Raw genomic sequence first — 530,172 nt, 5'->3', positions numbered from 1 at the left:
TGCCTTATCGTTACTAATTGCTAGTTTTGACAAGAACGAAAGATGGGGCGGACCTTGTACATAAACAAAAAATGAAGCGAGTTTTTCCAGCTAGATCTTTCAGGAGTTGGTACAATATAGTCTTGGTTGACTGGACCACTGGAACCTATACCCTAATCTAAACTCCGTATTTGGGAAGGCCTTCTAGTAAGGCAGCAAGACGATTAGGCGAACGATACCAACCGTTGATTATGTTTTCATTAACTTCAAATGAAATTTATTAATCTACTCCGCGTAAATGTCGTGTTCTATTCTGTTTCCCTAATTTTCTTTTTTGCTAGGAGTCTCTTACATCTAATTGTTCTGTAACGGATAATTTTGTCTGTCAGGAGGCTGGAAGTATTTTAAACATTTCCGGAGCCATCGACCATAGATATTGACCTGAAGATGTGCTGTTAAAAGAGTACGAGTTATTTGCAAGATTAGGCTTTTTAGAAATTATGGTGTCAATGTTTATAACTAACTCTTCCAAGGATTCTTCATTTTAAGAAAATGTTTTAAAGAATAAATTGAAATTAAATAAATTAAATGAAACCCAAACCATCGTTGAAACTAATCTCTTATAAAGATATAAAATATATTTGAGTTGAGTAGCCGGATGAAGAGGGGTAAAAAGAGAGAAGGGAATATTGAGCAAATGATTGGAGGGAGAGGGAGAGAGGGAGCTCAATAAACTGATATAATGTTCTCCGCTAACATTGCGGGACTCTCAGGGAGAACTTGACAGACAAATGTTTCCCAGGCAGGAGCCACTTGTTGCTCTCTTTATTTTCTCCATTCTCTCCTGTTACTCCACAGGGATGGAGAAAAGGCACATACTGCCGAGCTCTGGTGGCTAGGTGGACGGGTTGGGTGAAACCCGCTGTGTATCCAGTTAAAAACTTTTGCCTCCATCAGTAAAAGAGAAAGAGTAATAATAATCAAAAGAGAGTTAGGAGAGAGAGTTGGCTGTTTTAACTCGCTCCAAGTCTTCCGCCACTTCCTTTATGGGTTTTGAACCCAAACTCTTCCCAAGAATCCTCACACCCAACACGGCCATGTACTTCATATATATATACAGTAATTGATAGTCTGCAGAGCACCCTTTCTCCATCCCACTCTTCCAATTTCACGAAATAAAAAAAAAACCGATCCTGTGTGCTAGTATCTCTTAAGAGACTGTTCCTTCGATCCTGGATGTTCGTATTTACTCCCTAACAGTATTTTTAAATTTAATAAAGACTCCCTAAACTCCAGAGTGTTTTTCTTTTCTTTTTTTATCTGCTTTTATATTTTTCTAAACAATCTTATCAGTTGCTATGGTTTGCTAAAATAGTGAATTCAAAGAAAAATTGTCTCCGTGTTTAATAATTAATTTATGTCATTTTAATTGTTTGTTGGCGGCAATTTTGAGTTACGTAACATCTATGAACTATATTCCTTGGTGTAACAGCGGTTGAGTGTAGCGAACCAAAGTTGTAACTTGGTCGTAGTGATACAGACAGTACGTTTTATCTGTGTGTGTGTGTACATAGTGTGTTCCGAGTGCTATTATTACCGTCAAGTTTTCTTAGAGGTAAGTTTCCTTAAACATGAACTTGGATTGTGGGGGAGTATCGGGAAGGCCACCCGATGATGTGGAGATGAAGTGGAATAGGCTGGATAAAGTGGTAAGTATTAACGACGCTATTTCAAAGCAGAGACATACAGTGCCCGTAAGTAAAAGTACAATTACTATGGTGTATAGAAGTATTGATTTAGGGCCATTTCACATAATTATTGAAAGCAACAAACGAGGCCAAAAAGGGATCGCTAGGGTACATCCAATGTCCATTGGTAAAGTACTTTTTGATCATCACCCAGAAATCTCTCAAAATATTGACAACGTAAAAAAAGTTGGCATAAATAGGTTAAGGGTTGAATTGAACAATGGAGTCTCAGCCAATAAATTGTTGGGATCTTCATTGCTCAAAGATAAAGGATTTAATGTGTACATACCGAGATATCTATTGCAAAGAAGAGGGGTAATTAGGGGAGTAGATACCGAATTATCTTCTATTGCTTACCCCATAACTTCCGTTTAGATCATCGCGGTAATAAATTTGGAGTTCCTTTGAATATGAACTAATATCTTTAAGGGAGGGGCGTCAAACTCGATTAAACCACGGGACACTTGGTACAACAGGCAAGATTCACGCCGGCCACAAACATATTTGCAAATTTTTCCCAAGTTTCCCAATATCTGGATTCAGAGGCTGAGAACAGAAAATCTTCATTAAGGCAGATAGATGTTTATCTGTCAATCTTGATCTGTATGCCATTTTATTTAATTTCATAGACGGAAATAGTAGCTCACACACGGATGTACTCTAAAAATAACATAAAATTTGTACAGCAAACATTTTTGGATATTTCTCACCTAAATAAGAATATATTTTGGGAATTCCTACTTCGTCTTTTAAAACCGAATCATTCTGGAATTCCACTGAGAGTGGCAGACATATGGCTACCAAACGTCGCGGGAACTAAGTCAGCGCGTTTATACATGCCTCCCAGGAAATGCCCTGGGCCGCGTAAATATTCGTCTTTAGCAGTTACCGGAAACTGGGAATTGTGTACGATATTTTGCCTCGATCTCCCCTCTAAGCGCTCTATTTCCTTCATAAAAACTTTCTCTATTTTCATTTTATTTTTTCAGTACATCGTGGGGCCACAAGAAATTACCTCGGGGGGCCCCATGCCAGTTTTGACACCCCTGCTTTAAGGGAAAGATATCTCCCATTTAAGAGAGTGCTGTTTGATGTATACACATGTATTCGTGCTTGTATAGTTTGTCCAATACACTCCAAATCGCTTTTATGTGCTACAGATCCTTTCAAAGTGTAGGTTTTTTAAATTCTTCCGAAAATTACTGTGAAATGGCAAATTTAAAGATATTTCTTTATTTTTTTAAACAATTTTTAAGATGTTTTAAAAAAGGCAAAAACGTTATTTTTGTTTTTTGATTATTTTGCCTAGTTATTTACCTACTTCAAACACTTTTATTTAAATGTTTAGCAAATCTACAGGCCAACTCTAGCTCATCATTATAGACTCTCATTTACATTTAGTCATTGTACACACTTTAAAGATGCATACATCCTTAGAACGCATAACACTCGTGTTATGCGTTCTAAGTATCAAAACTGTATATTAAAAAAAACGTTACGGCAACGTTTCTATTGTGATTTATTGATAATTCCATCAGCTACTGTTCTGCGCCTAAAATACCTAAAATATTAAGTTTGGAAATATGATAATTTTAGGGCAATAATTTATAACTTTATCTCTCATTCAATATACGAATATGTGCATATAATATATTTATATATATGTATATACTAAATATAATGCATTATTTAGTAATGTTAATTGGAAATGACGTATTATTTGTTGCAATGTGTGCGTATGTTTGAGGGGGTGTTGTTTATACACATTACAGATATATTCTGGCCGGAAGGCACTTAATAGTGGATACGGTTATTATAGAATGTTGTATAAATATATATATATATATAGTCTAATGTTTGTGTTTGTGTGGGTGTGAATACGTATTGCTTGTGACAGTAGTTTAGTAGCATATATATATATATATATATATATTCAGAATGAGAGAGAAGCTGGCAAGAACCACTCAGTGCAACTATAGCTAATACTCTGCACACATCTGCAGTAATATGCACTATTATACGAGAAGAGAGGTTATTCAGCCAAGTGCAATCTGCAAGAGAATAGTCTAGTCTAGATACTTCTGCATATATCTCGTATACTTGCATCTCTAACTCTCTCCCTCTCTCTCGCACACGCACTTGAATATCAACTAGCAAATGCAATGGGAATGCACACATACGCGCGCGCGCGCGCGCACGCGGTAGAAACAGAGCAGGCTAACCAACCTAACCAACCAAAACTTTCAATGCCTAACAGCTCTGCCAAACATTGTATTTTACTCGCCTATATGCTCATAATTGTAATTTGGCATAACTGGACCAACGCTGTCTATAGCCAACAAATTGTTATTGCGTTCTATAATCATCTATAAATGAAATTTACTTTTTCCCTTCTTAGGGCTGTATAGTATATATTACGGATACAAATACAGTGGCGTATCATAACTCTGTTAGTTCCAAGGCTGACGATACTATTCTTTTTTTTCGAGAAAAATATCTAAAACGCTTTTCGATTTCGATTTTCGTAATAATAGATGTAGAATAATTGATCGTAATTTCCAAAATCTAGATGTGAGGGAAATGAAAAACAGATCTCTGCTAGGATATGAGTTTTAATGAGAGAGGAGAGGCCATCATAATTTAAACAATAAACGGTTTTATAAAAATAATCATATTATACAAAACCTTTGAGAAGTATTCCTTAGAAATGGAAAAGCCATGTATTCGATTCACGATCGATTCATCCAAAATCTGTAGGTAAACCCATAATGTTAAGCGGTAAACGGTGATTGATGGCCAATTAAGGGTTGCCCTAATTCCGATCATGATTAATTCACCTTCTGTATGTGGTAGACTGCCACATGTCTAAACTCTGATGGCATGTATAGGCGGGCGGCCCCGCCGACTGCTATCCAAACTTTGTGATATGAAACCTAATAAGATGGTTGGTTGCAACTAATTTAGTATTTTGTGCCATTCAGTGCCGCCCTTCCAAGAAGTTTTCTCGTGGAAGTAGTTGGATTTTAAAATCAAATTCATTATCTAACTAACTAGAAATGTCATCTTGGTTACTTTCATAATCACTTTTTTCACAAGATATATGAGCGATCATATGAGTAAACACATGTATCACATTATCTTGACATTGACAACGGTTAGCCTGTCATAGGGTTGTCAGCGAGAAGCAAGAACAGCACTAGACTAGAGACTGGAGTTCCAATTTAATAGAGTGAGAAACTTAAACTACCTCTTCTCCGGAATCGCCCCATTTCATTTTTTCAAATCTATGTATGTGCAAGGAACATTCCAATTCCAAGCAATCCAAAACATTCCAAAAAAACATTTGAATATTTGTGCATATGAACAGTATTCGGTCCATTTTAGGTTGTTATCAATATTTTATACGAGTAAGCAGTACGTAAGGAACCATGTTTCCCAAATTTCTCGTCGTTCCATCCATATCCTTAAGCAGTTTAATAGTTCCCGTCACCTTTTACCAATTAAGACCCGGCAACTCCTAGTTTCCTCTCTTATTATCCCCCCATTTCGACTATTATTAGTAGTATGGCCGGTCTTTCTGGTGATATTGAAGCTAAGCTCAAGCGCCTCATGAACTGCTTCATAAGATTTATTTTCAGCATTTCCAGAGACTCCCGCATTTCGCACAAGTTGAAGTGGCTTTTTCCTGTCTATCGCCGCCAATAATTTTTGGCTTCTTTCCTGTTTCAAGTCATCCAGTCTCAAAGACCTTCCTATATTTTTCAACTCCTCAAGTTTAAATCCTCCATCCATTCCCGTAATACTATATCTCGCTCATCTGATCTCTATATTCCCTCTCACCGTACCTCATCCTTTGACAAATCCTTCCTAATACGTGCTACCTTTCTCTGGAACTCCTTGCCTTCATCCTACCCTATCTATCTTTAAATCCCGTCTATTCAGTTATCTCCTTTCTATTCAGCTTCCTCCGAAATTTTAATTGTTTTAATTTATTTCCTTAATTTCTGCTGTTTTTTTATTTTCACTTTTTGTAAATACTTATTTATTTATTCATTTTCTCCTAACTACAGGCCTCTATTTGTTCCTGTATTTATTCTTAGGGGACAATTGTCCCAGAATAATAAATTTCTTTTCTATTTCTATTTCTATTTCTAAGGAGTGCACCCTGGTGTTCAAAGTGTTTCCTCTAATTGGAGTATTGTAGGGACAGGACGACTTAGTGGGAATACCGTCTTAGTATCAACTGAGTTCCTGCCAAAGGATAGAATCTAAAACATTTCGCAGTATTGCCAACTTTTCAACCAAAAAGACCTTTTTTTTACCTTCCCCTTTTATTGGTGCGCCAACTTGCTAACTAACTGCTTACCTTAGTACTCCCACCCAACTTCCTTCCCCTCAAATGGTTCGTCTACACCAGTTCCGTGTTCATCATCATGATATCGTCCTATTTCTCCTAACTCCAGTGCTGCCACCCTTACTACTTCGCCCCATCTACTTTACATTACTGTTGGCTGTTCCTCTTTTACCAAAGACATTATCCAAACTTACTATCTACTTAACCAACAAAGTATAAACCTTTTAATGACTTCCGGTCTTATTTCTTTTATCTTTCTACCCTTTCTAATACTACCTTGTTCTTTTGAATACTATCAATTCCCTCTTTTTTTGGAGTGAACAAAAACTTTTTATGTAAATATTAGTTTCTGTTAACAATTTTAAGTGAATTTAGGGTTCTAGAAAATTTATGACGCAGTCTCTTTTCACTTGTTTCACTATTGATCACAACTTAAATTAACACAAATAAATAAATGTTATAAAGTTGTCAGGAATAATAATTTAAAGGCTGTGGTGAGGAGAAGTCGAGTGAGTGTTTCACTCAAGTTTATAAAAGGGCGCACTAGGATTAAGGGAAGAGGAAGTGGTAGTGCCCAGTCGGGCTTCTTCGTTCCGGATAGCTTGTACAAAATGTTGCTGGGGCTACGAAGTAAACGGCGACTTCAATCATTACTTTACAAATAGAAAGAGATACATTTTTAAATTTGAAGATAATAAACTGACCGGAAATGCTGGTTTCCTTGAACATATATTTTTGTTTTTAGCGGTTTTTTTTTTTTTTAATGGTTTCTGTTAATTAATTACATAGACGTCAAAGCGTAAAAGGAAGTCGTGTGAGGGTCCACACTAGATATTTACTGAAAATACTTTGTGTATCAATATTTTTAATAAACAATTACCCTTAATGTACAAGTGGTAGGCTGAGAGGTAATAAAAGTCATTTCAGCGCCCACTACAATGCCTTCTAGATAGTTATTGTGCTTAGACGTAGGTGCTGTTGACTAAAAATTTAGGAAGATGGTCTTGATGAGTTATTAGTCCATTGTTATTAGTCGTTTGTTAGTTTGGTGACTATGAAAACTGAAACTTCTTCTTTAAATCCTATTTAGTGAGACAGACAGACGCACATATTGTTCATAATGGTAACATAGGATAGTTAATCACATCTCGTTAGCACTGTCTAGGCGTGGTCTTTTAGGAGACTTAAACTCCATGTGTAGGCGTCCTTACTTTCCTTTTTCTTCTTCTTCTTCTCCTCTCAGACTCTTTCACTTCCTCCACCATCGCACAGCCTTATAGATCAATATGAGCTTGCAATTAGGGCTGGCCACTTCCTATTTTATCATTTTCTGAGATATAAAAAGGGATCATTCATCTTGGTCTTAGAGGGTATAAACTTTCGTATGTTGACAGGTTTTCTCTCAACGTTATTGCTCAATGCAGATTTAACTGGGGGGGGGGGCAGAAGGAGAAGACGAAGTAATTCTTAAAAGACTACGATGACAAGAGTAAGATTCATTTGAGGACGCTAGGGTCGTGGACCAGGTTAACTCCTGCTTGAACTGAATCCCAGGATTTCTTATCTATCTTAAACTGGCAGAGAGGCATCATCAAGGTCAACTCTTTAGACTTTAATAATAGGAACTGAACCAATTTTGATCTCAATATTCCTCACTATCCTGATGAGACTACAGAATTTGAGTTTTTATCCTTGGAAATTTCTCATTTTGAGGTTTAAGAAGACCCTTTTTTTGTGTTTTTGTGGCCCTGAAACGGAAGACCGTGAAGTTTCGCTCAACACGATACCATATTCTAAGAAGGCTAGGAAAAAGCAAAAATAGTAAATGAAGTTGCTAAGTAGAATAAGTGAAATAAAAGAAGTGGGGATAATTTATATTGCAGGTTGTAGAATATTAATTAAGCACTAGGGTAGAGTTGAATGTGGATCACGGAGAGGGCTGGCGAGTTAAGTAGCTTTAGGTTTTTAGATAGAGCAGCACTTCAGGGCTTGAAGGCCAGCCGGGGAAGAGTAAAGTTCGATCAATTAGTGATAAGATGTTGTGTGTATATATATAGGGAGCGCGCATTGGTGGGGTATAGAAACTAAGAAGTGGGGATAAACAGGAAGTGGGGATATCTAATTGAGTGCGTGCTCAGGGTGGAAGTGGGGGTGAGAAATTGTTAATTAGCCCACTGGGGTCGTGCACTGTGCTGCTATCTGTTAGCTATCTAAACGAAATAAGAGCTAGATTATAAAAGAGGGTTGCTTAGAATGGGCTAGGAGGTTTTTAAACTGTTATCTCAACCTTTCATTCCTTTCTCTCTCTTTCCAACATTAACTCTGACTAATGAACGCTAAACTACCAGCAGACAGTATTAACGTCTGGTGCTGCACTCTTTGTTTTCTAGCCTTCATCAACTGTACCGTCTCTTTGCCGTGGTTGCCCTTCTGGGTGAACTATCACTGTCACACTCACACACTGTCTCTCTCTCTCTCTCTCTCTCTTACACCACTATCACTATTATAACTTTACCTTAACTACCCGCATTTATTATGGACCACCAAATTAGCATTTCAATTAGATGTTCAAACTCAGGGACGGCTTTCAGTGAGTGGTTATGAGCGTGGACTTGTAACTGTTCAAGTTCGAGAACCACTTATAATTGAATTTGTACGTTGCTGGAAAAATTGTCCCAAGTGAAAAGGTGTATTCCCGTCACAGACATACTAATTTGGTAGAAAAATTAGGCTATTACACCCCATAGCCTGGATGACCAGGATGATCACCAACTTTACTGAAGGATGATAATCACGTTAAAAAGTGTACTCCGGCCAAAACTTTCAAAATTTTGCCCCTCTCATGGCGCCAAAATAACTGTCAAAAAAAAAAAAAAAATTAAAAATTCTTTGGTAGAATAATCAGCTACGAGATTGCTATCGATGGAGTCGAAGGTCGTATCCTGGAACTCAGTTCTGAGCATGAAACTTGTGTACGTACTTCTGTACAGAAACAACTTTCCAATAGTGGCACTTTTTTACAACAATTCGTGACGCCACGATGGCAAAGGGCATCCGGATACCTGACAGTGTTAAGTGCCATTGCTTGTAACTAAAAAGTTTTTTGTAGTTCGAACGTTATACAACGGATACCACTGACCTCTGTCAGCGCAGTAGTACAATACGATCTGTTATTAAGTTTGTACTCACACATAGTTGATACAGCGAGCACTCGAAAACAAGTTTTTGTAGTTCCCCCAATTTCTCCTAGAGAGAATTGCGATCGTAACAAATTTTCGAGTTAGCGGTTACACCAGAAATATCCGTTTTGAGACCCTTGTGAGTCCCAAAAAGTGTTTTTTTTTTTACCCGCATTACGTACGTGCAATGCGTAATTAGTATACCTTAGTGGCGTATAAGGTATTTTCATCATATTACCTCCTTTTACAGCTGACATTCAGTATTTTTAGAATTGTGGAACACTGACCTACCAAAATTTTCAACAATTCGAAGTTTGTACTTTGTGACTTAAAAAGAAAAAGTCCGTAAGTGTGTTCATGACAGATCTTTTTTCTATTCTTACATTAGAACTAGTTCAGAGTTTTGACAGCAGTTATCAAGTTTTGTTTCAATAAATTACGAAGAAGGGCATTGCATTTTAGGGTTTCTAAGGAGAATTACAAGTTCTGGGGAAACTGAGAGTTGGTCTTAGGATTATTGTGGCCCAAATTTCAAAGAAGATCAAGGATGCTAACTGACAACTTCTGAGCGCTTCAATCTGGAGACCCAATTAGTTTAAGTTTTCTTAAATCTTATTTCTATTTGAAGAAAATTGTATCTAAGAATTGTGATAATTATCAGGAAGGCAACGTTGAATATTTTTCGAAACTACTGAGATAGCAATCTTAAAAGATTTTTTTTTAAAAAATAATAACGAAGGGTGTTGCTGAGTGTGAATGGCAGGAGTGCTAGAGTTAGAGAGGTCACTTGGCTGCAGAAGCTGGGTGTGTTCAGAGCAGTGATCTACGAGCGACAGGTGGCAAGCATCACTTACTTTCTCACTGACTGATTATAGTTACCAGTCATTTCTCTGACAATCTTCCCGTACCTCATCTACAGTTGTAAATAGCTATATCTATATCCTTACTAAAGGGATGTTAAGAACCCTTTGAAGTAGGTTCCTCTTTACTAATTAGTAATTAACTAAATTGAAAACTTAGTATCTGTGTAAATAATATTGAAATTTCGCTTGTCAGTTTTCTGATTCACGTTTTTGGTAGTGAGATCTCCTTTGTTCTCAATGTGCCAGCAATCTCATTGCCGCCAGTTAGCTATTGCTGCTTCTGCAAACAAGGTTACCATTATCACTTTCTGCAAAACAGTGTCCGTACAAGGGTTTTCAGCTATAATTACTCTAGCCGTGAAAAGAAGAGACTTTTTAGGATGACTGTTCACAGTTATAGATGGGTTTAATCTTCGCTCTTTTACAAAGCACAGAGTTACTCACCAGTAACTTTTGCGAATAATCCCTTTTTTTGTTCCCAAGAACTAGAGTCCTCTTAACATGCAGTGCAATCTGTCAGGGTTTAAGTGAAGTTTTCCTCTCCTTTCTGCATGACTCATTTTTGGCGGAACATCCTGACTTTTCGTACCTATAATAAGTGGGCGTAAGGTTAGATTAAGTTGACGGTTTAGTCCGGTTCAAGACCCGGGCACTTGCTGGCTTTATGCACTGCCTCTTCAGCCCAAAACCTCCTAGAGCCGCAGATGAAAGAGTGCCTTTAAGGAACGGTCGCCAAGTCTTCGCTACTAAGACTTTATCATCTCGTCCAATACAGGAAAATTAGCAAACTAGAAACCTAATTCTGTATGATATCTCTTCACCAAAATCATGCAAAAGAATCAAAGAAATTAGGCATTGAGAGAGCTGCTAGTTCTCGCCAGCGGCAATAATTTAAATCAATAACTGAACCAATCAGATAAAAATTAATTGCTTTTTCAATTTAGTAAAAACAAACTCATAAAAGACTTGAAGAAACAATAGAAAGAAAGAGTTTTAAAAGGAGGTGATGGATAAAAATAAAGGAGGATAAAAGAACAGTCTATTAGTAGAAGAACAGTTTTACAGTCCATTAGTAGCGGAGTGTCTCAGTTGGGGTGAGTGGCGGCGGGGCAATCGGTGGTAAGTGGGCGAGCGTGCGTCTGAACACAACGCGGCGACAAATTGAACCCAACTCACTTTGAGAAAAAAAACTCACTTTCATAAGCACATCACAATTTGTGACATAACCAAAAAATATAGAACAGTTTTTAGTAGTGATATTAAGCGCTGGAATGGGCGCCAAGTATTTTGGTAATAATAACTAATAATCGTCACGGAAATAATCGATATCCACAGAGCCAGACTGCTGGCCAACTGTCTCTCTAGTTAAAGAGGCTGTAGAAGCGCCCACCCACCGTGGTATTAATAGGAGACAATTTATAAGTGGTGCGATAGTAATGTTAGTAACAGTAGTGTTGGAGGAGCTTGTTGCCCTGCCCCGTAGGATTCCATATCGCGTCGGTCTCTCTACCAGCCGAGCTCCTGTAATATACACCAACTTGGCTATACTTGTACTCTTTTTTTTTTTCTAATGACGTTCCACGCTTCTGCTCCTCTTTTTATACCATTCCTCCCCTCTCACCGTACTAATGAAGATAAACAGCTTAAACTGAGAAAACATTTGGCTCGCCTATATATCTAATTATGTATTTATTTTTACACTTAACGGGTGGTCTCTTACGCCCTCCTTCGCTCTCACTTGTTCCCCCATCCTCTCCTTCCTTTTACTGGGCATTCATGAAAGAGTTAAATTAATACCATTAATAAAACAAATTTATTGAAAAAACATCTTTATCCAGATTTATTGTTACTATCCTTTGTTTTTACATTCCTTTATTCCTGAGCTATTAGCTTATTTTTATTTTTTAACCAGAAGTACAAGAAAAAATTGTTTTTACCCATAAAAAATGGTTTAAAACAACTAAGTCCAAAACATGAGAAAAAACTAACTAAATGTGGCTTTGTGGTGCCTTCTTGCTTCCAGAGACTCCATAGAGGATTGGCACTTCAAAATGGCATCTGGAATTTAAGGGGTGCTGTTCCGCATAATAATCGCAGCACGTTGTCTACTCTTTTTCGTGAGTATCAAAATTTAAATAAAATCTTTTTGGGGCTGTCTTAAAAACACTGGTCACAAGATGTATTTCCGTACTAAAACACGTTTTTCCTGTGAAAACACGAAAATTTGTCACGATCTCAATACTTCCGCTCAATTTAGAAAACATTAAATAATACAGTTTATTTATTATTATTCTCCATTTTATGTGTCTAACTCTACTCTCCATAACGATCTCAAAATCTCATACATAACTGACGAATCTAAATCTAAGTAAAGAAAATTCTTTGACTCTCTTCCATTCTGTACCAATCCTCTTGTTCTAAATCTCGCCTCCACAACGATTCCAGATCGTCCTCCACGACGACTGAAACGCTGTTGGCCTCGTGACAATCTCCAGTAATGTAAGAAACTCCAGCGAGAGTGTTGCCGGTGGGCAGCTTCTCTCCTCAAGTTGATCCAGTCAGGAAGACTTCTTTTATCGTATTCACTTATTACGAATTCTATTCTTTGTAGATTGTGAATATCAAATAAATTAAAAAAAAAAAAAAAATTATTTAGCGAGGAAAATTTAAAATTTTAATTATTTAAATTGTTCCCTAGACAATACTTGTTGAAAATTTAATAATTTATTCCTTCATTAAGAGAGAAGGAAGAAACAAAATATTAATAGATTAGATTCTCCTATTTAAAATGTCTCATTTGAACTGACAGCCAAAATATATTTGTGAGTGTCACACTGATTCACAGACAGTTTGTAAATGAAACTTGGCTCAAAGTATTTAATATTTAGAAATAAATTCGAACAACCTTCCTTCAATTTAGATAAACATAAAGTTTTTTTTTTTTAGTTCATTATTTTAAGTATTATTTCAATTGATTTTTTTTCAATGATATTTTTTACAAATTATTTAAGAATAATTGCAAGTCCTGCGAGATTGATTTCATATTTCTTTTAGTGAATTTAAATTACAGATTTTTAGGGCAGTCGGTAATAAAGACAAGCCTATATTAGTGGATAGTGTATTCTGTTTTCAAACAACTATTTTCAATTCCGGAGATCCCGGGTTCGAATCCAGCTACTGGTGGCCCAAAGATATTCTCTTTCTAGAAGCTTCTTAAAGCTGACTGTCCGTTGTTGTTCAGTGTGTAACTGAAAGAAAGCTACGGAAGCCAACGACCTCAGGTGTAATAAATAAATAAAATAAAATAAAATCAGTTCAACAAAAATGACTGATAAAAAAAGCATTTAAAATAAATTGCAGTGACAGAAAGTCAAGATGTATCCAGATTGAAGTCTCCACATTATTATATTTAAGTACCCTAAGACATTTAATGATTTAAATAGAAACTACATCAGCTTTTAATTGGCAGCTCATAAATTGTACAAACAAATTGGCTACTTTGAACTAAATGTCAGCGGAAAATCTGGTGGAAAGTCATTCAGTTGACTTTCTCTTTACCTCTGTAATCAGATTCTCTTGAATTTGTCGCAATATTTTCCTCTTGCCTAGTGTTTTACGATAGAGATTAGTTATGTTTTTATTGATTAGAATTAACCAATTACCTTTTATTGGAGATTAAGTAGACTGACAAACCATGTAGAATTATATACGTAGAATGTGATTAATTTGTAGCTGTAAAACAGCAATAATGATTGGGCGGCCGTCTCTAATGTACTGTTTATCGTACTTAATAATGATTGGATAGAATTCATTTAATTAACAAGCTCCACAGTTGAATAATTCTATTATTGAACGGCTCCACACGCGCTCACTTATTGATGATGTTTATTTATACTGAAACCCTAATATATTCCAGGAAATATAATCCATTTAACTAAAATTTAATTAATATTCTATTTAATTTGAATATTAAATCCAAATTTTAATAACAATTACATTTTTTAAAAATTATTTAAAGTTAAACATTAACTGGTTTTAAAATCAACTTAATTTACATTTATTAACTTAATTTACAATTGTAGAGAAAGAATCGGTTCAATGATAGCATGTGAACTTCAATTCGGTGTTAACTTCCGCCGTGTAAACCTCTGAAAAATGGGCAAAACGCTCACCAAATAAGCCTCAATAGTAACCCCCGATGACTTGAGATTGTTGTAGATTCAGTCACGTTTCTTTTTTTTTTGCAAGCCTTTCCAGATTTTCACTATGTGTTCGCTTGCTTTCAGAAAATCGAGTGATCGAGATTCACTTCTTTGCACAGCGCTCACTTATTTTTATATCTTTTAGAAGAAGATTAGTCTATTGGAAGTCGAACTTAACAGAAGAGCTTCTTCTATTAATCTGTAGTTTTCTGTGAAGTAGCCAAATGGGTTCCATTAAAACTTAGTTTGGGAGTATTGTCTTTTTTAGTACTGACGTCAATCATGTTTTTAGCATAGATTTCTTAGTTTCATTAAAATTTAATTAACTAAATTGGTCACGGAATGTCCACATCTTATATTTAAAATAGCTGATCAGTTGGCCAGGAATGGAGCTAGTACTCCCTTCATTGGCCCAGAACCAGTCCTGGGGATCACTAGGGGTGCAGTTCGTGAGGCTCTCAGAGACTGGGATCTGGAGAGAACATGAAAAGTACTGGGTGATGCTTCCTGGGGTCAAACACAGCAAGAGGGTTATGCCCTTGCTGTGCAAACAAAGAACCAAAGTGACTCTAGGTTTGGGCAGGAATCATATCACTCTGATTACAGGCCTATTCACAGAGCACGGTAGGTTCAGGAAGCAACTGCACAAGGTAGGGCTTATTAGCTCGGAACCGTTGTGCAGATTGTGATCAGGAAGAGGAAGAAACGGCCTCTCACCTGTTATTCGATTGAGTTGCAATCGAGAGACTGCGCTAAGAAATCTTGAGACCAGAGGAGATTGTAGCGCAGAAGGAACTGGTAGGGAAAGTCCTCAACCTTCTTAGAAGGGGAGGTTTCACCTTCTAGACTTAAGGGAAGGCACAATAAGCGTCTTGGTGGCTGCAGTGCCGTGGGGCATGGGTCCCGTCCCGCCGAGTAAATTCTAAATCTAAAAAATCTATATTTAAAATGCATAACTTTCGTTTAAGTCTCATCAAGAGAGAAAAATAAATAAAATGAAAAATAGAAATTAGCTATTAAAGTGCAATAAAAATTTAGTTACAAAAAAAATATTTGCATCTTCCAATGTAGTTAAATTAATTTACTAAACTCGTTGCTTAATAGCATCTGCGGTGGAATTTTGATAAAATGCCAGCGATATGTTTACTAGCTTAAAAAATATATTTTAAAACTTCTTTTTTTTTATATATGATTCTTATTTATTCAATTAAAATGTCAACTATTCGTGATGTTGGCCTTGTCACTGTGGATTGTAATTTATATAATGTTACTCTAGGCTAATCTTCTTTAACTTTAGCTAATTGTATCAACTTGAACTTTTTTTATTTATGTAGAAAACTGGTTAAGGTGTTTACGACTTGATGTTCTCAGCTGGGTGATATAGCCTTCATGTTTGCTTTAGATATAATTCTTTTATTAATTCAGAAATCTGTAGTGAACACTCAAACAACTTTCTCCTGTTTCAGACTTTTATACATTATCAGTGGTTGGTTTGGTGTAGAGATTTCCACTTCAATTATTTTTTCTTCTCGTACTTGCTGACTCAGTAATTTTTCTTTAATATAAGTAGTAAGTGCATTGCAACACGAAAAAAAAAGTGAAGGCGAAATCACTACATCAACCTCTGACGATGGATAAGAGACCGCAACTGGTCCAAGGATGCAATAAACAAGCATTCTAAAATCAAAGATATTATCCAGCACAGCGGATCTAACTTCATTTTCATGAATTAGTTTCAAAGACTTTAAAATATTTGTGGCTATAAAGAACATAAACAATTCTTAAAGTAGCATTAAATAAAATAAAAATTATAATAAACCTCTTCAAAGGCTGAATAAAATTAATTGGTAAAACAATAACTAATGTACGATCTCCAACGCGGAGATCACGGGTTCGAATCTAGCAGCTGGCCCTTAGATTTTCTCTTACAACTCACTGTCCTCTGATGAACGGTGTTATCTGTAACAAGAAAACTTTTTCCGGAAGCTGGCAGTGCACTAAAAAAAAAGCTCAGGGCGCCAATAATCTTAGTTGTCGACGCGCCTTAAGTACAAATATATATTTATATAAATTAATATAATTTTATTGAATTAGATACTAAAATAATTATTACAAAAATAAACTTTTATAACTTAAAAATTGAAAATAAAAATAAAAAACAGAGATAATTTGTTTCACATAAATTAGTCTAGAGGTCAGCACCGAACTGTTCCATCAAATCAACAACTCGGTCCACTTCTAGTTTGGTTAACATTGGATGGCCGGTCACAACAAGTCTAAAGAAATTCTTGAAATTCTTGTGGGCCATCGGTTGATAGCCTATCATTAAAACTGAGTCCATGACAAATCTTTGCTTCATTTTAGGTGCAATCTAAATACAGAATACATAGTAAAAGGATGGATTGTTGGATAGTAGAGTAATCGAGGTTATTGTGCGACTACTCACAGTGTGCACTTTTTCCCACCATTCTTCGTTCTCTTCTTGATTTCTCAGGCGTACTGGGATGTACCAAAAACAGATGTTAGTAAACTGGAATTCCGGTAGTACCAGCTTGAAACCAGGTCTTGTTTTTATCATGGATAAGAAGTACCTGCAAAAAAAAAAAAAAAATTAGTTTTCTTCAGTTATACAGTGATGTCTCTGTCGGTCGTTCGCATAATTCAAAAAAATTAAAATTGCAGATATTTCAAATGTGATGTTTTTTTTAGATGGTCGCAAGGGGCCCGAAAATTAAATTTTGGACAAATTTAGCATTTATTAGCAATTTTTATAGCAAGTGTAAAACACACACAATGGCTGTTACGTTTACTATAATTTGTTTAGGTGCTTACCAAAGTGTTTCATTTGAATTAGGAAATAAAAGTAAAATAAAGTGATGCCTATTTTTCAGACTGGCTTAACATCCAACTTCCCAATTAGGTGTCGTGGTCGCAGGTGGCCACCAAAAATACTTTGCTATTAAATTTTCATATTAACCATTTAATAAAATCCAAGGCCAAGACCCCGAGAAATACATCTTAGTTTTGCTGGCCTCGCCTCTAACCTCTCGGCTATCGTGGCGCCTAATTTGAAAATAATTTATGTAAGATCGATTACGTGTATAAAACTTTTGTAGTAATAATGATTTAAGAGAGGGTATGGGGGAGCTGTAACGCCACGTTATTGTAGCGTGAGTTTCAAGAAAATTTAACAACTCTAAGTACTGTATGAGAAATCGCATGAATGTTCCAACCAGATTTTGGTCTTAACTCTTTGAAGTCTGATTCACAGTACATCTGTATTTAAAAAAAGTATGAACAATTTCTAAAATTCAAACTTACCCTGCAGCTTCCATAGCCTTATCAACAATTAAACCAAAGACGTCATCTCCTCGCATCTTCCACATCATCCAGAATTTGAAACCATCACATTTTCGGCCGCATTGTACAGATTTATCACCAGTATCGTATTCAATTTCATACATTTTATCTGTCTGAAAAAGGTAACTGGCTCCCGCTCGGTTGCAAGCATCCAGGACTCCCTGAAGCAGTTTATTTTACATAAATAATTCATCTTATTCCTGTAAAAGAGAGTATGCTCTTATCTGGCTAGTAGACTAAATACTTCGTCAAAAATTTTGGGGTTTCCTGTGGTTATCTCAGCCGTGGCCACACTGACTTTCGAGTCAGCACTGAGACCTCAACATTCTAAATCTCTAACCTAATTCACTACACCCTGAGAAGTGATTCTACAGGGCATAGGTGCAGGTTTAGTGCATCCACAGGTAACTTTAGCTCATCACACATATCCAGGAGCCGCTTAAAAGAGAGAGAATGAGGAAAAAAAACAGATTTTCTATAAAATTTTAAAGAAAATAAGGAAAAGCACATTTTTCTTGAATACATCGCGGCTTTTTATTTCTTAAGGGAAACAACAAAATTTTGTTGTTGTTAATGTGGTATTATGTAGTGGCTCAGTAGTGCTAGTTGAGGATTTTTCACTTTTCACTTTACGCACCACTAGGGGATGAAAACTGACCCACGATCTCTGAGGGAGCTATAGGATTCAAAGTGGGAGCCGAGTGATGACTGGTACCAACTCCCCCCTTCCCTTCATTCATCCTTCCTAGACATTCAGAAGTAGACTAGATCTTACACTAGACAGGGTGCTTTCCTCTCACAGCCTGTTCACTACCCTGCTCTCCAGAAAAGAGGTAAAGCGGGTAGTCGGCAGTAAGGGATAAATACTCCAGCAACTCAGGATTTCCCCTAACGTACTGCGCCCATGTTCTAAGTTTAGCACCCCCAAATTTAGGGAACCAATCTGTAAAGGGATGTCCAATACACTTCTAAGAATTGATTCTGATCCTTTTTAAATTATAAATTTCTAAATACATTTTTTAAAAATATTGGTAAAATAATTTTATAAAGTTCTAATAATTGGATGGAATCGTTACGAAAATGTTAATAATTATTATTATAATACAAATGAGCATATCAAATGAATCAGATATCCTTCTAGCTGGCTATTTTAAGACCAGTATTAGTATCTAATTATAATTTAACCGCATTAATTAGCATTTATTACATTATTTCTCGTTTATAATTATCCTTTGATAATTATATTTAACATTTTAATGAAATTTAGTACGTATTAATAAAATTATCTCTTCCTAGTATTGCCTTTAGGATTCGATAAAACGTTATTATGCTAAATTATTTTGGATTTTAAGTTTTGTTCCGACGAGATCTTCGATTAAGTTTTCAACATTCACTCAGGCGCGATTACTGATTGGTTTATGAAAGATTTGAAGTTAAAAATATGGTTGGTTTTGTAGTGCTGGAAATTTTATCTGACGCAGCACATATGTTTTTAATTTTTTTAGATAGATTAATCAGTTTTTTTTTTACAATTTCGACTTCATTAAGAATAAACAACGTCGTAAATAATAAAAATATTCCTCTAATATAGTATCTAACTGAAAGAGTTCCAATAATGAAGCAATTTTAAACGAATGACTAAATTGTTTTAAAAAAAAACAATCAGTATCTTGACAATGCCTTGACGCTACCGACTATGGGCCGACGCCCCATCTTGTTTTTGCAAACCGGACCCCCGAATTACTACTAATGGCTTAAATGGTCCAACTATCTACAATTAAAGGTTAATAAAGCTTGTTGGATTCAATTCCATGATCAACCTGATGGAAAGAAAGGCCATATTACGGTGCCTTTGAAATTTAATTACCGGTAGAAAACAATGCAACAATCACGCTATGTCAGTTATATTGATATCAATTTTCCCAATGTTTGACGAGTACGTGCAAACTCCAATGTTGGAATGCATTCATGAATAGCATTTGGCATTTTGTACAGAGAGGAGCACTAACGCCACCAACCCTACCTGCGCGACAACAGACGATCGTTTTGGATGTCACCTAGTACTTTATATGAGCTGCATGGAGCTGTACGGGTGGAGTATCTGTTTGGAAATAACACCAACTCGCATTCTATCTGTCGCAAATAACTTTCTAAACCGCAAAACTTCATACCAACAGTATCCAGTCTATTAAGGGAATGCTATGGATAAATCAATTTTCATCATATACCAAATTGTACAATTTGGTATTTTGATACTGTACATAGATGTAGATTAGTTATACTTCCTATTTATGCCGTCCCCAATGAATGGTGGTAGACAAAGAGGGTTTGGGTCGTTTTGTGTTATTTACCAATTCTATTAGATAAATACGTTACAGGTTTACATGTATTGATCAACTGGAAAGAACCTATTATATTTAAGAATTTGGTTCAAAACAATCAACAGCTGAGGTTATTGGCGCACGGAGCTTTTTTCAGAGCACAGCCGACATCCGGACAGTATTTTCTCGTTACAGACAACACTGCCCTTAACCGGACAGTGAGATGTAATAAATAAAAATAAAAGAAGCTTAAATAATAAATAAAATTAGCTTTTAGAAAAAGAAAATCTAAGGGCCAGCCGCTGGATTCGAACCCATTATTATTATTATTACTATTTTTATTATTATTATTATTATTATTATTGGAATTTTATTACATTTAAACGAATAACCGTGTTAGCTTGGGTATCTCTCAAGCAGTTGAGTTTTGTATTTATTTATATTTCCCATAGGTAGCAGCACTTGTCAGATATGACAAGTACATTATTTTTAATTTAAATTACACATTTTATCAAATATTAAGGAATTTTATAACAAATTAATATTTCTGTTTACCTTTTTTTTGACAAGTAACATTGAACATTGTAGTGGAGCTCCTAGCAGCTTATGTGGATTCCAAGATACAGAATCTGCCCTGTAATTAAACAAAATACATTATAGATCCAATCTTCGGAAGTTAAAGTTTAGTTGGGCCCCTTAAAAGATAACAAAAGGAACTTATTGATGTTTACGGCAACAATTTTCGCAAAAAGTTTCAAAATACAGGAAGGAATAACTATTTCTTTTTATTATCGAAGACTATCACATTTCTGATTTCCTACTGATTTTAAACTGAACATAAATGTTTATGCTGCAAGGCTTTTCACAAATTCAATTTTCCACTATAAAATATTACAAATTCAAAGTTTTATGAAAATTAATTGACATAAATTGCAGTAAAGGAAAATCGTGTTAGCGTTCTCAGCAGATTTTCTACTTTTCTACTATTCATAAATTTAATGATTAATTTAGGAGCTTAACTGTTGTTATATTTAAAAAATTATTACCTGCTAATTCCACGCAAAAGTTGTCGATGTTTTTTAGAAAATATAACACTTCCTCCCCAACAGCCCTGAAGAAAAAGAAAATCTGTACAAAACCTCCATAAGTTATAGTTTACAGTTATAGTTAATTTTTTCTTAAAAACCTAAGAATGTTTGCTACACATTTTAATGCTTTCAATGTTGAAAAAAGATTTTAAAACCGTAGAAAGACCACTTTTTCAGAGATCAGGGCGCAACTGCAGGTGCCCAGCCTAACCTGACACCTCCACGATCTCCCTTAACACTTAAGACCTACACTTCCGTCTACCTTCAGTTACATAACCTGATGATTTTGGTGGTATTACGAATAGACTTTTGGGAAGATTATTTAGAGTTTGGGTGCCTAAAGGGATGTCGGCTACTAAATTGGACCGGTTTGAGGGGCCCTAAATGATCGTTATGCCTTCAACCCTAGGCGAATCCTGTAAAAAGAACGTTCCTTTAACTATAACTGCAAGACATCGGCGCAATAATTCTATTTCTCTCTTTAAGTGCTTAGGGAATAAGAACCTCCGTTCTAAACTTCACTAACACCTGCAGAGATAGTAACCATGTAAAAACTAACTCACATTTGTGTTTACGAGTTCATAGAGTTAATCTCTACCTACCAATTCTAGAAGCTTCAGAGAGGGTGCCTACCCTAGATAAAAAGTAATAACACAAAATAATAATAAAAATAAAATGAATGCTACAAATTAAAATTGGAGTCAAAGTTTTTGAGTTTTGAGGAACATAAAAATCCGCCCAAACCAATTTCTGATAATTCCTTTTTCGGATTCCATAGTTCTTAAAATATGTAGATCAGGTGATTCCCAATTTTGAACATTTAAGTCGACTGCAATACTTTTTTTTATCAACAGTAAGAAAAACAAATAATCACATTAAAGTTTCAAAAATTGTACGCGGCCATTTAAAAAAAATAAATATTTTAACTTACGTCAATGTGTAACCATAACGAATATTTTTTACAAACTTCACTAATTTCTTCAAAAGGATCAAAAGCACCTAAAACTGTTGTACCGGCCGTAGCATTTACGAATATCGGTACAAAACCTTTTGATCTGGCTAACATTACAGCTTTTTCCAGTTGATATGGTAGCATTCTGCCACGAGCATCTGTTTTCACAGCTATCACATGATCTGTACCCAATCCCAACCAGTGCGCTCCTTTAATTATGGAATAATGAGCCTGTGACAAAGAAAATTAGGTCTATATTGATTACTATATAACATTGCATTAAAGGTAGCTATTTATTTGATTAGAGAATTTATATGATGTGAAAAACTGATTGTAATTCTCACTTTTCTTGAAAGTTTAATATTTATTAAAGGTTTCGTTTCTTTAACTTCCATATTACTTATATTGGAGTTCGAAAACAGTATGTCAGGACACTCTAGTGTGTCACTTTTTAGTGAAAGATATGCCACGAGATTTTTAAGAAAAGAAATTATTAAACAGAAAACTTATTTACATTGGCAAGGTTCGGAAATTACAGCATTTGCATTTCTTATTTCTTTTAAAGTTGCGAAAACTTTGATTTGTTTTGCCTTTTTTGGAACAACTCGTCTTTAGAACACCCTAAAAACATCGAGGGGCGATTGATATTTCTCATTGCCTGCTTCTTAGATCTTCTTTGGAGCCTGTGAAGTTTCAAGGAGTAGGAAGAGAATGTACTGTATCTAGCATTTATCCAGATTCTTTTAACTGGAGAGGAAGTTTATGCAGAATATCTTGGTGGCGAAGCGTTTGTTGGCACGCGAGGGATTATCCTCAAATTTGGACGGAGATAAAAATGATCTAAATTGTACTAGGCAGCTAGGCTAGATTATGCAGCAAGATTCATGACAGCAATGCAATGACTTTTCGGCGTAATTAAAAAAAAGTTACATACGCGGGAGGTATTGATGACCTCCAAATTAACTCATAACACTACAACAAACATTCTCATGAAATAATAAAGTCTTACATCTTGTGAAGTGAAAATAGCAAACGGTGGGATGCCAGATAAGCCAGTTTTCTTAACTTCGGGCATTTTGTGATATCTTGCCAGCACAATTGCACCCATATTCGACATACTCCCTCCTACAAAATAAATATTACAATTTTGAGAAATGTATTAACTTGAAAAATTAAATGTCCGAAAATGAAAAACCTGAAAACATTCTATGACAAGATACTGAATATTTTATAAGCTTGTATATGTTGGCTTGTTGGAATACCACAAAATTTCACTTTTTCGTGTTCCAGACACCTGCGTACTTCACCAACATGCAGAATGGCTAAAACCAATTAACAGCCAGCACTACTTCAGTGGCAATTCTGAATTAAGATTATATAATTGTAAGTACTAGAGTCCATATACAAATTAATTAATTTAGTTCACTATTTAACTCTGCCAAAAACCACATTACCATTTGTTGAAATGTTGAAAATTTTAAACTCATTAAACAAATTTGTATTTCCTCGCCAAGATTCAAATTTCATTGAGATAAACGAAACGCAAAACTTGGTCGAGATTAATACTGTATAGTACCTACATAAATACAGCCCGGGGATATTTTATAACCTTCACGAGAAGACGGATTTTTTTGTTATTAATATTTAATGACAGATACAATTTCGACCTTCAGTTACTAACGATACCCCGTTCGGAACCTTACTGGAACCTCTTTGTGACGAACTATGTTGAATAAAAGAAGGTTGTGTTGTAAGGTTTCCTGGTTAATCACCAGAGTGTGAGAACAATGCTACAGAAGTTAGCTGGGAGTAATGTGTACGGCAATTTCTAAATTTCTTCCTAACATATAATGCGCTTAAAGTGCTCTAAACGAGAGTTTGTTTTAAAGTCCTTTGACTGGAAAGAGCGTCTCTGGATGCCACACACTACTGATACTGTTGCTGTAATGCATAACAGCTCTGACGGTCCCGATACATCCATTGTAAATGTAAATCACTCCTCAGCCCGGTAAAAAGGGACTTCGAAATGAAATATCCATTGTCATTAAAAACTAAAAATCTTCTTCAAACACTGAATAATATTCTAGTACTAATGGATCCAAAGAAATTAAATGGTTAACTCATCTCTATTCACAAATAAAGTTGCAACTACCTTTAGTTAGTTCATAAACTCTTCTAGAAGAAAACCATAACGAATCTTAAAAATCTTTTAATGGACTTCAAAATTCTACAGTGAAAATAATCTTTTTTTTTCGGAAAACAACTTAAACTGCTAATTAAAACATAATTTCTACACTACCTGGACAAAAAATTCCATCTCCTTGATTGAAACCAATCAATGATAAGGCCCTATTTATAACTTCCATTTCACAAAGAGTAAACACTGGCGCAACTTCGTATGTATACCTATTTTGGAAAACAAAGAAAAACATAAAATATTAGAGAACTTTTGAGATATATTTTATAAAGAATTTTTAAATTGATTGCTTATTTTTAGAACTTCATATTTCTTATCATTTCACTTACTGATTTGTATTTAACGCTTCGGTAATAAACGCTCCAGCCAATCCGTACATATCCATTCCTCCGTACAGTTGATTTAAGAAATATTTGTGTCCAGTTTTAACGCTGTATATTACCATTTTCTTACAGATTTGCAAAAGTTCATTCTGATCGCATTGTTCATCTAATGATACATTTAGAATTTCCTTTAAATAAAATAAAAAGATATAAAATCAGGGAGCTTACACAACTAGTAATTGTCTTTTAGGGATTTCCTGCTTCAACATAACTCTCTTAAAAATTAAATTTCTGAGATAACCAACTTCTTAGTCGGCCTATTTAATTAGTTGCAGCTGTTTGCCTAGATCTTTTCTTACTTAAGCATTTTTTTAACTTGCTCTTCTAGTCCTCACTAATACCTTTTAACGCAATTCTGCAAATAAGTTTGACTTTACAATCTTATTGTTAAAGTCCAATACAACATTTATTGCATTTTGCAGATACATAGACTTGTGAACAGCTACGATCGCTTTGGTGTAGTCTCCATTCTTTCCCAGAAAGCTGTTTCAGGTTGCGTGACAATACAAAACAAACAGATTTTCCTTTCGCATCTGTTCTCTTTCTAACTTTTTTTCCCACTGCTTTCTTGGTTTAAGTTGATATCCAGGTTTTTAAAACTTTGGCTAATTCCAGTATCGCTCCTTTGTCTTCACCTATATTATTCTATTGCCGTAACTATAGTTTTCACCTTATTGCTATTATACTAATTCCTATTCTCTGCAGATTTCTATATTCAGTGCACAATTATTTCATATGGAAAACTGACAACTCTTTCACTTAATTAAAGGAAATTAGAATTTTCTTTCTTCTCCCCTTGATCAATATTTAAAGCACACTATAGGTATTTTAGTAAGTGAAAGTCGCCTACAGGCATGGGCAAAGAGTGTGTTCACCCTAAACCCACGTTCTTGCTGGAGTCCTTAAAAGTTAATGTTATAAATTTAATTTGAGAAAATATGTTATTAAAACGGAGTCAATGAATGTAAAAAAAAAAAATCATCTGATCTGGCTCTGAAATTTTAGCCAAGAAAAGGGCTTAGAATAATAAGTAAAAAATGTAAAACAATTTGTACTGTGGTCTCGGTTAAAACTCTTGAACTCTAAGGGTCTCACTATAGTTAATTATTTATTTTACAAGAGATTTTTAGTAAAAGACATTCACGTTTATGGATATATAGGTAGGAGACAAGTTGCGCAAGGCCAACGTGGTTGTATTGAACTATAATTGCATAAGACGCGGAAGAAATATTCTCTGATAGGACCTCTCTCTACAGTTCAAAGTATATTTTCTAAAAGATTTTAATTTATTAAATATTTTTTGTTTTTATAATTAGTTTTTGTTTTGTTTTGTGAATATTTGAAATACGGGTATCAGGTCACATATTTTTGAATACTAGCTTGGGTACACAATGCTGGACAATATCGGAGATTTTAACCATCGTAACATACGTTTTTTATTTATTTATTCAGGCTGATATTGGATTTGTATCTATCTTTAGAGATCAATCAGTTTAACATCTCTTTGGTATTTAATAAAATTTGTTCAGAGCTATTGAAAAAATATTAAAATAGTAATTGTACAGAAAGTGATTATTAAATTTATAAATGATTTTACTGTTAACTGAGTATTGTTCATCTTTTTTAATGACTGATTCAGTATTCCAAGGGGGAAGAAAGGCCAATTTCAGTCATAATTTTGTTATATGTATTAATGCCAAGGTTGGTGTTAAGGCAAGCACTCATAATTTATAACAAATCTTAACTGTTCATAAGTATAAGCTCTAAAGATGCCCTAGTCTCTAGGTCGAAAACTTAGCATTATTACAAATAAAAAAAATTATTACAAACACTGGCGATAATCTTTCTTCTACTTACAGAATTCACCTTGGAAATTTGTTCTTATTCTTTCAAAGAATAGTGATAATTTCTGGTTCGAATTACTGAATGTAGAAATTCTTAATTATATAATTTTTACAAATAAATTATGATTTAATATCTGTGTTCAAGAAGGTTTAATATAAATTAAAACATAGTAATTGATATACTCAATAACAAAGAAAAAATATAATGAAAATTTGGACCAAAAATCAATAGAGTGCACCTGACAAATATTTCATAAGAATTAAATGCGTTGATGGACGTGCACTTCACTGACCGGTTTTTCCTGATAAGGCCAACTTATCAATTATACGCGTAGGCTGATCTCTTTCGGTTAATTTTTTTAAAGAGTTTTTCGCATTGTTCTCTTTCTTCTCAAAAAAATTTTGTTCATAAACTAATATTGAAAGCAAGAAATATTGAGAATATCTAAAGATACACATATCAAAAATAAAGACACATAATTTTAATGATCTAATTAATTTCCAAGACATTAAAGTATTTCAAAAAATTATTTTAAACTTGGTTTACCTTTAATTTCTCAGGTTCTTTAAAGAGAATAACGGGACTTGCATCGTCCGGTCGTAAAGCATTTTCTTCTTTCAAGATACCGAGTACTTTATTCAGTAAATTGTAAACGTCCTTCTCACTATCCATTTTGTTTACGACTGGTGGCTGTAAAACTTGTAGCTGCCCCACTTCAATTCTAACAAAAAGTTCAAGCAAGGATTTTTCCACTACCATCTATTTACTGGTTTCTTCAGAACAAATAAAATCGTTTGTAACGGACTTGACTTTTAACGTCTTTATAAACGGATGGATTTTGAATCATTACAATTTAATGATGAGATTTTACCCGCTATGGCTAGTGAAAGTCTTTTTGGACTTAAATCAATCAATCATTTTCTTCATTTTTCTTCGTTCCGTATTTATTTTATTGCCATTGGTGCTATTAACCAGGGTTTTTATTTTGTTTTCAATAATGTGATCTTGTTAAATTATCAAAATTGAGTTTCCACCAGAAATACATTTTTTAATGACCTTTGAAAAGTATTCACCCAACAAATGAAACTCATAATATACTCGTATTAGTCATAAATCCCAATAAGAAATATAAGTCTTTTTCTTAGTACCATTCTTTTATATCGTTGATTTTATCCGTGTAGCATAACATATTGTGTTAATAATAAAATATCATTAAATAACTGGTCAAAATCATAATGTACAAACTAGAAATTAAACTGGATCCACTGTTGGAAGAATTCTTTGACAAGGTCGGGATAAACCTGAAAAAGTTAAATGTTTTTTTCGAATCTCTCATTATTGACTGGTTTGGCATTTTAAATCATCAATTTTTTTTTTAGAAAAATGAAAATGTTGTGTATTCTCCATAAGAGATACCCCTTCTTCAGGGTATCCACTGTCATCCCAAACCGACACACAATATCCAATATAATAGTTCCAGTATTATAATAGTTCATGTGTACATCCATTTGAGATTAGCAAACTCACATATGATTCTAGCTCAACACTACATGCACACATACTTACATAATTAACAAATTGCATACTTCTACTCTAACACTGATACATTAAGAAGTCACAATAGTTCTTTCGGGACACAGAGGATTCGGCTTTCATCCATTTTCTTTATAATCTACTAATAATTAATTAATTATTTTAACCAGCCCTACAAATTTGAGCTTATTTTTCTTCCTCTTCTATAGTAAGAGAAGGTGCAGTAAGCATGCAAATCTTCGATTTTGAATTTTTACCAGAAATATCCGTTTTAATAATATATTTCTCCTAAGTTAATCGTTTTAGGGCAGTCCTCGAAACGGGGATGGGATAGGCTTCCCTATAAAGTTTCATCTCCGTACGATTACAAACTACATAATGTTGGTAAGAAATACGATAAATATGAATAGAAATGCAGAGTCTGAAGAATATTGACAAGGTCAAGAACAAGACAACCTTGAGAGTAGCTGTAAGAGAAAGTCGTATGAGTGTCCTAACAAAATTTGTTTATAAGCAGAGCTAGTGTTTCTCTCTAATGGAGACGTTAGATAGAATCCCAAGTTTAAAGAAAATCGATCATCCGTAGTCCGATTTACAGAATTAGTTTTTTTTTCAATTTAAAAAAAAATTCGAAGAATGTTCAATGAACTTGTAGTTTTATTGGATAATGTAACAAAAAGAGACAAGTTTTCATTTATTTATTTAAAGAAAAAAGAAATATTTCTATTCGACTCTCAAGACAAAACAAAAGTTAAAAGATTTAAATTGTGAACTTCAACAATGTATTTCCGACTGTGATGAACTAAACCTTTCATATTCAGTTACCTGCAAAGGTAATTTATGGCTCCTTCTACAACCCTTGGTCCTACAATCACCCATACCTAGGGTACATTAGCCTTAGTAGACAAAAATAGCTGAACACCTTCAGGAAAATTCAATATTAAGTAGAAAATTTGTTGATTAAAATTGTAATTATTAAAAAAATGTACTGAGTTTTCATTAGAACGGATTAGTATTTATTTTGTTAAAATAAACAGACATTTAAAAATATTTAAATTATTTTTATTACAGACAATGCTAAGAATAATTAATTTTATGATGCATATCAATTTAAAAACATTTAAAGATGTTTAATTTCTTATAATAAAATAAATTTCAAGGCTATTACGTATTTCTCATAAGTTATAAAAATTTAAAAAGGCTTAGATTTAAATATTTTATAAAGAAATTAGGTACGAACAAACTAGTAACTTTCTTTTATTCAAATTCTCAAGGTGCTCTTATTCATTTTTCAAACTCTACATATTTTAAAACATATTTATTACATTCTAAATATTATTCACATTATAGAAGCGCATATAACGCTGGAATGAGACTTTTAAATTTACTTTATTTAACTTGGAATCTTAGAAACTTCTCTTTTACTATATGTAAGACATAAAACTTACCTTATTTTGAAAGTAAGTTTTTTATCTTTCTTCGAGCTTCTTACAGCTCACTATCCCGGGATTGGTAGTGTTGGCTGTGAAGAGAGAACACAGTTCGGAGGACGGCAGAGCGTTAAAAAGAAGCTTTTAGCACCAATGACCTCAGTTGTTGAATCGCTTTAAATTAAATTAAAAAATATATATAATATTTATTTCTTAAATATTTAAGAAGAAAGTCTACCCTCCTCTTCTTCCAGAATTTTCCTTCTCTAAAAGTTTAAAGAAAATCTCAACTGAAAAAAATTCATTCAGAGGAAAATATTTAGACATTTTCTAAAAACCTCTAATTCAATGACAGTGAACCTCAAACTGATAATTTCGATGAAATCTTGAAATTGAAATTTTGATGCGGTCATAGTACTTTCCTTATTTAAGAGTAAAAAGGAAAGTGTCCCTGAACAAATAAATAATCAAATAATGAACTTCACAATATAAAAGCAACTTTACTTATTTAATTACATCATGATAAAAGTTTTAAAAAAACTATGGCCGGTTGTTAAGAATATTGCAGTTAATAATTTTTTAAACAATTTCTATTTAGTAAGTTTGAAAGAAAAACTGGAGTGAAGATTCTCAAATTACAATTGTTAAAGAGTTAATAACTCTTTTGACCTAATCCAATAACTTTCATTTCCGAATCCAAAATCATATTTATTTTTTTATAAAATTGTATAGTAGGTAAAAACTAGTCTGATTGTTAGAGTACGCTTAATATGAACCTAACTTAAAACGTTTCTGCAAAGAACTCGAACGTTAATTAGCTCAAAGTTAACCAAAATATATAACCGTAGAAATATGACTGGGTGGGTGAACAGATCACTGTTATTAAAGAATATACAATATACACAATAATAAAGAAAGAAGTGTTGATATTGCACAATTTTTCACATTTTATTCTACTAACTAAAAAAGCATATAACATACAAAACTATTTCACAGCTAATCATTTGAATGTTTATTTTAAAAATATATTTAATGTACACATATTTTTTTATTTCTACATTATAAACAAAATTATTTCATTTATCTTTTTTTATGTACAAATAAATTAAATTCAATTTAAAATTATTTATAATAAAAAAATAACAGACTCTAAAAAGTGACTCAAAAAATATATAATGCTGGTGAATTTCAATAATATATATATTACAGTTATTCTATATATTCAATACTTACACATTTAATTAAACACAAAAGTGCGGAAATGATTTCTTTCTTAAGGCAGCCAATTTATTACTAATTTACTTATGAGTAGAGGAAGCACTTTGATATACAGTCTATTTCCGTTTTTATTATTACTATTTTTATTTTAACGCTTACAAAAATGTTGTAATAAAATAAATTGTAAAGTAGCTTTTTGTCCTTAAATTGGTTACTAAAGATTAACACAATGAGTAGCAATTAAACTACTATAATATATATAGTAATCTTTTGATTTTTGCTTGATTCTTTCTATATTAACACTTTCACGACTTTGATCTTCGCTAGTTAATCAGTTAACACTTTGTAACCTTGTACGAAAGAAACGCAAATATTCAAATGTGTGATTCTTAAGTGAGAAAAAAAAGGGTAATGCCAAGGGCCACATTTATATGGAATATAAATGCACTATAGAAAAATCTTGAAAAATTACATTTTAATAATGGCGAATAAGTCTTTGTTCGAGCTAATAATGAAAATTTTATTAATTTTCAAAATGAGAGTACTAAATTATTCGCCTATCATGAATCCTTGCCAACGATTAACAGTAGGCTGAGTTGGATAAGGTGCACTAATCTGTAGCAACCTTTTGGTGCGGAGCCAAATGCTTTAAGGAAAAAAAATAACCCGCATTGTAGCGTTGTAGGGCAAAGGGAAGTTTTAACAAGAGAGAAAAAGGAACCAAGGTGGATTTAAGAGCGTTACCTAGAATTGTTCCCAAATTAGCGTTTTAGTACTGGTACCCATTCTATGAAAAGCGCGTGCGACAAGGTGGCCAGTATCCCAGGTTCAACTTCTTCAAAAGTTAAATTGTTACAAGTGATACTGAATACAGTCTATTCTCTAATCTCAATCTTACTCTAAAGATGTGGGGTTATGTTAAAATGAAAACAGGGGGCGCAATAGACATTTACTCAGAATAACTGCATCTACTCTCAGGAATGGCATATGTGTCCAATACACACTATTACATTCTTCTAACTACTAAAAAAAAAAAGGACCTCTTGTGTTTTAAATAAATTGTTTTAGTTGCATTCATTGTAGACTAACCCATACTTGTAAAAGCCAGCTGCACTCTGGCGGATCTTCTGATAAGGGAAATGATGTGTACTTGTTAATATGATTTTAAGTTTCAATAAATATGATCAATTCTTGCTAATAGATTAGAATCTCACAGAGTGGTAGCGTGGTGAAATTTAAACGAGTAATCTATCCGTAAGACTAGAAAATTCGGGACACTATTTCCCCAAGCTATCCATGTGGCCTGAGTCTACTCTATCTACGAACAATCTTTTTCTAACACTTCTTTTTTACGGGATGCCACTCACGTCTACTGTACAACTTTACTACTTTTAAGGTCTATTATAGCAGTATACATAAACTTTGGCACAATGATAAAAAAAAAAAAGAAGAACATATAAAAATAAATTATGTTAAATTTTAACAGAAAAAAAAATACAAAACAAAATCAGGACGGACGAGCTACATTTACTAATCTTAAGAAAATACAACATAATAATCATATGATTGTCATACAAATGATCTTAGATAATCTCTTATATGATCATACGTTGCAAAACTAATACCAACAGCGATTGGACCCTTCACCCAATTCATGCTTAATCCTTTGTAAATACCTTGAACTAGACCTTCTTCCCTAGAACAACATAAATAATAAATACATGGACATCAATTATAACCAATAATATAAATAAATAATATTTTTGCTGACAATACTTTTATATTTTTTATTTTCTCTTAAATAAAATTTTATTGCACGTAAAACATACACATTAACAGTTTTAATAATAAAACTATTATTATTATTATTTATTTTCCATTAAGGCTGAAGCCTTATACATCTGTGACTTATTTACATGAGTGATGTATAAATAAAATTAAATGAACATTCTAGAAAAATGAAATAACTAACAGCTGTAGTGAAATAATAAACAAAATAATAAAAATTAAAGTTCGAACTATCAGATTTCGGCACCATTTTTGAAAGAATACTAGCAACATTCCGTTGAATATGGTTTAGAAACAGAACAAAATGTTTCTAAGACACACAAAAAAAAAACTTATTTTAATTAATAAATTAAATTAATTCTATTTTTTTAAAGATATATTTTAACCTCTATACCTAAACATATTAAAAAATAATAAATAACCTACCTATAAACTTTGACTAGAGTACCAAGAACAGAATGATAGACTTGACCAGTGACGGCAGATGTTTGCATTCTCCTTCTAACAATATCAAGAGGATATGAACTAGATTGTCCAAGCATACCAGCTATCGCGCCACATATTAAATTCGTAAATGCGTTTGCGCCACCAAACTCATCTGGAAATAATAAATAATAAAAGTTAATACTGTCAAAAAAGGAATCGATAAAACAGCATAGATTCACTTTTCAAAAATTATTTCCTCACAGATACACTTCCTAAGGGAGTCGCTTTTAGGAAATAGGTGAGAGGGAAATAGGAGCGTACACACACGCCCGAAATCCAACCCGCCAAATTAGAGAATTTTCTGTAACAACCTCTTTCATAGATCTCTCTTCAAACAAGAGATACTTCATCAAGGCGTTCACAGATTCATATGACCTAAAATTTCTTTCACGCCAAACGAATGCTTTCCTAAAATCTTTTTTCTCCACATCTTCCTCACATCGTAAAATCTTTCAGAGTGACTAGAAAGAAGACATAACTGCAAGGGAATAAATACGAAATACCTACACTATTGAAATACGAAATGGAGTATACAAAAAAAGAAGTAATTAATAATGAAAATGAATTCAGTAAAAAGGAAAAAAAAATAATGAAATTTGAATTCAACTAAAATTTTGGTTTCAGAAAAATACTATACTTAAGAAAAATACCCAAACTTTTTAAATCAAAAACTATTTCAGATGACAGCATTAATTTCTCGCAAATGAGTAAAATAGTTGCATTATGATTTATTTAGAGATTACATCTCTTGAAAATACTCAAGAAATGTGGCCGACAATTGGATTACATAGTAGACTGATGATAGGTGTTACGCGTTACGTGTTTTAATGAAGTAGTTGTCAATTTCCATTTTTCCTTTTTTTCGGCAAATAAATAAATTCAACTTAAAGCAAGTGATAATAGTTCTGTTTTTAATCAGATATAATTGTTAGAAAGTATTTGTCTGCTGCTTAGATGAAAATGTCATGTAAATATGGCGTTAGAAAAAAGCCGTTTACGTTCGGTAGTCCGAAAGAATCTAAAACTTAGAAAGTTTCAAACCATTGAAAGAATTTATTTCTAATTGAGATCTAGTATCAACTTTCAGCCGAGGCACAACAATTCTGTGCCTTCAAATCTCTTTAGAGATTGAGTCCCCAATCATTCGAAATACAAAGCATAGACAGATTTTACCCTAGGAGACAGTAAGCATTCCTCAAGAAACACTTTGCTAGATTGCCTCCAGATTCAAAATAGACCGCGGCTCCAGAAAAGTAATCCATTAAAAACCAAACGGAGAAGTGGATTAGTCACTTCTACAGAGACTCTGCGGGAATCCCAATCCAAATAACAGTTTACTGACATTCGCCAAAAATACCTCATAAATTATACGTAGTTTCAGCGTTAATGTAGTTCACATGCAACTAGATTCTCTTTGGTTTGGCTTACCCTCAAGAAAGCTTAACACTCTACCAAGCCAGTCACTTACAATATTTCAATTCAAGACGTCCTTAACACTTTGTAGTCAACCACTGACAATGAAGGGAGCACATTGCAAAGGTTGCATTTGGATTTAGAATTTTGCAATCCCGTTCAACTCCAGAAATAATTATCTGGTATTATAAATGACAGAATCGCGTGAACCAATCCTTCCAAGGAGGTTTTTGCTGCTCCGTCAATGGCAAACCACTGTATAGAAATAATTAGATTCAACACTTTGTTTCGTTCTCATTTATTCACTAGTTCACATTTTTATTTTTATAACATTTTCCAGTAGACTTTCTTTTTAGTCAAATTAATTAAATAAAATATCAAGAAGCAAAAAAGTAGAGCTTACATACAAACCAATTCTGCAGTGTGCCGTACGTATAAAAACTAACACCTGCATACGGGATAACACCTAATATCGTTGGTATATAACCTTTGTAGAACGCATAAGGCCCTTCTTCTTTCCAGATGCTTACAAATACCTGTAAAATTAAATATTGTTTTAAAATTCTATTAATAAAGTTGTCTCATTAATAACATAAATAATTTTTTTTTTTAAATATCTGAAGAGTATTTTTAATGAACTCATAATATATTTTTTTTTCCTGCAATCGCACAATAAAGATGTCAAATTAAAAACAGTGATTAAAAGTGTGACTCTATGAAGAATGTAAACGTAGTTATTTATTCTTTCTCATAAGTGAATTTAAAAGAAAAAAATGTGGGGTCAACTAAATTGTTTCTAATTTATGGTTGCCCTTTAATGAACTATACTTAAAATCCATTCACACATGCCAGTTGGGAGCTTGAGAGAGTTGGGACTAGGCAAGGCTTGTTCACAATTAGTTTCTAACTTATAACACATAGTGCATATTTGTATAGAGTTTATGTTTTGTATTTAAAAAGCATTGATTTACAAAAAATCTAACCTCTCATAATAAATTAGAAAATAAAAACGAAATATTTTAACTGTATTGAACAAAAAAGCTGGCATGTTAAACACCGTCTGCCAGGAATCCAACAATAGCTACTTAAGATATTTGTTCAGGTTGTGCCTTTAAGATATATCTAACTTAAGTAAATTATAATTAACCCTGAACTGTCACAAAGCGCTATTTCTTTTAGACCACCACATTCGCATAATCATAAATGCTTAAAAAAGATTATATATTTTCCATCGCCCAAAACAATCTTATTGGTGGCCAATTTGATATTTAAATGTAAATACATACACGTACATACTTGTATTAATGAATGATATTTTTCTTTATTAGTGACCGCCATTCTTGCCCTAGCTAGATCTAATGGATAGGTCATAGTCTGCGAGGTTATACCAGCTAAAGATCCTGCCATGAACCTTCTCGTGTCGTTGCTATAAAAAAAAACAAAAAACTATATAAGCATTAAAAAAAAACTCTGATATATAATTTTCTCAAATATATGTTTTCTCAATACCCAGCTCTTGCTTCCATAGGTATCAACAGATATTGTTTTTTATATTAAAAATGTGGGTAGCCTTGACATTCATATGAACGTACAACTTATCTTAGACAGTAATAACAACTGTTGTCCGCTTTATCCTTGTTCTGACATCTTATTTAACATTGCGGATTAAGAGTAATATTATTATAATTAGGGTCTATGATTATATGTTTTATTATGTGTTAAATCCATGTTATGTGTTACTTTACAGTTAAGTAATCAGTAATCAATCAAACTGTCGTAGACATGCATAGTACAAAAGTTAACCATCAATTGGTCAAAACGATTGCCAACAAAGTACTCCTCTTTTATTAGGTTATGTTCCATTTCTCGAAACATTCACGCGACAGAAGAAAATATTGGAAGAACATTTCCATCTCATTTTAGTTCAATTCATACGCAGGAGAGTTTCCAAAATGCTCTCGTTGATTGAAGTCATTCACCTAACAATCTGACGAAGGAGTTATCCAACAGATCACGTTCTGGGGTTGAGACCTTAAAAATTATATTTTAATTATTTTACTTTAGATTTTGAATTTAGCACACTGCTTGAATACAATTTGTTAGGTCGCATTTACAGAAAAAAGATAATACTACGCAATCGTTCTAAAATAAAAATTTAGATTTTTAGAAGTGGTACACAAATAAGCAAAATATCTAAACAAAATCTTACCTTCTATTATAAATTTCAAAAACATTATTAGATAATAGTAAAAAAAATTAATTGAAATTTAGTTTTTTTTGTAATGTTTACTTAAAAAATTATGCCACTGGGTTATCACTTTTTTATTAATTTATGAGTTATCAATTTAATACAACACGAAGGTTAATGCAATTAATGTTAGATTATCTATTATTTTGAAATGATCATCACTTAAGTTAGGAGTGTTAAGTAAATTTAGAATCAGGCCTTATATTTTAATTATATTTTTAACTACTTATAGCTGTACAAATTTGACATACTATCATTTGTAAATAATTAACGACATCGTCAAATTATTATTTTTATCGTTTCAAAAGTTTTTCTTCCAGACATTTTTCCCCTTCGTTTAGCTCTTTCATACTCATCAATAACTTTTTTTTGAATATCAGGGCCATAGGGGGAAGTGGAATAGCTCTTTTTCCATAATTCTAGTCTCTGCGGCTATCTCAGCCTAACAATACGGAACAACAACCAATAAAGAGTGAACCTCCAAAATAATAAAATATACTTCGACCTGCTAAGTTAGTTGATGTGACGCAACTACTTGATTTAGCGAAACAACTGGCAAACTAGCTCATCACCAAATTCTCTCACTAACACTTAACACACAAAGTACAGCTCACATTCTAAAGTAAACACTGATACTTAACGGAGTCACAATAGTTTTTTTGGGGCGAAATTCATGGATTCGCCTTCAATTTGCAGATGGAGCAGGCGAAGAACATGACACTTTATAAAACAAGTCACCAATTCTTTTGTGATTACTTAATGGAGTATGGAATTTGAAAAGTTATTCCATTTTACATTGAACAAATGTCCAAAGAGATGCTCAAGTTCACTGATGGGCTTCAGGAATTAAACCATCACCATGGAAGTTTGTGTTTTCAATGATATGCATCAGGTATCCGACACGAAATGGACATATTTACTTTTTCTCCACTCAAAAAATAAACATAGGGGGCTACAAGTGATACAGCTCTGAATAATCGGAATAATCAAATTCATGGGAAATGTCTAACCTATGTTCTACGTATAATGTACACTCACAAACATTGTTTGATGTCCACGCGGATTTAAGCTTTAAAACCACTTTGGTACTTTACCCTTTCGAAAAAGAGAACTACACTTCTTCAGGGATCTTGGTGTCACAGCTAGTTTGGCAAACCTAACAACACTCAATAGTGTTGTTCAACTGTCAACTTTCACCCTGTATATGTAAGGCATGGAAAGGGAGTTGATCTGTACAATACATCAGAGGCCAACACATATTTACACATTCCTATCATTCTTTGAAACGTCTAAAATTCTGTGACAAACACACTTACTCAAAGGAACTACAAAAAGAACTTGTTGGTCGTAGTGGATTTGGCTTGATCACGTCGTTCTACTTTTAATCAACAACATCTTTCATTTATCAATATTTCCATCAATCTGGATTAACTCCCCAAAACATAAAAGGGGAACTGAATATTTTAATACTTGGTAGTTTATGATTAATAAGATAACTTACTGTTCTTTTTCTTTTCCGGTATCTACGTTTAATAACCTCTTCCACTGTTCGTGCGATGTGAACTGAATAGCAGCATATGGGATAATTCTGGCCATAGTTGCACTGTTACCTCGCCATAACGATATGAAGCCATCTTTACGATAGGTTTCTCCTATAAATTTAAAAGCAGCTCTCGTACTGTACCTCTTATTCGCTATCTGTGAAAAAGACCCTGATGAATTTACATTGTCAAAATTCACAAAACATTTAATCTTGCGTTAGCTTCTATTTAGAATCCCAGAATAGCACAAATTTTGTTGTGTTTAGCAAATTAACCGAATTCGTAAAAAAAAAAAAACTTTCGAAGAAAGAAAATGACTCATTTTCTTTATTAATTTTCATTTCTGTTACTACAACAGTAAGTTTGTGATTATTTTAATTATTATTCCTTACCAACTTTTTTCATTTATTTGATAAGACATATGATTTAAATTTCTTTGAAAAATTACAAAACGAAATGCCTAGTTCTAAGTTACGACGTAAAATTATGTAATCTACAATAAAAAGTTCAATATGTAAATGTATCTTTTCCATGCATGGACCCTCTTTTACTTCGCTGAATATACTTATTACTTTCATATTATTTTCCTCTTTTAATAAGTGAATTATTTAAAAAATTTATGAAGCAGAAGAAGTTTTCCTCACATCAAACCATAAATATGAATGTCTTCTTTTCTAAAGTTTCTTATATGTCTGCATATGGCCACAATCAATGACCTTGGATTTAAATATAAGCATAATTTATTGACTTGAATACATTACAAACAAAAGTAATCAATTGATCCAATAATTTTGTAATAAATAATGCATTTTTTAAGTTGATTTTTATTTAATTTACCTGAAAATTTATTTTAGTTCTATCTAAAGGAGCAATAGTTGTCTTAGCTAAAGCACCAGCCACCGCACCAGCAACTAAACTCGTAAAAACTATCTTTGTGTTGGAGAGCTGTCAACACAACAAACTATCTTTATTTAGTTTCAAGTGAGTTTATACATAAAACGTTTAGAAATACTAACCTTCGATTCAAGGCTTTCTTCATTAACTCCTTTCATATCAAAGATAATCCAGTGAAGCACAAGAGTATAAGCTATTTGAAAAGATGCTAGGTCATAATTCTTCCCTCTGGAATTCCTGCCTAGTTGTCGGTTTCTAATACATTACATATCTGAAAGATTGGATTGTTTTGAGGGGAAAAAGTAAAATCAACCATTTAATAATGGAAAAAGTTTCATCTCACTTACTTACGCAATTAAACAAAAGTTCGGGTCATGTTGTTGCTTGCAACTAATCCTTCAGTCTAAACAAATTTTTTTCACATTGCTAGAAGTGGAACTAAAAATGAACCAAACCTATAGTACAAAATAACCTTCGGAGCGGTGATAAAAGTCATTTGAAAAGTAGGTTATATTAGGTTATTTATTTAAAAGCCTTCATTTTTTTTTAACAGCTGATCCTTCATTTTAAGAATTCACAGCAGAGAACTCTTAAGAGGTTGTTGAGTGTTTATAAGACCGTTATTATGTCTGGTATGTACATATTCTGCTTTTAAAAACAAAATCTGTTGAGTTTTAATTCAATAAATTATTGATTTTTATCTTCTCTTTTAACTTCTTAATTTTAATTTTTGAATAGTTTAAAAGTATAATAAAATAATTTCCGATATAGAATATCTTACCATGTTAACAGTCATCTGAATACATCTAGTCCAGTTGATAATTTTTTACTTCTAATTAAGTCAAAAAATCATTATTTGAAAGGGTAGAATTGCACTGACAATGTACATCAAAAGCTGTAAATATAGTTGTTTTTTTTTATTAAACAAAAAAAGAGCTACTTTTAACAACTATTGCGAATTTTTAAACTTGCCCAAGATAATGTTTTAATCAGATTTTAATTAATTCAGTATCATTTGCCCAGTCATCCTTAACTTTCTCTTAAGGTTCAAGACTAGCTTTCATGTTAACTTGACAGCTTTCTAATTTAAGTTTTATACTTAAGACAATTTAGAAACAAGTTTTTCATAAGAAAATAAATAGACATCTAAATATTCACTAAACTAGGATTATATAATGCCGGTTGATGTGCAGTTATTGATAGCATGATCTTAAAAAAAAATTATTCAATGAATTATTAGGTTATGCATTTATTTAAATTAATTTATACAAAATTTTATAAAATAATTACAAAAAAGACCTGAGGTCCATATTTCCTTCTAAAGTACCATTATATCTTTCTTCAGCCTGAATATTTTTTATAATGAAATGACTAATGACGTTTGGTACAGAAATTTGTAACTTTTCCCTAAAAATTGTAAGCTTTGAAGAGAGTAAGGTTATATTATTGAGTTATTGTTTTATTTTAATTGTTTGAGGTTTTTGCTTAAATATCCAATTTTGTGTTTATTGTATTATTCAAATTTAGTTACTAGCTTATTCTGCACTTTCTTTCATAGGATTTGGCACTTTTAGCTTGATGTCCTTGAGATTATCAGTAAGTTGATAAAATTTGAGATAGTATTATTCTATTTTTACAGAAGATAATCTATTTTGATAAAAATCATTCTCTATACAATAGGTTTGAAAAAAGATCTATTGTGACCTTCAAATACCGGTTTCTGTGTTGTTTTTTTTTCCTCTGATTAGTTATCTGATTTAACTTTTATATTGCGTTAAACTGAAAGAATGTATTCTTCAGCTTGAAGAAGTGTAGGAAATAAAAATAAACAATCAAAGAAAGCTACATAATCTGCTAAAATAAGACCATTTATTTTTCATGTAACTGTCATTTATTTTGAGTAAATAATTTTCAATCATGAGAGTACGTAAAACTTGAATAAGACTTCTCTTCTTGAAAAAGAAAATGTGCTATAAATTCTAAGGCACAATCAAGTGCTTATTAAATAAGAGAGGAACTGAAATGAGTTAGTAATCCTCTTATACAATAAGCACAGCAAGTGATTGATCATTTCTGCTGGATCTCTTGCTGAAAACTTCGAGGAATTATTCCGAGAAATCTGGCCAGAAGTGCTAGAAAGGCTTGTGAAGAGCTGTATTTGATGTTTTAGCTGCTTCCCACTGATTGATACTATTATTTTCTTATATGTAATTAGTTTATTGATAGGTGACAATACTGATCGACTGTTTTCAGTCTTCAAATCAACGATTCAATTCATATTTTTTTTAATCTTTTTTTTTCTTTAATACATCAGATGTCACATTGACATCCCATTTTCACTCCTTGTACCGTAGATATTTTACGTGTATAGTGGTTTACTATTTAAGCAGTATTTACGTAGGGCTTATTTCCTGTCAGAGTAAAGTGCTTATGAATTAATTGTTACCGTTTTTTATTCTCCGGAGGTTAGTCAAGGTGGTCAGCAAGTCATGTTACTGTGAATTATTGTAATGCCTGTTGTGCGTCAGAATATGCTGATAAAATTACTGAGTTTTTTGAAATGTGGCTGCGAGAGTTCTAGTGTATAGAGGAATGTCTGATGTGCGCTGAGTGCAGTCGTCGACTTAGTTCGCTTCCTTGAGATATTCCTGCAATAATAATTGCCTGGTTCGGTCTTGTGTCCCCAAAAATTCTTTTTTTCTACAGAAGACCTCAGAATTAGATAGTATTTGGCTGTAGATGCATTTTTTTACTCTTACTTTCTTACCATATAAAAAGTTTTTTTTTAATCACATCATTTACATATCTAAAAAAATGAAACATAAAAACATTAAATTTGTTATAATTTTAATCTTTGTTATCCTCTTTCTTGCTAATTTATAAAATTTTATGTTCACAGGCCCAAATCCTTATGATAAACTCTTAAAAACTGTTGACATTGGAGGAACTTCTTTCAAATACTATGATCTACAAGGTCTCGGAGAAAAATATAGTGTGTTTTTTTCTATTTTTATTCCTAATGAAAAAGATTTTCTTCCATTAAATCATGATTTTGTGCTTTTTAATTTTTGATAATTAACATAAATATCTTTGTTTTTAGCTAAGCTACCATATTCCATTAGAGTCTTGCTGGAATCAGCTGTAAGAAATTGTGATAACTTCCATGTTAAAGAAAAAGATGTAAATAATATTTTAGATTGGGAAGTCAATGAAAAGGTTAAAGGCGGTGTAGAAGTTGCTTTTAAACCTGCCCGTGTCATCCTTCAGGTAGTCTATGAATAATGCTAATTTATTAAAATTACTTCGAAACTTGGGGAAGTGTTCCAGTGCAGCATTTATAGAACTAAAATATCTTCTTATAAAACTTTGTTTCGTTAGGAGCCATCTTTTAATCCTGATTAAGCCATATTTTTTTTTAAACTGTTATTATTTCAAACCTGATTTCCTGACAATTTACTCCGTCACTGGAGGGAAGTTCTGGGAAAAGTAGGGAGCTGGCAGTTACGGATAATCACTTCCTTGTGCCAATCGCCACTACCTTCCAATGTCTTCCTTAGATATTCTAAAGATGATTCATTTTTAAGCTCTCTACAGTAGATGAAAAGATGTAAAATAAAGAGTCGCCGTGTTCCCGAATGTAGAATAAGTATTTGTTAACATACTTTTCTCAGTTTGGGAAATAAAGATAAGATTTTGCAAATCTGGGTCGTACTTTTTAGCAGACATAGATATTCAAGAGCTTAGACTTTTAAAGTCTGTTCCTCTATTTAAGTAATTCACCATATGCCTAACTAACCTAACCATAATTATTTAGATTAAATAACAGATTTGTTAAGAAATGTATTATATATAAAATTTTGTTTTCTTTACAGGATTTCACCGGAGTTCCAGCTGTAGTAGATTTTGCCGCTATGCGAGATGCGGTTAAATCTTTAGGTGGAGATCCTGATAAAATTAATCCAATTTGTCCATCAGATCTTGTTATTGATCATTCAATTCAAGTCGATTTTGCCAGAACGTAAGTAAACATTCCATTTAAATTATTTGCAATGTTTCGATTGAACAATGGAAATAAGAAATTTGGATGAAATATTGTAAATTATAGCTCAATATCACAAATAGTTACAATACTTTGCATTATTTATAGAAAGACTAGTGTTTACATAGGCAGACTTCTTCTAACCCAGCAATAAATAGCCGGTGTTAAAGTAATTTGCATTAGAGCACATTTTTTTGTAGAATTTATAATCTCGTTTTTATTTCTTTTTTTTCATGCACCTATTTTTTCAAAGTTATTCATTTTACCTCTTTTTTTATTCAAAATAATTACAATTTTCTGCTTTCTCATACTATATTTTGTTATGTTTAAAAATTGTATCTTTTAAAGTAAAAAAATTGCTAGTTACTTATTTCATTTGCTGTTTAAATGAATTTTATAAATTTCATTTCTATTTACAGAGAAGACGCATTACAGAAAAATGAAGAATTAGAATTCGAAAGAAATAAAGAAAGATTTACATTCCTTAAGGTGAGCTATTTTATTTTCTGTTGTTATTTAGTATGATTGAAAGAATTTTGCAATGGTTAAATGTTTATTTTATTAATTTTTGTGTTCTAGCTATTTCATTATATAATCTGCAGGAATATTATAATTGTAAAAAATAAATACAATTTCATCATTATTTTTCGTGACCTGTAATTTTTTAAAACAGAATTAACCTGATAACATTAGGATTGGGTCTTGTATTTTAAAATTTCCAAGGAACATCTGATCAACAAATTTAAGAAAAGTCAAATTAAGAAAGAAAATGAAATATTAATGGTACATACATAAAATTGCAGCTTTAATAGTTCATTGTTTATTGCAGATTTTTGTAGATACTGATTACTGTTAATAATAATTAAAAAGTACTACATTACTCCCTTGATGTTTTATAACTTGGCGTGAGTAATCAAGAGCAGACATAAAGTTAAAAAAAAGTCTTTAAAAAAATCTGGCATGGAATACTCTCATGGCGCTTTCTTCATTCACAACTTAATGTTGTCTTCAGTCACAAATTTACTTCACTCAAAATTACATCTCATATTCGCCTATTTGCTCCTGATCAGAGAAAATTTAAACATGAATTCCCGGTTAGAATTAGTTTTCTAAAGTTTGTCGATTACAATATTGTAATAAAAGTGCTCAGTCGTGAATGCAATTAATGTGTAAACTGAATATATTGTAGCGTGGCCACCCTTTAGCACAGCACAATTTGAATCATTAAATAAAACTGTAGTAAATCTTTGTAGTCGATCTACGGTACCTCTGTTCCCATACACTTAGGTTGGAAGATGAATAACCACGAGTTTAATAAATATTAATTTAAAAAATTAATTAAATATTAATATTAAACATAAGTGCGAGTATGAAATACCTGTCAAAAACTCCGAATAATAATAATTAATCTGCTGGAATTGCGTCGCCACTAAATGGCTTTATCCAGCTATCTGTAATTTTATAGGCAGTAGCCAAAAGGTTTCAATTTAACCTAGACATAAAATAATTATAGTACATGTTTTTAAAATTGGCGTCAACCATCTTTTTAGTAAACATTCTAAGTTTACAGAAAATTTAGTTACGTTAATGAGGCAAGAGAAAGTCAATAAGTGTTCATCCAAACTTAAGAATGTTCTTCATTCATAGTACATAAGATATTGTTCTTTGAAAAAACTTCTAAGTTTTTAAAAGTTCCCTAAATTCTCTGTGGTGTTATCTTTTAATATTAATAATTGTATAATATTATTATTTTTTTAGTGGGGAGCGAAGGCATTTCGCAACATGCTGATAGTTCCACCAGGATCTGGTATAGTGCATCAAGTGAACTTGGAATATTTGGCGAGAGTTGTATTCACTGATTCGGACATGCTCTATCCGGACAGTGTGGTCGGGACTGATTCTCATACCACAATGATCAATGGGCTAGGAGTTGTGGGTTGGGGTGTTGGAGGTAAGAAATTATTCTTTAATTTTGAAATTTATTTAGAAAATAAACTTCACTGAGTAGTTTGCTTTCGTTTAGGAATTGAAGCGGAAGCAGTTATGCTTGGACAAGGTATTTCTATGCTCTTGCCAGAAGTTATTGGATATAGAGTTGTTGGTAAATTAAGTCAGTATGCTACATCCACCGATCTGGTTTTAACTATTACAAAGGTATGCAAATATTTTGTTATTTGTACATACATTTTTCTTATTGCACTGACTTTTTGCCGTATAGGCAACGCGTGGTTATTCTATTAAATAACATGGAAATTTCCACTGGTTCAAATAACTCAGCCTAAAAGCGTCTTTAGTGAAACCCATAAGTTAGCGGGCATAACCACTGCGTAAAACGAATTTTGAAAGTTTTGTTCCCTCATGTGTTATTAAACGCCTTATTATTTGAACCACACAAATTCAACAAAAGCAGTCTGTATTAAAGCTCTTTTGATAGAAATCTCTCCTTAAATAAAATAAGAGAAGCCTTGTAAAAAATCTAACCAAGATGTGAGATATAACCGTGACAAAATCATCTATATTATTATCATATCTGCTTTACTCTCAGTCAGTATTTTAGATTGCCGACAAGCCACCGAGCTCATCCATTAGATTTGTGTTGTGTACGTACGTCCATTCCTGGAAGATTGATGTATTTAGAGGTAAGCTAAAAAAGTAAGTCTTGAAAAATGAAATGTGACGCCTGTGGGGGTAGGTAATAGTCCAGAATTAGGCTCATTCAGTTGTGTACTGTATGTTAAGTTGGAGCTTACTTCTAGGAACGCATAACCCAATTAAAATAGTTGCCGAAATAAACTACTTGTTTATGCAATTGAATATCCAGTGAATGGTTGTATGTATTGTTAGGTAGGAACGCGCAGGCAATCCAAAAATGCGACGTTCGGCTAACTGTGTAATTTTTATCTTTGGCTAAGGATGTCAATTATGATCTGTAACACTTTTGACTTTATTACAGCATTTACGACAGTTAGGAGTGGTAGGTAAATTTGTGGAGTTCTTCGGCCCAGGTGTTGCAGAACTGTCCATCGCTGATCGAGCAACTATATCGAACATGTGTCCTGAATATGGTGCCACTGTTGGTTTCTTTCCAGTTGATGTCAACAGTTTGAGCTATCTTAAACAGACAAGTTAGTATTCATTTTACTTTTCTTTTTATTTTAGAATTATTTATATTGTCTAAAAAATTCATTTTCTATTTTTGCTCTATTTATTTGTATGATTAACTTTTTAGTAGGCACGCCTCAACATAAGTCATGAACTGTACAGGCGCTGAGTGACTGAGAGATCAATTTCTTATATTCATCAATGGTTTTCAAAAAAAAAAAAAAAAAATCCAGATTTAGCCTGATTAATAGTTAGAATAATTTTATTTAACCTTTTCTTGGTTATTAATTATTTTTTTGCAGGAATATAGTTAATAATTTTAAGATTTGAAATTAATCAATTATATTAATAGATAGTGCATGGACACTTACGAGAAGCTACCGAAAATAGAGTAGCTGATTGTCCTTAGATTTTTTCTTCTTAGAGAACATTGTCTGGAGGTCGACTTCTAAGGACCATTCTTAGATGACCATATTGAGGATATGTTTTTTCAACATATTAATTCTAACATAAATTAAAACACTTTGAAAACGTCCATTAATATCTGACGTACCAGAGATAACTGGGCGGATCCAAAATATATGTTAGGGGCAATCTAATAATCTAAATCTAGGGGATCTCGGGGGGAACGTAAAATATTCCTACATGGTCAGTGTTATCCTTTGATAATTTGTATAATGTTGAAGCTTATGAAATTATGCCAGCTTGATCAACACGACAAATTTACGAGGAACAAATCACATCAAAATTTAATTAAGAAAAAGAAACTTTAATTGGCCCTTTTTTTCCACAAATAAAATCCTGAGTCTGGTTGGGAAAAAATTCTTCCAGAGGCAGAAAGGTTTATCTGGAACATGATCATTCATTCCCTAATTTCTCCTCTCTTTTCTCTTTTATAAGTTTGGTTCTTTACATTTTTAAGAAAGTTGCTTCTTCAGTCAAGTGATTTCCTTGTTTAGTACAAGTTCTAAAAGTTACATTGTTCAATGCCGCAAGGCTCAGAACATGTACTGCATTTGATCTAACTTTTGCCTTAGAAGCTAAAAAGTCATTTTGGATTTAAACGCCCTTCCTTGTTATATACTCAAGGCTCTAAAATATTTTAGTCTTTAAAAGATGTCAAAAGAGGTGTACATTGCAAAGTAAATAACAAAGATTTGTAAACGTTCGCTCTTAGCACAATAAATAAATAAAATCAAAATATTATGACTATTATTTTATAAAAAAAAATTAAATATAAATATTAAATTTATTTGACAGATCGTGATAATAAGAAGATACAAGTTATTGAACAATATTTGAAGAGGGTGGCAATGCTGAGAGATTATACCAATGCATCCGAAGATCCTGTTTATAGCAAAGTAGTTGAATTGGATTTGGCTACCGTTGTGTCTTGTCTATCTGGACCAAAAAGGCCTCATGATCGTGTCTCGGTTACTGATATGAAAAAGGAGTTTAGTCAGTGTCTTACAAATAAAGTAAGTAGATTTCATTTTTTAAATTTTATTTACAAATAAGTATAAATTAACAGTTTTCTTTCTATATCGATTAACCATGTGAAAAATTCGTTTTTGGTATTATTCTATACGAAGTATTTTCTTCCTGGACTAAAAATTATGGACTAGTAAATTTTATTAATAAATTAATGTAGTGAAATTACCTTAGAGGGTTATTTTAGAGAGATATTTGACGTTAGGTTTAACCTGTCTCCCTTTGTAGGCTTTGTTAAGGATTGAAAGATGTAATGCTTGATGGGATTGTGGCCAAAAACGAAGTACAAAAAGTTTAACATTTCCTCATTTTGTTTAAATATAAAACCAATCAAATGGTTTAAGGGTAGGAACAAAAAGCCAAAGCCTTATTTTTCCGGAAATTCTTCAAATGTATTAACAAATAGTAAACATAAAGTATTTAAAGATAGTCATTCAAAAACATATTTTCTGAGAAAATACCCAAAATTTCTAAACTTCTCTCTTAATTTGTACTTAACGTATCCATTAAAGAAGACAAAACTCGAAATTTTGGAATCACACGACCCAGTCGATTCCTCACATATATGTTAATTGCATTTCTTGTTCATGTTAGGTTCCATTATAATAAATTATTAATGCAAAATAGATAAATTCTAGAATGGATTTGCGATTATTCTGCTTCTTTTTTTTACTTTGTTTCAAATAATTACTTCGTTCTTTTGTTGTGTAATCAGAGCCTCAAATCTGAAGAAATACGAACTTTTGAAAAGTGATCTTATTAAAGCAATATTTCCACAAGAAATGCTTTTTCAAGCAAATAGATTGTAAGCATATAAAGTTCCTCAAAGGTTTGATGTAGTAACTAAAAATATTTCCTGTAAGAAAGCACCATGTTTTGGAAAGTTTAAAAGAGGGATCACAAAATATTGGTTTACTTTGGTGTCATTCTAAATACGAGTAAATAATAGGAATGTAAAGTAATCGACTATTTGCCTCAGGCGGGGCTTAACGTTCAATTTTAAAATTCGTATATTCTAAATAGGAGTCCGTTACAGACTTATTTGCATATGATATTGTTATCAAATGGTGGAATTCTAGGGGGGAGGGAGAGAAATAGTCATCATTCAATGTTCACAGCCTCCATTGTTTCAATTTATAAAACATAGTTTTGATTTTATTTATAGAAAGCTTGTATTTTCTTCAAAACTTGCAGGTTTTGGATTTTTATCCATCATCATTATCAGTTTGGTGTGAAATTTGATTTTCACTAATATTCTGACATTAACCAAGTATCTTTCTAACCACCCCTTATCTATGGCCAAACCTACCACCCCTTATGTTTTCTTTAAATAATTTTGCGCATATTTTTTTTGTTTTATTCCTCAACACTCGGATTTTTAAGAGATTAGTATCTAGTAAAGTTGTGTGGATTAAAGTGCAAATTAAATGATGTTTTAGATTTTAAATGATGACATAACGAAGACAGAAACATACCAAAATAAAAATCCAATAATTATTAATAAATAGAATCAAATAATAATACCGAAAAAACAAAATAAACATAAAAAAAAAAGCAAGCATATTTCCATATGCATTTGCAAGGTATCATCCTATCCCACCTTGATTTTTTGTTATGGCATGATCAGTCGTTTTTGGAAAATTATTATAATTTAGTCGTTAAAAAATTGTTTATTCAGTTATAAAAATATTTTAAGGTGCTCTAATAACTTTTTCATGGATTATTGGAGAAACCGTGCACTATTAGTGTGACGAATAGATTTTTAATTAATTGAACGGGGCCAATTTTGTGAAAAACTATCTGTATCGTGCCGGTAAATAAAAAATAATTTTCTTTTCGTAGAAAAATTGATCCTAGATTAGGTTCTGCTACATCAAAAATAAATTTTTACATAAAAATTAATGCAAGTGAATTCCAAAAAAAAAAATCTTCTTCACCTAAGTAGTTAATTTCACAGACAATCTATAAAGAGTAATTATTGTAGTCAAAGAAGTCTTGACTTTGTACGAAGAATGATCCATTATCTTGCTCTAACCTAAAGTATTTTAGCTGCTTTTTTGAGTTCTCAAAACTATTTTTATTCTAATGCGGTAGTTTTTTTTTTTTAAATAACTTCATTCAAATTATAAATCCGCCGATAAATTCTTAATTAAAATCTCTAGGAACTAAGAAATATAGTTTATAAAATTAATTTTCCTTCAGATTTATTATGCAATTTAGTAACGCAAAAAATAGCATAGTTTATAATTTTGTCTTAGTAAATTGAGAATAGGAAATATTTTAAAAATCTTTTAAAGTTAATTTTTCCGGAACATAAAAAAAATATTAAAAGTAACCGTTTGGAAATATCTTTAATATTTAATAGTAGCCTTATCCCGCCTTAATCCAATCTAATTGAGTACATTGACCACGTGCTTAACTTTGTTCTCTAAAAGAAGCAAAATTTAAGAAAACTTACCGGCAAAAGTTTTAAACGCTTTCTGAAACCAATTTTAATCATTTTGATATATTTTAAAAAAAAGTACAATATAATAATTTTTTTGCCATATAGAATATTTCTATTTGCAATATATTATCAACAGCATTGAAAAATATTTAAGAACTTATCCTTAGGAAAGTTATGTAATAAAATATTTTTTTGAAATTTATTAAAAAAATACAAAAGTTCATACAAAAATTTTACAAACAGTATAATTTTCTAACTCTATTTGCACAACTAATTTTTTTTACATGACTCAGCTCCTTTTTCTAGCCAATAGTGATCATGTTTTAATGTAGCTAATAATAGATTTTTATTCACTTCCTTACAAGTAAAACTTTTAATAAACAAGGCATGGCCGGTATGCTTGCCCAGATATCTTTTAAAATCTTCTTTTTTTTTTAACAATTTTTTTTAAATTAGAATAAATACAAATTTTATATAATAAAATCGGAAAATATCCTTAAACACGTAGCTTACAGCTAATAACAAAAAAGATTTACCAACGTATAAAAATAACATGTAATGTTTAAAAATAGATTTAATCATTTACTAATTATTACTTAATCTATTATTATAACGAAGTACTTGAACTTATGCACAACGTTACAGTTAATATTAATTACATACACATTAAAAATAAATATATTTACGAACATAAAATCTTACCTCAAAGATCTGTTGTGAATACAGTCAAAGATCTACAGGACTATTACTGTGATATAATATTAAAAAATAGATATATGCACACTAATAGTTCCTTAAGCTCAAGGACTGCTTGTGTGGTCTCTAAAAGCATGGCGGATAACCTAAAAAAAACTATGTACATCACTACTTAGAATTATTACCTAATGTTCGGCTTAAGCTTATAAAAAAAAAGTTTGAAAAACATTGAAATCTTAATATTTAAACACAAAATAACTTAAGAGAATTCTTAAAAATAATTACAAAAATAAATAACATGCCCCACTTGTTGCGCTTGTGTAACCTGGTTATTTTATCCCACGCTGTGTGTAGTGTAATTAAAAACTTGAAAATTACAATTTGCCTAAACCCAGACTACAGGAAATATTGCTGTGATATAAAGGAATACCTGTACTATATGCACACCAATAGTTCCTTTAGCCGGAGATGGCCTGTGATGTTGAAGAGATGTGAATAAAAATTGATTAAATTGAGAAACCCGAATGGTGGAAACATTTTTACGGGACATCAAAAGACACACCATGCGTTGTCTGCTGAACTGATGCCGTGCATGCGTGATGTGAGACTATGGCGAATACAACGGACAAACTTTACCCAGTGGCGCCGTATTACATATCTGAGAAATGACACTACCAGGGTCAAGTTCGACTATCGTTACGCCTAATCGATTTTCTTCCTCATATTGGTCCTATCGATTGGTTTAGTATTATTTTATTTTTACTAATTTATATTTATCAATTTTTTCTCTAAAAAATATATATGTATATATAAAATAATTTCCTCAAATTGAAGTTATGTAGTAACTAAAGATGTTGGTTTAAAGAATTGTTAAGGACATCACTTACAGTACATTATCGGGATGAAATCTTTAGCCTTTATTTTCAATTCTATGCATAAAAGTTACCGCCAACTCCATTAAATTAATTATCCCAAAAACATATAATAAGATTAATTATACAAAATACAAAAGACGCGCAATGACTAATTAAAAATATCAATAATTTAAAAAACTACCTAGTACGTTAACTTACTTGTTGGAAGAAGGTTACGTGTTGGTTATTCTGAAACCATTCTCCTTCGCTGACCTAGCTTTATGAATTCAGTAAACTTCATACAGTTAGATCACCAAAGAAGAATAGAATAGAAGCAGCAAGCTGATGTTCCAGAATAGCTCCGGTTTTATGCACTGCAGGTATTCCAAGAAAGTTAATTGCATTCTAAAGATGAAATCGTAGTGTTTCTCTGAACAAGTGTACAATCTAGTCATGAATATTTTAAAAAAGCTAAAATTATCATAAAACACGACAAGATATACACTCGCTCACAGTTTCACCAGCTTAACTTCGGTTCTTTTTATGTTTTCAATTTAATTTCTAAAAGAATTGATGATTTCTGTGATAAAGAAATGCGGACGAATCAAACCCGGTGAGGAATATAATAACCTCATAAGCCAAGTTAGATTCGACCACACATTCCAAATCTATAATTTCAGCTGGCTAAAGATTATTACTATTTAAGAAAATAAGTTAACTTACTGGATTCAAAATCATCTCTAACATTAAACTTCAATAAACACTTCGCCACTTCTAGCACAAACCTAACCGAACGTTTAAATCGTTACACTGACGGTCAGTCCATTTCACGAGGCCTTATATACCAATGGAAAACAATACGGTGGGCAGCCCTTAACCCTTCCCAGGTTAAATTTTCCCAAAAAAGCATAAGAGAGAGGGAAAAAATCCCTTTTACTTTCTTATTAGTTAGTAGGGCTACTGGCAATTTTATTTCCATTGAATCTCTCACCAATATATTCTCTAGAAAAATCATGTTGTATTGGGCTCTGAAGAAGTTGCTACATGCCTTTTAGAGAGCAATTATTTGATCAAAATTGTAACTTCGGAGAAAACAGTCGTTTGAGATTCTCTATTACATTTTTATCAGTTAAAATTGTGGTTTCTGGTTTTGAGGTATTATGTCCTTTCCACTTTTATCATTTTGTAGTTGCTTTCTTTTATCGCCTTATTTATGTTATTGGGAAACATTTTATATATATATAAAACAATTCAAGAATAGCATTGAAGTAGATCTGAACATTCTCACAACTGTCTTTTTTTTTAATTTTATGGTTTTAACTCTTACAATTTTTAATACTCCAGATTTTAAAATACCTTTGATTCTTACACATAAAAAAATATATATTTAGAAATTTAACCCTTATAGAAAATAATAATAAATTGTCGAAGTTGATTGTTTTCCATCATTACGCTTTTTCATGCAGTTTTTGACGATCAACCACCCTTGTTCAACTGCACGGTAACTTTATATCAGATCGTATTCTGCCAATTTCACCGAAATGTTATTTTAGAAATAACCTATTAAAAATCGTATTTTGGAAAATTATTTATCTTTCGAAATATACTAAGTTCAGTAAAAATCAAAATTAGTAAAATGGTATTTCCTTTTGTGAAATTTTCTTAAATTTCGTAGTTTCTCGTTGTAAGAGAAAATACAAAGTTGTCAATTCTGTACAATTTAGTCAATTTATTATAAACGAGGCAATTAATGCTACATTTTCTGTATATAAATGAGATTTTCCTTTGATTCTTCTATATTATTTGTAAATGATTTTTTTGTTTTTTTTGGTTGTAGCAAATTTGAAAAAGCCCTTTCTAATATAATAACAGATAATTGCCCTAAACATAATGTGTTTAGATTATTGTGAAAGGGCCTGTCTGAACAATTCAGGTCATTAATGAAAGCCATCTAAAATTTGAAAATACAACAATGAGCCTTTCCATAATTAATGATTATTTAAAAATAATTAGCAGCATATTTTATTTAGGCCATTTATCATTATTTATTATTTTCTTAAATTTAGCTTAGATAAATTGTTTTAAATACGCTCAATTTTTTCAAAAAAATGTTAGTTGTGAATGGTATATTACAAAATTACTGACAGATTATTAGGCTGTTGTAGATACTTTTCTATTCGTATCGTTTGTATAGAAATATCTCCTACGTGATTCTCTCTTGATAGGAACAAATTTCTTTTAGAAAATTATTTCTTTAGATTAATTACATCCCAAAGATTTGGTCCCATAATTACTCACACAACTTTTTCTCACTATTCTCTTAAAGTTTTTTTTAAAATCCAAATTTTTTAACTTAGTTTCAAGATGTATTTACTGTAATAAAAGAACTTTGACGGAAGTTTATCGTCCCAGAACTTCTTTTAATTTTCAGGTAAAGCATTTATACCCAAAACGATAGAACTTCTACACTGGGGAAATTCCAAAACCTTCAGTTAGTTTTCTCCATTCACTACCTGAATCTTACTTCTGAAAGGTTTACGGACTTCCCTGAGTCCATCTTCAGTTTATTATCTTACATTTTCTTTGTTTATTACAAACACGTCCTACTTGTTCACTTTCTGGAACTATTCGTACACACGTGATTGTAAAATTATAAAAACTCATTTATACATCGAAAATAATATTAATAATAGCTTAGAGAGAAGGGATTAGCTCAATGGTTTGCATGCACTGGATTTCAGTGCGGAGATCCGAGGTTCGAAACCACCTACAGGCCCTTATATTTTCTCTTCGTAGGAGCTTCTTACACTTCACTGTCCTGTGATGTGGACATATTGTCAGTAATAAGAGACCGCTGTCCGTTTTCTGTTCTGTTCGGAGGCCGACAGTGCACTGAAAAAAATTCCAGGTGCCAGTAACCTCAGATGTTAAAAAATCTATTAAAAAAAATCAGATCTTCGAAATTTTATGCAGCTTAAGAGGATAATATGTAAATTAAGATATTGGAATATCCATAAAGATTAGTGTTTCTTTTAAAAGACATTTTTTTTTTTATTCCCAATGAATCATATACATATGTATGTAATTGAATATGCATGCGATGAAAAGTATTTTGATTTACGTTAGTATTTTTATTTATTTTGATATGTGGTCGGACTCGTCACAAAACGCAACTAACTTTCTTCAAATTGAAGGATCTTAAAGACAAAAAAGTTAAATTTGTAGAAATATTTTTCATTTTATTAAACGAAATTCAGTATTACTAAAATGATTTTAAAAAAATATATATTACGCCGACACTAATGTAAGAAGGAGATCAGCCGGAGTGGCTGAACTAGTCATGAAGACCTCTTAGATCAGATTCACTCGGTACATTTTATTTTTGTAGATTGTGAATAGCAAACAGCTAAATGAAAATATATCTTTATTATATTTATTAGTGTACTTAGATTTTAATAGAAATTCCTGCAGTATGTAACCTCTGGTACCAAGGTAACCTACATTTTGAGACAGAAGGTTATTGTCTTTATATTGATAATTGGAGAGTCCATTTACATTGAGTAAAAACTATTATACGCATTGAAAAAAGGTTAACTACCTTTAAAGTTGTATTACTTGAATATTGTTTTCCCATAAAGGATCATTATATTACTTAAGGTAAATTATTGAATGTTTGCACGTTTTTATTTTTAAAGAATTATTCTTAATTGTAAAATTACTATTTGTCGTTAAAACTTGTACTTATTATGTTCGTTATCTGCACTAATCTTTTTTTATCCAATTTCTTTTTCAACGAAAACAAAACCAACAATATTATCCAGTTCTAGTTAAATCTTATTGTATACAATTGTACCTTAATCTAAAATTGATATAAAGATTATCATAGTTATAAAAATTTGATAATGTTATAATAATGATTGTATTGAATCCAACATTCATATTTTCAATAAGTACGTTGTACATTTTTTTTTTACAATATCGAGTATAATATTATGTAATACAGAAATTCATAGGAGTCATGGGAGTCTCAAAAAAGAACTTTTAAATAACTAACATTCTTTGTTAAATAAAAGTTTTGAACTAAGTGCGGTTTTTCAAGTAAACAGTAAGTACTCGCTCATAACAAAAACTTTATTTAATTTATTAGTACTGACACCAGTGTTGTTATATACTTATCTGCAAGCTTATATGAAAGATAGCTATTAAATTCACATAATCAGTTCATCATGTGGAGGTTGCAGTACGAATTTTCTAGTTAAAGAATATCTTGATAGAAAGTTAAATTAATATAAAAGGTAATAATTAAAATAAATATCCACAAAAGTTGTTTGTCTCTCGCTTATGGGTCTAGCGATTTTCACCAAATTTCACGTTTAGATTACTTCATATGTTTATTTATATCATTTTTAAATGATAAATACTTTTGAAGTCAGTTGAATGGATCTGTTGGGGAAGGCTTCTCTGAAGTGTTATTTCAGAGTACATGTATGGTTTCCTTTGTCGAATTCTGAAGAAAATTAGTAAGAACTTTGAGAATTGAATGATAATCGTGTGAAGGTTAACATAAGATTCCTCTTTTGTGTGTGAATCGACTGCTAAATGTAATTATTACTTAATTCAGCTGTTCAGTAATTTTGGCCAGTTCAGCGACTTCATGAGAAAAAAGAAAGGTTTGAAATGGAGAGAGTCCTTCCCGAGAGTAACTAAGATATTAAGGACAAGAATGTCTCGTTCTTAATTCTAGCAAAGACTTGGTCATTAGGAAATTCCAACAATCGAATGTACTTTCTCTATATTGCACTTTCGAAAGAGGAAATATTTGCCTTCACATTAAATTTTGGATATAAAGTTTTCAAGGGAAAAATTTAATTTTTTGCCAAAATTATCTACGTGAAATGTACTTTTTAAAAGATCTATTGTGGCTCCCTTTAGATGTCAGTGTTATGGCATAAAATGTAATCGCCTTCAAATGTAGTGCTCAAAACTATAGACATTTATCAAAGACTTTCTCTTTTTCTCAGTTCTCATTGTTGGAAGGGAATTTTCTTCTAATTTTTGCAAACTTAAGATTTTAGCGATATAATCAATCCTTATATTTTCAATCTAAATTCATTATAATTATTTTGTTTACAGGTAGGCTTCAATGGTTATGGTTTAAAGCCAGAAAGAGTGAACGATTCTGGTAAATTTCTTCACGAAGGTGTTGAATATACTCTTAGCCATGGATCTGTGGTTATTGCAGCCATCACATCTTGCACAAATACCAGTAATCCCAGCGTTATGCTTGGAGCAGGCAAGTCTTGAATTTACGAATTTACGTATTTTCCATATGCTTAAGTTATGAAGTTACATATTTTCCATTTGCTTAAGTTTTTGGAAGATCTAAAAATGCTTATGATTTAAGAGTTAATGCAACTAAACTTCTACTCCGGAACTTTAATGTTCTATAAGAAATCTGTGGTTATGTAAAACATACATTTCCAAAAGTGATGTTATGGGTCTAAGATTTTCAAAATTAGCCTTTCGATTGATAATGGAGAAAATTTATGACACATAATGACTATTTTAATATAAATGCTCAAAATGTAGCTTGTATTTATAACGCTGACCAATTCACAAAAACACACTTTTTTATGTAAAATGAAATTTGGAATCAAAATATACAGCTTCAATCACTGGATGGTCGTCGTTCACTCCATCATGTCTCTGGTTGCACATGCATATGCGTATATCGTATTAGACAATATCCTTATCTCTCATCTCTTTTGCTTGTTGTATATTGATTACAGTTGCAAAATAAATAACCAACTAAAAAAAAAAAGAAAAAAGGAAACAGAAATGTGGTAATTGTTTGCTTTTAAAATTATTCTTTTTTACTAATTTATATTTACAAAGGTCATTGACGGAATCAGTTGTACTATATGTTAATTTAATATGTTAATGTAAATATGTATATGTTAATTCAAAACAATTTATTTTGTGATTTAGTGAAATTTTAGTAGTTGTTAAATTACACATGATCTTTCGCGAAAGGTCACCATATCTGTGCCAGTTGATCGTTTATTGGGAACCCAAATATATAAGGCTAGAGTTGTTTATTATTCAGTTGTTTAAAACTGTTTTTATTTAGTACGGGGCTAAAAATTAAATAATATAATCACATTCACGAGTTTCTCTGACTTTCATTCACATTATAGAAAACAGTTCACTGAAAAAGTTTAAGGGAGCAGTTAAAGGCAAGCTCCCTTACATTTTCTCTAGTAATCTTTTCTCACACATTTAACTCAATTAACTTTTCAAGAAAAAACGTTTTTAACAAAAAGAAATTATCTTTCCATCAGTAGTTTGTACACAAGGTACTCCACTCGATTAGTTGTTCAGCAAATTCATAGAAAACACGCAGGAAAAACTATTCATAAAATTTGCAATTCTATTTACAAAATTTTCTTTAAACTCAAGAGTTTTTAGTTACTTTAATCTTTGTTTATATATTACATAAGTGATAGGAACATAACATTAAAATGGCATTCCAATTTCTAACTAGGTTGATAATATTTATTGGTTTTTGTTTTAGGATCAAATTTTGTTCTTTGTTTAACCAATAATAATGATATTTATAGGACTGCTGGCTAAGAAAGCTGTGGAAGCAGGACTGTCGGTTGCTCCCTATATCAAGACATCTCTTTCACCCGGCTCTGGAGTAGTCACACATTATCTTCGAGAATCCGGTGTAGTTCCATTTCTAAATAATCTTGGATTTTCTTTGGTTGGATTTGGTTGTATGACTTGTATCGGCAACAGTGGTCCGTTACCAGAATATATTGTAGACGCTATTGAAAAGGTAATAACTTATAATTATTTTAATTTAATGTTTCATTATTATTTTTGAATAATATTTCTTAATAATAAATGTTTCAAAACATAATCTGCCGCTTAATATCCTACTTGTGCTTCCTGCTTATTTAGCAGGTTTCCATTTTTAATTTTATTTAATTTAAAAAAAGAAAGTCTGTAAGTGCAAAGACCTCTTTAGAGAAATAAAATTATGTAATGACAAACTGTTTCATTCATGCGCCTCATGTTTTAATGTAGGCACCTTAATCCATTCTTCTCCTCATAAGTCGAAACCAGAATAATCGAGAATTTCAAGTTCTGAATACAGTAGAAGAACTTTATTTAAAATAATAAAAGTTTTGACAATTAGCAAAAATATCGTTCAAGTTTAATTGAAATTATTGTTTTTATTTTACAGGAATGAGATATGTTCCTCTCTAGAAAGCTTATAATAATAACTTACTAAGTTAATGTACCATTTTCTAGATGGAAGGTTATTTTCTCGAGAAATTTGCTGAAGACTGAAAAACCCTTCAGAAATCCGCATTTGCGATCATGCTATTTTTCTTTGAATGCCATATATTCAGCAACTCCTTTAATCCTCTATAGATTATATAGATAAATAGTAGTTTCAAACATTAGAGTAAAATTGCACTTTAAATAAACGGACGTATCCGTAACCATCTTCCGTTTTATAACAGTGCTTTAAAATGAAGTATCCTTGCCAAAAGTTTTGTTTAATTGGTAAAAAATGTTTTCTAGAAAGCCGTTTTCTAGAAAATAGCAGAACACTATGCACCACCAGGCTCTTCAGGCTGCATGAATTTCAGCTAAACGAAATTACAGGTGTACCTTGTGGCATCTTAAACTTAATATACAGTTTTAATTTTTTTGTGATTTTGTGTTTGTAAATTATGCTGTACAGACAAGACGAAAAAATTAAACGATTTTATTGTAGTTACGAACATTATGGATTTTAAGGACGTTAGGGAAAGCTGATAAATTACGCCTCAACATATAGTTCTATTACAGTAAAGTTATTTTTGGTTAGGAATAAAAGTTTTTTAGAAAATGTATTAATTTAATTAGAATTTTTGGCATCCATAGTAAAGAAAACTGGTGTTCATGCCAGAATTGTTTTTTAATCAATTCTTGGTTTTTCACTTGCTTCAAACAATGTGATAATTGCCTTAAAAATTTCAATTTAATAAAATAAATTAATATTTTCAGAATGGACTAGTTTGCTGTGGTGTATTGTCCGGAAATAGAAACTTTGAAGGACGAGTTCATCCGAATACAAGAGCCAATTATCTTGCATCTCCTTTATTGGTCATCGCTTATGCAATAGCTGGCCGAGTAGATATTGATTTTGAGACAGAACCACTCGGTAAGATTTTTTTTTTTAAGCAGTAAAATTCTAAGAAATAGGATTTTATTTAACCCAATAGTACATTACGTCGTAATTATATTACAAAGTATTTGTGCCAAATAGCACACAACTTTTTAATATGCCTTAACTTATGCTAATATTAAAAGAATTTAATGTTCGTACTTGCTTAGTTGACGATACTTTTTTTTTTTCTCATATATTGTGATAAGCTTTGGAACATTAGTGATAATCCTATGAATATTTTAAAAATTTGATGGTATTACTTTTTCCATTCTAAAATTAATTTATGTTGCACATTTTCAACATAATACTTTCGAGATTCTGTAATTTTTGTTTTTGAAGAAATCTCAAGAAGATTATGAATTAACTTATTAAACGTTCAGAGTGAAGACCATCTTTCTCTTGCATTGTTTTGTAGATATTAATGCTTCGTTATGTTGCGATTTTAGATCATGTAGATACTATTTCTAATGAAACTGTAGAATATGTATGATCCTTTTAAATCCCTGCAGGACATTAAGAAGATTTCGAGGACGTTCTTTCGTCAATGCCAAGTACAGAAGTATTTATAGACAAAAAAAGAGAAAAAAATTTGTCATTTTATTACAAAATTAACTTTCTAACGCATTAATGTTTGAGTGGGGAGGAAATTGTTCGGTGTTTGGTAATAATGCCAATACTGGATTTTCATTTAATGATTTTTCACTTTTCTGAGAATATTTCCTTCCTGCGATTTTCTTCGATCTCATTCTTTAATAGAATTAAAGCTTTTATTTAGAAAGAACATTTTATTTTTATGAACAATGTTTTTAGAAAATGGTTTGAAAAGCATTTAGAGGTGTAAGTTTAGATGTATAAGTTAATAATATCTCGTGAATAGCAAGAGAAAGTCTTACGAGTATTCACTTCATGTTTTTTTATTTTGTTTAAATACTTTTTCGATTGTTTTTTAATGGAAGTAGAGAATTAAAATCAAAATTTTGAAAGCAGTTATTAAAAGTTACATAATTTACTGGGGTAGAAGTTATTCAACCGTTACTTAGTTCCATTCAAAGGGCAACAGGTAAAGGCACAGAGGTTAGACGCTTTTGTCTTGATGACAATATGTTTTCAGGAATGTTTGGGTTTATTGGATTCTCTATTCTATTCTATTTGTAAATATCCCGTTACTGAGACATCAATGACCGTGCTATTTTAAGAATGTTCTCATATCACTAAGTTTTATTTAAATTATTATGAAATTAAATGATTATGGTCGAATGTAGGGATAATTGATAAGCTGAGAGTTATTTATTGATTTCTTCTAATTATTTTAACAATAGTAGGTATTATTTTCGCCCAGCTCAGAAGTGTGGTTTGAGTTGATGGAAATTTAAATAAAATTGTATACAAAATGACTGCCATTTGATAAAATTATATTAATTTCATTAAATTTAAAGGTACACTGTTTTCATTAGCTGATAACTTTTGTCAGTAAGCTAATGACGAACATTATTTTAAAGTTGGAAAAATTAATTTCTTCTATTTCTGTTAATAGGGAAAAATAAGGATGGTAAAGATGTATATCTGCGTGAAATCTGGCCTTCAAGATCTGAGATACAAGCTGTAGAGAAAAGTACTGTGATTCCCGCAATGTTCAGAGATGTATACTCAAGAATTGAGAATGGTTCAAATTCATGGCGACTACTTACAGCCCCTGAAGGAAAGTTATACCCGTGGGATCCTGCATCTACTTATATTAAGAATCCTCCTTTCTTCCAAGGAATGACTAAGGTGAATATTTTTTAAGAATTTTAATGCTGAAATGTTACTATTTACTTAAAATTATTATTATAAGTACTAATCGTTATAGATAGATAAAAATAAAAAGTAATAAAAAATAAAAATTAAATAATTCTGAACAAATAGACTTCCCTGACGGTCAAAGTACCGTGCGGACGTCTTTATGGCTAAAAATATCGTATAAGTAAAAATTCAAAGTAATTAAATGTTTCTTTTTTTTCTTATTATTATTATTATTATTATTATTATTATTATTATTTCATTTATTAATTTGTGAATTCTATACCTATTTAAGAAATTTATGTTATGTACCTTTTTTAATTGGATAAAGACTTCTTTCTTTCTTCTTATAGATAGATAAATTTTAGTCTTGATTTAATGTGTTTTGAATAGCCAAATAGTTTCAGCTACATATGTATGCCATGTACCACTGTCAATCTCCACCGGTAAACAGCTTGTTAGAATTGGTATATCATACTATCATGGGTGTACTCAAAGAGAACAAAGTGATCATAAGCATTTAATTATTTGGTGGCTAATGATACAAAAATAGCAAATTGGAATTTTAGCAATTGATGCTTTTTAAAACATTACCCAACGAATAAATGTATATGAAATAATTGGTAAATTTATAATTAAATATTTTCAGGCGCTACCTAAACAGAAGCCAATTACAAACGCGCGTGTATTGGTCTTTTTGGGAGACTCAGTGACCACGGACCACATATCCCCTGCCGGAAGTATTGCCAGGAACAGTCCTGCTGCTAGATATCTTGCCAATAGAGGGTAAGTGTTTTTGTTGATTTAAATTGGCCCATTACGTGAAGAGTTGGCTTTAGTGGGTGTAATGAAATGTTACCGCTGGGTAACTTCTCCACATTGTTGGAGACATTCCACCTTAACTTTGTTTCTTATAACTAAATTTCTTATAACTAAATGTTCTAGAAGAGAACTATTTGTTATTGAACTGTCATTTCCCATATAAAGAGAATTTGCAGCCAGATCAGACTGCACTCTGATAAGAATGGTTATGTCGATTAAAATGACATGAAGTTTAGTTTTAACCAGGGTATTCGCTGCCCATTATGATAACGTCTGCTTTGAAAATCTCAAACATTTTCTCTTATTTTGCTCTGTTTTTAAAGATTTTCAGAATATATCGTTAAAGACTATTCTTCCCAAAGATATTAAACTGAACGATACAGCTAAGCTATTTCCCTATATGATTTTGGTTCTATATCCAAAATGAATAAGTATTTTTCTTATAAAATTAAAGCTTTAGAATGTATGTTATACTTACATTGAATTACTATTGGTTTTCTTTCTTCAGAAAGGCATAATCAATAACTTATATCCTTCATTTATTTATTTTTGATCATTTATTTCATTTTTATTCTCATTACCAATTTGTTGAGTTAAAACATAAATAGATATTATCTATTTATCCTTAATGCCAATTTATTAGATTGCAATTTGAGAATTGTGAGAACCTGTTTAACATTTATTTTAAAGCAATAATGAATTATTATTGTTGTAACAACTAAATAAATAATTTTTAAAAAAATATTAATATTGTTCAATTTTTCAGATTGACACCAAAAGAATTTAATTCTTATGGATCAAGAAGGGGTAATGATGATGTGATGGCCCGAGGTACATTTGCAAATATAAGACTAGTTAACAAGTTCATGTCCGCTCCGGGACCAAGAACTATTCATATACCATCCGAAGAAGAGGTTATTATTATTATTATGTTTTGTTTAGTAATTAAGGCGCGAACCAATTTCTGTGGTCATTGTCGCCGGAGTTTTTATCAGTGCTGACCTCCGAAGTGTGTCCTCTCGTTACAGGCAGTCAGTTTGTTATAAGAAGTTTCTAGAATGACTGGCCCGGGAAGGCTCTGCGGGACACTTCGTTGGCCCGGAGCCCTGTTTTGGGGTTTCGAAATGTGTTAAGTCTGCGGCCATCAATGCATGGGTGCAGAGTAAGGCTCAGGAGTGGTGGCTTGCCACCACTGGGCTACGACAGGCGAAGGAGTTCATCAGAGGCTATTCGCCGAGGCTGACCGCAGAATTAATCCGTCAAGGCCGTGGGGCTATAAGGATAATTGTAGGCCTATTAACGGGCCACTGCAGGCTCAGAAAGCACATGCATCGCATGGGCCTGGCAGATGATAGCCTTTGTAGGTTCTGTCAGGAAGAGGAAGAAACGGCACTGCACGTGTTGTGTCAGTGTGAGGGGCTCGTATGGCTAAGGATGTTACTTCTCGGGGAGGAAAAACCAAGGCCTGAGAGCTTTACCCAGGAGCCACTCTCCAGAATTAAGAGTCTGATTAAACGGACGGGTCTGGAGGGTGAGCTCTAAAGCCGGGGAGCCACAATAGATCCATAGGGGTCGCGGTGGCGCAGGCCTTGAGGCCACCCTAATTTAATCTAATCTAATCTAGAATGACCAAATCTCATTAGATTGCAGTTGGACTTGAGCCCGTGATATCGAGCAGGAATTGAGCTATCACTGATCTAATCCCATTATTATCATTATTGTTACGTTCTAGGTTAATATACAGGATATATTCACTTGTAATAGCTGACTTTATTCTTTTAAAAACAGCTAATAGACGCTGTAACTTGATAAGAGAACTAAATGATTGTAATTAATAATTTTCTATTTAATTTGATGATTTGATTATTTTCAGATGGATATATTTGACGCTGCTGAAAGGTATCATACAGAAGGAACGACACTGATTGCTGTTGTGGGTAAAGATTATGGTTCAGGTTCATCCAGAGATTGGGCAGCCAAAGGACCCTTCTTACTGGTTGGTATTAGTTGCTATTTGTAAATTTCAAATTTATTGATGAAATAGACCATTTAAATTTAGCAATTCCAACATATTTGTAAAACAAAAAATACATTTTAAGCAAGTTTTCAAATACCTCTTTTTTTCAAAAGGTATTTGATAAAAAGTTACATTTTCATTCACTGTAATATGTGTTTCTTTATGCTTACGAATATATTAAATATTAAACATTTTCTTTAATTAAAAAGATAATGCGATTTAAATTTTTGGCATCACATGAGAGTAACATTATTATGTTATAGTTACGTTCACCATATCGCTGGCTCAATATTACAAGGTTCTATGTGACCAGAGGCAGGTTTAGAGAATATCAAATTTATAATTTTTATTCTATTATTTTTAGATAAGTTAGTGCCGCAAAATTGAGTCTAACTGTTACTTACTAATGTGTAAACTAGAAAACAAAACTGAATAATCCCCATTTCGCCTTATTTAGATTAGATTTAATTAAATATGTTTCATCGTACAACTTTGATTCTGAAAATGTAACATACAACCTTGTAATAATGAGCCAGCGATATGTTTACTCGGCTCATAAGTGATAAATGTGTGCCTGAAAATACTCTTCTAAAATCAAATAAAAACTAATAGATAAGTTAGTAAAACTTAATATTGTAATATAGTAATACTCAACCAGTCTTAAGTAGTATATAGCTTTTTATTGTTCCTGTCTATGGCAAACACCATAACCTATGTTTTCAGTATTTAGATTTAATTTATATTTAATAGTGATTGATGTATAAATCTCTTGTCTGCAAAACTTTTTATTTAGTATATAAGCCGAACTTTTCTAGTTCTAATTTGATTGAAAACGCAAAATTATGAGCTTAAATACATAGCGAATATTTGTAGCTATTTGAATTATGTAATGTTCTCTATAACTGTCAATTGTTGAAATTGCAATCTTTGTTTTAAAACAGAAATATTGTATTCACTGCTTTCATTTGTCATAGCAGCAATTTTAATTCTTTTTCCAATTTTAAGCTTTGAAATCATTTCGGATCATCACTTAATTTAAACTTAATGAATCTGAAAGTGATTTCTAGCTTGGCATTTAGCAAAATAAGACAAAACAGTTGCAGGCGATAATCAATTGACATATTATAATGTTGGATTGATATCATTAAAAGGGTAACAAGAGTTACCATTTTACTGGCTATAATTAAGTACAAATTAAAGTGTATTTATTCATTTTTTCTAGGGAATAAAAGCAGTTATAGCTGAATCTTATGAAAGAATCCATCGTGCCAATTTAGTCGGAATGGGTATTGTACCATTAGAATTCCTACCTGGACAGAATGCTGAATCGTTAGGATTGACTGGCAAAGAGTTGTACAGCATTGAAATCCCAGAGAATCTGAAACCACTTCAACGTGTACAGGTTAAGGTATGTGTGTAAAATTTTAAATACTAATTTGAATTGTGTAAAAATTGCTCAATTTTTATTTTGCATTTTAAAAACCAATTTTATATCTAAGAAATCATAATATAGACCTGCGTTTTTTTGAGTTGATTTCGTAGGAAACTAATACGGACAAATGCCCACTCAGTATTAGATAAGTTCCTCTCATTTTATAACTTTATTATGTTAAAAATCTTTTTGTACATTTCTTTTATTAGACAATTTTAAATTTGCAAACAGTAACTTAAGTTAAGAAGTTGATAAAAGTTCAACACTTTAATTTTTGCATTTTCTCTACAAGGTAAGCAACAGTTGCGGTGGAGGTGATGGTGCAAGTTTTGAAGTTGTAGCAAGATTCGATACAGAGGTTGATCTATTGTACTATCGTAATGGAGGGATACTCAATTACATGATTCGCAAGATGCTTTGAAAATAGATCACCAATACAGCAAATCTCTTCGTCAATAAAGCAAAACAAAAAAAATTCAGGGACCTATAATTTTGTTATATTGGTAGTTAAAATAATAATGTGAAAGAATAAACAATTTTTATAATGATGGATAATTATTGACAATATTTTATTTTTATGCCATGAATGAACTTATTTTGGTTTCCTTTTTTTTTAAGTTAGAAAAGGAGTTAATGCAAGAGATTTATTTTTTTGTCGGGACATATTATTTTTTTTAATTAAAAATATTTGTTAAAACGTAAGTTGGGGGAAAAATTCCAAGAAATGTATGCATTTTATTGTTAAAATAAATGTAAAGAAATTATTTGCTTAAGTAGTTGTTTTATATTTTTCCCCCAAGTAATTACCATAAAATATGTTCCAGGTGACCTGGTAAGTGTAAAAAGTTTATAATTTTATTTTAATTTTGAGTTCCGAAAAAAAAGTTGACCATTCAACAATTTTATGATTGTGTTTACTTTATAATAAAAATATATTTTTAATTAGTTTTTACTACAGCTATTGTTTAGAAATGAGCGGTCTAATTTAAAATTAAATTTGAATTAAAAAAATAAAAGGTGGGAATGAAATCTTTAAAAGTAATACTTTATATTCCTGCTGTTACTGCTGCCAGTAGTCATCTTTAGAACTAGCGTTAATTTTTTATTTTTTGGATTTGGTCATTTATTTGACGAAGTACCTAAACATGTTTTTAATTAGTAAAAATTATAATTAGGTGGTATTATGTTATTTTTAATTAATGGTAACAAAATTATGCTTAAATAATCTGTATTTGCTGAAAAAAAAAGCAATAAATGAATGTTGCTTCGCGAGTGGACATTTTAACATGGCGTCTATTTGAGTAATTTAGGCTCGCTGGGTGCGGAGGGTGGGGCGAATATTTGCACTTCGACCTTTACTCGCTATACGTTTATGAACCTTTTACTGTTAATGTTAATACCTGCCTAGCTTCTTTTTACCTGTATATTGGATTACTGAACGACCCTTTACACCTACCTACACGTATACCTTAGACATCATTGTGATGTCAGACATATTTAGGTGAGACGAGCGACAAAGCGATCTTCCCTCCTACATCTCTGAGATCGTACTGAATAGATTTTTTTTTTGCTGACGTATATGTAGATGGCTAGCAGTGCTACCTAGTGACCATTTTTGGAACTTCAGTTATATATATAGGTCCAGTAGGTGCTGCTACCTGGTGGTCACTTTGCAAACTACTACTCATTTATTTTTTTTTTTTGTAGTTTTCATAATGCTTTTTGGGTTCTTTTAAGTTTTCTATGGATAACTTATATGTTTTAAACAATTTTTTTTTCATGTTTCTTCACATGAGGTTCATTTTTAGGATTTTACCATAGTAAAAGGAATAAAAATACAATAATTTTAACCAATGATATTTGTACCAAATGTTTATTCAAATTAAAGTCTTAACACTAAAATAAAGACACATATAACATATTATATAATACGTAAAAAATACATTTTTATTATAAAACTGATACAAAATATTTGTTTATCACAATTAATTATAATTTTATTACCTAATTACAATCCTTTTAGTACGTTAGGAATGAATTTTGTTAAAAAAGATCCCTTTTATTCTAACATTTTCATATATTATTCCCTCTCTTTTTAAATATAAGACATATGAAATTAATTTAGAGGAAACAGTTTTTAAAGTATTAATATTTGGGTATTTTTTAAAAGGGCATTTCGTACTTTTAAACATTTCTTAGTAAAAATCTAATAATACTAGAGAAATGTCTACATCTCGGGAGTTAAGTAACTTAACTATTCATAAAAGTTCTAGATAACAAAATTGCACTATTTTGTACATATTTTTAATCATTAATTCACAATACTTCTTGTCTTTTGCACAACAATTGGGCAACGCTACTGAAGAAGATAAATAAGAATGAAGAAACCCTGCGAACTCATTTTGGACTTTCACTGTAAACAAAGCCCCTTAAATGTGAACATAATGCAACCAATTTATAAATATTTTCCGAACAATTGCAACAGTAAACAACAATTTACTGGGTAACTCCACATTCCTGGTGAACTGTTACTGTTACACTAACAACATTGGGAAAATGTTGAAATACAGTAATTTCTTTAAATTAATGACAACTTACAATTTGATGCATACGAATGTACTTGTTACAGTTCTTCTCTTGTTACAGCACCAAGCTGAATGACTTCCTTTCTTATCTTATTCTGGTATTAAATTTCTCATCCTCTTCTGCACTGTCTTTAATTCTGTTATAAAAATAATTAAAGAGATTATTGAGAAATCAGTGAAATATTTAATTAGTTTATTATAGGTATAATAATATACCTATAATAATAATATAGGTATATCTTGTTAATGGATCTTTACACGACGAATAGTAAGTTTATGTTAGAATTAATTAGATATCGAAGTTATTTCAAATGAAAAACAGATGAAAATCAAGTTGTATTGATTACTCTTTAAGATTCCAAAATTGGGTCTTAATTAAGACCGTCACCACCAACCTACCAAGTCAATACTAGGCATGGTGCGTGACTAAATCTTGCACTCATTGAGTTAGACTGAGTACCAATATATACTCGCATTATCCTGAGTGCTACGCATGAAGACATTTGGACAATGAGAAAGAGAATAAGAGAGATTTAGACTTGTTGTGTGTAAATTGACAAGTGAGGAAGGACTGTACAAAGATTATATGCATTTTATGGGTAGGCGAGGAGAGTTATGACCCATAATAGTTTTTATATAATTGCTAGATGGAGACTATATTTTAAGAAAAATCAATAAATAGACGCAAATGTAAAATAAATAGAGTTACAAGTTTTTAGTAATGTTTATTTCTATATTGGCGCATGTATGAACTCTTTTATTTGTAAGATCAACCACTGTTTCATCATAACTAATAATAAATAATAATTTGTTATTGTCTGCATTTTGTCTATTATTATTATTATTATGGAGGAAAGATATGAGCATTTAATAAATTATAGAATGAAAAGAAGTGAAATTGGTCTTAATTTGGAAAGCGAAATGTAAAAGGGGCCAATGGTAGTAGTCAATAAAGTTGTACAAAGTAACAATTGAAAAGGCGACGAGGTTGAAAGTTCGAGAGATTGATCGAATAGCAAGTAGTAAAAGAAGATTTTATGAAAATAGTAGTAAAAGAAAGAAAAGGGCTGTGAGGAGATAGAACTGATTTATTCCATTAAAATAAATAAATAAAACATTTAATGTAAGCAGTAACTGTGAAGTACATCATAAGTGTAACGCGAGACGAGAACATAAGTGAAGTAGAAATCTCTATACCAAACTAATTAATCTTCCTCTGTTGGCTAAGAATTTTTCTTTCTTATACTCTTTCCACTTACGCATCGGAAGAGAAAATGAAAGTAAAGTTTACTAATGGGCTCTAGCAGCAATAGGATTTAGTTTTTTTAAAAGCCTAATAAAACTTCGTATTATTTTTAAAAGGATATTGTTTTATTCATAGAAATGAATACTTAGTGTTACTTCTAAATTAAAACTGTCCGGTAGGACAGTTGTATAAGGGTTGATCATCAAGAAGTGCACGAAAAAGCGTAACGTTGAAAAACACCCAACTTTGACAATTTTTTTCTCTTTTTCTATAAAAGATAAAATTCCCAAATTTTCTTTAAATTATAGGGCAAACCCTCATTTATAACTGTAATTTTTTTGCAACAACCCAGATCTAATTGGTTTTGAGAAAAAAGTTGCCGAAAATGAGCAAAAACGGCTTTTTCAAAAAATGTTCTTGTTCTTTTTCTTGTTCTTGTTGTTGTTGTTGTTGTTGTTGTTGTTACCTTTTTTGTAAACTGCGTAGCGCCTAAACGCGTGAACCGATTTTCATGAATGAGGTGTCATTCGAGTCGGAAGTTTATGTAGATGTGCCTTTTGGGGGTCTCGACGCTGTACATCGAATGGGAGAGGAGTTAGCCCCCTTTATGTAAGGCCCCCTCAAAAATTATTATTTCTAATTTCTCTGTAAATCTTGGCCCGATTTTGATAAAATTTGATAGGATGATAGGGTTAGGGCTTTCCTACATAACATTGAAGCGACGATCTGCTCTTACACTTGTTAAGAGGAAGTATAGCAATCGTTTCAAATTATCGAGACGTGAACCGATTTTCATGAATGAAGTGTCATTCGAATCGAAAGTTTGTAAAGATTTGCACTTTAAAGGTCTCGACGCTATGCCTCATAAGGAGGGGAGTTTGCCCTTCCCAAATAAGGCCCTTTCTAAAACTATTATTACCAATATTTCTACAAAGCTTAGTTCGATTTTGATAAAATTTAGCACGAAGAAGTGATTAAAGCTCCTCTACATGGCGGTGAAGTGCCATCATGCTCTTACACCTACTAAGAGGAAGTACTGCAATCGTTAAAATTATCAATGAGTGAACCGATTTACATCAATGAATTGTCGTTCGATTCAAAATCTTTGCCTCTTTGCCTTTTAGGGGGAAGTACTGTAATCGCAGTTTATTTTTCTTGCTCCTCTTAAAAGGAAGTACTGAAATCGCAGTTTAATTTTTGCTATTTACGCACAAATACCTTCCTATTTTATTCAAAACGCTTTCTCAAAAAAGCAGATATGTAACTTTGCAAAATAGACAAAAAGAAAAATCTATCCAAAAGGTACAAAAATCTCCTTAACAAAAACTTACAGTTTAAAAAGTTAAGTATAAGGGTTGATTAAACACCAAAAGGTACACAAATCAGCAAGTATCCATCATTTCATTTATACTTCATTGATATTATTTAAGTAATTTTACTGCATTAACTTTTCCTTCACATTTTTAGAATTTATTAGATGTCACAGACCCTTATGCTGGCCAGTTATTCATAATATTTTTTCATTATAATTATGATAAAATGAATTATGAATTATTCTGACTAGTCATATACACATGCATGTTAAAGTAGAAAAAGACAAAGTTAGAGTCGGCCACTTATATTACATATATACAACATTGTGGGAAGAACACCTAGATTGAGAATGTAATTGAAGAAAACTATATTATTTGCGATAAAGCCAGATAATTATTACCTATTATTATAAACGTTTGACTACTACATAAAATAACAATTACTTTGATCGAAGAATGAACTTAAACCGACGATTTTTATTTAAAAATAAAAATTAAAAAATGAATAAAATAAAATCATTAATGTATGTTGGAGTAAACATTTTTTTAGAAAAGTTTTTGAACTTTTTAGCCTCATACTTTTTTTCTTTTTAACCTGTAATTAATAGTTTGATTATTATAGATAAATAGATACTATTACAATCTAGTCTACAGTCTTGAAAAAATATTTTGTAGATGAAAATGGCCAGCATAAGGGTATGTGACATCTAATAAATTCTAAAAATGTGAAGGAAAAGTTAATGCAGTAAAATTACTTAAATAATATCAATGAAGTATAAATGAAATGATGGATACTTGCTGATTTGTGTACCTTTTGGTGTTTAATCAACCCTTATACTTAACTTTTTAAACTGTAAGTTTTTGTTAAGGAGATAATATAACAGGGTTCACTCCCACTTCCCATGGCATTGTAATTTCAAAAGCGACCTGAGTGAGATCAGATCTGTTCTGAAGATTTAATTGCAGCAGGAAAATCATCAGCTAGCAGGAAATTAATTTTCCAAATTAATTAATGAAATTATATGAGAAAATGAGTCAGTATTGTCACACTGGTCGATAGGTACCAGCATTAACATTATTTCCATTTTCCTTAGTTCATTGCTTTTTCACCGTTACTTTCTTTTTATAATAAAATTAACGAGGCGCTTATTTGATTTAGTTTACTGTACTATTTCTCTTATCTCCTTATACTTTTCTCTACTGAATAATGTAGCAGTAATAACCTAAATCCGCCATTAAGAATCATAGCATTAAAGCATTACCGGTGAGCATTAAAAGTGCTTGTTCCTTGGTCATGGTGAACTCCACCTGCTGACTTCGGCCGCTATAGTCCTTGGCCTGCAAGTTGAGCAGAACATCCTGTCCACAGGCCGTGGCGTTCATCTGCTGTGGAACTGCAATCCTCAACATACTGGCCGCAGCAGCCGCCGTCAACGGTTCACGCCGTTCTGAATAGATTGCAGTAAGCTTTGCTACATGACTTGATTTAAGTCCTAACTGTTCCAGCTCTGTGCTTAGTTCGTCCGCGGCTACACCATATCTTGTGCCAGACTTTAAGATGAAATTCAATCCTGATATAGACGCTTTTATCTCGCTCATATCTGAAAAAAAAAACACACAAGGTTATTCATTAAAAAATACTTACATTAATATTATTAAAAACATGTTCCAGTTTTACGGGGTTTTGAAGTTGTGTGGTGAAGGGATCAGGATAATAGATACACTTGGCAATGAGTATGTTGATCAATCAATCACTAATGGATATGACAGTAATTACTGATGATTTAACAGCTATTAGTGAACTTTTGCGCAGTACCATCAAAGTTATTTAGTTAGAATATTCAAGAAACTAAGAAGTACTAGAGCTAAAGAGTTGGTCTCAGAGCAGAATACCCCGTTAACAGTACACAAAACAGTGTAAGTGTTTCATATCCGAGAGCCCCCTATCTACCATGAACTTCGCGTTGATACTTTCCCAAGGAGATTATTTCTGTTAGATGCGTGCCAACCAACCCCCCATTGGTTTTGCACGATCTGGCTGAAATTAATGCCTATTAAGAGATTGGTGTAATGTGAAAGAAGTTTTAAAACTAAAACTTCCTTTGCCTTTGTTAGCGAGATATTACAAATGAATTAATTAATAATTATGGTAGCAAAGGTAATAATAAATGATAATCATTCTATATTCAACAAGTGAGATTTTAAGACTTCTGTGTGTACCCTAGAGAATGATATACATCTTTTTAAATCAATAGATCAGTATATTACGACGACAAAGTAATAGTAGGTAGTAGTAATGCTGAAGTAATGGTAGTACATGTAGTAATGTTATTATGTATCGTTATTAAGTGTTTCCTAACTCACAGGTTGTATGTGATGTAGACAACCACCCACCACTAATGGCAACAACCACCCAATTGAACTTTATATCTAACAATAAATTCTGTAACTTACACTCCTCGCTGCAACAATGGACTCTCCATTATTAATATTTAACAACATGTTGGGAAAGATGAATTTGGATTATGATATTTAGTAGAGAGGTAAATTACAATACAAAAACATTAATAAAAATAAAAAAAGTGTCAAACCTCAATTGACTTTCATTCACAGCAATTATCATAATGAAATACTTCTTTAGCGCAAAAAACCACAGAATTTATCCAGTAAAATGGCAATTCCGTGGAAACTATTTTCCCTAAATTTTAATTAAATTCTACAAATATTTTACAGGTGACACTCCATCTTTCCCATAGACAAATATGTTACCTTGGGAAAAGTGATTTTTTAAAAAAAGAAGTACACCTATCTACGTTTTTCAGTAAAAAATCGTTAGGAGAAAATTGTACAAAAGTCGGGACTCTGGTGACACCGATTCGAAATATCAAATCTGCAATTTTCCGTTTACGACTATGCTAACCTTATACATACATCAGAAAATAAAACAGTCGAAATAACAAAAATTAAGTCGAAAATCTGCACAACTACAACACATCCTCTTAGTCAAGTAATAATAATCTAGAGTAAACATTCGCACGAATCTCTTGTTTCTTCATTTTTCCCATTATCTTCTGAAACTGGCAATAAATAAGCTATCTTAAGACTTCGCCTTTATTATTTCATGGATTAATTTGCTTATATCTTACTTCTATGCAAACAGACAGGTCATTTTTCTAAAAACCACTTTTTTCTTTAGATTCAAGACTTAAACCGGGATAGTTTCGATGAAAAATCTATCTTGAAATTTTCTTATGATCGCAATACTTTCCTTGCCAAGAACTATTCAAGAAAAAAGTGACAATTATTTTTAATCAAATATATCAAAGAATTTATCTTACATCTATTTATGTAGTGGGCGTACGATGACAGTTCTAACAGTTACCACACTATAATTAAGAAGTTGGTATTTTTATTGGAATAAAAGTTAATTATCTGGCTACATAATTACAAAAAAGATACTTCAGCTCAACAGTAATGAACGAGAGAAAGAGAATTTTCTCAGTATTTGTAAGCTTAACATCATTTCACTGAAGGTGTTAGTGTTACACAGTGAAGAGTAAAACCACTTTAAATTCTCTCTGTGAGACAAAGTGTGGCCCAACAGTCGCAGCACCAAGCCACTTTTTATAATAATAATGATAATGTCAACAAGCCGGACTCTCCTTTTGTCACCCACAGCATCCTCTGAAGTGGATTTTAATATTCATAATTTCCTATCTAACAAAAAGGCTATTAAAGCACCCTCAAGAAGAGCATTATTATTGTTACTTACCCAGTCCGGCTTCTTTGGCCATCTCCCTAATTCGACCATACTGGAACAAAAAAATAAACATAATTCAAAAAAATAAAATAATAATTTTTTACGCTAGATCAATGTCAGATTGTATTTAAAGGAGGATGTTAAAAAAATAAAATAAATAAGGTCGATTAAAAATAAATAAAAAAAATCAATTCCCCAAATTCTAGCAAATTTTCCTTTTTAAGAGAAACAGCTGTTTCGTGATAACCGAAATAAAAAAAAGAGAATTTAACTGATTGATCTGCCTCTAATCAGCGATCAGAGAAACTCGCTGAAAGTTATAACTTAATATTCATTTTAAGAACCACAAATCATTGCAATAAACATTTGGAACACAATTAACAATTTGAAATACCACTTTTCCCTACCTATCCAATTCTTTTTGTATTTGGAATGTGGGTTCAGAATCTAATGGGATTTGTATTTGCTTGGATAATTATTAAACAATTCTCGCTTTTAGCACTTCAAAAATTATTTAAGGCGCGTCAACAACTGGGGTTATTGGCGCCGAAAAGAGTTCTTTCGTTAAAAGCAACACTGTCCATTATCACAGGACTGTGAGCTGTAATAAGCTCCTAGGAAGAGAAAATTTAAGGGTCAGCTGCAGGATTCGAATCCGGGATCTCCGCTATGTGGGAATCCAACACGATAACCACATAGGTAATCCCTTCCTACTCATTTGTCTACTATATTCATGTTCATATTGAATCAATTTTATTAATTCTCTGATCTCTGATCAAATAGAAGATTAAAATAAACTGATTTCTTATTCCTCATATATTCACTCTCTAGTTAGCGAACCCACATCTTCAGAAATATTAAATATTCCATCTTAAACAAGAGCTTTAATTTACAAGTTTATCAGTAGTTTAAAACCCTAGATAAGTTGGTGAACTAACGGCTGTAAAGGATTTTATTAAAATAATTTCTAGAAGTCGTACCTGGGAATGAAACCGATCTACCTAGTTACGATTCTTTTGTATAGCTGTCAGCCTACATTACTTCGACTCTATTGTGACATTCTGAAAGCTCCAGTCCTAACGTTTAACAAACATGTGAAATGTTAAGAAGTGCTGAAACATAAAGGAATCATTTTCTTCTCTGAAGAGATAAAACTCCCAGCAATTCAAACCCTTCCGATTGGCCTACTACATGCAATGATGTTTGCTTCTCTTCCTAAAAAAGAACCCTGCACAAATTATTCACTGCCAAGTCTTTGGGAAGTTTTATGGTTCTTTAGACAACAGTCGCAGTTCATCCAACCGAGTAACCAAGCGGCCTTGTTAAAGGAGTTCTATGGTAAAAACAAGTAACATTATCATCTACCTGCAACCGGCTATTCCTACTCAGCATTCTTGTATCTTTCCGTGTAACCTCATTTCAATGGCTACCCTTAAAAGAAATCAAGCAATGACGCTAAAGAGATTAGTTCCATCCAAACAGCCCTGAAATAACTTGATCCAAGTAAGTGGCAGAAGAATATCGGTTCTTGATTTAATGGAGTAGCTTTGTAGAACTAGTATTAGGTCACCCTCTTGTTCAGGCCCATGGAATCTTGCATGGAAGATAAAGAATCGCCTGATATCGACGGTCCATGTAGACAAGCTTCTCTTTCCAGTAATAAGGAGCTTTAACGTCTGATAGACACTTCAATATGTCCATTCCTACTCCATCATATTCGGAGTATGTATTCATCAAATGGCCAAAAAAAATTCAAATTAATTGAAATAATGGAGTAAATGTTTTACAAAACTTCCAAGAATACTTTTCTTTTTATTGTTAAAACAAAGATATTTTAATATTTCTACCTAAAAAGGGCTGACAGTCTAATTATAAATAAATGGCTGGATCCTTTTTTTAAGTCCTTGCCTCCGCATTTAATTAATAATCATATGTGAATACGATGAAACCACTGTCATCTGCATTACAAAAGGAATTAAATACATAAAGGAAGTAAGGAACAAGAAAAGAATGCGGGTAATGTTTGCTTTTAAAATAAAAAAAAGAAGCTAGACCGGAAGAAAAGGAAGTTGAAAATATCTTGAAAAAAAAAAACAAATTCGAGCTTATCAAGGATGTGGGTACATTTCTATTTTTATTCTTGTATTCTCTCCCTCCAAGAAGAGTAATTTGTGCTTCTGTTTTCTGGTAATTCTTTGGTATTAAAATCTTTTATAGTGGAAGACTACCATTCATAATGAATACTAGAAGGATCAATATTGTTTTAGAAAGAACAGACGTAACCAGTTTTAGCTGCGCAAAATTAATTTCCTTATTAACCACAAACAGTAGTTAAATAAAATTATTGCACTTAATCGGTAGTTGGACGTTAAGCCCCGCCTGAAAATATATTACTTTACCTACTTTATATTTTATTGAAGAAAATAGTAAATTATAATGTATTATATCAAGGTATAAACCATCTCTTGAGTTCACTGCGTTAAGAAAACTCTTATTGTGAACAGCAACTGTCAGCGCGTGAACGTTGACACCCCAAAGCGTAGCGTTAGGCGGGGCGCTATGCGCCAGCGAATAAAACCGGAAGTGACGAAGCGGGTCACAATAATCGTGAATAGGTCACACTTGAATACATGCAAATATATATAGAGAGTAGAGCAGAGGTAGGAATGAGTAACACTTACCCTTGCGGCCGGATGTGAAGCTCCTGAAGCACAGTGCTAGAAGTATAAGGGCGAATGCCAGGACAGCGGATATGGTAGAGGTATAAGCGTCTCTAAGGAAAGCGGAAATAGTACATGTATATGCGTCTAGAAGGAAAGCGGAAATAGTAACTCTATATACTTGTCTGATGGTTAAGCGTAGCGTGGAGGAAGAGGGAAATCTCAGGAAAGGCGTAAGGAGAGAACGAACCTTGCACCGGAAGCGGGTCCACGGAGTGGCCCGCGAAGCGTAGAATAATTGGGGTGATGTCCCTTGATGCCAATCGAGTGATGGTACGTGTATACCACCAAGGCGGAAGCGAAGCGTAGCAGCGTAGAGAAGCGGTAAGAAGCACAGTAAAACCAGCAGGCTCAAAGGCACATACAGCAGACCAAGCACCGTACAGGACGCTGGTCAGTAGCGGACTCCCTCAATAGATAAGGAGGAGACCCTATGGTCTAAGAGAAGGTAGAGGGGGGTAGTTGGGTAGCGTGAGAATGGCATAGAATAACATAGAAACTAAGGTAAAATATATACAAAACTTCAGAGAATAAGAATAAGGTTTTAAATATACACGAAAAGCTGAAAGTCCAACCAGCGAAGGCGAACGTCAGTACGCGCGCGGGCGATGGGCTGACCAGCGCGAAGTCATAGCCAGCCGAACTGGCCGAACTTCCCCGATCGCGACCGAACAGCAACCCTGAGGAATGTTCTGACATGGATCGAAATTGAATGTAAAGAAAAAATTTATAAAGAAAGGAGACTAGCAAATAAAGATTTAATATCTCTCACTAACTACTATTCCCGCAGCTGTTCATCAGACACAAATAGAATTCGAATACTAATTTTCAGCTAACTCAGAAATTCAGTAAAATATTCAAATTTTCAGCTAACAGTATAGGGAAGCCCAATTACTAATTTTCCTCGGGGGAAAACTTCTAAAATTAATTTTCACCATTTAAGTTACAAGCGAAACTGTGAAGCTGTGAACATGAATATTTAGTATTCCTTATTTAAAGAGAGCGATCAGCTACAAAAGTTGTGAATCTATTATTAATTTTTTTTTTAGTAACAGGAAACCAGTTCAGAGAAAATCTAAAAAAAAAGGAAATTAAAAAAAAAATGCACAATTTATTCAGAAAAATGTTCCTTTTGAGGCAACTAAATGAACTATGAACGTGAAACAATGAATCATGGACTCGACTAACAAGATCGTGCTCAAGTAGCCCCAAAATGAGAAAACTTAACAAGTTGAAACTTTGTAAAAGAAAACATAGAATACTAAACTTTCACATACAATATTGAAGGTATTCTTCCAACTGTGATGTTTTAGTAAATGATAGTTGTTTTCTATATAGTTTTATAATAATAATGAAAGGGCTTTTGAGCAAATGCAGGGTGTACCAGAGCTACGAGTGATGTTAATCTCTACTTGGATAGAATTACACCATACAAATGTACATACATATCATCTAGCCGAATGATGTAGCATCAAAGAGATTTGATCAACTTAATGGACATCAGATTTGATATTCTTTTGCATCGAAGGCAGGGGGGGAAAAAAACAGAGTTCAATAGAATCACTCCCACGACTTTCAAAAAAACAACGTGCAGAATAACGCGGTCAAGTCTTCCGCGGTAGTATGGAGCTGCCGGAAAATTTAAATGGTTGTTAAGAAGCTGAAGGAGATTTTGAAACTATAAAAGGTTTTTTCATTTAAGAGAAATATGCCCATCATATATAAGATTTTTGGGAAGACTTAGATAGGTGTAACAATTGATTTTGGGATGCAAAGTTAAAGGATTCTCCCACCAAAATAAAAAGGGAGGCTAGCTACAAAATGATGTTAAGTAAACTTACGGATATCACTCCAAATTATGGGCATGCAACGACAAAACGCTGCTAAATGTTCTGAAAGAACATTCATTTATTCTATTCTCGACAGGACTCAGTTCAAGCTACCCATGTCGGTGTGGAATCTATAACTGGCGATGTTCGAGCAAAGACGATAGAACTATGATATCTTTGAATACCATATGACACACATTGTAACTTATATATATAAGATTTGACCTTTGTGACCCGAGTGATAATAAATTCCAATAAATACTTACATCCAACTCGGTGCCAAGAAGTGTCTGTGCTACAGCCTCACTCAGCTCTTGGAGGTGTTCAATACTCTGGAAACAAAACAAAAAAAAGTTGGAAGATTAGAACCATACAAATACTGAAAGAAAGCAAACGGCGTTTAAGCCAGCCGCTGTGACATGGCCAGTGGCCAGTTCAGACACTACACCTGATAGTGACGCCAGGGTTAAAGGGTTTCCAACGATGGATTGTTTTCTTTATATTTAACTAGCAAACTATTTAACTTTAATCATTGCGGTGACTACTTCAACACAGAAAGATCATTTTTTAAATTAAATTTTATTGATCATCCCACTATTTAAAATTATCTCATCACGCGGCTAACTTTCTGATCAGCATCTTTACACGGTTTTATTTCTTTAAGATTTTCTTTTTGTAAAGGTCAATTAAATATTCTTGTATTATATATTGATATAAAATAAACCTTTACAAACGCCTTTTTCCCCTTTTTTTGTTTTTGTATTTTTTTTTAATAAAAACAATTGTAAAGATGTTGAAACAAAATCCATAATTTGGTCTATATTTAGATGTATAATGGAAATGCAATATGATGTCGAAATATTCAAACTAAATAACAGTACTATGACTTTTCATTTAATGGAGTAGATTATAAACTAGAATAATTTGAACCAAAAATGGTTCAAAATAAATTATTGCATATAAAAAATACATAGAAACAGAAATAGAACACTCTGGAAAGATGAAAATTGAATATACTGGTATTATTTTTACAATTTATCTTATTTGACCTAAAATATTTGAATACAGTATATGTAAATTTTTTAAATTATTGCATGAAAATAATTTTTAACAGTAAAATGAATTTCTACAATTTATTTTTTAGCATATCAATTTTTATTCGAACTGTTTATTGGACATAAATTAAAATAATATATTTTTTATTATTTTGTAAAGATTTTGAAACAAAATTTATATGTTTTACAATATTTAGATGTACATTGAAGAAGACCCTGTAATGTGACAACGTTCAAATTAATGTTTGAAGGTTTATTTCATATCAATATAGCTTTTATTCTTCCTATTTTACTTGTAAGCTCAATGAAGCGACTATAAGTAACATTCTTTACCTATTTATATGCGTGCAGTACATATACTTACGTAAATTTTTGATTAACAGCTGTTTATTTTAAAAACTACAAACACAAGTTTTTTGTTTTTTTTACATTTATATGGATAAAAATTAAATTAATTGCCTCTCTTTTGCACAGAATATTTCATGGAAAATCATCCCAATGGGAACGCAATATCCCCGGGGATATGTAAGGCAGTTAACGCATTAAGTTAGCTCCGTATACTTGTATTTATATATTAGAATAGAGCCTAGAGTTAATATTTATCTTAATATATGGTACAAACAGCAGCAAATCATCTCTCATATCTGCCAATCTCAATACACATCGAATAAACACAAAATATATGAACGAACTAATTTTAAACCAAATAATGATAAAAATAAATACACACCTTCATACATCCAAATAAATAATAAAATATATTTACCAAAGCAGAAAGTGTGTTGATTTGCATGAGCAGCCAATCTGGACAATCACCTCCGCCACAGAATCTGAATTTCTGGAAAAGAGGCAAGATATGAATCCTTAAGATGTTTCTTTAAATCTGACAATTATAGTAACACAGAGAATTTGTTTTAAGAGATGATTTTATTCTACTAAAACTTCAATGTTTTGTCATTAAGCGGCACTGAATTTGGTCGAATAACACATCCTATTTAAATCTTAATCAAATCTAACAAAACCCCGGTTTCGATAAAGATGAAAATTGAAGTATATTTTAAAACTGGCAAAACTTTTATTAACATTTTAATGTACGCAGATCACCTAAGATATTTACTGATTCCACGTGCCATTACTTAATACCAACATGCTACACCAAGGCAATGGCCACACAGCTTCTGCTGCACTTTACCACTAAGATGTCCCTCCTGAATCGATCTCAAATCAAAAGAGGCCCTAAACCTATTCAACCAAGCTTTAAGCTTAGAAACACTTCGAGAAGTAACTTCAGCTAACAATCCATAAGGTTATGCCAATTACCTTCCTTTTCCCACTGTTTATGAGCAAAGATGATAGGTTATGATTGAACAAAAACAATTCATTTTATATCACATAGTCACAATCATGATCATATAACATACATCTTTCATCTTTGTCGTTGAGTTCACATCAATACTTAAAAGGTAAAATATATTTTACCTTTCATAAGTTTACAATACATTAGTCGAATTATTGGAAAATAAAATATTTTGTTGTAACAATAGCTTTATTATTTGTTCAAACCTCACTATCTTTAAAAGTAAATTAACTTTTTCAGATCAATGTTGCAAGTAAAACGTGTGTTTTACTAGTATCTTAGGATGTTGCACAATGATAACTCACGATAGAATGTTGTTAAAAAATTGCATTGAAATGTGATTAACTTTTTTAATCGTGCAAGGTGTTCGGATATTACTCTAATATAGTATTTATTTCTTCATTTTGACGATGTCTCCGTATTTTAAGTAAATAGATAATACAATCTATTATGTACTCTTTAACTCTTTTTAAATAAATTACATTACATATATGGATAAAATAACGTAATACATTACTACTATTCATTGTTACAATGAAAATACTTCTCTCGCATGATGTGTGGAGAGACACCATAAAGAGGAGTAAAAAACGGTCCATCTGAGACGAATCTCAGATATTAATCATCTTAGCAACGTGAAATTATTACTAAAACTTACCATTATGAATGTTTCTCGTCACCTCCTTTATTTTGGTCAGAAAATCAATCTGCAACAAAAATAAATAAATTAAATAATAACAAAGAAAAGATTTCTAAAAATAAAATATAATTTAAACACAGGAAGAACGAAGTCAGTTTTTGATCACGTTCCAGATCTTAATGGACTTATTTTTATTCAGTGCAGTACCACTTTTTTTTTATTGGAATTAAAATATAATAATTTTATGAGAATGGGGAAAAAATTACAACAAAGTCCAAAGGGAAAGTCTGAAAATTTCAAGTGCCAAAACTATGATTGAATTTACTCATCGGGATCTCAAGAAGGATGATGGAGAGTGTCATGGAGGTATACTGTTCTAGGCAATCCTCAATATTGAGAGCTATTCCTCTTATCTAGCTCTGTGTTCCTAATTTCTTAAGACGAGTATCCACGAACAAGTGGAACGCATAATACAGGGGAGATATATTCAACGTCTACCTCCTCGTGACAATTCCCCAGTGATTAAATCAGAAGCAGGCCAACTGAGACAGTTATAAGGACTTACCCTATGGCCGGAATTAAGGTAAACCTCAGGATTCAACTTCAGAACTTCTGGAGATGATCTAGTGAGCATGATATTCTAGACTGTTGTTCTCCCTCTTTTCTCAGACATCTGGCAATCCGAAGGATGGATAGCACAGAAGTGACTGTGTCTAATCTATGGAGCCACCGAAATATCGGGCCCAGTCAAAGTTTAGTGTATATTAAACCTTTCAAAATGTGACATACATACTCTCTTTGGGGAGAGTAGATTAAGGCTTTTTAGGGAGTGGTCACCCTTTTTGAGTGATCATCAAAACTGTTGCCGGCTTCCCTGAAATCTGGGACTTCCGTAAGGCAGGTAGCAGAATTATAGGGGTCGCAAGCCATGGCTAAGAACGCTGCTAATCTTTAATTTTGGACCAATTTTCTTTGCGAAGAATGGGTGCATGGGACAGCGTGCATCCAAGAAAGCGCATCCAAGTTTCTGAGCCAAATAAAATGCTCGGAAGAGCCAAACCACAGAAATAATTACATTTTCCTACAGAATTAGAGAACTGACTGTTAAGGCGACTTCTATTTACAGCACAAAGAAATACTAATATAAATTACTTAAATGAAAAACAAAGAAACTGAATGTGGAGTGGGTTTATTAAGTAGACTTGGTACAGTGGCCGCCAGGTTGCATTAGTGTACTAAATTCAGTTAAGGCTATCTTAACAAGACGGTTTTTGGAATGACTCCTAACATAAGACTAATCACATATAAAACTAAAAGATTTCTCACACAAGCGCACGTATTGTATTGGTACACACAGTCCATTAATGTGATACCACCGCCGCCATTTTGAAATAAGGAGGGTGACTCCATTTAAAAGCTAGACCACAGATAAAATGAAGTCCACTGCGACCTTAATCTGTCTGTCTGTCAGCCACAACCATGAATCCTGTACATACCTTGCTGGTGGCACTCATATCCGTTGGGCTTCAGGTATAACTTACTAGATCTTCCTTATTCTAATATTTCTTTCTCTTCCACTCCCCCCCTATTGCGATCATGCCAAATTTCCTATATAACATTTTCCACAGCTTATTTATCTGTAGTATTTGTTTGTAAACGAATAAATAAAATTTGTTTGTGTGAGTGAGTCTGAACAGATCTCTCTAAAAAAAAAATCGCAAGAGGCACTTTCCTTTATGATTTCCACAATTTTCTCTAAATTATTTACTTTTTTTTGGGCAACTTTTTTAAAGGAAAATTCTTTTTAGAGCATTCTGGAAGAAGGATGGGGGTGGGTAGATTCCCTACTGAAGAGCTATTTCGGTATAATGAACAGTGTTGCAAAGCTGTACACTAGCACTCCGTAGGACACGCTAACTTGTAATGTCCGAGATGATGAGGATACTGGAATTGTCTTCCTTTTTGTAAACTGCAGCTACACAAATGTGTTTCTGAAAAACTGCGCCAAGCCTATTCAGGCTTACTAAACTCGGATTTGCGCCATATTACCACGGCGCTTTCATTCCTTCCTCTGATATGGCCATCATATTCAGAGGATAATCTTAGCAAAAATTAAACATATTTCGACGAATTCGGAGTTAGCAAAAATGCTTAACCTAAAATCTCGATAACTGTAAATGGTACATTGCTCTCATTTTATCTCACTTCTTGCAAAAAAAAGAAAAAAGAACCATTGTAATCGTGCAGATTTTGAGTTTACACCGGAAATGAATTTTGATGTCCCCTGAGTCCGAAAAAGTGTGTTTACACATATGTAAATACATATAAATACACCTGTATATGTGTGAATGTGTAGGGTAAACTGTAACTAAATGGAAACAAAAAAAAATTCCAGATATTTACCTTAGTTGCCTTCAGGGACCCAACAATAAGGTTTTAACACAAAATAGAGCCAATACGAAGTACCAAAGTTACTGAACTGATTTTTCTGTTGAAGAAAACGGTTCCTGACTTTTCATTTTTTGTTACATTTGTTGTGTAAAATGTTTATATGTAAATCCTAAAACGATAATTCAAAAAAAAATTTCATTTCCGGGAAAATTTGATTAGGAGCGATTCCGGGAGAGCAGGGTGGTTAGGCTTTCCTCTACAGTGACATTTCAGTATTATGTCCGATTCTAACACTTGTTTGATATTGAGGGAGGTTTCCGAGTTAGAAAAAAAAAATCCTCAAGCGGAAATACCCTTTGAATAAAACTGATTTTTCCAATTTGTTGTTCTTTAAAATGTTAAACCCTCAAATGTTCGGAGTTTTGTGAGTCAGAACTTTGAGAGAATAGTAGTAAGAGGAAGTCGTGTGAGTTTCACACCTGATTCTTTTTTTCTAATTTTTAAGCAAAATAAATAAAGGTTTAATTTTTAGGAGACTTCAAGTGTGGGAGAAAAATGCGACAAGGTAAGTTGTGTACTCTAAGATCGGTTTTAATTTGTCTTGATGTGTGTAGTTATAGTCTTTCTCACGCCAATGTCACATTGGTAGTCATACCTTTAGCATGTTTTTTTTTTGTTTCTTTTGAGGTCATTAAGAAGCAATACAATGGTTCTTCTATATGGGGTCTAAACACAGTATCTTAAGTAAAAATTTCCTAAAATGTTAATTTCCACCCAAACTGTTAATTAAAAGTAATATATCATCTCTAAAGTGACTAAATCTCTTGTTTCTTTATATGAATATGACTAAGTGAGTAAGCCCTAAGCCTTTTTGCCAGAGGGATCGGAACTTTTTGGTCCTTTTCTGTGGCTCGCTTATTCAAGACCCACCCGGCAAAGAACACTCGGATAATTATGTCGAGGTGTGGAGAGTGGTTTCTCTTGAATCTGGATAAGAGTTTTTATTGTATCGTACTTTTTTTTTTACCAGAATAAGAAAAACTGGTAGAAATTAGAAGACGATCTAAGACGAAGAAGTTGAGAATTCGACCCTAGAGTTGAGAGATTGAAAATAATCGAAAGGTTTATTTAAAAAAAGGAGTTTTGGTGAAGGGACTTTTTTAATGAGGTGCCGAGGCTCACCTCTAAGGTGCTACTTACGTTTAATGTAAGGTCTTACCATCAATAAAATAATAATAATAGGAATTAATTATTTATGTAAAATAATAATTTTTAAGAATATAACTCAACCGGAAGAAACACTTAAATGGGTTTATTTTTAACATTTTTCGAAAATGGCTTCAATGATTTCCGCTCAACTTAGTACTTATGTAAAGTATTTTTGTAGACGTGCTTCAAGTCCAACAACCTAATTAAGTGTCGTGGACGGAGGCGACTAGAAAGCACACTTTATTATAAATTTCTCATATTAACCGTTAAATAAAATCCAAGACCTAGACTAGTACCGCAATACATCTTAGCTTTGCGGGTCTAGCCTCTAACCGCCTAACATACTTTACTATAAATTTCTCATATTAACCATTAAATAAAATCCAAGACCTAGACTAGTACCGCAATACATCTTAGCTTTGCGGGTCTAGCCTCTAACCGCCTAACATACTTTACTGTAAATTTCTCATATTAACCATTAAATAAAATCCAAGACCTAGACTAGTACCGCAATACATCTTAGCTTTGCGGGTCTTGCCTCTAACCGCCTAACATACTTTACTATAAATTTCTCATATTAACCATTAAATAAAATCCAAGACCTAGACTAGTACCGCAATACATCTTAGCTTTGCGGGTCTAGTCTATAACCGCTTAACATACTTTACTATAAATTTCTCATATTTACCATTAAATAAAATCCAAGGCCTAGACTAGTACCGCAATACATCTTAGCTTTGCGGGTCTAGTCTATAACCGCTTAACATACTTTACTATAAATTTCTCATATTTACCATTAAATAAAATCCAAGGCCTAGACTAGTACCGCAATACATCTTAGCTTTGCGGGTCTTGCCTATAACCGCCTAACATACTTTACTATAAATTTTTCATATTAACCATTAAATCAAATCCAATACCTAGACGCCGGGAATCGAACCCCCTAACCAACAGTACATTTTAGCTTTGCGGGTCTTGCCTATAACCTTTTGGTTACCGTGGCACCTCCATCTATCTACTTGGGACACGGACAGACTTCCCACTTCTAGAGTCACTTTACGGTAATACATTACATTATGAACATTACAATGACAGTAAGAATCGTATGAGTTTTCTCATCAGGTTTTTGTCTTTACAACGCTAAACTGTTTGCAGAAGTACTTTCACTTCCATCGAATGCGAATTCTACAATGTTTAAAAATGAATGAATAATGGTATAACACACACACGTAGAACTGACAATGCGTAAAAAAGGAAGTATGGACTGAAAACCCGAGAGGAAACTAAGCAAAACAAGAAACGAAAAAAAAAACTGACTTCGTTACATACAAGAAACAAAAGATAAAGGCAGAGAACTTGGGAGTCTGCTATGGTACTGTTGCTCTAAAGTACGTACGTACATCCGTTTGTATATCAAATAATATTCACTTACACACGCACACAGTCACTGCTGCTCTCTAGGGCTGGGGATGTGGTTTCGGAGAGTGAAAAAGAGAAGGAGAGGAAGCCTACAATCCTGGTCTACACCAATAACAAGCTACTATCAGTGTTCTCTATAAACCTAAGAGGAAGAACGCGTATCTTCCGGTACAAAACTACAGATCCAATTGTTGTAAAATATATTCTGAGATAACCAAAATAAAACCTTCCACCATAAAATAACTACATTATACAAATAGGGCAGATAAAGTCTGGTGTGAACACACTTTGTTAAGTCCGTCCACGCTAGCGTAGCGAACAAGGCAGTGAAAACACAACGTTTTTTATTATTTAATTTTTTTATTTTTAAATCGTTTTAATAATTTAGACAGCTACCTCTCTCTGGAAAATGTTTCAAATAAAAGTCGTAGAACACCATGATGAGTAAAATGTATGCACTTTTTTTTTCTTTTTTTTTTGTGTGTGTTTCGGCGCATCGACATCTCGGTCATTAGCGCCCACTATCTTAGTTCTTCCTTATACTACACGAGCTGGGATGACACGTGCAGACCCATAGCTTCCAATCACTACACCTTGCTTAACAAGGTAGGGTGGAGCCTTGGTCTGCAAGATTGTCTCCACACATCCCCTCTTATTTCATCGACCTTGTCGACGAGGGGGAGTGTGGAATATAATTGTGTCATCCCTTAAATTAACTAACTTTTATAATAAAATAAATATCTATTTCTAAATTAATAATTTAATTTGTATGCTATTATTTACATTTTCGGCAAAACCAAAAGTATTACTGGGTTAATTTATTAACTTCTACGAGTACAATTACTGTTTGCTTGGCTTTATTTTATACTTAATCCAAGGAGGCTGTTTACTCTACTATAGTAGTTGGATGTGCAGTACTTTGAACTAATATTCCTGCACATCCTAAAATAAACTAGAACTAAATAAAATTAACCTAATAATGGGGTTGAAATACTTGTATAAAAATTCTTTCAACCCCAGAATAAAAACCTAACCTAAACATACATACGACTTTCTCGCCAATAAATACGTTCAAGCCAATAAATACATTCGTGCCAATAAATACATTCACGCCAATAAATACATTCATGCCAAAAAATACATTCATATCAATATTAGATGTATGTACTCAATATTCCTTTCCCCTTTAAAAGAACTAACCTACGAGGAACTAACCTACTAACCTCGTATAAACTAACCTGATTACTAACCTAAATTTTAAAATATAAATTAATTTGTTTTAGATACGTAAATAGCCATGTATGCACATTGTTTACAGGAAACTTTTGAGGCATTTATGAGATCTAGGTCTAGGCAGTGGATTCAATTTAATAGTTAATATGAGAAATTTAAAGCATGTTAGGAGGTTATAGGCTAGACCCGCAATGCTAGCATGTATTGTTGGTTTGTAGGTTCGATTCCCAGTCTAGGTCTTGGATTTTATTTAATGATTAATTTGAGAAATTTATATTAAAGTATGTGCGGCGAAGATAGTCTAGACCCGCAATGCTAAGATGTATTGCGGTACTAGTCTAGGTCTTGGATTTTATTTAATGATTAATATGAGAAATTTACAGTAAAGTACGTATGTTTGTTAGTCGGCTCCATCCACGACACCTAATTTACTACTTGGTAAAGCTTGCCTTAAAAAATTGGCATTACTTTACTTTTTTCTTATTGAGAAAATCTAACAATAAACAAAATCGCTCAGTAAAGTGGTATCGCTTCCGGTTACAGAATTTGGATCATTAGATGGACTGTTAGGAGCCAATCAGGATATTAAGTTTCAGTTTCCTTCAATTTTTAGGTTTATCAAAAACATATTTTGTTCACACACAGAGACCATTTTCTGGAAAAAGAAAAAAAAACTTTTTCAGGACTCCGGGAAAAAATCGAAACCGAAATTTTGACACGATTGCAATACTGCGCTAGTGAGAGAAAGTAATATAATTATTACTAATATTATGTAGATTATAAAAAGTGCACATTACTTCGAAATATTACTTTAGGGGTCAAGTATGTCGCCCTCACAAAAGTTTTACCATTAATTTACCGCAACACCACTTCCGTTTTTTTTTTTATTACTAATAATTCAAACAGCAATTTTATTTTTATTACTATTATTGGTAATGCAAACATAAAAAAATTTCTGCGTTAACTCGCAACTCTAAAAAAAACAAAAAAACTCTAGATTCTTTGAATTCAAGTACGTGATAAGAATTTTATTCAACATCTTTATATCTCTCTTGGGGGGTGTTCAGCAATTTAAACATAACATCACACAGATTTTTGTATAAAAAAATTTAAATCTAGCGTAGATAGTTCAAAATTTAAATTACTTTTATATTAGTACAATTTACTAAATTAATTTTTATATAAATGCAATCTATTCAGTTGTGTTGTAAATTAATAAGATTAAAATGATGCGTAATGCTTTGTAGAATCCCCACCCAAAAAATTAATTAATTTGAGAAGATAGTTTTCTTTTGAGCAAATCGTATCAGCCACACATATCGATCACCAAACAAATCGATCGGATTACACATTATTTGCGATTATTTCTTTCGAGATATTTACTGAACTGAAGGTGGCTTTGATGCAATCGTGATTAACAAATCTTCACTTCATGACACGTATGTTATTAATATTTCAGCATGAATTTGTTGAGACATTGATCACAGACAGTACTTCAAAGTAAGTACACAAATAATCCGCCCTCTTTATTATAATTAGGATATACCAAAGGTTATATATATAACTAATTAAGGAATAAACATTAAACCGCCAGAGGCAATTTTTAAAGAAAGCCAAGCTTTAAGGTTAAAGTTTGCCATTTCATTTTTGTCCAGAATATATATATATATTTTTTTTATCTGCCAACGCGCGCTTCAAAATATTAATTAGAAAATATTATTTTGTTAATTAAAATCAGATTAAAAGATTTTTGTTCCAGCAAAAAAAGAAACACAGACAAGTCTAGACTGATTTAAATCAATGATCATTTAAAACTGTATGTAGCAGATAAATTCATAGTTTTCAAGTGAAAATGAACTTAAGCTCAGATTAAAATTTGATGTGAACACACTCGCACGATTATCTTCTGAAGGTCGAAGGAAATGGCTTCCTAAGAGGGGTATGCAGGTAATTTGGGCGCGGTTCTCTTGTTGGACCAAGCCGAGAATATCAACTCAAGATTGGCCTTTGGTTTTTTTATCGTTTTTGCCCTCGGCTATTGTCGAACTATCTTCTCCTTATAATTTAAAGTCTGACGAATTAAGCAAACATTCCAGCTGATTCTCTTACCACAAGTATCTCTTATTCTGACGTCAAAAACGGAAGTAGAATAACTGAATACTAATTAATACAAATAAAAAAAATAAATAACAAAACTAATTAAGACAATTTTCTTTGTCTGTTTTATGTCTATGTTCAGGCGGTTTGCGGAGAAGAAAGACGCAGCGATGTTAGAGCTGTATTAGGATCATCCGAAGCAGAACCTGGATTCTGGCCGACAAGAGGACGTAGAGGTGATAGTTCCAGTACGGAGGAAGTACAACCACCATTTTGGGCACATCGTGGCCGTGAGGAAAGACCGTGCGATTCATCATCAGTGAACTCATTAAATCATCTGTACGCGCAAGAGCCCAAATTCCTACTAATACACAGGCGAGACACTATGGAACAGGATCCATTTTGGGTATCCAGAGGTAGAAAACGATCACAAAAGTAAATTTACAAAAAAAAAAAAAATGGATCTTAGAAATAAATTTGTAACTATAAATATGTGTATGTAACATTAAATAAAATTTGAAAATTAAGTAAGAATTATTTTTCCCCGTCAGACTCTAGAGGAAAACAGTCATAACACTCGATTACCTCTTGAGTTTTCAGTTATCCTATTCCTTTTCCACTTTAGAATAAGAGCTATATGGGGTGAGAGAAACACGCGTGAATGTTTGCACATTTCCGGCCTTCGGGCAACTATTAAATTTAAGTAGTACTTCCTCTGAGCTGATCTTGACGCTCTCAGAAATTTGGCTCCGCGAAGCAATAAGCAATCTCAAAAAGTTCTATTTTTCCAGGCGGTGCTTAGGTGTCGCAAAGCCCACAACTTGACTATTATTTTTTTACTTAAAAAAAAACATTTTTCTGAAAAAAAAATTACACGTGTTCAACGAGCACATAAAGTTTAAAGCAAAAAGTAGCGCCAAGAAGGCAAACCGGAAAAAGGAGAGACACTATTTGCTCACTATAGGTGGGCTAATTTGTTTACGTATATTATATTATTACTATAATTAAATTCATTTTAAATTATTCATTCATTAAGAAGAAAATTCCTGATTCTGTAGATTTTCCTAATTACTGGCACCCTCAGTTCCTGTTGTATTGCTCCCTTTATTAGTTACAACCAATTTAATTTCCATTTTCATTAATCAGTTTCCTCAAGGTTGTATTTTCCTTCTAGTTTTTCCCTAATTTTAAGTACATAATTTACGTTCTACACTAGTAAAAGGAAGTATAGCGATCGAGCAGATTATCGCATTTCCGTTTTGAGATACTCTCAGCTCTATAAAGTGTCCCTCTCTCTCTTTCGCTCGTTCTGTACGAGCATTTAGTATTCGCTGCAATTTAAAATTTAAAAAAAAGGAAAACTCGCAAAAAGAGCGATTTTGAATATTTCGCATAGGTGCACCACAAGGGGGGGGAAAGGTTTTGGTTATAACTAGGCAATCGATAGTACCACATTATTGAATCGATTGTTCAGTATTTTGGTATTTTCTTGAAAACACGGCTCTTAATATTCTGTCTAAACTTAGTAAAGTCATTATTATATTCATTCAAAGATCTGTAACGTTATTTCAATCATTTTTCTGGAGAAAATCGATTAAAGCCACTTCTAAATGGTGGGTAGACTTCTATACAGTGCCATTTCAGGTGGGCCTTAACATCCAACTACCAAATTAAGTGTCGTGAAAAGAGACGGAATATTAGCTACACGTTGGACTCGAACTTAGGAGCTCTCACCTTACTAATCTGATCTTGCGTACGAACTACATCGAACCTACGATTTTACCTGAATAAAATTTTTAGAACTGAGCAATTATCTGAAAAATATATTTTGAGAATAAGCGGTTACTAACAAGTTGTGGAGAATCTGTTTACGGAACCAATGATAAGTCTATGATCTCAAGAAGTTAGGATGAGCAAAGAAGCTAGAAATCACGATTGCTATTCCATTCTGTTTAAGACAGCCCTTTAGGATCATTACGATCAATCTATGTTTCTGAAGCCACATTAGCCTTGCTAGATAGCAAAAAGGCGCACAAAATCCTCCTGTCTTTTAACACAGCAGTATATTTTGACAAGCTTGCTAAAAAATGTCAATTATGTCAACTGGTGTCGGAAGATGTTCTGGGTAAGCTCTCAAATGCTGTCAGACAGTAACTACCTGTCTGTTAGTGACAGCATTCTATTATATATTTTTTAACTTGTGCTAAAATTTAACAACTTTTTTATTATTTATTCTTCCTTTATTACTTATTAGTAATTTATTGCTTGTCACTTTTTTTTTTATTGTAGTTTTTTAATTTTAGAAAATAATATTTAAAAAAAAAGAAATTGACAAAAAACACTTTAGCATCCCATTTTCCATTTTAAAGTTTAGCCCAAAATTCAACTGGCAGAAAGATAAGGATATTCCAGGCTGAAATAGTTGACTCCCTACACTGTTGGGAGCAGTGGTACCAACGCAAGCTTTACGCCCTAGCAACCATACTTTACTGCAAATCCCATTTATTAACCATTAAATCAAATCTTAAGGCCTAGGACTGGGGAATCGAACCCACTAACCAACAATACATCTTAGCATTGCGGAACTCGTTTCTACCCATTCGAAAACAGTTAACACGCTCAACCGGAAATGACAATACGAATTTTCTAACTTGACAGTAGTAACTGGGTACTTAAATTTAACAAAGTTTTCCTGTTGGAAATGATAGATACTTTTTTTTATGAATAAAGCGCGTCTCATCATCTCTCCGACACTTCCCAAAGCCGCAGCGTACTCATTCCTCTGATTTAGTTTAATTTTAATTTTGTTAGTATTTAAATGCTAAAACGTAGTTTTCCATAAAAGAACAATACAAATAAAATGTTTACTTTATTTAAAAATATATTTTAGGCAGTTTTGGAGTCTAAAAGGTAGCTAAGTTACTGGTTAAATATAAACTCCTAGATTTTCTCTTCCTAGGAGCTTCTTACAGCTCACTGTCCGGTGATGGACAGTGTTGTCTGTAACGAGAGAACACTGTCCGGAGGCCGGCAGTGCACTGGAAAAAGCTCCGGGCGCTAATGACCTCAGCTGTTGATGCGCAAAAAAAAAAAAAAAAAAATAAACTGTGATAAAATGTTTAATTAATTATTAATAAATAGAGTTGATAGTATATCCAATAATTTATTATGTCAATTAGGTACACCGTCAGGTTACTTTACAAAACTGTCCCATTTATGAACCAGTTTGGAGCGACAAAGTTGGAGACAATGGAGTCTAACTAAAGCGACTGGCTGAGGTTGTTTATTTAAACACCACAATCCAGTAACCAGCCCAACAATAAGGTATAGCTCTGCTACCGTTGTTTGACTTGGCAATACATCTAGCCTGGTCTCGATATTATCGTTAAAAGCTCAGTGTGGCTAAAGTTTGATATTATAGAGTATACCAATAGAAAATGTTGTTGAATAAGTTAGTGGTAGTAATGCCTATTTTTCAACGTCCAACTACCAAATTAGGTGCCTTAACCTCATATTTTAGTAATAAATTTTTTCCAATTAGATAAAGAGTATTCAATGGACTCGAACTGGAAACTTTGGAGTGATGACCACTACACTAATCAAATCCCATTTGAATCTGCATTAAATTTTTAAATGCATCCAACGCGAAAGAATGACAAAAATTAAAATGCATCATGTTCTTACATTACGCTGGAAACAAGATCTATGAACAATTAACGAAAATGGCCGCAATGTAGTAATTATTTTCTGGGTGCAGAAGTCCTCTCTCCTGCAGGATACGGGTCTGATAATTGTTGATATAGAATCGGCCAAAACTGGTTGATCCCCTCCCAATCCGTATTCTTGTTTCACTTAATGACCGTTGAACTTATAACTTCTTTAAAAAATCGTTGGCTATCGTCTCTGTAGATAGAATACTAACTACACTTCCGTTTTTACAGTATAGTATTGAACATATTAAGTAAAAAATAAAAGCAGCGATAGTTAATTTTTAATTAAAGAGAATAATTATTAATAGAAACACCGTCCGTCCACGTTGATGACAGTTTGGAAATAATGAAATGTAAAAATCTAATAGAACGCCATGATAAACAGTGCAATAATGTACGGTCAATGGACAGCAAGTACTCCTTTTTCACATCCGGTTTAACAATTATTACTATTATGTGCAAATGTTATTATAGAAATTTTATCTACTTCTTTGTTGGAGAGTTGTTAAAATATATCGTTTTCTAGGCGATTAACTACACAAACTTATAATTGTTTAATTGAACTTGAGCAGGAAAGATACTTTAGTAGAAATAGGAGAGAAGTATTTATTTTAATTGTTATGAAGAGTGTGTATAAATATAACCTCTTTGGTATAAACCTCCATTATCAGGATAATCTCATATACCTACAATAAGAAGATAAATACATAAACGAGCGATATAATGTATATCTGTGCCACCACCCTTATATACCTGTATTGACAAAGCGTTTGCAATCAGCATACACGTTCATAAAAACGCTAAAAGAAAAAGAAAGATAATAAATTTTCTATTTATAAACGGATGTGACCTTTCATATAACAGAATCTAGGCGTAGTGCATGAAACTGCCTCTAGCCTAGTTAATTCTAGCTTAATCATATACTCGTATGTGATTATAATGGATATTCTATAGCTTAAAAAAATGATTATTTCCCCTTCTTTACTACAATTCTTTATTTCCTCTAACTGTTGTAAGAAGTTTTAGATAGTGAGTTATGTTTACCGGATATGTGGAGGGTAAACAAAAATAAGTAATTATCTTTGCGCAAATGTAAGGGATACTTGTTCCGTCCTTTACGTGCAATGTCTTAGCCTTACGCTGCTGAAAAAGCTGGAAGTCAGGCATTGTTAGATTACTAAAGGCAGCAAACTACAGCTGCTAGTATTTCATATGTAAAGTATTATATTATATAATAAAAGCAAAGGAAATGTAGCATTAATAAAACGTTTTGTTAAACAGATCTAATTTCGCGTATTTAGAAGAGACGTCACTCACGGCTGGCGAGGGTGGAGGGGAGCTCATTACAGTAACAAATAGTTTTGCAGGTGAGATGAGAGGATTGTGGAGTCTGGGTAGACTGCCTGTACAGGTGAAGTCACACCTGAACATTCAGTACAAATGGCATTTGTCACTGGCAAACATAACTAATACACAACCAGAACAGGTCCCATAAATACACTAAGCACACACTAAGACAGTGTACGTTTCCACTAACTAAATCCAATACATTTTCTGTAACATTTCCCACGCTTTCCACTTTCCTTCGCTATATCGTTTACACCACTAATCTAACCACCAAGTCATACACACTGGGCTTACGGAAACCTAATTTTCATGATCGCACATATAAACACGAATGCCCGCAGCACAAATATACATTTATCTGTCTTTATTAAATATATATATACAAAGATAGATAACCTGTTTAGGGATAATTATGTTGTCATAATATTTTCTCTCTTAAATCTTTTTTTGTCGGCTCCGTCAAACAAAGTAAAACTGTAATTACACAAACTTATTAAAGAAGATAAGTAATTGTAAGTTTTAATTTAAAAGTTAGTTATTTGCCGGGGACTAGTTGTGTAACGCACATAGATTCCGATTCACTAAAACTTTACAATTTGTCTTCTATAGTGGCGAGTGGCTAGCCGACTTCCTTCGGAGGAAACATTTCCTCCACTGGCCTAACAATAACACGAACAATAACACTTAACCCAACTCTCTCACCACCCACTCAATGTTATAATACGTAAGATTTCCAACACTACAAAACAGTTACAAATATCACCAACTCTCACAAAACTTTTATTAATCACAATATCCGTTTAATACAAAACTGTTGGAGAAACAAAAAAAAAATGAGTTTGTAACTTCCTGTATAAAGAATCCTAACCGGACTTTTTACGCGGAATGTTAGAGAAACATCATCAGAAGTGAGTGTAGCAGCGAATCCAAAGTTTTAAAAAACATGCAATTGTATGGAGTACAAGAAATGTTGAAGGATCTGAGGAGACTCGGGTTCTTGAATTAGCCAATCAAGAACCTAAGGGGGAATTTCCCAGCAGCATCCGGATGGAAATTAATGCAATAGGAAAAATGTGTCTAATTTAACTTCGAAAGGAAAAATCGAGACTAGAAAATAGTAGTTCTTTACGATAAACTGAATGTCATCAAAGGCGCGGAGTTCATGTCAGCTCATAAATAGTTTGGAAAAATCTAAACCAACTTAATGGCCTGGAGGAAAAAGGTTATCGTATATATGGTTACCTTATTTTGGGTGCTAGAACATGTACAGTGTGAAGAGTGAAGGGAAAGCGGATGTACTGGCAAGGCAAAGCGCTGTATTTTCCTTACTTGGGATAGAACCCTTCTGTGTCTTCTTAAGAAGGAAATCTTAAGCCAGAAAAGCTAAGTTCTGGAGTGATATTTCAGGATTGAGGCAGGTGATGAGCTTACCAGAGCAATTAAAACTGGAAAAAATAAGAGAGTTGTTTCGGCATGCAGGTTCCTTAATAGACAAGAAAGAGATTCACGTGCGATCAATTTCTAGTAAATACACAAAAAATATTCTTCTATTAAATAGGGTAAATAGAGAGAAATTATGTTAGATAACTTTGAGAACACGCCTAACTTTTGGCGAGAAAAGACGGACCCTGGAGGTGGATAAAGACATCGGGGACGTAGTAGAAGGAAAAGCTGGGAGATGCCACCACTTGTCTCAGATATAGTGGCAACCTGTTGATCTCTAACAGAAACTCCTTCCCTTTAACAGATACTTTACATTCCTTTATAAGAAGCTGAACAAACTTATCTAAGAACTTTTCTCACCTATTTTATGTATATGTAAACAAGCCCCACTCCTTTCTAAGAGAGAGATCCACAGAAAACCAATCAGATTAAATACTTGATAAGACTGTTTTATCAGATTTATCCCTAACCTCAACCAAACTAATAAACCTAATCAACAAATCGGGTTATATGAGTCCCGATTGCGGAATCAGAAAACCACAGTTATCTTGGTTTTCTTCTCCACTTTGAGGGAAGAAAGTGATACTTTAAAAGGACCAAAGATAATACGCAGGAGTTCATCGGACTAAAGGTAATACGCGCAAATTTCACACTTTATTAAAGGAATTTTTAGGTTTTTGTGGATTTTTTTTCCCCCCATTTTGGGAGCGTTGTATTGTTAGTCTTTTGATTCTGAGAGACAGGAATGAACAAGTTTGTCTGTAAGTCTTGGACATTTGAACCATTTCAACACATTCTTTGTCACAATCGCCAAACTTCTTATGAAATTCAGTAAGAGAGAGGGTAAAAACTGTGCACATCCCTAGAACATTGATATACCATCCAAGCCTGGAGTTAAACCACTCCGTTAAATCACCTGGTGATGTGATTTTCTTTTTCTTTGGCTGATTTTTATTTGGGAGAAACAGGATTTTTCAATAAAAAGAATTTTTTTAATAATTTTGGGCATGAAACTGATTTTTTTTGAATTCATCACTTTTCGGACCAAAACACCACCAAACATAATTCATCAAAACTTTATGACCAAAACCCCACAGTAATCAATCCAGATTTTTTACAGAACATAGATTCACCTAGTTAACCACAAAATATGAACATAATGATATTATGCTGTAAGCATTAATTATTATTGATGGAATCTCCCAATGCTGCAAAGGGAATCCTTCGAAAATTAATTCATACCATTTCCACGAGAAGGGGCGTCGCTGGATATTCACCCATCTGGATAACTGAGTAAAACAACAATTTTAGTGTGTATTCAATGGAATGAATTTATGTATGCACATAATGATACAATGTAGTCGAGCATTAACATGCATGAAACGGATCTATTGACTGATATAACCAATTATTGTACTCATAAATATTGTCAACTTATATATATATATATATCCTAAAATTGTGTGGATTATAGTCAACAACATGTACCTAATTTATGTTCGAGTATTTTCACAACTTTAGTTGAACATTTGAAAGGTAATTATATAAAAATAACAAAAACAAAAATTAGTCTAACCGGAATATCGTAGTTAGTTCGCTCCAAACCATCGTTCCTGTGAAACAACACTTCCTGCCAGCTGACTGTTACAAATTTAGAATATTAGTACTTCCTTATTGATTTCTTTAGTCCTTTTTTTTATTACTGTTTATATTATTGAGGTAAACGACAGGAAGTGTCCTGTTCAGTGAAAAGTTAAGGAGCGAAATCTGTTCTCTACCATCAACAGAGTGGTTGTGAGAATTTGTTCCTCCTTGCTGAGAGACGGGCAGTGAAGGAACGAGCCGAGGTATCCCAGTCCGATGGTCCCCTCATTTTCCAAGACCTTATACAAGCTTAGACTCTTTAAAGGGAACACAGTACATCAACGGAAGTAACAAGCTAAAATCTGAGGGCCAGCAGCTGGATTCGAACCCGGGATCTACGCGTGATCTAATCCCTTCTCTGAGAGATATGATATTTCTTTTATTGTTAAATAAAAGTAAGCCTTGAACGCATAATCTTGTATTTAACTTTAATAATTACTTCTACTTTTTTTTTTTTAATAATAAGAGCAATTCTCCGGCGGGGCTCCTGTCCACCTGTCCTCTTCAACAGCAATCTTTTTCCTTGTACAGATCTGGTCCGCTAACTTGGGCTCTACATAGACAAACGACTCACGTGGAACCCACACACTAGACTTGCAAAGACAAGCAATGACAAAACGTGCGAAACTTCTTTACAGATTACTTTGGACGACGCTCCAAATTGCCCTTAGAACTCAAACGTTTAATACCACAATACTAGTCTCAAACCTACAAACATACGGACGACATTTCCGTCAAAGCTCCTCTGACGCACCTTTCTACGGTGTCTAACCTCACTCTTCAGAACGACCTCAATATTCCCTTCATAGACCAACTCGCCAAGACTAAATACCAAAAATTCCACACTACTCTCTCGACTAGCTCTAATCCTCTTGTACTCGTACTGTCTCTCACTTCTTCTGACATCCCTAGTACTCCTCGCCGACTGAATCGCCAATGGCCCCGCGACTTCCTTGTAGGCTGAAGGCCTAAACGCCATTTTTCTCCTATCTCTCCTCGTATTTTCCTCCTCACACTCTTCTCCCCACATTCTCCTCTCTCTCCTATAGAGAGTGCTACCGCTGGCTAGCTTCTCTCTCCTCCTGCTCTCCTCCCGCACCAGTTCACCATATTCAGTTTCCATATTTACTTATTATTATGTATTGCAGATTGTAAATAACAAAATAAATTTAAAAAAAAGAGCAATTAATTTCAAATTCACCATTTTATAAAAACTAACGTAACAAACGTAACCAAATTATGGATGTACAAGTAAAATATGTCCCAATTTTTAGTGACCAGTAGTTGAATGTGTGGCTTTACAGAATTCCTCTGTCAGTGTTAGTGTACATAAACTTGATGTACAAATTAAGTCGAGGGGAGGGGGGGAGAGAGGCAATAAAAACAATTATGTGATTATTAAAGTTCAACCACAAAGTCATAAGAGTTTACATTTACACTAACCACAGTAAAAACAACCAGATGATGCAAAAGGGTATGCTATACTACAGTATAGGCCACAGTAAAGAAGGGCTTAAAATCCCTAATTAGTACTATAACATATTCAGCATGCAGTATACTTCATGCGGATTACTTAATTTTGTACTCTTTTTGCATGGATTAATCAAAACCGCTGGTAACGTTTACATGAAAGAAAATATTGAAAATGGAATTGACTTTCCCTTAAGTAAGAGTAATTATGTAAAATTTTCCAAGTTAATTTTTTAATGAAACTGCAAGGGGGGGACTTCCTGGCCGCAATTTACGTAATAACTTTTCTTTTGGGAACTATTTTGGGCAAAAAACTTCAAACTATATTGAGGGCAGCCAGATATTCTTCAAATTTCGCTTTAATGAGTGTCTCTTTCGAAGTACCTTACATATTGTTCATCAACAAATCCTCAAAGTACGGAACGATGATAACAAATTGAAGCAGATTCTATCAGGGAAAAGTTCTCTCGACCAACTTGGGCTATCTTATCTCTTTCTGGTGAAGCAACTAACCACATCTCCACCGGTACCACTTTCTCAAATCATTTAAGACCTGTCTGGGTCTGATAGAGACATTGATCATGGTTATAGTTTTCAATCTATGGTTATGGCTGGAGACATAAATGCACTGACGGTCAATGACCACGATGTTGTCTTTATAGAATTGTATTTTTCTTTTGAATGTATTTTATACTAAACAGTGTTTTTTTTATATTGTAGATTTTCTTTCTTTTCATATGTATGTGGAAATCTTTTGGTTATTATAAATAAAGACTTTTTCTTCTTCATAAATGCACTGGATTTCTGTCTACTGTTTTCTTCATAGCAATTTTCTGGTTTCCTAACGGTACAGAACTGCCCAGAATTCTCTGCTGTTTAGTTAAATCGTTGTTTTATGTTTTTCTTAAATATTCTCTTGGTATTATTTCTCGTTATGCTTCAATAATTATTCACCTACTTTTCAATCCCGTGCTGCCAGTGGTTTATAATGGGCTTTGAACATGTAAGATATGTCGGTAGAGATATCTACCCTTAAAGAAAAGCAATCGCCAATTTTTTTTCCCTAGGAGGGGGTTGCCATACAAAACTATGACGAGGCGGAAGCAAATATTTGACTATTAAGAAATATTGACTAAAAGAAATATGAAGCACTTCCGGCTCTTCCAGGACGGATCTTCAATGCTTCATTCTTAGTGACCCTCTTAAAATTTTTGCAATGCCATTAAAACCCATTGGGAAACCATTGGCCTTGACAAACAGTCACCACTAATTACTTAATCATCTACAAAGTGGTGTTCTATTTTGGAAATTCTAGTTTGAATTTTGTGCAAATAGAGCATCATCATAACTGTGAAAGTTGCTTGCAGAGAGGCCCCTAGATGAAGCTGGGGAGCAAGCAGGTAGCTATGATTCTGTTGCAGTAACAAAACATGAAATAGAAATGAAATCAACGTTAACATCCTCTATCTGGTTGGCTGATGTTTTATAGGAAACACTGCCTAGACTTACTTCCCCTCCCATAATAATCAACAGCATCCCAGTCTACAGTTTTCTCTATCTGGACCTCACTAAACTCAAAAACTTTTGTTCCCCTACATTCATCAAATGGTAGCAATATAGTTTTTGAATCAGTCATCAACGAAATGTGGACGATGTTTGCCTTCCACTCCCTCTCTCTCTCTGTTTGAATGTTACGTCATTGTGCACGATATTCAAAATCTACGTCATCCAAACATGATGTGACAAAACACACACACGTCTATCTCTTCGTTCACAGAACAATACCACTGGTGATAGACACTTTTGTTTACATGAGGAAATACCTAACGGAAAAGTTGTGCGTGGGGAGAGGGGTAAATTACACAATTTATAATTTTCTTTTTAAAGAAAACGAAAGCAAAAAAACAAAAGAAAAACTGTGATTTAAATCAACTGAAACTCCTTTAAACAAATCTGATACTGAAAAAAAAGAAAAGATTTTCTTTTAAAGCGATAACTAGTGCAATGGTATCAAATTTTCAAATTTGATTTTCCACCGGAAATAAAACATTTAAACTTCCCCCAAAACAACGTACTTTTATCGTTTCGTCTTTTCCCCCTTCCTGTACAAGTGTGTACGTTTCCCTGCAAGAAGCGGAAATCGCCACACTAAATCATTTTAATAAGTTAATCTCTACGTGGTACATCCTCTCACATAGCACAGATCTGTATAGCATCAATCTACTACGTAATAAAGGCACACCACATCCTTGCCGAAACGTTTGGTCTAAAGAGAAAGTTGAGATTTCAAGATCTGCACCCAACAAACCAGAGCTCAAAACAAAAAAGAAAAAACAGACATCTAAATATTTAATGTGTAAATAACTGCAGAATTAGGACCCAAAGAGAACCGAAATTCCAGTGGTCCAAAGAAGACTTTTTTAAGTTAAAAATAAATAGATTTCAAATATTTAGTACGCGTAAATTGTCAGTTAAAAAAGAATTTTTAATTAATTACTGGAATAAAGTAAATAACTGGAAATCCTTTTTATCCATTCTGAAGTAGTTAAAAATTAAGTAAAAACTCCTAAGATTAAAAGAACTCTAGCAAATAACTTTCTTTTTTCATTACAAAGTTAGAGAAACTCGGGTTTTTTACTTTGGCCTTCTCGTGCTTATTATTCCGAAAGTTCAGAGTGAGATGAATAAATAATGTTATAGATAATAGACTAAATTGTACGATCTAGCTAAATATAGGAGCTTGCCGATGCAGAGGCCGTAAAATTGTGTTCACTACTCGGATATCAAAACGCAAAGAGACATACGATATGTTAACTGCGTGCGAATTCCCATCAAACCGAACGTTAGTGGGTCGAACTTTTCTTTTACCCATTCGCATAACTGTTGCCAATAATTTATAATTAAATATAACAAAATTGGAAGAGGAAATTCACGTATTTTTGTTGTGTTCCTTGACCGGTTTCGAACTTTCATGCACCGTCAGAGGTACATTACATTAATCAGTTTAATGTAGGGAATTCATTAAATTACCCTATACAACTGGCTGACTAGTCTAGTCAATCTGAAACCGGCCAGGACTTCAATAAACAGTCGTGCCACGATAGATAAAATCAAACGATAGTATCCAGAACTGTGGACCTAACCACATTTCCATCAGAACAGAAATTAATGCCTACTTCAGTTTTTTTTTTAAATTCATTTTTCCCAAGCTTTTGATCTAGAGATTGTGTCATCTTCAGGTGCGGAGAAAAACAGGTAGTTATTTAACATTAATTATATTTGAGTTTTACCTATACACTATGTATTCAATTTTACTAATAATATTTTTCAAAGCCCTGAAGTTGACGTAGAACAATATCAATTTTTTGTATTAAATTTTATTTTATTTTGTTCCTTGCTTATAAATGAAATTTGTAGCAAGGGGTTTGATATCAATATCAGTTAGAACAATATCAGATAGAACAATATCAGTTACAATTATACACACAATATAAATGTTTCAAAAACATCAAGACTTTTTTTTCATCCTTTAAAAACTTGAATTTTAAGTAAATTGCATTTAATAACTTGATGAATACTGTATTATAGAGGAAGAAAAATGATGTTTCCTTGGAAAGAAAATGTGCTGATGATTCGGATGTGACGAAAAGATAAATCAAACTGGACAAAGAGGACCCTAAACTATATTTAACTATAGAAGTACTTAAACCAAACTAAATTCACTCCTTACTACAGCTGCATTACTGAATTTCTTCTTGAATTATTTTTTTTTGTTTTCGAGTAGCCATTTTGTTACATTCTGTAGTTATTCTTTTAAAAGACTATTGTTGTCACAGTTCAATGAGAAATCAACACAGAATTTTGTTGATTCAGGTAATAAAAACACTTGTTAGAATGGAATGCATGAGTTGGTGTTTCCGCAAGCTCGAATAACATTCCCTGAATCATCCCTTAACATCCAGAAACTCCAGACAACACAGAGCAAATTTCACAGACTCTTCTCGACTCACTAAACTCCATGGTGATTGGGACTTCCATAATCCCCCGGTGCACACCTATATCCAAAAAACCGTCTGCTGAAACTCCTCTCCATTCTAGATTGCCATCCTAGTCCACTCTGCCACACAATATACTGCCATCTACGATTCTCCCATTTCTTACAAACCCAAAAGGTACTTCTACAACTCTCTCCTTTAGCTACACATTTTTTCATCCTTTTCCCTATTCTTCTTCCATCCCAAGCGTTCCCAAGTATCCATTCTATCTATTTACCCCCCCTACCAAGGATTTGGGGACACCAGATATCTCACTGACAAGATCATACTGCCAAATCATGCAAATAGAAGTACAATAAAGTTCACTGGTCGAACATATATCACGTGCCTCAGTGGTACATAGTTTCTCTAAACTTGAACTACACTTTTCTTAAAAAAATTCTTTAACTTATTTAATTTTTAAAATAAACTTTTTACGTTTATGGTTTCGTAGACAGAGCTTGGTGAAGTCAGCTGTCACTGTTAGATAAGACAGCAAGAATTTTTGTAGTTAAACGTATCAAAAAATATGTAAAAATACTTAAAAATGACCAGTAGATTTTTTAAAATCTACTTTTGCAATAAATTGTATCAGTTTTTACAGATTCCCCCCCCCAATTTTTTTTAAAATTGAATTTAAAAAAAAACAATAAAATTCAAACAGTAGATATTTGGATACGTCATAATCATGAATATGTATGATAAAATATGAATTAATGACTTGTAATACAAACGCTGTAGACGGTGGCGTAAATGTTTGAGAGGATGCTGGAAGTGCTCGCACAGCGGATGTTTGTTTAAGGCTGAATTGGTTAACTTTAGACGCTTTGGGGGGTTTTCAGCTAAAGCGCCAATTCTCTGTAGATCTAACAACATTATTACCTATAATGTTATAGCAATATGAATACATAGAGCTGAAAATATGAGTGTGTGTGTGTGTGGAAAATATTAAGAAAATTTTCTGTTATAATGCTACGAAAGTAACAGGAAGTCGTGTGTTTGTTTGAGACCTGTTATTCGTTTGTAAACCGGAAGAATGATTTAAAAGACAAGCCTTTATTGGTATCTTTATTTTTGGCCCCAGGCAAGCATTGAAGTTATTATTGTAACAACGGCCCAAAATACAACTTGTTCATCCAGTATAACGAAAATATATTTTTGAATCTGTAGTGGTATAGGACAGTGTAAAATATCAGTTTTATTTATCAGCTAGGGCAATTATGACAGGCCCAACCGATAAATAGATAATTAAATATATCTAGTAGAATACAGAACTAGTAAAAATGATAACAGGTAGACAAATACGATAAAAACGAAAATAATTAGAGTTTAAAAAAGTCGTTTGAGTGTTCACACTAAATTTTTTTTTCAAAACATTAATTAAAGAAACGGATATGCTCGTTCAGAGTTCCGGAAAACGCAGCACACCAAATTCTACATATCATTCCGTCTTGCAAGCCAAAATAATTTCAGTTTATTTTAGGCCAGGCCATTAAAAACATTTTAAGTCTAATTTTCACGTACTAACGGAGTTATTTTTCATGATTCCATAATGTTATGGAATTCTATTCCATTAAACTAAAAATGATCTATTGAATTCTGTATTCTTGAGCCAATTCGTACAATAGCAATTCCAGTTGAAGTTACCATACTCGTACAGGAAATCAAGATACCAGATTCTTGAGGGAAGTTCTAGAAAGAGCGGCAGGCACCACTGACTCGCTATGCCAACAAACCGTTTTCCCAATAATGCCCTCCAAGATATTCTGAACGAGGGCTACCCCAAATTTAAAGATACTTTAAGGATTCAACTACTCCTGCAATACTTAGTGAATACCTATACTCCTTGAGGAACCCCAAGAAGAAGAAGAAGAAAAAAACAATTTCACCGGGATAAAGTAACAAATTGTAATTGCAATTAGTATTCCGCACTAATCCATTGGTTTTTTTTGGTGTGGTCGCGGAATCGGCCTAAATTTGCAGATTCAACATGGTCATTTTGATAAATCACATTGATCTTTTCATGAAACAAACATTGCCTAAAAGTAAAAGCAATAAGAAACATCTGATAAATATAGTCTATAGTCTCCGATTGGATATTGAACCGGGGAAAAACAGCCTTTTGTTAAAATGAGAGAAAAATCATATGAATCTTATCTTATATCAGATTTTTCTTCCGAAAAAAAGTGGGTTCTACAACACTTTTCCAAACAATGTTATTTTTTAGTAAACTGACCAAAGACATTCATCAATACAAACAATAACACAGCAAATAACCCAATCAAAACTCAAAGAAAAACCCCCCAAACGGTATCAACAAATTAAAAAAAAAAAAAAAAAATAGAAAATAAATTAAACTAAAGAAAAGTAGCCACCCCCGTGGCCAGATGGTGGTGGGGATAAAGAGATCCCGCCTCCAATGAAATCCCGCCACCGCTTTTAGCCGCCTCTATATGATGACAGTAACACAACTGAATACCGCACAGTTTCGCACCAGACATCCGAGACGACCACATACATCCTACATGTGAGTACATAATAATTTTTTTAAATTAAATTTGAAAATACATGGAATTTATTTCGATTGTGTCCTCTTAACACTTTAAAATGTTTAAAAAGGCAGTAAAATTATAAAAATTTTAAATAATATTCAAAATTTGGAATCGTACTTATACGTAGAGATACCTGGGTTCAAATTCACCATTTTCTTAGATTTATTCTTCCTTTGAGACCCATCACTATGTTGTCTGTACCGTTCAGCAATTTAATCACTTTACTGGCTCGCTGAATCCTAAATCTATTATCAGCTAAATAGTTATCAAGAATAAATACTGAAATAGTTAGGCGCCACGGTAGCTGAGCGGTTACAGGCGAGACCTGCGAAGCTAACATGTATTGTTGGTTAGTGGGTTTCGATTCCCGGAGGTCTAGGACTTGGATTTTATTAAATTGTTAATAAAAAGAAATTTACAGTAAAGTACGTTTGCTAGTCGCCTCCGTCCACGACACTAATTGGTGGTTAAACGTAAAGCCCGCCTGAAAAAATAGGCAATGAAAACCCCTTGTTTTCCACAGCCTCAACAATTTTGATCTAAGTCGCTTGCCAAGAGAAGAGAATGTTTGAATTCTATTCTTTCAAAACATCGCGTGAATATTTTTCATTTTTAAATATTATAAACTGATTACAAGAGCAAAACTAACAACCAAGAATTGTGCAGAAAACAATGGACAATAGGGGGGCCCTTTGCCAAAAATTGTTCTCTAAGGGTTTAAAAATGAAAATTGATTGATTGATTCCAAAATCAATCTGAACGTGCGTGCTCAAGTTGAGAAGAATCTTTTGCCTTTTACACAACGTTCTTAATCCGTTTCGAAGTCCCCATGAATCCGAGAAAGAATTTTTTGCGCAAATTAAAATTAGTCGAAGTGTGTGACAAGCAAAATTAAAAAAACAAAACAAAAAAAAACGGGAATATCGGGAAAATTTAAATTTCATATTTTGAATCCTTGTCACTATAAGATATTTTTGAAACTGTTCTGTAGTCTTTGCTCAAAGCGTAAATGAACTTTTGTAACATTTACTTAAAGCATCTATTTAAAGACATATCTGGAGGAACAGTGAGATTAAACTTACCTCTAAAGTGTCATTTAAGCGTAATTTACTGTCTCATCACCTTTAAGTACGACAAGAATTCAATAAATAAGCGTAATTCTAAACTGGAGCGGAAGTACTACGTAACTGAATAAATTTTGTAATTTTTAGCGTTTTTTTTTGTTTTTTGCACACAAATTATAAATCTCAAATAAGCAAATTACGGTCAAACAGAATGTCGTGTGAGTATTTTATCAGAATTTTTAAATAAACTCCGTTAGCAAAAATTAAAAAGGATGTGTACAAAACGGAGTGTTATTAAATACTAACCCAAAATTCATTTAATCATCCGAGAAATCGATGTTTAATATCGACTTCAAAATAAAGAAAGACCTGCGCCCTTGGCTTTTTCAAAATGATTTTTATTATTTTATTTTTTTATCTCATAAAAGGAAGTATGTCTATAGCAGTACGAAGTAAAAAATTAATTTTCACCGGAAATACACGTCCTAGACGTTTGATTTGATACGAAAAAAAAATTCTTATTTTATAGAAAATGAGCTTTGTAAAAAAATTACGAGCATTAAATAAACGGCAAACATTATTTGAAAAATTTTGGGAAGAACATTTTAGGGGTTCCTAGGGGAACTGTCGAGTAATCATTTTTCTAAAAATTTCTTTAGAACAAAATCCTTAATTCGTTTCATTACGGCAGCGTTCAGCGATTTGCGAATAGATGATAATTGGCTCGCCAAGAAAACTAAATTTAATTTAAAAAACTTATATTTATGTATCTTCAACTTACTCTACAAAAAAGAGGTTCTTACAAATTATTTTAAGTATGTGTGAGTAGCATAACCCAGAAATGGAAATTCTGATTCCAAATACGATTGGCACGATACGAAATGTTAATATTTGAACTTTTTGCCAATAATTTTTTTTTAACTATTTCGGTCACACTATGAACTTTGTATAAAAAACACTTGTTCGGACTAGGGGGACCTTAAGACGGAGTAAACTCTTTAAATGGAAAATCTGCACATAGGATCACAGTATGTAAGAGTAAAAGAGAGTGGGAGAGAGAACAAAAAGAAAATTCTACTTCCGTTCCAGCAGCCGCAACGCACGCAGCTCTTGTAGAAGAAACAAAAAGCAATAATTTATTCAATCCAAATCAACTAAGAACTATACAAACACCTTGAACAATACGTTTTCCCGGCTAACTTTACCCTTAAAAATAAACTGAATTTTCAATTACGAACTTGGTGGTAACTTAACCTTTTTGATAATGTAAAGTACATCACTTCTCAACTATTTATAAAAGTGGCGAATGAAAATTACTCTTATTTGGAGGTGGAAGGTACTTTAATGGACGAACGGAAATGAATCTTTCTAATACGTCAGAACATTAACTTTCAAAGGTTTACTTTATTTTTTCCTTAGATGTTATAAGTGTGTGAGTGAAACATACACGAACGCAAACCTACTACTGAGAAAACTCCATTTTTTTTGGAACTGAGGAGACGATCGCAATACGGGTTGAAGCTCAAACTAGAAAATTTGCGCTATCCCAATAATTACTCTATCGAGGTTTTGACAGAGAATCAATAATACTATTTTCAATACGTAATTTCTAAAAATAATAGTTTTATAGGGCAAAAGAATTTAGGTAGACGCACGAACTCCCACGTCGACAGTATTTACTATAATTTTCAATTTTCTAATAATAATTTTTTCTCCAAACTTCAAATTTAAAAAACATAATTAATTCTTATAAAAGAATTTAAATCTCTAAATCACGGCTAAGTAACTCTTCAGAGGGAAAGAGCTGCCCTTTCTCTTCCTTAGGACCGCCCTTAGGAAAGTGCTTTAAAAAAAATCAGTTTTTAGAACCACTTGTTTTAAATTAGTACACCAGAGCTTAAATTCTCTCCCTTAGGACGGCCCTTAGGAAAGTGCTTTAAACATTTTTTTTTCAGAACTACTTGTCTTAAATTAGTATACAAGAGTTTAAATTCTCTAACAACTAGCCTCTCCAGGGAAACTCCAAGAAGAGCGAAGATTGCCAGGTGCTCAGGCCAACTCTCCCTAATTGTAGATTGTATTAAAAGGGCGGTTCCACCAAAAAATGGGGAAAGGAACGCAGGCAATCCAAAATGCCCATTGTTCCCCGCCCACCCCTCATCTCCAGGGCACCAGGGCTTCAAAACAACAAATCCGGCTAAAAGTTGCCAGATGCTAATGTAATAAACTAATAAAGTAGCAACAGGACACTAGGGAGCATGGCGACTAAATCGCTACAGTGCACTGGAATAAACCTAGAGAGTTCTGGTAAAGATTACCAGATGCCACAATCTCCGGTAGGGAAACATTTGACCTTCTGAAGACGAGAAATCTAGTTTTAGGAATAAACGGGACACACCTCTACAAAGTGCTGCACAGATTTGCGACCGGGTAAGGCCACATTTGAAAAGATGGTACGCTAAATTTGCATGTCCACTCAACAACTGAACCAACTGGCAACTCTCAACCTAATGCTCGCCATACGTTCTGCGAAATGGCTCCCACATATTAAGAAAGCCAGACTCTACAGGGAAGTTCTAGAAACAGAGCCACCTTCTGGAGAGTCTAGACGAACCTCTCCCACCAAAATAAGGCATAATCTTTAGAAAACATCTAGTAACTACGCCGGTCATCTGTGGAAGTCAAATGTCCTCCCAAAGGAAACACTATTGGCTTCGAAAGGGCACTTTAGTTATCCTCTTTGACAACTTCCTGTAACCCCGTTGGCAACTAGTTTTTAGCATGAGTCACTGGTTGACACCTTGCATTAGGGACAACTAATTTCCCTGTAAATTAAACCTAAAGCGTTGCAATTATGAACTATCTGTACAAACATTCGAATAAGACGTGTCGGCATTGTGTAAGACTGGAGTTCCCATGCTGACCAAAGATCTTAGAAGAAGAATAAATCTAGTTCATCCTACGAGTGTCCGTACAACACTAGCAGCAAGAAATAATTCGTAAGAATTCCACTTTTACCAAAATTGTATCACTGTGAGATTTGTTTTAGCTTACGCACAGACAATTTATTATCGATTTTTGGTAGAAATAATTCGACCGAAAAGTATCGCTTATTGAAAAACAAAACTGACTAGATGTGAGGTAAACAAAAATTCCAAAAATAGAGTTCCTACAGCGCAGTCTAGTGTTTATTTCATCAACAAACTTTGTGGAAGGAGCAAATCAAGTTTACACTGGCGACCTCCAATAAAGTGGAGTAAAACAAATACCTGGGTGCTAGCTAGCTCTGTCTCAACAATTTAGGATCTAAAAAATTATTACAGGTCAATATTAAATTTGGGAACTTTGTTTAAAATGATGTCATTTTTGGTCACCTCTCAAAAAGACAAAAAAAAAAAAAGTTTCAAGGTATCAAATTATTGTCTGTATCATGTAACAAGGATGCTGTAGGACGTGATGAAAGAGCCGCTTCCAATTTAGGCACAACCTCCTTCACCACCTCTAGACAGACAACAGCATACTTGCAGAATAAAGTTCCGATTAATCATCATTAAATTGAATCAAATAATTAATCTTCCGCCCAAAATCCGCCAAAAAACCAAAGTCCTCTCTCTTTTAACTGAATCTTCTGTCAGTTTCGCAACGCCTCGAATACAGAGTCACCGATTTTCTTTAAAAGCTTGTCTGCATATTGGAAAACCCACCCTGCACTTTATTTTCAATTGTTTCCTAGGAATTTTTTAATTTTATTTTCATAGAGCTGCCATTTTAGTCCCCAAAATGTCTCAATAATTCACTACTACTATTTATTATTGTAATTTCATGTTTTCGTATAATTTATTTTTGTGTGAGTGAAAAATTAAGGGTCGGAGCCTTTTCATATGATGGAAAGGTTGCGATTTTTGTAAACTTTGCCGCTGGTATCTACTGAATAAAGCACTGGATAGAGTTATTAGCTAAGAATGATTGGTGAACAGACAAAGAACTGCTGATGATTACAGAAGGATTACGTGATTTTAATTTCGGTTAAGCTATAAGGATGGCAGGAATATAGAGTACTGATCCATCCGTTAGCTGTAGTTTATGTAAATAGTTGTACGTATAGTAGAGGGATAAATGTGTGAAGCAAATGTATTTATAAGTAAAAATGGAGAGTGAGTGATATTCTAGTAAGTGATAAGTACCTAGACGATGCTGGCTGTATGGCGAAAGCCAATGCCAAAAAAAAGGCAAAAAAAAAAGAATGTTAATAATATTTGACAGCCATCTTCATTGTTATCGCTAAAGCTGGGGGTTTCAAGATACTTTCAGTTGAAGGGACAGGACAAGGTTTCACCTAAAAAGAAATCTGCTGACAAAAGATTGCAGGATGAAGAGAGTTGTAATTTTGGTGGAAAGAAAATTGGCATTCCAATCCCTTTTGTGGATTGGTTGATCAGCGAAGGGCAATATTTCGTGAACTTTGGCCAATGATATTTTTAAAGTGAATATGCAAAACGTTGGGCTACAACAAAGTTCGGGGTATTTAGCCGTCCATCAAGTTATTATTTCATATATTTATTCATTTCTTTGTTTTTTATTTGGGTAATCGCTGGCTTACTTGATTATTTTTGGTTTTACCAGTGCCACATGAATTGTATATACGATATGTTTATACAGACTGGTTTTTGTAAATATTGGCCTTTAGTCTCTCAATTGGCCTCAATATTTTTTTTTTTTATCAAAAATTACAACCAAGAATATAAAATTTACTTCAGAAAGATTACAAGAAGTTCGTGGAAGCTGCAAAGTTTTTTCTGCTCTTCAAAGTTAAGTTACTCTTGTTAATAAACAGAGTCAACGCAACATTCATGCTCGAACTCTATGTTGAAGAGCTCTTACTAACTTCTATTAACAAGCCCTTCTGGATATTAATAAAAGGGCAAATCACTGAATAGTTTAAATTATTATAAAAAAGAAAAGAAGGTGATACCCTTCTCTCGTTTACTCACTCACACACCACAAATTCCCATAATTATTTTTTATGAAGGACTTGTTTTTTTAACTTTTCTTAAGGAGAAAGAAATTGTAATTGGGCAGATTTGGGTAGCCATAATCTTCCATCCATTCCATGAAATTCCGGAAAACGCTAGCGTGCATAATGTACAACTTCCACAAAAAAAAAACACTTCTAATGACACTTCCGGTTACAGAGAGAAGAGGGTGGGAGAGGGGCCATTTTCCAAAAAACACTTTTCCACTTGTAGTAAAAGAACGTAAAGATTATTTTGAAATAAATCTATTAGGTCTGCAAAACAATTAAGTTCCACAAAAGCTTGAAATATTAATGTAAGTAAACTAAAGTAAAGTAAAACCTATTTTTTAAGGCACGCTTTACCAACTAGTAAATTAGGTGTCGCAGATAGAGGCAACTAGAAAACATACTTTACTATAAATTTCTCATATTAACCAATAAATAAAATCCAAGACCTAGACCTGGGGAATCGAACCCACTAAACCATCTTAGCTTTGCGGGTCTCGCCTCTAACCGCCTAACATACTTTACTACAAATTTCTCATATTGACCATTAAATAAAATCCAAGACCTAAGACCGGGGAATCGAACCCACTAAACCAACAATACATCTTAGCTTTGCGGGTCTAGTCTCCCACCGCTAGCTAGGCGCTTTTATAATATGAACGTAAAGATTTCATTTTCAAAATTTGAAATACTCATCCAAAACACAAATAGAATATTAACTGAAATAAAGTTCGCGAAAAAGTTTTCTCGATTAGGTAACTTTGAAATGCTATCATTAATTAAAATTTATCTTCTGCAAAAACATAAATTTAATTTCCGCTAAAACCAGATATTCAATTAAGTTATTCAGCTTAAACGTATAAACGGAAATACAAGAAACTTTATATAGTTTGCTAGCTGCATGTGTTTGTTTACTTCCTGTTATGAGCTGAAAACTTTCTCTTATTTGAACTTGTGAATACCTTTTAACCTCTCTATAAAACCTTCATATTTCATAGCGCTAGGGAGCTATAATACTTGAGGCTATAGGTTGCGTTAACTTTAATTTTTCGTCTTTTTTTATTTCGACTTTTACTTTGAGGTTAGTTTTTTGAATTACTGCAATTATTGAATCATTACTGATTGCCATTTTCAGAAAATGAGGGCTTTATAATGAAGTATAGTTTCTTGAGCTTCAATAAGTCTAAACTAAAAACCCGTTTTGGAAGAATAATCAGTCTACAGGAAGTGCGGGCTTCTTGAAGCTTTTTGTCTGATGTTCCGGTAGCGGTAGTTTAGCGATTTTTAGCGATAAATTACTGGTGAGGCTTTTATATCTATATCATTTTGGTTTTTCTCAGGAAGTATTGACTTGAGTGAAAAACTATGGCTGTGATGTCCTGTTTCCTTCGAAAATATCCTTTTATTAAGATGAAAATTTACAATAATGACGTAACCATCCCTTTCAGAATAGAAAATTCCATTAACCCCAAATTGTGGTAAAGAGACAGTCTGAAAATGTTCATATCAGCTATTTCATCATTAAATTAAACGCAAAGAGAAAGCTTTAAGCTTTAACATCACTTTAAAATGATAATCTCTTTCTTTGAAAGATCAAAAGTTAAAATAAGCAGAACATACGATATGCACGAGAATATGCAAAACCAAGAACCCCACTCTAGAAAGCGATGTTTGTCCAGTTCTTGAAAGCAAGTCTGCCTAACTTCAGAAAACACACACATAGAAACGCTCCCTCTGGCTTCATCTGTTATTCACTAAAAAATGTGGTGGACGCTGGTTAAATTGACGTCTTTTAAATGAATCTTTAAAATTCTGGTTTTTACATGAAACGAGTGAATCATTTTTTTAAATTCTTCTACTACGATCATTTCAAATTTTTGATTTACGAGTTTTTTTTTACCGGAAATGTCTGTTTTTTGAGGTCACCAAAACCTCAAAAAAGTGTTTTTTAATAAATTGGACGACAGATATCCTTTAAAGTCGCATTTCAGTGTAATTTAAGGACTTGTGAACTGTAAAATATTAATAAGGACTCAAATTCGGAACCAGGAAAGGGAACAGCTAAGTCGTTATTAGTGTACTGGTTCGAATCCAGTTGCTGAGTCTCACATTCTCTCTGCTTAGGAGCTTGTTACAGGAAAATTCGAAACAGTAAGACTTCTGCTTTATATTAATGGAAACAATGGGTTAGCGCCTAAAAGGGAGCTTCGTATCAATTTATTTTTATTTTCCAAACATTTTTTTTCAAATATTCATATACCAAAAAAAATCAAAACCAATAAAAAATGCTATGTACTAAATGTACGTAAAAACGGGAAGTATTAGAAATAGGATAAAAAATGCGATGCATTCTTACGGAAGTGAAACACTGTTTAACTTGAGTACTCTCGGCGTTCTGAGGGAGGGGGTGAGAGAGACGTCATTCACATTCAACAGGTGGGTTCCTGTTTGGCACCTCTCAACCGTCTTTACCTGCCCGACGTCTACGCGCTAATTTTTTGCTGGTAAGGAACACAATGATTGTAGTTGAGTTCAGTTAAAAATAAATATTTGGAAATTAATTTCCGGCTAGAACTTAAATTGGAAAATTTGTCATGAAAATTTAGAAAAACTAGGATTAAATGCGTTGCCAAAATTTAAAGAGAATGGGTTTCCGGAAGTGTATCTACGCAAAATGATTAAGGCTCTTTCGATTTTTCTTAAAACTTCCTGCACTCATTACTTATTTAAAAAAACATTTTTCTCGAAAATTATTTTTAGAACATTTTTAGAACATTATTAGATCATCATATGTAATGCACGGTCCTATGTGTAACACAAACATTTAGCGGATTCAGAGAACACCAGGGTGTGAGTAAAGATGTAAGTGTGGGCAAGTGCAACACGTGGATAGATACGTATAAGGAAGTGGTGCAATAATTTGCTAAGGAAATTGCAGTAGTAGGTTAGTCTGACGTCACAGATGGGAAGGATATTAAGATGTTCAAGTAGGATATTGATGTCGACATACTGGAGCAAGAAGAAGAAAACTAAGAGATGGCCGTGGTTAACAATAATATTTTAAGGAGTTCACAGTTGTCATGCAGCGCCCTATCTGACTGAAGAGGGGCGGCGGAAGCCCACGTTTCGGACAGTGCGGATTGATGATTTTTTTGTAGTGAAGATAATTCAAAGAGACTAGTTCATAAATCTGTCTCAGATGGATTTGAGAAGGTACTATATACATATATCAAGACTGCTCTGAAGAAGGCCTAGTTCTAACAGATCCTGTGATGATTCCCAAAATTTATCCTGTTGAATCCTCAAACCCCCCTCCTTAGAAAAAGAAAATTTTAAAATCTCAAGACACTGTGACGTGTTTTAAGTTAAGTACACGCAGCTGATGGGACTTAAGTAAAGAGATACTGATAGTATTTTGTACCTGCAACGGATTTAAATATGCCATTTAAATTTCTCTTACAAGAGTAAGAGAAAATCATGCGACAAAGAGAGAGATTTCCCTAAAAAAGAGTTTTCCAGCTTTAAAACCATTTTTTTTTTACAAATAACACTATTTAAAGTAACTCCACAATAAATTCTATCGATAAGCGAAGATAAAACAAAAAAACAGAAAATCCAAAAAAGCAAAATCAAATGTAGTTTTTTCGCTAAACATTAGGGAAGATGGATAAATTGTATATTGGAAAAAGTGGGTTTAATAATAATAGCAAAAAAAAAATGGAGGAAACGTCAGAGAATAATGTCGTAGGAGCTTATCTAAATAAAAGGCATTGGCGGAATAAAGTTACCGTTATTTATGGAAATTACTTGATGAGACAAGGAACTAGTGGGGCATGTCACATGTACTAACATAACCAAATATTCTAGCTGGCAGGAAGTTAGCGAGCTTAGTCGCTTTATTCATGGATGTCTAAAAATTTAAAATCAAATTATATAAAATTTATGCAGCAACTACTAGTACATTTAATTTTAAAATTTAATTTTAAATAATTAATAATTATTGACTGTTCACCAAGTAAGTGATATGCGTTTATGTGATATGTGATTGTGTGGGACACGGACAAGTCCGAGGTACGATATTAGGGCTTTGGTTCCCCAGAAGCAGGAAACTTTCTAGAAATATTTGTCAGCATCTTCTTGGTGAAAATGCACCCAGCAGAAAGTTGAGTTCCAGTTAAATTGGAAGATCCAGAATTAGATGTGCCCCGGTAAAATCAAATATCTAGATGGGGGAGCATTGGATACCATCTCATGTAACTAGGCAGCCAGGTAATGTTGGTGTTAAAGGAAAAGGGTTAGTCAGCCAACTCCTTAACATAAACGTGTGATAGACTTGACTTCCACAACAAGCAGGAGGAGGAGGTCAACAGAATTCTCCTGGAATTGAAGAAGGCAAAGAAGAATCTTTGAAGGTTCTTTTTTATCCAATTAGATATCAAGTTTTCGCCGAACTGTTGATTTGAGAAAGATTATTCACTTCTACCTTGTTGCCTGCCATTATACCAAAAGAAAATTATCAACACTCGTGATATCATTATTAAAAACCCAATTTTCCAAAAAAATTTCCCGATCGTTTACAATGACTAGGAGTAGGAGAAAGTAAAAAGACTTAACAAAGAAAAAGGAACAATAAAACCGGAACTGAACAAAAGAACAAATAGATCAACAATCAGGAAATGATTATATACACAATAGATTTTATTGTATCACAACAGATGAAACAAAATTAGCGCATTTCCTACAAAATCTTCACAAATCTCAGATACATCTAATAATTTAGATTAAGTTCAGTGATTTTATTATATTGTGAAGATATTCTAAATATTTATTGAATCAGAAAGTGATGTAAAATGCTAGCTCGCTTGAATAAATTTTCGTCAAAATTTTAAGGATAAAATCGATCCATTCAAATCGGCCCATTGAATCCTTAAGTTCGATTTTAAAAATCCGACTGAATGAACATTTATTGTTAAGTGGCTTTTATATTGTTCTTAGTTTATAATTAGTGTTCTATTTGATTTGCCAGATGTTGTTGGGAAACTTATTAACATCATATGGTTTGCTAAAATAGTGAAGTTACAAAATTAATTTTCTTTTAAGTTAATTAATTTTAATCCTCTTCATTGGCACATATTTAGTGTTCCTATCAATTGTATGTACTTTGAACTGTTGACTGTTACAACTTTGTGCTACATTGCGAGAGTCTCTTTTCTTTGCCCAAACTTATCTTATTTTAATTTCGCCAGCTCGTTTATTGCGATTCTTGAATATTGTTGGTTTAATAAGCAAAGATGCCACTTAGTGGCATTTCACCAGCAATTATTGCGGCTGACCAAGTTGATGAAGAGGAGAAACGACAAGCAGTGAAAATGAAGAAACGGAAAACCGATGCTAGTCCTTTCGAAATTACTGTAAGTACTGCTAATAATTTCGAACCACTAAAATTTGATTTGTAATCTTTAGTTTCTCACCGTATTTAACAAAATGATTTCATTATTGTGAATAGACTAAAAGTTTAGTTAAAATACCATTGTACGCCGTTTTAATCAGCGCTCTCTCTCTAGTTTAATCAATGTTTATAGCGGAAGCTACTTGAATCAGGGTATTAGTTTTTATAGTTCTGTCTTTAAAAAGCAATACGTCATAGTGCGAGATTAATTAAATAGGGGAAAAACCAATAAAGCTAAACTATTTCCGGTTTATTATAGGAGAAAGATACAAAATCTGTTGCAAACACTCACACTACTTTCTCTTACAGAAATTAAATTTTCTTAAAAATTGCAACACTTCCTCTTAGTAGGAGTAAGAGCAGGACGTCACTTTAGAGAAACCCTACTAATCCCTTGTTGCAGCAAACCTTTTTTTTTTTTTTTAAATCCGGCCAAGATTAAGAGTTACTTTATTATAACTGACCGATAAGACGTTATTAATAGTTTTAAAAGGGGGCTCCACTTATATGAGGGGCTTACTCCTCTCCCATTAGATGAACAGCGTCGAGACTCTCAAAACGTACATCTACATAAAATTTCGAAACAAATGACACCTTATTCAAGAAAATTGGTTCACGCGTTTTGGCACAACGTTGTTTAACAAAGTTTGAAAACGCCATTTTTGTTCATTTTTTGCAATTTTCTTCTGCTATCCAATTAGATCTAAACTCAAGGCGTGGCTCAGATTTTTTCCAATTATAAGTGGCCAGATGGAGAGTGCTTGGCGCTTGGCTTCCCAGGCCGTCGGGAAAGATGAATTTTTGATGAAAATCCCAGATAGAAAATTTGGGCACAATCACAATATTCCTATTATCGGCAATTAGAGAAACTAATATGAATTCTATTTTAGTTCCCACTTTCCAGTATTATTTAAAACTTTCTCAGCGATTAATTAAACAGAATCCTGTGGTAATGAATATTTCAGAGCGTATTTAGTATTCTACAAGGACGAATTAAATTTCAACTATCACGTCTTCCTTGAATGGCCCAGAGTGTGACCCAAATATCTCTTTCTAATCCCAATCTAATTGTTCCCAGAAAAACCAGAGCAGAAAAATGAAAAATTACTAAATTCTTTATTCAAATTTTTTCACGGAGTTAAAGAAGAAAAAACTTAATTTTCACTAGAATTTTCTGTTTTTAAACTTGTACATTACAACGTAATGAAGGTATCGATTCCAAAATATCGACCTACAACGGTTATTTCCTGTTTAAAGAAAATCAAATCGCAAATCTGCACGATTACAATACCTTTTCTTGGTAGTAGAGAAGTTCTTTACCTCTTCTCAAGATATGTAGGTATAAAGATTAAAAAAAAAAGGACAAAGGAAATAACATGTGAAGGTTATAACAAACCTTTCACGAGACCGGAACCTCTTTAATGACTCCTAGAGCTGAAATGAAATTATTCTTGCTGCTGGTGGCGCCAAATACAGCCGAAAAAGTTCCTTCAGAAAAAAAAACCGTTCCGAAAGTGAATGGCAAGAATTGTACTGGGTCTGCTAATTGGATCATTGGACATCTACCAGCAAGGTCTGTGTTAAACTCAGAAAGAGACATGAATGCACATTCTGTTGGCATTGTTAGCAGGATTCCTCCATAGCTAGATGGAGACGTCTGTCCAGTAGCTTTAGAACGTTGCGTCCATACTCTAAGCTATTATTGGTTAACGCTGAATACCACAATAGATCCTTATAGCTCACTCACTCCCCTTTTTCTATATTCTATTCTAGCTTGTGTACAGAAAAGTTACGAGGAAAAACCCATTTTTTCCCCCCGGATACCTAGCAACAAGAATGCACCTGACAGAAAAGGTAATAAATCCATTTTTCCCCCTTCTAACATAGATATTGGATCATTTTATTACAATATTTTTGTATCTACTACATGTTTTTGATTCCATGTTTCATTTAAGCTGGGCTTTCAGATGTCAGTCTGTGTACAGAGTATTATTGGTTTATGATTTCTATTTTCAGTCTGGCATAGCAGAATTTGATTTCCTGAAAGTACACTCCCCTAGGACTCTTCGGCCCAAACAAACTGATATGAACATTTTTGCTTTTTAGAAACACAAATGCTAACTGCCAAGATAAATTAAATAATCTAAAATGCAGTTTAAAGAAAGTCGTAAATTAAAAGCATTCAAAACAGCCAATTTGATGTAGCAACTACATTTCCCACTACTAAACACCTTAATATGCATACCTCAGACATGCCTCCACGTTCTATTAGTGGTCAATTAATGGATACACTTAGTGTAAGGGAGTGTTGATGGGTTCCTTTCGACGTGACCACTTTGACCGGACCCATGCAAGCAGATTGGCATGACGATTGCACGTAATGGCAACGCCAACGCACTCTCCTTTAATTACTCTAACTTGTTTGTTTATTTTCATGGTTCGAATTGATGGGTAGATGATGACCATCGCGGACAACTGCAAGTTTAATTACAGTGTAAATCCAAAACGCGATTAGTATGAGCTATCTAGCTATCTATCTATCTATCTAAAGTATATTTTTCCAAAAGGCAAAGAAAAAACTAATCTGTTCTTAATGCTAACACGAATTTCTTAGAGCAGTTTAGATCTTCAATATTTAGTATTAATATTTTCACTTAAATGGCATCATTTTAGATAAAACACTTTTAAAAGACTATCTAATGAAATAGCCTTTTTTTTCTTTCTTTTTTCTTTTTCAAATTTTAGGCTACTTAAACAGTGTTTCCCATGGAAAAGGTGACTGCTTTTGTATTGTCGGTTTCTACACAAGAGGTGAAACTGTGACTGCGGATTATTACTTGGGGATTTTGCACCATTTATGGATTCGGCGAGTTCGTCCGGAATATGGGAAACAAGAGATATGGACGCTATTGCACGACAATGCACGTGATAGCCTTGCCGAAAAGAGTATAACGGTGCTCTATCACCCATCTACCCCAATATTCGCCTAGTTTAGCACCTTGCCACTTCTGGCTATTTCCAAAGTTGAAACTGGCGATGAAAGGAAGGAGTTTCAACTGAATTTTGGATATCCAAAAGGTTTCAACAACCATTTTGGATATCCAAAAGGTTTCAACGACCATTTTGGACAGCATACCAAGAAATGAGTATATAGAGAGAGAGCTTTAAATCATTCTACCAAAGGTTGCAGCGATTTATTCTCTCAGAAATTTATTTAGTAATTTTTGATCTGTACTAAATGTGCGCAATAAGTAAATATGAGTGGAGATGATGCAAATTGTGCGTGATAAGCAGAAGGAGAGAAACTACCCTGCGGTAGTACTCTCCACAGGAAATCTATGAGGATGATGATGATCTCCAGGCTTCGAGGGAGGAGAGACTGAACGAAAGGATAAGAGCAATTAGAGAGAGCAGAACGATGGAACTTGCGATATTTTGGCATATTGATGTTTAAGTCAAAATGTTTCTATAAGCCAAAAATCGGATATTTAAAACAGGAAGTCCTGTAAAGGTTCACCCCACATATTTTTTGTATCTTTCCTCTTTAATCCTTTGCGCGTTCTTTCTGAAGGATAAAAGCTGTTAAGCCGCTCAACTTGCTCAACTGGCACAATTTCCTGTTATACAAAGGAAGTATTGTAAAAAAAAATTGATGGTGCTCTTCAATTAGCCGATGCATAATTTTTTTTCTCTATCTCTGTTTATCTGTCAGTCTGTCTAATGTTAGGTTGCAAGTCTGGGTAGGTACGAGATAAGTAATAGCGATAAGCGAGGTGAGGTGCGTGCTTCAAGTTGCTATCTGCATTACAACTACCCAAATAGTTGTTAATGAATGTACAAACACAAGAACACTCACAATAGGACATGTTACTCACATTTAACTAATGAGAAAATATCAAGATGCATTCTCCAGCCTACTTCACTTAATCATAAATGAAAGAGAGAGCTTACGATGGGTTCAAGGTTCTCTCACACTCGTATAATGACTAATTAAAACCCAATTAAGGTATTATGGCTGCTAGCTTTTAGACAGTACACAATATTTTACTTTTACTCAAGTTAAGGGAAGGAAGTAAGAGAGAATTCTTTTTTGCGTTGAACATTTTTTGAGGGGATCTATATTAAAATACGCTCATTATTTATTTACCGGGGGGGGGGGATATTTTCCCAATTTTGAAAACACACTCACACTACTTTTTCTTACTATACATTCTTAACCTTCATACTTACAAAATTTCCACAAATTTTAAACTTTTGGGACATATTAAACGCTTACCATCATTATATAGTTCGTAAAAAGTACATTATACTGTAATGTAACTTTACAGAGTGGTTGTAATTGGTTTCATTTATCTGAGAGGAAACACTATTATTTGTCGTAGTTTGTTATTTTGAAAAGTAAACTTTGCCAAGGCATAGTTCAAAAAATTTTTCGAGTCGTACACAATAACGAGGGGTTCCTAATGAGTAAAAAAAGTAATAATTAAATCCTGATTAATTAAGAGCTAGGTAAACTTCAATTAAATTTTTATGATTAATTATATGCAATAAGGAGCAACGGTATCCGAGCGGTTGTAGGCTATACCCGCAAAGCTAAGGTGTATTGTTGGTTAGTAGATTCAATTCCCAGTCTAGGCGTTGAATATTCTTTAATGGTTAATGTGAAAAATTTAATTGTTATAGGTGGTTATAGGCTAGACCCGCAATGCTAAGATGTATTGTTGGTTAGAGGATTCGACTCCCGGTCCTAGGCCTTGGATTTATTTAATAGTTAATAAGAGAAATTTATAGTAAAGTATGTTTAGACGGTTCAGAGGCTAGATCCGCAATGCTAAGATGTATTGTTGGTAAGAGGATTCGACTCCCGGTCTTAGGCCTTAGATTTTATTTAATGGTTAATATGAGAAATTTATAGTAAAGTACGTTTGCTAATCGCCTCTGTCCATGACGCCTAATTTGGTAGTTGGATGTAAGGCCCACCTACAAGAATAGGCATTACTTTAGTTTAATTAGATGCAATATTTAACTTTTTGATCCTTAATTGAACACGTTATAAAATTAGAATCGAAACTCTACATGATAACATTACATTCTCTCATTATGTAGTGGACTAAGCGAAAGTTGAAAAAAAAACAGGAGATGTGATAAGTATCTGGTAAATGTAAGAACAAAGGTTAGAAATAGAATAAATAAATCTGAAATACGTCCGAAAATAACGAATATCTGTGAAATGGATGTCAAAAGAGATCTCTGGGGATGGAACAAAGCTTTAAAAAAGAACAGTAAAAAGAGGAAATGAGTATTAAAAATGTAAATCTTTTTTTATGGAAAGGGAGGTAAATAACAGGGAAAAGCAAAAAAAAAAGTACATAAGGGCCCCCACCCAAAAAAAAGGATTTCAATTAAATAATTCAAAACTAGCTGGTCCTGCCCTTCTTACTTTCATAATTTGTTCATTTAAGGGTCATAAGGGTTTCAAGGGTCATTAATTGCATATAAATTAATTATTCTATTCAGAGTTTGACCTTTCAATTAAATTTGGCCCTTATTAATTAAGATTTATAGTGAGACTACTTTTGAAACCCACGGTGTTTTGTGCAGGACCCTTGGTAATAGTGGGTTGTAAATACGAGCAACGACTAATTCCCAGAACTTTTCTACTATCCTCAACATCAGGCATCTCTTCATTTTCTTATTAGTTTTTTTCACAAATAATTTGTCCAAAACTGTGTAGGGAAAGGGCAGAAGGCAGGTCAACCCTCGCTTACACCACCCTTGGGTAGATATTATGTACAAGTACATATCATATGATACTCTTTGCTGTTGGCTTACAGAATTTTTTTTTTTTTTTTTTGATTCTGTAGGTATCACACTTTTTGATTCTGTAGGTATCACACTTTTTGATTCTGTAGGTATCACACTTTTTGATTCTGTAGGTATCACACTTTTTGATTCTGTAGGTATCACACTTTTTGATTCTGTAGGTATCACACTTTTTGATTCTGTAGGTATCACACTTTTTGATTCTGTAGGTATCACACTTTTTGATTCTGTAGGTATCACACTTTTTGATTCTGTAGGTATCACACTTTTTGATTCTGTAGGTATCACACTTTTTGATTCTGTAGGTATCACACTTTTTGATTCTGTAGGTATCACACTTTTTGATTCTGTAGGTATCACACTTTTTGAGATTGACTGACAATTTTCCAACTCATTATTTTGGTTTGAAATAAATCGCAAAATATGAATAGCTAAATAAAGAATTTTGATAACCTACCATTCTGGCGATTTATGAGCGAGCACCCATACTGCCTGAGGTCTGCCCTCAGAAGTGGTAAATATTATTAGAGTTGCTATTCTTCCTGCAATAATATTTATCGAATACAGAATATCGGAGAGTTATTATTATTAATTTGTGAGTGGCATATTCAATAATAAGTAAATATTTACTTATATATATAGTATTGAATATAACTTTTATACTGTGGTGTGTGTATGTTCATGTACTCATAAAAGGTACCGTTTGCCTATGTTTGTGTACGCGTGTATATACACTTGTTTAATACATAAATGGGTAGAGTATTGTAGTGGCAAGTCATCAGTATAGAAGACATCTTTATTGTATATATAGAACATAAAGTACACACAATAACTTTATAAGCAACAATAACACGAGTCTTCCCCGTTACTTGTTATGTGTACTATATCTTATAGCCCTAAAATAACACGCGGGAAAATTGGCTGGACGAACAAAAATAACAAAATAGGGTTAAGAGATTCACAAGATTTTGGCCCTTTTTTTTTAAACGTCTTTAGGTTTTTTAACTTACAGGTTTTATAATAAATAAAAATAAAGTAAAATTTCTAATATCTTCCAATTAGACTACCCTAAAAAGTCTCAGCTTCTTATATGAGTGGTTAATATACAAAACTTTAAGAAGACAAGCTGGAAGTTGGCCCCTTCAATTCTCTTGAAACTCTAAATTCAATGAACTCGTTAATATTTTACGTTTTGGGTAAACAGGAGATTTGCTCATCTTGGGAAAAGACGCAGACTAACTCCAGAAAGGCTACGATGGATTGCCGAGAGAATGGATATAAGATCCTTCAGACAAAACGAACATTGGCCCTTCCACATTCCAGCATCATTAGAGGCTCTTGTAGAAAGGACGACAATATTTATACAAAGCAGGGTTTATTAGATGATCTTATCCTAAATGCACATCAAAAGGTTATAAAGAAAGAATTGCTGCTTCTACTACGATTTTTTTAAAAAAAACTATGTCAGGAGAGAGGGCCTCGTCGAGGAATGGTGTGTAACCCAGTTCAGGACAACTCGTCGTACCCACTTTAATCTTCGTAAAATTATCAAGATATATTATTAGAGCACATACAGTTTGGCATCTTATAAATGCTTCACAGCAACTAATGAAGATATAGAAGGAATGAGAACTGGAGATTGACATTAACAAGATGGAGTATTTGGAAGGAAGCCCCATACGGACGGCGCTCGAAGACTTGAGGCTAGTAATGGACCAACAATCCAAGGAAATGAAGGAACATGCACTGAGGATATATATCTTTTTTAATACAGAATAAAAGGAGAACAGTTCCTCTCTAAAAAAAAGGACAGTATTGGAATCCAGGTCTGTATGAAGAGCGGAAATGATTATTATTTACACAGCTGTCATGGAAAGAATGCTTTGCTGCAGGTGTAAAAGTCACAGTGGTAGAGAAAAGCTAAATACGACGGAGGCGGATATCAAGAGGAAAAGCACAAGCCTACTCCTGGGAAGCAAAAATAAAATCTGAAACTACCGGCCATTAAGTAGGAAAAAAGAAGGGAAAAACCTGGAACGGATCCTGCAGTCTCCTTCGGTGGAATGCTGGTGATGGAAAAGTCGATGACTCCCAGCATTTGCTTTACATATACAGTTACAACAATCTTGAATACGAGTAGTGAAACTACAGTGTAAATAAATTAATAATATTACATAAGCAAAAGTACTTTGCCTAACCCTAAAATCGGCACAATAGAGAGAGAAGTCAAACAAATAAACACACAAAATGAGTAAGAGAAAATAGGAAATTTAGTAAGAGAAAGTGTTGAGATTGAGATAAAAAAAGAAGAGAAAATTATGAGAACTTGAGATCATGTTTAGCTGCAGGGGCTCGAGCGCGATGATATCCGGTTAGTACCTGTTAACAGGAAGTGCTTGCATTATTGAGTTATTTTTTCATTTTCTATTTTTGATTTCTTTTTTTTTACAAAAATCAAGATGACCTTTCCTTACATTTTAATGTTTTACAATTTGTTAAGAAAATTATTTCCGAGAGAAAATGTTACTTTTAATGAGCTACTGGATAAAGTGAGCTATCCAAAAAAAAAGGTTTTCATAATATTAACCAATTTTCTAAAGCACTCTTAACATTGAAAAGAAACGCTCATAACGGCGGAAGCTGTCTATACAGTAGGAGGATGGAGCTATAAGACAGCGTTAATCTTGGGCGTAAACTGCTCGTCAGAATCTCTTTAACGTCGCCCAGTTTCCCAACGAAAACAAAGTACCTCTTTGATGAGTTCATCTTATTATATGAATACTATGCTTGGAGGAATTAACCAAAATTCTCAAAAAAAGAAATAACTTTATAATATAGATAGATAATCGTGTGCATTTTTCATTTTTAGTCAAATATGTCAGTGAGAAAATTAATTTATTAATATTTCTAACAAGTACAAAGATATCGTGACACTTCGATATCTTGAGGACACTTAGTTATGTTATCAAATAAGAAGAGAACAGAGCCTCAAAAATTGGACAAAATTTTTCTTTCCAAAACGACAATATGATTTAAAGCACACCTCATATCTGTGACAACTCCAGGTGTAACCTATGAAGCTAATATGTATTGTGGTACTGGGTTCGATTCCCGGTCTTAGGCCTTGGATTTTATTTAAAGGTTAATAAAAGAAATTTACAGTAAAGTATGTTTGCTAGTCGCCTCCGTCCACGACACCTAATTGGTAGTTTGGACGTAAAACCCGCATGAAAAAATAGCCAATTACTTTACTTACTAGACCTAATGGTTTGGCTTTCGACCTTCAATAACATTATCGATCAGTAATCATAAATGGAGTGCGCATGTGCAGGAGGCTGTGAAGACCAGCAGCCTATGAACAGTTTCTGAAGATTCGTAGGTAAGAGATTATTGTGATAAGCAAGGATTTTCTTTTTCGAAAAATCAATCATCATATCTGCCTCCTCCTTTAGAAGTGTTTAAATCACGTAGAAGCAAACTTTAATGCTGACGTTGAAAATCACTGGATTATACAAAAAAGAATATCTTAATACACGTCTATCCCATTTAAAAACCAAATTAGCCACCTGCCACCATTCTGGACAAAAGGAGCACAAACTTGGAAAATAAACAAAATATTAATTTTCCACCCCCTCAAAAATATTGATATTCAATCCATAAGCTTAAAGCTGAAGTCCTACGAACTTAGAGACTGGTAGCTTTATAATTTTCTCAAACTACACCTTTTCGTTAACAAGAAATTTGGCATTTTCTGCGCAATCTGTTATATTAACTGTGGAGTAATTTAATCGTACATAAAATTATAGATAATTATTAAACCAGTTTTATTACAAAGAATGCTTATATGTATAGCAATAGACAGGATTAGGGATATGTTAAAGGATTTTGTACCATAACCATACAACCCCTAATACCCAACCCACTTTAATTTTTTACTTTTGTCCTTTTTGTTTTTAGAAATTTGAGAAGTCCTTTCCCATCCTTTAACTTTATCTCATTAAAATTTAGCTGGAGAACAAACCTCAAAGGCGTTTACTTTTGGAGGGAATAAAGTTTGATGAGCGTAAAATACTTGTTTGCAACTGGATAAAAAAAGTTTCTGATTAATTATTACTGAAAAAAAGTAACGGAGGAAATATCGTGGTTGAATCATTTTACAAAATTGGGTTTTTACCGGAAGTATACGTTTTGGGGAGCCTGGAGGATATACGTTTTACGAGTATAGTCTGTACGCCTGCACACTTAAATTTAAAAAAAAAAAAAAAGTCAGGAAGCTTATAATTATATTAGATATACTTTGCCTACCAACACCGAACTTGACTATAACTTGGCCAACTTAGATCATAAAGCTCTTAATCGGAAGCAGTAGTTTCCAAAAAGAATTTCATTAATTTTTTGAGGTTTTCTCCAAAAAGAATCAATTTTCTTTAGAATCGCTTCACTAATTGCGTAAACATAGTTATGGAGGTTTTTAAAACCGCTTTTTCGAGAAAAAAAAATTCATTTTAAACCACTACTGGATGGTTACGCTTTTATCTAACATCTCATTTTAGTGCAATGTACGATTTTACCATTTATATATGTAATATTATCGAGAATTGAATAAGTTATTAAAAAATAATTTGAACTTAATATATTTTTTTTTTTTCTGGCTTGGAATAGGAGTATCGAAATGTCGTATTTCCGGTGAATACATTCAGAAGTTTGACGTCATCACAATACTTCCTCTTCCAAGGGATTAAAGAGAGAGTAATAAATATATTTCAATTTAAATCCAATTGACTACGGCCAAATGAAGCAATCAACATTTAAGAACCGTCACATCTAAATTTAAATATTCGCAAATAACACACTGGAATATAATAAATACAAAAATAATAAATAAATATTTATAAACTAATTTTGTAGAAGGTTTTATTCACTGGTTAGTCTGAACGGTGGTTTCCTTTTTGTTGAAATTAAAATTTTATTAATTAAGTTAGCATGCGTAAATTCGTTAGTAAACAGCTGATTTAATTAACAAGACTACCTAGATAGGTAAGTAAATTACGGCAAATCAATTTCCTTTACAAAACTTTCGGTTTTGATTTTTTTTTGTTTTAAATACATTTTTATTGAAGTATTTTACGAGAAAAATATAATTTTAACTTCCTCTTACAGCAGTCGGAGGGGGGGGACGCATCCCGATCGTGGAAAATTTCCATCAATATTGAGTTTTCATAGGAAATATCAAATTTGGAAATCCCTTCGAGTCCAAAAAGAGTTTTTAGAAAATGGATTTCTGTCGGTCTTTGAGCTGGAGATTTGTTAACTTAAAGACAGAGATTAAATCTAATCTCCAGAAGCCTCTGCTGGTCCAAGATATGTGGCACACCTGTTAGCGATCCGACATTACGGTCTTATCGACACAAATCAGGCCGAGTGCCCTCACCAGAATGGGTTTGTTAGGACTTCTGGAGTACGGTAAAAGGTCCGGTGTCCTATTCTTATTATTTCGTGATCTGAAGCCCTTGGGGGTACGGAACAGACAATACTCAAAAATGACTAGTTAGAGACCTAGCAAAAAGAAGACGTTCCAGCGGTAACTAAGAGTAAGTTAATTTTTAAGCCGTTTCCAGGATTGTGCCCAAAACTGACTCTAATAAACTCACGCTGGAACCAAGTGAAGGAAAAAGCCTGGAACAGTGAGCAAACGGGCTAATTAGTCAAAAAGAGCTATCGTCGCCATTTTATGAATATTTTACTATATTTGAGCCTTTACTCTCCTTGTTACAGTCAATCCATATTATGTACGTTTCAACCTGATACTAAGAGAATCACAAAGATAAGAAACTGACAATAAAAAGTAACGGACGCGAAACAAGATCTTCTTATTTTATTATCGTATTATTGATTTTTACCAATCATGTACAGATAAAAGTAACATCTCCTTCACTTTCTTATATCTCTTTAAGAAGTAAAGTGACCTTTTTAAGATGGTCTTATTAGGTTTACACTGGAATAAATAAGTTTTAAGGTTTCCAGATCAAGAAAAAAATGGCTTTTACAAGCGTGACTGAAGGGATGGTCAGCATAGTTCTAAAATGGAAACTAGCGCCGGAAGTGATATTTAATTTTAAATAGGATGACTAAGTCTAAATACATAGTCTTCACACCATACACTGTCTTCTTACATCACACACCTATCCCACCAGCCGACCATGTGCGGTACCTTGGAATGTACCTAGACAAGAGACTTACCTGGAACCCCCATACGAGACTTAAACGTACCGAACTAAACAAACGATACAAAACTTCTAGCCAGACTACTTGACAAACGCTCAAAACTCTCACTACAGAACAAACGACGACTCTAAAACTTCTCACCACCAATATGGACTTACGGACTCGAACTTTACGGAACAGCTAAAAAATCCAACATCAATAGACTGTGCAAACACTCCAATCCAAAATACTCCGCCGCACAGTAGACGCTCCAATCTATGTTAGCAACCACACACAATACATACAGATCTCCAAATTCCACTCATCTCCGAACTTTTGCCAAAATCCGATATAAAAATTTTCATCAAAAAACTCTCACTTCATCCCAACCCTTTAGCTGCAAACTTGTCTTCAACTACACTACCCTCCAATCCTCGAAGACGGCTGAGGCGCCGTTGGCCCCGCGACCAACTGGGTGACTAAGGTCGGCCATCACTGGATGACCGTCATTTACGTCTACCCCGTTATTTATTTATACACTTATCTCATTTACTTATTGTACCCTGTAGGTATAGGCGTAAATTTCATTAAAAGGATAAAAAAAAAAAAAAAAAAAAAAAAATAGGATGCGACAATAAGCTTTTCGACAAAATCAACCAACCGGAATCCTTTTGGAAATGATCTTTTCAGATTTTTGGAATTTTCCCTCCGATTTCCCACAAATTTCATTTTTATTGGCCAAAAAGTTGTGTGATTACAGCAAATTTTATATTAAAGTGGTTAACAAAACTAGGTAATTAGATAATTAGTTCAGGAACCAATAAAAAAACAACCAAAAATGAATGATAGATGAGCACGTGATAACTGTGTAGGAGGAATTCCCACAGACTGACAGACACACATACCTCTCACCCTCTCTCTATCGTGTAGAAGAGATCGCGGGCCTTCTGTAAGTCAGTCTCAAGAGATATTAGCTTGTCTCTACAAAATGATTGGCGGAATAAGTAGGTGGTATAGTTGGCGCACGATCACTCATAATGTTATACCAATAGCTATACTGCTAGAGAGCACGGTATGACGTATATGACGACAATGAAAACATGATTGGCCAACCAGTAACTTGAACAACTCCAACCCCCACCCGTCCTGCGACAACGACAACAACAACAACCACCGCCAGTTATACCAACCTATATCTCTTCTCCATTCACAACTATGTAATCATACTTCCCTTGGGGAGGAAGAACAAGTCTACAAGCCCGATCAGCGCTCCCCTCGTACACAGAGAGTATCGCCATCGATGTACCACTAATAGAGGGAACCTTACAGATTTATCACTCACAGCACGTACTGCCAATCCAAACTATCCACGCCTCAGTGCTTTAATTTACTGTCTTCACTTTCTCAATTCTTCAATACTTTCTTTAAAAATATATTTTATGCATATAAAAGTAGATAAATGTACTTTACATAACCTACTTATTTATTTATTTAATTCTCACAACAGATAGGGAAGAGCTCCGTAATCTGTAGAACTGGCTAGCCTAGTTTGGCAAAGGGGTCTTCGGACTTCCGAGAGCCTCTCCAGTCTTTCGTCCATACTGAACGGATATAGGTAAAGTATTGCCCACTGAGTACCGTTATTGGGGCAGGCAACCGGAACTGGGGTCTCGTTAAGCTTACCGTTGAATTTGAACTAAATTTTGTATTTAGATTAGATCTAAATTCTGTATAAATAAAACATTATGTGCTGTAAGGGTAAAAAAAAAAAAAAAAATTGTGGCCTAATTGATGCATTTTATTGGTAAGAGCACCTTGCGCCTATCTGGCACCGGTATTTACTTCCGAGAAGAGATAAGCCTTAACATCCAAAGAAAGGACCAAGAAGATTGTAGTTATTACTGAGATACAGTATCTTACTGTGTTCAGTTAGCAAGTCATGTTTGGAACGTTAGTTGTGCGGTAAAGGCAAAAGTTCTTCGCCCAAAACGGAAGTTTTCATCCGTCATTAGATCAAATCGTTGCGCCTCACACTTGTCTCAATACCAAAGACCTAGTGAAACCATAACACAGAACTCTTTCCAGAAAACTGGGCAAACTTCAAACCTATTTCCTATTTCCTTCATATTTCTGTCAATCAACAAAACTGAACATTAAATTCATTATTGAACGAAATGAAAATACGGATTAAACTATGAGATCCCAAAAATATTTTTATTTTAAAAGTGCAATTAATACAGAGAACAATCCGCTAATTCCGAAAAGCAATAGATATGCCCAAGGAAAAATTGATCCCGAAGGCATAACAAACTGCACGCTAATCTACGAAATCAGGCAATAATGATTGGCCCTAACCTTTCAAATAGATTCTATTTAAATTTTGCAACAGTTATCGAGGGCAGATTAGTGATACAAGAGGATTTTGGTTAATACGAGTGACATAAACTCGTTTGTCATCCCGTTTATATTAAACAACTAGATGACATTAAAAAAAATAACAGTTTTTCACAATGGTAAAAGTTCAAAGCGTTTGTATTCATATTTTGTTGATTATTACGATTTCAAAGTAGGAACCTGTTAGGACTGGTACGTGACAAAAGTATAAAGTATAAATATCACGTCAAAAAAAAAGAGGCAATCTCGTAAAGGGTTAACTGTGAATATATATATATACATATTTTTGCAATTAAAAAAATGACCTGACATTGAGCGAGCAAAAGTTTAAAGTTTTGTTTTGTTGTTGACGTCATCAAGAAAATGCAACCTTTCACATGTTTACTAGCTTCTCTTTTATTCACTCACTCTCTCTCTTTCTGTCATGTTCCCTGTAAGCGATTTTACAAAAGATTGTATTCAAGCTTTCATGATAGCAATTATTCAAATCGTAGAGATTTGGGCTTAACCGGAAATGCAACATTAAAAGAAATACATTTTATTAAATTCATGCTTTCACAAATTTACTTTTTTGCAAAGTCGGCAATTCATTAATACACTTTATCACAATAAGCCTCTTGTGTCTGCGGTACCGTGGAGTATAGGTCCCGTCCCGCCCGTCTAAAATCTCTATCAGAGACTCTCGCATTTCGCACTGCTACGATGAGTTGAAGTGGCTTTTTCCTGTCTATCGCCGCCAATATTTTTTGGCTTCTTTCCTGTTTCAAGTCATCCAGTCTCAAAGGCCTTCCTATATTTTTCAACTCCTTAAGTTTAAATCCTCCATCCATTCCCGTAACACTAGATCTCGCTCATCTGATCTCTATATTCCCTCTCACCGTACCTCATCCTTTGACAAATCCTTCCTAATTCGCGCTACCTCTCTCTGGAACTCCTTGCCATCATCTGTCCGCCATGCTCCTACCCTATCTATCTTTAAATCCCTTCTATTCAGTTATCTCCTTTATATTCAGCTTCCTCCGAAATTCTAATTTTTTTAATTTATTTCCTTAATTTCTGCTGTTTTTTTTATTTTCACTTTTTGTAAATACTTATTTATTTATTTATTTTCTGTTTAATCACAGGCCAAACTATTAAGGCCTCTATTTGTACCTGTGTTTATTCATAGGGGACAATTGTCCCAGAATAAGAAATTTCTTTTCTATTCTATTTCTATTTCTATATTGTTGTATAAGTGTGATAGATCCACACATTACTTTAAAATTTCACGGCGCAATATGTTAAGGAAATGTTTAAACTGCATATTACTGAATAAGAACAATCAATGAGGTTTAAAACTATATTTTGTGATGTATAAAATTAACCAATAGTAGAATTATAGTTTAAATAACTAGGCTAATAGTGGAAGTGATTAGTTTCTACAAGTAGTGGCGTCTTATCAAAATGCCTGGGTAGAATTTAAAGGCTAACTTCATGGGTGAAATGTAAAGAAATATGTGGCCGGAAGTAGCTGTCACATTACACTACTTGCCTGAGTTTCTTCCCTAATTTCGTCCTGGGAAGCAATGGGAATCAAGTTTCTCGTAATGTACGATTTAAAAAAAAAATGTATAAATAAGAATAATTGATAAAGTTTATGGGTATGAGTAAATATTTAATGGATTGTACGTTAATGTCTTTAATTTTAATTTGCTTTAATTTTCTCTTCCAACCACCAATGGTAATGGGGCTTTCAACTATGGGAACGATCCTTAGACCTAATTAGTTCATGGCTCCACTGCAATCAGTTTACCCGCGTGACAGTCGTAGCATGGCAAATATGGAAAAATTATTAAATCACGTGATTTTAATTATAATGTTTTGTTTTTTCCGCTAAATTAATTAAAACACCGGCTCTCAAATAGTTTGAGTTGTATGTACTGAAATGTTTAATTAATATTAATATTAGTGTTATTTTGATGTCATTATTAGTTTGATGTCATTTTGTTTATTTGATTATTAACAATTTCATTAATAATTTGACATGATGATACTAACTAATTAATGTATTGCGGCCATTAGAGCATACTTTTATTAATATACGTGAAAATAAGTGAAGTATGTGCAAATAAAGCATCTTACGATTGCACAGAATTGGACTAAATTTGACACGATTGCAATTCGCAATAGTTGCTCTTACTAGAAAAAAGTAAGTGAATGTAACAGCGTATTTAGATCCTAGTGGGTTTTGTATTGATTCGAATATTAGCCTTGAAATACTGAACTGCACCTAGAACGGGGAGAGACCATTTAACGTATAGTGATTGAAGACAAACACAAAGGAGCTACCCAATATCCAATAGTTATTCAAACAGAAATACATCGGCTACCTTACATCACCCTTCTTCCACTAGGCAATATATTCTATATGAAACAGTCGGCGTGTGATTGTCTCATTTACCGGGAACTTCTCACACTTATCACAAGTGACATCTGTAGGGTTCTATCTCTGACGCCCACACAATCACATACTTTCGCCATATTACTCTTTAGATCTATGATATAACCTTGCTGGACCTTTCAGTTTATATCTTACAATTATGCTGAACTACCCTGGATTGCTATCTATTTCTGATCTATTAATAACACCGAACAATCTTCAGTTTACTTCTTTTTACCGCTTTTGAGGAAGAATAGATCTTACTTTTAGTAAGAGAGAATATTATTCTTTTCTCTTACTCTAGAAAGTGAAGAGAAAGATTGAGATTGGGGCCAATTTTTGATTTTCGCGTTTTCACCAGGAAATATTTTTGAGGTCCTCAAAAAGAAAAAGAGGTAGTTTTCACAAAGTAGCCTCTCTCTCTCTCTCTCTCTCTCTCTCTCTCTCTCTCTCTCTCTCTCTATTTGTGAGATCAACTCAAAAATAATTAATTGCAGACTTTATTTTCTATCATCTCAGCCAAATGAGAAAAAAAACTAATAATTTTACAACTAAAATACATGAATGGCCATTTTTATTAGCTTTAAAACAAGATAGCTAATAAATGATCGATCTTAGGGTGGACCAGATGACTACAAAACTGAAGGACTGTTTTATTAGCTGGCTAGTTACGAGGATAGACAACTGTTCTGTGCAAAGGAAATGATGGCGTTGAAGGCGTTTGTTTTCTATCGGAAAAAGGATCGATACACAAGCCGGCTATTCAAAGAAATAAAATAAAGAATATATTGTATTCTATTTAATCATTGGTCAGTGTTTCATTGAAGTCTCTACCAATGATGAACACCAAATTATACTTATTGCTTTTCTCTAACTACTAACTATATTTAGTAAAAAGAATGGGTTGCCTTTTTCCGGGAAATATCGTTTTTCAATTTTCATTTGTCTGGTTTTTGTGTCTTATAATTTTGTCTAAATGTCTGTGAATGAGCTTGGCCAGCTTGAATCAAATTTTTTTTTAGTGATTTTTTTGGTTTTCATTTGGGGTGAGAGATTTTTCGTAGAAAATCAACTATTTAAAACATTTTCCTATCATTGCAATGATTACTTTTTTCTTTTAGCCAACATTCTAATCGTTCCCAATTCGTTGTCACTCCCGATAGTAATCCTTCTTCACTTCTTCCTTTGTCACGTGGTGTACCTCAAGGTGCTTCCCTATCTCCCACCCTCTTCTCAATTTACATCAATGACCTTCCTCTTTCCATCTCTCATTCCCAGTATCACCTCTATGCTGATGATTTTCAGATTTACCTATCCTTTTCCCCGTCGGATTTGTTTGAAGCTGTATTTAAACTTCAAGAAGACCTCAATAATATCTCAGCATGGGCCACGAACAATAAAGCTTACCCTGAATGTAGAAAAGACCAAAGCTATTGTTATTGGCTCCAACCCACTCCTTAAATCATTGGCTCCTCTTCCTAATCTTTTCCTTTACTATACCCCAATAAAATATTGTTCCTCTGTGAAAAACCTTGGTATCACTTTCGATCAAAACCTATCCTGGAAAAACCATGTTTCCCAAATTTCTCGTCGTTCCATCCATATCCTTAAGCAGTTTAATAGTTCCCGTCACCTTTTTCCAATTAAGACCCGGCAACTCCTAGTTTCCTCTCTTATATTCCCCCATTTCAACTATGGTTGTTTAGTGTATGGCGGTCTTTCTGGTGATATTGAAGCTAAGCTCAAGCGCCTCATGAACTGCTTCATAAGATTTATTTTCAGCATTTCCAGAGACTCTCGCATTTCGCACTGCTACGATGAGTTGAAGTGGCTTTTTCCTGTCTATCGCCGCCAATATTTTTTGGCTTCTTTCCTTTTTCAAGTCATCCAGTCTCAAAGGCCTTGCTATATTTTTCAACTCCTTAAGTTTAAATCCTCCATCCATTCCCGTAACACTAGATCTCGCTCATCTGATCTCTATATTCCCTCTCACCGTACCTCATCCTTTGACAAGTCCTTCCTAATTCGCGCTACCTCTCTCTGGAACTCCTTGCCTTCATCCTACCCTATCTATCTTTAAATCCCGTCTATTCAGTTATCTCCTTTCTATTCAGCTTCCTCCGAAATTCCAATTGTTTTAATTTATTTCCTTAATTTCTGCTGTTATTTTTATTTTCACTTTTTGTAAATACTTATTTATTTATATATTTTCTGTTTAATCACAGGCCAAACTGTTAAGGCCTCTATTTGTTCCCGTATTTATTCTTAGGGGACAATTGTCCCAGAATAATAAATTTCTTTTCTATTCTATTCTATTCTTTTCCTTTCACATATTTATTCCTAGATCAGGCGATGAGCGATTTAAATGGCTTGACTTACGTAAAGAAAAATACGAATGACTATTTCCACATCATGGCGTTAGAATTAATTATTCTTGAAAAGAGAGGGAGAGGGAGAGAGAGAGAGAGAGAGAAAGATTATCTTAGTGGTTAGTGCGCAAATCTGTTATACGGAGATCATGATTTTGAGACCAGCCTGTTACTAAGATTTTCTCATCCAGAAGCCATTATAGCTCTTGCAATGTCTGGTGTTTGAGATTATTTAGCCTAGAGCAACACATTACCGGAAGTCGAGGTTCCAAAGACACAAGTTGAAGCGTCTTAAATAAGATAATAAATAATAAAGCCTACTACTACCATGGCAACAACAAATCCATTTTTCTTTCTCCAAAGTTAACACCCACTCAAAGTGTTCACTTGTATTTAAATATAAATGATATGTAAATAACCTGGGATATAATGGAAAAGAAGGAAGTAGTCAGGTGTAACAACAATCTTTTATAATTTTTTTGTTCCTTAAATCCAACTTGTCGGCAGTTTATCTATTTAAATATTAAATGAAGGCTCATCTGTTCTCCGAAGTAACTTTTTTTTATTTATAATTTATTATTCATTCATAATAATTTGTTTTTTACTTCCGTTCTATTCTTCTCTGACAATCCTTCAGTGTCCGGGAAAGTGAAAATCCCGTTGGTAGTAAAGATTGGAATAAAATAAAGACGAGGGGGATGATCATGTCCTGCAGTACAATAATCTTTATCCTTGTTTACCATTATCTACAAAAACCGCATCACACGGATGGCCTTCCTTTTTCAACGCAATCACCTTGTTTCCAACACTTCCGCAATCGCAGATAAAAGAGGAGCGATAAACAATCTCTTGGTCAATCAAAACCAGTAATGGCTTCTTCAACTAGAACTACTTAGTAGTCTGTGGCGTTTTACAAATCTGGTTCAGCAGTCCTTCTATGATATTTACAGTTGATTTTTTTTTTTTTTTTTTTTTTTTTTTTATCAAATATAGCATTTAAAAATTCTCCCAAAAAGTAGGGAACGTTTCGAATTTCTTCCTCTTGTACACAGCTATCCCAAATCAACTTTATTCCATATTACTGTTCATTATTTTTGGTGACTGAATCATAGTTTCAATAGGATGAAACATTAATGCCAGTTTCAGTCATTATAAACTTGATTCTTCCGAGCTTTCGACCTAGTTAGGGACTAGGGCATCTTCAAGGGTGTGGAACATATTTACAGTGTGTTAACAATAATTATATTACAATGAATATGTATAATGTAACGTAATTTACAAAATTATTTACCTAATTTAAAATATACGGATTTACATCATTAGAAGGTTGGTGTGTGTCTTCTGTCTTGTCTGTTCATGGACTGAATGTGATCGGTCTGTGTGAGTGATTGTGTTTGGTTGTAAGTCAGTGAAGGCCAATTGTCAAGTATTTTGCAGTAAGTTGGCAGAAAGTGCTAGAAGTAGATATACATATCTAAGACAGAAAACAGTCTAAATTTCAGAAACTGACACCAACAATTTAAATATACATATACGCCGCCAACATATCCATTGTAATATAATTAATTGGTAATATAATTGTTAACACACTTTAAATATGTTCCACAGCCCTGAAAATGACCTAGTCCCTAGGGTCGAAAGCTCCGGCAGAATAAAGTTTATAATGACTGAAACTGGCATTAATTTTTCATCCTTTTTATTCCTTATTAATGCGACTTTTTTATTAGCATTGTGAATGCTACACCACTATCCCGGATGGTCTCTGGCAGCGCTAATCCTCTCTACATTCTTTTTTCCGCAGTAGAAATTCTATGAATCGTATATTCATGATTTAATATCCGGGTGCAATCGATTAAAATAGGAAGTCGAATTTTCGCAGACCTTTCAGAACAGCCTTCCTGTTCTTTTAAAAGTAAAATGTAAATAAATTTAAATATAGTTGAAAATTTTTATAAATAACTAAGAAAATAAAATGGAAAATGGAAAACCTAGCCCATATTCCTGACAAGATGTGAAAAAGAGAACAAAAAATTAACAATGATTTTAACAAAACACACACGAGGGTAGAAGCCACAATTCTTGTCCCTAACTAACTTTCAACCATGCAGCAGATTTTAACAATTTTTTTTTATATCTAAACGAACGTATTTTCTCATTAAAACGTTATTTTTCTTCAAATCATGACTTTTGATTTTATTTTAATAAAATAGTATGTATCTTTCTTTTTTTAACGACAGCTTCTAACAGGAAGTTGGACGTTCCTATCAGAGATATTCTAATTTTTATATTGGCCGGAAATATTTTCCATGGTTTTTACTTTTGTTACGAAGTGATTTTTCTTCTTCTTTTTTTAATTTGAAAAGTGTGTTACATATTTTCTAGCACTAAGCAATTATTTCCTTTGAATATTTCCCTCCTAGTTTAAACGTCTTCCCAATGAATAGATCCAATTACTATTTCTCGTGCAGCATCTCAGAGCCTAGTCTATAGAATATTGGCTAAATGATTGGGGCTACCATCACGCTGAATTAAACGTCCATTTCTATTTTCATTGTCCCAGACGAATGTGTACACTAAGTCAGTGATCAAATTCACTGATTGCAGCCCAGACTAAATACACTACCACCCCGTTCTGGAAACTGAATTTGCAACTAGTGTCCTTCATGCGGTGTTACAGTGAGCAAATGGTGGCCTCACAGACTGGATAAAAATCAGTCAAGCCTGAAAAACAAGGATTTCAGCCTGAAATGTCAGCTGAAAGTTAATTATTACATGGGAGCGGAAGTTTGAGTAGCATTTATTTCTCACTACTATTGGTAAGAGGAAGTATTTACTAATTTCACTAAATTTTTTTGAAATTTAGTATTAGCCGGAAATATTACTAATAAACTTATTAGAAACAGTTTTATGAAGGTTTTAGAATGAATAATTCTCAAAAAAAGGCAATTAGCAGTCGGCTGAAATTTTATTTTAGAAAATGCACTGCCTCAGTGATCTCCACGCGGAGTTAAAAGGTTCGAATCCAGCTGCTGAGTGTTAATTTTTTTTTCTTTTAAGTAATTTCTAATTAAAAGAAAGTAAAAGTAAAGTAAAGTAATCGCCTATTTTTACAGGCGGGGCTTAACGTTCAACTACCAGTTAGGTGTCGTGAACGGAGGCGACTAGCAAATGTACTTTACTGTAAATTTCTTTTATTAACATTTAAATAAAATCCAAGGCCTAAGACTGGGAATCGAACCCAGTACCACAATACATATTAGCATCGAAGGTCTCGCCTCTAACCGCTCGGCTACCGTGGCGCCTTAATTAAAAGACAGTATTTTTAAAGTAAAATTCAATTCATGTTAGCGAAAATGGAAAACACATCAATAGCCAACAAAAGGAAATATTTCCTTTTAGAGAAAATTTTAATGAGATTTAAATACGTAAATATCATCCGGTTAAAAATACTTGTACGTGAATAGAACATGTAGGTATAGTTAGTTAGTACAAGCGTTAAATAAAAACTTAGTCCAATTTATTAGAAAGATTCAGTACAAAAAGGGAGTAAAATATACGATTAATTTTGTCCTGTAAGCAATCGATCCATTAATAATTCAAAAAGAAACTTACCGCAGTTGGGGCGTAACCACAGAATTAGGCGCCTTTCCTGTAAAAAAAAGAAAAAAAAAGATAATGAACAAATATTAATTGAAAATTTAATGTTTAACAAAAAGTTCTTCAATCAAAAATTACTCATAAAGTATAATTTTACGAGGTGTGAAACACTCATAATCTGGGCGCTATTTACCGCAATTGACGTAAAAAAAAATTACGTTGAAACTATTCACTTCCGCTCAAAAGTCTTACTTCCAATTTTATTTAAAGAATTCATTTCTACTAATACTTGCATTAGAATATGAGGAGGCTCTCCATACTTGTTAGGGAAGCACTTATGCTTACCATCTCTTTTCCGGAAGCATGCTCCTTAAGAAGGGATATTGCTGAGGAAACATTTTTTAATTAAAAATTATAAAACTACGTGTGTAATGATCGTACTAAATTTAAGGAAAATCGTTCATGGGTATTTTTAAGGAACTGGAAAATCGATAAAAGAACCGGCACTTCCGGTTCGCTGTATCGTCCAAAAAAATTAGTTTTAGACTTTAAAAAATTAGACTTCGATTCGAAATCTAAAATTTGAAGCTATGATTTCATGTTTTTGAATTACCATATGGTGTAAACCACATTTTCGGATTCAGGGGTCATTAAAATCGATATTTCCAGCGAAAATCTGCATGATAGTAATACATTCTGTGAGAACATTCACGGGACTTGAAAATTAGTGTTTACAATTAGCCTGAGTCAATTCTATGTCCGTCCGAACGGTCTGCCTCTATTATCATGGAACTTGTACGTAGGTGGTGATTCAAACTTACACCTCATATTTTTCCCAAAATAATTTCAAAGTTAATTGTTTGCGGAAACTGGTTCAAATAAAAAAATAACAGATATCTAAATGTATCCTTCACATGATGTGCAAAGTTTAAAGGAAATGGTTGGATAAAGTCATGAAAATCTCCGTCAGTAAAGCCGCAATTCCGATTTATCGATTTCAGCAAAACTTCAGTAAATGAAACGGAAATAAAAACCAAAACGGAATACCAAGAGTTTAAACCTTTCTGCAACTTTTCATTTTCCAGATATTTGTTTAAACAAATACAATTCTTAAACAGAGGTTTTATTTTCGAATTTAGAACCCGTATTTCAAAAAAAAAGCACAGCTGATGATAATTCAATTTCTGAAATTTATTACGTCGCAATACTTCGCCTTGTTAAGTGTAACAGGAAGTGAAAAAAAAATCACAATTTAAACTGGCCTAATAAAAACAAAGTTAAAAAAAACAAAAAACAAGACACATACTCTATTCAATGATTTGCCCATCTCTAACGTCTTCTATATATACCAAAAGATATTTGATCTATCCTGCAACGTAACTGAAAATGGATAATTTGTATTGCTTCCTTCCCCCCTCCGGAAACTTTAGATTTTCCCGGTTTAACTGTAGAACCCGAGGTTGAAAACTGAATATGTTGCAATTATTAGGTAACACCATAATGAAAAACCTGATTAAATATACTTTTAAAAGGTTTCAGTGGAAAACAAATTATCCATTTTCAATTTACTAGCTCGGCTTGCAAAATTCTATTAACAATAATTATCATAGATAATGGAAACTTAGATGAGAGTTTTGTAAGTAAGTATATACGTTTTTATTATCTGTTACACAATTAATCCTCAGTATTATTTAATAATTAAGTCATGAAAAGGCATTTTGGCATAAAAGGGCCAACCCCCTACAACCAGAAGTGCCCTTATTAGAATTTTCTCAAATAGAAGTTATTAATCTATCTACCTATTTCAAAAAAACCTTAGAAACCATTTTAGAGAGGAAAAATTAAATTGAAGTGGATTTTTTCAAATTCAAATTCTATGTTCCAAGAAACTTTAATGACGTAAATTGCGGCTAAAAGGAAATCGAGCTCAATTTAAGGGTCCTTATCATATTTTCCTTTTTCTATTTTTTCTTTTCTGTCATCAATAAACTCATCATTAAATTCAATAAATGATTTTAACCACCATCTCAATATAAATTGATGGCTATATGTGTAGGAATAAACTTATCTAAGTTTGAAGTTTGCCACTAACAAGTCCCTTTATGTAACTTTACTTTGACTGATAGGAGGAGAGCAAGTCCTTTTGAAGTTCACCGTCTATCGGTAATTTTAAATGCAATTATTCACGATAACCGCGGTAAACCTGTTTTTTTTTTAATTAAATAATTAATGACCACACAAATACACGTAAAAATTAAGGAAATAGTCTATGGCTAAGCACCACATTCTCTAACCGCAATTTAGGCAGTAAAATTTTCTTCAAATTTTGAATTTTTACTAAAACTATAGTGTTGAGGTAATAATAGAATTGTTCAATTATCTAAGTTTACCGGATATCCCAGATTGAAATGGCCACAGAAAGGGAGCCAATTCTACCGACCATTTGCAGTGAAAAATGAAAAAGTGAATATGAATCATGGTAGCATTTCGTGTAGTTTTCCAATTTTATAATTTTTCTTTCACGACTTTTCTCCAAAAAAGAAAAAAATGGCTTTTTTTATGGAGTTGAAGCTGTGGCAAAAACTTAATTACCCCAATCGAAAGAATATTAAGTATGATGACGTCATTTTGTCTGATGTTGAAAAAAGAGGTTATTATTGGAGAGGCAGGAAATCTCAAAAAAGTGAGCAACCCATTGAGTAGCGAGAAACTTCCGGTTGGGTGATTTACTTCTAATTTGATTTTGGTAGTTCCGGCAAACCAATAATGCGAAAAAGTCAATTGAATGATGACTTTCAGTCAAACTCCTACCCAGTAGATATGCAAAATACAGACGTAAAAAAAGAGCGACTAAGTCGTAAGTTGAATAGCTTAGGTACCCCCCCTGGAATCGACGTAGTAGTAAAATATCTCCAGAGGCAACAACTCTGATGTAACTACATTAATAATTCCAGAACAGGAAACTGGTACTTTATAACTTTCTTCCTCTAAGTTTCAACAATTTCAATTAAAAGTCACGTAAACTATACAGAAAGGGAGGTAAACTTGAAACGGAAAATTAAACCCCAAAATTATCTAGAGATTTTCCTTTAGCATTTTTGAAATTAAGTAAATTCTTTTTCCGCTACTTGTAAAAGTTTAAGTACGCGAGAAAAAAGTTATTCCAAAAGTTTTCTTTAAAAGTATTTCCTTAACGATGCTAAGTACTAAGTGGTCTCCGTAAGGAGAAATGGATTAGTCGGTTCTGCAGGGATCTACACATACGGACGGGCATTCCAGGCTAACAACACTGGATATTGAAACTACTAACGTTCACGCGATAAAATTAATGTGATGTGCATATTCAGCGAATGCATAGGCAAACAGTAATTAAGCCCAATTTAAAGTTTATGCGGTCGGATTCATCGGCCTCGACGAAGCTATTTGCCTTTCCTTACTTATTAGTATCATTGGTCCATGGGAATAGAATCCCTAAACTAACCAAAGCTCTGCGTCATAACTACCCCACAGAAAGACAACATCAGCTACCGAAATTCGGAGATACCGGCTTTGAATCCAGCTGCTAACTCTTAGATTTTCTCTTCCTAGGAGCTTCTTACAGTTCATTGTCCAGTGATGAACAATGCGTGGTTACTAATGAAAGAACATTGTCCGGACGTCAGGAATACACTGGAAAAAGCTCCGGGCGGCAATGACAACAGATTTTGACGCTCTTTAAATAAAAATGTTACTATCGTTCCAATTTTAGCATATGAACCGCCGAAGTAATAAAGCTACTGATATGAGATGAAAATCCAGTTTCTGCCCTGAGCATCCTAAGAATGCTGCTGTTGAACAACTTAAGCTCCTTCATCGTCAAACTGTTACCAATAGGTAGGTAGGTAAGGTAATCGCCTATTTTTTCAGGCAAACTTCCAACTACCAATTAACCTGTTACCAATATTTGAAGGGGGATATAAAGTAGCGACATTAGGGATTGGTCTGTAGCCCCAGGGGACGTAATTTTTAGGAAAAAAGAAAAACCTTATTATCGACTTTACTGAACGCAACAGGAAAAGTAGTTTCCAATTTTTTTTTTTGCCGGATATGACCAAGGGGTTTCGAAGACCACTCTCAAATGGCTTAGATAATTGACAATTATCTAGATACCTTTTGTGGTGTAAATGAAAATATCCAACAGAAGAAGCAATTACATTGCAGATGAAGAGAGGTTTTATACGATAGTAGCCAAATTGACTAAACGCCAACATGGCTGACCACGAAGGGAAGGGGGGTGGGGGGAATTAATACGTACATGGAAATGTTCATTAAACCAGAGTTTTTCTCACAAATCAATAATTGAAAAAGTAAACCAAATTATTGGCCGCAAAAACCCTGATGCGTAACACTCAAAATGACTTTCCATATATGTAAAATAATTACCGTGTACTTGTACCAATTTTTTTTTTTTATCTGCAATATTTGTAAGTATGTCAGTCACTTTACTAGGAAGCCCAGAGAAATGGGCTTAGCGCCGGAAGAGCCCACTCAGTCAGTGTCCTAAATTTCTCCCCTTAACTTTCCCGGCATTGTGGACATGTCACGAATAAGAAGCATATATTAATTTTCACTTCCTCTTGTCAAAAAGAAAATAACGCTATTCTACAGATGAAATTCTTTCAAGTTAGTAAAAGTGCCCACTTTTCAAATTGATGAACTTTTCGTGTTACAACCCATTATTTTTTAAAGCTGACCGCGATACCTGATCATCAAAAAAGAAAAAGGAAACAGCAAGAAAAAGCGCAATGTTGGTAAACACTCAAATTTCCCTCATTTCCTACTAAAGATACAAATTTCCAAAAATTCCTTTAATACAAAGTGCATATCCACGTTTGTACGCACATTTTTATTTTGCAACATCGCTGATTAGATTTTGAGATAAACGTTGCCAAAAAGAGGCAAAAACAGAATTTCCAGAAAATGTTCTTGTTCTTGTCACCTATTTTGTTAAAAACGCAGTTAACTTAAACGCCTGAACCGATTTGCATGAATGAAGTTTTAAAATATCGCTCGACTTTCAAAACATAATTTAAGTTAAATTAAATCAACTCACAAGTCAACAATTGACTAAATTCTGTTACACAGCGAAAAGCGATTGTCAAGCAATTATTATTAAAGCACAATATTAATACCTTCTTTATATTAACAAGTTTTATTCAACTAAATAAAATAATACAAAGAAAAATTTTTTATTATCTGTGATAATCGATTTATCAGTAAAGAAATCAATGTTTTTTTAGTATGTTAAATTTTATTATATGTGTAAGGAGTAAAACTTTTTATAAATATCCTAAAAATGTGGGAAGATAGATAAGACATTCCCTGTGGGTGTTTGTACTCGGGTGGAACATCCTTATTTTTTCCAACTCAATAAATGTTAATGAATTATGGGAAAACACAGTAAAGTGCATGGTATAGTGACCCACATACATATAGTATAATATATTTCGCGCGGCCATTTTTTTTATTAAATAATAATTAATGCAAAAGGTAATATTGTGATCATTAGTAAAAACTAAACTATGACACTGTGCATTAAACTATCAAGTTTAATTTGCAACATTATCCTGAAGTTAACTTGATTTTAAGTTAAGGCATCACAAAAATTTGAAAGAAAGTTAGGTTTTTCACTAAAACGTCATTTCAGTGTGATTTACGAATAAATCACTTGAAAAGGAAAAGAGATCTATTTCCTTAGGACAGCTGTTCGATAAGGAAGATAAAGTTGCAAGAAAAATGACCAGAAAAGTGAAAGATTTAAAAGTCAAATTTCTTTTTAGTAAAAATTAAAATAATTTTAGTAATAATTACTGGGCGTTCTCGCCAGATTAACTGCAGAGATTTAAGAGAAAAAAAGTAACAAATCTTTCTACCAATACGTATAAAAATAAACTTATACATTTTGAAATACATAGAACAACTGAAGCTTGAAGCTGAAGAAATAAATTCAAAATTTATTAACCAACCAGAGATGAGAGGATGTCCCCAAACATATTGTGGAGTAACCAAGAAGTACGTAACATAAATGTTGAGCGGATGTGATAACTGGCGGAAACGCGAAGTTGTTCCTTAGAGTCCTATTTCCGCTTTTATTGCCGCGCACACATTCATTTCCAAGCAGCATCACGTAGCATCCAAAATAATAATAATAATAATAACACTAAGAAAGTGTAAGCTGGAAATAGAAGAAGATGATCAAAGGAGCTGTGGTTATCTTTATTAGGTGAATTGGTGGAGATGTTGATGATTATTATTTGTTGTTTGTTTTGTATATCCAATATTTCCTATCTGGATGAGATCTTTCGGCAAGGGAAGGTGGCCAGAAATATTACTTTTGGACGGCCTCGTAAGGAATGTATCTGCAAAAATTGAACCTCTTCAAGTCAGGAACGTAATAAATGAGGCAAATATTACGTTAGAAGAAACGTTTGGCTGGATTTCGAAAGGTATACTTTTAAAAATTTTATAACATAATTAATAATCGTTCAATTTAATCAAATCAATACCATCGAAACTATTATACGATATTTTAATCAGCACTTCTTTGCCAACAAAAAAGATTCAATCAGTATAAAAAAAAAAAAGTGTGCTCGAGATCGATTAAAATCTATTGAAGTGCAGTAGATACCTCCGATAGTGCAATAGTACTGCCGGACATTTGATAAGCCCCAAACTCTGCACAGAAATGGCACATTAGGGGAACGCTGACTGCCCCCCCTCAGAACTTGTACAAAAAGCTTATTTTTTCCTGTCCAATAGTGGGCTCCTAAAATCAGTTATCAAATTTGCACTTCCGGCGATGTTTTTAAGTTAGGCTGACCATACCTCCATAGACAAGGAACTAATTCATTAAAAACCACTTATTCAATACAGATATTTCCGGTGAAATGTAAATTACGAAAATTTGAGAAAACTGCATTAATAATACTTTCTTATTAAAGATAAAATGCATTTTCTAAACACGTATTCTGAGAAAATGTATTTAATATTACAGGATATACTCGTAGTATCTAGAACTAGAAGCGTAACGGCCCCAATTTTTTATTTCTGGGAATAAATACATTCATTAATATGTTCGCGTGTCCCAAGAAAATAATAAAAAGCAAATGAACAACTATAAATAAATAAAAAATTAATTAAAAATACAATCTCATTTAATAATAACGAGGTGTGCGCTTAGTTGGAAAAAATATTCTCGTAGGAAGTTGATTTCCTACGAATTTCCGTTTTTGATTATTGTTACTTTCTCTCACCAGGGGAGGGAAATATTGCGATCGTATTTGGTATAATCGTACGGAAATATCCGTGTATTTGAGGTCCCCTTTAGTCTGTTAAAGTTATCTTTTCAAAAATAGTCTCAGTGTGTGTGTGAAAACAGAATGTTGAAATGAAAGGAGAAATGGGAAATCACAGTAAGATTCCTAAACTCTGTCAAGAAAATAGAGCAGTCAAGATTACGCGAGAATTGCCTCAATATACTATATTATTTTGGTGGTAAAAAAATTTATGCGGTACCTTGGAATGTACCTAGACAAGAGACTTACCTGGAACCCCCATACGAGTCTTAAACGTACCGAACTAAACAAACAATACAAACTTCTAGCCAGACTACTCGACAAACGCTCAAAACTCTCTCTACAGAACAAACGACGACTCTACACAGCTCTTCTCACCACCAATATGGACTTACGGACTAGAACTTTACGGAACAGCTAAAAAATCCAACATCAATAGACTGTGCAAACACTCCAATCCAAAATACTCCGCCGCATAGTAGACGCTCCATTCTATGTTAGCAACCACGCACAATACATACAGATCTCCAAATTCCACTCATCTCCGAACTTTTGCCAAAATTCGATATAAAAATTTTCACCAAAAACTCTCACGAAGTTGCAAAATGGTGGGCGTTTGATCAGGCCAATCAAATTGCTACCGTAGTAGGCCACACCTCTTGAACTTTCCACCATAATAAAAACTACAGGAATATTTAGGCGACAGAAATCCTTGAATATAAAACTATTATGGTACCCATCGGAGGTATTGGATAGTTCTGCTTCCTCTAAAAAGACTAATATTTGAGTTTTGGGACTTCCTTAGTAACTTGTACGTACTATTTTCTTGAAGAAGCGTGAATGTATTAGTTAGAAAATGTCGTGTTCACACCAGGTTTTTTTTTCTTTGCATTAATTTTCAGTTTTCTTTTAATTTAGTATATTAATAGTCATTTAAATTTTGATTAAATCTAATTTTCGTGAAAAATTTATCCTAGTACAATTTACTGGTTTAGGTGAGGGTTAGGTTAGCCTCTGTTAAGGCCATTTCTCCTGAAGTGTACTACGTTAACAGCTGTTTAATATTAATGAAAAATAAATATGTCATTAAAATACCAAAATTTGTAAGGAATCACGTGAGCGGAAGTATGAATTCCTTGAACCGTATTGTGTGCACGTGGATAGGGAAAGAGGCAGAGAGAGGGAGGAACGCCGCCTCGTTAAAAAGAAGCAACAGGTGTAGTTGGCAACATATCCTTGCACATTAGCTGCATATCTGAACTGGCGAATGAATTTAAAGTTATTTAGTCATTACGGGATCAGTTTTTCCACTACAATTCTACGAATCCTTTTAATAGGAAATCATAAGCGGAAGTTTAGAAAAAATACAAAACATTCTGACATTTTACACTCACTCATACGACTTCCTCTTAATTGAATTTTCTCAATTGAAAGTTACAAATTTTTTTCAGAATGTGTTTTCAGAAAGGCACTTTAAATCAGGGCTGGACTAACCATCCATCTTTGAGTATATACTTGTAAAGGGAAATAACGCTCAATAAATAGTAACGCTAGAGAATCCAGGAAGCAACAAGCAGGTTGCGGGATAACCTCTCCTTGGCGAGAAAAAAAATTGAGACAACCAATCTCTCGCTCTCTTTCTGATATCCAAAGCTCCCCTCTCCCAATAAAGCCAAACCCACTAGAAAAAAAAAAGTGTACCCAAAATTTAGAAGTTTGTAGAAGTAAATTGCCCATGTTAAATGTCCAGTTTGTCGGCAATGCAATATTAGTATTGGATGTTGGGACCCAAAAAAGGACCAATGGGTGAAGCCTTGGACCTTCAAAAGAGGGGAAGCTTGGACCTCTCCTAGAGAGGGGATGATACGATAGGTCTCATTGGATGTTTTGAGAACAGGTCACGCCCTGTTACCACACAAAACTAAATAAATTATCGTATTTCCAAGATAAAGTAATTGAAACAGAATAAGAAACATTTCTTTTAAAGATATCCCTAAGGGAATATATTAATGATCCCTTTAATACAAACAAAAAACAAAAGTTTTAAAGAATTAAAATAAAAGACAAAAATCATCATTAGGAAAATCTATTTTTATGAAAAATATATTATGAAAAAAAAAACAATAGAAGAACTTCCCTAATTAGGTAGCAGGATAATCTGAGTCGCGCTTTGGTGAATGTTAAAAGGAATAATTCTGGAATTTTGAAAAGAAAATACGAAAAGATTAGGAAATTCTTTTTGGCAGCGCCGAAACAAAATAAAAAAATTGAATGTATTTCTAACAGTTTAGTATTTTCATCCATCAACAGAGGTAGATTTATTTATCAGACTCCATCATAGTTAGTCAACAAGTTTAGTGCAAGTTTCTACAATAAAACTGATTAACCTACCCTTCACTCAGAAATACTCTTTAATTTGAATATTCTAAATATATAAGTAACAAAACTACTTTAATGCAATAAAGTTTAAAGTTTAGGGAAAATCGTAGTAACCTACGATTAGACTAAGCGTTATCAGATTAGACCATTAACCATTATGTTCGTCACTACATAATTTTCATTCTAATCATGATATTTTCGTTAATTACAAATTAAACTTTAAAAAAAAAAATATTTTATTCGAATAAGATCATGACTTTTAATAGAAGTAATAAAACCGGATGTTGACAACGTTCTGAAACTTTGCCCCCATCATCGGTGACAATATTGAGTGAAACACAATCTTAAAGTGTGATGTAAAAACCAATCCGTGAAGGATAGATGGCTCCGCTGATTTACCAATTATTTCGGAAAGGAGAAATACAAGACGAGAACAATATGGAACATGGTTGGAGAAATGAAATTGTGAATTGAAACAGTGAATGTTTAGCAATGAGAGTAGTAGTCATGAAGAGGGTTATTGAAGTGAGAGGTGACCATTTCCTAAAGAATACACCTTTTCTCACTCACAGGTTCTCGAATCTGTTACTTCCGGAGCTAACTTAAAATAAATCTTGACCATTTAAGCGCGTGTATACTCGTGAAAAATATAAAATTGCCATTAACTATAAAAACTCGAAATTTTAATAAAATGCAATAAGAATATCATTTTCTGGAATGTTTCCTCTATCTTACCAATAGAACTGCCAAGTATTTTATAAGGAGAGGGTTGGTGGGAGTCAGCCAAATGATAAGAGGTTGGTACATGTTTGGTCTCCGCATTAGAGATTGGGGAATTACGCACACAAATAGAAGCTCTCAACCCTTGTGCAATGCCGTTTTTATCTTAGATAGAGATCTCAGACCTCACAGTACGAGCTTGATTTCATTTTGCACAGAATTCAAAGCTCTTCTCTTCCTTTTAAAGGCTCTTGCGTCTCTAGTTAACTAAGAGCAATGCATACGTGAAGCGGTGCAAGATTTTGGGAATGCACAGAATGCTCTGGTAATCTGAAGCCCCAGGAATTGCAGAAAAAGCCGCTTGCAGTGACTATTAGGACGTTGTGAACTTTTGGTTGTTCTGCCCTGCGTTCGACGACGTGTATACCATGTCATTGTCTAATTTTAATTCCACACACTGTGGGGGGTTTTTTAAAACTAAATTCCACGCTTAGCTGGTTAACAGTAAAATACTACTATTTTGTTTTTATGAAGTGTAAGATTAAGTAATGAAATCTCCAACTTCATGAAAGTAAGAGCTAACTGTACAAATTAGAAAAGTTTACTTAACTAAAGCATTGGTTAATTTTAAGACATACATGGTTTACGTATGATATATAGGTGTCATGTAATTAGTAATGTTTAACGTTAATACCTATCTGTACATGCATGCAGTAAATCTTAGTTATATTTATGTACGTATATTTAGGTATGCACTTGAGGTTTCCTAGTAAGTTTACTCAGCTTAAAAGCAGATTACTACTACATCCTTAAAATTATGTTCAAAACGGTGCACTTACTTAAGTATAAACTTACACTTAAATAAAGATCAGTACAAGTACGAAGCACCTGCTCATTTCTCTTAAAGATAAGAACAAATAGCACTTAAATTATCCGAGAAGAGTAATCCATTTAATAAGAGAAGAGATATCTGCTTTAACTCTTGGGAATATGTACGTAAATAAGTACGTTAGAAAAGCAAAGAGGCTGTCGAATATAATATATGTATATTATACATACACTCGTTCATCAACACCACCCATACCTAAATATTATGTATTTTTTTTAATTTATTGGTTCAATAAAATGTTAAAAAAATAAAAAATGTATCACATACAAACAAAATGCATTAGATATAATTAATTAAGGAAAAAACAAAAAAAAAAGACACCGAATAGAAACAACATTTGCGGCTCTTCAATTAGAATTAGACTATTTTTTTGCACGATACTCAATTAGAACAACAACAACAACAACAACAAAAAAAAAAAAGTAGACAACACTTGCTCATCAACATCAATAAGAAAAATTAAATGGCAACGGGCAAAAGTCAGATAACTAGTGAATTTAGACGCTGCCATGCTATCTAGCGGCGCCGTGAAGAACTACTCTTCAATAAAATGAGTTTTGAATTATGTATAAAAATATTTGCATATTTCTTTTGAAATTTTAAATTGTTTTTCAATAATATTTACTATTTTCATTAGAATCATGGGGTGCACGCACACTACCTTTTGAACTTTTAAAGGATAGAATTTCAAAAAGGTTTTTATGAAGATCCCCCCCCAAAATCTCTTCCACCAATTTACCAATGAATGCCAACGTATTGTAATTAATATTTTTATATCTTTTATTCTTTATTGCTAATAATAAAAATGATTTACATGTTGCTACTAGGGAGGGGGAGATTTAGGGTCTAACAGAGTAGGGACTAAAAGAATGAAATGTCTGAAATCTAATATAGGGGCAAAAATACATTCACACACTTAGTTATACGGACAATGAGAAGGAGAAATGAAATCGGGTATGATAAAGAAATCAAATTATTTCCAAGTTAATTGAGGCCAGTATTGGCAGCCAAGATAGAAATAGAGATAATCCAAGAATGGAAGGATAAATTACTTTTTGTCACAATCAACCTTTAGAAATCAACAATCACGATTAAAAATAGCGGACTTTATTCTCTAGAGAATTATGGACAAAAATTACTTCTTATTTTATATATATATTTCTAATAATTTTGAAATGATAGAAGAAGTTAATATGGCTGACACTGTTCATACTTTTAAACCACTAATTAAATCTTACAATCCCCTTAACAAAACTAAAGTTAAGTCTCTAATCACAATAAAATTAAATGGCATAACTTATAAATCTCAGAGTAAAACATTTTAGTCTTAAGCCTGTTAAAAGTATTCAATCTCACGAGGTAGGCAATAGCTACTGAGATTCTCTTGTTATTTCCAAGAGCGTACTAGTTTTCAATGTTAGGTTTCCCTAGACTTTGCCAAGTTTTCATCAATGTGGAGAGAGAGGGCTGTGGATCGTGGTTAGCTGAGTGGTAGGTCTATGGTGTATATGGTGCGAAGGTACCCAACTTATCCGGAAGTTAATCTAGTCATCTAAGATCATTGGACCTTTTGTATGGGAGTGGTAGTCAATATGGGTCGGCCTGCTAGAATACAGAATCTTCTTCAGCTCTTCATCCTATGTTTTACAACAGTCTGAAATCTTTGCAGTAGTTCAGACTTCTCTCTCTCCTTTATCATACACAACCCCTTTAATTACTTCTGTTCTACCAGTCAGAACACTCTAATTAATGTGAATTTTTTTTTGTTTTGCAGAATGATTCTATTATGGATGGTATGGACGATAGCGGTTATATGTAAAACAAGCCAAGGAAACGACATAATATCTACATCAGCGGAAGGACATAATCTAACTACCGCCCCATCTCCACTTCCCACAGCTAAAGACAATTCAAAGGGTATCAGAGACAAACGTGGTACTGGCCACCTATTAGAGCAATTATTAAAAGAGAATGAGCTAGCAGCTGAAGATTTGGAAGACGAGGAAGACCTAGTAAATGATAAGATAAAGCGTACGAATAACCGAGGTAATTTTGCTGGAAATCCAAGGATGAGATTCTCTTCTTGGGCTGGCAAAAGAGCCAAATTTTCCTCATGGGGTGGTAAAAGAGTTGACGATGAATTGATCAGTGGAACTGATGGGCCGATTGAATATGAAATTCCCGAAGACAAAAGGGCGAACAAGTTCAGCTCTTGGGCTGGGAAGCGCACGGATGAGGAAGGTGTGAACTGGATGGGAAACAGCCCAGCTGATCTGGACAGCTTCATACAACAACTGGAGCAAAAGAGGGCCAAGTTCTCTTCATGGGCAGGTAATGGCAACTCTGATATTCTATTAATCTAATTCTTCTTGTAAACAGCTAACTGAGACTCCATCTCTTGAATTAAAACTCCAAAGTAACCTGCCAGATTCAAAGACTACTTAAGCAGAAAAGCTTGGAATAGAATTCATTTAGCTTTCTTTACCTTGTTCTGTATTTCTATCAGAGATGGTCACTTATTAAAACTAAAACAAACAAACAAAAAACGGGTCTTCCCGTTTTTCTTTCCGGATCCTAGCAAACCCTGCCAAGTCTCCCCAAGTAGTAACACTTTCTAAGCAAATCCAATGCACAGAACTGGGTTTAGCGAACTACTGGGAAAACTCCGGGAACTACCGGAAATCCTGAGCATGCCACCATAGATTTTATGGATCGAAGAGTATTTGGTTTTTCTAGCCACTTTCTATACAATCTAGATCTCTACATCTACACCTTGTACACTTTTCATACAGATGCCTACAATCTAAGTAAAAATGCAGCTTGTCTCAGTCTGAGCAAGTGCGCAACGCAAGGTGATAGGTTTCTTCATGGGGCGACGCCGAATTATAGGTCGCTAGAAAAAAACTGGGTCCTCTACGGAGGCGGAGGAGAATCTATTACACCTTCTAAGGAACTGTGATGTCATCATAGAAAATAAATTTTGAAGCATCGGAAAATTACAAGGTATTAAACGAAAATATATCCTTACAGATTGCTGATATCTTTCTTCTTTTCCAGGTAAACGTGATGAAGATAGGCAAAAATTCTCCCACTGGGCCGGGAAAAAATTTGATGACTCATTAAACATGAACGATGTTCTGCTTGAAGAAGAGAAACGAGGTGCCAAATTTTCATCCTGGGCTGGAAAACGTGCTAAATTCAACAGCTGGGGCGGCAAACGTTTTAGCAATGAGTTTATGAATGATAACAACGATATTGAAAAAAATATTGTTGAAGAAAAACGACTCTCCATAAATCCATGGAAGAAAATTGATGACAATGGTAAAAGAGCCAAATTTTCCAGTTGGGGTGGAAAAAGAGCTGACGATGATTGGCTGAAAAAGGCTAGATTTAATTCTTGGGGTGGTAAAAGAAATAGTTTTAACGCGAACATCACAAATAGTGTTGATGATCTATTTCTGGATCATGAAGACGCATTGATAAAAAGATCGGCGGCCGCGTACACCCCACTATCCTGGAAGAGAAAACCGATTTTCTCTAGCTGGGGTGGAAAACGAACAGCAAGATCGACACAGCCCCAACGTCGATTAATATTCCCAAGCAATCTGTTCAGGGACCACTCCACCTGGGGTGCTCTATTGAGGCCTATCCGTAGGGGACCAGATTTCTACGCTTGGGGTGGAAAACGGTCAACGTAATGTAAATATTTAGTCATTCATTTGCATTAGATTTATTTTTAATTATTTTTTATATATTTCAATTTGATTAATTTAATTAAAATTATAGAAATATATTTTCCAATATTTTGGTTATATACTTGTATACTTAAATATTTAAATTTAAAAAAATATATATATTATTTTTATCAAAAACTGAATTGTACAATCAGTTATTGATTTGATAAAATTAAAATTGAAGATAAAGAATAAAAATCAGTCAGTTTATTTTTAAAAATACTGTTGATCTGTTAATCTTTGAAATTTATTTTTTATTCCAATAAAAGAATAAAAGGAAAAAAGCTGGAAAGATGAACCCAATGGAGGAGGATCTTTAGAATATTGTAGAAAATTTATCTCAGCCAAATAATGTATATTACAAATATACTAATAGAACACACAAAAAAGTAAACTTTTACTGAAGTAATATACATACTTTCACCCAAAAATTAATTATAGAATTTTATTTAATATGAACAATGTACCAAAAAATGGGAAAAAAAAACAAAAATTCTAGCTTACAAAAAATAAAGAGTTTAGTTTATTACTTCCTTTTTATAGTCTTACGACGTAATAGAACTTTATTTCCTCTTTCCCAAACAGTTTGAATTTGAAATTTGAAAAGAAAAAAACTCTACTTTCATGTGGAAATAGTTTCTAAAGTATGGAACAGAATAATTGGGAAGTGATATGTACGTAGAGGTAATGGAACAATAAAAACGTTGGTTGGTTCCTTCTAATAGAGGTAGGTACTTTCTAGTTTCCATTATAAAAACTGGAGGATATAAGATTAGGTGAAGCTGAAGAAATGTTGATAGCAACGGCATTTTAATCTCACTTCCAGGTCAAAGTCAAAGCAAATTTAATTTGATGATTTTATTATGAATTAAATATTATAAAACTTGGTCATTCCATAAAATTGAAAATGGAAGCAATTATCCATAAAAATCAAAAACAATTTTTGACAATTGAAAGGCTAAACATCATAGCATATGTCATCAATAGCTTTTAATCACAGATGAAAAGATTACCTTTTTTAATTAAGTTAATTATCTCACAGTTACTATTTCTAAGACACTGAAGACCACCAAAATCCTAACTATGAATGAACTAAGACTAAACAAAATCCTTGTCTTATAACTAAAATTGAAGTATAAAAAGCCTACCAACAAAACTAATATTACAAAATTCAACAATCTTAACAAGTATTTCTAGGCATACTAGATAAAAGTGTAAGGAAACTTTGTTATCAGATAATTAGCACAATACATCCAAGATAAATAAATAACTAAAAAAATTCTTACTTCATTTCCCATCACTTGACACAAAGTAACAAAATTAGAATAATGAAAAAAAAAGAAGCTGTTTTATAATCAAATAATTGCTGCACTGAACAAAATTTCAGCAGTAAATCTGAAATAAATAAAACTGAAAAGCTCCTACTCAAAAAAGAAGCTAAATTAAACCTAAATTCCACTTATAAACATGTTTAAACCTGATATATATTTAATTATAAATCGTTATATCTGCGATACAGATTCAATTTCTAGCAATGATCATTTTCAAATTAAATGTGGCAACGTTAAAGCTCTATAAAAGTGGAATAATTTCACTTCAAAAATTTAGGAATTAACTAAAAAGAAGATTCCACTATCTTGAAATTAAAAAATACTAAAAATAAATCTAGCCAATTCATTGGAGACAAAAAAAAAAAGTAACTTACCCAGATTAACAATCATCAAGCTTGAAAGCATTTCTAATTCATGAAGAAGATAATGTATAAAAGTAACATTTAGTTGCACTTTATTAAGTTCCAACTATTAAAAAAAGTCAACATTTAAATGAAAGAAAAAAGATTGTCTCTACTACTAAATTGGTTTAGTAAAAGGTAATTATTATTTTAGATTGTACGCTTACTTAGATTAGATTCAAAAACATGAACATTGTGTGTAGCGTTAGCTATTTTTTCAAAACTAACAAACTTAAATTAGGTTAATGGTTATTAAACAAAAAATAGAAAAACTAAAATGACCACTCTTACCTAGATTTCTTCACAAAAATCTTCAATTAATAAAGTGGGCATGCACTTGATTAGCTAGTAACACTTTATCACTATACATTTAAATATTAATTAAATAAACTAATATAAAAACATTTTCCGAAAAAAGAAAACGAACTAAAGCTTTTTAAGTTTTGAAAAAACATTTTTTTAAAAGTATGAATCAAAATGCCGGCTACAGTTGCAACTAGAAGACGCTAATGCCATCTAGTGAGTGATTTGGGCACCAATGAAATGATTTATAACCATGCAAATTATAATTTATCAAATAAGTTTTTATAAATATTAAAGTTTTTTTTATCAAAAAATTAATTTGAATATATTTAATTTTAATAATTATATTAAAATAGTTTATTAGTTTCAATTATGTCAAAGCAAATTAAATTATTAATATCTTAATATCATTCATTAGATGTTTCCAATAAGTTTCCGTCTTTTTTAAAATTATTTTCATTGGTCTGAACTTTTTGTTAAATATATTAAATAATAAAATAATATAATTATAAAAATAATAATAGCAAATGCTAGAACAATTGTTGGTATTAATAATTCAAGGCGCATTATTAACTAAAATCAATGATTTCATAGTTGCGGTATAACGAACCCAAGAGTTTTAGGAATCTGTTTTATCTATTATTTAATTAATTTAATTTAATTAAAAATTATTAATAATTAACAATACTAGAATAATAAAGTAAATTTTATAATAATAACTAATAAGAGTCGTGGCAACTCTCTTGAGGCAACTCAAAGCCTCTTGGTAATGTAACGCCCTGTTTAAGGGGAAAGTAAAATAATAATAATAATAAGGTACAATATTTCTAAGCCTCCGAAAAAGAAATGCGATAGTGTTGGAAACCCAGTCTGTAAAGATAAAGGATAAAAGGCATTTACAGGCCACCATATCAATCTCACGCTTTGAGGATCGAAAGTGTCTAAGGTCTTGCTCTGCTATAAAGCAACGCAATCTCAAAAATCACAAATAGTTTTTACTCGTACCACGGCTAACTAGTAAATTATCGAAGAAAATCAATATTATACCAAAATATTGAATCACAAAATATTATTGATATTCCTATGGTTCAGTTTAGGCACTGATTTATCTTCCAGAAAATAAAATTAAGAAAATATACTACTTATTCATCAATTTTCAATATCTGAAATCTTAAATACTAACAATACTGGCGCTAATGACCAATGCAGACGATGCGCCAAAAAATAAAATATTAAAAAAGTAAGACAGTTATATTTTGGAGATTCCCAAATTATTTGTCATTTCTTGTAAAAATGTATACATGTCCGAAAATGATCAATTAAACTTGGTTGCTAAAAAAGAAAAGTTTTTTTAAAATAAAATTTGAGAAATTAACAGCATTCCATAAGCGTTAAGCTTTATTTAAATACTTAAATAAAGCCTTAGAATAGAAAACGGGACGGGACCTAAACCCCACGGCACCGCAGCAGCAAGAGGCTTATTGTGCCTTCCCCTTTTTGAGTCTAATATTCGAAACTGCCCGTTCTAAAAAGGTTGAGGACTTTTCCTAGTTTCTTTTGCGCTACTATCTCCTTTGGTCTCATAGTTCCAAAGATATCATAGCGCAAACGCTCGATTGCAACGCAATCGAACAACAAGTGAGAGACTGTTTCCTCCTGACACATCTCCACAACGGTTACCAGCAGATAAGCCCTACGGTGTACAGGTGCTTTCTGAACCTGCCGTGCACCGTGAAAATGAAGCCTTAAATAAAGTATGAATTTATAGTGTCAGGAAAAAACCTTACTACTTCTGACTAAACATATTACACATAAAACATTTTCCAATTCAAAGCAACAAAAAATTTTGTTGAAGATTACAAAAGAAAATATTTAATGGTACAATCATGTCTCTTGAGCGATTTCATTGCAATTGCTAATTGACGAATTAAACCTTTGCCACTTAAAACTAGAGGAGATAGTACCCGAAAGAAACTGGTGTAAAAACCTGAACCTTATAAAAAATGAGAGGATTTCCTCTGTTACAATACTTACAAAAGGTCGACACTATGAGTTTCTTTACTAAAGAGCCTAGGCAACAGTATCGTAGATCTTAAAGGATTTGATTTTATAGGGGTAATTTCAAGTATTTAAATGAAAAAAAAAAGCAAATTAGAAAATACAAGGGTTCGCAGCTCTCAAGAAGAAAGAAACAGTAGGGGGCCGCATACAACAAAAAATGGTTGAAGTTAAGATGAGTGATCTTAAAAAGATATATGATGTTTTTTCACAGAGATAAATTGGCGATCAAAAGCCCGAAGTAATTTGTAAACGCTAGTTTTAAAATAAAATTCCAAGTTGTCTTAAAAACAAAATCACTAAATGAACATTAACAAATACAATATTTACACATCTGACATTCCTAGCAGTTATTTCTGGGGAATATTAAAAGTTGGTATAAACAAATGAAAATGTTCGCACAAACAGCTTCCGCAATATGTCCTGGTTAACTGTATTAATCCAAAATAAACGGCAATTTTGTATGACATAATTTTAAAACGATTAATACTGTATGTGAAATAATTATGTATGTCCACTAGTTTTACTTTATAATTTATTGAACTTCACTGAAAACTTTTAAATCAATTATTTATCTTCATGAACAGAATTTCTTAGCTTAAATATAAAGAACAATTAGGTTGTTTTGGACTCAACACTCTCCATAGCACGAAAAATAAATCAGTTTCACTTAGATAGTGGAAACGCATCTATGTTCTATTGTGCATCTATTATGATGTTTGCTGATGATTTGGTACTTTTTGAAAGCCTTGAAAAAGTGGTAAGACGAAGAAAATAAGTTGATTAGAAATATTAATCTGGGCTGAAATAGACCAGCTATCGAATTCTTTAAAAGCTAAGAACTAGAACGAGTTCTTGAAAGTATTTAAGACTCGTGGTCAGGAATGAACCAAAAGAGACATTTAGTTTTAGAAAAAGACTCACTTCTAAAAGCGTTAGAAGAGCACAAATTAACAAGAACGGTAGCCGCAATGAAAATAATAAAAACAAATTTCATAACATTTGCTAACAAGAACGAAAGCACATATCTACCAAAAGGAGCTATTATAATAGTTATAATTAGCTGAATTAAAATTAATGTGTTTTAATTATCACTCCAATACCTTATTATAAAATTGCTGAATAATCGTCATTTCTCAGCATTTAAGTATAGAAACGAATCCCAGACTGATAACTCTTCAATTTGAATTCATAGTCTGAAATTGCATACAATACGAATAAATATGTAAAAGAATGACTTTTTCACATAACAAAAACTTAACTTTCAAACTCTACACTGAACACTAAATAAAGAGATAGAACAAGGAATGTCAAAGTATTCAACACTAAGAAAGTGATAGACTTTATTGAAACTAAATTTAGTTGCATCTTAGTTATAAAACATTGTGACAGCTGATTATATTATTTTTTTAACAAATTAAAGTTTCCTTTCTTACAAGATAACAATTTAGGTTTTTCTGAATAGGTTAAGCATCTGGATTAATTTTGTTTTATTTTATTTATTCCTATAAAAATCTTGTTCACCTTTGTTTAGTGTTTTGCATTGTGTATTTGATTCAAAACCAGTAAGTTCAAAGTAAATTATTAAAACACGATTTTAATAAAAGTCCAATATTCAAAATGAACCTTACCTTGCTAGTTGTTCAAAGCTCTTCAATCTCTCACAAATTATAAACCGCACGCCGAATTTGTTGTTTTATACTTATTATAAACATGAATACACCGTCACTACAGCCGAACAAAACACAATTAAATTTTAAACTGAAAACTGATCCCTTATGCCGGCAATAGATGTTTCAAGAAAGTTAAAGCATATGCTATCTAGTGAATTACTTTGGAACTAGGTAAATAATTATTTATGGCGGAAAAGGTTGATTATTTAACTTAAATTAAACATTTCAGTTTACACTTTTTTCCGGTCATTTAAAACGATTAAGCAATCATATTTTTTTAACTTTGAACACTTATTATACACTAGATTTTCTATAACTTTCGACTGTAACATTATTTCAGGAATGTGCTAGCGTGGGAATTCTGGAGGAGATAAAATAATTGTTTCCGTAATGTAATGAATGGCTCTTATTAAATTCACAATATTAAGCAATTATTTGAGCGAAACCAAACATTTGAAGAAAATTTATAAACTACAATTTACGAATGGAGGTAGTGAAGCTCTTTCGATTGTTTCCCAACAGTTATTTTTGAAGGCGCATTTATGTTCATTTTCTAAACGTAATTTATAACCTATGAGATTTTATTTAACTCCTCCCTCGTACCGGAATGACTTTTTTTGTATGTGAAAGAATATTTTCATGAAATAATTTAGTAATAATAATCTCTTTACATTAAAGTTTTTTTAGGAATAGCGAAATTGAAACTAAAAATAAGTTTTTACGGTGTATGAATACGGCTATTTTGTATTGACAACACTGTTGCTAGCTACAGCGTCTTGTCTCTATCTCTAGTGTAAACTGTAAAGGCTTTTGTGGAAGTTTATTGTTTTATTGGGTCAGTGATTTGATAGAAGATTGTTTGGTGCCGGCTAATCTATATCTCAGTAAGTACCAAAGAAAAAGAACATTGATTTAGTTGCTTCCTTTTATAGATGGTTTACTGAATATTAAGGCTATAAACAGATGTAGAAAGTTCAGAAACTTGCACTGTGAAGATTCAAGTAATTTTTTTAGTTACAGAAATGGCTCGTGGAAGAGGTCGAGGTGGTATGGGAGTTGGTCGTGGAGGCGGAATGGGCAGAGGTGGTGGTGTTCCTTTTAAAGTTCAGAAGTATGTTCCGAGACATCCATTTGACATGGTACTCTGTGAACCGGCCTTCCCGCGAGTTCGGCCCGCAGTTAATGATGATGCATTCACCCAGGCATGGAATTATTAATATTAACTTCATAACTTTCTTGGAATATAATTGAAGTTATTGTAGATTAATAAACAGTTTTACAGGCTCTTCTTAAAAGAAACGCAGACCTTACACCTTCACCGCAAGAACAGGCGGCCGTACTTAATCTTGTTACAAAAATCCAAGCAGTTTTTGATAATTTAATTGTAGCACCAGGAAATTTTGATGCCTGTGTAAGTAAATTTAGCTAGTCTGGCTTTCTTAATTAAAATGCTACAATGGCAAAGCATGAAAATTGCGTTGCAGGGCTAATTTCAAATTCATGGATTTTATAAAACTAAATTTTCATCTGCCTGTAGTGTATATTTAGTAGTGAGACGAGTGTTGTTGAAGTTGATATGATGCGTGGATTTGTAAATGGGAGGTTCCCAGTTCGAATCCTGCGTGTTATCACTTTAATTTTTTAGGTAAAAATGTTAATAGTATGTGTTTCCGCCCCTTCTATGACATCTAATTCGTGGTTGGATGTTAAACCCTCCTGAAAAGATAGGCGAATTCTTTATTAAGTTTAATAATAATGTTCTAATATGTATGTAGTTATTTTCCTAATTTTTTCAAAGCATGACTGACATTTTTTTAAAGTTGCTTTACAAAAAAGAAAGGATTTGGTTTATCTTTTTCTTTTTTAATTAAAATTACTGATTGAAACCATTAATATTGCAGCAAGTAGATGAATCACGGCAGGTGGGCTCTTTTAAAAAAGGCACAATGTTAACAGGGAAAAATGTAGCTGACATAGTTGTTATACTGAAAACTCTGCCGACAAAAGAATGTATTGGAGCACTTGGTAACAGAGTAATGGAAGATTTGAAAACTGCAAATCCGAAGGAAGGTAAATAAAAGATCATACTTGAGTAACATTAATAGTTGTGCATTCAACTTTGTGCTTATGTGTACCATTGGTGTTATTCTTTTACTAAGTCCCAATGCTGTAAAATTATTTATTATTATTTTGATTAAGTTTCAAAAAGTACAATGGATTTTTTATGTGGTTTTAATATCTTTTATAAGGATTCGTGAAAGTACGGTTCAATGGCAAAGTTTTAATGACTTAAAAAGTCTCAAGTAAGATAAATCAGTTTAGAAGGATGAGAAAATTAATTTTAAAACAAATTTAAATAAAATATGTATTTTTTAAGCTTTTTCGAACGTTTTTAACAAGCTGACATTACGAGCTGAAGTACGAATGAAAATTTGGATAATTTGTTTGCATTTTGTCGTCAGATCAACCCCTTATGCTTAATGTTTTAAACAGGAAGTTTTTGTTAAGAAAATACATAATGTAATTCCTGGATTGTTGTAAACAGAGTAAAACAATGTGAAAATGAGAAAAAAAAAAAACTATTTTTTTATGGATTTGTTAAAGGTTTAATATGTTTGTGTTTTAAAGATATTCACTTTTTTTCTGAATGCACAGCGAAGTTATCTGACGGTGATAATCGGTTTTATATTAACAAACCAATCAATCCATCTGTACCATCCTTTTAAGTTAAGCTTAAGATTTTAGATTTCTTTCTCCACAATTAATGCTTTTAAGATATGAAATAAATTTTATAAAATATTCTTGCGAATTGACTAATCGTGGTTTATCATTATTAGATTCTGTCAAAATAATCCATTTACAGTTTTAGAAATGTTTGTAACTGAACAAGGATTTGATTTGCGGGCACCAGATGCTGTTGTCCGAGTACTAGTTACAACTGTGCATCAGAATTTACGAAAATTAGATCCAGAATTACATATGGATTATAAGATTCTACAAAGACATCTTGCCGCAATTAGACATAGGTAATAGTAGTTTAAACAATCTATTTTTCCACCTTTTAAGTCGCTTATTTATGATATTTATTTATTATGTTAATTTTAGTCGATGGTTCGAAGAGAATGCGCAACACTCATCAGTTAAAGTTCTTATTAGATTATTAAGAGATTTAAGAAATAGATTTGAAGGTTTTGAACCGTTGAACCCATGGATGTTGGATTTATTGGTAAATTTGTATTTTTCTCTATTACTTTACTGTAAATTTTCTTAGAATTAGGTAAAATTGTTATTGTATTTTTTTAGGCACACAGTTCCATCATGAACAATCCAAGTCGGCAAGCACTTCCAGTAAATGTGGCATTCAGACGGGTACTTCAGCTGTTAGCTTCTGGACTTTTCCTGCCGGGTTCTTCAAGTATGTTAATTGAAAAATATATTTTCCGAGAAAAAACAAATTTTAAGAAGTAATTGTTCACATAACAAAAGTTTGTAAAGAGAAACATGTTACTTTCAGGTATAGCAGATCCTTTTGAAACTAATAATATTAGAATACACACTTCACTTTCATTGGAACAGCAGGATGTTGTGTGCCTGACGGCACAGACTCTTATCAGAGTATTAGCAGTGGCAGGATTCAAACCAATCTTGGATGGAGATTCCTGTGAGTGATTGATAACATATTAACGTCATCAGAAAATTTAATTGATAGCGAAACTAATAGTGGTCAGTTAGGAATGGATTAGCTAAGTGGTTATATAATCCAGCTGCTGGCCCTAAGATTTTCTCTTGTTAGGAGCTTCTTACGGCTCACTGTCCGGTGGACAGTGTAACGAAAGAACACTGTCCAGAGGCCGGCAGTGCATTGTAAAAAGTTCCGGGCGCTAATAGTCTCAGAAGTTGACGTGCCTTAAATAAAATAAAATGTGGATAATTAGAGTAAAATTTGTTTTTACTTTGGAAATTTATAACCGTGTATTTTTTCGGATCTAAGACAAAGTGGTATTTTGTCACTTACCGAACGTCTTGTTTTTCTTTAGTGGGAAAAATAGTAAACTTGTACATCCAGAATTAAACTTATATGATCAAAATTGTGCTTAATTGCTTAATTTGAAAATAAATGTCGTACAGTCTTAACGCTACTGAAAATTATATAAAAAATAAGTTTATAAACGAACTTTTGTCAGAGGGATTTAAAAAAACCAAAAAAAAAAACCTTGTTTATTGTAAATTTGGGTCTTTTTACTGAAATGTCCATTATTTATTTATTTGGTTGTTTATTATTTCTTTCATTTATTTGTTTATTCCTTTTATTATGTTTTTTTCTTTAATACTAGCACTTTTTCTTTTGAAATTAAATTGTAAGAGCTAAGACATTTGTATATTTTAAATATTGAATTTATTTTTCCAGCTTTAATAACTGAAGCTACTGAATGGAATGGTACGTTGATTACTCCATTAGACAAAGCTTATGAAAGGCCAGCCGAGGCTAAAGCTGATGATACTTTAGGTGATACGGAAGAAATGGAAGAATCAGAAATATCTGAAGAAATGGAGACGGTTGAACAGTAGTCAATTTTTCATAAAAATTTGTTCATTGATGTTTCATACCTTTGAGTTCTTTCTTCCTTCTTTTCTTTTTTTAAAATGTATGTACAAATTTTGTATAAATATGATTGTTTTCATAATAATGTATTTATTATTTATAACAATTTTTTTTGTTTTACTTTTTTCTTCAGTCATTGTATAAATGTATATAACTGGCGTTAATTCCTTTTTTTAAGAGCGTACAGAAATAAAGTATCTTGACTTTAAATCTGTTAACAGATTAAAATATAATTTTTTTGAGTGGTTGGATGTTCAAATCGCTGAAGTCTGAGATAGAACTTGTTAAAAAATGGTTCATGATGTGAGCACTGTATTGTTTCAGGAAAATATCGCTGAGCAGAGAGTAGGTTTGAATGTCAAATTATTCAGAAAAGATTGATCACAGGATCACTTCGCTCAGTTTTTAGATCATTAACTTTTAATAACATCTTCCTTACTTTTCTTTAATTCTGACAGTCTTTGTTCTTTAACCATCTGTTGATATTGTTCTGCTGTTTGGTGAAAACTGTAGAGAATTTTACTTTTTTTACATGAAAACCTCCCGCTCTCACTTTGACATAGTCAGAAGCAGTAGTGTGGCAGAAAATATATTATTAAGCCATAAATATTCTGCACCAAACTCATGAAATTCTTTAGTGATGGATGAAAATCCGAATAGAACAAAATTAGATAAGAGGAATAAAACGACTACATATATTATCCATACTGGGTACCTAGGTATATTTTCAAGTTCTTGAGAATTTAGTCGTAGATGGCTATAATAATATTCAAACAAGTAGTATCCTGAACTACTATTCTATTTTTCAGATATGCCAATTCGGTGCCAATTTTTTTAAAAAAAAAGTTTGTTTAAACCTAGCTTTAGTCGGCAAGATTCCGCCTCACAGGCTTAAGTGCGGAATGTGACTGCAATTAAGCCTGGGTACTTGGTCAGAAAATTTATAAAGACGACTAACTTTGAGGGGAGAAGGTCCTATGATACACCCGTGTTTTGTTGACAGATTTGGTCTACAGTGGATTTCCACACAGGAATTGAGGAAGGCTAATTAACGTGACAAACTAACTTACGAATGTACAAGTAAAAAAAGTCGGCCTTGCAGCACAATCAAATGTCTGGTGGACGAATAGAAGAATCAACGGGGTGAGTTGTATTGGTGAGTAGAGACTCTCTACTGTTCAAATTCAAGAAAATCTACTCAAGGCTAGAATGGTCACTTTGTCAGTTTCAGACTGCACGATTTATCTGGACATTCATTTCAAGAATTCACGAATCAGAACTTGTCTTATCAACTCGTTTGTTTTTCTAGGAAAAAAGTGTATCAATTTAAAAGGTCAACAAGTGATACACTTCACTATTTAACATGACCATAAGATTATGAATACCAAGCAAATTGAGCATCATTAAGTTACAGTTAAAATCAACTTTGGAGTTTACAGGAAATGTAGAGAGACAATTTTTTAAAAGAAATTCTCTTAAACATTTAATAAAATAAGTTGAAATAAACAACAAAATTTGACTAGTCATTCTATCGAGTATTTGTACAATAATTGTTTCACCTATATTTCAAATCGTAAGTTGTGATACATTGCAAAACCTTTGTTGATATGGATTATTTTAAATGCAAATCAATTATTTTATTACATGCATGGATTATATTCAGGAGTAACATCAATATTATGGCAGGCAACATGAGAAGTATGATCATTTGCCACAGGTACTCTGAACAGCTTACCTTGGGGCATACACACACAGACTTTATATTGAGACGATAATGGAATTCCACCGTTGTTTTCTTTACTTACTACAGGAATATTTTTAACATCTAAAGTAAGTCCGCCTCTGCTATTTAAGATTATGCTACCATTTACACTTTTAAGTTTTACTTGTTGATCTGCCGACCATAGAATTTCTTTACCTTCAATTCTTGTACCTTCACTACCTTTTAGCTTAGCAAAAGCATCAGATCTTAAAATTAGCTTTTCATTCAGTGGGCTACTCACTCGACCCACATTGGCCATTTTTGCATGAATATTTCTACCACCATTTTTCAACAGAAAATTTGGGGATTCTGCTGTAAAGATTTGTCCAACTTTAAAACTGCTTATACCTTTGGCTAATGTTCCATTTTGATCTAAAGTGAGGGAATTTCTTACTCTTCCTCGGTCATCTTCAACTTCTAACACTACTGACGCTTTAACGCCAGTTACTTTGGTTTCTGACTCCAGAAAACCTTCTATTTGACCATCAGATTTATGTACAGTGCCAAGATCAGCTTCTCCAAAAAATTTAACCACACCTTCTTCTGGTACCAGCTCCATACTCTCCATACTCTGTCCTAGCCTCAGTACACTAAATATAATCACCGTAATAATCATGTTTGCCCAAGCAAGTAAACACAGAAGTCCAACGAGCGTCCAGAATGCATAGGTTTTTGTTCCAGTGGGTTTTTGAAAACTTTCATCTCCGTAAGCCAACCTAGAAATTATTAGGGATATATATTTATCTTCGCTACTTCAACAATTGAAAGTAGATTAAATATGAAACTAAGAATACCTGGCTCTAGTCGGATGTTTAGTACTCGACATTTGGAGGAAGGAAAAATAACTTCTTATAAATAAAATTACATTTTGAGCACTGTTAAACCAAAGCGTAACTGAAGAAATAGTATCGACTATTAAATACGTTGCGCCGGCGCTTAAAATTAGAGAACGTTTTGAAAAGAGTTTTTAACATTATGGCAAAGTAAAGTTACAGAAAGTATTCATTTGATTTAATATTCACATTATTGTTTTTTAAAGCTGACTTTTTTTTTAGATTTAATCAGATTTTATTCCCTCTTGTGACATAGCACAAACTGCAGCCTAACCTAATTTTATTTTCCCAGCACATTTTAATTCAAGTGAAGCTCCAGGTACGGAGGTTAATAGATGGTTATATTGTGTATGCTTTGTGCTTTGTAATCATGGGATCTGAAAGATATAGTTTTTCATTAACAACATTTAGGTGAGATTAAATTTATTTTGTATATATACAAATTAATATAAGTGAAGAGATCAACCTGAGTTAAGCATTGTACATTTACAATGATTTATATTTTATGGAGTAATTAATGAATTCTAAGCTTTCCTTAACTGCTAGACCCTTTAATTTTACAGCCCTTCAGGAAAATTAGTACAAATTGAATATGCCTTAGCCGCAGTTGCTGCCGGTGCTCCGTCCATTGGTATAAAAGGTAAACAATTAATAATTGAATGTTATGAATATTTTATTGTACACAAGGCTTAATAAATAATTTATTTTTTAAACAGCTTCTAATGGTGTTGTTTTGGCAACTGAAAATAAATATAAATCAATTTTGTACGAAGAACATACTATTCGTAAGGTTGAGATAATAACAGATCATATTGGAATGGTTTATAGTGGTAAGAAATTTATACTGTAATAATTTCGCTTGGGACATTAGGTAAGAATTTGAATAACATCTGACGATAATGTTTTAGGTATGGGTCCAGATTATCGTTTATTAGTTAAACGAGCAAGAAAAATGGCCCAGCAATACAAATTAATTTATGGAGAAAGGATACCCACGCCACAATTAGTGCAAAGGGTGGCTATGGTTATGCAAGAGTACACTCAATCAGGGTATGTTGTACAAAAAAAGTTTTTAGTATTATATAAAGTTTAGAATCGTACATCAAAAAATTTATTAATTAATCAGTTTAAAGTGCTTCGTCACCTTTATTATTTTTCTCCTTTCATTATTTTATGTGTTGCCACATTTCTTTAAGAAATAAAACGTAAATGAATGGTTTTGTAATCAATCAATAAGATGTGGAATAATCGTAAAAAAAGAAGACAGGAGTAAAATTAAACATTCAATTAGTAGGATAAAATGTTAGCAAACACACAAATTAAGTTAGTATTACAACCAAAATCTGTTTTCATTAAAAGATTTAGTTTGAGAAAAAGACAGTTACAATAATTAGTCGCCACCATTGTAATATTTGTAAAGTATATACTGTCCACTTTTTTATTGACTGATTATAATCCATGGGTAAAATAGGATTATTTTCAGTTTCATTTATTTGTTTACTTGTTTTAGAATCAAGCTTTCCACCTAAGGACTAGATCATCTTCTGGGCTTATACTTATTAATAAACTTGATTTAATTGAAAGTTGCAATGGTAAAATTTCACTCAGGATGTATAACAAGTTTCTATAGTAATAAATATAATCTCTGAATATTATTTTGACCCTAGGTCACAAAATTGGCATTGAAACAAAAATATATGACTGAAACTGAAATTTATCTATTTTTCCCTTTCATAAACATTATTTCATGACTACTCACATACCCATTCCTATGACTTGAAATCAGATCTTTAGTTTACAGGTATAAAAAATTCTGAGCAATAGCTTATCATTCTTTAGGTCTTAAATTATAAAAGTTTTTGTTAAAGGGATAACAAAGTTAAGATAAAAGTTATGTTTGTTTTCGTTATCATCATTTATCAGGAACTTTTGAGTGATTTTCTAAAGTTATAAGAGAATCACATTCAGAAGCTCTACTAAAGGCCTAGGAAGAAATATAGTTAAAAAAATCTCTTTATATTTCGTGTGAACCCTTAATTTTCTTATTTTTTTTTTTTTAATGATTTAAGGCGCGTCAACATCCAAGGTTATTAGCGCCCGGAGCTTTTTCCAGTGCACTGCCGGCCTCCGGACAGTGTTCTCTCGTTACAGACAACACTGTCCATCACCGGACAGTGAGCTGTAAGAAGCTCCTAGGAAGAGAAAATCTAAGGGTCAGCTGCTGGATTCGAACCCGGGACCTCCGCGTGGGAGTCCAGTATGCTAACCTCATAGCTTATCCCTTCCCTCTTAATTTTCTTATTATTATTATTTTTTTTTTCAGAGGAGTTCGTCCTTTTGGCGTCTCACTATTGATTTGCGGATGGGATGATGGCAAACCTACTTTATTCCAGTGTGATCCATCAGGTGCATATTTTGCTTGGAAAGCAACGGCAATGGGGAAGAATTATATTAATGGAAAAACTTTTCTAGAAAAAAGGTTTTTTTTATTATTACTATTTTTGTCATTTGCACGCGGTAATTTGTATTCAACACTGTTAGATAGAAGTGTAGGTAAGAATAGATAAAAGAGCCTAATCCGCTGCTGTTTAAAGATTTTAAATGAACTTCCCTATAAATCTCCTTCCAAGCTTCTTTCAGTGTTAGCATTTGGGTCTAAAATGTGCAATCATTTCGCAATGTATTATAATTTGTTTTTTTACTTTGTAAACATACGTTTGCCATTCCTAACGTTATGAATGTAGAAGAAGAAACGGTCTTTTATAAATACAAAAATTAAAAATGCAATCCTAAATTATTTTAAATAGAAAATAAAATTAAAATCAGTTGCAAGATTCAACAAAAAACTAAACTAAATAAAATAAATTAAATGTACTTTTGGCATTTATTAAAAAGAAAATTAAGACAGACCCATGGGCCATCGTGGCTGACTATCAGAAGAGTAACGAATGTATATATAATCTTGAGAGAGATTTATAGTAGATAATTTAACGAACTCCTCAGGGTTTACTTCTCTAATTTCCAGCGCACACCACCTATGTAATCGTGCGAGGAATTTCATAATATTCTATAAGGCTACTTTTCCTCGTTAACACAGTTTTTTTATTTTACAGATATTCCGAGACATTAGAACTGGATGATGCTGTACATACAGCTATTCTAACCCTGAAGGAAGGGTTTGAAGGTCAAATGACAGCCGATAATATAGAAGTTGGTGTTTGCGATGAAGCTGGATTTAGAGTACTGGATCCTAACACTGTAAGAGACTACCTCGCGAACATTCCTTAAATGGATCATCATTCTGCCAGGAGAACATTTCAACAGTTTAAGAAATAGAAACTTTTTTTCCAGAGTTTTCTGTACTGTTAATATTCTTATAATTATTACTATTATTATTACAATATTCATTTTCTGTTTTAATATATGTATTAAAATTGGGTAACACTTCCTTTTTTCTTTTTAATCCTTTAATGAAATTTACAACTGCAACAACTGTTGCAATAAGTAAATGTCATATAATATAACAATATCAGGAATGTGGATCGGAGAAGGCACCCAATGGTACCACTCCATTAACGTGAATAATATACTATACTCCTCTTATGATGAGTAGATTGCGGGGTATTATTCCTTTCTTAAAAATTAAATTCCAACTAAACCTTATTAAATTGAAAGCTTCGTTAAAGTTGTGTTCAATTTCTGCCAGTAGTCGATTCTCTCAGAGAAGGTAGGAAAAACAAATCGTGCTTCAACTCTAAGAGAAAGATTAGCAGAACTAATTGTAAAACAAACGTAAAAAGTAAGTCATTTATTTCTAAAAAAAATGAAACCCTTTCGCTGATTTACCCAAATAAGGACAAAAATATTCTTCTAGCTCAAACCTTGAGTAGATTCTTACTTACTTTACTTACTATTTAGTTCAACAGTGCTTAAAGTAGGGCCTGGACTTCCTCAATTTGAGTAGATTCTAACAAGTTAAAATTAATTAGGTAAGTTATATTTGGAAAAAAGCTCTAGAATTAAGGTAATCTGTATTTTATTTGTTTCTATGTTAACCAATAATACGTTAATTTGTCCTCTTACAGAATTTAAAAAATATTTACAGAGCAACAAATAATATATTACATAACATAGTAATGCAACTAATTGATACCATCGAGATTATAAAATTATATTTACAGTGTATAATAATAGTAGTAAATTTACTTTGACTAAATTAAATCTTATCAGTGGAGCAGCAGTAACGTTACGATCATCTGTATTCATGGAGCTGCCAGGTGACCCCGGATTTCAGGTAAAAAATCTGGTAACCTTAATTTAAACAGCACAATCTATGTTGGCTCATTAATCTTACTTACCCATACTGCCTTATAAGAATTCCTATCCTAAGTTGCACATTATCCTAAACATTTTATTATAAGTATTTAAAGCACAACATCAATATCTCGCGCCCAGAGTTGGTTGAAATATACGAAAATCCTTATCATTTACTAAGGAGCGATTACATATCCGCCTTTCTTCTCCAACTGTGGATTAGATCAATCTAAAGAAGAAAGTACAAGTTTAATCATATTTAACGATATCCTTGTCAACAGTAATGATGATGAAGTTAATCTCACATCTCTACAAATTAATATTACTCTGAAGTAATTTGTTAAAACATCGGGAAAAAAAGAACTTGTCAATAAAATTTTTATCCTCTTCTCAAAATTCCGAAGGATAAACTATTATTAACGGCCGTTAACCAAACCATCCTTAAGTTAATCTAATATTTCTTGTTGTAGCGCTCTTGATTTATTGAAAACTTGCTTTAGGGAAAAAAAAACTTGTATGAATGGTTACAGCATAATCAGCAGTTTTTCTTTTAGCGTAATTGGTGAAATTTTAAAAGCATTATCAGGGTTAGGGTGGCATTATTCATATTTAAATCATAGTTAACAAAGTAATTGGAATTTATTGTCATAAAAAATTAATAAATTTTTGATTGGGAGTTATGCATTGAGTAATTATAATACGGGGGCAACCAAAGATGGTTCAAACATGTGTGGTTGCCCTATTCTGGAAATATATAATAAGAATGAAACAACGAAAATAAGAAATTCTCTTTACTCTGAGGACGAATAGTGAATTTTCCGTCATCTACATACCATTTCCAGCTTAAAAATGGTTCGTACATATGTGGTTGCTCTATTTTGGAAAAATATAATGAAAAATAGGCAATGAGAATAAGAAATTCAGCTTACTTTGAGGACGAATAGTTAATTTTTCGTCATCTACTTACAATTTCCAGAGCAACATTGGTTCGTACATTTGTGGTTGGCCTATTTCGGAAGTATGTAATAAAAAAGAAGCAATGAAAATAAGGAATTCTCTTTACTTTGAGGACGAATAGTGAATTTTCCGTCAACTATATACTATTCCCAGGCCAATGGTGGTTCGTACATTTGTGGTTGGCCTATTTTGAAAATATATTATAAGAAAGAAACAATGAAAATAAGAAATTCTCTTTATTTTAAGAAGGAATAGTGTATTTTCCTTCTTTTACATATTATTTCCAGCCCCATAGTGGTTCGCACATGCGTGGTTGCCCTAATTGGGAACTATATAAAAAAGAATAATCATTGTAAATAAGATATTCTTTTTACTTTTAGGGCGAAAATTGTATTTTCCGTCACCTACATATTTTTTCTAGGCCAATGGTGGTCCGTACACGTGTGGTTGCTCTATTTTTGAACAATATATTACGAAAGAAACAATGAAAATAAGAAATTCTGTTTACTTTGAGGACGAATTGTGAATTTTCCGTCATCTACATACTTTTTCCAGGCCAAAAGTTTTTTCGCACATGTGTGGTGGACCTATTTCGGAAGTATATAATAACCAAGAAGTAATAAAAATAATAAATTTTCTTTAATTTGAAGGCCAAAAGTGAATTTTCCTTCATCTACATACTATTTCCAGGCAAATGGTGGTTCGTATATGTGTGGTTGGTCTTTTTTGGAAGTACATAATAGTAATGAAGCCATGTAGATAATATATTCTCTTTACTTTGAGGGTGAAAATTAAATTTTCCTTCATCTACGTACTATTTCCAGGCCAATGGTGGTTCGTACACGTATGGTTGGCATATTTCGGAGGTATCTAATAAAAAAGGAGCGTTGAAAATAAGAAATTCTATTTACTTTGGGAACGAATAGTGAATTTTCCATCATCTACATACTTTTTCCAGGCCAATGGTGGTTCGTACATCTGTGGTTGGCCTGTTTATAAGAAAGAAGCGTTGAATATAAAATATTTTCTTTAATTTGAGGACGAAAAGCGCATTTTCCTGCATCTACATACTATTTCCAAGTCAATGGGAGTTCGCAAATTTCATGTTGCCCTATTTTGGAAGTATCTAATATGAAAGGAACAATGAAAATAAGAAATTCACTTTACTTTAAGGTCGAAAAGTGATTTTTCCGTTATCTACATACTATTTCAAGATCAATAGTCGTTTTTAAACGAGTGGTTGGCCTATTTTGGAAGTACATAATACAAAATTTAGAAATTCTCTTTACTCTGAGGATGAAAAGTGTATTTTCCGTCATCTACATACTATTTACAAGCTCATGATAGTTAGTAGTACATGCGTGGTTCCCTATTTAGAAACTATATAATAAGAAATATGCAAAAAATAAGAAATTTTTTTCACTTTGAGGACAAAAAGAGATTTTTCCGTTATCTACATACCATTTACTGGTCAATGGTGGTTCGTATACTAGTGGTTGGACAATTTTGGAAGCATGCAATAAGAAAGAAGAAATGAAAATAAGAAATTCTCTTTACTTTGAGGACGAAAAGCGCACTTCCCGTCATCTGCATGCTATTTCCAAGTCAATGAGGGTTCGTACTATTGTTTTTGCCTTATTTTGGAAGTATATAATAAGAAAGAAGCAATGAAAATAAAAATTTTCTATACTTCGAGGACGAATAGTGAATTTTCCGTCATCTACATTTTATTTCCAGGCCAAAAGTGTTTCGTACACTTGTGGTTGGCCTGTTTTGGAGGTTTATAATAAGAAGGAAGATATGAAAATAAGAAATTCTCTTTATTTTAAGAAGGTATTTTTCTGCTTCTATATACTATTCCCAGGTCAATGGTGGTTCGTACATTTGTTATTGCCTTTTTTTGAAACTATATTATAAGAAAGAAGCAATGAAAATATAAAATTCTCTTTATTTTAAGAAGGAATAATGTATTTTCCTTCTTCTACGTACTATTTCCAGAACAATGGTGGTTCGTACATGCGTGGTTGCTCAATTTGGGAACTATATTATAAGGAAAAATTAATGTAAAAAAAGATATTCTCTTTACTTTGAGGGAGAAAGTTAAATTTTCCGACTTTTAAATACAATTTCCTGGCCATAATTGGTTCGTACATATGTGGTTGACCTAATTCGGAAGTATGTAATAAAAAAGAAGCAAAGAAAATAAGGAATTCTCTTTATTTTAAGAAGGAATAGTGTATTTTCCGTCATCTATATACTACATATCTCCTTAACAAAAACTTACAGTTTAAAATGTTAAGTATAAGGGTTGATTAAACGCCAAAAGGTACACAAATCAGCAAGTACCAAACATTTCATTCAAGCTTAGTTGATATAATTTAAGTAATTTTGCTGCATTAACTTTTCCTTCACATTTTTTAGAATTTATTAGATGTCACAGACCCTTATGCTGGCCAGTTCGTTCATAATATTATTTGGTTATAATTATGATAAAATGTATATTATATCTTCGTTTTTAAATAGGTACTTTATTTTAACTCTATTCCAAATTATTCTTCTGATTTATCTTTAATATGCCCTTTATTCTGAAGTTGTCACATCTTATACATGCATGTTAAAGTAGAAAAAGACAAAGTTAGAGTCGGCTACTGTTTAAATTTGAATCACGGAGGATTTAAAACAATATTTCAGACTTGAATTCGTCTTACCGAAATATTCGTGAGCACAAATAACACACAGTTAATAACAAGTAGATTATTCAACAACAATTATTCATTTCTCAATTGTAATTTAATTTTACTTACAGTAAAATACTGGAATAATTAGCTGTCCTAAAAGTATGCAATACTTATTTATTTTATATTACATAACCTATATATAACATTGTGAGAAGAACAGCTACATTGAGAGTGTGATTGAAGAAAACTATATTATTTGCGATAAAGCCAGATAATTATTACCTATTATTATAAACGTTTGACTACTACATAAAATAACAATTACTTTAATCGAAGAATAAACTTAAACAGACGATTTTTATTAAAAATAAAATAATCGAAATCATTGATGTATGTTGGTGTAAGCATTTTTTTAAAAAAGTTTTTAAATTTTGTAGCCTCGTATTTTTTTTTATTTTTTATAACGTTTTCTTTTTAACCTGTAATTAATAGTTTGATTATTATAGATTAATAGATATTACAGTCAATCTACAGTGCTACTTGAACAAATTTTTTGTAGATGAAAATGGCCAGCATAAGGGTCTGTGACATCTAATAAATTCTAAAAAATGTGAAGGAAAAGTTAATGCAGCAAAATTACTTAAATTATATCAACTAAGCTTGAATGAAATGTTTGGTACTTGCTGATTTGTGTACCTTTTGGCGTTTAATCAACCCTTATACTTAACATTTTAAACTGTAAGTTTTTGTTAAGGAGATTTTTGTACCTTTTGGAAAGATTTTCATTTTTGTCTTTTTTGCTAAGTTACATATCTGCTTTACTGTTTTTTTTAAATTTGGAATAAGCAATTCTATCATTATAACCTGATAAGGTGTTAAGTAGGAACCGTAACTACCACTGGAGAGATCTTTTTAAAGAATGATTATAGTTGCGGTCCCCAAACCATCCTCAATAACAATTTTTTTGAGAAAGCCTTTTTATATAAAATAGGAAGGTATTTGTACGTAAAAAGCAAATTTAAACTGCGATTTCAGACCTTCCTTTTAAGAGGAGTAAGAAAAATAAACGGGCGATTACAGTACTTCTCCCTAAAAGGCAAAGAGGCAAAGATTTTGAATCGAACGACAATTCATTAATGTAAATAGTTTCACCCATTGATAATTTTAACGATTTCAGTACTTCCTCTTAGTAGGTGTAAGAGCATGATGGCACTTCACAGCCATGTAGAGGAGCTTTAATCACTTCTTCGTGCTAAATTTTATCAAAATCGGACAAAGCGTTATAGAAATATTGGTAATAATAGTTTTAGAAACGGCCTTACTTGGGTGGGGCAAACTCCCCTCCATATAAGGCGTAGCGACGAGACTTTTAAAGTGCAAATCTGTACAAAATTTCGATTCGAATGACACTTCATTCATGAAAATCAGTTCACTTGTCGATAATTTGAAACGATTGCTATACTTCCCCTTAACTAGTGTAAGAGCAGATCGCCACTTTAATGTTACGTAGGGGAGCCCTAACTCTATCATCCTTCCAAATTTTATCAAAATCGGGCTAAGATTTACAGAGTAATTAGTAATAATAATTTTGAAGGGGGCCTTACATACAGGGGGCTAACTCCTCTCTAATTCGGTGTACAGCGTCGAGACCCCCAAAAGGCACATCTACATAAAATTCCGAATCGAATGTCACCTCATTCATGAAAATCGGTTCTTGCGTTTAGGCGCTACGTAGTTTACAAAAAAGGTAACAACAACAAGAAGAAGAAGAAGAAGAACAAGAACAACAACAATTTCTGAAAATGCCGTTTTTGCTCATTTTCGGCGACTTTTTTCTCGAAATCTATTAGGTCTGGGGGGTTGCAAAAAAATTACAGTTATAAAGGAGGGTTTGCCCTATATTTTAAAGAAAATTTGGGAATTTTATCTTTTATAGAAAAAGAGAAAAAAATTGTCAAAGTTGGGTGTTTTTTAACGTTACGCTTTTTCGTGCACTTTTTGACGATCAATCCTTATACAACTGTCCTACCGGACAGTTTTAATATCCAGCCCCATAGTGGTTCGCACATGCGTGGTTGCTCTATTTGGGAACTATATAAAAAAGAATAATCATTGTAAATAAGATATTCTTTTTACTTTTAGGGCGAAAATTGTATTTTCCATCACCAACATACTATATCCACGTCAAAAGTGGTTCTTACACGTGTGGTTGGCCTGTTTTGGGGGTTAATAATAAGAAGGAAGATATGAAAATAAGAAATTCTCTTTATTTTAAGAAGGAATAGTGTATTTTCCTGCTTATATATACTATTCCCAGGCCAATGGTGGTTCGTACATTTGTTATTGCCTTTTTTTGAAACTATATTATAAGAAAGAAGCATTGAAAATACGAAATTCACTTTACTGTGAGGACGAATAGTGAATTTTCCGTCATCTACATGCCATTTCCAGCTTAAAAATGGTTCGTACATGTGTGGTTGCTCTATTTTGGAAAAATATAATGAAAAATAGGCAATGAAAATAAGAAATTCAGCTTACTTTCAGGACGAATAGTCAACTTTCCGTCATCTACTTACAATTTCCAGAGCAACATTGGTTCATACATTTGTGGTTGACCTATTTTGGAAGTATGTAATAAGAAAGAAGCAATGAAAATAAGGAATTCTTTTTATTTTGAGGACGAATAGTAAATTTTCCTTCATCTACATTCTATTTCCAGGCCATAATTGGTTCGTACATATGGGAAGTATATAATAAGAAAGAAACAATGAAAATAACATTTTTCTTTACTTCGAGGACGAAAAGCGCATTTTCCGTCATCTGCATGCTACTTCCAAGTCAATGTGGGTTCGTACATTTGTTGTTGCCCTATTTTGGAAGTATCTAATGAGAAAGAAACAATTAAAATAATAAATTCTCTTTACTTTGAGGTCGAAAAGTGATTTTTCCGTTATCTACGTACATACTAATTCCTGGCCAATGGTGGTTCGTACATGTGTGGTTGCCCTATTTTGGAACTATATAATAAGGATGAATGATTGATAATAAGAAATTCTCTTAACATGGAGGACAAAAAGTAAATTTTCTGTTTTCTAGACACTGCTTCCTGGCTAATGGTGGTTCGTATATATGTGGTTGACAAGTTTTTTCGGCAAATAAAATATAAACTATATGAATTTTTGTTTAAGTACTTGTTTGAAATATTTCCTATCATTTTCTCAAATATTTCCGTGAATTTAGAAGTAAATGTTTAAAAAGCAATTTGTAACTTTTGACTTCTGTATTGGGTTTGTTTTTGAAATAGATTACTAGTTTTTTACGTTTGTTTTAAAATTAGAGCACCTTATCCTTCTCTTAGATTTGAAGAACGATTTGATTTCTCTATCATGATAAGAATCGACTACTAGAATAAATTGAACACTTCTACTTCAATATGATAGGGTTTAAGTGGGGTATAATTTTAAATATAGTAATACTCTTTTTTCTATTCATATATTTAAAAGATAAAATGAATATTACAATAATAGCGATAATACAAAATACAACTCCTTTGAACAACAAACTCTAACGAACGAACTGTTTTCAATGCAGAAACACAATTTCTTAAGGAATGTTTAATGGGTAGTTTCTTAGTTAGTTTAGATCTAGTACACAAGATCCCACTTCATCGCAGCCATCAACGCCTACATTACGGGCTACCATTCTTGCAGCAAATCCTTCCTTCAGTATTAGCTTTGTTGAATTGAATTTGATGATCAGCATCTTTTATTTGCAATGTATTGTAACATCTGGAACAGTCAATTATGAGAGTCAACGACTTTGTGATATTGGAGACAACAAGCATCCATGCAATATTACAATCCACTTGAATGATTAAATGTATAGTGTCTTTCTTACTCACAATCTCTTCTATCTCAAAAACATTGCTAATGATTGCACAGTTCATGCATAAACACTGCCACCGAAAAAGCCTTAAAGGAAGTTTTAAAAAAAATAACACTTCCATAAAATAATTTACGCGACTAGGCCACTTCTCTTCCTCTTTAACTAATAAACGATAACCAGGATCCATATCTACAAAACATTGACACATTTTAATCAAAATTACAAATTTTAAAATTACTTTCTTGAAAAATTATTTAAAAACAAAATTCTTACCACTATAAATTATTCTAATAAGAATAACCTTCTTAAAAAAAGTAAGTTCTTCTTATGAATTTAATTTATATTTATTTTCAGTAGCAAAAAAGCTTTAATACTCAGTAAAAGGAAGTTTTTTAAATTCCAAAGATTCCTTAAGTGCTGCGGATTTTGATCTTATACACTTTCCACCTAAATGTCCGCCTACAAAAAAGAGTGGAATACAAAACTGAACGTCATTGACACAAGTAATTATATACTTATATAACAAAAAAATGTTTTTAATTATTGCTCTTTTCTATGTCTATTAATAGTCTTCATCGGGATTTTCTGAAGGTGATTCCGTTATCTTCTAATGTTAACCACAGACAACTGAAACCTACTCGAAACTTTTGATGATACAATAGAACTCGAAACTTAAAAGAAAATAAATAATATTTTGAACGATTTTTACGGCGACGGCAAAAATACTCTCTTAATTTCAGGCCTAATGAATTAATAAACAATTGGAATAGAGATTTATCTACAAGCATGAACCGTTATGAATGTCTAGAATAAAAAATAAATAAATGCTTCTCAGTTTGGGAAAAGTGAGTTATATTTCAGTTGGAAGAATAGGTTATCAGATTAGAAGAGGAAGTCATTACCAAGAAACAGTATCCAAAACACTCATCACAAATCTTCTAGGACCTTAGAAGAATCCTACTAATTTTGTAATATATTAGAATTTTCCAAGAAGTTCTCTTTGCATTCTCCTCAGTCAATGAAGTGGCGCAAGTCTCCGAGAGGAGGCTGTAGCGTGATTCCAAATCGGTGCTCAATTTCACTCCACTTTCTTTTTTCTATTAAAATTCAATTTCTATTAAAATCATTTAGTATTACTCATTAGAGATTAGTGGCAATACTTAAAATATTTAGACTTAAAGATGAAGAAGCAATTTAATTTATTGATCAAGGAAATTTGCGATGAATGATTCTCATCTTCTAGAATATTAAAACCACTTAAATGATTTAAAATTTTGTTACTGCTTACCCTGCTTGAACATAGACATGCACAACTTTTGCCTTTCTTTGCACTAGTTGACACGCAGGTATCCTTTCCCCATAAATTAATTGATATTCCACGACAATTTTTGGTACTTTTCCGTTAACCGGGCGCAAATGTCGCCAATTGTGAACCAAACGCGAGCCAAGTCAACGGAAAAAAGTAGAAAACGTTCAACTATAAACAAATATTAATTAATAGTAAGCAAAACAAGTTCAACTATAAACAAATATTAATGAATTGTAAAGAAAACAGTTTTACCCAATACTGTTTATCGCTTGCGCCCGGCTAACGGAAAAGTACCCAATTTTTTTGTTTGTTTAACCAATTAAAAGTTATCAGTGCACATACGTACGAAATTATCAATACATTTGAAATAATTGAAATTCAGCAATTAATTCTCAAATTGAACTTGTTATTATAACATTTTTTACCACTTAACGTAATCTCAATCACAATATGACAACCAATGCGATCTCATATTATCTCCACCTTAAAAATAGTAAGTTATCCTTAAAAAATTAATTTATATTTATTTTTAGTGGCAAAAAACTATACATACAAATAAGCGGAAGCTAAAAATGAGTATGAATATTTAACACTACAAGTAGTTTGCAACAAAGTGCAAAAAGTGGATTTGCCTTTTACATCAACTCCGTTAACCTATCTACCTAACAAAAAAAATCTAAGTGATTAAGCAATGCTGAATACCATTTCCCAACAGCACAAATAATAATAATAATAATAATGGTAATAAAACAAACCTTCTCTCAAGAAATATTTTTCCATTATAAAATTCCAAGCTAAATATGCACCTGAAAGACCACACTGGAGTAAAGTAGGTTCGCCATCATCCCTTCCGCATATCAATTGTTAGACACCACAAGGACGGACCCTCTGAAATGATAATTTTAAAACTTAACGATTCACATAAAATAAGCAGACTTAGTAAATAGTATTTTTTTCTAGTTCCGTTGGTGCCCTTTATCAGAAGCTTCTGGATGAGATTCTGTTAACTTCTTAAGTTAAGTACAAAAGAAACACATGAATGATGCTTAACAGAAATAGAAAAAAATTAAAATAGTTTAAGGAATTAAGCTGACGGAAAAAAAAAAATAGAAAAAATAAAAAGACTACACCTCAAATAAAACCCTGTTGAGTTAAATAACCAACTCAACATTATCAAAAGAGAAGGTTATTGTTAAAGGTTTACATAAATCTCCACCAGGGCGCTCTGATAATTGGAAAAATATTTTTTGTGACTAAATAATGTTAAAATTTCAAGTTTTGTATTAGGATACAAACCAGCGTAGGAGCTCTAATGTGTTTATATACCTTTTTTTTCTTATCAATTTTTTTAAAATATTTACCTATAAAATATTTGTTTTTGACCAATTATTATTATTCAATTAATATATACATTATACTCATTTATAGCTCTTTAACTGTAGGATACTTTTTAATGCTGTTTAGTGAGAAAAAAGTGAATTTTAATCAATTTGTAGACTAAAGGTTAGAAAGAGTACGTTTTTTTTTATGATTTTATCTGTTCCTTAGAAAAGAAATAACATGTTTCTGTTACAGGCCATAAATTTTCTAAAAACGACTAAGGTATAATGAGTTTTAGAAATAATTTAAAAGTGTATGATAGAGATCAGAGTTTAGTAAAAGGATAATTTACCAACTTTCGGTCACAAGGTAATTCTTCAGTTTCTTTGTTTTTACTTTTAATTTTGAAAATAGAAATGTGCGTAGCCAAAAAGGTACTACAGAATATAAATAATTAGTGATCCCAACTTTTGACGACAGAAAAGATATGGTTATTGTTTCATAGTTTTCAAGGGAACTCAGCACACTAGGTAACTGGGAAATAGTACTGAAGAAAATCAAACTCGACATACTTTATTCTAAACCTTTCCTAAAGAATAATTACATTATGATTAAAAGTGATGTTCTTGTGGCATCTACAAGAGAAATTTCAAGTATCTATCGTAGAGAAAGTATATTTTATCCAGTAAGTAACAACTAATATCAGTTTAAATGTAACTTGTATTTTTTATAAATTTATTCGAAAACCAAAGTGACAAAAACAAGTTTGCAAAACTTTCGAGAAATAATGGAACAGTTTTCTTTTTTCTCTCTCACTCTATTTCCGCTATCACTTTACCTCAGAGATTTCGTTAAAAATCATTAAAGTGATGCTTTCTTTTTCTAGATGGATCCAATTCAGAGTTGGAGGAGAAAATCGGAAAATGAAATCGCTCCTTATTGAAGTGAAAGGTTTCCAAATACACTACTTGAAATTTGAAACGTACCACTTACACATTCGCTGAAATAGGCCACCTCAGCTGCTGATAGAATGTTGTAGGTATGTTATTACTTTCTTAAAAAGTATGTTAAGACAAAAAAGTAATCTGTTATGAAGCAATCATACAAACAAAATTTTATTGTGAATGACTATTTCTTTTTACAAAAATAAAAAATAAAAAGGTGCTTCTCGAATATTGGATCACTGTAGATTTGTGAGATGTTGCGGTAACAATGTCGGTCTTTAATAGCGGTAGGTCAATCTCGAGCTTGAATTACATCCTCCACTCTACTCGGCATATTCTCTATGAGTGATTGAATGAAGTCACAGGGAATGTTGTCTCATTCTTCTATTATTGCAGTCTGCAACTCCTCAAGACTGTCAGGATCCATGCCACATGATCTAATCCGTAGCCTGATTAAGTCGATCTACGTACAAACTGTTCATTGCGGCATACTGTGGTGTCCTACCCTCCCGGATGGCAAACATTAACTAATAGGAGCTGTTTACCGTGAAGTTTATTGTTTAATTTCTTTTGAAAGATATTAATGAATTTTGTAAGTATCATTGCCACATTACAATTCCCTTTTTTATTTTAACAGACTTTTTAAGAAAGTAATAAAATACTGCAACATATCCCGTCAGCAGCTGAGGTCACTTATTTTAGCGAATTTGTAGGTGGTACGTTTCAAATTTTGAGTAGTTTATTTCAACAATCATTGGCCGCAAGAGATCGACTTGTGCTTTGAATGCCTCTTAAAATACTAAGTTTAGGATAATCTGCAACTTAATGTAGAAAGGTTTTCTATTTATTAATTCCAACCCTTATACAACTGTCCTAACGAACAGTTTTAAAATTGGCATTAAAAATTTGCAGTTTATATAAATTTACAATGTCTGATCAGTTTCACCCTAGAATCTATAGTTATATTACTATGCTATCTAATATATTAAATGTTGCTGTGTAAATGTTTCAGAATTTTTTTTGTAATTATTATTTGGGGTTTGTGTGTATTAATAATGTTTCATCTCGAGATGAAATTAATTTTTTTTAAATAAATTATAACTAGCTTACTTTATCAATAAGAGAACAAATAAGCAAACTATTGTTGAACATAGAAACAAATACAATGCAGATTACCTTAGTTATAGAGTTTTGTTCCAAACATAACTTAATTAATTTTAACTCATTTTAATCGCAATATTAGCAGTCCTCAGATAATCATAGATGTCGGCGTTAGGGTTTTTTTTTTAATTGGATAAGTAGTTTTTTACGTTTACTTGATAATTAGTTCAGCTTATCTTTCTGACTGAAAAAATCGACTACTGGCATAAAAGAACATTTTACGTTTTCTATGCTTTTAATTTGATAACGTTAAGTTGGGATATAAATTTAAAGAAAGTAATACCATATTTATATTCATATATTTAAAAGAGGAAATGAATATTATAATAATAGCGATAATACAAAAGAAAACTTCTTTGAACAGCAAAGTGACGAAATGTTTTCCTGGCAGAATCACAATTCCTTAAGGAATATCCTGCATCATTTATTTTCAATGTATCGTAATATCTGGAACATTCAATTATGAGAGTCAACGATTTTTTGATATTGAATATAACAAGTAGCCATGTAATATTACAATGAATGTAATACAATCCACTTAAATGATTAAATATATGGTGTCTTTTTTACTCGCAAGGTCTTCCATCTCAAAAACTTTGCTGATGATATTACAGTTTATGCAAAAACACCGCCAGAGAAAGGAGTTTGAAAGAAGTTTAAAAACATCAACTCAAATTAAGAAAAAAAAAACGGATGAATTGGACTTAGAGGAATACCGCTATATTTAGTTATTGTAGGAGATTTCTAAAAATACTATTGTCTAATCTATCTTCCCATTTTAAAATAGTACTTTTAGAAATCTCCTACATTAACTAAATATAGCGGGATTCCTCTGAGTCCAATTCATTAGTATTTTTTTCTTAATTTTAGTTGAAATATACATATATATATTTTATAAAAAAAAGTAGACCAAGAAACTATCTTCTGGGTTTATACTTGTTAACAATTTTAAAATGCTTGCAGTTCTGGTTAATCTTTGATTTCTTCCGAAGCACGCATTTTTACTGAATGTTGACCGGTTGCGGACATTCAACCATTATCAATAGGAGTTTAATAATTTGGCTTAGAAATTATAACTTCATTTATATCAAAATATGTTCAGTCAAAATCGAAAGTCTAACCAAATTATCTACTTCTGATGTTGGTTGAAAGCCTGTAACCGGCCAAGGATATAATAAACAGTTATGTTTGACGGAAAAGATCGAAAAAATTATAACTTGTTTTACATTGTGAGTGACTGCTGTAAAAATGGGCACCGATGTAATACAAACAGGCAATAATTTATCATCCCCTTGAAATGTTGGATGATACAGTAAAAAAAGGGAGAATAGAACTTTGTAATTTTATTAAAACTGACGACACATTTTTTAATTTCAATGGTAATTAATTTTTATGTTAAATTATTAAAATAACAATTTCCGATCACTAACGAATTGGCCTCTTATATCGACGGCATCTAAACGTCCATCTGTCTAACAAAAGTTAATGTGTGGATTATGAAATACTACTCGCTATTATGACTAATAATATCTTTTACATTCTATTCTAACAAATAGTCACTTAAGTGGGGAACAGTAATCTACAATTAGTTTTAAAAATTACGACTTATACAGTAGTGATCGACAATGAAAATAGAAGAAGGTTGAAACATTAACCTTTCTTCTGCTCATGTTTTGATGACCAATAATTCAGTGCACAATTTCACTCCTAGGCCTTCTAATTTGCATACCAACCACTTTGTATTAATTGAATGTAGCAAAACTAAACATTGAAGTTTTACTTGTGAGAGACAAATGGCAACTCTTATAATAATGACAACTTGAAGCTCTTCAATTAACTGATCAAAAGATTTTGTGATGTACTATTCTCAGCAAGTAAACTTCATAGAATGTTAGAGGAATATTGAAATATTGTTTAAATACAATAAATACTCTTTTTGAATATACTCTTGCACAAAATAGCCTCTTACAGCATTAGTTGAGGCTGGCGTTTCCTTCCATAAAATAATTTATATTACTGTCATTTTTCTTGCCCTTTTAACCAATAAACGATAATCAGGATCCATACCTACAAAATTATCGATAGATTTTAATCAAAATTAATAATAACATGGTCTTGAAAAATAATTTAAAAAAAATTCTTACTATTATAAATCATACTAATATGATTGTTGTTTCCTCCATCTTACAAAAAGTAAGTTCTTCTCAAGAATTTAATTTATATTTATTTTCGGTAGCAAAAATACTTTAAAACAAAGTAAAAGGAAGTTGGATAAAATCTAAAGATACATTAAGTGCTGCGAATTTCGATCTTATACCTACTTCACCTACATGTCCATCAACAAAAAAGAGCGTAATACAAAACACTACATTCTATTGACTCAAATAATTATAACTAAAAAAAATAGTAAGCATTATTATTGGCCTTTTGGGGAATATTGAAGGGCGGTCGATAAATTCACTTTCTTTCTTCATCCCAACGTTTCAGTAAATATATTACCTTCTTCAGGGTATTTTAAAATTTGTGGAGTTTAATGTTATGATGACACCTCAGCGGTGATGATGTAGCTTAACATTAAATTTTTTTTCAATATTCTGAGGGAGGTAATATATTTACGCGAAACGTTGGTATGAAGAAAGGAATTTGTTTGTGAATTTATTCAACGCACCTCAATATTCCCCAAAATCATCAATTAACAACGGTCGAAAACCAAAACTATTATTAATAATAATTATTACTGTAAAAACAACTTTATTTCAAGAAAAGTTATCTCATTAAAATAATTCTTCCCTATTACTATAGCTTTCCAAGCATAATAAGCAACACACTGGAATAATGTTTGTTTGCAATCATACCATCCACTGAATCATAGTGTAACACCGAATGGAAGAACTCCTCAGAAATGAAAATAATTAAGAAAGTAAGGATTCACAAAAAAAAAGTGTCTTTTGTTTTTAAATATTGCTCTTTCCCACGTCCACTGATGGCCTTCTGTTTACTGCTTATGAATATAATCTTGCTCAACTATTGCCATTCTTTGCGCCAATCGAGGTGTGGAAATCCTTTCTCTACAAATTAACTGATATTGCTCTGCCAATTTCCTTGTTTGTTTAACCAATTAAAGTTGATCAGGGCGCATACATACAAAATTATTAATAAACTTAAGTTCATCCATTAATTCTGAAAGCGACCTTTTTATTGTAGCATATACTTACTGCTATAAACCTTTCCATCGCATATAATCTCCTCCTATCGAATAGCACGCTCTCCATACAAAATTGATTTCTATTTATTTTCAGTGGCTAAAACCTCTATTTACAAACACGGACGAAAGCTAAAAAAGATTAAGAATACAAAACACTACGAGGTAATTTGCAATAAAATACAGATTAGGCTTTTACATCAACTCCATATTAACATGTCTATGTAACGGACAACAACAACAAAAAAAAAAAATGTGGAATGCTGCATACCATTTGCCTTTTGCGCAAATAATAATATGGTTTTCAGTTCATATTATTCTTCCCCAATGTTGTAGCTTTCCTAGCAAAATATGTAACAGATGAACCAGACTGGAGAAATGTTGTTTCGCTATTATCCTATCTGCAGATCAATAGTGAGACCAATAATCAGAATAATATGATAAATAATTTGAAATAAAAATAATTCAGAAAAGTAAAGAATCACATAAAATAAGCAGAGATTCCCTCCCCCCCGGTCCGTTCGTGTCCTTTATTAGGAGCTTGTGAAAGTGATTCTGTTATCTTCTGATGTTACCTACAACCGAAATAACCACAAAAGTTCTTGATGAATGATACTAACGGAAACTAAATTGTTATAGTTTAAGAATATATCCAGCCAGCTATGGTCGAATAATTCATAATTTAAGACCTAAAGAATTATTAGACAATTGTAACACAGAATTATTTTTATCAACAAACTAATGATCTGATTTCCATTCATAAAAATGGTTATGTTAGTAGAACCGAAAACTTGAGACACATGTTTTTCAGGAATTCAACACGAACCACACTCAAAGTGCTCAATGAAGAAGAATATTACTAACAATTCAATAGAATAAATGCTTCTCAGTTTTTGAATATGTGGTTTACATTACTATTTGTAGACTATATTACCAGATTAGAAAATGAGGCTATTCCCTACAAACTTCAAGGAAAAAAGACGTTACAGGTTCGGCAGCTGAATTCTTTTATTTTTGTAATATCCTAGGAATTTTTTTCGCTAGTCCTTACGTCCTCTTCAGGTCTTAACGTGCCAAAGTTATCATATCACCAACTAACGATTGATGCCAATCTCTGAGCGTACTCATGTTTCTTCTTCAGACTTTAAATGCTAATATATTAGCCACTTCAACTGCTCCATACTGTTTCCGTCACAAATTCCTCCTATCTGAAATAATTGGTCATCAGTCATCAATGGCTTCAGTCTTCAAAATTATTATTCTGTTCATTTTATTATCCACATAATATGTTATGTGTATAATCAAACATATTTACAAAGTCTGGTGTATAACCCAGGTTGTAAATATGTTTTACCTTTGAAAAAAGTAATTTAATTGACATTTATATATGGGTTCCTCAGAGATGTGTTTTATCACTTCTTTTATAATCCATTTACATAAACTTCCCCCTCTTGGAATTACAATAGAGAATAACAAAATTTAATTTGGATTAGTGATCTGTTGGTGCGTGCCAAACAAAATAATATTCCGTTCAATATTTCTAAACCAAAGCCATGGAGTACTGTAAGTGCCAGACAATTTAACAATATAGCTATTAGTTCCATTCAGAAAATTAATATTTCCGTTCCTCTTATACTGTTCGTTGATGTATAATGATTTTACTTCAGAGATGAATTTAAAATTGCAAAGGTCTGTTAATTTTAACACCCGTTCTATTTTGAATATAAAAAGAGATGAACATATTATCCCGCACTAAATCATTCATAGTTGGCTGCAAGTGAAGTATAGAAGCATATATTTATTTCAATGGCAACTTCTTCTAATGCTATACAGGAATAAACCCCTGCAATGTTTATTTATTACGTTCATTTGTAACGTTCTATTAGATCTTAGAATCACCAGAAAAGTGAATAATCATGAAAACGTTATGGTGACGAAACACTTCAATTAACTGATTAATGAATTTTTTGATGTACGATTCTCATAAGTTAAACCTTATAGAATATTAAAGGAATAATAAGTAATAAAACATTTCTAACATCATACGCTAATTGAATACACTCTTGCAACAAAATAGACACCTTTTAACACTAGTTGAGACTTGCGTTTCCTTCCATAAATTAACTTATATTACTATGTTATTTTTCTTGCACGTTTTAACCAATAAACTTTTAATAAGGACCCATGCCTTCAAATTTATCGATAGATTACTATTAAAATAAGAAAATTAAAAATTACATAGTCTTGCACAATTATTTTTAAAAAAATGATTTCTTACGACTAAAAATCATTTCAATATGATCAGTTGTTACCTCCACCTTAGAAATAGTAAGTTCTTCAAAAAAATAAAATTTTTATTTATTTTCAGCGGCAAAAACAATCTATATCAAAACCTAGAGACGAAAACCGTTTAAAAAAATTACCACTAAAAGGAAGTTTGTTGAAATCAAAAAACCCATTAAGAATAGCGCATTTCGCGCTCGATTGCCACGAATAATTATAATAATAATGATAATAAAACCAACTTTATTTTAAGAAACGTTTCCCCATTAGTTCTTCTCTATTGCCATAGTTTTCAAGCAAAGTACGCAACGAATGGATCCTTCTCGCATAAAGACGGTTTGCAATCAACTAATCTATTAATCAATAGTGTAACACAGAACAATTAAATAGGTAAGAAAACTTACAAGAAAAGAAATTATATTTTTAACGATTTTTCCGGCGATAGCAAAAATACTCTCTTAATTTAACGTCTAAAGAATTAGTAAACAATTGTAACAGATTTATTTATAAGCATATACTTTTATGAATATCTAAAATAAAAAATCAATAAATGCTTCGACAAAAGTGAGTTATATTTCAGTTGGAAGAATATATTTTTAGATCAGAAGAAGTCATTACCAAGCAGTAGCATTCAAAACAGCCATCACAAATCTTCGAGGACCGTAGGAGATATGCACCTGATAGACCACACTGGAGTAAAGTCGGTTCGCCTTCATCCCTTCCGCAGATCAACAGAGACACCCAAAGGAGCGACCCTCTGAAATGATAATATTAATACTTAAGGATTCTCATGAAATAAGCAGACATTTTTTGTAAATAGTACTTTTTTCTAGTTCAGTTGGTGCCCTTTACTGGAAGCTTCTAGATGAAATTCTGTTAAGTTAACATCTAGATGACATCTTAAGTTAACTACAATAGAAACATAATCAAAAGATTATGATGCTTAAAGTAAATATAAAAAAAATGAAATTGTATAAGGACTTTTCCAGCATAGGCCGAAAAACTCTCATATTTTAAGACCTATGACATAATAATTATTAACAAATTGTAACAGAGTCATCTGATTTCCATTCATAAAATAGTGAAGTGAGTAGAAATGAGTACCTGGACAATTTTTTCTGAGTTCAACAGGAACCTCACATCTAAGTCGCGTAATCCAATTTTGCTAGGTCCGCTAGGGGAGTTCTCATATCATCGTTATATCAGAATTTTTTCACCAGTATTGTTTGCGTTCTCCTCCTTAGGTCTTAAAGTCCTAAAGGTATCTTATCGCAAACATTTATAAAAACCCAATAGTTGCTCCTTACTCAAAGCTTCTGAAAAAAAAATTCCACCCAGAGAAGGTTGTGCCAAGTTAAAATAAGTATCTCTAGATGAACTAACACTGAAGTTATCAACAGTGAAGAAAATATTGTGTTAAAATCCACGGATCTATTAGAGCAAATGGATTTGTCTCCGATGTTCCCACATCTATCTCGCAAAGTAAAATAATAATAGTAATCTTTAAATAATTATTATTAACTACTTACTGTAGTTATATAATATTTAAATACCATTCTTTTAAGCTTTACAGAATTCTTCAGTGTCGCAGCTTTTAACGACCAAAATATCATTCTGGTGTATAAGATTAAAATAAAGTCTCTTTCCTATCTTCCTAAATAAAAAATAATAAATGCAAAGGTAAAATTAAATCCTGTTGGGTAAAACAACAAACTAAACATTATCAAAAGAGAAGGTTATTGTTAAAGGTTTACATAAATCGCCATCAGAGCGCTCTGTGAATAGGAAAAATACTTTTTGCAACCAAATAATGTTAAAATTTCAAGTTTTGTATTAGGATACAAACCAGCGTAGGAGCTCTAATATGTTTATATTCCTTTTTTTCATTTTTATCAATTTTTTTAAATATTTAACGTATTAATATTTGTTTTTGACAATTTTGTTTATTCTTATAAAATACATATCTTAAAAAGAATTATTGCTCTCTAAATGTAGGTTTTTTAAAGTTCTATTTAGCAATATTAAAGTGAATTTTAGTCAATTTCTAGGTTAAAAGTCAGAAAGTGTACTGTTTTATTTTTACCATTTCTTAAGTAAAAGGGATATTTCTGTTATAAGGCATAATTTTCTTAAAAACTACTCGGATATAATAAGTTTTAGAATGAATTTAAAAGTGTATGATAAAGAACAGAGTTTTAGTAAAAGTTCAATTAAGTCAATTTTCTAAATGGGTAACACAAGGTAATTTTTTGATTTGTTCGCTTTTATTTACACTTTGGAAATAAAAATTGCACAGTAAGAAAGGTAATGCTCTAAATAAATGATTAGTGATCCCAACTTTTACAGCTGAAAAGATGTGGCTTTTGGTTCAATTTTTCAATGGAAAGTTATGGGTTACTTCTTCAGAGAACCAATGAAGCAGGTAAATGCAGCGGAGCCAGTACAACAAACATCGCTAAAAACGATTTTAACGGAATTCTAAGACTTATTTTTACCAACAAATATGTTGCAAGTTGTTACAAGTATGGAAAAATTAATTAGAGGTAAGTCCTGAGGTTAAACCTAAATTTATAAAACCCCGACCTGTAGCGTTTGCTTTCAGAAAACAAGTGGACCAAGAGTTGGACGAATTAGAGGCAGCAGGCATCATCACCAGGGTAGATAATAGTAAATGGGGGACACCATTGGTACACGTATTAAAGAAAGATGGCAACATCCGAGTGTGTGCCAACTGCAAGATTACTGTGAACAAGTACTTAGATGGGCAATATCCTCTACCGAGGATAGAAGAAATGGACCGCGTTACAAGGAGGCTGGATTTTCACTAAACTGGATTTCTTAACGGCTTATAACCATTTGGAATTAGAGGAGGAGACAAAAATGTTATTGGCTTGGTCCACGCATAAGGGTATTTTCAAAGTAAATAGACTTCCATTTGGAACCAAGCCAGCGGTGGCAATTTTCCCAAACATTGTTGAGAAGTGTTTCCAGGGGTTTCCCGGAGTGGTAAACTTTCTGGAAAATGTCACCTTGTGACCGGAGCATCGTAACAACACTTTAGAAATTTGCACACGGTCGGGACGTCAATTTAGAAAAGGCTGATGGGGTGAGGGATATCAGATAAAATTTAGAGGGGAGAAGTGTAATGTACGAGGGTCGTTTGAAAAGTCCGTGCAAAAATAAAAACTACTTAATTTTTTGGGGTAAACCTTTTTTATTTTTCAACATAGTCTCCTTTTAGGCTTATACACTTCGTCCAACGCTGCTCTAGTATGTTGATCCCTTCCGAATAATAGGATTTGTCCAAGTATGAAAAATAGCCATTCGTTTCTGCAATCACCTCCTCGTTTGAATAAAATCTTTTTCCCGCCAGCCATTTCTTCATATTGGGGAACAAATAGTAGTCCGAGGGAGCCAAGTCTGGAGAATAGGGGGGATGTGAAACGAGTTGGAACCCTATTTCCATTAATTTTGCGACCACAACTGCTGAGGTGTGAGCTGGTGCGTTGTCGTGATGAAAAAGGACTTTTTTGTGGGCGTTTTTCTTGCAGCTCGGTTTTCAAACGGTCCAATAACGATGAATAATATGCACCTGTAATAGTTTTACCCTTTTCCAGATAGTCGATGAGGATTATTCCTCGCGAATCCCAAAAGACAGTCGCCATAATCTTTCCGGCCGAAGGAACGGTCTTCGCCTTTTTTGGCGCCGATTCCCCCTTGGTAACCCATTGTTTAGATTGTTCTTTGGTCTCAGGAGTGTAGTGATGTATCCATGTTTCATCCACAGTGACGAAACGACGCTTAAAGTCCTGCGGATTCTTCTGGAACAGCTGCAAACCGTCCTTGCAACACTTCACACGATTTCGTTTTTGGTCAAGCGTGAGCAATCGCGGCACCCATCTTGCGGATAGCTTTGTCATGTCCAAATGTTGATGCAAAATATTATGTACCCGTTCATTCGAGATGCCCACAGCACTAGCAATCTCACGCACCTTCACTCTTCTGTCATCCATCACCATATCATGGATTTTATCAATGATTTCTGGAGTAGTAACCTCAACAGGGCGTCCAGAACATTCAGCGTCACTTGTGCCCATATGGCCACTCCGAAAATTTTGAAACCACTTATAAACTGTTCTAATCGAAGGTGCAGAGCCACCATAATGTTTATCAAGCTTCTCTTTAGTCTCCTGAGGCGTTTTGCCTTTCATAAAGTAGTGTTTAATCAACACACGAAATTCTTTTTCGTCCATTTTTTGAAAATCACTCGACTTTCTCGATTCAAACGAATGCCAAACACAAAGAAATAGACCGATCTGGCTGAAACTTGGTGTGTGTTCTTCCAAGAGATGCTACTAACTAAACATAACCTCGATACGCGCCAGTAGTGCTATCTCTCTGACTTTGCACGGACTTTTCAAAGGACCCTCATAGTTAATTGATTGCCACGTGATATAAAAACGTATCTTAAATTGAGTTGTAAAACTAGATTGTACAAAAACCGAATAAAGAATATCTGGAATAATTCTAAGAGTTCTTTCTGTTATAATATTAGAGTTATTACGCTAACTAGATCTATTTCATGCCTTTTGCACAAATAATAATATTGAAACAAACCTACCTTTCAAGAAATGTCTTCCATTAATATAATTCTTCCCCAGTGCAGTAGATCCCAGCAAAATATGTAACAGACGGACCACACTGGAATAATGTTAGTTCGCTATTATCCTATCCGCAGGTCAACAGTGAGAATAATATGATAAATAATCTGAAATAAAAATTATTCTGAAAAGTAAAGAATCACATAAAATTAGCAGAGATTTATTTCCCACGGGTCCTAACATCCTAGGGTTTTTCGTCAGTCCTTCTTGCGTTCTTCTCTGGTATTAAAGTGCCAAAGGTATCATATCGCGAACTAACGACTGACGCACAATATCTGAGCGTAGCTCTGTTTGTTCTTCAGTCTTTAAATGCCAATATATTAGCCACATAAACTGCTCCATATTGTACCCGTCCTGAATTCCTTTATTCTGAAATAATTGGTCATCAGTCATCAAAAATATTATTTTGTGCATTCTATTATCCACATAAGATAAGTTATTCACAAGACTTTGTAAATATGTTTAAAGTAATAAAATTACTGCAGATCACATCCTTGTTCCATACATAAAATCCTCAGAACGTTTGAGTGTCACAATCACTACACATTCCGCAAACAAAATAATATTAGGTTCAATATTACCAAAGCCAAAGCCATGAGTACTGTAAGCACTAGAAAAGTCAACAATATAGCTATTAGTTCCATTCAGAAAATTACTGCTGCGCAGATCCCTGTCCATACATAATATCTTTAAGAAGTTTGGATGTCACAATCGCAACACATCGTGGAATAATCATTTTAATGACCTACCTATCAAAATTTCAAAAACGTTGCACCAACTAAAATATATTTAAAACCATCTGCCTATTACACTAAGAAAACAGTTGGTCGCAACATTAATATTTCCTTACCTCTTATATTGTTCGTTGATGTAAAATGATTTAACTTCAGAGTTGAATTTAAAATTTCAAAGATCTCTTATTTCCTACACTCGTTTTATTTTGAATATAAAAATAGATGTACATATTGCTCCTCACTAAATCTTTCTTGGTTGGCTGTGGTGAAGTATAGAAGCAAGTACATATTTCAATGGCAACTTCTTGTAATGCCGTTCAGTAATAAATACCTGCAATATTTATTTGTTATGTTCATTAATAACGCATTAGTTCATTAGATCACCAGAAAAGCGAATAATCATGTTGTGGTGACGAAACACTTCAATTAACTGATTAATGAATTTCTTGATGTACGATTCTCATTAGTTAAACTTTATAGAATATTAAAGGAATAATAAGTAATAAAACATTTCTAACAGCATACGCCTACTGAGTATACTCTTGCATCAAAATAGCCACCTTTTAACACTAGTTGAGACTTGCGTTTCCTTCCATAAATTAATTTATGTTACTACGCTATTTTTCTTGCACGTTTTAACCAATAAAAGATAAAAAGACCCATACCTAAAAATACATAAAAAGTATTTATAGATTCCAATTAAAATTAAAAAATTAAATATTACAGTCTTGCACAATTATTTTTAAAAAAAGATTTCTTACGACTAAAAATCATTTCAATATGATCTGTTGTTCCCTCCACCTTACAAATAGTAAGTTCTTCGTAAAAATTTAATTTTTATTTATTTTCAGTGGGAAAAACATTCTATATCAATACCTGGAGACGTTTAAAAAAATTACCACTAAAAGTAAAAAAACCATTAAGAATAGCGCATTTCGAACTCCATTGCCACAAATAATAATACAAATAAAACCATCCTTACTTCAAGAAACGTTTTCCCATTAATTCTTCTCTATTGCCATAGTTTTCAAGTAAAGTACGCAACAAATGGATCCCCTCGTATAAAGTCAGTTTGCAATCAACTAATCTATTAATCAACAGGAAGAACACATCTGAAATCAGAAGAATTAGTAAGTAAGAAAACATACAAGAAAAAAAAAAATATTTAAAGATTTTTACCGGCGACGGCAAAATGCCCTCTTAATTTAACACCTAAAGAATTAGTAAAACATGTTAGAGATTTATTTATAAGCATAAACCTTTATGAACGTCTAAAATAAAAAATAAATAAATGCTTCTTAATTCGAGAAAAGTGAGTTACATATATTTAAGTTGGAAGAAGAAAAGGACATTACCAACAAATAGCATCCACAACAGTCATCACAAATCTTCAAGGGCCGTAGGAGATATGCACGTGAAAGACCACACTGGAGTAAAGTCGGTTCACCATCATCCCTTCCGCAGATCAATAGTGAGACTCCCAAAGGGGCGACCCTCTAAAATGATAATTTTAAAACTTAAGGATTCTCATGAAATAAGCAGACATTTTTTTTTTTCTAGTTCCGTAGGTGCCTTTATTAGAAACTTCAGGATGAGATTCTGTTAACTTCTTAAGTTAAGTATAAAAGAAACACAAAAGATGAATCATGCTTAACAGAAATAGAAAAAATTAAAATAGTTCAAGCACTTTTCCAGCATAGACCGAAAGCTCTCTATTTCAAGACTTAAAGAATTATTAACCAATTGTAACAGCGTATTGTTTATATCCATTACCCAAAGATCTGATTTCCATCCATGAGAATAGTGAAGCGAGTAAAAATGAAAACCTGGACATCTTTTTCAAGGAGTTCAACAGGAACCTCACATGTAGGTCCCTCAATCCACTTTTTCTAGGTCCGCTAGGAGAGATCTCCTATCTTGGTAATATCGTAGAACCTTTTCACCAGTCAAGATTGTGTTCTCCTCCTCAGGTACAAAAGTCTTAAAGGTATCCTATCGCTATATAAAAAACCTATAGTTGCTTCAAACTCAGAGCCTCTGAAAAAAAAAATCCCACCCAGAGTAGGCTGTGCCAAGTTAAAATATTTATTCCTAAATTAACTGACACTAAAGTTAAAACATCAATACTAAAGGAAGATGGGGTTAGTATCCATGCATCTTTTAGAGCAAATGGATTTGCCTCCGACATTCACTCATCTATCTGGCGAAAAGAGCAATAATAATAGTTTTCTTTAAATAATAATAATAATTATTTACTATTTATTATAATTAAATAATATTTTAATACCACTCTTTAAGGTATTTTAGAAATCTTCTGTGTCACAGCTTTTAACGACCAAGATATCAGGATTAAAATAAAGTCTGTTTCCTATCTTCCTAAATAAGAAATAAAAATAAGAAAATCAATGTTCAAAATAAATACCGTTGGGTAAAATAACCAACTGAAAATTATCAGAAGAGAAGGTTACTGTAAAGGTTTACTTAAATCGCCAGTAGAGCGCTCTGATAATTAGAAAAATACTTTTTGCAACAAATCTGCTTAAATAATGTTAAAATTTCAAGTTTTGTATTAGGATACAAACCAGCGTAGGAGCTCTAATGTGTTTATATACCTTTTTTTTCTTATCAATTTTTTTAAAATATTTACCTATAAAATATTTGTTTTTGACCAATTATTATTATTCAATTAATATATACATTATACTCATTTATAGCTCTTTAACTGTAGGATACTTTTTAATGCTGTTTAGTGAGAAAAAAGTGAATTTTAAACAATTTGTAGACTAAAGGTTAGAAAGAGTACGTTTTTTTTATGATTTTATCTGTTCCTTAGAAAAGAAATAACATGTTTCTGTTACAGGCCATAAATTTTCTAAAAACTACTAAGATATAATGAGTTTTAGAAATAATTTAAAAGTGTATGATAGAGATCAGAGTTTAGTAAAAGTATAATTTACCAACTTTCGGTCACAAGGTAATTCTTTATTTTCTTTGTTTTTACTTTTCATTTTGAAAATAGAAATGTGCGTAGCCAAAAAGGTACTACAGAATATAAATAATTAGTGATCCCAACTTTTGACGACAGAAAAGATATGGTTATTGTTTCATAGTTTTCAAGGGAACTCAGCACACTAGGTAACTGGGAAATAGTACTGAAGAAAATCAAACTCGACATACTTTATTCTAAACCTTTCCTAAAGAATAATTACATTATGATTAAAAGTGATGTTCTTGTGGCATCTACAAGAGAAATTTCAAGTATCTATCGTAGAGAAAGTATATTTTATCCAGTAAGTAACAACTAATATCAGTTTAAATGTAACTTGTATCTTTTATAAATTTATTCGAAAACCAAAGTGACAAAAACAAGTTTGCAAAACTTTCAAGAAATAATGGAACAGTTTTCTTTTTTCTCTCTCACTCTATTTCCGCTATCGCTTTACCTCAGAGATTTCGTTAAAAATCATTAAAGTGATGCTTTCTTTTTCTAGATGGATCCAATTCAGAGTTGGAGGAGAAAATCGGAAAATGAAATCGCTCCTTATTGAAGTGTAAGGTTTCCAAATACACTACTTGAAATTTGAAACGTACCACTTACACATTCGCTGAAATAGGCCACCTCAGCTGCTGATAGAATGTTGTAGGTATGTTATTACTTTCTTAAAAAGTATGTTAAGACAAAAAAGTAATCTGTTATGAAGCAATCATACAAACAAAATTTTATTGTGAATGACTATTTCTTTTTACAAAAATAAAAAATAAAAAGGTGCTTCTCGAATATTGGATCACTGTAGATTTGTGAGATGTTGCGGTAACAATGTCGGTCTTTAATAGCGGTAGGTCAATCTCGAGCTTGAATTACATCCTCCACTCTCCTCGGCATTTTCTCAATGAGTGATTGAATGAAGTCACAGGGAATGTTGTCTCATTCTTCTATTATCGCAGTCTGCAACTCCTCAAACTGTCAGGATTCACGCCACATGACCTAATCCGTAGCCTTATTAAGTCGATCTACGTACAAACTGTTCATTGCGGCATACTGTGGTGTCCTACCCTCCCGGATGGCAAACTTTGTGCGCAAGTTATCGATCTTGTACACCTCTTAAAATACTAAGTTTAGGATAATCTGCAACTTAATGTAGAAAGGTTTTTTATGAAAAGTATTGATAAATCAAGATAAGTGAGCCAACAAAGACTGTGCTGTGTAAATAGAAGTCATTCACTATATTAATAATTAGTGATTCCATGTTTTCTTATTAAAACGATGCGTCTTTTGGTTCAATTTTCCAATGTTTTGGTTCACTTTGAGGAACTTGGTAAACATTTCTCATATCTCCACATTCATTTACAGGTTCAGCTTTTAAAATCTCCTTAGGAAAAGAAAATAAATTATAAAAATCCTTACTAGTTCTATGTTAATTAATCTTTAATGTAAGTATGTTACAATTAATAAATAATCAAGTTTTATGGTAAAAGTCAAACTGTGGATTGCTTTGTAGTCTTTCACTCTGAACTTTTTCCAAAGAATATCTTTGATTAAAACTAGTTATATAATATATTAAGAAGTGTTTTAGATTTCTTTTTAATGTTTTTCTCTTCCAAAGGTTATAATAGAGGTTATAAGAGAAGTTGTGTATGATGTTTGTTGTCATATTTTGCATTATTTTAATAATTAAGACGGTACTTTTCGGTCTTGCATTTATGTTTGAAATGGTTATGTTAATGACAAGTTTCCGATGAATACTCAGATTTTACTTCCAAACTGAGGATTTATATAAAATTTATGGTTATGTCTAGGTCTCAACTAAAGACCGCAGGAAACAACTGTTTTTGTTTTTTATTTTAGGTGTGACAGTAGTTCTGATCTTAAAAATGAACTTGGTGAAGTGCTTTAGAACTTGAAGGATGTAATAAGATAGTTTGGGGAGTTGAAGAAATGTTTGGGTTCTCTTAAGGAGTTGATTTCCAAACAAAGGTAACAACATTAACTCAAATCCAGTGAATTTATTTATTATTTTTGTTAAGTTGCACCAGCGCTAGATACTCTATTAGTAAAAATGAAAATAATGACGCCACTACTCACTAACTAAACGAGGGGAGAAGTTTTCCAGTGTTAACACTCTCTTAGTCATTTACAGGATTATCTATTCTCCTTAAAATAGAGAAAATCAAGAGGCCACTGGCGTTTTAGTAGCAAAGACCTAATAAATTAATAGGAGTTTCTTGAAAACATAATAAATGAAATTCAGCAGCGAAAGGTACACCAGAAAAATTTAATTATATATCGCCTTGAAGGATCTCTTTTAAATACCCAGCAGAATGTGGCAGATGAAGCAAAAATTTCATATTTGATTGATTCTCTCACACCTCAGTGTGAGTGGTTCTTTTGGCTTTTACAAGAGAGTTTTCAAGTACTCAGGGTCTGCCATTGACTGAGCTAAAGTGGCTTTTTAAGATCAGAGGGGATTTATTGTATCTCAATGGTGCTCCGATATGGACGAGGGAGGTGCTCGTTATGTAATGCGCGTGTTAAAGAGGATATTGTGCACTTCATGGCCGAGTGCACCATACTTGCAGAGATTCGTCGGTTGCACTTGAACTCAGCCTCTTTTACGAAAAGCCAATTTATTGATCAGCTAAGTAATAATTTTAAAAATTTAATCAAATTTGCCCGACTCGCTTGGCACTATCGTTATCAGCTGGTTTTGGAGTTCAACTATTGATTTATATTTGATATTATCCATTTATTTATTTTATTTTATTCATTTAGTTATTTAATTTTATTTATCTGTATAGTTCTTCACTTCTTGATCTCTGATAAATGAAATCTTGTAAAGTAAAATAATTTATTAATTCCGAAGATTAGCATTGAAACAACTGCAGTTTATATTAAATGTACAATATCCGAACAATTTCTCCATGGTATCAATAGTTGTATTACTAAGTTGACTAATATATAACTTGTTCCTCTATAAATGTTTTTTAAATTATATTTTGTAACTATTTACTGTTCTAAAGAATTAATAATGTTTTTCCTCAAGATGAAATTAAGTTTTTTTAAATTAACATTGTAAATAGCTTACTTTATGTATGTATAAGAGAACAAATAACAAATTATTGTTAAACATAGAGTCTAATGATATACAGATTAAGTTGATTATAGAGTTTTATTCCAAATTAACTAATGTTAATCTGCTACAATACGGGGAGTTAGAAGAATATTTCAGTCCTCACTAGGGATGTCGCTGTGAGGGTTTCGGTTATTAAAATTAATCTATTAGTTGTTTACTGTATATTTATTGTATAATTAGTTTAGCCTATCTGTCTCTAAGATTTACATTGCGATTTAATTTATCTACCAAGTCTGAATGAATCGACTTGTGACACAATATTGAACCTTAATATACAACGTCTTGGAGTATCTGTGACATTCAATTTTTTCCATCATGAGTGTTAACGACTTTATAATATTGGTGATAAGATATTATCTCAGTTTGAGAATAGTGCATTGCACCATAGTCAGAAACTATATTACCAGTTAGGAAATCTGATGAGGCTAATCTATAGAAACTGCAGTCAAAATAGACTACACAATTTTCTAGTTGTGGCAGAAGAATCCAATTTTTTCAACATCCTAGGATTTCTCCAGAACTCCTTTTTGAGATCTCCTCTAGCCTCGAAGTGCAGGAGATTCCTGGAAATTCCTTTTATTCTATTTCTATCAGTGTTCTTACGCCAGATGTACACTGTGCAAATTTGGATTACAAATTTTGGATGTAGATGTTCATATAAAAAAGAAAAAAATGATAATTCTTTTTAATTAGAACTTATTTATCTTCTGTTTCTGACATATTTCTTCCCCAGCGTACATTATAGAGGCGTATGTTATGTACATTAGGTCAGCTAGTCTTGGATGAGAGGTTTAGAAAAAATACAAAAAGGAAAATCTTCATTAATTTTACTGTAAATTACTTATTCGCTGCTTTTAAATTTGAATATGCTAGCGAGGCATACATTAAACAAATTAGGCCGGTAACTTTTGAATGAAGAGTTTCAAGAAAAAAGAAAAAAAAAAGTAAATCTTCAAGAGATTCACAGATAAATCCCTTTTTTCTTTTCTAACATAGTACCTCGAAGCCAGGCGAAGATTATACATACACATTAGATCAGCGAGTTTGGGAGATAAAGTTTCAGAAAAATGAAAAAATATGAACACCTTCATTAGCTTTTCTGGAAATTTGTAATTTTAATTTTTAACAACGTTTCTATCGCCAAGCGAGTACAATACACATCAGGCCATCCGATTTCTGAACCGAACCTCTACATCCAAAACTAGACAACCTAAGGTGAATAATATACATCTGACGTAAAAATACAATATTAGAAACAGAAAGCAAGAAAATTGCAGTAAAACTAAGCAAGATACTGCATTTTTCTGACAATACTACCATTCGTATAATGTACGCTTGGCATAAAAATGCATTGTTAGAAACAGAAAATAAGAAAATTATAGTAAAACTAAGAATGATTTTGTATTTTTCCCCTTTTTTCTAAATCTCCGCATCCAAAATTAGCTCACCTAATAATGTGTATAATATACGCTTTGTGTTAAAAACAGAAAACAAGGAAATTCCAGAAAAACTGTTGATTATTTTGTATTTTTCTCTTTATTCCGAATCTCCACGATTAAAACTAGCTGCCCTAATATGTATAAGTACAATTGGCTTAACAATATTTTGTTAATAACCGAAAGAAGGAAATTTTAGTAAAATTATCGGGGATAAGGTATTTTTTATTTTTCTTTATCACTACACCTAAAACTAGCCGACCTAATGTGTAAAATATACTCTTGGTTTAAATATTTAATGTTAGAAAAAGACGACCAGGAAATTCCTGTAAAACTAAGGAAGAGTTTGGATTTTTTTTTTTATGAACATCCTCAACTAAATAAAGCCGTATGTAGATACGTGGTATATGTAATATACTACGGCGTAAAAATAAAATACTGGAAACAGAAAGAAAAGAAATTGAAGTAAAACTAAGGAAGATTTTGTGTTTTTCCTTTTTCTCTGAACCTCTATATTGAAACTAGCCCACCGAATGTGAATTATAGAGAATAGACATAGAAATAGGAAGTTAAAAACTGAAAAGAAGTAAATTCCAGTAAAAATAATGAAGATTGTTCATTTTTCTCTTTTTTTTAAATCTCTATATCTAGCCAATCTAGGGCGCACATCGTACGCCTGGCTTGAAAATACGATGATACAAAAAGAAAATATTGAATATCTAGTAAAATATCGACAAATTTTCGTATTACATCCAAATAAGCAGTTAGTTTAACTGGAATTTCCACACTTTCTGTTTCTAAAACACTATTTCTGAGCTAGACAAACTTTGTACATATTAGGTCGGCTATAGTTTTAGATAATAGAGGAAAATATAAAATCATAGTTGTACTGAAATTTCCTAATTTTCTGTTTCCTAAATTCTATTACTTAGCCAGGAATACATATATTCCTTCTAGGTTGGCTAGTTTTGTTTCAACTGTTTCAAAAAAAAGGAGCAATTAGAGATAGTTTAATGGTTTAACTGGTGATTCCTTATTTTATGTTTCTATATTTGAGTTTGTACGCCTACTGTAAATTAAACTCATTAGGGCAACTATTATTGATTTGGAGTTTAAAAAATGAAGGAAAAAAACATCGGTAGTTTTACTTTAAATTCCTTACTTCTTTTTTCTAATATTCTAGTCAAAGCTATGCATAGCTTAGGTCTACTACTTTTTTGATGTTGAGGTTCAAATAAAAAAGAAAAAGTTCATTAGTTTTTTTGGACATTCTATATTTTCCTGTTTGAACATTATATTTCTTAGCCAGAAGTACGTTATGCACATTAGGTTGGCTTGTTTTGGATGCAGAGCTTTAGTAAAACGGAAAAAATAGGAAAGCAGTTTTACAAAAATTTCCCTATTTTCTGTTTCTAAAATTCTATTTCTTAGCCATGCAAACATTATACATTTATACATATTAGGTCGTCTAGATTTTAGTGCAGAGGTTCAGAAAAAAGGGAAAACTAAGAAATCATAGTAATCAAGATAGTATAAATTGTTTTGTATTTGTAATATCCAGACCCTGAAGAGGACAATATATTTGTCGAAAAGTTGGCAAAAAGACGAGTTGTTTTATTTGACCGATTCCTCGCAAATCTTCCATCCTAAGTTTAACAATTGGCGGTCACGAAAACAATATATTCAATCAAGATAGTATTACTGTAATTAATTTATTTTCTGTTCGTAACGTTCTATTTCATAGCCAGAGATACCATACACTCATTAGGTCGGCTAGTTTTGGATGCAGAGATGCAGTAAAAAAAATGGAAATAGAAAAACATAGTTTTTCTAGAATTTCTTATTATCTATTTTAAAAATTGGATTTCTTAGTCTTGCAAACATAGCACATATTACCTCGTCTACTTTTGAATAATGAGGTTCATAAATTAAGTGGCATGTAGGAAATCACCGTTTGTTTTACTGGATATTATTTATTTTCTGTTTCTAACTGCCAAGTATACATTGTACACATTAGGTCGTCAAGGTTTAGAGTCAGAGGATCAGTTAAAAAGGAAAAATAGGAAATCACAGTCAGTTTTTCTAGAATTTCCTTATTTTCTGATTTTAAATTTCTACTTCTTAGCCATGCATACATTGTACACATTACCTTGTCTACATTTGGATTCCGAGGTTCATTAAATAAAGAAGCATACAAAATCGTAGTTTTACTGGAATATCTTGAATTGTTATTTCTTACATTCTATTTTTAGCCAGGAATACATTGTAAACGTTAGGTCGGCTAGTTATGGTGGTTGGCGTTCAGTGAAAAATGTAAAATAAAATATCATTGTTAATTTTACTGAAATTTCCTAGTTTTCTGTTTTCTAAGTTCTATTTCTTAACCAGGAATACATTATATTCCTTTTAGGTTGGCTATTTTGGTTTCAGATGTTTGAAAAAAAGGAGGAGTTAGAGATAGTTCATTAGTTCAACTGGTGATTCCTTATTTTGTGTTTCTATATTTGAGTTTGAACGCCTAGTGTAAACTAAACTCATTAGGACAACTATTACTGATTTGGAGTTTCAAAAAATGAAGGAAAAAATCATCTGTAGTTTTACTTTAAATTCATTAATTCTTTTCATTCTAGTCAAAGCTATGCATACATCATACTCATTAGGTCTACTACTTTTTGATGTAGAGATTCAGATAAAAAAGAAAAACTTCATTAGTTTTACTGAACATTCTTTATTTTCCAAATTTAACATTGTATTTCTTAGCCAGAAGTACGTTATGAGCATTAGGTTGGATTGTTTTGGATGCAAAGGTTCCAAAAAATTAGAAAGCTTTACCCAAAACGAAACGGCAGATAAATAGAATAAATGGCAGACAAATAATGTGAGGCTAACTCTGCTGGTAGCCGCCACAGAGACAATTACGCAATTACCTAGAGTGAATTGAAGTATACCTGAAGGTGAGCAACTATGTTCCACTGTGGAAGTTTCAATACTTCGCCTTAGGTATGGTTAACACACTGATTAAATTGATAATTAGGCGCTTGCTCAGTTCAGCACGTTGTTTCTTGTTCTGGAAAATCGAGCAATTAATATGAAAAGGGGTTATTATTTCAACCACTAAAATTATAAAATTCCACGGGTTAATACAGTGGATCGTAAATAAAGAAAATTGTACAACGTTAACGTACTTACCTTTGTTAAGGGTGTACAATAAATTAGAAGTTGCAGGTTGGACTGCAAATGACCAACGAATGGTTACCTCTGAACGAAAATCCGTGGTGGATTACCCTCAAGCAGCTATTTAGAATGAGTAACAAATAAAAGAAAACAAGGTCCAAGGCTGGACAAAAGTATATAGAAAAATAACTTACCAGTTTAGATTAAGCGTCAACGTGCACGGAGTATGGCACTCGCAACGGAGTGAAATAATAATAGGGAGAGAAGATAAACTATTGGGTTTAGGAAAGATGAAAGGATAATAATAAATTACTCACAACCTTTAAATGAGCCATGCGCTTATCTGTGAATATGTTTCACTAATGTTGAATTGCTGCTTCAGTTTAAATAATCAGATAAAGATGAATATGGTAGAGGCATAACATTACACTAGTGAGCCAGAAACTAAGGAACATAAAAACATTGCTATGGCAAATAAGTTGATAAAAACGGATAATGGCTGAACCAACCTGATAAAAGAAAAATAGCTACTCTCCGAGCTCTTAACTCGAGCGTATACGCTTATAGACTCCCTGTTATTAGTTGAAACCTGAGTTAATGTGACTTATTTCTGCTTATCCACAATTACAAAACCACGTCCAGACATCTCTATCATCAGACCCTGGCTGGTCCTCCGTTTATCAGACAGGAAATCTGTTGTGTGGGTGCAGCGGAATTTCCGTCTTCAGCAACTAGGCTTGTGGAACTCGTGCGAGCTCCTTCGTGGGCCACATCATTCACATTACAGCTAGGATCTTCCCTGTTACATTGTTACATTAACTGATGAATTCACCATTGATCCGGTACTTCAGGAGATTCAATAAAATTAATAATTATTAACTGAAACCGAAGTTGTCTAAAAAAAAGAACCCTGAAGGATTGTGTGGATTTCTCTCTGATATGCACTCATCTATCTAGCGAAAAGAAAAATAATAATAATTATCATTCACTATTAGTACTAATAAAATAATATTTAAATATCATCCTTTAAAGTTCTACCGAATTTTTTATTGTTGCAGCTTTTTGACCAAACTAACCGCCTGACGTATTAGACTAAAATAAAGTATGTTTCCTATCTTCTTAATAAAATCCAAAATAATCATAAATTCATACTTAAAATTAAATGCTTTTTGTTTAAAATAACTAACTGAATATTATTTCTTAAAAAAGAATGTTATTGTTTATGGTTTATACAAATCGCCACCAGAGCGCCCTGCTAACTAAAAAAAATCTTTATTGAATCAAACCAGCTTAAATAATGTAAAAATTTCCAATTTTGTATTAGGATACAAACCATCGTAGGAGCTCAAATATGTTAGTATTCCTTTTTATCATTTTTTTTTTTAAATATTTAACAATAAAATATTGTTTTTTGATAAATGTTTTTATTCATTTAATATTTATTAAACAAATTTATAGCTTTTTAACTCTATTTTTTTTAAAATCCTATTCGGTGAGAAAAAAATGAATTTTTATCAATTTCTAGGCTAAAGGTTAGAAAGGGTACTTTTTTTCTGTTTATGTTTCTATCTGTTCCTTAGAAAATAAATAACATGTTTCTGTTTCAGACCATAATTCTCTTAAAAACTTCTAGGATGTAATAAAATTTAAAAAGAATTTAAGAGAGTATCATAGCGCTCAGAGTTTAGTAAAAGTACAATTTACTAACTTTCAGACACAAGGTTACTTTTTTACTTTCTTTGTTTTTACTTTTGATTTTCAAAATATAAATGTGCGCAGTAAAAAAGGTAATGCACTATGTAAATAATTAGTGATCCCAACTTTTAACGACAAAAAAGACATGCGTTATTGTTTCATAGTTTTCAAGGAAACTCAGCACACTTTAGGTAACTGGGAAATAGTACTGAAGAAAATCAAACTGGATTCTGAACCTGTCCTATAGAATAATTGCATTATGATTAAAAATGATTGGTTCTGATGACATGTACAAGAGAAATTTCAAGTATCTATCTTAAAGAAAGTATGTTTTATCAAGTAAGTAACAAATGATGTCAGTTTAATTGTAACTCGTATTTTTTATAAATTTATTCGAAAACAAAAGTGACAAAACAAGTTTGCTAAACTTTTGGAGATCTAGCAGATTATTCTTTCGAAATATTGTTTTATCTTATAGCACACTGTATTTTCGAAAGGATTAGGTAGTATAGACAGCAATGAAATAGGGTGCTGTTCCCATAGTGAAAATAGAAATTCAGTTTTTGTAAAGTAAGAAAGTTTTTGATTTATTTTAGTTGATGTAACGTTTTTAAAATTTTATTAGAATGTTTACTAACTTGATTGTTGCACGATTTGTTAAGATAGTGACAGCCAGTCATCGATGACTTTCTATGTATGTGCCCTCATAAATCTTAATTGGCTAAACATGCAAGAATAGCGGCATAGCAATATCATTTAATTTATGGAGAAAGAATACTTGCGTGTCAATAGGTTCAAACAGTGGTAATAGTTGTACAAGAGGGTAAGAGTAGTAGAAATATATTTTAATCATTAAAGTTTTTTTAATATTCTTGAAGCTTATGCAATAAGAATCGTTCATCACATAATTTATTAAACAGTAAATTAAAGTGCTTAAATTAAAGTTCTAACTATTTTAAGAGGTGCTACAAATCTCTGATAAGTAAAAACCAAATGATTTTATTACTAATTGAATGGTACGTAAACAAATAAAAACAATTGGGAAGAAATTGATCCCTTAAATGGATCAATTAAAATTCAAAAAAACCGTTTAAGAAGGAGCTGTTACCTTTATATAGCTTGATAAATTGATTTTGCAATAGTGTTCAGATTTCAAAATGAGACTTGTGCCATTGCCTATGGAGAATGCAAGTGGACTTTGGAAAAATTCAGGATGTTAACAAATTGAATGGTCATTCTAGTCCCATCGCCTAATTCTAATCGCCTCTTTTGGATGTTTTCTTTGGTAACCATCTCTTCTACTAATATGATTTTGTTGTCTTCTAACTTAAATCTAAACCCATTTTCCTCAAACTGAAAACATTTATTTTTTATTCTAGATATTTACGTTAAAATTTGTGCTTATAAATAGATCTCAATTACATTTCTTGACTATTCTATAGTTCTTAAATTATGATAGTATTTTTACCTTAGCTAGAAAAATCCTTAATAAAATCAATTTTTTCTTGTTAGTTTCTGATTGCATTGTATCATCAGAACTTTTCACATAGTTTTCAGTTGTCTATGGTTAACATTAGAAGATAACGGAAACACCGTCCAAAAATCCTGATTAGGCCACCAAAGAACGTAGAAATGTGCAACAATTAAAGAAAAGAGTCACTTATTATTTGTGAATCCTTACTTTCTTAATTGTGATTTCAGAGGAGTTCTTCTTTCACTATTGATTAATAGATTAGTTGATTGCAAACCTACTTTATAAGAGAGGGATCCATTTGTTGCACACTTGGCTGAAAAAGTATAACAATAGAGAAGAACTAATGGGAAAACGTTACTTAAAATAAGGTTGGTTTTATTTTTATTATTTATGGCAATGGCGTGTGAAATGCGCTATTCTCATTGGGTTTTTCTTAAAACAATCTTCCTTTCTATGGAATTTTTTTTAAACGTTCTTTGTTTCCGTGTTTGTGAATAGAATGCTTTTCCACTGAAAATAAAAAAATAAATAAATTTTTACGAAGAACTTACTATTTGTAAGGTAGAGGTAACAACAGATCATATTGGAACGATTTTTAGTCGTAAGAAATCTTTTATGTTAATTATTGTGCAAGACTATGTAATTTTCAATTTTGTAATTTTAATAGAGATCTAAGAATAATTTTGCAGATATGAGCCCTTATTATAGTTCATTAGTTAAAAAGAGCAACAAAAATACCATAGTAATATAAATTAATTTATAGAAGGAAACGCCAACCTCACTAAAAGTGGCTATTTTTTATGCAAGAGTGTATTCAGTTAGTGTATGCAGTTAAAAATGTTTCATTACTTAATGTTTTATAAAGTTTACCTGATGAGGATGAAAATCGTAAATAAAAAAAATCAATGATCAGTTATTTGAAGAGCTTCGTCTTCAAAATGTTTTCATGATTATTCACTTTTCTGGTGGTTCTAAAATCTAATGGGGCTCTACTACTGAACATATTAAGTAAATATTGCAAATATTTATTGCAGATTGGCATTACTAGAAGTTATCATTGAAATACTTGCCTCTATACTTCACACACAGCCAACCAAGAAAGATGACGTGAGGGGTAACATGTTCACCTCTTTTATAATTCAAAATAAAATGGATGCAGGAATTAAGAGATCTTTGCAATATTATATTCAGCTCAGAAATTAATTCATTATGCATCCACGAACAGTATAAGAGGTAGGGAAATATTAATGTTGCGACTAACTGTTTTCTTTGTGTAATATTTTGTTTTAAATATATTTAGTTGGTGAAACGTTTTTGAAATTTTGATATGATGGTCACTAACATGATTATTCCACGATGTCTTGCGATTGTGCAACACAAACGTTTTAAAGGATTTTATGTATGGAACAGGGATCTGATCCGCAGTAATTTTCTGAATAGAACTAATAGCTTTATAGTTGACTTGTACTCATGGCTTTGGATTTAGATATATTGAACGGAATATTATTTTCTTTGGCACACGCACCAACTGTACACAAATCCAAATTAAATTATATTGTACTCTATACTAATTCAAAGTGGGGGCAGTTTATATAAATGGATTATAAGAGATGTGATATAACAGATACTTCAGAAACCCCTGAATGAACACTTAAATGTCAATTAAATCACTTTTTTCAAATTTGAAACATATTTACCAAGGCTTGTGAATAACCCATCTTATGTAGATAACAGAATGCACAGAATAATATTTTTTATGATTGATGACCAATTATTTCAGAAAGGAGGTATTCAGGACGGGAACAATATGGAGCAGTTGAAGTGGCTAATATATTGGCATTTATAGTCTGAAGAAGAAACATGGGTGCGCTCAGAGATTGGCGTCAATCGTTAGTTGGTGAAATGATAACTTTGGCACTTTAAGACCTGAAGAGGACGCAAGAAGGAGTAGCGAAAAAAAATCTTTAGGACATTACAAAAATACAAGTATTCTGCTGCTGAGCTTATAACGTCTTTTTTGGTTGAAGTTTGGAGGGAATGGCCTCATTTTCTAATCTGGTAAAATGGTCTACAAATCATAATGTAATTCACATATTCTTAAACTTATTTATTTTTTTGTTATTCTATGGAATTGTTAGTAATATTCTTCTTCATTGAGCACCTTGAGGGTGGTTCGTGTTGAATTCCTGAAAAACAAGTGTCCAAGTTTTCGATTCTACTCACATAACTATTTTTATGAATGGTAATCAGATCAGTAGTTTATTGATGAAAATAATTCAGTATTACAATTGTTTAATAATTCTCTAGGACTTAAATTATGAATTTTTCGACCATTGCTGGATAAATTCTTAAACTATAACAATTTTGTTTCCGTTAGTATTATTCATGAAGAACTTTTGAGTGTGTTTCTGTTGTAGATAACATCAGAAGATAAAAGAATACCTTTCACAAGCTCCTAATAAAGGACACGAACGGACCTGGGGGGAAAAAAATCTCTGCTTATTTTATGTGATTCTTTACTTTTCTGAATTATTTTCATTTCATATTATTTATCATATTATTCTTACTATTGATCTACGGATAGGATATTAGCGAACCAATATTTCTGCAATGTGGTCCATCTGTTACATACAATATTTTCCATGGAATGCTACAGCACTGGGGAAGAATTATATTAATTGAAAAACATATTTTATGTGCAAAAGGCAAATGGTATGCAGCATTCCACACATATTCGTTATTTTGTTTTTTTTTGTTAGTTACATAGACGTGTTTATGGAGTTGATGTAAAAGCCTAATCTACAATTAATATTTTATTGTAGTGTTAAATATTCTTACTCTTTTTGAGCTTTACCCCGTGTCTGTGAAAAGAAGTTTTGCCTCTGAAAATAAAAAGAAAGCAATTTTGTATAGAGATATTTTTTATTCTGTTCAAACTTGAGTATTATTCTTCTTGGTGGAGTGCCTTTAGTGTGGTTCCTATTCAACTGCAGTTAAATATGCGTTCAGGTTTTCGTTGCTACTTGCAAACCATTCTTTTTAATGGAAATGAGACTTTTACATTGGAATTTATGCTTATAAGTAATTTTCCAATTACAATTGTTTATTATTTCGTTAGGTATTTAATTATGAGAGTATATTTGCCGTTGCCGGAAAAATCTTTAACAAAAAATCAGTTATTTTCTTATCAGATTTCATTGTATGATTCATCGGGTAATTTCGTGAGGTTTAAATAAATCAGGTCAATTCGATAGTGATAATTTCGTATGAGTATTAATTACTATTAAAAGTAAAAGAAAATGTGTCGTCAGTTTTATTAACTTACTCTACGTTACAGATATTCCAAGCCATGATGGATGGCCCTGTACACACAGCTATTGTATGCACCACTTCATTGACTGAGAACTTTTTGGAAAATTCTAAGATGTTACAAAATTGGGAGGATTCTCCTACGGTCCTAGAAGATTTGTGACGACTGTTTTGGATCCTGTTGCTTGGTAACGACCTCTTCTTCTAATCTGATAATATATTCTTCCTACTGAAATCTGAATCAGTTTTCTCGAAATGAGAAGCATTAATTTTTTTTTTATTCTAGAAATTTATGTTTATAAATAAATCTCTTAAAATTGTTTACTAATTCTTTAGGTATTTTATTATGATAATATTTTTGCCGTCGCAGGAAAAATAGTTGAAAAATCAATTATATTTGTTGTTAGTTTCTGGTTCTATTGCATGATCAGAACATTTCGAGTAGGTTCCAGTTGTCTGCGGTTCATTAGACGATATCGGAATCACCTTCAAAAATCCTGATGAAGGCCAACAATGCACTTAAGAAAAGAACAATATTAAAAAAAAAGCACCGATTTTTTGTGAAGCTTTTCTTTCTTAATTACTCTGATTTCAGAGTAGTTCTTCCTTTTTGTGTTTCGTTATTGAACAGTGCATGGAATGATGGCAAACAATCGCTACTCCAATGTAATCCATCTGTTGCTTATTAAGCTTATTATTAATTGGGAAAACTGAAATAAGTTCGGTTTTATAATAATAGTAATAATATTTTTATTATTATAATTATTTTTGTCAATAACATTCCACTTTTTTTTCTTTTTGTTTTTGTTAGTTCGACGGACGTGTAGATGGAGTAGCTAGCTATAAGATCGAAATCCGCTGCACTTATGGATCTATGGATTTCAACAAACTTCCTTTTAGTTAAAATGCTTTTGCAACTGAAAATAAATATAAACTAAATTTTTACGAAGCACTTACTTTTGGTATGGTGGATTTAACAACAGGTCATATTGGAATGATTTATATTGGTAAGATATATATATATTTTATTGGAAGTTCCTTAATTTTCGTTTCCAACCATGGATTTCTAATCCATGTGTACGTATCACATGATAAAAACTAGTTTTGGGTATCTAACATAGTATTTCAAAGAGAAGCATATATAATACATTTTAGATTGGCTAGTATGTGGTGTAGATGATCTGAAGCAAAAAAAGCAACTCTTCATGTTGCGTATTTGACAAAACAGTAGAATCTGTTACACCAGAGTTTAAAAACCCATTAGTAGAAATGTCAACTGTCCGAGTTACAAATAAGCAAATTGTGCTAGATGAAGTTAGGTGGGGTGAGGTATGAGTCAAATGTCTACAAACCAATCAAACATTTTTTAAATTCTTGATTATAGGCCACGGAAACAGAGCAGGTCAATTTCAATACTTGTGTTTTTTCTAACTGAGTCCGCATTGGAGCATCAGGGAAGATCCTAGCTGTAATGTGAATGAATTGGTCAACAAAGAAGCTCGCACGAGTTCCACAGGCTGAGTGTTAAAGTTACAGAAGATATGAATTGAGTCACAAGTGGTCAGGGTTAGTAAACGACAAATTAATAGAATAAATGGCAGACAATTAATGTAAGGCTAACTCTGCTGGAAGCCGCCACAGAGACAATTACCCAATTACCTAGAGTGAATTGAAGTATACCTGAAGATGAGCAACTGTGTTCTATAGTGGAAGTTTCAATACTTTGCGCTTGCTCAGTTCAGCGCGTTGTCTCTTGTTCTTGTAAGTAGAGCAATTAATTTGAAAATGGGTTATTGTTTCAACCACTAAATAGGGTAAAAGGTTAATAAAATTCCACTGGTTAATACAGTAGCTCCTAAAGAAAGAAAAGTATACAACTTTTACGTACTTACTCTTGTTAAGGGTGTACAATATTTTAGAAGTTCAGGTTGATCTGCAAATAACCAACGAATGGTTGCCTCTGAACGAAAATCCGTGGTGGATTACCCTCCAGCAGCTATTTAGAATGAGTAACAAATAAAAGACAACAAGGTCCGGTGCTGGACAAAAGTATATAAAAAAAATAGCTTACCAGTTTAGTTTAAGCGACAACGTGGACGGAGTATTCCACTCGCAACGGAGTGAAATAATAATAGGGAGAGAAGATAAACAATTGGGTTTAGGAAAGATGAAAGGATAATAATAAATTACTCACAACCTTTAAATGAGACATGCTTATCAGTGAAGATGTTTTACTTATGTTGAATTGCTGCTTCAGTTGAAATAATCAGATGAAGATGAATATAATAAAGGCATACCATTCACTAGTGAGCCAGAAAATAATAAGACTTCTCTATCATCAGACCCTGGCTGGTCCGTTTGTCAGCCAGGAGATGTGTTGTGTCGGCGCAGCAGGATTTTTGTCTTCAGCAACCAGGCTTGTGGAATTCGTGCGAGCTTCTTCGTTGGCGAGTTCATTCACATTACAGCTAGGATCTTCCCTGTTACTTTGTTACATTAACTGTTGAATACACCATTGATCGGGTACTTCAGGAGATTCAATAAAATTATTAATAACAATAATTAACTGACACCGAAGTGGTCTAAAAAAAAGAACTCTGAAGAGATTGTGTTAAAATCCACGAATCTTTTAGGAGAAAATGGATTTGTCTCTGATATGCACTCATCTATCTAGCGAAAAAAAAAAAAATAATAATTATCATTCACTATTCATAATAAAGTAATATTTAAATACCATCCTTCAAAGTTCTAACGAATTTTTTATTGTCGCAGCTTTTCGACGAAAATATCCGCCTGACGTATTAGACTAAAATAAAGTATGTTTCCTATTTCCCTATTAAAATCGAAAATAACAATAAATTCATACTTCAAATTAAATGGTTTTGTTTAATATAAACTAACAGAATATTATCTATTAACAAAGAAGGTTATTGTTTAAGGTTTACATAAATCGCCACCAGGGCGCTCTGCTAACTGAAAAAATTCTTTTTTGAATCCAACCAGCTTAAATAATGAAAAAATTTCAAGTTTTGTATTAGGATACAAACCAGCGAAGGAGCTCTAATATGTTTATATTCCTTTTTTTTCATTTTTATCATTTTTTTTAAAATACTTAACAATAAAATATTTGTTTTTGACAATTTTTTTTATTCATTGAATATCTATTAAACAAATTTATAGCTCTTTAACTCTAGTTTTTTTAAAATGCTATTTAGTGAGAAAAAAATTAATTTTTATCTATTTCTAGGCTAAAGGTTAGAATGAGTACTGTTTTTTGTTTATAACATGTTTCTGTTTCAGGCAATAATTCTCTTAAAAACTACTAGGATATAATAACATTTAGAAAGAATTTGAGAGTGTATTATAAAGCTCAGAGTTTAGTAAAACTGCAATTTACCAACTTTCAGACTCAAGGTTATTCTTTACTTTCTTTGTTTTTACTTTTAATTTCGAAAATTTAAATGTGTGCAGTATAAAAGGTAATGCACTATCTAAATAATTAATGATCCCAACTTTTAACGACAGAAAAGATATGGTTATTGTTTCATAGTTTTCAAGAGAATTCAGCACACTTTAGGTAACTGGGAAATAGTACTGAAGAAAATCAAACTGGATTCTGAACCTGTCCTATAGAATAATTGCATTATGATTAAAAATGATTGGTTCTGATGACATGTACAAGAGAAATTTCAAGTATCTATCTTAAAGAAAGTATGTTTTATCAAGTAAGTAACAACTGATATTAGTTTAAATTTAACTCGTATTTTTTATAAATTTATTCGAAAACCAAAGTGACAAAACAAGTTTGCAAAACTTTTGGTGATCCAGCTGATTATTGGTTTCGAAATATTGTTTTATCTTATAGCTCACTATATTTTCGAAAGGATTAGAAACAATAGACAGCAATGAAATAGGGTGATGTACCTATAGTGAGAATAGAAATTCAGTTTCTGTAATGTAAGAATGTTTTTGATTTATTTTAGCAGATGCAACGTTTTTTTAATATTCTTGAAGCTTATGCAATAAGAATCGTTCATCACATAATTCATTAAATAGTAAATTAAAGAGTGTCGTCACCATTAAGAAGATACGTAACCACAAATCTCTGATAAGTAAAAACCAAATTATTTTATTAATAATTGATTGGTACGTAAACAAATAAAAACAATTGGGAACAAATTGATCCATTAAATGGCGTCTCCAAAGAAAAAAAAGCAGCCACTCTTGGTGGAATTTTTTTTCAAAAAAACCATTTAGGCAGGAGCCGTTACCTTTATATAGCTTGATTGATTGATTTTGCAATAGTGTTTAGATTTCAAAAAGAGACTTGCGCCATTGCCTATGGAGAACATTGGTTAACATTAGAAGATAACGGAAACACCGTCAAAAAATCCTGATGAAGGCCACCAAAGGACGTATAAATGTGTAATAATTAAAGAAAATAGTCACTTATTATGTGTGAATCCTTACTTTCTTTATTATTCTGATTTCAGAGGAGTTCTTCTTTCACTATTGATTAATAGATTAGTTGATTGCAAACATTCTTTATAAGAGTGGGATACATTTGTTGCACACTTTGCTGAAAATCTATAGCAATAGAGAAGAACTAATGGGAAAACTTTCCTTCAAATAAGGTAGGTTTTATTTTTATTATTTCTGGCAATGTCGTGCGAAATGCGCTATTCTCATTGAGTTTTTGCTTAAAACAATCTTCCTTTCAGTGGTAATTCTTTTAAACGTTCTTCGTTTCCGGGTTTGTGAGTAGAATGCTTTTCCAGTGAAAATTAAAAAAAATTAAATTTTACGAAGAACTTACTATTTGTAACAACAAATCATATTGGACGATTTTTAGTCGTAAGAATTTTTTGTTTTTGTTTAATTATTGTGCAAGACTATGCAATTTTTAATTTTGTAATTTTAATAGAGATCTAAGAATAATTTTGCAGATATAGTTCATTGGTTAAAAAGAGCAACTAAATAGTGTTTGATTTATTTTAGCAGATGCAACGTTTTTTTAATATTCTTGGAGCTTATGCAATAAGAATTGGTTGATAAAATAGCGTTAATTAATCAGTTAAATTAATTTAAAGAAGGAAACGCCAATTTCAACTAATACTAAAGGTGGCTATTTTTTGTGCAAGAGTGTATTCAGTTAGTGTATGCAGATAAAAATGTTTCATTACTTAATGTTTTATAAAGTTTAACTGATGAGAATCGTAAATAAAAAAATTCATTGATCAGTTATTTGAAGTGTTTCATTTTCAAAATGTTTTCATGATTATTCACTTTTCTGGTGGTTCTAAAATCTAATGGGGCTCTACTACTGAACATATTAAGTAAATATTGTAAGTATTTATTGCAGAATGGCATTACTAGAAGTTACCATTGAAATACTTGTTCTATACTTCACACACAGCCAACCAAGAAAGATGTCGTGAAGGGTAACATGTTCATCTCTTCTTGAATTCAAAATAAAATATATGGAGGAATTAAGAGATCTTTGCAATATTATATTCAGCTCTGAAATTAAATCATTATGCATCCACGAACAGTATAAGAGGTAAGGAAATATTAATGTTGCGAGCAACTGTTTTCTCAGTTTAATAGGCAGATAATTTTATATATTTTAGTTGGTGCAATGTTTTTGAAATTTTGATAGGAAGGCCATTAACATGGTTATACCGGAATGAGTAGTGATTGTGAAGCTCAAACGTTTTGTGGATTTTATGTATGGAACGAGGATCTGATCTGCAGTAATTTTTCTGAATGTAAATATTGAACGTAATGTTATTTCCGTTGGCTTACCCACCAAATGAGTACAAATCCAAAATAATTTTTTTTGTACTCTTCTTCTAATTCAAACAGGAGTTTATGTAAATTGATTATAAATGGTGTGATAAAACATATTCCTGAGTAACCCCTGATGTTGGCTAATCTGCACGCACTGAAGGCCAAAAAAAAACCCTGAATGAACACTTAAATGTCAATTAAATCACTCTTTTCAAATTTGAAACATATTTACCAAGTATTGTGAATAACCCATCTGATGTAGATAATAGAATGCACAGAATAATACTTTTTATGATTGATGACCAATTATTTCAGAAAGGAGGTATTCAGGACGGGAACAATGTGGAGCAGTTGAAGTGGCTAATATATTGGCATTTTAAGACTGAAGAAGAAACATGGATACGCTCAGAGATTTTGCGTCAATCGTTAGTTGGTGATATGATAACTTTGGCACTTTAAGACCTGCAGAGGACGCAAGAAGGACTAGCGAAAAAAAATCCTTAGGATATTACAAAAATACAAGTATTTTGCTGCCGAATCTATAACGTCTTTTTTGGTTGTAGTTTGGAGGTAATGGCCTCATTTTCTATTCTGGTAACATAGTCTACAAATAGTAATGTAATCCACATATTCTCAAACTGAGAAGCATTTATTTATTTGTTTGTTATTCTATTGAATTGTTAGTAATATTCTTCTTCATTGAGCGCCCTGAGGGTGGTTCGTGTTGAATTCCTGAAAAACATGTGTCCTAAGTTTTCGGTTCTACTCACATAACTATTTTTATGAATGGAAATCAGATCAGTAGTTCATTGATAAAAATAATTCAGTGTTACAATTGTTTAATAATTCTCTAGGACTTAAATTATAAATTTTTCGACCATAGCTGGATAAATCCTCAAACTATAACAATTTTGTTTCCGTTAGTATCATTCATAAAGAACTTTTGTGTGTGTTTCTGTTGTAGATAACATCAGAAGATAACAGAATCACTTTCACAAGCTCTTAATAAAGGACACGAACGGACCTGGGGGGGAAAAAAATCTCTGCTTATTTTATGTGTTTCTTTACTTTTCTGAATTATTTTTATTTCAGATTATTTATCTATTATTCTTACTATTGGTCTCACTATTGATCTGCGGATAGGATGATAGCGAAACAACTTTTCTCCAGTGTGGTCCATCTGTTACATTTTTTGCATGGAATGCTACAGCACTGGGGAAGAATTATATTAATTGAAAAACATATTATTTGTGCAAAAGGCAAATGGTATGCAGCATTCCACACTTATTCGTTATTTGGTTTTGTTGGTTACATAGACGTGTTTATGGAGTTGATGTAAAAGCCTAATCTGCATTTAATATTTTATTGTAGTGCTAAATATTCTTACTCTTTTTGAGCTTTAGCCCGTGTCTGTGAATAGAGGTTTTGACACTGAAAATAAATAGAAATCAATTTTGTAAAGAGATATTTTTTATTCTGTTGAAATGTGAGTATTATTCTTCTTGGTGGAGTGCCTTTAGTGTGGATCTTATTCAACTGCAGTTAAATATGCGCTCAGGTTTTCTTTGCCATTGAAATGAGACTTTTACATTGGAATTTATGCTTATAAGTGATTTTTCAATTACAATTGTTTATTTTTTCGTTAGGTATTTAATTATTAGAGTATATTGGCCGTTGCCGGAAAAATCTTTATCCAAAATCAGTTATTTTCTTATTAGATTTCATAGTATTTTCATCGGGTAATTTCGTGAGGTTTAAATAAATCAGACCAATTCGATAGTGGTTATTTCGTATGAGTATTAATTACTATTAAAGTAAAATAAAATGTGTCGTCAGTTTCATTAACTTATTCTATGTTACAGATATTGCAAGCCATGATGATGATGGATGATGCTGTACATACAGCTATTGTATACAGAACGAAGGATTTGATAAAGTTTACCAATTTAAATTGATTGAAAAGCTTTTTAATTTTAATTATTTATAAGGGTTGCCACTTGTCTCTTACAAAAAAGGAAAAAAGAAGTCAATTAATACTTTTGCGACATTCAATTAATTCCAATAAGTGAGAACGCAAAATACAAACAAGAAATATAGCAGAGCAATAAACAATAAACAAATTTGTAGAGAGAGGGTACCTAGTCATCAAAAAGTTCATAGAATGGCCCATTGCTATAGAAGGATATATTTTATCCGGGTACTTTGTAAAAAAAATTAATCATTAAAGCTTTACTAATGAGAATCGTGCAACACAAAGTTCTAATGACTTTAATAGAAATTGAAATAATATAAGAGAAATTGTTTAGATTACGAAGTGAGACTTGCGCCACTTCATTGACTGAGAACTGTTTGGAAAATTATAATATGTTACAAAATTGGGAGGATTCTCCTACGGTCCTAGAAGATTTGTGACGACTGTTTTGGATGCTGTTGCTTGGTAACGACCTCTTCTTCTAATCTGATAATATATTCTTCCTACAGAAATCTAAATCAGTTTTCTCGAAATGAGAAGCATTAATTTTATGTTTTATTCTAGAAATTTATGCTTATAAATAAATCTCTTACAATTGTTTACTAATTCTTTAGGTATTTTATTATGATAGTATTTTTGCCGTCGCAGGAAAAGTAGTTAAAAAATCAATTATTTTGTTGATAGTTTTTGGTTCTATTGTATGATCAGAACGTTTCGAGTAGGTTCCAGTTGACTGCGGTTCATTAGAAGATATCGGAATCACCTTCAAAAATCCTGATGAAGGCCATCAATGGGCATATGAAACAGCAATAATTTATAAAAAGACACTTATTGTTTATGAATCCTTACTTTCTTAATCATTCTATTTTCTGAGGAGTTTTTCCTTTTTGTGTTTCGTTATTGATCAGTGCATGGAATGATGGCAAACAATTGCTAGTCCAATGTAATCCATCTGTGCTTATTAATTGGGAAAACTGAAATAATGTCGGTTTTATAATAATAGTAATAATATTTTTATTATAATTATTTTTGTCAATGGCATTCCACTTTTTTATTTATTATTTATTTATTTGTAATCCACTTTTTTATCTTTTTGTTTTCGTTAGTTCGATGGAGTTGTAGATGGAGTAGCTATAAGATCGAAATTTGCTGCACCTAATGGATTTATGGATTTCAACAAACTTCCTTTTAGTTAGTACGCTTTTGCAACTGAAAATAAATATATACTAAATTTTTTACAAAGAACTTACATTTGGTCAGGTGGATTTAACAACAGGTCAGATTGGAATGGTTTATATTGGTAAGATATATTTTTTTATTTTTTAATAATTTCGCCAGTCTATGTAATTTTTAATTTTGTAATTTTAATTGAAATCTATCGATAATTTGAAAGTTATGCGTGCTGATTGTCGTTAATTGGTTAAAACGAGCAAGAAAACTGGCATAGCAATATGAATTCATTTATGGATGTATGTGCAAGCCTCAAAAATGTTAATGGTGGCTTTTTTTATGCAATAGTATTTTCATACAGCGTATGCAGTTAGAAAATATTTCAATACTTATATTCCTTGATTATTCTATAAAGTTTAACTGCTGAGAATCGTACGTCACAAAATTAATTGATCAGTAAATGGAAGGGCTTCGTCACCTTCGCTTTTTCATTATTACATTGATTGCATTTGTTTCCAACGAGTAAAAGTAACATTTAGTTGATACAAATTGTACGGTTCGAAATCAAAGCTGATTGTGGGGTGAAACTGATCAAGATTATTATGAGTAATAAAGAGCTCCTGATTAAAAAAAGGTGAATTAGAAATGAATTTTTGCTACTGATTGTTTTGAGAAGTATAGAATTAACTATTAACTGCCCTGGTTTTTCTAAAGTCTATTAAGGCCTTACTAATGGTCATATGGAATGAATATTGCAGGTGTTTTCTCTTGAAAAACATTACAAGAGAAGTTACCATGCAAATACTTGCTTCTGTACCTTACACTTACAGAATCAAGAAATATGAAGTGAGGGATAATATGTTCATCGTATTGAAATTAGAAGGGACATAAAAATTAAGAAACTTTTGCAACTTTAAAATCAGCTCTTCATTAAAATAATTATACACTAACGAATAATAATCAAGGTATGGAAATATTGAGGTTGTTTGATAATGACCGGTTGTTTTCTTAATGAAATACATAATGTTTTTAATATATTTTAATGGTGCACGTATTTAAAATTTTGTAAGTTTAAAATTAGAGATCATTAACATTAGTGGTCAATTAGTGAGGAGTAATATGTTCTTTCCTTCTTACATTCAATATAAAACTGACATAGGGATTAAGAGAATTTTAAATTCCACTCTGCACTTTATGTACCAATGAAATGTATAGCTGGATGAGGAAATATTAATCTTGAGACCAACTGTTTCCTTAGTGAAAGAGGCAGAATGTTTTTATTGTATTTTAGTTGATTCAACGTTTTTAAAATTTAGTAGGAAAGTCACTTACATGATTATTTTTCGGTAGATTGTGATTTTGGTATCTATGCATTTTGTGGATATTACGCATGGAATAAGGTTTTGCAGTAATTTTCAAAATGGAATAACAATCTAACTATAATCTATGTGGTTGACATATCTGGCACATAACAACAATCATGGTTTTGGTTTTAGAAATGTTAAACGTAATATTATTTGGTTTGGCTCACGCACCAATAGAGCACAAATCTAAATTAAATTTTATTATACCCTTTTCTAATTCAAACACAGTAAATGGAATATAAAAGATGTTAGAAAACTGGAACTTGAGGAACCCTGAAGGATACCTAATACTTTTATCTCTAATTGTTTTCTAATAGATAGACCACTTCAGAGTTTTGTCTGTGAAATCCTATCCTTTCATCAAGAACTTTAGAGAGAATTATGCTAAAGTTCATAGAATCACATTCAGAAGCTCCTTTAAAGGGCATCAACATACCAAGGAAAAAGTAACAGTTAAAAAAACTTTAAATTCATGTGAATCCTTAATTTTCAGAATTATTCTCAGTACATTCTTTTGGTGATCTCACTATTGCAGATGGGATGTTGGTCCATCAGGTGCATATTTTGCTTGTAGTGTTCAGCACTGAAGAAAAATTATATTAATGGGGAAAAAATATTGAAAGAAGTTTGTTTATTATTATTATTATTATTTGTGCTAGGGGCAAGAATTCCACTACTTTTTATTCTTTATTTTTTTATTCCCTTTTGTGTTTTGTTTTTGTTTGTAGGATAGGCGTGTCTATAGAGTTGATGTAAAAGCCCAATCCGCTTTTAGTATTTTAACCCTAGTCAAATTCATCTAGCCATTCTTTTTTTGTCTAGGACACAACCGTCTCAATTATTATTTCAGAGCCACAGTGAAAGGAGAAGCTATAAGCTTTTCATACCATGTTTAGTTGTGCTATAATCGTTAGTTTGTGTACGAGATCTTTTACACTTCAAGAACAGAGAAGCTCGCATAAAGGACTGCTAGAAAAATCTAGCACAAGGTATTAAGCCTGCTTCTTATAAACTTATTTATAGTAAAACTATGTGCTTTATGATATCCTTTTAAGTTCTTTATAAACTTTATAATTTCAAATAGTTTCTGAGTTATTATGCCATGAAATAGATAAATGTTAGGATTTTTAAGAACAAAAAATGCTAAATTATGAGCAGCTTTCTTTCTGACTTTTAGCTTTTAAATTGATTACAATTCTCAATAATTTTTCTAAATAGCATTTAAAAAAGCTTATATTTAAAGAAAACAAGTTACTTTATGATTACATTTATATATATGTTAAATATTTAAATAAAATTAACAATAAAGAAAAATTGAATGTAGAAAAGAGCTCCTACGCTGGTTTGTATCCTAATTCAAAACTTGATATTTTGACCATGTTTTCGGTTGTTAAGGTTTTTTCTAGTTTGCAGAGCGCTCCAGTGGCGATTTTTGGAAACATAACTTTTTTATGTAACAGCAACTTATTCCTGCTGATTGTTTCTATTATTTTTGGATAGAATTATAGCAAACCAACTTTATTTTATACGTCAGGTGCATATTTTGCTTAGAAAGCAACAACAATGAGGAATTCTATGATGGTAAAAATTTCCTTGAAGAAAGGTTTATTATTTTTATTATTAAAATAATGTTGTTGTTATTTTTACTGGATAGAGTGTGGATCTTGGACATATCTAAGACCAATCCAGTTGCTCCTAAAGGATTTGTGGATTTTATCACAATTTCCATTCCGTATTGATTTTTGTTTAGCGCTATTCAGTGTCAGTTAATTAATCTTGTTAACACATTCATTGAATCTACTGCAATACCCGAACAATGATGTATTCAACGGTTAATGGCATGGAGTAATTTTGTGACATGGAAGGCCGACCCGTCGTAAAAGTCAGTAGATAAGGAGGAATGAGCCACGTTAAACTCAGGTTTCAACTATTATTATGCATATGTAACTGTAAATTATACAATGGTAATGAATATATTTATAATTATATTAATAAAGTACAGGTACTTATGGAATTAGCTAAATTCCTTCAGAATGGCTCATCTAGCCATTATTCTTTTACTTGGCATACACATCCTTCACAGGGTGGAATTATTTTTTTCAGTACCTCGGATATTATTTCTTTCGGTACCTATTGGCTTTTCTCACAATGTTTGGTCGTGCCTGAATCGTTAATTTACGATATGATACCTTTGGCAGTTCGAGACCTGAGGAGAACAAAGGATTGGTGAAATAATCCTAGGATATTACAAAAATAGGAGAATACTCCTACCGAAACAATTGTAACGCATTTATTTTTGACTGAAGTTATTAGGTAATGGCCTCATTTTCTAATCTGATAATACAGACTTCTAAATGTAATGTAACCCTCATATTCTAAAAAGGAAAAACATTAATATATTTGTTATTCTATTGTAACGTGAGTAATATTCTTCTGGATTGGGCGTTTGAGTGAGGTTTTTGTTGAACTTCTGAGAAACAAGTGTCGCAAGTTTTCGTTTTTACTCACATAACTATTCTTATAATTTGAAATCAGATCTTTTGCTTATGGATAGAATTAATTTTCTGTTATAATTGCTAAATAATTCTTTAGGTCTTCAAATATAAAACAAGCTGTTCGGCCTACCTGGAAAAATCTAAATGGCATACATCAGGAAGTTTCAGAGAGCTTATGTTGTACTTAACATCAGAAGTTTACAGAATCACATTTAAAAGTTGCTGATAAAGGGCGCCAACAGAGCCACGCAAAAATAGTAATAAACGAAAATGTCTGCTTATTTCATATGAATTCTTATTTTTTCAAAATTATTCTCATTTCAGAGAGACGTATTTTTGGTATCTAATAATGATCTGTGGATGTGAAGATGGCGAACTGACTCAGTGTGGTCCATCAGGTGCATATTTTGCTTGGAATGCTACTGCACTAGGCATAAATTATATTAATGGAAAAACATTTCTTGAAAGAAGGTGTGTTTTGTTATTATTATCTTGGCTGATGGCAAATTGTATTTAGTATTCCGCTTATATATATATTTTTTATGTTAGATAAATGTGTTTGTAGAGTGGATTTAAATATTATAAAAATTAGTCATAAGTATTATTTATTTTAATAATTATAAAGTATCTTCACTTTTTTTTGGTGACTCTGTCATTAATCCTAAGGAAGATAGATTATTATAAGTTTGCTTCCATCGTGGGTCCAGTTATACCATTGAAACTCACAACTCGCAAAGCAAGTTATAATTGTAATAAGTATTAGGCTTGAACATAACCAAGTCCCTAGTTCAAAGGCATGACATTCAAATAGAACAATTAATGCTGAAACTGGCATAATTCTATTTTCTCTTTTTTCTCATATATATGGATAATATTATTACAGAATCTTGTGCAATACTCCAACAATATGTATTCATCAGATGATTTTGCGAAGTAATTTTGTGACATAGGAGACATCCACGGTTTTTGAGAAATTTAGGAATAATAGGAAATGAGGCACGTTAGACTCCGGTTAATTCTCCTTTAGACGAAGATTTGTGACATCTCTTTTAGCTACAGATACTTGGGAATGGCCTGATCTGATAATGTAGTTTCTTAATTGTGATGTAGGTAATTGCCTATTTTTTTTAGGAGGGCTTTACGTCCAACTACCAATCAGGTGTCGTGGACAGAAGCGACTAGCATACGTACTTTACTGTAAATTTCTTTTATTACCCATTAAATAAAATCCAAGGCCTAAGACTGGGAATCGAACCCAGTACCACAATATATACGAGCTCAATATATGATTATAGTTGCGGTGCCCAAACCATCCTCAATAACAACTTTTTTTGAGAAAACGTTTTGAATAAAATAGGAAGGTATTTGTACTTAAGGAACAAAATAAAACTGCGATTTCAGTACTTTTAAGAGGAGTAAGAAAAATAAACTGCAATTACAGTACAGCTCCCTAAAAGGCAAAGAGGCAAAGATTTTGAATCGAACGACAATTCATTGGTGTAAATCGGTTCACTCATTGATAATTTTAACGATTGCAATACTTTCTCTTAGTAGGTGTAAGAGCATGATGGCACTTCACAGCCACGTAGAGGAACTTTAACCACTTCTTCCTGCTAAATTTTATCAAAATCGGACAAAGTTATAGAAATATTAGTATTAATAGTTTTAGAAAGGGCCTTACTTGGGTGGGGCAAACTCCCCTCCTCATGAGGCCTAGCGTCGAGACCTTTAAAGTGCAAATCTATACAAAATTTCGATTCGAATGACACTTCATTCATGAAAATCGGTTCACGTGTCGATAATTTGAAACGATCGCTATACATCCCCTTAATAAGTGTAAGAGCAGATCGCCGCTTTAATGTTACGTAGGGGAGTTCTAACCCTATCATCCTACCAAATTTTATCAAAATCGGGCCAAGATTTACAGAGTAATTAGTAATAATAACTTTGGAGGGGGCCTTACATAAAGGGGGCTAACTCCTCTCCCATTCAATGTACAGCGTTGAGACCCCCAAAAGGCACATCTACATAAAATTTCGAATCGAATGACACCTCATTCATGAAAATCGGTTCGCGCGTTTAGGCTGTACGTTGTTTACAAAAAAGGTAACAAGAACAAGACCAATTTTTGAAAATGCCGTTTTTGCTCATTTTCAACAACTTTTTTCTCGAAATCTATAAAATCTGGGTTGTTGCTAAAAATTACAGATATAAAGGAGGATTTGCCCTATATTTTCAAGAAAGTTTGAAAATTTTATCTTTTATACAAAAAGAGAAAAAAAAATTCAAAGTTGAGCGTTTTTCAACGTTACGCTTTTTTCGTGCACTTTTTGACGATCAACCCTTATACGGAGCTCGTATTAGCTCCGTAGGTCTCGCCTCTAACCGCTCGGCTACCGCGGCTATTCTCAAACAAAGAAGCACAGATTTTTTTTTTGTATTAAAAAGTAATATTCGTCCTATTATGTTAAGAGCCTTGAGTTTAGCTCCTGTTAAACTCTAGATAAACATTTGTTCAGGTTTTCGTTTTTGCTCACATACCCATAGTTGTTAATTGAAATCAAATCTTTATATGTTTATGCATATAAATACATAATTGTCTGTTACAATTGGCTATTAATTCTTTATGTTTTAAATTATAAGGGTTTTTGGACAGTAGCCAAAAAAATATCAATTATTATCCTTTTAGTTTCTGTTTTTATTGATATCATTCATCTGGGCTTATTGAGTGAGTTCTGTCGTCTTCGGTTAACAAAAGTAGAAGATAGAATCACATCGGAAACTTCTTTTGAAGGGTACCTACTTGTGGACCCAGAGAGGGGAAATAATAATAATAATAATAGAAAAAAAAACTTATTTTTTATGAATTCTAATTTTGTTAATTATTCTGATTGCAGAGGAGTTGGTCCCTTTGCTGTCTGACCATTGTTCAATGGATGAGTTGACACGAATGTGATCCATTTATTTTGCATGGAAAGCTATGGGAATAGGGAAGAATTAATGGGACAACTTTTACTGAATTAGGATTTGTGTTATAGTTATTATTATTTTTGTCACTGGAGGGCGGAATCCGATACCTTTAATAGAGTTTTGGATTTTAACGGACTTCTTTCATTACTGGTAACTTTTATAAAACTCTCATCCTGTCCGTGTTGGAGTATAGAATGTTTTTGCTACTGAAAATAAATGAAAATTAAATTTTTAAAAAGAACTTACTATTTGTAAGATCTAGGTAAGTATAAATCACTTTAGAATGGTTTGTAGTTATAAGATTTGGTTTTTCGGCTTATGCTGGAAAAATCCTTAAACTATTTCAATTTTTTCTAATTCTGTTAAACATCTTTTGATTGTGTTTCTTTTGTACTTAACCTAAGAAGTTAACAGAATCTCATAGAAGCTTCTAATAAAGAGCACAATCGGAACTAGAAAAAAATTCTACGAGTATTTACAAAATATGTCTGCTTATTTCATGTGAATCGTTAAGTTTGAAAATTATTATCATTTCAGAGGGTTCCTCCTTTGGGTGTCTCACTATTGATCTGCGGAAGGGATGATGGCGAACCGACTTGACTCCAGTGTGGTCTTTCAGGTGCACATTTTGCTTGAAATGTTACACAATGGGGAAGAATTATAATAATTTGAAAAATATGAATTGAAATGCAGGTTTGTTTTATTATTATTGTTATTTGTGCTGATAGCAAATGGTACTTAGCATTCCACACTCTTTTGTTTAGTTTTTTTTTTTTATGTTCGTTTGATAGAAGGGTTTACGGAGTTGATGTAGGAGCCAAATATGCTTTTTGTATTGTATTGCAAACTACCTATATTGAATATTCATATTTCTTTTTAGCTTTCGCCCGTGTGTGTGTGTGTAGAATGATTTTGCCATGAAACCAATTTCGTAAGGAGAACTTACTATTCGTCAGGTGGAGATAATATGAGTTCGCATTGGGAAGGTTAAAGTGGTAAAAAGTGTTATAACAAGTTCGTTTCGAGAATTAATGGATGAATATCAATTATTTCAAATGTCTTGATAACTTCATATGCATCATATGTCCCCATAATTGGTTAAACAAACAAGAAAAATGGCAGTGTAATTAATTTATGGAGGAAGGATACCTACTTGTCCAAAATTGCAATGAATGGCAATAGTTGTGCAAGATTATATTCAATCATAGTAAGCAGTAACGAAATAACTAAATCATTAAAGTTGTTTTAATACTCTAGAAGATTCACTAATGAGAATCATTCATCGTAAAATTCCTTGATCAATAAATTAAATTGCTTCTTCATCTAGATATTTTCAGAGGTGCCACTACCACTAATCTCTAATAAGTAAAACTAAATGATTTTAATAGAAAGAAGAAAGAGGAGTGAAGTTGAGCATTGATTTGGAATCTCGCTACAGCCTCCTCTCGGAGACTTGCGCCACTTCATTGACTGAGGAGAATGCAAAGAGAACTTCTTGGAAAATTCTAAGATGTTACAAAATTAGGAGGATTCTTTTACGGTCCTAGAAGATTTGTGATGACTGTTTTGGATGCTGTTGCTTGGTAATGACCTCTTCTAATCTGATAATATATTCTTCCTACTAAAATCTGTCTCAAACTGAGAAGCATTTATTTATTTTTTATTCCTGACATTAATAAAGGTTTACGCTTATAAATAAAACTCTTACAATTGTTTACTAATTCATTAGGCCTCAAATTAAGATAGTGTTTTTGCCATCGCCGGAGAAATCGTTAAAAATATGATTTATTTTCTTTTAAGTTTCCAGTTCTATTATCTTATCAGAACGTTTCGAGTAGGTTTCAGTTGTCTATGGTTAATATTAGAAGATAACGGAATCATCTGCAAAAAATTCCGATGAAGGCCATCAATGGTCATAGAAAAAAGCAGAAAAAAAAAAAACACTTATTGTTTATGAATCCTTACTTTCTTAAATATTCTCATTTCAGAGGAGTTCTTCCATTTGGTTTACACTATTAAGCAGTGGATGGTATGATTGTAAACAAACACTATTCCAGTGTGATACATCTGTTGCTTATATATAATACTATATGTGCTTATAATGCTTGGAAAGCTATAGCAACAGGAAAGAATTTAATTGACGAGCTTTTATTGAAATAAGGTTGGTTTTATGAATTAATAATTTTTAATGACAGTTTTGGTTTACGGCCGTTGTTAATTGATGATTTTTGGGAATTAATGAGGTGCGGTCAATAAATTCACAAACAATTTTTTTTTCTAAATACCAACGTTTCGGTAAATATATTGCCTTCTTCAGGGTATTGTACAATTTTTGGAGTTTAATGTTAACCTACATCATCATAACATTTAACTCCACAAAATTTACAATACCCTGGAGAAGGTAATAGATTTACCGAAACGTTGGTATGAAGAAAGAAATTTGAAAGGAATTTATTGTTACTCCCAAAAAATCAGTATTAATAATTATTTGTGTCAATGGAATGTAGTGTTTTTGTGATCCACTCTTTTTTGTTGATGAAGAAGTAGGTGGAGTGGGTGTAAGATCGAAATCCACAGCACTTAATGGATCTTTGGATTTCAACAAGCTTCCTTTTACTTTGTATTAAGGTATTTCTGCTACGGTTAATAAATATAAATTAAATTCCTGTTAAGAACATACTTTTTGAAAGGTGGAGGAAACACCAACCATATTAGTATGATTTATAGTGGTTAGAATTTTTCTTTTTTTTTTAATAATTTTTCTAGACCATGTTATTATTAATGTTGTAATTTTATTAGAAATCTATTGATAATTTTGTAGGTGTGGATCCTGATAATCGTTTATTGGTTAAAAGAGCGAAAAAAAAAAATGGCAAAGTAAAATGTAAATTATTTTACAAAAGGTAAACGCCAGCCTCAACTAAGCTGTAGGTGGCTATTTTGTGCAAGAGTATATTCAAAAAGAGTATTTATTGTATTTAAACAATATTTCAATATTCCTCTAACATTCTATGAATTTTACTTGCTGAGAATAGTACATTACAAAATCTTTTGATCAGTTAATTGAAGAGCTTTAAGTTGTCATATTATCTCTTTAACAAAAACTTACAGTTTAAATTGTTAAGTATAAGGGTTGATTAAACGCCAAAAGGTACACAAATCAGCTAGTACCCAACATTTCATTCATGCTTAGCTGATATAATTCAAGTAATTTTGCTGCATTAACTTTTTCTTCACATTTTTTTAGAAATTATTAGATGTCACAGACCCTTATGCTGGCCCTTTTCATCTACAAAATATTTGTTCAAGTAGCACTGTAGATTGACTGTTATATCTAGTTATTTATAATAATCAAACTATTAATTACAGGTGAAAAAGAAAAACGTTATAAAAAATAAAAAAAAATTATGAGGCTAAAAAATTCAAAACCTTTTTTTAAAAAATGCTTATATCAACATACATCAATGATTTTGTTTATTTTATTTATTTTATTTTATTTATTTTTTTAAATCGTCGGTTTAAGTTCATTCTTCGATTAAAGTAATTGTTATTTTATGAAGTAGTCAAACGTTTATAATAATAGGTAATAATTATCTGGCTTTATCGCAAATAATATAGTTTTCTTCAATTACACTCTCAATGTAGCTGTTCTTCTCACAATGTTGAATATATGTAATATATAATAAATAAGATATGCATATTTTTAGGACAGCTAATTATTCCAGTATTTTACTATAAGTAAAATTAGGGGGCCTAAATTAAATTACAATTGAGAAATGAATAATTATTGTTGAATAATCTACTTGTTATTAACTGTGTGTTATTTGTGCTCACGAATATTTCGGTAAGACGAATTCAAGACTGAAATATTCTGTTAAATCCGTGATTCAAATTTAAACAGTAGCTGACTCTAACTTTGTTTTTCTCTACTTTAACATGAATGTATATGTGACTACTAAGAATAAAGGACATATTAAAGAGAAATTTGAAGAATAATTTGAAATGGAGTTAAAATAAAGTACCTATTTAAAAACGAAAATATAATATACATTTTATCATAATTATAACAAAATAATATTATGATCTGGCCAGCATAAGGGTCTGTGACATCTAATAATTTCTAAAAAAATGTGAAGAAAAAGTTAATGCAGCAAAATTACTTAAATTATATCAGCTAAGCATGAATGAAATGTTGGGTACTAGCTGATTTGTGTACCTTTTGGCGTTTAATCAACCCTTATACTTAACAATTTAAACTGTAAGTTTTTGTTAAAGAGATTTTTGTGCCTTTTGGATAGATTTTCATTTTTGTCTATTTTACAAAGTTACTTATCTGCTTCACAGATTTTTTTAAAATTTAGAATAAGCAATTCTATCATTATAACCTGATAAGGTGTTAAGTCGGAACCGTAACTACCATTGGAGAGATCTTTTTAAAGAATGATTGTAGTTGCCATCCTCAATAACAATTTTTTTGAGAAAGCGTTTTGAATAAAATAGGAAGGTATTTGTACGTAAAAAGCAAAATTAAACTGCGATTACAGTACTTCTCCCTAAAAGGCAAAGATTTTGAATCGAACGACTATTCATTAATGTAAATAGGTTCACCCATTGATAATTTTAACGATTGCAGTACTTCCTCTTAGTAGGTGCAAGAGCATCAGCAACGTAGAGGAGCTTTAACCACTTATTCGTGCTAAATTTTATCAAAATCGGACAAAGCGTTACAGAAATATTGGTAATAATAGTTTTAGAAAGGGCCTTACTTGGGTGGGGCAAACTCCCCTCTTTATGAGGCACAGCGTTCAGACTTTTAAAGTGCAAATCTGTAAAAAATTTCAATTCGAATGACACTTCATTCATGACAATCGGTTCTCGTGTCGATAATTTGAAACGATTGCTATACTTTCCCTTAACAAGTGTAAGAGCTGATCGCCGCTTTAATGTTACGTAGGGGAGCCCTAACTCTATCATCCTACCAAATTATTTCAAAATCGGGCTAAGATTTACAGAATAATTAGTAATAATAATTTTGGAGGGGGCCTTACATAAAGGGGGCTAACTCCTCTCCTATGCGATGTACAGCGTCGAGACCCCCAAAAGGCACATCTACATAAAATTCCGAATCGAATGACACCTCATTCATGAAAATCGGTTCCCGCGTTTAGGCGCTACGTAGTTTACAAAAAAGGTAACAACAAGAAGAAGAAGAAGAAGAAGAAGAAGAAGAAGAACAAGAACAACAACAATTTTTGAAAAAGCCGTTTTTGCTCATTTTCGGCAACTTTTTTCTCGAAACCTATTAGATCTGGGTTGTTGCAAAAAAATTGCAGCTATAAAGGAGGGTTTGCCCTATAATTTAAAGAAAATTTGGGAATTTTATCTTTTATAGAAAAAGAGAAAAAAATTGTCAAAGTTGGGTGTTTTTCAACGTTACGCTTTTTCGTGCAGTTTTTGACGATCAACCCTTATACAACTGTCCTACCGGACAGTTTTAATAAGGGTTGCCATTTGTGTATTACAAGTAAAACGTCAGTGATTAGTTTTGCGACATTCAGTTAATACTAATTGGTTGGAATTCAAAATAGAAGACCTTGGAGTGAAATTATGCAATGAATTATTGGTCATCAAAACATAAGCAGAAGAAAGGTTAATGTTGCAATCTTCATCTATTTTCATTGGCGATTTATTAAAAAATCTATGATGAAGACAATCACTATTATACTATTATTATATAAGTCGTTATTTCTAAAATTAATTGTTTAGTACTGTCCCCCACTTATGAGACTAATTATTAGAATAGAATACATAATGTATTATTAGTCATAATGGCGAGTAGTATTTCATAATCCACAAATTAATTTTTGTTAGTAAAATGGACGTTTAGATGCCGTCGATATAAGAGGCCAATTCGTTAGTGATCGGGAATTGTTATTTTAATAATTTAACATAAGAATTAATTACCATTGAAATTAAAAAATGTGTCGTCAGTTTTAATAAAATTACAAAGTTCTATTCTCCTTTTTTTACTGTATCATCCAACATTTCAAGGGGATGATAGATTATTGCCTGTTTGTATTACATCGGTGCCCATTTTTACAGCAGTCTCTCACAATGTAAAACGAGTGATAATTTTTTGATTATTTCCGTCAAACGTAACTGTTTATTGTATCCTTGGCCAGTTACGGGCTTTCAACCATCATCAGGAGTAGATAATTTGGTTAGATTTTCAATTTTGACTGAATTTATTTTTATATAAATGAAGTTAAAATATCTAGGCTAAATTATTAAACTCCCATTGATAATGGATGGAAGTCCGCAACCGGTCAACATTCAGTAAAAATGCGTGCTGCAAAAGATAAAGTCAAAGATTACCCAGAACTGCAAGCACTTTACAATTGTTCATAGGATTGCCCAGAAGATGACTTGATCTCGTGGTCGAAAATATGACAGAAACTGACAAAAATCTATCTTCCCATTTTATAATTATATTTTTAGAAATGTCCTAGAATAACTAAATATAACGGGACCCCTCTGAGTTCAAATCATCAAGTGTTTTTGCATAAAATGTAATATCATCAGCAACTTTTTAAAATAGAAGAGACGCTGAGTAAGAAAGACGCCATCTATTTAATCAGATTGTGGATCTAATATTAAGTTAATTAAGTGGATTGTAATGTTAGTCGTTCACTCTCTTAATTGAATGTTCCAGATATTCCGATACATTAGAAATAAATGATGCTGCACATTCAGGTAACTTAATACTGAAGGGAGGATTTGCAGTATAAATGGTATCCTGTAATACAGAAATTGGTGACTGCGATGAAGTGCGATTTAGTGTAATAGATCTTATGACGAAGAAACTACCCAGCTAATATTCCTTAAGGAATTGTGATTCTGCCAGGAAAACATTTCATCACTTAAAGTTTGTTGTTCAATGGAGTTTTCTTTTGTATTATTGCTATTATTATAATATTCATTTCCTATTTTAAATGTATGAATAGAAATAGGGTGTTACTTTCTTTAAAATTATATCTCATCTAAACAACAAATTGAAAGCTTAGAAGACGTAAAGTGTTCAGTTTATGCCAGAAGTCGATTTTTTCAGCTGTAATTGATAAATCAAATCTTGCTTCAGGTCTAAGAGAAAAGATAAGCTGAACTAATTTTTAAAAGAAACGTAAAAAACTACTTATCTAGTTCAAAAAAAAAAAAAAAAAACCACACGCCGACATCTATGATTATCTGAGAACTGCAAATATTCTTGCAGATTAAATGAGTTAAAATTATGGTTGAAACAAAACTCTATAACTAAGGTAATCTGCATTTTATTTGTTTTTATGTTTAACAATAGTTTATTTGTTCTCTTACTTATAAAGTTAGCTACTTATAATTTATTCAAAAAAAATTAATTTCATCTTGAGATAAAACATTATTAATTCATCGCATGTTATTTTTACAAAATTAGCATTGGCTTGTGTGATGTTAGTTTTTATCTTCAGAACAAAATTGCTGTCAGAGCAGGAACAAGAACTAAGTAAGAGTTTTAAAAATATTATACTTTTTTTATTTTGTTTCTCTATGTTAAATTCCTTGTAAGGTGTACTTCGCTATATTCCATCCTCAGTTTTTCTTTGTCAGTAATATGCAATGTTATTAAGACCTACTGTGACTAAATACGAGCTACTCAATTAAGAAAAAAGCACGAATGACAAATACGAGCTACTCAATTAATCATGATGACCGGAGCACTACCCATTGCTACTAAATTATTGCTTTCACACAGTTTTCTTTTCTACTATTTCATACATCAGACATTTTTTACATAAAATACCTCGGTCCACTCACACAACCCTGGACAAGCTTCAACAGCAGTTACAAAAGAGAATGCTCACAAGAGAATAATAAATTTTTTGTGTAGACTAAACAAAGAGACTTTCGCTGAAAGGTGTCCATTAATTTGGAGACTAGCTTTACAAAGTACCAGTACACTTTCAATGGAAGAAATTAAACGTACGTTCTTCTTAGCAGTGGAAAAATGCCCTTGGATAAAGGTAATTTGTTAACAAGAATATATGGTTATTTAATTTGTTTACTTTCTCTTCATTAATGAGTGCAGTTTAAGTAAATGAATTAGTTTTTGATGTAAAATGAAAATACATTTTGGAAGCACTAATAATAAGTAATTTGAAAGCTTATTTTACATGATTGTGTTAAACATGTTTCACTTCGCATTATTAATTAAAGCAGAGTTGTTTTTAACATTGAATATTTGAAATCGTCATCTGTTTGCAACTCTTATTATTACCTGTACCATTTTTGGCGGCCAGAAATCCACAGAGATTTGTTTTTCTACTACTGTAAATGTGTTTTTCTGAAACAAGAAAAACGGACCATAAATATTACTTACGTCGATGAATAACCTCTCACCAACATAATTATACCGTTAAAAAATATTTTCTTTCTCCTTTTTATTTTTTCAATTAAAATTTGAGATCTCTAAGAAAAATTAAGACGAATTTTTTCACACATTTGCCTTTTTCAATTTGTATTTTGTCAATCTTACATTTATTTTTTTTGTTTTGTTTTTTAAAGATAAACTATGAAGCTGCTAAAATGCTGCCAGAAGATCTGTCACAAATTCAAGATCTATCAGTTGAAAAATACTTAGACTTCATATAACAACCGAAGAATTGGAAATTTTAAGGGAAGATTTTCCAGAAGAAAGTAGTCATTAGTAACCAATACAGGTCAAGAAGTTAAAAACCTTGGAGCAAACTTACCTTGAGGGTAGATAGCTAAATGTTTAGGCACTCTTACTAGACCTGCTGAAAAGTTATTTCAATGTAAATATCTTATTATTTTCTATACTATATTGATGTTCTAAAGATAATTTGTGTGTATGTACTTGTAAAAAAGTATAATATTAAAAAAAATAAATGTAATTGAATTTAAAACCAATATTTTCATTACTTTCTAAACATTTCTTTGTGATTCATAGAAAGTAATAATTTAAAAGAAAGTTCTCTTGTTTAGAGGCGTAAAATACTTTGGTATAACTACACAACTTAGATTAGGCGATATTAAAAGGACAGTTTACCATGAAAAAGTAATATTTTTATTATAAAATATATAAAGTAAATATATTTTTCAGTATGTGTTTTATTTTGCATTCTATTTGCTGCTTTTTATAATTAATTAATTTTAAAAGTTTATTGACAATAGTTAATTATTTCATAAGCGTAGCTAATAGATGGAACATTCATCTTTACTTTTGGCCTTTATACGCGTAGAATAACATTTATTTAAATAATTATAAAAATTAATCTAGAAAATACTTCTTATGGAGAAGCAGGTGCAGCTCTCTGGCAGTCATTCTACAAACTAAAAATTGTCTAGACTTCATTATTTTTTTCATTTATTTTGGGTATTAAACATTTTCTTAATTAGAAAAAATTATAATTAGGTGGTATTATGTATTTTTTAATTATTGGTAATAGATTTAAGTTTAAAATAGTTGTATGTGTTGAAAAAAAAGGAATAAATGGATGTTGCTTCGCTAGCGGACATCTTGTCATGGCTTCTATATGAGTAAGTTAAGTTCGCGGGTGTGGAGGGTGGGGCGAATAAAATTCATGCCTATACAGTGCTTGACCAATTACTAGCTATAACACTAACACGTCGCTTAACCTTCACGCACCACTTTACGCATTTACGAATTAATGGAAACTTGGAAAGATGGCAGACATATTTGATTGATACGGACGACAACAGCGACCTTCCCTCCTTCGTCACTGAGATTGTACTGAATAGAATTTTTTTTCTGCGGACATTGTTTCTCCATGGCTTCAATAAGAAAACTACATTCTCAGGCTCTCTAGCGGCGAAAGCTTAAACTAATGTTTACCATAGTTCGAGCAATCGCCGCTAGAATGCATTGGCATGTTATTTCTTGTTTTTTCTATTGAAAAATTGTTTAATTTTTTATTATTTATTCAAGATTGCTTGAAGTCAGACATATTGACGATTAAAGTACGACATATTTGGTGAGACGGTCAACAGAGCGATCTATCCCCCTGCGGCACTGAGATGGTACTGAACAGAAATTGTTTTTGCTGACGTATATCTAGACGTCGAGCAGTGTACCTATGGCTTCCAACAGTTAGAAAAGTACATTCTCACGCTTTCTAGCGGCGATAGCTTAAACTAATGTTTTACCGTAGTTAAACTGATTGCCGCTAGAATGCATGGGCATGCTATTTCTTGTTTTTTCCATAGAAAAATGCTTCTTAACTTTTTACAATTTTTTATTATTTACATAAATTACCAAATGTTTTATGGTTATGAGGATTATTAGATTAGTGTTACAAATTCTTTATTCTACCTTAATACATGGAATTATAATTTATTCATAATGAAATCATTTTGATGGTTGTTTCTTGACTTTCTTTTATTTTAGTGACAGTTTTGCGGTAGTGCTCCAGTATTGGCTTTTTCAATCTGAAAAAATATTATTCAATGAAAGAATTCTTTTTACCGTTTATTTTGCAACAATCAGCGCGTTGGCGCTATAAGTAACAGTGATAACAGAAACAATGAAGCTAACGAGTGGTGAAGTTACTCAGTGAAACACTCCTAAACATTAGGCTGTTAGTTGCTCTCTTTACTAGAGAGGAGATCACAGGCCACTGTCTCTTAAGGCGTCTTGTCGGGTTATCAGGAAGAGTTCTTAAAGATTTTGAGCTAGAGGATTTATGTGAGATTGCAGGTTGAAGTGGAGTTTTCTGTATCTTGTTTTAGTACGTTGTGTGATAAAAGGAATTTTAAGGTCAGTGTGTATAGTTAGGTTGGAGACATAAAATGGTGTGTTTATAATAGTTCGAAGTATTTTAGATTGAAGGGATTGAATTCTTTGGAGATTTGTCGTTTGGTTGAACCCCACAGCTCTATTGCATACGCGCAGATGGGTTTTAAAATAGTAGTATAGATTAGTCTTTAGTTGTCCAGAGAGAGTTTTGATCTTTCGTCTAAGAGTCTTTTAAGTAGTCGATAGCGTCTGTTTAGTTCTGTTCTTTTTAGTCTAGTGTAGGGGTTCCAAAAAGTCTTCGGTCTAAGTAAAGCCCAGGGAAGCGGGCAACCTCAGAAGGTGAAAATGATTTTCTAGCATTTTTTTTTTTAAATTTATTTTGTAATTTACTATCTGTATACATTGTATACAATCAGTAAATATGAAGAGTATGATGAACTGGTGCGGGAGAGCAGGAGGAGAGAGACTACCCAGCGGTAGCACTCTCTATAGGAGAGAGGAGAATGTGAGGTGGAGAACGTGAGGTGGAGATTGTGAGGAGGAGAATACTTCTATCAAAATAAATAAAGAATACTGAACTAAGTAGTGTTGACGCTTCAGTTAAATATATGTTTTTTTTAACTCCAATAATTTAATTATAAAAATGAAAATTGCGAAAAAAATGAAAATGAATATGCCTTTTGTAATTTTTAAAGATTAGCGTTTTTTAATCAGTATAAACTTTTTTCAATAAATTAAAAAATGATAAGCCCAACCGAAAAAGTTTTATTTAATTGAAAATCAGTATACTATTTACTTGATATTTATTTATTGTGTTTGTGGTCTTGTTTGCACTTTAACCAAAATGTTGGTATACTCAGCAACTGTTGACTTCTAGTACCTCAATTTACAATATTTTGGTGGTTAAAAACCGGCTCTATCTTTTTCAATATTCATTTGAGGAGAAATAGCGCCGGCTCTTTCACTTCTCTCTTCTCCATGACTACCACAAGCTAACAGTGACTCTTTTCACAAGATCATGATATCTTGAGCGCTGCATACTGGCTTTTCCTTCCTAGAACATTACAATGGTATCTGAATCTCACTTCGTTAAGTGCGCTTAGAGTGGTGTATTTAGTCGTGTAGTAGTGATAGTGTTTGTATGAGTAAATAAAGAACCAATGTACACAATATTACTTCCTCCCAAGAATCCTCCCAACTTTGTAATATCTTAGAATTTTCCAAGAAGTTCTCTTTGCATTCTCCTCAGACAATGAAGTGGCGCAAGTCTCATTTCGTAATCTAAACAATTTCTCTTAAATTATTTCAATTTCTATTAAAATCATTTAGTTTTACTCAGTAGAAATTTATTGCACGATTCTCATTATGTTAGTTAACCTTTAATGATTTAAAATTTAATTTTTTTTACAAAATGCCAGGATTGATTGTAACATACCCTTCTACAGCTATGGCCATTCTATGCACTTCTTAACGCCTAGATACCTTGTATCCACAAATTTATTTATTGTTAATTGCTCTGCTATTTTTCTTGTTTGTACTTTGCGTATTCACTCATTGGAATTAATTGAATATCGCAAAAGAAATCATTGACTTCTTGACAAACTCAAAGCTTTTCAATTAATTTAAATTGGTAAACTTTATCAAATCCTTCGTTCTGTATACAATAACTGCATGTACAGCATCATCCATCATCATCATGGCTTGGAATATCTGTAACGTAGAGTAAGTTAATAAAACTGACGACAGATTTTCTTGTACTTTAAATAGTAATTATTACTAATAGAATAGGCCAGATTTATAAAACCCTCGGGAAACCCGATGAATGGAACCTGAAACTAATAAGAAAATAACTGATTTCTTTTTAAAGTTTTTTCCGGCAACGGCAAAAATACTATCATAATTTAATACCTACCGAATTAATAAACAATTGTAATTGGACAATTAATAATAAGCATAAATTTTAATGTCAACGTCTCATTTACATTGAAAAGAATGGTACGCAAGTAGATACGAAAACCTAAACACATATTTAACTGCAACTGAATAGGAACCACACTAAAGGCACTCCACCAAGAAGAATAATATCACGTTTCAACTGAATAAAAAATAAATAAATACTTCCTTGTTTGAGAATAATAGGTTAGATTTCAGTTGGAAGACTATTAAAAATTAATAACTTTAAAACAACTTTAATGATTAAAATATTTCTTTCCTGGTTTATCTTTACTACAAGGTAATTTGCAATAAAATATTAAATACAGATTAGGCTTTTACATCAACTCCATAAACACGTCTATGTAACTAACAACAACAACAACAACAACAAGAAAAAATTGTGGAATGCTGCATACCATTTGCCTTCCGCGCAAATAATAATATGTTTTTCAATTAATATAATTCTTCCCTGGTGCTGTAGCATTCCAAGTAAAATATTAACTGAGGACGATACTGGAGTAATGTTGGTTCGCTATTATAATTATCTTATCCGCAGATCAACAGTGAGAATAATATGATAAATAATGTGAAATAAAAATAATTCTGAAAAGCAAAGAATTACATAAAATAGGCAGAGATTTTTTTTCGTGCCCTTTTATTAGCAGCTTGTGAAAATGATTCTGTTAACTTCTGATGTTAACTACAACAAAAAAATACAAAAGTTCTTCATGAATGATACTAGTGGAAACAAAATTATTATAGTTTATGGATTTATCTAGCTATGGTCGAATATAATTTATTCATAATTTAAGACCTAAAGAATTATTAGACAATTGTAACACTGAATAATTGTTATCAACCAACTAATGATCTGATTTCCATTCATAAAAATAGTTATGTGAGTAGTACCGAAAACTAGGTCACTTGTTTTTCAGGAATTCAACAGGAACCACACTCAAGGTGCTCAATGAAGAAGAATATTACTAACAATTCAATAGAATAACAAACAAATAAATAAATGTTTCTTAGAATGAGAATACGTGGAGTTCATTACTATTTGTAGACTACATTATCAGATTAGAAAATGAGTTCATTCCCTCCAAACTTCTACCAAAACAGACATTATAGGATCGGCAGCAGAATTCTTTTATTTTTGTAATATCTTAGTGATTTTTTGCGCTAGTCCTTCTTACGTCCTCTTCAGGTCTTAAAGTACCAAAGTTATCATCTCGCCAACTAATGATTGACGCACAATCTCTGAGCGAACCCCTGTTTCTTCTATAGACTTTAAATGCCAATATATTACCCACTTCAACTGCTCCATATTGTTTCCATCATAAATTCCTCCTATCTCAAATAATTGGTCTTCCGTCATCAAAAATATTATTCAGTGCATTTTATTATCCACATAATTAGGTTATTAGTGGAAAAGCATTCTATTCACAAACCCGGAAACGAAGAACGTTTACAAAAATTACTACTGAAAGGAAGATTGTTTTAAGGAAAAACCCAATGTCATTGCCTGAAATAATAAAAATAAAACCAACCTTATTTTAAGAAACATTTTCCCATTAGTTCTTCTCTATTGCTATAGTTTTTCTGCAAAGTGTGCAATAAATGGATCCCTCTCTTATAAAGTAGATTTGCAATCATCGAAAGAAAAACTCCTCTGAAATCAGAATAATTAAGAAAGTAAGGATTCACAAATAAGTGATTCTTTTCTTTAATTATTACACATTTCTACGTTCTTCGGTGGCCTTCATCAGGATTTTTTGACGGTGTTTCCGTTATCTTCTAATGTTAACCATAGGCAACTGAAAACTACTTGAAAAGTTCTGATGATACAATGGAATCAGAAACTAACAAGAAAAAACTAAGTTTATTAAGGATTTTTCTAGCTAAGGTAAAAATACTATCATAATTTAAGAACTAAAGAATAGTCAACAAATGTAATTGAGATCTATTTATAAGCATAAATTTTAATATAAATATCTAGAATAAAAAATAAATAAATTTTCTCAGTTTGAGAAAAGTGGGTTTAGATTTAAGTTAGAAGACAATAAAACCATATTAGTTGAAGAGATAGTTACCAAGGAACAACATCCAAAACAGGCGTCATGAATCATTTGGTACTAGGAGGACCACTCAATTTGTTACCATTTTGAATTTTCCCAAAGTCCACTTGCATTCTCCATAGGCAATGGCGTAAGTCTCATTTTGAACACTAATGCAAAATCAATCAATCAAGCTATATAAAGCTAACAGCTCCTGTCTAAATGTTTTTTTTGAAAAAAAATTCCATCCAGAGTAGGCTCCTTTTTTTTCTTTGGAGACGCCATTTAAGGGATTAATTTCTTCCCAATTGTTTTTATTTTTTTACGCACCATTCAATTAATAATAAAATCATTTGTTTCTTACTTATCAGAGATTTGTGGCACCTCTTAAAATAGATAGTACTTAATAGTGTTGACCCACTTTAATTTACTGTTTAATGAATTATGTGATGAACGATTCTTATTGCATAAGCTTCAAGAATATTAAAAAAAAATTAGTGATTAAAATATATTTCTACTACTCTTATCTTCTTGTACAACTATTACCACTGTTTGAACCTATTGACACGCAAGTATTCTTTCTCCATAAATTAAATGATATTGCTATGCCGCTTTTCTTGCATGTTTAGCCAATTAAGATTTATGAGGGCACATACATAGAATGTCATCGATGACTAGCTGTCACTATCTTAACAAATCGTGCAACAGTCAAGTTAGTAAACATTCTAATAAAATTTTAAAAACGTTACATCAACTAAAATAAATCAAAAACTTTCTTACTTTACAAAAACTGAATTTCTATTTTCACTATGGGAACAGCACCCTATTTCATTGCTGTCTATACTACCTAATCCTTTCGAAAATACAGTGTGCTATAAGATAAAACAATATTTCGAAAGCAATAATCTGCTAGATTTTCAACAAGTTTAGCAAACTTGTTTTGTCACTTTTGTTTTCGAATAAATTTATAAAAAATACGAGTTACATTTAAACTGACATCATTTGTTACTTACTTGATAAAACATACTTTCTTTAAGATAGATACTTGAAATTTCTCTTGTACATGTCATCAGAACCAATCATTTTTAATCATAATGCAATTATTCTATAGGACAGGTTCAGAATCCAGTTTGATTTTCTTCAGTACTATTTCCCAGTTACCTAAAGTGTGCTGAGTTTCCTTGAAAACTATGAAACAATAACGCATGTCTTTTTTGTCGTTAAAAGTTGGGATCACTAATTATTTACATAGTGCATTACCTTTTTTACTGCGCACATTTATATTTTGAAAATCAAAAGTAAAAACAAAGAAAGTAAAAAGTAACCTTGTGTCTGAAAGTTAGTAAATTGTACTTTTACTAAACTCTGAGCGCTATGATACTCTCTTAAATTCTTTTTAAATTTTATTACATCCTAGAAGTTTTTAAGAGAATTATGGTCTGAAACAGAAACATGTTATTTATTTTCTAAGGAACAGATAGAAACATAAACAGAAAAAAAGTACCCTTTCTAACCTTTAGCCTAGAAATTGATAAAAATTCATTTTTTTCTCACCGAATAGGATTTTAAAAAAATAGAGTTAAAAAGCTATAAATTTGTTTAATAAATATTAAATGAATAAAAACATTTATCAAAAAAAAATACTTTATTGTTAAATATTTAAAAAAAAAAATAATGATAAAAAGGAATACTAACATATTAGAGCTCCTACGATGGTTTGTATCCTAATACAAAACTGGAAATTTTTACATTATTTAAGCTGGTTTGATTCAAAACGAATTTTTTGTTAGCAGAGCGCTCTGGTGGCGATTTAGGTAAACCTTAAACAATAACCTTTTTTAATAGATAATATTCAGTTAGTTATTTTAAACAAAAACGTTTAATTTGAAGTATGAATTTATTATTATTTTTGGTTTTAATAGGAAGATAGGAAACATACTTTATTTTAGTCTCATACGTCAGGCGGTTAGTTTGGTCGAAAAGCTGGGACAATAAAAAATTCGGTAGAACTTTGAAGGGTGGTATTTAAATATTACTTTATTATGAATAGTGAATGATATTTATTATTATTCTTTTCGCTAGATAGATGAGTGCATATCAGAGACAAATCCATTTTCTCCTAAAAGATTCTTGGATTTTAAAACGATCTCTTCAGAGTTCTTTTTTTTAGACCACTTCGGTGTCAGTTAATTATTGTTATTAATAATTTTATTAAATCTCCTGATGTACCCGATTAATTGTGTATTCAACAGTTAATGTAACAAAGTAACAAGGTAGATCCTTGCTGTAATGTGAATGAACTGGCCAACGAAGAAGCTCGCACGAGTTCCACAAGCCTGGTTGCTGAAGACAGAAATCCCGCTGCACCGACACAACACATTTCCTGTCTGATAAGCGGAGGACCAGCCAGGGTCTGATGATAGAGAAGTCTGGTCGAGGTTTTGTAATCACAAATAAACCACATTAACTCAAGGAGTCTATAAGCGTATACTCTCGAGTTAAGAGCTCGAAGAGTAGCTATTTTTCTTTTATCAGGTTGGTTCAGCCTTTATCCGTTTACAACTTTTTTATGTTCCTTAGTTTCTGGCTCACTAGTGAATGGTATGTCTCTATTATATTCATCTTTATCTGATTATTTCAACTGAAGCAGCAATTCAATATAAGTAAAACATCTTCACAGATAAGCATGTCTCCTGTAAAGGTTGTGAGTAATTTATTATTATCCTTTGCTGAACTGAGCAAGCGCCCAATTATCAACTTAATCAGTGTGTAAACCATACCTAAGGCGAAGTATTGAAACTTCCACTGTGGAACATAGTTGCTCACCTACAGGTATACTTCAATTCACTCTAGGTAATTGGGTAATTGTCTCTGTGGCGGCCACCAGCAGAGTTAGCCTCACATTATTTGTCTGCCATTTATCCTATTTATCTGTCGTTTACTAACCTTGACCACTTGTGAATCTAGTGGCTGTAATGTGTACAAAAAGCGTCTACCTTAGAAATACAATGTTAGAAACGAAAATGTGGAAATTGACCTGCTCTGTTTCCGTGGCTTATAATCAAGAATTTAATAAATATTTTATTGGTTTGTTAGACATTTAACTCATACCTCAGCCCTTTATTTTTCAAATAAAGCAAATGAACAGTTTTCCTCCCCAATTTTTTTGAACATCTGTTATCAAAACTTGCCGACCTAAGAGGTACAATGTAAGCTTTGCTATGAAACATAAAACCATGAAATTTCTAGAAACTAGAGAAGGTTATCTGGTAGTCCCTTTTTTGCTTACCCTTTAGATCCAAAACTAGGAAACCTAATGGGTACAATATAAGCCCGGCTTCGAAATAGAAATTGAAAAAAGTAATTTCAAGTAAGATTAAGATTAGAAAGTGGGATGGGACCTATGCCTCACAGCACCGAAGCAAAAAAGAGCCTTATTGTGCCTTCCCCCTTAGGATGATGTAGAGCAGGGGTGAGCAACCTTTTTAATCAATGGGCCAATTTAAATTTAATTTTTTTTTGGCGGGCCGCACATAGATTAACTCTTATTAATAATTTACGAAACTTCGTACTAAACGCATCGCGTCCGTATTGAATGTTTGAACAAGTCACCGACAAGTGTGTATCTCGTCACAAAAAAATCGCGCAGACGCGGCGCGTTCGTATTGCATGTTTAAAAACGTCGTCGACAAGTAACTCGCCATAAAAAAATATGTAGGTTTAGTATGTACGACCATTTTATTATAATTAATTTTATAACAATATATTGATGGGAGAAAGTCGATAAAATAAATTCAATTTTAGAAATGCTTGGCGGGCCGCGTGTTGCTCATCCTTGATGTAGAGGAAACCACCGCTTACTAAGAAGGTTGCGGACATTCCCTAATAGTTCTTTTTGTGCTATCTCGTTTAGCCAATGGTTTCATAGGGCAAAATTTTAAGCAAAACAAATGTAGATTTTTTCAATTTTCATTTTTTTCTGAATCTATACACAAAACTAGTCGACCTATTGTGTACTAGCTACGCTACACTAGGAAATAGTTTTTTATTTTTTATGATGATCTTCATCAAAACCTTCAAGTGTGTATTATAGCAATAACAGGCTTAGCAATAAAACGTAAGCAGTAGAAAAAAGAATCTACCAAGAAAACTAATGTAAATTTTCCATGTTTCAGAAGCTATACATCCAAAATACCAGCTGACCTATTGTGTATATTGTATGCCTGGCTTATATATAAACTGAGAAAAAGATAAAATGTGGAATTTTGAGTAAAGCTTTCTTATTATTTGGAACCTCTACGTCCAATAGTAGCCGACCTAATGTGCATAACGTACTTCTGGCTAAGAAATACAATGTTAAAATTGGAAAATAAAGAATGTTCAATAAAACTAATGAACTTTTCTTTTTTATCTGAACCTCTACATCAAAAAGTAGTAGACCTAATGAGCATGATGTATGCATAGCTTTGACTAGAAAGAAAAGAAATAATAATTTAAAGTAAAACTGCAGATGATTTTTTCCTTTATTTTTTGAAATTCCAAATCAATAATAGTTGTCCTAAAGTGTTTGGTTTATAGTAGCCGTACAAACTCAAATATAGAAACACAAAATAAGGAATCACCAGTTGAACTATTAAACTATCTCTAATTCCTCCTTTTTTTCAAACATCTGAAACCAAACTAGCCAACCTAGAAGGAATATAATGTATTCCTGGTTGAGAAATAGAATTTAGGAAACAGACAACTAGGAAATTTCAGTAAAATTAATAATGATATTTTATTTTACATGTTTCACTTAACGCCAACCTCCATAACTAGCCGACCTAATGTGTATATTGTATTCCTGGCTAAAAACAGAATGTAAGAAATAACAATTCAAGATATTCCAGTAAAACTACGATTTTGTATGCTTCTTTATTTAATGAACCTCGGAAACCAAATGTAGGCAAGGTAATGTGTGCAATGTATGCATGGCTAAGAAGTAGAAATTTAAAAACAAAAAATAAGAAAATTCTAGAAAAACTGACTGTGATTTCCTATTTTCCCTTTTTACTGATCCTCTTTATCCAAATCTTGACGACCTAATGTGTACAATGTATACATGGCTAGGAAATAGAAACAGAAAATAAAGAATTTCCAGTAAAACAAACGGTGATTTCCTATATGTCACTTAATTTATGAACCTCACTATCCAAAAGTATACGAGGTAATGTGTGCTATGTTTGCAAGGCTAAGAAATCCAATTTTTAAAATAGATAATAAGGAAATTCTAGGCTGAGAAATCCAATTTTTAAAGTAGATAATAAGAAAATTCTAGGCTAAGAAATCCAATTTTTAAAATAGACAATAAGGAAATTCTAGGCTAAGAAATCCAATTTTCTTCGAGAAATCAATGGAGAAATTGATCAGATATTGTACATTTGATATAAACTGCAGTCGTTTTAATGCTGATCTTCGGAATTAATAAATTATTTTACTTTACAAGATTTCATTTATCAGAGATCAAGAAGTGAAGAACTATACAGATATTTCTTTCTTTTTATATAATTCATTAAATTTTACACCAAGTCTATTCTATTTCGACAGCACATTCTTTGTTGGCTCATTAATCTTGACTTATCAATACTTGTCTTAAGAAACTTAGCTACCCTAGGTTGTAGATTATACTAAACTTCGTATTTTACGAGTAAGAGGAATTTAAAGCACCAAATGGGTACTTGCTACCAGAACTTGTTGAAATATTTGGAAATTCTTATAGTATACAAAGGAGGGATCCCATCTCCATCTTTTTTCCCTAACTGTAGATTGGATCAACCTAAAAAAGAAAGCACAAGATTTTTAACGATATCATTAAGGTAGGTAAGGTGACTGGCACAATAGAGAATGAGAGAGAAAAGAAAACTATTTACCATTTTTGAGGAATATACATACACATATAATAGTAGTTCATTTCAAGTAAAATATGGCAATAAATTCTGCAAATGTTATTTTGTCCTCAGATATTCACATTATTTCCTAAAAATTAAGAATTAGATTCTTTAACATGTAAAATATTAGTAATTACACTAATTAGCTGTAGGTAAAGAATACCTGGATAATGTCCCGCAACTTGCTTTAAATGAAATGAAATTTCACGTAATGTTTAAAAAACCTAGACAATTGAAAAGACTATTTAATCTAATTTCACTTCCATAATAAAGTGAATTCATTACTCAAACTATTTGACTTACAAGAAAGAGGAGAGACCAAATTTTAACAGTTCTGGATTAAGCTATTAATTATTCTCTAAGAAACATTAAGAGAAAAATACTCCAAAACATTCCACAGTTTAATTTCTTTTTTCTTTTTTTTTTAAGAACTAGTAAGGATATTAATACTTTATTACCTTTTGAAATCTGTACCTATAAAAGAGTGTAGACAGAGATGTGTTTTTGATAGTTGGAGAGGCTAACAACAACTGTTGGTATGCCACAAATATAACGAATCCTGATTACAGTCCCTGTAATTATATATACACCTCCAAAACCGGCCAACGACACATGTACGAACAACCATTGGGCTGGAAACAGTATGTAGAAGAAAGAAAAATCAATTTTCGTTCTTAAAGTAAAGAGAATTTCTTATTTTCATTGCTTGTTTCTTATATACTTCCAAAACAGGCCAACCACTCATGTACGAACCCCCATTGGCCAGGAAATATTATGTAGACGACGAATATGGACTTGTCGTCCTCCAAGTTAAGAAAATGTCTTATTTTCATTCCTTCCTTCTTAATATATACATCCAAAACCGGCCAACTACACGTGTACGAACCACCATTGGCCTAGAAATAGTATGTAGATGTCAGAAAAGGCACTTTTCGTCCTGGAAGTTATGAGAATTTCTTATTTTCATTTCTTCTTTTATATTATATACTTTCAAAACAAGCCAACAAAACACATGTTCAAACTACCATTGACCTGGAAATGGTATTCAGAAGACGGAAAATTCACTTTCCCTCATCTAAGTAAAGAGAATTTCTTATTTTCATTGCTTCTTTGTTATTATATACTTCCAAAACTTGCCAACCACTCATGTACGCATCACCATTGGCCAATAAATAGTAAGTACAAGAAGGAAAATTCACTTTTCGTCTTTAAAGTTGAAAGAATTTTTTATTTTCATTGCTTCTTTCTTATTATATACCTCCAAAAAAGGCCAACGACACAGGTACGAACCACCATTGGCTGGAAATAGTATGTAAATGACGGAAAATGCATTTTTCGTCCTCAAAGTAAATAGAATTTTTTTTTTCATTGCTTCTTTCTTATTATATACTTCCAAAACAAGCCAACCACACGTGTAGGAACAACCACTGCTCTTGAAATAGTATGTAAATGACGGAAAATTCAATTTTCGTTCTTATAGTAAAGAGAATTTCATATTTTCATTGTTTCATTCTTATTATATACTTTCGAAACTGGTCATCCACACATGTACGAACAACCATTGGCTAACAAATAGATAGTAGATGACGGAAAAGTCACTTTTCCTCATCAAAGTAAAGAGAATTTCTTATTTTTATTGCTTGTTTCTTATTATAAACCTCCAAAACAGGCCAACCACAAGTGTACGAACCACTATTGGCCAGGAAATAATATGTAAATGACGGAAAATCCACTTTTCGTCTTCAAAGTAAAGAGAATTTCATATTCTCATTGATTCTTTCCAAATTGTAAATGATTACCACCAAATTGCAATTTTTACTCATTAAAAAAGTGTCTAATACTAAAATAAATTAATAAAAATGATGAAGTTTAGATAAATTTAATCGAGTTTAGCAGTGAACGGCTCAATTATTAGTTACAATTGTTTACTAATTCCTAAGGCCCTAAGTTATGAGAGAATTTTTGCCGTTGCCGGAGAAATCTTTTAAAGAAAATCAATTATTTTCTAAGTTTTACTTTATGGCTTTAACTAGAATGTTAGAAACAAGAAATAATAACTTTGAAGTAAAACTACATAAGATTATTTTCCCTCTTTTTCTAAACATCCTCATCCAACACCAGCCGACCTAATCAGTATAATTTATTCATGGCTAAGAAATGAAATATTAAAAACAGAAAATAAGGAATTTACCAGTTATACTATTAGAGAATTTCTATTTTCTTTCTTTTTTCTGAACCTAAACATCAAAAACCAACCAACCACATGTATAAAGTACTCCTGGCTTAGAAATAGATTGCTAGTTACTGAAAAAAAAGAAAAACTAATGGACATTTTATATCCTATCTCTTTTACCAGAACTTTTACATCCTAAACTAGAAAAGGTAATTTATACAATATTTGCCAGGCATAGAAATGTTATAATCAGAAAATACGCAATTTTCTAGAGAAAAATTTAGATTTTTTGTTTCTTTATTTTTTTTTTTGAACTTCTGCATCCAAAACTAGTCGACCTAATGCGTATAATGTATTCCTCGTTTAGAAATAGAATGTTAAAACAGGAAAGGAAATTCCACTAAATCTATGATTTCCTATTTTCCTTTTTTTCTGATCCTCTGCACCCAAAATTAGCCAGCCTAACATATACTATTTATGCCTGGTTAAGCAATGCAATGCTAGGAAAAGAAAATAGGAATTCTAGAAAAACGAATTGCTTATTTTCGTTAGTTTGACTAGATTTTCCATATTTCTGTTTCTAACAAAGTATTATTTAGCCAGGTTTACATTTTACGTCTGTTTCTTTTCGATCTAGACGTTTTTGATGAAATAGAAAAATTGCAAAGCTTTGTTAGAATTAGTGGAATTTCCTTATTTTTCTGTTTTTAACATTATATTTTTATGTCAGGCGTACATTGCGCGTTCTAGATAGGCTAGTTTTGGATATAGAGGAAAAAAAAAAAGAAAAGAAAAGGAAAAAAACAATTTTCATTATTTTAACTGGAATTTACTTCTTTAAGGTTTATAACGCTGTATTTCTTTGCCTATTGTTATTATACATATTAGGTCGGCTAGTTTGTGATGTAGAGGTTCCGAACAAAAAGAAAAATATATAAAAAAAAGTAAAAAATATATATAAAAAAATCTTGTGAATTATACACATTAGGTCAGCTACTTTTGTATTTAGTGGTTCAGAAGAAAGGGAAAAATAAAATATCTTCCATAGTTTTACTCGAATTTCCTGGCTTTCTGTTTTAACATTGCATCTTTATGACATGCATATATTAATTCATTAGGTCGGCTAGTTTCGGATAGAGAGTTTAAAAAATAAAAGGAAAAGTACGAATTCTGCAATACTTTTACTGAATTTTCCTGGTTAACTGTTTCTATCATTAATTTTTTACTCCTGGCAACATTAAACATATTAGGCCGGGTACTAGCTTTAGAAAGAAAGAAAAAATATAATTTCTTTTTCAGTTTTACTCGAATTTCCTTGCTTTTTGTTTTTAAATTTATGTTTTCATGCCAAGCGAATATTATACACACTATGACGGCTAATTTTGTATGTAGAGCTTCATATAAAAGAGTAAAATACATAATCTCCGATACAATTTATTGAATTTTCTTCTTTTCTGTTATTAACAAAAAATTGTTACACCAATCCTACATTATATACATTAGAGCAGCTAGTTTTGAGCGTAGAGATTCAGAAAAAAGAGAAAAATACAAAATAATCAACAGTTTTACTGGAATTTCCTAGTTTTTTGTTCTTAACATCAAGCTACACTGTACACATTAGGTGGGCGGATTTTGGAAGCGGATATTCAGAAAAAAAGGTAAAAAATTCAAAATCTTTACTTACTTTTACTAGAATTTTCTTATTTTCTGTTTCTAACAATGCATTTTTATGCCAAGCGTATATTATACAAAAGAGGTATGCTAGTATTGATGTGGGGGTTCAGAAAAAAAGAAAAATACAAAATCTTGCTACGCATTACTTGCTTAGTTTTACTGCAATTTTCTTGCTTTCTGTTTCTAATATTGTATTTTTATGTCGGGTGTATGTTATTCACCTTAGGTTGGCTAGCGGATGAACCCATTTCATTATGGAAACAGTTTGTCAAACATTAATGTTTCTTTACCTTGATTACTAAACGTTGGTGTATAATGATTTTACTGCAGAGCTGAATTTAAAATTACAAGGTTTTGTAATTCATATGTCTGTTTTATTTTGAATGTAAGGAAGGATGAACCCTTATTTCGTCTTCATTGATTGGGTGTGGATGAAGTATAGAAGCAAGAATTTCCTCGGTAACATATTGTGATGATCTTCAGAAATAAACAACTGTAATATTTACTTAAAATGGTTATTAGTAAGACCCAATTAGATTTTAGAAACACCAGAGCAGTTAATATTTAATTCTATACTTCTCCAGGAGATCACTTTCACAATCACCTTTAATTTCATTCCTTACATTATGTATCAACTGAATGCAACTTATACTTAATAGAGACATGTGCAACCTTTTTAATAAAGAAAAGCACTTCAATTAATTGATCGATGAATTTCGTGATATTCGGTACTCAACAGTTAAACTTCTTGGAATATTAAAGCAATTCTTATTATTTATAATATTTCAACTACAAACGCTATTTGAATATACTCTTGCATAACTATAACCACTTTTAGCATAACTTGTGGCGTGTGTAACTTTTCACAGTAATCTAATTTATATTGTTATTCCATTTTTTCTTGCTAGTTTTAACCAATAAACCATAAATCCATCTGGACCCGTAACTAAAAAATTGTCGATAGATTTTATTAAAACTATTACTTTGACTCGCAAAATTATTTAGAAAAAAAAAAGAAATTCTTACCACTATAAGCCTTTCCAATATGATCCATTGCTATACTTGAGCAAGTATGTTTTTACATGAAAATAACAACCAAAAGTCAGAACTGTTCAATTCCAATGTTTAAAACTTTGTAAATCAGTCCTTCCTTATCTCTCTGTAAGTCATGTAACTGAATCACTTAAAACAAGATGAGAGCATTACCCATTGACTCTTTCCCTACTTTAAAACATAAAAGAGCAATTTTCGTTTTCTGCAATTGTACACAATTAATTCAGTAAAAAAATGTCAAGAAATTAATTTAACCTTAAAAGATTTCAATTATCATTTGCAAAGTATTACTATTAAATTTTAATTTTTCATTTTGCCAAATATTACTTATTGAAAAGATATTCACTGATTAAGTTAAAGAAAAATTTTAATAAAACACACTGTCAGAAATCACTTCATTAGTGAAAGATTCTATAAACTAAATTTTTCAGAAAATTCTCTCTCAATAGTCCGTAAATTGTAAACATGTGCATTTAAAAAGTACATACAACGCGAGAGTAAAGTTTGCGTATAGTTCTAATCTAAACTACAATAGGTAAAGTTACAAATTTATTCTCTCGTCAAAACTGACCTTTAATTATATTTAAAAAAGATTATTATTATCATCATTTTATTTTTTCTTTTTTCATGTCTTTTTTCTTTTTGATGTAGTTTTCATCACTTGGACTAAACGTTTCTCTTATTATTATTATCATCATTTTATTTTTTAAGAGAAACGTTTAGTCCAAGTGATGAAAACTACATCTTTGCCAATGCGATAAAAAAAAAAAAAAAAAAAAAAAAAAAAAAACTACATTGGTTAATAATCAACAATTTGCAAAATATATATAATTTTACGGTTTCAAAGAATATCTTCAAAATAATACTAGATTACGCCTAAAACAAAAACAAATTTAGAATAACAAAATTTTGATTAAAAATGAAGAATGAAATTAAAATTAATTTTAGTGACCAACAAAAAATTAAAAAAAAAGTATTAAAATTTATTTTCCTAATTATATATATAATTACTTTACACTTTTCTTAATAGATCATTTTCTTTTTAGATTAATTTTCTTTAAAAATATATTACTGTTTTATTTACTTAAACAAAATTGAAAAAAAATTAAAAGTCAAAAAGAGAAGTACAAACAAAAAATATTAAATCAATTTTAACAACAAATGCAAAAAAAAAATCAAGTTAAACATTTTTTTTTGTAATTTAACATTCATGGTTGACAGGTACTCATAATGAATTAAAATAATAATAAATAAACTTGTCCACAAAATAAAGTTGCTGTTTGCAAAAGTTTATTATCTTAAGTTATTCCCTTCTTTCTTAAGCCTACCTTAAACATTCAAATCTTGGGCGAATTTATTTTCAAGATCATAATACTAATTGGACTTGAGCTGTTTAAAGTAATTTTTTTTTTTTTTGCGGATAGCCTAATTATTATTGCTGAAAATAAAGATAACCAACTAATTATGATGAGAAAGGTGCTTACTGCTTTCCTAGAATAATACTAAGGGATTGGTAATCCAAATCGCAGTGTAGTAGAAGTGGGATCTCTGGCATTGGTGCAAGGAGTTGTTATATCTAGGTGCCTGAATGTCAGCAGCTGAGACATTAAAATGTGATGTTCGAAGGATTTTATAAGAGACTGCTAAGTTACTCAATTATTCTGTTCTGAAGGAGTAAATCTACTGGCATAGAAATAAATAAACATAGAAATAAAAAGAAGGACAATATACAGATATGGAAATTCAGAAATATTGGAAGAAAATTACACGGAAAATGAAATAAAGGCTAGAAGATTACAAACAAAGTATCTATCAGCTTCTTTGCGACAGAAACTAACTATAAAATACTCGTATGTGAGATTTTCATATAATTCACGGCGGATTACCTAGATTATAAGGAGGTTAGGTGCAGAATAGAGAGGTGATGAAAACCTAATTCAAACTGCTGTGAATTATCGTTACTTTTTTTTTTAGCGTAGGGCTTACATTATAATAATAATAACATCAGAAATATGTACCCAAAATTCATTAAACTTAAATTTTGTTAAAAAACAGCTTTTTTTACATGTTTCTTGTTGAAAATAGTAATAAATTCTTTATAAAATAATAACAAACTTTAAATTATACACAAAACATGAAATTGTGATGAACAGCATTACTTTACACACACACACAAAAAAAAAAAATTCTAACTAAACAATAAGTTTTAAGGAAATTTTGAAAATAATTACAGTAGTAGAATCTTTTTTTTAATTTTATTAAAACAAAAAATTATGTACTATTTAATAAATATCAGCTCACAAAAATATATCTAATGTAGATATAACATTTTTTAAAATTAATTTTTCCCAATTTATTTATTTATTTCAATTAAGCTTTATTTATTTATTTAATTTTTTTATGTATAATTGAATGAATTATACTTACTCATAATATAAAACAAGCAGAACAGAAAAAAATCTCTTCTAAGTTAATAAAAAAAGTAACCAAAAATTTTAAAATGAATGATATGAATAAATATATGTTTATTATTCTGAGTCCTCAACGATTAGGAGTACATTGTACTCTTTAGTATTGTACAAGACTGGAGTACTTACTAAAAAAATTAGCATCTACCCAACTTCTTGACAAAAAATCAAATTTGCTTTACATTGATATTGCCCTTAAGGCAATAAGGTTAATAATAATGACAATAAGGCCCTTATGATAAAATCTTTGAAAAATAAATCATATTATTATTACATTGCCCTTAAGGTCAGCAATATTAGAATTTACTTTCATCGACCTAGGCCCAGAGAGATATTAGGGTAGGTATTAAGAATTCCTTAACGAAGTGTTTGATCTCTTCGAGGTCCAGAATAATGGCTCTTAGACGCCGTGCAGTAGTACAAAATATAAGGGCACCAATTAAGGTGTTAATTTTAATTAATTTAAAAAAAGAAAAAAAACCTAAACGGGCTATTCTAGATTCAATCTATCCCGTTGTAAATAATAAAATAAAATGTATTAGAATATGAATTACAGATCTTTTGAATTGCAGATGTAAACGGTAAATATAACAAATAGCACGATTTTGTAAAGTCCTTCAGATATTCACGAAAGTAAATTTAACTTCCTTAAGAAGTCAGGCAAGAAAGTGCGCGTAAAGGTTGAATGAAGATAAAAGCGAAATTTATATATGTATGTCGAAGGCTCGACGAGTTCAGTTCAACTTGTAGAATAATTGCGTATGAAGCTACGAACAAATTAACGTATAATTATTTTTAAATACAAAAGACGGAAAGGTGAATGCTTTGGAGGAAGGCTATTAAAACGCGAAGGGATAGGATGAGGAAGAAGGAATTAGGTCGATAATCAGTAATGAGGAAGTTGGAAGGAAGAGGAAGTTATGGTGGTATGGACAACATCTAGAATGCCCCTCCCTCGAGTACTTTGGCAGAGATGAATTCCTTAGAGCTTAGAGGTACAGAACTCTTTCTTTTGAAAGTTTTGAGAATTGCTTTGACCTGAACCACTCATGAAAGAGAAATTAATGCAATGGAAATGAATGGATCTGCATGAAAAAGTGAGAGTGTACTTTTTATTTCTAAAACCGCCATGTGTTTCTGGCGCACACGTGAGAAATAAAATAAAATATTACTAATTCATAATCATTTCTAATTTGAGAATAAATTACATAGGTTATAGAATCCTGTTCTCAGCTTTTTATTCATTTCACTCAATTTTCTGTTCCCTTTTTTCCATCATACATTGATGCATCAACAAAAATGTTGATATGCAATTCAATTACGCATATAAATGTAAATACAAATTTATTTTATCTTCAGGAAATGAACAAAAGTATACAAAATGAAAAAAAAAAATTGAATCATACTTATTCTTTTACTAAAAAAGAATAAGAAGTGATATTTTAAATTAATGATAAATAAAATATAGATCATGGGTTTTTGTCTTTTAAAAAGTTTACTGGTTTAAACAAAAGAGAGCGGCGATAGACGAAGAAATTATTTATTTTATTTTTATTTTTTAAATGAATATATAGTTAAATTAGGTAATATTTACATAAGTACTTGATATATATTTATATATATACACCTATTATCACAATATACAATTTTATCTCTTGATCATTTTAGCTTTAATTATTACCCATCATATAAAAATTTGATAATTATTTTCATTGTTACCAAAACGCTTTGTTATTTTTAATTATTAAAGAAAAAAAATCATCCAAATTTTTATTTGACTTCCAGATGATTTTATTTTTATATTAATAAATGTAATCCATTTCATTGAATGTTAGTGTTCGTAATCTGTATACTTACATTTTTTAATATATGCGTATATATTTAATCTCAAAGGCAGAAACCCATGTTATATATATATATATATATATATATATATATATATATATATATATATATATATAAAGATTAAAATGAATAACACTATTTAAAAAAAAAAAAATTGATATTATTTGTTTTTGTTTTTTTTTCTAAACAGCATTGTGTAAAACAAAAAATTACATACGGGACGATATTTGTTTTAAAAATATCCTGGGTCTTGATTCTATTTTTGTCGGCATCTTTTTTTCTTCTTCAACTTCCTGCACCCATATCTCATCTTCATGAGATAATACAATTTCCTTTTTCTGTTACATTTCCATTAGCTTTTTCAATTTCTATTAACATTGTATGGAAAACATCGGCTACTGACTGAAAAAATGGATTAGAAGACTAAAAAAATAATCAATTGTTAATAATCTTATTTAATATAAATAAAATAACAATAACAAAAACATTCTACAAAATTAAATACATAAAATAAATAAAACTAAAGAAAGCAAATCTAAACAACCTGCGAAAAATCCCCTGAACTCTCCAGGAGCTTTAAATACTTAAGAGCCGTTGTTACCTCTAAAAACAATGTATGTTATGTAAAGACAATTGTGAGAGAATCATGAGACGTCACAATAAAGGTACCTTAAAGCGGTTCTACCAGTTTCTAAAAATAAATGTGTGTCTTGGATAGATTTTCACAAGTAAGAATCTTCCAGACAACATTGCGGCCGATTACTATGTTTATGAAGTATGAGTGTTAAACAATGCAAATGAATAGAGAGTGTAGGTGAAGAAATAAAAGTAATACAAAGGGTCCTGATAGGACGAAAAGTGCTATAGTATGAGGTCGTAATGAAAACCTGCGGAACTTTTCTGTGGGTGTAGTAACCATCAAATGAGGTAGATGAGATGAGCGGCAGAATAAGATCTTACACCTGCTTAGGACTTAATTAGCAAGAGGTCCTCTTCATAAATAACAAGAACACTACCTACACATTTTATAATTGGAAGGATTGGAAACGGAATACAATTCTGAAACACTCCTAACCAGACATATGTACTGAAGTAAATTCAGTTTACTACAAAATATAGTTTGGAAAACATACATAGGAACAGATCCAATAAAAAAGGCCTATTAGAAGTAATTTCAGTATAAAATAAAAAAATTATTTAAAACAGTCCCCTTGTGCAGATTTTATCGTAATTTTAAATTTAGGAGGAAAAGATAAATTTTCTTTTATTAATGCTTAAAGGCTCAAACTGACGTTAAAAACTGTAGAGATATTATCCAACACTAACAACATTTTTGGAACGTATAAAGAATTGCACGAAGAGGAGAAGAGTGAAATATGATCTACGGTAAGGTCATTACGTGTTTATTATCTTGACTACGCTGTCTCATGTTCAAAGAGTCCTTCAGATTGTCTGGATGTCTAGCCTACTGAAATGAAGCGAAGGGGAATAACTGAGAATTTCAATAAAAGTAACACAAAGTAAAAAAAAAAGTACTTGAATTTTATCCCAAGAAATGAAATCGCTCTCGAACTTATTGAATACAAAAGTAAATTTTTCTCAATAATTATTAATTATAAATTATCTCAATAATCTAGAAAAGCTGCATTGTTTTGACAAGTTTGAAATCTAATTTGAACTTCTGAATAAAATTGACAAAATTGAAGGGGAAAGGAAATTATCAAGCTAAATGCAGCTTTAAAAAATATTTTTTTAAATACAAAATTGTTTAAATATTTATTCTGGAGCTAGTCTTTTCCGTCATTTTTGGAGATAGATTTGATTGAACCGCAGGTTTTTTTTTTTTTTTAATTCTTACCCATAGTAAACCAACTTAGCAATGAAGAGATTGCTTCACAAACAAAAATTAACATTGATTTCAATAAAATTAATTTTTTCAATAAGAATTAGATCAAAATTTCTGTATGTCATAACCTAAAGTTCTTAACTAGCATTTTTCCAACTAACTTAAGTTCTTTTGGGCAATAGCTAAAAAGGATGGTATTCTTCAAAATTTCTATACTAATTTAGGAAACGTTAAAATTTACATTCATTTTGTTCAATTGTAAAAAATAAGCGTAATATAAAAAAATAAGGCTTATGTGCGAAATTCATTGTATTAAAAATTAATACACACCTCATTTTGTTTAGCGGAAGTTTCTAAAAATGCAGCTTTCCATGATAACGCCAATCGTCTGCCTTCTTCGGAACTTATCATTCGTTCCATGTGTAAATCAGTTTTATTTCCTACAAGTACTATCGGTACTCTATGTAACATAAAAAAAAAAGAAAAAAGAAGGGATCAGTCAGCAGTAATTGTGCGTAATAAATTTCAGATCACAACGTTGCACAATAACATGGTAATGTTATGACATATCCACTGTACTTACTGAATTTTTCCCATCATATCCAATAATTTTTCATAAATAATCTGGACAACTTCAAAAGATTTTATAGATGTAATGGAGTATACAAGGACGTAGCCATGAACGTCCATAGAATACTGCGCAGGAAAGATAGAATACTCATCTTGTCCAGCAGTATCAACTAATTTTATATCATAATCTTGACTTCTTATGCGAGTGGTTTTTGTAAAGGCTGCAAAAAATAAACAATTATCAAAAAATAAATCAAAAATCTATTACTTTCGTAGAAGACTAAGAAAATATAAGTACCACTAACAAAGAGAGACAAAAAAAAAATCACAAATTAACTCACTATTTTCTATCGTGGGATCGTATGAATCCACGAATTGTCCATCTACAAACTGAATGCTTAGCGAAGATTTTCCTGTAAGACCATTTCAGAGAAATGTAAAACAAGGGTCGTTTGTAGTACTTTCTATAAACATTAAATCTTTGCCACACATTTTCTAGTAAAACCTTTTCTAGTTAATAAAGTAAAAGAACGAACTCACCTACCTACAGATCTATACCCCATTATTGCAATTTTTCTTTGTTTGGGCGGCATTTTACAATTAATTTAGTTTACATTAGGAATAAAAATTAAGTTACTTAATCTGCGACATTGTTTAATTACAAACATGAATACAAAATGAAAATTATCACACACCTAGTAGGTTAAGCTGATAAAGAGGCCAAAACAGTGTTGCCACGTCTTTTTATTAATTGTCAAAGCTTCTAAAAGGCAAAAACCAAGTTCATTGTAACTTCACTTTTTTAGAAATTTTTTTGTTGCTTGGTAAGATAAATTATGTAGCTTTAGATAAGAATAAAGTATTAATAAGAAATAATTAATAATAACATCAACAATATGCTTTATATCGTAATAGAAAAAAGAATTGTTCGAAACATTTTTTGAACTTAAGGAAGTTATATTAAACTAAAATAATAATATTAAACTCACTTTTTAACAGTAAAGACAAATAGATTACGAAAGTTACTTATCAATGTTGAACAACCTGAAATATAATTTGTTGCACCTTCAGCTGCCGATACTGTCAACTTCTCAGCTGTGTGTTTTCGCTTTAGAGATAATCAGCCGATAGCTATCAGAAGACGGTTTGGCTATGTCGTGTTATATTTACAACAAGATAAAAAGTGGCTATACTTTATTGATTCTCTCAAATAATCCCTAAAGCTATGTGACGTCAAATGCTAAAAGTGTTAATTGGAGGTGAGTCATTTATATTTACCTTTTAGATTTTGTGACTCATTTAAACTCTGTGGTATCTTTCGTATTTCACTTGTTAGATTACATTTTTGCTTACAAATGAAAAATACATTCGAAAATTATTCTCTTCAGCAAACTAAGCCGAAAAAAATTTAATAGTATTTTATAGATTAGGGTTTTGAAGTTATATTATAGTACGTTGCGGCGTTTATCTTAAGATTCCTACTGATTTATTTGTTTGTTTGTTTTTTTTTATTTATTTATGGAGATAATTTATTATGTAACGATAGAAAATTATGTAATTTCGATACTCCTGCTTTTACGTAATTTCTAGTTCAATTGAATAAAACTCCACTAGTATAATCATGAAAATCTTTGAATGTAAGAAATTTTGTTTTTCTGTAAAACTTGTTAGGAACTTATTTCTGAACTTTGTCCCACAGGGTGTTTAAAAAAAGACTGAAAAATTTTGAAACCATGACAATAATTACTTGCTGAAGCTAGCCTTTTCAAAAAGGCTTTCTTTTAGTCGAAATGAGTAAAACAGGCAAAGGTAAAAGAGTAAGCATTGCCAGGGCATTTCGGTCAGGTGATCCAGAAATGTTCAGCAGCAGTAGCTTCAAGTCAGACATAGATGGTGACACAAACCTTCCACCTGTCATTAGGTATATCTCTTGTTTATATGTATCTACGTAATTATAATGTAAATTTACTTTAGTTTAATTATTATTATTTTGTGTTCTCTTTGATATCAATGTTTTAAAGCTAAATGCAATGTGCAGCATAAGCATATATTTTACTCAAGAATAATTTTTTTTAAAAAATAAATAAATTTAGTGCAAAGATAATTGAAAAACTGCGATGATTTTTAAGAACATTATTCCAATTCTTGGCATGTACTAGAGTCTTATTTTGGACCAATTCCAACAAATTTGATTTCATAAAGCCACTTCTGACTCTCTTTTATTTTGTAAAATATATTCTTAGTATTGAGTGTTACTTACATACAGAACATTGGATAATTTTCAGTTGTTTGCTTTAATTATTTATCGTATTCTTCCATTTAATTGGTTTATTTTTCGCTATTTGGTTTGTTCAGTTATGCATTACGGCCTAGTAATTTGGCTAAGTTTGTAATCAGCAATCTACTTTTTTTTTTTTTCTATTTGTAGCTTAATATTTGTGTTTTTTCTTAGTAATGATTTTTATATGAAGTTCGATATGTTGGTACATTGTTTTTCATCGGAGAATGTACAACGTAATTCCAGCAACCAACATTTGCGGTATTTTTTAACATTTAATTTACATTATTATTTTTTTTTATTTTTTATTAAGGCCATTTAATTGAAGATAACATTTTTTAACTATTTTAATGTCTAACTATTTTTTATTTTTTTTACAACCAATCGTTTATTATTAATAATTTATTACTCTTGACATTATGTGCTTAAAAAAGTCATGGTCTGAAACAAACAAAATCAATACAAAAAAAAGTTAAAAATTAAATTGCCAGGCTATTCATGTTTATATTTAAAAAGAAAACTTTTCACCGTAATGAACTTCTAATAAACAACGTCAAATAAGCATGATAAAACCTTTCTTCTTACGAAGAGTAAGAAATGTAAAATGTTATGCTACAAGAAGCCAAAGAAAACCAAACTGATATAGATTAAAAGAGTAATATCATTTGCAAATTATGAAAGTTAAAATTTGTATAAAGTTCCTAGAATTTGTTTTAATGAAAATTCCACCGATTTCTTACAAATAAATTTAGAAAATAAATTAATCCCTAGGAAAATTTCCAATTTTTTGTTACATGTAACTAATCAAATAAAAAGGTTTTCTATTTATTTATTGGTGTTATAATGTCACATCGATATGTTTCTCCTATTTTATTAAAATAATTTGAAGTAGATTTGTTCATTCATTCAGGTCGAAACTGCAATATCTGTTTTCACAAATCGAAAAGGAATTTGAAGTGCTATACAATGAAAACCTGTCTTGTAAGTGTCCATAAATTGAAATCATACTGAAATTTATGAATGTTTTTAAAACTTTTTTTTTTACAGTTATATTCATTGTTTATTATACATTTTTTTAAATTTCTAGTGCAAGATAAAATAGAAGCATTAAATGAAAAATTAGAAAAAGATAATTATATTTCAGATAAACAGAATTTAAGTGATAAACAAAATTTGGATTCTACAGAATTTGAAAATGTTCCTTCTAAATTTAAACAGAAGTGTAAGTTTATACATATATGTTTATATTCCATTAATAAACTAAGTATTTTAAAACAATAAACATTAAATATAATTTTGTCTTTAGTACTTTTTATTTTATTTTGTAACTAATAGATTATTTAGTAATTTTGGTTTAACGTTTGTACATAGCGTTTTATCTCAGTAGCGAGTTATAAGTTTCATTTACTGCCTGGTAAGTAGTATTGCGAGCGAGTTGAATTTTCTGCCTGGAGTTAACAAAGGAAATACGTTTTTCAGAACGATGGTTTTCAGAAAATAGTGCATAAGAACACGAGCCCAGTAAAGAAACAGTTCAAAACTTGATGACTGGAGTTCAGTTTCGTGCCTGGACCCTGTAATTAGTAATATTGTGATTAATAAAAAAAAAAATACACATGTTTATTATTTCAGTATCTTCTATCGAAGATTAAACGTTGTGTGGTCATTTGCACATTATCAAAATCTTTATTTTGAAACTATTCCAAGGAATTAAATTATTACCAGGAAGAAGGAGTTAGCCTTCCACCGAATGTGCCATTTTAATTTAATACAGGGTTCCTTCATTTCCTCAAAAATGACGAGAATTAAATGCGCCTACCCCTGAGGTTGCAACCATAGCGTTGGAACGATTAATGTCGTCTTAAGAGCTACATTAGAAGGGATCCGACAAATCCCATAACGGTCCATTAATTACAAATTTTCATTGAGTATTGAAAATTGAGTATTTCTAGAAAAACTCTAGCTTTAAAATTTTAATTTTATTAAATACATAATTTTTATTTCGTTTTTTTCAATTTCAGTAGCTGGCTCTTCACAGAAACTGAAAACAGCACATAAATTGAAAGCGCAGACATCCAAAATAGTATCCAGTTTTAAAACAACGACTGTATGTTGTAGTGTAGTAAAAGAGCTAAAAGGTCACAGAGATGGAGTATGGGATGTGGCAGTGGCGAGACCTGGGGTACCATTGGTTGGAACTGCATCTGCAGGTAGATTTGATCAATTTATGGTGAAAGTTGCTACAGTACCAAATTTGGGGAGGGGGTGCACATTCACTAGATTTTATCTCCTAATAATAGGCTGTATCATTTGGACAGGGACCTCATGTTTTGTCCTGGTTCCAATGTTGACAATTCTTCGAAAATCCAAAAAGCCGTGTTGTCTAATTGCTGTGCTGGTGTACTGATATTCTTCCAACACGGAATTTTGGTTTGTTTCAGGGTCAACCATTTTGTTAAAAGCGCAGTTACGACAGTAATGGTCAGTAATTAAATAGCCTGCTTAAACCATTCACCTGTATTTTTCGTACCTAATGATTCCAGAAGTTCAATATCTACTGTGTTTCAAAGATTACAGAAAGTCCTTGGAACCATTTTTGAAAACAAATACAAAAAAAACACTAAAAGCAGAAAAATCTTTTCAGATTTCTTTAGTCTTGAATTTTTACCATCATACTGAATTCCTTTTAATATTATGTAAGTTACGTGGTCATAGATTGTCGTTTTAGTGGAAAGTTGCCCCATTCTTCCCATGCTTAAGTCAGTTTTCTATGGAAAACGTTTCGAATTAAAGTTTTGGATTTTTCCATAGGCAATTAGCAAGTTTACAGAAAATTATTGAAGTCTTTTTCTGAAAAACCTCCAAAAAAAATAAAAAACGATTCAGTTCAGTGACACTTCATGTTGATTGATTTTGTCCAAAAGCTTTATGTCAGATTATCGCAGCACTTGAACTTTTTTCGAATATTCTTTTTTTTTTAATTATGTTGTATACAACATATAATTTCGTTCTCAGAAATTGTTACTTCAAAATGACGTAATACCAGGTAAAACCTCAAATATGTGAAAGTACAATTTTACTTTTCAGTGGGGAATGATAATAATTTAGATTTATTAATCGACTTAGATTTGTTGAACTTTATATATTATCTAATTGAATGTATTTTGGATTTCTCAGATCAGACGGCTTGTATCTGGCTAATGGAAAGTGGTAGATGCGCACTTAGATACATAGGACATACTGGATCTGTTAATTCAATTAGATTTCATCCTAGTCGTGATCTTGTTTTGACCGCTTCTGGAGATCAATCTGCACACATCTGGCAAGCTGCCGTCACGATGGATATTTATGTTAGTATATTAATTCCATTTGGATAATTATTTCAATGTTAAAAGAACTGTAACCTCTATTCCCTTAAATAAGAATTTAAGTAATGGTTGAGATGTTACTTTTGAAATTTTATGTTTTTATTTTTATGAAATTATTTTTAGTTGGTGAAAAGTTTGTATCTTACTCATAAGTCTATAAGTCGCATTCTCCTATCACTAAACTATGTATGGTTTCCGTGCCTTTTGGTGGTACGCTTTAGCATTCCAACTCCCCAAAACAATTTTGTCATTGTATCTAGAAAGTATGTTAGGTCAGAATGTCTCTTGAAAAAGCTATTAAGTTATTGCTAATAATGAATTCTGTGCCTAAAAGATGGTTCGTATTTCCGCTGTTTGAAAGTGTAAATCCTTCAAAGTCCTTTTTTCCCTACTTCATCCTCTAGTACAGGGGTCGGCAACTCGCGGCTCGCGAGCCGCATGCGACTCTTTTATCCAAATTGTATGGCTCTTCAGCCTGCCCAAAATATATTGTATATTTTAATTTTAATGAAACGAATGAAAATTCCATTTATTAAATGTTTTTTTTTTCAAAAATAATTTTAAATGTGAAAGGTTCGAAATTAAATAGAATTATTCAATATCAAAAGTACTTGATTTATATTGTAAGACTGCCGCCTTTTCATTCGTCAAGTTATTATTTATTTGTTCATTTACTTTGCAATATGTGAAAATAAATATATAAAACATTTAAATGTTATTGAATATCATAAAATAATAATTTATGAATACAAATGATCTTCAGAGTTTTTTACACTATCATCCTTGCGGCTCTTGGTAAGATTTATTAAAATTATTTAAGGAAATATGGCTCTCTAATTGAAATAGGTTGCCGACGCCTACTCTAGTATAATCATTAATCACTAATATCATATTCACAATATTGAACAATCTGCTCTACGTTCAGCGCTCTACCCGTATTTTATTTAATTTCGGAATGACCCATTATCTTTTTTCTTCCATAATTTTGCATTTGATTTCGTGACTGAATTCATGATGGTTTTTGAGTATTAACTCTAGGAACTTAAATGAGTTTAGGTTCGTTAAACTTGCTGATAATTGAAACGAATTTTAGCATATTTCTCAAATTTAACTATAATTTTTAAACAGAAGACTGCTTCATCTGATGAAGAAGTAGAATTAGAGAGTGCGGTCGAAGCTACTGCTTGTGATCCAGAAGGTGAAGGAGGTGGTCCTAGTTTGCGCACGCCATTTGCCGAATTAATTGGACATTCGGGTCCTGTAGCAGCAGCTGATTGGTTACCTGGAGGAGAGCACGTTGTTACCGCATCTTGGGATCGCACTGCAGCCATATACGATGTACAGACTAGTGAATTGATTCATTCTTTGACAGGTACAACAAAAAAAAAGAAGTATGTTTAGAAGCATTATAAGAAATATGTTTATAACTTCAAATTCTATGTAGTTTATCTCTTAAATAGGCCATGATCAAGAATTAACTCACACTTGTGCTCATCATTCACAAAAACTTGTTGTAACATCATCTCAGGATACAACTTTCAGGCTGTGGGATTTCAGGGAGCCCATACATTCCGTTTCAGTTTTTCAAGGTCATACTGAGTAAGTGTAATTCTAGCTTTTTGTTTACTAGTCTAATCTTAGAATCCTTCAATTCTCAAACTACTCAACAGGTCCATGGAACAATTTCCGGTCCGAGGAATAGTTTAACCGCTACACGAAAAAAGATCTTTAAATTGTTTAAAGTGTTACAAGTTTAAAACAAACTGGTTTTTATTAAAGATTTTTATGTTACTGCTCACTTTTATTTTCTCTCTTGCTTATAACATAGTAATAGGAAAAATAGCCATCGTATTAGTAATCTGAAATTCAGTGTTCCATGAAAATGCCTTGGGAAGGCAATAGTTACTTCAATATTATACAGCTTTGCTATTATAAAATGATATGTTAAAGGATGCGTGACGTCTTGTCTTCAGAACTTACAGAACCCTGGTTAAATGAACTTTTATTGAGAAAAAGTTTTAATGCTAAGTGATTGGTCTTAACTGCGTTAAATCCTAAAGAAATCCTTTGGCGGATCTCTAATAATGATTAAGAAACCATTCAACATCTAGTGGATTCGTATAGAGTTCCTTAAAGAGAGATGTTGCTCAGGTATAAATATTTCCCCTTGTCTTGCTTTCACCTACTTATAACGAGGCTCAACTTCAATTGAGATTATTGCGACTCTAATGTTGCCAAAATGTTTGTTATTCCTTTTCAGAGAGGGAAACTGAAAATAACAATTAAAAATTAATGTATAAAAGCTTTTTTGTTTATTTGGTGTTCACGCTTTCATCCACCGCCAAGTTCTATAAAGCACGCGATGCTGCTGTTGCAAAGTTTAATATTGCTAATTCTGCAGTCTTAACTATTCTTAAGAAATTTAACTCAGAATTGGTAAACTAAATTTCAGTTATTTAAATCTTTGGCAGAGAAAAAATATTCTGTTTTTCCTAGAGGAATTATGGGCTAATGAGTATTCTTCATACAGTTGAAAAATGCTGGCTAAGATTTTTAAGTTGGTTCTCGAAGAACTTCGAGAAACTCCGGACTGCGTTGGCAGGAGGAGACAGATTTCGTACACTGTCAATTCAACATTTGTACCAGTATGTTAGATTGGTTAATTAAAATCCGGATGAAGATTGAGACTGTTTGGAGAATAATTGATGCTTCGAAATGGTGTCACTAATACGACTAAAACTTTCTGAGTAACAACATTTCTATTTAAAAAAAAGTAATGTTTTTAGAAAAAAAAATTAAAGTGACGTCACTAAAGAACAATGGAAATATGAAGTTGGCCAATACGTCATTGAACTCCACTTTAGATGTACTACACATTGTAGGCGTATGGACAATACTTACTGGTTCACCCTGTATATATCAATTCTCCACTGTTCTAATTAGTTTTAATGAGTTTAGTCACAAATACCTTTGTGACTACATTTCTAACATTTTTGCTTATATACTCCCTACTCTTTTCATGAAGACTCTGTATCTTTATTGAAATTGGCAAAAAAAGGAAACGTTTTAAGAGATCGTTCGTAAAGTAAAGTTTGTCTGTGAGACGTCCTTACTGGCCATCGATTTCTCGGTACCATAACTCATCCAATATTTCAATAGAATACCATTAGTGTACAGAACCTGTTAGTAAAAGTATAGAACAAATCGAAGATCTTTCGCTAGTCAAAGTTATGTTATTCAGTTATGTACATAAGTTTCAATGTAAAACCTCAGCGACCTTCCACCCTTTCTTTTCTTTAAATAATACACGGTCAACATTTCATTGACGTCCGGGGACTTCTGTGTGCATTACTGGCCTCCAGAAAATTAATGATAATACCGTCCAACAGGAAATAGCAGTCGCTTAGACTCGAACTCGAGAATTTCTGTTTGTGAATTCTCGATTTTCCATTTGCTTACAATTTTTATTTTCAATCTAGTTTAACTTCTCTTTTTTTCAATTGTAGCGCTGTTACTTCTTCAATTTTTACAAAGAGAGATGATAAAGTTGTATCCGGTTCAGATGATAGGACCGTTAAGGTATGTTACTTATTTATTTTTTGTTGTTAAACACTTTTAAAAAAATCTTCAGAAGGATATTTAAAATTTATCTTAAACAACGTTTTTTTTCATTTTCCTTTTAAAGGTTTGGGATTTGAGAAATATGAGATCACCATTAGCCACTATAAGGACTGACTCTGCTGTTAATAAATTAGCCGTGTCAAACAATGGACTAATAGCTATGCCACATGATAACAGACAAGTAAGGTTATACGATTTATCTGGTCAAAGGATTGCTAGACATAGAAGACAAGTGAGTATTAACTTCTTTTTTTTTCCTCCTTACAGTTATTTCGCCAAATGAAAGTAAATTCAATTATCAGGTATTCTCTAAGAATAGGTGACCGGTTAAAATATTTTACGTAGTTTTAAATTATGGCTCCTTTTACGAAATATTCGATTCAACATAGAAATATGAAAATCTTTTAGTTTGCGTAGAAAAAGAAAACCTAATGAGTTAGTTGGCGGCTAATACAGAAGATAAGCTGTTTGTTTTGTCAAACGAAACTCTTAAATTTTGCAGTATGACCTTTGCTGTAAAATATGACACAAACAATAGGAACTCAAATTACTGAAATCATCAATAACATTTAATGGCAAAATCGTAATAGTGTTGGCGTTGTAATCGGTATTGAATTAGATGGTAAGGGTGGTCAATTTGTTTAAAGTATGGTTTGAGAATTACAAATATAATTAAAGCGTACGAAAATTTCGTGCATTTAATGTCTAGTCTGGACAAAAGTTATATTTTAAGAGTTATGTAAAAGAACTATTTGCGAAAACTATTTTACAGTTTTTGACAATCAGTCCTCTTACAACTATTCTACCGACCAACAACCTGCATTTCATTTGTAACTTCTCTTGTATTAGAATTATTAATTTCAACCTAGCAAAACACTTGAAATTTAAATTAAAAACATTTCTTTTCTCTTAAATAGCTTTTCTATTTTTTTTTTAATCTGAGAGAGATCAGTTTATTTATTATTCTATCCGACAACGAGCCATAATCGCTCCTTGATCGTATATATTTTTGTCTGTTGCATCCTCTCACACCTTCAACTGACACGCAGATTCTTAGATGATCAAAATGTTGTTGCCGTTGCAGGACATAACACATATTAGGTTATCCTTTTCCCAGTTCTGCTAGAGATGCTTCACACATAATCGTATCCAGCGTTAAACTCAAAGGTACAACAGCCGACTTCTTGTAGTTTCACGTGTTTTGCTATTAGCTTGATCTTTCAGCCTCCCAGGAGCCTTCTCAGTCACTACATCTTGGATTTTTTCGCTTTGTGGTGATTCAATCGGTGTATGTTTGTTGCATCTAGTTTGATTATCTGTGCGTTATAAATATTTGTTTCGCAGAAGTCAGAGACTACGAGAGTACCGCTGACTCCTAACTTGACGAGGCCGCTATTGCCTGATTTCGGCATCTATAAAGAATTCGATTTCTTGAAGTATAGTTATTTGTTGGTAGCCATCCTGAACACTTAATTGTTGCCATCGAAAATTGAGGCGAACTTTTAAAACAGTTTCAATTGAGCTTTTTTTTGTTTTTTTTTTAAATTTTTGTTAAGGAATTAATGATAGGTTTTGTAAATATGGATGTTAACTTGTATATAGGAAACTCACAGCATTCTTTCTACGCAATGTGTTCAAATAGAAACTTGATTTTCAATAATTTGTTGAAATGTTTGACCAAAACTTGTGCAAGGACTATATTTCATCATAATTTTCCACTCTATAAGCTAAGTTGGTCCATTTCTCAGCGCCTCCACGTGATGAAACCACTCATTCAGGTCCTCTGGGGAAGTTATTAGCAGAACAGTAGGAACAGTAGGAATTTAGTAATGAACATGACTATGGCCAACTTAACCTTCCCCGAAATATTTTCTCCATATGTTCGAATGATGGCACCCCTAATTAAGAAGTTATTGGGTTTAAATCCTTCTAACTTAATTAGCCATCAAAGATATCTAAGGAAACCCCAAGGTAAATCTGAGAACCAACAATTAGGGATAGTACCAGACATCCTCCTCCCCATTCCTGCCAGAAATAGATTTCTATCATTTCTATAAAATCAAGTTAGTATGATGACGTTGGAAATCTATTTCTACCAGAGATTCTCAGTATAATTAAATTAACAATTAGCTATTTTTAAATAAAGATGTACAAATTTCAGGGGCATCAAAGAATGGTATGCAGTGTTGCGTGGGCTGATGAACATTCCTTTGCCGCCAATTTCTTCTCTTGTGGATTTGATAGATTGACGCTTGGCTGGAGTATTCAAAATATTAAGGATTTGTAGATATATTATTTATATATATTTTATTTATTTTTTAAAAAATAATTTATTACTTTAGATAACTTCCCACCGTAAAAATAAGAACAAGGAATGTTGAATTGTTTAACCAGAGATCTCATGGAATGTTTTTTGTTGAAAAAAAAGAAAAAAATCTCTACATAAAACTATTTGTTTTCATTCAATTGGATTGGATACTTTTATTAATTTGTTTTTATTAACTTCTTAAAATCAGTGCAATAAATATAATTTGGATGCTCAAACAAAAACAAAAACATTAATAAACATTTATTGCGCTTTATGTATTTTTCCCAGGTATATTTAGTGTATACATGAGTAAATGTATAAATTATACATTATCTCTATGCGTACAAGAAATATTTACATATAAATTTGGGCCAGCCATATTTAAATATAACGAAATTGTAGCTTTAGCAATATTATATATAAAATATATAAACATATATATTTTCGTTAATTTTTTATAACGACAGTATTAGAATGAATTAGGATTACTCATATATATATATAATATGGAAATATATGGTATATATGTATATATATATATACATATATACATATATATATGTATGGTACATATATATATATATATTTTTAATCAATACAATGCTTTTTTTTGTCGGGCCAAAATACATATAAAATATATATTTAAATTTTAATTTTTGATAATTTTATTATTATTTACTTTATTTTTATTATTTGGGTGATAATGAAAAGCCCTTTAGGAATTCAATATCTGAATGTCCTGTGTTTTGATGTGATAACTATTTACAATTATATTGTAAATAATATATATATAGATTTATTTTATATGAGTTTCGGTTCATTTTAATCTAATGGCTAATTTTTTTTTTATTTCATATTTTAAACGGCCTCCTAATCACACTTTCTTCTTTAATTTTTTAATTAGTTTTTAATTGTATTAAAAATAACCCGAAGTTAGCTTTGATAGATGATTTAAAGGCTTTCAGTGATATGTACACACAGTGTGTTTCTTCTATTAATCAAGTTGTTAACATTAACATTGTTTGTTGAATATTAACAATCAAAATATGGATTGTGAGACTAATTTACATAATGTTTATACTCTTCTTTTTAAAGACGCATCAAGTTTTATGGTCATTGGCGCGCATGTAGAGATTTCTCATTACACAGACGATCTTCTGACACTGTTTCCTAGAGACTCATATCGAGAGAGCGTGATCTGTAGAGGCCCCAAAGGAAATGGATAAACTGCAAAGGCAGTAAGCAGAACTTGAACCGTAGCCCTTGGCGTAAGAGTCAGTACATTCCTACTGAGTTTTGAGTTATTACTGTTTATTTATTGTGGACAACGATTCGAAGACTACAGTTTAAGGAGATTGGATTGAAGTCATTTTGAGTCAATTTCTAATAAGAATCGATCAAACGAAGCGTCCTCTGACAGATATGCAGCGACTGAACTGATATGAAATAGTTAGGTTGGTAAATGCGAAGTTTCTTCATTCCTCGTGTATGATTTATTTAAGGATAGCTGAAGTAAACATAAAAACAGAAAAGTTTAAGCATTTAAAAATGGAACTGACGCACATCATAATGAGCTGATTTGCCGTCGTGATAAATCGTTGCCTAAACTAAGAGGACACACCCCAAAACAGAAGGAATAGTTTTTCAATAATAATAATTATATATATATATATATATATATAATTTTTTTTTTTTTTGGCGCATCAACAGCGGAGGTTATTAGCGCCCGGGAGCTTTTTCCAGTGCACTGCCGGCCTCCGGACAGTGTTCTCTTGTTACAGACAACACTGTCCATCACCGGACAGTGAGCTGTAAGAAGCTCCTAGGAAGAGAAAATCTAAGGGTCAGCTGCTGGATTCGAACCCGGGACCTCCGCGTGGGAGTCCAGTATGCTAACCTCATAGCTAATCCCTTCCCCTTATTATTATTATTATTATTATTATTATATATTATATATTATATATTATATATTATATATAATAATCATCACCTGTAATTGACTTCATTATAAAATCCACAAGCAACTCTAAACGATTGTGGAAAATCTTAAGGTAATTTTATGTTTCTATTGAAACAGCTATTATTAAAACCCTGTCTGGGTTAAGCCTTACCTCTAAGAGCGTTTGAAGTTCCTCTGGTTACCTAGACACGCTGTAATATAAGGCAATAAGCAAACTGTTGAGCTGTCAATGATGAGATTATCGACTGTTTCTGTATGTCCCAAACAAACAGTCACGAATCAAGAATGGGGATTTCGGGGTTGAGTGCCTCTAGGCTAAAGATTTTATGAAATAGTTAGGTTGGGAAATGCGAAGTTTCTTCTTTCCTCGTGTATGATTTATTTAAGGAGGTTGATGTGATGAATGGATAATGAAGAGGTAGGCGTACTATGTCTTCAGATCAGTTGCCTGTTTTGACAACACAAGGTTTGGTGTATCTGGTAGAGGCTTACACTAAAGAAAATGCTTGAGAGATTTGGGGCCCTCAGATGTCTTAAATATTGTAGGATTTCGGATCTTCTGGAAGTAGGTTTTTCGGAGTATTCTTTGAAACTTTGAAAATTGGAGCTTTGAGTTCCTTGAATGCGAAAAAGAAAGTATTCAGCGCATATATGGTTGGTCTGTGAAAACAGAATTGAATGGAAATTTGGAATTTCGTATAAGTACTCAAGAGGCTTCCGATACTAAACTTTCTGGTCGGAATCGGTCAACTGGAAGTGTGACTTAACTGAAGCGATTTTTCCAGTTAGCGACTTTTTCGAAATTAGCTTCAAAGATTTTCTTTAAATTTTTATATCATAAATACATGCATATAAAGAGTTATTACTTTTATTTAAAATTTCTATTTAGGTTGATTCATTTATTGGAAGGGGTTCTCAGGAAAATCCATCCTTTACCGAAGCTAACTTTTAAAAATAGCAGATTGTAAACAGGTGTAAGAGAAAGTAGTTTGAATGTTCACCCCCCCAATATTTTATTAAATCTGAGAACGTGCAAAAAGTGCATTTCACAGATTTAGAAAGTAGTAATTTTTCGCTATTTGTTGTATAACATTAGCTAACCTAGTAATATTTTTTATTTGGCTGCAAATTCCAATCGGCTTACTTGTTTAAACAAAACTACTCAACAAATTGGGATTTTAATTTGTTTATTTTGACAATAAAACTAGCGAAGGAATGAGCTCAGTGGTTAGGCACTGGACTTCTATGCGGAGATGCCGGTTTCAAATGCTGCCATCATTTAGGTTCTTTTTTCCTGGAGCCTCTTATAGCTAGCTAGCTCACTTCCAGGTGATAGTGTTGTTTGTGTAATACAAGAAAACTATTATTGAACTAACCGTTACTGCTTATGTAAGAGATATTTCCATTGGCGTGACACTTCGTTATTTCATTTGTAACATAGTTAACTCAGCTGTATTTCATCTAAAAAAATATTGATAATTTCAGTGGCTGTGATTGTTTTCATTAGGATTTCTTCTTTTTATTTTTTTTTTTTCTCAAAAAGATTTCAGTAAGGATATTTCTCAAGCCGAGGAACTCGAATCATTTGGATATCCATTAAACAACTTTCTACATCGGTTCAGCTATAATACAACTTAAGGATCAAGATAAACTTTCAATCGGGTATTGTCTACAAGAAGGCAACCAAATATCTACTTCAATGTAATAAACCTTTCAAGTTCGAAAAAAGCTTTTTTAGCGTGCGGACTTTAAAACTTCCGTTAAATCCCATTAATCACGATTTTAACGCCAGGATTTTCGAATCACGATTTTTTCTTTTTATTTATGAAAGAGTGGCAGACAATGCCACGAGATCCCAAGTCGAATGACCATGTGTTAACAACGATCGCTTTTCTAAATTTTCTTGTCCATTCACGTATGGTTTATTGACGTGGACCGTCCAGTCCGTGATTTTATCGAAGTCATGGTTGCTTGTTTGGAGGTTTTAAATACTGGCTTACCTTTCTTTTTAGTACAAATAATAGGTGTCCATTCTAGAAACTACTTCCAATAATTATCACGATTTTATAGTAAAATAGTCAAGTTCTCGAAGACTTTTTCAAAATAGGAAATGAGTATCACCAGATCGGCTAATGTGGAAAAATTGGTTGAAACTCGTATTTTAGGGAAGATTTAAAATCTAACTTTGTGCTAATATTTCAATTAATGTAACAGATTAAAATTTATTTTTTAGACAAATAAATTTTCGAAATGATCCTCTGTGTAAAGGAAAATATTAAATATTAAATTTTTTGTTTAATTAAAGCATTTTGAGTGATTTGTAGGTTTTTTTTTTTTCAGCTGGGAATAAGTTAATCTTGCATGTTGTTGGATCTATTCATCATTAAACTTATAGATCTGTGATCTAATGTTTATTTTTATTCACTAATTAATCTGCCTCATACAATCGCTTCATATGCAGAAGAAGGTTTTTAACTCATTTCTTTAAAGAAATCAAAAAAGATCTTTGGTATGTAAAAAGCTGTTAAGGAATTATGACCTTTTCTTTTACTTTGCCACCAATCTTTCTTTCCGCTATCCACGTCTGAGATCCTGACGACCATGGGATAGATCACCAATTCCACAAAACGTAATGGCTATATCACTAATATCACTAATCTTTAAAATAGATGATCTTCTGCTTTAGTTGCAATCTTATGAAACTGCACACCCTCAAGGGAGTCCCAAAGTTATGTAAGGAATGATTGCTTAATGGTCCATTATCTAGCTTTCCGAAAAACGGATTAATGAAAAAACTTTTACAGTTTTTATTAATAATTTCAATTTTTTTAAAATCGGGGGAAAAAACAATTGTTGAAAATCCGTTGAATATAAATTTCAAAAGCATTCACTTATATATTATAAAATATATATTTATTTATTAATAAAATTTTTGTGTGTGGTTTATAATGTCGTAATTCTTGCTGTTGGAGCTAAGATATTTTTTACTCTTTAATGACAATGGGCAAAGGACCTATAATTTTGAAGTCAAATCCTAAAAAACAATTTTTGCTGGCCAATAAATTATCCATTCATATTCTACAATATATTCTCTTAGAAGTTAAGTTTATTGATTTTAGAGTTTTAAATTAAAAACTTAAAATACTTCTTTTTTTTTTTTTTTAATAATTCGATGATTAGCTTTTTTCTATCATACCTTAATTTTTTCATTCCCTTTTATCTTTTAAATTTTTTTTTGTTACAATTTTACTTTACTTTAATAAAATTTTTGTGAATAAAACCTATTGATATTCTTGCTAAATATTTTAAGGGATGCCAATTGAGTTGATGAAATAATTAAATTTATTTATTAAGAAGTGGAGAGGAAAAAAGAAGATATTTTATTTAAAAGGAAGTAACTATAGCTAAGTCTATATTAAAGCAAAGAAATTTTGTACTATTAATATAATCTGCAAGTAATTAAATTAATAAATAACAATGAAACTCACTGATGTTGTATTTATGTATGAAATAAATATTTTGTTTTTTGCAGATACTCCTCGTTTAACGGCTGGGTTTCGTTCCCAAAATTTAGATTTGAGTATACCCAATTCTGGATATATATATTATATATATATGAAGAGCTATAATTTGCCTGTAAGTACGCTATATTTAGGGTGGATCCAATGTGGCAAATCGCCCCTGAAACTGGATAACTTTTTTTAAAGTAGTATGTCAATTAAATAAAAAAATGTCTCTTGCTTCAAATACATCTTGTTTTTTCAAAATGCTTTAAAACTTTCAAAAATTTATAAATGATCTCCAAAAATAAGTAATCCTTACGAAATCATTTTCAATGGTTATGTACGTTAATAGGGTTGACATTAAATTGGTTTCCTCTCGATAGCATTGACCAAACTACATAGACATTGGGACCAAAGATTTAAATATAATATTTACTGTTTTAAAGTCTGCTTTTCATTCATCAAATACTCGTTGTCTTATTACAATCGTCTCTCCCAAATGAACGTTCTAGATGTGCCACTGCCTTCAACCAAATGGTTCTTTCTATTACCTTTCTGCAAACCTTAAGTGTACGGTGTGAAAGTTGAGAGTCTTGCTAAGTTGGGATACCTAGAGGTATAGGACCCTCAAAGAAGTAGATTGTGTTTTCCCTATATTAGCATAGCTTTGTGGGAATGGTTTGGGAAGACAGAGGAGTGTACCACGTTTATTGTGAAATGTTGTTTACAGTGGTTGTATTAGTTACTTTTTCAAGCAGAATAATTAGGTCAGTTTGAGATTTTGTGGATTGTAATAACATTTTGTGACTGTACTTAAATCTTATTTGGCACGGCTTTGTTTCTGTTTTGATGAAGTAGGTTAGACAGTTGTAAAAATGGAGTTGTTTTTTCTTGCTAGGTTGTTGAGTAAAAATTTTATCTTGAAGATATCTAGTTTGCAAGGAGAAAGAGTTTTAGTTATCTAAGTGTTCGTATCTGTTTAAGTCTAAGTAGTTAGCGAAGAAGCGAGTAGCTTGTGATTGGGTTTGGATAATATGAACAGTCGAACAGTTTGGTCGCATATTTTCTTATTTCGATTTTTCCAACATTGTACTGATATAATATTCAGCATATGACTCTTTAAAAAAAATTATATAAATAAAAATTTTCTATGGGTTAAATGAAAAATAGCTCCTAGCAGAAATTAAACTTGGATATACATTTTTCTTTGCAATTAGATCATGGAATTTGTGCAAAACCAAATTTTCCTCACAAAAAGAAAAGCAAGTTCATGCTGTCAGTAAACCAGAAGGCCGTTAAATAAGGGTATTCGTATTTTCAAGTAATAAGTTAATAAAACCAAACAGATTATATTTTCGTTACAACTTTGTGCTTTATATAAATGTAAGAATGTAAAAAATATATTTATTCGTTTCTGAACAGAAAGCATGTATAACCGCAAAAAAAAAAATAAATAAATAAAAAATAAGAAAGGTTGTATACTTAAAAACAAAATTAATATGCTTTTATAATTCAGAAGATTAAAACAAAGACATATATTTTAATTATATATGTAATTACTTGCAATACTCATTGAAAGTAATTACATATGCAATTACTTGCAATACTCATTGAAAGTAGACTTAAATAATGATAAAAACAAATAGTTGAAGAGTTTTGCAATAAATTAAGAAATTATATACTTAAATGTTATGGATGTCTTTTAAAATTAAGATTAAATATTTAAATAAGATGTAATTATTACACTGTCAGAACAAAAATTAAATAGACATATACCTTTACCAAAAATAATAAAACAAAAATGTTAATGACCTCAGAACTTTTTAAACTATTTTTTAAGGGTTGGCTGGTAAAAAAAGTTACATTTCGAAACTTATATTTTGTAATATTTATTAGTTATTTTGCAACCCTATCATCTGGCTACAGTTTGGATATATATAGTCATTGTATATACTTTTAGTTTCTCATTTAGATTATAATTTCAAAGTTTTTTGTATTGTTTAGTAATACTTTGTACAAGTACAGAAGTTTAACTTTTCAAGTTTGGTGGTGTTACTTTCGAATCGGAAGTCTTTCCAATTTCGAAAGTATTGAGAATTGATATCCTTTTTTCTATGTTGCTAAACTTGGCATTAGAGAAGACATAAAGAAGAATAAAGGGAATCCATAGGCAACCCTGACGGCTTTATTTTTAACAGCACGTGTCAACCAACGCTTGTCTGACATAGTCAATGCAAGCTGGTTTTGTTCTCAAAAGAGATTTTTATCAAAGTAAAAACTGAGAGTTATGCTTAGAAAAGATCCACATTTCTTTACAACCTTCTCGCGGTGAATTCTTGGCGAATTTCTACCTAGTCAAGAGGCAAGCCCACTACCGCCGAATAAGGATGTTGCTGCTTCTTTGTTTGGTCCATTATGTGACATCAATTTAGAAATTGACTCTGATCATTTGTTAGCTTGTGCTGGTTTATAAGCACTTATAAGCAATTCACCCAGAAATTCTCTATCTAATTGGTAGTAGGCTAGATTATCATTTAATGAGTATTTAATGAGCGCTCTGGCATTTACTGGAAACAATCTGACAGGTCCAGCGTCGGATAAAAGATTAATAGATAAAAAGAAATAAGCGTTTTTACTTCATAAATTTTTTCGGGACTAACCAACCCTACAATTAGTTTAAAAAGAAGCACTTTAGCATATTTTCTGGGTCGTCTGAGAGAAAATAGAGTTAAGAAATGTCAATATTCAGTGGCTGTATTTTTGTGCTATATTTGGAAGGTTCATTGTCAAAGAAAACTATATTAATCTACTTTCTCTTACCCAATCAAGTAAAAGAAGGTTTTTTTTTTTTAATTTTTTGTTAACCTGTTAACTAGTTGTAATATAATTGATTAAAATTATATATTTTAATTGTAATTGGTTTAAAATGTCCATCAAATGAAAGATGAAATTAAGTGTTCCAGATAAATTTTTAGGCGCTTAATATGTGATCTTTTTTTTTTTTTTTTTTTTTAGACCTCGTTTTGCGAGAATTTTTGAAAAAATCAATAGTAGATGGAACTATCAACCAAGAAAGTTAATACGCTTGATATGTAAACTCAGGAAAAGTGGTCTCACATTAAACTTATTTAGATTCACTGCCAGCGTTTCGGATTATATTTATTCTTCTTCAAGGTACAAAGAAATGTTAAATACAAATTTTATGTATTTTCTTCGTGTTTTATAAAAAGTCATAAAATGAAATTTTAATTTGACGTTAAATGTATGTAAAAATTTTCCTATATTACTCAGTCCTGAAAAAAAGTCATTTAACTTAAAACGCTAAAAATGAAGATTTAGTTTTTATTAAATATTAGTTTTTGAGAATCTGGGTCTTGAGGTTCTAAGAATTAAATCTATCTATCGGCCAATCAACGCGGAAGATCGTTTTTTCCGTTTCCAAATGAAAACGTACCTATCGAAACTCATTTATTGAAACGTAAAATAAAAATTCTAGTAAGGTTTAAATTAAAGACAAAAAAATCATGATTTTTTGCGTATTTTTTCACATTTCAAGTAAGTACAAATAAAACTCGTAGAATCTAGAAATATAGAATTAATAAATAATAATAGTAAAATGAATTTTTTGATAGCGTAAAAAAATAATTGCTTTCAAATTATCCAGGCTTGACGGAGTTTCATTTTCGGCAGTATTTGAGGCAATTCTACTTTTGGTGGTTGATAGTCTGATTTCAAAATGTGCAAATAGAGTAATGAGATTCACCAGTCATTTTTTGTTTTCAGTTTTAACTTTAGACCGTACAGACTGACCCTCCATACAGACGCTGCTGTAATTGGAAAACCATTCAACATTAGGGTTGTATTTTTACAAAATTGTTCACTAATTTTTACTAAATTTAAAGTCCTTTGCGTATGGTAAACTGCTAGAATCCCCTCACCATTTTTCATTTTAACTAAAGTTATACAATATATATCTCAAATGATGAATTCTTAAAACTTGTTCTCCCGCAGCATGGCCAATGAACTGTGTAATATTTAGTGTCAAATAATGGGCATGCAGTTCTAATTTATGCTTTGTGGTTTATAGGTTTGTAGGTTGTCAGAAACTTTTGCTATCAATGGATGACAAAATAACAATATATATTCAAATTCTTCCAGTGAACGAGAGATCTGAAGTAGTGATATAAGTGGGAGTCGCCCATCGAGCTTTTCTGCATTGTAAGCTGTGATCTTCAGCTAAACATGCTTTTCTAGAATTTTTTAAATTTTTAGACGGGCGAGTTAAAATTATTTGACATTTCATCATATACCGTACGATCTAACGCAGTGAACTTGAATATACGAATATATTTTTTATTAGCAGATCATTATTTATAATGCTTATATAATTTACGAACTATTAGCTTCCTGAGCGTATATATTACAACAGCTTTACATGGTTGCTATAGAATCAATCACTTTAATAATTACATTCTAGTCGATGCTGCATTAGCTAGGAAGATCGATTTACTTATTTATTTTGTTAATTTAAATTTAAGCTAGAGATAGATTCAGTTCCGTTCCAATTATTTAGCGTAGTGTACATCACAATTTTGTGCTATCACTATTAATTTCTGGCTATTTATTTCTCATCCGGTTTTGATACTTCTTATAGTAAGAAGGTTCTAAACATCGTGCACTAACTACAGACTTCAAGTTATGTCCTTAAAGGTCGGTCGGCAGAGCGTGTGATGACCCTTAGATCTTAAGGAGGAGAACCTGTAAAATAACTTCTTTAGGTTTTGCTGGTGTCAGTTACCGCCAATTCATTCGATTGAAAACTGTTCAATAAAAATTAATTATTAATTTTTTCACAGAAAATTATTCTTTGCTCTTTTACACACATTAAAAACCATTAAGTTTAAATCTACATCTCAGTGAAGTTGAAATCTGGAACTCCAAATATATTTCGTCCACAATAAGTTAACAGGTCATTATAATATAGAAAAGTAAATAAGTAAATTTGGTTGTACGAACTAATACAATACTTTATATTTAATTTTCCTATTAAATTATGCATTAATTTGTTAGTTTAGCCTAACTTAAAGCAATATTTTACAAGTAATCTTAAATAGAGAGATATAACACCAATAGCATAAGGACCTTCTCTTCTAAATAGGTTTTTATTTTTTAAATGACTTCTATATATTGCAGACTGTTTCAGGATCAATACAATTTAGAAAACAATTAAGTTATTGATCCCATAGAAAATTTCTAATTTCTAATCTGAAATAGTCATTTTTATTTTATTTTTGATAATTTATTAATTTAGTGATATTTTTGCAAAATAAAGCTTTTATGTATAATAACTTGTAAATATAAAATTTATATTGCATCTAATAATTGCTGATTATTTTAGTGTTGATTTTAAAATGGATTTGTGTGTTTATTTGTCAATTACGAGCAAGATAAAAATCTAGATTTAAGTGGTTACCGCTTAATTTTATTTAATTTCTTGTTTTCTATGTATGTTTCAGCGTGAATATTATTACTAACATTGCATATCTGTACGTATTGTAATCGCTAATAGGAGGGGAAAAAATGATTGAATAAATCAATAATATTGCAATAAGAAAATATAAAAAGCTTTATTGCTTACTTTGTATGTCCATTTATATGTATATTATTTATTTTACTTTCTCTTACTCCTTTCTATTTCATGACATATTTCGAAATGTAGTTTTTTATCAGAGATAGTACTCGAAATTAGATGGTTTTAGCTCATGGCCTCTGTATGTATGTTCTTTGAACAGGGATTAAAAAAAAACAAATCATGGAAGGCTCAAGACTAATTCTGTTTTGATACTGTTGTTGCATTGGATACCCAATAGTTTCGACAAAATACACAGCTGAAGTTTACTTGAAATTCAAGTTTGAGGCAAATAGGTTAACTATAAATTTGGTTTTACATAAACTTTAGGAATTTTTCTCTAAAATGACCGTCTCGATTATATATTTTCGCAGGAAAATTGATTATTAGTGAGTTCTGGGCTGTAGAAAGTATTTTTTTATTTCAAATGATAAAATTAGCGTAGCTTCTTTTATTTGTTTCACAATTGTGTAGGAAGTTTGTGTACAACGAGACTATTTTTTTTATCTGCGCAGGGTTGGAAAAGATTCCTTTCTCCCGTCTAGTATAGTTAACATATGTAGGTGGGACTAAAATTTGAAGAATAAATATTTACTACGATAGTAATTGGAGTAAGAGGAAGTCGTGTGAGTGCCTCACACCTGATTATTTTTGTAAAAATAAACAATTTAATATTTAGTCATTACAGTTACCAAGCCAAAAATACTTTTTTTTTAGAAATTGTTATTAATAAATTAGTGTAATAATAAAATTGTAAAACATGAATATCTCTATAATTAAATAAATAAAATTTAATTTTTGTAAAGCAATGTACACAAATGTAATACAAAAAATGAAGTGCTTATAAATAATTTGCAGACGCTTAAGAAGCGTTTTAATTTAAGTGTAGTAAAAATATTTGTACGTGTTTTACATATATATTTATTTATATATAAAAATATTTTTAAGTATATATAAAAAATTAAACAGAATATAACAAATAAAATCACCTAAATTATATGTAGATAATCATAATAATAAAGTGGCTAGCAATTTCCATGGCCAATTTATAATGAAAAATAAAGTTAGTAATTTTCTTGTTATTGTGATAATTAAATTGCATCGATTGTCATCAATATTATCTAATTTTTGTTTTTAGTGTGAAGTTTTCCCGTTTTTTCAGAAGCATTAACTATTACTTTTTTTTAAAATTGTTTTCTGTGTATTACTTCATTTATCTGCTAAATTGTGATTATAAATGAAATTATTTTTATTGTGTTTATGTTTACATAAAACAACTTTTGAAATAAAGATTTTTTTCTTTAACTCTTCACATTGTTTTTAAGGATTTGACTGTGGCGGACTCACTTTAGGCACCTATGTATACTTTTTTTATATAGCAGCCTCTCAAATTTATCTTTTATTTGTTAGAGAGATTTGTCTATTCTCGAGTGAAGTGCACGAAAACGTGTTCATTTTTGCATATGAGAAATGTTGATCAGTTGCATACCCCTTTTCCATAATCTCATATACTTCATAATATTGTAAAGTACACTTCCAGTTAATTGATTGGTATTGCTTTTTAATGTTACTTGATATATAAACGACGTTTGAGCAAAATGTGTTGTAAGATTAATTTGTAGAAAGAGGGAAGGGATTAGCTATGCGGTTAGCATACTGGACTCCCACGCGGAGGTCCCGGGTTCGAATCCAGCTGCTGACCCTTAGATTTTCTCTTCCTAGATGTTGACGCGCCTTAAACATTAAAAAAAAAAATTAGTAGAAAGGTTAGTACTAGTTCCTTGTAAATAATCGGGAAATCCAATTTTCTTGAGAAAAACTTGCCCATATCTATAAAAGCTTTATTTTAGAATAAGTAGAGAAAAACTGTAAAATCGCTTCACCGAAGGCAGCAGTACCTGCCTACCGGCCGAACTGTATTAACATTACAGTTGTAACTAACGGAGATATTGTTTTTGACAGGCGACCTCAGAACACTGATTTCTGATTAAAACATTGATTTCTTTCGAAAATTAGGTCTTCTACAGCACATTAAAAAAAATCTTTAGTCTAATTCAGTGTTTGCTCTTGAATGTGTATCGTCTTAAAGTCATGTCATATTAATAATTTAGAAGTATGTTTTTTTTTTTTCAGTTCATGCATTAATATGTTCGCCTTGAAGGCATTATATAAGAATACCAGCAAAGATACAATGTTTTAAAGTTAAAGTTATACGAAAATAAAACTGATGGCTTGCTAATATGGGTGAGTAACCGCTTGAGCGGAAATGAATTTCAAACCAGCACGGACCTGCCGTTTTGACGTATTTGGATAAGTGAGCTTGCAATCCATGAAAACTTGTGGTGGGGGATATTTCTAGGAAAATGTTACTACATGTGGTGTCCTGAAGAAGGTACATACTTTAGAACATTGTTGTAAACTTCAAATGAGCATGTTTCAACTTGTTAACTAGGCCAGCTTACAACATTTATGCAAAATCTTGCAAGTACGATGTATCAAATAATACATTTTCTACAATTTTAATTGCTTCCTAAAAGGGTGAGAGGAGTTTTTCTATCAGAGAAAAGAATAAGCTAAATGAATTATTACTATTTGACTGTCGATGAACAAAAATATAAAAATTTTATTACTTACTAAAATTCATATCATTTAAAAAATTTGGATATTGATTTATGTACAACTGTTTTAAAAATATTCATTGTACGAATGAAATAAATATCTGCAGGAGATGAAACTGGTTTTATTGTTAAAAACTATTTGATTTTGATTGGAATAGCTTCACTAGTATTTTAACTTCTCTTTTCCACTTAGGAAGTATAGCAATGGTACAATTTTTTTATTTTGAATTTTCATTTACATCAGGAAAGTGAACTGCAAAATAACAAACCTTGGTGTAAGAGAGCGCATAACTTAGAAAATGTATGAAAGGCATAAAAAGTTAATTAATTTTTATTTTCAGCTTCTTGTACTATATATTTTTTAATTGATATCATTGAAGCGCTTCAATACCTGTGATCCCATTTGTATGCAGCCTTCTCAGTGCATTCCTGGCTTCCAAGTAATGTTCTTACTTCCCACATATTGATTACCTCAATGTATTTTATTGACATCAATTATTTAAATAAAGATATCATTTATTATTAATTCCTTTTCATAATTTCGATAACTCAAATTCCAAATCCTGTTTATCAGTAAGGTGACTTAAACACAAGAAATGTTTCTTACATTAACTAGAAATTTATTGAATCACAGTTTTTTGCTTTATGTTTTGTTTTTAATTTTAGAGTTACTATTGATGTGGGAGTTTCACCATTGGGTGAATACTCTCCTCACGTTACTAATGTTCATACTACGCATCATGTTGTATCAGCTTTACTTACTGTAAAAAGATACTGCAGTTGTGAAAATAAATTAATTGTAAAAAAAGTTACGATTGGAATAACTTTTTTCGATTTTGTTTTATTTTATTTTATGTTTCAATGAAATCTTTAATGGGAAGTTGACTACTTTGAATATTTACTCTGAAAATATTTATTAGTACTTATTTGTTGTACTATTTTATTTTTATAGTACTGATTATTTTCTACATTTGTAGTATGTACTTTTATGAGTCAGCCCCTCTTCACTATTACCACTTCTAGAACCTCCTTCCACATTCATTGCGAGTGATCCCCTCTTACTTTTTCTCTTTTTCATGGTAATTTTTACTTTTGCCTACTAGTACTCAGTTAGTTATTTTACTGGACTCTCTCAAAGCCATCTTAATGGAAGGTATTCAAACCTACGTTAGTCATTCTTCACATTTCATGGTTGGTAATATTTTGAGAAATACCACATCTTCATCTTCAGAAATCTATTTACAGAGTGAGTTATATTAATCTAAAAGTTATAGTAAAGAGAGAATTATTTTTATTATTAATAAAAATAGTATTAAGGCAGCCTTTTTAACGTTTTAATTTTTTTTTTGTTATTCATTTATCAGTCACTGAGATTGTTGAAAGTTAATAGTTGATAGAAATCCAAAGCATTTTTAAGATAATGGCTTCATTTTTCAAACTTAATAAATCTGATTCGTTTATCAAAAGAGAATAAATCATAACAATAATTATTATACAATTCATATTATGCATACGTAATATTTACGAATTATTTGGTAGTTTATATCATTTTTGCAATTAATATCTAATAATTTATTGTCATGTAACTTTGAACCTATTAAGTAGCGTAATTATTGAAGTACCTACTATTTAGTACTGGTACACTTATCGGAAACTTAGTGAAGCATTAAAGAATTGAAATTTAAATTTAGCGCCACGGCTGAGTGAGTATTCAATTTACGCTTGCCTCGTTGCGTTGTATTTCCGTTAAATATGGCAACAAATAGATGTGGAAATGGGCCGACCATGTAATTGTTGATAGGTGTAAAACATCTTTTGTCCCAAGTGGTGTTCGTGTAACTTATCCAATTTTGTTTTGTTTAATTCTGCTATGAGTGCTGGTGAGATAATATTTCCAACTGTGTGAAATGTCGATAAAAATTATAGTTCCAGAAACCTTTCCTTCATTTTAGTATTTTTAAGTCCTCCTAGTTTATTACAATTTTTGTAGCTTTTATATCTGCAGTTTGTGTGTTGAATGTGTTTTTTTTTTAATTGCACTATAAAGTCTTCAGTATTCCCGTCGATTATTCTTACATCAATTTTTAGGAAATACACTTGCAGCTGTACCTAGCAGTTCTGGACTCAAGAGACGGCATAATAGCTCCAGCGAAGGTATTTATGAAGAATATGTGGCATTCTGTATATATCTAATTTTTCAGAAATCTGTTTGTGATAATAATTTAATAATTTTTACCAGATTTAGATAGTTGTCCACCAAAAAGATGGTACTACGTTTTGGCGTCTGAATCTGATTTGGAATCAGATGGTACTGAAAGCATATATAGTTTACAAGAAAAATCAACTGGTAAAAGAATTTTTAATTTTTTTAATTTATAGAAAAAGAAAAATTAACGTTTTAAAAATCCGCCCCGCTAGCAACACTTAACGCCTTGTCTAGCCTAATATCTTCAATAAAATTTTACTTAGATTATATATGATATCAAATCAATGTTTCTTTTCTTCAAATTCCGACAAATTTCTTAGTTTAAAACCGTTTGATTTCGGTTGCTAGAGTTCATTAGCATTTTGTATTTCGTCTAAATTATTGTCAATTGTCATTCTCTTATTTCAAAAAGAATGCACTAAGTGTAAAGTAAACAAACTGTTATTATTTTAGCGAGTTGCAATTATTGTTCAAAATATGAAAACTTGTTCGAGAAGAAAAGAGAAGTGCTAAAAAATTTTAACATTAATTAAAATTAACGTATTGACTTTAATTTTATCCAAGTTGATTGATTGCATTTGTGCATTTTAATAGTAAATATATTTTTAATGAAGATTTCTCAAATGTAAAATAATATTTATCTATTATAACGTTATAATATTTATCTATTATAACGTTATAATATTTATCTATTATAACGTTATAATATTTATCTATTATAACGTACCGGTATCTCAATTCTAAAAGACCGACAGTACTGGGTGTAGCAGAGGAAGTAAAACAATTTTTTGCAGTTTCATGGAAACTGTTAAATCAGAAATCAGCCCGTTAGGAAACGATTAGCTAATAAGATTAAATTCATTTTACGATTTTTTTTTTAAATATGTTTTAATCTTATTTAGATTTAGCCAAGGATACATCGGATACGTGTACAAAAAGTTCTTGGAGTTCTGATGATGAAGGGCGGATGATAGAATTTGAAGTTGTATCGTTTACTGAAGAGGAACAATATCACCCTCCCCAATCAAAAGATTCCTCGTCATCACCAGAGGTAATTATTTTATTACACGATTGATTATTTAATAAAAAAAAAAGGATTAAATTACATTTAGATTAGAACATGGGATGGGGCTAGTCCCTTGCTATTGTAGCCGAAAAAAGCTTAATTAGCTGGGATGTTGTAATACTTATGGAGAAATATTTCATTTTATATTATTTTACCTTACCAGAAAGTAATTAGCTATTATTGTCTTTTCTTTCTATATCGAAACTAGCGATTACAGTCAGATAGGGTGTAAGAGACCTCTTCTTGTGTCTCGGTCAGAGAAGGAAGGTCCTCCCACTGTGCGGCCTTATCTGGAATTAGAAGAAAAAAAAGTCTTTATTTATTATAAACATTCTTAGAAATTAAAATGTACAAGTTAAATGCACGCTAAAAGATAAAATCATAGCTATTCGGCCATCATTGGAGTCTGTTGTACATATTAATTTTTCAAACAGAAAATTATACCTTAATTAAGTTGTTTAAAACAACTAAATAAAAATAATTTTTTCATTTTACTAAACGTTTACTATTTACAGAATAATTCAATGAAAATGCCTTTATTAAAGAAAATTAAATTTAATGTATTCATTCTTTAAATGGACTGTAATCGACAAAAGTTTATTAGGGCATCCCAATCTCCACCGTTCTGATAATGCAAAATATCGCATCCGGAAAGAGTAGAAGACCCAAGCCACCTACGGCGAATTTCGTCGTCCATCGGACAAACCGTAATAAAATGGAACTGGTCCTCACTGTCCTACCGTTCACACACTGCACAAAGAATATCCGAACCTTGAAAACTTTTGTAATTGATACCAAGTAGATTACCACTAATTTTGAAAATGTACGTAATATTAGATAGGGACTGTTCATTGTTTATATAAGACTTATTATTTAAGTCATTCTGAAGCATTTTATATCAGGGAGATACATTAGAATTTCTTTTTTTCAATTGAACATCGTTATAAAATTAAGTTTTTAAGGTCTCTTTAAGAAAAACAAAATGTTTTTCCATAACTCACTACTCTCACATTTATGTTACGATTCTGAAAACAGTTACTAATTTCTTTAAACCAGTACATATATTTAGTTATGACCTGAAAAGCCAAGATTTTAGGATGCCAATATGTAATCAGTTTTCAATATGTAATCGAGATGTTTTAAAAGTAAACAGAAAAATCGGCAGTAACTTAATTTTATAATGAATAAAGGCAGAGGATGTATACAAAGGCGCTCTAAATAGCCTTTTAGTAAAGAAATATAAAAGTTTTTACATTTTCTCGGAACTTGTTCCGATCCCAAGCTTCAGCAGCATATGTTATTTTCTATAAATTGATACCAGATCACGTTTATCTTCATATTTGGTTTTGACAGATAAAAAAAAAAAAAAAGAACTTTTTGGACAGAGTAGATAGATATGAACTTGACCCCTATAGGTTCTTGTACTCCTTCACTGTCTCAATACTCTCAAAATCGACTGACCATTTTCACACTGTTTCACACCCATTTCCATATTAGATTTCTGAGTCAAGCCGCCCTTACACTAAATAGAGGCCAAGTTTCAGTAAATAAACTTTTAATAATTGCTAGTAACTTTTTGGAAAATTTGTAAAATAGGCTGTACCTATCAATGCAGTCGAAGGCAGAAGTGGTTTAATAATGGGTCTAAAACAGGCCTGAGATTCAAGTGTATTATAAGTTTCCACCCATTCTGACAATCGTACAGATATTAGACCAGAGAATAATTTACTAGTAAGGGCAGTAAAAGAAATACCCCTGTCACTTGAAACTGAATATTTACCTTTCCCTGGATTAAAAGTGCTCTGTAAAAGACAATTCCGTATGTCAGCATGGTCTGGGTCAAGTCCCTGGTTAGGGACTGGCAGGAAGTTAGGAGTGGCATTTGTCTCGACGAGTAGACTCTGTATAAGGATGAGGATGAAGCCGCATATGCGTGCTTGCTTTAACTTTACTTTTCCATCGAAACATATACCTGGTCTCCGCAATTGAATTTGACTGCATGTCCTCAATTCAGTGTTCATTGATTCCCAAGAGCCCTCCCTAATTTTGGTAGCAAGCATTCCAGGCTGAAAACAAAATTCAGAAAAATACTTCTCTTTAAAAAATCACCCAGTAACGGAAATAAACGGAGAAACATAAATAAGGAACTTGTATAACAGAGAATAGATCCTCTTTCCGTCAAATAAAGAAAGGCTTCCTTCGTTTGTAATACACCAGCTCAGCTTAATAAAATTAACGAAACATTTGATAACCTTATTTCTGTTGTTCCCACAGGATTTACTGTCGTCAATACCCTTAACTGAAAAGCAGGGATCTCAAAATACTACCATGTCTGCTGATAATTCCAACTTAGAATCTGATGGGGAAATATTAAATATCAACTTCCATAAAGGTGGATTGTACAAATTTTGCTTCAGATGTAAGCAGACCAACGAAACTCCCTTCTTCAGGTATTGCATCAGGTGTTACAAAGTAAGTCGTTTGTTTTTACAAGAAAACAAATTTCCCTATTCATCAATATTAATAAAAATAAAGTAAACTTCGAGACCTGTAAAGCTAATATGTATTGTGGTACTGGGTTCGATTCCCTGTTTTAGGCCTTAGATTTTATTTAATGGTTAATTACAGAAAAGTATGTTTGCTATTCGCCTCCGTCCACGACACCTAATTGGTAGTTGGACGTAAAGCCCGCCTGAAAAAATAGGCAGTTTTACTTACTTAAAGTAAACTTAAATGAATTGTATAAAATGCTTAAAATAATCTAAGCTTCAAATTAAGTAAATTATAAGTATTTTCCATAATACTTGGTAATGCGAATGTATTTTTTTTAAGTTAGTTGGAATATTATTTTTTTCCTAGTGAGGCATTGCTGCCCGAACTATTAATTCAAGCCAATACAAAATTTCTCTATTAGACATTATGTATTTGTAAAACAGAGTTATGACAGAAAATGTTCTTAGGTGCATAATGTTGAGATTTTTTAATGGAGAATTACAGGCGGGCAGATAATGGAAAATAGTTTTACGAAGGGAAAAAAATGTAATCAAAATTGATGGTTTAAAGGAAAGTTTGGCTAGTTCTTTTTTTTTAAACGGATTATTAGGACCATTCATATTTATAAAAATTTCCTTGATTCTTTGTTACTATATTGTTGCCGAATCGATTTCAATTGTTTTGTTCGTTTTATTTTACATTTAATCAAGTTATGATAACCCAACATCTGCCCAATACTCCATTATTATAATTTTAACATTTTAGGTTTAGAATAATCCACTTTTAGCAGACATTTTTTAAAAATTAAAAAGTGTAGTGGATTTTAGGTATTTCTCTTGTTTTACCCAAGCTTTCCCAAAAATAAATGGCATTTATTTTTCTAGTCATTAAACATTCCAAAAATTTATGATTCCATTTGTGTTTAAATTTGTTTGGAGCAATTTATCATTACGAACATAGATCAGTAAGTTTTACCTTTAAAGTGTATTGATTATTGTGATACTAGTTATAACCGTGAAATAATTCTCAGGAAACTATTTTATCAAAATTCAAAGAAATGTGAGTATTTATATCGCCGTGGGTTGTTGTTACAAAAGTATGTGAGGGTTATTTTCAAATAGTGATAAATAATGTTCAATTTAATAATTAAACACCAGAAATGCTAATAAATATTCCTTATTTTAAGAAACAGTACTTAATAGGATAGGACATATTTATATAGTCAGGTAAAATTCTGTTAATATTAAATTTATCTCCGTTTTCTAACTTGATCGTGATAATATTCAATTTGTAATTTATACAACAGATCACTCTCTGTGAAATTTAAGTTTTGCTAGCATCTAAAGGAGAAACGAAGATACATTTGTAAAAAGAGATAATCGTAAACCAAAAAGAACACAAACCATGAAATTCGGGGGAAAAAAGTCCATGAAATCTTTTTCACACAAATATGTTTCTTCTTAGAAGAATTATAATGCTTATAACTTACCGAGCCAACATATTGAAGATGACTACTGGACTTAAGAACTGAGATACCTTTAAAGAAGAATAAAGAAGTTTAGAAGTTCATAATTAGTATCTCAAGATGCATCATCCTCATTTGGGTAAAGTCAAACATCATGGAATTGTTACAACTAGTGGAATAAATCGGATTTTGAAGAAGGTTAACGACCATCGTTCTGAATGAAGGACATTTCAACAGCAGTACGGAAAACAACAATCATCAATCAAAAAAGAGTTCTTTTACATCCATATGAAAATCGTGCACGAAAGGTACTTATTCTTAATAATAATAATAAAAAAAAAGCAAATCATTTTTGCTAATTACATCTTAAGATTTGGCTTTTTGAAAGTCTGTTCAAAATAAATTAAATTTAGGTAATATAACAAAAAATTAAATTAATAATACTTAAAACATCTCAAGAAAATAAAATTGTATATAATTAAAAAAAAATAGGTTTCAAATAAAAAAATATTGAAAATAATTATAATAAAGAAAGTAGAAAATATATATTTAAAAAAAAAAAACTAAAATAAAAGAAAGAAAAAATACAAAAAATCAGAAAATTTTAACATTGGATTTGATTTAAAAATAAAAAATAAAAATAAAAAAAATTAAAAGACATGACTATAATACATAGAAACAAAATAAAAAGAATATAACATAATGAAAATTAAAATTTGAATAAGTTGTTCTCTTGATGGTTTTATATGGTATCCTACTTATGATTTATATATCCGATATATGGTTTCATATATGGTATCCTAATTCTGAATGATTTGTTGAAATATACGCAAATGATAACGAATAAAATTTGGTATTTAATAAAAGGGAACATCAAATTAATAGCATCTAAAACATTATTTGCAAAGTCTACTTAAATGAGGGTGCCATGATAAATTAACAAAGAAAATAAGTACATTTTTCTCTGACAAACATTAAAGTTTCTCAGCCGCTTATGATTTCAGCAACGCTAAGTCACATCCACACTTTGTAGAACGTTAGTGAAAATTAGGCAGTTGAAATGGACATGTTAAAATTTGGTGTTTCATTTACACGAATATGTGATTCTAGTTATTAATAACTGGTGTAGTAAACCGAAATAGTGAGATTTTAAAAAGTATTTATTAGCCTTAAATAGTTCTTTATCAAGTAGAGTATCGTATTTTAATCATTTGTTATTATTGGCTGTACTATTGCTGTTGGTATTTATTATTTAAATTTATTTCAAGTTCAAATACTGGCATATGTCACAAAAAAGAAATTCTTATTATGTATAAATTTTTCAATTTTATTTATTTTATAGGTGCGATCATATTTTTACTAAGTTAGTAGTTAGTAAATGAGGATGATGATAATTATTTTTAAAATCTCGCAAATTATTAACTATTTTTTTTATGGTCAAGATGGTTATTATTACTCAATTTTTGGTTTTTGGCATGACCGTACTTAACAAATTTAGACTCAACTATTCAAATAATCATTTATTTTCATTCTCTTTAATTGTGATTTACCAAAATAACGTAACTGCTTTGTCACATTTATATGCAGGTTTTTTTTTTTTTTTTAAAGTAATTTTTTCAGATAACAGAGCAACAACAACATTGCTTCATAAAATAAAATTTAACAAGTAATTATTTTTCTTTAATAAAGAAAATAAGCTTTATTAGTTTGAAAAGAAAACAAAATTTAAAGTTTTTGTTTACCAGGAGCAATTTTGTAATATTTTAAAACCTTCAAATTGAATTCAGCTTAAAGGAGTGAGAGGTATCATCCCAGAAGATTGCTGAGGAAAACAATTTCATCTAAGATGGCTATTAAAGAGGAAAGGTAGAAGATAAAATGATTAATATAAATTAGAAAAAATTGTATGTAAAAGAATTATACATCATTATTGGACGCCTAAATTATGGAATTATTTTAAAATCTTCTCTTCGGATTTTTATAGTTGCAAAATGGTCTCACTTTCTCTGATTACAGGAAAAATTTACTTTAAAAGATGTTTGTTGAATTAAGTAAACGTTTAGAATAATTAAAAGAATATCATAGTTTTTTGTTTTGTTTTTTATAATGTCAGAAATTTCTAGGCTTTATTTCTGCAGCAAACGTCCGCATAACATCAGGAATGGACAGCACATTCGAAAGTGAAGAACAGTATCAGTATTTTAATAGAAGCAAGAAGCTAATAAATATATCAACAAAATCTTACTGTTGAATTTCTTTTTTTAAAAAAGCTGAGTTGTAAAAAGCAGTGTTCATTTCTCAGAAATATGTTTTATGCTTATATTAATTCTTACTATAGTTTGATTATTTATTGTTCTAGTTTTGGGGAAAATTATACTAGTAAAAACTCATGTTTTTATTCATCGGATTTAAGCAATATTCGCTTTGAGAACAAAAGATGGTGGTTATTCATATGAACATGTAGTGCATTCTTGCAATGAATGCTGCGTGAATATCTATGATCAAAGCAGACGTTGCCCAGTCTGCAATAAAAAAAAACTCAATGTTTTTACTAGTATCTTATCTTTCTATTATTTCTTTGGATTCCTTTGATAAAATTATTTATTGAAAATGCTAGTTAATTTTTCTTTAAAAATAAAATTAAGTAATATTTTCTATTGATAAATTATATACATAATTCTGCCATAATTTCTTTTCACAATAAAAATTGAGCAATCTAACTCGGTACCAGAAGACTCGTTGGTTGACAACTTGGGTGTACCTTCATTAACGTGTATCCTTTCAAGGCTTGAAAACAGCTAGCTGGCAAATACTCCCGGAGAATGTGCTGTTTCACGAGATCGGCTATTCTGAATATTATGTTCATCGAATCGGTGTCGCAACTGGTGATGTGCTCCTTGGAGACCATTTATTGTGACTTTGGTATTTTTTTCAGGTTGGGATGTTTATTTTATTAGATAGATGAGATTTTACTGCAAATGCGAGTATGGCACGTTCGGTAAACAATGTTAAGCCGACGCTAAAGAGCAGTCCTTTCAACTGAAAATTTAGTACGAAAATGAAGGGAGGATTATTTATAAATACCTTTAGAAGAAACCACCATTTTGTATATAACAAATGGATAACTGTAATCTCTAGGGGTTACTTTAAATAATAAAATGATACGTATCAAATGTCAGAGTGACTAAACATACAAATTCAAAATTTTTTTTTCAACATCTTATTTTAAAATTTATTCCAGTTATTTCGCAATTATTGGATTGTGTCTTATTAAATGCTAATGAAATACTAAAAATAAATAATTTTACCATTCTCACCTTGCGTGTACAATTCTGCGTAGACAAATCTTACGTGCAAATGTCCGGTAAATAAGAAAGATGTTTTTAGGTTGTTTTTGGTGGGAGCTGATACTTTAATATGAATTAATTAAAGTTAGCTCTTACTTAGAATTTCATTTTTTTGTCTCAAGATATACCAAGGTTTTGCCGATACCACAATTAGAAGTGCGACTTTGCCGAGAAATTTTTCAATTTTTATAAAAGGAAAATTCTTGGTGAAGAGTTAGGTTAGTTAGCTTATCTTATAAGCTTGTTTCTTAAGGGTTCCTTAAGAACCGTCGTCTTCCAATTTCGTAGAACATTAATTAAAAGCACTACTGGAGTTGGAAGTTCGGCAAAAATCGGTTTAGTGGAAACGCAACATTAGTGATTGGGTTTTATTTTTTAATCGTCTTAAATCTTAGTACCTATCACTGTTGAATTTTCCTCAAAAAGTTAGTTAGGTAGTTTTTTGGCTAAGGAGAATCTGTTGCTGAGAAAAGAGGCCTAGACTAGAGTCCCTTGACACTTTCTATATTGCGCAAAGAATTATCTAGATCCCTAAAACATCGATATTATTTTGAGGAAATTTAAACTAAAGGAAGCTCGTTATTCGTAACTTTTGTATAATAATAATAATGAGAGGGAGAGTTACTGAAAGGGAGAACTATCAACTTCCTTTTGTTTTAAATAGGATAGCGAATAATGGGCTTATAATTGCTTCTTTTCGCCAAATTTGACAAATTAGATTTAGTCTAAATAACAAAAATAGAGAAATTATGACTGGATTTAGTATATATATGCATTGTATTATCTCAATTTTTTTTTTTTTATTCTGCAGGTTGCACCTATAGAAAATCTAGGGCAATTTGAATGAAAAATGAAAAATTATTTACAATTATTTTTATTTTTTAAATATTTTTGTTTGACTAACCATAAATATTTTTGTTTTAAGTTAAGGAAAAATTTCTTGCCTCCACGACCTAAAGGTGGAAGGAAGAAGAGGTTACCTAACGCCAATGTAGATAGCAAAAATTCTATAGACAGTGGAATCGGTTTATCTTCTAGCCAAAGTATTGAAAAGGATATTGTTGAAGAATTTATTGCGAATAAATCAAATAATGATATTAATCATTCATCGTCGGATTTATGCAATATTTGCATGATAAGAACAAAAGATGGTGGTTATTCACACGGACATATAGTGCATAATTATTCTTGCTATAAATGCTCCGTGAAAATCTATAATCAAAGCGGACGTTGTCCAGTCTGCAATACTAAAGTTAAACAAATTTGTAAAATAATTAGATAATCATTTTAGGAAAGAGAGATATGAAAAAAAAGAAAAACATTTTTTGTGCAATTTAAAAATTTTAAACCAAACGTTTATAGACGTCGAAGAAGAATTCCATTTTTAATTTTTGGAAAAATAAGAATTAACACTTTTTATATTTATTTGGTATCAGTTCAGTTTCTTTCTTTATTTTGGTTTAAAAGAAAAGTCGGTACTGTGATTACCAAGCAAATATGACGTAGAAGAAAACAATATGAGAAATCATTTATCTGATTTTCTAAATTAAAATGTAAGAACTAAGTAGTAAAAATTTAAATTCCCTGTCGAATGATCATCAAATTTTACTTGGACACATTTAATTTAAAATTCTCCAAAAATTTTTACAAAAATCGATGGGTGAGATAAATGTTAACTACAGGAAAAGTATAAATTTGTGATATTAATTTAAATATTTAAAAAATCCTAGACTGTATCTATCTATCTATATATATAATTATTATTTTGAAAGTCTATTAACTAGTTTTTAGTTGTTTTTTTTTTTTTTTAACAGATATTTCTAAAAGTTGGAACTAAAAATTACCATACAGTCTTGCATTAATGAGTACAAATAAAATACTGCCGAAGCCTACTAAAGTTTTCGATTAGCCTTAAAATTTATCTGCAAACTACAAATTAAAATTTAAAATTAAAATCATAATATATTTAAAAAATATACGACTTCTAGTTATTTCATTAGCATTCCTAAGCTAATACTAATACTTTCAAAATTTTGTTGACAATTAACTCAAGACTATTATTTGATTAATAAGTTTATTTAATCAAATATCTGAAAATTCCTTACTTATTACGCTATTTTTATTTTCTTTATTATTTATTATTTTATTTTTTTTTAAAGATCAGTTTCAATTGTATCAAACTGTAAAAGTGCCAATAAATAACTTTTCTTTTTTTTTTTTAGAATTCCGAAACTTCCTTTTGTATTTGTTTTGTAATTGTAACTTTCTAGAATTTGTAGAAAAGTAAGCAGATATTTCAAATTTAAAGATAAACTTCCGTAAATTTTCTTTCAAACTACCAAAATTTTTCTTCGGGAAATATACGTTTTGAGGTTCTCTGAGTTAAGAGAAGTTTTTAGTGAATGGTATATAATAAGCAGTACAGTTCAAAAATAAAAAAATAGCTCTGAAGAGTTAATTTTTTTCGCTGCTTAGAATTTCAGTTTTTTACTTATTGAAGAGGAAGCATTGTATTAGTATAGATTTTTAATGTTGAGTATAGACCAGAAATATTTTTTTAGAAGTCTCATAAGTAAAAAAAAATTATATTGGCTACTGGAGATTCACAGCTGCAAACAAACAAATCGATCCCTTAAGGGGAAGCAGCCTAAGCTCTTCCTCCGTTTTGGTCTAAATTCCGTATCTCCTCACACCCCGTAATAATCTCGTTTTGAGATGAATCAAACTTTTCCCCCTCTATCCCCCCAAAACTACAAAAACGGTCTGCAATGAGCCGAATTTTGTTTAAGAGATACCTCTTAAACCATAGTATCTAGTAATGGTTCCATCCAGTGCTTAGTGAAGATGATAAAACATTAAATCAATTATCAATTCTGTCTGGACCCACCGTGTTTTATATTGTCGACTACCATGTAGAACATTTGCAGTTATAATATAAAGCTATTGTTATTATTTGAAACAGTTCTCTGTAAAAATTATGTTTTTGAGGAATGAAAGAATTTTATTCATTCATTTGTTAAAAGAAAGGAATTCTTTAACCAATTCAAGGAAGGGAGAAAGTCGGACATTCATAGATCCTATAATATTATCCACCATAACTTTTCGCTTAGTTTAAGAAAACTAGAAGCAGTAGATTTGTAATAGTTGCAGAAAGAAAAAGTTGTATGCAAATTTTATCCTTTACGATTTTCTTGTTACAGATATCAATGAGTTTAGTTTTTGTCTAAGCAATTCTTTTGCTTTTTGTTTTAAATAAATTGATTAGTAAAAGTATCAGTAATATGATCTGAATAGAATAGCTGCAACTGAGTGATGCCTGACAGCATCTGCGAGGAAATCGCATGGGAAAAGTTTGGATTGAAAGAGGTTAGAACGACGGAAGCCAGTTTTACAAAGGCTGTAGTGGAAGATTGGCTGATTGGATACATCAGCAAATTAAAGGCCGAGTAAATGAATACGTGTATGGTTATGAGCTAGAGCTGCCCTGTGGGTACCCGAGTAGTTTTGCAAATCAGCTATCCGTATAAACCTAGTTTAACTGTGTGGTTATTGGGAGAGTTGCTTTGTTATATATGTAGTTTGGATACACCAACTGTATACTATAATTATCGCACTGATGAGGAGAATTGGCTTATTGTGATACAAATAATTTAAGGTAACCTAAAGTCCTGAAAGGGTTGTTCAATTCATCGTTGGTGGCTTTGTTCTTTTATTTTTTTGATATTTATTTTGCATTGTTTTTGTTAATTGTATAACTTAGTCGTTAGAGACCACATTCATTTATTTGTAACCACAGATTTGACTGAATAAATCTCAATTGTGAGATTAGCTCTTATGAAAATATAAAAATTCTTTGGTTGGACCAAGAATAAAAATTAAATGAATTTCCGTTAATTGTTAAAGGTGAAAAGTATATTGAATTTGTGTTATAGGTATTATAGGAATTGGTATTTGTATTATTAAAGGTTACCGCCAAGCGGTCAAATAATCACTCACTTTTTTATAGTTCCTTTGTTTTACTGAAGGGGCAGCACTCATTCTTTTTGGGTTTACGTTGCTGGTACTTTTGGTGGCAGTGGTCACCTGGACATTTTGCAGTAACGTAATAGCCCACGGAAGAGTACTGCTGTTCTAGTAATGTAGTACTCGAATCATTATGCTTTGGTTTTGGCGATTAATCGCAGAGTGTACACTGTGAAGGCAATCATCATTTATTTTAATTTTTTTTTTTTTATAACTTGACTTCTATTCTGAATAATGCAATATTTCTTGGCTTTATCATGGAAACTCATTTCCTTCTCAACAGTATTGAACATGAAAGTTGTCACTGTTACGTTCAAAATTTTCGATTGAAAATCTTTAGTATAATTGATAAATATTTGTTTTATTCTCAAAACGGTAATTTCTGATTTTTATTTATAATAGCGAGTTACTGTGATAACATGAATTTACCAAATTTGTCCCCACTGATAAGGATAAAGGCTGTCTAATATTCTTTTGACTGTAACTTGAAATTTTATATAGTCCCATCTAATTATGTCTGACAATTCATTGAAATCTTTATATTTTGCTCAATCTTTTGAAGATCTGAAAAAGAAATCAGATTTTAAAGTTCCTGGAAAAATGAGTGTATTGAAGTAAGTATACAAACATTAAATATTTTCATTCTATTGCCTTGTGATTTATTTTTTTTTGTCTTAAATTATTTTTAGATGTTTTGATCGAATGAAAGATTTGAGCCATAGAGCTTCAAGCGCTCGCAGGGAGAAAGATCAAGAATTAGAATTTATGTACTTACACAGATATTTGACTTTACTTACTTTTGCAAGTAGTGATCCAAGTGTATCAAAAAAAGACGAAAAATGGAAGAGAGAATTCCTCACTGCTCAAATAAATGAAAAGTTTTATAGAAATTTAACGGAAAAGCTTAAAGCCAGGTGGGTCTGTAAATTTTATTTTCTGTGCCATCACTTTTCAAATAAGTTAATCTTTAGAATTCAGGCCTTTTAGATATGATTTATAAAGTCTGTTTTATGGACCCTTTCTTTTTAATTTGTGCTAAAAATAGGTGGTAAAATAATAGTAGATGTGTTCTGGAAATGCTCTTTACCTCACCAGCTAACGTCACGTTTACAATTCATTACAAACGATTAATGTAAGATTGTTTAGACTTTGAAGCTTTTGTTATTTTATCATAGTAATTGCAACTATTTAGAAAAAGGTGTTTCAGAGTATTTTTGCTCCTTATTAATGTTAAGTTAAATTTAAAATCTCTTGATTTTCTTATTACATAACAGTTAACCATATCTGTTCACTTTTGACTAGTTTTTATAGAATTTTCTTTGCTAACTTTTTTATTGCTTTGTAATGAAAACTCTTAAATCGATTTAATAAAGGTATCAAGAACATTTAGAAAAGTCAAAACCCTCATGTATAACCATTTACCCAGCGGAGGATACTCCAAATAAAGGCCTAAATGATTCAAGAAATGAGTCAAAAATTCGTAAACTTGCAGGTAATTTACAAAAGTTTCATATATTGTAATTATGTGTTACAGCAAATATTAATTAATTTACAGTTAAGATTCTGAGTGCTGTATGAGTCGTTATAAGATTTAAAGTTCAGTCGATCATTTTGACAAATTTTAGCTACTCATTCTTTTTACAAAAGTTATACACGATTGTCTTCTACTTGTTGAATGGGCGGATGCAAAAATGTTAGTTGAATTTCAATCGGTGGGCTTTAAAACCTAAAATTCGGTTAGAATTTTTCAGTTTTCACTTAATATGAGGTATTAATTTTGCCTTAACGTGCAAAAATTTCTTTCGCTTCATATTCTCTTCAGCTGCTGCTGTTACTATCATGTGCTGATTCAGTTATTTCAGACATGGAATGTTGGTAATCTTACCGATTTTGGGATAATTCAGACATTACTACATTAATACATAAATGGGTTCACTTAACATTCACATATATTATGTATAAATTTCCATTTTAAAAAAGCTTGATTTAATTCAGTTGAGGAACCTTGCATTTGGTTGAACTCGTAAGATACCCGTTGCCACTGAATGTTGCTTCAAAAAAAGATTGGATTTCCTGAGTGATGGCCAGAAAGCCACGCTATCGTGACCCAAAGAAATGTTGTGGAAAAAATGGTATCGTTCATTCTTCTACATTATTTGCTTCTTTAATGAAAGAATCTGGAAAAAGCAGTCACTGTTTATCTCTCATCTGTTTAATTGGGAGTCTATTGAGAGTGTGAGGGTTTCTTTTCTATAGAGCCAAAACTCATACACAACTCGCACAATGAAACAATTAGCCTAGGACCATTTCCTCTTCATTTTCACCAAACCATGAGTCTGCCCGTTAATAGGTTCTAGCTAAGCTAATACTTCTTCAGTCTGTGGTGGCACTTTCTAGAGGCCTATATGATCATTCGTATTCCTTTCCGGCCTTGTTGGAATAACCACATAGTTACATCAGTATTTTCATACAAGTTGGTTTAACTAACTAACTCTCTCTTTTTCTTTCTCGCGCTCTCTCTCTCTCTCTCTCACACACACACATTCAAACGCACTCGCGCGCGCGATTTACATTTTATACCGTACGGAATATTATAAAAACTAATAATACGCTTAAAGAAGCTGTTGTCGGAATTTTAAGTTACAGTGGATTTAGCGTTCGAACCAATCTTTACAAATTTAAATTTACTTAAAGGTACAAAAACTCTCATCCAAGGAGCTAAAGAAGTCTAAGTCCTGCTATTAACTTTTTGTATGCCCACTTTTTAATAATTTTTTTTTTTTTTTTTTTAGAAAAAAATCTAAAGCGAGGCGAAATAGATTGTTTTGAACTGCATAAATTAGTAACAGCAGATTCATCCAAGCTGTCATTCCTAATTATGGATGTTCGCCCTCCTGGCCATTACGAAGAATCACATGTTAACCATAAAAATATACTCAATATATCTTACGATAAAATTCAACCTGGGTTTGTAAAAATAGGCTTACATCAGTATTTATTTTATATTTAACGGTTTTCTTTTAATTACCATAAACTTAATAAGTTTTTCAAACTTTTTTAGGATGTCAGCTAATACTTTGAGTAAAAAATTTGTCGATAACGATAGCGTGAATTTATGGAAAATGCGAGTTACTGTCGATAAACTTATATTGCTTGATTGGAACAGTTCGTTAAGCACATTAGAGGAGAAATCACCATTGAGTAATTTAAAGGACATCCTTCTGATGGTAAATCAAAATACAGTATTTTATTTTAAAATTGGAAAAAAAATTATTGTGTCTGCTAAAGTTGAATTTTGCCCTCAATTCTTTTTGTGAATATCACTTAAAGAAGTTTTGTACTACTACACTGTGTAGAATGTAGTAATTAAAGAAGTGTACGTAAAAATATAAGTGCCCAGGTGATGTATCTGACCCAGTTAGGTTAGAAATGCGATTTCCTTTCAGCCCAAAACTAATGGTTATCTTAGGTCCTTCCTTTTATTTAATGTTGACCCGACCTCTAGGAAAAACATCGAATGTGTATTACGGCTGTTTTCCCGTTACTAGGTGATTGTATGAACTGCTGTAAGGTTCTTTCAATATCTAAACTCTTCTTAACACGATTTCTGCTTTACTTTTACATCATAAGGTTAAAATGTTCCTTATTCATATTAATTGTATTCTCCCCTTTTAATTTTTTCTAAGGGTAATAAAAATTAAGAATATATATATATTTAGTTTCTTTCAAAATACTTTAAAGAAAATAGCGTGAAAAGCGGTTCATAGCTGGAAAATTAAAGGAAAAAGTAAGAAGAAAGTCCCATGCTAATTGAAAGAAGGAGTTGTAACAATGAAGTTACTTCTCCAGCAGAGGATGTATAGGCCTTTTCTATTTAATTTCTAATAGCCTCCCAGTTGACTTGTGATAGGGAAATCTTCGTTTCATATGCTACATCTCTTTTTCCAATATTTTAATAAATAATCTCTTTTTTCTAGTGGGACCATCATGCAAATTACAAATGTAACCCTCCTTTAATTCTTGATGGAGGTTATGAAGAATTACTAGCTAGATATCCACAAATCACTACGAACCCTAGGGTGAAGCTACCTTTAAAAAATGCTTCTGTTGTCAATAATTCATGTAAGTCAATATGTATTAATATAAGTACAAATTTTATATTTGAATTGGATGATTAATAATATTATTTGATTAGCATTGACCGTGAGTGCATAGTTGATCTAACCCAAATTTTTAAGTGAAGTGAATTAGAATGATTGGTAATATTAAATATATTGCTACATGATAATTTCAATAGTGCTATTGAATATTTAAGTTTATAAATATTTCATTTATTTTTGTAATGAATTTACTTCTCTGTAGTGAGTTTATCCTCTAAATCTCAGGAACGTAAATCGCAGAAATTTCAAATTAGATATTTCGTTCCAAGTGACACCACAGGAAGCGACAATACATTTTTGGTCAAAGTAGGTACACCAGAAGTACCACTTTACTAAATAGATTTTTTACTTTTTTAAAAAAATTGCTTCTTAGATTTTCTTTAAACTTGGCATAATTATAGCTCACAAATAGTTTTATAATTTTTGTAAGGAACATTCACTAGAATAATTCGATAAGTTCTGAACTAAGTTAATGAAATCTTGATGCAGTAAAATTACTTATCAAATGTAGTAATATGTTAAATAAACACAAGATTTTTCGAACGTTTCTATTTGACTGAAATTACGAACTGAAGTATGAATGAAATGTTGGGTACGGGCTGATTTTTGTACTTTTTGTCGTTTAATCAACCCTTATACTTAACTTTATAAACTAAGTTTTTGTTAAGGAGATTTTTTGTTCTTTTTGTAGAAAAAGCAAAATTATTTCCTATTGACGTGAAATTCTCAGTTTTATCGTCGGAATCTCCTTAATTCAGGTCTCAACAGTGGAGAAAAATTCCCTTATATAGTGAAATTATAAATAAAAGTCTTCTGATTAAAAAAAAAAAACTCTTGTTAAGTGACTTTCGAAATGTGCATAAATAGGAAAGATGCAGCCCCAAAACAGATTTTTTCCTTCAGAACTACAAATTCTGATGCCAAATTGACTTTTAATTACTCTTATTAAAACATCAGTTTTGTAATAAAATTAACTGTATTAGTCTGTATCTAATTAACTGTTTCTATCACCAAAAGGTGGATATATTTCTTTAAAAAAATCGAAGTATCGACTTGTGTGCCTTCCTTTATGGTTTGGTCTTACTGAGTATAACGACAGTTGTGATGCGGAGGTGTTACGATAAAGTTTAACCTGATCACCCTACTGTTACACATCTTAATGTAACAGAGGTTGAGCATACACCTATCCTTGTCGTAACTTTTATATATATTGGGTTGTCCGCAAAATAATGCAGGATTATGGTTTTAAAATAAAAAATAAAAATTAATGATTTATTACTGTTTTTATTAATCAAAATAGTCTCAATTACTTTCTATACATTTCTGCCAACGTGTGGGTAATTTTTCCATACCCTCTGTATAGAATTTATAAATTAAGAAAACGCATTTTCTAATGTCCTTTGGTCAATAAATTTTTTATTTTGTAAATAGCGATCCAGGTGTCTAAAAAAATGGTAATCAGTAGGCGAGAGGTCCGGTGAGTAGGGCGGGTGTGGGAGAATCTCATAGCTAAGCTCCAACAATTTTGGAGAAGTCAAACGTGAGATCTAGCCGAGTGTTGTCATGCAACAAAATGGGCCCCTTTCGATTGACTAAAGATGGCTTCATTATTGCGAATTTCTGATGCATTATGTCAATTGGTTACAATACAATTCGGCATTGATAGTTTCGCCAGGATTCAAGAAGCTATAATGAATTAGTTAGGCCAAATGAAGCCCACCAAACAGTAACCATCACTTTTTTTGATGATTTGGGGGCTTTGGAAAATGTCGTACTGCTTCTCCTTTGTCAAGCCACTGTCCAGAGCGTTTGCTGTTGTCGTAAAGGCTCCACTTTTCATCGCAAGTCACAATTCTGGACAGAAAAGAATCGCTGTTGTTTCGGCAAAAAGATGCAAAGAAATATCTTTGATATTTCTGGCCGATTGGGCCCGTTCCGGCCGAGTTTGAACTCGTAAAACAAAATTATGTGAAAATCACGCTTTGACATCTTAGGAGAGACTGAATTATTTATTACCAAGTAGCAAAATGTTACAGAGGTAAAGAAACATTTTTGTTTGAAAGAGGATTAATAAGTATAAAAGTCAAAAGTCCAACAAACATAAACAGGAGGAGTATTTTAAAGAAAACCTAAAATCCTGCATTATTTTCCGGACAACCCAATATATACTTTTTAAAAAAAAAAAAAAAAAAAAAAGAAAAGAAAAGGTTAGCAAATAAAACATTTGCATGCTTAGTGTTTTACAGTGAATCTAGTTTTAATGTTACATATTTTTCGCTCTGGTAATAATTTAAATAAAATATAAATCTAAAGTGTTTTCAGTAACATCTTTCGATTATCCTATGGAAGAATTGGAAGAAGAAAAAAAGAACATTCCAAAAAGTGCTACCACAAAAAAGTTGATTGTCGACAGATCTTCTAAGGTATTTTATTTAATAGATATTGCAAAAACTTTAAAATGCAATATTAATATTTTTAGTTTTTTATGTTAATTCTTACCATTGTTATAGCCTCATCTGTCAAAAGAAGAAATAAATGAAGACGATAAAATTTTGAACGATGATTCAAAGAATTCAAGAGAAAGTTCAGAATCTATTTCTGAAACTAGTCAGTTGTCAAATTCAGTTCTGACAGTTGATAAGGCCATTAAAAATGTTGCTTTGGTATGTTGTAATTTTTTTTTTTTAATTTAAATTTAAGGCGCCTCAACATCTGTGGTTATTGGCACCTGTAATTATTACTATTGTAACTGGCACAAATTTTCGTCCATTTTCTACTTTTTTCATAATTAATTGATGAGCTTAGCCAATCCTTTGACTAAGAAACCCCGGAGTTTCTGTTTTATTTCCGGATTGCCGGTCCGGACTGTGGTCAAGGATGAGGCGTTGTTACGTTGAGCATAGGATAAAACTTTTTAACCATACGTTTACTATCCAGTAGAACAAGGGAATATCTGCGGAGGTGTGGCATTAGGCCAACCGGTCTAAGCCACAGCGATCTAAGAAGTGATCAGGCGTACGCAATGAAGTACAAGGTATTTCGGTGTGTATTCGGAAAAATTTGTTTTTTAATCATTTTAGAAGGATACGTTTTATGTCCACTTTTATTTTTTGAATAATACCATCCCCGCGACTTTTTTTTACTGTTTCCTGATTTAGCCATTAATGACCCCTTTTGTAGCATCATATTCTACTTGTAGGCCGGGTTTTTTTTTCGCTGTTTTAAATAGCCGAGGATAACACTTAGCACTTTCGTCACACAATTTATACCTTAGTATCTAAAATATTGTCTATGAAGCTTACTGATTTCTACTTTTTTCATAATTAATTGATGAGCTTAGCCAATCCTTTCCAAAAATCGATTTCTTTTTTCCAAAAGCTCGATGTTAATTTGCCAAATAACCGGAAGACCTTATAATTGCTTCTAAATACATTGCCTTGGCCTTTCATTTGTTATAGAACTATCAATGTAGATTGAGACTTCATCTCTCAAAATCGAAGGTTTTATACAAAAATTTTGCTCAATTGAAAATATATTTATGTTCCCAATTGCCAGCTAGGCATGTTACGCTAAAATACCATAGTTCAAAGATACCTCCTGCCACTCTTGGCAACTTCATTGACTTAAGATGGTCGATTTTATTGTTTCTAGTAAGATTTTAATATCAAAGTCGTAAATACTGATTTATATACCTCATTATTTGAGAATGCTCGAGAAATAGTTTCCTAGCTTGGCAGTAAGCAACTTATAATAAAGTATAATGGACAAAAATAAAGTAAATTAAAACTAGTTTCGATAATAAATTATAATATTATGCGATCTTAGGTGAACAAAAATGAAGAGACTACGCCATCGAAAATTGATAAAATTCAACCAAAAGAGCAGAAGCCTTCCGATGAAGATTCTCTATCTTCTAATTCTCTATCTTCGAAGACTGAAACGAATGCGTAAGTGAATTTAAATAGTAGTTTTAATTTATTATTTGTATTAATTGTTTGTGAAAACAATAAAAAATATACTTAAAAAAATTTTGTTTAGGGAAGATAATTCTCGAAGTGGATCTCCATCGGCTGATTTAAAATCGAATATCCGATTGCGTGAATATCCTACACAGCCTAAGTACGTTAAAAAAACGAATATTTTTATCGATTGATCTAATTATTTATATGTTTCTAAAAAATTAAAAATTGTTTTTTAGAAGAGGAACTCCAAGCCCTCACAGAGAACTGAACGAATTAAGGAAACTGAAACCTCATATTGGTAGCAGTAAATCACAAGCTGATAGTGTTATAAGGTGTGTTTGAGTTTATGTGTATAGTATAACATATTCACTGTTAAATGTTTACAAATTAATTAGAAATTAATAATTTCTAATATTATTTTTAGGGGAGACTCTTCAGATTCTGAAGAAGGTAGTTATGTTTCTGTATTTATTTTTATTAGTATGTATACAATTCTTATCAATATTTTCGGTGTGATACTGTAATTGCGTTTAAGTTGAGTAATTTTTTGCTTTATTTTGCTTCTTCTGAGGAAAGAAAGTAACCGTACAAATTGTGTGATTTTTAAATAGAAATACACATTTGTGAGGATTCCCTGGATTGATTTTTTATTATCAAAGTTTTGGATGTATTAAGTGTGTGGCCAGCATAACTCAAAACGGAAAATCGCGGATAGCACAAAAGAAAGTTGTTTTAGTGGCCACGTCAGGCTTTTTTTTTTACTTACTTCAATTCTGGTAAGGATGTGACAGCAAATTGCGGAAGTGTAAAAACGTTTGATATTGAGTGTTACCTGAGATACGATCGGAGGTCTTTATAGAAGAAAAAATCTCAAAAATAAAATTTGTAGAAAGCAATAAGTTTTAAATTAATTTATTTTAAATTATTTTATTAGGAATCTTTACCTCCCCACTTAAAAAAGATGGAGGAAGCGGCGGACTTAAACGTTCATCATCTTCACCCAATATTGCACAGGTAATTGATTATTATGTAAGATTTTGTTTCGGTTAATGTTCCTACTAATAATGGTATTTTTAGATCAGTCTTAGCTCACTCAAGATTTGTTATCGAACTCCGCATTCTCTTGTAACAGAATTAGCTTAATTAGCTTTATATTTATCTGACAAAACTAAAATATGGTTGGAAATTTGTCGTTGCACTAAATAAGTTTTTTCTCACCTTCTGCAGGTAATTTGTGACCAAGCCATTCACTCTTCATGTTATAAAAATATACGTATATAGTAAAATCAGGCATTCCCGCGTTTAAATTTAAGAAAAAACTTTCATATGTAATTACTTCAAAATTTGGTCTTCATTAGTCTTAAAGCTGCTCTGTTGAAATTGTAACCAAAACGTTTTGAGCCGTTCGTCATCTCAGAGGCTACATAGTTAGAACCAATTAGGAAACAAATAATGTTTCATTTTTTGCTTAAAAGAGAGTTTAGTTTATCTTGCTTCATTAAACACAAATAAATAAAAATATGAAACAGAAGTATTTTAATTGATTTAAATTAAGTTACTAGATTACTTTTTAAATCTCCCATTGTCCATTGCCTTTTAGGTAGACACTAATCCTACCGCATTTGAAGTAAAGCTACTATCTTTAATTTGAGATATATCGGATCAAACCTTTAGGACGCAATTAAAACTATTAGAAATTTGAAGCGTACTCATAATTTTCTTAGAGAAGCATATTTTGTTTGGGAAAATTTGTAATAATGCTCCGTTTCACTAAAGAAAAGAAAATCTGAAACTTGTAGGATAATTTTCAATACCTACCTTGCTTTTCTAACAAATCTCAGCACCTAGGATTCAGCCAATAACTAAAGCATTTTATTCTTTTGACGACGTAACTATTTGATTGTATATCAACACCAGTAATAATTCCATTTTATATAAATGTCTTTATAATTAACCTTAGATCAGCCCATTGCAGTCTCAAAAAAATTGTTACTAGCTTTATGAAAATGTGTAATTTCTTTTTCGTTATGAATTTTGCTCATAAACTAGTATGTGTGCTGTATGTACCTGTAATTTTAGATTTTACAGGATTTTACAGTAATGTTTGCGGTAGTGCAGCTAATTATCATTACTAAATCTATATTTATCTGCATTTTGAGCCGTCAAGCAAGATAGCTGCAAGATGTATCTTTTTACGCAAAAATATCAAGAAAAAACTAAAAACACCTCTGTTTCAAAAAAACATCTTAATAAAAGCCAAAGACCTTATTAGTTAGTTTATTTTGATTGATGATTTATAATTTTTTTTATTCTTCAGCTGAAAGATGATGACAGCTTTCATGTGAAACATCCTACCTTCACAAGAGCTAATAAGCCGAGTCGTCCTTCACCTCATCCAGTTTATGGTGAACGAACCGATTCAACCTATGGTACAACTGTAAGTATTAAATAATTGTTACTAAAGTTATCGATTAGTTATTTACTACATAAGGCGCAATTTGGATTCGCTCTTTAGGCTAAAGTTTAGAGTAGGAATAGACAAATGGAAGTAGCCTGCACTAGCATATTTCTGGCCTTTGCTTTAGTTAGAACACAGCAACGAGCCCAAGATTAGCAAAACTTTAGACGAAAAGAAAACACTAATAAGACTGTATTATTCGTGGGGATTACTCTCAATATAGAATTATTCAAGTAGGCTTATTTAAAAAAAAGAAAAAATCAACCTTTTAGATTTAAAATACTACACATTAAAAAACCTTTAGCAAGTAAAGTTTGTTATTGGTTATTGGAGAAACATAAAAACTTGCATTACTACTAGATTTTTTAAAAAAAGTAAATTTAAGAAATTTTATTCACAAAATTAATACTGAGAGAAGGGACTTCGCAGAAAAGAGAGACAGGCTTCCAAATTTATGATTGGATGCCAGCTGTTCGAAACCTTACAAATTCATCGGACAAATGATATGCTGATTCGAAATTTGTGTTACGTATTGAATTAATTATAATATTAAACTGGTTTTGAGACATAAGTTACGTTACAGGCAATTGTTACCATCCCCTTTCCTAAATTAAGATTGTAAAACGAAGTTCTCCTTCCAAAGTTAAAGTTGTTTTTACAAGTTACAGATCTCCATATATGCAATTCGTATTCGTAAAAAGTTGTAAAAACAAAAATTGTTGAAACCATTTTCGATAAAATTGCAAATAAAAAAGAAATCATTTCTGTTGAACGCCGGTTGTTCAGATTTTAACCTCAGGCTGAATGGTTGGAATGGGTGGTTTTGGGCTGCAAAGTAGTACTGGGTTCGATTCCAAGTCTCGGCCTTTAATTTTAATAATTTAATATTGCAAATTTATATTTAAGAATATTAGCTATCTTCCTACGACATCGTCACCATATTAGATAATTGGACGTAAATCCGCCTGAAAAAAGTAAGGTATACTATACTACACTTACATTATACGATCTGATCAGTGACAGATATACGTACTCGTAGCAGATTTGTTGTTGTTGAAACCATTGTTTAGTGTTCTGGGAACCTTTCAAAACTTGCACTTCTAGTGAAAAACTTTAAATAAAAAATCTGCTGATAGTAATGCTAGCTTTTACGCGAAAAGCGATTGTATGGTTTTACTAGAAAATATCCTAATTATAAATATATTACTAACTACATATTTTATAGTAAAAGCGTATTTTGAATCTCTTTTCTAAGAAATAATACATGTGTAAATGGGATTATTAAAATTTTCATATCTTAATTTTTGTGGTTTGTAACAAATTAATAGGTGCGAAGGACCTTAGATGTTGAGCACCTTTAAAAAAAACAAATAAATAATAATCATAAAAAACAAAATAATAAGGTTTCGAGAAGTTGCAGTTTTATGTCATAACCTGCCTCTCCTTTTTGTAATTTTTTATTTATTCATTTTTATAAATTTTAATTATTTTATACATTTTTCACTCTAAATATTAAATTATTTTTAAAAGCAATACTTTTTTAAATTCCTTAATTTGCCATGAGTTTTAAATAAGGTACGTAATAAGTTGGTTTAGTTAAAAAAAAAATATGCAAGAGAAATTTATATTCTTATTATTTATGTACTATAAACATAATTGGATATTATGATTTGCGACGAACTTTGTGGGGTTTTATTTAATATCTTGTTAGGTAAAACCACCTGTTCTTCTCTTCACTTACTCTACTATTAATGGTTACACTTTGTCGTACATGTTTTAGTTTTTAGTTCTTGTTTTCTGTATTTTTACTATGACTACAATAAAACTAGTACTTTCCGAAAAATATAGATACAATTTTCGTATATCCACCTATCAATTATTATTTGATAAATATGAAAGAGGCCGGCTGATAGCAAGATTATATAAAAATATTATTAATTTAAGTCCATGCGATTACAGAGAAGGTATGTATGAATTTGATATTGTTTCAAGTGAACGTAAAAGTTATTTTTAGGTCTACAAATATTAATTCTTCTCTATCTCGCTATCTCTCTCCATATTATTTTATTGTAAAAAATAACAATTAAATATTGCTTTCGAGTTGGTGTGGTTCTTTTTTCTAGTTCTCCAGTCTAAAGCTACTATTTAATATGTGAAATAATTCAGAGGGAAATTGGCGATTGTTTCATCTTGGAGTGATATTAATTAAGTTGGATAATAATATTTTTACAGCTATTTGTAACAAATTTCTTTTGGCTTTATTATCTGTAATTTTTAAAAGAATATCAAAAAATTTCTTCTTTCCCGGCAAATGTTACCCCAAAAAATAAGTAGTTAGCTGGTCAAGTTATAATTTAATATAAAATTTTCAAACTTGATGAAAAATTTTCTAGTAAAATCTGGTAATTGTCTACATTTCGCTACAAACCGCTAATCTAAATGCTAGTGTGCTTAGACTCGAATCGAAAACTGTTTTAAAGATTTGATTGTGTTGGTCGTAAATACACTTGATCTTTTCTTTTATTTCTTGCATTTGCGCGATTAAATAATTGTGGACGCATGAAGCAGGCTAAAAATACCTTCAACTTTTAAGGCGTTTACTCTTTTCTAAGAAGCCCCAATAAATCTTCTAGGTCAATGTATTTTTGGATATGTAGCCATTACTACTACTTCTTATTAGATACTTCTACGCTTGTTAACCATGTTTTAGGATTCTGTGAATGATGTATATGTTAAATATAAACATAACAACATATTTATGCAGAAACTTTTCATCAGTTTTTATCTTGACTGGGCATTTTTTCAATAAAATAATTCCTAGTTTAAATAGACTAAATAAAAGTGAAGCCAATCATACCTCCGCCCCATTGAACTTCCAAAGTTTATTAAACAGCTTCTAAAGCAATATAAAAAAATAAAATCATGACTTAATTGAATGTATTAATATAACGCATTTTTTGCAGTCAGCTGGTTTGACTGGATTGAAAAACTTCGCCAACAACTGTTACATGAACTCAATATTACAATGTTTGAACAATACAGAACCATTAGTTAAAGAAATGACAGCCTTAAATAAACATACGCTCAATCATCACAGTCGTTCTAAAGGTAGAGTTGCTCAGGAAGTGATCGATGCTTTTAGAAACATGTGGTCTGGTGAAGTTAGAGTGTATTCTATCAAAGAACTAAAGGTATATAAATAAAATTCACTTGGTATTTTTATATATATATATATATATATATATATATATATATATATATATATATATATATATATATATTTCGCATCGGTAGTATTATAGTGCTATTATAATTTTTATGGCGCTTAGATTATTTAAAAATACTTATTTTGTTTGAAATGAAAAAATTGTATTTTTTTTAGGCTATAATGGGAAGTATAAAAGATATTTTTAAAGGTACTGCCCACCAAGATTCCAACGAATTTTTAATTATACTTTTGGAACATCTTCATGAAGATCTCAACAAAGTTAGTAACTTTTTTTTAGTGTATTAAGTAAACAGGCAATTTCCAGGTAATTTTTTTCAGGTGGGGCTAACCAGTTACCAAATTAACACTTCACATACTTAGCTTTTAACATTTTCTACAAAAAAAAAATTAGCTACACTTGAGACTCCAATTAAGATCACCCCTTAAATAATGAAACAGCTCACCCAGGTTTTCTATGGAAGTTCTACGAAAACAGATGGGTTAACCTCTCCCAGATGCTAACTCACCCATCCTCATCATTCTCCTCTACACATTCTGAAGAAGGCTCCAAGAATTAAAGAAGCAAAGAATTTTGGGTTGTATTGCGCTTGAATATCTGGTAACTACTCAGCTCTTCAGAAAAGCTGTAGAAATCGTAAGAAGCTGAAAAGCCGAAAGTTGTAGTAGATGCACCCTCAAATGTATGGGATCCTAGCTGTCTAAGTAAGATCTATAAGATAGCGTAACCGGAAGATTAGAAATTAGTATAACCAGATTATTATTGTTATTTTATTTTATTTATTTATTTTTATTTTTTGTCAATCACTTAACAGTAAGTATTAGGTTGGGATTATTAAAGAAATAAGTGGTAATTATGCACGTAACCAATCTCGATCTACTAAACAACAAAGTTGTTGGCCACCCTATTGTGGGTTGCAATTCATGCTAAGGGAACCGCTGATTTATTAAATAATCTTTCTAAAGGGAAGAAATAAGCAGATATAACTTTCTGTTTATTTCTACTCTTATTTTTTTGTTAAGGACAAGATTTACCTTTGTTTATTTGTGAACTTTTCTTGAACAATTATTTATTTTACGTTGATTTGGAAAGACCTAGTTTTGTAGGTATGTCTAATTCTTAATAAATAAATAATCCCTTTGTTCCAGCCGGCTGAAGTGGCCATATTAGATGGGGCAGATGTTGAAAGTGGTGAAAAAGCATGGGGAGAGTTCAGAAGAAAAAACTGTTCTGTCATACAAAGGTTATTTTATGGACAACATAAATCGACAGTGATCTGCTCAACTTGCAACCATACGTCGGCCACATTTGAACAATTTTTCAATTTATTTGTACCCATACCATCTAATCAATCTGGAGTTACTCTCAATGTAAGTTTCTTGACTACTATTTCGTTTGAATATTTTTTAAGTGTTTCTTAGATGAAAAGATAATTTGTTCTCTGACTAGTGAATAATTCTCATTTACTTCGTTTCTAGGACTGCATCCAGCTCTATATGTCTGGTGAGAGAATAACGGGATGGAAATGTCCAAAATGTAAAACTGAAAGAAATGCCACCAAGAAATTCGATATTTCAAGGTTACCTCCAATATTGGTTATTGCTTTAAAAAGGTATGTATGCGATAAAGAAAAAGATCATTAAGTAGTTTATTCGTCGAAGGATTCTCTCAAAACTCCCTTAATTCTTCTTTTCACTTACTTATTGATCTTCCTATAGTTCTTCTTCCAGAACTTACGAATCCTGTCGTTCATTTGTTTGGCTCATATCGTCATTTATCCTCTAGTATATGCTCTTCATGGTTTTGGACGGTTTGTTATATTTCCCCTCGATATATCTACTTCATATAGCTTCTAACTGGAATATTAGCTTAGATTTCAGCCTTTTTCAGGTAGTATTTCTTTATAATGCAAAAGTTCTACAAAAAGAGCTTACCATCCATGTTTTTTCTGCTCAATCTTGGCCTAATAGGTCATTAGGTAGATCACAAGATTTTTCTACCTGTCTTTGCGCCATTCCAGCCATTTTCCTAAGGCTGCTATACCTTCTTCAGATCTCCTCCTGTTATTAGATCTTTCCTTTCTTCCTATCTTTCTAACTATCGTTTAAATTGACATTCCTTACATGATCGCGCCTAAGTCTTTTTCTGTTTTTTGAGATCCTAATGTTTTTCTCTGCCGCGATCCATTGATTAAACATTTTGAGGTGAATTGCGATATTCAGCAACTTCTACAGAAATTCATGTTTAAAATTTAAAAGTTCCAGGGCCATTTTCTTTAAAATTTTCTAAAGCAAAAAGTATTTTGCCTAACAGAAAGGAATCTGTAATACCATCTTTTCATGGCATTTTCCCTATTATTGGCTTAAAACTCTTGCTTGCTTGATTTCTTTCCATTATTAATTCTCATAGTATTTCTTCTAAAGTACGTACAATCAAACTCCCACGTGCATTCACTTCAAATGTTAACTACAGATTTCAGAGCGCTTTAATGTAGGGTACACTTATTATACTTGAAGATAATATTCTAGCAATTAGAATAGATTCATTGAATCTCTTAAAATTTCCATTTTTGATTCTACAGTCTTATCAGGTGAAAATAAAATAAAATATCAGGTCAAGACCATGTCAACAACTTAGGTCATCACCTCTTTTTATTACACTGCAAATTTTCAGTTTTGATTCTACAGTCTTATCAGGTAAAAATAAAATAAAATATCTGGTCAAGACCGTGTCAACAACTTAGGTCATCACCTCTTTTCATGACACTGCTTTCCCCAGGATTGCGTGCGTTTGTTAAAGAAAATTCTTCCATCATCGAAGTGAGTTTTCAAAAGCTTCCTTGGAACAGAAAACTCTAAGGGTAGCCAGCTGGGCTCTCAGAATAAGTGTAGTACACGTCTGAATAGAGTTGAGCTGTTCCCTAATGAAGACGTAATTTATAGGTTAATTCTGCTTCTTCAATTTATGGCTCATGTAGTTCCTCCCTACTGTAAAGGGATGATTTTTTTTCAAATTAAGTTGTATCAGAAGTTTAAGTTTGAAGTCTCTTGAATTTGAAAATTTCCTTCTAGGCAGAAGTAGTTAGTGAGGAAAGATATGAGGCCAGGAAAGCAGCAAAGAAAAATCGTTTTAACGTAAATCTCACACTTAACATAGCTTAAGATTTTTGTCAGTTTACAGATACTTTACAATGTTTTAAAAATATACATAGAAGTCATGTTTTTTATTTTATTTTATTTTTTGAACTTATAACAACTACTGGTCCTCTCATTTTTCTTTTATCAGTTTTACCAAGACTGTTGATAGTTTCGGTGGTGGGCTTCCTTCCAAAGTGCTATTTCTGTAATTTTATTGTTCCGTTATCTGTATATTATATATTATTACAGACATATATCTCTTTTTATAGATTTACGCAAGAGGATGATTCCTGGTTACAGAAAAAAGAAAATGTAGTATATTATCCATTAGAAGATCTAGATATGTCGAAATTTACAGTCGCCGGTTCTGAGCAAAGATACAGTAGATATAATTTATATGCAATGTCTATTCATTCAGGTACACTTAAATCAGGACATTATAGAGCCATTTGTAAGAATTACAAGAATCAGAAGTAAGTTATATTTATTTTATTTTTGAACTATTAAAAATTATTACAGTTTAAAGTTGTTATTAACTTTACAGTCGGCTTCATTAAATTAAATGTTTTACGATATATTATTCATTTTAAACTGTGTAATGAGCAGCATAGCATGGCAGTTAGTGTTGTGAATAATACATTTGCAGACATAGGAATAATTTTATTTTCATATAACTTCATAGTATTGCGTTAACTCACTATGATACCCAGTGGTATCATATTACCGGCTTGGTGTACAATCATTGTCCGCATTTCCAGGAAATACTAGATGTACGAGTAGTTGTTTTACTTCTCCTATAACTTAACTGAGTGAAGAAAGATGTGTATGAGCGGGTTAAGAGGCGAGACCTGCAAAGCTAATATGCATTGTGGTACTGGGTTCGATTCCCAGTCTTGGCCTTGGATTTTATTTAATGGTTAAATGAGAAATAGTAAAGTACGTTTGCTAGTCGCCTCCGTCCACGACACCTAGTAAATGGTAGTTGGACGTTAAGCCCCGTCTGAAAAAATAGGCGATTACTTTACTTTACTTTTTTTTCAGCAAGAAATTTTCATTTCCCACTTGAGTCTATCTCTTGAACTTTAATTTTTCTCTTTTAAAAGCATTCTCTACAACTCAACAAAAAAGCAACCTTATACGTATCCGAAAATTGTTGAAGTGAATTATCTGATTATAAGATTATTTATGATGAGTGTTTTATTAAGCCTTTCTATTCATTATATCTGAGTGATATCCTTGATGGGTCTTTTTATTCCTAATGACTTTTAAGGGTTGACAAAAACTCTAGCCTTCAGGATTGGAAAACTGTTCACGTGCAAGAGCAAGATAATTGTGCTGCACCAGCCTTCAAGTCGTAGTCATGAATCTATAGGCTTCCTTTAGCCGTAGGATTCACATTAAAGTATCGTTAAAAACTGCAATTGTATTTGTGCCCTGAAAAGAGTTTAAAAAACTAACAGCAATATTTCCTTGTACCGAAAAATATTTTAATAGGGACCACTGTTCTTACCAGTTACTACAATATTGGTCCTCTACAAGGTCCGGTTTATCTCTTCAGAAAGCTACCCTGGTTCCACGGCAGTAATCTATTTTAGATCACTATCTCTTAATCCAGATGATAAAATGTTTGGACATATTTAGGGCTCTCTAAGAATATATTAAATTTCTCTTAGAATGAGTATTTAACATTCTACCAGTAGGAAATATTTAGTAAACAGTGGCAAATAAATAGGCCGACTTTCAAAAAGTTGATTTGTAACTCTGATTTAACATTTATTCAAGTATTAACTGTGATTGGATTTACAATCAAAATATTTTTTGTAAACCTTTTTTTTTCTTTAAAGGTGGTACCTATTTGATGATCAGATAGTTGAACCATTGCAAGTGCAAAATGTGAAAAATAATTCTGAAGTGTACATTTTATTCTACAACGCGGTGACGCACTGAATACGGAATTAAAGGATTATGTGCCTTTTTTCTTTTAAGTTTTTTTAGTAAGTTATTTATTTATTATTTTAGGTATAAATTTTCTTTTCTTTTTTTTATTGTTCTTTTCCCACTGTAAATAATATTGCTGTTATTTTGCAATATGTACATAAACTTTTTTTTCTGTATATATGAAACTGTAAAAATTTAAAAAACAAAATTACAAATATAATTTGTAATATAAATACTTAACATATTATGTGACCAAAATTCTAATTATATGGACATAAGTATTGTAATATAGAGTGGCGTTTCTCACCTTTTGGCTGCCCAACCCTACATATTTCTTTGAAGTTGATCTACCTAATTCTTTATTTTATACTTTATAATTAATTAAATAAAACGTGAAAAAGAAAATAAAAAACATAGTCTACCATCACGATACTTTATGTACGCAAATCAACTAGTACTATCTACTTAAGAATGGACTTACAATTAATATTATAAGTTAAAGTTAAGTGTATTATAACTAAATATCTATATATTTTTAATAATATATTAACCCTGTTGATAGTTGCCAAAGAAGTGTTTTCTTATCAAACACAACATTTCTGTACTAAATGCATTCAAGATACATTTACATGAAAACTTAAAAGTAATAGTAAATTTGTACAAATAAGTAGATTGAAAAAAAATGCCTCTACTATGAATATATAGGCTTCGTGACCGTAAATTATTAAACTAAGGATTCAAGATTGGCGAGGAATCTTTAGTGCCTCTACTAATTTAAATAAATTAGTGACTGATTAGAAAAACGGTTTGTTCATAAAATTTATACAAAGTTGCTTTGGACAATTAACTCACTAGTTCAAAGTATACATTGGAGATTGGTTGCCTTCGGTAGTATAAGGACGAGAGATTGCGTGGGATTTACTGACTGTGTACCTCTAAGCATAAACAAACAAAAAATTACAAGATGTCATATTTTTGCCGCTAATTAGAAGCAGTATTAATTTCACAAACAAATAAAATTCTTCGAAATATCAAAAGTTCTGCCAACTTTTTTTTTACACCTTTGCGGTCGATAAATAGGTTGAGAAACGCTGATATAGAGGATATAAAACGATATGTGATTATTATCTACTTCTAAATAAGGATATCCTGTGCAATTAATTAATAATTCAGCCTGTATTAGTCCAGGTAATGAATCCTAATTGTAATGACATATTTATTTCTAGTTTTTTATTTTATTTTTTGTTAAGGGTAATGTTTTAATTGAGGTAAGAAAAAGAATTATTTGTGTATGAATTTGTTATATATTTATTCTAAAATAAGTTTAAAGTGAAAGTTGTTTTATTTCACTGGCTGGGTTGTAGTATGTTAAAAACTTCAATGGTTGGCTGAGAAAAAAAAAAAAAAAAAATACATTTTCCAAAATGTACAACGTTTCAGACGCCTCTGGAGTCCTTGTGGATCTGGATTGTGGAGGTAGGAGAGATGGAAGGTCTGTAATCCAATTCCTAAAGAAGGACATCATAGTTCTCCGAAACGTCGTACTTTTTAGATGCTTTTTTTTTTTTATTATTATGCTGCAGCCAACCAACGAGTTTTTTCTGAAACAACCACCAAGCATCCATACTATCAGTTTATAAAGAAATATTTTGTTTTTTTAATTATTACTAATTTACTAATTGTTAAATATGTAACTAGCAATGAAATTTGTTAACGTATTATTAATTTTTTTAAAAAAATCCCTCTATTTATTTACTAGAAAAACATTTTTTTGCTGATTCTTACTCAATAAGCGGAAATATTTATCAAGTTTTGTTTTCTATACCGAAAATATAAGCTTTAAAGAAGTGTCCCCTCATTTAAAAAAAAATTAATAAAATAAAAATGGTTAATAGAAAATGATTTGTGTTAGAACAAAATGCGATAAAAATTTCTGGAGCTCATACTTAATATTTCTACAGGATCCCTTCCAGAGGACCTGACGTAACTTACTGATAAGATCTCTTAATCAGAAGTACCCCTTACTGAATGGATATTTCCTTTTTATTTTTATTTAAAATGTTCTCAGGTAAAAATCGAGTGAGGGCATTTCCAGTTAAGGGTTTCTAGACGCTTCTCTTTAAAGTTCTAATTAAGTCCAAATTATTCGGCATAACTAAGGTGGGTTAAATATGTTATTAATATTCCGAGATTGAAGAAAATTGCTTATCTGGAGGAAGCAACTTGACAAGAATAATTTTTTTACTTTTCCAAGATATTCTTGATAATGGCTTCTACGATTTTTATCAAAATTCCGTCTTGCCGTTGGACTTATTTTTACGAAAATTTAAGTGACCTTTCAGTGTAATGTGCTGTTTCACTAACTGTAAAATGTTAAGAATTAAATATATTCTGAATTTTAAGAAAATTTATGTTTTATAAATTGATAATGGTAGTAAGAGGAATTCTCATGAATGTTCACGCCTGATTATTGTTTATTAAAAAACATCTGGACATTGGCACCCGGAGCTTTCTTTCCCTCCGTCCTCTAGGCTGTGTTCTCTCCTTGTTGTCTTCTTTGGAAGATGAGCTCTGAAAGAGACTCCTAGGAAGAAATATCTAAGGACTGGCAGTTGGTTCCGATACCGCGATATGCAATTAATTACTCCGTTAGGTATCTACCAGTAGACATGTTTCCTTCCCACTAGATTATTATGTTGGTTTTTCTCCTTGGCCAAGAGTTATGTACTAGTTATAGCAACATAGAATGTGGAAATCGCCATGGAGTGTTCACGCTAATGTATCAATAAAGAATAAGCAGAGAAATAAATTAGGAAGAGGTCTTACCTAAAGACGGGGTTTAGAGGACTACTGACTGGAACAGCTCAAAGTTCAAAATAACGCTTTGCATTTTAGCGATGAATTGGTTCCATTACGCAAATTCTAGTTTCAATATTATTTGGAGTTGTTCACTTATGAGGGAATGCTTGGGGAATGGAGATTCAGGATATATCAAGTCGCGTATAAACTGAAGCTCAGAAGATTTTTGTAAATTTGTTAATAAATAACTTGCAGTTCTCATACGAGGAACCATTTCCAGTTCCTTTTGCAACTAACAAAAATGAATTACTAAGTGAAGTTCGTATTTAAAAAAAAGTTCGGCGCGCGCACTCCTAAATAAACGGCGTAAAAGTTTTAAAAAAGAACTCGCAGGGAAAGAAAATACTTTTTTTTTGGCGCATCAACAGCTGAGGTTATTAGCGCCCGGAGCTTTTTCCAGTGCACTGCCGGCCTCCGAACAGTGTTCTTTCGTTACAGAAATAATAATACTAATTTCTTGGAAAAGGAAGTGGTTATGAGCCACCATCAGTTTAAGAACCCATGTCTTCAGTACCTGATTTCATTCAGTTGACTTCTAATATCTTGGAAGCGATCTTTTTTAAAAAGGAACAATATATCTCTGACTGCGGTTCTGCAGTGCAACGTTTTTTCCTGGATTTAGGCGTTCTGATGAGTGTTAGTTCTTTTATTCCACTAGATCTGGGAGAGTCACATAAAGCGTTTGGAATGAAAGGCTTCGGACCAGAAAATAAAATGTGAAGGACAATGTTGATTTTATTTCGCAATTTTGGATTTGTAAAGGTATCAGTAAACAGCCTTGTTAACGCATTGTTACTTTATTACATGTTTGATCTGACAAATTTATAAGAAAAATATGTTTCTTCAAAAAAGTAATGCATAAGAAACTATAATTAGCCTTATTACATGAATGCATACAGTAATTTTTTTGATTTGAAAATAATCGACTCTAAAACCAAAATTGAAATATGTAAGTAATTTATTTACTATTCTTTTTTTTTTTTTTTTTATTTCAAGTGCACTGTTAATTTTTTTGGCATGAATTTTAAATTGTTCATTAATCGTGCAATTCTATCACAAACAGCACTGGAGCTGTCAACGGTTGACATTCACATGGTGAGGATTAGTATAACCTTAGTTTTGTTATGGTTGTGTGTTTTAGGGGAACCAATTATTTTTTTAAATTAAAATATTTTTAATTTATGGATTCCCAAGATATTTTCTTCAAATTGACAAAAGGAATACGCTTTAACGCTGCACGAAAAGTATGTTTTATTTTAATTTATTTTGGATATTCCAAATGAGTTTTACATCATAACTGTCTTATAATCATTATGGTTCTAAAGTTCATGAGATTATTTCAATAATGACTGAATAATCTTATTTGTAATTACAATACCTGAAAAATTATAAAAAATAATGGTATTGATGTACAAATAATTGTATATCCTTCAATATATTCTTGTTCCATAATGGTAATCGCGGACCTTCAAGGGTTAGAGTTAATTCTTTTCAATTGGGAAATCATGTATTGTATTGGTGTATAAACATGTATATATTGTGCATTGTTTTGAAAAGGACTAAAATTGGAAAAGGTCCAAATTCATCCCTATTGATTTCTACGATTTATTCTAATCATACATTCGTGTGTATTGACCAGAAAGCCTGTATCACCGCGACCTATGGATAAAGAACCTTCACATCGCCGAAGTTATAAAAGTACAAAGCATACTTCTATATCCTCTTCCTTTTTGACAAAACTTGCTCGTACTTATCGTGCTTATTTCCTCTGCCTGACGTGACACGAAAAGAGGCTATATCTACCGAATGGCCATCCAGCCTTGTTTGACTAATTCCTTAGGCGAATATTTAACTGAATTTTTTCTCTTGCCTCTGGCGTAGAGTTCCCTCCATTCACACGACTTATTACATATTCGTGCTTTGATGGCTGCACTTACGAAGACTTTGCAAACAAATGGAGGTTTCAAGACCCGTGAAAGCTCTATATCACCCCTATTGGTTTAGGCAATCTACCACTACTCTAATCTTACATTGAATTTTCTAGGAGGCGAACAATGTACTTTCGGAAGAAACGGAAAAGAACGACGGAAGCACTGGAAGAACGGTGATAAAAAAGAAAGTGGATAAAAATAAACTTGAAGCAATAAGAAGAGAGCAGGTATTTTATATTCAGAATCTTGAACTTTGAGTTGTGTTTATTTTTTATTTTGAAGAATAAATGTTATTATTGAATTAGTAAGAATTAAATTCATATATTTAACTGTCAAACAGTAAACATTGGAAAAAGTGTGTGACAAAAAACTGTAAATTTTGGAAAAAGTGTTCGTGAATTGCACTGTGCAGTTGTTATCATAACATCGTTCGCGTGCTCGTAGCTCTTCTATTCAATTTTTAAAATTTAAAACTACCACTACTCTGACCCCTGTCATACCTGTGGGCACCTACACAAACAATATTACACAGACACATAGTCGCTCGCTTAGAAAGTTGTTCTGGTTATCTGAATTTAGCAAATCCACAAGCAAAATCTAGTTCACCACCTACAATTCTTATAGCACTTGAAGGTAGAATCATCTTTTTTTTTTTAAAAAAAAAAAATAAAGTATACCCCTAATTATGTAATCAAAATTGTTTGATTTGAATATCGTACTTATATCAAGATATTCAAACAAATTATTCAGGAGTCATTTATGAATTAATCTAATGACACGCGTGTTACTAAACTTATGTTCCAATTCTGATAAAATTTATTGGCACCAGAATAAAGAGTTCCATTGTGTCATCTGCTTATATTTGGCTACGTTAATTTGGCTAGTTTTCTTTCTTTTCTGTTTATATTTTTATTTCTTTTCACACTCATTATCAACCTTCCGGCAGACGGTCCTACCAAGCCGTAAAATGTGTTGACTTTCTTTTTGTATATATTATTTTATTAATAAAACATTATTATTATTATTATTATTATTATATTTGGCTACGAGTATGTGATATGTGAGAGGTTGAATTTATTCTTCCTTTGTTCAAGAGAATCAGTTGATAGTTGTATATTTTCAGTGTTAATGTCTCCTCAATTGAATGTAAAAATAAAATTAAAAAAACAAAAGCTGAAGTTAGAACCTCTGTAGGCAAGGAAATTTGATATCTCTATTCAGAAAATTGAAAAAGTTCCATTTCTACACTAACGAGAAAACAAGGTGTGATAAAAGCCTTATGCATGCAGAATCTGGCTCCTTCTTCGAAACATGATCCCCCAACCATGTTTAGTAAACATCTGCGGATTTAACTTCATAATCCCAGCAAACTCACAATTTCGAGAAAATCATGATTACGTTTGTTTCCATCTTTAAACAACTAACGAAACTACCAGTAGTTTTGTGTGATTGTTTGTTTAAAAATTAGAAAACAGCTACGGATACTTCCACTATACTTCCGCTATATCCTTTACCATTCCGACATAATGAATCAAAACTAGAGGAGAACTCGATTTTTTGAGGAGATGCGCAAAAGGTTTGCTTTGTTGTTGCATACTATGTCTTATAATAAATAATACATATTAATAAATTGCAACAATGAATCTGAGTGAGTACAAGCAGTTTTTTCAGACGCCAACAAAGCTTTATTGGGATGGTTTTAGCACACTAGTTTTTCTCAATTTTTTTTTTTAATTTTTAAGTTAATTGCAACTTTTTTAGGTGGCTCATTTTCGTAATGTTAATGGCATATCAGCTGCAGGCAAGAATATTCCTGAACCTGTAAGAGAATTCGTTGAACTTAAAGAACAATATAATGTGGATGAAAAAATCATAAACAATTTGAAATCTTGTGGTTATAAAAAACCTACACCTGTTCAGATGCAAATTATTCCAGCTATGTTAAGTGTACGTCTAATTATAAATTATATTTTGTCCCCCTCAACTTACATGTGGAATAACTTTAGTTTTCTGTTTAAGGATCGAGGAGTTTTGGCGTGTGCTCCGACTGGTTCTGGCAAAACTGCTGCTTTTCTTGTACCAATATTAGCTAAATTACAGAAACCAAGTAGACAAGGATTTAGAGTGTTGATCCTTTGTCCCACTAGAGAATTATCGAAGCAAATTTTAAGGTATAATTAATTTCTCAATAAATTATGCTCATTTGAAAAATAAATTATGGTCTGAAAAAATGGCCTGAGTTTGACAAAATATATCAAAAAAGAAAAGAAAACCAGCAGTTCTGTTTCTATCAATTAACAAAATTTTAGATTTTTACTTGAAATTACAAAATAGAAGTGTGGGCTTTACCAAACGCTCTAATTATCACCGACTTCAAACACTTCAATCCAAAATTCTTCACAGAATCTCTAATGCTCCGTTTTACATTTCTAATCAGACCATCCACAAAGATTTCAATGTTCCTTTTGTATGCGACCTTATCAAATCTCGGTACAAAAAATTTCATAACTCTCCCTCTCCCTCCCACTACAATCCATTAATCCAAGAACTTTCTTCCCAATCCATTCCTGGTCTGAAGACTTAGACGCCGGTGGCCAAGAGATCTATTGATGGATTAAAATTGATTTATAATTTTTTCTTTGTAAATATATAAATATCCCTCTCTCTGCTCATTCAGTCACTATGCTCACTCAGCTCTATTACATTGCTAATTACTCTCATCTCGCTCATCTCAAGTTCTTCACTATTCCTTATCACATTCACAATCTGTCGCCTGCATATTTCTCATTCCTCACAGCTTGTAAATATCTCGGAGGGTTGTCGGTGGACAACTGCTCCTCTCTTGTACTCATCTCTTCCCTTCATCACATTTACTAGATGCTAATTTTGCAGTTGTAAATTTTTCAATAAGAAAATTTTAAAAAATAAAGAGATTTTTACATTCGAAAGGGCCCAAAGGGACAAATAATTTTAGTAATTTTTCATTTTAAAAATTTTGAATTTATTATTTATTTGTTTTAATTTATGTTATGTTAAAGGGAGTGTATAATGTTGGGAAAAGGGACTGGAATTGTTCCACATTGTATCCGGAAAGTTGCTTTGGATGATAAAAAGTTCGGCCCAAATTTTTCGAAAAAATTTGGTATTATTAATTCATTAAATTAAAATATAGCTTCCTATTTATTGCTGCACAAAAATCACTTTCTTTATCACTTATTTTCTTTTTTTCAGATATATTAATTACCACACCAAACAGATTGATATACCTCATGAAAAAAGAAAATTCAGTTGTGTCATTTAATAGGTAAGAGAAAGCAATTCATCGTTAGAATTTATACAAAATATACTTGATAATAAGGGAAGAAATTAGGTCATTGTTGTGCGCATTGTATTCCCACTCTGAGATCCTGGGTTTGAGTCCAGGTTGTTTTTCGATTTTGCTTACTCTTTCTAGGAGCCTAATTTATGTCATTAAAAACCTAATTTGACACAAGCCCTCTCAGGAATGCGTCCTAGAATATAAGCATTCAAAAATGTCATTTTCTTCATTTACATTTAAATTTTGGTAATTATTACTTATTAAATGAAGAAGCTTTATAAAAAGACCTAATCTGCAGATTTTTTTTCTTTTAAATTGTAAGATAAAGAATTTTAACTTATATTCTTTCAAATTAAACAAAAGAATCAAATCAGATTGCGTAATTTAAAAAAGAGGACCCTGAAAGGTAGTATTACTTAAATTTAATTTAAATAAATCTTGTTTTCGCAGTTATGTAATTGCTTCTGGCTTCAAGAATAATCTGCAATATCACTGCAGATGCCTGCATATTATATTTTCAGTGAAATAATTTCTATCCAAGTTACCCCAGCTTTGATTTCCGTCCAAATAGCAATAACCTTTCGTCCCTCTTAATAGCAAGTCATCATTGATTTCTTATGTACCTTTGTTTCTGCATACTTTCCATTATTGCTGTTATACGAGTAAAAGGTCTGCTTCATTTTCTTTTGATGGGAAGTTTATATATCAGTAGTTTTTAGGTCAGATATTTTACACCTTTCTCCACATGTCACAAATTCCTTTGTATTTTATTGTAGGACAGAATGGCTAATTATAGACGAATCAGATAAACTTTTTGAAACTGGAATACGAAGTTTTAGAGATCAGCTAGTGGAAATTGAACGTTGTTGTAATGAAAACATCAAAAAAGCCATGTTTAGTGCCACATATACTGCTCAAGTTGCTAAATGGTGCCATAAGAATATAAAAAATCTTTTATCTGTTACTGTTGGACATAGGTAAGATGAAATTATGCATTTGAAATCAGAGATTTTTTTTAATTATTATTAAAAAAAGTAAATTACAACCACCTTGAAGTTTTATTGATATATCCGTTATTATTGTGCTATTGCAGAAACACTACTGTCCAAGATGTTGAACAAGAATTAGTTTATGTGGGCAATGAAACTGGCAAACTTATTGCTTTCAGAGATCTAGTTAAACAGGTACTTATTTTATTATGTAGATTAAAATTATCGCCTATTTTTCTGGCGGTCCTTAACGTCCTATTACCAATTAAGTGTCGTGGACGAGTTATTTTATTATATATATTTAAGTTATTGTTTTTATATATTTAAACAAAAACTAGTCACTTGGATTTTGCAATGTTGCAGGAAAGTAAAAGCATTGCTTCGTACATAAATTTAACAATAAAGTTATATATTTTTTCAATAACGTCTTCACAATAAAATAAAAAATAGCGGGCTATCCTCCAATTCTCTCTTTCACACTCTCCCTTTCTCTCACACATTCTCCTTTTCTCATTATCAGTCAGAAGTAATAACCTTCAGTGATAATAATGTCAGTTTACTTTTTCTCCTTTTCTTATTTAGATTCTGTGGAGTCTAGCTATGGGTTGTGAGAGTAGTTCTGGGGCCTGATGCACGTTTTTGTGATCGCAGTCGTACTTCTGTCATTCGCCTCATGATTGTATTAGGATTCACGTCAACTCCAACTCCTTTTATCTCTCTGTTATTTAATTTTTTTTTTTTTTTTTTATCTTTACAGTGAAAAATGCAATAAAATTTTTAATGCTAACAATATACCATTCAAAAGATTATGTAATTATGTTGTTAAGTCTAAAAGGTTTTGTTTACTTAATGCCTAAATATCTCATCAAGTTTTACTCTCCAATTCATAATTAATGTAATCGAAGGCGGATTGGTTACTGAATATGGATTTAAAGTTAGTTTTTGAATAGCTTGATTATTTATATATTTTTTTAGGGGTTGCCTATTCCAGTTTTGGTGTTTGTACAATCCAAAGAAAGAGCCAAGCAGTTATTTAATGAATTAATATTTGACGGAATAAATGTAGATGTTATTCATGCTGATAGAACCCAGCTGCAGGTAAGTTAGATTTCTGTTGATAAAACTTCATAGTGAAACTGCAGACTAAGAACACTTTAAAATATCCATCGGAAGTTTTCGCTTGTCATACAACTATTGACATCATTCTAATCCTATACAAGATCTTCTTAGTCGTTTCTTTTTCACATATCTAGATTTAATTTTCTTTCATTTATTGATACTATTTAGATTACTTATTCTGTTTTATAATTTTAATTTGTATACTTTTATGTTATTTATTTTTAGAGAGACAATGTTGTAAAAGCTTTCAGGGAAGGAAACATTTGGGTTTTAATATGTACTGAATTAATGGGAAGAGGTATTGATTTCAAAGGAGTAAAATTAGTTTTAAATTTCGACTTTCCTCCATCTGCAATATCGTATATTCATCGAATAGGTAAAAATTGAATTTTACGCATGATTTTTATTTTTAAAGTTGACGCATGACTATGTATTGTGTAAACTGAATACTTCAAAAATTTGTATACACTATTGCTTCTAAAATTCGTTAAGAGCGGTTTTGGTGAAGTTGTTCGCATTTTTTTCTCTTTTATCAGAAAAATTTATTTTTGTATTGTTAGAAATTGCCACATTAAGGTTTCTCAAAAATTCTCCTCAGTACAATTTACATTTTCTTACAACTTGAGATACTGTTACTAATTTAAAGATGAATATCACTTAATTATTTTTTCTGGAAATCGTACGGCACATTGGAAATCTGTTAGGCTTTCCTTTGTTTGCCTAATTAATTCAAAAAAGAAAGAAAGAAGTTAAACAGCATCGGTGAAGTAGCTTCCTTTATAATCGTAGCCAGACACCTTGATCTGTAATATTAACCGTCTAAATTTAAAAGTTGTTTCTGTTATGTTTAATTCTAAGAAATATGATTTAGAACTGTAGTAGTTGTAGCAAGAGAAAAATTTGTGAAGTTTCAAATTAGATTTTTGGACCACTATTTTAAGCTGGTTTCTAGCTTAGAGAGAGAAGTCATATTTATTACATTGATGTATAATATTATTTTAAAATATTTCCTTCTTGAAATCAGCAAATAATTCATATAGTTAATAACTATGTCTTCATATTCATATTATTGCAGAGCTGTACACTTGATCTATTATATTATAGGACTGTTGATCTATAATAGCATTTTTAATTTAGGTAGGACCGGGAGAGCTGGAAGATCTGGTAAAGCTATCACTTATTTTACTGATGACGATAAACCAACATTAATAAAGTAAGTGCTGTATTTTTAGTGTGAAATAAGTCATAAAAGTTTTGCGAATTCCTGTGTGTAGTAAGAATTTGTAACTTGCCTGTAAGTGTTCCAGAGCATATGAGCGTATGACAGTATCTGCGGCTTTGTTTTGAAACTTAGGCGGAGGCCTGGATATTATCTTACTTTCATAAACTTTTCCCTGAAATTTTAGAGGTCTTCATAATTTTATGAAATACTGACAAGAAGCTATTGCCCATAAGCTTTTTTTTTTAAAAAAAAAAATAAATAAATAAATAATAATAATAACATGCCCAAATATCACCAAAATTTACTCATTTTGTATTTTATGAAAAAACGAAGATTTGTATTACGCATCGTTATATCTGTTACTCAAGTTATGCTTGAATTTAGCTTAGGTGTAATTTTTAGTTAGTTTTTTCAATTAGTAATGGTAAAAAAACTAATGTTTTATTTGTAGAATTGATAATGATTATAAACATTTGATGTGTACATTTTTATAAACATGTTTAATTAATTTGGTTTTTGTTTTAAAATTTCTGTGTTTTTTAAAGGATTTCAAAGGTAATTAAAGATTCAGGTGGAACAGTACCCGAATATTTACTCTCATTGAAAAGTAAAAAGTCTCGTAAGAATGCACAACTGTCTTTACCGAGTAGAGAACCCATCACATCTGCAGTTGCTCGTCCTCCGAAAAAGAAATTCAAGAAGAAAGCACCCGAGGAAAGTAAAAGTTAATAACTTGAAATATACATTGTGTTGTAAATATTTTATAAATTATCAATAAAATTGTAATTGTATAAGAAGTTAATTTTTGTTAAATTGGAATGTTCAATGTTTCTCGAAATTGAAAAAATATGGTCTCTTTAGAATGCAAATTCGTTTTTAATGATTTTGAAGTTTGACTACGTTATAGAAATTGGGAGAAATTTCTCATGTAGAAATTTTCTTTTCTTCATAGGTTTATATATTAAGTCGGAATGAATAAATTTGTAATGCTCTACGCTGCATATTAATGAGAGATTCATTATCTATACTAGAGAATAAGCAGAACCATGAATTTATGTTTTTAATTACGTGTACTCCGAAAATCTACATTATTGCTGGCGTCGTTTATTTCTTGTGTTGGTGACTGCCTTACAAGAGTTCTCTCTATTTCGATCGATAGATATCAAGTAACCTCCTACCAATATAATTATACTGCTAAAAAGAGTTTTCTTTCTCATTTGTACTTTTTCTATTAAAAAAAAAAAATGAGACGATTGTTTGCACACATTCTCCTTTTTTAATTTGTATTTTGTCAATCTTATATCTTTTTTTATTTAGCTGCTACAAGAGTTCTATACTATATTGTTGTTCTAATGATAATTTGTATGTATCTAATTGTAAAAAAATATAAAATTAAAGTAAATAAATGTAATTGTATATAAAACCAAATTTTTCTTTACTTTCTGAACTTTTCTATGTGATTCACAGAATATTTTCAAAATTTAAAATAAATTCCCTTGTTTAGAGGCATAAAATACTTTGGTATAAGTACAAAACTTCGATTAGGCGATATTAAAAGGACAGTTTCCCATGAAAAAGTAATATTTTTATAATAAAATACATAAAATAAATATATTTTTCAGTACGTGTTTTACTTTGCAAGTTATTTACTGCTTTTTATAATTAATTAATTTTAATTTTATTTAGTATAATTTATTATTTCATAAGCATAGCTAATAAATTGAATATTCATTTTACTTTTGGCCTTCGTACGCGTTGAATAACATTTATTTAAGGAAGTGTTAAAAGAAAGCTGTAAAAGTAACATTGTGGAGCAGCAGGTGCTGCTCCCTGGCAGTCATGGAATAAACTAAAATTCGTCTAGACTTTATTATATTTTTTAATTTATTTTAAGTACTAGACATTTTTTTAATTAGTAAAAATGATAATTAGGTGGTATTATGTTATTTTTAATTATTGATATTAGAATTAAGCTTAAATAGGTTGTATTTGCTAAAAAAAAGGCAATAAATGGATGTTGCTTCGCTAGCGGACATCTTGACATGGCTTTTATATGAGAAAGTTAAGTGCCAGGGCGTGGAGGGTGGGGCGAATATTTGCACCTTGAAAAATTCAGTACCATCTCAGTGGTCGAAGGAGGGAAGGCTGCTCGTCGTCCGTGTTTCACCAAATATGTCTGCCATCTCTCTAAAAGAGTCATGGGAAATGTATTAAACACTGTTGACGGATAAGTGCAGTTTGAGCCAGGTTGTTGATCAATGGCAGGATTGGTAACTTACAAGGTGCAAATATTTACCAATCCTGCCATTGATCAACAACCTGGCTCAAACTGCACTTACCGTCAACAGTGTTTAATACATTTCCCATGACTCTTTTAGAGAGATGGCAGACATATTTGGTGAAACACGGACGACGAGCAGCCTTCCCTCCTTCGACCACTGAGATGGTACTGAATTTTTTTATGTCTGACGTATATCCAGCAGAGATGATGGCTTCAAAGTGTTATAAAAGTACATTCTCATGCTATCTAGCGGCGATAGCCTAAACTAATGTTTTATGTAGTTCGAGCCATTGCCGCTAGAATGCATGGACATGCTAATCCTCGTTATTTTTCATAAAAAAATTCAGCTATTTTTTTCCATTTTCAATTATTTATTCAAGATGGAAGTCAGACATATTGAAGATTGAAGTCAGACATATTTGGTGAGATGAGCGACAGAGCGACCTTCACTCCTTCGTCACTGAGATAATACTAAATGGAATTCCATTTTTTTGCTGACGTAATGCTATCATTAGATTAGTAGAAGCCATTAGGCTTCAAACAACTTGAAAAGTACATTCTCATGCTTTCTAGCGGCAATAGCCTAAACTAATTTTTTAGCGTAGTTCAACCAATGGCCGTTAGAATGCATTGGCATACTATTTTTTGTAATTTTTCATACAAAAACTATGTATTTAATTTTTTCAATTTTTTTTATTATTTACAAATATATGACCAAATGTTTTATGGTTATGTTTATAGAAGTGGTATTAGATTAGTGTTATAAATTATTTATTCTATTTTAATGCAGTGCAATTATAACTGATTCATAATGAAATAATTTTGATACATGTTTCTAAACTTTCTTTTATTTTAGAGTAATTTGATGACACACTTTTGCAGCAGTGCTCCAGTATCGGCTTTTTCAATCTGAAATATTATTCAATGAAATAATTTTTTTGGCGTTTCTTTTTGCTATAATCAGCGCGTTTGCGCTATAAGTTACATTGATAACAGAATAATAAATGAAGCAAACGAGTGGAGAAGTCACCCAGTGGTAACACTTCAAAACATTAGGCTGTTAGTCGCTCTCTTCACTAGAGAGGAGATCACAAGGCCACTGTCTCTGAAGGCTTCTTGTCGGGTTGTCACGAAGAGTTCTTGAAGAAAGATGTTTATCTGGAGGATTTATGTAAGATTGCAGGTAGAAGTGAAGCTTGCTGTATCTTGTTTTACCAACTTGCTTGTGACAAAACGAATTATAAGGTACTATACACAGTGTGTATAGTTCGGTTGGAGAACTAAAATGGAGCGTTTATAATGGAGGTCCATCCTCCATCCCCAAAACATGGCAAAACCATCCCAACTGTCGCGCCTCAAAAATTTGCCGCGCTAGCTGTACTTTCAAATCTTCATTTTCTGTTACATAAATGAACTTAATAGAAAATTAAAGTTCCTTAATGAATAATGTACATATTATAGGAATAAAGTATTGTAAAATATTACTGAGAATAAATTGTCGTATCTTAATTCACACTTACGTTTAAATTGCAGCAATCATAGCATTTATCAAGCAGTTTGAGTTTATTTCAACCTCAAAAAACCGTTTTGCAATCAATTCACTAGAAAAAGGTATTGTTTATATCAAAAAGATTTATTATTACTGAAAAAATGTATTATTACTGCTATAGTAATTAATGTAAAATGATTTTCTATCAAAATAAATAAAGAATACTGAACTGAAACTAGTGTTGCCGTCTACAGTTGAATATATTTTTTGTAATCCCAAGAAATTTTATTATAAAAATGAAAATTAATTAAATTTCTAACCATACACGTGATTTCATTGACAATGTTGTTGATTGGTCTGAAAAAAAACAATACTTTTGTAATTTTTTAAGATTAGCTTTTTTAAATCAGTCTAAACTTTTTTTCAATAAATTAAAAAAATGATAAGCCCAATTGAAAAAGTTTTATTTAATTGAAAATTAGTATACTATTTACTTGTTATTTATTTCTTGTGTTTGTGGTCGTGTTTGCACATTACCCAATATTTTTAATGAGGGCTGGAAAAAATCAAACTGTTGTTATATTCAGCTACTGTTGACTTCTAATGCCTCAATTTACAATATTTTGGTGTAAAAAACCGGCTCTATCTTTTTCAATATTCAATTGAGTTGAGGAATGGCGCAGGCTCTTTCACTTCTCACTTCTCCATGACTGCCTCAAGGTAAGAGTGACTCTCTTCCACAGCTTTCTTCTTCGCAGCTTCCATAAGATAATGATAACTTGAGCGCTGTATACTGGCTTTTCCTTCCTAGAACAATACAATGGTATTTGAATCTCACTTCGTTAAGTGCTGTGCGCTTAGAATGGTGTATTTAGTCGTGTAGTGGTAATTGTGGGAATAAATAAGAACTAATGTAGACGATATGGAGTCTCTCTGCATCCTATACTTTTATTTTATCACCACTAATGAATTTTTAAATGCTTCGTAGCGCATTATAGCTAAAATACTTTTGCGCTAAAGGGAAATCGTACATCTGCTGCCAATCCCTTTAGGAACTTGTCTCTATTTCTGTTATATCATCTTCATCTAAAGAGGAGATGCCCCAATAATGCCTCAATATTTACCGTAGAAACTGTAGCGATCTGGAAGGCGGTAATTCTGCACATTAATTCTCGTTAATGATTCTAAAACTGCACACCAAAAAATAAACTGTGTGATGTGTTAGATCCCATAAATAAAAAAAAGTTAGCAACTCTTTTGGTAAACACAACTGATAGGTTAGAGATGTCATTCATCTTCCTTGGTACCGCAATCACATTCAGAACTATCTAATAACTTGATTTTATGCAGGTGTGGATTCGTGACATAATGGTTGAACCTCCGTCGCATTATTGTTGATTAAAAATGCCTTTCTCCTACTAGTGCTTCAACAAACCATGGCTTGTTGTGGATCCTAGGCTTTAATCAGTAATATTTACCATTATTTTCTTTTTCCAGATCGCACAGCTTTCGCCGTCGTTAATCGTTAATCTGAGCACCGGAGTATGCTCCCCTGACAAAATGTACGTCAAATTTCTCATTATCTATTATCCCAGCATGCCCTTTCAGCCACTCCAGATGCAACCTGTCCATTCTCTTTTGTGCTTACCAAAAGAGTTGCTATTTCTGTAATTATGGGATCTATCACACGTTTAATTTTTTGGTGTGCAGTTTTAGAATCATCAAGAAGAATTACCGCCTTCCAAATCGCTTCAGTTCTTACGGTAATTGTCTTAACAGACTTTTTAAGAAAGTAATAACATACCTACAACATCCCGCCAGCAACTGAGGTGGCCTATTTCAGCGAATATGTAGGTGGTAGGTTTCAAATTTCAAGTAGTGTATTTGGAAACCTTATATTTAACTGACGAGCGATTTCATTTTTCGCCTTTCTCCATCAAATGAATTGGAATTGTGAATTGGATTCATCTAAAAAAAGAAATCACCGTTTTAATGATTTTTAACGAAATCTCTGAGTTAAAGTTATAGTGAAAATAGAGTGAGAGAGAAAAAAGGAAACTGTTCTATATTTTCCGAAAGTTTTGCAATCTTGTTTTTAGCACTTTGGTTTACGAGTTACATTGAAATTGATATTAGTTGATACTTACTTGATAAAACATACTTTCTCTGAGATACATATTTGAAATTTCTCTTTTATATACAACAAGAACTGTCACTTTTAATCATAATGTAATTATTCTTTAGCAAAGGTACAGAATAAAGTATTTCCAGTTCGATTTTCTGCAGTACTATTACCCAGTTAGCTAAAGTGAGCTGAGTTCCCTTGAAAATATGAAACATTAACCATATCCTTTCTGTTATACCCTTATTTTCTCTAAAAGTTGGGATCATTAATTATTAATATAGTGCATTACCTTTTTTACTATGCACATTTATATTTTCAGAATTAAAAGTAAAAACAAAGAAACTAAAGAATTACCTTGTGTCTGAAAGTTAGTAAATTGCACTTTTACTAAACTCTGATCTTTATCATACACTCTTAAATTATTTCTAAAACTTATTATATCTTAGTAGTTTTTAGGAAAATTATGGCCTGTAACAGAAACATGTTAACAAAACAAAACAAAAAAGCAGTACTTTTTCTAACCTTTAGTCTAGAAATTGATTAAAATTCACTTTTTTCTTACTAATAGTATTTTTAAGAAAACCTACAGCTAAAGAGCTATGAATTTGTTTAAAATATGAGTTAAATGAATACAAAAAATTGTCAAAACAAATACCTTATACTTAAATATTTTAAAAAAATTGATAAATATGAAAAAAAGTAATAATATCATATTTTAGCTCCTACGCTGGTTTGTATCCTAATACAAAACTTGAAATTTTAACATTATTTGGTTGTTAAAAGTATTTTTCCAATTATCAGAGCGCTCTGGTGGCGATTTATGTAAACCTTTAACAATAACCTTCTCTTTTGATAATGTTGAGTTGGTTATTTAACTCAACAGGATTAAATTTGAGCCACGATTTTATTATTTTTATTTTTTCTTTAGGAAGATAGGAAACAGACTTTATTTTAATCCTATACGCCAGAAGGATATTTTGGTCGTTAAAAGCTGCGACACTGAAGAATTCTGTAAAACATAAAAGAATGGTATTTAAATATTAGATAATTACAGTAAATAGTTGATAATAATTATTTAAAGATTAATATTATTATTTTTCTTTTCGTGAGATAGTTGAGGAAACATCGGAGACAAATCCATTTGCTCTAAAAGATCCGTGGATTTTAACACAATCGTCCCCTCTGTGTTGATTTTTTAACTTCAGTGTCAGTTCATCTAGGCATATTTATTCTAACTGGGCACAGCCTTCTCTGAGTGGATTTTTTTTTTCAGAGGCTCTGAGTAAGGAGCATCTATTGGCTTTTTATATGTTTGTGATAAGATACCTTTAGGACTTCAAGACCAGAGGAGGAGAACGCAAACAGGTACTGGTGAAAAAATTCTATGATATTACAAAGATATGAGAACTCTCCTAGCGGTCCTAGAAAAAGTGGAATGTGACCTAGATGTGAGGTTTCTGTTGAACTCCTTAGAAGAAATTGTCCAGGTACTCATTTCTACTCACTTCACTATTATGAATGGAAATCAGATGACGCTGTTACAATTTGTTAATAATTATGGCTTAGGTCTTAAAATATGAGAGTTTTTCGGCCTATGCTGGAAAAGTCCTTAAACAATTTCATTTTTTTTATATTTACGTTAAGCATCATTCATCTTTTGATTGTGTTTCTATTGTAGTTAACTTAAGATGTAAACAGAATGTCATCCAGAAGCTTCCAATAAAGGGCACCAACTGAACTAGATGAAAATACTATTTACAAAAAATGACTGCTTATTTCAAGAGAATCCTTAAGTTTTAAAATTATCATTTTAGGGGTCACAAATAAGAGAGTGCCCTATTTAGTGGTTTAAATAATAACCCCTTTTCATATTAATTGCTCTATTTTTCAAGAACAAGAAACAACGTGCTGAACTGAGCAAGCGCCCAATTATCAACTTAATCAGTGTGTAAACCATTCCTAAGGCGAAGTATTGAAACTTCCATTATGGCATCATAGTTGCACACATATACCTTCAGGTATACATCAATTTACTCTACGTAATTGGGTAATTGTCTCTGGGGCAGCTACCAGCAGAGTTAGCCTTACATTATTTGTCTGCCATTTATTCTTCTATTTATCTGTGGTTTACTAACCCTGATCACTTGTGACTCAATTTATATCTTCTGTAACATTAACTCTTTTATTTGCCCTATTCTTAGGGATGGACCTCCGTTAATCAGGCTGGAAATCTGTTGTGCTTCGGTGCAGCGGGATTTCTGTCTTCAGCAACCAGGCTTGTGGAACTCATGCGAGCTTCTTTAGCCAGTTCATTAACATTACTGCTAGGATCTTCCCTGTTACTTTTTTACATTAAATGTTGAATAAACCATTGTTCGGGAACTTCAGGAGATTCAATACCGACACCGAAATGGGCTAAAAAATAGAACACTGAAGAGAAGATTGTGTTAAAATCCAGGGATCTTTTAGGAGAAAATGGATTTGTCTCTGATAAAAACTCATCTATCTAAAGAGAAAAAAATTAATAATACTGTTATTTAATTAATAATAATTATCATTTACTATTTATAATAATATTTAAATACCATTCTTCAAAGTTTTATGATGCTCCAGTGCAGACTTGGTTAGAAAAATACAGGGGTATTGAAATTGACCTGCTCTGTTTCTGTAGCATTTAATCAAGAATTTAATAAATGTTTTATTGGTTTTTAGACTTTTGTCTCAAATCTCAGCCAACCTCACTTCATCTAGCACAAGTTGCTTATTTGTAACTCGGACAGCTGACATTTCTTCTAGAGGGTTTTTAAACTCCCTGCTGTTTTGGGAACATGAAGAGTTTCCTTTTTTCTTTCTGAACATACTAGCCAATCTAAAATGTATTATATATACTTCGCTTCCAAATACGATGTTATATAGAGAAAATGAGGAATTTCCAAAAAAACTATTGATTATTTTCCGTTTCTTCCCACTTTTCTGAACTACTACATCCAAAACTAGTTATCATGTGATATGTACACCGGGATTAGAAATACATTGTTAGAAACGAGAATTAAGGAACTTTCAATTAAGCAAATGAACATTTTCAATTTTTCCTGGATTATAAATACACTGTTAAGAAGAGATAATAAAATATTTCCAGTAAAACTATTTAAGATTTTTTTTTTCTGCATCTCTATATCAAAAAGTAGCCGACCTCTTGGGTATAATGTAAGCCTAGCTTAAACTAGAATGTTAGAGGCAGAAAAAAAAATACCTTCCAATAAAACGAATGAAGATTTTTACTTTTTTCCGGTTTTTCTAAAACACTGCATCGAAAACTAGGGAACAAAATTTGTAAAATGTACGCTAGGCCTAGAAATACAATGTTAGAAACAAAATATAGGGAATTTTACACATCAAAACCTTGTCGGCCAAGTGTGTATAACTGTAATAACAGGCTTAGCAATAAAACGTGAGCAGTAGAAAAAAGAAACTGCCAAGTAAACTAATGTTAATTTTCCATTTTTCAGAAGCTGTTTATCCAAAACTAGCTGACTTAATGTGTATATTGTAGGCCTGGCTTATATATAAACTGAGAAAAACATAAAATGTGGAATTTCTAATGTGTATGTTATAACGTACTCCTGGCTATGAAATACAATGTTAAAATTGAAAAATAAAGAATGTCCAGTACAACTAATGAATTTTTTTTTATCTGACCCTCTACATCAAAAAGTGGTAGATCTAATGATTATGATAGCATTAACTAGATTGTTAGAAAAAAGAAGTAAGAAATTTAAACTACAAATGATTTTTTCCTTCATTTTCTGAAACTCCAAATCAATAATAGTTGTCCTAATGAGTTTAGTTTCCAGTAGGCGTACAAACTCAAATATAGAAACACAAAATAAGGAATCACCAGTTGAACCATTAAACTATCTCTGATTCTTCCTTTTTTTCGAAAAGTCTGAAACCAAACTAGCCAACCTAGAAGGAATATAATGTATTCCTGGCTAGAAAATAGCATTTAAAGAACAGAAAATAAGGAGATTTCAGTAAAATTAACTATGATTTCTTATTTTATATTTTTCACTGAACGCAAACCTCCATAACTAGCCTGTACTAACTGTAGAAATTACAGTAATACAATCTGTTCTTAGTTTCCCTATTTTCTAAACCTCTACACCAAAATCTAAACTACCTAATATGTACAATGTAATGTACACATGGCTAAGAAATAGAATTTTAGAAACAGAAAATAGGGAAATTTTTGTAAGACTAACTATGCTTTCCTATTTTTCCCGTTTTTCTAAAACTCTACATCCAAAACTAGCCGATCTAATGAGTATAATGTATTGGCAAAGAAATAAAATGTTAGAAATTACAGTAAAACTACCTACGATTTCCAAATTTCTCTTTTTTCTGAAACTCTGCATCCAACAGTAGACTACATAATGTGTACAATGTACGCATAGCTAACTAATAGAATATTAGTAATAGAAAATAAAGAAATTCTAGAAAACCTATGATTTCCTATTTTTCCTTTTTTACTGAACCTTTGCACCCAAACTAGACGAACTAATGTGTACAATCTATGCATGACTAAGAAATAGAATGTTAGAAACACAAAAAAGGAAATTTCAGTAAAACTATGATTTTCTATTTTCCTCTTTTTTCTAAAACTATACCCGACCTAATATGTATGTTTATCTGGCTAAGAAATAGTATTTTAGAAACAGAAAATCAGGAAATTCCAGCAAAACTAACTTCTTATTTGAATTTAATACGAAAAATGTTCGTTAGTTTTACTAGATTTTCAATATTTTCTATTTGTAAAGTCGTATTTTTAAGCCAGGCGTACTTTGTGCGCCCTAGATTGGCATGTTCTGGGTAAAGAGATTAAAAAAAAGAAGAAAATTGAACAATCTTCATTATTTGAACTGGAATTTACTTCTTTTCGGTTCGTAACGTCGTATTTCTATGTCTATTCTCTATTATACACATTAGGTAGGCAAGTTTTCAATGTAGAAGTTCAGAAATCTTCCTTTAGTTTACTGGAATTTCTTTAAATAATAACAATAATGTTTCTAATATTTTATTTTTATGCAATGCGCATATTATACAGCTTTGATAGGCTAGTTTTTGATGTAGAGGTTGCGAACAAAAAAGAAAAATACAATATCTTCCTAAGATTTACTTCAATTTCCTTTCTTTCTGTTTCCAGTACTTTATTTTTATGACAGTTGTGTATTATACACATTAGGTACGCTTTATCTAAATAAAGGCTACCTATAAAATATGTGGACGTTACAAAAAAGAAAAAACAAAATCTTCCTTAGTTTTACAGGAATTTCCTGGTTTTTTTTTCTAACATTAATTTTTTAAACCAAGGGTACATTCCTTGTTCCTTGTCTTCGGTAATTAACAAAAAATTGTTACGCCAATTGAACATTATACACATTAGGTGAGCTAATCTTGGATGCGGAGATTCAGGAAAAATACAAAATCTATCTTAATTTTACTGTAATTTTCTTATTTGTGTTTCTAACAATGCATTATTCATGCCAAGCGAATATTATACATATGGGGTATGCTAGTATTGATGTAGCGGTTCAGAAAAAAAGAAAAAATGCAAAATCTTGCTTTGCATTACTTGCTTAGTTTTACTGCAATTTTCTTGCTTTCTGTTTCTAATATTTTATCTTTACGTCAGATGTATATTAATTACCGTAAGTTGTCTAGTTTTGGATGTAGAGGTTCAGAAATCGGATGGCCTGAAGTGTATGATACACGCTTGTTAGAAATTAAAACTTTGTTAGAAATTAAAATTACGAATTTTCAGAAAAGCTAATGAAGATGTTCATATTTTTTCATTTTTCTGAAACTTTATCTCCCCAACTCGCTCATCTAATGTGTATGTATAATCTTCGCCTGGCTTCGAGGTACTATGTTAGAAAAGAAAAAAGGGAATTATCTGTCAATCTCTTGAAGATTAAGCTTTTTTTTCTTCTTTTTCCTTGAAACTATTCATTCAAAAGTTGCCGGCCTAATTTGTTTAATGTATGCCTCGCTACGATATTCAAATTTAAAAGCAGTAAATAAGCAATTTACAGGCAGACTTGGTTGATAAATAAAATCGCAATCTAAATAGACAGATAGGCTAAACTAATTATACAATAAATATACAGTAAATATCTAGTTGATCAATTTTAAAAACCGAAACCCTCACGGCGACATACCCTAGTGAGGACTGAAACCTTCTTCTAACTCCCCGTATTGTAGCAGATTAATATTGGTTAAACTTGGAATAAAACTTTGTAATTAAGTTAATCAATGTATCATTTGATTTTATGTTTAACAGTAAATTGTTATTTGTTCTCTTATTCATGACGAAGTAAGTTATTTACAATGTTAATTTAAAAAAATTGATTTCATCTTGAGGTAAAACATTATTGATTCTTTAGGATACTAAATAGTTACAAAATATAATTTATAGAGCAACAAGTTATATATTAGTTAACTTAGTAATACAACTATTGACACCATGGAGAAATTGATCAGATATTGTACATTTAATATATTATACTTCAATAGTTTAAATGCTGATCTTCGGAATTAATAAATTATTTTACTTTACGAGATTTCATTTATCAGAGATCAAGAAGTGAAGAACTATACAGATATTACTTTTTTATTATATAATTCATTACATTTTACACCAAGTATTTTCTATTTGGACAGCACATTCTTTGTTGGCTCATTAATCTTGAGTTATCAATACTTGTCTTAAGAAACATAGCTACCCTATGTTGTAGATTATGCTAAACTTCGTATTTTAAGAGGAATTTAAAGCACCAAATGGATATCTTGCAACCAGAACTTGTTGAAATACTTGGAAATCCTATTAGCATACAAACGAGGAATCCCATCTCCATCTTTTTTCCCTAACTATAGATTGGATCAACCTAAAAAAGAAAGCACAAGATTTTTAACGATATCATTAAGGTAGGTAAGGTGACTGGGACAATAGATAATGAGAGAGAAAAGAAAACCATTTACCATTTTTGAGGAATATACATATACATATAACAGTAGTTCATTTCAAGTAAAATATGGCAATAAATTCTGCAAATGTTATTTTGTCCCCAAATATTCACATAATTTTCTAAAAATTAAGAATTAGATTCTTTAACATGCAAAATATTAGTAATTACACTAATTAGCTGCAGGTAAAGAATAAATGGATAATTTCCCGCAACTTGTTTTAAATGAAATGAAATTTCACGTAATGTTTAAAAAAACCTAGACATTTGGAAAGACATTTTAATCTAATTTCAGTCATAATACCTAAAGTGAATTCATTATTCAAACTATTTGACTTACAAAAAAAGGAGAGACCAAATTTTAAACGTATAAATTGAACAATTCTGGCTCAAGTTATTACTTTCTTGAAAAAAACATACTTGCTCTTTGACAGATACTTGATATCTCTCTTGTAGAAGTCTCAAGAAACTATCACTTTTAATCATAATGTGAAAATAAAAGTATTCTCTAGGAAACCTTCAGAGTAAAAGTCTCCAAAACATTCCATAGTTTAATTTGTTCTTTTTTTTCAAGAACTAGTAAGGATATTAATAATTGTATTCCCTTTTGAAATCTGTACCTATAAAAGAGTGTTGACAGAAATGTGTTTTTGATAGTTGGAGAGGCTAACAACTATTTAGTATTATTTTAGTTCGGCGCTCTTCTCTGAATACAGAAGCCTTTATGCTTGAGTTCCGTTTCTTGATACTGATATGAATACATTTCCCCACATGACTGAAATAATTAAACCATTCAGCAGCATTATTACATCTGCATTACTGCCGGTAATAATATTAACTGGTCAGGCTCCAGGTGGATTAATATTTTTCCTGGCCTGATAGCTTTCTTGAAAAAACATACTTGTTCTTTGACATGTACTTAAAAACTGACGTGTGAAAACCAAAAGGCCCACTCAAACTGGAGTGAAAAGGAATTAAATTAGAAATTTTTGCTTCATCTCCATATTCTGCTGGGTACTTAAAAGAGATTCTTCAAGACAATATATATAATCAAATTTTTCTGACGTACCTTACGCTAATGAATTCATTTATAATGTTATCAAGAAAATTCTCTTAATTTGTTGGGTCTCTGCGATTAAACTCTCTTATTACGTCCTTCAAGTTCTAAAGCACTTCACCAAGTTCATTTTTAAGATCAGAACCACTGTCACACCTAAATCAAAAACAAAAACCCAGTTATTTACTGTGATTTATTAGGTGCATATTTTGCTATGAAAGCTACAAAAATGAAGATTTATGTTAATGGTAAATTTTCTTTGAAAAAAGGTTCTATTTATTTATTATTAAAAAATTTATATTATTATTTTATATTCACCGTTGATTCTAGCATGGTTCGAATTCGCTCCAGAATTAATTAAAATATTTTTAACTTTAGATGCCACGGCTTTCCCTTTAGAAATAAAGTAGTGCAAGTTTGATAAAATTTGCCAGATGAGCAAAAAAGAACATCTAAGTAAATTATACAATTCACAATTTCAACTTACTGTTGTTTATTACTAATCTTCTAAATTTCTTTGCACGAGTACATTTCGAAAAATGAACTACCTTGCTTTTGCTAACTACAGCTAGCGAGTTAAGTTTACAGTGTTCTTCTAGGACACAAAGTTTCTCTTGCACGTCAATAATTGAATTAGCAAAAATCACCACATCATCAGCAAAACACAGCAACAAAATCTTGTTATTATTATCCTCTGTGTTTAAAGAGGCATTTCTGGACTTGAAGAAATCAACCAGATCTGAGATGTAGAGACTAAAAAGCAAGAGTGAAAGGGGTTCCCCTCATGCCTGCAAACACAATCAAAATTAATAAATCGTTTTACATAAACTTTTGTTTCAAATCAATTCATCGAAAAATAAGTTAATAAATGAATATTAAAACACTATAAATGAAACCAGTGATTGGAAGAGTTCCTCAAAAAAACAATGTGAAAAATATTTGACAATTCTACACCTTTGGTTTTTTTTATTAAATTAAAAACAGAGTTTTAAAAAAATGCCAATTACAGTATTTTAGAGCTTCCCAGAATTTCCTTATTCAAAACCAACATACCAGATAAATGGGTTCTTCAGTAAAAGCAATACAGATATTGTACAAATTTTACTAAACCAATTAAATAAACTGTAGGGAAATTTTCAAAAAAATAAATCAATCAGTAAAGAGTTATTGCCGCTTTAGAGATTATGACTTCTAATCTACTTAAAAAAAATACCTGTTCGTTGGTTGAAATAGCAATGCTGAACAATATCATGATGGTTGTTCTTTCATGAAGATGAAAATTCGAAATAGCTCAGATTGACCGAAATAAACCTGCTTAGATATCATTGAAAATCTCGCAACATTTGATTAATCAATCAATTAATATTTATGTTCAATGGTATCTCCTATATTAATGGTAATATTATATCTATGGTATTTCCATTTAAAATCCACAGATCTTTAAACAGCAGCGGGTTTGGCTCTTATGTCCATTCTTACCTACAGGTCTATCTAACCAGTGTTGAATACAAATTACCACGTGCAAGTGACAAAGATAGTAATAATAAAATAAAAACCTTTATTCTAGAAAAGTTTTTCCATCAATATTTAACAAAAACTTACAGTTTAAAATGTTAAGTATAAGGGTTGATTAAACGCCAAAAGGTACACAAATCAGCAAGCACCCAAAATTTCATTAATTCTTCATTAATATTTAAGTAATTTTACTGCATTAATATTCATTAATATTTTTTAGAATTTATTAGATGTCACAGACCCTTATGCTGGCCACTTCATTTATAATATTTTTTTGTTATAATTATGATAAATCACACATATGTACATGCATGTTAAAGTAGAAAAAGACAAAGTTAGAGTAGGCTACTGTCTTGAATTCGTCTTACCGAAATATTCGAGAGCACAAATAACACACAGTTATAACAAGTAGATTATTCAACAACAATTATTGATTTCTCTATTTTAATTTAATTTTACTTATAGTAAAATACTGGAATAATTAGCTGTCCTAAAAATAACATATCTTATTTACTTTATTTTACATATTACATTTTTTTTTATAAAAAAAAGTTTTGAATTTTTTAGCCTCATAATTTTTTTTTATTTTTTATAACGTTTTTCTTTTTAACCTGTATTTAATAGTTTGATTATTATAAATAACTAGATATTACAGTCAATCTACAGTGCTACTTGAACAAATATTTTGTAGACGAAAATGGCCAGCATAAGGGTCTGTGACATCTAATAAATTCTAAAAAATATTAATGAATATTAATGCAGTAAAATTACTTAAATATTAATGAAGAATTAATGAAATTTTGGGTGCTTGCTGATTTGTGTACCTTTTGGCGTTTAATCAACCCTTATACTTAACATTTTAAACTGTAAGTTTTTGTTAAAGAGATTTTTGTACCTTTTGGATAGATTTTCCTTTTTGTCTATTTTACAAAGTTACATATCTGCTTTACAGATTTTTTTAAATTTGGAATAAGCAATTCTATCATTATAACCTGATAAGATGGTAAGTCGGAACCGTAACTACCACTAGAGAGATCTTTTTAAAGAATGATTATCGTTAAGGTCCCCCAAACCATCCTCAGTAACAACTTTTCTTGAAAAAGCGTTTTGAATAACATAGGAAGGTATTTGTGCGTGAATAGCAAAATTAAACTGCGATTTCATTACTTCCTTTTAAGAGGAGTAAGAAAAATAAACTGCGATTGCAGAACTTCTAGGCAAAGAGGCAAAGATTTTTTAATCGAACGACAATTCATTGATTTAAATCGGTTCACTCATTGATAATTTAAACGATTGCAGTACTTCCTCTTAGTAGGTGCAAGAGCATCAGCAATGTAGAGGAGCTTTAACCACTTATTCGAGCTGAATTTTATCAAAATCAAACTAAGCGTTATAGAAATATTGGTAATAATAGTTTTAGAAAGGGCCTTATTTGGGTGGGGCAAACTCCCCTCCTTATGAGGCACGGCGTCGAGACTTTTAAAGTGCAAATCTGTACAAAATTTCGATTCGAATGACATTTCATTCATGAAAATCGGTTCACGTGTCGATAATTTGAAACGATTCCTATACATCCCCTTAACAAGTGTAAGAGCTGATCGCCGCTTTAATGTTACGTAGGGGAGCCCTAACCCTATCATCCTACCAAATTTTATCAAAATCGGGCCAAGATTTACAGAGTAATTAGTAATAATAATTTTGGAGGGGGCCTTACATAAAGGGGGCTAACTCCTCTCCCATACGATGTACAGGGTCGAGACCCCCAAAAGGCACATCTACATAAAATTCCGAATCGAATGACACCTCATTCATGAAAATCGGTTCACGCGTTTAGGCGCTACGTTGTTTACAAAAAAGGTAACAACAAGAACAAGAACAAGAACAAGAACAAGAAGAAGAACAAGAACAAGAACATTTTTTGAAAAAGCGGTTTTTGCTCATTTTCGGCAACTTTTTTCTCGAAACCTATTAGATCTGGGTGGTTGCAAAAAAATTACAGTTATGAAGGAGGGTTTGGAGTAAGATTTAAAGAAAATTTGGGAATTTTATCTTTTATAGAAAAAGAGAAAAAAATTGTCAAAGTTGGGTGTTTTTCAACGTTACGCTTTTTCGTGCAGTTTTTGATGGTCAACCCTTATACAACTGTCCTACCGGACAGTTTTAATAATTCTTCTCCATTGTCTTAGCTTTACAAGCAAAATATGCACCTGACTGATCACATTGGAATAAAGTCGGTTTGCCATCATCCCATCCGCAAATCGATAATGAGACACCAAAAGGACGAACTCCTCTGAAAAAAAAAAAATAATTAAGGATTCACACGAAATAAGCAGAGAATTTTTAACTATTATTTCTTCCTGGGCCCTTTAGTAGGAGCTTCTGAATGTGATTCTCTGATAACTTCTGATGTCAACCACAGCAGAAACTCACACAAACGTTCCTGATAAATGATGATAACGAAAACAGACAAACATAACTTTTCTCTTAACTTTATTCTCTCTTTAAGAAAAACTTTTATAATTTAAGACCTAAAGAATAATTAAGCTATTGTAACTCAGAATTTTTTATACCTGTAAACTAAAGATCTGATTTCAAGTCATAGGAATGGGTATGTGAGTAGACATGAAACATTATTTATGAAAAGGAAAAAATAGATAATTTTCAGTTTCAGTCATATATTTTTGTTTTAATGCCAATTTTATGGCCTAGGGTCAAGATAATTTTCATAGACTACATTTATTACTATTGAAACTTGTTATACATCTTGAGTGAAATTTCACCATTGCAACTTACAATTAAATCAAGTTTATTAATAAGTATAAGCCCAGAAGATGATCTAGTCCTTAGGTGGAAAGCTTGATTCTAAAACAAGTAAACAAATGATAAATGAAACTGAAAATAATCCTATTTTACCCATGGATTATAATCAGACAATAAAAAAGTGGACAGTATATACTTAACAATTATTACAAAGGTAGCGACTAATTTTTTTAACTGTCATTTTCACAAACTAAACCTTTTAATGAAAACAGATTTAGGTTCTAATACTAACGTTGTATTTGTGTGTTTGCTTACATTTCATTCTACTAGTTCAGTGCTCAATTTTTACTCCACTGTCTTCTTTTTTTTACATATATTCCAAATCTTATTAATTGATTGATTACAAAATTATTCATTTACGTTTTAATCGTTAAAGAAATGTGGTGGATATCTGGTTCGGATAATCACTTGAGCGCAGCTTACTGGCTTTTCCTACCTAGAACAATACAATGGTATCTGAATGTCACTTCGTTAAGAGTTGTACGCTTAGAGTCAGGTCCGGATTTAGCTGAAAAGGGGCTATTCCGCTTATAAGGCCCTTTCACCTCCCATTTTTAAGTTTGTAAATTACATGAGAGATAATAAAATACATCACTACTGTGATGTATATCAATATGTTATATGAAACATGTTGTTATTAGTACTGTTTTTAGAATAGTGTAATTTTAATTTTGATAACAATTTGAGTATCTTGAGGCCCTAGGCTGAAGCCTTCGTAGCGCATTATAGCTAAAATACTTTTAGCAATAAAGGGAAATCCTACATGTGCTGCCAATCCCTTTAGGAACTTGTCTCTATTTCTGTTTTATCTGCTGCATCTAAAGAGGAGATGAGATAAGATTCCCAATAATGCCTCAATATTTACCGTAAAAACTGTAGCGATCTAAAAGGCGGTAATTCTGCACAGTAATTATAATTATAAAACTGTATAAATACAAAAATTGTAACTCTTTTGGTAGACACAATTGACAGGTTAGAGATGTCCTCATCCTCCCCGGCACCGCAATCACATTTAGAACAATCTAATAACTTGATTTTATGCAGGTGTGGATTTGTGACATTACGGTTGAACCTCCGTCGCATTGTTGTGTAAAAATGCCTTTCTTCCACCAGTGCTTCTACAAACCATGGGGAACCTAGGCGGTAAACCAGTAATATTTACCCTTATTTTCTTCTTCCAGATCATACAGCTTTCGCATGCGTCAGAACCACGTTTTCTTAAAGCACTTTCGAGGACCGCTAATCTGAACACAGGAGTATGCTCCTGTCCAGTAGTCAAAATGGCTTTTTTCGCTAGCACGTCAACTTTCTCAATACAAGACAGAAGACACACCAACCCTCTAATGATGTAAAACAGTGCATTGTAAATTAGCCCTGAAGATGACCTAGTCCCTAGGTAGAAAAGCTCGACATAATAAAGTTTATCATGACTGAAACTGGCATTAATTTTTCATCCTATTGAAACCATGATTCAGTCACCAAAAATAATTAACAGCAGATTAAATACTTTTTAATGAAATACAACTTTTCTCATTCAGTTTAAGGAGAAATATATTTGGTATTAATAGGATAAGTTTCTTTTGAAATACTTTTAGGTATTAAATCATGAATAATCCTACCTAAACAACAACTCCACATAAAGAGCGGTGGGTTGATTTCCTTTTTATGTTTATTGTCCGGATTAATAATGGTTGAAATCACCTCTACCATGTGCGTGCGTGCGTGCTGCTGGATGTATGAAAATACTATTTATTATTTATTGGTAACTGCGAGCAAAAGATCAATACGCTGGAAAGAGACAAAATAAATGACATTAAAATTATGTTATTAAAAATTAATATCATACTGAAACCTTTTTTAATGCAATTTTGATATTGAAACTATTTTATTAAGTTGGGACTTGCCTTCGACATTCTTTAAGAACATGGCAGGCAACATTTCCAAATACGTTTAAAATAACAATGCTCTGATGGAGATTTAAATTTAGAGTAATTCGTTATCAAGTTTATAGTTAATATACTCTAGGTTTGAAATAGTGTTAGTAGTATGACCATTATATGTACATGTAATTTCTAAAATACTTTTTCCTCCATGTTCAACAGGAATTGAATCTTTTTTCTGGGGAGTATAAGGCAAAACCATAAATCATTCTGCTGTAACTAACCAAATTGTGAAGGTATAAACTAATTAGAGTCAGAAATACATAAAACCTGCGTGCTATAATATATAAAACCAACGGATTCGTTAATTCTTCCTCTTTCAAAAGGGACTTCTAAGGGGGAAAAAGTATTTGAGGCATTTTAATGTTGTGGCTAAGGGCGTTGTGTATATTTTTCGATATCCCCACTTGTTTTTTTATTATGCAGGGAATTGTTGGAAAATTAATATTGTTTTAAAAACAATGAATTTGTTTAAAATAAAACATCTTGTTTCCAGATTCTCTTTAAAAATAATTAGCTAATGAGAATGGAATGTAGAGTGATAGTATGTGGATGTTGGCACAACTGCCTTGATGTCAAGTAGAACTGTAAGAAATTTCTTAGAGGGGGCCCTAGTGAAGTGAGAGAAGTATGCAGGTGAGATGTAATGGCGTTGTCTGAGATCCGTGTGGGAAATGTTCTGAACTCTAATAAGGTAGATTATCAGCAGGTAAATTTTAAATTTTGTCTATCATTATTAAATGGTTAAACTTTTAATTCCTTAATGCCCAACATTTGTTCATTATTTATTGCTAACCTCAGCTCCAATGTTGTCATCTGGTGCCAACTCATATGTTTCATTGTATTATATGTTTTTTAATTTAATTTGGTAATCTTTATTCCTTTTTTGCTGTTGATAATATATATAAAAATTGTTGTTATTTTAGTTTAGTTAGTTTAGTTATCTATGCGAAGATATTAATGTGGCCCAAATATGGCCTGCAAACTTTTCCCCTTCACTTTATAGTATGCCTTAAAAGATTGGTGTCAATTGTACATACATCGACTCATTTTATGTTTTGACGACAGCTAATTATTAAATTTGATTTAATGTTGAAGGTATTAAACTATATTGAAAAAAGGTTTTTCTTTGCGTATATTTATAAGGCTAACTTTGTTGAAAATCTAGGACACTACTTTAAGAGTTCCAGATGTTGTCTTAGCCAGACATAAAGATTTTTTTGCTAGGACTCGATTCGTTTTTATAATTGAATTTTTGCTTATTTTAGTTTGTAATGGTTATTTTAACAGGGGACTTATAATGGGCTTCCTAAATCAGCTGGAATGGAATCATATTCTCCTTGGTCATATGAGCTCACTCCATCAGACTTTTTACAGGTCAGTGTATTTTTTTTTTTTTAAACAATACATTCATTTTCATAAAATTTGTTTTATATCGTTTGTTTTGTTTAACTGTTTAGAATGGAAGGAACATTGATGACAGTTCATTGGCCGGGAACTCAATAGTGGACGACATAGTTACTAAATTACTTGATGAAGACTGTCCCGTCATTTCAGATAGAAAGGAAAGGTAGGTTTCCTGCAGATTCTTGTTTTTCTTAGCTTTTTGTTTTTTCTTAGGTTGTTTAACCCATGTTTTGATGTTTTTAGTTTTGATAACACCATATATAATGGTGCTGAAGAGCTATGGGTTAATAAAAATTCGTGTGCAAGATCCCAGAGCCCCTTTGTTAACATCTCGACTCAGGTAAGCCTTACTGTAAATTTTTGTCTTTAACTTTAAACGGAACAATTTTTGTTTTTCATTTGCTTTCTTTTTTATTTAATTTTAACACTTCGAACGATTATATAAATAATATTCGAACTGTAACAACCTGGTTATTTAAAAATATTATTTTCGTTGTGACTGCATACTAAATTTAGGTGTTTTTTTTAAGCTAATATATTATAAAAGACGATAAAAAAAGTAATTATTGTTCATCTCCAACTGCTACATTCATTTTTCATTAAAAATTAAGTGTATTTTTTTAAAATATTACAGAAAAATAATTAGAAAACGTGGAAAATGGCAGTGTGGATTTTCCATTTTTTTGTTTTCACAATTGTGTTATTAGGCTGGGGAAACCTCAAGGGTGCCAAGATCGCTGAAAAGGGGCTACTCGACTTCCCCCTAGCTTTGAGTGAATACATTTGATTTACCATTACATTTTTTTGCTTGCTGCACTATTGACAAGGCATTTTATCATCCTATCAAATTTGGTTTTTATTACTTTTGAGTACGGGAAAATGTTTTAAGAGTTTAGTGATGAATTTACGAATTACTTGAAATATTTGCAGCAGACAAAGCGTTATGAATACAAATTTTCTGTTGGTGTATTCTAGACTAGCATGTAAGGCAAAGCTAATAACGATAAAAAAGTTTATGTATTGTAAAATGTGTATTGTGTCTCTAGCTGTAATCCCTAATTTAGCAAATAGGGCCATTTAAAAATTAACTCAAATGCCTAAATTTGCAGACGATCATTTTAAAATGTTTGCGATCTACGAGTGTTTTTGGAAAATCGAAGAATCGGAAATGGAGGCAGGAGTACATAACAATTGCTTTCTTTTAAACAAAATAAATCTAAGTAAAAAAAGTCCAAAAATATAATATAAATCGTTCCAAATATTCCACATCTGTGGATAGAAGACTGTAAGATTACCTGAAGAAACGAATGAATTCTAAAGGTTCGAATCAGCGTATTCCGGGATTATATTTTTGGGATGTGATTATAAAACCCCCAATTTTAGAGAAAAATAAGGTTGAATTAAGTGACGTTGGTGATTAGGGATGAACTCAGTATTAACAAGTGTGAAAAGTAAATGTGAAAACGAAAAAATGCGCAACGTTTGAGGTTTGTGGCAATGCAAAAAATGGGTTAATTGTTTTCTTATGAAGTTTACTTCAACGATTAATTTGATTTGGTAATTCCAAGAAAGGTGGTTTTTCATGCAGAGCTAGTTGTAATTCATAGTTGTATGATTTTTAACATTATGTATCTGTCTTGCGATTTTTCATTTTTGAGCTAGTTTTGACACACATCATTTATATGTGTGTGCACTCACAGACCATTTTGTGAAAATCATTTTCTCAGATTTACGAGACCTCAAAACTGATATTTCCGGAAATAATTGTTCAAAAAATGCAATGCAATACTTCCAGTAAAGTGAAAGTAAATATTTTTACGTAAACATAAAAAAACTACTTAAATCTCTCTCAGATTAACGTTCTAGGAATACATGTTTTTTTTTATCGCATCTGTTTTCACCAACCGAGTGAGCATTCCATTATTTTTTCACGAATGCTCGGAGTGAGTGAAAAATTGGAAGTTTCGACTTATGGTCGAGTTTGGGATATGTTTGCTCATTTACGTTACTAAAACAAAATTTAAAAAAAAACTTAAATGTAGGTTAATTTTAACCACGTTATATAAATTTTAATATTCATTGTAAAGAATATGAAAATTAGTGTTACCTGTCTCCTTTTAGGAGGTAGAATTTGGTTTGGGACTCTTGAACATCGATACACAATGTAATACTCCAGTTCAGGGTCTTCCTTCTACCACAGCATCCCTCAATCAGGTAAATTAATAAAATAAGATGAGATTTTGTATTTCCGATCTTCAAAACTACACTTCCCGAAGGATTTTATATTTCATTTAATAATAATAATAATAAATCTATATCAAAATACATGATGAATGCATTTTTTTATTTTAATTAGAGACAGTAGATAAATATGTACAAATTAAGTCAAAGGGAAGGGATTAGCTATGAGGTTAGCATACTGGACTCCCACGCGGAGGTCCCGGGTTCGAATCCAGCAGCTGACCCTTAGATTTTCTCTTCCTAGGAGCTTCTTACAGCTCACTGTCCGGTGATGGACAGTGTTGTCTGTAACGAGAGAACACTGTCCGGAGGCCGGCAGTGCACTGGAAAAAGCTCCGGGCGCTAATGACCTCAGCTGTTGATGCGCCAAAAAAAAAAAAAAAAAAAAAAATTAAGTCATGACTTTGAAATACTGATTATATCCTGCTAATCTGTAAAATTATCTGTTAAAACAAGAGAAATATATAAACTCCTAATACAAATAATTTATTTTACAGTATGTAAGTAGAATTTTTTTTTTACAGAATTTCCCAGTGAAGGACCCTCCTTTATATTTAAATAATTTTTCATTTCTTCAGCCACCACCTGTGCCGCCGTCCGATTTAAATACAGGTACTCTGATCATATTTTATTTCTATCTTAAAATAGTTGTAAAAATATAAGCTTTAAACCGCTCTCTTAGAGCAAATCTCAGCAAAATATTTTACAATTTTCACTCTTTTTAATATAAAACATTTAGAAAAATATCTCTAACCTAACTCTGGACTTTTGAATTGTCCTGGAAAAATTTATCGAACTTTATAATTGTAGGATCGTGGAAAACTGTAACTTTAGGCTTCCTTGTAAATTAAATATGTATGTTGGCACAGTTTTATGCAATTTTATAGGTTTTAATTTTCGCTTGTGCAATATATCATCTAACAAAATTACAGATTATTCCTCATTATTACTTTTTTGTAGGTGTTTTCTGCGGAGGTCTTGAGACTGAACTTCCTAATGAGCAGCAAATGTACAATTATGTCCAGATGCTGAATAAGGATAAATTTAACTTGAGTTTGGAAGGACTGCTTCATTCAGCGCATCCTGAAACTGTTAGCAAATAAATATTTGTACTTGCTTTTGTATTATTTGTTTTAAAGTTTTATATTTTTAATATAGTGGCATTTTGGAATTCAGCTTATACCTTTTAAAAGTTTATGTGAAAAACAACTTTTTTTTTATTAAAAAAAAAAAGTAGGAAATATCGATTAAAATTTCCGAGTTTAGCGACTACGAAGTAGGCTTTTCTGAGTTCCCAGTATTTTTTGAAGAGTTTCAATTAAACTTGAAACATTGTTCTTGAATTATCAAGTGATAAAAAAATATCAGAAAACACCAAAAATAAAGATTCATCCTTCTTTTTATTTTCTATTTTATACTTATAATGAAAGCTAAAAACAGAAAGGTTTTGAATATTGTTTATTTTATTAACAAATAAAAGAAAAGTGATCAAATAGTTCAACGTAACCCTATTTTCTAAGTTTATTTTCATATGGCTGCCATTTCAGTATTTAGTGTATTATTTTCCAATTATTCGCTAGATGTTAAGCAATTTTAGGAAAAGTTGCTGTATGGTTTTTCGAAAAAATGGTAAGAAACTCGAAAATATAAAGAGATACATACATCTTGTGAAATGGTATCTTAAAATTTTTGTCATCACCTAGAGTTACTGTGAGAAATTGTTAATTAAAAATTAAGCAATCTGTACCCTCATAAAGAATACCCAACTCAAAGCTCAAACTTTGTATTCCGCTTTGTTTCTAACCACCAAGATTTTGATCGAAATCCATTAACCAGAAATACGACTTAAATGAATCGTTTTGAGATAGTGAATTCAATTTGTAATAGTTTCAGAAACTAAAAGTCAATTTTTAATTAAGAACTTGATAAGTGACGTACACTTACTAGAAAATGTATTTCTGATAAAATTTGTACAGTCCAAACTGCAATAGACATTCTAAAATTTAGGATTTAATTTTGTATAAATGTAAAAAATATAATATGATAAATTGTGCAATGTTCTGTTTTGGTTAATAGTTGGGCGGAGGAGGAAACGGTAGTTTTAATGGAGATATATCATTATTTCAAAATAAAGCTGGACTGCAGCAGCAACATTTGGATCTTTTTCAAAATAGTCCCAATCACCAGTACTCACCAATTGGATTCCCACGGAATCTCTCCCAGCGTAATCAAAATCACTTTAAAAATAATCAGGTAATAAGTTATGTGTTATTCATAATGTAAAAATCTGGTCCGAAAACTAACACGACTATCAATTACCGTAATTTAAATCCTAACATTTTGCTAAAACTTAAAATATGTTCAAACAACAAATCTTTCAGTACATCAAAATTTACTCAACAATGTGTTACTTCTGCTGAACTGTTTTTCTTCAAATATAGCAACTTTTATATAAAAGTACCTGAGGGTTGTTATTTTCAGATCAAATTTAGTACCGTTATTTTATCCGTCTGGTATAGGTGTTTTCTTTATTTCTGAGCGGTTTCGGGTTTTCCTCGTCAGAGGTTGATTTATCAATAATTGTAGAGAATCTGAATTCCACCTATAAAACAATACTTAAAAGTAAATTATTACACTTGCTAACGGATTGGAGTAAGCTGAGACGATAAGTTTAACAATGCTTCTTTAATTAAAAAACACCAACCTTTTTCTTATTGTGTATGTATGTGTGTGTGTTAAAGTATATTTTTGATAGCATGCATCTTCTGGCTTATAAAGTCAACGTTACAATGCAACAATGCGGACCTCAAAATATTTTAAAGTTGATAAGTAAAATGTATACCTTGATTGAAACAAAAGATTTATCAACGCTCATTCCTTCGCAAATAATCTTTATTATTTTTAAGCGTAACTAAATATAAACTTCTTTGTTTTAGAATGTGGGAGCTGGAAGAAGAGAACCAATTCTTATGTACAACAACAATAATCCAATATTGGCGGACAACAATAACGGTAGTGGTACGGGAGACGCTGTCGTAAGCGGTACCAGTGCTGGCAATAACACCACAAACAAGGGTAGGATCGATCCCCTCTTGTTGCAACATCTGCGAGCTGCTGCAGCCATGGCACACCATCATCCTCCACCGCATCAACCACCGCCAGAGTATCTCCACTGCTATGATGCGTTTGCGCCTGCTCTTTACAGGTCTTTTAGGTAATATAATTGCCCATGCTACGACAAAATCATTATTATTTTTTATATTTAAAGACCAAATTAAATTTGGATAGTCGCTTTGAATTTAGAGAGAGAGTGAAGCATAAAATGTAATGATAATAAAAAATCTGTGCATTTTTAACCTTAAAATTCAAAAAGGAGCTTAGCTAGAAGCCAAAATTCAGTGCGACCTCAATGATCTACTTTATAAAATTTTATAATGAAAAAGGAGGTCATGAAGGTAGTGTCATCGGAGTGAATTTTGTCTGAGATATAACCCAGGTGAGGTCGTTTGCCTGAAGTGACAGGCATTGCATTGTGGAAGAAATTCTCTTGTTCTATTTACAAGAAAATAATATTTTTCATTTAGCTGAATAGAGTTACTCGTTAATTTATTGGTTAAAGCATAGTTTGAAATTAAAAAGGATTCCTAATCGTATTAAAAAACTATTTAACGGAATTATAACTTTATCTAAATCAGAATTTCAAATATCTTCATTTTCTAGAATCAATGGGTTGACAAAACTTAGTTTTTGACCTTATATTTTTTACTGCGGACGTTGATTTAAACAGTTTCAGAAAGGTAAAAGGGTGTCACTTTCTACGCTGTCTCTTTAGGTGTAATGATTTTTATTTTTAAATATTGACAGTAACAAAATGTTGAGTAAAGAGTTTTAATTTTTTATTTTTCACATTTAAATTTCTGTTGAATTGAAGAACCATTGTCTAGTATAACTTATTTTAAAAAAGAAAATGAAGTTTTCTATTTAATGAATCTAATTTTACAGACGAAGTAGTGGTTCGGCTGAATTGCATGGTGTACTGGAGCAGTGTTATGTACAGTTCAAAGAGCTTGAAAGTGAAAGGAAGAAAACTGAAGCAGATCTAGCTAGGTAGATTTATGTCAATCTCGTTATTATTATAGATTTATTTATTTTTTAACGGTCATTCCATTTTCCCGTTTGTACATTAGAACAAACATAAATTCATATATTCTTGGTTCTAGGCTTCAATAAGTACGTCAGATTTTTACTTCTTATTTCACAACTACGTTTATTGAAGATATTTATTAATAGTTTGAAAAGTTTTTAATTTTCTAAATAACCATTTAATTGTTGGCCGTTGTTATTAAATAGATGTCAATGGTTGGCGATGATTAAAAAAAAATAGTTTCTAGTAAATTTTATTTGTTCAATTTTTCGAACACCTTTGGTGTCCTTCTTCAGGAATAAACATAGAAATCAATGAAATAATTTTAACTGATATTCAAAATGCAAAAATAAGTAAATGTACTTACTTGTCAAAAATAGATTGAATTGCCATGGAGGATACATGTGTGAATTATGATTTTTATCCTGAAACAACATTGAGCAGAGTTCTGATGAAATCTATTGAAAGATATGTACAATCAGCCAATAGATAGGTTATTGCAGGTTTATAAGAATCCATGCAGTAGACTTACTGCACATTTGGGGTATAGTCGCCCGTTAATCAGGACTCCAAAAAGGAGGAGGCATAAACAGCATCCCTGCCGAGGCATTTCGCTGCATTGGTCAAACGATGCAGTTTGTATTTATTGAATTAGGCTATTTTTTTTTTTTTTTTTTTTTTTTTTTTTTTTTTTTTTTTTGGCGCATTAACAGCTGAGGTTATTAGCGCTCGGAGCTTTTTCCAGTGCACTGCCGGCCTCCGGACAGTGTTCTCTCGTTACAGACAACACTGTCCGGTGATGGACAGATGGAGCTGTAAGAAGCTCCTAGGAAGAGAAAATCTAAGGGTCAGCTGCTGGATTCGAACCCGGGACCTCCGCGTGGGAGTCCAGTATGCTAACCTCATAGCTAATCCCTTCCCTATTAGGCTATTAACCAAAAATACTTATCCGTTATCCTAATCCACTCCTGAATCCAAGAATGCTGTCAATACTTCTTTTCTTAACCTTACAAAAACGTTTATTAGAGTCTACCACCGGGAAAGCGAATTATTTATCTCAGAAATACTAAATAATAAATTATAATCAGTTCTTTGTTTTCAAGAGAAAAGTATGGTTTTAGGAAGATGTAATATATATATATTTTGGTGGATGCGAATGTATTTTGAAAACTGACGCTTTAGGTAGTCGAAAATAAATAGATAGAATACTGGAATTGTGGAAATCAAAGGGATAGTCCATGTGAGGGCATCATTTATCGTTTTATTGATTAGTAGTGTCGTTGTTCTTGCTGCCTTTTACCTGGTGTTGTTTTTAATTCGTTCAACGCCGTTACGTTGGATGATAATTTCTGTTATAAAATAGTATTGACTGTGTCCTGTTTAATGCTATTTACGTCCATAATATTCTTATAATTTAGTATTGTAGATATTAAGAGATTTTTATAATTTTATAGATACAATCCCGGTAAGAAAGTATCATCAACCAATTCAATTCCGGTTCCTCGCCTGCCAGTCTCTCCAACAAGAGTAGATCGTTTAATAGTGGACCAGCTAAGGGAGCACGCACGTATCGTTACATTATTGTCCAAAATGGAAGCTTTGCGTGGCGGTAGAGAGTTATGTCCACAAGTCCACACATGTATGGCCGCGTGGCATGACGCCGTTAAACAAGTTCAAATCTCAAGAAGAGATGAAATTATTAATAGTGCTTCTGCTACAGGACCTCCTCAACATCATGACACAGGTGAGAATTTTAATTTGCTTTATTATTAAATAAAAACTGTTGTACAAACTATTGTTTCTTGACAGAAAATGAATCCAACAATATGGAGTTGTATAAGGGTTGTCTGTATGAAGTAAGTTTACATAATTAGCTGAACTTGTTTAAATTCCATCTAAAAAACTAAAAATTCAGTAAAGTTTCACTTCCGATTTGTTAATTAAAATTTTTGATTGATTTTCCGATTAAAAATCTTTTTATGAAATACATTCTCCCATTACTCCTTCTACAACTTTGTTCCAAACTTTTACCGAATTTTGCACAAAATCAAATTATGGCACATCTTTAATCGATAAACATCCTCCTTTAATTTCCGTTTACATTATGAAATTAATAATACAGAAAAATACCAAGAAAGTATGTAAAAGCACAGAATGTCAAGAAAGGACTCTTTAGAGGGAAGCTCAAATGCTCTCTCTCCTATAAATCAATTTTCGCTCAGAAAACATTTCAAGCGAAATTGGTAGTTATTAATTTTTGTAAAGTTAAACGAAGTTTAAAGAACTAGTTGGATGTTTTGCTTGCCAGATCGCAATGCTTGCTCCTCAAGTAAGAACAAATTATTAAAAAAATAAAATAAAAAAAATAAGGGAAACTTATCACGCTTTCTTCCAATTCACTTTCAAATTCATTGTAGATTTGTTTGAGATGAAAATTTTTGATTGCAAAATAATAAAATTTAAAAATTGATAGTGACAGTAAAAAATTATATATAACATTTTATTTATTTATTCTTAGATATAGCAAGATTAACTGCAGCGATAAAGGCGTTACGTATTGCAACCAGAAGTGCTAGGACTCACATGTATTGCGCGCTAATGGTCACACTGCACGACAACAACTAGTCATCAGGTTATTTGGGAATTTTTGGAATTTCTTTGTTGTAAATTCATCTGCTGCTGTCTGATCTACTTCTCAAATCTACTGAGTCACTCCCAGAAGGTAGGAACAGCGATTAACAAAAAAAAGGGCCTTTCAGCCATATTTGCAGTTATTTTTCTAAATTTTTGTTTCTACTTACACATGACATAGCTCTGCCTTTTTTTATATATATATATATTTATTAACTACTCGCTTTTTCTATTGGTATGTATTTTTCCTTTAATTTTTCTTAATATCAAAAATTTGGGTAAAGTATGCATATATTATATTTATTTATATTTTTTTTTAAATTTAAATATTAATTTCTATTTTTTTCTCCCTATACTAGCAATTACCTTTGAACAGTAAATATTATAACTGTTCTCTCAACTCAAACAAATATAAATATCTATTTAGCTATAACAAAATAAGCGAACGAAAAAAATATAAATATATTAAATGCTTTTATAAATCGACTAGTGCTCTGCTGAAATGATATTTGACTGATAGTTCTTAAAAGAGAGAAAGAGAATAAAAACCTATTGGATCCTTTCATTTTTTTTTTTTTTTTGTTTCTATTTATGAAATTTCATTAATACAAAAATTTAAATGAAATTTTTTTTTTTGTTCGGATTGATTAAAAAAAAAAAAAGAAGGCAATTAAAGCTGGTATGGAAATTTTCTGAGCCTTAAAAAAAGTGTCATGGCGCTAAAAATAAAACATAGTGGCCTAGTAAAAAATCGAAGTTAAAAAAAACTTAATTCTAAAAATTTATAAAGATTACAATACGCGATTTCCAATCAAATAAAAAAAAATAAGGTAATTAAAAATTGCACTATAGAAAATAAAAATAAAACGCTGGTTTTCGTTTTTTCTTTACTTGTCCAGTTTTGTGTAGTCCGGAAGATCAGACATCGATCAAAAAACTTAAAAGAAAGATCTAGCTTTCCCTTTCTCTGTACTATTCCGGTTAAAAGGTATGCCCTCATTTATAAACTTTATTTATTATCAATTTGGTAATGTCAATAGATTAGTTACGAAGTTTATGATACTTCACAGACTAGAAATGAAATGTTGCGCATAATTTTTGCTTATTTTTTCCAGTGGCTATCCTGACCCGTAACATTTGTTACTGTTTACTGCCGTTTACAAAAGTTTTGCTTAAGAAGTTAACTGTTTTTAAAACTATTCAAAGCTGTCAATCATATTTAAACGTCAATCTCTTCTTATACTTGTATAGTGTTGGCGTCCGAAACTGTTAACTCTACAAATATTATACCGAATATTGCAAAGTAGTGTTAGCAATTGTCGGATTGAACTTAATCGTAAAGAAGATGTAAACTGCATAGACGTTAAGAATTCACATCAATTCTGGATAGTTCCTTAATTTTTTTTTTTTTAATCCTTAATTTGTCCGAATAATAACGGATCTTACAAATTGCAACATTGTCCCCCCCATACAGTTTTGAAATAGCGTGTACACAACTACCTTCCCGCGTTTTGGGCTTCCTGTCTTTAGTTGATTACTGATCACTGTCATTGTCACGGCAACTCCAGCCTGTGTAGAATGGCCTAAGTAGGTTTTATCGAAGGTTTAATGAATAGTATAAACGAAAAAAATATCAGTAATTGCCATTAAGTAAATTCAAATGGAGTTTATATTAAGCTCGAGTGCATGCCTTGAATTACAGAGATTCTCCACTTGTGTTTCTTTCTCCCAAATTTCAAAACATTGTTCGAAAAACTTTTATGCTAGAACATCTCGGAACAGCTTTTGTAGCCGAAGTTTTTAAACTAAGTGTTTAATGATAAAGGGGCGCGAGATCTGAAATACTATTACCTTGTGCATCCGGGTTTTGTTTAATTTTTTTTGGTCAATGCCTATAAACTACTTCCCTTTTATACAAATTTAGTAAATGAAATGTTCCCGCCCTTTGCGTGTGCTCAAATATTTACAATTAATTGCCCCGTATATTGCTGTATGTATTATGTAACAATTTTAAAAGTAAAGATTAATTGTAGTAATATCGTTAATTATATTAAACATTTAATACTAATCACGATTTTTTTGTACTCTGATTTAATCTATACTCTCTTATCGCGCTTATTAGTAAATAATAAAGAGAAAATTTAAAAGATAAAAAAAAATTAGGCCTACTTCTAGTTTCCGGAATATTTCGTTTCCATTTCCTTGAGAGTACACAATAAGAAAAATAAATAAATAAATTTATTGACGGTATATTGCTTGCCTTGTCTAATTGAAAATAACTGTTGTAATTAAATGTTGTAGGTGTGTAAAATTATAAATATATGTATTTAAAATATATATATAATACTATATGTATAACAATTAAATAAGAGAAAAAACTGTCCATTTATCAAAAAATGATATTAATAATATAATATAACTCATAACCTGGGTCCACATTTAATGATCATTAGTAAAACAAATCAAAAAAGAAAAATCAAGTTTTTCAAACAGATAAAGTTTAAATTTGATTAAAAAATAATCTTCATTTATATGTATTTTTTTTTTCTGGTTTTTAGTATTTACTGAAAATTGACGAATAAATTGCAAACTTTTTTTACTTTGTCGTGAGCTCTGAGTAAATATCTGATTTTTTTCTTCAATTTTTGTTGATAAAGTCGGCACGGCACGGTTTTTTTTTTCTTCAACAAATTAATACTAACTTGCTCTCTTCTTTAAAAAAAAATAAATAAATTATGTAAAATAATATAAATTAATCAATAAATTAAAAAACAAAAAATAAAATTAATGAATACTTATATAATATATACCAATAATATGAATTTGTCAGTTCGCTTCTTGTTAACTATTTAGATTTTAAATATCTTGAGAGATATAGTAATGATTTAGAGAAAAAATAAAAAAGTCAGAAGTAAAATGAATATGGTAGAAGCTATTTTGAATTTTTTAGTTGAAAAAATTAAATAAAAATTAATATTTATATAATAATAAATAAAATTCGTAATTAATTGTGGATTGTTAAAATAGTAAACGTTTTCTAGGTAGCGGTTTTATGAACGATAGATTTTTTTTAATTTGTTTATTATTCTTTGCGAGTTTTCTCTTAAAAGTTGTCAAGAGTAAAAGAAATGTGAAATTTAGAACCTGATTGTATATATATATTCAAACAAGTATTTAACTTAGTGATATCTCAATATAATTCATCCGAGAGGCACAATGTATGTTTTACTTGAATCGCACAACACGTTGCATCTGGAAACGTTTCTAAAATAAATATTAAAGAAAGGTTCAAAGGGATTTATTTATTTATGCTCAAACTCTAAATAAATAATCTTAAGATATCAACAACTTGACATTAATGCAATAACTTTTAATATAGTCTCATTTTTAAATGAAACATATAATTATTGTGTTATAGAAATGTATTTAATCTACAGCTTATAACAGATTTAAATTTGGCTAAATCACGTTCGTAAATAAGCTGAATTCATGGATATTTTTATCCTAACTAGTTTTCCTTGTGGGTTTTCTAGAAGTCAATTTTTATCGACTTTATTTTTACTCTCTTACTTACTAAAAGTCTCTTTATTTTATTACTCTCTTTTCAAAGAGATATAAGTCTTCTCATGTATGGAAGAGTATTCTCAACAACAACGAAATGATAAATTTTTTTTAGTTACTTGTAAGAACTGAACTCTAATGAGCACGATAGTGTTCCTAATTGCTTTTTTCGTCCCTCCATTTCTTCGTTTTAACGTCTCTTAATTTTTCCTTGATTTCCAATCTCGATCACCCAAATTCACCTTTAATTATTCGTCTTTCAGCTCACTATTCTCACCTGTTGCAACAACCGAGTTATTACTTTAAATTAATTTTGAAATCTACGATACGATTTCTTTCTTGTTAGAAACTCCACCTCTTCATTTACTTAGACCAGCATAGCAGATTAATTCTAATATCAAATAAATAAATAAAAATTATTAAATATTAAATTCTTACTTTAACAGGCATTAAAATATAACACCCTCTCAGGCCATCTTTTAAAAAAGGCACGGTCTTACTGTGTTTTTGAAAACCCTTAGACTTAACGCAAAAATAAATCTCAATTTTGGCGATTTTGCTACGATTTCTCACGTAAAGAAAATTACTATTTCGAACGTTTCCCCAACAACTTATCGGCGATTTCAAGTATTAATTGAATTGTAATGAATAGAACTGCTTACGTCATTGATTGCAAGAAAACTTACTTCTAGCGTTTAGATTTTTCTACATTTTCCAACGTTTTCCATTTTTAAACTTTTGTTTTTCGTCAATTTCAGAATTTATAGGATCGTTGGAAAACATATGAAAATATGGTTAGTACACCTCCGCCTTAATACAGTTCGCTCTAAAGATTAATAATTTAGTGTCTATGAAGAAATAATTAACCTACAATACAAGCAAATTAACATTTTAGTTCTAAATTGTTCATTTCATCTTATACGACAACTTTTATGAGATTCTTTATTTATTTTTTTTCGTAATCATTTAAATTAAAAAAAAAATAATTTAGAGAAAATGAAGGAACAAATTATTTCTGATTACCTGTTCATTGCTCAACAAAATTATATTTAAAATAAAAAGAACAATTTTAAAATTTAAAACTAAAAACACCTGTTCAGTGCCAGAAATATTTTTTGTTTTGTTGTTTTAAGATTTGATTTTTGCATTTATTTTGTTGATTTTTAATTTTTCTTTGTGCAAATGACCTTTCATAAACATCGAAATAACTTAAATAGGTAAAAAAGTATCACTTTAAAAAATTATTTTTCTAGAAATAAATTAGTAGTCGGTCTCTGGAGGATAAGATTTAAGTGATAAATGAAACCATTAAGAAAAAAAAAGCTTGCGTAAATTTATTTAGAATTAGAATTAAATTTTAAAGTTCTTGTGGTTCATGGGTTTAAAAACTTATTAATAATTATTAGTATTAGTCTGTACAGTTAAAAGGATCGTTGGAATCGAGACTTCTGTACAGATCTTATGATCTATCGGTTCTACGATTGCCTGTCGCCTACGTAGTTTATAACCTATGTCATGGTTCCTCTGGTGCTTATTTAATGTCATATAATCGCCGAGATGCAGTACTGTATTGCCTTCACATTGAGCTGGGGTTAGAAATAACCTACCGAATACCCTTCAGAATGGCAGCAACCTCTATAAGTTTCACTTAAGATTAGTAAAAATTATTCTTAATTCAGCATTCCTAATAATAAACAGATATTTTCGGCACTATGATGATATTATAGAGATTATGATCACATCCAGGTACTACTCTACTTCATTTTATGTTGTCTGTTCAAGAAGATTTATCTATCCAAAAAGGGTTTTGCCATTCTTCGGTTTTTTTAATCTCGATGTCAGTTTCATTTATCGTTTATACCTTAACCTCGCCTCCATAACATTATTAGTGTTTCAATCTTATTTTCGATAATTTTTTTTATTTATTGATTATTATTTTTTCATTCTGTGAGGGTTGGTTTCCAAAAATATTGCGGGTGTTCTAAAAAAACAAAAAAACAAAAAAACAAAAAAAAAAACAAAAACAAAATTAAAAAAAAATCTTTTTGATACAGTATGTGATAGATTTTGTCTTGATTGATTAAATTTTTTTACTATTTATTTTTCGTTGCTCGTCTAGGCTTTTATATATATATTCATATTAAAGTAAAAAAGATGATTAGATTTAAAAAATTAAAGGAAACCACTTTGATGTACATTTCTTTTTTTTATAAACATGTAAATAAAAAATAACTTCAAATTTTGTATTGTTACGTTTTTATATACATGTTTACAAAATTAAAAATTAATTGTATAAATTAAATGTTGGTTCTCTAAATATATAATTTAGTAATTGAACAATTCATAATATAAAAAACAAGTTTTTAGCTAATATTAAGTTTGTTCCATCAAACAATTTGTGATCAGTAGCCAATTAGTTGGCGATTATAAGATGTATTGTGATGAAAATGTACTGGTTTCAATTTTATTTCTGTAAATTGTGCATGCATGCCTGAATAATTTTAAAGACATATTTTTTTGCAACCTTTCTTTAGCAGAAGCGGTCTACTGTGTATGTCTCGGGCTTTTAGTACGTGGTACAGTTCTCTGCCTGCTCAGATCAATCACAATTTAGTTTGAAGTCGATTCTGATGGAACAATCACAAAAAAAAATTGGAAATCTGAATTCTGATGGAATATCAAACTCTTTTTGCGCATACTTTTTTTTCAGTCACAAACCGAGATTCTGATGGAACAGACTTATTAATTTTTGTAGCCACACTGCTAGATGTTTTTATATTATATATATATATATATATATATATATATATATATATAAATATATATATAGACAATCTTAATTTGTAATTCCATGTGATATTATCGTAAATTAAAAATCCTGAAAAAAAAATAATTACTTAAAAAATAATTAGATTTTTTGAATAATTAAACAATATTTAAAGAGAAATAAAAAAAAAGGATGGGTAATTTAAATTAAAAAAAAAAAAGAAAGATAAACCTTTCAAGTGGGATAAAAATGAGTGACAGGGTAAGTAAGTAAATATCTTAAAATTGGACGAACCTAAGATTTGTCATTTAAGAAACAAAATGAAATTGTTTTGATTGTGTTTTATTCTTTCTTTTGTTTAATGGCTTGGAAGAAATCTTGGGAATTTAAAATTAATAATGATTTTCTTAACTCTTGCTCTCGATTTTCCCCCAAATAATTAAATTTGAGGCGTTTAGCCTCAAATGGAAGTAAAGACACTTACCTCCTCCCAAAAAAGTCTTTAGCTTGTATTTCTATGTATGCATGTGTTTTGTTTTCGCCACTTTTTGGAAACAAAATTACATGGAACAAAGTCAAAATTAAGAGTCTGGTGAACAAGACGTCAATCCCCAGTTTTCCCCTTGTACTAAACATTTAAAATGTAAAATACTACTACTACTACTAATAATAATAATAATAAAAACAGAAGAGTTTTTCCAATATTACTTCTCTCGTAAACACTAAGAGAAAGTTAACCCAAGATTTTTTAACGATTTTCTTGTTCGAATTATATCACTAAAAAAATAATTTAGCGTAAAAAAAATATCACATTTTCTACAATATCCATTCAATATTAACAATACTCAAAATAGTAATTAAAAAATAAAAAATATCTCTAATTAATATTTAATTTAGAGAAATAAATCACAGAAAACATTTTTTTAATATTCCTACAAATTTTGGGACGTTATACTAACATACAATTTTAAAATAAGTATTTACGGCAGTTAAATAAATAGATTTGTAAAAATTTAATACACATATATTTTCTGCAGTGTTTTTTAGATGTTATTTGAATAATAAATAAATAAACTTATCAATTATTTAATGATGCTTCCATTCCGGTGTTAGTTAGTTTTAAATAAATAAAAAAGGAAACATGATTGTAGACTGCTTTGTTCCGATATTTAGTGGTTTTGATTAAAGAATATTTAAATTAATTAATAAAAATAACAAATAGTTCTTAAAATATATTAATATTTATTGTAGTTACATAAATAAAACAAGAACTGCTTTGCTCTAACTCCTAATTTTTCACTCCATTTGTGCAATTTTGATGAATGTACTTAAAAGGTTTATAAACATTAGGAACTTAAATTTTTATTTTATTGAAAATAAAAAAAATCTGGCGAAAATTTGGAGAAACTACAACTTGAGTTCTTGGGTACCTTGGCGTTTCTCTTTTCAAATTCTCAGTTGCCCATTAATCTTGTCTGTCTTGAGAATTCTTGTTCTGTTCATCATAATTTAAGTAATGACCTAACATTAATTATTAACACAAGGTAACTTTCTCGTTTCCCAATTCTTAGCTATGTTCCTGAAAAGTGCAGGATAATTTAAGAAATGTTGTCTTTAGTATAATTCTCCACTGCTTCCAAAATAGTCAGGCTATTTGTATGATGATCGGGTTAAACATAGCTCTCATCTCATAACAATGTTTGATCCGGGGTTGGTTAGAAATCTAGACATTGCCCGTGAAGGGTTCCATATTCCCGTTTATTGGTTAGAGCTCCTACCTACTCCAGTCCTTTACGTTTCTTTAGACTGATGATTCTGGTAACAGACTTCTGGAAATATTGGAAGACCTTAATTATTCTTTTTCCAAGAGTCGACCACACATCAAAAATGTCGCTCTGACATATTACGCACAGTATCCCTCCATTTCCTCTTCTTTCTGATTAAACCGAACAGGTTATCAGGCTTTAGCCATCCATGTCTGACAGTCTGCAGCGGCCTGTTGGAAGACATTACATCATCCGGAATCGACGTCAGAACTTGTAGGAATGTAGCTTTATAGCTCGCTCTTTTGCCTGCTCATGGCCTCAGGTTTTTAACAATTATTCTTGCGATTTAATGTGCACTTCTTTTGGTGGTCATCTGCTCTTGTGAAACATTTGGTTGTGCCATAAAAGAACGGGTTTTTTTAGGATCCGTAGGATCTCTTCGAAACCAGGCATTCTTCCGCCTCTTGTCCTCCAGCACAATTAAGATTTTTATTGTACACTCCCGTAAAAGAGCAGAAGGGGATCGCATCTCCGACGGGTCCGAGAGAATAGTGAGCACTCTCATTTTTTTAATTTTTTCAATTAACTTTGTGGTTTCAAATTAAAATGAATTAGAAATTTTGGATTATTTTTATTTTCATTGTTTTTTATTAAATTAAATAAGAAATTTTTTATTAATTTCATTTTGTAGAATTTCAAATTCTAGCAATTTTTTTTTTTTAACATTAAGTACTCACATTTTAGAAAAATATAAAACGAATTATCACAATCATTCATTAGATTAGAAAATCGAGAAACTTAAACAGTATTTTACTCAATTTCAGTATATTTGTTAATTGTTTTACTCCATTTTTTTATTTAAACAGATCAATCAGTAATCTCAAAAAGTTGAATATATTCAGAAAATTAAAAGAATTTCAATATATATTTTTATACGTCATCGGAATTACTTGCTTAAAAAAAATAATAACAATATTAACCGGGTTTGCTATTTATATTTATCGTTGACGTGTGTAGATATTTTATTTCATTTTTTCTTTTTTGTTACATTAACAATTTGAATGGAAAGGGTGCTCCTATGTAAATTTTATGCTCTAAATGTTTAATTCAACAAATGGTAAAGTTATGGTACCAAAGAAAGGTGAGCAGAAACATGTTACAAATTCAAATCGGTACTCAAACAATATGATAAAAATTACAAACGTTTGTTAGTTTGTTTTTACATAGGTTCTGAAGCAACATAAAATTATTGAATTTTTTGAACATGCAATAAACAATAAAATCAAAAATACTAAAACTGAAATCTCAAACTATCCAAGAATTACGCACTGTAATAAAATAATCACATATCAGTTATAAGCTATCAAGAAATTTCCTTTATTGATAAACATATCCTTTATGAAACCAGTCTCGAATCCATTTTGATAAAAAGCTGTTAAATTAAAAAATAATGAATCAAAATCAGAATTAGAGCAAAGACGATGTCGTATAAACAATCTGCTTTTAAGTACGTTCATAATTTACAGATGGTATTTTAAAAAAACAGTTGTTATTTTGCATGTAATATTTTATTTTTTTTTTAAATTAATGATAAATTAATTAATTTTTATTGCAATATTGTCATATGCATTTGCGATATATGTATATTTTCTCCCCCCTCCCCCCGAAAGAGGCTATATAGGTTTGTTTAATTTTTGAATTTGAAGTTTTTTTCCTCAATAATTCGTTTTTTAAAAACGGTGTATTAAAAAATAATATTTTAATATATTCAATTCTCGCAATATTTTATCTAATGTCGCATTTAGTGACTCACATTAGTAAATAATATTATATACTTAAGATTTTTATTGTCACATTAAAAACTAAAAAAAAAAAAAAAAATTAATTAATTAAAAAGTTTAGTGCGGTTTGGGGGTTACTATTTATTAATATATTAATGTTTCACTTTACTTTTAATATAATTTATTATATAGTTAGTTACCACATGGGTAAAATTTATAAAAAATAAAGAACCTATTGTTAGTGTGCAGATATAACAAAAAAGCAGTATTTATTTGATTTAAAAATAAAAGAATAATATGAAATAAATAAAAATAATAATAATAAATTAAAAATGACTTTTTTTGTTTTAAAAAACTGATTAGTAATTAAAATAATAATAAATTAGTTTTTTGTGATGGTTAATTAACTGCCAAATTAGTTTTTGCCTGGGGCACTTAGATTTATTTTTTGTTGATTAATTTTGAAACCCCTTCCCCAGAGTTAGCTATTCCTGCTTGCTCTTTTTTTTAGTGTTTTAAATTTATGAATTCCTTCACTTTGTTGGCTTTTTGTTTCAATTTAAAAACATGATTAAGCGTGCATTTAGTAATTAGCTAGTTCATTTAATTTTTTAATGTAACAAATGAAATGTGAGCATATTTGGAAAAGAATCTACAATACAATACAGTCAATAGAAGGTACTTGGGATTTGGAAATTAGATTTGTTTTTTGAGGTCTTTAAAAAAAATATTAAAAATAGCAGATATTTTTGTGATTATTGCATGCTATTTGTAAGTTCTACAACCTACTAATGTATTTATCATGTTTAAAGGTGGATATCTTCATTTATGATTTTCATCTGAAGAGAATGATTTTAGGTTTTTATATATGAGTTGACTAATATATTTTCAAAAAAGAACATTTAAGGTACATCTAATGTTCATGCCTATCAATTTTTTTCGTTCAGGTTTATGGAGCGGACATTATCATATTATTTTCTTTTTTCGTTTTCTTTCCCGTGTAGCATAAGAGACGGAACGATATTCCGCACTTCCAATCGTTGGAGTAAAAGTTCTTGCTCTGTTTTCTACCGAAGGCAAGCTTTCCTCTTGGCAAGTTAGTCGGTTTGGCTGGATCATCTTGCTTTGCTTCCCCTTCTTATTTGGTAGCACTGAACCACCTCAAAGATAAACTTTAAATAATTGTTCTTACGGCGGTTTTAATATTTTTCTAGCCGAAAGCAACATTATATAGGCTCAACATGTTTTGAAGGGGTATTGGTTTGTTGATGAAAAAGATTATATAGTCGTGCTCTCTTAGTACTACAGAATCCTATTTCAATTGACAAACTTTGAATAAATATTGCTGAACGCAAGCTAGTTCTCTGTTTTCTTATTGATTACGTTTTAATAAATAGCCTCAACTTAGAAATTGGTTCATCAGTTTTTGATTTTTGAAATTTTAAACTTCAAACAATGCACTCAAAAAAGATTCAGCTATTATATCTAGCTATCCTTAATTTTAACGTATTTCTGTTAGGCCATTTTATCACTGCCATTTCTCTTCCCAAAGTTATTTATTTCTTTTTAAGCTTAAGTCTAATTTCCAATTACCAAGATTAACAATAACTGTTTTGTTATTTATCTATAAATAAAATTCTGAAAAGAATTTTGCATATTTGATTTTTAAATGTGTTATTAATAATATTTCTACATAAAATTTGACACAAAGTACGTTTTATTGTAAGTCTAAATATAGTTGCGTGTAAAATGTATTTATGTACGCGTCATTTTTCTAATTTAATAACTAAACGGCACCATTAAAAAATATTTTTTTTTTATAATATTTACTAATTGATTAAATATAAAAATAAATTATAATCATAATTAAAAAAATACCTCACTTGTTCCTAAATGTTTATCGTTTACTTCATTTCAGGCAAAATTTTAATTTTTTTTTTTCTCATTTCTGCTTAAAAATTAAAAATTTGAGTAATTAATTAAAAAATAATAAAATAAAATGCTTTTACTTAAATCACTATTATGTGTAAAAAATTAATAACTCGCACAAATTCTTCCTTTAAATTAAATTGTTTAATTTTGACTCGTGTTATTGCTGTTGCCTATTAAAAGGGCTATAATGTTTGCCCCTTATTTTTTTTATCTTTTCCTTTCGTTCTTTTTTATTCTATTTTTTTTTTGAATAACTAATTAAATGGGCTGTGGTAGATATTTATAAATATTTAAAAGAAAAAAAAAAAATTATTATATAACTTGATATATATATATATATATGCAAGATATATTTAAAAGTGTTTTTTGGGTGATAAAAGTTATTCATTGTCTTTGTAGATGGTCTTTATATATATATATATATGTAGCTTAGTTGTGCCATTTTTTTGGACCAGCAAAGTATGTTATTTGAAGAAAACAATAAAAATTAAAAACTACGTAAAATTATATGAAATGATTTTTATCATATATTTAAGACAAAAATAATAATAATAATAATAAAGGCAAAAAATAATAAGTAAATAGAGGAGTCGAGAAAATGCTCACATCATGTAATCCTGCCAGCACAGTTTTTGTGTTTCCAATAAAAAAAAAGAAGTATTTTAGAAAAATTTAGAAAAAAAAACATGAAAAATATAGGTGTAGTATTTTTTTTAATTGGTAATTCTCCCTTTCCGTTTTTTGGACAAAAACCTTTACCATATGTATTAGAACACTAAACATTTTTGTGTAATTCGAATAATTGGTAGTTTTTGTTTTAATGTGCTTCCTGAATAAAGCTTAAAACTTGATTAATACAATGTATGTATTTATATTTACATAAAATCTATCTCCCTAAATTATATACCCTTCCCTCCGTTTAGCGGAGCCTGTAATGGACCAAATCAAAAAACAAAACAGAATAATGTATAAATTGTAATTGCAAGATAAATTGCGCCTCTTAATAAAAAAATAACATTGCCACTGTTATTAGAAATAAAAAAAGAAATAGTTTATTCAATAGATTTTTAAATTCTTTTTTTCCTTGATTTATTTATTTTTGAATAGGGAAGAGTAATATGTAAAATGGAAATAGCAAAATAGTCTTTTGAATATAGTAAATTTAGAAAATATAATAACTTTATGGAGGAAATTTAAAAAAAATTAATAAACCTCGTAGTGGCCAATATTAATTAAATTGAAATAGTAATTATAAAAAAAACTACATATATTATTACTGTTTCAAAATATCTCTCTATATGTGTTTATTAAAATAAAAAAAATAATGCGTGTTTTAGAAGTGATGTTAAAATAAATATTCTAAATGTTGAGATATTATAATTTATTTTAAAATAAATAAAATTATGTATATTAGTAATAGTAATTCAAAATAATATTAATGGTATCTCTTTTATTCAAGAAACCTTTAAGAGATCTTAAAGGAATTCGAGTAATCTTCAAACATGTTTTTTTACAAACAAAACGAAAAATCTTAAATCAAGAAGTAAAGATATATCATGTTAAAAAAAAAATAATTTTAAAAATTGCCCGTCCCTTTTAATTGTTTTTCATTTCACGTTTTTTAGTATTAAATCTGTAGTGAAATTTTGTAGGTTATTATTATTATTATTATTGGAGGGTCAGTTGGTAATGTTGTTGGGAAAGTTCTGTTTGGATTTTTCTTTTGCATCGCATCCGTTTATATATGTTGTAACACTTGATCCTTTAATCCTCTTTTCAAAAGATTTTACTCTCGCTCGCGCATACTTATTATACTGGTCTGCCATTTCAATAAAGAATGCTAGCGTTTCCTCCAGAAGAATATTGAAAGACATAAATGTTTTTAGCAGGACCTCAGCAGCCTTTGGATTTGAGAATAAGAAAAATTTAAATTTCCAACGTTATTTTCTATATAATATTTTTAAAAAGAAGTCCAAGCGTACTGAGATACTTTCCTACTTCAATTATTTAGCTATATTTTATTACTTAAAAAGTCAAGTTCTCCTAATCATCCATTTGAAGTACCTATTTCCACATTGTTAAAACATTTTTGAACAGTTTGCTACAAATTTTTTACTTTTAAACATTTTTAGAGATGCATTTTATTTTTTATCATCCAAACAGAATTTCATTTTTTCTTAATAGACTTTTAAAAGGGGGCCCTAATAAAATCTTTAGTTTTTAAGGCACAAAAAATAACACCTAACACGAAAAAACTCACCCAGCTTTCGAGTTTTTAATTACTTGTAACACCAAATAAAGTAAAAACAAAACAAAAAAAAGAACTTTTTAAAAAAAAATGGAATCAAATATTTCTGTCGTGTTATTTTTTTATTTATTTTTACCACTACTCTATTTACAACTTTACAAGAACTTAATATAATTAACTTAAACAAGAAATATTTATATATATATAATAAATTAATATAAATACGTATTTCAAATACATAATATGCCTTTGCCTTCTTTCGTATAAATTTAATAAATTTTTATAGTAATAAAAACAAATTTCTATTTAAAACTATATTTTTCTTAGTTGGATCAACATACTATAATTTTAAAACTTTTTTTTTCTTAATTACATTAATTATTATAACATATTGTGTTTTATACTCATTTTTATTTTATTTTTTTCTTAATTATTTATAAAATAAATGAATTTATAGTTTAGTTTTGTTATATAAAAATAAGGAATAAAAAAAAAAAAAAAATGACAACTATGAAGAAAAATAATAACGTTGATTTTTTCCTTCCTACTTTTATAAATATTTATGTATTGTATTTTTACCATTTTATTATTTGTTTCTGTTTTTGTGTTTTTTATTTTAATTTTTTTTTTTTCCTAGCAATATTAACTATTTGTAACGGGTTAGCAAATTTTGTTTGGTAGTCACGGCTAGATATGTATTTAAAAAAAGAAGAAAAAGAATATAACATTAAATATAACTATTTGGGAGAATGGCGTAAAATGGCAAGATAGGGAAATCATTTTTTTTTCTGAGTAATATATTATTTTTTTACCAGTTTTTTTTTAATTTTTAACAGTTAATATCGCTCAAATATTTTTTGAAAAGTTAATAAATAAACTCAAACTTAGACCTCTAAAAAATATAATAGTCATAAGAAAATAAATAACCAAATACAAAAAAAATTGTTCAACAGTGACAATAATCAGAATAATTAATTCTAAGTTACACAATATTGTAAGGTTAATTAATAACATTAACTTACCCCCTTTTTTTTCTTTTTGATAATAATATTATGCAGCATAACAATTTTTGGTCGGAATCGTTCGTCATAATCAATGAAAGAATGTTTGGAATCGATCAAGATTAGTAAATGGTAGAATACCAAATTGAATAATCACCCCCCGAAAAATCTTCATCCTTTAGTATTTTAAAACTCTTAGTGCTAATATCTAATTATTATTTTTCATTTAGTACAACGTTCTGAAGTCAATATGCTATCTGTGGCTATTTTATTAAAAGTAGTAATGAACATGCAGTGTCTGCACCTTCCCAAACTAATATGATGAAGATTATTAGGTCTGATAAGGGAGGTATAAACATCATACCCAGCCTTATAATCTAAATCAGTACACATTAATTTGCTATCGCCTTACCTGTAGTGTAATAACAGTCCTTATTGAGAATGCCTTTCGAAGAATACGCGTTACCTTTTTTCAAACTATGAGGGAAGTGGAAAAATACTTATTGATTAAATGTTATTTTAATCAATTATTACCGCTACCCTAAAATCTTTTTATTAACAAATTTGGAAGGATTATGTACATTCCCATCTAAGATTTTTCTCTCAAAATCACAAAACATGTATTTAAAAAAAATAAAAAAATAAATAAAAATAATTAGTTAAATCACATTCTCCAAATGTTAGTAATTAAAAACAATTCTCATGTTATTTTAGTAAATTAATTTATTTTGAACGATCCGAATTTGATATAACATACATATGTATTTAGATACTATTTAATAAGTATGCTACTATATTATTAAATGTAATATCAATTTGTTTTTAAATCTACTTTTATTTACGAAAGATTGTTCCCCATCTTGCCATATGATTTTTTGCCAATAATCTCCCGAGATAATTAGGCAATACATGAGCTTAAAACATTATAATCAAAGAGATTTTTTTTGCATGAATGAGATTGGTCATGTAGTTTAAAAAAAAAGAACAAAACAAAAAATAATTTAAAAAAATCATATTTATTAATATATTAAAAAAAAATTAACAGATCCTTTATGTATTAATATATAATGCAATTATTTATTTTATTCAAATTAGTATGTATAGAAAATTTATAGTCCATGTTAACTATATATAATATATATATGAGGAATAAATTGTGTATTAGATTTTTTTTTATAAATTATAAAATAACAAAACAAATAAGTATTCACTTAATACAAACAAAAAAATTCTTTAAATTTTTAGAGAGTTGGGTCGTATTCTATACTTACTTTTACTTTTTGTTAAATTCTTTATGTTAGTGATGTACATATCACAAGAAATATTTGTTTGTTTAGATGCTTTAGTTGAAATTGTAGATTTTTAGAAATTTAAAAATATAAAAACTTAAAAAAAAGGTTTAGAAATGAAATGAAAAAGTACAAACTGCAAAACGCCATTAATTTAGTACGTGTGCTTAGAGATAAATAGAAAAAAATAAATTAATAGTTATGGAAACCTATGTAACAAAAGTAATGTCCTATTTTTATTTTGTTAATTTTTGCTAAGAACAATCTAGTTTTTATATTCCTTGCAAAAAACTCCTAACAAAAATACATTTTTAGTGCAATAATATTTAATATGTATTTTTTTACAAATACAAACAGCTTTTGTTGAGTATTTTTAATATTTTTAAAGAAAGAAAACCAAAGTCAATGTTAATTAAAGTTTTGTTTTTGATTAGACTACGAATTTTTCTTTTGAATTAGACTACGATTCAACTCTGAATACTGTTTGGTGGTAAATATAAATATATTTTTATCTTTAATTTAATTTTACTTACAACTCGTTATATTTTTTAAAGTTTAAAAATAATATAAACAATTATAGGTTGTGCTATTAATAAGACTTATAGAATAAAAAATAAAAAAATTTAAAAAAATAAAAAATGCGAGGAAAAATAGGTTCTAAAAACACATCCTTTTTTTTTATTTTTGTTTATTTAATATTGGACGTGTAGTTGTTTTTGTGTGAACTCCTGGGATAAAGATTTATTAAAGGCGAAAACACTTTTTGTACTCGAAATGGTTTTCTCCAAAGTTTTTTGACTGAAGGTAGGATGTGGTTTCTTTTGAAAAAAAGAGCATTTTCCATTGATGAATCTGTCCAAATGTGTACGTTAGTCCTTGATATTCAGTGCTCAATGAAGAAGTTCAGGTTGTAAGATCTTTATGAATCATGAAGAGGAGATGGCATGATCTTATAATAGTTTAAAAAAAAAACGGTCTCATACTTAGATCGAACTGGATAGATAAAATATTTCCGGTATAATCTACGCTCAGTAAATAATCTACGCTCAAGTAATAATTAAAAAATTCAAGCTCTGAGACAAGATGGAAATAGGGTTAACCTCTGCATTTACGAGTATATAGAACAAACATTCCATATGTCGTATCCGTTCCAAACATTAAGTAAACCTGTTTGAAGACGCTTGTAGGTGCCTTGGGTTATCCGAAAGGCCGGCTGGCCTTATTGTGGAATAATTTCGTATAAACTTAGGCGATTAAAGAGAATGACCTAGCCCGCCATTCTTTCGGTTCATTTATTTATGTTTTGTGCTCTCAAGGTTGGATGACGATCCTATTAAGTCATTTGGTGTTACTGTAAAAGGGTGCAGGCCCCAGGGACACGGCACAGAAACCTCCTATGTACCGCAACATTACTGCTATGCCCCATTTCGACAACCGTTTTTCTAGTTATCTTCCTCTTAAAATCATAGTAGCTCAAATGATTATTGCTGTAGACTCTTTCTGAAACTCTAGACAGCCCTCAACACTTATTTACTACATCTACGCTCCATGACTTCTTGTTCTATAGCGATGCATACCCCGGCCCGTTCAACTATTGGTCTCACAGCATTCATAACATACGAAGCGATCTATTACCTCGATCGTTAAGTTTCTTTCCTTCTGGTAAATCTGGGTCTTTTCATGTTACTTGCTGCCTCATTATGACGTTGCATAATCTGCAGTTACTGTAACTGTAACTGTAATTTTCCATCTTCTGATGTCACCATTTGGTCACACTCATCGGGTATTTAACTCATTGAAACGATTCGAAAGTTTTTGCAATATCATAACTCATTCAAAGAAATCAGTAAACAATGTTTTTAATATCAAATGATGTTTAATAAATTTGTAGTTTTACTTAGTTGTCTGTAAGAGTAATATTAATTATATATTGCCTGAGTTCTTATTTTAATATCGTAGAAAAACAAGATTACGAATCGTCGATTCCAGTATTAAGTTTATCGCTCGTTGAGTGTAAATTATAAAGCAGTTTTTATTTTGACCCCTATCAGTCTAAATCTTTCTACCCAAATTAATATCTTTTAGTGAGGAAATTAAAGCTTTTATTAAATGCCTGTCAATAATTTATATTTAAACTCTACCATTGTTAAAGATTTGACAATCATAATAATATTTCTTATTGTTAGTAGATCAAAAGTACTTTTAAAACGGATGTGTTACCTATTTTTCTAAAAATCCAGTGCTCTAAATAAATAAAAAAAAAAGAAATGACTGTGTAAAAATAAAGATTAAAAACTATTAATTATAATGTTTAAAAAAATAATAATAATAAAAATGGCCAACAAATGAGTCAAAAAAAAAGAAATATTGTGGACACAACGAAACATATCGGAATTGTTTAATAATTTTTTGTTTCTTAATACTATTTATTTATTTATTTTTGTATCATTTGGTCATCCTGTTTATAGAAAGTATGGAGATGAAACAACAGAAAAAAGTTTATTAAGTGATTATTACAAAATAAAGAAAAACGCTAAACAAAGTTTTGTATTTTCATATTTGTGTGAAGGGATTTTTATAAAATCTAAAATTTTGGGAAAAAATCTGTTTACTAAAACTATATTGAGAGAACAAATTAAGCACAAAGGTATCAACTTTTTATTCTTTTTGTAAAATAAGAAAAGAGTTGGGTTATTTAAACTTTTGCATTTCTTAAAAAATTACATACTATAGGTACACCTAAAATATGTGAGAATGTTTAAATTAAAAATAAAATAGAATGAATGCTTGCTACTGAAATTATTTTAACATTTGTATAAATTTTATAATTCAGCATTTTATTTTTCTTTTCTTTTTAATACAATTAATAAACGGAATGCATATAAAAAAAATATTTATAAAGGGATTTGTTACAAAATAATACAATTCAACTAAAAACAGGTTCCAAAGTTTAATGGTGTATCTTTAAAACTTACTAAAAAATGCAAAAACAGAACTTTCCTAAACTTCTTAATTCAAGCATTGCAATATTTTCTCCTAAAACAAAAAACAAGAATCTTTTTAATCAAATATATTCATTCACAATTTAAAAATAAATATGCTCAAAATTAGTTCTTTGATGTATTGTATTTTTACAGTGTTAATATAGCTGTTATATAGAAAGATTTAAAGAAAAAAAATAAATGTAACTTGGAGGAAAATTAGGAAAAAAGATGTTCATTAAAAAAAAAATGTACAACTGTTAAAATAGAAAAGTAACAACACTTTTGTTTCTTTTCCAATATTTTATTCTTTTATTTAAACAAAAAAAAATCCTAGATTAACTTTATAGAACTATATTTCAAAAATATAGAGATTATGTTAGCACGGCTGATTTACTTTTATTCAATTGGAAATATTAATTTGTTTTTCTTTTAAGTTAATTTTATGGTCTCCTTTTTTCATAGAAATGTGTAAGATATTTCTAATTATAAAATATTTTTAGCAAAGATGAAAAAATGTATCTTGTTTTATTTTTTGTCACGTAATATCAACTATTTTTTAGATAATATAATTTATATATATATATTTATATGTATAAATTATATATATATTTCATTAGTGCAATCTTATTTATTATTAAAGTGACCTTTCTGTAAAAGCATTTGAAGTAATTATATTAATAAAATGATTGCCTGCATTCAGTTTTGCTATTTTCTTCATCATCATCATTATTATTATTTTTTATTTTAAGGCGGATTAGCAAGGATGACCTACGCGTGTGAATAATTTCTAAATGTTGAAAAAATTACCGGAGAGAACAGTCGGCGGGGAAGTAGATTAGGTTCTTTGATGGTTGGGAAATAAGGAGGGAGACTCCCTGTGGTTTTTTACGAGTCCTGATTGGTGCGTCTATGGAAACAGCTCGAAATTATAATTCCAAATTATTGGTAAAAAGAACTTCTCTTGAAATACTTGAGAAGAGATCAGAATTCCTAACCGCTCTCCTCTTCCAAAAGTACCCTTTATCTATTTTTCCTGGCAAGATATTATAAATAAAATACCTAAATGTATGTATAAAGAATAAAAGTTAAAAGAAAATCGTTGGAGTCGTTATCGACATTCATAAAAAAGTTGAAAAAATCAATTGATTAAATTGATACTTCCGGTTGACCGATTTGTACCAAACTTTAATTGTTGTTAAATTCAGCATCTGTTTCAAGTATCTAATTTAAATTTCTGAATTATTTGTTTTTGAATTACAGTCGACCCAGAAACATACTAACTTTTCTACTCAAGGAAACTCGAAACGGATCTTTCCAAAGAAAAATCAAAATTGAAAGTCTGACGAGGTGATGTTGGCCGCAGAACAATCTTCAATAGTTCAGTTAGGTTTCGAGCGAGTTGTCAGAGGAACCAAGAGATTAGATTTAGAGATTAGAGATTTAAACTCCATCACCTAATCCAGTACCCTAAAACTCTACATGTACGAGTACATTAAAGAGGGATGACTTAATAAAGTGAACTGTAACTTAAATATCTATTTTTGATATTTTTAAATACTTTTGAACAAAGGCAAAGTATCAGTAATTTCTTCAATGAGCTAATGTGAAAGAGTGCGTAGGATGATTTGCTGAAATACGCCTATTGCTGTATGTTGAAATGGTGACGAGCCATTAATTAAAGAAAGGATACATTAACTACTGAAAATGTTGCGAGTCCACTTTCCCTGAAGTGATAAGAGATTTCATATCACAATTATATATTCTCATTACGTACATAGAATTGTGAATGACAACCAAAATAAACAAAAAAAAAATTTAATTTATACAGAATTTACAGAAGAAAAATAATACCGTTCTTTAATGGGATTTCACAGGTGTTATGTACAAAATTATTTAAAGCTTTTCTGGGTTGCAAATATTGAAGTAATTAAAATTGTCCTCAATAAGGACTTCAAAAAACTAGGTACCATGTAAGAAAAAGTGAAAAAGAAGACTTGAAGTAAACAGTAAGAATGAAGATAATTTTATTTTTGGAAAAAAGATGGCCATTTGGTCACAACTCTTTAATCTTGTGTACATTTATTTCATTATTCTTTGCGAGGTAAGATTTAACATTAATTACAAATGGAAGTAAAAAAATAGAAAAACGTTTAGAAATAATGTTTGGCGTTGATATTTGGCAGAAGTTATATTAGTAAATACGCCAAATAAATAGAAATTATGGATTATCTTATAACTTTATTTTGCTATTTGCAACTCCATGTATTCAATACACCACAAATGGAGCACGCTGCAAGTTTCAACGAATTAGAGGTTAACTTTTTATTTCTTCATTTCTGAAACTAATTTAGCAGAATTTTCTTTTAAACTCGCTATTTTTTTTATTCAAAATTATGAAACAGAAAAGTTATCCTTGTTTACGCTAATAGTTAAGTAAACAATGGAGTCTACAAAAAATAACCGTTCATTTTCAAGCATGAAACATACACAACACAACAGCGCCATCTTTGCTGATTTGTCAAATTATATACATATCGACGGCCTAAATCGTGTAGTAGAAATTTTTCATCGATTTACTTTTTTAAGTGCAATTTTAATTTAAAGTATCTTAAATTACCATACTGTTCTAAAAAAATAACTCTGCAGTATAATTATTTAATATTCTGATATCCTTTATAGCCTTATTTTTTAAGATTATTTGGCTATTAAGTCAATGATTTTTGAATTTTTTTATTTATTATGAAGTATTTTTTTGTTATTGATGATTAAAAATTTGAATTGTTTTTTTACTATTTCAGAATGAATATTTGTTCCTCAATTATTCTTTAAACAGTGTTCAAATAGCTATGATTTCAAACAGTCCGTGAGTCTGACATCTTTAATAGCCGCCATGCCATTGCCATTATTCTCATCGAGTAGAGTCGATTTCCTATTTTTCCCTATCATGTATTATCGTTTATTTGGTGTGATCCTAATCATGCGATACTTTCAATCGATTTAAAGTATGTTTCTATGAATTGCCGGTGCAATAAGAATATTGTCTTTTAATTATTGAATTTGTTTAAAGTATTAAATTCTACAATGTTTTTTCTAGGAGTATTTTGGCTTGGCTTGTGTACGAGTTGCATTATAAGTGAGCCATTACAATGGATTCGAAAGTTAAACAAGTTTACGTGCATAAAGGTATTACTTCTATAACTCTATTAAATACTGTTTCTTTTTTCATCAATTTTCTTTCTTAATTTATCATTATGTATTGTATTTTATCTGTATGAAATGTGTTAACTGAATTGCGAGAAGCATGCTACCGAACACTAAGTTTATGTATCAAACTTAACATCTTAAAAACTTGCTTTTAATAGAACAAATATAATTTGAAATCAATTCGATTGCAAATTAGTTCGCGTTTGTTATTAAGATGTTTATAAGTATAAGGGAGTTTCTGGTGTGTCATAACAAGTTATAAAATAATCGATAAAATTTATCACGTATATTTTGACGTTATTTTGGCATTTAATAAGATATATCATTAAATTTGAGCATCCTAACTAGTTAAATTATGAATTGCGTTTTTATTGGAAGTAAATTCTACAAATTTGTTGTGGCACTTTGTTGGACAACTAAGTTTTATTTTTAACTCATACTTTCTTTTTTTCTTCTATTTTTCCCCCAAAAATATATCAAAATCACTATTTCCTATTTCATAACCAATAAAAGATTAAAATTCTCACATCCTATCAAGTCCATTAAGTAGGAATAATTTTTTGGTTAAAAAAAAATACAACAGGAAGAACTTTACACAGAAGTTTCGTTGAATCGTTTGAAGGAAATGCAACGTGTACAATGAAATTCAAAATTTAAGAAATTAATTCATATAGAAAAAATTCATGGAAAGAAGCTGTTTGAGATTTTGTTTATTACTTCGATCCTCAAATTTTAAACAAAATTTTGACTCATTTCTCTTGAAACTATTAATGAAATATTTTGTTTGAATTCCCCCATAAAGGCAATTTCTCATTTCTTGACATTTCTGCGTTTATCCTAGCCTAATAACTCAGCACTTAATACTAACCTTTATCAGAGCCAGCTGAGATAGTTGATGTTTACAATTAGTTGGTACAACAGCCAAACATGTTGATTTTCTCTCAACACAGTTAAGTCACCGTACCCCTCACTATGTAAGCAAACCTGTGGGCAGTCGATTTAGCTTTAATTAAGCCATCCCTTTTTAAGCTGTACTAAATTTTTGAAATTACTTTATTTAAATAAAGTTATTTAATAAAGTAAATAATTGGTTGACTTAACGTCCAGTTGTTAAATTTATGTTTGAAAGAACAAATATTATTCTTTAATTTACTTAAATTTGCCTATAATTGCTGTTTTCTAAAAGAATTTACTCCCAATAAACATTTATGCTCGAAAAAACCTTTAAAATCCACTATTTCTAGTAATCCATATAAATTCTCACTACTTTTCAAACTTCAACAGTAAATTATTTGTCAACGGTTCATAAATGAGTATTTTCTGATACTTTTTAGTGTCAATACTAAAAAGATCCTTTAAAGTCAATACCAAAATCTGCTCGATGGTATTAATCCCCATTTATTTTCTTCTTTTTGTACCACAGTCCTAAAAAAAGTTAAATGTGTTGATCGCCATTATGGGTCGTAGTCTAGTTAGATCTTCAGAGATAATAGCATCCTTGTGAGTTTGCTTCGCACAATCCACTAGAGGGTTTCCAGAATTAGTTGAGGTTGTGTAACTATTTGCGAGTTACGATATCTAAAACAAACTAGCCCATCACATTCATTCACACTTCTTGCATCATTAATACCTATTAACATTAGGCCTATTTGGGCTTTGATAGAGAAGAGCTCTTTACTCGTGGAATTTTAAAAAATAATAAAATTGTTGGAACATTAAGAGTCAACAATTACTTTCCCATAAGGTAATAGAATTAGTTCATTTTTTATCCTTTATTAATTAATCAAAATATTAACGGAAACTGTATCGTTTTTGTATTCAAGGATCATCATCATCGTGGGTAATTCTTTCTGATGTGTGCCAGATAAACTATCGGCATATCTATGAGGGTTACACTCATTTTAAGAGTACTTAAGGGGACGTTAAGAAGACATTTGTTTAAAGTATGAATTCTTGGATATATTTAATAACATCCACTTAGTGAATCATAATAGTTGTGAGGGTCAATAATTGCCTTTATAATTGTTTATATAATTTTTATTTATTTTTCTTGTGTCAATGATTTGAGTTTCCATGCAAAGTTCTTTTCTTATTAAAGTTCTACAGATGTATAAGCACCGAATACCCACAAAAGTCTATTGATCTTCCCGGTCTAATCCCGGACATCTCTTAGGTACAAATCTCTCTAACATTATTTTTTCTGTCTGAAATAAACTAAATTTACGTAGCTTAACGGTAACATTGACTTAATTAGTGGCACACCTTTAATTCCAACTGCCTCATTATTCTTGTTCACAGAATTACCCTGCCTATCTGGCATATGACTGCCACAATCATGCCTATTTAGATAACTACCAAAATTCTCAATTGCATTCTGAGTTCCTCTTATTTTTTTACGAAATAATTTGTTATTCTCTTGTTAACTGACAAAAAAAGTCGGGAGAAAATGTGAAACATCTCAAAGAAAGACACTATAATTTTTTGTAAACGTCCTCATAAATCTTGAACTGCATCTGCCAACTTCGGTTGCTTCTTTTTTTCTCTCTTTTAAGAGATGGTAAAAAAAAAATCAAAAACAAAATTAAGTTATTTATTGGCACACTAAACGAACTCTGTGGCTGAACTGAAAGAACACGGCCCGGATGCCGTCAATGCACTATTGAAAGCACAGGTGCCAATGAACTAATATACCAACTGTCTTTAATTTAAAAAAAATGCTCTCCCTCTATTTTAATTACAAGCGAATTTTTCAGTTTATTGGTTTATCATATTTGGTATCATTTGGCACTTTACATGTCAACATGTTTTTAAGTGTACCTTTTCAGTTATCTAAAACATAATTCATGTTTTTAAGCACCAACCACACTCAAGGTGGAACCAAGTGATTACACTCCAATGTTGGAACACAGTAGTTCTGGGACCATTTTACATTACAAACGCCTTGTTGTTCCTTCCAATATGAGGTAAGACTTTTTCTTATTTTCATTAGTATAATTTATTTATTAGTTAATACAGATCTATTTCTTTTTAAAGGTCAATCTATTGGAAGTGTTATGGATTTCCTGCAAATGATGAAAACGAGATATTAACGAGGACTAAGATTGTGTGCCTTTTGTGCAAGGCAACTATGACTTACAATCGTAATACAACTAACTTAAGAATGCATTTACAAAATAAACACAAAAATGAACTGGCTGCTTTAGAAATGGTGCAGTCTACAACTCCAACACAGAATAGAAAGGGTGAAATTGATAGACGATTAACTAAAAAAGCTAGAAAATCATCTTCCGCTAGAGATTCTGTTGTTCAAGTCTTCCCCATAAATAGTCCACAACAAGCTGCGCAGGTTAGTAGTCGATTGTTAATTCTGTGTTAACCTAGTCAAATGAAAAAGTGAGTAATTTTTAATTGCATATAGTTACTTATGTGAAGCATTTTGTACGACTGATTTTTTAAATTTTTTAATCTGTTAAGCTGCTTAAAAAAAAAGTTTTATTTTTCAAATGCGAAAGTACTGTAGATCGTTAGTTTAGAGGGTACTTCGAACATTTGAAAAACAAAATCAGTTTTTATCTACCAAAGAAGTACTTGATTATTTTTTATCTTTTCTTATAATTTTTTGAGCCTATTCGACCCTCCAGAGATATTTATTCTCATACAAAGAAAGAGGTTAAACTATTTTTTTTTCTGTACCCCATATTGTCCTTAATTTTTTAATTTTTCATGTTTCAAAACAATTAAAGGTAAATGTGTAGCAATACACACACATCTCTTTTGTATTTCTATTTTTCTTAGTTAAAGAAAAGACTTGAAAAGAAAAAAAAGTTTTTTAAATAATGATTAAAGACCTAGACACAGTCGCGGACACACGAGTGATAAAGGAGAAATCTTCAAAACGTCGAAAAGTTTTTGAAATAACTTTTTGATGTAAATAAACGTTAAATTTGTTTCGATTAAAAGTGGTTGGATGGTAAAGCCAAGAAAATTAGGTAAAGTAAATTATAGTTTCTTTTAAACTGCTGATGGCATCTGCATAAATTTATACCAAAAATTAATTTATTGTATAGCCATATAAAGAACGAGTTTTTCCTGAAACTATTTTTTTTTTATAAACTAGCAGTTGTCCAAACATATATTGTTAGAATTTGCGTCTCACAATATAGGATTGCCATAATATTGACAGTAATTAGGTAGTTTTAGGGTTTAGCTTTGCGGTTAGCGTATTGGATTCCCACGCGGAGTGTTGTCTGTAGCGAGGGAACACTGCCCGGAGGCGGGCAATGCACTGAAAAAAGCTCCGGGCGCCAATAACCTTAGATATTGACGCGCCTTAAATCATTAAAAAAAGAGGTAGTTTTGCCTGTCTTCAGATTTTTCTTCCGAGGAGCACTCCAGGTATGCCCCTGTAAAAGGTTTTGGGCTCCAGTGGCCTCAGAAGTCGGTGTGATTTAAATCATAATTTAAAAAATAATCATTTAGACGGATCAATTTTAGGGACGTTTATCGTTTTAAATATGAATGTCAATAAATTAGTGATGGATAAAAAACGTTATAGAAGAAGAAACCTACATTATGATTATTCTAATGATTCAAAATCAAATAAAAAATTAACTTTAGTTCTTCGGAGTTTAAAAATTTCATTCAATTGATTTATTTTATCAGATCAGCCATTGCGAACCAGAGTATATTGCAGAAGTTGATGACATAAACCCACTCAGTGTTATTGTTAAAGAAGCTACTTCGAATCAGGTAAATGTGTACCATATAAATAATTTTATTAGATAAGATTTTAGCTTGCATCACATTAATTGAAATTTAAAATTAAGCTCATTGTTAGGATTTGGTTCTATGACCAAATAAAATGGCTTAAGTTGACCGATTCAAATATTTTGTCTGTAGTTAACGATATCTTGTAAAACCAGATCTTCTTTAAATGAATAAATTGACGTATTTTATTTAGTCTTTTATTTCATGGTCGAATCCAAGTTGTACGCTAAACTAAAATTTGATGTAAAGCCCGCCTGAAAAAATGGCAATTACTTTACTGTAGCTCCCGGTAAAACTTATTTAATCTTTCCTCTAGGCTAGTGAATTCTATGAATAGAAACTTATTTGACACTTGTGGCAAAAATAAGAAAATAAAACATTTTTTGTCTAACTGGATTTGACTTTCAAACCTCCATTACATTTATTTTTCAGCCAATTTTCTTTTATTTCTTAGGAGTAAAATGTTAGTTATCTTCTTTATTTTTATAAATGAGATTTGCTCACATAAGTGCCATATTTTATTTAGTCGAAATTTCATTAACAACTAACTATTAACTATTCAATATCGCATGAATATTAATTTTGAATTAAATTAAATCACATCGTAGTCCTAGCCACCAAACTCTGCAACCTAAAGAGTGTAATTGTGTCAATCGTTTTTTGTCTGATAGGAGAAACCTTTCCTTTCTAGGGTGTAGGGTTTTCTCACCATTAGATTTTGTGTGTTCAACTCTTCTGGTCTTCAGGTGCTAAAATTCACAAACTAGCGCTAACAGTTTCTCTCCTTATGTATCAGTCTTTACTAACTGCATACTCTTAGGAATGTTTTTTAAACCTATCAAACCTTATAATAAATCGAGATGAGCACTCAACCAGATCCAGGTTGAGTACTCCTGTTAGGTACCGCATCGTAGAAATGTGCCTTAATCAATACAGGCTAGGGAGATAACTTTTTTGTCGCACGCTTGGCCATAAGTGTGTTTGGTAATATAGTTGCCTTTTTTTAATATAATTTATCTGTGAATGCCGGTCGAAAAATTAATTTTTATTTATAATTTCTTTCTAGGCTTATACTCTAGTGGATGGAAAAGCTATTGCAGATGCTATTGCAGAATTTGTTATACTCGACATGCAGAATCCCGAAATTGTTGAGGGAAGAGGTAATCCTTTTACACCTTTTCCTACTTTGCATTTTCCCAATATTGAATATTAGTTTGAAATTTATAATTTCTTTTCTCATATTTCTTTAGGCTTTCAAAGATTAATCGGAACTTTAAAGTCACCTTGTGAAATTCCATCAAAAAGTCATTTAACCGAAGAATTAATACCAAAGATTTATGAAGTAGTTAAAGATCAACTTTTTATGGAAATTTCTTCACTTTCTTCCCCAGTATCTCTTAGTATTGAAGACTGGATATCATCTAGTGGTGATCTATATTCTACAGTTTCAATTCATTTCATTTCTGTAAGTATTAATTTTATAATTACTAATATTGTATACGGAATCATTAAGGGTATAGTCAGCGGTTTGTAACGATGTGCTACCAACGTTTTGCATAAACATTTATCTGTAAGCCATGCGATGAAATTTCTAAATATTATTAACCATATTTATTTAAGATATTTTGATTTTAATGTATTTTATAACGAAAGTTCCTGTCAAACCATAATCATGTGCTTAAAATATCTTTAATAATAATACCTATTTTTCTTACTGCTCACCGTCTGTGACCAGAGAACACTGCTCGTAGGTCGGCATTGACCTCAAATGTTGACCAACAATTGTTGGAGCCTGACAATGTGTTACAAATACATAATTTCACATGAATTCTACACTGTTCATTTCTTGATTCGTTCTTATATTTTTCTAGAGTAAGGAAATAGAACTGCAGAGTCGAGTCCTGTCTACGATCTACTGTTCAGAAGTGGACGTATTACATTGGGGTGCTCAGTTTGATGTAATACTGGAAGAATTTCATATTAAACTCGAGAAAGTTACTGCAGTTGTGGTGGCTTCTGACAGAGCCGATGTTTATGACTCCTTAGTAGCTAAAGGACTTACAATATTGCCTTGTTTCAGTTTTGCCATGCAGGTAAATCGTATTTTATGCATTATTATTTTACAGACAACTATATATATATATATATATATATATATATATATATATATATATATATATATATATATATATATATATATATATATATATATATATATATATATATATATATATATATATATATATATATATATATATATATATATATATATATATATATATATATATATATATATATATATATATATTTAACAAATTACATCATCTTGACTGAAGGGCTCTCTGTTCTGGTAGGGTCTATAGAAAAAAGGGCAGGTACTTCTTTATTTACTTTCCCTCACTATAGGTTAAGAAAGTGCTGCGATTGTGTCAACTTTTCTCCGGTTTTGAGGTTCTCTGATTCCGAAAAAGTGGTTTCTCGTAATTGGTCCTAGTTGGTTTATTATGTAAGAAACTTTTCATTGTTCTCTGAATCATCAATGCTCCTTAAGTAATCCCGGCATACAGAAATACAACTTTTAGTTAAAGAAGATGGAAGTTAAAAGTAACATACAAACATTAGGAAGATACACAGTCTTGCTCATTAAATAACTGGTTAAACATAGAAACATGCCATACACTGTGTTACTCAAGTGATGGACAGTGTACCTAAAATTATCGCAGACCCCGCATGGCTGAAAGGGTAATGGAGGGGAGATCCTCCTTAAAGAAGTCAGCAGTCTTTCTTTAGTCCCAATCCACCATTCCTTAATGGTAAATCTTCGCACGACGTACACTTTGAGATGTTATAAATTAAAATAAAATCTTAAATTGACACCTAACAGTGTCTTATTAGTATCGAATTTTTATTTTCTATTAGGTGTTCAGTTCAATTTGGGCATTTAAATCAGGGGAAAAAAATAAATTTATTTCTTTTAATAATTACATAAAGTTAACCCTACCTTAACTGTTTGTGCAAATTAATAATATTTTAGTTTAAGTAATTAGGTTTATTAATATTTAGTACTGAATCGTTTCCAGACTTGTTGAGTCGTAAATTTCTGTTTTCTTATTTTGATTAGAGGAAATTGTTCAATTTGATCATTTTGTATAATCAACTATATTTTTTATAATTGTGAGATAGCAGAAATTATTTCTTTCATTTGAAAATTATTTAATTACTTTATTTCTTTTCTCGCCAAGCTTTCAACCAACGAATTTGATCATCCTCAAGGCTGTGGAACATATTTTTTTACAGAGACAAGTAACATTGATTTAAAGAACAGTTTAATCACCAGAAAAGCTATTAATCATCTTAAAATCAATGTACATTATAAATGTTTCGGTAAAAAATACGTTCCATAGCCCTGAAGTCCCTTGGTCGAAAAATTGGCATAAAAGAAATAAAAAAATCCTGATTTAATTGGCAATAATCTCTCTTCGCATATAAATTACAGTGCATTTCTCTTTAGTTGCGAAATAAACATTTGTAAATAATTTAATAATTTTTGTTGTTTTACTTTTATCTAGTCAGCCTGTATGGGTCTAGTTTTTGAAAAAGAAGAGGTACAAGAAGTATTGAGAAAATGTCGAGCCTTAATCGCTCATATTGCAAGAAATACCACAGCGACTGCAGAGCTAAGGCTACAGGATAATTTATTACAGGTACACAATATTTCAAAATATTTTTTAAAATAAAAACAAGGTTTTCCATTTGTATTCACTTTCCTTCATTTTTCATGAATCATTTCATTGTTATATTTTAGAATGATTTAAAAATGAAAGTCGTTATTTATTTCTCTTAACTATTGCAAATGCTCAAAGTGGTTGTTTGTGTTCTCTAATAGTATTGTATATATTGCCAACAGTATAGACTCTCGAACTCATCTCTTGCGGGTATCTTATTGGAGTTTAAAACAAAAGTAAAGTAATTTGCATTAGAACTTGATAAAATTGCAAATTCGTTTATAAAGTTCAATGTTCTCGTAGATTCGCAAGATTTCCGAAAAGTAGGAGTAGACTAGGCGGAAATCTGAAGTGCTTAAAAAAAAGATTAGGGGTCAGATAGTGTGACAACAGACAGACATTTTATGAGTAAAAGTCAAATAGTTTCTGTACACAAACCTGATTATTGAATCCGAAACAGAAAATCCGTTCACTAAAGAGGGACTTCCAGTGATTATAGTCTGGTCAGTTAGTGAGACCAAATCGAAACATCAAATGTAAGCGATTTTCCATTTTTGAGATATTTTGAAGAATCCCATGCAACACCCACACCCACAAAAACACTTTTTCTGAATTAGGAGACTTCGAAACAGATATTTTTGGTGAAATCTTAATTTCGATAGGTTGGCATATTTGCAGAGACTTACTTTCTTAATAAGAGAAAAAGAAAGTGTTTGTCTTCCCCCGAAGTTATTTGTTGAAAAAAGCAAATTAAGATAAAAATCGGTAAATTTAAAGTTTACATTTAAAGATGAGGATTGTCATAGAATAAAATAATGTGTTTCATACTTCGTGGATTGCAGCTTGAAGACAGTCCTTTAGTGGCCGATACATGTGGTGGTTGGATGTCCACGCTGACCATGTTGGAGCAGATACAAGCTCGGCGAACTGTTCTACCTTCAGTCATAGATTGCCTTAGCTCAACAATATGTCCAACCACTTCATTAGAAATGACGGCCGAAGAATGGAGATTATTAGATGATGTTGTAGCAGTTTTATCACCTTTTAAGGTAATGGCTTAAGTTGCACGATTCAAATATTTTGTCTGTAGTTAACGATATCTTGTAAAACCAGATCTTCTTTAAATGAATAAATTGACGTATTTTATTTAGTCTTCCCCCAAAGTTATTTGTTTGAACACCAAAACTTTACCAACCTTTGGTGAACAATACTTATTCATCCAGCAGTAAACGCTGTGTGAAACAACCATACACAAATTGAGGAAACTCCGCATTTATTTTTTCGGGGTGTGGAGGTTGACGTCGGAGCCTATAGGCTTCTTTGTTATAGTACATATAAATAAAAACATTTCTGTCAGAATCAGCTTATTCTAAATGATTTCAGGTAACTATAGCAACATTAATGGAAGAAAAAAGTCCTCTAATTTCAATACTTAAACCAATTTTGAGTCAACTTTTAAATGTTCATCTCCAAGGTAACAACACAGATTCAGCTTTTGCGGCTCAGCTAAAAGTTTCTTTTTTTAAAGTTCTACAAGAAAGGTATTAACGAATTTCTTAAAAAATGTCCATTATTTAAATATATTTACTCTGGCATAAAACCGTGACATCTTAGTGTATATTATATATTTCTATTTTGTTTTTAGGTATGAATCTGAAAAAGTTAAAGAAATGTTAGATCTTTCTTCTGCATTAGATCCAAGGTTCAAAAGTCTACCATTTATGACCGACGGTGAAAGGTCAGTTGTAAAAAAGAAAATCCAAAGTTTGGTTCAAGATCAAGTAGGAAATTCTACTGACACCATTGAGAATTCTAAAATGGGTTTGCAATCGAAGAAAAGATTGTCAGGTAGTTTTTATTATTTAATTTAAATAAAAATAAGAAGTAGTAATTAGTTTTGTAATCGTACCACACCGCCGTACGTTTTTCACCGGAAATGCTCGCCTTGAGGACCGATAGAACAAAAATTAGTGTTTATTAAATACTAAATATTGGTTTTTTAGAATATGTATTATTGTTTTATGTTGTAACTTTATAAATCGTTTATGTACTCCATTAATCGTTAAAAGAAAGTTTGATGAAAACATTCATGTAGATGTACTTTTATATAAAACACTTCTGGAAAATTCTATTAAAGAGGATGATTTGGCTTACATCAGTTTAAAGAAAAATGGAAAAAAGAAGTATAAATATTGACAATGTCTTTCTAGCATTCGCGCTGTCCACGCTTGTTCGGTGGACAGTATTACATGCAAATCAGTTAAAGACATCGCTTTGTTTGAAATTTTGTTTAGTGAAATTGGTTGGATAGTGGGTTCTGGGACCCACCTCCAAAGGATTTGCCTTATTGGTCTTTCGTCAATTTCTATAGTTTATTAAATTTAATGTTAAAAATTAGTAGTTTTCTAATTTCCTTTTCTTTTTTTATTAAAAACAGGAATGGAATATCTTCTGGGTGAACTGTGCACAATAAAAAGTGAAATGCCGACAAGACAGCGCGCAGATTTAGAACACGTTCAATACGAATGGGAAAGTCAAGCGGATTTAGAGAAATCTCCAATAGAATGGTGGCGAGAAATGAATGGGAAATGTTACCATATTTCCACGCTGGCCAACGTTTATCTATGTGTTCCTGTATGCGTTAGAGCACATCTGGAAAATACGTTTGCACCAAATACGTTATTACAAAGTTTACCAGTACATTTAGCTTTGAAGCTTAAGTTCCTGCATATCAATTATCTGCCGAGCGAGTGATCAGAATCTTTATCATGAAAATCATTGGCTGCTTCTGTTTTTAGTTTTTATTTTATTTTTATTTTTAGAATATGTTTGATGTTGGTCATCAAATGTGAACAAATGAATGTCAGTAATGATTTAATGTCCAACAAATTTGAAAGGCATGCCCAAGTAAGGTTATAGTTACAGGTAAAAAGAATGGATAATTTTTTAAATAATGATTCCTAAGCTGCGTGAATTGGGAAAAATCTCTTCAATAGTAATATTGATTTTTCTAGATTAAAATTTAATCTAATATTTAGCTTTATCAACTTTTGAAACCATTAAAACAATCATTATGAATGAAAAGAAAAATGTATATATTCAGTCCTTATTATTTTACTATCATAAAAATTTTCCAGAGTAATTGTTTTACCATTAGTTAAAAGTGAGTTAAAAAAAAAAAATTCATTGAGAAGCAATCCTGTAAACTTTTTTTTCATACTTACATATTTTTTCCCTCATGTTCATTAACAATGAAACTAAATTTTGATCTTTTATTATTATTTTATTTTAATTACCAGTTCAAGTATTTTTTTTATATTTTTTGTTTCCGTTCCTGTTTAGATGCCTTTCATTAGGTGCTTCTAAAAATGTTGGACATATTTATTAATATGTTATAAAATCTTAAGGGATGGGAAGATGCAAAAAAAAACAAGGTATAAAAAATAATCAGAAAATAGTCATCCCTGCCCTTTTTAAAGTTGCTGAAATTTCTTAGAAGGATAGTGTAATACATTAATTGTGGTCTCCAATGCAGTTAAAGTGACAGCCGCTCGAATTGGCTCTTGGTCATGCACGTGCGTTGGCTTATTCGATATCTCTTTTGCTAGGCCTTTTCGTTTGGCAGCTCGTTCGTAATAAAAAGGATCCAATAATGAGAAAGATGAAATAAATTTACATAAAGCATGATTACGATATATTATATTTAAATAGGATCACCAGATGTGAAGAAAAATGATGTAAATGTGAAAGAATCTATATTTAAAAGATACCATTGTAAAGTTGAGCCGAAAGACTTTGAAAACAACTTGCTACTTTCTGAATTATTTTTATTTAACTTTTACCTTAAGTACAACATCATTTTCATAATTAAAATAATGCATTTTTTTAGTCTTTGATTTGATCAGGTAGTTTTTGGTTTATTCCTCCTAAAACAATTCTTTGTCAAATACAAAAAATGTTGAAAAAACAGAAAAATAGGCCTTCGTATCGTCTTTTACTTTTGGAAAAATTTACAATTAATTGGAGATTTGCTGGAGTAATGGAAGAGTAAATAATTTTAATGTTGAATTTAAAGTTGTATTAACTCTTGATTTTTTAAGTTTTTAAAAAATTATTTTTTACGTTACCTTAATGTATAAAAATAATTTTTATCGCAAAAAAACAACAAAGGTTAACGTTATTATTAGGCGATAAAAAAAAGGTAGTCATAATTGTTTTTTGAAGTAACCAGGTTATGTTTTATGCAGTTACTTCTGTTTCCTTGTATGTATTATAATGTACTCTTCCTCCAACCAATTTATCCCAATAATGACGTGCTCTGCTGCAAAATGAATAGAAAGGGTTTATTCTTTTAATTTGAATTAATAATTTGTAGTGAGAAAAAAATGTATGTACATTTTTTGTGAGATTTTTGTTTAAAGTCGAAGTTTCTGTACATAAAAAAATAAATAATTAAGTTACAACTGTGTCCCATTGGCTTTCCGTAATTTTGCTATTGCTGGAATTGTAGTGTGTGAGATCAAACACTGGACTTGAAGAAATAATTATTTTGATGTATTCTCTGCCTTCTTACTTCATAAAAGGTTTATTGGTAATTTTAAAGTCCAACCTGAACTTAAAGATTAAACAAGAACCCCTAACATTTTCCCTATAAAGGCAACTGCGGAGGACGGTAGCCGTAAACTTTAAAGTCGTAGAAAATGAATGTTGACACAAATAGAATTTCACATCAAAATCAAAAAGGATTATTAGGAAATACGTTTTTTAAAAAATTGTTTTCTCTTGACTGGTTATTAAATCGTTAGAATTAAGTTATGGCGAGTTTTTTAGAGGCAACAAAAAGTGAAAGTCTATAATTTTATTTTTTGTGTCTGAACTTTTGGGTTAGTGCCCTTTGTCAATAGCATATGATGGTTTACTGACTTCTTTGAAAGAGTGTTTACTCTTAATTCGAATCGCCAGTATTGGCAATAGGAAGTTTGCTTTCTAATCCGATAGCGCCTTTTATTTCTCATTCGCATCTTAAATTGACGAAAAGTTGGCAATAAAGATCCGTGTGGTGTTTTTGTTTTTGCCCTAATAAATGACTTCATGTTGTTAATTCACGTAAGCTAATTTCCTAATGAAAAGTGTTAAGGCTGTAAATATCTATGTATATTTAGAATGAACTTGTCCATAAAATTAATAGTTATCGAAAGCGAACAAGTCGATATTTTCTATAAGTCGATATAACAAAGCTGTTACCTTCAAACAAATTGCTATTGGAGGATATTCCAAGGCCGCTGGTAACACTAGCGTAGTGCAGTTGTCGCTCACAATAAACCGTCATATCTAAATAATAAAAAAAGTGATTATAAGGTTAAAAAAAATGGCTTTTAAACCATTTGTAAAATTTAACAATGGTAACCGTTGCCCACTTCTTGGTTTAGGAACTTGGAATGTAAGTTATTAACTTTTTCAATCTTTTACCTAGCACAGTAGCAGAAGTATGTCTAATTTGTTTGCAAAATAATAAAATCTAATTTTAAGAGATAATATTGTGTCAAACAATGGAACTTGTAACAGTAGTACGGCTTGTACACTATATGTGTAAAAATTTACAATAGGATAATTGAATGACGGTGAATGTAATCAAGAATAAAGTATCGCCTTGGAAAGTTTAAGAAGTCTGGTTATTTATTTCTGAAATAATTTTGTAAATTGGTTACTCGTATACGGATTGAAAAATAAAAACATTTAAACAAAATTTCGTTTGAAATTTTTTTTTATTGGTGTTTTCAAGTGTTTGACATGTTATAATATTTTATACAGTCATTAGTTTTTCAAATCAGTTTGAAATGGTCTTCAGTTTTTTAATTAAGTATTTAATTTTGAATTATGATGATTACTACTTACCCCGGTATCTCTCATGAGATGAGGGGTGGGCGGGGAACAATGGGCATCAGGATTGCCTGCGTTCCTTCCCCTTGTTTGGTGGAACCGCCCGTCTTAAACAATCTAATCTAAATGATGATTACTATAGTTTTATTTTTCCGTCCAAGGCTTCTGTGTTTTTACTTTCCATCTATTGGCTTTGATTTCTTATTTAAGTAAAAAAGCTCGAATCATTTTTATTTGCTTTGCAACTTACCACCTGACCATTCAAATCTATATATCAACTATATTATTAACGCTTCTTTGCAGTGTATTGTCATGGTACGATTCAGTATAATTTTTTTTTTTTTTATAATATCGAGTTGTATGGCGTGTCTGGCCCATATCTTCGGAAAAAAAATCTATGCCTTTATACTTTGTTCAGGAGCCTCTCTCTAGGATCCTGGGTCCAGTTAAATGTAGGTGGTGTTGGATTTCTCTGATTAGTGGGTGCCACAGTAGACCTCGGTCGATCGGCGTAAGACTTTCTGGCCAGGCCTCCAACTGTGTAGAAATTAACCCAAATCTGCTTTTATACGTAAAGTTGTTTTGTTCTGTAACGACATTGTACAAACTCAATAGGTATTTTCTAAAGCCTTAGCGGTAATATCTATATAGCTATTTTAAAACATTTACCTCTAATTGCAGTACATTTGTTGCATTTTAAGAGTAAATTTGGTCGCAAATTACTCCACACCTAGAATCACATTTAACTCTAGCTACTTTCTTAGTTTAGACATGTGTAATATTATAGGTTTTGTGAAATGTATTTTGAGTTATTTATTGGAATTCTTTAAGAATCCTTAGTTCAGTATTATTGTGATTAAAAGCGGTTAAATATTCTTTGCGAAGTTTCTTGAATTCAAAAATTCTGCTATAAAAAAAATCTTATTGGCGACTTGAGATTGAATATTGAGATTCTTTTAAGCAAAAGACAGTTCAGTGTAAGACCAAATTGATGTTATGTTTCTTTCTGTCTTTGAAACTTATGCAAATTTGGTGAATTTCACATTTTTGTTAGAGAATGGTATTTGTCACTTTTTTTCTTGGTATCAATTTTCTAAGAAGCACACCTTTTTTGTCTGTAAAGTGGTTATGATAACCATTTTTAATCTGCATTATTTTTTAGGGGGAGGGAGATCATTAGCACCTTATTATTGTTGCTTTGACTTGTTAACCTTGGTTTTGATCAAATAAACAATAGGATGAAATAAAGAAAGTATTGATAATATATTTATGAAAGGAGAAGGGGCAATAAAAGTTATAGATTATTGCGCGTGCATGTCGTTTTTACCAAATGTTAAAAAAAGAAAAAAAAATTGATGTTTTTGTTTTGTATTTTTAGTCACAACCTGGCGAGGTTGGGCAAGCTGTTAAAGATGCCATTGACATTGGATATCGTCATTTTGATTGTGCTCATATCTACTTAAATGAAAAGGAAATTGGTGAAGCTCTTAATGAAAAAATAAAAGAAGGTGCAGTAAAGAGAGATGGCCTATTTATTACTAGCAAGGTACTACTTTCTATTTTTTACAGGGAATTTCATTTAGAACTTCATTCCATTCTCATCGAAGACCTTCTCAGCCATTTCCTCTTATATGTCCTGTCCCCTTGTGTGTGTTACACTCCCTGCCTACTCATTTCATAATGTCTCTTTTGAAAGAAGAATTGGTTCTAAACAATGTGAGGGCTTACACGAGAAAGGCTCGTAAGCAGTGTTCCCTCTAAGCTGTGCGCGTGTGCGCGCGCACATAAATTTTAAACATAGCGCACCTGAAAAATATTTGCGCGCACAAAAATTTTTTGATTAAAACGAAACAAAGAAACCGGTTGCAGGAACATATGGATATGCTGATGAGAGTCCAAGAACAGACAAGACAGAAGACACACCAATCCTACAATGTAAAAATATTACTTTGTAAACTAGCCCTGAAGATGACCTAGTCCCTAGGTCGGCAGAATAAATGTATCACGACTGAAATTGCAATTATTTTTTCATCCTATTTAAATTTTGTTATTTTCCATTTGAATGGAAAAGGGAAACCACAGTAATCAGCTAAATTCTGTCTTCACGATCTAATGATTTGACTTGATTTTAGGGTAGTTTTTTCATTGTGTTCCGTTGTATTGTATGTAGTACAAGTGGTATGCTTAGGATCGAGTCATTGCGTTTAAGTAGGAACAAAATTTGGTTGAATATTCACACTGTTATTGTATTGTCTTTTTTTTATTATAGGCGCTTTTTTAAATTGCCGCACAAAATTTGTTTATTTTGGAAAAAACTGCACACACCTAAAAAAGTGTGCACACAGGTCACAAAAAATTAGAGGGAACACTGCTCGTAAGGCAACCAATTAGGCTTTGATAGGGCCCTTATTGATTTCCTAGATTGGTCACGAGGCCAAAGATCAAGAATTGAACATTGTTAACGATTGAGAAAAATTTTACAAAAAAATGACAAAGAATATCTTTTGTTTTCAGTTGTGGAACACTTTTCACAAACAGAAACAAGTTGTGCCAGCACTTAAGACGACTCTTGCCAATCTTGGACTTGATTATGTTGATCTTTATTTAATCCACTGGCCTATGGGATTTAAGGTAGCCTATTTAATTTAAAAACTTGTTTAATTTTTTGTTTAAATAATCGATACTAAGATTTTTTAAACAAATTAGCAGTGTGCTTTATGGCACATTAAATACTAAAAGTATGTATTTTTCAAATGCTCAGAGAAATGACTATTTAATAAATTTATTATGCATTTTCCTATTATAATTAATGGTACGATTTTAAATAAAAGTTCTCATTTACAAAAACAGCAAATAAAGCAGTTTTCTTATCTGTGATGAAGTTATTATTATTTTTGTTTAAATGTTCCTTCATTGTAGCTTATAACATGAAACTGAACAATTTTGATAAGGTATCACTTTGGTTTTCTTATTATCTAACATTTAAATTACTGTTTAAAGGACTGATTTGAAGTTTTAAATAAATAATTTTAATAGAAATCGCAAGCAAAATTAACAAAATATATTTAAATAAAAATTACAGGAAGATGGAGAGTTATTTCCAAGAGATGAGAATGGTAAAGTATTATATTCGGACTCACACTTCACCGAAACTTGGAAAGGAATGGAAGAATGTGTTAAAGAAGGTTTAACTAAATCTATTGGGCTGTCAAATTTTAATAGCCATCAGATCCAAGAAATTTTGGATATTGCGACTATAAAACCCGTTAACATTCAGGTATGCAAATGTTTACATCAAATAATAATTGTATTACAACTATATATTGCCGTTCTGTCAGGGATGGTTATTTAATAACCTGTGTACAGCACATTATTTTATGGATAATTCTAGTGTTAGTGTCAGTGTTTTTGTGTTTATACAAAAGCTGATGCTCCAAGATAGCTGAATAAGGGTTAGTGCCACTTTTTATTCAGGAAGTATTTTATTTGCGAAAGTTTATGCGGACTTAACGGATCCTGTGACTACCCCAGCCTAACTGTTAAAAATCCCTGTCATCCGTGCAAATTGAATTTACTTAGGATTTAGGGCGATGTGTCAACTTGATCTGTCTAATAGTTCTCTTTATACATTTTTAAAGTACTAGTGTTAAATGTATTCCGTAAAAATTGATGAACTGGAATATTGTGCTGTCTTAAAAATTGTGGACTTTTTTTGCCTTGGAAATTATTCCAAGATGGTGAAGGCATTTCATAAAAATACGCACTGATGAATTTAAACGTCTTCTCTCAATAATGCTCGACGTGAAAGGCGTTCTTAAGCTGCAACCCCCTTGGAAAATCTTGATCCTGATTATGTGAAAAACATCAAGAAGATGCACCGATGTGATTAAAGAAGTTGAGGTAGCCCGACGGTACATTTTTCACTAAATGTTGAGGATTAGAAAGCTTTTTCTCAATGTATTTCTACTGGGCATTTAAAAAATGGTATTTATGAGTTCGTTATTTAGAAGTGTGGTTTAGTGGAAAGTTTACTGTATAACAGTCGGAGAATCTCCAAAACTTAGTCCATCAAAATAAAATAACCACGATATGCTGTACAATCAGTTGTTATAGGTCGCTTTAGATTTGGTTTTTAGACGCGTATCTTTATTTTGAAAATTCTAAGGATTTTTAACGTTCTTATTTTTTAGTATTGAGCAAATAGCTTTTTGAAATGTTATCGAGAACGTTAGCAGGTATCGTTAAGAACAAAAAATAATACGAAATGGGAGAGCTACCTTCATGATCTTTATAAAATTTATGAAGCCAGTTAGGTATTTTAAAATTAATTTTTTTTTTTTAACTTTTTAAATGAAAGTCAAAGTAGTAAATAATTACAACATACTTGGTTTGTATTAAATTATAGGCAGCATTTTAATAGAAAATTAAAACGGACAATGCTGGTTTTTGTCGTAAGAGAATATTAATTAAATAATTAATTAATTGGGTAATAATGAAAGAATCCCCTTAAGAATTGGAGGTTAGCTTAGTGATTGTTACTCTGTATTCACCTGATCGATTCTGGGAATATCCGAAGGTGCACTATCTATAGACTGACAATAGATGTATCCTTCATTATTTACATACTATAGTGAGAATGCTTAAATTTGTCCGTACCTTTGCTACTGAACAATACTATGATATGATTTTTTTTTTGCATTAACAGCATTTTTCTATTTTCGCAGGTTGAATGCCATCCCTACTTGAATCAAACAAAATTGTACAAGTTTTGCCAAGACAATGGAATAACACTTACCTCCTATTCACCATTGGGTTCTCCTGGAAGACCTATGGCGAAGCCAGGAGATCTAGAGTTACTAAAAGAACCAAAATTAAAAGAATTAGGTGATAAGTACAATAAAACTCCCGCACAAATACTTATTAGATACCAGGTAGAGTACTCTTTTTAATTGACGTAACATTTATTGGAAGTAGTTTTAAGATAATTTCAGAAAAAAAAAAAAAAAAAACTTGAATGAACACTCGGATTTTTCTAACGTTACTTCATTTCTCAAGATTCCAACTTATACATCTTCTTCAAAGTCAGAATTAACAAAAATTTTGTTTTTCATAACATTTTTTAAAATTCCAAATTATTTAAACTTCTAATTCTTACTAACCTTAAACAGTGACACATTTTAGGGAAGCCACCCAACCCTCCTTCTCCAGAATGCCCTTAATCAAATTTTTCGGGAAAAATGTTTAGATTAAAAGTTTTATATATCTACCATACAGGATACAAAAATTAAAGAAAATCGTGCTAGTGATTTTTTTTCTCTAATCTTGAATTCAGCAGCGTTCAGAATTATTGCATTAATTCTGTTTTCCTCAGGATTACACTTACGTATTTTCCAATAATACGAAAGACGTTTAAGTAGGTTAACAAATTTTATGAAGAAGTCCTGTCGTCAGGACTTGTATAAATTGTTTTAAGAGAATGTTTTTGAATAGTAAACTGTTTCCGCTAGTATTTATCTTAAGTTAGGTAAGCTAGTCTCTTGTTTATTTCTCCATTAATGATATATTTTTATACTGTCTATTAATTGTTTTATACATCCAAATAAACAAAAAATCGAAAAAAAAAAATTAAAAAATAGAACCTCTAAATGTGCTCCTGTTATAAATTTCTTATTTGGCAGTTTGACTTATAATTAACTTTGCCTATGTAACTATTTATAGATAGAAAGAGATATAATAGTGATTCCAAAATCAGTTAATAAAGAAAGACTTCAAAGTAATTTCGATTCTCTTTCGTTTACATTGTCCAAAGATGATTTGAAGATTTTGGATAGTCTGGATAGACCAGATGGAAGAATGTTGAAACTTGAAAAGTGAGTAAAAATTAGATTATTTCTACAACTGCTCTTTTCTGTTGCAATAAATATCTCTTTTGCAAAATGGCACCCTCTGATCCAGGTTTTGTCTGGGTATATTCTTCGAAATCTACCACCTTTTGCTTGTGTTTCATGTGGATTGCTTGCCAATCTTTCTAGTGATATTCTGGAAATATGCTTAACTTATCTTAGCGAATGCTTTTATATTATTTTTGTGACCGAAACTTTTCATGGTATGTCCTTTCTATAGTTGGCTGATTTTATTATGCTTAGTGGTGAGAATCCTCTTTGGTTTAAGTTTCTTTACACTAATACATTACAAAGAACAAATTAATTTTTTTATAAGAACAATTAATATTTGTTGTTCGTGAACGAGTTTTTTGATTTCTTTAAAAACAAAGAAAAAAAAAACAGTGGGGATACGTTTGAGGACTGTTAAAATAGCGGGTTGTCTAGTCGTTGGTAATAATACTTATTCACCACCTCATCTACCTTGTGGCGAAGAGGATGGTAGTAGTAATACAGCCCTTTTCATAGATATATTGTTATATTGGCAGCATAACTAAAGTGAAAGAAGTATTAATGATTTGACTCTACTTTATCAATACTTCCGAAGGGATACTAATGTCAATCCAGAAAATCCGATTGGGGTAGTAGGATATGTAGAGTGTATTCCGATTTCATATTTTTACAGGGACACTTATGCATTTAGTTATTATTATTAGATGAATTCATTTTCCACTATATTTCATACCTTTCAAACCTTCTTCTCTTTTTTAATAATTTTGTAAGGTAGCAAACCACAATGAATACTTCTGCTTGCTAAAATTTAACTGTTAACAATTAATTAATTTCATTGGAACATACTTACTTAGCTTTTGCTGGGATATAATTGATTCAGTTTAATATTGAACTCAATTATTTTTGATAACAATGTTTCTCTGGTTTCTACCCAAGAGGGAAGCATTGGGACTCCAAATAGTTCTCCAACAGCTTTTATTTTTCGTTTGCGTAAACAAATTTAAACTAGTCCCAAAGTTTAGATAACAATCCCCGCATTATACGTTATTTAGAACTAGCTAAAGATGCTCCAATATACCTAGTCTGGATGGTTTTTAATTTTATAGATCATTTCACTCATACAATGATTTTTTTTCGCATCGTCAACTGGTCATTAGCGCAATGATTCCTAATATTGTTTTCATTATTATTTTTTTTTTTTTAGCATTGCCGATCACGAAGATTATCCCTTTAACAGAGATTACTAAAAATCCTCCATCAAGAGAAACATGAAGCTTTCAACAAGATTTCTTTTCAATTTTGTTTATTTCATTAATTTCATTAACAAATTTAGTATTAAAATTTGTTTCTCTTAATTGTGATACATTTAATAAATTAAATTTTATTGACTTATAATATTTGATGAAAAAAGAGCTTTAGAACAACCCATTTATTGAGGTTATATTATATTATTGCATTTACATATTTAGTTATCTTTATTATGTTTCATTGTAAAACAGGTAAAATTATAATACATTTAATTACTGATTTTTCTTTCTTTTTTTTTTTAAACATTGATTGATGTTTCTAAGTTAGTAGAAAGGAAGTAGTTACTAAAATGGAGTACATTTGTATACATATGTTATTGAATCTGAGTTTATTATATTTTATTTTATACCCAAGTTAAGAGGGAGATCGGCTGATTGTAAGTAAAGTAGGACGGCAAATAATTTAAAAATAGCCAACATTGTACCAAGTGTTATTAACACTAAACCTTATGATATGGCACTATTTCAAATTATATCGATTTTTTTTTCGTTCAGTCTTTGTTTCCCGGGATAATATCTCATTTTCAGATCGGGAATTCGTTGGTAACAATAGATGTGTTATTGAAAATGAAATCATTATTTTCGATAAAAAAAAAAAGCGATGTGAACCCTGTTAATAGTATAATAGAATAATTGCCAGCATTAAAAAGAATATTAAATGTATTAGTCGATAATATAAGTGTAGTTGGTTTTTTCTGTTCACCTAGATGTAAATGTGAAAATTTATGAGGATCTGAGCTTTAATTCATTGAGTCAGTTTGTAAGTATTTGTTTAAAATTATTTTATAATTTACATGTGTGACTGTTTGATGTGTTTGTAGTCTATTTACAAGTTTTGTCTAGTCGTGGAGTCATAACCTTGCAAATATGTGCAGTTTATAATGCTAAAGTAGGAACAATTATCTGTTTTGTTTTTGTTTTTTTATTTTGATTAAAAAAAGATTAACTTCTTCCTTTAGATTAAAATAAACTCAATTTATTATTATTATCTAAAAACGTCTGTTTTGGAAAGAAGCCTTTAGCCCGATTTATTTTTTTCAATCACATTGACAACATTGTTTTTCTTTTTTTAATTTTATTTAAATCTAAGAGCTTATGCGCATTTCTAAAAACTCTTGTTGTTTATTTTACATTTTAACAGTATTACTTATATTATATTTTTGTTCAGAAAAAAATATATTACTTCTTAAAAACAATTGCAATTCTCAGGGATCTTTTGACAAGAATGGCTGCTGTACAACCAAAAATTACTTTCAATAATGGAAGACTATGCCCCCTTCTAGGTTTTGGGACTTATAAAGTAAATAATTCAACATTTAAAACGAACTAATTTTTATAGTTTAAGTAGTTTGAAATGTATTTTAAATTGTTTTTTTCTAGTGTGAACCAAGTGAAGTAACTGAAATTGTGAAAGAGGCTATTAATGCTGGTTATAGACATTTTGATTGTGCTCATGTTTATGGCAATGAAAAGGAAATAGGGATAGGATTAAACAAAAAACTTAAAGATGGAACTGTTCAACGTGAAGATTTATTCATCACGAGCAAGGTAATTGTTTCTACATACTACATAATAGCAAGTAATTCGGAGTAAAATACAGTATCCTTCTGATATAATACTTTTTTATGTTATGAACTAAATTAAACAAGTGGGGTTCATTACAAGTTCAAAGACATGTGTTGGGTCGAAGCGGTTGTACTGCTCTTGCGAAGTGAAAGCATTTATTAAAAACAACGTATTTTGTCTTAACTGATCTTAAAACATTTGTGAATTTGAAAATTCAGACTCTTAAATTTGTCATTTTTCACCAGTCGTAATTTAAATTAGAACTTTTGAATATTTGTTTAATCACTATATAAATTAAATTCTATACTTTTCAGTTATGGAATACTTGTCACAAGAAAGAAATGGTTGTTCCTGCCATTAAAGAATCACTGTCAAATTTAGGGCTGGAATATCTAGACCTCTATCTAATACACTGGCCAATGGGATTTAAGGTACTTTTTCTTTAAAATAAATATATTTTGAATATGTAAACATAATTAGCGGCTAGACTAAATTGTAGTAGAAGATACTAGCAATTCAAGCTGCATTAAAGTAACTTTATGTATGAATACAAATGTCGCAGCAGCATGCTTTCTTAAGTATTAACTATAACTTTTCCTGCCTCAGAAAAATACTTGAGTTGGAAATCTGCTTTTAAGTATTATTATTGCTGTTTCAAAGGATATATTTTCAAATCATATTGCTTAAATGAAATGAAGTCACCAATTTCGAAATAGAATCAAAGTAGAGTGAATGTATCCTAATTAGTATCAGCTTAGCTAGTTTTAAACGTGGTCTAAAGTTACTATTTATTTATATTATTTATTCACTATTAACTAATTTTAACTAATGGAACTATTTATTTATAATTTATTTATTCATATTTATATATTTTTATAAGGAAGGAAATGAAACGTATCCAAAAGATGATAATGGTAAGGTGATATATTCAAATACACATTTCTCAGAAACCTGGCAAGGCATGGAAGATTGTGTACGTCTAGGATTAACCAAGTCTATCGGTTTGTCAAACTTTAATAGTAAACAAGTGCAAGAAATATTAGATAAAGCTACTGTCGTTCCCGTTAATAATCAGGTAATTTAAAAGGCTAAAAGACAATCTTTAATGTTATCAGAGTAATTTTTACACATTAGTTCACAATATGTATACATATTTTTATAGGTTGAGTGCCATCCATATCTTAATCAATCCAAGTTAATAGCATTTTGTCGTGAAAAAGGGATTTCTGTCACGGCTTATTCACCTTTAGGATCTCCTGCGAGGCCGCTGCCAACAGATATAGCAAAACGGGTAATTGATGATGAGATAGTGAAAGAATTGGCTGAAAAATATAATAAAACTGCTGCCCAGATCCTAATAAGATATCAGGTAATTCAAAAATGTTGTCTGAAATAGATGGTTGTAATGTAATTGTAGAAAATTTGTGATGAAGCTTATGAATTCTGAATACCGCACTAATAATTTAAGTGCTTTAACTGGGTGTTTAAATTCATCTTATTATGTATTTTTCATTTCTTCAGTCGTGATTTGCCTGTTCTCTTTATAACTGATACTTTCATACGGGAGCTAAATATGAGGCAGTAATTAGATTAATGGGGAAAATAAATAGAACCCTTAAGCTACGGTACAACAGAGTATAGTGATTTTCTCGGAGCATACTAAATACGTCTATCTCATAAGTCTTGCGCTTTGGTTTTATGTAGACTATAAAATTTTAGATAAAATGAAAGCTATTGAAGTCTGTTTCCATTTAATTATAGATTCGTCAAAGTTATTTACTTATTAAATACTGATTCTATAAGCATAATGTCCAGCAAAGTAGGTGTTGGTTAAACATTTAACTAACACAGATCTTTGTAAATTTATTTATCTACCATTGCCCCACGAAGTGCAGGTAAGGCTAATCTCCTTTGTAATTATTTCGTTAACTTTGTAGTGATGATACGGTAGGGCCTTAAATGAGGCTCTTTTTCTGCCGCACTCTTAATGTTATTTTTAATATTTTCATTTATTCTTTCATTACGAAGCGCAAGGATTTTTCTCGTTTAGTTGTAGGCAATTCCACAATTTTAGCGCGGAAAACAAAACCTAATAGAATCAGGTTCACAACAAAATTCCATTAAACAGAAATCCTTTTATTTTTGATTCACTATGAAAAAATATAAAGTCACTATAAGAATATTAGGTGAAAAAATACTTTTTAATTATACATTCTTTGTGTTTACTTTTTTGGTAAACAATTCTTGAGAAAATTATAAGTAAACATAATACAAAATTCAGAAATATTTTTCTGTTCTACATGCTTCTTCTAGTAGTCTAAAGTGAAAAGTTTGCAGTCTGTTAATGTTACAATAAGAAACAAGAACCTAACAATGTTTTAAGAGATATTTCGTTGTTATTGCAGTTAAAACATTTTGCAAATAATAGAAAGAACCCTGTCAGTTGCAACATATTCTACAACTTAAGGGAATGTATTTGTTCTTTGGTAATTTAAAATACCACGTATTGAAACAGAATTTTAATGAGTAGAAAACCTCTGGAGTGAAAAAAAGAATTCTGTCTTACTAAAAAGACGCCCTCAGTATTTTTTGAACATATGTTGAATGTTCTGGTGATTAATAATAATAATAAATTTATAATCTTTTATTAAAACATAATTTGCAAATACATTTGTAAAAAATAATACATATAGGAACAGCGGCCTTCTACTGAGGCAAATAATCTGTGGTATCATCGAACTAGATCAGACTGCCTGGAAGCATGTGAAACCTGTTGAGAATCTTAAAATGAAACTGACCTTCTAAAAGGGTTCTATAGAAACAAACCATCATTAACTGTTAACTGGTTAATGATGGTTAATTAAAAAAGCTTAGTTTATTTATTTATTTATTTATTGTATTTGTGGTCTTGTTTGCACATTAACCAATTACTTTATATGAGGGCTGGAAAAAACCAACATATTGGTATGAACAATTACAGTTGGCTCCCAGCGCCTCAATTTACCAATATGTTGGTGGAAAAAAACCAGCCCTATCTTTTCCAATATTCAATTTGAGGAATAGCGCAGCCTCTTTCCCTTCTTTCTTCGTCATGCCAGCCACTCTTCTACTACATTCTGCGTCGTGGCTTCCATGAGATAAGGATATCTTGAGCGCTGCGTACTGACATTCCTTCCTAGAACAACACAATGGTCTCTGAATGTGACTTCGTTATTTGATGTGAGCTTAGAGTGGTGTAATTAGTAGTGTAGTTATGATAGTACTTGTGTGAGTAATTAAGAACTAAAATCGCAACTATGGAGTTTAGCTGCATCCTATATTTTTATTTTATTCTCTCTAATGAATTTGTAAATAATTCGTAGCGCATCAGGATTCATTATAGCTAAAACACTTTTAGCGCTACAGGGAAATCGTACATGTGTTGCCAATTCATTTAGGAACTTGTCTCTATTTCTATTATATCTACTGCATCTGAAGAGGAGGTGATCGATGTCCCCATCCTCCCCGCTATTGCAATCACATTTGGGACTATCTAATAACTTAATTTTATGCAGATGAGGATTTGTGAGATTATGGTTGAACCTCAGTCGCATTATTGTTGTGTAAAATTGCCTTCCCCCCTCCAGTACTTCTACAAACCATGGCTTGTTGGGAATCCTAGGCTGTAAATCAGCGTAATATTTACCCTTAATTTCTTTTTCCAGATCGTAGAGCTTTTGCCATGCGTCATAACAACGCTTTCTTAAAGCACCTTCGAAATCCGCTAAATTGAGCACTGGAGTGTGTTCCCCTAACAAGATCGCTCTTTTTGCTAGCACGTCGACTTTCTCGTTATCAACTATCCCAGCATGCCCTTTCAGCCAAACCAGATGCAACCTACCCATTGCATTAATCAAATGACTTATAATTTCTATAATTATGGGATCAAAAACATCGCCCGGACGTTTTATTTTTTGGAGTGCACTTTTAGAATCACTAAGAATGACTATTATGTCATTACTTTGTATTTGTTCCGCCAGGATTACCGCATTCCAAATCGCTACGATTTCTGCGGTAAATATTGAGGCATTATTAGGGAGCTTGTATAGGCGAAAACTTCCCGTTTGCGGGTCAAGTACAGCACAACCTACTCCCTGCTCCGATTTTGATCCGTCCGTAAATAGTAAATAAGGGTTGATTATGATTTCCCTCATGCGCGCTATAAAAGCTAGGTATGTTAAATCCCCCCATTCTTCTTTCACCTTATCATATAAATCTAAATGGACGTACGGAGATTCTTTACAAGATACTTCATAGTGAAGAGATCTTCGAGGAGACGCGTGCAACACCTCTAGGCCAGAGTACAATTTCTCCGTTACTCTAAACATTTCACACATTAATGGCGTTTTCTTTTTTAACCAAAACCTGTGTGAGCGAACCACTTCTGAGAGCTCTGAGACTCTCATCAAGGAAACTTCCTTAAACTTAATTAGCCTTTTGCTTAAGAACTTTCCCAACAATAATTCTCGACGTATGTGTAGAGGCATAATTTTAGCCTCCACAAGGAGAACATTTGTGGGAGTTGATCTCATAGCTCCCAGACAAATGCGTATTGCTTTGTACTGGACCTTGTCCAACCCAGATAGTGAAGTTTGGCAGGCATCTCCGTAAATACCGCAACCATAATCTATTTTAGATAAAATTAAATTTCGGTAAAGCAGAAGGGCTATTTTTGGGTCGGTACCATATGTGACATGTGCAACATATCTAAGCACCAAGCTTAGTTTGAAACTTCAATAATAACAATATTGTTTCTACAGATACAGAGAGATGTAATTGTGATCCCAAAAACAGCGAACAAAGAAAGAATTAAGGGTAATTTTGAGGCATTGAGTTTTAAATTATTGGAACAAGATATGGAACTGTTAAACCATTTGGAACATCCTCAAGGCCGGATGATTCCATTTTTTGAGTTAGTATTTTTGAAAATTCATAACCTATTAAATTAAGAGGAACGTTTAAGCAATGATTCTGGATTTGTTTTGTTTCAGGCTTAAAGATCACAAAGATTATCCATTTAACCATGTATTTTAAGATTTTCGTGAAACATTTACTACACTTACGTAGACAATTATGTCTTTCATTTATTATGGTTGTTACTTAATTAATCTTTAAAGATTATTAATATAACTTAAAATTAGTTAATTAAACAAAAATAAAAAAATGTATATGCAATTTCAAGACTTATGCAATTTACAATTGATTAACACATGTATTGATTTATCTAAAGACAACTTTAAATTTTAGTAATAAAAGTAACTGAAACTTATAACATTTTATTAACAAACATAGTACATACGTGATAATAGATTCAGAAAAGAAATGCTGTTTTAGGTTTTGAGACATAATCAGAATGCATCTTATACTTTCTAAACGTTATTTATGTAAAATGTGATAATTGAATAAAGATGTACTCTCAAAATTATCATTTTGTTAGTCTTGAGTTATACATATAGTATATACACGCAAACATACAAACAATATATATGTGTATATATCTGTAATAATATTCGTTCATATATTTTTGTGAGTTATAATATTTAGGGAGATGTGTAGTAAAAAGATTGACAAAAAACAAAAAAATTGACTAACATATAATTAGGTTAAATGTGAAAAAAAGTGAATGAGAGTGTAAAACAGTCCTATTTAAGTCTAGTGAGTCACCAAAACAGTTAGATGAGAGTGTGAGGTGGTGCTATATTATATAGGTCTAGAGAGTCACTAACTTGATTAAATATGAATGTAAGGTGGTCTTACAGAGGTCTAGTGGGTCACCACCAAATTTTGCCCAACTCTAACATTTTTGTAAAGATTTTTATTATAAAAAAAAGTGTCTACATAATTTTTTAAAAATAAACGAATTAATTAGTAATATTGTTTTTATTTTTCCTTTTAATCTCTTAAATAACATAAATTAATAGTAACTAAAAAATTAATATTGTGGTCGAATTTCAAAATAATAAATTACAAAGAATAAAGAAAAAAACAGGAAAACCTAAACAAAAGGTTAAAAATGGCCGCCAGAGTCTTAGAGAGTATGCGTGAGAATATAGCAAGGTTACAACAGGGTAGCACGAGCCATCTAGTGGCAGTTTAAAGAACTACGAGGTCGTTGTCATGGTGATAAAAAGGCGGCCATATTGAATTTGCTTGGTATAAAAGCAGACAAAACCCGGGGTGCGGGGGGCGGGGCGTTTATTTACTTGTCAACCGCCGAAGGGTACACATCTAGCTTTCACACAAATACCCCTGCCCAGGTCGGTGGGTGAGGCGTTTATTCTCCTTTTACAATACCTCTAGCTAGTATTTGAAATACCTTTCCTTTGCAATAACCCCTTATAACTTGGTTGAATTTTCATTACTCTTAGAAAGGAAACCGAGATTGTATAATTGGAGACTTAATAAACGAGCGACAAGTCGATCTACTCCCTAACATCGCTTAAGTCGTACTGAATATATTAGTTCCTTGACGAATATGTGGGGAGGTTCAGCAATGCTACCTAGTGGTCATTTTTGGAACTAAATTTAACTTGTCTGTTAAGTGGCGCTCTTTGACGGACTTTTTTTAAACTAATTATTTTTTTACGCTTTTTAATTTTTTTTTTTTTTTGTTCTTTCTGCATTTTATTCATTTATAATTTATATTTCTTCAATAATAGATTGATAATAGATCAATATTAAGTCTGTGTAAAAAATTTGTATGCAAATGAATAATTTATTTATTCTACTAATAAACTTTTTTTTTATAAAAGTCAAATATTTATTTAATTAATTAGATTATGATATAATCATGCATATTAAATACTATAGTTAAACAATACATTTTTAGTAATTGATTCATAATAAAAGTTGTTTGTATATTTTCATTGGATGATTGGATGAACGTCTTTTTCATTTTAACTTCATTTGATAAACAGTTTTGCAGGCAGTACTCCCAGTATTGGCTGTTTTAAATCTGAAAATCATAATTATTCAATTAGATAAAGTGCTTATAAGGCTAATCTTGAATTAAGAAGCGTTCTATTCAATAATACAAATAAAAACTCGAGCGTTTTTAAGGATACATTTTTATCTCACAGTAACTTAAGGAATAATTAAAAAACTGAAAATAAATTAGTTTAAATGGGCAAAATGTTATTTATTTATTGTGTTTGTGGTCTTGTTTGCCCATTAACCATCGGTAAAAAGTTAATTCTGCATAAGAGTAGCTATAGTAGTCACAATGTAAGATGATGATAGTCATATGAAATTGAATAATTCATTTATAATGCAAAATTATTTATTCTACAAGTAGCGTACAACAAATACATGTATGTATGTAATTCAATAAAAAGGCTTTATTTTATTTTTTTAAATAAACAATATAATATACAAATTGCAATTTATTTTCGGATTAGACAGCTCTGTTGAAGCGCTAAAACCAACATAATGAAAACGATCATTTTTCTTAAAATTATTTTTAAAAAATATTAAAAAATAATGGTAGTTGTTAATTCCTTCCTGATCTTGATTTTCTACTACGCCTGTGATGATGATATTGAGGAGATGGTGGCTGCGATTTCTGGGTTGCCGATGTTGTCGGTTGTCTAGGATATATCTTTTCTGATAACTGTTCACGAAGCCTTTCTATTTCCAGTCTATCATCATAAACTCTAAAAAGAAAAAATAGTATACATTCGAAAATTAATCATTTAATTATAAAAAGCTCTCATCTGCTATCGACTGTCAATCAAAATAGTCACAGTGAGCATAATATAGAGAATGAAAGCAGAGCTATTTTGGGAATTCAAAATAAAAACTCCCAAAACCTAGATTCGGCCCAATCTTGTGATTACACTTTTGTAGTAGAATCTAGGCATTGGTAACTTTTGCAGAGATTCTCTTGAAGGACGGATGTATCTCCAATACTTTTCCGGACAGACTGCGGTACTAACATTCTAAGAAAGTTTAGAAGGTTCGGTTCTTTTATCCTTCCTAGCTCATTTTCGTTCATAATGAATTATTCAGAAAGCATACTTCATCTGCAGTTTACTTGAGAGTGGTTAAAGCCTTATAAAGAAGTTCACAGGATGTAAGGAATATTTCCAAAGGAGATCTTGGGTATAAATGAAAGCTGCTGCCTGTTGAAGGAGTGGCAGGCAGGGTTATTATCATTATAAATCTTTTGAGTTTCAGCTTATAGGTAAAATGCAGATTTAGAAGAGAAATGTGAAGAGACCCGGACATACAAGGATAAAAGCAATGATGAAGCGACGATCTAACAAGTGGAATCTCTGAAGCCTAGCATCAGCGAATGCTAGCGCTAAGAACTTTGTGACGGGATATCTAGCGATAAAAATCCGACAAATACTACGTTCTTCAGACTCTTTCACAAGTCATCACTCAAGTTTTGCAATATCGTGCATTTGTAAATATATATACATATATATAACGTGCATAAATATATGAATTAATTACACTCACTGTTTTGTTAGCTTCTCCACAGTTTGTCTGAGCTCTAACTCAACCGGTGATATACAAAGGCTATTAGTAGATGTTCCCAGTCCGGGCATTCTATGTTCTCTTGAGCTGGATATGGAATAGAGAGGATAGTCAATTTGGATAGTTATCGTTTTAAATATTCTAAATTTAATTAAGTTTATTATTATCTTTTTAAATTTCTTTAGCTTTTTTTTTAAATATTAATATTTAGGTAAAAAAAAAATTAATAATAAAAAAGAAAAAGAATAATGAATAATGAAGACGTAAAGAAATAATATAAACAAAAAATGGGAAAAAATCACAGAAAAAGGGAATTTTTATTTAATGCACCTTTGAAAGACATTTTTAGGATCACAGATAAGGTAAAAGATTTTCAAGTGCAAAATTCAATAAAATCCGACATTTTTTACAGGTTGATAGTCAAATATCGGGCCCCAAATTAATGAATTTTGCTAATTAAAAGTTAAGATCCTGTGGTACGACTAATAAACATGGGATAATTTAAATTAAATTACGTTTATTAGGAACAAAACAAATAATTACAAAAAATAGGTTTTGAAAAAAATACGTTTTTCTTTTTTTAAAGTTTCTTTTTGTAACGTTATAGTTTTTATGACGTATTAAAGAATGACGTTCCCTTAAAGAATAAAATAAATATATGATTGTTTTTTTAGAAATTTTAGGATCACATAATTACAATTTTCAAGTATTATTATTATTTTTTTTTTTTTTTTTTTTTTTTTTTTTTTTTTTTTTGCGCATCAACAGCTGAGGTTATTAGCGCCCGGAGCATTTTTCAGTGCACTGCCGGCCTCCGGACAGTGTTCTCTCGTTACAGACAACACTGTCCATCACCGGACAGTGAGCTGTAAGAAGCTCCTAGGAAGAGAAAATCTAAGGGTCAGCTGCTGGATTCGAACCCGGGACCTCCGCGTGGGAGTCCAGTATGCTAACCTCATAGCTAATCCCTTCCCTTATTATTATTATTATTTTTTTTTTTTTATACAAAAAGCTCCTCGACAAAAGGGCCGTTCTCTTATTTCTTAAAACAGTCGATCCGTTTATAGTGAAATTCTTATAGAATAATTAACAAAAATAAGTAGTACTTCAAAAAAAATTAGCAAGATCAGTAATCATACTGACCAACCATTAACAGGATGGAGTTGAAGATTATCGTTGCTATAATTTAACTTAATGATTTAATCAATACGGTTTTATTATTTAGTAAATACGTTTAATATACGAGTATCTTTCTAAATTAGCAAACATAATACGGAGATCAGAGAACAAGCTGAAATTTTCTTTTTTATTAAAGTAGAATGTGGATTTAAAAAAAATTAAATCTTAAAATAGAACATAGTTTTTAAGCCGAGAGAAGAAGAATTGATATTTTAGAAATAGTTAATTGTATTAAAAACAATATCCACGCAAGCAAAAAGAAATAAATTTTTGAAGCTAACAAAAAAAAAAATATTTGTATTACAAAAGTATAAAAGAACAAAAACTCAAGGAAGATTATCTAATTTTCACACGACAAAATTTAAATAGACTTCTCACTAATTTACAAATTTGGTTTAAATTTTTTAAAATCTTGTTTTATTATTGCATTATTACGTAATACAGTAAAATTAAAATTGACGTAAAGGAAAACATGGCTGGTGACAGGAAAGGATATAAGGATGTTAGGAGCAGCAGAACAAATATTGCATTCCCAACACTATAACATAACAAAAACGAAAGAAAAAAAATATCAGGTTAGGTTGATATTTTGTACTATCATAATTATCACAAGTAATTTACAAAATTGTGTAGAGGTACATGTAAATAATATACAATTTTTTTTTAAGATATAGAAAATTCTACTCGAAGTAGAACTGTACAGAATTTGGCTTTTACTTTAAAGAAAACCTACCTAATACGAAATCGCTAAGATAGAAAGTTTATCAAGCCTGGTGCGGGAATGCTACACAGATAAGCTCTTCCACAGCTCTAGAGCAGCAATAAAATAGTTTTTAAGATTTAAATCCTTGATAAATTTAAGGCTACTTAAAAACACTGAACAAACAAAAGCCAAAAGCGAAACTTTCAAAACGGTAATGTAACCCTTACTTAAAGTCAAGTAAATGACAGACTCTCGAGTCATGATAGGTCGACACAGTTGCAAGATTTACTTGACAAGAGCACGATTTCTCCATCAAGGGCGTAAAATCTATAGCTTGTGAGCATTGGGCTTATGTACCAGATGTGATTCGAAGTTCATATGCTGGTTAACCGCAATTACATAGTGCACAAAATTATGCGTAGAGAATTTAGTTTAAAACAGAAATTGAGTTAGATAGCATCCATGTTAATTACATATTATGTAAAAGTTAATAAAAGTACTAATAAGTTTAATGAAATAAACACGATGGTTACTGCATTTAATAAAAGTGAATAAAAATGAGCTGAAAGACACTATTTTGATAAACAACGACATTAAAGGTAAACACCGATAGATTTATTTAAAGTATGACCGACTTTACTAACCATACAGTTAAAAATAGTACAATACAGACGCAATTTAAAGGTAAATTAAAGGTTACTTTATTGTCGCCAAATCACTGTAAGGAAACAATGATCATTTGCTGTCAGTATACAAGCAGAAGTCTCTTTAAAATGAATTGGTATAATATATAGTTTTCGTTTTTGCGTCAAAATTGTTGTTTTATTTTTGTACTACCTGCAGATAGTGTTTAATGTTAGTAATGAATGCAATAATAATTTACAATAAATGAAAGAGAAACATAATGTAAACACTTGTTCAAGAGAAGAATGAATAAGAAATAGAAGTGCATTTTTATGAAAAAAATAAAAAGAAGAGAGTTTTCATGTGAGATTATAAACTTGTATGCATAAACAAAAATTTAAAATGCCCTTTTCTTAACTAAGTGTTTTGTTTTCAGCAGTCAAATAATTCAGCATTCAATTATTCAACAGTTCTAGGGTTATGACTTTAAAGTTAAAGGTTTTAATTGCAACTGGACTATAATAGTTTTTATCTTATAACCATCTGATTTCTCCAGGATCAGTCTGCTAACGTTAAAGTAAGTCAATACGTATAAATTATATTAAAGGACGTACTATTCCTTCACAACTCTGATCCAATTTCGCCCATTATATTTAATGAATAAGGAGGTATCCTGATGAAGTAGCAGGGCTAGTTTTTAGAGTTGATACACATCTATTATACCTAACCTACCTAATTTTTTTAACGACAAACATCCAGCTCTGGGCAATTCGGTCCTAGCAGTAGAGTTGATGTGAGGGGTTCTGAATGATATCCCTCCACATATGGCCCATGGGACTTTTGGGTTGGAGAAGTACTTATAGTCTGAATATGTATCCTAAAAGTACATCCTACTATTCTCTGTTGGTCGAGTGAAATAGCAATGGGTTTTAAAACCCAGACCAGATTAAATCGCTATGGCATATAGGAGGGCGCTACAGGTTTAGGGAACTATACCAAGGGGTCCTAACTGACACAGTTTTCTGTAACTCAACCAACCCGCATAGCCACGCCCTGAAGAGGACAATATATTTGTCGAAACGTTGGCAAAGAGACGAGTTGTTTTATTTGACCGATTCCTCGCAAATCTTCCATCCTAAGATTATTAACAATTTTGTTTATAAATTATATTTAATTATTTAGTAACCGTCGGAATTTACATATGAAAAACGACAGTAGAAAATGAAATTAACAACCTTAAACAAATCGGGTTAAGAAGAAATTATTTTTACATGTATTCATGATAAGTTAAGTAATCATTAAATTTTACAAACATTATCGAATTCAGGAAGTGATTTTTAACAATCAGTACAGTAAATATTTCCATCTGTTTTGCTGAAAACTATTAAATCTGAACCCTGTACTATTACGCCTCAAGTAATAATAAGATCTGATCAAGTAAAGCCATTTAACTATCCTAACAGCATTATTAGGAACCATTTATCAAGGAAAATGACTCTAAAAAGACGAGAGATATCATAGTAGCTATTCATCTGGTCAGAAACTGCTTGCCTAGACGAACGCTTTACACCTAAAATACGCAAAAGCGAATAATACGCATATGTATTTCATGCGATTTTTTAAAATAATTATACTAGGTCATCATTTAGATAACTTAAATATAGAAAACAAGTCACATTTTATTTAAATTCTTACACCAACCTCATTTGTTCTCTATTTGATAACTCATTACTTATTTGTTTTTCTTCTTCTTTGGTTTGTGAATGTACACTAGTTTCTTTGGACGGTTGTTTTTTCAGGGAAGGTGTGACCGCCTGGAACAGTAATATTTACAATAATATTAGTAATTGAGAAGAAAGATATAAATGAATTAATATGTTATTAATTTTTTGAAAATTAGTTAAATACATTTTATAGCTTTCTCAATTTATTACAACCTAAACGAGGAAACAAAATTCCAAAAAAGATTTCAAGGGATTCGCAATGATGTGGAAAATATTATTTTTAAACCGACGCAGAGTCAAAACATAATTTCGCGTTTTACAGAAAACAATACAGAGAAAACTGCTTGCATCAATGGAAGAGACAGAATACGTATCTCAAAATGTAAAAGATAGTTTTTAAAACGCAGTATAGTAAGGAAGTGAAAAATGATTTTATAAAACACAGAATCATGTATCAGCTCCTTTCAGATTCCTAATCAGCATTTTACACTGAAATCAACTCACTGAGCTTATCCAATAAGATGATGCTTGTAAAGCCTTACATACCTGGCCCAGCAATGTACCAACAGCAGGCACACGACCAGTAAAGGTGAGATAATTGCCAAATTTGATCAATGTACCAGCTTCTTTATTTCCTGAAATACCCAAATGGCTTGGTACCCAGAAAAAAAGGTACAACATTAACAGAAGAATATTCTAGCACCAGTTTGGGGAGGTGAAAATTAGTACCTTCACTGCAGACTGATTTTTCGAATAGATACACCAAAATCTCTAATGAATCTCAAATTATTCTTAAAGCTCATTTGGATAGAACAAAGAAAGCAAAGACCTCAACTTAAAAGACAGTTGTCTATTCACAAAGTAATCTATCTCTCACCACAAAGTAGAGCTCCTCCAGGGCTTCCGTCCAAAAGAAATGCCTTTCTACACTAAGCACTGCCTTTATTCTAAGACTAATAGCATACTGTGATGAGAATACAGACTTCCTACGCTATCATACCTTTCCAGAGACAGACTCAGAGGTACCTTTCCTGACCTGAGGGTTGAATAACACTTGCAGAGAGAAAGAGAGAAAGAGAGAGAGACGTCATCTTTTATCTTTTTATCTCCGCGCATTATTTAGATAATGAAAAGACGTGTTACTAAAAAATAATAATAATAATAATAAAAGCTAATGGTAATATAGTAGTTTGAAACTTCCAATAAAATACGTTCTTTATTCTGCAGGTAAATAATTATTATATCATCGACTTATTTTGCTTTATGCTCTTATCTAAATGGTTTACAAATCAGGTAAGGTAAAAGAGCTCCATTTAATGAAAATGCATTATATGTATATAAAGCAGATTATGTAAACATAAGCAAAAGTTGGCGAAATGTGAATTGGCTTAAGAACAAAATTCTTTATCCCTTTCTCAAGACATCAAGACTCTCCTTATGTACACAGTCCTTCGGAAAATTTGTATATATATTAATATAAAATATGTACTTATATATCATAAATATACACACTTAAGGGGATGCTGGCAGAGGTGCCTACAGTGGGGTAAAAAACGAACCATCTGAGTACGGAAAAGAAACATTATGTACCACACAGAACAATTGTGATCTTGAGCGGCCAATTTATTTGGCTAACTCAACCATAGTTACCAAATTAAATATTATTCATTTAAACTGGATTACTATAGATACTGAGCATGCAACAGAAAAATCCTAGCTTGTGTTGCTTTATTAAAACTGTTAACCTCTGCTTACAAACATAAACACAAAAATATACACTTCTGTTTAAAGCTACTCTTCAAATCATCCACACTCGGCTTTTATAATATCTTTTAAACTTTAAACCACTTAATTTTGTTTATCTTTCTGGTTGTACCAAAATTGTTTAGTTTTCTAGAAATTAATATCAAAGAACTATTATTTAATTAAAAACAAATTAGTGACCAAGAAATTAATATTACTTTTTGAAAAAAACAGTAGATAAAGCTTTATATATATATATAAAGCTACCTCATATATATGAGAATGGTTAATGCGCTGAAGGAAAATTACTGTATAAGCAATAGAAGATAAACTTAAGCAAGAAAAATCTTAATTTTCAGAAGTAAATACAATAAAAGCCATACGCTCAAAAAAATAAGCAGAAACTAAATCATACAATCGAACGCTCTTAAAATAACCTGATGTAATAATCTCATAAAGCTGTTAAACAATTTAGTGATATTTGTATTTGCTGCAGAGACCTCTGATCTATCATTGTTTCGTTTCTTATATTCTTCCAACTTTTTCTCTAGTAATTCTAACGCTTTTCTGTGTTCTTCTTCTAATTGTTTTATTTCAGCTTCTTTGCCCAGTTGCATCTGCTCCCACTGATCTTCTATTGATAAGATAAGAAAATAGATTATTAAATTAAGAACATAATATAGGATTTCTCTGGTGGGGAAAAGACTATGCCCAAGATGGTCCTTGTTAGGAATTGATGGGGCAGTAATTTAGCCTATTGAACATAAGCAGCAATATGCTATTTTGCCACTTCAAGCAGTTACAACCATAAGAACTGAAGCAAGAGGCAGTCGTGTGAGTGTTCCCCGTCATTTTTTTTAATCGATAAATTAGTTAGAATACAATATTAAGTAAAGTAATACGTATTTTTTTAGTCAGTCTTAACATCCCACTATTAAATTAGGTGTTATGGGCGGAGAATACTACAAAACATACTTTACTATAAACTTCTCAAATAAATCATTTAATAAACTCCAAGGCCTATATTGGAAATCAAACCCCAGTAACACAATGAATCTCAGCTTTGCAAGTCTTGCCTGGAAGCGCTTGGCTATCGTGGCGCCTACAATTTTACAATAATTTTATATATTATTCATGTTATGTTTTTGGGCCCTCCGTTAGATAAGCACACCTAAATGGGCATTGCATATTATAGAGTTGTATTACCTAGTTGTTCTTGATGTATCCTCTTTAACTGTTCTATTCTCATTTCACATTCATTGGCCATCTGCTGTTTGACCAGCTCCAGTGTAGTCCTAGTGGTACCCATCTGCATCTGAACACTGGATTCACACTGTTGGATCTTCTTCTCACATTCTTGTTTAACAACCACTGAAAATAAAATTATAAAAAATATATATATATTTTAATGTATATATATACGGAATTTTAATATTGGCTTCCTCAAAAAATGAATAAAGTTCTTGAGATGAAAACAATGTTTTAATGGCAAATGATGCAGAGATATTCTGGAACAACTGAATACAGCAAGAATTATGGGTATACTTACAATGCTACATAGATCTGAACTATCCAAATCTGAAATAATTCTAAGGAAAAGTTCAATAAATGGAACGCTTCCTCATGGGGCTATGAACATTCGAGAAGATCCTGAAAAACATTCCTATATAACTACTGATGTATTGCGATTAATCAAAGAAATATAAGAGAAGCCTGGGCATTCTCGAGATTGTGGAATTCCTAAGGGTTTGTTGAAAGGGTTGTCTGATGTTTCAAAGAATCGGTAGACCACACACGGTAGCAGGGAATTACAAAGCTTAAAAAAAATCTTTTAAGATCTCTCGTACTCCATTTCTGGTGTTCCAATTCTTTTTAAATTCTTCTAATTCGTGAAATAAACATTTTTTTTAAATAATGAATTTTTTGAACTAACACAAGTTGCTAGCAGATAAGAAAAGCTAAAAACATGATAAAATTAACTACTGCCATTTTTCAGAACCACCATTAAAATTAAAGTTCGGAAGTTTTTAAGTTATACCTCTATAGGGACTCAAAGTCCCAAAAATAACAACTTAGAAATTGTAATGTTTGAATTTAGTATTGGGCTTTGAGTATGACTTTATACACACTTGATTTCGCCGATGGCTAAGCCATATAAACAGTATTCAAACAAGCTTCAAGATATGTGACTTCTTTTACATACATTTACGGTTTCCTGCTTATTAGAATGTAATTTTTATATCCTCCATTTTTAAATAGGTATCTCTCGACACCGATCGAGGAAGACGATAAAGCCCATAAGTTTATAACTTTACATTTTCGAAATAAGTAATAGAGTAATTTTATTTTTATTTTTTCCTGAGATTACTGTCATAATTCTAATTACCTGTGGAACCAGCTTCACCTGTTTCAACAGCTCATGCACACTTTTTTTCAGAAAACTTTTTCTTTGCCAAAAAATCATTTTCAAATGTATTACATAACGACTGATGAAAAAAAAAAAAAATTGAAACAGAGGAAAACTTCATGTTTGGTAGTGCCCTAATATTAGGGGGGGATATTAAGATAAGGATGAAAGTTCGAGCACTGTTTTCAAAACAAGTTATTAGTTAGAAACCAAATTTCAACCGGAAGTAAACACGAAACATAACCCCTTTAAAAATAAGTACTTACATATTTCCTTTTCATGAGCTTCTTGTAGTTTTTCTATTTTTTCCTGATATTGCATGTCTAATTTATCCATTTTCCTTCGCAAGTCGAGAACGTCTCTGTCGGAATGTGTCTGGGCGCTTTCCATTTCAAGCCTATGCTTTTCTTCCTTTTCCTCTAATCTCTTCTTATAATTGTCAATCTAAAGTTAATAAATAAAACTATTAATTACCAAATTTCGAAATAATATTCACATTGTTTAACCTTTTGTAATTAATTATACTTATCACTAAAAAGAGAGAAAAGAAGCAAAAAAGTAACAATTACATCGCTTACCTCCATTTTTATATCTTCCAATTTCTTTTCCCAAATTTGTCGGTGATTAGTGATTTCATGCTCTTTTATCCTCTTTTCTGTTTCCACAGCAAGCATTTTCTCTTCTCTAAACACTTTCTCAAGATCACTCTTCAATCGGGCTAACTCTCGTTTCAATTTTTCTTCCCACTGGAAAAATTAATATTAGTTTAAAATTATTTGTCAAGCTAAAAAAAAAATTGCTTCGAGTTTCCAGCAAAACACAATACAAAAAAAAAATCAGCAATAACAATAACACCATATCAACTTTGAATAATCGAGGAAAAAATCTAGAATTTACTGCAGTACTGATGTACATTCACAAGAAAAACGTAATGCATAAATAACATTGTTTATTTAAGGGGCAGACCGAGAAGAAACGACTTCGTTTAATGAAGGAACCGCTTTGTAGGTTTTATTTGTGATTTAAGTAAGAATCAGAAAGGATACCCTATGACCTATCAAAGTCATGCTGATGTGAATTTGGAGTTAATATTTATAAAATAAATATATAGCTAATTTTTCAAGATCCTTTATGACTGCCGGATACAGTTATAAAGAAGCGCCCTTTACAGACTGTACCTTTATAGACCGTACAGTTGAATAGGTAGAGCTAATGAATGACAAAATTACTTGTTAACATAGCAAGCAAACAGTACGCATTAGTACTTTAAAAAAACAACTTAAAAGTATTTTAAAAGCTATGAAAGTTATTTGTTTACTAACTTACTTCCGAATTTATCTGATTCATCTGTACTTGAAGTTTAAACTGAGTCTTTCTGTCCTTTTCAGCTATTTCATCTTTATGCGAATTCTGAAAAAATAACAATACATTAGAAGAAAATCTAATCATAGACTTTGAAATGTTTTAATAAAACAATAATAATTAATTCAAAAAGTTTAATGAGAAAATAACCATAAACCTAATTTTTTGAGATTTAAAAGATATGAAAAATATAGGCTCCATAGTGCGTCTTTGTTCTTAAGAAATATGCCAATTGTACAAATGTGTAAGTTTTAATAAGAGTGATGGCATTTAAAACACCACTAATACCTCTTATACGACCTATGAGACTAAGTAACTGTGAGTTGGGAGAAGTCAAGAAAGTATTACGGTTGCTAATTTCCTTGAATATACTTCGCCAATATAAAGTTACTTAAAAGCAAGTTAATTCCAAGAGTTGAGCTGACTATAATCTCTCGTAGATAATCCTTGGTCAACCATACTGTTAAAATAAACGCTACCGCTCTACCATGGAAAAAAGAAGTTAAACATTTATCCTTAACTTTAGTCTCAACTTTGTATAGGATAGTTATCCTATACAAAGCACGAAACAAGTATGTAATAAGTTGCTAAGGCGTTATACCAAATAGAGACTCGACCTTGGCATTCCGAAACTAATAATTAATATATTATCTTTACATTCGACCGATTCTCCTGCATGCAGCCTTATCTGGACTCATACTTGCGCTACCAATTATAATAAAATACAAAGAGTACAAAATAAATGCCTGAGATTAACTGGTTCATTTCCCATAGACTATATGCAAGCCTACTTGACGTTCCTAGCGTCTCTACTACTGTTTATTATTTTCAAGAAAAATTTGTTATTACCTGTAATAAAAGTCTTTACCCTCATATAGAAAACATTGGTAATTATAAGTTTCTAAGGAAAACCAAGGATTTCACCACGTTTTTTTAAATAGAGGTTCAAACATATTTTGTTATAACTAACTACCTATATCAAGCTAAGGTTTCTTCGTTAACAATTTTACTTTACTCTGTTTTTTATTTTTTTTCATTTTTGTGAACATATGCAAACAAAGTATTGTAAATAAATTTATGATTTAAAAAGAACAACTAAAATAAACGCTGGTGAAATCCGTGGTAACCAATGTATCGGAAACAAAGGTAGTAAGCGTAAAATTGATAAATGCTCCGTATCTTTCAAACAAAAATATTAAGGAAGATATACGAGGGGGTACCCAAAAATAACCGGAATTGCGTTGCCGCGCATGGAGCTTATGTAGTACGCATTTCTGCCGCTAGACGTGTATAGCGCAATTCCTTGCCAGTTCAGTCCTGCCTGTGTTGTCTGCCTGGCTTGTTCTGTTAATCTGCAGTGATTGTTTTTACCAGCGCTGTTTTGTTCTTTTTTCGTTTTTTATGATGGCAAGTTTAAGTGAACAACGTGCAGCTCTGAAATTTTGTTTTCTACTCGGCAAAAATGCTGCTGAAAGTGTTTTAATGTTGAAAACAGCTTACAAAGATGACGCTATGGGAAAAACTCAAGTATACGAGTGGTTTACTCGGTTTAAAAATGGCGACATGTCGATTGATGACAAACCTCGTTCTGGACGTCCATCAACTGCCCGAATCGACGAAAATGTTGAAAAAATTCGAGAGCTGGTGTTCACAGACCGTCGACAGACAATTGATCAACTGTCAGAGAGTAGTGGGTTATCTTGGAGCTCGGTTCAGCGAATTTTAACGGAAGATTTGGGGATGAAAAGGGTTGCTGCCAAGTTTGTTCCTCGAGTTCTGACTGACAATCAAAAAGAACATCGAGTTGAAACATGTCGTGCTTTGAAACAACAGCTTGAAACTGATCCAGACTTTCTGTCAAAGGTCATTACTGGTGATGAGTCATGGTGCTATGGTTATGACCCAGAAACAAAGCAACAGTCGAGCCAATGGAAGACGTCATCTTCACCCCGACCAAAAAAATGTCGTCAAGTCAAGTCAAACATCAAAACAATGCTGATTTGCTTTTTTGATGCCAAAGGCGTAGTCCATTCAGAGTTTGTCCCCCCAGGTCAGACCGTCAATCAAACCTTGTATTTGGAAGTTTTGAAAAGATTGCGCAATAGTGTTCGCCAAAAAAGACCCGATTTGTGGCAAACAGGAGACTGGTTCTTCCACCACGACAATGCACCTGCACACACAGCCATCTCTGTTACACAGTTTTTGGCTAAAAATGGCATGGTTCCGCTGCCCCACGCACCTTACTCGCCTGACCTGGCTCCGTGCGACTTTTTCTTATTTCCACGCATGAAAAAGGGCATGAAAGGTCACCGATTTGACAACATTGAAGAGGTCAAGAAAAAAACGAAGAAGGAGCTGTCAGCCATTTCTAAAGATGACTACAAAAAATGTTTCGAACAGTGGAAGCACCGGTGGGACAAATGTATTAGTTGTAATGGAGAGTATTTTGAAGGGGATAAGGTTGTTCTGTAAAAAATTTGTAAATAAATAGCTTTTAAAAAATAATTCCGGTTTTTTTTGGGTACCCCCTCGTACATGAGCACATTCTAGAAAGAGGTGTATAAAACATAAGAACAAATAAAAAAATTAAGGAAGTCGTATGAAAGCATAAATACAGTTAATTTTATTAAAACAAGGAGTATTGAATGACTAGGACTCATAGAGGGAATGAGCGCCGATAAAATACCCAACAGAATTTTATAAGTCTCCCTTGACTGGAAAAGCAGACGAGGTCGACCTAGAAAAATTGGTTTCAGGAGGTTGAGGATGATGTCTAAACGTTTAAAGCCTTAATGTCCTTGAAGAAGCGAAAACTTCAATTCCCTCATAAAGGAATAAATCCTTTAAGAAAAACCAGAATGTTCAAAAAATAATTTATTAAAATAAATACCTGGAGAGCGATTATTTGTGCTTTTTCTCGATCCACAGCAATTCTCAGCCTGCTCACTTCCTCCTGTAAAATTTTCTCATCAACTTGCAGATCTTCTAATTGTCTTGTTACTGTTCTTAAATTTTTACGATGTTCATGTGCAGTAGTTCTTAATTGTTTCAGTTCAATTTCACATAACTGTAAGTGAGCTACCTATAAACAAGAATAGCAATAATATGTGAACACTCACAAGACTTCCTCTTACCGCACACTAAGTAATTAAAATTTATTGTAACTTATTCATTTTTTTAAAAAAGAAGATAATAGGATCTAGATTGCCGAGAAAGAACAGAAAAATATACATAAAACCGTTCAGTAACGAACTGATAATCTTCCAACATAGAATTTTGATGATGCCTTTCATATCATTAATATTACCACTGATATTACTTTGCACAGAAATGGCACTTAGAGAAGAAAGACTTCACCTCTCAATTAGAACTCCTGCTTATACGAAATTTAACGAAGAACCTTTCAAATCTCACTTATTTGATCTACTTAGTCTGTGCAAAGTTTAAATAATATAGTTGCAACTGTTTTTGAGAAAATCCCAAAAACGAAATCAACCTCGGTGACATGGCTCTTCTGGTTGTAAGTACTGCATCTGGAGAAAATTCAAAATAAAAGTCCACACGTTTGCAATACTTCCTCTTATAAAAGTTAAGAGAGAATACAAATTAAATTAATGATAAAACGTTTTGAGTAAAGAAAAAAAGAAAGAAAAATAGAAACTAAACGAATGGAAAGTGAGCTTATTCCCACCGACCGTACTAGAAAGAAAAAGATACAAAAAGAACTTAATTAGTTTAATTTTTAATTAAGAATTCTTTAATTAAAAAAAGTCAAATTAAAGTCAAACTAAAAGTCAAATTCCTCAGATCTAGATCTGTAGTGGCTAAATAAAGATTAATTCACATGGGGAGAAAGATGACCGAACAAAGGGTCCTTCACAGTCCCGAGGAGTGAAGAAGAAAAAGAAGGCCAAACAGGACGCTGCGGCAGTAGGCCTCAGGGAAAATCATTAAATGGGAAAGCAGAGAAAGCAGATTTGGAACCAGAAAGCGTCCTCAAGTACACTAGGAAACATGCTTAATTTACAACTGTTGCCTCCTCCAAAAGGAGTTCTTTATTTTCTTAATAATTCGTGGCACGAAATTATTAACACAATTCACGGTTACCTAAATACTCGTAGAATTACTCTAAACTCATAACTATTACAAAATTTGATTCACTCAACTTTAAAGGCTGAAGAAATTAAACAAGGACTACGAATAGGCAGCAAAAGTTTTGAAGGGATAGGTATTCCAAGAGTGGACTCCACTTAATCGGTCTAACCATTCTTTCATTCACGCCTTACGATGGCCTTGACGGCTCCTATCAGTCCGATACCAACAGCCTGTCATTAACAGTCGAGCTACACCTTTTAAACTTCTATGCAATCCCCAAATAAAAGAGCATAATTATTAAATAGTTTTGGCAGAAAAAAATGCGTTGATTAAGAGTTAGTAATATAACCATATTTGTGAAGATATCACCACGGACTCAACCATCATTTATCAATCAAATAAAACACTTTTTTTTTACCTGCGCTAATTCTTGTTCAGCCTTATTTAACTTCGTAGTAAGTTCTTTAACTTTCTCCGTCAAATCTTTTTCAGTATCAGCTAACTTTTTCTTGCCTAGTCGTTCTACTTCTCGTAACTTCCATTCAAAGTCGTCCAACATTTGTACTTCACGATTTGAGTTTAACGATCGTAACTGTTCAAATTCTTTTTTATATCTGACCTCCATTGCTTCTTGTTCAGTTAACGTGGCGTCTAATGCCTGAAAATAAATAATACGACTTTCGTGACATAATATATATTAAATAAGTCTTCATTATGTCAGTGAAACTGAATCGAGAGGAAAAAATTGAATTTTAGATGTCTCTCACAATACTACACAAGTTTCTCTACCTTATTTTGTAATAGTTTCTTAATAAATACCTTTTTTTACTTTCTATTGAAATTCAGACATTATTGCGTCTATTTTTAACAAAAACGCTGCTTTCGAAATTAATGAAAAAAGCTCAGTTTCAAAACTAAAAGTAAACTTATTGGAATATCTGCTAGTAAAGTAATCGCCTATTTTTTCAGGCGGGGCTTAACGTCTAACTACCAATTAGGTGGCGTGGACGGGGGCAGAAGCTCATACTTAACTATAAATATTTTTTCTACCAAATAAAAAGTAGTCATACGTGGGATTCTTACAAGGGATCTCCCAATTTCATAGCCACTTTACCACTGGACCAACCCTTGCCCCTAATCGCACCTCAGGAGGCCTTCATTGGTTACGATATTGCCACTACTCAAGGAACATCCACTATAATCACCAGCTTTACATCCCATGCTCTCGCTATTCCCAATTGTTAAAGAATTCGTAGCTGGAAACCTTTTCGAACCAAATGAAGAAATGATAGCAATCATTTTGCTTCTGTGCAGGGTATTTTGCACATCTTTCTTGAACATGATGCATTTACTCACTTCAGAAATTGAATGAATTCAATTAAAATAGTTTGATAAAGTGCATTAAACAAAAACAAGCCTACATCCATTCATAGAAGAATAAATGCACTTTAAAAAACAGCTTTTACAGCTAGGATGACAATGTTCACTTTCCCTTCGTTTTCTAAAACATATTTATGTCACATATATATTACAAACAACAGCCTAATAGTTGAAGCAATAATGTAGCAAATTTTTTCAGCTCTGAATAAAGTTATAAAATTTTATTTGCAAAAAGAACAAAAAAAAACTTCATACTAAATAAAAAAAAAAGGTGTACGAATATCTAAGACATATACCAACATCTAACAAAATACTTGACTTACAATTTAAACAATAACATATATACGCTACATACTTACTTGTCGGATCAATTGTATTTCTTGATCGCGCTCTCTTTCAAGTTTTTTAATGGATTCCTCCAGTTTCAATTTGTCCTGTCGGACCTGCTCCAGTTCGGCTTCTAATTCAACTACCTTCTTTTCAGCTTCCTTTAGCTTTTCTACATCACCTTCTGATAATAATTTACTTTCTGGAAACACAACAATACCGACTGTTTATGCGAGAAAACTGAACTGTTAAAAATGTTACGAATTTCAATCAAGCCTGGCGATAGACTATTTGTGAGTTAGGATATTTGAAAAAAAAGAAAAGGATAATATAATGTAGAATCATATTAAACTAGTCCCATATTTGTTCCAATAAATAAAAAAACTCAAAGTGAAGAGAACTATTTGCTCTTCCTAAAGATGAATTGCTGTAATGAATAGTGGATTTCTGCCATAGATCCATTAGCAACGAAGTGGTTACCTTCATCGATATTTTATGGAATGTGAAAGGATTAGACCGAATAGTATTTTCTGGTAAAACATATAACAGGACAAAATGTCAGGCCTCTGAATGGATTGCAGAAATAGTACAAAAGGGTATTTTCTTTTTTATATCTTCAACTCACCTGCATTACATATCCTAAGGGTTAATTCAGTATTACGACATTTGTACTCGTGAAGTTCATTTTCAAGTTGTATAGACTTTTGTTTCACAGCTTCAGACTCAATATAAGCGGCTTCCAGTTCGGCACGCTGCCCTGCAATGAAGGAATTACGTACTTATTAAATACTTTGCAATAAAATATTTCCATTTACAAAAAAAGAAGTAATAAAAAAAAAATATCTGGTAGTTGAACAAACTCCTTACAACAAAATATTCAATTTCTTTTTGTTGATCCAATTCTTTCTATGATATTGCAAAAATTCATCAAGCATTGAACTGATGATTGATATAATTAAATTAGGAAAAGACTTTTAAAACTATAATTTATGTATAAAATTATAGAATCTACCTGGTTTTTAATTGACATCTAATAAGATGTTAAGATGTTACTTAATAAAGTAAAATAATTTCACAAAATTATTTTCAGAGATAAAAATATAACGAAAGCGTCAACGGCAGCAAAAAATTCTTCTTTTTTTAACGTTCAGATATTTTTGAATATTTATCGTTCTCGGATATTAATTGACGTCATTGCAGCGAAATTCCCTCAATTTATACAATTCTATATATAGTTAGTTACATTATATATTTTCACCTAAATTCCAAGTCTACAGACAACTATAAACATATATATTCAGAATTCTTACAAGGTATTTAATTAATTTATTGGAGTTTGTCTGTAGTCTTAGACCTGTTCACTTCGTGTAGTCGTTTACTGTGTTTTTCACATAGTTTATGCGAAGTTTTTGTCACAAAAATTTGCATGTGTTTAGAGTTGGTGACGAGGAACCCTTATGCAAAATTTTTAAAAAATCTATCGAAGCGTTTCTGAGTTATTTTGGATTGAAAATTACGATTGAATTTATAAAAAGTGTAGTAGTGTGTGACTTATCTATCTTGTATTGGAGTGGGGTTGACTGGAGTGTATTGAAGCGCATCGTTGGTGGGAGGTGTGTACAAACAAGATTTAAAGTATTTAAACAAACTTTATTTACTTGTGTTTATTGACATTTATTTTATTTTCTTCAATTTTGTTGGCTCATACTTTTCTTTCTTTCTTCCGTATTAAATAATTATTGTTTTAATTAAAATTTTTGGATTAATTTTATTTGAACACCGTGGTTGTGTTAATGCCTAACACAATAAAAGAACACTTGCCTATATTAGGGAATCAAGACACTCCGACTAGAGTTAACAAAGTTATACCTAAAAGATTACGCTCTTCTCCGGAGTCATCTGGTGCAGTAAGTCTAAAAAAAGTTAAATCTACTAGCGACATGGCAGAGATACATAAAGAAGTAGGAAGAATGTCTGGAAAGGATTTGTTAGAGCAAATTAGTTCTCTTATTGATGGAAAACTCCTTGCAAGTAAGGATGACATTGAGTCAATTAAAACTGAATTATTTGAAATTAAAAAGGAAAATCTGAGTTTGAAGGGGGAAGTTGAATCGTTGAGAGAAGAAATAAAGAAAAGAGATATTAAGTTGGAAGCATTAGAGAACTTCACTAGGAGAAATAATCTGCTTTTTAAGGGAGTTAAAGGAGATAGGGGTGCGGAGAGGGAGACAATTATTAAGTTCTGTAGGGAGGTGCTGGGCACGGAAGTGTCAGACTCGGTGCAGGAAGCTTATAGAGTTGAAACATCCTTTCCTATGATTAAAGTTGTGTGTGCCGGCCAGAAGCAGGTCCTGGATATCTTAAGGAACTCAAAAAGGCTTAAAGGAACAGGGTTTTTTTATTGATAGAGATTATTGCTGGGAAACAAGAGTGAAGCGTGGGAAACTGTTTAGGTGTAGAAAGGAGTTTCTGCAGAAAAACCCGGGTCTGAAAATTAGAATTGTGGCGGACACACTAATAATGGAAGGTCGCCGATTCAAGTGGGATGAGAAAGAGGGGCTAAAAGGCGCCAGTGAGGAGGATCAAGAATGGATGGAAAAACTTAGTGCTGAGAAATGAGAAGAGCTCGTCTGTCGGAATCATCTTCGTAATAATTCAAAGGCTAAAACTTTAAATATTTTGTCGTACAACATTTCTGGTTTAAAAGGTAAAATGGATAACAATTTATTTCTTAATTTTGTAAAGTCATAAGATATTTTCATTTTATTGGAAACATTTGTGATGAAGGATAATATTAATTATTATGAAAAATTTTTCTCTGAGTATAAATTAAGGTGGTTATATGCAAAAAAAGTATTTAATAAAGGACGAGCAAGTGGTGGCGCTCTTTTGGGCATTAAATTGAATATTGTGTCTAATTTGGTCTTTTTTTCAGATGTATTTAACAGAACAGTAATTTCTGTTAGAAGTTCTAATTTAAATCTTGTAATAATTCCTATTTATTTGAACTGGGCTTCCTGGGATGAAGAACTTGCTAGTTTATCGTATTTTTTAGACAATTTATCTAATTCGAAATTTATGCTAATAGGGGATTTTAATGCGCGAATGGCAGATAGGCAAACACTTCCTGATGAGCTTGTTATTATGAATCCCATGTGTAGTCGTGTTAGAAAGTCAAAAGATCTTGTCTGTAATGGAAATGGGCTTAAAGTTTTGGACTTGTGTGATGGTTTAGGCTTGTTGATATTAAATGGTCGATTCCCAGATGATTCGGAGGGAGAGGTTACGTTCATAGCCGGAAGGGGTAACTCAGTGATTGACTATTGTGGTGTATCTTTTGACTATATACAATTTATTAAGTCATTCACTGTTAAAACAGAAATTTTCTCTGATCATCTACCGATTGAATGTAGTATCGCTATTGATATATCTAAAGATGAAACCTGCGAGTCGCGCTTGTTGCCTAGGCTATCTTGGCGCGATAGCAAACTTAATGTTTATAGAGAAACGTTGACAAGTCTTATAACAAATATCGATGTTCTTCCCGAAGACCCTCAGGAAAGTGTGAATTTACTAACGGGTCTTATTAAGAAATCTTGTCATTTACAGAGCTCTAAAACCCTAATGAAAATAGTCCGGCACAAGCCTTGGTTTGATTACCAGTGTCTACAGTCTAGAAAGAGGGCATTTAAGTTGTTAAATTTGTTTCGCAGGACCAATTCTTGTATAGTTAAAATAGCTTATTGCGAAGCCAACAACAGTTTCAACCTACTTTGTAAAGCAAAGAAGGAGCAGTTTTTTCTTTCTATAAATGAGCAGCTGAAATCCGTAAGGGATTCCAAGCAATTATGGACTTTAATTAATCACCTAAGAGGTTCCAATTTTGCCTATAATAATAAAATTTCATTAAGTGAGTGGGTTGCACATTTCCGATCGCTGCTTAATCCCTCCTCACATCCTTGCCCGACTCTGTATGCTGAGCCTTGTGTTAGGTCTCCTACCTTGGACGCCCCTTTCTCCTATGAAGAACTACATATGGTAGTGTCTAATCTAAAAAATAATAAATCCCCAGGGTACGACAGAGTTAGTTACGAATTTTATAAGTATGCCCCTACATCTTTTCTACATAAACTGCTGTCATTGTATAACTATATTTTTGAGTCTGGTACAGTGCCCCTAACATTTTCAAGATCTCTAATAGTTCCGCTGCACAAATCAGGAGATGTGAACAGGGTGTGCAACTATAGGGGCATTTCTTGTATTGATTCTATGGCCAATATTTTCTCCAGTCTTCTCTTGCGTCGCATTGAACCCTTTGTCAAAGACAATGACTTATTAAGTGAATGCCAGGCTGGGTTTAGGCGAGGTTATTCTTCCCTGGATAATCTTTTTATCCTAATCAGTGCTGTTAACATCACGTTTGCTCAACCCAGGAAAAAGCTTTATTGCTTTTTTGTAGATTTCAGAGCGGCATTTGACAGTGTTCATCGCTCCTCCTTGTTTCTCAAACTTTTTAATATTGGGATCTCATCCAAGCTCATCTCGGCTCTCCAAGCTCTGTATTCGAGATCGGAATCGGCGGTCAGAAGCAAGGACGGGGTGTCTGAGTTTTTCTCTGTTGGTACTGGGGTTAGACAGGGTTGTGTCCTCAGTCCTCTTTTGTTTTCTATATTTCTAGATGATTTGCCCCCAGTGTTAGAGGGTGGAGTCCGACTAGGAACCACTAAGGTGAAGGTACTATTGTATGCTGACGATGTCGTCCTGATGGCGGATAACCCGCTTCTCTTACAGAGAAATATAAATATTTTGGAAACATACTGTAAGCAATGGAACCTACACATTAACCTTAGTAAATCTAAGATCCTAGTTTTCCGTAGAGGTGGTCGATTGGGATCTCGTGAGTGCTGGAGATATGGGGGTCAGAAAATTGAGATCGTAAAAACCTACAATTATTTGGGAATCACACTGTCCAGTCGGCTCTCCTTCTATGAACATTTTAAGAGGAAAATCTCAGTTGCCAAACTTGGTATTAATACCACGTGGGCCAATGTGATTTCGGTGAATGATGCGCCATTGCGGGTCAAATATCAAATTTATAAGACTGTATCTCGGGCAGTAGCATGTTATGGTGCTCAAGTGTGGGGGCATGAACAATATGAATTGTTGGAGAAATTTCAAAGATACTTTCTTAAAAAGTTGTTCTCTCTTCCTGCCTGCACTCCCAACTATATGCTGCACATCGAAACTTCCCTAGATCCGGTTTTTCTCTTCACATTGAAACTTAATATAGGTTATTGTCTTAATTTGCTTGAATTACCTGACTATCGCTTGCCTAAGATAGTGGCCATGGAAGTAATTAGGCGTAAATTATCATGGTTTTCTTCGTGGATTAGTTTATCCCAATTGCATGGTGTACACTTTGACTCATCAATCCAGGATAAATCCGTATGGTCAAAGCAACTAGGCTCATTAATTTCTACTTTAACACGTTTTTATAGGAAAGAATCTCTTGAGCGTGCTAGAAATTCTGATAAGTATCTGTTGTATCGAGCTTTAATAGAAAACAAGGAAGATTTCGGTACTCATTGCGGGTTGAACTCAGTGACTTGTTTTAATTTATCTGATCTGAGTTTGTGGTTTAAACTCAAAGGGGAGCTCTTAAATTTAAATAGAGTCCCGTGGATGGAGAGGGATCCGGACAAGGAGTATTGCCAGGTGTGTAATCTTCGGCAGCCTGAGACTCTTTATCACTTTCTTGGGGAATGTCCAGCATTTGTTGACTCGCGAAAAAGGTTCTTCGGCTCTGATCTCATTTCTGGTGGATTTATTGTTGAATTGTTTTCCACATCAGATCGGTTATTGCTTAAATTTGCTCGTCATATTTGGGGCATAAGAAATTTAAGATTGTCAAACTAAATATCGTATGTACTCTTCACATAAGGAATGTACACTTCTTTAGGCAGTATAATTCAGAGAATTTAATAATTCTTTTTTTCTTTCTTTCTTTCTTTTGTCTCTTTTTATTTTTATGTGATCTTATTCATTTCTTTTTCTATATATTTTTTATATCTGTATTTTCTTTGTTTTTTGTGTAGAAGTTTCCTAATTTATATTTTACTTATTACATTATTGTAGATATCTTTTCTTTTTTTTTTTTTTTTACTTAAATTTACATATTACTTTGCTTCAATTGCAAATAGTAATTTTATTTTTGTATCTACTTATGATATTGTACTTAAGACAAACTCCGGCAGACGGTCTAGCCATGCCTATTGTACTTATTTTTATATATCAGTTTTTGTATTTATTTTCTTTCGTATAAATAAAGTACTATTTAAACTAAACTAATTAATTTATTGAACTATTAATCACATCAAGGTAGATGATTAAGAGTTGACCGAGGACAGATAAATGAATTTAATTGATTTATATTAGTTCTCGATGCTTAAATGTAACAAATTCAATAAAATATTTAAATGTACGCTTCCAACATAATTGCCATCATCTCCCTCAAACCTCATCTTTTTGTCAATGATAAAAATGAATGAGGGTACCTTTAGAGAGCATATATATAATCATTTTAGAAATTAGAAATTTTTATTAAATTTTATCTCTATTTCTTTTAGAGAAATTCTGTTGTATACTTGGATAGACTGTTGCGTTACACATGTAAAGAAGAACACAAACGTCATAATGATACCTAAGCCATTAATACGAAGCATTCAATGTACGATATAACTCTTGCCAAAAGTTTAAAAGTAATAACAATTTTAAAGACAATAGTCGGTCCTATCTATATTTATATTTGCTAATTGACCTATGAACTAGTTTTGAACTATTTGCCAACTAAATGTTGACAAACTGTCACAAGAAAACATTTATATTTAATGAGTGTAAAAACTGTACAAAAAATAAAACATGCGAAAACATAAACATCTATTAACAATATCATTTTTAAATGTCAAATGACAACTCTCATAAGATTTGACTCCATTATTATTTATTCTCTACCTTATCCCAATTAACATTTAAATAAATTGCATTCCAGTTAAAAAAAAGGTTTTCATTTACTGAAATTTTGATATGAAATGAATAACGTACTTAAACTCGAGTAAATGATAGACGTAGGTAAACCTTAACTGTAATCGTCTTTTACAACTCTCAGACTGCTCTTGTAAAGGTCTGCACACTATTATTTAAATAATAAAGCATAATATCATTTGGAATCATTTCTCCCATTTAATATTTAAAAATACTAATTAAGTACGATTGCAGAGAAATAACAGGTTAAAGTTGCACATTAATTCGGTACAGATGATTACGTGACTCGGTAACCTGATAAGGTGGCCTGGCATCCATTGTTGACTGTATATTTTGAATATACGTTATCGTAATTAGTCTGGATTCAAATTCATTGTAATATTACGAAACAACAAAGCGGAATAAATATAAATATACTTCCAAGTACTCTAAAATAACAGAAGACAGGTTTTTTCCCCTACGATTTGACGTTAATTTAAATGAGCCAAGCGATGAGCAAATCTTTAGCATACTGTTTTTAGTATTTTTTTTATTATAATTTTTTTTTATAAATATCAAAATATGAAATGTTTGCCAAAATTAAAGCAGTATTTCTCAGTTATTCTTTTCTCTAATTTTAATTATTATGAGATGTTGCAAAAACTCTTAATAAAAGAGATAAATAGTAGCATTAGTAGTTGCCAAAAATAGTATTTGTACTTTTATTTAAAGAAATCGTATACAATGTGTTGTTCCGTGCAAGAAAATAACAGCGCAATATGCTTGTTTTTATTAAAAATAATTTATATGTTTGCCAACTTATTTACAAAATATAATTGAAAAAATGAAGAATTTATTTTTTGTATTTAGTTACGCATTATTAAAGATGCCTTTAGTCGAATGCTGTATTCCCGACCCTTGAAAATGTAATTAAAATCTGTTGTGACCGCACACAAAACAATATCTTATACCATACCCTGATCCTAACTTTTTCTTTAAATTTCGATTTTTTGTTAAATTTTGATAGCTCTCCGTATTTCATAGTAATACTAATAAACCACTGTAACCACTTATAATAGAAACGACACTACCAAACTCTCTAGAACCACTTTAAGCTTTACCAAAATAAATTCTGAAAGAAAATGCTAGGCCTACATACATGCATTGGGTGTGCTCTAACAGTTGTACTTCCGATGTTCAAAAAATTAACTCAAATTGTGTTGTTTTAGCTCAACTATAGCCGTACTTATAAACTTGTTACATATGCGGATTTCAAATAGCATGCATTCAGACTATTTTACAAAGCTTTTACAGGGCATTTGTTTGTTGGTCGGAGCCTGACTAGTTGAGTCATCATAATTCTTGAGTATTCAATAGCAAAATGAGCGTTTTTATTATTATTAGACTCTGATTAAATTAATAATTCCCATCGAACGTCGCGCAATGAATTCTGACAGCAAAATGAATACTTTATAATTTCATCCAAAATTAATAAAACAAAAATAATCCAGTGACATGTACTGCACCTTTGCTTTCATAGAGTAATGGAGAATACGCCCCTGGGCATTTATGCGTGTACTGACTAATGATTAATTGAAGTTTTCAAAAAAATATAGAACGTAAAGTAAGATATCCTTAAAAAGAAAATACCGATTCAGTTAAAATCCAATTCCATAAAAATAAGATCGATTAAAGAATTATGGTCGGCTCCTCTGCAGGTACCTCAATAATACTTCAAATTTAACGTACATTAAATAAAAAAATTGACATTTTTTCGTCTCGCATTCAATCACGCATTCAAAATCTGTAAGATTGCAATACATTTACGGGGAGTTTTTCTACAATATTACATATATTAGGCAGTAACGACTGTAGTTTCAAAAATGTGGCTAAGATTTATAATTTGTGATTAACGCTTTTAAGAAGCATCCTTTGACCGAATCCGTGAATTTGTACGGCAATCAAACTATTATTTCTCTCTTACCTTTCCAAAGACCAAAATAAAGATTTTTTGGACAAAAGTTTTTAAATAATAAATTTGAAATCAGATAGTTAATACCTCAACCATGGTATTAATGCAGAAATTATGGTTGAATAAGCTTGCTTTTTACTGTACTTTTCTAAGAATGTGCTATTTAATAAAAAATATTTTAAATATAAGTGTTCGAAAACTTTTCGAGAAATATGCGCAAAACAGAGAAATCCAATCAGTAGTAAGCAGATTTGGACTTAAACCTTATTGTCTTACTATCTGAGTTAGAACCACCCAAAACAGAATACTAATAATAAAGCATAAAAAAATAGTTTGGGAGGTATTCTGCATTAAATATCAACCAACATGGACACCAAAATACAGATATTACACTAAAAAAAATTGTTTGAAACTGAAGAGTACTCAAAAATATAACATATTTCCAGAGGAAGCTCAGTTTTAAAAATTACCACAAACTTAATACTTACTTATTATTAGAGAATTAAGAGAAAGTAATAAAATGAAATACTACAGCTTACGTTCTATTCCAGAAGCTTTGACCATAATCTCCTGTTGTAGTTTGGTTATTTGTTCATAAAGTTCATGCACTGGAATTAACGATCTGCTATCCAAGTCTACAGTATTCATTATTGAATCAGTCCTGGAACACATAAAAATACGAAAAGTTAAAATAATTTAGAATAGAACATTTTCAGAAAAATAACTTATGCGCCCATTTTCTTTCTTTAATCTATTTTAATATTCCCTTTTTGATGAGAGCATTCATTCATAAATAAATAGATTCATTCAAAAAGACGAGTCTGTTAACTGCCGGTAAACATTTAATCAAGCTTAACGTAGCGTGAAGTGTGTTCTATTAAAAAAATGTCTGGAAAGATCTTTCACTGGAGTCAGTTCTAAATATAATATTCCCCAAAGTTGGATTTGTGTCAACTTCTGCTTATTTTTGATCCTATCAATGTTTAAAATTAAACTATAAATAAAGGAAATGTTACTAATAAAATAATAGATATAAACATCAAGCTCTTCGTTTAGTGAGAATTATATTCCAATTTAATTATAGAATTTATTATAATTACAATTAATTTGTCAAATTAATGCATTGTCACAGAAACATTGTTATTACTTTGAAACTGTGGAAAGTTGACTTTAGACTAGATGTTAACACCGAAAATTGATATTTCGACTCGATGTCAATACTAGGTAATTTAGGTAAAATCAGCTTAGCCTCGACACTATAATAAAACTAGAAAATACATTTAGATAAAATGATCAATTGGCAGTGCCTGTTTACTAAATCCATTTTTCCATTTTTGCGATTGCTCATAGCACTGATATACATCACTTACTTTGAATTGTTACATTTACCCTTTAAAACGTTTGTGACCTTTTAAATGGACACATTATTTTATTTCAAGAAAATATATTTATGTAAATTACGTTTAGGAAAAGTGGTGAGAGAAATCAATTTTTTTAAACAATTATCATCAAAAACATAGGCGCACATAATATACTGAAAGCATGGCTGGCCTTAACTCTTGTTCATTATTGCAATGTTGAAGAAAATAATGTACGCAGGGTACTACCATTGGTAAAAATATTTTAAGAATGTAAGAAGAAATAATGCCTATGAACAAACATGACTTTGGCCCACGGCCATCCCTTAAAACTGACATTAGATACCGAGAACAGTATCCCTTACAAAGATGGGAAACCCACAACTATTTTTAGTCTAAAATATTCCTTGAAACTAAAATTAAACTGGAATGAAAGGAATGGATATTTACTTACAAATTTATTTAATACTACTGATAACAACAAACGAAATTGTTATTGATATTAAAATATGTAAGTATTGGTGAGGGTCGATTGAAATGTTTGCTATGGATGAAAATAGTAGATTAACCTTCGCAAAGGAACCCCAGTCTGGTGTTTGGCCTATGTCCAGTGGGAGATTAATCGAAAAGGCCAATAAAACAGTCTTACAACTCACGATTATTTTTTTTTTAAGAATATTCATGATCAATTTTTCTCCTTGACATTAGCCACGACGCCATAAGTAAAGTAATACCATTTATTTCAGGCTTTAACGTCCAACTACGAAACCAAGTGTCGTGGACGGAAAGTTACAAAAGTACATAAAATTTTTTGTCGAAGAGCTTAGACAAAGGGGAATTGTGACAACTACGGGAATTAGTTATTGAGGACATATCATATAGAAAATATGATAAAAAATGTATGTGATTAAAAAACAGTGAAGTAGGCTATCAAATTATTCAGGTCACAAAGAGCCTTCAGAATGGAGAAAGTTACGAGGCTTCTACAATGTTTAAAATGTTTTTGAAGAAAATGAAGATTAGGAAAAAAAAAAGCAGAATCTATAAACGAAAAACTCTCAAATCTTAATGCAAAATTTCCTTCGAAACTTGAAAATTCCAGCGATTCATTGAATTCTTATGAGATGTAATAAATCCTTCTTAGAATTAAATCTACCCACTTCTCACACTGAAGTTCCTTAATCAAATTGTACGGAAACGTTTTCAATAGAAGTTAGTGTTTGAATAATACAACTTGAAAAGTTAATGTTAAAGTAAAAAACATAAACAACCAAAAATAAAAACATCAAACAGTACTGGCGTCAGTTTGCAGTACTTCACTTTTAGACGGGTCAAGGCGTTTTCTTTTTTTAAACAGATTGTTACGATTTTTATCGTTTTCGATGTAAACATAGACATTAACCACAATTCTAAGATTAACGGACTATCAGTCATTGTTTTGTGAATTTATAACCAAAAATGAACATTTCTTCTAATAATTGATTGTTTTCGTTTATTAACAAAAACTGTTTGAAAAAAAAAAACAGTCTACAACAGCCAGATGTTCAACTTTATTAATAAATCTTGTAATACTGCTACATTTAGAAAGGGAAATAAACAAACGGTAATTTTTTACCGTTAAGTGCCAAATGAGTTTTTTAAATATCTGATACGGATATAAATATAATAAAGTGAATCTTCAAGATTATTTTAAGCATCCGTACAAATCAACAAGCTTTGGCAAAAGACGCAAAAGAGAAATTTACATTTTTGTCACTAAATCCATACACCAGTATCTCTTAATATTTCCAAAGATTAGTGGTATCATAAAGAAGTAGCAGTGACAAGTTTTAGATAAGTTTTCAGTTTGGAATGGTTGCTACCAAGTGGGCCTTAAGAGCGGTATTACTGGGCGATTCCTCTCAATCTGACCCGATGAAAGGCTTCGGGGCGGTTTTGAAATGCCCGTTTCACCACATCCCTAGAAGATTTTGGGTTGATTGGATCAAGGCAACTGGCGTACCTCCCAGCTTTCACACATTGACTAAAGGAGGCAGAGTTCCCTTACGGTAATATTTGGGCTTTTGACAATTTACAAGGCACGATTTGCCCAGTAAAATTCTCTAAAGGAGCTTTCTTTATTTGTTGTGGCAGCACAAAACGAGAAGGCTTATGATTGCTTGCAATCGAGAGTTTGAGATGTAAGACCTCGGACAATTGCCGACTTAAGCATAACAAAACTCTGGAGAAGAAAAACAAATGCTTTGGAATAGTTCCAAGAGCATAAAATTACTAAAGCTATTACATAGCAGACTGTGATCGACAGGATATGAAAGCCACAGTGAGGGGTGCCCAGAAATCCTTAAGAAAGGATTGTTGGTCGTCCCGAATTGCGTTATTATAAAAGAGAAACAAACTGAAGGTAAGGAAAAGTATAAACTTATTCAAAATGAAGTCTCATATCCCGAAATTTTTTTGACGTAAAGGCAGATTGTACTCGTAAACAACTTCGGTATTAATACCATGAAAATGATTTTTATTGTATAAAGTATTTACCTGTAAATTTTTGCAAGATTGAACATCTTTTTCCTAGATTAGTTAAAAACAAAATATGCCATCAAAAGGGTCGTGTTTTAATAATTAATTAGTAAACATTTTGTCCATTAAAACATTTCTTACAATTAGAATGTACTTATTTCCATTTCTCAATATCTACACTGTAAAAGTCAAAAAATTAATAAAGAATATGAAATGACAAGAAAAAAAAAAATGAATAATAAGTAAATGAGCAATTTCGTTGTAACAATCTTAAGAATATATTTTGTGACGAAAATAATGCGGAAGAAATTCGTTTAGTAGAGTTAATAACAAGGATGTTTATTAGAACAACACTACGCTTTATTTTAGTGTTTTCTTCATTCGTTTTCTCTTCTCGGCCTCTAATGCTCTAGTAATAACATTGCGCCTAGACGCAATCTCTTCTTGGCTCACGATTGCCATTTTATAAATATGCCAGTTGTGAACAGCTGGGAGGCAAGCGAGCTGTTCTCGCAAACTGTTCACCTCGCAGAGATATGCTACCCTAATCTTTTATCTAGTTTTATTATTTTATAAATCAGATATTATCTTACTTACTTGGAAAACAATTAGTTTAAAAATAAATAAATAAAAATATAAAAAGAGAATTGCGTATAGACAATTGTATATTTAATTTTATTGTTAATTTCATACGTATAAGAAAGCCTGTTTTTTTTTCTATTTCTAAGAGATTTATTATAAAATTTTTAGTTATTTAATATTTCATCGCGGAAAACAAGAACTGTAAATAGACATTAAGGTTTACAGTTTTAAAAAATAAATAAAAGTAATAGCACTCTTACAGTAAAATGACAATCTTCAAGAATAATGTATATTTTCATTCCAAAGCATTTTTTTTATTTGTGTGTGCTAACTTCTTGCTTTGAAAACCATAACTTATCACTTCCTTCTTCCTTAGATGGAAACGGTGCAAAGAACTGATTTATCGTTAAAAGTCATCACTTCAAAAATTCCGTATAATCATTACATGAAATTATTTCAACAATAATTCTTTAGTATTTTTCATTTATTTTTGCCACTTAAACAAACTAACCTTTCCAAGAATGAGCTAGCTAAGCAGATCACAGTAAATAATTATTAAAATAAACTTGAGAAGAAAGGCGACATACCGACTGGTAGCAGTTGCGCCATTTGTTACATTTGACGTAACAATTAGAAGGTTTGTAATTCCGACGAACATCCCAAAATAGAATCAAAACTAAAATTGGCATACTTAACAAGCATGTAACAAAACTAGGAACTGCAAGAGTCCGTTCTACACTAGGAGAGCTGCCGACAGGACGATCAACTCTCTGTTCTTACTTTAACTTTGTTGAAATAGTCTAAGTTTATTGCCACCATTTTTATACACACAGATTTCCTTCTTACTTTTTCAAATCTAAAAATGAAGAAATAGAGAAATAAAATTATTAAAAATAGACAAAAAGATGCCAACGTTCTCTGTTATTATTAGTTCTTTTAACATCTACATTAAAGATCTACTCTTTATTTAAACAATTTTTAAATTTAATTATCAACACTATTTAGCTAGCTCACTGAATAAGAAATGACAATATTGCCAATTTAATTTATCATGGTATGTTTCGGTATCTAAATACTGTCCTATTTCGAACTCTCATTCATCTTCCAACATTATTCTATCAGATTCGTTGGTAAATGTATTTTAAATCTGACAAATTTCTAAAGATTTTATGATTATGGTACGGTATTTTCTTTGTGACAGAATTTAATGTTTTGATTACAAGACAGTTCAAGTCCAAGTGATGAATAGGAAATATTTTAATACATAATTGAGAGTAAAACATATATAATGAATTAATACCTATTTTTTCAGACGGTCTTTACTACAACTAACATACTATGTGTTATAGATTGAGGCGACTATCAAACATAAATTCAAATATACTATAAATTTCTCATATAATCCATTAAATAAAATCCAAGGCCTGGATTGGGAATCGAACCCTCAATTGTAAGGCCTGATCATTAACCGCTCAGCTACCGTGATGCCTTAATTCTATGCCTAATCACTGCATAATGTTTTCTTTGTGACTTTTTTATAAGAAAAGAATTGAATACAAAATTGTGCAACATATTTACTTTTCACTTAATCATTATGTACTAAATCAGCTGATTCACTACATTGACATAAATCGAATTAGAAATTTTGGCAGTTCATTCTATCCTTATTTGTTGTGTCATATAAGAACTACATTCAAACTTTGCTCGAAACACGATCTTAGAAGAAAATGTATCCCCAGCTCCTTCCTCAGAAGAATTAAGCAATTCTTTTTTCTAACCCTATGGCATTTGCAAATTTGCATTTTCAATTAAGCCAATTTCTCAAAATGAAAAAACTATAAAGAAATATTTTTCTTACGAATGGCAAGAATCAATATTATACAGAACAAAAGAAGCCAAAACATGAGAGAGTAAAAACAGGCTTACCCCAAAAATTAGGCATCTGACCAATATCTGATCTAACAGGACTATTTTTGTCCAGAACCTATGAATAATCAGGCCGCACTTGCCAACTAGTATCACTACAATATTGGAGATAAAAATTTATACATGAATATACACAAAAAATTCAATCGAGAAATCTTGCCTATCAATAAATATTCCAACTTTTATTCTGCCATCAGTATTGGAAAACTAAAAACATATTTTTACTAAGTGCTATACTTAAGATTAATTTTTTTATTTATCATTAACAAGGCTCGCCACTGGTACAAACTCTTGCTGATGATACTTCCTGGTTTTTTTATGACAAGTAAAATTACTTTTGCAAAAATGACGTGAAACTTTATTGGCAAAAGTCCAATATGAGACATTCTAGACGAGTCAATAACATTCACTTGGTGTCAGCATGAAAATTATGTTTATCATTAATTTTACAGTATGCAGTCGTACGTGTAAAGTCAATGTGTAATGCAAGTTTAAAGTACTTCGATGGGGCAGTTTTCGTGAAAAAAAAAATCTGTGTGCTACACATTAACTTAGTTATTTTACATAACGAAATTTTCTTGCTTGAATCTTTGAATTTGTTCGAAAATATTGCACTTCAAAACCACAATATTTATTCATTATGTATTAACGTAGAAGTTCCCCTTAGCTATTATCTTCGGTTGATCACAAAAGATCTTCACAAATGTTCGGTTGATCTTCATTTTTTCTTACATTTTACCAGGAGAGGAAGTTCTGGTGTCAATCTTTCTTCTAAGCCATTTGAGTGAAATGTGAGGCCACATTATCTTTATAATCAACAAAGGAATTCAGTATGAAGGTCAAATTTTAAATTTGAAATAATCGATTGAGTGGAAATGCCCTTTAATAAATTTTGTAGTTTCTATTTTTTTTCGCTGATATATGTTGGTTTCTAAAAAATTTCTTTTCGTAAATTTCTGTAACAGAATATCGTCCTAGATTTTTCATCAGATTTATTCGATCTAAAAAAACTCCCCTTTTTAAAATGACATACTCTCTAAATACTTGCTAAGATGTAATAAAATTTCTCCAACTGGAAATAGAGAAATAACACTTGGGGGAAGTGTGCATTCCTTAAAGCAGACAACCGAGATGCTTGGAATGCTAGGCTCAAGATAAATTCGAGGCTGGAATTTTTTAACATTTCTAGAATAAGAAAATGAACATTAAGTTAGTGTTAACATTAAAAAAAAAAAAGGTTAATAATTGCTTTTCAGCAAGAGTATACAAGGCCATTTAAGATGATTTATCTTCCCATAAAAATATTTTTACAGATGATATTGCAGACTTTTATTTTTATATTAAATGTTGAAAGACAGACTCCGCTAATTTCTGCAGATTAAAATTCATATTCACTGGAAGTGATTTTATTTTTCAAAATCAAGATATTATTATTCTTTAGACTTGCAAAAAAATTCTGCAATTATTATGGTGCCTTCAAATAGAACAATTATTGTGAACCTTTTTGGTAAATCATGACTCTGAGTCAAGTTATACTTACTAGGTAATTTTCCGTCCTACTGAAAGAAAAAAAAAAAAATACGTTTAGAAAAAAGCCGTATCCAGCCATCATATGCAGATGATGAACATTCACGTAAATAGTCGAGCAAAACATCCAATCTCAAGAGTCACATATTTACCCCAAAACTCTTGAGCTAAAGACAGGTTGGCAGGTATCTCCAAACCAATGAAAAATAGTTATAGGATAAAGTAGCATGAACTTACACCTCAATGCAAGCCAAACGAATGATGGACAATCGCCAACTTCTCAAGTCTTCACAGGCGAACGATGACAAGTAGATTAACTGTGAAGTTTTGAAACAGGATTGGAATTGTAATCTCAGTTTGAGGCAAAAGAAAAAATTAATTCAAAGAGGTTGCTATTCCTTTAAACAAATGGATACAATGTTCTTAAAGAAGAGCCTAGTGTTTTACGCTTTTAATCAATCGCAAAAAAAGGCTTGTTTTTCAGCAAGATATTTCTTGGCTATAAATCTTCTTTTAGACTGAAATTTGAATGGAAGATTTGAATTTATTTTAATCCAACCTTTAGTCAATACTTAGCTTCATCCGACTACCACTTGTTTTAATCTAAAGCATCCTTTCTTTGCGGAAAAAAATTTAATAATTTTACATAGCTAAAAATCGAGTTTTTTTTAAGTTCGATTTTTTTAAAATAAATTTAAACTTCAAGAAAGAACTTCAGGAACAAAAGGTAGAGTTTCATGTCGGAACTCCTCCTTAAAATCAATTTGTGTGAATAGAATTCAAACAAAAACGACAAGTCTTTGTCTCAGAAGGAACAAAGGAAATCGAGAGACTTACTCCGGAAAAAACTGCAGACAAGTAACTGTGATAATTAACCAAATAATGTGGCTACGATGGACGGATATTCTACACCTTTTTTACTATCATTCATTCGCTACGGATTCGTCAGTACAATAGTACGAAAAATTATAGGCAAACCTTTGAAGAGAACAAACGCATGACTTAATTTAATATACAAGGATTATACATATAATTCTCAAAGCGCTACATAACAAAAACAAGTTGCTTTATTTGATTATTTTTTCCTAACTCAATGACCTCAAAACCAGTTCAGTCGATGTAAACTATAAAAAGTAAGTTTGAAACATTCCCAATACTGAAAAAACATCATCAATCAAGACGGCACAGACACAGACAATCCTGACAATTTTTAGCAGACTCAATCTATCAGATAATTAATTCCACGAACTCTCCACGATTACCAGTAACCGAAGATAAATTTCATACAATTTTAAGATGACTGGCTTTTGTCCGAGAACAAAATAAATGAAATATGTCTTTGTACATTACTAATAGGTTTTTCGTGAAACTTGACACCATTATTTCTACGGAACTGAACAAAAAGGAATCTGATGGTGCTGGAGAGCGAGCTACAAGACAGAGTGGGTAGGCTCCCTTGCCTAGTGTTCGCACGAACGGAGTAAGAATACCTCTCCTCTATAATGAGGAAGGTAATGAATCTTTATGCTATTCGAAGTCCCAATGGTTTTCCTAGAATGCATGAAATATTTGGGGAAGATGATATATCATTCTTGGAAGGGAAGGGGGCTTTGGCACCAGGATATGCTTGAGCTGGCTCACCTTCCTTCTTGGAGCTTCATTAGAAAGCCAGGGTAGTTACCAGACGTTGAAATTAGGGGCGCAATAGATCAATTTGGATGCGGTGCAGTACATCTCGTAAGTAAATCTGTACAATAGCAGATTCTTATAATTTTTTACATAACGTTCACAAACACACGAAACAAACATTACCAACTAATTTTTCTTATTATAACTTATTTCTTAATACCTCTTCTTAATGTTTTTAATGTCTGAACCCTAGTTTCATGATTTTTTTTCTCTCTATAAATAGCTGAATTTTATTTGCTTAGTAAATCATAGTAAAACTTTTGTTAAACTAATGACGGTGACGTTCATAACAATTACACCCTTGTAATAAGTCGTAAATATTTTCGTTTTTCTTTCTTCATTTTTAGGATTTTCCTCTCTTTTTGAGTTTTTTTTTCGAGAAACTTTATTTATTTTAATCAGAAGCTTACCCAACCATGCATTTCCCTATTACTTAAAAAGTTCCCTATTAAAAAGTCTTCATCGGTTCGTCACTTTTATTCATTGGATGGATCAGATTCCAGAACTTTTTGGCGGGGAGAGATCATTATTACTAGCAAATCGTACTCAAATTAGAACAGCTTCCTTTCCTAATTTTTATATTAGCAATATTTTCTCGCTTCCTTTAGTTGACTTAATTCATTGTTATTAGTTCTTACCTCCTAACTATTGAAAATGTATTTTTTTGGAAATGAAAGTATATAAATTACAATTATAACATTAAAAATGATAATGTTCCTGGATGGTGCAAGTACTTTTAGACATAATGGGAAATAGGATAATACTACAGAATTCTTGAACTAGTTGAAAATGTCATTCTTGGTTTGTAGACATTTTCTTGGTTAAATCTTTTACAAGATGCGACTTTTTGGCAGAGTGATATATTCTTTTTATTTATGTTAGTGGGCCACAAAGGTGATACAACCATCTTTATACCTTTATATATATATATTTGCAATAGGTAGCTTCCCCTCTTAATATTAAAATAAAAGCACTTGATGTCGCTTACGTCTAGGGGCAGAAGTTTTATTATTTATTTTAATAGTAAAATGACCTTCCTTTTGGAAATAGAGCGTTTAGATAGATCTGGGAATTTCTAGACGTCCCTGAGTAAGAAATGGTTAATACGGCTTTAATTTTTTTTTTCGGCTATTAATAAAGTATAGAACAGATGATAAATATAAGTATTACATCAACATCTCTTTTTCATCTGATTCGCTCAACTAGTATCAACAAGAAATCTGTCAATATTGCTAACATCTTCTTGCATTGTGCAGTCCATTTTACAAAAATCTAACGAGAACACTCATATGACTTTCTGTAATTCAATAGTCAAAATGTTAAATTTACTGCAAACAATTAGTATATTTCAAATAAATGTTCGGATGGTAGAGGTAGTATTGATTCTTATAAATGTTCGGATGGTAGAGGTGGTATTGATTCTCACTACGATAAAGAGGATTGGAATGTTTAGTTGCCCTCTGATTCAACAGATAGCCCCCGAATTCGAACTTAACATTCCTGATCCTCCAAAAACTATTTGTTTATATTTTTCTGGCGATTAATTAAAATGATAGTATAAATGTATACAAAAATCGTTCCATCATTAAATATCATTGATACAATTGACTTGGTGCTAGTTTCATTAACCTATCTGTGAATTTGTACATCAGACAGGTTAAGCGATTATTTTGTTTTTACCTTTTCAGCGGAGCACCCGCTAAATCTATATAACTTAGGGATCGCCCAGTAAGTACCTAACGTCCTGGAGGCCCCCTTACTTCGGCCCAAACTTAAGTAAAAGCTTTCACAAGCTTTCCCAATTTATAAAACTAGCCCCTGCCTACCTCTATGTGAAATCACGAAGGAAATGGAAAAGAGAAGTTTAGACATCCGACCTAGTGAGTTTAACCCTCGCAAAAGAATTTTAGTGATAGTACAAATCTAAAGATTGTCTTAAAACATTTTCCTCACTTCACTTAAGCGACCTCAAAAACAAGTCCTTTTCGATGAAAATTAAAATTTTAAAAATTTGATAATTCGCAATTCCTCATATTATTTTTCTTCTTAAGAGAAGGTTAATCAAAATTTAATATAAAATCATGAAAAATCGTCTTGCTAATCTATTTTATTTCAAGAGAGAATTTTATTTATCTTGAATATATTTAATAATTTCGATTGTATGAACGCTTTTATTTATTTATTTTTTTTAATTCTAAAAGATTGAACTGCTTTGTAGAATTATTTTTGGCTTATATTGAATTTACTAATGTTACTTTTAAAAATCTGACTACAAGCCATGTAAGGTAGAAACATTCGAAGAAATAAATTAAAAACTAAAAATCGATTTTACATAGGTATTAAATTTATAATGATTTACCAAAAGTCTCTATCTAAAAATAATAATAAAAAACTACAATGAAAAATATCCAAAATAATAAATGTTCATATTTAGCAGTAAGAAAAACATATACGAACCCAAATTATAAAAAAGAAATCCGACATTAAGAGCCACTTATGCCTAAGGCACTGGCCACATTTCCTTAATCAAAGTTGAGACGCACTCGGTGATAGCGCAAAACTTTTACAACTGCGCTTTAATTACTGTAACCCTATATAAAACCAACTTACTCAAGCAAAAACAAATTCTTTAAACCCTACTCCTTTCACCGACGTAAACTTTTTCTACTAATATAGCCCCGACATCTCTCTTAAGCGCATCTATTATTTTGTATCTACTATTTAAAAAAAAACGAAATTATTAAACTTCATTCAGATTTTGATTATAATAAATTTTCTTATTCAAATTTTTGGAAAAAATAATTGCAGAAATAGTAATTAATGAGAAAAGAAAAAATCTTTTGCGAACAATAGTTTAAAATTAGATTCTTAATCACCTGTAAACATCTGCCAAGACAAATAAGAGTTTTGAAGATAGCAGCTAAAACCAAAGCTGGGATATTAATTCCGCTGTTATTTTTAAAATGGGAAACCTTTATCTTAGAAAACAAATTTAATCTAAAATGCACATACTTGTCAGCATTTTGTGAAGTCTGTTCCTCTTTATAATCCTCTTCATCGTTTTTAGAGTCTTCATTCTCATCTTCTTCTTCAGATTCTGAATTTTCTTCTTCGCTGGTTTCCTCTTCACCTGAATCATCTTTCGTCGATGGTTCACTCGCGTCACTCGTATTACTTTTCGATACCTCATCTATCACATCTAACCAAGTATCCTGTCTTTTATATTCTAAAAGATTTCCCTTTGAACTTTCCACGGTTTCATCTTCCGAAGAGGATGACTCTTCTTCACTGGACGATTTTTCATTTTTATTAACTTCACCATCGCCTTGTTCAACATCACTTTCATCTTCATTAACTGCTTCATCCTCTTCAGAGCTAGAACACTGTTCAAAACTTTCTAATGTTCTACCTTCAGAATCTGCCCAGTGGACACGTTTTTTCATTTTCATACTATTATCTTCATCTTTTTCTTCCAAATCACTCTTCGGCAGAAATTCTCTGGAAGAACTATCCTCTTCTGTTTCACTATCGGTTACTTTAGGTGGTGAACTAGAGAATGTCTCTAATCCAGTTGTACTTGTTCGTATACTTAACATTTTCTTAGTATTATCAGTACTTGGTTCACAATGTGTACACGGTTGACTATTGACTGGTATCTTCTGTTGGCAACTTAACACATCTATTCCCCCCAATGGTATATCATTGGCGGAAGATTCTTTGACGTCATCTTTGACTTCGTTGATAGTCGTTTGTAGTAGTTCTTTTCCTTCTCTTTCTATCACCTGATTCACAGCTGAGCAGGTTCTTAGCCACGGCTTCCCGGAGGGTGAATCTAATATCATATTATCATCGACATTTTCCGTATAATCTTTCTTTGTATTATCTTTTTCAGACACGCTTAGTATCATCTCTCTTGTTTCTTTAACCAATACTGATACCTCAGTATTTACATCTTCTTGAAAAGCTTGTTCAATATCATAGCAAGTATTCCCACTTATCTCATTTGAACTATTGTCCTTTTCGTTATCTAAAACTGTGTCATCTATAAAGGTAATTGGTTGGTCACCTTCTTTTATGGGATTTTTACTCTCCTCAGTTGTACTATGGTCTACAGGGTCATTATTTTTATTGTTTTCATTAAACAAATTATCATTCTTCGTACTACTACTATCTTCTTTAAAATTATTTTTATTCTCCAGATTTATATTTATAGATGTGAGTTTGCTGGCTTCAATCCCGTTTTTTTCTTTAGTAGTTAAACTTTGTGTTATTCTATTCATCTCACTATTTTTACACAATGAAATGTTTGGTTCTTGGTTTCTGGATTCTACATTACAATCTTTCTTTTGATTATTTTCGAATTTAACACCTGTTTTATTTACTTGTGACTCTGCATCTCTAGTGTTAACACAGATATTGGTAGTTTTAAGTAAAGTTTCTGTTAAAAATGCATTTTCTTTTAAATCTATAGCATTTTCAGTCTTATCAGTTACTGGCAGTTTTTTACTATTATTAATATTATTGGAAATGTTAGTTACATGTTTATTAGTCGTATCCATAAGACAGTTATTTGTTTCGCTTACAAGACGGTTGGGGACTGCCGTCGGATCTTCATTGTTTGCATAAGTTGTCGTCGGTGTCGTTGTAGGCCAGTCGCCTATATTGTCCTCTAGTTTGGAGATGTTATTACCCATTTCGGCGGCTGATGATGGCGCGCTGAGAGGATTTGGTGGAGATGCCGGTAACACGTTGTTAACATTGTTTGGCGGGCTCGCCTTACTGTCGTCTTCGTCATCCAAATCCCCACCTCTTGTACCTGTGCTGCTTATAGTTTTATTTGGCACCGATCTCTTCTTCTGTACAGTTGTCAACGTTATAGGTTTTTTTTGTTTTAGTATCGGCGAACCAGGCGGTGTATGATAGATTTCATGTGCTGGTATTGTTTTGTTAGTATTATTAATACTATGATTCATACCCATTTCATTTTTTCTAGGTGGTCGTTTGGGTTCTTTTCTATCTTCTTTAACATTATTTTTCCTTTTAAAAAAATTGAACATATTTTTTCTTTCTTAGAACATATAGAAGCTGTCATTTATTGTAATTTTTTTAAATAAGCCTATGTTTATAGTTTGATAGATTGAGGTGGACTGAACTAAAAACTTGCAACCAACCTCCCCGCCTGAGAACCACAAACTAAATTTAACACACTCATATATACTCTCCTCTAATGTTTGTTATACACCACCAAACACTCCTAAAGGAGTCGACTGACTAAAAATCTCCCCATTTCACAAGTACAGTCTATCCTTCTCTAATCTCGCTTTTTTCCTTCTCTGTTTCTCTCCACACAACTTTATTTTGCTACGTGCGTCATCATGATTTGAGACGAAGCATTTGCAATTATTTCTAATCTATTTTCAGCTTCTTTTCCCAAAAAAATAAAAATGTTTCCTGTTTATATGTTGGAAGATGGTCAAAATCCCAATGATTACGTTCACCCAGAATAAATTTTCTAACATATTAATATTTAGCTTGATAATATAAGTTTATTTCAATATTAGTAAGTGGCAGCTGTTTTTTATTCCTCTCACCTTGATTACCACTAAGAAGTGAAAAATTCCTAATGAGCCCCAACGCCAGCAGTGCACCTTCTGTGATCTCATCGAGTTGATAATAAACTTTTCTATCTCCAAAAAAACCTTCCTTACCGCTGCTAAGCATCACGTATTCCAGAATGCACTGCAAAAACAAAAACCTAGTTTTTATATTTACATTTATTGCAATGACTACAATTTTAACGACAAATTATCTTCCTTCATTTTATTTTAATGACGTTCCATTGTTCCTAACTAACATTATGCCAGTATCGCTTTTGGTAGTACAAACGTTTGTATGGAAAGTTTTTTGTGTCTTTACAGAATAGTGACCTAAGGGACGAAAAGAGATCACTGGTAAATTCATTATTGTAGACTTAAATTTTATTTCTAAATTTTCCACTACTTTATATCACACCCAAGATGAAGCCTGGGCCATGGTACTTCGTTTGCTGAGGCTTCGTTTTGAGTATCCCTCACCACAAAACAGGGATTATTAAAAATGAGTTACAATGTACATATGTTTGCTTTTATACACCGTTACTCAAAACACACAATATCAAAAACTTCAATTCTCTTATTTGGTTAAACAACCATTAAGGTTGGAGACACTGTGATTATAGCCAAAATTTGTCAAAAATCGAAGGATCTCTATATAGAAATAATTTTTCGTTATCTTGAGAATGATAAAAACTGGCTTTTCAATATTCTTTAAATTAAATATATTTATTGCGCATATATAGCTGTATAAAATAGGTTTGGATTTGCCATAATTTTGTTCCACTTTGTGCAAGTATATTCCAGCACATTATTACTTCTGGTGTCAGTTCGTAGTACAAATCACCTAACATTAATTTTTAAGATTATCGAAACTGTTTAAAAAATTGACCAAGAATTTTACTGCGTACTTGGAAAGAAGAAAAGGAAAATTAAAGTTAGAATTTCAACGAACCTTGCTAACTTGGCAACTACAATAACTAACAAAGAGGTTTAAATTTTTTCTTTTACAAGATACTAGTTAAATGTTCTGAATAAAAATAAACATTAAGGTGGCGGCGAGTATTAACTTGTGAAGTGCGAGAACCTCTTTCATTTATTTATAGCCTACCTGAATTCGGCCAGCTGCCACTAGCCAATCCTCTTTAAAAAGTCAATTACTCTAAAACAATCTACCCTCTTTTAGAACAAGTGCTTCTGCATTGGTTATTAGCAATGAAAAGAGTGTCAAGGGCACTTAGTCTATACATAATATAGGTATGCACTACATCTTTTTTCTTCATATTAGTAAATACATATGTAACAGTTTTATAAATAAATACTTTCCTGCTAGCAATTAATGCTCATTTACTAAACTTTGAACAGAACTACGTTCTCTCAACTTCCTTACAATTGCATTACAACTTCCTTTGACGATTATAGATAATTTTAAGCGCAATGGATCCTATCCATCTTGAAGGCTTATAAAAAATAGGTACAGAATACGATAAAATAGTACATGGATCGTTAGTTTTGATATAATTCACCTGAAAGCGTGCACAAACTTCATATCTACAGCTCCGGAACCATCAGTATTTTGCCTATTTGGGTGTTCTACAAGAAGTCCTAGAGGCCAGAACGGCAGTTTTGAGAATTGACACATCGCGCACTCCAAGCAAAGCAAGGCCCAGTTCTTTTCAGTTAGCCTGTTTCTGTATGACTTTCTATAATCGTGATCAGCTTATTCAATTCAACCATTTTAAGCAACTGGCGAAGGCAGAGAATCTTTCAGTCACACATTTGGAAGGAATTTTGTAAATTCTCTGGAAAACCTGAACAATCTCTGAAGATGATTAAAATCAATAAAATAATCAAGCAAAGAGGAATAAAACGAACCCTATTATAAAAAAGATGCAAAAACTACAACCTCTACAAAAAAGTAACTATTAATTTATTTATTTTTCGTAAAAAGGATTCATGCATGGTTATCACTTTATTTAATCAATATTTATTTAATCAATATTTATTCTCCTCATTTTGATCAGCTGTGTTTTATAGTTGAATATTATATTTAATTAAATCAAGTTCATTTAGTTAAGAAAGAAAAGCAATCAATCAGCACAAATAGATATATTTTTGTAAAGTGCCTTAGGATAAACGTAATACCCAGTTCATTTTGTACTAAGAAAGTGCTACAGTCATGGATTGATATTCATATGTCATGAGAGATCGAAAGAAATTATTTATAACTTTTTGGAATGCATTCGCGGCCTCCCTGATAGTTGGGTAGGTAATTAAATAAATTAATATTTATGATGAAGAAATGATTGATGTAGTTAACGAATTAGTTGAGATAGTTCGTAGTAGTTAGCGCGTTGGTGGCGAAGCATATTTGAATTTATTGATGTAGAACATGACCTCGGTACGCAAAGAAAATAAAATAAATGCGTGAAAACTCTAAAATGAGTGTTTTGCGAATATTTTGTTTATTATTGTGAAAACAGTGATAAACAGACGCCCTTTTATGAGTTTGTCAAAACTTCATTTGTTTGCTTAATTGCTGTACCTCAATTTGGCCAGATAAATAGATATATGTTAATTAAAAAAAAGAAAACAAAAAATGGATATAAGATCTTATGTCAAAACATAATTTACATCCACTGCTAAGAATTCAAAGAGATTAGAGAACGCATTTGCATATAGAATTTGGTGTGAACACTATTCAAATAATTTTCTTTCATCAGTTATGCAATTACAGTTTTATCAAACAGAATTTGCTAAATATATATATATATATACTTACAGTGGGTCAAAAAAGCATTCTTACACCATGTTTTTTTACTTTATATACTGAACTTTGTTTCTAGGATGACTACTTGTTTAGCACTGAAATTGAACAAAGTAACAATGAATTTAATGGTCTTATTTTCTTTTATAAACATAAAGAATTGATTAAAAAGCAGAAAAATAGTTTATTGTATGCAAAATAAGTATTCATACAGCTGATGGTTATGAATTTAAGCTTTATTTATTATGTACATATTTTGAGTCTAGGCAGGCTAGCGTCCAAATTGATATTAGGAAGCTCGTATAGGGGATAAATATTAGTTCTTATTATTAAAACCGTACAACATCCTTAAGCAGGACTTTAGAGAAGAACTACACTTTACCCCTCCTCATTAGAACCCATTTGAATTATGTTCACTAGAAAAAAGTTTCAATAAAAGTATATATTTATACTATATTGCATGTATGTAACATATTTAATGAATGTGTAAATAAAATATGTAAATAAAGTTTAAATAAAAAAAGGAACTATTTAAAAAACAAAATCGCACCAAAATTGAGGAAGCTTCCTATCTCAAATCAATCTAACGGAATAAAACTTAATTAAAGTTCAAGTTCCCGAAATTTGCATAGGCATTTACGCGGAGTTCTTGGCTAACAGAAAAGATAACAGTCCGGAAAAAACGTCCAGGAGAGGGGAATCACCGTAATAATTGCCAATTACTCGAAATGCGCACTTCAGAGGACACTAAATCCAGTGGTCTGCTAACATATCCATATCCGTTAATCACAGAAGTAGAGATAATTTTTGTGACTGAAACTTAGCAAGATAAATTTAATGAAGATCAAAGAAGAAGTAGAGATGAAAAAAAAAATGCGGATCTGCTAGCAAAAGGTTCTATTCAATTGGTGAAGAATTTCATGCTATAGATTTCAACAACGCTGGGTTGAAAACTAATTTTTCACTTACCTATTTGTCTTTAAATTCCATTTTCCCGATTACAGCCAGGAAAGTATTTTAAAATTCTTTCATTTTTGACTGTCAGTCTCCAAACTTCTTAAGAAGGTGCTTAATCTCATAAAACAGACAATTTAAAGATCTGCAAATTTTAATTTTAATATTAGTAAGCTTAAAAAGAATAAAAATCATTCAAGGCAACCAAGAGAATTTTGTTAATTTTTTAAAAATAATTTTTATTTGAATTTAGCCACAGAATTTTCTTGGCTGCCTTTAATTAATAATTAAACTATTAATAAATGTAATCTCTAGGACATGTGGAATCATATATGCAATACAATCTACAATAAGTACTCTAGATAGAATAGTAGATACAAAAGTAACACGAAAAAAGAATTATTGTCAATATATTTACAAAAATACTTGTTGCCATGCTGAAGGTAAGCTTTATTTCTTAGTTCCAATAAATTTTACTAATTTTTTATAAGTTTGCTATTTGTTTAGATAATAGGAAAATAACTTTTTTGCAATTATGCTCAGTCGGTATAGTCTAATTTGCCACAGGTTTGCGTTATTAACTGCGAAATACTTCATATACATTGACAGCAACATATGAAAATAAAATAATCGGAAAAAAAGTTAAGAAACTGTGATGTTTCCGTTTTGCAAAAAAGTAATCATATTATTTTATGTCTTACCTGTTATAATGAAACAACGTTGTAAGCTAATAATATACTACGTTTCCGTGAGGATTTGGTGATGTTATTTCTAGTTTTAGTGCTAGCGAAATTCAATATTTTTACAAAAACATTTTTCTTATCAATGCTAAAGATTTTCTTATTTGTCACTCACCTTGTTCTTTGTTTTTTTTTTTCTTGTACAGATATTCATAAACACCATATAAATGTAAATTTCATGGAAGAAGTATCACAACCACCTGAGACCATCGCATCCATGTGGGAAGCATTTTCTTTAATACAGTGGTGGCAGCACAAAAAAAGTATGATTGCATGGAGACTGCTCGAAATGTCGCAAAGTGAAGTTAAAGAAGAAAGAATTAAAGCCATCAGGACATTGGTATCACTGAAACATTTACAAGGTCATAATAATTCACATGATAAGTATTTATAGTTCAGCTAAGGGAATTTTTCCCCAATTAATTGAAACATTTATTACTGCCTATATAGTTAAATTTATTTAACTTAGAAGCATTGCGCTGATGTGCAATGAAGAACTATTGTTTTTTCATTATACACACTCATAAAATTTCCCTTTAGAAAAACACTACCTAAATAGTTTGCATTCTTAGTAACAGGAATTTTAATAAGTTATAATCTACAACAGAGTTAATGAATAAAAATTTCTTCTATCAATTAAATTATTTACGGGACTTTTTTTCTTTTACTTTCCGACATGCTCTAAAGACAAGGAGATGCGTCCGATATTCACAGTTGCCCAACCAGTCATGGTCTTTATGGTCGATCTAAAAAGACTATTTTTCAACACTGTATAACTCTTAACGGTTTCCAGATTATTAGTTATTCACAGATCAGTCAAAAGAAAATAATCCTACAACAGGTATATATGATTTCGGTGAATATGTAGAAGTTTATCAGACAAATGCGTTTACAGTTTTCAAAATTTGCAAATGTTCCTGGATATGATTGGATTTAAGGAGACGATACTAGAAACAGACGATGTTGAAAAAAATATTCAGAAAAAAAATCAAGATGTTTCAAAGATTGTGCATAAGTTTATTTTGTTCAAAAAGGTAATGGAGTGAGGTGGAACTTTGTTATTACACTGAAGAATTTTGAATTTTGAGTAAGTTCCCTACCATACCTAACTCTATTCAGCGTGACTAAATGAAGTCCATGCCATCCAAAGATCCTCTTCTTTAGTCAACATGAAAGCAGTTCTTCTATAGGATGATGATGCAAGACCTCCCAGATACTCAGACTGCCTCCAGCAATTAACGAGCTATTTGAGTTCTCTTCCTCACCCTTTCTGATAACTTTCTTGCATTTGTTTAACGTATTTGATTTCCTTTTACCGTCGTTTCGTCAAGCTGTGAATGAACCGAATTACATAATTAGTCAGCTTTTTTTTATTTTACCTTTAAAAGTTCTCTCCTTTCTCTAATATCATGTTTTAGGTCTTTTCCAGATTATCTTGAATCCCTGCATTTATAACTATTCAAGCTTTTCCTGCACAAGGACCTTGATCTACTACTAAAAGAACATTGCAGGTGTAGAAATTATAGTATTGAATATTTGTCTCCATTAATTTGATTTTTATTTTCTTATAATCTTATATCTTTTGATTAATGCAGAAGACAAACTGAGATAAACCTAAAAACAAAACAAAAGAAAACAACTTGGTAAATTTCAAGTTTTTACTTTAGAAGAAAGATATTCTTAGGTCTTTCCAAACATCTTAGACCACAAGCGTCAGCTTTCATTAACATTCCTTAACGCAATTAGGCTAAGAAATACAAAGTGAGTTATAGAGACTTTAAATCAACTATTCTAGAACACACTTCACAGAATTAAAAGAAAGTGGGATTTCGCACAATGCAGAAGAAATATTTGTAACATTGAAAAAAGAAATAACCCTTTCCAAAAAAAATTACATTTTCAAAAAACTAATGCTAATTATAGTTTACAGATCATGATTACTGCCACTTAGCCCAACTTTCAAATGCTGATAACGCCGTAGCATTGGCCAGAAGTAAAAACGTAGATTTGAGGTTCTTTTTAAATCCATCTTGGTCTAAAAGTTCAACTGACAAAAATGTAAGTTTTATAATTGCGGTATTAAAAAAAAAATCCTCTTTTTTTCTTGAACAAGAGAATTATAAATACACAAGATATGTTGTGTAATCGCTGGTACAAATCTCTCCTATAAATGAAATAATTATTAAAAAATAAAAAAGAATTATAACTAATTTTAATTGGATTCTACAATATACAAATTCAAGTGTAAGTGAAGCGATGCTTTTAAAAGTAGCATGTAGTCCCAGGTCCCCCATCTTTAGTGCTTATTCAAATAATAGCGAAAGAAACTAAGTGACTAAAATACCTATTATAGCACAAATTAGTGATTAAGGTCTTTAAGCCAGAAATACACGTTTTAAAGTCCCATAAGACAAATATAGTTAGTTGATTCAACTTCTATTTTGTTTGTGACAAGCTGCAGCAATTAGGTTGTGGTGAAAATTTAAAATAATAACTCGTAACAGTTGGTACATCCCACGGTAATCACCACATTTGGCACTCTTCAGACTTCCTCCTGTTGCAAAATCTAAAGAAATTCGTTGGTAGTAAACGTTCAAATGAATAAGTTAAATTTGTCATAGTCGACGAAAGGTATTTTGTTCCACTTCAAAATTGCTCTTCAGGAATGGAATCTTTAATAATTAATGCTTAAGAGCCATTTTTTAATGAACCGATGAAATATTTTTAACTAAATATGTTTTATATCACATATAAAAAATTAATGAACGAAGCAGTGTTCACAATATCTGAGGCATGCTTTATACTTAAGCATCATATCTTGTTTGTCCGAAGATATAAATTTTTTTTAACTAAAATAAAAAGAAATATACAAAGAATATTCTGGTCCTAATTAAAAGAAATATTTTCAATCTGAACATTCATATTGCAGGAGCTGATTAATCGTCTGCGTGATTTATTACATGTACTGAATCGAGCGCAAAAACACGTCTGTCTTAAATATTTTTTGAATAAAGCTTTTCCACGTCTTAGGGTAATTATACAAAAACATCTTTAATAGTTTCCATCTTGAATTTCAAAATAAACATTATTTTTATTTTCGTAAAGGATTGGATGTCTATTCTGGATTTAGAAATGATAACTTTAGAAGGTCCTCCGCCTCTTACAATCTCAGAACACACTATACTTCCTATGTGCATACAGTCTTTGGAACATCACTCTTCTCTTTCGGGAAACGTTCAAAGTAAGTTGAGTAATTATAGGTATTTTTTAGGAAGCACTATTTTTATCCAAGAATTTACCGGCTGTAAAAAGTTTGTTTTTCTATGTAAAAAGTTAAAAGTTTAAAAGTTATAAAAGGATTGGTCTATCATTTATTATCACAAAGTGACGATACTACCAAATGTTCTAGAATGTATTGAAAACCATGTTTTCACCTTAAAATTAAAAAATAGTGCGTAATTTCTTACCCAAATATAGGCATTTTTTATAATTTAACCCCCCAAAAGCTAACAATTCGAAGCCGTTCTGATACCAAGCGCTATCTTTAGTGACAAAAGACTCCTTCATGAGATTTCATTTCTTCCGGGTTAGTAAATCTTTTAAAACAGATGAAGAAGATACTAGATCTAGGCTGTACGTTGGAAAACTTAAATTTGAAATCTTCAGTTGTTTTGAAGATGTTTCGATATCTGTATAGGCTTGCGTATCTTAAAAAGAAAGAAGAAGTTCTTTTTACTAATTTCAGAAGATTGTAACTTTCTGTCTGAGGAGATTAATGGCGTAATTACGCGAACATCTAGATCCAATTCAAAATTACATAGGCCAAAAAGCAAGCATATTTTTTGTCTAATCTTTCTTTTACGAGGCGCGACTAACACATTGGCCTGGTAATGTCCAATGTTTCTATGGATCGGGTATCGCAATAAAATCAAAAAGTAACTTTTCAAAAGCAAGAAATAATTCGTTTCACAAAATGAAAATCCAGTTTTCATGGTACATGGCCTCCTTGGTGGTATACATTACACGTGGAGTCAAAGGCAAGCTTGTCCAGAAGCAAAAACAGTTTTGAAGAGGTTTACAGACTTTTACTTGATGAGAACTTGACGGGATGTGAATGTTTCATCACCTTCTAGAATCATTGCTGGCTGAAAGACGGTGGACATGTTTTAAATTTAACTAAAAAGTTTTCTATTGTTCATAAGGATCCGTCTTAGACGACGCTTTTTGTACAGGCTTATATTACTCTAAACTTCAAAACTCGCTGCGTGGTGAGTTCCATCACATCTTTCACTTTTACATCAGCTTGTGGCGTTGTAGATTCTGAAAGCAGTGACGCAATATTACCTGGATTCCTAAATTCTATTTGGCTAAGTTATAGTTGTTTTAAAAAACTGCTGATTTAAGCCTAAATGAAAAATGAAATTGATGCAAAGGGAAAAACTTTAGGTAAATACAGTTGGTAAACCGACAAATTATGGTTAAGGATAAACAAAAAGTACTTTTTATTATACTTAATAATTGTTAAGTATGAGATAAATTTTCTATAATATTTAATGCATTATAGTTATGGTACAGTATGGAGTACTCACACTATTGATGGATACGTACAGATTCCTTGGAAGCACAAATGATGCTGCTCTCTTGTTAGTGAAACTTATTAAACTCATAGCCACCTATCCAGAACACCTGAACGACCTATATGTGACAGGTAAAAAAGTAATAATAAGCACATATTTACATAATTTGGAATAAAAAAACTTTTATAAATCTTCAGAGTAAAAGTTTTACTTTTATATCGCAAGAATTAATTTAAAAATTCATTTTAAATAAACAAATACACAGGTTGGATTGGTGTATTGGCTAAATGGGTCAATGATACAGACAACCGGCTATCAGTTCCAGCTGCAACAGTTTTAACTAATATGGACAGAGATTGTGGCACTAAATTGGGTAAGAATTTATACTTGCTTCACCCAACACATAGACAAATTCAAGAAACCACCGCAGTCGATGTTGTCTTGGTACATGGCCTCCTTGGTGGTATACATTACACGTGGAGTCAAAGGCAAGCTTGTCCAGAAGCAAAAACGTTTTTTGGTAAGTACATTTCAACTCATTAATTTCACAAAAAAGATTATAAACATATTACCTGGTAAAATGTATGAAAGGAAGAAGGTATAAGATAGGCAAAGGAACTTTGCTTTTAGTACTTGAGACACTGGTCACAATTTCATATAGCTCCCCTTCAGGGCAACGCCCTTGTAACTGTCAACGAACTCCTATTTTATCGCAGAAAAGAAAGTTTCGGCTTCCTGGTTTGTGATTCGCATGTTTAAGTAATTCGTGAAAAAAAGAAACCTCTTAAGTAGAAGATGTCTCATCCCCTTGTTGTTGGAACTTCTCACGGGAGAAGTCTGCGTTATGGATCTACAATAGTTTTTGGAATATAAAGAAAATGTATAATAAGATATGCAATCGAAAGTATCTTCTCTTTAATCTTCAACAGTAATGTTCTATTTAAAAGTGACACAAGTTGGGTTTAGTTACTTTCTTTGGTAGGCATGAAATAAAACTGACGAGGCCAGAAATAAATTAAAAAAATAGGGGCGAAGCCCCACAGTGAAAGAAATGTGTTAAAAAAGCTCTTTAATCACTTTCAGTTTTAAATTACTTAGCCATTTTTAATAAGAACATAGCCATTCGATGGCAATCCAACAGTCTGCGCTTATAATCCAGGACAGATCCTCAAGTTTTACCCATCATAAAATATCATCACTCTATAATTATTCTAGGAAATAACTTACATTGCTATGAACAGTAGATTTTAGTTGTCTAAAAGTCTTGCGTCAAATCGAAAAGATGTTCGCGTAAATCCCACGAACGAAGTTCGCACTTAATATTTACTAAGTGATGTTAAGGACAAATACCTACGTAATCTCACAATTTGTAGATAAATCAGATATTCAAAGATCCAGTTCACTATGCAGTACATGAAGAAATTATCCGAGTTAATTTTTTTTACAGGTATAACAACCCGCAATGATGATATATTTGTTAAATGTGCAATGAATAACTCTTCAATTGGTGACATCCCTTGCACTCTATTTGATCTTGATGAAGAAGATACTGTAGGATCCGACTTTCTGCACGTTCTTTGTGACATTCCGGTTTCACAAACTGGTAGCTGCAATTTAATTGAAAAAGATGACTTTATACTGTCCTTCGATCGGTAAGTTTTCGTGAACATACTTTCATGTAATTTATTCTTCATTGTGCATCTAGCACTCCTAGTCGAGGTATATTGACATTTACATGAGCTCAAATTGTTTCTGTTGCAATAATTCTTTATCACTTTGAAGTATTCTTTTTAACACAATGTTTTAGAGTTTGGTAAGTTTTACTCTGAAAGCTTTAGCCTACCTATTTAAGAGTGATAAATGATAACAGACATTTAATGACTGCTTAGAGGTGAGAGGTCACTTTCACGAAGGCAGGTTTGTCAATTGTTAATTCAACACATACGGCAAATGGAACTCGCTTGCATTTAATTAAGTACATTACTTTTTATGAAACGCTTAAAATTACTGGACAGTGAAGTGAAATTTAGATTAGGCTTTTCAAGTGTTTAAAAACAGGAATGTTTACTTAATGCTAAATAGATAATTTATATTTATTTAGTTCACAAATTAATTTATGTATATTGTTGCCACACGCAATATTTAAAAAAAATAAAATATATATTTTATTTATATATATGGAATTTTTTTCCGTTTCTATTACCGTATTTTAGCCTTTACATATAATTCAAACTGAAAACTGGCAACATTGTTAATTGTTGAGGTTGAGACGCCGATCCATAATCAATGTAAATATAGTACCTTTCTATATAAATTATATACCATAATTTAATTTATTCATTTTTTTAAGAGCAATATTATAAAGCTGAAAAAATGTTTTACAAAAATATGTCCAGATCAGATTTTAAATAAATTGTTTTCTAGGAATGAAGAAGCTTTCAAGCAACTGGGGAAATCGCCTATGTGTACAACTCTGTGTTGGCCCAAAGATTGGCTTTCACAAGACTGTGAAAAAGTTCGGGTGATTGGCCTCAATTACGAAACTAAAATCACAGATTGGTTATCCTGGTGCCCTGTTAAAGACAAAGAGTAAATTTACACAGTGATGTAGTTTTAGCAGATAGCAATACTTTTTCAACAAAGTCAGTTAAGTTTAAATTATCATATGTCTCTCCAGTACTACTTTTCTCAATTTTATTATGTTGGGGATATTAGGTAAAATGTTTCTGAGCCAGCCATTTGAATACTCAGGAATGATTATTTAGTATGCCAAAGATTGGAGAAACGTTTGTTCTAGGAAAGTTGATTTCATAATATGTTTTATCTGCACAAGGGATTCTTATGGAGTTAAATTTTGGGTATGTTTTAAACGGTGAAAACTTTAGCGCCGAATAACTCGTAAACTACTGATACGTTTAGGTTTCAATTTTACTCGTACATATGTAGAGACAACTATTGTGTATAATTGCCTAAGATTTAATTTAAATCTGATTAGTATAAAAAGGTAAACGTTGAGTACGAAAAAATAATAACAGTTAAAAAAAACAAAACAATATTTGGGCGATAAATTTGCTTTAAGTAAACTTATTTCTGCCAAATCCAAATTTGAGTATTAAGTTTGGGCATTCAACGAATTCAAGTTTTTGAGGTGTTCCGAACATGCACCTTCGTACATATTCTTATATATGTACATATGTATGTATATGTTACATGAAAAAATTTAGTTCATGTTCATGTTCAGTAAATCGCATGTATTGTCCGATAGATACCCAATTTTCTAAAATTTGACAGGATTGCAATACTAACACTTGCCATGAAAAAAGAAAAGAAGTGTAAAAAGTATGATAAAAAGTCTTAAGAAACAAAGAAAAGTTATGACTTCTGCCTCAATCAATCCCTTTAATTTTCATGACATCATTTAATGGACAATTTAAGTGGGATGAAGTGAAATTAAGGAATTTAAGTTGGAAAGACGTCTGGCCCGACCAATTTTGTTCTCGGCCGGGAATTCTCCATTTTCACTTGTTAACGCTAATTTGCGGTCACCTTTCGCGGACAATCAGCTTTTACTTTTTAAAAAAAAAAACTATTGTGAGGAGCTGTCACAATACTTTGCAATTTTTAAATGAAAACATTATAATAAAATGAATAAAGTGTGTAGAATATATGAACATCAATAATTACCTACTTTTTTATTTAAAGATAAAAAAAACTTGTTTTTTTTATCGTTGAAACTTACGTTTACAATAACTGCAACAATGCTGCTCATTAATAATACTTATTTGGTATTAAACTAAAATTTACATTCTCCCTCCTAGATTCTTATTTCTTTAGATAGGAAAAGGAGGTATTGCAATCGTATCCAAGTTTTAATTTGAGTTTTAACGGAATTGCATGTTTTAAGGTCTAATCAAGAAAATAATTTTTTTTTCTTGATGAAAACAAATTTAATCGTTTAATGTTGAAGCCACAAATGAATATTCATGCTTACTTGGTTAAAAGCTTGTAAACTATGAACATTCTTGATACGATATTGAAAATTTATCTACTTGTTCGCAAAAAGTCATGGACAAGGAATTTGGTACACGATTAAAAATAAAGTTTATAAAAAGGTAAAAAAAAGAGAAGGTTCTCTGCTATTAAATTTGACACAAAATGAAGTTTATTCCCTTGTTCCCTAGAATATTTAGTATGTTAAAAATATTGTAAGAAAAAAAAAAATTATTAGATGAACAGTGATCACATGGGCTTTATTTACAATTATTTGGTTGACAATTTGGGTTGGTTAAGGTCCGTAGTGTTTGATAATATCGCTGATATTATCCATCGTAACAGGCATGTATTTTGTAACCCTGACCAGTTCCAGACTTTCATTTATTATCAGAGGTTAATAAGAAACTATTTAGAAGTATATTGCGAGACGGAAACAAAGTTGAAGTGAATTTGCTACATTAATCTGATTAACAACTCGATGGTTGATGAAAGCATGAAACCGGTAAGGAATACCAAGAACGTGCTTGCTCCGACGAATATAATCTTATTGTATTGAAATTTATTATTGTATTGAATGTTACAGTCGCAAATCAAGACTTCGAAATAAATCAAAAGAACTTCTTTCGCAACTAATTGAATGTGGTATAGGTGAAAAACCAATAGTATGGATATCGCACTCAATGGGAGGTATCCTCGTTAAACACATGCTTATGGAAGGTAAGTTTACCAACAATAATCATTTTAATTTCAACATTTAAAAATAAATGTAAATTTTCTTTAATCGTATTGAAAATAAACCCAGAATTTTAACTCTAATACTAGGGGCTCTAAATTTCACTTAGCCGTTTTGAAAAATAATCAGTTGCAAATTGCCTACGTACTCCATTCAAACAAGTTTTTTCTTGTGAAAAATATTGATTATAATTATCTTGAATTAGCATGGAAGAAGCAAGAAGATAAATCATTCTACAATTTGATAGAAAATACTAACGCCGTTGTGTTCATGAGCACTCCACATTACGGATCTCCTTTGGCAACTTTAAATGAAGCTTCTAAACTTCTTTTTTTGCCTTCTCGTGAAGTTCAAGAACTTAGTTACAGTAAGCGATAAGTATATATTATAGCAAAATATTAGAGCAATACTCTTAATTTTAACTAACACATTACCTTTGAATTGCTTATAAGATAAATATTAAACAATTACTGCTATTGTATAATTAAAAAAGTAAATACAATCAAAAATTAGAAAATTATGTATAATATTTGTAGTACGTATATTTCAAACAAATTGTTTATAAATGAAAAGATTTTTTTGAACTTGAACTTTATATTTTTAAAGTCTAAAAGATGATAAACATTTACAGGATAAGTCTTCACTTCTTTCACTTAGTTTCTTGTTACAGTTAACATAGTAATTAATAATAATTTCTTCTTTTTATAATTATAGGCATATTTAAATGTTGCGGACATTTTGATGATTTTTATGTTTAGTTGACTTTTCCTACAACGATCGGTCTGCTAAAAATTTATCAATGGACTCTTAATAATTTTTTATTAATTAATTTTCTATAGATTCACCAACATTAGTGAATTTACATAAAGAGTTTCTTCAATTCCTTCAAGAACATCCAATCAAAGTAGTGAGTTTTGTGGAAACTAAAAGTATGAAAATAACACCGTGGGAATTAGAAGTGCGATGTGTTCCACCTGGAGGTAAGAAATGTGTGCCTATGCGTTAAACCTATATTCTTAGCTTTTGAACAAATTGTCTTTTAAAAAAATAACCTAAATAATTGTTCTACATAGACGATTTTAGTAATGGAGATTATCCAACATTTTCCCAGTCAATTAATTCAATCCCTGAAAAAAGATTCTGAAAGGTTTGCAGAAGTCAGCCTTTTTTTCAGCTGTAGCAGTATAGCTGTAGATAGCGCAATCTGTGTGAGAGGGTGAGGAGATTTCTTTCTAAACAGTCATTTTTGCATATTGTACTACTATCCTACTACCTTTCAAGGAGAATCATATTTGGAACTAAATTTCCAAATTTGAAAAAAATTAGCTGACAGCAAGTGCTATTTAATTAATAGATTTTTCAGTGTGTTAAGATTTTTTTGAAGAAAAATGATTTTCTTTAATAATATATAATATATATTTATATAATTATAAAAATAAATATATAAATACTTATTTGATACGTTTTCTCTGGAAAATTTTGATTTTTCTTTGACAAAAGAAAAAGCAAGATTCTCTTAAAAGTGTCATTTATCTGTCATTCACGGTCTAAACTCTCGGGTGCTATAAATGTTTTAAAACAAAGGGTGCAGATGGTTTAAATATACTTCTTTATATCATCCATAAGATTGTTTACTTTCTTGAAAGTGGCTCCTGGGTTTTCGTTAAACTTGGTCCTTACATTGTATGCACATAGACTTGACTTTTATCATTTTTCTAGAAAAAAACGTTTTAGCGTAGTTGTCAGGGAAGGGTTGGGATAGGCTTTCCTAAATATTACATATCAATAAAATAAAGTTTTTTATTGCTTCTTATATCTATGTGGTTAAGTGTATTTTTTACAGAAATACCACGCTAGGTCTCTCAAGCATTTTTAACCATAACAGCGAAAGGTGGATTTAGAAAATTGTCGGTTTTCGTATCTAAGATTTTATACCTTGCAACAAAAGTGTATAAATATATATATAATTCCCTCAAATCCTTAACTCTCACCTTCCTTTGCAGCTCAAAGAATATCTTTCCTTGATAGCTTCCACTCAGACTCAGCTAGGTAATAAAATTCTGATATAAATGAATTTGTTGTTTCTATCATTGAAATGCAACATGAAATTAGGTATATTCAAAAAATATAGAATTTGCTTTTAGATAATTTATTTATTGTTAACTATCTTGTCGGAAATACGTTTTTACAACACTCAGATTTAAATTAACTATAACTTATTAACAAAACAAAAAAAAATGTTTTCCACAGATGTTGGAAGTGGAGTAGTTTATGAAATACCATTAGGGCATATGGATATCTGCAAACCAATTTGCAGGTAATTTAAATTTTAATTATTAACATAGTTTTTTTTTCTTTTGGTTATTAAAATCACAGAAAGTCAATCAATAGTGAAAATTAAAAAAAAAAATTAGATTAACAAGTTTTAATGACATTTTGTTAAAAAATATAACAGGTTTTTTGTTTTCTTTGTTTTTTTTTATAATTATTATACAAAAGAAAATCGTAATCGGAACTCTACAGTTGTTGCTTTTCTAATATATTTTTCTAATTAATATATTTTTTTGTTTACAGATTTTCTTTTATTTACCAGACAATACTACAATTGGTACGATCTGCTGTTAAAGAATAGGTATCCTCTATCAGAATATACTCTTCATTGTTGGAAAACTATATGCACATGTTTACATAAAAATATATATCTTTTGTAAATAAATAATAAATATTTTTTCTCAAAATATAAATATCGCCAATCAATTAAAGAAGGCTTAACTAGGGATTTTAATTTTGGCACACATTTTTATATCAATCCATAGTAAAAGATATTTAACAAAATGGGTTTCAGTCATTTATTTGTATCATCATTTATAAATGCATATTTTTTAAACATTAAGATATGTCCTATGTTTAATTATGAAATCTATTCCTCAAACTGAATGTAAAAGGGAAAACAGTCAAATTATGTAAAGTTTCATTTGTCCGCCACAGTTTTTTAATTTTCTTTTAAATTTGATAATAAGTTATGTTAAATTCAAAAACTTGTTTTTATTCAAAATTGCCGAATTATTCCGGAGAGAACTTATTACATCACGTAGATTTAGAAAAAAACCTACTATAGTCTCCAATTGATTTTTTGTTTTTAAGAACTTGTCATGAGTGAAACTTTTCGAACCTAGTCAAGCTTCATCCTCAGTCTGTATTTAACAAATTCAGTAAATAAATGAACACTGTCAGAAAATAACATTTGCATCTCTTAATGAGCGATGAATATTGAACCACGAATAATGTGGTCTTCAAGCTATAGACGCAAATGTAACATTTTCAATGGAAATTTTTAATTCTTTCTGTAGCTATTATGAATAATTAACTTGTAAGACTTAAAAACCTTTTCAACAGTGTTCCAAAATCATTTGTTTAGAATAGCAAAGGTATGTACATTCTTATGTTCATACATTTATTGTACTTGTAAATTACATACTATGTTCATATAATAAAAACAATGACCTCTTATACAGGATGAATCCTGAGTAGGTTCAAAACATTTCAGTAATGTAGAAGGTTTAAAACAAATAAGTTAAATTATGACTGTAACTATAAGTAGTATCTCACAAAGGATGTTTACAAAATTCTTAATAAATTTGTTATTGCTTTTACCATGGCTGATGGTTCTTTAATATTTAAAATTTTAAAGGAGAAAACAAAATAAAATTATTTTTAAACTTATGCATTACCTTTTGAAGAAAAATGCAGATAATTTAGGTTTTTTAAGAGAACCATATTTTTTTCAATGTCGGTAGTAAAAACGTCACATTTATTTTTTTCCAACTGAATCAATCGTATAAAGCAGAAGTTTGGTAACAAAAAACTGAAATTTTAAAATGAAAATATTTTATTTATCGAACATTCTTGTGGCTGAGGGTCTACGTTCAACTAGTAAGAACAACTACTAAGTTTACTCTGAATTTCAGTTGCTTCATAGACACCAACTTTAAGCACAATCACACCACTTCAACACGACGCTACCTAGGATCCTCTGGTCAGATAATCTTAGTGGTTTCTAATAATAATAAAGCACAACAATGTAACGCTAGATGTTCAACTCGATTTGAAAAAGAAATGTTTCCTTTTGAAAGAACGTGACAAGATGATAAATAAGATCAGTACACCATCACTAACAGGGCAATTTACAGAATAAGATGTACATAATGAATTTTGTGTAAGAATACGCACTCTTGAAAGAAACCCAAATACGTATAGTAGTCCTGGAACACGGCGATATTGATACAGAAGATTCTTAAAGGAAAATTGTCAAGAAAATTGGAGAAGGAAAGCCTGCGATAGGTCGAAATGGCAACAAATGGTGAAGTGGTCCCAAGTCCGTGTAGGACCGTGGCGCCACAGGGTAGGTAGATAGTTCATTTATTTTCATTGGCAAGTAGATTTTCCTGGCTAACATTTAAATAATGATAACAATCTAAAGATCAGAATGTCTGTCCAAGTTTCTCTATGATATCAAAAATAATTATCAACATCCTGCAAATACCATATAAAAATAAAATTAACAGAAACGTGACCCTTTTTTTCTAAAAATCCCTTAAATTCAAATATCACATGAAACAAAACCTTTCACAACTTTTTCAAATGGAAAGAAGCTCGAGTGAGTTTTATTTTCATAATTTTTTCTGAAAAAATTATTGGTAATTTTCAATTTGTAGTATGAATTAAAAATGTATTATAAATTTCCTGGTCAGAGAGACTGAGAGATTATTAAGATAAAATATTAATAAATATTTAATAGTGAATTATAGTCTGAATAATCCAAATACGAGGGCGACTAGTTGTAATGTCTTTTTTAAAAATATTGAAAGGGATGTAACTCCTTAACCTATACAAGTAAACTAAAGCAGAAGGGTAAATTAAATAAAATCAACCGAAGAATACCGATAACTGCCGATTACATTCGGGTAGTTGCAGTTGAAACAGATTGTGGAAGGTAACTCGCGGCCAAGGCAGCATGGGTTCTGACCCACGTAAAATCTTTGTGTTAGTGACCAATTTTCTTGGAATTACCTCACTAACACAAAGATTTTACATGGGTCAGAACCCCGGCTGCCTTGGCCGCGTGTTACCTTCCGCAATCTGTTTCAACTACATAATGTACATCAACCCGAATATAGTCGGCAACTGTCGGTATTCTTCGGTCGGTTAATATTTTATTTAACCTTCTTTAGTTTGGTAAATCGTTACATTAGTGCGTGTGATATGCAGGGAGTTATTATTTGTTTATTAATAAAAGTGATTTGAATTAATAGTTTACCTCTGGATTGTTTACTAAAAACTGAAAAAACCGATGGTTTATGGTAATTGTAATAACAATAATAAATCATCAAACAAAACAATACACAACCAATGACCTCAGTAGGTGATGCACTTATATATAAACATGTATATTGCACTTATATATAAAATTACTAATACTTAAACGAATATTCTTAATGATTATATTTATAAAAGGAAAATGATTTTATTGTTAATATTGTACTATTTTGGTTTTTTAATTAAAAATGATTAAACTTTTAATAGGAACTTATCTTAAAAAATATGCTCACAATAGTTTTTTTGAACAATATAAATTGACAAAACACAATTAACTGCTTAAAAAGGTTTTTAGTAATGTTAGCCAGTAAACTTGTTGGGAAACTAATTATCTTTAAATTATAGATTCCGTACAATGCTGAAATTCTTATAAAATTCAATATATTTGGTTAGTATCTTTGGAATTCCAAATGTATGTTATCTAATATTGCTGTAAAGTTTTGAGGTTGAACTTATGGAGTAAACACATATATTCATTCCATTTTGGCCATCAGAAAATCGTTTTACTACTAAAGCGAGCTACTCTATAAATTTTAGTAACAAGCATTTTCAGGGGAAACTAGTTTATGCAAAGAGAAAACAATAAATAAATAAACAATGGTCGGGAGCGTTGGTATTTTTCTTTGAATTTAATTGACGCCAAGATGCTAGAATGAGTATACCTTTGTTGAATTTAGTTTAGTTGTGACATTCAATAAGTTCGCCATCAAGCGATGCATTTTGAAGCCAGCTCAGAAATTGCCGATGCTCCCCATTTTAACTTAGTTTGTTGGTCGATAAATCGTTAAATGACTGATAGAATTGCGGTTATCCCACTTGCCCACCTTTATTTTAATTTTGAAGGTCTTCAGGAGGCAGATTTATCTAGCCTACCAAACATTACCTCATCTGCGTCTCCAACTATCAGCTTATCAACTCATCGCGATATTTCAAGACTCATGGCAATTTTCATTCTGCCTCTCCACCTCCCCTCTTGAACGTGATCTGGATCCAGGACTGAGCTCTGAATTTGGGTTTTGTGATAAACAAAACAAATTTTAAGATTTTAAGACTAAAGGGTATTTTAAGAGCAATTCAACACTGTCAAGGAATAAAACACCGTGAACTTTTAGAGGACAGAGTGGATTGACCCCTCCTTCTTCAATCTTCCAGTTAAAGAAAACAAGATAACAATGAAAACGTGCTGGAAAAAAGGGCAATTCGCAGAATGAATCAAACAAATGACGGCTGATGTAAAATTAAGCCGACGGACAGGCAAAATCTGCCTGGTCCTGTTTGTAAACATGTCCAACATTCATTTATTTATAGAACATGTCTTTGCACTAATTTTCAGTAAGGATTTGACTAATTGAGTTCATCCATCTTTCATTTTTAACTTTTCTATTTATAATCACAATTATTTGTTAATAAAATAAAATAACAATAGCAACGGTATAAACCTGTTCAATGGATATAAAATCTAAACCTGCCACTTACAAGTATTGTTCCATCCTTGGTTTCTATTCGAATTTTTTTAATCTACTAATTGGTTGTAATAAAGTGTTACAACTTTTTTCTTTATTGTAAGGTTTGTTCCAACAAGCACTTAGTGATTCGTTTCCTTTGGTTTGTGACATTACATAATGCACATGCTTGACCCCTGATTGTTTGAATTTCAGTTCTATGGAAGCTTTTATTACTCTGCGCATATTCATGAATTATGAAGCAATTCCTTGTAACGTTCCCTGTACCAGAGAAGTGAATGCGACCGACAGCGCTGTTAGAATGTTTGGATTGTTTAGTACACGGTTTGGTCCACGGTTTAGTATACGGTTTACTCGGTCACAAATCAGTTTGAAATTAGTTGACGTTTTGTTGGATCACTATCTCTCATCACTTAAGTTAATAATCACAAACCAATCAGACGTTTTGTTGGAACAAACTATAACCAACATGTCAAAGTTCTATTCAAAAAATATACTAAGGTGATTGTCACTTAATTCAAAAATATATATAATTATCTATATTAAAATTTTAATTGATTTTACTTTAATGGAAGAAATGCATATACATAAAATTATTTGGACCATTTATGAAAATATATAAAACGCTAAAACGAATAAACTATATATTATAGTGTAAAAAAAAAAATCTATAAATTAATTTTTTCTTTTTTAATTTTATACATAAAACTTAATAAATATATTATATTTTTTCTTACTTATTAAAAAAAATATCACAATTCTGTCTCACTGGAGCAGTTAGCTTGAACCAATCTTACAAGTTCTTTGTATAGGAAGCACTCTCTGTAAGAAAATGAAATTTAAAAGTAACACTACAACAGAAATTTGCAATTGCAGAAAGCAATTAATGTTATTCAATAAAGCTGTTCAGTAAAAAAGATTACACAAAGTAGTTTCAATCTAAGTAATAGAAAAAAGGCAACGAAAATGGAAGGGGACATTGAAAGTAACATTTACAAAAATTGGTAAATCATTTTAACTACCAGGCAAATTTAAAAAATATTCATTTAAATAGTCTCTAGTTGTGGCCTCTCTTTTGTATGATCTCAAAAAGAAATTTTAAGAGTTATAATGTTTCAATTTTAGAAGCTCAAATGCAAGAATATCATCTACTAAAGACACCAGTCTGAAAACATTATATTCAGGTTTGATAAACATTTAAAGTTTTGAAAAAAAACTGCTAACATCCAAATTAAATGGAAAAGACTTTTTAAAATTTCTGTATTTTAGTATCTCTCTATCGTGTGCGTGTCGGAAAGAAAAAGTTCTGTCAAAAAGATCGCATATTTGTGCACAACTCTTTTTGTTATATTTACAATGGCTGTAGGAAAATAATGCGATCATGTCTAAATTTGGAAATATTTTATTCATCGCAAAATATCCTCTTTTTTTAAACTCTTTTAAAAGTATTTTAAGACTAAAATTTACGAAGATCAATTTATTATTTCACACGAAGCCTTGAAATGTTAAAATTGTTCCCTTTACCCACTTGTTCAAACGAACATTATAGTTAATATTTCTACATTTGAAAGTTACTATTTTGCTCCAATGTTAAACATAATTATTAAAAAGGGCAATCCAAACAACTGATTACAGTTTGCACACTCTCTCTTTTCAAAATTTATTTCTTTGCCACCATTTAACAATTTTTTTTTTTTAATTCACTTTTACTTTTAATATTTTTTGTTAATTACTGCTAAAATAAAATATTCCTGCCTCGAATATTTTTCTTATTCTAACTGATCTTACAAAACAAGTATCATTTTTCGAATCTGTTAATCTACAGTAGCTAAAATCTGAATTCAGTTTTAAAATTCTGACTAGATTCTTAATCAATATTAGTTTAAAAAAGTGTATTTACCTATTTTTAGGCTTGCATATGTTCCGATGATCTAAGGGCACACCATATAATTCTCCTACTTCAGCATCTAAATTAAAGAAATTTTGACGTAAAATAAAAACAGTTATTTGGTTATGGAAACAATCACAGTATTGCGATCTTGAATTTGCAATGATTTCTCAAAAAGTAGATAATTAAATAAGTTTTGAATTAACAAACTATTTTGCTCATTGAGATAAATCTTTTTGAACTTCAAAACTAACATATCTTTTATTATTCCAATTCGCTGATTTTGTAAGGAAATTGTGGCGAAACATCTGACAGAAATTTTCGAAAAATGGTTAGGGATGTGCCGTAATACTTATTTAGATGTTTTTGAGAACACATCGGCGGCATCGACTCCATCAAACACACAATCTGCTACTACGCGATCTAAAAGTGATTAAGAGACATACTCTGCTTTCCACAATTAACTTTAGGAAACTCTGGTTTGTGCAAATTTTAACACATTTAAAGCAGAGTAAAATGTTACACAAAGCAATGGATATTTCTTTTTCTTCCAGCATCTCGGCTGGCACCTCTCAATTAATAAACAGGTCACTAAACTCTTTTCTGGCAGGTATGAATGAAACGCCTCTCCAGCATGGCTTTTCTTCAGTTGAGTTTGCCGCTATAAGTAAGCATTGATGGACGTCAAATGCTAACACGTAAGCTAAGCAAATGCAAAACGCTTTAAAATTTAATCGGACGAGCTTCGCTATCATAGTTTGACTCGCGACACCGAGAAGCAACATCCATAATTCAGTTAAGTCAATATTAGGTGCACATAAATCAGCAATGCTTCGTTTGGGCAAGCGTCTCACTAGAGTCAGAATGAAGTCGGTTAAGATCAATGTACTAGATGCCAGAATAAAGCAATCAACAAACTGTGTCAATTAAATTCAATACTATCAGATTTGACGATGTGAAATAATCACATCATAACTGGCCAATGAAGACAGCACAAATCCTTATCGAAACTTTAAAAAAATAAATAAACTATCATTTAAGTAAGCCTCGCCACAAAACATCACTCAAAATAAACAAATATAAAATATAAATAAATAGAATAATTGTATAATATGAATATCACAAATGGGATTCGTCAAAAATATAATGAAACTGGGAAAATCAATCGCAAATACTAACCTGCGGATTCTTCGGATACTATTTTAACATATAAAAAGCCCATCAAAGTAAGCCTTGTTTCTATAAAGCTCTTCACAGACATCTTCAATTCTTTACTACTTAAAAGTTCCAAAAATTTCTTGTGTAATGTCAATACTTCTTTACAATCTTAAAAATAAAAGAAAAAATAGAATTAAATTTGAATACATTGATAAAAAACAAAATAAAAGAGAAAAATCTAGGTAAATGGTAAAAATATTTTTGAACCTTCTATTATAAAACATTTTCTTATGGAACCTAACATTGCATCTCGGCTTAGAACTTCACTAAAAAATTGAAAAACGTTGTAACAAAAACGATGGTCCTATAATATTTAATTAGCAAACAAAAATAACTAAAGCCGTTTTCGAGAAAATGAGCTATTTTTGGATAAACGTATGGTTAATCTACTATTGTTCAAATTCGAATTTTATCAATGATTTAAGTATATTTCATAACGAAAATATTAGCTGAATATTATACTTCGTTTTATGTTATCCTATGGAAGATAAAACTTACATGGTAACTTCTTTTAAGTATTTTTGTGCTTTAACTAAAGTCAAGTAATAATCGTCATCACTGCATCAGATCTGCATAGCCACGTCATCTTCTGACAATCTTTCAGAATCTATCGAATCAAGAATAAGAGCTTCAGTCTATCTATCTTCCCCTAAGCTTCAGTCTGTATGGTACATAGAAAAGGGTTTCTGCAAGTTGTGTCCGAGGTTCCACAGCGCCCGCTGCTCAATTAGTGCCCGACACTAATCTACCTTCATATGAAGATAAATCCAACACGAAACCAAAGAGAAACTTTAACTTAACTTCAATCATACTCAGTAACAATATTACTTATATGATGAACTTTACTATAAATATATTGAATGCAACTCCTCGATTCAGATCAAAAACAAAAGACTTTCACATAAAGTATTCAAACCTGGAACAGTACACTTACTTTTCTGAACTTCTGTCAGCTCTATAGATTGTCTAAATAATGGCAAGTTTAGATTTGCTAGAGGTGATCCCCTGTGTGGCACACTGTAGAACATTATCCCTCTTGTATTCCTAGTTAAGTCCCTATACCTGTTTTCAACTGTTTCACAAGCTACAACAAAATCAGAAAGTTTTTGTAAAATTTAACTCTCCTGTAAAAATGTGGAATAATAATTTGCATACCTCAAGTTCTTTTAAAAACTGAAATGAACCTATTGAAATTATAATAATATTAACTCTCTATGGAGATAAAAATGATTTTGCGCCCACCATACCTACCACCAGATTGAGACATAAATTTAAGCAACTTTCTCCTGATTTTCTGTTCCATTTATTTTTCATTCATAACTTCAAGTTATAGTAACAATAAAATACTTAATCTTATTTTTATAATATTTTGACATGTTGAATTTTAGAGAAAAAAAATCCTAATTTCCCAATAGTACTGATATTTAAATTGTTATTTAGAAATGAAATCATAAAATTTCCATAAAGAGGATCCATTTATAATTTAAATAATTATATCCCAAAATGCCTCATAATATTTAGCCAAACTAAGTAGTTTATTCATCACAGCTAAACAATCGCTGGGCTGATAAAAACTAACTTATCGCTAATAGGTAATTTATTATTTAACTAAACGGGAAATAATGTTAAAACCATTATCCTGTATAATGTATAGATACGTATTTGTTTACAAAATAAAGAGCGAGCGCTTTTAGGCAAATAATCGAGTCATTAAAATTATTCATTTTATCTATTATTTCAAAAAAAGAACACATTTCAGACCTAAGTTTTGTATTCATAATTTGTAAATATATAAATATATTTATATATATATATATTTAAATCGCCGTAGACTTGTTTCTACTTTTTAAAATGATACCAATTTTCAATTCAAGGATGTGATTTAAGAAAAACCTCTACTGTTTTTCAACAAGTGTAAGCGAAGAAGTTTCCCCTTTATTAAACTTAAATTTGTTAGTTACTCTAATTAGGTAAATTCCAAAAAAAAAAAGTTCTTTTAATTTGCAGTGTGCAGAGTATATTAAGGTCTAAAGATGTATTAAAGAACGCTAGAATTTAATAGCAATTTACAATTGCTTCAAAAGAAATGGACATTTTTACAATTCAAGTAATTCTCTAATTATAAATTTTGCTAAAAACGATTTGATACCCTAGAGTAAACAGTTCTATACAAAATGTTGTAACGATATCGTACAAAAAAGTATTTCCACTATAAATAAACAATCACACGTACCATTGACAAGCATTTGCTTTACATAAAGTCCTCCTTTGGAATGTCCAACCCATATAATGGAATGTTTACCAACACCAATATCCAAAAGATTATTAATCATTTCCCATGATCTCTCAGGCATGCCAGTTCTAAAAATTAAGTTTTATTCATAAATTTATGGAAAAAAAAAAAAAAACAAAGGAACAAATTAGCTCAGTTAGTGCTGTGGTGGATAATTTAACGCGGAGAGGTTTTTCCTTCTAGCACTAAAATGACGGACGATACGCCACTTTTGACTGCAGTGCCTGGAGAACAGGTTATGCGCCTTGCTCTCATTTAATTTGGTAGAATGGTGGACTTGCAAGCTGGATATCGGGAATTCCAGTCCAGGCGTGGGTTCTAAAAGATTTTTCTCAATTTTTCTCTTCCTCGAAGTTTCTACAGCTACGGTATGGTGTTAGATAGGGAAGTCTGTAAAGAGAGTACTTTTTCGAAAGTTTAAGGGTGCCGATGATGGTGACGCACCTCAAATTAAAAAAAAAGAAAAAGAAAGAAATTTTTAGGCACGACAATATCTAAGATTGGCATCCAGAAACGTTTTACTATTTCTAAAGCACTAAGGGCCTGAAGACTTTGTTCTCTCGCCAACGATCGATCAGTAAGTGACTCTTCCTAGAAGCCTCTTGCAGCACTCAGTCAGGTAGTAGGAAGTAACATCTGAGCACTGAAAAAAGGCTTCGGCGGCAATAAATCTTAGATTTGGCCACGCCTTAAATTAGATTTAAGTTAAAAAACACTGCTACTAATAATATATTTATTTATTTATTATTGATTACAGCTGTTATAGTCTTATAAATACCTTTTGGATTTGGAAAAGAAAAATGGTCGCCAGAGATACGGATCAGTCGTATAATTTAATGCTATGATCCTAGCTGTAGGACAATCCTTGGGCAGCCAATCTTTAGGCCAACATATTGAACGCCCTCCGTTTCCATCTTCATCAATACTTTCAACCTGTATTTCCCAGGTAGTTTCTGGTGCTTGCTTCAAATTCAGCACCTATTCAGTTAAAAAAAAGTATATATATCTATGTTTATGTACACCCAGAAAAAAAATTTGGTGTCAAGACTGCAATCATTGAACTTTTCAAAAAAACCAACGAAATTGCCTTGTTATTAGATGTCACCATTAGAATCTATCTACAAGAGCATTAAAAAAAAATTAGCTTAGATAAATTCTGAGGACGTCGGCCAGTTAGTTTAAGCAATAATGACCCAAAACCCCCTTTCTCCTCAGTAAGAATAGGAGTTTGGTGTAGTCATGCTGGGCCAAACGTTAAGCAAGCTTAATCTGCAATGGTCTTTAATTAGGCCTGTATGGTCTTCTGAGTGTTCGCCCAGCTTGAATTGGCGCTGTCCTTTGTTAAATTAGATCTTTTCGCCTATCTGAGATAGTACGACCTATTGAGCAACCACGTTTTTATTTCTATGCCACCATAAGAGTTCAGATTCTAAACTAAAGCTAAAAGAAAGTACTGCGATCGTGTTCAACCTTAGTGAAAATAAATGTAGTGAGGTTTTCTAAAAAGTTCTCTTTCTTAAGTTTTAGAGTACGTAAAGTTGAAACACTAAAATAAAAAACATTTATTTATAAGATTAATTTCGATTGTATCTTATATTTTATAACTTTGTCAGCACAAATATAAACTAACTTGAAATTGTGTCAACCTCCATATCCCTTGGGTCCAAGTTTTATTTAAAGCACCTTTAATGCCATGTATGAAGATTATGTCTGCCTGCCTTTTTGGACCTGGATCGTGTAGCACTTCACAATGTACACTCTTCTCAGCTGTTTCTTCAATCGCTTCTGTCACCTCATCCTCATTGTTATTATTATTAGTTTTAGAGACTTCTGCAGGTCTCAGCAGTGATTTAACTAGACGATTTGTAACAGTTATCTGGAGCACTTCCCCTAAAAAAAAAGAAAAAGGTAGATTAAATGAAATATCCTCCGGTTGCATATAAAAGCTATATGCTCCTAATTCCTAAATATAACCAACAATCACATATATAGATAAAAATGTTAAATAGACGTAGGAAGTAAGCTTGCAACTCTATAATGTTCCTTTTAAAACCTTGAAGGAATTTATACTCTTAATCTCAGATTAATTCCCTAATGCGTCTTCTTTAAGGGAATGAACAGAAGAATAGCTCATGCTAACCAGAAATGGGATGTTAGAACCCCAAGAGTTAAGTAAAATCATTTAATTTGATTTGAGTCCATATCAAATAAGATTGCAAGTTTTGAGGTTTTTTTTAATATACTACTATCGATTTCCATTAAAATGCTCACAAATCTTTAACTATTGCAGTAATCTAACACTCTGTTCTGAGACATTCATTATTGGTCCAGAATGTAGTGATTCAGGGGACCACAAAGCTAGGGGGTATTTTAATTCTAGGTTCCATTCCAGATCTTAAAACAATCAATTATGTTTTTTCCACGGCTCTAACACTTTATATTTTTATTTCAAGTTAAAGTAAATAATAATAATAATAATAAGCAAGATGTTTGTATGTGCGATGACGTTTCATATTAATTTATTTTTGTTAGATATTTATTACTTCCACTATACAACTTTACTTACCGACGGTTATTGCGCTCAAGACAACTCTGCTGGAGATGACATCTAAGTGTACTGTTGAAATGTGCTTTTTAATATTGTTCAATAGGTACTTTTGCTTTCTTGCCCAATTACAGTATATGGAGATAAAAAGTGGAACCAATAGGCTAATGTAACTGGATACAACTTGAACTTTACTGTAACAGAGAAATGAATTTATCTCAAAATTACATCAACGCAATTCGCCAAAGTAATAACAACATTTAACAAACAAAAATAAAAAATTAGAATAACAAGTTCAAATGTATTTTCTTAAAAACGTCGGATTCTATTTGTAAATCAGCATCAAAATGAATGTAATAATTGCATTCTTACATATTCTTGAACTAACATTGATGTTTCTAAGAATGCTTTTGCGATTAAATAGAACCGCACCGTACACTGGCACATTAGTCTGTGAGCTAGCACTTAAAAAAGAACGACTGTCAGAAGCTCAAGGTAGGCAATTTCTTCATTTAAAATTTTCTTCAGAAATGACTAATCCGCCATCAAACTTCTTGGTTTGAGTTTTAAAATTTAATTAGATATGTAAGAATTATACTATCAGAAAGTTATTTGAGAGCAAACACCAGATTTGATAATACATGGTTTGATATTACAATCATCCGTACTCCGTGCTATTTAATTAAATGAAGTTTCATGGGGTTTTAATATTTAAATAGATTTTGATTATAACACATTCTTACGATTCGTTTGACTGGGGAAGGGTTAATTGTAATCCCAAAGCCCTACGGGCCCTTATAACTGCCCCAGAGTGACTGGGAACTTGTTAATGAGTTCAAGTTTGTCGGTAGGTATACGCTAAACCTAGATGGCCGCATACATAAACAACCTGCTGACCCAGAGACATTATGTGTGTCTTATTTATTTATGTCTGGCTCTCTGTTAATTATTTACCACACATTCCCGTGAATCATGATTTTGGAATATGTCACTAATGTCAGCTCGCACTTTACTCAACATAACAGAATTCTTATTTACAATAAATGTTCATTTAGGACGCTTACATTTTACAAAAGAACGATAAGAGGCAGATCGGCATGGTATTCTTCTTTTCTGCATTATCACTAATAGAAATAATTCATTGAGGATATGTTTTTGAAGTCTAGAAAACTGAACCAGTGTTGAATATTTTACCTTTTTTTAAAGCTACAAACAATTTGGTATGATTTTGTAATTGATAGGTATTTACTAATGAATCATATGACCATGATTAAATGAAACTTTTTGTTTTTGTTTTTTTGGTCGTGTGAACATAAATAAAAATCAGTGAGGGCACTTTCCCGATTTACTCTCAGTCCAATTCACTAGGTTATAACTCACTTATTTTCTTCACCCTCCGAGTACATCACACTTCCCAACGAAGCATACCCCAAGAGAATGAACTTTTCTAGAAAAATAAGTCAAATAAAAGTTTTAAAGCTTTGTGACTCTTAAGTCTAAAGAACAAAAATAGAATAAGCCATTCTGAAAAGAGGTTTTTAAGGGTCAAGGAATTTTCTTCAAACTTAGAACTTAAGCACAAAATTTACCCTACTCATAGTTAAATATGGAAGGACCCAAACGATAGTGAAATGGTATTTTCGAGGGATGTCTTAACTCTACTAGGAAAAAAGGTTTCAAACAATAGTTTTAGCTTTAAATAAATATACTTTAAAGAAAATTGTAACAGCCATTTTAGAGGAAATTAAAAACCTAAAAATTCTTTAATAAAGAACTACCTCTCTCTGAAGTGTTTTCGGCCACTACCTGGAGGTACTGAAATATGTTAAGTTAAGCTTTTTAGAGCTAATTGATCACTTACGTGACTCGACCACACACAAAAACACCTAATGATAGCTAAAAAATCACTTTTTCGAGCTCAGGGGGCTACCTCAAAAATAAAGTTTACACGGAAAACAACATAAAATATAGGCGCTCTCATTACAACAATTTACATGAATTTATTTTCTTGAAACTTAAAATTTTATATTAAAACGCTTCAATAATTCAATATTTTCATACATTACCAGAATAAAAACTACTTTCTTGGAGTCACACTATAAATAACTAATGAAGAATTCTTGAATTATATGATAAAGCAATGTGCAAGGTTCACTTACTTTATGCCCTTGTTACGTCATCACTGATAGTTTAGCAGTGAAGAGCTTTTGTTCTTAATTATGTCTTCGATCTTGGCCTTATCGTTACAAAGTCTGTTGCTTAACGGTTTGTACCATTAACTGTGCTAAATAAATCAGTTTTTTATATACTCGATAGTTTTTCATCTCGCAGTAGGCGGCAACATTCTAAGAATATTCATACTTGAATGGTGGAGAATGTGGTTTAGCTCATTGCTTTCTAGCTAACAAATGTGGGGGCACAGCATAAATTTATTCCTTTCAAAAATTTGAAATTGGCAAGATACTTGCAACTGTAATTTTCTCAAGCTTCCTCTTTATTTTATACGCAAGCAACAAAGAATATTCTAACATTGCATTAAATTTAGTAATTTTTTTTATTAAAGTAGCAACCATGTCATCATTTTCATTTGAAAAACTCATTTTTATTCATACCACCTAATGGAAGGCTCAGATGGCTCAGGAGAGAACGTAGTTTAAGAAGATAACTTTGAATAAGCTGTCTAAACGCCTTGGAGGAGTAACTATTAAAGAATTCCCTTGCTCAGCAGGGTTGGGACATTATCTGCGATAATCGGGTGAAGGAAGGTAGTCGTAAAATACACGAGCATACTTGTTATGTATAAATTTTAAGATGAAAATATTTTGCAGGGAAGAAAAACAATCTTACTTACTTTATAGAAATCTTAAGGTACTTGTAATTTTGAGACTGGTCCTGAATATTTTCTTCACCCTTATTGGTTTCAGCTATTTCTGTTTCCACTGTCAGACTGCAAAACACAAAATAAACATTAAATAAGAAGGTTCAATTATACTTTTTACCATCTTCATAATTAAGGAATTTTAAGGTTTTGTGCTGGTTATAATCGAGCGGTCCTTATAAAAAATCATGAACATCTTGATAAGGTACATAACATCTATTGAGGAAGTTGACATGTACTGTTATCAATGTGGTTGTGGATTGCTGCCCTTAAAATAATGTAGGAGATTAGAACTTAGTAACCGCGGCCATGTTGATACTCAGGAATTATAGGAAAACTATTGTCGTCATTACCAAGCAAAGAAAAGATTTTTTTGTAAAGTTCTTAGACAGCTTTTTATTTTACTCCTGTTAAAGTTCTGTCCATGAAACAAGTAAGTGGCTTTTGCCCTTAGAATTTTATTAAGCTTAAATCTAAGTTAAAAAAAATTACAATTATTTTGTTTGAAGTCCTTTCTAACTTTTTTGTGTCATTGACTTTGATTTTTATGTTGCAGACGACGATATAAATAATAATGTTACTATTTTGGGAAGAGCTTCTTGCAATAACTTTGTAAAAGTGTGCTTAAATCTTATAGAGTTATTGATAAAAGAATGGAGGAGAAAAGAATGAAGTAATGAATGGTAACTTAGTATAAAGATATATATTTTTCAATTATGTTTAATTTATTGGTAAGGAGACTTGAATTTCGTTTTATATTCAATAGCATCTCTCTAAGGGACCAAAATCTTCCAACCGGTAGAATTTACGAATTAATTTTTCACATTTTTAAGATTTTCTTTAGACATCGGTTCGTTTCGTACAAGTATAAGCTTTTATTATTTTTTCAAGAAGAGTCCGTTTTAAGACAGCTATACGTCCTGGGGAAGGACTTTTAGAAATTCTGAGTCAATTCAATGGTTTTTTTTTTATTAGGGCATGCGATCAATGTTGGTCTTTTGGGCCCTCAACTAATAGCGGATGAGACACTTGCCTATCTCCCCTTCTTTTCAATTAAAAACATTTATTAAAATTTTGTTCTTAATATTAAGTTTGATGAGATTCCTGGGACTTCACCCTTTCATTCAAAATTGCGTTTTTTACAGTGGACGGTATTGAAGTGTTCATAAGCGTTTTAAGTTGAAAACTATAAGTGCGATTCTTCAGAATTATAGTAAGAAGTAGTAGAAGGAGTGCATGCACTGGAGTTATTTAAAAATGCAATCCAAATTTATTCATTTGTTGGAATATTCAATTCTAGGGATTATTTAAATAGTAGAGGAAAAACATATTGCCCTTATTGAGATCTCTTATTCAATTATATCAAATGCAGTTAATTGATCAAAGATTAATTAAGATACAAAGACTTTTCATGGTCCTTTCGCACTTGTTGCTGGGGGGTAAAAAGACTAGGCTCAGCGAAGTGTTAAATAAACAGATGTTTGTTGACATACATTTAAAAGCTGAACGTTTACCGCTTCCTTTCGTCCTTCACAAACGAAAAATGAATAGGTTTTATTTCTTTCCAAGGTTCATTGGTTTTGTTTTGTTTGGTTTAATCTTTTTTATAAGCCTTGAAAATTACAAAACGAGCGCCATATGACGGGTGTGTGGGCCTGAAGTTTTCAGCATCAACTTTTGTTTACATTATAAGTTACGTAAATCTTAAATTTGAATAATTCATTTTCATAAATCTCTTGTTTGCATACTGTCATTATTATTACATATCAGATCATTAACTGGTATTCTTCAGAAAATCAATTTTATTTTTTACTTTCAAGAAAGATTACTGGAGTAAAAAATTTCTTGGCTTTATCCAGTATTTAATAATGGGGGTTTCAAATGCGCAGGTACAGTTTACTGAATTATTTTTACTTTCTAGTTAATTTTACGAAACGATAAAGTTTCAAAAGATGCACACATTTAAGCTGACAAATTTTAAGCAGTTAAAATAACATCGTTGCGGAAACTTTTACAAAAAATCCAAAAAACTCAAAGCTGAACTATAAAATCGTATTTATGGATTAAGATTGTCCTCAAATTTGAAACTGTCGCAATGTTCACTGACAATATACATATGTACGTTGGTGACAAAATTATACATTGTCCTGAAACCTTAGTTTTAGTTTGGTTTAGTTTTTCTTTTAATTTGCACTTTTCCACTCTACGTGTACCAGATTTGAATGTTCATTGATTATTATTGTCCAATCCCAAAGGCTTAATTTTGCAAATTTCGTTCTTTATTTGTAACTTAGTTTTTGATGCTATTTACGAAATAAATAAATAAAAAACTGAAAAATTAAAAAAAAAGGAATATATAAAAAAGAAAACATTTGAGAATATAAATTTCTCAACTTCACTTTCACTGTAAATTTAATCACTAATAACATAGTTAACCATATTCATCACAACATGAACGTCATCATTGACAATACAAATTAATGGTAGAAGCTGAACATTTTTCCAAGATTCGTTATTTCTATCTAGAAGAAATTTTTTTGTATCATGTTTTATTTAATTGCTAGCTTCAGCTTTAGTGTTAAGGAGAGCAAGCGCACGCATTTCCTTTTACTCCGAAATATTTTAATAAATACTTTACGAAGACTCTTGGATATTTCCTCTTATCAGAAATCAACGTCAGTCACAAGTGTGATTATCAAAAAAGGTAGGTTCTGCAATACCTTCTCACAAATCACAAGAGAAAGTCAATGTTTTTAAATTTATATATTTGTTTACATATATTCACATTGAAATAATTTTTAAAATAATATCTTAAATGTGGAAAACAGTAGATGACTGCAACACAATTTTTTGATGACTGCCCCATGTGTATAGTCAATAATATATAGTGTTTTAAAATAATAATTTTTTTTTGTGTGTGTGTGATATAGTTTTATTTGTTAATTAAAAAAATGTATTCTACATAAATAAGAGAAGATGTAAAAAATATTAAATGAAAGATACAAGCTTATTTGAGACTGAATTATAATACGTCATTTTGACTGCTATAGCAGTGCACGTAAAAGCAATATAAAAATAACAGCTCTTTATATAGGATAAAATCATCCGAGCTTATAATTTTTCTTATTCAAATTTCCTCTAGTTTGTTTTCTTTTTTAAATTTTTAATACAATTTATGTTACAATGTTGTAGGTGGTGAAAACCCTGAAACTATCGGAAGTCACAATATCGTGGCCACTGGTAGAACACTAATTGTGAAGAATTTCAGAACATTTTACTTAAATATAACAAATAGTGAAATAACGGGAAGGATATTGAAAATTAGTAAGTATGCTGCCTAATTTTAAACTATCTTCAATAATTTCTTTATTAATTAGGGTAGAGGAATATAAGAACCATATTAAGTTCTGATTTTAAGGGAAGATCTTTAATTGTACTAACCTTAGGAGAAGATAAACTCATTTTTTAGTGCACTAGACTCCCGCGCAGATGTCCCAGATTGGAGCATTTACTTTTCCTCTCTTAAGAGGCAACTCCTATCATATTGACGTGCTTTAATTAAATAACAATTCATTGCAATAATATGAGCAAAGTGAGAGAATTGCTAGAAAATACTCACGATTTTCTGTTAGTGCTAATTTATAAATTTCCTTGAAACTCCGAATTTCAAGTACATATTTCAATCTTATTGACTCCATAGAGTTCGTAAAGCCGCAAATGAACAGTCATAGTTTCATAGGAAACTGTAACTAGAGGGAAGCCTATCCAAAACCACCCGCACACAATTTTTTCTAGAAACATGATTGAAGCGATTTACTTGTATGAAATAAATTTGGAAAAAATCGTGGTATTATTTTCTAAAAAATATTCAAAAAGGGAAATAAATATAGTACACTTCTCGTTGAGCAATTTTGCTCATTCTTAAGTTTCGTTTGGGTTCCTCGGTAGTATCAAAATGAAATATATGGTTCGAAATTCCTGCAATTTTTCTGTTTGAGCTAGAATTCAGGCCCATGACTTTTACTAAAACTTAATATACTTAAAAAACTTGCAATATTTCAAGTGGAAAGGAATTTCGAAAATTAGACACGACTGCCAGTTTCCACGCTAAAAATAAGATATGGAATTGAAAGTTTGACGAAATCATAATGCTTTCTAGGAGAGCGAGAAATAGATAATTATTCTACTTAGATAAAATGATTTCATGGATATAATTTCTTAGTGATATATAGAATAGATTTTCACAAACTATAAAGTTTTTCATCTACTTGACAAATATTTCTATTGCTTTGCTCTCTACTTGAGAAATATAATTAAAAGCTTATCTGACCTTTAAAAGGAGGTGTAAAGGCTTGCGCACATAGAAAGCGGTCTCTCGCGGGCGGGCAACGATCTCCGACCGAGGCTGTCAGGCGGTCTAATTGTATTAAACAATGTTGCATCATCTCTGTCAAACAGAACGCGGTCTACCCCCGCGGGCTAGTCTTTTTCCCGACGACAAGCGATCTGGTAGTACAAAATTACTGATTTTAACGTGACCGCCTTACCACTTTTGATCAAAAAAGAGTGAAGAAATTGAAATTTTAAAGAAAATGTGCGCAAATACAGATTTTTGTTTGATGATTCACATGGACATTATAAAAGTGTTTTAAAAAAAAACTATCTTCATGTGACTCCAGTTCGATACATAAGCGGTGGTATTCCCCTAATTGTTCTCTCTTCTTATTGATTTCATGCACCCAACTTTGTCTTTTCTTCTTTTTGCTTTGCAAAGCTAATAGCAAGGGGTTGTTCTTCGTCCGAGTTCATACTCAATATACAAAAATTAAAACAAAGAACAAGAAAACGCACTACTAATTCTCAAGTATATTTCGGTCATTCTAACAAATTTGCTGACTCCAAGAAAACTTCTGTGAAAAAAAAAAAAAAAAAAATCTTTTGAACCCGATTGACGTTTTCGTCGCTTTTCCAGCTGAAATCTGTAAATCAAAGGTACACAACTTCATTAAATGGGACTTCCTACACTGCGACCTATATGACCTGCTGTGTTTTTTGCTGGTCGCAAGTATACTATTCAGTATTCCCTCCAAATTAAGATATCTGAGAATCTAGAAGGGTTATAAGAAGGGTATGACGTCCTCAAATACCTTGTAGCTTCCTACACATTTGTGACTTTTTTTTAAATGTAAAACTGTGTTGTTCCGGAAAAATTTATTTTTTGGCGTTCAGGGGATCTGATTCGTTTAGGCTCCCATTAAACTGACTCCTCAGCTTTGTATAGTTATTTATACTACTGTTCGGTATCACCACTTATCCATTTTCTTCGGTTTATGCTACGAAATCCACTTCTAAGTTGTGAGATTTTTTTCTTGTAGTAATTTTTTGCGCTCAAGTGTACACTTAGATTCCATTGCGTTTTCCGAGAACGTAGAAAGAAATTTTATTCATAGAGGAGTATTAGATATGATGAGCCTTCCTATCTTTTTCTGAAAAGCCATGGTAGTAAGTGCAACAACCTCTTTATTGGCCAAGACGTTCCCACTTGATTATCACGTTCTACAGGAGATTTTCTTTGCTAAGAAGTTTCTATGGAACTAATGAAATCTGTTGATTGCAGTTTATGACGAAATTTATATAATTGGATGATATGGTGGAGAACTTATTGGTAAAGCTGCAGCCCTTGTAGTAATGTAGTAATTTATATCGTTGATTTGATTTGTCGTAACATGATGTTTTCCATTACATCAATGCGCAATGAGTTAATGTGGTGACTATATCTAAGCAATTTACTAACTCTGCAATTTGAAGTTACTATTTAGGAACACGAGAAAAAGATTTTTCATCGAGATCTTCAACTTTTGCCGCAGACTAATAATCCAATTTGTGGAAACCACTTTTTGTATTCTAGAGATCTCGGCATATTTCTGGTGAAACCTCAAAAAATCTACACGATTGTAACACTTCCAGATACGAGGGTTATGAGGAATATGCATGTTAAGAAATGTCTTGTTAAATAATGCGCGTATCAAGTAGGTCTTTAGGTCGCTGTTACTGAAATAACTCACCAAAGTCAGTCACGCTGATTTGTGAGGTGTGCAAGTCATTCTCTGAACTGGATCTTATGTCTTTTTATAACCCAGCAGGTTTTTAATTTATGTTTTTTGTAGTTTTTCTTAATAGAGTCTTCACTAACTTTTATTTCTCGCATTAGGCCATTAATTTTTGAAAGTTCAAATGAAGATGTTCCTTATAATTCAGTAATAGTGCACTCTTTTAAATACTTGAAAGAGAAACTACCATCGTACAAATTTTTGCGATCATGAAGTGACCTGAGTTTGAGAAAGAGTTTTTTTTTTGTTTTGTAATTGGTCTTTCTTGCCGGTCCGTGTGTGGCCAGCATAATTCAAAGAAAGTTCGAATTTGGTATTTTGTTTTAATCATTGGATTAGGCATCGTGAGTCTGATGGTAGTAATGATTAATGGAGAGGACGTAGTAACCAACGTGGTAGGGCCTGAGGTGTGTGATTTTGATCCTAGGTTTCCTCTCTTCCGGACAGTCGCTCCTGGGGTTTTGGAGGAGGGGTGTTTTAGGCACCAGCTCTGCCAACTCCATTCCTCGCTAGAGATCCTGGAGTTGTATGATGGTTCGAAGACTTAAATGCGGTCTTTAGAACTTCTGTTTCTTTAATTAGAGAAGTCTTTTTAAAAATGCAGGAAGGCATAAGGCAGTGGTTATTCTTAACTCTGGCTGCAAAAATAATATAAATCAGGCTTCTTTCTGATTGCTCCTAAATGAAATCTAGATTTCTGAGATTTTCCGTTTTTTGTTCATTTTCATTCATTTTGTTCCAACTCCGAATTTGAAGGACATTTTTAATTTTTGTGGGAACATCATGTAGTTTTACACCCGTACATTACACTGAAATGTCCTTTAGGAGATACATACTCACTCTCCCGCCTTCCCAAAATTGCCTTCAATTGAAAGCCTGCAAAAATAATTCAAATAAAAGCTGTAGATGTAATTGAGGGCAATGTTTAAAGAAAGTAGCGGGAGTCGTTTTAAAGAGACTATCTTCAGTGGAGTACTTCTTCCAGTTTAGAAATTTTGACAGCTAGGTTACGTCGGATCCGTTGTTAGTATGAAAACAAAATATTACTAAGCTAGTTTTCGTTTTTGTTAGACACACTCAAGGTTTCTTAAATTCTATTTTTCCGGACTCAATAGATCTTTATTTTGTATTTCCGACGAAAATTCTACACTTAGCACTTAGCATGATTGATATACAGGTTTCCCAGCATTAAGAGGAAGTAAAAAATTAAAAACAATCTGGCAATTGCATTGCTATTATTAGAGTATAAAACTGTAATCAAGATATTCTCCATCACAATGTATTATGTAATGCAATAAATCACGATATTATATGTACCACATTATGGGGAAAAAAAAGATACAAAAGTATCATTGCAAAAAGTAATCTTTAATAATTGAACAATGCAATGGACAATCTACGAAACATATGCATTTAACCTTATAAATGAGTGCTTTAACCTCTTCTAATAATCGTTTCAATTGGTTTCTTTAGCCAATTCGTTTATAAAGAGAATATTGAGTACAATAGTTAAAGAAGTACTGATGTGAAAACACTTTTTTCTACCGCAATTTATTTAATTATAATGAATTGAATTTTAGAATTTGCTCATTATAGTTGCCTTCAATATATAAATGTTAACTGCAATAAAACGATGTTCTTAGAGAAAGTGTGATGTAACAGCTCCTCCCAAAATCCCAATAAATCAATTCCCTAAAGAAAAGTTTGTAACCAAATATAATTTACGTTATTTCCGCTGGTAACTGCATTAAAAATAACAATAATAATAGGAAATCCAAAAAAATCATCCCATGGTTTTTTAGATTGTACTCTTTATATATAGTATTCTGTTGGCAGACTAATCAAGTTAAGTTCGTATGGTACTAATCTTCTTTGTACACATAGTATTCTGTTGGCAGACTAATCAAGTTAAGTTCGTATGGTACTAATCTTCTTTGTACACATAGTATTCTGTTGGCAGACTAATCAAGTTAAGTTCGTATGGTACTAATCTTCTTTGTACACATAGTATTCTGTTGGCAGACTAATCAAGTTATGTTCGTATGGTACTAATCTTCTTTGTACACATAGTATTCTGTTGGCAGGCTAATCAAGTTAAGTTCGTATGGTACTAATCTTTATCTCTTTTTTTTTAGGGTTTTCCCATAGTATGAAGTTGGCAGAGAATTTAGATATTTCAAGTTCTGGAGCACGACAGCTAGATCTTGGACTTTGTCTCGTTTCTAAAGATTGACAAGTCACATGTCGGCTGCTTTGACCTGTCATTCTTGTTAATGTTAGTAGCATAATTCTGAAATTTTTAAAGTAATCCCAGACCGGCAGTAGTTGCGTTAACCACGACGTTGTCTTTAGTTTCATTTTGTGCATTCAAGCGTCACCGGATTTTTGTTTTTGTTTTCTGTACTAGGTAAAATTACTAATAAATCGTAAGATATATTCAAGGTACTTTTTTAAAAAAAGTTCACATTGAACTGATTATATGAAGAAAACATAGTACTTAATCTATCAGATATGGGTTGTTGAAAAAGAATTACAGTTATAAAGGAAGATTTGCCCTATATTTTAAAGAAAATTTGTCAATTTTAACTTTTATAGAAAAAGAGAAAACAAATATCAAAGTTGGGTGTTTTTCAACGTTACACTTTTTCGTGCACTTTTTAATGATCAACCCCTTATTAACTGTCCAACCGGGCAGTTTTAATAACAAACTTTTCTGAGTTCTAAAAGTCTGAATAAATCGTCGAGGTTGTAAACATCCCATTTACTTATGTGGATGGGAGGCCGTTGAACTTATACAGTAGAAAAACTATCTTTTCTATTATTTTTTATAACTATTATTACCTATTAAAATATTAAAAAAAATTATCTATTAGTTTTTCATTCACGTTGTTATTTATTAAAATAAACACACTTCAAACAACAAAACCATCTTCTAACCTACTTACATATATTCATTCCTATAGATGTGACAATAGAGAAGCAGTATAGAGTGCAGAGGTCCTCTGAGAGATTTTAACAAGGTGGCTAGCAATCCTCTCGTTCTTCTGGTTATGTATAACCAGCACTTCCTAAGGAAAATCATTTAGAGTTATTAATATTCTGGATCAATTGAAAAACTGATACCGGGAAGGATCAGCATATTAAAAGGTTTTTATTCATTTAAATTATCTGAATTTTCTTGAAGAATCAGAAGTGTGAAAGCTGTTGTAAGGTGAAATTTTTAAGAAAAAAAAGCAGTGAAAATGCTCTGTAAAAAACACTTTCTGTGATGTTTTCTGTCTCAATTTTTGGTGATTATTCGTTGAGTTTTGAAAGTTAGGTTTCTAGAATTGGGATATTCCGAAAAGTGGAAAAAGAAAGTTTGAGATGAAAGAGAAAAGCAAGCACTTAGCTTACGCCGGATTGAAGAGTTCTCTTGAGCAGTTGTTGAACATCTAGCGTTGAGCAGATCATGAACTCAGACCCGGTCCTTTTTAGTTACCCTCTTTTCATATGGCCCTTGGAGCTTATCGCTAGATATGACTTTCAAGTCCATCCTGCAAGCCACTGCTGGTCAAAGTAAAGGCACACCTATTAACGGTCCTACCGTAATTGCTCGTGAATCTTGACATGTACTAGTTTAAGTGTCCTCTACAACTTAATCTGACCTTTAGGCTACTTATAGGATACAAAGTGTCTGAAAACATCTCTACATGGTTTACAATGGAGGGTAAAAATAAAATGTCTCTTAAATTGTCTGATTAAGGTGCAATGACTAGCTCTTGGAGAGCCGAGATCATACTGTATGCAGATACTATTTATGGAAAACCTGGATTCAAAACTCTAGTCTTTGGTTCCCGTTTGCAAAATACTAATTAAATGAATTGTAAAAATACAAAATCTGAAAGAAACTCTTTCAATTATGAGAGTTAAAATCATAGAAATAGTGACTGAAAATTTAACAATGTTTGTTTTAATTGCTTGCATAACCATTTAAATTTTAGGAACACTATCGAATTTGAGAAATTAATTTTAATTTTAAAAAAATAATAATTTTTAATTCCCTTACTTAAAACTTGTATCAATCCATCACAGTTATTTAATAATAAAGCGTAAGTAAGTTAATGCATTACTTATACAGGTTACATAATAGCATTTAAATATGTAATAGAAACACCTGATAGTGCTGTGGTAAGGTTACATATTCAGCCGTGTCTCTTATACCATGTTTGAGGATTCCTTTCACACTTAATGAAGAAAGTATTAAATGGTTCTTTCTTTACAGGCTAACATAATTGCAAATTAATCATCAACCTTTCACCGTATTAATCGACCTGAGTACGTGTGCTTGACCGAAACTGATAAAATAGAAGAATGAGCCCAGCACGCTACACAACCAAAGAATAATCTACGATTGTAAGCATTATAGTTTTAACATTAACTTATAATTCATTGACAATAATGCTTCAATAAAAAAAGTTAAGAGAGCAAAATGCTTGAAGCAGTGTTGATTGTTAAAAAAAAAAATTGAGAAGTGTCAATGTTGATAATTGAGATAAAATGCGTTTATCAGTATTGTCGCCTGAAACTCAGTGTCTGCATATGACATTAAACATCTATTGTGAAAATGTGTATTCTGTTTTAAGTAAGCTTGAAGAAAAAGAATACAGATAGTATTTGTTGTCCAAAACTGGACGGAAAGGTATCGAATGTTCAGGGGAGGAAAGCAAAGTTGGGGAACTTTTCTGGAGCTAACTCGAGGTTATTTGGGATGGTTCGACTAAAAGTGATTTAGGCATCAAAATAAATCTTAAATATTAATAAGTCTCAAACATTAAGATGTTTAATATACCATACATACAATTTATCCACATTATAACTAAATGGCTTAGATATAATATATATGAAGACTTCACGGAAAATAATGAGTTTTTGGCATCATTATGTAGTTCATCACACCAACTTTCAGATGGGTCAACTTAGTTGAATGTAACGGTTTTAGTCTTAGAGTTATAGCCAGTTGCATGTATGGTATACCATACATTGAGAAAACGGGTGAAGTCCTGCAGGTGTGGATTTCTAAGCTGTATTAATTGTTTTGTCTGTTATTATTAAAAGGTATATATTATAATTTACATAAGTTCATTCATAATAAAAGCAGAAAATTTGTAAACTATTATTATTTTCTGAAACTCAATTATTCATGAACAATCTGTATAATAGATGACTAGACTCACAGATGAATAGAATTTTGTCGTGGGAGTTGCAAGGAGTTTGTTTAGTGAAATATGATCTCTATATTACATTATATTCTTATTTTCACAATCTGATTATTGGGTTATACTAAGAAATGGAAAATATACATACAGACAACAAATATACCCAGAGGCCCCAATTTTTAAAAATATTTGTTTCATACTATTAAGGAATACTAAAGAATGGTCATTCAATGCACTGTAAAAATTACAAAAGCTTCTTTCAATAAACACTGAAACTGTAACGTTTCAAACTTTAAAGTTGCTCTCCTGAAAAATCTATAAAATGGGCTTAACCCTTTCTTCCCGAGCAGACTTTATATATTCTTTTTAGATTTCAAAGCGTACTAAAGTTACTTGATCGGCATGATACTCACTAGGTATAGCCCAGACGAGTAGTTCTTATTTCATTAAACAAGTGCTGGGGGCCTTAGTTAAAACAAGTAATTAAAAATTTTAAGTGGTTCAGTCTGCACTTTCTTTCAACCTAGGGCAGTTCTATTCAGATAGGTTGGGTGCCTCTTTTTCTCTTTTGTGTTTTTTCCCCTGTAGCACAATCATGGACACAGTTTATCAATAACCTAGCAGCCAGGTATTCCTCTCCATTGTTTATGATGGTGATCCACTGATTTACATCTAGAACCCCCTTTTTAAATAAAATCGTGCTGATTTTAGCATTCAATACATAGAATAGAAATGTAGAATCTGGGAAAAAATTTGTGTTTAACTTTCTTTTTGTTTTAATTCAAGGCTGATTAAATTAGTAGCTTTAATTCAATGTAACTAATTTGAATTGTTAAAATTTTTATTTATTGCTAGTTAAATGACCGAAATTGTAAATGAGGTTCAAATAAACAACAAAGTTAAAATAATGTAGATCATGTGGACAAAGAAGGAGAGGTCGCATTCTTTTTCCCTCCTGGGGTGTGCGTGATAAAGAAGGACCTTCAGCCACAGCTGAGATAGATGTAGTGTATTATAGAGCTTTCTAAACCTCCATCAGAAGCTACGAGTATTACGTAATAAACCGTCAAGTTAAACTAGCTCACTGTTACGTTGGCCTTTTGGTCGGTGTAGTTATTTTTTTTCTCTCTATTTTGTGTTATATTATTATTTTTGAAATTTATCACATTTTGATGTTAATTACCTACAAGATAACGTCCTGATTATTTGTTAAATAATAAATTCGTTGTCATCAGCTCACACCCAGGATCTGGTTAAATTAATTCTATGGCAACAAGTGCCTAAATTATGTAGGTTGAAGCGTATAGTTCGATTTTAATTTTGTATAAAACATATTTTACGAATGGGTCACGAATGTTTCAATAACTGATAAGTCAGTCTATGAGTCGCTTTAAGGAAAAAGCATTGTACAAGCGGAAGTTTTTTGTGACTTGGAGTTTTTTTTATTACATAAGGCTTTCAACAAATAAATTTAACATTAAATCTCTAATACATTAAAAATAGATCAAGTCTAAATTGTAACTATCAAGTTTGGAAAAATAAGTTTATTTTAAAGTTTAATAAGTATTGGTATAATTATTAGTGTAAAGAAATCGTTGGAGCAGTATTCAAGAAAATATCCCTTAAAACTATATAATCGATTCAAAGATGTGGCATACTGTAAGATAATCTTGTCCAAAAGCTTTAAAAGCTGGCATTTTACCAAAAAGACGTGAATATATTATATAATATGTATCTCACCTGATATTTTTAAAGCGCAAAGTACTTTTCGTAAGCTGGTCATAGTTATGTAAAAGTGGTTTGAAATTAAGAATTTCTTTGGAAACACTTCAAAAAAGGAAAAGAATAAATAATGATAACGCTTGTTTCGTTGATTTCTCTACTTAGAAAAAGAAAAGATTAAAAATGAAAAGTATGAATAATGCGACTAATGCAAATTTCAATAAAATTTGCTAGAACGAAAACGAAATATTGGTGGAATTTGGGAACAAGAAAGTAGTTTTGTGGCATTTAAACTTAAGAACTTTTAAGTTTATCCAGATTTGAAAGAAAAAGATGAAGCTTACATTTTTCCTTTTCAAGTTATTTATTTAATGAAAAGTAAGCAGATATTTCACGTTTTAAGTAAATGCAAAAATATTTAAATTTCTGTAAATAAAAAATGGCTAAAGATAAGATTACTTTGGTAATGTGTAACTGTTTGTTATGATTAAACTATTTTTCCCGTTATTCTCGAAAAGTTTACTCACCAGATTTTCTCTTATTGGTATTCTCAAAGTTTTAAGTTTTATATTTTCTTGAAACTCTCGATTTTAAAACATATTTAAGTCTTGCTAACATCATCCAGTTTGTTCAGCCTGCTCCTGTCTCAAAGCTGCTTGATAAAAATTATTCTAACAAAAGTTATAAATATGTGAGTATGTTTTACACATACAAAGTTTAAAGAACGACTTTCAACTTAAAGTTTAATGAAAGTCGTAATATATAACATTTTTTTTTTTTTTTCAGAGAAATTGATTTATGGCTGACTTTTAAGGAAGACATCATCCCGTAGTCGTAGTTCTCAGAATGCCCTACAGGAATGCACTTCGAGAATGAGTTATCTACAGTAAATTTTTGGTAAATATTCAGCTATTCAATGTAACTTTTTTTTTAAATTATTTTTCTTTTTCATGATTGCTATGTTCTTTGGAAGCTTATTCATACCACGTTACTGACTTACTCCACTTATTAACTTATTGATTAATAACAATTGTACGTCTCATTGGAGAATGAAATATGATTTTTAGAGATGTATAGGTGAGGCTTGGCGATAAAAAAGATTTGGAACTCCCGCTCTAAATTATGATTTCTGATAATACACTGATGTCTAACATTTATTCTGTATTGAGTTGATATGTAGTAATATTTGCTAAAATACCAAGCATAAAGAAAAATGATTAACCCAGATTTATTATATTTATAGAAAAACGTTTTTCTGAAAAATAGTTGTGGGGATATCTGGGGAAACAGTGAGTTTATGTATATATATTTTTAGTAAGTTCAAGGAGGAAAAAGGAAATGCAGAGGGCATCCTTCCTATAAGTTTTGTTTGCCGTAGATTAAATAAAATTTGAAAATTAGAATGAAAATACTGCATTGAGGTAAAGTAGTACGAATATTTCATACATCAAGATTTTTAAAACTTGTTTTATTTCTACATGGTTAAACTCTACTGTCGAAATAATTTTTTATTAAAGCCATCCAAAGAAAAAAGCTTGTTATTGTAACCATCTTTAAACAATTACTTAAAATGAAATAGATCCTGAAGTCTCATTACATTTGAAAATCTTGCTTTCACATTTCACCTTTGTTTATGCATATTTCATTTAAAATTTCAATTAGGAATTAATAAAACATCTTAATACTCAAAAAATTTGCTATTCAAATAACTTAACGAATATTCAAAACTTATTTTTAGCTACTGCATAAAACAAAAAATTATGTAATTGGTTTTTTTAAAAATTCATGAATGGTTTTGTATTCTTCATAATTTGTACATAATATGATAAAATTTGGCTTGAAAAAATATTTGGCAAGCTACGCTCAGAGTTTTCAGAATTATTCAATGAACGGGGCAGGTGGGAAGTTTCATAGAAAGAGGGAGTAATCAATTGACAGTATAAATTTGCCATACAAATGGCCAAATATATGTGAAATTGAATTCTCGTCTAAACCACTTTTCCCTCATTTCGTATTATTATCATGAGCTTTGTCAAAGAAGTGGCGTATCAAAATCCTCTTTATGTTTAGAAGGGGAGCTAATATAAGACAGCGAGATTTCCAGGGACTCATGTGTAGATTTTACATTGCCAGTGTCCATTCTTTGTTATTTACAATATTAAAATGACGTCATGAAGTACGGATGATTTGACGGCATAATGATCAATAATTTCGAGTGTAAACATTAATTAGCACTATATTATATAAAGGAAATAAACGTTATCGTATTTATGGCGCAGTAACTGTTAAGACTAAAAGTATCTATTGGTAACAGCTTATTTGTTAGCTCGTTATTCTAGCTAAGTTAGTCAAATACGACGTTTGATTTCAGGGTGGAGTATAGAATGTGTTGAAGTTCGGACTACAAACAGAGTGAACACGTTCTAGAATCTGCTATGCTGGTTGGGAGAGAGATTAACCCAACTGAGCAGTGCTGTAAGTTTGAAGAAATTGGTAAAAATTATATCTACTGCTGAAAGAGAAAAGCATGTGAGTATTTTTACATTAACCTTTTTGTTTGTTTGTCTCTTTTTATTGACACAAGAATGATATGTTTGGTTACAAAATACAAAGAGGTGATTGTACAGAATGTATAGCAGTTAAATTGAACAGAGGGCACGATATCTGTTATTATTGAGAGGTGTCCTTGCTACGTAATGACACAGGCGACGACGGGTCTATGATTATCTCATCCTCTCCAGCACTCTAGCGTCCAACATTTTTAGTTGTGTTGCAAATGGCAGTTAGATACCCAGTCACAATTAACATATATTTCACATTCATTACGCAGTTCTGCTGTCTTCCATCAATGGAAAAAACTGAAAAAATGAAACATTGGTTCTCACTAACATTGATTAATAATGACAAAAGAAATTTCACTGAGACAGCTCCTAGGTGCCAATACCCTTGGATGTTGACGATCCTTAAATTAAAAGTAATATTAATAATAATTTTAAAAAAAATGGTAATCATTATTAGTAGTAGTTCCTATGAACGTTTCGAGTAATGGACTACTCATAGAAGATTAGCAGCAAGCAGTGAATCTGCAATTATTATGTTAATCTTATCTTAAACCAAGGTAACTTCATTAATTGCAGTCATTTTCCCTCACAATTGAACCTCTACTTAGTTAAATGTAAGTCAAAATGTGAAAGTTTCAAGCTGTGTATAAGCACTCGTGGGTGTGTCACAGTTTCTTTCAGAGTGCGTGAATGTGAAGTGGAAGTCAATTGCGCTGATCTCGTAATATCGGAGTTTTAATTTTGCATAATATTTTGAGGTTGGATGCTAATGAAGGCCATAAAATATTTTTCTTGAATTAAACATTATTTTTTTAATTAATCGTTACAAAATTAATTAATCAGGCGGTTCATATAGAATTCATTATTTTATAATTAAGAGTTAATATTTAAATGAAACTGATAGCATCATTTATTCGTGTTAAACACTATAAAATTATCAAATTTTTGACACATCCTCAAAATTGCACTGGTCTATACAAAATTTATATCTTAATTAAAAAAATAATGAATTAAAATTTATCAATTTAACAACTTCCTCCTTCAGCACCAATCAACCTACTTATAACTATCTTTATCCCAAATTTCTATTAGTTTCCCACAGCAAAGTGTCACTTTTAAATTTGCATTTTAAATCATTTTTCTACGTGATGGTTACTAATAGCTTATAAAATCGATATTTATCTGACAAACAAATACAAAATTATTGTCTTTCATTAAAACAGTTATTATGGTTGGTTTTTAAAATTAAAAATTAATTAATGAACAGAGTGGTAGTGTTGTATATGATATGTGCAGTAATTTTTTCATAATATTAAAATTGTATATAATATACATAATCAAAATTTCGATATGTTGTGTGTTGTATAATAAAGAGCACATTCTCATTTATAAGAGAAATTTTTGAACAATGCAGATAGAAAAACATGTCTACTCTGGTATTTTTTATTTTTTTTTAATTTATTTTGTAACTAGCTGTACCCGTTCACACGTTGCTGTGTTTGAACAAAAAGGCAGTTTTGATACCTCAAACATAATTTATTAATGACCAAATGTATACAATACATCGAAATGAAAATTAACAATAAAATTATCCCTACTTCAGAGTACAGTAGTGTCCTTGCAAAGGTATCATTTCTACATAATGTGAAAAATTCAGTTAATTTTGTTGGCGGTGGTGACATTGCTCTTGCACGTACATTTTCTGATGTAAAATACACACGCTGTCCATTTTCAAGATGTACTGCTAAATGAACAACCGTTGAATATCGTTCATGAATGGAAAATGATATTCAGGTAATACGCCATACAGCCTCATTGCTACTTATGAAGCGTCCCAGTTGATATTGGGTGACTTCATCGTTAGATGCAGTTGTATTTTCCACTCTAAACACTGCCATATCGCTTCCTTTGTTCACACATTTGCAAATATATTTTATAGCTTTCACTGAATTGCAGTACCCAACATTTATGTGTGCGTAATACGTTTTTAGTAGTAATGGAGAATATGGTACTACCCAACGATTATCAACGTCAAAGTATTGTTGAGTACTTTTAGTTTAATGGATTTTCCACCATCTTCGGTATAATTTATTCTCGTATTAATAATTGCAAAAAACTGTTTTTCATGGTTTTCATGGTTACTCTTTTAACAAATATTACTAATTAAATGTTATTTTGATATTTTTGGGATATTTATTCGAGTGCACCTAGAACCCCAACTCTGATTTAAAAAAAAATTTGCAAAAACCTTCCCGGGGATATACCTAATAATTTCCCAAATTTTCACAGCGATTGGATGTATGGTTTTTGAATCTATCCAGTACAAACAAACGAACAGACACACATTCATTTATATATATATATATATATATATATATATATATATAGATTTACTATCTGTATACATTGTATACAATCAGTAAATATGGAGAGAGTGATGAACTGTTGCGGGAGGAGAGGAGGAGGAGAGAGACTACCCAGAAGTAGCCCTCTTTATGTGAGAGAGGAGAAAATTTTTGTGTAAACAGAATATTAACTATTCAAAAATATAAATAGAATATTAAGTTTGAAGTATAAGTGATTTTTTTTTTTTGTATTTTTTGATACAACGAATAGAGACAGACTACTAATTAGAAACTTTATTTTTATTCGTTCATAGATCTGCAGTCAATTTCAGAAAATAAATATTCTGCACTGTACTCTCTGCACTCACTTTATGAACGAAGAGTGGAGCATTAAATTGGATGCTGTTACGATTAAACCTGTAACCTTTAATTACAAACGTCAACATTCATGGTAGGCGTTTCTAGAATGCCCAGGTTTGCTTATATTATCATTTGATATATTCTTACAATGTTAAATTTCAGATATTTATATTGAATTAACTCTATATATACCATGCATTTATATTGATCATTTTGACCGAATTGATATTTAGTTGACAAAATATAAAAATTCAAAGAAAAGTTTTAAAGCAAATAAAATATATTTCATTCTAATACTGTAGGTATATGACATATACATCTATTTACATTTACAAAAACTGCCAATAAGAAAATGATTTGAGTACTGCGTGTATTTCAACAGTATACAGCAATTACCAAAAAGAAAATAAAAATGCACCATAAAACATTGCAAAATTCTGAGAACAGCAATTTCATTTTCGCCGTCGCCGTTGTGGCGGATTGAAGTAGTTCCTAAGAAGTTTTCATAACGGCTGGTCATTTTGACCGGTCGGTAGTTCTAGTGTTAAAATTATAAATGTCTAGTTTTTACTTTTTTTTAAAAAAGAGATTAATTATCAGTATACATACATATACATGGTTCAATTGTTTTCTAAAAATTCAATAAATGACCACAGAAGTTTTATACCCAAATAGTTTTAAACAGTGGTTGATAGAAATCAAGGTACGACAGTAATCACTGCTATTAGCAGTTCTCACTATTATATTTAAAATTTTATTGAAGATTCATATCTTTAAGTATGATAAGCTTTTTTCTTTTGGAGGTAACTTATAAATTCGATTTTTATAATATTTTATTGTTTTATTAGCTCATAAAAAACAGCAAGAAACAATCTTTTGTCTTTAACTGGATTTTGTCGTAATTAAATAGCAAAGTTTTTCAAAATTATAATATGATGAAAATAAAACTTTATTATACTTTATGTAATTTTAAATTGCGACTAGGCTTTGTATTTTAAGGCCTATTTCACTCATTACCGGCAGACGTGTAAAAAGAATCCTGTTAACTGTGAAACACACCTCTTTTGTGTAAATTGTTAAGCGACCCTGCACAAATTTTGTTATCAAATTTGTTGGAGTTTTCTTGCATCGCACGAAGTAATCAAAGAACATCAATATGGAAATTCAAAAGGAATTTTTTTTATGGAATAAGGCGGATCGTTGTAATAAAGGAAAATCGTTTCGAATAAGTATGCGAAGTGAAAGGAAAAAACTTTGTTTAAAAAAGACATCAAAATAATAATCCTATTTTCAAAGTATGCTAAATGTATTTATTTTCCAAGAATTTAGTTTAAGTATATTTTATTAAATGAAAATTATTAAAATAATTAAAAATGGAAAAGAGCCATTAAAATACCAATGTACGTATTAGCAACTAACTAAGGTAGTTATTTAAAAAAATCAAATTTTTTTTTTCAATTTTGCATGTGCTGGCTTATTTTTGATGGTCTATAACTAGAAATAATTTGAAAATATTAAGTAAAAAAGGAAATGTAATTTTAATAATTATATATTATTATCTATATGACAAAGTAAATTATCTTAAACACACCCGCACGGACAGACGACAAACGCGCACACTATAATGACGGACAGACAAGTATTGTGTGTCCACCATAGCGCTGGATGTGAGTTTTTCCCTTATATAGTTTTTTGGAATTAAATATAACTAGGGGGCACAGTCAATCATGTGGTTAGATTAATATATAATTAACGTTACAAGGTTTTGTTTAAATGTACTGGCACATATTTATCAGAAGTGTAAAGGAAGTAGAAAAAGGTTTTTGTTTCTCAAAAAATCACCACTTATATGGTGATTATATACTGGTTTCTGGATTGTCCAATTTTAATTCAGGTGGAGAAAATATTTATACAGCTGAATCCTATTTTTTTGTGACTACTAATAACTCTTCTGTTACACAGTTTTTGTGAAAAATATTCCAAAAGAATGCAATCAATCTATTCAATAACTTACCAAGTATCAAGAAAATGGGAGCCATTTTTTAAAGCATTAAAAAAAAAAATAGATCTGGCTGAGCTATAACGTACAACCTTGATTGAGGTTCAACAGACTTAAATAACATCAACAATTTGTATACCAGTGATTTCATTTTTTAAAGTATGATTGTTTTCTTTAGGTTTCGGACTTTAATCTTCTTCAGAGATTAAAACATCAAGATTGGCTAGGAGAAATTTAACTTCCTTGCTAAAGGCGTACGAGACTTTGCAGTGAAGAGGATCGCACAAGATTGGATATCCAAGCCACTAAACAGTATTTTTCTGGACATTAGAGATGTAGATAATAGAGCTTCAATGTTCTGCCTAAGAAAGGCAGATTTCAGAAGCCAGTACTTAGTAATAGGTAATGAGGCTTTACATTGTTCTGAAATAAAACTTACATTGATACCTAGAAACTCTATGAACACCAAGTTTAAAGAAAATCAGTAGGAGCCGTTTTTTAATAAATTTCAAAAAAATGAAAAAACGACTCAGTTAGTGTTACTTCCTACTAACCGAATTGGAGTAAAAGCTTATTTATATGGTAGCTTACAGAAATATAAAAATTTAATAGCTAAGAGCCTCGTACGGTTACATATAGATATAAGATTGAGTAAAAGCTTATAAGGACCGCTGTTGGCTCGCAAAAGTATTGCGATTGGGTCACCATTATTTGAAAATTCGTGATTTTTCCAAAAATCCCTAAACTAAAACTGCAGAAAGCTGGAACTTGGCAACAGAAAGCAAGTATAGATTCTGTTGTTTCTGAGAAGGTTTTGATCGAAATCCGTTTGCAAGAAGTGCGACTATTTTATTTTCTAAGAGAAATGGTTTTTGCACTCAAGGAACTGCTGCTGCAGTATGATGCTAATTCAGTACTGTTTTGATGAATTTGCTGAATCAATTAGTTTTAAAAATATTTGTAGAATTACAAGATTGAAGAAAATAGGTTCCCCAATCCCAACCGACTATATTTCTAAAGTGTACCCTTTTCAAATTTCATTAAACATTTTAAAATTATAATAATAGTATGGGAGAAAGTCGTGTGATTTTCTTTCCGTTTAAAGATTGAGGCCGCCTTCAGGAATCACTTCCTATTATCTCATATCATTAATGATATCAGCGTTAGAGAGAGTAAAATTAATTTACTGTCGTTTAGGAAGTCAGGACCTTGAATGTGTGCCCGCTCCGACTGGTTTATATTTTATATTCAGCATGTTTACGCAACACTAGTGTGTAAAGCCATGACATGCCTACCTGTTTGTTTACCAATATGTAGTTTGACTGATATTTAATATTACATTAATTAATCCAAATTGATAGTGTTTGTTTTCAATAGAATATTTTCATTACTTTGGAGATAGATTTAATAATGAATTAGTAAAGAATAAGTAGAATAAATATTGCGGTCAAAATGAAGTTGGCTACATCTGGTCATATTTCAAAAATCGCGGAACCATTCTACTTAACATTTTTCATCCGGGACACAGACTCAAAAATATAAAGCTCTGTATATTGGAGTATATAAGAGTTATAAGAAATAAAATAAAACAAGTTGCATGATATAGTTACATGAACTTATTACTCTTTACAATTTTCATATAGTTTCACAAAGACGCGTGTGACCGCATATTTATACTATTATTTCAGTTTTAGAAATTCTTGCCGGTTTTGGAAATATTTATTTCGATCTTCTGGACTATGCCAATGTTTACTTGACTAGTCGTCAGTTAAATGTTATTTTGATGATGGCAAACTTCAGATTTTAAATTTTCAACGGAAATGTTCCTGATTTTGTGAAAAATACTTAGTTTTTAGATCGTAGTCACTCTCTATCTTTGTGTGTTTGTCTGAGCCTAGCCTAAGCATGAAAATGCGTAGTGAATTCAGACTGTACTTTGAGATCTTCAGGGAATCTGACAGTGACATCAAAACTCAAAAACTTGATATTATCCCAAGAGAATCAATAAACAAAGGTCGAAAACTAAACAAACCATCATTTTAGAGTTATAATTAGTGTTAGGCAGTTACGAGTGAATTAGATATGTTTAAAAAGTTCGGAGTTTTAACCTTTATATCTTAAGGTAAGAAAAAGTCATGTGAGTGTACCAAATTGAAAAACAAATGTTCTATACATCAATGTTTGTTTATATTATTTAATTTTTATTTGTTTGATTTTAGCGTCTAATCGCCCCAAGATCCTTGAAGCCCGGGGCCTTCCAGTGACTGCGACTGCGGTAGTAAGAAGGAAGAAAAAAAATCTAAAGGGAGTAAGCTGGAATCCTCTTTACGCTGTGCATTGCACACCTAATAAAGGTAAGCTAAACTTTTTCTTTTTTAAAAAATAAAAATAAATTGCTAAAAATCTCATACTGTACTTTCAATCAACTAATTTGGGTTTCCCAGCCTTCTCTACTTCTGGTAAACTGAGTACAATAACACTTTCCCCTTCACTCTCACAACACTCGAATGTACTCCTCCTCCTTCTTCTCTCCTCATCAGGCGATGTTACTCTGCGCCTGCTCCGCCTTGAGCTTGGATCTTTTGTAGTAACATCAACAAAAATTCCAGACAACTCAGAACAAATTTCCGAAACTTGCGACTGACTCTCCTCGACATACTAGAATTGATTCCCTCCATGAGGTAGCTTCTATAATCCCAGTGTACTCCTTTATCCAAAACCGTCTGCTGAAATTGCTCTCCACTCCATATTGTCATTTTTAACCCACTCTTCCGCGAAATAGCCATCCAAGACCTTTCATTCCCTCAGTCACAGGTTTTTCTATTCTTTTTCTTTGCAAATGATATACTTTTCGGAGCGGGTGTTAGTCTAGTGGTCAAGAGTGTGGCTTTGTAATTGGGAGATCCCCAGTTCAAATTCGACGTATTACCACTTGTTATTTGTTTGAAAAAATTGTTAATAGTAAAGTATGAGCTTCCGCCTCCGTCCACAACACCTAATTGGTAGTCAAGCCCCGCCTGAAAAAATAGGAGATTAATACTGATATACTTTTCCCATCCTAAGTGTCTCCTAAACTACGTAATGAAGGTCGTAATGTTAATACATTGGTACTTAATTATCTTTGTTAATAATGTACATATTTTGAAATAAAGATTATATCTATGCTATGTATTAAATAAGTTGTGAAGTCGAATTTAAAGCAGAAAAAGAAAAGAAAAGAGTTTTACAATAACTTTCGATTAAAATTGATGAAATATAGTTTAGACATTCGATTTTGTAGCGAAAGTAAGGTCGTGATGCGGGTAGTGCTCAGCTAATGTACAAGCTATAAGAAATTGGATTATTGTTTACGCAATTAATTTTATTATCTTTGTTTCACCAGGATCTCATATCTCTTGCAAACATAAGCTCAGAAAAATGTCAAGTGCTTGATTTTGGATTCACTTAATTATTATTTGCCCTATAGTAATTTTGCCAAGAAACAATATTAACTACCACAATAATCAGTGCTAGTTATTTTTTTCTTAATCTCTTTCTTATCAAAAATTCATCCTTGAGGAGACTTATACTTATCTTATTGTCGAGAGTACGAAGCACTTCTTCTGGAGTTATCTTGTTTAGATTAAATAATTGCTTGCACAATCAATCAATCAATAGTGAGTCGCCTTTGGAATGAAACTCTCTAACTAATCGTAATAAAATTGTCATAGTTGTAATAGAACAAATTTCTTCATATTTTATGCAAACGTGGAATTAGAGGCACATATTTGATTCTCAGTATGTGGTAAAATGTACAATACACAAAAATAAGCATTTTAGAGAGAGTTTCGAATCCTCTCAATCAAATTTAATGAAAAACAATAGATTAGTCTTCGTCAAAATTGCGGAAAACAAAAAAGAACTTATCTTCTCAGTTGGGGGCCATTCACGGTATTTCAGCAACTAATTTAGTCCTCGTCAATATTTCATACGAACTTCCCCCATACATCACACCCTAAACGGCAATTAATAGTAGAAGGCAGCCCTTAAAAAAACAACTTTTGCCAAAAATAATGTTTCCTGGGCTTATTTTTTAAAATAAATGTTGCAGATTAATGCTTTAAGTGCTCTTTCGAACCATTTTCCAGAAAGTTGGAAAAACAACAGTTAAGTGTCATATCTGATGGATGGATTTTGATTATAATCTTGCAATAGGATATACAGTTTTTACTGTTTGCGATTAGCCATTTTTCTGTTTACCCAAATTTACATAGTTTTCAAAATCAATTTTTCGTGCCTACAGAATCTCAAAACTCAAAATATACGAGAAAACAATACTCTATTTCCTGGTAAAATATTTCAATTAGAAGTGTGTCGATCTTCTTGTATGCAACAAATTAATTAATTTCTAAGAAAATCGATGGAATCATTTTCTTAAAAATCTTCCAAATGTGGTAAAATCGTTTCAATAAACCTTTCCGGGTTGACTTATTTTATCCAAAAGCTTTAACGTGGCCCATGGGGATAAAGTTTATGTAGCGATAAAGTTTCTACTCTTTGTTATTTACGTGGCTCATGGTGGCACATAGGGATAAAGTTTCTACTCTTTCTAGAGAAGTAAAAAGCTTTCTTTTCTAACGATTTCGCCCTCTATTTTCTTTTCTTTATTTATCATTCATCCTACCTTTAGGACTGTGTTAGAATTTTTTAGAAGTTAAAACTTTTTCTGAAATCCTAAGAAAAACAACTAAGCAATTGAGCAAACAGGCTACTCCAATCTTTTCATTTCCTCAAACATTATTTCGTTTAAATGGACGTAGTCTACCTTGTACTCCTGTAGTTCATGTGATTGGATATTGACCTTTATCTGAGTAAATTTCCACATTATTTCCACAATTCTTTTCTCTTCTAACTTACATCAACATTTATTTGATCACCTTTTTATTTCTTCTCCAGGGGTTTGTTTGGCTATAGAGAACTGCTCAAAATCCTTCAGTGCTACTTGAGTGAACTCACGATAACAATAGTAGAGATTGTTGTGAAGAGAAAACTTTATTTTTTTTCTAGAAAACTGGAACTTACTCCCACTTGCTTGGGCAAAGAGTCGTCCATGCTATGAGCACCCAATTCCAAACATAACATATAATTAGAAAGATTTTACGAAAGCATGAATTCGAAGATTATGGTTGATGCACTGCTTGATGTGTTAAAATAAGAATCCCACTACGAACAGTAGTTCTGTGACTTGTTTTTGCGGCAGTTGATTCACTTGTTTACCTTTACAGGTAGGTTATTGTGTAACAGAAGCATTTGCATTCCTGCATTGTGTGTAATGAGAACATTAATCTGACTGTGAAGGTATTCAGTTGTAAATAAGTTCATGCCACTTCTTTCTTGATTTGAGTCTTATGAGTGTGTGTTTGTATGGTGCTTTTCTGCAAGATTGCAGAAGACTAATTTGGCTAGAGAGAGACATCAAGCACACTTAGAAGATAAATACATTAGTAGAGCGACAGTGACATATTTTGGAGTTGACTATCCTCCTTTTTCGACATTTGAGTATTTACCAAACAAAATTTAGAAACATTTGTTGCGAGGATCATAGAATTTAGCTAAAACATTTAGCACTTTAGTTTTATGGTATAATGAAGGAATTAGAACAGTCGAAAATATATTTAAATCACTTCTGGAGTGGGGAAACGTATATTTCCTAAGAAAATTTAAATTCGAAAATCATGAATGCGAATACATCTTCAGATAGGAAAGAGATGGTACATATAAAGAAAATTTAAAATTATTTAATATAAACAAATTTAATTAGCAAAAGGGACGAAGGCGATAAAAAATTTGGACGATCGATAAAAATATTGTTATTATCTTCTTACAATATATCTTCAAGTGCGATCATTTATAATTATAGACTCTCGAACTATGTTTGTTATTCTTTAATTATTAACTTCTTTAATCTACCTTAAGACACGTGCAGGTACATGTTTTATTTTTTTCTAATTAATCAAACTTAATCTTTCAAAATATTGTTGCTTAATATCCCTAAATGTGTTGAAAAGTCCTAAGTTTTGTGTCAACCATGAATTTATATGGTTTTAATAGTTTTACTTTCTTTTATAGCTCGAAATGAAATATTAAATTGATCTTGCTGTACTTCCGTTTTTAAGTTTTGTTGACTTTACAAACATCAATTTAAAAACCATATTTTTGTCTTTAAGAGCTTCAAAATTTGTATTTCCACAGAAAACTCAAATTCTTTAATTTTTATTCTCAATAAAACTGTGTTTATAGTCGTTTTGATTAGTGATTTAAAGTTTTCAACAAAAATTCAAGTTCTGTGATCCCTTTTACCCGAAAAATGACTTTTTTTCCAGGTTTAAATGTCACTAGAAGTCCCGACAATAAATAAACTAGATCAATTCGATTCATTCAACACAAATCAATTCGATCTAAAATTGATCCAACATTATGAGAAGTAGAGTGGACATCTTCCAGTGCAAATACATTGGAGTACCTCATTCATCCTGACGCGGCAGAAATGTTTTCAAGTTATTTATAACGGTTTAGGGCTACACATGCTGCAACAACTCTTTAGATTCAGTGGCAGACACCTATAACTCCCAGGATTTCCTGTTAAAGTTGAAAACATTATATATAATATTACTCTATGACGTTGCTGTTGCGGTTAACTTTGGTATTTATCATATTATATGAACTTTTAGCTATGTCTTGAATGTCATTGATTATTATTAGCGATTAATCATATACTCTTTACTGAATTGGATACCTTGTGGAAATTCATTTTTGAAAATTATAGAGAAACAGATTATAAATCTTCCCACGTAAATTAGGATTGTGAATGCAAGCAACATATATACATATATAATCACGGTTCAAGATATTTTGGTCGACCTCTAGTCGGAAAAATGGCACTTCTATACCTACAGACTCACGTTATAAAAACGTGCATAAACGAATGAGCCAAATTAAATGCACTTTTAAAAAACTTTTCTAAGGTATTAAAAAAGTATATAATGGATTTTTTTTTCTACAGAATTTTGAACTATTCTAAAGAATACTAATTTTTTATATACTTTTTTTAAAAAATTTCATCCAATACATGGTAGATAAAAGACATAGAAAGTACGACTCTTTTCATGCTTATAAGAAAAAGGTTTACCTTCACAAAGGTAAAGAATGTGTTTAAATTTAAGTACAACAATAGTTCATTATTTTGACAAAAACACGTTTTAACATCTTTTATTAAATTGTTCTATTATTATTTTGTTTCAGAAAAAAAAATTAAATGTGGCCAATATTACGGCAGATTTTATGAATAAAATTATTTGTTAAAATCTGCAACTCTAGCTTCATGCTCATTCCTGAGTTCACTAGAAGAGGTGAAATATGGGAAGGCCTTTTGAAGATTGCCAGATTGCTAATAAGATCAAGAATTAAGAGATCGAACTATTCGTATGAAGTATAACTATTGATATTAAGGTTAGTATATCTCCCATTTACATGTTGTTATTCACTTACTATTCTTTAGTGGAAGCGTTATATTATAATGAGAAAATAATAATGATTTTCGAAGTAATTATGTAAAGTTACTACTTGACATTTAGCTAATAATGAACTATTTGCATTAGGTCTGAGGTTTTCGTCTGCATAAGTTTCTAACAAAACTGATCCTGTGTGATCAATATTGTAAAATTATTTCGTCAAAAAATCAAGATATAATAATTATATTTACTTTAAATAATATTGATCAAATTTCATCATTATTTCAACTTAATATTATTTTCAATATCTTAGGCTATTATTGGCAATATATTGGCCGCGCAAGGTTTCGTCCCTTCTAAAACGATGTTCTGTATCTGCCACTGTTTAATCCTCTGAAACTGCGTGTTTATGTTCAGAATCATTACAATAACCTTTTATTTATTGAGTTCTGCTTTTATAATTGACTGTACAATTAGTACAGAACGCCCAGTGACACATATAGTTTTTAGGTCAAGTTGAGAACGATCCATTCAAATCAGTGCCAAAGCAAAAATGCTGGTTAAGGTACTCATGTGCTGCATTCATAAAACTATTCGAGTTTAAATTTCCACGCAAAACGTTTGTCAAGTTTATGACATTAAATTTCTATTTGTGCTCTAAATTAAACTTAGCTTTTTACAAATTCATTTGTCTTTTTACAAACGTATGAAACGGATTAACTCAAAAACGAATTTTTGAAAACTAGTTGTAGTTGGTTATTTCGAATAATGAAGTGTCTCACCCTGTGAAGATATTTTCTGATTCTATCATGCACTATGCCTATATGTTCAACGTGAAAGATCATGGACACTCAGCTGTACTTGGAACTGAACTTGGACCGGTCACACTACAGCCTTTTGCGATCTTGCTGGTATTGGAATAGGCTAGAGCTTACCATCCAGAAAAGTTGTTAGTAAATCACTTCGAATTTAACACAACTCTCATGAGCCGATTTGGGAACTGATCAATGTTACGGTGAAATTGAAACTTGTGTCTCAGATTAGCTATTCGGCCTAAACATAGGTACCAGACATCCCGTTCTAGAAACTTAACTTTAAATCCCTGCTACCTCGCCGGGAGAATATGAGCCCTACCATTCATCGAAATAAAGGGAGATATTTGGGTATTTACTATTAAAAATTGATTTTGTAAAAATTCGAAGTTTAAAGAACTTGTAAGTTAGAACTGAGAGTATTTGCTTTAAGATAATGTGTGGGTCCACTTTTATTTTATGAATAATTTTGGAAAATATTTTTAGTAAAAAAAGGACAGAATAAATCTAATTTGGAAATACGTGAATAAGTAAGTCGTAAATAAGTGTCAAGGCTGAATAGTTTATATTAGAAATATAGTTTGATAACCAGAATCGTGCAGGTTCTATCTAAACTACGAAATTATTAATGTGTCAATCACTGATTATCAAACTTACACTCTCTCTAGTTGCCTTACCTAAAACTTATGTTACTTAGCCCAATAATTTTTTGATACAGAAAACGAATAAACTGCTTGAAGTTTAGGTGTGACCCATTTAGAAAGCTAAGGATCTCTATCAGGAAGATCAATGTACAAAAGCCATGTTTAATCTTCTAATATCTACTCTGATAGGTAAACTCTGAAATAAAAAGTGTATCCACATTTTTATTCCCTTGTTTACATTTGATATGACGCAGTCAATGGGGGAGACATGAATAAACAATAAAAATTAATTATCTGGAGTATACATTCCATTTTGAAAGATTCAGGTTTGATGGTCATTCACATCCACATGTTCTCCTACTGTAATTATTGTTGTAACGAATTTATTAATTATTAATATTTAAGGCGCGTCAAAATCTGAGGCCATTGCGCTGGAACTATTCCCGGATAGTGTTTATCTTTACTGACAATGTCATTCACCGGACAGTGAGATGTAACAAGCTCCTAGGAAGAGAAAATCTCTGGGCCGGTAGCTGGACTCGTACTATATTATTTTCTATTTTTATTATTATAATTATATCTTTAGTTAGTTGATCCTTTCGTTCATAATTTCAAAAAATAAACTGATGCAAACAAAAAATAACTTGATGCAATATAAGTAAAGGAACTTGATGGACAAAATTTGTGCGAAACAAAATTTAATCGAGTAAATTGGCAGTTCTGCTCAATCGATTTTCATAAATTGTGTCTGAATTTTATTTACATATCTTACAAGTAATTCTGAACTAATGGTATAGATATTAAAGCCGCACCTGACACTAATTACGCTGTAGGGGAAAGCTTCCACCTTCCCCAAAAACTGTCTGGAGATGGATTTTGCTGGGAAAATTTTTCAAATAAATGTTTCGAGATCTGAACATGTGCCCTTGAGTGTACCAAGTTCTAAGAAAATCGTTTCAGTATTTTTCGAGAAAATCTCAAAAGATCTTTATACTCAGTAAAAGGGCTCTTCCAGTAATTTTCTTTAAAACCTTGTTGCTATTCATTAATAAGCAACTAAACTTACGAAGCAAATGGAAGTAAATTTAAATATTTATTTACGAAAATGTATTTATTTATTTATCAGTAAATGCACGTATGTATTCTAACAATTATTGCTTACAATTTATTTATGGCAAGCATTCTAAAAAGAAGATGGAAAGTATAAAGTAAAATTTATACTTTTAAAAGTTACGATCATAAAATAATTTACTAAGATAAGCTGGTTTGTTTATTTCTTTTAAGATATAAAGTGTGATTACAGTTCAAAGAAAAGTTCAAGATTAAAAGATTTTCTACAAAAAATTTTTTTTTTCTTTAAACATCATCTAAAATTTCAGCTAAAAATCCACAAAATTTAAAGCCTTATTTTGGCAATTTCTATTAACTTATTTCCTTTAAATTTGAAATTTTACTTACGTATTAAATTTATTGGTATTTTTCAGACAGTGAGGTAACAGTAATTTCACTTTTGTGAGAATCACAGAAAAGATAACCCCACCACGGACTCTCACAGTCTTAAGAAGGATTTTCCTCGAAAATTGTTTGAAACGAATACATGAGTGTATATGTGCAATGAGCAAACGAAGTTAAAGAAAATAGTTGAGCAGTTTGCGATAAAATGGATGTTTCTGGTTAGTAGATTTTATCCAAAAGCTTATTGTAAGTTTGATACTAAGTACCATCAAATCGAAATGCCCAAATTGAATTAGAACAATTTTCGTTTTTGATTTATGCTGACCACACTCTAAAATAAACACACACTCCTTAAATGAATGTGGATAAAAATGGAAAGAAAAAAAAAAATACTGAAATTCTGTTCTAGATTGAGAAACTCTGAAAGAAAAAAACTCTTTCTACTTAAAATATTTAGGTTAGTATTTTTATAATTTAGTAAAGAAAAAAATAACAGGCCGTTTAATAAGGAACTCTGGTGTTGTAATATTTGGACATCTAAAACTTTCATGGTCATTTCTATAGAATTTTATGAGATGAAATGTGCCTTATCAAGCCATATTTCCTTTCAGATGGTAAAATAAATTTTTTCAGTAAATCAAATAAAATGTAAATTTGTTTATGTTTAAAATAAGAATCAGATTAGACGGATAGTAGTTTGCATTTCCTCCTATTCCTTGTAAACATTTCGTTCGTGACAAATTTTGGTATTGATCTATTAACGGGAATCATTCCTTGAAACGCCTAGTCTGAATAAATAAAAAACCAGAAAATCGCCGAAATTTCTATAGTTTAAATAATTTAATGCTGAAAAATGCTGCGGGCGCCCATATCCTTAGATCTTGATGCGCCTTAAATACAAAGATAATAATAATTGTAAATAATAACTTTAAATATCTTTCTTATTTTAAATGAACAGCCATTGCATTTCTACAAAAGAAACAAATGAACATAAGTTTACAAAGAGTTCCAATAAAAACAATTGATTCTCCTTAGATAACTGGAATATATAATCCCTCTTATTTTCATTCTTTTCCCATCTTTTTTCTGTCTCTTTAAAGAAATTGTAATCTATTCAGAGCTTTAGACTTTCGTTTATACAAAGAATTTGTGACTCAATGAACGCAATTGATAAAAGAACGATTACCTAATGACTCATTCATCCTTTGTTCTAATAGCAATTACAAAAGTAAATATTCACTTGAATAACAATTTGTTACTTAATTATCTAACAAATTGAATTCTTTGTAAGTGATTTTTTTCAGCATCTTTTTATTTTTATTTTTTTTTTATTTTTATTTTTATTTTTTTTTTTTGGCGCATCAACAGCTGAGGTTATTAGCGCCCGGAGCTTTTTCCAGTGCACTGCCGGCCTCCGGACAGTGTTCTCTCGTTACAGACAACACTGTCCATCACCGGACAGTGAGCTGTAAGAAGCTCCTAGGAAGAGAAAATCTAAGGGTCAGCTGCTGGATTCGAACCCGGGACCTCCGCGTGGGAGTCCAGTATTATTATTATTATTATTATTATAAAATTCTAAAGATTTGCTCTGCCTGATGTTTTTTTTTATCTAAATTAAATTTTCAGAGTTAAGCTCCAGGATAATATTTATTTGACGAGTGTAAATTATTATTGCCTTTTTCTCTCTCTAATTAGGAAAGGAAAATATTGCAATCCTGTCAATGTAAACTTCTACTAGCTGACTAAGATTCTATTATTCAAGGAAGATTCAGATACTTTGGAAACTACAAAATGATTTAGGACATATCCTCTCTTGAACTCATATTCTGGGATTTCCTGACATCTGTGTCTGGAGAGGATATTATTAAGATTAAAAGTAGAAAGTTTAGTATTTTATTTATTAGCAGAATAATTATTTCATTTGTTGAAAATAATAGTTTTATATAAATCTAATCTATTAATTATTGTTTGACAGGTTATTGCATGGAAAACTACTTAGAAGGATACGATGACTGCTTCAAGTTATGCAAGAAAATATCTACATTTTCTTTCAAGGTAATTAATTTTTACTGAAAGAGTTTTCAATATTGGTGAAAATATAATATTTAAACAATAAAAACGAGTTCCCCTCCACCCATTAGCATTATACAGTTTGTTCTGCAGTACTGTTGTTTTCTGCTCTTCCAGCAACATTAAAAAATAAATTTTTGCAACTTTCTGTTTATTTGAGTAATGTCACGCTAAAGAAACAGGAATCAGTTCGTCGAAATAACTGCATAAATACTATTTACTTATGAGAAACTCAATTTATGTTTCATTGGATTTTTTTTTGCATCGATGATATAGAAGGCCCTCTGATCATACTTTGTATTCATATCTTATCAAAATTATTTAATAAAAATTCAACTACAAACAAATTCATCAAAACAATTGCTATGGAATATTACAGTAATTTATTTTATAGGTCTTTAGTAATTTATACTAAGTTCTTTATAACTATGTGGATAATCTTTGAAATAGTTGACTAATAATAGTAGTTGATTAATAATTTTTGAATGTTAGAGTACTGTGAATTAGAATATTGCTTTTAAAATTTTAATTACTACTAAAATAAAAATTTGTCTGATGATAGTTTTGAATAGTGTCTGAAGATCACTTTACGCATACAATCTTTGTACAGACTACAATTCTGTGCTTTCAACCCTCTATAAGAAACCTATGACACTTTCTCACCAATCAATTCTAATTATTGTACCATTGGATGGGACGAAGTAGACGTACTGTCGCTCCCCACCAAGATGTCCATCTGGAAGTGAACTACTCACTTGAAGACAAAAGACCTGTCTTGGACTGTTTAATCTACCTGTCCATAACCATCTTTTATTCAATGAAAAAGGAAGAGTCCGGGCCTTCAAATTATCCTTATGACAAACGTACTTATAACAGACTATGTTAAAATGGAACTTGCAAAAACTGAGAACACACACAAAATAAAAAAAGAAAAAAGACGACTATTTTACCAACCTGCCCCCTGATCGTAGATCTCTTTGGACTGCTATGAGTCGGCTGTTATTCTATAAGATCATTTCTACCCCTCTTAGACGAAATAATGGAACTAGGCGAGATAAAACTAGAAAAAAAAAAAAAAAAAATCTGAAGATAATATATATAAACTGGTTATTTATTTATTCATTTGTTTGATGTCAGAAAAATATAACTCCGTTTTCGTTTTAAATTTTTTTCCCATAATTATAACCTTAACTTATGCAGTCTTAACTTATACATTTCTTTTCTCATAAACTCAAATTTGCTCAGACAATTTGCCCAAAGTATCTTAAACAATGGTCAATTGTTCTATTTTGCGTCTTTTGAATGCACATTTGTAATTCTAATAATTTCTGTTTATTATTCAATGGTCTCTAAATTATGTACTTATTAACTTCTATATTTTAATTTATAAACTATCATTTCACATCTGCTATTATATATTTTTTTTAAATATTTTCATAAAAAATGAAATTATTTCATTGAAATACATAGTAATTATTGAGCTCTAAAGTAGCTCAATAATATTATCTTCATTTAGAGACATCCAAATAACCTGATATTTTTCTTTGACTTTTAATAAATAAAGGCCATAATTGTTTGAAAACTGAAGAAAATGTTTGGAGACCTCTTATGTGTCCTTACATTTTTATTTTTAAGATCTTCTTTGTGTAGGTCATATTTTTTGAAAATTTAGTTTTTTTGCTCAAAATTTTTAATTAAATAGAATTATTCTAATTTAAATTAAATCTGATAATTATTACTTTTTTTGTGGAAATATCTCTCAATAAATGAAAATTGAAAGCCGCAGGATAAATGTTTGATGCAATCAGGACAGATTTCATCAAGCACGAGATTTTTAAATGTATTTTCTGAGATAACTATACTCGTATTGTATTTTTTAGGTAGAATTAAGTCCTGAGGCTCACTTATCCTGAGTGTACTGTCCCAAAAGTCTAATTAAGTCAGATCCAGGAGAGCGAAACGAACAGAAGAGGTACAGAAGTCGTGTGGGAGACGGGACATTGACAGGAAAAAACATAACAGAGGTAATAAAAGCATAAAGTAAACAGCAAAGCTCTTTAAAGAGAGAAGACCTTTTTTTATGCCAATCTTTATAAAGCTTACTTGTATTCAAAAATCGCATAATGAGCTCACAGAAAATCTTATGTTTGGTTAACAAGAAAATTAGCAAAGAAAAAAATAATTCAAATGAATAGATTTTATTTGCTAAAGGTATCCGATCTGATATCCGAATGAAAAACATTTGAGATTGTTAATTTATCCATCTGAGAACGCATGTTTTGCAATTTCTATCCGTTTTCAAATTTTTTATCCAACATCAGAGGTTTCATCAGATTGAGAAGGAGAATTTGATTTCCACTTATAATATTCTTGTTACATGCTATACTTGTTCAGTCGAGGCCTAGAAAATTATTCAAATGCGAGTTATATATCTACATGAATCTAGTATGCGTAAAACGTTGGAGAAAATCGTTGCGAAAATTTTGAAATCTCCTCAGTTAAGTATCACTTTGATTTTGACCAATTAGCTAAATTATGGTCCGGTTCAATGGTGGTCCTTAAATGACATTTACAGTTTACAGTCTCCCACAGTTATTATTATTATTATTTTCATTATTATTATTTAGAAGAGAGCTTAAAAATACTTTATACTCACACAAGCACACTATTTTCTTAAACAACACGACTTAGGCGACTACAAACAAGTATTTCGTATTACCAGTAGTAAAAGAAAATAAAAATTGGATCATAACAATCTGTACCTAAATTGTGCTCTAACAAAAAGGCGTTCCGAATTAGAATTAGCATGTCGCGTGATTACAGGATACCAGACACTTGTGTGTTCTATTTCATAATATCTATTTGCTATTAAAAAAAAGTTTGGATTGAAACAAGTTCAAATTCTATATAACCATACACAATATAAGGGGTATCACGAAGGTTACATTATTATTATTATTATTATTATTTTTTTTTTTTTTATGTGTGTGAATGGTGGAGAAATCAAAGTAAGGTTACAAAAAATAAATAATAATCTTAAATAAGGTAAGGTTAAAGTTGCTAATGTTACATAATTCGTAAAGTTTAAAAATAAAATATAACTTTTATCCAATCATTTGAAGCACCTTTAATTCAATTTAAATTGTGTCACATTGAGATCCATTTCCTAGCATTTATTTCAGTGACTGGATTATTTATATCTTATTCCTTCTCTTTCTACTATCCCGAGGAAGTATAGCGATCTTTCCAAATAATTTAGTTCTCATAGAAAATAGTTATTTGAGGTCCCCTTAGTTGTCAAAAAATGTAAAATATCTCAAAGATAAAAAATCCAAAGAGGTTCCAAACTTTTGTTTGGGTTTTACAACGGGTCCCTTTGCACCTTAGCGATCAAAATTCCTTAACTGGAAGTGTTACTTCACTAAAAGGATTTTTTACTATTTAAATATTTTTCGAAAGATGGTATAATTTTCGCTCAAAGTGGTTAATATAAGCTTCGTTTTATTCGAATAATTTTTATAAGAATGTTCGTTTTATAGGATGTGATTTTGGAGAGAATTTAATTTTGAATTTTTTGGAGATGTGAGTTTGATTTGAAAATCAGACTGGAAGTGTGGATCTTCTGAGTAACTTTTAAAATTCTTGTATCATCGATTTAGGTTTTAGAGATTGTGACTTCCACTTACAAATGTAGTAATCTTTTTATAGTACAGTAACATTTTACATTCGATTCCGATAGGATATTTGCTTTTTCGTTTTTCTTTCGTATCAAATTTTCGATATCTATATACACTTCGCCTGTAGAACAGGCTTTGTGGTCCCCTGAATAAAAAAAAAAAAAATTATATATAAATATACTTATTACAAATTTCAATGTTTATTAAAGAAATTTCTTTTTTGACTGACTCTCTTGTAAGAGAAACTATTGAAATTGTGTTTCATGATTGCGTGTGTCTGAAAATGATCTGTAATCGTTATTTTGTAAGCAGCTAAATCTGTTGCAACAGATTTCACTCAACACCCAGATTTTTATTCAATTCTGAAATGTGATAGTTTTAGATTTAGATTACGATAAAAAATATAATTTATTTTTCTAATTATAAAATTTATTTTCTTTCTCATCTGGTACTGTTGCCAGATCCTAGAAGTAAGGTGACTTGACTGTCCAAATTCCAGTTTTAAAGTGCAATCTGTTGCCTTCGCACTAACGATAGGCAGGATTTGATTACTTTTTTCAATTTTAAGCAAGAATAGTTACCATAATACATCGAAGTTTTTGGTATGTTTGCTCTGATCTTGTTGCAAGTTTTCTATACAGAGCGGCAAGATCAGCGCTTTACTTTACAATATTTTGCTTTGTCGAAAATTATAGATCAAGAAGACATAATCGATTTTAAGACTTGACAAATTACGTGCAGAATTTAGCTTTTCCGAATCCGTTTCTTGAATGAAAAGTTTGATTTGATTGGTTGTCCTATTTCGATTTCCAATATTAGAAATGTGTAAATTAATGTATATTTGTGCAGAATATAACTTTAGTAGTTTAGAACGTTCCTTGTGTATATTTCTCTGTATTTTGATTAAAATATGTATCAATCACAAGGACATATTTATTAGATGTATTTAAATTCTTGTACAGCATTCTTCTACCGTTTAGAACGGTCATCATTTTATCGATTCAAGTTGACCAATTGTTCTCATTTTGGCATATATAACTTTTAAAAATATTTCTGTTGTGAAATTGTTAGTGCCCTAGAACTATCTTAAACCTTAGTTAACTTTGTGATTTTTTTTTGTTTTGAAAGAGCCTATAGAGCCTTTAAAGGTCACAATAAATTTATTTTCTTTAGGTCAACGTAAGCGACCAAGGTTTAATGACTTCTTTGCTCAGTCCCTTAAACCACATTCACAGTAACTAAACTAAATATTTATTTATTTTTTTTTTTTGCCATATCATTCTAATTTTATCATTTATTTTAACACTGCTGTTATAATGGTTAATGATGAACTTACATACGAATGACTTCACTTCTTATCAAAATTAAAATTCGTTAGTTTTTTTGTAAATTCGATGATTATATTTGTAGAGTCCGTGAACTTACGTTTTTAATTACGAGGTCTTGTCTCAAAATTTTCACTAACATCAATATAGACCCCACTTGTCTTGGCAAAGCAGAGTTAGGGTAGTTTGTAGGCGTTAGAGTAATTTTAGGCGACCCTGGTTCAGCTTATTTTTTCCTCTAATTCATCTCTGTTTCTCTCGCATTCTTAACTCCCATTTTAATGTGGGAATTTCTCGATGTCTCTCATTCTCTTTCAGCAGTTCTATCAGGTTCATACACTCCAGGAGTAAAGTTAATTGGTACTGTTTATTATAATCAAATATGTTGCTTTAAAGTTGAAAATTTCTCCTTTTATATATAATATATAACATCTAAATTATTTAAAATTCTGAAAATGGGTATTTCTGTTGAAAATTTTAAACGATCCTAATAGTGGATGACTTCCACTTAATTAATAAATTACTATATTTCACCCTAAAGCCACCCATCATTTTAAAGCTTAACCTCTCTCCAAAAATATCATACACAAATTAACTTTTAAATGTAAATCCAGGTGAAGAACCTAGAACAATGAATTAACATGAGAATGATTGTATTAGTAAGAGTGAGGAAGGGAGCTCCAGCAAAATGCAGACAGTGGATGATCAGAGAACAGAACCCCTGGATGACTGTATCGATTAACTCGATGATATACCCAGGCTCTAGTCCTATTCTTCTCTTTAGCCCTGGCATGTTCTACTTTACAGCTTCCTCGATACATTTTTCCAAATTAATTTATTATCATCATCGTCTTTAAAAAGTAATAATAATAAGAATTAATCATAATTATAATGCTAGAATTAGAAAATAAAATTAGAAAAAGTAAACTATTAAAACGGTTATAAGCAAGTAAATGACTGTTACATGTTAGAAGGTTAATTTGAGACCCGGTGTAACAAGCGAACTGTTAATATTGTTAAGTTTGCTTATTAACAAAATTTTTATCATGCTTTAAATGAAGTGTGACAATGCTTTGATGTTCCTAAGTAAAGATTATGAACTTTTTTAGACGGAATTTTTTTCAATTTTTCCAATATTACTTTAGAATAATTTATGTTTTCTAAGCAATTGTAATAATTACAACATTTATAAAAAATTGCTCATCTGTTTAAAATCTCAATTGTTGGTCCTTACAGACATACAACAAAAAACAAGATAAAGCTCTGACACTTCTTGATCAACCAACTGGAAGTATATTTTGCTGTGGCTGATAGTTCAGGTGATTATTATTATTATTTCAAGTTTTCTTGTAAATACGGCTGCAATAATTTTTCAACGACGCATTTACCAAAAATATAAGTCAGTGGATCATCTTCCTGGAAAGTTTAGTTTTTGAGGGTGGGATGTAAAGTAAAGCTGTCCTCCAAAATTTTACATCGAAATCACACCAAAAACTTACTTGCCCCTGTGGAAATTAGTATTATTTTTAAGGGAATTATTCTGTGATGGACGTTTTGTCAGATTATCCATCTAAAGTGATAATTTATGTTTTACTTAATTATGCACAGTAAGAGGAAGTGCTGCTGTCGTGTCCAATTTTCTGTAGTGATTTTGTACCTGAAATACAATTTGGAGTTCCCTGGACCCAAAAAACTATTCAGAAAACATTATATGTGTATTATCAATGGTCTCGCGCTAAATTGAAAATTTAAAGAAATATTAAATTAACGAACCAAATCAAATCCAAATACTGAATGTACCTCTTTACTGAATCATTATATATAAAACTGCCCAATACTCATTGATCGCGCTTAGACTGCAGTATTTGTAACACTTTTATAGACAGTGGGTTAAGGGCACTTTTGTTGAGGGATAGTGGGCAGGCTTCCCTTTTAAGTGTCATTTCAGGGTGAGGATTATTCTCTTAAAATAATATCGAATATAAAAATAAGTTGCAAAAAATTTTTAGAAAATGACTTTTCTAAAAAGAGTAAATTTCTTGTAGGGTTTTTTTTTCTTTAAGTTTGCCTGCGGTTTTCTCGAAAATTAATCGACCTTTGCTTAAAGCGCAAGTAAGATCCTGAGGCGTTTTCACTTCAAACTTTTTCGTGAAAATTAATTTTTGGAGGATTTTCGGAAGCAAAGAGCCGTTTCTGGGGTTTTTGCCGTTTTACCACCTTTAATTATATTATTATCCTTGATTAAATATTAGTTCGTGAAAATGTGGATGATAATCATAATGTATAGAAGAAAATTTGCTAAAGCTTTTTATAACATTTTGAACTCTTTCAATGTGTAGTTTAAAATCTAAATAAGTAAAATATCATGCAACAAAAAAATCAAGAATATGATTTACCCATTGCTTCTAATGTGACTATAGATTATACTGCTGAAAGTTTTAAGATTCTATTTTTTTCATTAATTTTTTTATGAATGATGTGAACAGTGTACAATGGTTGCACATTGACTAATACGTGGGCTGCCCAGTGCATATTGAGTAAGTTTGAGGCATGCGCGAAAATTCAACTCCTTAATAATTTTTTTTTTAGTTTAAGGGGCGCTCAAAAAAACAAAAAATACAAAGATTTTGCGTTTTTTTTTAAACAATAATTACATTAAATGATTACTTTAAATTCATTTAAAGTTATAGATAATTCTGTTTAAAAGCAACAACAAAGATTCCATAATGATAAGTTTTATTTATGAAAAAATTGAATAACTTTATTCATAAAAAATTATTAAATTATGCTAACTTGATAAGAGGCCGCATGCTCCTTGCGTGTTCAGGTTATCTTTCCACCATGACTACTTCACACTACCGATTCCGTTTGGACACTGAAGACTGAACTGCCAGAAGAACCTGTTAACAGTCAAAGATCTAGATTTGCCGGCATTCTACGGACCTTATAACGACGGCCGCATAACCGCGCTAGCTTCTGGAATTTTTTTTTTTTACATTCAGTTTTTTCTTCTTCTCCTTTATACTTCATTATCAAACTGATGTTTTTATTATTTATTAATAATTCTTTATCAGTATAGTTATAATTTAATATTCTAGATTTTTTGTTAAATTAATTTTGTATTATTTTTTGTTTATTTGATTACCAATAATCTTAATATTGATTTTTTCTTTTTTACTTTTTCATGAAGAGTCCCGGCACTCAGGAATCCTATGATACCCTCAGAGGACTTGAATCACAGCAAAATGTCGAAAAAGTGCAGCCAACAAAGCGTGATACACGAACAGAAATTGTGAGTGAAAACCTTAGGCTTAATAATTCATTATTAGCCACTCATGGAATAGTATTGGGGCATTGCTACGATTCACAGGCTACATTTGCTCGATTGTATTACCTCTTAAGACTGTGGCTCTTAGACAAGATCAAGCTGAAATTTCCTAAGTCATGAATGTAGCCTACGTTACAATTACAAATTTTATAGCGGGTTATTGCTTCTATTTTATGTATACAGAACTTCTATTTTATGAATATATGTTCGGCGTTTTTCAATCTCTTTTGGGTGCGCCTGTTTGTATTTAGCTTTACACTCATATACTTAGGATTGAGCCAACGAGTTTTGCCGTCTCCGCCCAAGAATATGTAATATCTCAAAAGTTGCATTATTAATTAGGTATCACAACAGGTCAAACTATTGATATAATAAACAGCTAATAAACAGTTACTTAAAATTGGCATTTATATTAATAATTATTAGAAAAATATTTTTATTTAAATAAAAATATAAGCTCCTTATAAGCACGCACACGATATCAGAGTGTTTCTCTGCTTCACTTTTAATTATTGTTGTAAGATCAAATATTGAAAGCATTTGTCTATTGCAGCTCTACTAAAATTTGATTTTGAGAAAGTCATGCGAATGTATCCCTTCAGATTTCTGTAATGATTATTTTTTACAAAACAATAATTAATTTTAGTTGATTGGTAATCATATTTCCTACATTAAATTGATCAATCAATCTCTGTCGATGAATGAAAATTCGAAACTGGTTTAAAAGGAACAAAA

General features: G+C 31.4%; 21 protein-coding genes and 11 long non-coding RNA genes across 141 annotated transcripts; 19 read left to right on the top strand and 13 right to left on the bottom strand.

Moving 5' to 3' along the window:
* Positions 1-16,382: 16,382 nt before the first annotated feature.
* Positions 16,383-27,179, bottom strand: LOC141461010 (cysteine sulfinic acid decarboxylase). Of its 2 annotated transcripts, none has more exons than XM_074141616.1 (10): positions 27,018-27,179; positions 24,573-24,754; positions 24,346-24,452; positions 23,056-23,171; positions 22,026-22,277; positions 21,053-21,117; positions 20,562-20,640; positions 17,647-17,846; positions 16,772-16,916; positions 16,383-16,696 (listed from the first exon to the last, which is right to left on the bottom strand). In XM_074141616.1, the coding sequence occupies exons 1-10, from the start codon at positions 27,141-27,143 to the stop codon at positions 16,514-16,516; spliced, it is 1,455 nt and encodes a 484-aa protein (XP_073997717.1). In that variant the 5' UTR covers positions 27,144-27,179; the 3' UTR covers positions 16,383-16,513. The 2 variants fall into 2 exon arrangements, with proteins under 2 accessions (XP_073997717.1, XP_073997718.1); XM_074141617.1 differs by having other exon boundaries at positions 24,573-24,732.
* A 3,178-nt stretch (positions 27,180-30,357) lies between these two features.
* On the bottom strand, positions 30,358-39,523 carry DPCoAC (dephosphocoenzyme A carrier). 2 transcript variants are annotated; one of them, XM_074141621.1, is made up of 8 exons: positions 39,374-39,523; positions 39,145-39,293; positions 38,966-39,073; positions 38,089-38,285; positions 35,636-35,765; positions 34,743-34,875; positions 32,867-33,038; positions 30,358-32,348 (listed from the first exon to the last, which is right to left on the bottom strand). In XM_074141621.1, the coding sequence occupies exons 2-8, from the start codon at positions 39,178-39,180 to the stop codon at positions 32,222-32,224; spliced, it is 903 nt and encodes a 300-aa protein (XP_073997722.1). In that variant the 5' UTR covers positions 39,181-39,293; positions 39,374-39,523; the 3' UTR covers positions 30,358-32,221. The 2 variants fall into 2 exon arrangements, with proteins under 2 accessions (XP_073997722.1, XP_073997723.1); XM_074141622.1 differs by having other exon boundaries at positions 39,370-39,507.
* LOC141461009 (cytoplasmic aconitate hydratase-like) lies at positions 39,515-66,700 on the top strand. Its single transcript, XM_074141615.1, has 18 exons — positions 39,515-39,654; positions 41,922-42,014; positions 42,123-42,289; positions 42,895-43,040; positions 43,481-43,550; positions 44,820-45,012; positions 45,085-45,215; positions 46,015-46,186; positions 47,424-47,641; positions 56,784-56,943; positions 58,271-58,491; positions 59,715-59,871; positions 61,412-61,647; positions 62,306-62,442; positions 63,245-63,392; positions 64,352-64,474; positions 65,718-65,903; positions 66,220-66,700. The coding sequence occupies exons 1-18, from the start codon at positions 39,648-39,650 to the stop codon at positions 66,346-66,348; spliced, it is 2,694 nt and encodes an 897-aa protein (XP_073997716.1). The 5' UTR covers positions 39,515-39,647; the 3' UTR covers positions 66,349-66,700.
* A 1,081-nt stretch (positions 66,701-67,781) lies between these two features.
* Positions 67,782-162,241, bottom strand: LOC141461017 (COMM domain-containing protein 4). 2 transcript variants are annotated; one of them, XM_074141625.1, is made up of 9 exons: positions 162,101-162,241; positions 161,573-161,665; positions 141,336-141,372; positions 82,451-82,499; positions 81,202-81,273; positions 79,647-79,712; positions 74,844-74,883; positions 72,334-72,672; positions 67,782-68,649 (listed from the first exon to the last, which is right to left on the bottom strand). In XM_074141625.1, exons 4-9 carry the CDS (start codon positions 82,451-82,453, stop codon positions 68,603-68,605), a joined length of 567 nt encoding a protein of 188 aa, XP_073997726.1. In that variant the 5' UTR covers positions 82,454-82,499; positions 141,336-141,372; positions 161,573-161,665; positions 162,101-162,241; the 3' UTR covers positions 67,782-68,602. The 2 variants fall into 2 exon arrangements, with proteins under 2 accessions (XP_073997726.1, XP_073997727.1); XM_074141626.1 differs by lacking the exon at positions 161,573-161,665.
* Positions 83,848-91,315, top strand: LOC141461169 (uncharacterized). 2 transcript variants are annotated; one of them, XM_074141957.1, is made up of 3 exons: positions 83,855-83,962; positions 85,356-85,388; positions 90,924-91,315. In XM_074141957.1, the coding sequence occupies exons 1-3, from the start codon at positions 83,912-83,914 to the stop codon at positions 91,218-91,220; spliced, it is 381 nt and encodes a 126-aa protein (XP_073998058.1). In that variant the 5' UTR covers positions 83,855-83,911; the 3' UTR covers positions 91,221-91,315. The 2 variants fall into 2 exon arrangements, with proteins under 2 accessions (XP_073998059.1, XP_073998058.1); XM_074141958.1 differs by lacking the exon at positions 85,356-85,388 and having other exon boundaries at positions 83,848-83,962.
* Positions 106,818-156,905, top strand: LOC141461011 (uncharacterized). Its single transcript, XM_074141618.1, has 3 exons — positions 106,818-106,956; positions 154,417-154,973; positions 155,700-156,905. Exons 1-3 carry the CDS (start codon positions 106,883-106,885, stop codon positions 156,338-156,340), a joined length of 1,272 nt encoding a protein of 423 aa, XP_073997719.1. The 5' UTR covers positions 106,818-106,882; the 3' UTR covers positions 156,341-156,905.
* Positions 162,242-162,872: 631 nt separating the features above from the next.
* LOC141461012 (interleukin enhancer-binding factor 2 homolog) lies at positions 162,873-169,020 on the top strand. Of its 3 annotated transcripts, XR_012462459.1 has the most exons (10): positions 162,873-163,026; positions 163,157-163,344; positions 163,425-163,553; positions 164,044-164,212; positions 165,006-165,168; positions 165,248-165,368; positions 165,446-165,557; positions 165,657-165,803; positions 166,551-166,788; positions 167,749-169,020. XR_012462459.1 is itself a non-coding variant. In XM_074141619.1 (9 exons), the coding sequence occupies exons 2-9, from the start codon at positions 163,165-163,167 to the stop codon at positions 166,709-166,711; spliced, it is 1,182 nt and encodes a 393-aa protein (XP_073997720.1). In that variant the 5' UTR covers positions 162,873-163,026; positions 163,157-163,164; the 3' UTR covers positions 166,712-166,834. The 3 variants fall into 3 exon arrangements, 2 of the variants coding, with proteins under 2 accessions (XP_073997720.1, XP_073997721.1); XM_074141619.1 differs by lacking the exon at positions 167,749-169,020 and having other exon boundaries at positions 166,551-166,834; XM_074141620.1 differs by lacking the exon at positions 167,749-169,020 and having other exon boundaries at positions 162,888-163,026; positions 163,163-163,344; positions 166,551-166,834.
* Positions 168,202-169,434, bottom strand: Scgbeta (sarcoglycan beta). Its single transcript, XM_074141623.1, has 2 exons — positions 169,302-169,434; positions 168,202-169,223 (listed from the first exon to the last, which is right to left on the bottom strand). Exons 1-2 carry the CDS (start codon positions 169,331-169,333, stop codon positions 168,386-168,388), a joined length of 870 nt encoding a protein of 289 aa, XP_073997724.1. The 5' UTR covers positions 169,334-169,434; the 3' UTR covers positions 168,202-168,385.
* Positions 169,435-169,615: 181 nt separating this feature from the next.
* Positions 169,616-172,788, top strand: LOC141461015 (proteasome subunit alpha type-2-like). Its single transcript, XM_074141624.1, has 6 exons — positions 169,616-169,751; positions 169,904-169,980; positions 170,057-170,170; positions 170,249-170,390; positions 171,664-171,819; positions 172,454-172,788. The coding sequence occupies exons 1-6, from the start codon at positions 169,711-169,713 to the stop codon at positions 172,626-172,628; spliced, it is 705 nt and encodes a 234-aa protein (XP_073997725.1). The 5' UTR covers positions 169,616-169,710; the 3' UTR covers positions 172,629-172,788.
* Positions 172,789-176,991: 4,203 nt separating this feature from the next.
* On the top strand, positions 176,992-180,563 carry LOC141461018 (uncharacterized). The gene is made up of 3 exons (XR_012462460.1): positions 176,992-178,027; positions 180,009-180,136; positions 180,220-180,563. It is a non-coding gene; the product is annotated as an uncharacterized lncRNA (long non-coding RNA).
* A 199-nt stretch (positions 180,564-180,762) lies between these two features.
* On the bottom strand, positions 180,763-183,693 carry LOC141461064 (uncharacterized). 3 transcript variants are annotated; one of them, XR_012462572.1, is made up of 8 exons: positions 183,614-183,693; positions 183,239-183,371; positions 182,736-182,966; positions 182,463-182,651; positions 182,077-182,271; positions 181,448-181,633; positions 181,191-181,363; positions 180,763-181,077 (listed from the first exon to the last, which is right to left on the bottom strand). It is a non-coding gene; the product is annotated as an uncharacterized lncRNA (long non-coding RNA). The 3 variants fall into 3 exon arrangements; XR_012462571.1 differs by lacking the exon at positions 182,736-182,966 and having other exon boundaries at positions 183,614-183,689; XR_012462570.1 differs by lacking the exons at positions 182,463-182,651; positions 182,736-182,966 and having other exon boundaries at positions 183,614-183,683.
* Positions 183,694-183,761: 68 nt separating this feature from the next.
* Positions 183,762-185,816, top strand: LOC141461065 (uncharacterized). Its single transcript, XR_012462573.1, has 4 exons — positions 183,762-183,986; positions 184,059-184,172; positions 184,309-184,488; positions 184,690-185,816. It is a non-coding gene; the product is annotated as an uncharacterized lncRNA (long non-coding RNA).
* Positions 185,817-186,188: 372 nt separating this feature from the next.
* Positions 186,189-199,220, bottom strand: LOC141461067 (uncharacterized). 9 transcript variants are annotated; one of them, XR_012462582.1, is made up of 14 exons: positions 199,076-199,220; positions 198,562-198,825; positions 198,144-198,284; positions 197,771-197,900; positions 197,550-197,689; positions 197,349-197,453; positions 196,015-197,119; positions 192,498-192,709; positions 192,012-192,150; positions 190,045-190,318; positions 189,382-189,511; positions 189,124-189,242; positions 187,878-187,975; positions 186,189-186,355 (listed from the first exon to the last, which is right to left on the bottom strand). It is a non-coding gene; the product is annotated as an uncharacterized lncRNA (long non-coding RNA). The 9 variants fall into 9 exon arrangements; XR_012462580.1 differs by having other exon boundaries at positions 189,382-190,318; positions 199,076-199,219; XR_012462581.1 differs by having other exon boundaries at positions 187,878-189,511.
* Positions 199,221-199,369: 149 nt separating this feature from the next.
* Positions 199,370-201,085, top strand: LOC141461068 (uncharacterized). Its single transcript, XR_012462583.1, has 4 exons — positions 199,370-199,577; positions 199,649-199,762; positions 199,899-200,078; positions 200,280-201,085. It is a non-coding gene; the product is annotated as an uncharacterized lncRNA (long non-coding RNA).
* Positions 201,086-209,055: 7,970 nt separating this feature from the next.
* Positions 209,056-238,945, top strand: LOC141461061 (proteasome subunit alpha type-2-like). 50 transcript variants are annotated; one of them, XR_012462534.1, is made up of 30 exons: positions 209,058-209,316; positions 209,389-209,563; positions 209,887-210,047; positions 210,367-210,509; positions 210,926-211,066; positions 211,733-211,931; positions 212,479-212,756; positions 214,036-214,195; positions 214,819-215,573; positions 217,308-217,421; positions 217,558-217,732; positions 217,991-218,641; positions 218,729-218,861; positions 219,006-219,128; positions 219,370-219,567; positions 220,113-220,367; positions 221,660-222,234; positions 222,876-223,069; positions 223,698-227,055; positions 227,123-227,269; positions 229,696-230,030; positions 230,306-230,461; positions 230,649-230,975; positions 231,157-231,351; positions 231,757-231,929; positions 236,481-236,693; positions 236,907-237,084; positions 237,237-237,305; positions 237,690-237,822; positions 238,364-238,921. XR_012462534.1 is itself a non-coding variant. In XM_074141738.1 (20 exons), exons 11-13 carry the CDS (start codon positions 225,192-225,194, stop codon positions 230,334-230,336), a joined length of 279 nt encoding a protein of 92 aa, XP_073997839.1. In that variant the 5' UTR covers positions 214,915-215,573; positions 217,308-217,421; positions 217,558-217,732; positions 217,991-218,641; positions 218,729-218,861; positions 219,006-219,128; positions 219,370-219,567; positions 220,113-220,367; positions 221,660-222,234; positions 222,876-223,069; positions 223,698-225,191; the 3' UTR covers positions 230,337-230,461; positions 231,157-231,351; positions 231,757-231,929; positions 236,481-236,693; positions 236,907-237,084; positions 237,237-237,305; positions 237,690-237,822; positions 238,364-238,945. The 50 variants fall into 50 exon arrangements, 6 of the variants coding, with proteins under 6 accessions (XP_073997839.1, XP_073997838.1, XP_073997836.1 ...); XR_012462529.1 differs by having other exon boundaries at positions 209,057-209,316; positions 209,703-210,509; XR_012462557.1 differs by having other exon boundaries at positions 209,057-209,563; positions 209,703-210,509; positions 214,819-215,014; ... (1 more) ...; positions 218,501-218,641; positions 219,009-219,128.
* On the bottom strand, positions 214,379-217,273 carry LOC141461063 (uncharacterized). Its single transcript, XR_012462569.1, has 2 exons — positions 216,305-217,273; positions 214,379-214,924 (listed from the first exon to the last, which is right to left on the bottom strand). It is a non-coding gene; the product is annotated as an uncharacterized lncRNA (long non-coding RNA).
* A 1,181-nt stretch (positions 238,946-240,126) lies between the features above and the next one.
* Positions 240,127-246,388, bottom strand: LOC141461058 (uncharacterized). Of its 7 annotated transcripts, none has more exons than XR_012462517.1 (7): positions 246,260-246,388; positions 245,578-246,003; positions 244,601-244,734; positions 244,058-244,179; positions 242,011-242,285; positions 241,372-241,629; positions 240,127-240,268 (listed from the first exon to the last, which is right to left on the bottom strand). It is a non-coding gene; the product is annotated as an uncharacterized lncRNA (long non-coding RNA). The 7 variants fall into 7 exon arrangements; XR_012462518.1 differs by having other exon boundaries at positions 244,601-245,752; positions 245,825-246,003; XR_012462522.1 differs by having other exon boundaries at positions 244,601-245,752; positions 245,890-246,003.
* A 570-nt stretch (positions 246,389-246,958) lies between these two features.
* On the top strand, positions 246,959-248,957 carry LOC141461059 (uncharacterized). Its single transcript, XR_012462523.1, has 2 exons — positions 246,959-247,099; positions 248,740-248,957. It is a non-coding gene; the product is annotated as an uncharacterized lncRNA (long non-coding RNA).
* A 7,778-nt stretch (positions 248,958-256,735) lies between these two features.
* Positions 256,736-262,866, bottom strand: Rheb (Ras homolog enriched in brain). Of its 2 annotated transcripts, none has more exons than XM_074141731.1 (5): positions 262,665-262,866; positions 262,462-262,533; positions 262,134-262,341; positions 261,881-262,010; positions 256,736-260,127 (listed from the first exon to the last, which is right to left on the bottom strand). In XM_074141731.1, the coding sequence occupies exons 1-5, from the start codon at positions 262,711-262,713 to the stop codon at positions 260,017-260,019; spliced, it is 570 nt and encodes a 189-aa protein (XP_073997832.1). In that variant the 5' UTR covers positions 262,714-262,866; the 3' UTR covers positions 256,736-260,016. The 2 variants fall into 2 exon arrangements, with proteins under 2 accessions (XP_073997832.1, XP_073997833.1); XM_074141732.1 differs by having other exon boundaries at positions 256,736-260,106; positions 262,665-262,863.
* Positions 262,867-263,139: 273 nt separating this feature from the next.
* On the top strand, positions 263,140-287,135 carry LOC141461054 (WD repeat-containing protein 37-like). 8 transcript variants are annotated; one of them, XR_012462513.1, is made up of 13 exons: positions 263,146-263,379; positions 263,820-264,041; positions 265,291-265,379; positions 265,486-265,620; positions 266,420-266,608; positions 267,576-267,748; positions 268,895-269,138; positions 269,227-269,365; positions 271,273-271,345; positions 271,452-271,619; positions 273,549-273,670; positions 274,791-275,149; positions 286,921-287,135. XR_012462513.1 is itself a non-coding variant. In XM_074141720.1 (12 exons), exons 2-12 carry the CDS (start codon positions 263,911-263,913, stop codon positions 282,382-282,384), a joined length of 1,617 nt encoding a protein of 538 aa, XP_073997821.1. In that variant the 5' UTR covers positions 263,140-263,379; positions 263,820-263,910; the 3' UTR covers positions 282,385-286,097. The 8 variants fall into 8 exon arrangements, 5 of the variants coding, with proteins under 5 accessions (XP_073997821.1, XP_073997818.1, XP_073997822.1 ...); XR_012462512.1 differs by lacking the exon at positions 286,921-287,135 and adding an exon at positions 278,966-282,316; XR_012462514.1 differs by lacking the exon at positions 286,921-287,135 and adding an exon at positions 282,174-282,298.
* Positions 285,279-288,245, bottom strand: LOC141461060 (uncharacterized). Its single transcript, XR_012462524.1, has 2 exons — positions 287,797-288,245; positions 285,279-287,658 (listed from the first exon to the last, which is right to left on the bottom strand). It is a non-coding gene; the product is annotated as an uncharacterized lncRNA (long non-coding RNA).
* A 158-nt stretch (positions 288,246-288,403) lies between these two features.
* On the top strand, positions 288,404-300,202 carry LOC141461056 (E3 ubiquitin-protein ligase Mdm2-like). Of its 6 annotated transcripts, none has more exons than XR_012462515.1 (7): positions 288,404-288,651; positions 289,494-289,559; positions 289,645-289,752; positions 290,514-290,662; positions 292,952-293,149; positions 296,244-296,301; positions 296,381-300,202. XR_012462515.1 is itself a non-coding variant. In XM_074141728.1 (7 exons), the coding sequence occupies exons 1-6, from the start codon at positions 288,552-288,554 to the stop codon at positions 296,459-296,461; spliced, it is 660 nt and encodes a 219-aa protein (XP_073997829.1). In that variant the 5' UTR covers positions 288,404-288,551; the 3' UTR covers positions 296,462-296,501; positions 296,759-300,202. The 6 variants fall into 6 exon arrangements, 5 of the variants coding, with proteins under 5 accessions (XP_073997829.1, XP_073997830.1, XP_073997831.1 ...); XM_074141728.1 differs by lacking the exon at positions 296,244-296,301 and having other exon boundaries at positions 296,423-296,501; positions 296,759-300,202; XM_074141729.1 differs by lacking the exon at positions 296,244-296,301 and having other exon boundaries at positions 296,759-300,202.
* Positions 300,203-300,325: 123 nt separating this feature from the next.
* On the top strand, positions 300,326-323,388 carry LOC141461052 (ubiquitin carboxyl-terminal hydrolase 8-like). 4 transcript variants are annotated; one of them, XM_074141712.1, is made up of 21 exons: positions 302,479-302,619; positions 302,695-302,919; positions 303,379-303,497; positions 304,798-304,972; positions 305,067-305,232; positions 305,983-306,127; positions 308,479-308,588; positions 308,676-308,828; positions 309,991-310,112; positions 310,204-310,284; positions 310,364-310,459; positions 310,552-310,577; positions 311,062-311,141; positions 312,445-312,564; positions 315,549-315,776; positions 315,968-316,072; positions 316,961-317,182; positions 317,291-317,424; positions 319,219-319,422; positions 320,794-320,943; positions 322,956-323,388. In XM_074141712.1, the coding sequence occupies exons 1-20, from the start codon at positions 302,519-302,521 to the stop codon at positions 320,894-320,896; spliced, it is 2,715 nt and encodes a 904-aa protein (XP_073997813.1). In that variant the 5' UTR covers positions 302,479-302,518; the 3' UTR covers positions 320,897-320,943; positions 322,956-323,388. The 4 variants fall into 4 exon arrangements, with proteins under 4 accessions (XP_073997817.1, XP_073997813.1, XP_073997816.1 ...); XM_074141716.1 differs by lacking the exons at positions 302,479-302,619; positions 322,956-323,388 and adding an exon at positions 300,326-301,637 and having other exon boundaries at positions 320,794-322,606; XM_074141715.1 differs by lacking the exon at positions 322,956-323,388 and having other exon boundaries at positions 308,488-308,588; positions 320,794-322,606.
* A 425-nt stretch (positions 323,389-323,813) lies between these two features.
* On the top strand, positions 323,814-333,649 carry ais (DExD-box helicase 52). 2 transcript variants are annotated; one of them, XM_074141724.1, is made up of 12 exons: positions 323,814-324,990; positions 325,791-325,904; positions 327,439-327,624; positions 327,697-327,848; positions 328,716-328,819; positions 328,909-328,981; positions 329,773-329,973; positions 330,090-330,180; positions 330,961-331,083; positions 331,330-331,480; positions 332,242-332,317; positions 332,872-333,649. In XM_074141724.1, exons 1-12 carry the CDS (start codon positions 324,928-324,930, stop codon positions 333,053-333,055), a joined length of 1,518 nt encoding a protein of 505 aa, XP_073997825.1. In that variant the 5' UTR covers positions 323,814-324,927; the 3' UTR covers positions 333,056-333,649. The 2 variants fall into 2 exon arrangements, with proteins under 2 accessions (XP_073997825.1, XP_073997824.1); XM_074141723.1 differs by having other exon boundaries at positions 324,749-324,841.
* A 1,913-nt stretch (positions 333,650-335,562) lies between these two features.
* Positions 335,563-338,970, bottom strand: LOC141460750 (uncharacterized). 3 transcript variants are annotated; one of them, XR_012462340.1, is made up of 8 exons: positions 338,877-338,970; positions 338,576-338,689; positions 338,244-338,470; positions 337,901-338,064; positions 336,591-336,903; positions 336,327-336,453; positions 336,128-336,208; positions 335,563-336,005 (listed from the first exon to the last, which is right to left on the bottom strand). It is a non-coding gene; the product is annotated as an uncharacterized lncRNA (long non-coding RNA). The 3 variants fall into 3 exon arrangements; XR_012462341.1 differs by lacking the exon at positions 338,877-338,970 and having other exon boundaries at positions 338,244-338,418; positions 338,576-338,823; XR_012462339.1 differs by lacking the exon at positions 338,877-338,970 and having other exon boundaries at positions 338,576-338,822.
* Positions 338,971-339,063: 93 nt separating this feature from the next.
* LOC141460305 (uncharacterized) lies at positions 339,064-341,896 on the top strand. 2 transcript variants are annotated; one of them, XR_012461855.1, is made up of 2 exons: positions 339,064-339,250; positions 339,495-341,896. It is a non-coding gene; the product is annotated as an uncharacterized lncRNA (long non-coding RNA). The 2 variants fall into 2 exon arrangements; XR_012461854.1 differs by having other exon boundaries at positions 339,336-341,896.
* Positions 341,897-353,136: 11,240 nt separating this feature from the next.
* LOC141461050 (uncharacterized) lies at positions 353,137-383,022 on the top strand. 4 transcript variants are annotated; one of them, XM_074141704.1, is made up of 12 exons: positions 353,137-353,284; positions 353,866-353,952; positions 354,036-354,145; positions 354,226-354,322; positions 356,104-356,196; positions 356,748-356,835; positions 357,184-357,314; positions 358,300-358,476; positions 359,160-359,437; positions 360,226-360,330; positions 361,822-362,111; positions 362,886-383,022. In XM_074141704.1, the coding sequence occupies exons 1-12, from the start codon at positions 353,222-353,224 to the stop codon at positions 362,990-362,992; spliced, it is 1,626 nt and encodes a 541-aa protein (XP_073997805.1). In that variant the 5' UTR covers positions 353,137-353,221; the 3' UTR covers positions 362,993-383,022. The 4 variants fall into 4 exon arrangements, with proteins under 4 accessions (XP_073997805.1, XP_073997808.1, XP_073997806.1 ...); XM_074141705.1 differs by having other exon boundaries at positions 353,168-353,269; XM_074141706.1 differs by lacking the exon at positions 353,137-353,284 and adding an exon at positions 353,438-353,673.
* Positions 362,971-398,491, top strand: Dref (DNA replication-related element factor). Of its 4 annotated transcripts, XM_074141697.1 has the most exons (14): positions 384,200-384,428; positions 385,126-385,329; positions 385,422-385,510; positions 388,386-388,494; positions 388,565-388,877; positions 390,194-390,280; positions 391,365-391,458; positions 391,549-391,763; positions 392,170-392,391; positions 393,868-394,002; positions 394,866-395,072; positions 395,407-395,564; positions 395,669-395,871; positions 396,461-398,491. In XM_074141697.1, the coding sequence occupies exons 3-14, from the start codon at positions 385,474-385,476 to the stop codon at positions 396,775-396,777; spliced, it is 2,097 nt and encodes a 698-aa protein (XP_073997798.1). In that variant the 5' UTR covers positions 384,200-384,428; positions 385,126-385,329; positions 385,422-385,473; the 3' UTR covers positions 396,778-398,491. The 4 variants fall into 4 exon arrangements, with proteins under 4 accessions (XP_073997799.1, XP_073997800.1, XP_073997798.1 ...); XM_074141698.1 differs by lacking the exons at positions 384,200-384,428; positions 385,126-385,329 and adding an exon at positions 362,971-363,089; XM_074141699.1 differs by lacking the exon at positions 385,126-385,329 and having other exon boundaries at positions 384,199-384,428.
* Positions 398,492-399,258: 767 nt separating this feature from the next.
* LOC141461049 (aldo-keto reductase 1B-like) lies at positions 399,259-414,134 on the top strand. Of its 2 annotated transcripts, XM_074141701.1 has the most exons (13): positions 399,259-399,463; positions 401,282-401,449; positions 402,418-402,534; positions 402,986-403,180; positions 404,628-404,834; positions 405,622-405,773; positions 408,314-408,404; positions 408,485-408,652; positions 408,985-409,101; positions 409,551-409,745; positions 409,833-410,039; positions 413,470-413,621; positions 413,701-414,134. In XM_074141701.1, the coding sequence occupies exons 1-13, from the start codon at positions 399,392-399,394 to the stop codon at positions 413,741-413,743; spliced, it is 1,884 nt and encodes a 627-aa protein (XP_073997802.1). In that variant the 5' UTR covers positions 399,259-399,391; the 3' UTR covers positions 413,744-414,134. The 2 variants fall into 2 exon arrangements, with proteins under 2 accessions (XP_073997802.1, XP_073997803.1); XM_074141702.1 differs by lacking the exons at positions 408,314-408,404; positions 408,485-408,652; positions 408,985-409,101; ... (2 more) ...; positions 413,470-413,621; positions 413,701-414,134 and adding an exon at positions 407,002-407,326 and having other exon boundaries at positions 399,274-399,463.
* A 1,836-nt stretch (positions 414,135-415,970) lies between these two features.
* LOC141461046 (uncharacterized) lies at positions 415,971-456,583 on the bottom strand. Of its 4 annotated transcripts, none has more exons than XM_074141686.1 (14): positions 454,338-456,580; positions 442,266-442,387; positions 433,360-433,491; positions 432,767-432,936; positions 431,446-431,685; positions 429,823-430,014; positions 426,897-426,980; positions 426,149-426,316; positions 425,837-426,014; positions 424,370-424,534; positions 423,601-423,797; positions 421,398-421,510; positions 417,173-417,277; positions 415,971-416,361 (listed from the first exon to the last, which is right to left on the bottom strand). In XM_074141686.1, the coding sequence occupies exons 1-14, from the start codon at positions 456,380-456,382 to the stop codon at positions 416,199-416,201; spliced, it is 4,074 nt and encodes a 1,357-aa protein (XP_073997787.1). In that variant the 5' UTR covers positions 456,383-456,580; the 3' UTR covers positions 415,971-416,198. The 4 variants fall into 4 exon arrangements, with proteins under 4 accessions (XP_073997787.1, XP_073997788.1, XP_073997789.1 ...); XM_074141687.1 differs by having other exon boundaries at positions 423,664-423,797; positions 454,338-456,579; XM_074141688.1 differs by lacking the exons at positions 415,971-416,361; positions 417,173-417,277 and adding an exon at positions 417,900-418,907 and having other exon boundaries at positions 454,338-456,583.
* LOC141461047 (protein SERAC1) lies at positions 456,226-474,338 on the top strand. Of its 6 annotated transcripts, none has more exons than XM_074141695.1 (15): positions 456,226-456,271; positions 460,953-461,080; positions 461,524-461,739; positions 463,308-463,435; positions 464,307-464,408; positions 464,483-464,618; positions 465,942-466,085; positions 466,220-466,474; positions 467,402-467,606; positions 468,379-468,543; positions 470,531-470,664; positions 470,886-471,047; positions 471,520-471,660; positions 472,931-472,997; positions 473,255-474,338. In XM_074141695.1, the coding sequence occupies exons 3-15, from the start codon at positions 461,556-461,558 to the stop codon at positions 473,310-473,312; spliced, it is 1,881 nt and encodes a 626-aa protein (XP_073997796.1). In that variant the 5' UTR covers positions 456,226-456,271; positions 460,953-461,080; positions 461,524-461,555; the 3' UTR covers positions 473,313-474,338. The 6 variants fall into 6 exon arrangements, with proteins under 6 accessions (XP_073997796.1, XP_073997793.1, XP_073997792.1 ...); XM_074141692.1 differs by lacking the exon at positions 456,226-456,271 and adding an exon at positions 458,445-458,834; XM_074141690.1 differs by lacking the exon at positions 456,226-456,271 and adding an exon at positions 458,944-459,181.
* On the bottom strand, positions 472,814-529,057 carry LOC141461051 (protein SERAC1). 4 transcript variants are annotated; one of them, XM_074141708.1, is made up of 11 exons: positions 528,903-529,025; positions 497,397-497,519; positions 488,315-488,410; positions 485,485-485,657; positions 484,549-484,808; positions 483,697-483,896; positions 482,859-482,986; positions 481,560-481,709; positions 480,587-480,733; positions 479,420-479,486; positions 472,814-478,341 (listed from the first exon to the last, which is right to left on the bottom strand). In XM_074141708.1, exons 1-11 carry the CDS (start codon positions 528,917-528,919, stop codon positions 478,272-478,274), a joined length of 1,431 nt encoding a protein of 476 aa, XP_073997809.1. In that variant the 5' UTR covers positions 528,920-529,025; the 3' UTR covers positions 472,814-478,271. The 4 variants fall into 4 exon arrangements, 3 of the variants coding, with proteins under 3 accessions (XP_073997809.1, XP_073997810.1, XP_073997811.1); XM_074141709.1 differs by lacking the exon at positions 497,397-497,519 and having other exon boundaries at positions 528,903-529,057; XR_012462511.1 differs by lacking the exons at positions 472,814-478,341; positions 479,420-479,486 and adding an exon at positions 481,124-481,232 and having other exon boundaries at positions 480,594-480,733; positions 528,903-529,026.
* Between the last annotated feature and the right edge of the window lie 1,115 nt (positions 529,058-530,172).

The sequence above is a fragment of the Rhodnius prolixus genome, unplaced genomic scaffold (assembly GCF_049639745.1).
Source record: "Rhodnius prolixus isolate KJV_2025 unplaced genomic scaffold, Rpr scaffold_6, whole genome shotgun sequence".
Taxonomy (NCBI): Eukaryota; Metazoa; Arthropoda; class Insecta; order Hemiptera; family Reduviidae; genus Rhodnius; species Rhodnius prolixus.
Note: the sequence above shows the minus strand (reverse complement) of the source record. Positions and strands in the feature narration are given on the sequence as shown.

Excerpts from the sequence above, each read along its gene's own strand:
- LOC141461010 (XM_074141616.1), bottom strand. The coding sequence starts at position 27,143 with ATGGATAGTGAGAAGGACGTTTACAATTTACTGAATAAAGTACTCGGT. Across the intron at positions 24,453-24,572 it reads GAAGCGTTAAATACAAATCA|GTATACATACGAAGTTGCGC; the intron begins GTAAGTGAAATG and ends TTTCCAAAATAG. Across the intron at positions 17,847-20,561 it reads TGTTACTTGTCAAAAAAAAG|GGAGTCCTGGATGCTTGCAA; the intron begins GTAAACAGAAAT and ends AAACTGCTTCAG.
- DPCoAC (XM_074141621.1), bottom strand. The coding sequence starts at position 39,180 with ATGAAAGGAGTTAATGAAGAAAGCCTTGAATCGAAG. Across the intron at positions 39,074-39,144 it reads AAGAAAGCCTTGAATCGAAG|CTCTCCAACACAAAGATAGT; the intron begins GTTAGTATTTCT and ends TTGTGTTGACAG. Across the intron at positions 32,349-32,866 it reads ACTCTAGTCAAAGTTTATAG|GGAAGAAGGTCTAGTTCAAG; the intron begins GTAGGTTATTTA and ends ATGTTGTTCTAG.
- LOC141461009 (XM_074141615.1), top strand. Across the intron at positions 47,642-56,783 it reads GTCAGTGTCTTACAAATAAA|GTAGGCTTCAATGGTTATGG; the intron begins GTAAGTAGATTT and ends TTTTGTTTACAG. Across the intron at positions 58,492-59,714 it reads TTGTAGACGCTATTGAAAAG|AATGGACTAGTTTGCTGTGG; the intron begins GTAATAACTTAT and ends TAATATTTTCAG.
- LOC141461017 (XM_074141625.1), bottom strand. Across the intron at positions 79,713-81,201 it reads TCAACACACTTTCTGCTTTG|AGTATTGAACACCTCCAAGA; the intron begins GTAAATATATTT and ends TTTTGTTTCCAG. Across the intron at positions 74,884-79,646 it reads TTCTTGGCACCGAGTTGGAT|TATGGTCGAATTAGGGAGAT; the intron begins GTAAGTATTTAT and ends TTTTTGTTCCAG.
- LOC141461169 (XM_074141957.1), top strand. The coding sequence starts at position 83,912 with ATGAATCCTGTACATACCTTGCTGGTGGCACTCATATCCGTTGGGCTT. Across the intron at positions 83,963-85,355 it reads TCATATCCGTTGGGCTTCAG|GAGACTTCAAGTGTGGGAGA; the intron begins GTATAACTTACT and ends TTTAATTTTTAG. Across the intron at positions 85,389-90,923 it reads TGGGAGAAAAATGCGACAAG|GCGGTTTGCGGAGAAGAAAG; the intron begins GTAAGTTGTGTA and ends GTCTATGTTCAG.
- LOC141461011 (XM_074141618.1), top strand. The coding sequence starts at position 106,883 with ATGATGACAGTAACACAACTGAATACCGCACAGTTTCGCACCAGACAT. Across the intron at positions 106,957-154,416 it reads CGACCACATACATCCTACAT|AATGATTCTATTATGGATGG; the intron begins GTGAGTACATAA and ends TTTGTTTTGCAG. Across the intron at positions 154,974-155,699 it reads CAAGTTCTCTTCATGGGCAG|GTAAACGTGATGAAGATAGG; the intron begins GTAATGGCAACT and ends CTTCTTTTCCAG.
- LOC141461012 (XM_074141619.1), top strand. The coding sequence starts at position 163,165 with ATGGCTCGTGGAAGAGGTCGAGGTGGTATGGGAGTTGGTCGTGGAGGC. Across the intron at positions 165,169-165,247 it reads CTTGCCGCAATTAGACATAG|TCGATGGTTCGAAGAGAATG; the intron begins GTAATAGTAGTT and ends TGTTAATTTTAG. Across the intron at positions 165,558-165,656 it reads TTTCCTGCCGGGTTCTTCAA|GTATAGCAGATCCTTTTGAA; the intron begins GTATGTTAATTG and ends TGTTACTTTCAG.
- Scgbeta (XM_074141623.1), bottom strand. The coding sequence starts at position 169,333 with ATGTCGAGTACTAAACATCCGACTAGAGCCAG. Across the intron at positions 169,224-169,301 it reads AAACATCCGACTAGAGCCAG|GTTGGCTTACGGAGATGAAA; the intron begins GTATTCTTAGTT and ends AATAATTTCTAG.
- LOC141461015 (XM_074141624.1), top strand. The coding sequence starts at position 169,711 with ATGGGATCTGAAAGATATAGTTTTTCATTAACAACATTTAG. Across the intron at positions 169,752-169,903 it reads TTTTCATTAACAACATTTAG|CCCTTCAGGAAAATTAGTAC; the intron begins GTGAGATTAAAT and ends TTAATTTTACAG. Across the intron at positions 170,171-170,248 it reads TATTGGAATGGTTTATAGTG|GTATGGGTCCAGATTATCGT; the intron begins GTAAGAAATTTA and ends ATAATGTTTTAG.
- LOC141461061 (XM_074141738.1), top strand. The coding sequence starts at position 225,192 with ATGTTTAGTTGTGCTATAATCGTTAGTTTGTGTACGAGATCTTTTACA. Across the intron at positions 225,293-227,122 it reads CTAGAAAAATCTAGCACAAG|AGAGACGTATTTTTGGTATC; the intron begins GTATTAAGCCTG and ends TTCTCATTTCAG. Across the intron at positions 227,270-230,305 it reads AAAACATTTCTTGAAAGAAG|AGGGTTCCTCCTTTGGGTGT; the intron begins GTGTGTTTTGTT and ends TTATCATTTCAG.
- Rheb (XM_074141731.1), bottom strand. The coding sequence starts at position 262,713 with ATGCCGCCCAAACAAAGAAAAATTGCAATAATGGGGTATAGATCTGTA. Across the intron at positions 262,534-262,664 it reads AATGGGGTATAGATCTGTAG|GAAAATCTTCGCTAAGCATT; the intron begins GTAGGTGAGTTC and ends ATGGTCTTACAG. Across the intron at positions 260,128-261,880 it reads CTTCCGCTAAACAAAATGAG|TCTTCTAATCCATTTTTTCA; the intron begins GTGTGTATTAAT and ends TTATTTTTTTAG.
- LOC141461054 (XM_074141717.1), top strand. The coding sequence starts at position 263,911 with ATGAGTAAAACAGGCAAAGGTAAAAGAGTAAGCATTGCCAGGGCATTT. Across the intron at positions 265,380-265,485 it reads ATACAATGAAAACCTGTCTT|TGCAAGATAAAATAGAAGCA; the intron begins GTAAGTGTCCAT and ends TTAAATTTCTAG. Across the intron at positions 267,749-268,894 it reads CCGTCACGATGGATATTTAT|AAGACTGCTTCATCTGATGA; the intron begins GTTAGTATATTA and ends ATTTTTAAACAG.
- LOC141461056 (XM_074141725.1), top strand. The coding sequence starts at position 288,552 with ATGGAAGGTATTCAAACCTACGTTAGTCATTCTTCACATTTCATGGTT. Across the intron at positions 288,652-289,493 it reads TTCAGAAATCTATTTACAGA|GAAATACACTTGCAGCTGTA; the intron begins GTGAGTTATATT and ends ATCAATTTTTAG. Across the intron at positions 290,663-292,951 it reads ATTCCTCGTCATCACCAGAG|GATTTACTGTCGTCAATACC; the intron begins GTAATTATTTTA and ends TTGTTCCCACAG.
- LOC141461052 (XM_074141712.1), top strand. The coding sequence starts at position 302,519 with ATGTCTGACAATTCATTGAAATCTTTATATTTTGCTCAATCTTTTGAA. Across the intron at positions 306,128-308,478 it reads TTCTGTTGTCAATAATTCAT|TGTTTTCAGTAACATCTTTC; the intron begins GTAAGTCAATAT and ends ATAAATCTAAAG. Across the intron at positions 317,425-319,218 it reads TTGGTTATTGCTTTAAAAAG|ATTTACGCAAGAGGATGATT; the intron begins GTATGTATGCGA and ends CTCTTTTTATAG.
- ais (XM_074141723.1), top strand. The coding sequence starts at position 324,764 with ATGAATTTTAAATTGTTCATTAATCGTGCAATTCTATCACAAACAGCA. Across the intron at positions 328,982-329,772 it reads TCAGTTGTGTCATTTAATAG|GACAGAATGGCTAATTATAG; the intron begins GTAAGAGAAAGC and ends ATTTTATTGTAG. Across the intron at positions 329,974-330,089 it reads TCTGTTACTGTTGGACATAG|AAACACTACTGTCCAAGATG; the intron begins GTAAGATGAAAT and ends GTGCTATTGCAG.
- LOC141461050 (XM_074141704.1), top strand. The coding sequence starts at position 353,222 with ATGGCGTTGTCTGAGATCCGTGTGGGAAATGTTCTGAACTCTAATAAG. Across the intron at positions 354,146-354,225 it reads ATTTCAGATAGAAAGGAAAG|TTTTGATAACACCATATATA; the intron begins GTAGGTTTCCTG and ends TGATGTTTTTAG. Across the intron at positions 360,331-361,821 it reads ACTGAAGCAGATCTAGCTAG|ATACAATCCCGGTAAGAAAG; the intron begins GTAGATTTATGT and ends ATAATTTTATAG.
- Dref (XM_074141698.1), top strand. The coding sequence starts at position 385,474 with ATGGATTCGAAAGTTAAACAAGTTTACGTGCATAAAG. Across the intron at positions 394,003-394,865 it reads TACAGGATAATTTATTACAG|CTTGAAGACAGTCCTTTAGT; the intron begins GTACACAATATT and ends CGTGGATTGCAG. Across the intron at positions 395,872-396,460 it reads ATCGAAGAAAAGATTGTCAG|GAATGGAATATCTTCTGGGT; the intron begins GTAGTTTTTATT and ends TATTAAAAACAG.
- LOC141461049 (XM_074141701.1), top strand. The coding sequence starts at position 399,392 with ATGGCTTTTAAACCATTTGTAAAATTTAACAATGGTAACCGTTGCCCA. Across the intron at positions 402,535-402,985 it reads ACTGGCCTATGGGATTTAAG|GAAGATGGAGAGTTATTTCC; the intron begins GTAGCCTATTTA and ends TAAAAATTACAG. Across the intron at positions 410,040-413,469 it reads AGATCCTAATAAGATATCAG|ATACAGAGAGATGTAATTGT; the intron begins GTAATTCAAAAA and ends TTGTTTCTACAG.
- LOC141461046 (XM_074141686.1), bottom strand. The coding sequence starts at position 456,382 with ATGTTCAATTTTTTTAAAAGGAAAAATAATGTTAAAGAAGATAGAAAA. Across the intron at positions 431,686-432,766 it reads AAATACAATTGATCCGACAA|GCATTAGACGCCACGTTAAC; the intron begins GTAAGTATGTAG and ends ATTTATTTTCAG. Across the intron at positions 416,362-417,172 it reads GTGGAGAAGCTAACAAAACA|AGTTTATGATGATAGACTGG; the intron begins GTGAGTGTAATT and ends TTTTCTTTTTAG.
- LOC141461047 (XM_074141690.1), top strand. The coding sequence starts at position 459,117 with ATGAGAGATCGAAAGAAATTATTTATAACTTTTTGGAATGCATTCGCG. Across the intron at positions 461,740-463,307 it reads ATCACTGAAACATTTACAAG|ATCATGATTACTGCCACTTA; the intron begins GTCATAATAATT and ends TATAGTTTACAG. Across the intron at positions 470,665-470,885 it reads TAAACACATGCTTATGGAAG|CATGGAAGAAGCAAGAAGAT; the intron begins GTAAGTTTACCA and ends ATCTTGAATTAG.
- LOC141461051 (XM_074141708.1), bottom strand. Across the intron at positions 484,809-485,484 it reads CTTGAGCGCAATAACCGTCG|GGGAAGTGCTCCAGATAACT; the intron begins GTAAGTAAAGTT and ends CTTTTTTTTTAG. Across the intron at positions 480,734-481,559 it reads GCTGACAGAAGTTCAGAAAA|ATTGTAAAGAAGTATTGACA; the intron begins GTAAGTGTACTG and ends TTTATTTTTAAG.